Source organism: Agelaius tricolor, unplaced genomic scaffold, assembly GCF_023055355.1.
Source record: "Agelaius tricolor isolate 1412-34295 unplaced genomic scaffold, bAgeTri1.0.p SCAF_5, whole genome shotgun sequence".
In the NCBI taxonomy this organism is placed as follows: Eukaryota; Metazoa; Chordata; class Aves; order Passeriformes; family Icteridae; genus Agelaius; species Agelaius tricolor.
In genome coordinates this window covers 24,423,309-24,983,983 of record NW_027269265.1, presented here as the reverse complement: position 1 = coordinate 24,983,983, position 560,675 = coordinate 24,423,309, and the positions used below count along the sequence as shown (strand labels likewise).

The 560,675-nt window shown below is 38.8% G+C and overlaps 5 protein-coding genes across 10 annotated transcripts; 2 read left to right on the top strand and 3 right to left on the bottom strand.

Moving 5' to 3' along the window:
* Positions 1-30,172: 30,172 nt before the first annotated feature.
* On the bottom strand, positions 30,173-32,015 carry NKX2-8 (NK2 homeobox 8). The gene is made up of 2 exons (XM_071428416.1): positions 31,850-32,015; positions 30,173-30,779 (listed from the first exon to the last, which is right to left on the bottom strand). The coding sequence occupies exons 1-2, from the start codon at positions 32,013-32,015 to the stop codon at positions 30,235-30,237; spliced, it is 711 nt and encodes a 236-aa protein (XP_071284517.1). The 3' UTR covers positions 30,173-30,234.
* Positions 32,016-82,369: 50,354 nt separating this feature from the next.
* PAX9 (paired box 9) lies at positions 82,370-100,131 on the top strand. Its single transcript, XM_071428415.1, has 3 exons — positions 82,370-83,553; positions 85,952-86,091; positions 99,877-100,131. The coding sequence occupies exons 1-3, from the start codon at positions 82,587-82,589 to the stop codon at positions 100,129-100,131; spliced, it is 1,362 nt and encodes a 453-aa protein (XP_071284516.1). The 5' UTR covers positions 82,370-82,586.
* Positions 100,132-105,275: 5,144 nt separating this feature from the next.
* On the bottom strand, positions 105,276-337,284 carry SLC25A21 (solute carrier family 25 member 21). 3 transcript variants are annotated; one of them, XM_071426868.1, is made up of 11 exons: positions 336,837-337,284; positions 282,334-282,426; positions 203,215-203,263; positions 160,398-160,481; positions 126,892-126,958; positions 120,577-120,636; positions 118,073-118,180; positions 113,898-114,062; positions 108,744-108,925; positions 107,873-107,925; positions 105,276-105,421 (listed from the first exon to the last, which is right to left on the bottom strand). In XM_071426868.1, the coding sequence occupies exons 2-11, from the start codon at positions 282,392-282,394 to the stop codon at positions 105,342-105,344; spliced, it is 909 nt and encodes a 302-aa protein (XP_071282969.1). In that variant the 5' UTR covers positions 282,395-282,426; positions 336,837-337,284; the 3' UTR covers positions 105,276-105,341. The 3 variants fall into 3 exon arrangements, with proteins under 3 accessions (XP_071282969.1, XP_071282967.1, XP_071282968.1); XM_071426866.1 differs by lacking the exon at positions 282,334-282,426 and having other exon boundaries at positions 336,837-337,282; XM_071426867.1 differs by lacking the exon at positions 336,837-337,284 and having other exon boundaries at positions 282,334-282,641.
* MIPOL1 (mirror-image polydactyly 1) lies at positions 336,403-524,094 on the top strand. 4 transcript variants are annotated; one of them, XM_071426863.1, is made up of 15 exons: positions 336,403-336,861; positions 365,932-365,977; positions 367,755-367,891; positions 368,436-368,570; positions 369,796-369,875; positions 386,681-386,867; positions 389,178-389,313; positions 390,256-390,361; positions 401,589-401,718; positions 405,497-405,530; positions 405,790-405,960; positions 427,520-427,627; positions 472,970-473,064; positions 500,258-500,488; positions 518,875-524,094. In XM_071426863.1, exons 4-15 carry the CDS (start codon positions 368,566-368,568, stop codon positions 518,939-518,941), a joined length of 1,350 nt encoding a protein of 449 aa, XP_071282964.1. In that variant the 5' UTR covers positions 336,403-336,861; positions 365,932-365,977; positions 367,755-367,891; positions 368,436-368,565; the 3' UTR covers positions 518,942-524,094. The 4 variants fall into 4 exon arrangements, with proteins under 4 accessions (XP_071282964.1, XP_071282962.1, XP_071282963.1 ...); XM_071426864.1 differs by lacking the exon at positions 336,403-336,861 and adding an exon at positions 339,166-339,180; XM_071426861.1 differs by lacking the exon at positions 367,755-367,891.
* Positions 524,095-547,475: 23,381 nt separating this feature from the next.
* FOXA1 (forkhead box A1) lies at positions 547,476-551,240 on the bottom strand. The gene is made up of 2 exons (XM_071428414.1): positions 551,169-551,240; positions 547,476-548,745 (listed from the first exon to the last, which is right to left on the bottom strand). Exons 1-2 carry the CDS (start codon positions 551,238-551,240, stop codon positions 547,483-547,485), a joined length of 1,335 nt encoding a protein of 444 aa, XP_071284515.1. The 3' UTR covers positions 547,476-547,482.
* Between the last annotated feature and the right edge of the window lie 9,435 nt (positions 551,241-560,675).

The following is a 560,675-nucleotide window of genomic DNA, read 5'->3' as shown; positions in this document are numbered from 1 at the left end:
AGCATTCCATGGGAGGAAAAGACATGAACTTATTGCAGCTTCCTCAAAAAACACTGCCCCAAAGTGCTTTCCCTCATGTAGAGATTCACCTCCACTATACCCAGGAGCCACCTGATCCAATTCCTCTTGTCCAAGGCCCATGTTCCTTTAGAAACAGAAACAATTGTGTGATAAATGCTCAAGATGTGGAGAAAGGAGAGTGGGCTGTCATGGGCACTGTGGTAAGAGTGTTTTCTGTGATGATTTGAGTCCTCCTTTGACAGCCTGGCCTGGGCCAGAGTGGGTGACCAGGCTGGTCCCTGCTGGGCTTTACAAGGGGAGCCCACAGCAGACCAGGGAAGGTTGTTTCCATGCCCCAAAAATTGTGGCAGACCCAGAGAAAGACATTGGGAAAACCTTGAAGAGGAAAGAAAATGTCCACTTAGGACTTCTAGTGATGTGTCAGAAGAAAGGAAGGGAATGTGGCATAAGCTTAAAAACTTCATTTTCCCTCTTTTAATTTATTTTTTTGTTCTGCGTTTTTGGTTGTTGTCTTCTGTAAGTGGTGTTCCCATACATCTCAGAGACAAATGGATGGTTGAAAATGGATGGATTCTTCTCCAGCTGTGCTTAATATCAAGGCAGAGATAAGTACTTTCTAAGGTAAAAGATACAAAAGATGCAAAGACTGATTATCTAACACCTCTGCTTGACATCTAACTTCTGTGTCCATATATATGAAAAGATACAACCCCTTCCCTGTTCATTTCAGTCTGTGTCTGTGCTAGTGGAAGTCAAAGTAATTTTTTAGCTTTTCTGAAATTCAGTGCATGTAATTTAATAACAAAAATTGAAACAAAAATATAATAAAAAAATCACCAATAATGAGAACACATCAGTGACACTACTGTATCTCCTCATCATTACAACAGATATCTGAAGCAGTTACAAAAAGTGGTCTGAACAAAGAAAAACCAAAATGACTGAATGGTAGTTAGTGCAGTTTCCTCTCTCTGGTGGCCCCATTTAATTTCTGTTAAACTATAGTCATTTGTCTGAGGGCATGTCTGACAAAATTCTTACTGCAAGGGCTTTCCCAGAGCAGAATCTCATCTCATATAAGATTTTGAGAATATAGGAGCTTCAGTGCTAAGTCAGATCAAAGGTTCATCTAGACAATATCCTATAATGGTTACAGTAGATATATAAAGGAGAAAAAGTGGGTAGAAAGAAAAACATGTAGTGATGCACCTCCAAAATAACTTTCCAGTTCTCCAGCAACTTGTGGCTCAGAAGTCTCCTGAGCTAGATAGGGTATTTAATATTTTTTGAGTTTCTGATACTTGAACTTTTCCAGTCTTTTCCTGAATTCATGCACAGTTTTAGCACACACTTTTGATTTAAAAGTTCTTTTGTTTAATGAAATTCTGTGGAGAACCACCTCCTTTTTTTTTTTTTTTTTTTTTTTTTTTTTTTTATATACCTGCCAAAATCATGGGATGCTCCCTTGCTTTTTTAATGGGAGAGGGATAATCATCACTTTCTATCTGTCCTCTTCTTGGCACTCAGGACTTTATATGCCTCCAGTATATTGTCACTCTGTTGCTTTTTTTCAGGCTGTGTAGGAAATAAAAAATCATACCTATGCTGACCTTCTCTATGTCCTTTTTCAGAAGGACAACCAGAACTATACTGTACATACTGTTCAGGATACAGATGATTTTATATGCTTTCCTCTTTGTTCTCTTTTCCTTTCCTTGGCAATTTTAACATTGTTTCCATTACCAAGCACAAAGATGGCATTTTCCTTTCATAACCATCTGGTTTAAAATGCCATTCCTGAGTAGTCATCTCTGAACCCATAATATTATATGTGAAGTTATGACAGGATTGTTTAATGTGCATCACTTAATGTCCATCTACACTTATTCCATTTCTGTTTAGAACCCAGCCACGCCACCTTGCAAGATCCTCCTAAACAGTTTGGATGTTTATACTTGAAGCATCCAGTAACTGTTATTTTAAAGAGTAAAACATGTATTTAATTAATATTTAGGCTTCAGAACATGTTCAAATTAAATACATAAGAGAGTTATAGCCGCCTTATCTAGTTTGTATATTCAGGAGTGCCTGGCTATTTGTGTATTGCAAATCTGTGAGAGAGGATGAGAAGAGAACTTTTCCCTGGAAACTGCTGGTGATGTGATGGTGAGTGAGGGACTCATCCAGGGCATGAGCTGGAGACTCTCATGTAGATAAATCCTGCTCTCTTCCTTCACTATAAACAAGCTACTTCTTTTGGCTGTTGCTGCAGTGGCAACATATGCAACACTGCATGTGCAGCTCAGAGGTGTCTCAGCAGATGTGGCTGACATTTGAAGTCAGAAAAAATCTGGAATCAAATGCCTCATTCTTTAGCTTGAATAATAGTTCTTAATTTTTCTTTTCTCTTGAAAAACACTGTTTGGAATGAGCAACTGGTGATTAGGAGAAGGACAGAGAGCAATGATACTGCTCTCAGTCTGTGGGCTGAGACACATTCATTTTTCTCCCCTATTTCTGAGCTCTACATGGGGCACAAGTGCACCAGAGAGGGAGTACACAAGGAATGCTCTTACCCAAATTCCCTTTATCCCTATGTTACTAGAGTAGCATGAATCCAAAGAAGAAAAGGAGCCCATCATTTTCCTTGTTCTGAAGTCCCATGTTAAACATGAAGTGGGCTTTAATCTGCAGCATTTCCAAAACAGAGTACCAGAAGGAAATGTGGAAGTTGATTAAAAATAGTAAGGATGCAACCTAAACTTCACCTTGTAGAAGCATAAACTTTTCCCCTCTGGCTTCATAGGAAGGATTTAGCTGCCAGGACGCAAAGGAAACAGAAGCTAATTATCAAATGAACATTGTCTTAATATGTTAATGAAGCGGTTTTGCTAATAGCGAGAGACCTGAATTTTAATACATTTTAAGAGCTCCTTGATTACGTGTTTGTTAGTTGTTATGATCATTTTAAATTATCTGTGCATGGCTTTATAATGGGTTAAAAACTGTATTAAGCACTGTATTCTAAACAGGCCTTGATGAGGCAGGTGAATAGTGCAAACATTGTCGCTAGGAAATTCACTTCAAAAGAAATGTAAACTAGTTAACCTAAAACGTGTCATCAAATCCAACAGTCACACTTAGCAATGTAAGTAATTTTTTATGTCAGCTACTTCTTCAGAAATGCTTTTTCACATGCAAAGGGTATTCCAGAAACCTTGTAGCTATTATATCAGAGTGTTTCTGTATGCAGTATAAAAGGACTGAAACAATATTTTCCTGTTGGAATTTGAGTGAAGTAGTTCCAAATATACTGAGATAATCAATCCTGCCCTTGGTAGAGGGTTTTTATTAATTTGCCCACACATATTTATTTTGTTCTTCCTCATGCAAAGAATCTCTATATTTGTCTTTGAGCATGTCTGGGACCAGTGTAAATAAAAATACTTTCTGCAATTGACACCAGCATAAAAATGTGCACATCTAGATAGCACCTTTTTGTCAGAAGGCATCTTTACCTTCTTTTCCATCAATTTAACTTCAAATCAGATAATCCTAGACCACTATCCTTCCTTCTCCAGCTTGTTTTTCAGCTGGCTGGAAAAGATCCTGTGGAGCTGTTAACTGAATGGGGTCTGCCATTTAAAAAGTCATGACTGTTACTAGTCCTCTGGCTACGCTTTCTGCAATTTTTTGAAACAGCCAAGCAGAGGTGTCACCTCTAGAAGATAGCCTTCAGACCTTGAAAACCCATTTCAGCCAAAACACTGACAAAAAGACATCATAGACTCCATGTGAACTGAGAGGTTGTAACTTCTGGCAGGATGATGGTGTTTTCTAAGGGCTGCTTACAAAACTTATGTCCATTTGGATTTTTTTCCCCTCCATTGCCCTGCTTATTGCACTTGATTTCCTTCTGTGAAAGCATAACCCACCTAGCTGATCTAGGAAAGTCAGTAGATGGATTTCTGAATTTAGTAAAGCTTTTGATACTGTTTCTCACAGTGTTTCTCCTTCTGGACAAAATGTCAGCTCACAGCTGGATAAACACATCATGGGATGGGTGAGCAACTGGCTCACAGGTCAGGCACTGCAGAAAGGGACCTGGGGGTCCTGGTTGAAGAAAAGGTGAATCTGAGCCAACAGAGCCCTGGCAGCCAGGAGGGCCAGCCCTGCCCTGGGGTGCATCAGGCACAGCATCACCAGCCAGGCAAGGGAGGGGATTGTCCTGCTCTGCTCTGCACTGGGGCAGCCTCACCTTGAATCCTATGTGCAGTTTGGGGTGCCACAATATAAAAAAGACATTAAGTTAGACAGCATCCAAAGAAGGGCCACAAAAATGTTGAAGGGTCTGGAGGGGAAACTATCAGGAGTGGCTTGGTCTGTTTGGCCTGGAGAAGAGGAGATTGAAGGGAGATCTCGTTGCAATCTTCAACATTCTCATGAGGGCATGAAGCTGAGTCAGGGGGAGGTTTATCCAGAAAAGGTCAGGATAGGTATCAGGAAAAGGTTTTTTACATAAAGGGTGGTTGGGCACTGGAAGAGGATCCCCAGTAAAGTGGTCAAGTGGTCAAGTGGCACTAAGCCTGTCCAAGTTCAAGAAACCTTTGGACAACATTCTCTAGCACATGCTGTGATTCTTGGAGTGCCTTTTGTAGGGTCAGGAATTAGACTCAATGGTCCTGATGGGTCCCTTCCAACTCAGTGGATTCTATGATTCTATGATTGTTAAATTAAATTATAGCTGAGCTGTGTGTACCAAAGTTGTGTGTACCAAAGATGCTCTGTCAGGGTGTGTGTGAATTCTCCCTGCTCAGAAAATTAAGGACATAGAACCTTGGCGAACCAGAAAGTAGAGCTCTGGATGGGAAGTGAATGAAACTAATGGGAGCTGTATTTATATTAGACTAACAGTCTCTATGTGATTGAACTTGCTCTTCATTATTTCCATTAATGTCAAACATGAAGCTCATACTTGGAAAACAAAGGTGTTCTGTGATTCTCATGCACTATGTAATACAAAGCAATGCTCACAGGATATAGACCTCCTCATTTTGATAAAGACATATCCCTCCTCATTCAGACAACAAAAGGAGCCTGGAGGACTGGGTGATTGTAGCAATGTGAGGAACATTTGGACTACCTTAGAGCACCAAATCCCAGAAATGCCTGATTAATTAGCCACTGCTCCCTACCTCCCCTGTGCTTGGATACCTCTGGATCAAGCCTTTCGATCAATGGTAGAGACAGGCAAAATCTAAAGGCTAGCACAGGGAAAAGAGACCATCCAAAACCAAAGCCATAAAACCCTTCCTAGGAAACCACCCAAGAGGATGCTTAAGTACACCACACTTGGCTTTGACAGTTTGCAAAATTAAATATGTGTATTATATGAGCTAAAGAAATTAAAGTAGGATTATATTGCCAACCTTATCATATTGGTTTTCTCATATAATTTGGAAACTCTAAGTATCTCCCTTCTATTTCTTGTACCTTTGTGGAAATTTGCCAGGGGAAAGAGGAAATGTAATCCTATTTAACATAACTAGCCTTTGGAAAATCCTAATTGCCTAGCTCAGTTTAATTTATTTTTAGGTCATGCTGCCCTCTAGGGGATTAGGCAGATAGCGAGTGAGTTTTGCATAATACAAACCTTTAATTCACAGGAAAAAAGCCCCATCTCTTCCTTTGTATTGCAGTAGAACATATTGATCCATGTCTAGAGCTCGTAATTTAGCATTTTAGGTGTAATTTTCATTCCTGTTTTTGGAAGTATCTTTAAAAATTAGCATTGAATCTCTGCTTTCTGGTTGTGGTATTGACCTTCCATGCACAGGATATTCAACTTTTTACAGAAGGAGCTACAGCTAAGTCAGGGAAACTTTCCCCTTGATTTCAGGCGATACTACATGCAAATTATGAGAAACTTATGTACTTAAATGTCCTGAACATATGTATTTGTACATCAAGCATAAACTCTCATTCAATGTTTTTAGAAATAAAAAGCTTCACCTATTTAAAACAGAACACACAGTAGCAAACTCACCATATCAACAGTTGTGACTACTTTTAGGTGGAAAATAAAAGTAACAAGAAGGAAATTAAGGTTTTGGAAAAGAGAAAGAAAATTATTAATGCAGTTGGCAGTTAGGCAGGCTAAGAAACCTAAAGGCTTTTTCAGTGATGTCAACACTTGCTAAGCAGGGAAAGTAGCCTTCTGCAAAAGGCTAAAAACCCAGGCATTTAGGTGCCTAATCATCTCCACAATGCAATATCCTGCCCCCTTCATTGCTCCTTGCTGATGTTCCTCCCTGCTGATTCCTGCCATTGACTTCTCTTCATTCCATTTTAATTCCAAAATAGCAGCATAACCTTGGCTGGCCAGATTGAGTTAAGCAATAAGACTCAGAACTGGGACTGCCCCATCAGGTCATCATTGTGGTTTTTGCTTTGCTAGCGGGAGCCATATCTACTTTGCTGCTTGGATTTTTGTTTTGAAGAAGCCAGATCGTGTAGCAGCAGAGTTTTGGGGGTCTTTTGAAAGAGGATTTTGGTCCAGCAGCTCACAAATCACTGATCTGTGATGTTTTGAGAATGAGTCCTTTGTCCAGGTTTTCCCTTGGCTGTAGGAGGTTTGGCTGTCACTGCCCTCATCCTGCTCACCAGTATTTAAAGGCAGATATTGTGGGCAATTCTCATTTGAGCCTGATTAATTTTAATTTTACTGTGAACTGAGTGGACCATCTACTGTGACTACCTAAAATTACAAAATATCCCCATTTTGTCCTGGCCTCTTCCCAGCATCACACTGGGGTTTTGTAAGATTTTAAAGCTGTCAGCTTCAAATGATTAGGCTTCTCATTTCAATCTTAGCATACTTAATCCTATTCCATGCTAATGGTTCATGAAAGATTTATCTCCCCATCCTCTCAGCCATGCTCCTGCCTCCACAGACTTCAAATAAGTCTGTATCCACTTTATAAAATGTCTTCTTATACCTGAAAGGAGAAACTGCTGAGACTTCCTAGGCAAAATCTCTCTTTCATGCTTCTTTGCATGGCCATAGGAGTGTGGATTCATCTATGAAGCCTTTTTTTATTTGATCAGGACAGCCCTATCATTTATTCAGACATGTACAACCTGTATTGTAGTCCATGCTGATGGTTTCTTTTTCCACTTCTAGTAGCCCAGCTGTGTTGTGCAATGCTCAGTGGCTCCACAATAACTAGTTTTTCTGAGGCTCTGCTTGTTCTCACCTCATCATATCAAAATCTCAGAACAGTGGATAGCCTCATATTCAATTTTCCATTTAGGAGCAGGGATACCTTTATTAGCTCAAGTTTCTTGGTCCTCTTACAAATACTAGTAATGACTGATAGTAACTGATGGGACCTGCCCTGAGGTGGTACACTGGCTTGATGACTTGTCTTCCTGCTGCTGTGCCTTGTCTTAGGGTCACAAACTAGAGAAATGTTTGGTCTGGGTGGTTTGAACAATATCCTGTATCATATGCTAGGCTGGAAATTAATTCTCATGCTCTGTTAAGTCTCTGGTTTGTTCTGGTGTAGGTGCTCCACCTACTTGTTCTAGCAGGGGTAGGATAACCTCTTTCTATGTTGAACTGACTCCAGCAAGGCAAACAGAAGTGTCCTCACATATTACTCATGCCCACACAAAGAGATTTCACAGAATCACACAATAGTTAGGGTTAGAAGAGACCTCTGCAGATCAGTTAGTCCAACCTCCCTACAAAAGCAGGATCATCTATCACAGGAATGTGTCCAGGTGGGTTTTGACTGTCTCCAGAGAGGGAGATTCCATGACCTTCCAGTGCTCTACCACCCTCAATGTAAAGAAGTTGTTCCTTATGCTGAGGAGGAACTTTCTGTGGTTTAATTTATGGCCCTTACCCCTCATCCTATTGCTGGGCACAAGCAAGGGGTCTGGCACCATTCTCTTGGCACCTGCCTTTGAGATATTTATATGCATTGATGAGATCCCCCCTCAGTCTTCTCTCCAGACTAAACAGGCTCAGCTCCCTCTTCCTCATAAGAGAGAAGCCACAGACCCCTTTTCATCTCTGTGGGCTCTGCTGGACTCTTTCCAGTAGGTCCTTGTCTTTCTTGAACTGTGAAGACCAGTGTTGAATCTAACACCCTTACTAGGGCTGTGTGAGTATAGACACGCAGCTAACCAGGGCAACCACCAAACCACAGCAGAAATGCAAAGAGTAGATTTATTTCATTACCTCCCTTCTACACTGGGCAGCAAAGACACACAGGGACACAGGCTCTGTTGGGCTTAACTCATCCTAGAGAAAAGAGACATGTGGGGACACAGGCTGTGTTAGGCTTAGCTCATCCTAGTGGGCAGCAGCAGGGGGAATATATCAAAGGGCTTTACCTTGTGCACTTCATCATAAGGCTGTGCTTTTATGATCTCTCTTTCTCCCAGCAGGAGACTCAAACCTGTCTGTGAGAGTCTATGCAGCAATTCTACTCAAACAGGCAGAGGATGAACACACCAGGCATAATAAATGGAGTTTTCCCACACCAACATTTTTAGCATTCCCAGAAGCATTGGTCACTTTGCACAAAGCTATTCCCTCCTCTCTGCCAAATCTTCTGGTTTTACTCCTTTCCCCCCTACAAGGGTGGAGTAAACAGGGAGGATCACCTCCAACAACCCGAAGGCCACACTCTTCTTCATGCACCCCAGGATACCACTGTTCCTCCTGGCTGCAAGGGCACACTGTTGGCTGATGGTCAACTTGTTATCCACCATATTTCCCTTTTTATTATTAGTTTCTATTATTTCTCTGTAGCTGTAGCCATTGCTTTCACCCTCACACTTATCTCAGTGTACAGTTTCCAAACTTATGGAATATGCTCCTATTCACCTCTCTGTAGATTACCAATGATTTGCTGTTCTCACTGGGATTACAGACTGAAAAGTGCCATGATTTGGTGGAAATTGCATTGTCTGACTGCACAGTTCAACCCCTGCTAAAACAGCTCTTTTCCCCAGGTTGTGGGACCTTGCAGATCTGGAGGTGCCAACACAAGTGGAGTGCTCTCACAGGAAATATGTGTGTCCTCCATGCCTGGCTGTGCCAGTCCCTGCACGGTGGAAAGGGCCAGGGTTTGCTCCTGCAGTTATTTGTTGAAGCTTAACATCTCTAGAGATGCTCTCAGGTTGTCTGTTTTTTCTGTGAACTGATCATGCCTTTTCATCCCTATGGATCCCACGAGCAGATCTGTTCCCACTGTGGTTTTCAGCCTGTGTGAGGTATGAATGCAGCTGCACTGTCTTCCTGGGGATAGGGTTGCTTTTTGAAATTATGCATCCTCAGCTAGAGTTCAAGACATGGGCAACCAGATTTCGACAACTCTTCCCTCATGCACCTGTCCCTTGGTTTCCACATAGGCAGCCTCTTTGCAAGGAGGGATTGTGCTTGGGGATCCATATTCTGTAAGGAAATCCAAAACAACAACAAAATCTCTGCTCTAGTTCAGAGAGTTAAACAACTAGAAATGTCCTGGGGAGAAAAAGAAAAAAAAGAAAGAAAATTATGGGAATCCCACAGCTGCAATTTGAAACAAAAAAGTAAATGCTTTTGCACTGGCATCTTAAAAAAGAATTCAGTGAGGCTGAGCAGGTGTCAGAGGAGCTTTTCACATTCTGTGCTGCCGACCCCAAGCAGGAAGAAGGCATGAAGGATAAAAACGAAACATCAGCATTCACATAACCAGTTAAGAACCTGTGTGGCTTAAAAAAACTCCTTTAAATGTAATTTAAGACACATTTTACATAATATATTTTCTTAGATCTTGTATGCCTGCATGAAGAACTTCTTGACTCTGTAAGTGATTCTCTGATGAAAACAAACAAGGGTTGATGGTGACTAAAGTGCTCCTCAACACAAGAGCAGCACTGCAGCCAGATTCTGCCACAGCCATTCTTGCATTAAGTAGTGACTTAGTCTACAAGAAGGATTTTTAGTCTCAGCCTGAGCACTGCTGGTAAAAGGTGCTACTCAGCCTGAAAAAAAGAACCTGCTTTACAAGAAGAAATGCAAACCAAAACAACAGCTTCTCCAATCACAATGGTTGAGTGGGAAGGTTAAGATTTAAGATGCAATGCTTGAGTTTGAATTTACCTTGGAAAGTGGGGTTAGATCCTCTTTTCTGCAGCTCTCCTCAAAGACATCCTGCTTGCCTGCTGTGAAGATCTAGCCTGCAAAACTGGACTCAGAGCCCCAGTGTTCAGCCCAGACCTATTAGTAGTATTGCTTGTGCACTGATTTACACTGACAAGAATAAAATCAGAAGGCAACTAATCATGTTGCCAGGCCTCCTGTATGTCAGCAGTCATTCCATGTCACTCTGCCTTGAGCCTTGAGTGTGATCTAAATGTGCATTGCACAGGGGCATCTTCATTAAGTGTTCTTACCTTGGTGAATTACTTGCACATTCTTGATGGCCTGAGCTGCTCCAAGATTGGCTTTGTCTGGCTTTCAGCCTCCATTTTTGTTCTTTCTGCCTAGAATGAAGAGGGTGTCCTCTAGGAAGACTAGAGCACAGCTGATCCTGTGGATCAGCCCTATTACTGCAAAAGGTTCGGGAATAAAATCCCATATGTCTCTTACCATAATTATTTTCATGATAACTCTATGTGTCTCTGGGAAGAAATCTTTATGATACAATGAAATGATGTTTCAGTCTTGCTTTTGTTAAGCCGAACAGAGATCATTTTTCAAGTATTTTAGCTTTTTATTTTGACCTTTCTTGGATTGGTTTGTGAATCTTGTTTGCAAGTTCTCCTGCAATGTATTCAGAAGATATGGATAGTCAGTCATCATAGTGAACTAGCACTGATCTCGTCAGAAACAGAGGTGGAGAGAAATCACTTTCCTCCTCTGGCTTTCTAACTTGTCTTCAAAATCCAAGGATTACGTTAGCTTTTTACCCTCTATTTGTAGGTCAGTTTCCACTGAACTGATTTACTAGATCTCTTTCAGACTCTGCTTCCCAGCTATCTTTTCCCTATTCCTTCTGTAGGACCAGTATTTTTCAATCCTTGATATACTGCTTTCCTGTGGCAACATGGAAACATAGTTTTTAAAGAAGCATTTTTCAAAGGAACATGGACTGCATTTCATGGTTGCCCTTTTTACTCACATTCTCCTGTACACTTTGAGTGCCAGGGATGGGAAGGGAAATGGATGGCCCCTCTAGCTTCAACAAACTGATAGATTAGCTCAGCCATCTTGCCATTGAATCAGTAATCATAGAATGGTTTGAGCTGGAAAGGACCTTAAAGATGCTTTGGTTCCAACCCCTGCCATGGGCAGGAATGTCCTCCACTTGACCAGGTTGCTCAGGGCCCCATCCAACCTAGTCTTGAGTATTTCCACGGTTCAGGCATCCCCAGCTTCTCTGGACAACCTCTTCCAATGTCTCACCATGTTATCAACAGGAGAGAGAAAAGATTTTCTGCCATGTGCGTATGTTTTAACTTGGGGAAAATAATGTGAAGAGCTGGAAAATACAAAACATTGTGCAATTGCCTTCTTAAGGAATTCCAGCCATGTTGTGTGCTGAGGCAGAGATTCCATTGGAGAAATTCAGTATGATCAGTAGCCTAAGTTTATATAAGTGTAAATAAGCCCAAGGGGCTGCCAAAATTCTGCAATGTCCTGGTGTTTGAAGGGTGAACTTTGCAAATAAAGACACTAAAATGCATTTATGTATGGAACAGTCGTTATTTATATTTATTTCTCCCAAGAGATAGCATCTGCATGAGGCAGATCATGAGGTTTTCACTGAAGTTAAGGAAGAGATTAAGTGTTCCCCTGAACAAGACAGGCCTTACCTATCACTCTAAAAGTACAGGTCGATGCAGGAGCTTTTAGGCTGTATACTTAGGCTTCTAAGTACACCCCTAACAGTGTTGAGTGCTGGCTCTCTGAAGTCTGTAGTGTCCAGCAACACTGCATCCTCAAGGCATTTACTTGCTCACTGTACTATTTTTCTTATCTTTTGGCCAGTGAGGGGGGTTATGACTGTTTATTGCCATACATTTAGAAAGCTCCTACAGCAATGTGGAGCCTTTCCCCTTCTGATAGGCTTAGAAGCTGTTCTGCTACAGATAAATACCGGTTCCATATCTAGACAGTAAACCAAACAAACAGAAAAAAACCCCAAAAAGCAAGACAAAACAAAAAACCCCCCAAACCACAGACACACTACAACATGAAAAAAGTGTTAATATTTACTTATTTCTTTCCATTATTTTTCAATTGCATTTGTTTCTGATAGCAAAAGTTATTTTCCTTGAAGTTAAGATCTGCTATTCTTTAATCCCCAGGAAAATGATTACTATCATTTAAGAAAATTATATTCTTCCTAATTAAGCTGTTTTCAGACAATTAAATTGCTTCCTGATTTTCATAATTGTCTCTTTGCTAAGATCTACCTCTTTCCTGATTAGCAAGGTGGAAAAAACCCTTTGCTTTTACTCTGTACAATAATTAGTAGATAAGAAAGACATTTCAGCAAATATAATATGTCAGACTCTTCTTCCACACGACCTACCGCTATATATGCTGCTCTGACTTCACAAAGTCAGATCAAATAGCAAAGGCACCCAGAAGGGTGACCAGAAAAGTAGGAGGAAAGCTTTTTTGGATAGTCCTGTGATCAAGCAAGCATGGGAGGCACCATATCCTGACAGGCCAGGATGAATCTCTCCATCACGCACAGTTTTCATGAGGTAAAGACTGGCTTCCCAACCAGCCCTGGTTAGTCAGCTGTGCTGAATGTGCTGTCCAGACTGCCCCTCTCTGCAGTGCAGCAGAGGTTGACAGGAGTGTTTGGAAATGCTAGTACCATGGCACTGCCCCACAGCTAGAGAGCACACAAAAATCACACCCTCAATGACTGCATTCCTTATGCTTCCTTCAGCCATTTCACCTGCACATGGTCTGTCCCTGCAGTGGTCACCTCTTAGACTCCAGATTTCCCAAGAGCTGCACGTGGCTGCCCCATGACAATGCACTTTTGCTTCCTCTCTTTCTGTGTGCATGTTCTCTTCTTTCACTCTTTCATTTACTTTTTCTCTCACCTGGATTTCCTTCCCTTTTTGACAGTAGGGCATTAGCTGTTAATGTAAGGAGTCTAACACTTGTTGTAACATACAAGTGTCCTGGAGGACCAGGTGTTAAGGGGCTTTGGGAATGCCATGTGGCTTCTGGCCTGTGAAAGGGGCACAGTTAAAGTTCTGTGAATCTTTCCACATTTGTGGCATGGCTGGGCCTGCAAATTCATGGATGCTGTTCCAATCAATCCAGAGGGTCAATACCCATGAGTCGGGTTTTGAAGGGAAATATGTGGGTGGGGAATCACTCTTTCAAAGGATCTGTTGCTAATTAGGAATGCAGACACTGGCAAATGGCTGTTCTGAGAAATAAAGATAGCACATTAGTCAAAGGCTGTGGACTAGAGCTGTGTACATTTAAATGGGGGAAAATGTATATTAAGCATACATCAATGTCAGGTGAGTAAATTAATCAGGTCAAACCCTCATCTGGGTTTGGATGGATGGATGGATGGATGGATGGATGGATGGATGGATGGATGGATGATGTTCCTGCTGCTATGGTGATGAGCACCATCTGAATAGCTGGCTTATGATGCTTTTAAAGGTAGGGATAAGCTGAAGGGACCTTTCCACTACAGCTACATGAGGGGAAGAATATTTTACAGCAGGACTTTGAAAATGTAAAATTTATCAACCCAGGATTTTCACAGATCTGCCACTGTAATATTTTCAGCGTCCGAGTCCTTGAGGTCAAATGATGAAGTGACAATACATGCAAACACAAGCCATTTTAGTTCTCACTGAGCTTGAAGAGCTCTTCTGAAAAGGCAAAATAGATCAAACAACATTTAAAATGTAACAAAATTGTTCTTCAAACAGAAACTGGAAAGCAAAAAGGTTATCCTTTTTCTTTAAATCTCATGATTATTTATGTTAGCCTTATAATTTTTGAGATCTGACTCATTGATTTTTAATACTACTGTACATGGTCTTGAACATGTGGCTCAGGCACATAAACACAGTAACAGAGCCAGAAATATTCCTTTAGTGTGGTGGGTCGACCTTGGCTGGATACCTGGTGCCCACCAAGCTGCTCTACCACTCTCCATCCCAGCTGAACAGGAGAGAGAAAATAAGACAGAAAACAACTCACAGGTTGAGATAAGGCAGTTTACTAAAGCAGAAGTTTGCATGCTCTTACTCAAAGAGAAAAAAAAGTTTATTCTCTATTTCCCATCAATAAGTGATGTTCAACCACTCTCTGAGAAACAGGGCCTCAGCACCTGCAGTGGGTGCTCTACAAGGCAAACACTCTGCATAACAAACCCCCTACCCCTACCCCTACCCCTACCCCTACCCCTACCCCTACCCCTACCCCTACCCCTACCCCTACCCCTACCCCTACCCCTACCCCTACCCCTACCCCTACCCCTACCCCTACCCCTACCCCTACCCCTACCCCTACCCCTACCCCTACCCCCTCCTCATTCCTCCTCCTTCCCTTCCCTTTTATATCTGAGCTGATGTCACATGGTATGGGATATCCCTTTCGTCAATTAGGATCAGCTGGCCTGGCTGTGCCCCCTCCCAGGGTCTCACCCACTCCCAGCCCCTTTGTGGGGGGAAAGTTGAGAGACATCACTGATGCTGTGCCAGCCCTGCCCAGCAGTAGCCAGAACACTGGTATGTTATCCACACCTTTCTAGCTACCTGTGCAATGCACAGCACTGTGAGGGCTGCTGTGGGAAACATCAACTCCAGCTCAGCCAGACCCAGCACAGCTAGAGATAGTCAAGTGAGTCTTAGGTATCTCTTACAGTCTTGTTCCTTTTACATTTCCAACCAAAAGGAAGAAGTCCTGAAAGCAAATTGTTTTTCCCTCCTGATGTGAGGAGTGGCTTTGTTGCTATGTCAAAGGTCATTGTTATTATTAACTGCCTCTTTTGTCTTTCAAAAATTGTTCCATGAGAACTGATTTTACATGAGCTTCATTTCTCTGTTAATAATTTTATGAGAGGAAAAGTAATGGCTGCCAAAGGGAGGTTCTGACACAGCCAGCATTGTAAGAAACACAGATGGCAGAGCAATAGTTCAGGTGCAGTAGTCCTGGGGGACTAAGGATCATGAAAATGAGGGAAAGATGGAGCCACTTAGTCCATAGGGGGTTTTTTAAGAGTCAAATCTCTGCTTTCAGCCTCATTTTGGTTGTTCTCAGGAATGCTGACACTCATTTTCATCAACTTTATGCCTTTTTCACCTTGTGCTTTAACACCCTCTCTCAAAGGGTGTTAATGAAGTACAAATAAGTTTGTCTGTGGGAAAGAATCCCGCAGAAAATGCCATGCGTGGGAAGCGATCCTTCCCAGCACCTGCATGTCCCCTCCAAACCAAAGGCTGAGCTAGCTGGAGTATGTTATGAGTGATACACAGATGATCAGTAAGCTCTTTGCTTGGCATCCCTTTTTCATTATGCTGCCATTTTAGAGAAATGTTTTTATAGCCTCTGCTTGATTTTTCATCAGATCCCTTCCTCCCTGTGATTCCTCCCTTCCTGCTTCCTACAGAATGTGGCCAGCTGGTTACTGCTAAATTTAAACAAAGATGCGCTACTTGTAACTCTCTTTGCTTCATGCACACAATATTACTAGCCTAACTCATCTAGAAAGAAGTACTTCTATTTTGATGTGCACAAAAACTGTAAGCCCAGATGAAGGTCAATGAAGGCTGTTGCATAGATAGATCATGCTGACAGGGAGTGCTCTGACTGGTGTTTTGCAGCAAAGTGCTGATTCAGTGGAATTGGGAAATTTGAGGGGTACATGTGAATACTGCTCAATATGTGGGAGCTTGATGGGAAACTCAAAATGGGGTGTCCAAGGGAAGGCCACAGAGCAGCTCCAAGAGCAGCAGCGAAGCATGGCCCAGGTCTCCATCAGTGCTGTAATTCTGCCATGCTGATGCACAATGAAACACCCAGCATCTCCTCTGAAATAGAAATCCTCCATTCTTGTCAGCTCTAATTACAACAGCATACCAGTTTAAACAACCCATAAAATAGGGCATCAACAAAGAAGTGACTCCTCGCTTCTCTGAGATTCATGCAGCATCCAAGAGCTCAAACATCAAGGAGAAAACAGCGGGTAGTTTAACTCCCAAGATCTCTCCCCTGCTGTTGTTATCATTGACAATGAAGGCAGTGTTGTAAGTGCAGAGTGCAATGGACAATTCATGCACTTACCATATCTTGCGCTCTAGCTACAGGCGCGTGATTTTCTGAAGAAATGATGACAGGATCAAACATATTCTGGCAGATACTCACAAAATCAGAGCCCCTTTCACTCAGTAAATGACCGTAAAAATGCTTTGAAGATGACAATAAAAAGTTATTTAATCATGTTCAAAACAGAAGCACCTGCCAAGTCAATATGTGATTTTTTTTACATGATTGGCTGATACAGTGACAATAGTGAAAAATGCAAAGTGAGGCTGTTAGGAGCAGCTACTGGCCTGATTCCATAGTAGGCATAGCCTGATGGTGGAGAGAGAGAGCAAGGAAAGAGGAAAGAAAAAGCAAGACAGTCACACATACATTTCCTCAGCCTCCTGATTTTTCAACTCTTTTCCCAGCTGTTACAAGGTGCCCTTGGAAGTCTGAAGATGTCCTTAGCAGCCCCCATTTTCTGTGAAGTCTGTGCTAGAAGGAGAAAGGACAGTGACCAGAAGGAGGACCTCAGACAGCATGGGTGATTTTCATGCAGCCATAACACAGGGAAAAGGGTGCTGGGGAGAAGGGTGAGGATCTGCCCTTCTGCTATCATCACTGCTTTAGGAGCGCTGCACACTTGTAGGTTGGGGCTGCTAGGAATAAAAACACAGAGTGTTATGTGCAGCTTGGCACAGAGTTTTCAGGCAGCCCAGGAGAGCCCGCACCTGCCACCAGCATCGTGGGCTGTGGGGCCACACCATGCAGCAAACAACAGCCTGTGCTCTTGCACAGCCTCCCCACTCCTTTGCAGCTGCATCTACCCCAAATTCAGCAACTCTTCTAGGCAAGTCATTTACCTGTGGCTGGCATATGCAGCTGGAGCATTGAAGAGATTTCTAGCCACACCTGCTGCAAAACCTTCTTTTTGGTACTGATTGATTGGGTTCTTTCATGATTATCTGAAAGCAAAGTAGCTCAAGACTGGTGATAATTTGCATTCTGCTACCTGAAGTCCACCAGGTAGCAAATATAAATGTTCACACTTAAAGGTCAGAAGGGTCAGTTCTGACCAAGCATTGTCATCTCTAATACACTATGAGCCATGGGGATCCCTGGAATTCATTTTCAGCACAAAGCAAATATCTATGACTAAATGAGAATATTTTTGCTCAAATATCCCATTAAATTTTTTCAGATACAGGGATTTTGTCACCAAATCCTGGTAAAAAAGGCCTTATTATTCTACTAGTTAGGAGTTGTGACAAATTTCAGAGTAGGTTTTGTCAAATTATTGGACCTCATTAAACATTGCCACTAAACAGAAAAGCCTTTTATGCCCAAGATTATGTTTGCTGTGTGGGTGCTTTTACTTCAGTTGCTTCACCAGCCTCTTTGGTAAGCTAGAATAGACAGGACACCTACCCCAACCTTCACTCCACAGGATGATGGCCAAGCCTTCACCTTTCCTGTAGTTCTTCCACAATAGCTCTTGAGTGCTTCAACATCTTTTTAAAATGTAAACATGAGAACAGTATTCTTGTAGTGTCTTGAAATTTCAGTGCACTCAAAACTCAACTCTCCATTGCCCAAGGAATATTTAAACTATAGTACTCAAAGCCAAAAACATAAATAAAGTCTAGGTTTCTTTGATAGATAGCATAGATAAGTTATAGATAAATATAAGATAAATATATAGATAAACATAGATAAAGTTATTTTTCAGTAGCCAGATCTGAATACAAAAATGTGGCAGTATTCACACACATACACATTGGTACTCTGAAAACCTGTCAGGACCCAGGACATCCCTCTGGCTGTCCTGAGCAGCCAAGACCCCTGCCAGGGGTCTCAGGGACCCTGGCATAGAGCCCAACACCTGTGGTTTTGATTATGACCTGTGGAGCAAATTACCAACCTTATATGAAGACCAGCAAGCCACAACAGTTTAGGTAGAATAATAGTGAAGTTATCACAGGGTGGAAAGTAGATTTTAGAGTTTTTGGTATGGGGGTTCAGGAGGCAAGATGGAGGGAACTGAGTGTGTCCAGCTTTCTCCTTCTTCTTCTTCTTGGCCTCCATCTTCTGCTGTGATGGTGGCACTTACAGATTGGTTTAGAGTAGAAGTTCACTGTCTAACATAGGTGATAGGTATTGGAAAGTAATTGTAAACATTGTATACATAGTTTTTAGCATAAAGACATAACACGGCCCAGGGGCAGGCAGTGTGCCTGGAACTGTCCTGCTGAGCTGACCTCGGCAGGGCAGGAGAAAATTTTTTATAGATAGGATACAATTAACAACCTTGAGACCGAGAAATGAAGAGCCCTGACTCCTTCAAGCGCCGGGCTGGGAAAAGAGACTTTCGAACTTTTCTCGGGGTCACTCTGACCAGCTAGAGATCCCAACAATTGGCATCCCCGGGTGGGCTCTTGGCAAGCAGCCACGCCACCAGCCATCAGCCGCTGAAACCCAGCCCGAGAGGGACAGAAAACAGGCACTCTCAAGGAGGGGGTCCAGAGGGAACATCTCGACCTCTGCCGAGAAGATTCGTTTCAAGCCCGACCCGGAGGGAGGAGGACCAGAAGCGCGCCTGGAAAATCCTCACCTGCAAGCTGCTGGACAGTGACCAGGGCAAACTCCGGACTGACCTTGCAGATGATTCAGCTTTTGGTAAGAAAGGTCAAAATTGAGAACATGGGGGGTAGATGCTCCCAGGAACAACCCAGCATCTTGTCAGCCCTACAGGGCATGACAGCCACACACCCTGTAAAAATCTCTGAAAAAAGATAAAACGGCCTTGAAGCTTTTATCCCCAGCAAGGGTAATGTTGGAGGCAATTTCGTGGAATTCCGCGGGGTCTGCCAGCTATCAGCAGGCAGCAAGTATTCTCTCAAGGGTAGGGGAAGGGAAGTCATCCTGCCATCAGCAGGTGGTAGTTGCCCTTACCGACCAGGGAGGGGCAAAAGTAATCCCTACCAAACAGGTGTGGGAGGAATTGGCATCATCTCCAGAGTCCCCAGGGTCCCATGGGTCCCCAGAACTTTCAGGGGGAGGAGGGCGGAGGGGGTCGGGGAACCCGGGGGAGAGCTGCTTCTCAGCGACTGGCGAACCTGTGCCACGGTGGCGCCAGCCGGCCAGCAGCCCGGGGGAGCCGCAGAGGCGGCCGTAGGGCTTGCGGAGGCCGGCGGGGGGGCCACGGCGGCAGCGGGGGGAGTCGCAGACACAGCAGCAGTGGAGGCGATAGCGCGCACGGCGGTGCACGCGATCGCAGCAGCGGGCGGTCAGCAGCCGTCCAGGGCACGGCCGGCGGCTGCGGGGGCCGGGCCGGGCGGAGCGGAGTGCGGGACCGCGGGAGCGGGAGGCGCGGCGGCGGCGGACGCATGCGCGATGGGGCGGCGGCGGCAGTTTCACGCAGGGGGTGTCAAAGACGCACGGGAAGGGGACAACCCGCGCGACTGCGATGGCACGCGAGCAGCGGCCACCCAGGGAACGCGCACGGGTGGCGGCGCCGCGCGGGATTAAAGCACACGGGACGCCTGCAGCGTCCCTGCGACCGCTACGGAGCGCGGCACGCGCCCGATAATGACGCAAAAACCCGGAAGTCGGAGCGGGGAGGGTTTTTCCCCATTTCGCAGAGGCGGCACGGACACCGGCCGAGCGGGGACCGCGCGCGCCGGTCGCGGGCGTTGCCACGGAGCCAGATCGGGATCGGGGCAGCGCGGGTGTCGGTCACAGGCAGAGAGGGGGCGTTCCCCAGACCGCGCCTGCGCCGAGACGAGCGCAGGGAAGGCGCGGTCGGGGCGGGGGCATCCGCACTCCCGTGACGGCACAGGCGGAGACGGGGCGGGGTCAGGGTGCAGAGGGTGCCCGAGGTACCGGCCCTTCTCCGGTCCCATGGCAGCGGGCATGCAGCCAGCCCCAGCAGCCCGCACACAGGCAACAACAGTAGCCAGCACACAGTTACAGCCTCTATCAAAATCTCAAGTTGGAGATTTTTGGCGGGTGCAGCACATGTTGTGTGAGGCACACCGAACTCCTCAACAGTTCGGTCCCACAGAAGTGACAGAGCATTTACCAGATGATCAGGCTTCAGATGCAAAAGATGGACGTGTAAAAAGCTGTCCAAAATCAGTGTAAAGTGAGAAAGCACCAGGCTTTTGTCCTAGATACAGAAAAAGGGGAAAACAGTGCAAATCAATGTTATTCCAAATATGTTGTAGATGGAAATCTATTGTGAAAAATGCCTCTCAGGGAGGGAGACTACCATATAAAGATAGAAGTATTAGTAATGATTCAATTACCTGAAATGTCTCTGAAGACAGAGCATTTGAGAAATATCAGTCAGATCCTCTCTGTGGGATCATCAGCTGATTCTCCAATGGTTCAGATTTTTGTTGGTATTGAGTTTGTAACCTTTGTTATTTTTGGATTTTAGAGGTGATACTGATAAATAAGGATTGTTGTTAACGCTATATGAATATCTTTAAAAGGTTGTCATAACCCCTTCAAACACTTCCTGTTGATAAGTTGATTATATAATGAGAATTCTCAGAATTTATGATAAGAATTATTATCAAGGTATTGTTGTAATATTTACAGCCAGCTTTCATGTGTTTCACTATCTCTTTGTGTGATCATCTACAAGACACGTGTCTCTTCAGAATGTTGTCTTTTTGTTTCTTAAATACTCATGTTTTTTGGGTTTCTTTTCAGTCCAGATTGTCAGTTTCATAGTTTTCTTCAGTTATTATTTCTTCAGTTATTATAGAGTACTTTAGCCGAGAATTCAAGAGGTTTGCTGTGTTTGAAGAATTTCTATCCTGACAGAAGTTTCGGAGGGATTCAATTATTCAGTGGTTTGAATGATCTTTAGTCCTGAGGTTTCCTATTCATAATTGCTGGGTTTTTTTCATTATCTTGTTTTAGAATGTATTAAGTGATGTCCATCAATTAGAGTTCAAACTCTGGCCAAGTTCTAGCTCTACTTGAATGGAATGATTGACAATCAGCCCAGATGTTTTCTGCATCAAAAAGTATTCAAGTCCTTTTGGCTTGGCAATTTGACCATATATGATAGCTGAGCCTGTTTTCAAAGGGAGTTTGGAGAAACATGAATCCAGACATGAGTTCTCCAGTTCTCTGTTGTTTTAAGGTTCATCAGCTGTTGCAGACTCTGGGATGACAGTTCAGTGCTGTAGTGATTGATAATTTTATGATTTCAGATGTGTTATTGGTTATGTGTATTTATTATCTGATTGATTTCTAATTGCTGTTATCTTACATTTCCCTATGCAATATTGCATAGAGACTGAAACAGAACAGATCCATGTTTTATTTTCACATCAGGACCCATTCTTCACCTCCAAGATTTTGAGATAATCCTCGAGTCCCTGCGGGGACGTGGATTTGTTTGTGTTTTAGCAGGTGCAAAAGTCCAGGTAGATCTCAGTAAACAATGTGAAACTCGATCAAGTGCATGAGAATGCTGACAAGAAGCACGGGCAAGAAAACGCTGACCATTTCACAAACAGAAAAAAAGACGCACAGACGTGGTCTGCACAGAGATTCCAACCCTTGTGCTTCACCCACAGAAGATTGTGGACTTTGGGTTGCTTCATGGATGAGAGCCACGCAGTGATACCTACTGGTGTCACTGGAACTTCGCCCAAGAGACAGGACTTTTAAATAATTGGTAAGGACGGAAGCAGCATCCTTGGACTTGTCATTTATCTTTCAATCGTTTCGTCAAATCAGAATGAAGAGCTGACACTTTTAGCCAAAGCTCTTTGACCACCACTGACTGTTCCAGAGAACACCCTGGTAGCCAAAGCTATCCCTTTGCCACCACATGCAGCGGAACAAGTCATGCCGGTGTTTGATCAGCAGGACTTTCCCTCTGGAGACCATGTCCATGGAATTCTCCAGTGTTCATCATTCGGAAGAAAACTTCAGGCTTATGGAGACTGCTGCACAACCTCAGGAAGATCAACAAACTCATTGAGGACATGGGACCGCTTCAACAGGGACTTCCTTCGCTCTCAATGATTGGCCACTTGTGATCATTGATCTCAAGGACTGTTTCTTCAGCATCCTGCTCCATCCAGATGATGCTCCTCCACTTGCATTCTATGTCCTGAGCATCAACAGGGAGAAGCCTCTGCAAAGGTACGAACACAACAGGAGCTGCAAGAAGCTTGTGACTGTGTGATTGCAGAGGTGCAGAAGGCAGGACTGGAAATCAGTGTTTCCAAGATTCTGGAAATACCTAGGGTGAAAGATCTCGGAGTGAACAATAAGACCACAGAAAATGGAAGTTGGCAATTTGCACGACCTGCAACAGCTTCTCGGAGAAATCAACTGGATGAGACCAACCTTGGGGATCACAAATTATGACATCCCAGAGGCTCGATCTTTTAAGAGAGGACAATCAAATCTCCCAGAACTCTTACACCTGAAGCGGGGAAAGGACTTGAGAAAGTTACAGAGGTCTCCAAAGACTTTCCTCACGGACCTGGAGATGGCATCCCAAATTATCATAAAAGCAAGGACAAGGTTGCTGACAACGTCAGGCAGGAATTTTTCTACAATTCATTTGAAAAAAGATTATTTTCACTGGGTGATGCCGAAATCAAAATATTTGTTAATTGCATTGTTAGGGTACCCAGGCATTTGCACGATTCGTTTACCATTTGCACAGCACATCTTGACTAAATGTAGGCAGTCCAGGACGAGTGTATTTCAGCTTCTGATCATCTGGAATCAAGTCCTGCAGAACTTTTCTTTTGGGCCACTCTTTGGCCAGCTCTTCTCCTGCCAGCTCATGGAGATGGTAATTTGCCACCTTTGCAGATCTCCTCTGAACTCTGCCTGCGCCGTTTTGCTCCCGATTCTTTTCTTTCAGGTTCTCTGTTCTCTCCTCATGGAGGAAAGTGACTGGCCCTCTTCTTTTTGCCCCTGGTCAAAGGACGTTTCTTACGTTGCTTCTTCTTGGGAGAGTCTTTAACATCTTTGCCTTCCCTTTGCTCAGATTTCCTCTTCCCCACCCTGGGACGCCACTGGAAACTCTTGGGTCAACAAAAATGAATTTTTGTATAAAATTCGAACTTCCAGAAGTGACACAAACAGAAAATAAGACAATCAATGTCACTCCAAATCATCCTTTTTATAGAAATGCATCTGCTTGGTGCAAATACACCAAGGTGACAGCCAAAGCATCACTCCAGGTTCCAGCACAATTACCACAGGGAATCTTTTTCATTTGTGGGGACAGAATTTGGCCTGCTATCCCTGCAAATGTCAAAGGTGGTCCATGCAGCATTGGAAGAATTTCATTGCTAACACCCAATTTGAGAATTTTTGAAAGAGCAAACACATAAGGGGAAAAGATCAGTGGAACAAAACAGTCCAAATTGTGATGATAATGTACACACATGGGACAGGGCTCGGAGAATTGCAGTTGCAATTTTCTCCCCACAGACAGCATCAGAGAGAATTGGTGGATTGACTGCTCCTGTGGAAGCAGGTGGCTGCACAAGCTGACAGTCTGGACAAGCACTGTCCAGACTGATTTCCCTTGCCTGGCTTTTTGAGATGCGAAAGGATTCCATCAGTGCTTGTGCATTTTGATGAAAAAATGCATGGCTCAACTTTGCCTGCTCAAAAATATCCAGTAAAGTCTGTGAAAGGACCATGGTTAGCTTGTCTGCCTAGGCATTCCCTTCTGCTAAAAATCCTGGAAGGGACGAGTGTGCCTTAATGTGAGTGATGAAATATTTGTGTTCCCTGTTTTCTGGCAGTGTTTTCATACATGATAAGTATGAATATGTCATTGTGGTGTTTTGGTTTTTTTTTCTCAAAAAGTGAACCTTCCAATCATTTCACCACATTCGCAACACATGCTGAATCTGTGATCAGATTGAGAGGTTGCTGAAACAATTGAAAGACCCTAATCACTGCTGCCAATTCCACAATTTGTGGTGAATCTTGGACTATTTTTACATCTGAGTCTCATTCCCCTGTGACTGAATTCTGCCACATGATTACTGATTTGTGAGTTTTTCCTGAACCATCAGTGAATACTGTTATCCCGTCCAATGGTTCCTCACTTATTTTTGGTTTTTCCCTATAACATATTTTTGATTTCAGCAATCTGTGACCTGGAAAACTGTCTGAGTTTGAAAATTGCACAGTAGTAAAATTATTTTTCTGAGATCATTATATTAGACATGGGTGAAGAAAATAGAGTGCTAAATTACTGGCTTAAAAAGAAAATATGAGGGAGGAAAGAATATTGACACCATCTCAGCCACCAGTAGGAGGCAGGTAAACCATGAACAGGGGAAACACTTGGTGATGGAGGCAGAACTTCAACATTAAAGATACCAACAGTAACATCCTGAGGCCAGTGTAGCAGAAGTAAAGGGAAAATCTGAGTAAAAACAGTCACATCTGCCTTTTAACTGTGCATGCAAATAGCATAGAAGGATATCTGATAGCAGGAAACTCCCTGAAAGCAACAGAGAAATGGAAGAGATCATGAGGACCTCCCAAATGGGCCCAGCAAACAGCAGAAGAGGAGTTTTCTAAAGTGTGATGGCAAAGCAATCATCATGGATGATACTGCATTTTGCAGAAAGCAGATGTGTCCAATTAGGAGCTCTACATGAATGCACACAAACAACAGAAGGCTTTTTTTTCTCTCTAGATCAATATTTTATTATATTTTTAAGTGGCTATATTTATGACTTAGTAAAATCATGATTAGTGTTGAATATCATAAAGCCGTTACCTTAGTACCAAAACCACCACCAACTCAAACAGGAAAATAAGGACATAAAACTGCATTCTCAGTGTAAAAAGTCAGATGCTTCCTGCCAAAAAATATTGCAAAGTCAAACACTGTGGGAATATCAAGAAATCACTTTTGTCCACGTGATGAACTAATGAACAGGGCTGTCCTGCATGGGAGATGCCCCTGACTGTTCAAAAGCAGCAAGGACAGTCCCCTGAAAATACATCCTACGCACCAAAAGTGGCAAGGAAATTTACTCTTTTCCCTGTTTTTACTGGTTTTCCTATGTCTTTTTGCTGTGTCTCTCTGTTTCTTTTCTCTTTTTAAGTATTACTCATCTGGAATCAAATTCCATGAGATTCTGAAGAGGACATCTAACTCTGAAGTTCTGAAGTTTAAGAATTTGATTCATCAAAGGTCTGTGAAGAAATAAATGTTTAGGTTTCCTTTTATTCAGGAAGGTAGCCTGAAACCAGTGGATGTCAGCAATGGACTTCTCTCCATGTTGGTCCTGAATATTAAAAAAGTTGTAGCTGTGTCCTGGAGAGATTTTTGCTTTTTCCAGAACACTTTATGACCTCTTTTAAATAGAAAAGCACTGGAGAAAAATAGGATGAAAACTGCCAACATCCTTGGTCTAGAGAGCTGATTTCCTTCATCATTTAGAAGGCAATTGTGAGCCTGAATACAAAAAAAAGCAACCTGATCTCATAGCTCAGTAATCTGTGCTTGGTGACAGAGATCTCTTTAGGCTTGTTACACCCAGTAGATGTGTGTTTTTTTTAAATAATTTTAATAGTGTTACTGTTGATCTGAGCTCCTCTGCTCCTGAGTGTTACTTGAGCTCCATGCCTGAGGAGCAAGCATAAAGCAACTTTTCTGCTATGGGTAACTCTCCACCCATTGCCTCCTTTCCCACAGGAAGTTCTCTTTAAACTGAGTGCCATGGTTTAACTCCAGCCAGCAACTGAGCACCACACATTCTGCCACTGAGGGATGGGGGAGAGACTTAAAAGGAAAAAGTAAGAAAATTCATGAGTTGAGACAAAGGCAGTTTAAGAGGGGAAACAAAAGTCACTCACACAAACAAAGCAAAACAATTCACCTCTTCTCATGGGCAGGCAAGTGTTCATCAGACAGTTCCCTAGTTCCTCAGTAACTGGGAAAAACAAATTCCAGAGCTCTGAACAACCCCTCTTCTTCCTCCTTCCTCCTTGTGTCTTAGCTGTTCCCATCTCCCAAGAAGCAGCAGCTACTGGGGACTCAAGTCCAGTAAGACATGATCTTAAACAATGAACTGCAACTTCTGAAGGCCACTGAGTACAGGGAGAGCCAGAACTGGGCTTCTCCACAAACAGAGTTGGACACCACCAGTTTCTGAAAGCAAAGTGAGCTCACTGTGACCCTAGAGCATCAGCTGGGCTCTCACCAAGGGTGGAAGGCCTATTCCTATCAAATGCTACGAGGTACAGGGGTTTGAAATTCCGAAAGTTTCAACAGACCTGACCTGCACTTAGATATCAACACACTCCAGATGGTTCATTAACCAAGACATAGATATTGCACGGCTGCCAGGAGCCTTTCCTAAGTCAGTGACAAGAGAATTTGCAGCATGGCAGAGCTCTGCTTCAGAGGTGATGTTTTTCATCTGTTGTAATTTTTAAAATGCACAGTGTGTTTACATACAAAGAGAAATGATGAATGTGCATTGGCAGGGGCACACTCAACTTGTTCATGAAGTATCACAAAGAGGCTGGATCATATGCTATTTCAGAACTATTGTCCAAAAAATAGAGGCAATCTGGTGACTTCTTTTAATGTCTTAGTTCTAAGTTAACAAACATGTGCCCAGTGGCTCCCACTGAAACAGGACTGGGCCTTAGCAAAGTCAATAGTTTATTTACTAACTAAGAATAAAGCACACAGGAATATGTTTGTAGATGTTAGCAATGCTTTTCATTAGCTGAAGATGCCATTAGGTTATGATCATGGTATGCTTATTCATTAGTTTCAGTGAAATTCACAGGCCTGTTTGCAGAGTGAAAGTAACAATGAGACTTGGTGGAGAAAAATAAAGAGAAAAGCAGAAACTGTGCATTCACCCCTTTGAGAAGGAGGCAAAAAAATCCAAACCTACAACTGAGATGATTTTGTGCCTTACCAAAAACATGTCAAAGTAACAGAAACTACTTTGAAAGGTGCTAAGTTTCTCTTGCCCTAAAGCTGTTATCAATGGCAGTTGTTAAAAAGTGTCTCCTATATACAGTTTAACCATTGGCAAAGTTAACTACTTTCCTTGCTAAATGTGCTTAAAATTTAGGCAGATTAATTTGTTTCTGTCGGGAAAAAGGAATAGTTTCAGTCCCACCCTATCCTCTTCACAAGGCTTTTTCTTTACTGTAAATCTCTATAGACTATTGAATTGCCTCATTATTTAATACAGTCTTCTTTCTACTTGGATACATTAAAATAAGGGGGATTGCTTTTCTCCATGCTTGAACAGGACTCTTCCCTGCACCCCTGTTGAGATGCCTTCACTCACCCTGCTGGAGCACCTTGTTTGCCTTTCCCAGTGCCCAGGAATTGCACCTTTCCCATTCCCTGGGCTTGGTAAAAGGCAACACTCACAAATCACACATTTTTTGTGAAGAAACCCACATCAGGTGACATTGCTGCTGGTGATCAGAGAAAATTACTGCAACCTGGGATTAGGAAGGGACATCCCCTGTCATTACCCGGGTGTATAGTAGCTCATAAAAGCAGTAATTTAAGGAAGCCCTCTTATTTTGCAGAGCCTTTCCATGGCCGGGTGTGAGCTCCTGGACAGAGCAGCAGCTCAGATGAGTGAGGAGCCAGGGAAGGACCCTTCCAGGTGAGATGCTGCAAACACTCGGCAAGCTGACGGAAGATGGATTTGCGCTGAGGAGGAGCAGGCTTGTCCCGTTGTCTTGGTTTCCTTTTCTAATGACGTTGTCACACTATTTTCACAGATGATCCTACTGCATAGCTGGCTCGCAAAGGGTTAAAATGGTGGGCAGCATCTGTACTCTTAAAACTACATGCGACAAAGTCCATTGCTTGAAGTCTGGGTCCTTTCTACCCCCCGCCCCTCCCCAGCTTCCAGTAATCATTTATTATTAGAGGGGTTTTATGATACAAATTTGATAATCTCCCATACACATTGGCACTGTTCTAATTGGAGTTGTAAGCCCATAAAATTCAAGCCCTTTGTTTTCGTGAAGGCCACAAGGTTTTAAAAGATGCTATTGTACCGCCTAAAACCCATAAAATTGTCACTAGGGACTGATTAAACAGTCCTGAATCGAAACAGTGCGGATTTTGTCTAGGTCCTTTTCATGCACAACAATGCTCTTTTCAACCTCCAAGACAAAAGGAGGTTTAAGGAGCGATTCTCTGGGAGATTCTTCTAAGATAACCCCATCCATATGGGAGACAAGGTGGCCAGCAGCTGAGACGAAAAAAAAAGATTTCGGATGGCAGGAGGAAAAATAAAGGGAAAGGGGCGGGGGAAGAACAACAACAACAAAAAATCAAAACCCACCAACCAACCAACCAAACAATAAAACCAAACCCAGGTGACACAGAAGCTGTTTCCCCAGGTCCTCCCGCACAGCCCGGAGGCCTGGTCCGCTCTGTGCCTCCGTCTTGGCACACGGCCTCCTGCCCAAGCAGGGAAGGAGACGTAGGTGGGAGGGCTGGCGTCCCTTCGCTCTCCCCAGCCTGTCCTCACTGTAGCTGCGTCTGATCCTCCCGCACCGAGGGCAGAGGCGACACCGAGCAGCCCAGGTGGAGGGTGCGAAGCCCCGGAGTAAGGCAGAGCTGGGAGGAGAGCGGGGCCATGCCGGCTCGGGAGGCGGCCGAAATCACCCACGGAAACTGGTGCGTGCTTTTGGTCGCCTCCTCATCCGCGACGGCAGCACCTCCCAGCTTCGCTCTCCGTGCGCTCCCCGGCATGTGTAGGCAGCACACCACATCCCAGGGGCATACCGCGTCCAAAATTATCCCCTTCCAGGGAATAAATAAAAAAAATGTGTAATAAAATCCCCACTTAAATATCTTCTGCGGGTCCCTTTCCGTTGACACCTTTTCCTCGGCGGCCGCGTTGTCTGCATCAGTCCCCGTGGGGTCTTTGCCCCAAATATTCCCTCAGCGTTCGTGGTCCGCAGGTGCCATCGGAGGGATGGAAGCAGCCGGTCTAGTCCATATTTCAGGGACCTGGATTTAGCTTTGTAGGGAGATTTATAGGGTTTTTCCCCATTGGCGGTTGGCAGATAATATATATTATTATTTTCACCCCAAAGCAATAAAATCAATAGTTTATCAAATAGTTTCAAAACATAATTTTCTTGGCTATCCTTCCCCAGTCGAAATTTGGAACGGTTTCAAGCTAACGGAAAGATTGACTTAATTCTGGATCCTGCCATAGTGCCTATATGGAAGACATCGCCGCTTAAAACACAAAGTCGTGGGAGCCCGCTCGCCGGAGCGGGAGACTCTGGGCTCATGCTTCCCATAGGAATTACGACCGCGTTTACAGTGAGATGCTTGCAGCAAAATTTATTTGCCGTTTACCGGCTCATATGGATAAAATAAAAGAACTCGAAAGTCAAATTCGACTGGAGATATTGAGACAAGTATTTAAGATTTTATAGCACAGGAGGCAATCCTACGAAACAGTCCCCAATCGTCAAAACTACACTTCTCCGCCGGGAAAAATTTATTTGCCAAAAATCATTTTATTAGTCACTGGAAGAGTCAGCTATTTTAAAACACACTAGGTCGCTAGGATGATCATTAATTTTTAACAAGAAATCTCTCGAACAGGAGGAGGAGGAGCGGAGGTTTTATAAAATTCGCGCCTCACGCGGCATCCTCGCCCTCGGGTGAGGCCGGTGTAGGGGAGCGTGGCCCCGGCCAGCTTCGTCCCGGCCTGCCGCCGCCCCAGAGCCGCGCTCCGCCGCCCGGCCCGCCCGAGCGCGGCCGCGCCGTGCCCCGGCGCCTTCCGCGGCGCCTTCGCCGCGCTACAGCCCGGGGCTGGGGCGGGCGGCCCCGCGCCCGTGGGATGAGTCCGGCCCCAGAGGGCTGAGTGCCGCTGTCACCATCCCCAGGAGACCACGGCCGGGTGCGCTAAGTGCTGGTACGCGGGGAAGACGCCGAGGGCGGCGGCGGGCGGGCAGGCTCGGTAGCCCTGCAGGGCGAGGGCGGCCTGGGCGCTGCATCCCGCCAGGGCGCAGCCCAGCTTGGGGCGCGCCGCGGGAGCCGGTGGGCTGGCGGGGCAGCCGCGGCAGGGCTCCCCGTCCCGCACCAGCACCGGCACCACCACCCGGCGCAGCAGGGGGGGCGGGCGCGGCTGCGGGCTGCCGGGGCCCTCGCTTCGCGCCCGCTTCATCTTGTAGCGGTGGTTCTGGAACCAGATCTTCACCTGTGTGGGGGTGAGGCTGAGCAGCCGGGCCAGCTGCTCCCGCTCCGGCGCCGAAAGGTATCGCTGCTGCCGGAACCGCCGCTCCAGCTCCAGCGTCTGCGCCTTGGAGAAGAGCACTCGCCGCTTCTTCTTCTTCTCCTCGGCCTCCGAGCCGCGGGCGGGGAGCGACCTTTGGGTGGAGTCGGGCAAGCTCATCTCCGGGCCGCTCTCGTCGGAAGCTGGGGACAGCGAGTGGGTTAGAGAGAGGGAGCAGTCCGGGCCAGGGAGCGCGGCAGGCATCGAGGAGGCCACCGAGAGTTGAAATGCCTCTCGCGGGGAGAGCCCCGTCTGTCTACCGGGCCGGATTAATCCCAACAGTCAAGGAGAAATGTGAGCTAACCCCACGAACACATTAAACCGAGCCCACGGCACGGAGCGGGCTGTCGTCCGGGCTGGGACCCGCTTTTCCCCGCCGGCAATCCCAGCAGGGGCACGGCCGCTTCGCCGCGCACAGCCCGGGGATTGCGGGCTGCAGCCCTCGTGTTCCCTGCGTACTGAAACAGAATATGGGGCTCCCCGCTCCTTTCATAACTGCTTTTCGCTCGCCGCTCGATTACCTTAATATTTAACCTATCCCGGGGGAGTTCCCGCACCCATTCAAAGGACGATATCCCACTGCGCACCCTGTATATACAGGTATACAATAAACACCGTGTATCTGTGGCACAATTTATGCGTGCGAGGTGCGACCCATATGCTGCACAGCTGGGTTTGCGAGCCGGAGCCCGCCCGCCGCGCTGGCAGGTGCGTGGATCCAGGCGGCAGCTCGGGGAAGCGAGGCACGGGGGTGCTCAGCTTTCCTCTGCGGAGCGTGGGGTGGCCCCAAACCCTTCAGCACAAAAAGACAGGATTTCTTGCAACAGTGGAACGGGGGTAAAAAACTAATCCGGGAAGTAGGTTTAAATGATAAGCGCACAGAGAGTGGTGGACGCAGGCTGAGATTTTGGTTTCTGCCATAGCTGGGAATATGCACTGATCTACCAAAAAGCCCCCAAAAAGCCTCCCAAAATAGCCCACAACAAAACCCAAACCATCTTTTCTGTCTTAAGATCGTGCCCGGGACATTTCTGCTGATTCGTTGTTGCAATTCAGTAATATTTTATAAAATTCCCAGCCTGGACTCCCTCGATCCTGTAGGCTATGTACACTGTCAATTCGCTGCTTCGCATCTTCGTCAAAAGAATTGGGGGGGAAACAAATAAAAGGTAATTGTGCGGAGGTGGCGAATTCCTGTCCGTTTTATACTCACAGGGATAGTGATTTCTGTCTGTTTCTATCCACCCTCGATACGGCGAGCCGGTGTAGTTCTCCGCTGAGTGGCGATGGTCAGAGGCTTGCTTTATGCTATTAGCATCCTGCTCTGGTAAATCCAAAATGCTCCTCACTGTAAAACTGATCCTCCCAGATGTGGCCATGGTAGGTTGTGCACACACCCCCAAAAAATATCACCCCAAGCCGAATCCCCTTCCTTAAAAGCTGCGAGGAAAGGATTGCGTCCAGTTAGTGGGGAATCTCTCGGCTCGAGAGGATCTTCCTTTCCATCGCCACCTAACCTCAAATATTAGTGTCGTTTACAGAGGTGTCCTGTTTATATAAACAGTCCTCCCCACTGCAAACACTGCCTGCTTTCAAACCGTCCCTGTCTATAGGATGCTAAGTACCTGAATTAGTCAAGTGCTAAAGCCCTAATGGGAGTAGGTGTAACCCCCCCCTCCGCCACCCCCATGAGAGAATAACCCGTTACCTCCCAAAGACAGCAGGAAACAGGCGTCATCATTACATATTCTGTCTGATTAGCCAAAAGTGGGGACAGATAATGGTAATTGTTAGCAGTGAATAACATCTTGGGTGGCATGTGGATGACCAACAACCACCCCCCTCCATCCGCCACCGAAGCCACCAGCGTCCCTTCTATCCGCAGACAAAGTGAATCCTCCCAGGACATCCGCAGAGCATGCCGAGAGCCCCCTCCCCACTTCTCCCTCTTTATTTCCCCCCCTCTCTTGCCTCTTTCTTTAAATCTGGATGGAATTTATGTCGTTATTTGTTTTATTTGCCGGACTGTTTGCAGTGCTACCTCAAATTCTCTTCTTGTTGTTGGCAGGTTTCTTACCCTCAACGGGGCATTTTTCACACCTCGACTGGGCTCTCGGCGGGGAAGGCTGGCGGGTGTGCGCGTTAAGGAATGGGATCTCTGGGATGGAGTTTTTTTGCGTCTCCTGGGCATGGTAGATGGAAGGTGCACCTTTTTCTCGAGAAAGATGATAGCGGGAGCTTGGCATACTCGGTCCATGAGGAAGAGTCAGGAGGGGGGTAGGGGTGATTTTTTTTTTTTTAATCACTAACCCAGGGAATATCTCATCGGGCGGGGTGTGTGAGTGATGAAACGACTCCAGCTGGGGAGGGGGAGAAAAGATCAAACACGGCGCGTCTATTTATCCGCGCCGTCCCTGCCGACCGCCGCTTCATCTGCCGAAAGAGGCAGCAAAGGAAGCCGAGGACCGGCGCCCCCCGGGAGGAGGGTGCTGACACTGTCTGGGCGCGGTTCGGGGACGCTCCGCAGGACAAGCACCTTCTCTCAGCTTCACCTCCCCTCCTTCTTTCACCGGGCGGCCCTGTCCCCTCGCGAAGCTGTGGCCGGGTTTTGCCCAGCCTCGATGGCCGCCGAGGACTCATAAGTAAACACGGCACAGAAAGAAGCAGCCCAGCGTGCCGTTCAAACGCAGGCCCGCAGTGACAGGGCTCGGTCCCCGGCGGCAGGGCGGCGGTACAAGTGACCGATGGGGGCGATGTTTCCCGCGGGTCGCGCAGAGGGCGGAGGCGGGACACGCTGCCCTTCCCCACCGCTCCCCGCCGCCTTCGCGGGAGGCACCGGCGCACGCCGCGGAGAGCAGCGGGAGGCCAGTCCGGCTGGATGGAGCAGAGCCTGCAGAGAAGGAGGCACCCAGGCTCTCCCCAGCAGATCAGCTTTCCTTTGAACGCGGGCCGAGGCTCTCACAGCGCATCCCCGACGGGGGAACGTCGCGAACCCCTGCGGCGGTGCCCTGCGGGCCTGCAAAGGGAAACTCAGACACACGCGGAGATACTCTTCTCTCCGGCCGCTTTGTCGGTTCTTGTTTCCCTGTCCAAACAGGCATCTATAAGCTATTGTGTATAGATTATATCTATCCAGCCCCTCTCTCGTCCCCCAGACCTGCTGCCCGCGTGCCCCCGGCCGCGACCGCCCCTCCCCGCCCTGGTCTGGGTGTCGCCTCTGGGAGCAGTTACGATTCCCGGGGAAAATGTCAATGAGCAATAGCGGCGAGGGAGAGGTGAGATTTATATCGGCGAGATTTGTGGGCGAGATGAACGGGGCACAAGGCTTCATTTGGCCACCTTCCCGCATATTTCTTCGGGACTGGACAGGCTCCATATAAACGATTCCCAGGCCGTGATTACTGCAGCCACCTATCAAGCGTGCCTGGTGACAGTAGTTATCTCCCAGCTCCGAGCACAGCCTCCCAGCCGTCCTGGGTGGTCGGAGCGAGGGGAGCACAAATACATGCCAACTGCTAGGCCGTGAACAAAAGGGAAATGTAGCCCTATGTCCCGGACCTGTTGGAAGCATTTGTTCCAGTCAAGATTTTGCATTTGTTCAGATCTGGAATAATAGGTGATTGACGCCTTCCCACAATGTGCTTTAACTCTCCGGGATAAATCGGAGCTTGTTCCTTGTTGTCATGGTTTTCAATAGGGTTCAATGGGATTGAACCACTATCGACTCTGCTTTACGTCTCCGGCAGCCCCGTCCATACAAATTTATTAGTTACGTCTTTTTAAATGAGATTAAATTGAAACGACGTGTCCGTCCTCGGCGGAGCGGCTACTCCCGCGGTCGCCCCTGTGTCCCCTTGGGCCCCGAGTGCCCGTGTCACCGCCGGGGCAGCCCAGGCCCGGCGGGGGGACAGGGGCACGGCCCCCCCGCTGCCAGGTACGGCCGCGCTCACCTGCCCAGGCCCGGCCCCAGCGCCGCTGCTGCCCCGCGCTCCCGAGCGCCCCGGCTATAAAAGGCGACCGAAAAGCGCTTATTAATATCTTGACCCCACAGGCAAATATTTGCTGAATGCCTGCGCAGGAGAGGAGCTTCGGGAGGCTCGACCAGAGCAGGGGAGGGGGCCGGGGTTCAGAGCGCCACAAACTTATACAGTATCCGAGGTGGCTCTTAAGAGGAGTTTGCCAAGGACACTCGAAAGAAAGTGCAAAAACTTTGCAAGGAAAAAAAGTCAGGATGAGAGAAAGAGAGTCTACTTCAGTGACCTCTCTTAGCCTTTTAATCTATTTAACATCCTAAGCCCACACTGATGTGTAGAAATAAGTAAATGGTACTCTTCAAGCCTTAAGAGCTCTTCAGCGTCAAATATTTGCACTTACTCTTAGAGTTTTTTCTCAAATAGCGCAAGACACATTCCCCTTGGACGAGCCGAGCTGTCTAAATATACCTACGCATTGTTATCTGCGGGGAATGGTTTGCTTCAAAGGCAGAACGTAATAACCCGAAATGTTTCATCTCTTGGTTTGCTTGAGACAGACTTGGACGCTTTTCAGCTCTGGCCGCCCGGCCTCATTTCGGGGTTTGCCGGTTCACATTTCACTCTCTCCCGCCAGACTCCCGCGTGTCTGCCCACGGGACCCTGGAGCTGCCGTTCCCGTGGGGAGGCATCCTCGGACCGAGAGGTGGGTTTGCCCTCACCTCTCTGTACCGGCCGCTTCGGCGTCCCACCGAGAGCCGCCCCGGCGGTATCCACGGGAAGAGAAGGGGCAATCGTTTCTCCGGGGCTGTAAGAAGTACGCGGCAGGGCCCACGGTGTGCTCCGCCCGCAGGTGCGCTGGGGTCCTGTGGCAGGATCCGCCCCGCGACGTGGGCCCGTCTCTGGGGGCCCACGGGATGAGACCTTGTTGGCCTCCGTGGGCCCGTAGGGGATGGCTGCGTGCGCCCTCCAGATAAATCCACAGAAACACTTCGCTTCCCCCAGGCCCTGGCCCATTTGAATGAATTTTCACCTTTCCAAGGGGCTTCATTTTTTTTATTTTTAACTTTGCTTGTTTTCACACTGCACGCTGCACGCTTTTCCGCTCATCCGCCGACGGCCTCCTGTGGCTGCGGCTCATGAGAGACGGGCGAGGGGAGTGAGGAGCCCGGAGCCGGCCGTGTCCCCGCAGCGCTGGAGCTGACGAAGCGCGGGCGCGGTGGCCGTGGCGCTCCTGTGGCGGACACCGGCGGAGACAACCCCGCAGCATGGACCGGGCTGCTCCCCGCGAACCGGAGCCTCAGAGCCACCGCGCGGTTTGCTGCCCGAGAGGCGGCCCGGCCGGCTCAGGGTACCGCGGCCCTACCAGCCCCCGCCGCAAAAACACCTCCGACCACCTCAGAAAATAGCGGCTTTTTCTATAATTCCTTTTTTCCCCCCCTTCCTACTTGAATGGGTTCATTTACTGTGCTCAGTGGAGGATTGCAAAGCAGATTGACCAAATCGATGTATGTGAGATGCAGAAATCAAGTATTTTCCTACACCAGTTTGTCGTCCCTACACTTTCATAGAGGAGGAGAGAAAGGAAAAAAAAAAAAAAAAAAGGAAAAGAAAATATTATCAACACAGAGTACGACTGGCTCTAATTGGTGTAGTCCCGGCTTTAAGGAGGACCTCTCCACACTATCTGCAGGGGCGTTAAATGCAATACTCTGAAGTGGCTGAAATGAAAACCTGATCTCACAGAATTTAATGTGAATTTTGGAATTTATTTTTAAACAGGCAAAATTCCAAATTTTTTTTTTTAAAACAGGCAAAATTTCAACTTTTATGTAAAAACCAAAGAATTCTTTACTTCATTTTTTCCCAGTAATGAATTTTCCCAGAACTTTACACCCTTTTCCTTCATTATCTGAAAATAGTATCTTTTATCTTTCGCTCTCAACTACAAACCAGCTTTAGACTTTGAAAATTAATATAACCCCTTATTTGTCTTTTTGCTTTGCAGCTGATACTCATTGTAATACACTTTCTAATTAGGGCAAGACTGTGGAAGACATGGAATATACCTTACAGGAAAACTGGTTTCTATGTATTTCTGTATGTTGTATTTGTCTCTCCTTCCTTGTAGAACAATGACATTTGCTGTGCACATTTCTTGATACATCTGAACAACCTGCACCAGCTCCTTTATTTCTTTTTTTTTTTTTTAATGACTAAATACATCGACTTTAACCTATTAAGAACTTCAACAAACAAAATAAACTTTCTTTTGTAGACAATTTTGTGTTTTGCTTTGTGGGTGTTTTTTTTTTGTTGGTGTTTTTTTTTCTCCAGAGCTTGTTAATTTAAAATAAATAATAATTATTAAATCTGATATGTGGAAAGTATGCTATTCAAGACTTACACTTTTTATGAAGCCCTCCATTCTCCATTCTGCATTTAAACAGGAGACTTTGCTCCTTGAAACAGGGATGTCTCACAGCAGTGGAGGATTCAGGATTGAGTTTTTCATTTGCTCTGTGTGATCATCCCAGAAAAATTATTTTGCAAGTTGATTGAAAGAAAAGCAGCAAGGTACAACCCCCCATTGCTCTGTAAGTTGGTTTGGGACTAGTTTGTGCTGAGCCAAACTGGTGTAGATAACATGAGCAGGGCTTGCCAGTTGCTTGTGCTTTTCTTCCTTTGGGCTCCTTGAAGCTCAGCTCCCAGGAAAGACTGAGGGGATGGGGCTTTTGCTTCCCACTGGGGTTATTTGGCTCATGAAACTGCAGCAGTTGCTCTGTTAAGGGCTGGCTGGAATACAAGCTCTGTACCTTCCACCTCTGCAACGCCATTTGTCTCTGCTTAGCTTTTATCCTGCACTTTCAGCCTTCACGGGATGTACAGAAAGGCAGGTTCCAGCTGAAGGGTAAAGCTTGCCCAAGACAGGGCATAATCTTGGGCCCAAGTTCAGCTTCTATCTGGAGCATGTGGCCTCTTCTCCTTCCTGGGTAACACCCCTGTGTAAGATGCTCAGGCTCCCAGTGGAGATGGTTCATCTGGAGCTCAGGGGCAGCCAGTAGCTTCAATGACCTTGAAAGGGGCTACTCAGGCAGAGGCAGAGACCCTGACCCAGGTACACCTTGCATTTAGGCTTCTAACCACTCTTTGCTCCACAGAGAATTAGGTGCCTAAAGCCTCTTGAGAATCTGGCTCCAAAACTGGGTGCTGCTAGGAAAACAAGGGGAGTGGTAAGACAGAAGGAAAGTCCTTAAGCAGTTACTGAGAAGCTGCAATAGAGGACAAAAGTTTCCTTGGGAAAAGCTGTCCTGTTGACCAATGCCATCACATTCAACAGATGTTCATAATGACAAAAGGTATTTTGTGCTTTGGATTGTTTAGAAGGATATATACTTGATATCGATGTGTAATTCCTTGTTCTACACTATGTTGTATCGCTTACATTTTAAAGTAGTCATTAAGTTCTGATAAATTATTCTCTATTAGTGGAATTCTACCAAATTATTAGAATGAAACTGGCAAAATTGCAGAATTCTAAAAGGTCCCTTTATAATTTTCACTGAACATCCTCTGAACATCCTGTATCATCAGAGGTTGCATTAAGAAGCAAGGAGAACCTGTAGTAATTTTTCTATCCTGTCACACTTTCTTAAATGCCATTAATAATTTTCCTGGCTTGTACCAGAAACAGAGTGGTCAGCAGGAGTAGGGAAACAATCCTCCTCCTATGCTTGGCAGTGGTGAGGTCACACCTCAAATCCTGTGCTCAGTTTTGGGTCCCTCACTGAACAAGAAGGACACTGAGCTGCTGGAATGAGTGCAGAGAAGGGCAACAAAGCTGGTGAAGGGTCTGGCATGCAAGTCTGATGAGAAGCAGTGGAGGGAATGCATAACCTTATCACTCTCTACAACTACCTGAAAGGAGGTCACAGTGACCTGCACATCTGTCTCTTCTCACAAGAAACAAGTAATAGGACAAGAGGAAGTGGCCTCAAGTTGCACCAGAGGAGTTTTAGAGGATATTAGGAAAATTACTTAAATGGAAGGATTGTCAAGCAGTGGAACAGTATGCCCAGGGAAGTGTTGGAGTCACTGGAGGTATTTAGAAGACGTGTAGATGCAGCACTGAGGGACATGGTTTAATGGTGGCCTTGGCAATGCTGGAGTAATGGTTGGACCCAATGACCTTAGAGGGTTTTTCCAACCTAAATAATAAAACTGAGCAGCTAAGCTTTAAAAGATCTGGTCCTCATTTTGCTTTCATGTTATATAAATGTAGCCCCAAAGGGCAATGAGGACTCCAATGAGGCAGATCTAGTTTGGGGCATAGGCAGAAATGTAGTCATTTAACTGAAACAAGAAAATAAGTTTATGCAGCTACTTTACATGTAGAATCCCCTCAAGTTATTTTCTCAAAGGTTCATTTGCACAGCAATTGTCAGCTTGAGTAATAAAGTAACATGATCTAAAGAAGATGTGCTAGATGAGGATGGAAGAAATTCTGAAATGTAGTTTGGTTCTGACACTTCTATCCCATACGGTTTTGTGCTTCCTCGATCTATTTCCCTGCCTTTAAAATAGGGTCAGATTCTACTAAATCAGCTTTCTCTAAAAACTGCTGTAGTTGTATGTGGTGTGATGGTTGGATATCCACATAGTGCATTAACTACAAAAAATGCCTTAAAAATTCTAAATAATCACTCGTATGAGTTTGTGGAAACAGGTATGTCATGGAAACATTTGTGTTTCATTCTGGATTTGTGTGTGTCATGCTTTTGTTCAGTGGAGCTATTCAAATGGCTGCAGTTGTCAGGGCAGAGAAGTTATGATTCATATGTTGAAACAGCTGCTGCAAGAACATTTCAAAAGAAAAGCTATTTGGGTGTTTTACTCACCTGCAGAGCCAGTGACATCATATTAAGTAACAGCTTCCAAAATGTGAGCTGCTGGAGCTCCCATAAAAAAAGCCAGAAGCAATTGCTCATAAAGTTTTCAGCCAGGCACTGGTACTGTTAAAAAAGGAAAAGCTAATTTTTACTTATGGGCAGCAATTAACGATGTAGATAAATCCAATTTGATTCCACACCACTTTACCCCGACTTGTCATCATGTTCCTCTCCCAGCACGACTTCATGGCAATGCTCAACTGCTGAGCACACAACCTGCTGCCTTGTTAGAAATTAATCTTTGTGAATGCTCACAGATGTGCTTTTTGGGTTTTTTTGACCTTGAGTGGACTTGCATGATGTTTCAGAGTTATGTACTCCCCTTGAGATTGCTGTGGGCAGGGGCAGGCACTGGAGAGTGATTTAATCCTTGTGGGTGTAGAGACAGGGCAGAATCTGACTCTGCTTCATGCCCTACAAAAACAGCCAACAAATCCTCCGGCAGGTTTGTCGGAGAAGATGCCAGCTGAGGCATCAGACAAATCCTGAACACACAGGCTCAGGAAGCAGGGGGTACAAAAAGCCAAGGGGCTAAAAGAACACACAATAACTAATAGTGAATAAATGACTGCTGACCCTCCCCATCTCTGCCCTCTTTTTCAAGCTGATCCCAGCGTAAGGTTGTACATCATTGTTATTTTCTTTAGGAGTGTGCAGTCAGCTCCAACACACAGTTTTAAACTCAATTGAATCATTGCTAACTTCTCTGGTGACTTATTGTGCACTGACATCCTTCCTAAATTAAAATACATGGAATTAATAATGCTGGGGCCCTTGTTTGTGACATTTTTGCAGATTTTTGCAGGTCAAATGCTAACCACTTGAAATACCTAATGGTCAGTTCTGTTTGAGTTAGAGCAGCTTACTTTTTTGGGTACTGCAGCTAAGTGAGAGCTTTCACTGAATTTCTCAAAATTATGATATTCCCCAAATCGGGTTTGTGAATATCCCTTTCTGCCTCCAGACTTGGGCACTGGGTGAATAAAAAAACATTTCCAAGATTTTCTCCCTCATATTGCAGTGCTTAAGTCTAGTGACAGGAAGGAAGAATAGTGGATGATTAATTTTAAAACAAAACATTCCTGCCAGCCCTCTGCAGCTAAATGGAAGTTGTGGTGACTGTGGAATTTATGGAGAGTATTTCAAAGTGAGATATATTTATCCCATGACAACACTCTATTGCCATGACATTTTGTGGCATACCTTTAATAATGAGCAACCTTTGTATAATAGTTCACATTTTATGGAATTTCTTGCATCACTGAAAAAAAACCTGCTTTACAGTTTTTGGAGCAGACATATTCAAATTTTTTTTAATTCTTTTTTTTTTCTTCCCTAATATGTTTCCTTCCTCTGTTTTTCATCCAGTCAGCAAAAACATCTATTGATTAACAATAAAGGTGAAATTTCAGCTCACAAAATCATATGTATTATGGACAACATCAAACAGATTTACAGAACTTAAAGTAATGATTAATAGTAATGGCATTAGAAGGATGACTTCTTCTGTGAATTCAGATCTGTTGCATTGATTTAGTAGGCATTTAAGGCTAAACAGTCAACATAAGGTTGCACGATCCATACTTAATCTGATAAATATTTTATGCTTCCTTACAGCAGCAGCTGGTTTATTTTATGTATTTAACCAAAGAAGTACTCTGTAAAGCTATTCTGTGCTTTGGTCCATAATAAATGTTTTCTTTAGAGTAGGGAAAAGTTCAGCTGTGCTCACATAGTTACATTATGCATGCTTTCCTGCTGTACCACGGGGGGGAATTGCATTTGCAAACAGAAAATAAAAATGGAATGGCAGAGGGGGAAAAAAAGCAAACATTCCTTTTAGTGCCTGTCTCGCAGACACATCTCAAAACACTAAAGGGAAATGATTGAAAAAACAGTGTTAGCAGGGATTCCTCAGAAATGACAATGATGAGCATCCAGCCCAGGGCTGCTGAGCCCGGCCGTGTCCTGCCTGCGGATCCTGACCGCAGGGAAGGTGACAGCGCCGGTGCCGCCAGGAGCTCGGGGCCGCGCTCACAATGGCTGAAAGAGCGACCACCCAAAGTGGGGCAGCTCCCACTGAGCACGCACAGGGACCTGCCTCAGCTGACCTCAGCCTGTGACCAGCAGAGGAAAGAGTCACTAACTCAGAAAGGTAACGCGGGCCCTGCTCTTTAATGGCTTTGTAAATCAGGATAAGCACCTTATAATGAATGCAAAAACTTTCTCGGTAACCAAGTGCGACTGGGATGGGATTGGGAGGCTGGGGCACTCCTGGGAGCAAACCTCTAGCAGCATGCAGAGCCCAGCTGCTCTTTTTCTACAGTACTGCCTGAAGGGCCACGCAGCAGACAAGCCAGGCAGTACTGCAGCACTCAGTTTAAAAGTGTACATCTGCATCTTCTGATTGCTTAGGTCACCAAAATCAGCAGCCTCAGAATATCCCATCAGGACTTTCGGAATGGAGATGGAAAACCACGTAATTCTTACAGTGGCAGCAAGACAGCAAGGAGATGTATTTTAACATCCACAAAATCAGTACTTAAGCTTTCCTGGACCTAGAAGGGTCTTTTGTGCCACTGGGTGCTCCCAGGATGCTTTTTTGCACCTTAAATAAGTATTTGGCTTGGGATGCAGATAAAAGATACTGCTTCACTTAAATAATGTTACAGTTTATTGTGGTTTTTGGTCCTCAGAGGGTTTTAATTTGTTTGGATGTGACAGCTGTGTTGCAGCTGCAGGCAAAATATTCTTTCTTTAGTGTCAACAGCAACATTTTTAGAAATTTCCTGTACTGCTTCGTTTGGTTCTTTTATTTTTTCCAGCTTTTATTTTATGTAATTAGTCTTTGTACGCAGAGTGTTTAAGTTTGTGTTCTTCCTGCTCATTTTTGATCCTCATATGCTCTGTTTGGTGTTTCACTTGTGCAGTAACCACTACAGCAACATTTTCCCTTTTCCTCTTCCAGATCCAAAACCTCAGGCTACAGAATTTGCCTATGACTAGGATGTGAAATGCATGTTACATTTTGTGTACCACACCCAGCAAAGGGAAGCCTGGCTCAGAACATTTTCAGATGATTCTTCTGCATCTCTAATCCCATCATTTGAGTTACCCTAATGATAGAACATAATAGTGCAATACAGAATCAGAGCCTGGATTTTCAATCCATTGTGAAGATGTAACACTCACTGACATGAGTCTTAGTCTGAGATATTCTCATCTATTCAAGGCAGCTATGCCAATTGAAGCACATTCAAATCAATATTGACTAATAAGCTCTCAGCATTCTTTTAAATAAACACACTGAGCAAAACAACAAAAGAGAAATAAAATACAGGTAGACTTATGAAAACCAGTGAGTACTGAGATTTTGTTATACATAAAACCAGATTTTCAGTGTATACTCTATTGCCCCACTGACTTAGTGGAGCTACCTAGGTATAAACCAGTTAAGTTCCTGGCTTTAGCTATTTTACTCCTTTCTTTATTGCCTTACCATTCCAGGCTTTCAGGACAGACAGGAGAAATGAAGGCTTGCAACACTTGAAAATGAACTGAAATTTTGCAGTGCTGGTTAAGTGTTTAACTGCTTGTCAAGGTTAACAATGTGTTTAGTGTGCACACATGAGGGAAATCTTAACAAGTGGATTTACAGAGCTGAGCCTTTGCTAGACTGAGAGTATAAAGGCCTGTAGCTACAAGTTGGAAGATAACAGCTTGAAAATATTGCTAAAAAAATAAACCATAAATCTCCACAACCAGCTTCAGATAATGTCATGGGAACAGGCTGCATGCCAAGAAGCAGCAGGGAAGGTGAGAGCTAATGCTGCTCCTTAGCATCCAGCAGCACTCCAGCACAGACTGTCCACTCCCAGACCGGCTGGATGCCCAGGGCAGGCTTGTCTGGCAGCAAATTGCATCACAAAAATAGGAATAACAGAGAAGAGAGTCAGGCAGCACAGCTTCCAGACTCTACAGCATTTTAGAGAAAGGATTGCGCTAAATAGAGATGTTATCCAGAGTGCAGAAACCCCCCTTCCTTTTTATTTTTCTTTATTTTTTTTTTTAGTTATTATTTTTAACTTTTTCCCCCTTTTTTTTCTTTTTTTTTTTTCCTTTTTTTTCTTCTTCCATACAGTGTAATATATAACTATATCATGGAATTACAGCTTGCACAGCTTCTGTATTCTGCCATAATATAGGTCCATTAACTTTTATTGAAAATCTACCTCCTTTGTCCATTTCTACAGAGCTGTTTAAAGACACACTTGTTATTAAAGAGCTATGAATATGCTCAAGATGGAAAAGGCAGAGTTTGTAACAACATACTAAAGGCTGCAGTCTGGGCACCACTGGTAGGAGTTTACTTCCAGGGAGTACTGGCATTAGCCTGTGTCCCTTCAACCAGTGGAAAGGACAGTGCCACGGCTTCTGGTTTTTTTCCTAACAACTTTTTGGCCTTTCAAAATTACTTGCTGTTCCATTTCTGCTGTAAATAGCAAGTAAGCAGTTTGCATGGTTTCTCTGTCTCTGAACAGAGAAAGCATGCATGGCATGGTTTCTCTGTCTCTGGGTTCAAACATGTCTTCCTCTCCAGATTTTTTCCTGGGACATAATCTGAGATGTACATTAGCCTTTCAAAGAAAGAATCATTATAATTAGCATTCAGCATCAATATTTTAAAGGAATTATACAGTTCAAAATGTTATATTTACATCAGAAATAATGTATTAGCCTCGCTGTAATCTTTCTTAAGATCACTACACAAGTAAATGTTTTCAAGAATTTTCAACAGAGGGTTTTTTTTTCAGATGTAATATGAAAAAAACATGCTGCAATGTTGCCCTTAAGATGAGCTAATTATAATCATATTGTAATAGACAACCTGGTTCTAAGATCCTTTTGAAAAACAATATCCTGCATACACAAAAGCGAGAAATTAACCTTCTTTGAAAGCTGTTTCTTTTACATTCATATGATGCCAGGACTTGGGGCTTTGAAGGAAAAAATCAAATTACTGTAAATCTGTGAGACTCATCAGCCCTACAAAGGCCTCATCCCATTCCTCTGACAATACAAAATGCCTTTCCAGGGCATCTGCATTGTGTTTGTATCTACTTTAACATACTTTGATGTTTATTGGCAGAGTGAGGCCCTTAGTTTAAATAACAAGCTGCATTTCTATTTTTTACAGTAATGACATATTACATTGCAGTCTTGAAGAATTAACATTGTTCAGGGGACTCAAATTAAAAGGTGGTGATAGAAATAGAAAAATATTGATTAAGCCCTAAATGCCAGGAGGGATGGTGATTTTTAATAGGTATATATGGCTTTAGGCAGGAAAAAGTTGGCAGAGGTTTTCCTGCAACATAGCTATTTGGTCCTGTTCAGAAGGATAGAAAGACAAATTGAGCTGGTGTTTTTAAGGCCTTTAAAACCATGTGTTGAGAAAAATATCAACTGTTGCTTAGTCTGCAGGCTTAAATGTACAGCAGCAGCATTAAATTAAATTAAATCCTTCAGGGAATGAAGTTTGCTGGCAATTTTCTGATACTCGGCTCCATTGCAGGTGGCATGAAGGAGATCAATGTGCTCTGACAGTGGTTCCAAACTAAACAGGACACTTGTTAGTTCTGCAGCAGAATGAGTGGATGGAAACTGTTCTTACCCCAGCAAGTGGAGTATTAATGGCCCAGTGCATGCTGGAGCCAGGAGCCTGTATGCCACTGGCTAATGTACCAGGAGGCAGCAGAGGGCTTGGAGAACTGAAGCTTGTGGAAATGCACCAGGTTGTTATGTTCATATTCTGTGTAGGTGTCTCTAGGGTAGGACAGCCAGCAGAAACAGGAAAAAGTCACGTAGATGTTAGAGGCTTGTGAGTAGGACAAGGAAGCTGCTGGAGCTGCTGGGACCTGGACATGAGAAGAACACAGTTTGTTTTCCCCCTCCTGCATTCCCTTCTTTGTTATAACCTGAAATATTTCATGGTAGCATAAAGACAGCACAGAAAGTGAATCCTAGCAATGCTTATTTTTAAAGTGTCTTTCCCTCCCAAACAAAGTCCTTTAAAACTGGTAAGTAAAAAGCTCTTGTCAACCTTCCACTCCATTTATTTCCCTTGCTCCACAATGTGATTTTCCTCCTTGTATCCTTCTGCAGCCAGCTGCTAGTTCTTTGTTGTCTGAAGACTCACTAAGATAAAAGGTTTACCTAAGTTGCTCAGTGGAAAAATATGAGAATATTTCATTTTATCAGCTTGAAGTACTCTGCCTTTCTATGGCCAAAGCACTTCAATACAGTTGTAATATTTTGACTTTAGCAAAATAACATAATAGCCTGAACTCTAAGCACTGAAGTCAATGCAAAAAGACTGAAGTTTATTGTGGGTGTCTTTTTGAAGTATTTCGTGTCATGAGCAATTTTAATATTTTTATTCTGATTTTTGCAAAAAAAAATTTTTTTAGAGAAAAGAAGTTTCTCCAAAAGTTTGAAACAGAAGTTACAAATTTTTTTCTGTTCTCATAAAAATAGTTATTGTCCAAGCACTGATTACTCATATCAAAAATATGATTACTTCCCCCAGAATTTAATCTTTTGATTATGACTGACCAAAACTCAATACATAGATTGACAGGATTCTGTGGAAGAGTTGTTCATTATAGTCAATTTACCTTTGATTTTAAATATCATGGAAATTTACATTTTCCTTTGCCTGACCACATTTCTCTTGGGTTTAAAACATGAGGGTCTTGTTGCTCCTCTCCCCTCCCAGCTGGCCACAGGATCCCCAAACCACAGGGAACCTCCCAGAACCAGGAGAATGTTTTTTCCCCTGTTCTAACCCTGTCCCCATCACAACTGCCCTCTGCTGCTCTCTGTGCCACGAGGACAATGTGTGAGCCTGCCAGGTACCCCTCCTCCCAAGCCCCAGGTGGGGCCATACACAGGCAGGTTGGGTAACTGGGAAAGCTGAGACACCCATGCCTGGCACCCAAAAGGGTTGGTAATTAGCAGGATAAATACAGAACCCAAGAGCATGTACAGGAGCCAGACCCCACCATATTCAGTGGTGTGACTTCTGCCCCAGCAGGGTCTAGATGTTGGAACAGACTCATGTGAAATTAGCTGTTGGCAAGGAACTTATGTCATCCCAGGATTCCATAAATTACTTCAGAATCAAAGCAGATATTTAATATGATTTTTGCCCTTAAATGAGCAAAGCTGCATAGACAAATCACGCAGGCCACCAGCTTTGTCTTGCAGCTCAGAAAAGGCTGAATATCCCCATTTTCTAGACTTTTCTCTGGAAAAATTTAAATTGCCCAACAAGCAACTAGTAACTGAAGAGAACCTATTATCTGAAGCTGAGAGGTTGTCTGCAGCTTATTCAGAGGGTGAAAATCCTTTTGCATGGGAGTGAAAAAAGGTGTATGGTTTTCCTCAGCTGTTCGACCCTCTTCTAATTTCATTGTGACTCAACCCAATGAGCTACATAAAGTAAAATACTTTATAACCTTAACTTCAGTTATAGGTTCCATGGAATCAGCAATAATTATAATAAACTGGAGCACCTTTATTTGTTTTCTGTTTACCTCAAGTCACTTTTCACATCCGTACAAGTGCATATGGTCAAAAAGCAGCAATTCTAAAATAAACCAGGGAGTACTTAGAAATGCTGTGATTATTTCACTTCCTAGGAAGAATTTTAGCAAGCCTAGGAATTTTTGCTGTTGTTGACTACAATGTGTCTTCTTGGCCTTTTGAGATCACAAAAGCAAATATAAGAGGGATATTGTGAGTTTTTGCAACTCAACAGCCCTCTCATCCTCTGTAACTGAGATTTTCAGCCTAGCAGATCGGGATCAAGGCAGTGAATGTAGCCAAAGGTCTACTCTATTTTCTGCAAGGTAATTCAATGACCTTTGAAAGAGGAATCAGTTGAAGAGTCAGGTACAGAGATTAAGGAGGGAAATCTTTGTGTAGTGGATAAAAGTCATTGCTTTGAAATGTTACTGTGTCCAAAAGCAGCCAAAGTACTGCACAGGTCAGAGAACTACTAAATATGAAACTCTCTCCAGAAAATAATTGAGTTCCTTGGTTCTGCTCCCTCACTGATGCCATAAGATCCCGCAGAAAAAAACTGAGTGGGAAGAGGATCAGTAAAAGCACAAAGATGCCCTGAAGAAGGAATTTTGAAATGTTAATTCTAACTGATGTATGTATTATGTAGGCTTCACACTCTCACCAGGGGAGAAATCCCTGATGGCCAGCAAGTGGACCTTGCTCTGACCATGGAAAGGAAATAATTTCTTATTATCAGGTAATAGCAGGTTGGAAGGAGAACCCAAGCATCAGCTGGTCCAACTTTTTTTTCAAAAGCACAATCTAGACAAGATGACCCAGCACCCTCTCCAAGGTGAATATTAAAATTGCCCAACATACAATAAGCATAGAAAATTTTAAAAAAAGAAGAAAAAAGGAAAGGACTTTTTCTCACACAGATTTTGATCTTTTGAAATTTAAAGTTAAATTGATGGCATTTTGCTGCATTTCTGTTCTACAAAACAGTATTACAGAAATTAATAAGATTACTTATATTTTGTAATATTGTATTTGTAAGCTCACAAGGTTTAGAGACTGAGTCTAAATTTTCTGTTTTGCAATGTAAGATTTTACTTAATGTAAAGGTGTGTCAATATAAAAAAAATTGTTGTGCTTTCATGTGCAGTCTTGCCATGGTACCATGATATTTTACATTCTGTAATATTTATTTATTTGAAAGTTTTAACTTGCAGGAGTTTCTAAATTCTAAGTAAATTATACCTAATCTACTTTCAGTGTTGAAGAGGCAAAAAAATATCCAATTTTTTTAAATTTATTTTTTCTCTATATTGTTAGGGGTTTTTTCCAGAACAGGAAAAAGGTGACATTTTTTTCAGTACCTTAACTTCTGAAAATCTCTAGTTTTGGATATTGTCTAGTATCACCATTTAAGTGTGGTTCAGCTCGGACCTAAAGAAAATACAAGTTGGAAATATTTCCCTAAGCCAAAACAGGTCCCAAAAAGATCTGCTAGTTCCACTGACTGCAAAGAGAAGATCTCTTCTCGTTCTTCTGGGGAAACCCATGCTTAAAAAGTGGCTGCTTGTCCTGTGCATGGGGGGCTCCTGACTCCTGCACTTCCAGGGTGGGGCAGCTCTAAGCAGAGCATCCATGGGCAGCCTGTGCACAGGGCACTCAGCACACTGCAGCTACATCCAGCTGAGTACATGTGCACAAGACAGGGGCACAGCAGAGGTGCTCAGCATCTCCAGACACCCTGTGCATGGGCTGTGCAGTGAATGTCCACACCAGAGTGTCTGGGGCTTCCAAATTTCTGGAAACTCCAAGTAAGTGACATTCCTTTTCCATCCGAAGATCATTTATATACAATATCCATGCTAACCATCATTCTGTTCCCTTATCTCTTGAATGACTTGCAGGAATGAGGAGGGCAAGAGGAATTATTTATATTCATTATTTTGTTTATATTCTTCATATTTACAGTACTTTGCATTACTGATGCTCAGGACTTTTGTGGAACAACGTGTCACACATTCTCACGGGAGTAACATGTTCCTCTGCTTACGATAAACCAAATCTCTATCTCAAAACTTCACTCCCAGAGTGCCCACAAGGCAAGCAGGCACGCTTAAGTCTTAACTTGATTAAGTCTTTATCTAATTAGGTCTTAACCGAACCTTTATTGCCTCATCCTCCAGGGTGTGACAGGAGAGCACTAGGTGTCTTCAGGCCTTGTAGTGTGGCGGTGGAGGAGGGTTCTGAAGAAGCCCAGGAGCTCTTACGAGTGAGCAGGAGATGTGAGCAGGTTGTGTGTGCAGCTCTGCCTGTGGCCGTGCTTTGAGCAGAACCTCAGGCGATGTCACTGAGTCCCCACTGGCACCAGAGCAGGGATTGCTAAAGGCCTCCCACAGGCCAGCGCCTCCAGCCCCAGCAAGTGATGCTTTCCAGGGGATTCAGGGGCATTTTCAGGGATTCTGGCAGAGCCCGGAGGCCGGGGCGCTGCAGCCGGGCCGTGCTGGCAGCAGTGTGCAGGTATCTACCCCCCTCTAGAGGAGCCGGAGCGGAGCATCGCTTCCCAGAGAAGGCTGATGGCAGCTGCTGCGGCAGCTCGGCCTCTGCCGGCGCCCACAACGCTGCTAGGCCCAATGGCTCAGGTTGTATTTCTCCCTGCAGGGCTTGAGTGCTCGCATCTCCCGCGTTTCCCATCTGTAGAAACTCCGTGTGCCTGTCCAAAGTGGGTACAAACCCACCACCGGTTCTGTGAGATTGTAAATTACAGACCTCTGCTCAGGTATAAAAAACTGTGAAAGCTAGCAGAGAAATCAGTTTCCTGACTCACTGTTTACTGCACAGAAAAAAAAAAAAAAATCCAGCACATATCATGGTGGGTTTAAGTATTTCTAAATATTTTGCTTTCTTGATTTAGTCTAAATCACAGTCATTTCCTGTGTCTCAAAGGAATAACTGTATCTGGGATTTTTGCACGTTAATCACAAGACTGAAAAGTTTTGTAAAGCCCTTAAGAAAGACAGCACACACACACACACACACACACACACACACACACACATATATACATATATATATATATATATGTCAGAACCAGCATCTCACAGAACCCTGGACTGGCACAGAAACCTGCAGGTATCACAATTACTATGCACAGACACATCAGATTTACCAGTATACATGTGGAAATATGCATGCATGTCTTTTGCAAACTCATCTGGCTCACCTGAAGCTGGTGACCTGGAAAACATCACTAGGCACAAGAGACTGTACAGATATCATCCCTTACACGTGTAATTATGCAATGCAAAAATCACACCATCAAAACTGATATGGCCAAAAGACACCTCAGTCTTGAATTTAAGGTTTTAAAGGTTTTATTTTGTCAGAAGGTTCTGCTGATGCAATCCTTAAGCCCTCAGAAGTCAAGGTGAGCTTTGCTTTATGTCCAGAGCAAGAGATTTTAAGTAAATAAGCACAGTTATGATGTTAAGGCATGAAATTATTTTGGTAGACACAGACAGGGATGTTCTGACTGGAAGGACAGAAAGGCTTTAAAAGAAGATGTATGGTCTGTAAATTTGATTCTCAAAGTACAAACATGCAATCACAAAAGTACAAGGGTACACTTAATTTGAAAATATTCTGGTGCAAGTTTTCAGTTACATCATACACTGTACCCTGATGATGCAGGAAATCTTTATGGATGTGTAATCAAAATGTGTAGGTCTGTGAGCGTGGGTCAGAGGGCTTTACCCTCATGAGGGTCAGGAAGTTTGAAATGAACTGGGATAAGATAATAAACTTCCAGCATATGTGCCATGTTTTAGTTCTTTTGTCTTGCAAGGCCACAGAATTAGAGAGTAGTTGATGTTGGAAGGCACATCTGGGGATCATCTAGTCCAAACCCAGGCCAATCCCACCCCTCAAAGCAGGGTCAGCTACTCAGGGCAGTGTCTGCCTGGGTTTGGATGTCTCCATTAAAAAGAAACAACATTCTCTGCAGGCAAGTTGTTCCCATTTTTTACTATACTCAGAGTAATTTCTTTTTCCTTATGTTTAAATGGAATTTCCTGTTGCAGTGTAAAGATGAAGCAGAGGATGCTGATGTTGCTTTTATCTCTATAAGACATTTTTGAGACAAAATGCTGCAAGGAAAAAGGTATATCCAGAGAAAGAGGAGGATCTGACGTTTCACATGTCAATCTCTTCTGTGCTAACACTGTATATGTTAGTTAGGACTTCACTGTATGTGTAAGAGTCCTTTGTGCTGTTTCTGTTATCTGTAAAAGCTCGTGTCTGAATCTGTAATATCCTTCTTATGTAGCAAAATATGGCCATTATAAATACAAGACATCACATCAGGCAAAAGAGCTTTTCTGAGGGAGGTTCATTTTGATGCTTTGCTTCTGACTGGAATTAGATTACTTGTTAATCTCTGGTTTTAAACACAGGGAATCTTATTATGGTTATTGATTATCATTATTATCAATGCTCTGCAGAAGAGCCTCACTAGGTGAGCACTCTTGGGTTAGTCCTTCCAAATTTCTGGTCTAAGATTTCCTAGCAGTCCAGGAAGAGATGCTTTTGGCTCTGAATCACACTTTTTGTGGGAAAAATGTGAACACTGACACAAATCCCAGAGAGAAGAGGAAAACATTTCATTAGGCTTGGTGAGTTCTCTGGGATTACACATTCTGGCAAATGCTGTGCATCTTCCTAGCAGACTTCTGTGCTTTGGTTTCAGGAAACCTCAGAACCCTGGGGTAGCAAGAGTGACTGCTCTATCACCTATTAGAAGGAAATTCTGTTTGCTGCTCAAGGCTGAGCCACATCTGTAACATTTCTCTCATACTCACCATTCAGACAAATTTCAGCTAGACTCAGAGCCAAATAATTCAATGACTTTGTCAACATATATTACTCAAGTGATGGAAGAAGAAACAAATTTGTTTTGCTAGGTCAATCTGAAGGAATATTTCTATGCCTCATTAGTAGTGTATTTCTTCTGAAATGGAGAATAGTTTGAATCTTTTCCTAGAACATTTTTCCAGAGAAGAGATTAAACTTGGTACAAGTTCAGGGTCTGATTGGGGGTATGGAATGTCTGATTTGCCACAAAATTTGATTTTATATGCAGATGCTGTAGGGAGCCTGTCTCCATAAAGAGAAGGAAAAGAAAAAATATTTTCTGCAAGTTACTTCAGAAAACGTGTTACAAATACACCTGCAAGCCTTCATTAATATGAATGACATAGGAAAACATTCACACTTACACATATACCCACCATTAAGACTTTCACAAAAAAGGCTCGAGTGCTTGGTTCCAAAAGGAAAAACAAGAATTTTAATTGATTATGACTTGTGGTGCTAGTCTAGCCAAAGGCAAAATTGTAGTTGGGCAGGAAACAGATTGCACAAAACCACACTTTTTCCAAGCTGATCACATGTTCCAAGCAGGAAATTCACTTGGCTTTTGATAAAACTGTTATGATTTCTAGGATCCACGAAAAGCAGTTATATCCTGCTTATGCAGAGTCCTCTCCATCACCAATTTCTTCCTTGCAGTCTCTTTTATAAATCATGTTCCACAAAAAGCTAAATAAATTTATATATGTGTCCATAAAAAAAAAAAAAAAAAAACCAAAAAAACAAAACCAAAAAAACCCCACCAAAACAAGAGAAACAAGCCAAACTTTGCAAAAAAAAAAAAAAAAAAAGGAATTATTTTGTCTTATAATATAAAATTGGAAGTTACTTTTAAAAGGTCAGATAGTAATAAATAGGAAAAGAAATATTTCTTACCAAGTAAATTTAATTTGAGTTTCTATCTAGATGAAATGTGATTTGAAAAACCAAAGCTCTGTTGCTACAGACCTGCCTTGTATTGTGTACAGTCCTGCACTTACAGGAAGGCAACTCTGGCTTTTTCTCTTATACCATTTTTCTGTGGAGCTCTCTCATTTTTTTTCTTATACCATATTTCTGTGGAGCTCTGACCCCACTAGACCGCAGGTATAAATAACATTTTACAGCTGTGGGAGTACAGATGACATTCCCTGAAGCCAGTGGAAGCAGAGCAAACTTGAACTTGCAGCACAGATTAGAACTTCAAAGCAAAGTTCTTCTTGGTGTCCTTTTATGGTGGAATAGATCCTTGCTGTAATTCCCTTTGCTCTCTAGGACTGAGTCCATCACAGATGATGTGCCTGTAACTTCAAACCCAGTAAAATGAGGCTTAGACCTGCCTCCAGCCATGTCTAACACATCTGCCTGGTTGAAAAGAAGAACAGAATAGCAGGAACATAGCATCTTTATTTTATGTGGTACATTCCTAGAGTGCATGGAGACTAAAGAGTATCTGTGCAGAGACACAAGAATTTAATGAGTTTCAGAAGGAAGGTGAATTTATTTTAGGTATATTAACACTGTTTTGTGAATAAAGCAGTTAGAAAAGCCAATGCAAACATTGTGTGATGTTTCATAAATCTAGCTTGTAATTGTTAACACATGAAGCACACTTATTTTACTGCAACTAGAATTGCACAGTAAAAACTTGATTCATGAAGGCATTATGCAATAATTAAGTGGGGTTTCTGTGAACTTAACCAATAAAAAAGTGCAGAAAGAACATGTCTGGAAGTTTCACTGGTCACTAGAAGTTCAGAAGCTGGCAAAACCCAGGTGTTCTTGAGGTATCAGCCAGTTCCTGCTTGCAGCAGGGAACTGTTTTAGTGTTAGAAGTGTTTCTGAAGAGGTGTTTTCAACATAATCTTGCACACTGCTTCATGTAGTTATGGTGCTTCAGGCAAGTTAGGGAAAATATTTTAAGCATCAAGTTTGCCCTAAAATATTAATATGACAAAAGGAAATCTGTGGCATGAGCCCTTTTTGATCCCTTTCTGTATATTTAAATATATTGTCTTCATAAAAAAGTTTCTCTTGGTATGTTGGACAAATATCATCCACAGGTGTAAGAAGCACTGAAATGTGACAGGGTTAAGAGTGTCTGCATTGCCCCGAGCTTGGATATTTTTTTTTCCCCAGGAAATAGCTAACCCAATATTGCTAGTTCTGTAACACTCTCAAGCCACTTAACCAAAGAGCAAATTATAGCTCTTTAACTAAAAAAAAGGCCTTAAAAACATTTTATCTGTGGGTGAGGGGCAGGTGTGATATGTTATACCACCTTACTCTTCTCTAGATCTGTACAGTAAAGTATGTCCCATTATAATTCAATTAGTGAATTAGTCCTAATCATAATTGCAAGTGTCCCTTCTCTGAGGCAGGGAAGAAGGCTGGAAGAATTTCTGTCTCTTTGTTTGCTTCTGAAGCTCTGCACATATCCATGAGCATTCTTGAACTCCTAATACAGCATCTCTTGCATCTGGAGTGTGCTAAGAGCACTCATGCACTCAGCTACAGCAGCCCAGCTGATGGGATGTCACTTGTTACTCAGTACTTTAATCTGTGCAACTCCCTATCTCCTAGACTGGTCATAAATCTGAATTACAGCCTATCCTGTTATGAAGAGACTGAAAAAAAAGGAAGCAGAAGCCTCTTTGTCCTGATAGTCACAGATGCACAGATCACATTCTGGATGTGAAATATGTTGGGCTCAACTTGCACCAGTTCTCCACAGCCCTGCACATGCCAGGCTCATCGTGCCATAATGTCTCCATGGCTCTGGACTGTGCTGCACAGTAAAGGTCAGAGGGTGGGGGGGCTGCAGGGCTGTGCTACCATGCTGAGCCCATGGCCAGAGGAGTGGGACCAGCTGCTGAGGAATGAAAGAAGTGTAAGCCTTCTGAATGTCTCCAGAAAGGCAGCAGAAATCCAGACCACTGATTCTCTTGGTCCTTTTGTGAAACTGTTCTGAATGCACTATTGCTGTGATTCATTCTTTTGCTAACTGTATGGGATTTGTCAGGACACCACATCACACACTGTGGGTCTGATTCTGGTCTGGTTATTCTGGGCATAGTCTCAGCTCTTGTCTGATTGTTGGTTAGGAAATGGATATCAGTTCCAGAATTGCTGAGCAAAACTTGCTGTTGTGTCCCACACCCATTGCCCCTAGAGGAATTGATGCAGCTAGTTAAAAATGAGTGTTTCCTGGGATATTGGAGGCATTAACACATACAAGGATGGCAGTGGCTTATGAAAAATTGTCCCAGATCGTCTCAGATTAACATTGAACATTACCTGTGTGGAGCAGAATTTACCGAAGGCTGAAAGTGTGTGAGTGCATTTCTGCCCATGTGAGTCCTGTGTCCAGCAGCCCAAATCCCTGACCTTCACAACACCCTGCTCCATCCCTCACAGCTGGTACCTGGCCCTGAAGGTGCCCCCTTCCCTGCACACCCACGCTTCTCTTGCTGGGCATGTGAGGAGCAGCTGAAATCTTTCCAGTAAGGAAGCAGCTCCCATGTAAATCTCATGGGATTCACAGAACAAACATCCTTTCACCAGTCTTCCCTGGCATCCCTGACCTCTTTCAGGCATGAGGCAGCATTACTGTTCCTAGGGCTGCCATTCTCAGGGACCCCTCATTGATGTTACATCTATTTTAAATACTTCTCAAAACTAAATCAGTTTGATGATTTGGGAGCTATTGTTCATCTCACTCATAAGCTATACCTTTTGAAGCAAATACGAAACGTTATCTAAATTTTATTAGGCTCTTTTCCTGTGACCTGTGATGCTGTCTCACAGCTTATATTTCAGTGTAATTTTTTCTGTTGATTGCTGGTGTCAGAGACAGAGAGGTGTCTCCACAGAGAAAAATGCAGGGTGCCCATTTCCCTTGCTACTGCTGGTTTTGGGAAAAAAGGGTCTGCAAGATTTGCCCTGCACTTCCCACCATCCCAAACAGCAGACAAGGCCAACCACAATTGTCTCTAGCTCAGCCTGAAAAACTTTCTTGGACAAAGAATTTATAATCTTTCTGGGTAATTATTTCCAGTACTGGGCTACTCTCCTAAGAAAGAATTTTCTTTTAATTTTTTCTTTTTTTTTAAATATGATCTGAACAAGAGATGTATTTTTTTTCTTCAACTGAATAATTGAAAATACTTTCAGAAAATGTGAGCTTAGCATGTTATGTCTGTAACATTTTTCAAGTTTTGCTTTTTTTGTGTGTGTGTTTTTCCCCCCACAGTAGTCTTAGAAGTTTGTTCCACACAATTCCTAGTGAGTACATGAGAATGGGAGTTTATACGTCACCAATAATAATATGGGCTAAGTCAGATTTAGAATAATCACAGAATCATTTATGTTGGAAAATAGCTTCAAGATCATCAATTCCAGCCTTTGACCCAACACCACCTTGTCAACTTAGACCATAGCCCCAAGTGCCAGCCTAAGTCATTACCTGAACACCTCCAGGGATGGTGATTGTGACTCTTGACACCTCCCTTGGGTGGGAAGCCCTCGGGAATGCCCTTAACAAACCCTTCTGTGAAGAAACTCTGAAGCTTCAGACTATTGTTCTCTCATTCTGTCATCATTGCCTGGGAGAACAGACAGACCCCCACTGGCTACAGCCTCCTTTCAGGCACTTGTAGAGAGCAATAAGGTCTCAACCCTGAGCCTCCTTTTGGCCAAACTAAACAACCCCAGCTCCCTCAGCCACTTCCCATATGACTTATTCTCCAGACCCTTCACCATGTCCATTGCCCCTCTCTGGATGCACAGCAGGACCTCAGTGTCTTTCTTGTAGTGAGGGGCTCAGAATTGGACACAGGAATTGAGGTGTGGCCTCAGCAGTGCCGAGTACAGAGGGACAATCACTGCCCTGGTCCTGTTGGTCACATTATTTTTGCTACAAAAATAGTAAAAAAATCAGTTCAACTCTCTAACCTCACCTGTTTGTCACACTCTCCCCCCTTCACTCCCTTCTTCCTGTGAATGTAGCTGAGGCATCCCCTTTGGTCCTTTCTGTGCTCTCACCTCAGCTGGTATTGTGTAAAATCCCTGGAGCTCCTGCATCTGAAACTACTTTCCAGTACTCCTCTGCTTCAACTTAATTCAACCTTTTCTATGAGTAAATATCTTCTTAGTTGTCATCACTTTCTAATTTCTGTTTTCTTCTGCATTTACTTATTGCTAAACTAACAGTGCCTGATAACTCTGCAAAAGCATTTTGGGATGCAGTATGTATGAAAGCTGTGATCCCACACACAATGATGCCTTTGGGCTGATATGTTCTTGAAATTTCTGTCCTCAGTTCATAAATATTGGAGAAGTCAGGTATAACTATTCTATTTCTAATGGAGGGCCACCTGCCATGTGAACCAGTCATAGAAATTTATTGGAGGTGATTTTCATGGTTTTTCAGTCAGATGGAGGTAACATGAACCCATTTGGAGATTCTCTTGTGAAGTGCCCAGTGTAGCACATATTTTCCCTTCATTATATACAAGTAGCTCTTAGTGATGCTAATGGAAATTACAGGTGTGTGCATTTAGAGGAGGATATAGATGTATACCGTGCAAATTGCTTCAGAAAACAAACTGGGTTTATGGACATGGACTGTGCAGAGCTGAGCAGAAGTATATTTCAATCAATGTTCCCTGCATACCACGTACTAAAGGGAAAAGGAGACTGGGGAGTGAGGGAGAGCAGAGATCTGGATTTCAGAGCTGCTTTTAATAACAACCATGGAGGATAAAAACTACAGAGTTTTGACTAGCTTCAAAATCACTTTTCACCTCTGGTTTTGAAATCTCCAGCCCAATTATTTGTTTACTTGATAGTGCTAAAGTCTTATTCTCCATCGTTATTTGCTTGCTAGTAAAGAGCCAAAAACCCCAGCAGCCCAAAGGTAACCACACAACTAAATCACTTCCAGATGATAAGTCACAGTCTGATGGTGAAAGCAGACTTTACAGTTTCAGCGTGCCAGGTAATATATATGGCAGTCACCCAGTTGCTATTAGCTTTTTGTAACAGCATGTACACATACCGTTGGGCTTGGGTTTGGTTTTTTTTGAGCTGGATTAAGGTTGGCTAATACCACATACATGAAATATTTAGCTTGATTTCAATCACAAAATCTAAAAGACAATTCTAAGGCATCTATTATCCCTAATTCCATTTACACATAAGTCTATCCCTAATTCCATTTACACATATTACTAATTTTTATTGTGATGTTAATGGTGCAGCAGTTTGGGTGGCCATCCTTAGCAGTCTGTATATGCTCTCTCCACATCATTTTTGTGATGCCACCTTTACATACTTGGTGCCTTTCCCACAGGATCCCTAGCTCATTCACTGCTCAGGATGGGTGTCATTCATTTATGGAAAGGCCATTAGCTATTTTGCTTCCTCCATGTGTTTAACATGTGGCCTAATCCCTATTAACTACTGACCAGTTGATCTTAAGAAAGAGTTTTAATTTCATTTGTTTCCCTTGTTTTTGATGACTGTAGTCTCTAAGCAGTTCACAAATGTGTATTTATTTTCAGATCACGCCAATTATTATCCTCATTTTACAGCTGGAAAACCGAAGAACAGGGAAGTGCAGTGATTTTTGTGCTCAGTTTAAGACTCCTAATTTATTGGGGTACTTACCATTATGTAATTCTTTAAGATATTCAGAGCAGAGCTCCCACTGAGTCCTGCTGCAGCTGTGAGTGCTCAGCTCTTTTCCAAACCAGACCCTAGAGTCTCAAGTCAGGTATCCATACAACTGAGAACATGTAATTAGTGACCATAGTGCAAAATTTGGTGTCAGAACTTACTGATGTTGTACAAGAGATATGCGGCACAAGCAGGCAGGGATGCACCCTGTTCTACACACTGATATTCAATAACTTAAAGCAAAATGGTGTTCATTGTTTTCCCTGATCTCTGAACTTCATTCAAAACACACCATTCCCTCTGAAACAAATGATTAAGGGGCTGAGAATCGTTCTTTACACAGTCCTGACTTATCTTGAGCAGCCTGAATAAAGCTGACACATCCTCTGTGGGAAAAGAGTATGGCTTCCTCTATTGCCAGTGCATTGGTGTGAAAGGGGAAAAAAAAGCCCAGATAACTTCAGCTCTGGCACTTGCTAGCTTTGCATATTTGCTTTGGCAGCTCGCAGACTTCTCTTAAGAGAGTGTTTGTAGGTAATTTCCTAGGTTCTTAATGAAGCAAAGTAGAAAAACAAAACTCCTATTATGTGGCATCATATTAACACCTCTATGCCTCACGCTATTGGGGTTAACTCTTACCTCCTCCAAGTGGACTTCTGCCCTCTGAGTTAACAGGGTAATTTGTAGTAATAATGAGCTGCCAGCTTCTCTGTGGAACAAAGGACACCGTTCCTAGGGGCTGAGACCAGAGCAGCATCATGCAGCGTCGTGACCCAGGGTCCTCCTAATCCATTTTCTGCCCTGCAATGACCAGTGAATGGGCTAGAGTGTCTAAAAAACTTTTCCTCCTCTAGCTCTGTCTTACTCCCCTCTAACCATCTGTGTTCCATTCCTGTTCCTTCCTCATATCTGGCTGCTTGGTTCAGCCATTGCTGTTCCTGTCTCCCAGCCAGTCTCAATTGCCAATTCTTTCTTTCTGTCAGCCTCTTAACTGAAGGTGCTGGTTTCTCCCATATGGATTTTAAGTCCCAAACCCCCTGGGTGTCCACACCCATCTTTACTGAATTCCGCTTCTTAGCTCCAGGTTTTTGACCATGTGTGAACTTTCAAAGCCTTACCCCGGTTTCCTTGTCCCTTTTGATACCTGATCTGTATTTCTCTCTCATCATCCTCTTCTACTTTAGTCCTCCTGTAGCCACAGAGCCCCCCAAGAAGTGCTGAAGTAAATTACCTTCCACTGGGAGAAAACCACCTGTCATCATCTAGCATGTCTCCCCTCCTTACTGCAGCATTTTTTTTTTAAATTACATCCCTTCAGGATGTCCACTTACACTTTTACTATAAATAATTGAGACATTTCTCATCCTTATAGCTATGCTGCTCTTTCTGGAAGTAGTCTGTCAGATTAATGTGACTCAGCCCTATAGAAGCCAGCAATCAGTTTTTCAGGGAACATAATTTTCTCTGGCTGAATAAATGCCTATGTATGTAGTGTTGACACTGATGCTGTGATTCAGTCTTGTGTAGCTTTTCACCAGGATTTCAGCAGGGGTGTGCAGTAGAGGCCTGAGAGGTGGGGTCACTGCCTGGATTTCTTTTTGAGCTCTGAAGAAGGCTCTGCTAAGCCAGGCACTGATGAAAATAAATAGAAATAAGGGTATGGGGAGAAATTACATGCTGCTGTTTATGGGGGTCAGCTTTTAAAAGTAATGTGTTAATGTTTGGGTACAGCAAAAAACTTTTATCTTCAACACAAGAGGTAAGTAAATGTGTATATTTGATATATTTATGTATATATCTGTACAAAGACACTGATACAGAAAGAGACAGAGCCCATACTATGGGCCTAATGATTCATCATCTCTGTGCTTTAAAGTTTACACCATCAACCCTTGAAATCAGGGGAAGATTCGCACTTAACTGGGGAACACCTTGGTCACACCTACATTTCAGTCTTTGGGTTTGGTCTGTACTGAGCAATGGACAGGGTGAAGTACTGGACATGAGTAAAATTTTGTCTTGCCTGTGTAGTTTTCCTATCACAAGCACAGGGAAAGCATGGTGGTGTAATAATCCTCTGGTTTAAAATGGTAACTTGTGTGTGTGGCTCCGACCCTTCTTGTGCATGTACATTCATAAATAAAGTCAAATATTAAAAAAAAAGCTGACTAGTAACAAGGTAATTAGTCGACCAAATGTTCCAGAACTGTCATAAGGAGAAAGAAATGGTGATCTCAAGTTGCTACAGCTCACCATCAAGATCAGCTCGGAGTGTGAGTACAAAGCTAAACTATTGCATATGCTGCACATATGAAAATGGAGATGGAAAGTGATGAGCTCTTTATATGCCCCTTTCCAAATAAATTTGGAGAAGAGCTTAGGTGGTTAAGCAGGTCCCAAATGGTTTCTGCTGCTGAAATAGTCTATTGATGCTTTATTTTTCCCTTTAGATTTTCCACTACATTAAATATTTTAAACTACCAAATATTTCTTTCTAAAGGGAAATGGAATGAAAAGATGTCTTACATGATTTATTACAAATTCAGAGGGAAATACTCCCCTTGTAAATAGCTCTACAAAAAATAGCATCATCAATTTAAATGTTGACATGCTTAATATTAAAGGATCATACTGTACTGAAGGTCTTTAGGAGAACTTCCCATCCAAAGGAATTTATTTCAGTGAACATTGATTGAAGTAGGGCTTCTGCTTTCTGGTAGTTGATCTCTCTCTGATCCTAATTTTGTAATCTCCAGTGCAACTTGCACCTAAATCTTTTTTTTTTGTGGATCAAATTATTTCCCTCCCTGTTTCATCCTGCAGGCTCCCATGTCACAGCCACCCTCACACTGCAGGCACCTGGGCTGAACCTCACCAAGAGTGTGCTGATGTTTGGGGACACATGGGTGCCACAGCACACAGGGGCTGGCACTGGAAGTCGGAGCCCTGGCAGGACTTTAAGTGGTGCTTACCTTGTTCTCAGCACACACTATTCCTGCTCAGGGGTTGTAACAGTGATTGCAAGTGAGCTCAGAGTCAGACCAAATCATCTTATCAGTCACCTACAGCACAGCCTTCCAAAAGGTTCCTTCCAAAGGTTTGCCCTCACAGTCCAGTTTCCCTTTGGCAGCTCACACAGGCAGTGAATGCCAGCTCTTCCAGAGGTGACTGTGATTTCTGGCCACCTCCACACCCAGGCCAATCCGGAACCTCCCCAAAGGGGCAGAGCAATGTGCATACTCCAAGTGGCAGGGTGTTCAATATTTAACACATCAAAACCTGTAGAGCAGCTCTTATCATAAGCACAAGCTGGATTTCCACTTGAAAAAATCCTCCCCACTATTTTGAATTTTATATTCTATTTAGATATTTATGATTTTAAGGTTCGTGTGTATTTAGGGATTTTTTTTTTTTACCATTAAACTCAGTGTTCTGGAAAAGAACCCAACTTAATTTAGAGAAAATACTTGGCCTGTTTTCTGTCTTTCTGTTATTATTCAATATGAAAAGGATATTGTAAGTGCATATTCCGCTGAATGTGCGGTTTGGCAGCGCGCGGCTGTTCAGCTGCCCTGCTTCTGCCTCAGAGTTTATTCAGGTCATAAACGAGACATATAAGCATTTGAGTTAAGATTTATAGTTACATTAACTGTATCAGAAGCTTTTTGTACTTAATATAAAACACACTGCAGGAGCTCAACATTGCTTTATTCCACAATACACTCAATATTAGACAAGTTACCTGCTGTAATTACTGACATTAATAGCCTCAGGAATAATGGAAAGTGAGTTAAACACCAGTGTGGTGGATGTAAATGGGACTTTATAGTACATGTCATTTGGAAATATTGTATGAGTCATTAAATTTGTACTTAATATTTCTTCATTTAGTAATTAAGCAATAACCCAGCAAAACAATGTCCTCACTTTAACACATAGGTCAGATTTTGCTATAAAATCAGAAAGTGGTTGCCAAGGATTTAATTTAAGTCCTATGAAAGATTCAGCCCGGTCCTGACACAGCAAAATTGAACCTCTTGCAGATAATTTTTAGAATAAAGTGGGGACCAGGATTTGTACAGCCCCCTCCAACACCTTGGAGTGACTCATGCAAAGCTTTAACTAGCATTGCATAGGATCATTTTCTCCTGGAAAGGAGGCTGAAGTCACCAGCAGCTCAGGCAGGAAATCTAATGTGTATGTCTTCAAGCCACCAAATATTTCCTGATTTGGACATCTTATTTTTACCCAAACTTCCTCAAATTTTAATTTTATAAGTAATCTACTTTAGAAAATCCCACTTCCTTCGTTGTTTGTTCATTTGCAAATAGATATCCATTCCAAGCCTTTGCACAGAAGCAACCCACTGCTGCTTCACAAAAGTCTTGAAAGACTGGGAAAGTACATCAAGAGTGGGTTTTTTTTAAGCCAGTAATATCTCCAGAATGAAGATGCTGTCTGAAATGTTTAAGATGATGAATATACTTGTAGTGCATACTTTTCTCTACAGTCTTCTACATCTGTGTATTGATTAAGCTAACATCCATGTGCACACAGTAAACATATTAAAATTCAGATGATCCTTTTTTAGCTTGATGCTAATAATATGTTAAGGCAAACAAAGAAGAAAATAGAACCCATATTTACCTATAACCCCGGTCTATTTTGAGATCCCAAGGCTTTTATGTTAATAATAAAAACACCAATAAATCCTCATCTCTTTGCTTTTTAAGCCTGACAGATAGTCTTTGAAGCACTATTGCATTTATTTCTTCCAAGCAGATGTGCAATTTATGTTTTATTTGAAAGCAAACCTTAGCATTATAGAAGACACTTGTGCTAAAGTAATAACACAAATATATTTTCCATCACTGGGTAAAACCTTCTCAGGAAAGTCTCCAGTCCCCCTGCCATTTTCCATGCCTTGCTGATATTCTTGGAACAGTTTGTATGATACTGGTAAGTCACATCATTAATTTCACAGAGATCTCAATGGAGTCTCTCTGAAAACAGAAATAATACAGTAGATTTAAGCAGGGAGACATCTAAGCCCCCAGGCTGCATTTGCAAGGAACACACTGTAAGGAGAATGTTTAAATGCTAGTTTTGGAAAAAACCTGCAATTTATTTCCTAAAAAAATACTCCAGCAATCACATGTGTGACTTCTTCTAATTTTGCAAGAAACTTAATGCCTTTGTGTATGCTGGAAATATGCAAATGGGGTATTTATTTTTTGTTTTCTTACATATTTATGTAGTGTGGACCCCCTCATACAGTACAGAAACAAAAAGTAAACACTTGAGGGATTTTGAACAGTTCACTTGTGGTTCCTATAACAGAAAAAATGCAGAGCAACGCTGGTGGGTAACTCACTGGCCCTTCCAGGTCTCTCATGGCTGATGAAGGTGACCCAGCAAGGGCTCCTGATGCTGATGTCTGCTGGTCCTCCCCAGGGTCAGCTACTCATACAGTTCCAGCTCACCAAGTAAATACCCCTTAACCATCCCTGGGAATCACTCCAAGAGCAGAGTTTCCCTCCCCTCTCTGAACGGTGTAGCAAATGCCTTGAGGCTCTCAGGCAGTGGAAGCTGTGTGCCTTGGTGAGAGATACTGACAGCTGTGCTTCCTGCATATGGTGCTGCCACCCATCTGCCACCAGCCTTCAGGAGTTTACTGGCTGGGAAAAGTGGTTAGCATTGCCTGAGGAAAAAATTCTGATCAGAAGTGGGAAGGAGTTATAGACCTTTACCCCTGCACCCAGAAGTAGACATGCAGCATTACTCACCTCAGGGGGACACAGCATCCAAGAGGTAAAACAGGAGGCTGAGCTGTGGCTGTCTTCTCTAGGGGTGTGCCCACGTGGACTTTTGGGCTTCCTGAAAGAACATGGTGGTAACAGTAAGGTAAATGCCCTTCCAAATGCAGTCCCCCTCATTATTCATTCTTTATTTCCCCCGTGTTTTCTAACCTGGAGTAGGGTTAGTCTGTGCCATTTTCAGTACCTTAAATTTACTTTCCTTAGGGATGAACTGTGGAACTCAAGTGATAAGTCACCCTCCCACTCTTGACTCCCCAAAATGTTACTATTGATAATTGTTTCTAATGCAGGTGAATCATCAGGTAGGATCGTGCCCAGTTGTGCTCACCGTTGTACTAAATATAGAGGAAGATATAGAAACATTTCACAAAATACTACAGTCCTACATGAAGTGTGTATGTGATGTGGTAATTAGAGTTACTGTCCTCTTGGTGGCAGAATGAAGTCTATAAAAAGAGCATACTGAGAAACCAAAGGATCACAGTAATTTGTGTGAATTTTACCTTCTGATCTATTTGAAAAGTATTTATTACACAGATAAATGGCAGTAGCAGAAATGTTGCCCTGGGAGCAGTTCGGATGTACACGAATTGCAAACAGCTCTGCACGTTCATTACACATCGTATGGCTCCTCCTAGTGAAACCCTGCAGAAACAGTTGTGGACTGATTTTCCTCCCTTCCAGTATTTCCACCACATCCTGAACTGCAGTTACTTAAGGGATAGAGCAGCAGGGGGATGCTGGGGCATTGTTGGAGGGGGTAAGGGAGTACTATTGCATTATTTTCAGTTTTACTTCATAAAGAAAATTCTGCCTTCAGATGCCTGTTTGGTGCTGCTGGCTTCTGTGGCTTCTTTGCATGCATGTGTTTGCCAGCTACCAACTGGAGTTCCATCAATCAAATAACTGTCTCAAGGAACTTCAGAGTGAAAACATAAGCTGTGAGAGTTTGAGCTTACAAGACAGTTTTCATCTGTTATACAGTATAAATCCTCTTTCATACTTTTTGGTAGCTCCTACCCTCTCTGGAACTCACAGCAGGTGAATCGTAAGGCAAAACTTGGCCCTACAGCTTCTAAAATATTACACTTTGCATTCATAGAGAGAAAAGAAATCTTTTACCTGAGTTACTTAATTTATTTATCATTATATTTGGATATTTCATTTAGGTAGTAAATATAACTTTTGCAGTTCTACCAGTTTTACTGTAAAGATAACTTCAGGTTTTAATCATAAATATATGTCAACAGCAAAAATAGAAAATAAGTTCATAGTGAGACAAGAATCTTCATTGTCAATTATGTTAAAATGCAAGGAACAAGCAAAGGATTTGGTAGAAATATTAAGAATTTGATTCATACCTCAAATTTTCTGAAACTTTTTTGTCTGGAAAATCTTGAGTTAATTACAGGAGGTGAAAAAATTTCACCTCTGAAAGGAAGTGATTAATATAAGCTTTAAAAGATTACCCCAAAGTCTGTAGGAGGCATTTTCCTACAATGCATTTGTAGGGAAAAAAAAATCATCCTCCAAGGCACATCCTTAATAAGCTTCCTCATGGTTTTCTCAATCCTCTTTTATGTGCTATACTTGGTTCCATCAGGTACTTGGGGCGTGGAAAAGGAGATATTTGGGATGGAAAGGCACTGCAGTTTAGAAGAAAATGGGCAGAATTCCTTACACACAGGATACTGTTAATAGCAAAATTTACTCCCATCCTGCAGCTGGGAGAAGCCTCTGTGAGTAGCTCTCTCCTGCATCCTGAATCTGACAGGATATCTTTCCATAGCTAGTAAGCTGGAAGCTGCAAAAAGTCAAACACACTGCATGCACAATGCTCACACAGTAAGAACCTAAAGTTAATGTCACTCCCACTGGGAGGGAATACTTTGCAGGGGCACAGAAATCAGGACTACACCACTCTATTAATGCTTCAGGAACAGATCCTGAAGTAATTGATAAATTAAAACCTGGGCTAGAGTTGACCCTGAGGACTTCCCTGCATCCTTGTGTGACTTTGAGTCTCATAATTTCTATTTCACTCTATTACCTGTGATGGATGCAAAGCTCCAATTGATGAACAGCTGTTCTTCCCTTACAAATAGGTATAAATCTGTTATAGAAATCCTACTGGTTATTTCTCGACTTTCTTGAAATGACTCTCTAAACACAGCTGCCTCACAGTCATGGTAAACATTCTTCACAAAGGCCAGTTTGCTCTACAGGCCCCAAGGAATGTGACAGCTTGATACCTGGATAAGCCTGGGCTCAGTTTCTGTTTCTACAGGAAAGCTGGAGTCTCCAGTGGATGTTGGTAAACAAACCCTGGAGCCATTACTTGATAGGGTTCATGAGCTGTTACTCAGCACCTTGCAATATGGAGTTGGATGTGACCTAAATGAAAGAGAATAAAAAATCAGAAAAGTATTTCAGAAATGCCTGAGATGAGTCATTGCACACAGAGCAAGCTGGTACTGAGGTGCTGTGCCCAGTTAATCAGCTGTTAACCCACAGCCTGACTTGATCACCATGCACCAGGCTGAAGTACTCACACAAGTATTGTAGCTGCTGGTAGGTGCAAAACCTCTTCCTCAATGTCCATACATGTCCAGATTCAAGTGCAGGAACAGAAGGAAGGGTAATAGCAGGGAGAGTGGGAGAGATTGTAATCCACTCCTGTTATCAAATATAGGGACTTGTCCAGAAGTCATTTTAATCTTTGGTTTCTGAAAGCAGAGACTAGGTAGATTCACGTTAGAAGCAGCATGCACAAAAGTCACTACTGATATCCATTAGATAAGTATTTTTAAAAGTGTTTAGTTCTCTATTGCATTGAAGGATTTATGTCTTCCCAGGAGTTCAATACTAGCATGGATATTTTATAGCTCAAGGTCTTAAAGCAAACACCACCTGGTAAAACTCAAACTGGTGAGGAGCCAGATCTCTCTGAACTTGCTGCTGCTTTCTGGGAGCTTCTGTTTGTTATTGTGGTGGGAAGGCCATGTAGGGAGAGTTGGAAAGGATGCAGGTAAAAATCTATTGTTGCTGTTGTAGGACCAATTCCATCTCCCTGACTAAGACTGAGTGAAATTCACTGATGAGTAAGATACTACTTGCTCTGGTACATGATGGTAGAAATAAGCCCAGAAAGAACATACCTGGAAACCTGGGCTTCACTGTGCTAGTGTTGGGCACCATGCATGAAATGCCAGGCATGCCAATGCCAGACAGCTTCTACACTCACGTGGCAGCGCAGGGAAGGCAGCCTTCTGCCACAGCCGGGCACAGCAGATCACCTTGGTGGTTTAACACACTAGTTTGTCTGAGAAGACTTCTTCTTTCCATGCACTGTGATCAACTTGAAGGGACTGTTGCCCCAGGGATCAGTGGAAAGGTTTTCAGGCTTGCATCTTTGCAGTGAGACAAATATGACCTGAAGAAAGATTAGAAAAAAACAGAGATTTCTTATGTGGTTCACAAAGTGACTCACTGGGTCTCAGGAAGGAATACAGGACTTCCATAATATTGAGTGCTGGTAAAGTAAAATTGGGCTTCAAGGACAGAGACTATTAGCAGAGAAGCCCTTGTTTGGTTGTGATCTCATTCAAGTGCAATATTGATACCAGAGAAAGAGGGAAATCAGAAAGTTAAAACTATAATTCTGGGACTGGCAAAAGGAAGCATGAAAAAAGAGAAACCTGCTGTCAGCGAGAGCTAACCTGTTCCTTGGGAGTGTATCAATATTGTTTCCTTGTGTTACAGCAAATAAGGGAATCATCACCACCACTATCAACACAGTATTTACCGTCTTTCAAGCAGATGGCACCATAAGCCAGATGAATAAGACTTGAATCTGTCTCTAACAACTTACTAGTTATTCTCAAATATTCTGTGGTGGACTCCAGCATTCAAGGGAGTTATAAACAATGCCCTTAGCCCAGTATTACCTCCACGGTCAGAGGGGAGATAGGACAGGAGTCAGTGAGAGTGAACCCTCTGGCATATGAATACTCTCTGCATTACAGTGCCTGCAGCCTTGCCATGACCCACCAGAAAGTCACAATCTCATCCTCTGTCCCTGCAATGTCCCATCTCAAATGATGCAGATTAATTTAATCACACAGAGGCCTGAAATACTTTCCAAGGGAAAAAAAAACCCAGTTTCTGTCAGTGAAACGAAAGTGGAAAATTCCCAGCACAGTTAAACTCAGAGATTTTCCTCCACCCCAGCTATTCACCAAGTAAGGGTTATTCCAACCACAGCTCAGAGCAATCTGAGAGCAGCTGCTAAGGTGCTTCTCAATTTTGCATGAGAAGCCGCACTTTAAGAGGATGGCTGGCAGGCAGAAGGGGGAACGCGACAACTGTGGCTGCAGGAGCTGTAGGGATGCGGTGCTGCTGCAGCCACCTCTAGACAATGGGATCACCCTTTGTCCCAGCTCTGGGCGGGACCCAGAGGCTGCCTGGTGGGGCAAAGGCTTGCAGGATCATGGTTTGGATGGGGCAGGCGTGCTGACCGTAATCCAATGCCTGGAGAAGGTGCTTCCATTACCTGTTTCCTTCTCCTGGGGTGCTTTCCCAAGACCTGTGAAAAAAAACCCCACAGCAGCTGGGAGTCACACACCCCTCCAGTCCGCGACGGCCGGGGGGCATCGGGGTCCAACCCTGAGCCCCTTCTGGGGTCCCCTGTGTCAGAGGCACACACACGACGCTAGGGTGGTGGCTACTCCCAGAGAGATCTCTGATAAACAGGAAGGAACAAGTATCGCTACAAATCGCTAATCACTCCCAATATCAGCCTGGCAAGAGAACAAAACTAAATTTCCCTGAGGAACAAAGGTGTACATGCATCCCCTTCCTGCAAATTCAGACAGCCCCGAGGACCGCGGGTGCGGGCAGAGCCACTTCTCTCGCAGACCGCGTTTTACTTCCGTGCAATGTGTAGAAATATTCTAGAAGAAGCACAATAGCCTCTCTAGGCATGCAACAGCTTGGCAAGCCGGCGGAGCGGAGTTGCCCCTGCAGCAGGCGGGGGCTGCGCCCGCCGCGCTGCGGAGCAGGGAGGGCTCCCCCAGCCGGGCCCGGCAGCCGCCGCCCGCTCCGGCCGGACTGCAGGCTCTTGATGGGAGAGGTGTCACTCTCCAGACTCAAGAAAATATGCTTCTCTCTCCCTCTCTGTCCACATTATCGTACCCCCACCCCTTTCCCATCCACCTCAAAAATTCAAGGAGAGATGGAAAAAAAAAGGCAGAAGTGCCTGCGTTTGCTACGTTTGCTTCTGACGCCAGAAGGGATTTAGGGATATTACCAGCAGCTTATTTAGAGAGTCCAAAAGCACACCAAGAGTAGCATAAACGAACAGGAAAAAACACGTTGGGTTTAAGCGCACAGTCGGGGAGCATCAGTTCGGGAGCCGGGACAAAGGCTGCTCTGGTTGTTCCGGTAAATTTCCCGGGAAAGGAACCACATCGAGCTCTCAGAAATACGTCCCGGTTCGTGTAAAACGCAACTAATGATGGAAACACACACACATACACGTGTATTTACACACACAACTCTCTATTATTTATATACGCCACAATTTATGGATAGTGCAATGGGAAAGGGCTGTCGCACACGGGTGCCCTTACCGCCGGGAGAGAAAGCGGGAATATTTCTCGGCCCAGAGGCTCTCTCTGCTCCCCGGCAGCCGGGGCTAAGGGTCTCCTCTCCCGTGGAGCCGAGCTACGCGCAGCACCCGCACCATGGTGCGTGGAGTCAAAGCAGAACGGTCCCGATGCCTCATCCCGCTGCTCCTCTCTCCGAGGGGTGCTCCAGCTGGAGGTGAGGGATGGGGTGCACAACGTGAGGCTATCCAGTGTACAGCTTTCCTTTCGTAAAGCTGCTTTCTCCGAAGTGATAAAACCCCGAGCGATCGCGGATTTTACCCCGTTCACAGCCGATATTGCTTCACTGCGTCCCCTTCCTCCGGGCGCGGGTCGCAAAAAGCGGGAGCCGCATCCCCCGGGACTGGGAGAGGGAAATAGCCGCTGTGAGAGCGGGGCACAAGGGACAGACTCACGCAGCTTTCGTGTGCTCGCCTTGAGCTGGCGCTGGGCGGGTGTCACCTGGGGAGGTTGGAAAGCGATGCTCGTGCGGGGAAGAGCCCGTGCGGTCCTTCCGTGGCATTGCGGGAGTCCGACTTCACCACGCCGCCGGGCCCTTGGAGCGAACGTCATTCACTCCCTGCGCTCGGCCTTTCCACGCCGATCCACAGCACGGAGCCCAGAGCCTGTAAATTCCTTTCCTCACTGCCAAGGAATTTGCACGTCCTAACACCTGTCCCTTAACCCAACGAGTGGGCGCTTGCATGCATATAGCCAGATACATACACCTAACGAAATTCAGTGTGCACCTGTACATTCAAAGAAAATACAAACTGGGCAGTACAAGCACAAAAACTAAATCTGAACTTTTTTTAAAAAAAAGCATTCCTGAAAGACAAACTAAAAAATTTTATCATTTACATTACATATTCTCAATTTAATTCTATCTCTTTCAGATTTTTTTTCTCTGAAGAGAATGTTCAGATCTGTTTGCAAATGAGAAACTGTATTTTATGTATGTAAGCATAGAAATACTGAAGGTAATAGGCAGAGAAATTTTAAATTGAAGAAAATTGCTACGTTTGCTGTAACTGTGCAAATACAAAATGATTGTAAATTTGCAACACCAATACATTAATAATTCAACTGCAGTTATTTTCTTATTTTAAATTATTTTTCCATTCACAACATTGCAATTATTTGGTTTTGCAACTATATTTAGCAGGAGTGGGATTTCTAATACATAAATTATTTTCTTTTGATAGTCACAAATTACTAGTGGAAGATATAGGTTAAAAACTACAAGGTAGAAGGGGTACTTTATTCAAATCATATGGAAGTCCCCACCTTCATCCTAAAGTGTGTCAGTACAAAGAATAAACAAACCCTTCAAATGTGTAGAACAACTGGATGTTATTTGGTTTTTCCCCCTTAACTGACATTTTATCTTATTATAAGTGGATGGTGTTTGTATATATGTGAAGAGGGAGATAGAAACCATGTGGCTCATACCGTGATATCCAGAGACTAAGAGGCTGTTCACAGAACTCTGGATGAAGTAAGAGAGACGTCGGACAAAGGTCTGCATGTTTTGACATGAAGCTGAGATTCATTTCCCAAACTGTGGAGCGGTTGCTGAGTTCATAGGTATGGTAACTAACCAATGAATCTGCACCCAAGCCCCACCTCGGCCACTCCATGCTGCCCCTGGGAAGTGATCAGCAGCAGGTCTTTGCTGGTAAAGGCCTGGGTTAGGCCTTGGTTCCAGGTCTCTGTCTGGGAAGCCAAGAGAATTTCGGTAGATGTCGCACGGACCTGGAGAGGGAGCTTCCGGCTCGGCCTCCTGCCGAGGACACTTGTGATTCCCCTGATACATGGTAAACATCGACCTTTACCACGGAGAGAAGCCTGGTCCAGGGCTATGGAAAGTCGCCATGCAGCATCTGCAACAGAGCTACATGGGGTCCTTTGCAGCAGTTGTTCTTGGATCTCTTGGCAGCAAACTTTCTCCTGAGGCATTGGCATCACCCTTTTCTCCATTATATACATCTCCTACAAGCATTTAGGTCACAAGTGTATAGGTCCCCTACAAGCAGCAGGAAAAAGCCATGCTTCCTATAGCCCTTATGTATCCCTTCCCAGTTGCTGAACACTTTCTGCCTTATTAGGTGCTCAAGGATGAGCTAAAACGCCCGAAGACAAATGTCCCACATGGGGATATTTCAAATCTCATCCCTGGTGAGGAGGAAAATTGTCAAAAGAGACACTAGTGAGACTAGGGCACTGGTGGGGGCAGGTGGTCAGCAGCAGGGCCTGTGACATGCTCCCTGTGCCAGGGCCAAGTCGGGACACTGGGATGTCCCGATGGAGCCTGAGCCGCCGCTAAGAGCGAGCAGCCCGCGTGGAGCGTGGAGAAGGCCGTAGCTGCTGAGGCTCTGCTTCTGTGCTCAGCACAGGGCTGTACGCAGCAAAATCCCCTCGCCTTCTTCCCTCCGGCTTCACGGCTGAAAGCAATCCCAGAGCAGAGTGTGTGGATCGGCTTCTTGCACACGGGGTGAAAGAACCCTTTTCGGGACAACACACGGACTGTAAAGGCCGCATCCGGCTCTCCTGCCTGGGAATTCCCCCCATTGGGACTCAGTTGCCAGGAGCGGGGGCGCTTCTGCAGCCCAGGCCCTGGTCCTGCTGCGGGCGGTAGCCGGGATTTGGGTTTGGAACAGCTGCAGGAGGGGACAAGAGGTCGACCCGACGTCCCGGGTTGCTGGCTGCGGGCCGCCCGTCTTCCTCATCCTGCGGGCTGCACGCGTCCCTCGGGGCTGGATGGAGGTCCCGGCAGGGGGATACCCTTGTGGGACACCTACCGCCTCTGGGACAAGGACATCAGCGTGCGTAGGAAAAGGGGTATGCGGGCAGAGTCAGGACACGGCGGGGAAGCCGAAATGCCCCTCAGCAGAGCGACTGGCGCCGCATCGTCCCTGGGTTACTCGTTATCGCTGCATTTGGCAGAAAACTCTTGGGAGAAGTCGCTCTGAAATTTTCTGACTCTGCCAGAATTCCGAGGGGAAAAAAACTCCTTCGCTCCGAAGGGCATCTGCCCTTCCCCGAAGACGAGTCCCGTTTAGGCGGGCAGTGGTGAGGGGCAGAAATCTTTTCGCTCTTCTCCGAAGGAAAAAACAAGTATTTCCAGCACTACTCTGCGTTAAATATTGCGGCGCCTCGACTTTGCAACTGAGCTGGGTGAAGGGTACTAATATTTATTACTACTCTCTTCGTATTACACTGCAGCTGCAGAAGAGAAGCGTTTTGCAAACGGAACCTAGGCAGCGAGAACCGGCACGGCCGGGGCGCAGATGCTGCTCGGCGGCCGCGGGCTGTTCTGGCTCGTCCTCGGTCCCGCCGTTCTGCCGGACCCGCCCGCCCCGGGCTGTGCCGCCGAGGGGCTTCGGGCGGAGGAGCGGCGGCGCGGGCTGCTGGGGATTACTGCAATATGGCACTTGCGTGGTTTGCAGCCGTGGTGGAGGGATAACACTTTCATTTCCACGCATGGTGTATGCGGGTAGAGCTCGACGCGGATCCGCCGTGTAAAAAAAAAAAAAACCTGAGTTTCATCGCAAAAGCTTTGAGCCGGAGAGGAAGAAACTTTCATTTACTTTATGAAACTCCGCAACTGATAGTGAATTCCGCACCCGGTTACGCCTTTGCTTTTTCATGCCGCAAGTAATTTGTTTTCACGCGCATCAATAATGCGACACCTCTGGGGTGGGCGCTGAAGCCCCCCAGGATCCACGCAAGGCAGGAGGGGATGAGACAGGGAATAAGGGCAGCTCGGCTCTCTTTTCTCCTTTTGTTATTGTTGTTGGGGGGATGTGTGTGTGTGGGGGTTGTTCCCGTTTTATTATCTCAACGAAAGAAAACCCTCAGGGCGGTAATGACCGAGTTTTCTACAGGCAGTAAAACATTAAAATGGCCACAAACCTTTCAGCACAGACCAAAAAGCTAGTTTCTCTTCTCTTCTCTTCTCTTCTCTTCTCTTCTCTTCTCTTCTCTTCTCTTCTCTTCTCTTCTCTTCTCTTCTCTTCTTTCTTATCAGGGAAAAACCCCCCAAACACCTCGGTGTTTTGTGACTATATTTTGCAGAGGAAGACATGGTTTTGAAGGAAAATGCATCCCTTTTTCACCCAGATGGACAGTTGTGTTCTGTGTGCTGCATCACACAGATGTTCCCACCTGCAGAAGAACCCCAGGTCACCTCGGAGGTCCAGAGCAACAGAGTATCAACGAACCTAATGCATAGGATGAAGGTATCCGTGTACACATTTTTGGATAAAGTGTTTTTGCACAAAGCTATAGGAACTGGAAACCCTTAAGATAAAGAACCGAGAAAAAGAAAAGATGCACTTCCAAGTCTGGTCAGGAAGGATCGTCAGCCTTAGGTCCCAAAGGATAGCCTTAGGTCTCAAAAGCAGATATTTAGGGGTCGGGTTAACCGTGGGAAAGGATTAGTGGACACAGATTCAAACAAGAAAACTTCGTCCCCGGCGGAGTCGGCTCCGTGCCGGTGCTCGCCGTCCCTCTCCCCAGCCCCCCGAACTGCTTCGGCCTCGCTCCGTGGGACTGCACGGCCGCAGCGGGGGAGAACCTCCCCGGCAGCCAAGGCCTCCTCCTCCAAAGAGACGAGGGAGGGGATCATTATTCTTCCACTGTAAGGCATTCGTCATTATAAATCGTCAAGCCCAGTGTGCAGGGGAGGTCCCCGGAGCCGCGCTTGGCTTACAGCCGCCTTTCGTATCAGCACAGCCCGGAGAAAACCCGGCATTGACTTAAGTCGCCGTGCAGAGAGCCCCTAAGTTCCCCGTATCCTCAGGGGTGCTGGGCTCTGTCGGCACAAGCGGGAGCTGGCAGCCGGCCGCCCACGCTCGGCCTGGCCCCGTCCCCGGCACCGAGCGGGACATCACCAGCGAGCCCCGAAACGCTTCTGGGTGTAAGCAGACGGGGCTGCCCCTCACCTTGGCCGGCTGCGCCTCCCGGGTTCCGCGGGAAGGGCTCTGTCACTCCCACTGCCGTGGTACAGAGGAGCGAACCTGCATCAGTCCGTGATCTCAAACGAAAGCCACGAATTAAAACAACGCCTTTCGAAGTCAGACTTGCTGCTGTGTAAGGAAGGCGAAGAGCTCTTCGTCCAGGAAGACGACAGAGCTACAAGGACTCTAAAACGCGGGATTCTGGTTACTTGAAAGCAGCTCGAAAATGCAATTATTCCTGTAGGTGGCACTGGTTCTAGATGTTGTAGAAGCAGAGGCAGAAACGGAGAAAATTGCCTAGGAATTCCCAATTGGTTCCTATAATTTAAGGCAGAGCAATAGAGTTATCTTTTTTTATTTACTCTAAATTCATGTAACATGTGACAAATGAAAACCCGATTTCTTTATTAGAACAAAATATTCTTTAAAAATCTAGCCCTCTATATCTTAATGGTCTGGTCCACGAGAATTGTCTATTCCCCTATATGTCATTAAACAAATCCTAGTGCAAATAGAAATTAACTCAACACGGCTCATTCAAGTCAAATGCTTGCACCAGGAAAGCCCTAATGAGACACTGTCTGGTTTCCAGAAGGGTTGCTAAGTACGATTGGCGGCGAAGTTATTAAATCTGTCCAAGCAGCTAACACATCATTAAGACACCCTACCTAACCCTCCCGACCTCGATCTGAATATTCCAGAGAGGGTGAAAGGGATATGACAGTGGCTCCGATGCCATAGACCAGGAAGTCCCCACGCCGGGGAAAGGAACCGGGACAGCCTCAGGTGTCGGCAGCGGCGGGAGGCGCTCAGGGGTTTGCCGGGGAAACTCGGTCCGCGGGGACGTCCTTAACCCCGGCCTTTCTCCCGGTTTAGCAATACTGTGCATTTATTTCACCTGTTCACCCGCCTCCAGCGTGTCCCAGTGAGGTGCACGCATATGCCTTCACTGCAGAGGGTCTGTACGGACCCGGGACGGCGGGCTCAACCCGACAGTGTAACCGGGTCTGTCCGTCCCTCCTTTCTCCTGAGAATGGGTCAAACGCCCGTAGTCACTCTTCACGGGTTGTCTGAGTTTCTACAGACCCTGCCCTTCTCCCACCAGGCCGGGGAGCGGCTCCCCGCGGTGTCGTAGGGACTGAGAGCCCCGGCCGGGCCAGGGAGCCAGCCAGCCGGGAAAACAGCCGGGAACCAGCCGGCTCCGAGCGGCGGGAGAAGCTGCTCGAGAACGAGCGGAGGGCTCCGGCCCAACCCTCGGCACAGCCCGACACTGAGCGGGCATTTCTGACCACTGAATCTGAGCTTCCCTGCTTCTGCACGCCAGGGAGAGCTCTGCAAGAGGTTGTGTCCTTATCCCAAAAGCAGAGCACCTAAAAGCCTTGTGTAGAAATAGAGATTTCTCGCTATGTTTCGTTTTCTTCAGATTTTGGGTCTGTGACAACCGAAGTGACTCTAAGACCCGATTGTATTTTGCCCATCATTACTTCATAAATATGCAGGAAATGTCCAGACATGGCTCGTTTGTATGTGATGAAACTCTGTTGAACAAAATTTTCATCCTGTTATATTTCCATTCTCCGTCGTGACCCTGATGTTGAAATAATTTCTTAACATTGAAATCACGCACTCTCACACAACACAGCTCCCTCTCTACCTGCCAGCTTGTGTGAGCTTCGGAGTTGTTGCGTGTATTTCCGTGCATGTTTGAGTACTACGTTAATTAAATTAGGGTAAAAATACTCTCCTCTCCGGAACCACAAGTGAATGAGTGCGGGCAGTTTATGCAAACACAAATGATAAGCCGGTGGTTTTTAGCGAGCTAAAATAAGATAGCAGGCTGTAACAAGAAACTCACCATCTACCAACGACGGACCAGCAACTTGTGCCAGATCATTCTCAAAAAGCCGTTTTCCCCCGAATAGGGGAAAAGTGGAAAACAAGGCCAGCCCCTGCAGAAGGGCCGGGGCCGGGGGTCGCCAAGGGGTTGGGGAGCTGTTGGGGGGCAGCGGTCCCTATCTGCAGCGGTCCCTATGTGCAGCCGTCCCTATCTGCAGCGGTCCCTATCTATCTGCAGCCGAGCGCCGGCTGGAAAGGACGTCTCCCTGTGAAAATGCCCCTTCTCTTTCGCACAGGCTTTTGCCGGTGCATGTGCTCTTGTCCCAGGCTACGAGGAGGGGTCAGCACACCTGAGAGCTGGGGGTCAGGCCGGGTGTTTTCAGGCTCACAGGCTCCGAGGGGGAGCGTGAGCGGCGAGGTCAGCCCCGCACCCGCTCTCGCTGCCTGCTGAGGCACGCTGCCCTCACTAACCTACTGTGCTCAGCTATTTTGCGGCATAAGGAAATGCACATGGCAGCCAGTGATGCGTGGAGGCCCCTTCATCCTGCGTTTGGTTCCTCGCAGAAAACGGGAATGATCCCTGGAGATTCCGTGGGATTTTGTACGCTCACGTGTAGGAATAGCTCTGTGCAAAATGAAAGCCCCGTTTCAAAGCTCCGTGGGTCTCATCTCTCTCAATTTCACACAGCATCTTCCCTCCGGGATGGGTCACCTCTGGACTTAACTCGAGGTTCTCGCTGCGTTGTCGCTAACTTTCCACCTGCCTCTGCCCTCTTTTCCCTACCTGCCCTTCACAGGCGTCCAAAATCTCCTCCGACACCCACACCGCGTTATCCCCTCACCCCTGCTCCGGCTCCAAGGTGTTCCTTGCCCACCAAACTGTCTGCACCGCTTCCGGGGGAGGATTTCGCGGCTTTGAGCCGCATGGCAGGAGCTGGGGGCGGGGAAGACAGGGCAGCTGCGACAGTCCCTCCGGCCGCCGCGCCACGTCCGCCCCTCAGACCTTCCCCACGCCACCTCGGGAAATGCGGCCACCCGACTACGTACACGGCCGGGGGCACCGTGTCCTTTGGGAAGGATCAGGGGGCCTTCTGCTTACAAATGCGTTACTATGTGGGCATCCTTCTGCCTTAATAGCCCCTCAGTAGCCCACTCGCCTCGAGGAAGGCGAGGAGGTTATCTTCCTTCCTCCCTTAAAAAAAGAAATCAATAAAAATCTGCAGCTTCAAAGAGGGGGCGTGTGGGTGTATGTGTGTGTGTGCCGCGTTGGATTTGTCTGGTTTCTTCCTACAAGGGGAGAGCGGAGGCATCTGGGGAGCAGAGCGAGGCACAGCAAGGCCTCATGAAGGCGGCTCTAAGAGGAAGGAGTAGGACACGCCGAGGTGAGCACAGCGGCGCAAAGGAGCCCTGCCGGAGCGGGGGAAAACCTCAGCGTCGGGACTCTGCTCTCAGCTGCGGGAGGTTCGGCACTGTCGGGAGGCCTGCCCGGTCCCGGAAAGCGCCGGAGAAGGCCTTCATGGGCGGGGGCAGCCAGGGACGGCCGGCCGCCGCCTCGCCGGTACCGGCGGCGCACCGGGGCTGCTGCAGCCGTACCCGCGATTTGCAGCGGGCAGCTCCCGCCGAGTCTGTTTTGTGGAGGAGAGAGGGCGAGGGAGCAGAGTGTGAGGGAAGGAGAGGAAGGGGAGCGCCTCTGGCTCCCCTCTGGAACGCAGCAGTGTCGGGAGAAGGCAGACAAGGGCAGCGACTCCCGAGAGACGCCAGGGCCGGTACCCGCAGCTCCGGCAGCGCTGGGCGTGACGGCCCCGCTCCGGCACTCTCTCGGCACGGAGGGAAAGGAATGGGAGGGCAAGCCCGGCTCCTGTCTGGCTCTGGCTCGAGTGTCTTACAGCTTCCCCCCGTGCTGCTTTGTCAGGCCGGGATCCCTGCGGTGAGGCCGCGGTGCGTGCCGGGGCAGCCGCCGGCTTCTCAGGGCGAGCCCCCTGCCCGGGCACGCGTGCCCTTCCCCGGGTAGAAAAGCCCCGACCCGGCGCCCCCCGCCCTCCCCTCCCTGCTGCCTTTCCCCTCCGATTCTACAACGATTTCCTACCTGAAAAAAATAATCTTTTTGCCAGGCAGGTCAGAAGCGATCGACAGTCTGTTGTATATTATGTTTTCATATTCCTCTCGTCTCCCCCTGCCCTCTACCGACTCACTGTAGATCTGACCTTTGGTATTTCAGCCCACACTCAGCAGTTGAATGGAAACAAGTTGAGCACGTTCACTTCTGATAAACATTATCCTTAAACCACTAGAGACCCGAGCAGAGTAAACGAGCTTTTCCGACAGGACCACATCAGGAACACACATTGAGAACGGGAAAGAAACAAAATATCCAGGAGATCAGAGGCGGGCTCGGGGGTGGAGGGGTGGGAGAGGGAAGGAGGGGGAACAGACAGGTTGGAGGACACGGCGGAGGGGGAAGAGAAGGACCAACTGTGAACACAATAGACACAGATGGGAAGGGGAGCTGCCCGGGCAGCGTGGGAGAGCAGCCAGGGTCACGCCCGAGCATCCCAGCAACCCTGGGGGAGCTTTAGAGGCGCCGAGCGGGTCCAGGAGCGGCGGGGTCGGGCTTGCACCGCCCGTGCACCCGGAGATGCTCCCCGGCCACAGGGCACGGGACCGCGCTGAAGCAACGGGAGTCCCGCGTGTTCAGGGTGGCCGGGGCGGCGAGCAGCCCAGGCCCCGTCGGGCTGGGGGACACGCTGTAGGGCGAGCAGCCTTGTCGGGGATCCCGGCAAGAAACTCCACTTCCACAAGAAATACCCTGTTAAAGCGGATCGGAAGTTTTACGGATTCCCACCTCCTTTCACTGTTTAATTACAGAAATAGCTTAATTAAGGCTGGATCCGGGTCCCACTAGTTCAATGCCTTCTGCCTTAAAAATAACCAAAGGAGGTCAGTTCACAACACAGAGAGGGGTTCTGGCTTCAGCATACGCCTGCCAGTACTACTGCCCGCGCAAAATGCCAGCGCTTTCGGACAGTGTCATTTGCACGGGTGTGAAGAGTGCTCCCCTTATCAAAGATAATTCTATCTAAGTTGAAGAAATACCTCAATTTACAGGTGGGATATTTTGAAAGGGCAACTCGTACTTTTGAAGTAACCAAAAAACTGCCATAGAAAAGTTCCTGTTGTGGTGGTTTGGTTTTGTTAGGGGTTTTTTTTTGGTTTGAGTTTGGTTTTGTTGATAATTTTTGGTAGTGTATTTTTTGTTGTCTTTTTTTTTTTTTTTTTTTTAATTCCTGTGGAGAAAACAAGTATCCCCCGATATTTCGATCAGATGGAAGTACCTGCAAAAGAGCCATGATCACCTTCGTTTCATCACAAAACGTTTACAACATGCCGCTAATTTCTGGGAGATCTCCTGCAACATCTTATTTATTCACAGTTAGGATTGTTCATTGCGATATGTGCAGGATCTGAAATATCGCTCAATTTTTTTCCTAAAAATATCTTACATTTCAATTAAAATAATATCGAGACTATGTTTATGCACACCAGCGACATAAATTTTGTGGTTTACTTGCTGATATTTTGTGCACTAGGACCACCGCCTTATTTCTTTTCACATTTTATTTAATTTACAGAGTCTGTACCTTTGAGACTCTATTGAAAAAAAAAAGCAACAAACGACAAAGAAGAATCTCAGGAGATTAATAGATTAATACAGAAAAAAAAAAAACCAAAAAAAAACCAACAAAAAACCCCGACCCAAGACAAATCTTTTGCTGAAGCCCATGATCTCTGTGTGCAACACGATGTACGGTAGAGCATAAGACGCACACACACAAGGTCAGCTCAGGATCCGTACACCGCCAAACCAAATATTTCTTCCACATATACGCCGTGACCCACACATTCTTTAATTTCTACCAGCTTTGCCTGTTTTTCTTTTGATTGCTAATGTGTATCAGTGTCTTTTATAAAGCTGAAGTCAGCTCCGAGGCACTGACATTTTACGGTTAAGCCTTGTGCAGGGTTAGTGTGGGGATGAAAACAAAACCGGGGCCGGTCTGCGCTGGGCAGCGAGCGCCAGCATCCCGGTGCCGGTGTGCGGTGGCCGGAGAACGCAGCATCCCAGTGCCAGGCGCTACAAGCCCCGTCCCGTCTCCTCCCAAGGCGAGGGAAATTGCAGCTCGTTTCCTGACCGGTTGGTGATTTTCACCAAAAATGACGCAACTCTCATCGCTCACGGTCTTCTCATACACCGCCCGCGAAACATTCGTTAGCGAAAAGGTGCTTTATTAGAACGAGGCGATCAAACCCACGAAGAGCTTCTCTCGCGCTCCGCAAACTCAACGCGGGCAAACCGTGTGTGTGTGTCAAGACACGGCTCTGCTTCATTCGGGGAAAGGGGGAACCGCTCTGCCAGGCTCGAAGCCCCCTCTCCGGCTGCTCAGTCCGGGAAAAGGGCCAGGAAGGGCGGCGCTGCGTTGCCCGCCGCCCGTGCCGCGGCCCCGCGGAGCTGCGTGCCGAGGCCCCGGCCCCGCCGGCCGAGCCGTGCCTGCCACGGCGCCGGCCCCGCTCGGCACGGCCCCGACGCCGGCGGCGCTCCCCGCGCAACTCACCGCCGCAGGTGCGGAGCCGCCGTCCCGGCGCGGCGGGCCCAGGTGCGGAGCGAGGCGCGGAGCGGAGCGGAAGGGCCGCCGCCGCCGCGCTGTCCGTCATCTCCCCCGGCCACTGGGAGGGCGGCTGGGCCGTGGGGCCGCCCCAGGGGCGGGCTCGGGGGGGCGGTGGGCCACGGGCCCGGCCCAGCCCGGCCCTGCCCACGCTGCCCTGAGGTTGAAATGCAGAAGTCAAGGCTCTCTTGTCGGGATGTAGATTTCCTTGTAGTTCTTTTCTTCCTCACGCTACCGTTCCCTTCTCAGTGGAGATCAGAGAGGCTCGGGGCCGGTGCGGCCAGGAGCGCAGGAGGCCGGGAGCCGCTTCCCGGGCATAGGGATCCGTTGGGATTTAGGGCCGGCCTCGAGGTGTCCCGCTCAGAGGAATGGGTAAGTGGCCGGGAGCCGCAGGAGGGTTCAAGTGCTGTCAAGAGAGGGGGAGCACCCGTGCGCAGTCATCTGCCACTGCCGCGGCTCCCTTATTGACTTTGCTCGTGTTCCTACAAGTTGTAAGAACATGTTGAGGGTCAGGAGCAGGGGAGAGAGAGAGAGAGCTAATGACTAGTCGGCTTGTTATTAGTGTTATTAGGCGAGTGCGAGGCAGGATCGCAGCTGAGCGGATGGCTGGAGCCCGTGACACGTTGTATATTATTCCTGACATCGATCGTAGCAGTTAACATTTTAACACGCTTGTTTTACAGCCCAGTGTAATCGTGCTGTTAAGCGAAAGGCGCTAACAGCACCAGGAACGGTCTTTAAAAAGTTAGTCCCGACTCAGAAGCACCGCGCTGCCCTCGTCTCTCCCAAGATGTAAAAGAATTTCCTCAACTACTTTTCCTTCCTCCCCCTCCCCCACGTCTTAGACGATGTTTTTCTTTTCTTTTTGTTTTCTTCGCGTTCCTTTTTCCTGTGGCAATAAAGCTGACTTGTCTGTTGGGGCGATCTAATTTTTCATCTCTGGAATGTGCTTATTTTTGGGAATATGCTTGATGCACAGTCCGGAGAGCTCCGACATTTGTTGCCACGGATTATCTTTCTTTCAGTATTTTCTTTTTTCTTACTTTCTTTCTCTCTCTCTCTCTTTTTTTTTTTTTTTTTTTAACCTCTCACTTCTCTTCCTCCCTTCCCTTTGCTTCCTTCAGCCTCGGGGGCATCCCGCTATTATAAAGAAGCGTGCGTGGAGTGACCGGGGAGGGGGGGGGTCCCTGTCTGTGACATCTGTCTGTGATAAGGAGCAGCTCAGACGCCCCTTTCTGTGCCGTCCGCCGTGTCCGACGGCTGTATTTGTGCATTTGCTTGCAGAACCTGCCTTCGGGGAAGTGAACCAGCTCGGGGGGGTGTTTGTCAACGGGAGACCCCTGCCCAATGCCATCAGGCTGCGGATTGTGGAACTGGCGCAACTGGGTATCAGGCCGTGTGACATCAGCCGGCAGCTCCGCGTTTCCCACGGCTGTGTCAGCAAAATCCTGGCTCGCTACAACGAGACCGGCTCCATCCTACCGGGGGCTATCGGCGGCAGCAAGCCTCGGGTCACCACCCCCACGGTGGTAAAACATATCCGGACCTACAAACAAAGGGATCCGGGCATCTTCGCCTGGGAGATCCGGGATCGCCTGCTGGCCGATGGCGTGTGTGACAAGTACAACGTGCCGTCGGTCAGCTCCATCAGCCGCATCCTCCGGAACAAAATCGGGAACCTGTCTCAGCAGAGTCACTACGAGTCCTATAAGCAGCACCAGCCGCCCCCACAGCCTGCTCTGTCCTACAACCACATCTACCCCTACCCCAGCCCCATCGCTGCTGCAGGAGCCAAGGTGTCCACCCCTCCCGGGGTGCCGGCGATCCCCAGCACCATGGCCATGCCCAGGACGTGGCCGTCCTCTCACTCCGTGACGGACATCCTGGGGATCCGGTCCATCACAGACCAAGGTGAGAAATGGGGGGAGCCGGGGCCACAAAGGCAGCCGAACAGGGCCGGAGGGGTTCGGTCCCCCGCTTCTGGATTCTTTCCTCTCCGAGGGTCGGAAGGTGGTTTCGTTGTTTAATTCGGGAAACCCCTGGCGTTTTCCCCGGCGCGGGCAGGGCGCTGAGCTTACTGGAGGATGCGTCTCGGAACGTGGGCAGACCGAAGGGCCTGGGTGGGCTGCAGGCGGACGAGCAAACAGGACCCATCGGCCGTCACCTCCGCCTCTGTGACCCGGGAGGGGGGATGCTGGCCGGAGGGACCGGCCCGGGGCGCGGCGGCACCAGGGCGCACTCGGTACCAGTCCCGGTCCCGGTCCCGACCGAGGCTCGCTGCCGCACTCCGGTCACGGGCACTGCCTTGGCGTTGCTGAGAAGTCAATTTTCTGTAGTTTTCGCAATCAGCTCAAATTTGCTTCGGCAGGAAGTTCAAATGTCATCTAATTGCTTTCATTCTGATGGTGTATTTTCCTCCGAAGCGGTGATCTACGAAAACCAAAGGCCCAAGATTTGCCTCTTTTATCCCTTGCACATTCTTTCGGTTCCTCCGCCTGGAAACTGTGTCGCGTCTCCCAGCCGCTCGCTAGCAAGGGACATTTTTTCCATTTCGGTCCCTGCCAGTGAACTAACAGTGAAAGCGTTACTCAAAGTGTCACTGAAAACAGCAGTCCAAAATAACCTTTGCCTACAGCGATCTCTGTGTCCCAGTCTTCTCTCAGTATTAGTGGAGAGGTGGGAGCTGTGATCTCTGTTTTCACTGCCTTTTTAACAGCAACAATCCAGTTCTACCAGCATTTCAAATGAAAAATGATCCTTTAGGCATTGCAGAATAATTTTCTTCTTATTTAATCAGAAAGGTGATATTTTTTTTCAAGCAACACATACGTACGCACGAGCATGGGTTTTTTATGTATACATGTAAAAAATGTAACTTTGTTCTTCTTTGCCCTTCACGATATAAACTTTATTCTAGTCCTCACTGGCACAAACAGATGTGCTTGTTTCTGAGTCGACTTTAACAAATACACGCCTGGCAATCTCTGAGGCAATCTAGAGGTAGTGTTGGCAATGAACATTAAAAAGAATGAGTGCATTACAAACACATGAGAAATTTACGGTTTGTTTTTTTTTTTTTTTTTTTTTTTTTTATTTTTTGGGGTTTTATTTGCTTGTTTTGTGTTTTGTTTGGGTGGGTTTTTTGTTTTTTGTTTTTGGGGGGGGGGGTGTTTTTGGTTTTTTTGTGAGTTCCTCCTTTATTAACACCACATTGGCAGGCAGGCCTCTAACGGTGCTGCCGGGTGCGCCGGTATCTGTCCCGTCTCCCTCAGCCCCCGCAGCGGCACACATCTTTCTGCAGTGTGAAATCGCCCCCTCCCCTTCCCGTCAGAGGGTCGGCGCTGCGGAGTGGCCGATGCCGCAGATGGGGGCTGCTCGCCCTTGATTTATAGGGTAAACTGACCTTGCTGACACGGAAAGGAAGCCCCTATTCATGGGAAAGTGTGAGATCAGCAGAAAAGGGCGCTCGCCGAGGGAGCTCAATTTCTTAAGACAACTTCAGATTTGTGCCTTTGCCCAGCACGGCGAGGGGCCGGGCGGGGTGGTGTGGCAGGAAAGCCCCCTCCCACGGCGGCTCCGATGCGGCCGGGCGCGGGGCGCGGGGCTCGGGGCTCGGGGCAGGGCTCCCCCTACTCCTCCCCTGGCTCCCCGGTGCGGGAATTTGGCCGTTCGAGGAATTTGTCCGCCAGCAAATCATCCCGGTATGCCCATGGCGCGGCTGATAAGCATGTAAATAATAGGACTGTTACTTCTTTTCCTCCCCGCTTTCTTATCTTCTTGCTTTTATTTCCCAATTTAAAAAAAAAAATATTTATTTATTTACTTTTATGTTTAATTTTCTTTTTCTTCCAAAAAGTGTTTGGAGCCCAGTTTATGTGCAGGCGTGTCAGGTCTGTTTGTAACACGGGGTATTGTTTCTCCTCTGACTCACAAATGCACACACGGCGGTTGCCGTAAATACCCCTTAGGAGCTCCTGGGGGATAAACGCCGGGCGGCAGCTCCGTCCCGCCGGTGCGGGGACACGGGGAAGGGCGAGCCAGCCAGCTCTGGGCTGGGCTGCTGATCTCTGTCACAGGTTTCACGGACGGGGCTGACTGCCTTCTGCCCACGAATCACCGTCTCAAGGAGCTCCCGGGAGCTTCAGCGAGGTGTGGCGGGCGAGGGTCCGGCTTCCCCTTAGCTCTGCCCCACAGAGCGCCTTGCATGGGGAGAGGGGACCGTCTCCATCCCGAAGCAAAGCCATATCCACCTCCGAATCCCAGTCTCTGCCTCTAACTCCCTCTCTCCCGCTCCTTTGTTTTCCAGCAGTGAATGACACTTCGCCTTATCCCAGCCCCAAGGTGGAGGAATGGGGCAGCTTGGGCCGAAACAGCTTCCACCCGCCGACTCAGCATGCCGTGAACGGGCTGGAGAAGAGCTCCCTTGAGCAGGAGGCCAAGTACAGCCAGGTAAAGAGAGAGGCGGGGGGCGGGCAGTGATGCACAGGGCTCCTGAGCTCGGCCTCGGGCTACTGTCCTCGGTTTGGAGCCGGTGCCGGACTTTCTTCGGTTTTGGTTTGCAAGGACGGGCGGGAAAACGCCTGGCTCTCTTCGCTCCTCTCTCCGCTTCCTCCCCCGGCCTGGCGGCCGCGGCGCCCAGCAGCCCCATCCCGCCTGGCTGCCGGCGGGCGGAGGGCTGGGGAGGGCTGGGGAGGGCTGGCGGGGCTGGCGGGGCGGCAGCGATCGCGCCCGGGCCCGGGGCTGCCCCCGCCCGGCGGGTGCTCGAGACCCGCCGCCGCCTCCGCCCCTGCAGCCGCGTTGTACTCTGTCCGCAGCGTGCTCCGTAGTCAGGGGAATAATTTGAAAATGAGATGTAATTGCTTCCTACATTAAGCATTTTTAAACGCTTAAATAGACGGCGAATTTCCTAAGTTTTAATTACAACACAATATAACTGTTACTTAATAAATCTCTGTCTAAATCTTTGTACTTGCTAATCATGTCCCGTGCCAGGAGAAAAGCTATAAAAGGCTCAACTGTTACTCGTTGGGAAAGCACAGGTTCTGAAAACATTTTTTCCGTGTGATGGAAACATTTCAAAATGCATCAGAGGTCTCTCAGACACACTGACTTCCCGGCCACACATTTGTTGTACATAGAACCAAGTCGAAGAAAACCCACAATCGCTGTTTAGCATTTTCCCTGTTCAAAGACAGAGGTTTTGGACGTATTTTTTGAGTTCTGTGTCTGTTTTTAGGTCCATGTAGAGGAGACTTTTGTAGCTCGTGTTTGGTGGTGAGAGTAGCTGAATCAGACTCTCACGTTCAAGATGCGGAGCGCAAACTGTGGGAACTCTCGCAAAGAGCGGGCAGAGTGGGAAATACTGTAGATCCTGATAGTGAACACCTACTTCATTACATACATTGCCTTTTAAACAATACACCACCCTCAATGCTGTCCTATTTGTTTTGTTTTTCTATTATCCCATTATTATTATGTTCATTTCATAACACAAATAATGTGCGCTGTAGTGTAGCCATATGGTTAAAGATAGAATTAGACTTAGATTTAGTGTTACTACTCCTTCTACAATTTTCTTGAAAGACTAAAACAAGCCTTAAGAGTCTTGCTAAAAATAGTAGATATAGCTTGTCACTAGTCTGTTAAGAGCAGCTGTACTGTGGCTTCATTGTTTTAGGTTCCAGGCTGGGCCTTCTGCGTGCAGTTCTGCTGAAATATTCATAGGATCTTGTTCATAGGCTATAAACCATGGCCTCTGATGGATCTCATTTACTTCTACAGATGTGTTGAGAAACAGTGTTTTATAAATTGAGTTATTTTCAATGCTGGTTTGGAAACTATTTTTTACCTTTTCTTCTTTTATTTTTTCTTTTCAATATTTATGATTTCATCTTCATAATATATAACTGTTCTATTGTCGATATCAGTTTTACTTTAAAGTTCTGTTCAACCTGAAAGATTACCTGATAAATGCTATTTAAGCATACGTGCTATTTAAAATTTGAGAAAATTGCTATTAATAAAATGGAATTCATTTATCCAAATAAATTGTCCAGAGAGTTTCAAAGGGCAGAAAAGCCATATTCAGAACCCTGCTCTCTAAAGGAAGATATAGAGGAGGTTCTTCCCAGCTTCTTCCCTGTAATAATATAGGTAAATAGAATTTGGCTTTGGAAAGTTCTAACACATAGACCAGTCTATTGATATAGTATTCAGAATTGTTATCCAGAGAATTAATTTGAATGTGCATTAATTGCTTTGTCTGTCACAAGTTCACTACCTTGCTAATTAAGAATATGTTAAAAAAATCATGCTAAATAAGGATGGGAATTATTGCAGTGATTATTTGCAGTTTTTGCCACATTCCTTTTGCCAAAATATTTATTTCAGACAGTGTGAAGTTTATGAACCAAATTCCTGCTGCAAGTAGTGCTGACTTACTGTCTTTTCACTGAAGTGTACTGAGTCTGGAGTGACAGCCTGTGACAGTAAAGGTTTACAAAATTCTCTGACATCATGGGATCCATGGTGTCTTGCAATGTGTATGGTTTTGGGTGTAAAGAGATGAGCAGGAGATATGAGAGAATGTTGGTTCATTTGTGAATCTAGTAGGGTGGTATCTGGAGTGGTGGGAAAATGGGGAAGTCTCAGAGATACTTAATATGCCAGAAGGACTCTGGTGAAATAGGCTCTGTCGTTGTACTTTGGGGTAATTGCTATTTCCTTATCTCTTGTGGGCAAAGCTTGTTACAAAGACTCTTAAGGGTCTTAAGGAGGCAGACATCAGATTTCCCCCAGAGAAGAGAAGTGATTGTTCTGTGATGTTCCAGTTTTATGTTTTATATTATCAAAATCAGAGGTGCCTACAAAAGGAGGGAATCGAGTGTGGATGTTTAGCTTAGGCTTCCCAATTCCACCACAGGAGCAGAGGAAATGTGCTCTGAAGCACATTAATATTGGATTTTGTGTGAGTGATGGCTAATTCTGCATTTTCCAACAAATTTCATCTATGTATTTAAGCATCACCAGCATCCAAAGTTCACCTGTCCAAAGCTTGCAAATAGCTCCATAACTACTAGGCAAGTGAAGGACTTGTCACTCAACCTTAATCATGGAAGATAATATTTTGCTTCTCAAGAAATCGCCCCAGGAAATCCCTCTGTGTGAGAAAGACCAGAAAAATTGAGACCAAAGAACAACGTCTCGTGTACTTTTACGTGTAAATTTGTTTGATCACTTCTTTTAAATGATATACATTTGTTTTAAGACATAGGATACTGTAGCCTTTTTGTGGGCAAAACTCTTATTGACATCCCAGACTTGTCAGGCAGCAGTCAAGGTTGACCTCTCCAATCGATTCCAATGGCTACGTTTCAGCCCTTGTCCCACAGATCAGTGGGAGTTCACCCACAAAAAAGGCAGGAAGACTTCACATTTTTGCCTTGACAATATGCAGTCACACTAGTTTAACATGAAACTGAACCTCTGGATGTAGAACATTTTTCATTTTATGTATTATGGATTTCCTGGGGTTTTTGTTTGCAATGCTGTTCATATTTGGGTTTTGGGAGTTGAAAGCTCAGCCTCGCAGACTGTGATTTTGTACAAAACATTCCACAGGAAACCAAAAGATACCATGTCAAGTTTCTATTTAGGTTTAATTACATGATGTCCCAGGCTGTCATTTATACCTAAGCAGTTGCATAATTTTCCTGGTGTATCACACTCACAGGTTTGTCATATGGCTTTCAAACAGGGTGACTGTGAATCAGAGAAACTGAAAAGGAAAATAGATTTTTCCAAGAGTTTGACAGTATTGTGTCATACACATTTCATACAGAGCTCAGTTATATTGCATTATTTATGCAGGGAGGCACATTCAGTGCGGTGTTCAGGTGCTTCTACAGATAATTATGCTATTGTTACAAAGGATGAATATTCTGAGTATTTTCTTTTGCATTGCACAGCTTATACTGACTACTGCATTAAAAAAAAATAGCTGAAATGACTGCAATATGAACACATTTGTAACCTGCATTGGAAATCAAACCGCTTAATAAACACGTACTGTATTTAAAATGCAGACCTCAGACATCTGATGCTTGTGACTTGCTGGACTAACATCATGGATGTTCAAAGCAAAAAAAAGTCGTGATCTGTAATTACACATGTATGAAAATGAAGAAGACCTGACATACGTCTGTATGATTTGCTGAGAGGCAAATAGCTTGGAAATAATTTCTTTTCAGAATGACTTTCTGTGTGCATTGCAGGAAGCAGATGTACATATTGCCAAAGGGAGCTGATACTCATTAATGGGAAAAAGCATGTAACTGGGGGCTCTAAGGGCAAGCTCCCTCCTGGAAAAGGTGTGCTGTTTGGAGGCCTCATCCCAAACCTACTGGAGCTGCAGAAAATACTCCTCCTAATTCAGAGGGGTTTGTGAACATAGTTTGAGTGAAGTCTTCCTCTGACACGCTGGCCAAACCCCTAAGCAGCAGCTACCTCAGGTCTGTCTCAGCTGAACTTCCTCAGCTGTTAGGGGATTGAGATTTTGGCATTGCTGGGATATCACTCCCTGTCCCTCGGCTGCATTCTGACCGGGGCCATGAGCTCTGTGTGCTGCAAGCGCATCAAGGGAAGGCTCCATTTTAGGGCAAGTGATTGCAAATGTAGGTGCAACTCTGGACAATGACTTGCACAGAAAATGTAGATAATGCAAACATTTAGTTCCTGATCTTTAATTTATAGATGAACACTAAAAAAAGTATATTTGGTGCCCATGCATCTGCAACTGCATCTGCAGTGCTTAGAAGCCACAACATAGGGTAACTTACTTGGGGAGAACATAAAAATGAAGCCTTAAATATTATGGTCAATTACATAGTCCTCCTACACACATGATTTACTGAAAAAAAATAATTAGCAAATTTACTGATTTGGCATCTTTGGATCCAGGCAGTTGGATTCCTGCTATGGGTCTGTGCAAAATCCATCAATGACAAAGGTCTGGACCTACTGCTCTTCAGTCATACCCAGGCAGCAGGGGGGTGAAGCTGTGAAGGAGTGGTGTTTATTTGCTTTCTTGCCATAGTAGCCAGCAGCATTGTTAGCAGAGTCTGGTGCAGGGGTTGAGACCTTGGCTTGGAGACCGTCTGGTTCACTGTCACTCTCACTAGGATCTCCAGACCAGGCCTGCTATCAAAGCATTGCCACTAAGACAGCTTGTTCAAGGTCTAGGCATCCTTGTCATTGCATGTTGTGGGTGAGGGGCATGAGCTGATCCCACTACATGCACCCGATTCCTCCCCAGGTGATCTGGATGGCACCCAATTCGAACCCCATTTGTGAGACCTGCCTCTTACTGGCCACCTGCTTCCACGGCCAAAACACAGTGCCCTGTCCACCAACCCACATGGCTTCAGGGCACTCCACCCGGATGAAACTAATAAAGAAAGTCAGAGAGGTGAGTGAATGGTATGATGACACTCAAACTGCACTCTAAGCACCTTCTGCTCAAAGGACCCCAACCCACCAGGAGGTCTGCCATGACGAACATGATCAGGGACCATAAAGTGGGAGTGATGGGAGATACTTGTCACAGCTAGGAAGCAGAGTGCCAGGAGCAGGGGTATTAGAAGTGATTTGACCCGTTCAGTCTTGGTTCTTGCAGTAGATTGGCAAATATATAAAGACTGTATAGTGTGTTTGAATTTGTCTGTTGTGGCAATTTATCAGCTTTTAGGAATTGCCTACACAACTAGTTGTAACAACTGTGGGCATTTAACAATTGATGGGTTATGGGTTCACCCTTCTTAGTGTACCAGCTTCCCAGTAACTGCAGCAGCAGAGATTTGCTAGACATAGGAGACTGCTGTTTTGGCTGTCCATGAAGAGAACAAGGTGAAGACTTTACCAGTTTGACCCCATATTTGCCTAGTTTCTAGACATCTAGAATCCCTTTGAAGGTCTGTGTCCATAAGTCTCATCCTCCAGTTTCATTTAAATAATAGCATATTGAAATTACAATATATTGCTAAGTATATATTATTAAGAAGGCATTTTTCATAGAACCTTTCAGTAAGACATTATGGTGTTAACCAACGGCATAGAAAAGAACAAATGTTTATTTCTTCCAGTGTATTTGCTTGTTTAGAGTCCATGTGTGCCCTGCCCAATTCCAGATTTTGCCAAAATACCAAGGGGGAATTATTGTGCAAATCTGTTCTAAAACTATGGGAATCTGTTGTTAATTCCAACTCAAAGGAGTTTGCTTATATGACATGATTGTTTTTCCTGTGCTTTCCTATTGTCCTCATAAGCCCAGTATATCTGTCTAAGGACAAATATAAGTTGTGCTTTTGTCATCAGAACAAGGCTTTGTGCTTAAAGCAACCAGAATTTGTTTTCACCACACTTTGAAATAGTCTGGTTGTGAAGTTTGTTAAATAGTAGAACATACCCCAAGATCCAGCATCTTCACTGGAAAGGCAGTGACTTTGATTTATATCATCCTTCTAAACCTGGCGTATGAAAGGGAAGCAACCATTCAATGACAGTGCAGACCTTGAACTAGAATCTACACTGGAGATGTTTAGGTGGACATATTAGTGTGTGCTTGGTGGCCATGGTAGATCTCACTTCACTGTGAAAGCTGTCTAAACCAGCTGCACTTCTGAAGAAGCACTGGAAGCTCTTGCTCCCTGCTTTTCCCTCAGAATGTGCTGAGGTTTTACAGCAACCTCTGTCTGCCTTTATCCACCATGCCTTTTTCTCCTCTCTCCCTCTTTTCCTCCGTTGTTTTTGTAGTAGATTACTCAGTGTCAGAGACTGAGTGGTGTTTTTTTCCTTTTTTCCTTCCCCCCGTCTTCCCCCTCACATTTTTTTTTCTTTTCTTTTGTTTCTGCTGTAGTTTGCTTTGGGAAAGACATAAAATGCCTTTGGCTCCTTCAGGAAAGGATTGGTGATGGTGTGTAAATTCAAGTTACTATTACTATTTCCAAAACTGGGTTTTTATTTCCCTGAAGAGGCTGAGATTTAAAACTGGATAAGAAAATATCATTTAGAGTGATCTTGATGCATGTCCCAACTATAGTTAAAACACTCAGTTGATATTATCTGGTTTCTGTGTTATTCACTGCAGCTGGGGATGGCTTTAGGTAAAGGAAACAACTTTAAGTTAATAAAAAAGCACATTAAACACAGGGAATGGGATCTGCTCATTATGAAAGGACTGAACTTCATTTTAGAAGGAAGTAGTGTGATTTTCTTATGCAGTACACTGTTGTGAATTGAATTTAACAATGGGAGAAATAGCTGCAAAGAAAATGGCATCTTTTAACGAGATAATGTAAAGGATTGGGTAGCTAACTATGTCTGAAATATTAGAGCACTTCAGCTCTAAGAATAAGTCTGTTTTAATTGTGACTTCAACTAGAATACCAGCATTACTTTGCTCAACTTACAGTGAAAGAGAAATAGTGTAATTCTCCGTTCTTGAAAGGTCTCTTTTTCAAATCACAGTCTTCTGGAAATCAACTCAGTTCAGCTGAGCAACAGAGCAGCTATGTAAGCCCCTTGCCCATGTGTAATTTTTAAAAGCTTCTCAATTCCAATGCATTATCACTGTTCATTCTTTCTTGAAAACAAAGGCAAATATTATATTTTATAATATTATGCCAAATTAATATCTTACATACAAAATATTGCCTCTTCTAAGTTTTTTTTTTGTATATCAAAATTATTTAATGTCCATGTCCTAATTTTTCAGAGTCTCATTTTAAGCTGATTGCAGTGAAATTAAGGAATATGTTGAATAAACTAAGTTAATTCATCTAAGAATATGGATATTTAGTCTAATATGAAAATATTTTTGTAAGAATATTTTCCAGCACTATAAAAAGCAAACGATGATTTGCAGGATTAACTCTGGCTAGCTTACTCAGATACACCTTAGCAATTTTGTCTCATTTTTTCTTAAAATTTTTTCTAATAAAACCCATTATCATAAACTGGAGAAATTTACTCAGTGTTTACTTTTGCAACCCTTCTTTAGGTAATTGTCACTTACCTGTGTAGGCACATTAATTTTAGTGGAACACTGATCTGAATTGATTTGTGGTAGTGTCATTTTTCCTGTTGATCCTGTAGCACTGAATTGCAGCTTCAGAATTTAGCTCTAGTTTAGTAATTACAATTTATACAAAAATATTACTTAAGTTTATTGATTTTAAAACCTAAAAAACCTCCATTTTTATTACTTAGATAATTTAGTAATGCCATTTTCCTAAATGATATTTCCATTTCACGCCTGCTGCTGTTTTACTTGGAAAATTTGTTTGCTCTTCCCTCGGGATCCCATATGTTGACTTGATTTATGAATCATATTTAACCTCCAATTATAAAGAGAGATTTAGCATGTTTGCTTTCTTGATGTTTGCAGTTTGTGTTTGATTGCTCCTTGTCTTGTTGTCATAATAATTTTAACTGATTATGTGCATGTCCCTAAAAATGGGATATCCTCTGGATTTTTGTGCTGATTTGCTCTTCTGATTGAAGGACTAGATATTTTGCTTCCTGCTATGCTTTTTCTTGCTGAGGAAAGAGCAACTGCTGCAATAGCTTCTTCATGACTGTGTTTTCAGGCCATTTGAGAAAGATCCATCATTTCCAGAAAATGTTTGAAGGTTTTCATTGTGAAAACCAGCAGCAAGAGGGTGTCTGTGTGTGTGTGGGGCTGTGGCAGCATCCCTGCAGAGAAAGCTGCTGCCAGCACTCTGCTGTGCTCCCAGCTCCTGCTCCCTGGTACCTCTGCTGGTTGGTGTTTCAGTGGCTCTCAGGGAAGGGCTGTGCTGCAGGATCAAGGCAACGTGCTGAGCTTGCTGATCCAAGGACAGGAAGGATTCATTCCATCCAAGTCAGTGTTAGAATTGCGAGATACAAACGGAAACAGCAACCTTATTCACCAGAGGTGTGTCCCTTAAGCCGTGTCACAGACTGAACTTCTGATGACTGCAGCAGGGAATTTTGGGCTGAGTCACTGTCCAAGCTCATTCAGGCTGCTCAATTAGGTAACTCCAACTTGAAGGCTATGATGTTTCTCCATAAACATTTTTTTAAAATAGAATTTAAAATACTTCTACAAAGCCTGCATTCTCAGTCCATGCAATACATGAATTATTTAATTAAATACTGTAGCAATTATCTTACAATGGCCTAATAATAATAATAATAATAATAATAATAATAATAATAATAAACCATTCTTTTGGACACTGACTTTAGAGTTAGACTATAAAATTGAGGTGGCATTCACATGTGGCATCAAATCTGTTCGTGTTTGTATTCACATAAAACTGAAATGAGATCCTTTACATTACTGCCATTAATGATAGCTAACATAAATATCAGTCTGTGATTTTGAATGTTACATTTCCTGGTCATTTTCTGAAATATTTAGAATCAACATGGGAAGAGAACATGGGAGATGAACTAATTTTAATACTGAGAGAACACATATCTAGCAAGCAAAAGTCAGAGAAGGAAAAGAATGAAACAAAATAATATAAATTCATTACAATATATAATTAGAATTTATACCATGAGGACCAAAAGTGAAATTTAGCTTGCATTTTTCTCTGGTTCTTCTTGATCAAGATAGAAGAAACCAAAATCAGGTAGTTTTTCTGACATGGGCTGACTGAGAAGTTTGTCCAGAAAGCTTGTACCCTTGTGTCTTCTTACCATGAAGGAGAGAAGAGACTGAAGCTCTGCAACACATTATACAAGCATAACCTTCAAAACATATATTAAGGTGTATGTGGTGGTTACCTCTGGTTGTGAAAGAATTGCTCTGACTTTTAGGAGTCCAAGTAACTAATGGAAATTACTTATTCCAAAGACATTCCTACATTAGCTTGGTTCTAGACTTGCTTTTCATCCACCCACTCCCGCTGTGTTGCAAATCACAAACAGACTGAAAATAATGACAAAAAAAGTTGTCTCTAGTTAGTATTGTATCTAAAGTGACCAAAACTAAAGATTCCGTCTGTTAAAACTACTCAACCAACTCCTTTACTGGTGAAAACGTGCAGTCTGCTTGTTTCAGCAGGACAATTTTGTGTGACATAAAGCAAGGTTTTATGTCCACCCCTGGTTTTGATTTCTTACCTCAATATTCCTTTACTGTCACTGGCAGGTATCAGCAGCAACTTGGCAGAAAGGCACCAGACCCAACTTGTTATCCTGACCCAATTACTATTGTTTTGCTGGTAGCTTTGCAAGAACAGGTTTAAATGAATTTGTGAGTTGGTGGGAGGTCATGTGTTCTAGGTTTCAAATGCAGCTCTAAAGTTTGGAAATACTTATTCCATCAGTTGTCTGAAAACATTGATAGAAGCAGCAATTGAGAGCAATTGATATTTGTAGAAGCCAGAAAGTAGGCACTTTCAAATGGGAACCCTTATCTCTTACACAGCAAAGGTTCTTGTTCAGCTACAACTAAATGTTTTTTTGTTTGCTTAAAAAAATTAGATTTCCCCTGAAAAACGATGGTTCAAATTAAGAAAAAAAATATTTATAAAACTTAAAAGCCAGGTTCAAGAACCTCTGCACTTAAAACAAATTCTTAGGGTTTTAAAAATCCATAAACACCGTGGGGTTCTTGCACTCCTAATTACAAATGTTTAGATTTTGCTGTTCATTTCCTCTGATTGAAATACTGCAGGATGAATTATTCATCCAGTATATACAGGGTCATGGAACTCAATCCCCTCCATTTATTTTAAGTGAATGTCATGTTTGTAAAACGTGCCAGATTGACAGACAAGATTCAACCCTTCTGATAACCTATGCTTTGTATCTAAGGCTGTTCAGAAATAAAAATGCTTGTGTCAAGACTATTAGGTCAAGTCTTTCACAGATGAAAGTCAGATGAAAATTTGGGTGTTGGGGTTTTTTTGAGTAGCATACTTTAAAATCATATAGAGTGAGATTTTCTCTATCCCCTCATCTTTCAATTCAGGTCAGAGGAAGCCTCTGACTTCTTTGTGGGTATGGCTCAAACCTCCCCTGAGGCACAATTGCACTCTATGCTGGGCCAGTGCCTGCCCATCCCAGTGGTGCCTGCTTGGCTGAGGGCATCTGTGGCACCCACAGAATCATGGTTTGGAGTGGTAAAGCTTTGTAGCAGTGCAACAAAAATAAGAATGATTCACCAATTCAGTGAGGCAGTGATGACAGACAGCATTGGTGGCCTCTGACAGGTTGCAGCTGGTGGTCCATACACAACTGTCTCCACATCCTGCCCTCAGTAGTTGGGGCAAGATCTTTCTCACATTCAGAATAGGCTATAAAAAGAACAGTTTTCACAACTTTATTTTGAATAAGAGCATGTGTGTGTGTGTGTGTGTGTAAAAAAGGGTTGTTCTGGCTGCCATAAATATGTATAGGTATTCTTTTAAATTAAGCTTTTACAAAAACTAGTGAATCTTTAGTCAATTTCCATCTGTTTTATCAACAACAACCCAAGTGGCACCTACAGATGATTCAAGAGGAAACCTGGGCTTCTTCATGAATTATAGTTTGAAGACTTTGTGCCAGAAGGCCACAGAACATATGTGTGATTGGATCAAATATTTCTCAACAAGCCTGTTGATAAAGAATTTATCAATAATGTCTGCATTAATGTGAGGTGTTCAGAAGCTCAGATTTGCCTCAGATCATGCAAAGTCATCTGCTTATGGCTGCTGAGGAACCCCTGGAGGCCTTGTCTGTAGGAGATGCAGTAGGCCAGGACATGGGCTGGAACATTGGTGGACCAGCAAAGAGATGCCCTGTTGGCACATTGCCTGGCACAGATCTACCCCATACCTACTAACACACCTTCTCAAAGCACAGCTAAGGGGTCACAGAAGATGAGAACTCATAATGAGGAATCCTACTTAAAATGGGCTTCCAGGCACAGCCTTAAGCCCACTGCTTGGTACCAGCCTCTGTGGGAGTAGGAAAGCCTGAGGAACAGGGTGGATTCACAGAGCCCAAAAAACCTCTTTTGAGGTCTAGAAGCTGAAGGTTTGTGCTGTCTCAATGGCTATGAGACTTCAGGGACTTGTCCCATATATTTTCTCTTTTCAGCACCCACCCCTCCAGGGTTTCTGTACTCCTCTGTGCAGAATATATTTGGGTTGTGGCTCTTGATATCCCAGTGTTACAACCTGGCTTCAATGAATCTACTGCGCCTGTGCAAAGCTTTTTGTTGGTGCCTGTTACAAAAAACAGAGGTGCTCATTCTTGTTTCATGTTTGCACATGGAAAAAGCAGCTTTTTAGGGCCACACTTTTTATTTCCTGTGAATTCAATGACATAATTTTCCATGTGATTCAAGAATTTTACTGATTTGCAGTGCAATTATTTGCAGGTTTGTATTAATTAGTATTGTTGCAAGCACTGATATTTAAAGCTGAGGCTAAAGTAATTCTGAGTCACAGTAGGGGGCACATAATACGAGTTACTGGTCAGATCACATATTTGGATTTTCAGAAGAATAAAGCAAGTTCATCTTCAACAAAGTACTTAATTATTTTGAATGACAATTATGTTGCTGATGCGGCTGTAAGTTTTGTACTAGTTAATATTCCTATTGGAAGCTTGTGGCCAGGATCCCATCGCTGTGTCCTGCTGCTTTAGATTGCTGTACAGGTTTATATTGACAGAGACCAGCAGAATTACTGCTCTGTTTCCCAAATGACAATGAGAGGATAGTCTAGACAGTGGAACTGTGAGCTACATGGGTAGGTAACTCATGAGCCTGAAAATAGGCCAGTGCCCTTTTTAAAGGTGAATACTGGAAATCAGGCAGAAATTTAACAAGTGAAATGTTAACTCCATGTGAAGTTTTAGCAGGAACAAAAGTCTGTTTAATTTTTTAGCTTTGCACTATTCAGGTTGTGTCCAGTTGTACCATGTGATGATGCTACAGGACTTGATGAATCAATACTCTTCTTTCATATCCAGATAGGAAACAGTTTTGAGAAAAAATGCCACTCCAAACCCTAAAACAAACACTACACAAATTGAAACTGAAGCAAGATAAATGATCTTGGTTTGTACCTGTTGAGCTGAAGAAATATTTATGGGTGTGAAATAAACCACCAAACAGTTTTTAGTTGAATAAGGAGTCATTAATTGTGAAATCATAGCATAGCTGACTGAAGGACTCTCCCTTCTCTATTTAAATAGAAACTCTTCTCTCCAGCCTACAGAAGGACCTAGGAAAATAGCTTGCAGGAAAGGACCCAGCCCTGCAATTGTTTTGTGTACAGAAGCCCTATTGAAACCAGGAGGAACTATGAGCAAAGAACATTTGCAAGTTTTTTATCCCAAGTATCTAGAAAACAGATTTTTAAAAGTCACCATCAATAATACTACTATTAAAGTTCTGACTCATGCTCTGAACAAACAGTTACCAAAGAGTTTAAGATGTTCCACCTCCCCCAGCCACTGTTACCTTCTTCACTCCAAGGAGTGTTGCTTTCAAATCTGTGCCCACACCTGCCCACAGCAGCTCAGGCTGAGCCCACCCTCCTTCGGGGCCAGGAGAGGAGAAGCACAGGGATGGGTCTGTCTCTCCTGCCACTGGGATGGCTGTGGTCACTGCACACTCAGCTTAAACTGCCACAGCACTCCCCAGCTGGGCTTGCAACAGTGACCAACACCCTGTGTGAAATTCAGGAAAGGTAGGTAAATGTTGCAATTCATTTATTCCAACCTGTGGAAATCATTGCCAAGTGCATCAAGGTGAGAGAGAAGGGGGAGACTCATTACAAATCCCTCCAATAGCTCTCAAGTGTAATGACTAGATGCAACCATGGACTTTGAAGAGTCCACGAACAACAGCTTGCGGCAAGGTAGGCAGGTGTACAGGGGCCTTAGCAGTTCCTGCCTTGCTCTTGGTGTGTGTTTCCTCATCATCTGATGATGGTCCCTGTCTGGGACAGGTTGCTGGGAGAGGTGTGAAGTACTGATCACAGTGGGGTAACTGATCTTAAAAGAAAAGCAGAAGGGGCCACTGAGCCCATGAAATTCAGGGGAATGATTATGGGTTTCTTTCTTGGTGTCCCCACTGTTCCTAGTTTTGGTACAACACCCCAGCAGCATCTGAGGGCAGCTTATTTTACACCAAATCCAACGTGTCTTACTCTCTTAGAAATCCTTTTCCTTTCCCTCTCCTTTCAGGCACCCAATGGCCTCCCAGCCGTCAGCAGTTTCGTGTCCGCACCGGCCATGCCTCCGTATGCCACGCCGGCCCAGGTGTCACCGTACATGACGTACAGCGCCACTCCATCCAGCTACATGGCGAGTCATGGCTGGCAGCATGCCGGGGGCACCCCGCTGTCCCCTCACAGCTGTGACATCCCCGCCTCGCTGGCCTTCAAGGGCATGCAGACTGCCAGGGAGGGCAGCCACTCCGTCACGGCCTCCGCTCTCTGATGCAGGAGCTGCTCCAGGAGCACCATGAGCTTGCCGGGTCCTCGGCCCCTGAGCCCAGCTCATGGACTGCTCTCCTCATGCTGGCCACACCTGGCGTTTCTCCTCGTGACTTGTCTCCCCTAAAGCTTTTGGGATTAAAGAGCTGAAGACAACATCAGAAACTGAGAGAAGTGTGGTGTTGCGCTCTTAAAGACTTTGTGTCCCTCAAAGGGCTCATGGAGCCTTGTTCCACTCTCTCCTGGTCAAACCACACATATTTATTCTTAATCATCACAAACTTTCTAAATGTGCAATTGTTACTAAGATTTGTGCAAAAATCAATAAAGAAAAATCACTACAGAAAATTCTGCTATGCCTTGAATAAGCAAAGGTGGCTGAATGGGAAGTGTTTGCCAAATGCCTAGAGACCAACCCTTTAATTGATGAGATTATACAATCCACTGTTATTATGAGGTCCCTTATTGTTGTTTTATTGGGTTTTGGTAATCAAACATAGAATGAAGGCAATAGGTGGCTTTCAGATTCTTCTGGCATGTTGCCATCATCAGGCAGTAGTAAGATCTTTGTGATTTTATCCATTTGTAAATAGAGGCTTTTGACAGCATTTGTTTTCAACTTCCAGTACATTTCTTACCTTTTTCTTTTTTCTTTTTCTTATTTTTTTTTAAGTTAAGGAGATTTCTAGTTATTTTCTATGTCTTTGCATGGTGGGGTGATGGGTGATGAGGTTTTAGGTAGGGGTTTTTGGTCATGTTTTTGTGCCTACAGTGGAGGCTTCATCATCTTATGAGATAGTTATCTCTTTGGCAGAAGAGTCAAAGGCAGAAATCCAGCTAAGTAACTCTCCAGTTATACCCAGCCTCCCAGATTCATGAAACAACACATTCATATGAGGTATACAAACAGAAATATGGGTGGAAAATACCTGAATAAAACAGAAAACTGTAGAGGAAAATGCTGTTAGTGTGCAACCTGTGCGGAGATGCTTAAAAAGCCCTATCAGTCAAAAACTCTACTGAGAAACAGAATTGTACCATCATTCTCAGCTCACTTGTGTCCAGATTATGTTGTAATTTTTAAAGAGGACCTTGTCTTTACTTTCTGCTTTAATGAATGTAAAGTATGGCTCTTGGTAAAGTTTACATTGTTGTTCTGAAGCATTTTTTCCCCTTATAGGTATACTGGTGGTGGTGCTACAAACAGAGATATTATTTAATATTATCAAATTTCCTCTCTACATTTCTGTATGCAGTGGCAAGTACTCCATGCCAGTTATTTTGCTTTCAACTTTAATCCCAAGAGAGCTAAAATTCTGATTTTTGAAAATTTACCTGTTTTCCTTGGGCAATAATAAAGTTCTGACTATTGTTATGATTTTCCCATGCTGTAGGTATGTTCAGAATATGAATGTGGAAAAAAAAAAGCCTGGTGTGACATTTCATATCCATCATAGACTATTAATATATTGTGTATTTTTAAAAGTGTTTTGCAATAACTTAAATTACTGTAGACATAGTTAAAGCAAAGAAGAAAATACTATTCTTCATATATTGTTCTATCTGCATCCCATATTAAACACTAATTCAGTGAGAAAGTAAAATACATTTCCCTCTTAAAATATAGTTATCTTTTTGTGGGTTTCCAGCTTTCATCACCAAGACAACTGTGGGTAAATTTTCATAACAATCTAAGTAATCAGTATTTATGTCATGTACAGTATGTCCACTGAAATATGGATGGACTTCTCTGGCTACTGCCACCTTTGCTTCTTGCACTAAAAAATTGCTAACAGAACTACATTTCTGTAAAGAACACAGATATTATATTTTTGCCCCAAGGAAACAAAGATCTTATCTTGGATGCGATTAATTTTCTTCAGCCTCAAAGGTATCCAACAGCTGTTTAGCTTTAATGAGATGCTGAAACCCTCGTTATTCAGTAGAACACTTTTTCAAGAATGTTTCTTTGAAACCACTAAAGTTAAAGTGCACACAAGTGCATTTCCACTCTGCCACACTGTTAGTGACATGATGGATGCTGTTCTGCCTTTATGCTGTTATAGCTGAAATAAGATGAGCCTTAACAACATGAAAAAGAAATAAGAATTTAATTTAATACTAGACAAGCTCTTTACTAAAGACAAAATGGGTAAAAAAGATAAGAAAAAGCTCATAAATAGATAAGTGATTAAGTTGGCAAGAGGATTTTATCTTTCAACTTAGTTGTTCTACTGGATTACAGAATTATTGAGTGAGTCTACCTATTGTTTTCCATAGAACTCAAACAAGGGGCACCAAAGGGAAAAGAAAACAAAAAACTAAGGAAGAGAAGCTTTTCAAAGCACAGTTTTTTTGAGCTTCAAGACTTTGCAAGCCTGTAACAAAGTGTGCCTGTGTTAAAACTTTTCCAAATTTTCTTGAGTAACATGAGGTCATTTCTGGAATAAGAGTTGTCTTTCCTGACATTCCAATGAGGAATTAGTGTGTTTTGGGAGACAGACAGATCCTTAGCTTGTATCAGTTATTTTCATTATCCTCAGCTAAACCAGGATAATTTATAAAACAAGGACAGGACATGATGTTAATTATTCCTCCCATGGGATACACCATCATAAACCATTTTTGTTTTGTGTTTGTTTAGGTACAGCTCTCCATGCATCTGCCTGCTGTACATGATTCCTTACCCCTGATTGGGAAGTCAGTGGGGCTGCGTGCAGAAAATGTTGCTCAGAGTGAGCAACAGTGCCTGACCTTGGCTCTTGGTGAACTGCCTGTCATGGAGTTTTTTGGTGTGAAGTTTCCCTTTTTTTTTTTTTTTTTTTTTTTTTAATGTAAACCTACTATGTAGACTACTCCTTTGCCCAAGGACTATTTTACTGCTTATACTAACGGGTAAACTGAAAACTGCAATATGTTCACTTATCACACAATTCTAAGCCATTTTACATCAAATTAAAAAAAAAAAAAGGGAATTGTTTCCTAAAAAATAATAAATAAGGGTTAACTGCTGCTGTCAGGTACCTGGGTGTAAATCTGGAGTGAACCCACTGAGGTGAATGGGTACCTTTGGGAAATATTCTGTATATGTGGGTGCAGAATTAATTTTTTTAATCTGAAAAGTCTACACTTCATTTCCAGAGTGTTAAATGTTTCCAAAGAAATAAGTGAAGCCCAATAGTACTCTCTTCAACTCAACCGTGTTTGCATGGTCCCAGTTCAGAAGATCTTTGGTGTAAATCTGAATTCCAGCCCATATTACACAAGGAGTAATGGGGCATTGGGCTGGCACATTCATAGGTTTGTTTCCCCATACCATGCTGTTTTCTGTTTTTGAATGTTTCTCCTTTTATCCAAGATCAGGCTGAGCTATGAACTGAAAAAAATCATGTTGGAAAGGATGTAAAACCAAAGGCTATATATGTATATAAAGTATGTTTAAAGCATTTTATTTTTATATTTTGAATGCTCTAAATTAATAAAAGACAAATTATAAAGCATTTTGCTTTAGTTTTTGAAATTATCTTAGTATTGTCTTCTCTTTGGCCAAATACTGATAATAAAATGCTGTAACAAGGAACACTTTCCTTAAAACCATAAACTTTAACAGAGCTAATTTTATTGATTTTTAGCTATGAAATAGCATAGGTATGAAAAACCACCATTGCCAAATTCAGACAAAAGAGAGGCTTATTGAGCATGTTAATACAGGCATCCTTGAAAGTGCTGAAAACACATTTCTATTTTTAGCTTTTTGTTGCTTTTCCAATGCATTAAAAACTCTTATGAGATGAGACTTCACATGTGAACTGCCGTTTTCAGGTAACAACACAGAAAGGTGCTTCTTTAGGATTGCCAAGGAAAAGGGTTGTCCCTCCTTCAGAGAAAGAACATTATTGCCAACAGAGTGAATGTAGTATGGGGGAGATACTGAAACTTTGCAAGATATATGCTTGTTTGATATCAAACCAAGTTTGATAATGAAGACACTTTTATATTTTATATATCTATATATTTTATATATTTTAAGAGAATGATGTGTGATTTTTAATTATTTAAGGAGTTTTTAAAGAGAAAATGTAGAATGGCACACCTGCATGAACAAAAACTATGTCTTGAGTCAGCATAACAGAATTTACTGTATTTCACAGAGTTGGAATGGCTAGTAAGAATGCAAGTACATCCTGGAATATTTATATTTACAGTGACTGGGAAAAGGAAAAATTTTAGCTTCAGAGCAACATTTTTTTATCTACAGAAAGGTGCATTTCTTCAAGGTGTATGGCTAGCAATATAAAACTGCAGATAGGCTACCTTGTTTCACCATTCCATGGTGGAAACCAAAGGCTAAAGGGGCAGTCAGGGTGCACTGAGCATTTTTATCACAGGACAGCTCTTTTGGGATAGTATGTCAAAGTGAAAAAAAAATTTGCAGTAGAGTGTCATATGCCTAAAATGATTTCTTTCTGTTAATTTATTTACTCATTTCTTCTATGAATCCCATGTTGGTTTGTCTTTTTATGCAACTTGATGCATTCTAATTACTTTCAGTATCTTTGATCTGAATGAGATTTATATAATATATATGGCTTAGAACAAGTAGGATATTTAGCAGTATGCATGTTTTTAAGGTTGTGGCTACTTGTGCTGTTCTTTTCTATCCAAACTCCAAAGAACTTGAAAAGCTCTTATATGAATGCTGAAATCATACCGGGCTGAATTGAAACTGGACCCAAGACTGATTGAAGAGCTGCAGAGTATGGATCATTTTCTTAATGTGGAGTAAATGGAGCTGTCAGTTTACATTAGCTTAGTATCTGCCCCCCCCCCAGGATTATTCCTTTTTTTCCTTTAAAATACCCTGATAGTTTCTATTTTGCCATTTCAGCTGAAACTTTTTAAGAAGTATGCATAGGATGATTCTGTGTCGACAAAATTTCAGTTTGTCCTTTGAAAACTCAGTCTTAAGTCTGCTTTATATTCTCTCTTGGTCCAGTAAAACAATTACAAATGTCAAGGGCTATTTAATTATGCACTTACAGAAAAACATGTACTTAAATGTTTTCTTGGATCAGGACCTAGAGACCATATTTGTTTGGAATTGTATTAACATCAGTGCAATCTGAGGGTATTCAACACCATAAAGGATAAGAATCACTTTTGCTTTATTATAGGGTATTTTAGAATGCACGCAATTTTAAAGAGTATGTTTTTTCAGAAACGCTCCTTGTGATTAACTGTGTCCTGGAGCCATGCATAAACATATTCGTAAACCAAAAGCATCACTGCACCACCTGGAAGAAAAGATATTATTTTACTACATAGAAAATCCAGTATTTGCAAGATATTATAGAGCACTTCTAGTGTAACATAAACAAGAATATGGCAAAGCCTTATTTACAAAATGGATAAGTCTATTTCCTGAGTTCACTAAAAATTCACCAATTCATAAACCATACCAGTTTTACTTAATATTAGATCATAAAGTTTATGTAAATAGCTTGTATATTAAAGAAAATTCACTCTCAGTGTGATTTTTCGTAATACTTTTTCAAGATTAATGTTTTGCTTTGTTCTTCTAAAAGTGACACTTTTAGTCTGAATATATGTATATTTGTGTGCCTGTTTAAAAAGATTTGGCCATGAAAGAGCAACTTGACTGGTGGAATGGCAAAAATTCATCTTCAGGATGATAAAAACATTTCCAGGTAAGAGTCAAGAGAGGTTTTTACCTGTTTTTTCACCATGTCTAAAGCAGAAAATCATGGTGTGGAAGTGAGTATAATCTTTCCTGGCTACAAATCCACAGGCAAAGTTTTGATCTAATGAAATGGCATTATTTGCTAGAATTGGTAACAGTATAAAATCCCAGCTTGAAAGCCATAAAATATCTTTACTGTTAGTGAAGACAGACTGTAACTGGGCTGTATTACTATGTGAGATAAAAAAAGAGAACATTTCAAAAGGTATATATATATAACTAAACAGATAGAGAAGCTTCTAGATGGAGAACTGGATAAAGGGAACCAGGCTGCATGATTAAAAATATATTATTTGTGGGTTCCAGCACTGGGGCATAAATATGATCTTGCCTTTGCCTGTTGGTTCAGTTGGTGGCTTGGAGTGGCACCTCTAACAAACGAGGCTTCTGCTGAACTGGGCTCTCCTTTCTAGGGATAGGCTAAGACAACCAGGCACACAGAATTACTACATGAATTTCTCCATATCATTTGTCCTAAGGAATCATCACCAGACTTGAAACTCTCTATGAAAAGGAACTCACAGAGAGCTAGACAGAGCAGATGTTTGCAAAAGGCTTTGACCAACAAACAAATCATAGACAAAATGTCTAAGATGTGATTTGAACTCAAATCAAGGCTGATTCCAAATCTCATACTGTGTGATCTATTTGTGTATCTCTTTTCCTGTAAACACTCACATGCTGGAAGAAGGAATTACCTTCCCAGTCATAATAAAGACTGTATTATTGTTTCATCAGAAAGTTAAACCTATATGTTAGTTAGCCAATATAACTACAGAAGTATTTAGAATGAAGTTCACATGTAACTGACTTGCTGGATGTGGGCCAGAATGCATAGTCATTTGTGAGATGGAAAACTTTATTCCAAAATCTGCTGTGCTAAGAGGTACTGGGAAAGCTAAACACTGCCTTCTCTTTGTCTTGGATGTAATCTAGTATCTTTGGAGTGTGAGGGAAAAGGCTTTTAGCTCCAGAGCTCCTTGTTTCTCCTCCCCACCTTCCTCGTCCTGCACAATAACCAGGCATGGTCTAGTACTTAGCCAGATGGATTGGATATGCAAACATTTACACACAAACCTAATGCCTCCTTTATACTGCAGAACAGGCTCTGTACCTACTTGCTTTACCTATGTGTGTTCTTGCATATTAAACAACCAGCTTGAACAACTGGAAATGCAATTTAATGGGAATGGGATACTGCTCAAATTGGGCTTCTGCTCTTTTTGACGCAGACTGCCTTTGTGGGCTGACAAAGTCTGAGGGCCCAGTGCTTTGCTTTCATGATTAATCAAAACCAGTCAGGAAAAAAAAAACTCTAAAAGCCAAGGAAGATACAGCTTTCAACCACCGTGCTCCCACATTTGGAGTAACAATTACTAAGAAGGGGTCAAGCAACAACCCCAGTTTTAAGATGTCCTTGTCCTCTTAGTTTCCCAGGGCCATACAAGTCTCTTCCCAGCTCTGCTATCAGCTTTTTAGTGTCTGCCCCCATAGTGCATGAGAGAAGAAAGTAACTGGAATTTGATATGCTTGGGCTGTGCCTTGACTAGTTGAGTGCATTTTATGGCGAGACTCTAACCTGCATTTTAGGCTGACTTCACATAGGTATGGAATAGTGTTAATGGACTCAAAATCTCACATAAGAAGGAATAGGAAACTTAAAGAAACATCCAAAAGTTTTACAGTTCTGTGATTTGCATGTGCTTTGGTTTGTTCATAAATAAAACAGTTGCACAAACCAGCATTTACTTGAACCTGCAATTCTCTGATGTATACGTGTAAATTATTCTTTTCAGACACATATTTAGCCAAATCCATCTGTGATACTACTAGATGATGCTATTTTAAAAAGAAACCATTCAAACTGACAGATATTTTGATTCATTTATTTGACTGATACTTACTACATTTTCTCAAGAAACTGTAAAAATGGGAAGAAAAAACCAGAACAAAAGCAAAATAGAAATGACAGAAGGAAAATTACCTGGACCGAGCCTCATGATCTTGGGAAGCAAGCCTTTGTACAGAGCCAGAAATCTGTAGCAGAAGAATAACAAACAAAACATTTCAAACAATATTCTTGCTCTAAAAGAAGAACGGAATTGTAGCATATGTTTGTTAAAATGCTGGCAAAGCACTTAGAGGCAATTATTTGAAATTACACATGTTCAATAGCAGGCTGTATCTGGATTTTAACATTTTACAGAGGCAGATCAGATGAAGAGAAAAAGTTAATCAATGTTCAGTCACAAAAGCAATGTTGTAAGCCTAGCCAATCAGAAATATGACTTTAATCAGTGAGATGGGTTTACTTTCAAGACAAGTCTGTTAACAACAGCTGCATATAGAGACAAAATGACTGATATAATTGAATATCAAAGCCACAACTCAGTCACCACTTGAGAAATATTTTTAAAAGTTGGAAAATGTTATTACCACAAGGATCTGTCCCCAGTTTAATTATTTCAGCAATAATTTTAAAGGTACAGAGGCCTGCATTATTAAAATTAAATTAAATTGAGAAATAGTCTGTTTTCTGATCATATTTTCCTTTTGCAAAATGAAGAATGGAAAAATTTACACATGAGATATATGAAGCATTTACTTGGGGAACATAAATTTTGACATTGTAATAATCACTTTGTAAGTCACTTGTAAAAGTTCATATGTAGTAGGAAGATATATCCTTGTAATGCTAAAATAAATTTTCAAAATGCTACATTGGGTTCTTTTGATATGTGAATTCAGGATGGTTTAATGGTCCTCATCAAATCTGAAATACAACAACGTGGTTTTATGGACCCATACAAACTAAAACAGAGGTCAGGACATTTATTAAAATAAGAATGTTTTACCCTTCCTCTTTATAGACTGTTGCCATAGTTTTAAAACAGGTTCTGTACTTGATCTCTCCAGGAACTGGCTGTGGTCCTTGAATCCTACTTTTTGCAACATCAAAAGGAATGTTAATAATTGAGGCTATTGTTCCTGAGACTAGCCCAATTCCAAATTTCCTCAAAAACTCCAAATTTGGATCCTGCAAAAAAAAAAAAAAAAAAAAAGGAAAGAAAGAATAAAAAGGGAAATGGGAAGACCTGTGCAGGTTAAGCACTATAAAGTAATAAGCATTTAATCAGAAAACTCACACAACACACTCGTGTTATTTTAGCGGAACACATTAGGATTTCCTATGCTGGAACTTGTTTTCTTGACAATCCTATTGGCTATGTTTTTACACATGGTCTAAATTGCTGAAGTACACATTTCCTCACACAGGATTTATAAACACAGTTCATAAAGAAAGACTGGTATGGCATATGGGGATGATTTGTATAATTGGGCTTCACAATGTACTTAGTATTACTGTATCAAAACAGGAGAAATCCAAGCACACTATTAGCTAATTGGCCAGAATATTTTACAAATGACAGCAACTTCCACCATGAAGCCTACTAAAACACTCATTTGTGTGTTGGACCCCCAAATGCTAAATTAAATAAAGACTAATCTCAGTCTGCTGCCATTCCCCTCCAGGTTTTTTACATTTATTTTCACATGTAGCTGATCCACTGTACTGAGAAGTGCTAGCTTCCTGTTATTAACAATCCAACTCGGCACAACGGCAAGAGAGCCTCCACGTTCTGCGCATTATAAACGGTGGTAATTCACTCAGCTAATTGGCTGAAGAATTTACAACAGATTGTTTCTGAACCCTACTATATGCACACGGTAAAAGTTAGAAGTAGGTTAGAAGTGCATCTAAAAACTTTGCTCACTCGCAGTTCGCAGTTCAACTGGGTTTTATTTGATCTTTTAGAAAGACCTCCTACTTTGGCATTTCTATGACATCAAAGAACCCAGAGTTTATCTGGGAGTCAAAGTCCCTTGAAGCAGGTTTAATCCTATTTCTCTAAGTAGTGGAAGTCACAGGCAAGCGTGTTCCAGAACATTTCCTATACACATAATTTGGTTTTGCAATTGGTTTTTAACAGAAGGACACTTTTTTGCTACATCAGATTCTTTATATGCAGCTTACTTCTGTCATGAAGGTGCTTTAATTGTAGAAAATCATTATTAAAATAACAAATGATCTTACTGTGTTATAACATCGGCACAATGTTAAAATAAGACAGTTTTTTTTTTTCCTAAACCTGTATGGTTTTAAATGAAACAGAAACCAAGAAAGAAGTTTTTGTTTCCAGATTAGCGATAAGAAAAATAAATTAAAACTTCCATAATATACATTGAGTGAAGTCCATACAGGTGTTAAGAAAGAAATGTCAAATAAACAGAGCTCTTTATTATGTGCAGAAAAACTCCCACCTTGATTTCACAAAACATGAAACATACTGATAACAACTTAAAAATTAGAATTGCTGGTGGTACAAGAATTGTAGCCCTTTTTTAGCAAAGATCTTAGCAAAAATTCTTTTCATTCTGTACATACAGTGATTTAAATGCAAATAGAATAAAGCCAATATTTCTGGTATCTAGAGAAGAAAAGAAGACCCCTTTTGCCCATTTACAAAACTGGACTCTAACCAAATGTACCATAGTCAACATCAGCTTTGCTATAACTTGATTTTTTTTTTATCATAAACCTCATGAGAAAGGTTTTCCTGTGAAATTCATCACTGTAATATCTGGGTAATTTCATTTCATATAAAGATTCAATATAAATAGGGGTGTCATTTTTTTTTTTCTGAAAGCCAAGCTCAGTGGCTCTGAGGTTATTCCACTACTCCTGATCCAGGCTTCTCCTAAATCACCTTGGCTTGCTATTTCTTCAAGTCCATTGCACCTCATCTGCTTTTCACTCTATTCCTACACAGAATTTCTATGTTGGCATGGATCCAAAAGCTACTAAAATAAAACTATTGTCTGCTATTTTACTTACCCACCAAGCTGAACAGCCCATTAGGGTTTCCCATCTCTTCTTTGCCTCTGGAAGTTCAGAGCCCCTTTCTCTTACAAGACAATGCACTGCTCAGCACCCCTGGTCTGATGCTGCAGCCCTTGTAATAGGAGGCACATCTGCAGTGGCTGGGGCTGGCAGTGCCCAACTTGAAATGAGTCCTGCAGTCGGCCACATTTCAAAGGGGGCTTTTAACAGGTGTAGGAAATTTCATACTGTTGAGAAATGTGGCAGCCACTTGGAGGTGGTAGTGAGCAAAGGTTTTAATGAAACTCATGTTTAAAAGAAAATCTAATTATGATAAAAAATTGCAAAGCTGCTGGACACCTATGAAATGCGCTATAAAAGTAGATGCCATCTGAAAAATAATTTCATTGCTAGGGCAGAGGCATAGCTGCCAATTCTCTATGGTTGGTACATTAGTGGCCACTGAAAAATCTGGCTTATTCCACTTTCAGGAAACAGAGGACAGGGTTGGCTGTAAATGATCTGTTTAGCAGAATAGACTGAATATATGAGAAATTATTAATTGTGGACATTTACAACCCACACATGTCATTGATATCATTTGACCACTCAACCTACAAGACTTATTGTTTTTGGCAAAATAGGCAGCAAACATCACTAACTAGGATGCAAATTTAATGCACACTTTAGCTGACAGCTAAAAGGCTCATTCAGAGATTTTAATATATTTTTCCACTTATGTTACAGATAGTGGACAGCAAATAGTCAAAATTATTTCACAAGTGTAGTGTTCTAATTTCACAATTTTTATATATTATAATTTTTATATATTTGCCAATATTACAAGACTGGCTTTAAGACTTTCTTTTCTGGCAAAATATACAAAGTTAACAAACTAGATTTCGTAATGAAATCAAGTATGTGAGAAATCTAGACAAAGTAACAACTGTTAAGTATTTTTCAGACTAACTGCAAACCAGCTTCTACCAAATTCCTTGTAAAGGTTTGATATCTCTAAGCCTCTAGTACCTGCCTACTGACAGAAGAGATTTGTTACAGGTCATAAATTATTGTCAAATACTTCCATTTAGCAGTGACTGAAGTGAAATTCAATGCATGTAAGTACCTGAGACATAATGTTGGCTAGCACCAGCCAGATGAAGCTTGATCTATGTCTTCTTAAATTCAGGGTAAGTTTTGCATTGATTTTAATGGAAGTTTGATCTGAATTATTGGCAATATATCTCTGTACAGACTGTCTATGGCATTGACACTGGCTGGTCTGGGGAGTGCTCTTAGCTTTATTAGCACTGTAGAATGCTGTCACCATTCAAAACAGACTGGCTGCCTGAAGCCAGCCCATTAGGAAGGGTTCCTTGCCTTCACTGGCTCCTAAGCCACACCCAGGCACTGTTCTGGCTGGCCAGGGCCAAAGCTGTGCCAGGGAATGTTTAACAGCACAGGCAGCTGAGTTTCAGCATTGCCACTCCATTTACCAGCACAGATGTAGCCACTGTGCAAGCCACCATGTAAGGCACGGTGCAGTGGTTAAGCATCAGGCAAACCCCACTTTTTTTGCATTTAATCCCACACTGATTAAATTGCCTTTTCATTTTGCTAATATTTGAGGACAGCTGGGTCACTGGCTGACATTGAAGTAATTTCCCTTTTGTTTTCTACATATATTTAAACCCATGTTGTAGATGTTAAAATTTTTCTGCATCATACAAAATCTGTATAAAGTACCAATTTCCTTTAGATCATAAAGCTCTGGCTCTTTCTAATAATGAAATACTTGTTTCCTATTTTTTAAAATTTGAAAGGCTAGGAAAGCATGCTTATGCCATGTTTACTGTTCAACATGCTTACTGTTCAATTCCTATGCAAGAACATCTCCCATGATTCCCACAGAAGCTACACACTAGTCTCTGTCCTTACCTGCATATTTTCCTGAATTTTCTGCATAGTGATTATAATTTTTTAATCTTCTGATCAACACAAAAGTGTTTACTCCTATCTTAGTAACAAGCTGTTCCTGCGCCTTGAGTCTTAGAATGTGTGACTAAAGTGCACTGTAAAATATGCTTAGATACACTGTAAGAAACTTGTAGAAACTTGTGGGTCAGCTGCTCTTGAACAATTCAATTTACTGTAATAATCTGCAAATAAGAAGTGGAGGTTTTCTCCATTTACACAACGCTGCCAACAAAAATACCAGGCTACTCAGAAGTGCAGAAAAAAAAGAGGTGTTACTTCATATGGGAATAGAAAATGATCCCTTTTGATGTGAATTGCACCTTCTTACATGTATATCACTGCATATTACACCTGTGACTGTTTAACTGTCATCATCTAAAAATCACATTAGTAAAAACAGACTTCAATAAGTAGCATACTGGAATCATTAATAAACCATTAGTTGTTTCTCACACAGTCATTTCAAAAGTTGCTGATATTACCACGTTTTCTTTTGTAAAATTTCCTTTTGTTGTAAAGGGAATATTTGCTTCCTTTGTTATTTAAAGTAATATAGGACTATCAAAACTTCTTTAAGTGAAATTACAGCTATAATGATTTTTTCCTTAATTATAAATGATATAAAGTCCCTGTGCATGACCCTTTACATCCTCTTTTGGACTGGCTCTTTGCCATAAGGATGAAACTTCCCTGTCATCCTTCAATACTAGGTTGAACTCTCTGAGTAAATAGGTCCTGTGCCTGGCCAAAATAACCTAAATCCTGCAGCTCTGCAAGCTTAGCCCCTATGTGAGTACTGACAGAATTTCTAGAAACTGATTTTTCTCTTCTAGGCCGGTTTTCCACAAAAAAATTGCATACATACCCAACATGTCTGTATCTCATTTGCTGCCTTTTTGCACTGCTACCATGCTATAAAGGGGAATTCATAAAAATGATCATTCAAATATGACTACACTCAGCTTTGCTTAAAAAGTGAGAAGATTGAGTCCTTAATTTGCTTCCATTAAAATGCTATGGATTTCTGCAAAACAGAGCTAGGTTAGTCAGTGCTGATCACTAAATACCACAGCTTTGCACAGAAAAATAGTGTGAATAAAAATGTCAAACTTCTTATCCGATTGTCTATTGCATTGTATGAAGAACTTACTTTATTGACTGGAAGAATGTTTTTCACATTGAAGTAGAATCCAAAGTAAACCATGTTAAAAACTCCGTGACGGCCCAGTGTTGCAGTGAGGCCTTTGTTGAGTCCTTGGAAGCCCAGACCACCGGTTTTAATGATCTGCTGAGCTTGAACAAAGCTAGATGGTTGCTACACAAGTTAAGCAAAAGAAGGAAGAGATCATCTTTACAAAAAGAAAACAATAAACATAGCATAATTTCCATGCTGTTGACAAACACAGTGTTGCCTATTCTTATAATTTTATATTAAGTATCACCGTATTTGTTATTTTCCCTTTCCTGTGACCAATAAAAAACAAAACTTTAATTAAAAATAGATTCCTCATTTTTCTGATTGCAGAATAAGACGTAAGCAGGACTTGAGTACTGTAAAAGAGTAGTACTGTAACAGATTTTCATTTCACAAAAGACAAAAAGGAAGAAACTGTCTCATATCAGACAGAATCTGCCTGACTACATGCACCTTTGAACTTTTTTTGAATATACCATGATATTCAGAATTAGCTATTCCCCTTCTGAATATTTTACATTTTTAGCAGCTTTATAGAAACATTAGTTCCAAAAAGTTGGTGAATAGAGTTTGGCTTTCTCCAAAGTAGAAAGCCAAAAAAAGCCATAAAGCCATAAAGCTCTGGGTAACCAAATCTATAATTAGAAAGGCAAAACATGACTTCCACTAGGAGGTTCAAACATGAAAATATAGAAGAATTTTGACTACACCACTGTGAATACCACTAATTTCAATATACTTATTTGTTTAACAGCTTTCCATTTCAAAATACCACTGTGGTAGATCCACAGCATCAGCCAAATGATGTTACTATATCTGACACAGCATATTACCAATTATTTAGGTGACTGATGAGTTTAATCTTTAATACAAAGTTTCATTTTGGTTTTTTTTTTTCATATTTTGCAACTAATATTATCCTGCTAATGTTCTGCATATATTTTACTGGAGTTTACTTTTCTATCTGCTCCCAAGAATTCAAGTCAGAATCTATTCTAAAACAGAAATGCAAAACACGGGTACTAGCAATGACATCCTTTTTTGTGCTCCAAGAATGGACATTAGATCTTTAAGAAATAATACTGCAACCTTCAATATTAAGGTATCCCCTGGTATCCCTTGTCTTGAGTACGGATTTACTCATGCCTTAGAGGCGAAGCCTCTCACTTGCTGAACACCTGAGATGGGATTAATAAACCCAAATATAGACATCTGCAATGTCTACACCTGACTTCCCTTTTCAGTCCTATAGTAACAAAGAGGACTCTGGCAGCACTTCCCTTCTACCAAAGGAGGTGTCATCATGTCAACTGATCAAGCCATAGAAGGTTTGCGGTTCATCATTGATGATGGAAGGACCTTAGACAGAGGAATTTATTGTACAAACATCTGGAGTTAATGCACCTCACATAGCTGTTGATTCTTACTTAATATAGACCTATGCAGTGGAATCTGGAGTCAGATTCTTCTCATCATAAAGCAGAAAAGTGTATTTGTTTAATTAATCATAACTCTTATGTCAGGTGAGAAGATTTTAATCATCACACCAGCTTCTATAGCCAGTGAGTTATCCAAGGCTACAGGGAAAGGGAAAAAAAAAGGAAAACCAAACAACATGGTGTTGGACTTCTTGCAGTCTACTTTAACAAAAAGCCACCATTATTCTTACCCACAGCAATCCACATTACAAAAGGGCTGATACGTGATTTGTAGTGGCCTTCCTCTTTAAATCTCTCAACCCTGGAAAGATGATCTGCTACCACAGAACAATTCAGCTGTCACTGCAGGGTGTGAATATTTGCTTTGGGGGTGTGCTGGAGTCTGGGTGTGAGTGTATGTGCTCATGCTCTTCCTTGTTCCTTTTAAACAAGATATATTTATTATTTCTATACAATAGTCAAAGAAATATGTGAATTGCATTAGGTTTCATCATGTAGTATGAAAGCTCCACAATGGGATAGGTACACACTTTACTTAAACTTTTTAGAAAAACAGTGCATGGTAATGCCTTGTGCCGTATAATATAACCTCTGGACATGCTTCTTCCAATGGGCTTGAGTTTACATGCTTTATTGTGGAATGTTCTTTAACATTTTCTTAATGAGAACTTGATGTCAAGGTATTAAATCACTGGAGCTTTTTATAATTTACAGCAAATTTTGAAGTTTAACACTTTGGAAAGATATATTAAAAATTAACATGTCCGTGATAGAACAATCTTCGTGATTTAAGAACTTAATTTTGCTTGGATTTTTTTCCGTAGAGCAAGTAGTTAATATTTTCAATGTAAACTAGGTTTCTAGTAGGGTCCAAATACCATTCTGTCACAATTTTATTTGTATGATAATATACTATTATTTGTATTTTGTGAAATTTTGCATTTGAATTAAATTAGAGAATATTCACCTGAACAAAAACAACTCAGAATGCTTTTGGACAGCTACAGTTTGATTATTGTATCATTCTGAAGGTCAGCAAGGAAGGGGTGCTGTAACGAAAGAAAATAATTGGCTAAAATATACAAACTAAACCACCCCAGACTTTGGGGTGGTTTATAAATTTTGCAGTAGAGAAAAAATTAAAATGTATGAAGTGAAAGGATACATTGGTCTTTTTCAACTTTACAAGGAATAGTTTGTTCAAAATATAATGGTGGTTTGTGTATACTTAAAAGCTTTTTTTAAGCTAGGATAATTACATCTTCACAACTGTGAAACAGAAAGATCCGGAATAGCTGTTCACTACTGCTGGAGGAGTAATAGTTAATAACTTTTATCACATCATCTTCTTGAGAGACAGATCCTCTCACACATTGCTTTTTCCTACTTTCAGTCTCTTTTCTTCCAGGATCCTAAACTCCTGCTCTGCATTATTTATCTGTTCAGTGGCTTTGCTGCCCAAGTTTAAAAAATGTCTAGACTGGAGACTTGCAGCAAATAAACATGTCTTTCATATGCATTGAGAATTGAACAGGAGTATACCAAACATTTTAAAATTTATTCTGGAAGAAAGTGCTTTTCTGGATGAGTTATGGAGTAGGTACCAGTTACTCTATGACATGTAGAAATCAGTAGCTGTATTTTTCCAGAGTGTACCTGAGGAGCTTGGCCCCAACAGATTATGTAAATGGCCAGGTCATAAATCTCTTTACTGTGCAGCCCCCAAAACTGTTCAATTTGTGCAGATGAGTGCTACAAGGCATGCAAGTATTAAATCAGTCAAAACTTAATAGGAGAATATGCAAAAATCATGTCCCACCAGGGATTCAGCTAACCTTTTCATGTGAATGGTTAATGTGATTTGGCACTTCTACCATGGTACAGCTGATTCCTCAAAAGATTTTGAAAAAGATGGTTTGACAATTGCTATTTTTCATAAATGAGTAAAGGAAAAAGGAACTTCATTACTGTCTTCCTTCCCTTTATCCTGGAACATGTTCTGCATTAAAATTAATAGAACCAATGCATTCCTGAGAACACTTGATTTTCATGAATCACTGTTTTCCAGTTTAATATTTTCCCCCTTTCAGCAGTACCCAGAATCGTGGCCAATGTTTTGTGCAATTACTCCTTTGGACAGAACAATATTTGAATAACAAAACTCTGAAGTTGGGCAAGAATTTAAATTATCAATGTACTTGTTATATAACAATTTTCCAGTTTGTGCTAATAAAAGTGAAGTCTTGTAAGTAATTTCATCCAAGAAACATTGCATAAAGTACAGCAGCTGGACTCTGTCTAGGGCACAGGGCTGTGGTGTTTTATGCTAACCTCCAGGGCTCACTTGAAATCTGGAGCTTGCTGGGGTAAGTGTGCTGTGTCCAAGGGGCTCAGGTTTGTACTCCTGGATTGCAATTCCTCACAGTGCTGGGTTGCTGGCTGCTCAGGAGGAGTGAAGGTGCATTTCAGGCACAGAATATTTACAGGGGAGGTGCTGATGCCTCTGACAATACTGCAGGCATCTCTGCATACCTGAGGGCAGTGGCTATGGGGTCTCTTCCATTTCTGTTGAGTTTGTGGGGAAATCATTTGCATCCACCAATATATTACAGACATTCTGCTCTAAATATGAACCTCAAAATGCAATATGCTAAATAAAATAGAAAAAGGAGAAGGAAGCAGTTTTCCTACCTCTGTGAAAGCATTCTGATTGGTCTGTAAGGTAACCTTCACTACTTCAAATGGGTTAACCACAACTGCCTCTGTCAACCCAGATCCCAAGCCAGCAACTGCAAATGCCTAGGAAAGTTCAAATGAAAATTGAGTATTAAGGAGTAATACTTCCTCTACATCAGATTGTGAAACTGAGGGATACAATGCAAACTGTAAGACTACAGTAATGCAGCAGTATTCTATTGCTAAACAACTTTAGTCCTTGATAGATGTTGACAGTTCATGAAGACAATATGACAATAGCCATAAACCATATTCCAAAACAATCAAAACAAAATATTGTAGCACTTCATGTCCATGTATTCTCTTTTCAGCTGGAAGGGAAAATATGGTACCAAATTATTGCGCAAACATGGAAAAAGTGGCAAAAGAATGTCCTCATGTTATCTTTGGGTGGACTCTGAATAATAACACAAATATAAGTGTAGTTATGCAGCACTGGAAAAAATAAAATCCCTGAACTGAGCATTAAGGACATAACACTAACATATTAACTTAAAAATACATGTAAAAAACTAAAATAGTTCAGTACTTAAGCAAATTGCACAAGTAGGAATGTTCACCTAGTAGTTAAAAATCCTAGAAAGGTTGAAATGGGAATGAGTGGCACATGGGGAAATGTCAGCATTCATTGCAAGGATGAATTAACTCCATTTACTTAGAAGCTGGTGGCATTTCAGCCATAGACATGGAAATATTCACTGCTTTGCTTTCCATCATGGCAGAACATTTAAAGATTTTTTTTAACAAAAAATAGTATTAAAATATTTAGGTCAAATGAGAAAATTCAGAGAGGTTAAGTTTAATGATCACTTTACACATTTATTGCCTTCACTTAACATCCCCAAACTCTCTAGGTGCTGAAAAAAAGTCTCAGGAACAAAATACATAATAATGAATCCATTTGCTGAAATTCAAAGAAACAATAGTAAGGGAAAAAACAATAGTGAGAAAAACTTACTTAATGCAGAAGGATTTGAGCAGGGACTCCTGAGAGCTCAAGAAAGACAGGAATGAAAAGTTAGAGGGGTAGTGGCAAACACCAGTCTTACTGCCTTTGGAGAAGATTGTGTTACCAACAAATTGATTTTTCCAGTAAGATGGGAACATTTCATCATCAACCATGAGATGGAAACCAGTAGGAAGATGGTGCTAATGTATACACCTGTCTTTTAATAATAAATATTGCCTTGATATGAGGTCTGTTGAGGTACATAGAAACATTCTGCCTGGCTTAGACCAGAATCCCCCTTAGTCTTCTTTTTCCCTCACTACCTTAGGACCAAAAATGCCTCTATAATAATAGTACTGCACCAAAAATATGAGGGATTTCTGATTTTTCTAAGCATCGCTGTATCTGTTCTATGAATCACAACAGTTTTTGGGCAGCCTGTAAACATGCAAACCCCCCCCACCCAAAAAAAGGTGCTGGGGTACCATAGAACCTTCAACTCTGTTCTTTCCACTTGCTAGAGAACAAGTATCAGTGTCTCTATATACACCTAGGGATGACAACTGATGAAAAATACCAGATAAAATAGGAGAGACTGCAAACAGCTATAGGGCCAGTGGAATGACTAAGAGAAAGTGGAGACTTGCTTTAACCTGGTTAATAGAATTCCATGACCTTTCACTCACTGCAATTAAAGGGAGATGTAACTGGAAGCAATACTCTTTAAAAGAGACTTGAAATTGCCAAAACCTTTATAGCACAGCCTTAAAAAGATCAATTGTTTCCTAAAGTTGTGAAGTCATCATCGTGAAAAATAAATATTTACTATGATTTACGTTCTTACACCACAAGGAACAGTAGCTCTTATAAAAAGTATTTTAGTCCTAATGCACAATGGCAGAATTAAGATCTACACATGAGAATGCAGATTACACATGCAAGCTGCATCTTCACATAAAAACATTTCTGTGTATATGTATGACCTGCATTTTGTTTTTAAACCAAGGAAGTAGCAAAGGACTTCAAAGGAAGTAGCAATTTCTTATCAATAATTGTTTCTTTTATAAAGTTTTTAAAATAAGACTGAGATCTCTATTTTTGCTATAGGTGTGCTGTGCCTTGGAGAATAGCACTGTGAGGTTGAAGTGTTAAACTATACACAATGACATGAATAAATAAATATTGATAATGTTCAACTTTTTTTGTTATTTCATAAGAATTAAGAATGACAAGCTTATACATTCTCTTCCATGGTGGCTGTTGTTATCCATGTTCACGAATGTTAAGATATTGTAGGGAATTATTTTGAGGACATTTGATACAAAACATAATTTATCAATGTTGATATATTCTTATCAATATTTTTTTATCAAGGGACAGGTCTGTTTTAAAAAACTCTGGATTGAGCTGGACCCTTTAATTTTGGGCTTCTGTGGGAGGAAGCAGATGAGACAGACTGTTCAGCAGACACATATTATATCAGAACACAAAGTTCTGTATCCATACATACCAGCCCTGGTTGCAATGATGCATATCCCAGAAGCTTCTTGTATTGTTCAAAGGTAAAAAACTGTGAATAGAAGATAGATTGAAATTGAATTGAAAAAAATTTAGTTACTTATACAAATTAGTAAAAAGCAGACTACAATGGAGTTTAACTACCTCATATCCTGAGCAGCTGCACACAGTTCTGCAAAATAAACGTAAGCCACTTTTATTTCACACTTTCTGTAGCTGTGTTAGATGTGCAAGAGTAGACAATCAGGCTTCAGAACTGATTTTATTAGTGTGTCATGCATAACAGCAGCATAAATGCAATTCAAGTAGTGCTTCATCTAAGAGTTCACTTACATCATTTAGGACCAATTTAAATTCATAAAATTTTCCTCTGGCATTAACTTTCATATACTAATGTAAATGTAGTAGCAGATATTACAGTTTTACCAAGAAATCACCCCCACATTCTTAATGTAATGTGATGCAATCACTTTTGCATTTCTCAAGCACTAGTCTGCTTCTCATCAGAGAGATATAATTGTGTATTTTGAAGATGGAAAGTCTGCCATTTTCATAATCTTCTACTGTCAACAGGTACATTTTTTTTCCTGTTTTCTCTTTACAAATAAATCTTTCAGTCAATTGTCTGCTTTCAAACAGTGGCACTTCAAAGTTCAGAGCATCTGCAATCCTTTAGAGGATGTCTCGAAAGCTGTGCTCATGGGTGTTTGAATCTCAAGAAAAAAATAAAATCAGCTTCACCTGCACCAACATGGTGAAAGGCATTTGCAAAGGCTCACTTTGCAACCTACCATGTCTTGACACCCAAACCCATTAGTTTTAAGAATAACTTCAGTGAATTCTTATAAAAATCAAAGCATAATAAATGAATGGATTTGTTCTTCCAAGAAGAAGGTTTAGAATAGCTCTGACTGCACTGAAGCCAGGAGGAAGCTTCCTGTTGGCACAAACAGACTTTTGCTGTCTAGCTCCTTGTCTGTGGACACAAAGTCTAAGATACATGGGTCAAGATATACTCTAGAGAAAGAGTATATGTGACATTTTACAAATTATTGGGAAGGTGCCCTCTGAAATACAGCACACAATCTAGGTTACTATTTAAAAACCAACTCAGATTACATCATATTCAAAACAGGGCAACCAGGACCATTAAGGAGAAGTTAGAGATTGCTTTAAGAACAAAGACTGAAGGAGAATGACTGCTTTCCTTGTTTAGTTTAGCAAAAGAGATGCTGCAAGAGAATGTAACACAAGGAAAATAAGTAACATAAAGAAACTAGGTGTAAGAACAAAATATAAATAGAATGTGACTAGAGAGCTGATGAAGCTTTCTAGCAACTAAAAGAATCTTGAAACAGTCTTCCAAGAAGAGAAATGGGGGAAAAATCTTTATGTTGTGAACGGGAGAGTTTGATAAGTTTATGAAGGAGATTACAGAACAAACCCCATAGTGTCTTAAATTCATATTCTGGAAACATTTTACTGAAGTCACTGGAAAAGCAGTCTAGTTGCTATCACAAAAGACAGATCTGAGTGCAGTGAAAATGATCCTCTAGCATGAGGGTGGCAGAAATTGTGGGCTAAAAAGAGTAGGTATTTGAACTCTAGGTAACACCAAAAACATTGGAGGTGTTATTCCACATAGTTTTCACACATGGAACAACACAAGGTCCCTAACCACAGCTTGCTATTTGTGAGTCCTGTAATCTGTCTAAGAAACATTCACATCTTTGCATGCAAAATAAAGTAGCTGTTACACAGCATGTCTGGCATGATGGGAATGAAGAACAAAAACCTGTCCCAGTTGCACCAACACTGCATCAGTGCAGGTTCATATGTCCTAGTACAAGAGCTGTCACATCCCAGTCTAGCAAAAGTAAATAGGCAGAACTTTTAACTCTCCTGTCTGCTTTCCAATGTTGGCCTGTGACATGTGATTAGTTCAGAGCAAACTGGTTCAAATGAAGATGGGATCCTTGGAATGTTGGTGAATTCTGTGACCACAGAGGGGACTAAAATCCCTCCGCACAGCATCTGCTGATGCATGAGACAACCAAACTGTTTCACCATGAGAGGAAGGCAATGAGCAATGAGGCCAATGGAGATGTGGGAATCATAAGAAACATAAGAGTTTTTAAGACAAGCGAGAAAGACCGTGTGGCCTGTGCAGGGTCTCAGCCAAAGAAGACAAGCTCTGTCCCTCACGGTTCAGTACTACAGACCTATCAGAACAAAACAGCTATTCCATAAACCACGTGTACAGGAACATAAGTAATAAGCACCACATTTTCATTTGAACTTGTTTAGAACCTTGTCCTATGGCAAAGTCAATAAAATTTTTCAATCAAGACCTGCTTCAAATGAAAAGTCACTAGAATCATACCAAAACCATCTGAGAATTGGGTGTAAATGTGTTAATAATGCCACTGTCTTAAAGCAAGAGCAGATATGTATACATAAGCAAAATTGGGTTGTTAAATTCTGGAAACTGATGGGCTGGTACTCTGGTTACTGGACAGATATTTTTTTATATCCTCAGCTGGGATTATTATATCATTTTGCAGAAAAGGTCCTAGAGCTGGGATCCAGATTTTGACTACCTGCCAAAGAGTGTAAAGATTGAACATTAACCTTGCAAGCATCTTGCAAATATGTTTAAAATGTTTGCATTGGCCCTGACAATAATCAAAAAAGATAGAAGTGTTACTTAAACTCTAGCTCTATCTTTTTGAAGGTATAATAGAGGTCTACCGAAGTGGGAGGGTAAGCTGCTTAACTGAACTAAATTAATTTCTTATTGTGATAAAATTTGCTTTATTCTCTCTCCAGCATCTTTCTAGTCATTGTTACCCTCTTAACCTTTAATGGAATTTCTGGTATTCCTTAATGTTTTCCATAGTGTTACAGATCTGTAAAATAGTTGTAATAAATGCAGAATTACATTACCCAGCAATTTTTTTGGTCTTTAAAATGTTACTTTAAAATCAATAGCTTCCTAGAGTCATAAATAAAATAACTACTTAATAGTAACTATGCTTTAAATAATTTTTAAAAGAAAAAATCACTAGCAATAAAATTTAATATAAATGTTGCTGGGTGTACTAGAGTGGCTAGTATACATACAATTTTTCAAAAAATGATTTCATACTGTGTCATATGACTTTATATGCATCCACCTAAAATGTTTTTAAAAACACAGCATAATTTGTCTTTTCCTCTACAGTTGCATTAAGTTAATCTCTTTGTGCAAAAAAATTTCTCAGAATAAGCGTATTTAAAACATGCTTTTGTGTATATAGTAACCAATATTGTCCATCTGGCAAAGATATACTTTAATTGAAGTTACACAGAAAATAGCCAAAGTACTTACCAGATGTCTCAATAATGCTAAGATAAAAATATATGCTTGAAACAAGATGTCTGGGAACACATGAGCAATATAAATTTGCCCCAAAAGTTCATCTGTTAACCATTGTATTGGCACCATCATTTCTTTCCTCCAAGTTCAATCTAACAGAAAGTTATAAACTCTGACTTTTCATCTTCCAGAAATACCAGCTTTCTTTTTAGAAAGGAAATAAAAAGAGAGAAAAAAAGAAATAGTAAGACAGACTTGGGAACATAGTTGACTAAAAATGAAGCTTTATCTTCAACACTTAAGTGAAAAACTGGGACTAAATAACTTCATTTTAATAGCTTTATTTTTACTTGCAAAAATACACACCAGATAAATAGAATATTCCAGTAGCACAAGTACATTTCTTCTTAGTACAAAATCTCCCTTGTCTATTCTCTACTCACTTTTATGACACTATAACTAGAAGCTTTCAAAAAACTTCATTACAAACATAAAAAGAAGCTACTGGAACCTAGAAAATACCTCTTTTCCTTTTGTGCTTTCTCAAATCTCAGAATCATTGGTCTGAATGTAGTCTTCCTCTAAATCTCACTAGTCATTTAGGCAGTCAGGAAGGGACAGCTTGAGGCTTGTTTCAATGAGGAAAACTATTAGAAGAATAAAGGTTGGAGGGTGGGCCAAAGAAAGCAATGATTTTTCCTTTGGGGTCATAGCCAAATAAGGTTAGTGGAAATTTGAGATAGGTTGGATTCTCTTCAGGTCAAAGCGTGGGTACAAATTCCACTATGGATGTTAAAAATTGTACTGGCCTATGACATCTCACATTGAACTGTTCCATTATACAGGTTCTTACATTATTGTTCAGCCCTGTTCTATCACTGAATTCTTCTAATGTAAAATTCAGCTGATGTCTCAAAAAATTATCCTGATGTCCTTGGAGCAGCAGCAAATTTAAAGGAATATTGTAAATAATAAAAGAATTCAACTATTAAATTAAAACCCTCTCATGTTTAACATTTAAACTTGATTCTTATGTTTGCAGAAAACTCAGCTCTCACATAAATGTCCAAAAACTAGGTAGAGAGCATCCCACAAAGTGAGGACAAGTAAGACAATAAAGGAGCCAGGAGCTCTTGATGTAAAAGAGTTTGAGAGAACTGAGTCTGTTTAGCCTGGAGACAAGAAAACTAAGGTGATTTAAGTTCTGTTTTCCACCATTCAAATTTTATACAGAAAAGTCAGACTTTCTCAGAGGCTGGCAACAGAAGCATGAGAGGCAACACACAAATGTTGAAACAGGAGGATTTGGAGTGGATATAAGGGAAAATTCTTCACAGTAAAAGAATTAAGGACTGGAGGACGAGCACAGAGAGGCTGCAGTCTCCATTCTTTAAGATTTCAGAACTCAACTAGACAAGCATCTGAACATCCTGATGTAACCATGAAGTCAGCTCTGCTTTGATCAGAGATCCTTCCCAGCTGAAAATCTTTTTATGATTCTACAATTATATTGAATATCATGGGGTTTAAGCAAATTTAATAAATTTGAGTAAAGGAAAGTGATTTGAAGTTTATGAATGACTGAAAATGGTAGGAGAAATCAAATGGGTTAGTATTTTAACTAACACATGCTGGAATCTAAAAAGCACAGTCAGATTTACTTTATCCTGTTTCAAATGAAATTAAACGGAGAGACAGAGGAAGCATCACAATATGAAGAAAATGAATTATTAGGAATCTTCTAAATATTATCCATCTATTCTTCACTGCCACTTTGCAGTGGGACTGCAAATAGGACTTTAGTTTTCCTGGTTTAATTAAATAATTTTGAGATAAGTGACATATGTCACTTGTATCTAAAATGCCAGTGCAAACAAGAAGATGACATTACCAGAACTCCTTTAGGATTCTGTTACAAGGTCACATCCTGTCACTTTATACAAATATTATTCCTCTGTAAAGGAATTGGAATGTGAATGATTAATTGCAGACTAAGGACCAGAATCATATGCAGCCTTTTTAGAAAGAAACAACAAAAAGAAAGAAAGGAAAATCAAGACATTCTGTATAATAACTGCTTTTAGACACATTTGTTGCAACTATGGAAACTTCAAAGTCCTGCAGTAAAAGACTAAGAAACATTTGCTCTTAACACAATGGCTGCTTTGATAGATTTAGAACTTTAGAATGATGCGCTTAATAACTAGGTTTTAATTAAAAATGTTGAATGGCTCAACTGAAAAAATTGATGAATTGAAGTATTTAGCTTAGGAATGTTACTAAAATCCTGTTCTAAAAATCAAAATAAAGGATAATAAAAGAAAATCAGATCAGCATTTGACAGAAAATACACTTTGATAGGCTGGCATCTATAACTGTAAGAGAGCTGGAGTAAAATGTTTTGCACAATGAGGAGTTGTATCCATTACGATCTCCAATCTCTTAAAAAGATAGAGTATTGAGCAGAGTGCTCTTTGGAGCACAAAAAAACTCTGGGCAGCACTTCAAACCTACTAAATAAGTACTTATTAGTGGCTTCTTTAATGGCTTCTTGCGTTAATTTATTAAGCTGTTAGTTGTTTTGCAAGTTGCTAGGCATTTTCAGTAAAACAAAATATGTAAACCAGAGGCACTTATGAGGCTAAAATATAACTTAAACATTTTATTAATTCTGACAATATAAAATAATTGCAACCTTTTTTTTTCAGTAACATTTGATACACAGGTCAAAATTAGCTTAATGTTTACGAGCCTTATCCTACACTTCTTCATCAAGGACAGTTTTTATTGTGCTATCAACAGGAAACTTTCCTCCTAGTAAAAATCAGAGGATTAATATGCCAAATAAGTTTAAGATTCTAATCTCAGTCAGTGGGGGAGAAATAAAATGTTTTACAGCTGCCACTGTCCCTAGTTATACTTTTAAAGGAGGAAGCATGGGGTTTTTACCTTCACTGCCCTTTTAGGTGTCTCAGCCAAAATGGGAGGAAGTATTCCTTTGTAGAAGCCAAGTAATCTATTGAAGAAAAAAACAAGAAATTATTTTCGTATGGATAAAAAATATATCAATACCATACTGCCAATTCTATTTTCACTTTTGAGTAAAGCAATTAAACTTTCAGCATTTCCAGGCATATAGACAAATAATGATACTCTATGCTTACTTGCTAAACAACGAATGTACTACCAACTATATCATGTGCTGGTGAGACGATACAAAGAAATCAGCAATAAATACGTAAAAATTCAATCAACTTTTTTCTGAAATACAAGAAATTCTATTTAAAAAGTGAGGAACATTTTTGACAATGAAAAAAGAAGTATTATTTCATTGTTTTAATTTGCTTACCACAGCAATGTTTACATCAGAAATTTATATCACCACACAATGTTTACATCAGAAATTTAAGTCCAAAATCACAAAATATAGGATTGTAAAAAACTGTGAATTCAGCAAGTTGTGTACAAAAACACTTCTTTCTCATCTTCAGATGCTAGCTGAGACATATTTTGCAGTTTAGTTTTAAACATGTCTCAAAATGCAATAAGTTTTTTTCTTTTAGCAACTTAGTTTTAACCCAAGTTACCCATTCAGAGATCCATGACAGAATGTATATATTTCATCTGGGAAAAAACATTTGGGCAGTATCTTGTCACTGTATGTGTGTATCTATATCTCTATATCTATCTATGTACAGCCTGCTGCATGCCAGCACACATGGCATTTTCAGGCAGCCTGAGCTCTGCTTATAAGGCCAGTGTAGATACACAATGCTGGGTCTTGGGAATGCTTTAATTGACAAGCAGTTTTCAAAATCCCCATGTGGGATAGAAATAGACACAGTGCTTGTCTGCTAGGTCTGCACACTAACCTGGATAGTGCATGGTGAGAGTTCAGAAAGGAATTTAATGGAATCACCAAGAAGAATCATAGAATGATCACCACCTCCAGGGATGGTGACTCCACCACCTTTCTGGGCAAACTATTCCAATGTCTGACCACCTTAACAATGAAAAAAAAAAGCTTTTCAATATCTAATTTGTCTTGTTCCTGTCTTAGCTTAAGGTCATAAGTTACCTTGTTAGCCAACAAGAATATATCCTCCAATTTGTCCATCTTCAGAATGTATACACATTTATTCAGGACTGTAAGAGGATTCTGTCTACACACAAAAAAAAATTACCTAAAGTAAAGCATTTGTGTTTTTAAAATGTTGAAAGGTGGTGATGTCAGAATGTGATGTTCATCTTTCTAAAGCAGCCTCATATTTGAAATATTTTTGCAGAGTGTGTAAGAGACATGACATCAATAGATTCTCCTACAGTTGATCTCTACATGTCAAAAGAAAACAATAAATTCATATTCCCCATGTGAATTTAAAATACTACAAATGCTATACCATTTTGCCCATCCTTCTTCAAACACTTCTCTGGAGTTCTCTGCTTGGGCTTCTCCAACATAAATAAAGTAATTTAGGCCTTGTAATATGCTCTGGGTTGGGCATATCCTTACTCTGAAGAAAGCAATGTTTGAACTCCTGTCCACAACAAAAGGACACTTTGAGCATTTAACATAATGATGGTTTCATGACAAACTACTGAAAAGTAGGAGATTAAGGAATTCAGTTGTCATCAGATGTTTAAATTTTCCCAAAGTCTTACTTCCCAAACATAAACATACAAATATACATTTATGTATCTATTAATATAGATATGGATATACCTACAGATACCTATAGATATGGCTATAACAATATAAATATAATGGATCCATAGAATCATACAACATAGAAACATAGAATGGTTTGGTTGGAAGGGACTTTAAAAATAATTTAGCTCCAACCTGCCTGCCATAAGCAGGGAATCTTCCACTAGACCAGGTTACTCTGAGCCCCATCCAGCCTGGTCTTGGTCTTATTTTTGGTCTCTATTCTTAGTGCTGGGCCCATTTTAGTCTTTAATGGTTCATACATATGCAGAGCATATTGCTGATTCAGTAAGCAATTTAAATGTGAAATGCCTTAAAAAAGGTGATTTATACATTTTAATGTGAGTTCAAACTGAAACTGAGGTCCAAGTAGGATCAGCTACAAGAACACAGATCCCTGTAAACACTTTCTTCCTTTCAGCTCAGTCTAAACCCCTGCAAGCATATCTACAACAGGCATCCCGCTTGCAATTTCTACTCCTCCACATGATTGGAATTGGAGAGTTAATGTCTGCCAGTGCTTTACTCACTGGTGTAGCTCTCACTACAAAAAGTGAGACTCAGTCTGGATTTGTTCATTAGTAAGAAATGCCTAAGCAGAGAAATATGCAGTGTAGAACAAAAAGTCAGTTTTAAAAACATGCTACAGCATTACCCAGCCTGACACAGCAGAACAGGTTCCTTTTCCAGGTTGCCTTTTTGTATATTCAAAATGCATGCAGCTATTGGATATATAAGCCTTGTAACATTTCCACAGTCTCTGAGGATCTTAGAGAAAACTTTTCAGAGAGAATGTAGAAAGGATATACTAGGAATTTGAGCAGTACATTTGTCATCTTAGCAAAATTGCAAGGCAGTTAGCAGCTCCTAAAGAGCAATCCAGCATTAAACCACAAGTCAATGTTGAAACACCAGTGATTCAGGCCACCATTAGACCAGGCAGTGGATTATTTGAAAGTTCTAAAGAAATGGGAACTAAAAATATGAAAAGCAATTATCCATTGCTTCTGAATCACAGAAAAGTTGATGATGAAAGGGACCTCTCAAGATCGTCTGACCCAACCCTTTGCTCAGGAAGGGCAACCTAGAGCCAGTTGTCCAGGACCATGTCCAGACAGCTTCTAAGTATCTCCAAAGAATGACTACCCTTAAAGGAAGGAGATACTTCAAATTCTCTGGGCAGCCTGTGCCTGTCCTTAGTTACCCTCATAGTAAAAATGAACACATTCCTGATGTTCATACGGACCCCCTTGTGCCTCACTTTATGTCCATTGTTGTCCATGCCTCCGGTCCTGTCACTGAGACCTTTCCTTTAGGTACTTCCAGATTCCCCTCTGAGCCTTCTCTCCTCCAGGCAGTTCTGTCTCTCTCAGTCTTTTCTCATGTGAAAAGTGCTCCAGTCCTTTAATCATTTTAGTTGTCCTTCAACTGAACTCTTTATGTTATGTCCATGTCTTCTATTCTCATCATTCAACTGAAGGCAGAGCTCCATGCACTGCAGTTGTCTTCCTGGCCAGCCCTTCCTAAGCAGCCTGTGTCCCTCCACAGCAGCACTCGGTGCATTCACTGTATCCCTGGATCCTGATGAGATCCTACCCCTGCAGCAGCACACAGATCTCCTCATGTTTGTGTCCCATGCTGTGTGCCCTGGTCTGCAGGCTCTTCAGAGAAACTTCCTCACTCACATGCAAATGCTTGAGGTGACCCCAGCTGAGCCCTGTTTATTCCCGGTGTGCTCCTCGTGGTTCACAGCACCCCAGGGGCTTTGCTTGGCTCCATCGCTCCCTCAGAGCTGCAGCAACTCCCCCCCACTCAGGGCTCCTGATTTGAAGTTCTCTTTTAAGGATTTCACCAGGAGCAGCCACACTGCAGCAGAGATAGGTGTGCAAAGATACCACTCTGCACCTGATGTCAGGCTGATCCGCTTATTGTAAGGCTGACACTGAAGACTTTCTGCTGGAGGAACCTCTACTGTGAACCAGGAGAATCTGCAGAGCTGAGTTACCATATTCATGGCTCTATGAATCCCTAAAATGTGAAGGATTTCATAGCCACATAAGTGGCTTTCACTGCTTTATTCCTCCTTCCTCTTTGGAAGCAAATCTCTTCACGGAAAACAGACAAGAAGGAGTTAAGGTCTATTCCTATGGAACACATTAAGTTTAGAAATCTAAAAACACATGAAACTTTGAGGATATACATCCATATATGCAATATGTAATTCAGTAAACATGGTAAGAGCTAGCTCGGTATTTAATTATGAGCTGTGGTTTAGGGTTTTTTTCCCTTCCTGATTTGAAATAGAAACAGAAAAAGGTTAGTAAGCACAGCCAGTAAGATGAAAGGAATAAATGAAAAGAGGAAGTAGAAGACAATGCCATCCCATCACTGCCCATTGTCAACTGACTAATTTTTTGCATAAAGTGTAGTTGCTTTTGGAACCTCCTGTGCCTGAGGTGGAGGACAAGCAGCTGCCCACAACTTTTACAAATAACATTTTACAAATTGTACCCATTAAAGAGAGTTATTTCAATCTTTGCAGAATGAACCATTTACTTAATTAAAAAAACTAGCATGATAGTAACAAAAACTTGACTGGCTTTGCCAGTCAAAAAGTACACACACACACAACAATCTTATCTTGCTTTGCTTAGCCAATTGAGTTAGCCTATTTGCTCATAGAGTATGAATTTTTTTCAAATTTTTTCAATGAACAATGATGACATTTCACATTTGAGAGATATTATCACCTGGACTCAAGCCTTCCTTCAAAAAACTAGTGTTCAGAAAAATTATGAAACAGCAGCAACAGCAATCACTGCAGGGTCTGATAGAAGAAAGAGGAGATGACATCATATCCCCAGCTAGAGACACTGGAAAGAACAAATAAATTTCTAACAGAAACACAGCTACATCTTATTTTGTTTCAGCATTAAGGGTCTAAATGAACATCACCATTCAATTGTATTCTGGGCAAGAGCCCAAACTCATCTTTGCAGCAGTTGATTTTGAAACATTACAGTCAATCACATCTTCTCAATTTGTTCTTGCAGGCTTTCCCTATCCTTCTGGTTTCCATTTCTTGTTTGGAAGCCTTGAGTCATTCACCCTGGCAAGACGACCAACCTAAATCAGTTATTTTCTCCGAATTATACTGAAATTGCGATCTTGCTTAGCTTGTTGTTTTCTTCCTCTGCCTTTCACATAATTTTCCCTTTAAGGATCTAATAAAGCTGATTGAAGGCATAAGCACAATATTCCCTTTCTTTTGGTGCTGTCAAACCCAAGGCATTTACCCACATTGTTTTATAATTGAAACAAAAAATCTCTTAGGTCCAATTCTGCTTTCATTACCTCTGCATTATCCCAAGTATAAATAAAAGACCTCGCTTTCATGACCACAGCAGTTGCATGAAACAAATGCACAACTTTCAGATTTTATGAAATGTTTTATTTAAACAAAGGGAAGGAATTATGAAGACATGATTGGTTAAAAAGTTGGGTGTTGTTCAAAAAGACGAAGAAAGTATGTCTAAATATAATTAAGCTTGCTTAATATTTAATTTATATCAGGGAAAAGGTACCTTTCATTTTCATGCTATGTAGCATGTTATGAATTTATTACTAATAGAAAATAAATAATTGGACACAGGGCAATGTTACTTTAACATAACTATAACATAACTTTGTGTTGACCTAGCTGGATATTTAAAAGATTTTAAATTCCCAGAAGTTGTGGAAAAACAAGCAAGTGCTTAGTGAAGGCAGGCACAAATTAGTACCCACCACTGAGAATAAGGGACTTATTTTTAGGCATTTATTTTGAGAGCTGCAAGCCACTAACCAGTTCACACATGTAGTTCACCCTCAATCCCAGACTTTACAACTATTTCTCCAGCTGAGAAGGTATGTTATAGGGAAGGCTGAGTGTCATTCTGGGACAACTGGCACAGAGTTCAGCAGACTTGAAAAGATATTAAAGGTTGGACACATTCACAGAAAATCAGGCTTGGACACTCTTGCTCTCCAAAAAGAATTTTTTTTCTTGTGAAGCATGTTATGTATATTATCCTACTGCAAATGTTAAATACACATCTCTACACGAGCCCCATATGAACCTATCAATGACACAGTTAGCTAAGCTGGCTTCTGAATTTCTATTATCCAACTATATTTCTTTTTTTATTCTGTGTCTGTTATACAGATATCTGCCATTTTAGGCACTGGCACTAAATACTAGGTCCTTATTTTCATATTGTATTTAACTTTTTTTTTTTTTTTTTTTTTTACAAAGCTTTCATTGCAACACCTGGGAAATAGGGAAAAACAAATATTTTTTGCAGCAAGCAAAACAGAATTATATGTGAGCCTGTGCCTGTAGTAGCACTCTTACACTACATACTAAAAGAAGACCAAGCCTCCAGCTATAGGAATACTAGAAGCAGACCAATTAATGAAAGAAATCTGTCAAATAAGTTAGGACAACGCACTGCATGAAAAGTGACTGGGTAAAAAGGAAGAGGCTCTTGGTGAAAGCTATTAAGATACTTCAGGAAAGTACTAACAGTGGAGAAGCTGGCTCAGAAGCAATCAGACTCGCCAAGAAATGGATTAATAATCAGCATCAATCCCTCTCACTTATTCAAAATGACAGTCATCACTGTATTTACTGCATGTGGGTCAGATTATGAAGTTATTATGATCCATCATCCATGTGACTGTTATTCTTACTGAGAAATGTCTTTCTTCCATGAGTTTTAATCACCTCCCAATCTCTTGGTCAAAACCCTTGCTAATTTTTTGGCTTTCTAAGATGCACTCTGAATTTATATGAGTTACAGGACACACCTAACTATAAATCCCTCAAGAAACTGGAAGATGAAACTTTTAAACTTTTTCCTTTCTTGCTTTTGTCTGTGGCAGTAAAAAAGTGAGAATTAAAAAAGGAATATTTGTTAAAATTTATTTCCATTCAAGTGATGGTCTTTTATATTTTTTCACTTTGATATACTATTTACATATTTCTCACATGCTTTCTGTGTTTTGCTATATGCAAGCAAAGAAAAAATAATCTAGGAAGGTGAAGGTATAGCCTTGCATTGTAACAAGCAACATAGCTTAAACAGTTTCCCATGGGTAGAAAAAGGACATCTTGTTCCAGATTTTTGTCCTTAAGGATGATTATAAATTAGTTATTTAAGTGGTACATTGTTACTCTGTACTGCCTGTCTAATAGATTAATGTGAACTAAATTATATAGGATTTTTAAAAATGTAGATAGGCTCACATCTCTGCTCCTTACCCTGTAACTGCTGAGGGCCTGTGAGGCAGGGCTGGCAATGCTTCCAGGGAGTCATGGGGCTGCCTGGGAGTGTGGTGGCAGCTGGCAGGCAGCGGGGCAGGACCTTGCCAGCTGCAGCACCTCTGCTGCAGCACCTCTGCTGCTGCCCTGCTGCAGCACCTCTGCTGCTGCCCTGCTGCCAGCCCAGCAGAGCTTGTTCTGGGCTCCTGCCACTGCTGTCTCTGCCTTCCGAGCACTTTCCTCTGCTCTGGCCCCAACACCAATGAACAAAATTCCAGTTTGGCCCCTGCTTCTGAGAAGCCTTAAGCTGGTCTGTTTGATGTATTTCCTGTTGAAATCAGTGCAAATGGCAGCATTATTATCACTGGCAGCTGGTTTAGGCTCTTAAAAATTACCTGCATGTAATCACTAGCCAGGCTGTAGAATGGGTCTGCATGTCTCATTTCTTACAACTGACAGCATTTCTTCCCCCAAAGACTTTCCCTCTAGCTGCCCCTTTGTTTGCAAGAGGAACAAGCTACGGACATGCCAAAACAGCTTTGCCTAGAGCTTCTGAAACAGAAAAATTCTTCATTGCATTTTGGATTGTCAGGATTGGCAGAATGTTTCATTTGTTCAGAAGTTTTAGTTGTTCAAACACTAGAAGAGATTTTACGGGTTTTTTTCCCCTTTTGCCAACAGTACTGCCGCAACTGGTACGACAGGAAGCAGTCACTTTTTAAAGTAGCTCCACACCTATGTCTATTGAAGCTAAAGAATGCAAGAAAATGATTTTTAATTTTGATACCAGAGCAAAAAAATAGATATTTTAGGAGATGAGCTTAGAAACCTGTATCTGACAAAAAAAAAAAAAAAAAAAAAATCATCACAAAGAGGATAATTAGATGTGTTTTCTGGAAAAGAGTGACAACATTTATTTCTCTGTGTTAAAGTGATGCTGTGATACATTAAATGAAAAGTCGTGAGATTAGCAAAATTTCTGTGCTTACCCTGGGAATGTGTTCTACTTAAATTAGTTGTGACTTCATAAAAATACAACATTAAGTTGTTCTAATTCCATCAGAAAAAAATGGGGCTCAGGAAGGAAATTTTTGATTGCAAGTTAATGTTAGCCTTCATTGGAATAAGTTATACTCTTCAATATCCACATGCATAATCCCTAGGGAGTTATATGACGCCATGTATTCTTTCCCATATGCTAGTTAAATATGAGATTTAAGAGGCCTTCAGTGTCATTATACAGATTAGTGACTCTCCCAGAGGAATCTAGGTTCACGATACACTGAATAACTCACAATGAGATTCTGAAGACCAACATTTAGAGATCATTTTGTGTTTGTATGAGTTTTGCACCTGCAATTATTTGTGCTTGTAATTTAGGTTACTTAGATGTTTTTAACTTACAGATGCAATCAGTGATGTAGATACTTAAACTGAACTGAACTGCAGGCAGCCATAACTGCAGGTCCAAAATTTTGTCTGCAATTATTTGAACTCATAAACACATCCATCTCCTGAAGTCTATAGTAAAACTAGGCCAGTAGTGGTTTTATGCAGTATATTTAACAAACTAAAATCATGCATAGTTTTCCCAATTTTCAAAAAAAGCTCACGACTACTCTTTTACATTAAAACAAATAGGGTATCATTAAATATATATAAAAATGAACTAAAAAACTTGGTTTCATCTTCTAACATCTTGACCTTTGGGCTGTTTTTCTTACTCCCTTTACAGTATCTGTAGCAGAGAAATAAGGAAAGATCCCTGATTTTGTAACAGCAATACTGTTGATAGTTGCACCAATAGGGAGCAAAAGTGCTATATGCACTGAGATCAAAGTGTGCAGAATTTGTAGCACTATTCAAGGCAGTGAACAGCACCATGAACATGTACACATACTGGCACTTGAATTTCCACCTGGCAGGCAGTTGTGGCATCTAGACATACCATGGGAGTGAAAGGCACACAGATGCGTGAGGAAGCTTGTATGAATGGCAACTGCCTGCCTAAAGACAAATACCTGCATTTGTCATCCAACATGGATGCTCTTATATGAAAGTAATCAGAAAAGTTTTAAGTACTCGGGAGCAAGAAAATAAAAGCACAAATTTCCTACAGTTACAGCTAGTGTCCCTAGATACAGAGGCAGTGTCACAGATCTTTTCCTTCACCTGTGCAGTGTGATACAGCGTGGGCACAGGTGTGAAACCCAGCTCCAGCCCCTTGTTCCAGACAGGCTCATCCCAGCCCAGGTTGCACTGCTTAAGAAAACTCTGTCACATGAACATCTGCATTACACACTGACAGTCATGGACGCAGGAGCAATGCCCAAAAGGATACCTCCTACTCCTCATGCACCTAAAACATCCTAAAAATACCATATGGGTTAATACATTTTCCTCAGTGTTACTCTCACCTAAGAACAAAAGGAGTTCACAGTTAATACAAACTTAATTTCTTTTTCTTTAATCACAATACATTCTAAACATGAAAGGTCCTTTTTCAGTCAAGATGCAGCAATGTTTTCAAACAGATTCTACATTCAGTACTATGACAGTCCCATACTATGATGACATTTTGCTTGTCCTTTTTGCACATATTACAACATAAAGCACTATGATGTCATGTGATTATCTCGTAAGGTGACTAACCATGACTCTGAGTTTCTCTAAGAGAAAATGGACCAGGAAGGTAAGGTTAAATAACTGAGAAATTAAGATTTACCAAAGATTTACCAAAGGATTCTAAACAAATTTTGCCTGTTAAACTATTAGAAACAGATTTTTCAAGAATTTGCACCAGGGATATACCTTTATGATGAAAATCCTGCTACAAGATTGTGATGCAGAGTTATGTAAATAATTTTTGAGACCAAATCAACAGGCAAGGCAGATGTGCAAAAAATAGTGTAGAAATTGCTGTCCTAAGTATTATTATTGCTAATTATCCTAATTGTTATTGCATTTTATTATTCAGTGATCTACTCTTGTTTTATGTAGTCTTGTCTTCCCTGCCAACAGTGTCCTCATCTGCATAGACATCTGTAAAGAAACCTGACAGGTTTTTTCTTAAAAAGTGATGGAGCCTGTTTCTTGGTGATGTGGCAGTTTGTACTGGATTATTTATTTTTTAAAAAAGCTTGCAATGTGTTCTTTGAGCAGCAGACCTGCCTCAGCAGGTTTAACCTGAACATCTCTTTTGAAATGTTTTCTTTTTCTCAATATACTCTTCTGATCCAGCACTCTTCACAACTTGAATTCTTCTGCAGAAAAGAAATTTTGCCACTTGGGCATTGAATAAACAAAACAAAGGAACCCTCCCTCCTAAGTTACTTTTAAAAGCATAAAAGGTATTTTAGTTTGAAAAAATGAACAAATAGTTTCATATAGCAATTCAAGTAAATAAAACGTGCTATTTTACAGTCTACAGTGTGAGTTTTTTGTTGCAAAACTTTCTGCATTTTATGACTTAAAATAGAAGTACCTTTATAACCATCAACATGTCAAAAAGAAAGTAATTTTTGATCAAATTTGCTTTTCTTCTAGATCTTTAATTTTCTCTGAGTTTCCAGTAGAGAATCTTGTTTCCTTTGTGACTCACAAACATGCCATGAGGCTTGCTTGGTAACAACTCTGTGCTGGGTCTTGAATTCAGACAGATTAGCCAGAGATTACCATTACACCCCTACAGCAGCATTGTTTGCCATAATCTTACATCTGAGTGTAACTGCAATGTACAACCACACTAGTTCATTCTTCACCATCATCAGAGAGCATTGCAAAGTCAATAAAAGCAGCACTAGACACGACCCAGTGCATGCCTGGTATTCTACAGAGTTGGTGTAGGGATGTGAAAACCTTACCTATGCCTTACCTATGGACAATACAGCCAGCAAGGACATAAGAACACATCCATGTTTTCTTAACTGGGGTGACAGGCTGCTTCCTTGCAAACAGCCGTGGGAGACAAGAAACTGTGTGTGCTGCAAGCAGCTTTGCAAGATGAGTGTGGGCAGAGAGCTCCAAGCGCAATGATTTGGGCTGTAATTGCAGCAGGTCTTGAAGGAACACATGGTAGAGCGGTTTGGAGTGCTGGGTGTCCACAGGCAATGCTCCAAAAAAAAAGCATCCAACTTGATCAGCATTGATACACAACGCAGTAGGTTCTTTTTTGGGTTCTGTTTTGCTATAAGCTAAAAATTTCAAAAAGTCCGTAAGTGTCACTGAGCTTTTAATAAAATGTTTGTCTATAGTTCAAGAAAAGCTACAAGTCTATTATTTTGTACTGAAACTATGTAAAACTGTCAATACAGTGAAAACCCCTGCAAAACTCAGAAGTGTTGTCAACAGCCTTGAGTTCTCCTTTCGGGTTACAAAAATTCAGACAAGGGTATCACCTGAGGCCAACTGAAGATCATCTAAAAAGCTGCATAAATAAAAAATTGGAGAATTCTTAAATTGCTGAACACTTGTATTTCTGAAAGCTGTAGTTTATCTTCTATTCTGTCCTGATGCACTGGTTGGTTTATGATGAGTTTTTCCTCTAGGGAAGAACATACATTTTAGTAAACAAATTTTTACCCTTCTCATGTGATAGGGAGTAACAGAGCTATGGACAGTTCTCCAGTAAATCACCTTTTTGAGAAGTCAGAGTAGCCCTCTTTATTTTAATAGCATTTATATACCACATCTTTTGCAAAGACATTTTAAGAGAGACTTTGGAGCACATAATTACCCCTTTTCTTTCAAAGACTATACATATTTTTTTCTCTAAGCACCCAAGACCTTTTTGTACCTGTGGTTCTCCCTTTATATTTTTCTGGGTTTTTTTATCTATGAAGGCTATAACCTGAGTTCCAAGTTAAAAATCTTGTTATCATTTGTTTTCCAGAGACAGACCAGAGCAGTAGTGCTTTATTCAGACTTTAAGCAAAAACAGTAATCTAACTTATGAATACTGATATATGTCTATTGTCCTGTGCAGATCTATACCACTAACAAACACAACCAGCCTTTCATGAATTCTATATTTTGATTCAGGGTTTGTAACAGAAATTATTTTTCGGTTTAGAGACACTTAAAAACGGCTTAAGTATGTTCTGATAATGAATGTCTAAAACTTACACTGGGGGATATAAAAAATCATAAATAATCAATAGAGTGGCCAGAGAAATGCAATGCTTTCCACCATCTCCAGGGTCTGCCCTGCATGGACCCCTTAGAAACCACAAGGCAATAATGTAATGAATACTTGTACTTTGTAGGAGAAGCACATTTACCACGTCTACAGAGACAGAATGAGGCAGGGCAGGGAGCCCTGGTACTGCAGCTCGAGTCTGCTACCATTTGAGCTAAAGCAGAACTACATGAGCTGGCACTAACAGCACTCCATTTATCCTGGCTGCAGGCAAGCTGTCCTAAGGCAGCAGCTCAGCACACACACAGCCACAACCACTTTTCAAGCAAAATGAGTAGAGAAAGGAGCTAAGGAGAAAAATACAACCTTGTATTAAGTTTAATGTATATCCCTGTCTAATTAATTCATTTTTCAAAGTTATTTAAGCCACTGGGAATGCAGCTTTTCTATGAGACATTATATTCAAGTGGCACTATATCACAGCAAGTCAAGAACATAGAATCACCTTAGAGATGACAAATAATAAAGTAGTACTTTAGATTTTCAGCTTATTCACTCTGTATTTGTTTGTGATGATGTGGTAAAAAAAATGATTTGGATCTCCTTTTTAACCATTTTACTGGACATCTGGTGTTTGCTTCTTAAAGTTTCACTATTACCAGGGTCACTGTAATTCTATAGCACATCTGGGCCAAATTCCCTGGCAGTTTTTAGTGAATTCTGTGGCAGTGGAAACATCTGTTACTGCACACAGTTCCACACACAGAGAATTGTGAGGAGCTGCAAAATTTTCTTGGACGTTTTGCATTTTGGTGTCCAGGAAATTACCCACTGGTAATGGATGATCTTTTAGTTGGCTATTTTTTTTTTTAATCTTCTGTGGGATATGTCCAAACCAAGTAAAACCACATAGATTCTAATCACTAACATTTTATTTTCATCAGTTATTAAAGAAAACAGTGGTGCCTCAGTCTTCATGTTTTCAGAAGTACACACAGCCTTTGGAAACGTTTTCTTGGAAGTGGGTGAACTGATGCAATGTGAACTGGCCTAGTCACCAAAAATGTTGAGAACTGCAAACAAAGACTAGGCCTGAAGAGTTGAAGAGAAGTTTAAAAAAACTTTGTCTTGCAACAAAGGACCAGGCACAGCACAGCATTAATTCTTATATTTTAGGTAAAAACAGAGATTAAAAAAGTGGAGCAGTATCATACATTTGCCATTTGTGCACAATCAGCTTTCATGTTAAAAATCTTTTAACATTTAGTTATAGTATAATCAAAGTTTCAGTTATTCTTTTTAAAAAGATAGAATAAAAATATTACTTCTTACAGTGCAAGGTCTGTGAGAATGAATGTTCTGGAAGAAATAGTTTCTTACTCCCCAGATCCTGAAGTACTTGTGCCAACTGGTTAGGATAAAATCAGTATGTTACAATTGCCTGTACTTGATCCAAAACAACAAAAAACCCCCAATCAAGCAACCAAAAAAGAAAATCCTAACACCATGTTTCTTTGCAGTAGTGTAACACATCACTGATTAAATCACCAGAGGAGTAAGCTCTATTTGTTCTGTTACATGTTGAGTGATTGAGCAGTTTGTGTTGTATGTGCTTGGAGTGGCAAAGTAAAATATTGTCTACATCTCAGCCTAATTCCTAATCTGAACTAAATGTTAAATTCTTAAGAATTATAGTAAAGAGGAAGGAAGGAAGGAAGGAAGGAAGGAAGGAAGGAAGGAAGGAAGGAAGGAAGGAAGGAAGGAAGGAAGGAAGGAAGGAAGGAGTGGGGAGATGACGGGACAAGAGGAGAAGAAGCTAAAATGTTATACGTCTGATGGATGTGTAAGAAGCCTTTTTGGTTTGTGGTTCTTTTCAGGGGGACTGAAGGTACGCTCAATAGGGATAAAACCAGCTTTCACTTTGCTGTATTTGTTCTCATACAGATTAAACACAACACTGGTCTTGAAGACAGGGAATGTGAGCAATAGTCTAGGTGGAATGCAGAGAAGAGCCAGAAAGAGCCAGAGACGATGCCTGGAACAGGAAACCTCTGATATACCCTACCAGACCGAGGCAGAAATTCCTCCCTTCCCTCCAAACTGTAAATAGGTAAGACTCTGAGCCTCCAACAATAAACCAATCCCCCTCTCCCCAAATGGATTTCCTTTTTATGTCAAAAAACTAATCCATGCTATCACATCTTCATCTGTATCCAATCATGTTTAAAAGGAAGGAAAAAACCCCTTTCTATCAGGCTTCTACTCAATTGTGCATTAAGAAAAAATAATCCCTCTTGATCCCTGACAGTGACTTGCTGAAGCTCTGAAGCATGATGTAAGTACAGTCATTACTCTAGTGCAAATGTCCAAGTGTTATGGTAGGTTCAGGGCAGTGCAAGATTTCCTGTTCTCAAAGCTTAATGCACGACAGGGGATGAGCTATGAGACTAGACTGCAAACTCAGGAGGGACTGTTTAGGATACATCATTTACTCATACCAGTTTTCACCTAGAAACTACATTAAATAATAATTATAAAGACTTAACTAATGGCCCTCCCCAGCAGAAGTCCTCCAGATGATTGTTGCAGTGTTTTTCTGCATTTTCATGCATTCAGCTGGGCCATGATTCCACAAATCCAATTTATTTAATTTGAAGCTCCATTTGGTATACTGGTTTGATGGGTGAGGCAGACGTTTTCAAGAAATTTTTTATATAACCAATATTGAATATTATAGCTCTAAAATCATAGAAGGTGAAGTCCTTTTATCTGATTTGTGTTATCTAGCTAAAATATTTTCTAGGTGTTGTAAATTAATAATGTTAACAATAATGGGAGAATGTTTGTACTTATAAAGGACAATTAAAATGTATTACATATCTCAAGAGATTACATGGTAACCATTTTCTTTCCATTCAAAAGTAACATGTACCACTTTCCCTCCTTACGTGAAAAAGGACTTCCTAGTTGTAATGACAGCAAATGGCTTATGAAAATATTAAAGAACTAATATCAAATGGCCAACCAGTTTTCAATTTAGCAATCATGCAGGTAGTGAAAATGGCTTCACTGGCTGAATGGGGAATTAACGTCAAAGTCGTAAGCTGCAGTCTTACTGATAAAAGACGTAGCAATTCTCTGTCATCTTTAAATAAACTATTTATCTAGCTAATGTTATTTTTCTTCATTTTGCACTCCACTTTATGCTATAATCACAGCCACAGCAAGACATTTTGGAATCTCCAAACCCTGGACACTGCCCTCACCAGCCCTCCAGCCAGCTGCCCTTGCCGTTTGTGTTCTCTGCTCTGTCTTCCCAGGTGGCAGCTACAGCAACTGAAATTTGCCAAATTTATCTCCAACAGTTTTGGCTATTCCTGAATTCTGGTTTCACACACATTTAAGACAAACCACCACTGCTGTGAAAGAAGAAATAATCCTATTTCCCCATTTTCCTTTCCCAGTTGCTCTGTCCTGTCTCCACAACAGCCTGTCCATTCTGCTGGCATAAGGTCTGTGTGTGATATGATGACCCAACCGCTGTGAACCTTTCTGAATTACCAACACATTTCTTTTTAAGTGGCCTGGTTAATATTAACCCAATAATTTCCCCAACATCCAAGACTCCTGACCAGAAGCAGAAGGGCATGTGCTGGCACAAAGGAGAGTGTGGCACAAAAGCAGGAATGCGTAACTCTGGGCACACAGCATACACCAGTTCTTCTGGTGGCAGAGCTGGCTTAAAGCATCCATGAACCATGGCTTTGGTTAGACAGAAATCAGGATGTAGTCTGTTATGCGTTCCTCTTTAACCTGAGTTCGGATGTATGGTTCACATCTTGCTGTGTATTATACTCCTCCAGCTGTGCTACAATAATGGCACCTCTACCCTCTCATCAGGCAGTAATTTTGAATCAAAAAGCCTCTTCTAGGGATGGCTTCTAAAGTACAACACATACCACCTCGTGAATGTGGTAACCGATATGTCGACATTCCAGAGTGCTAAATAGGTGAGGATGTTGGCTTTCAGGAACAATCCCTTGCCAGATAATACTTCATTATCTGACAGACCATCTGGTTTCCAGTCCATCAATGCTATATTACTACAGTCAGCTCGCTATGCCTGATTATTGCCCAACATTTGTATTACTTTGTAAATAATAGAACTCGAAAAAAAAAAGAATCTTCCACAGACTGAGCAAGACAAATCACCACTTGCTTATGTACTTGTCATTGTCATTTTTGGATAATGGCCAAACAGTGGATTTTTGTCCATGTGACTCGTGCATTCAAAGTACAGCATACCCCATTGTTATCAGGAGAAAGATCACCAACTTTTAATTGCACAATATATATAAACACAGCTGGCCTCGTGACTCATTCTGTAATGCAATATGTTACTCCCTAAAATTCTGTTTCAGGTGTGACCTCAGGACTCTTTCTATTCCAGTTGTTGAAGTCTCTGAGATTTACGGTGATATACTCCTAGACTAACAGGAACGTTTAAAGAATATTTTTTTGCTTGGATTTTAGAAGGAATGTGAATGAAAAGCTGTATCTATTACGTTCTTTTTGGTGTCTGTTCAGAGTACCCTGTCTTAAGAATGAGTAATCAGAAGAATGTGCAGTTTATAATTCCATAAGCAATGATAGCTGATCTCTTCACAGTAAAATAGGCATTTCTTCAGGGGGAGGAATGTGGCCATGGCAACATAATAGTATTACAGAACAAGATCAGGAAGAAAAATATTAGCTGCATGTATTAAAACAGTATATATTTACTTATGAATAAAAATCATGCTTTATTGTAGTTAATAATATAAGTTTTATAAATAATGTAATGGCTTTTAAGTGAAGCTGATCCTCAGTCCTTATTTGTTAACAGCTCTCAGAATTTCACTTTTGTGCATAACTCCCCTTTCCACAGGAATCAGCAATCTCTTTATTTTCTTTCAATAGTCTTAGGGCAAAATTTAATTTATCCCACTGTAACTGATATTATCATCCCTGCCAATACATATTCTTAGTACTAATACCTGTTTCAAAATCTAGATGCCTAACAAAACTCTATGGCCAAACAAATAAAACTCAGAACAAACAAAATATTTTTGGGAAAAAAATGTGATTAGCTTCCAGTGAAAAAAGCATAAATAAACAATGAAATAAATGTTTAATGCTTTTTTTATTATTTTTTTCCCCCATAAATAGAATACTTTTACAGTGAGCACTCTAGCCATTCATGATCACACTCTTACTGGACATGTCTGAAGTCCTTTTTCCAATAATGAAACACAAATATAAGTATAAGCAAGTTAGGGTGTTTAGACCAGGCTTCCTCCCAGGGAGGCTGCTGGCAGAGAGAAGTGAGGACTAAGTCTCATTCAGGATGCTGTGCAACCCCAGGCACCTGATGTGTTGCTATGATGGGTGAGAACAGGCTGATGAAACTCCACAGGCTCAATTCCCATGAGCAGGGGAGAACTGGGTTTTGTGAGCAGACATGGTGCTGCAAAGAATACACTTCCCAGCATGGGGTACCCCACAACTCAGACACAGTGTACAGAGCAGCCACTTGACTGCAGCTACAGAAGCTTTAACACCCCACCTCTTACTGGCTTTAAAATGGGGGTTAAACCATACTCCAGCAAGTGGGACTGCCTGGTCTGGATTCCTCTGTGTTCAGAAGGAGTAAAAATCTTGAGTTCCTGGTCAAGCCCTTTAGGCCATTGTATAAAGGAGAATATATTTCAGAGGCTGTTGTTTCTAAAAAACAAAGTAGCAGATGCAACCTTACTTTATGAGGAGCCCAACCATATGGGTGTGTTTTAGGCATGATCTGGAAATGCTTACAAGTTGATTGATGGAGCCTACCAGTTGTCTCCACCTGACAACTGCATGACCCTTCTTACAATAAGAGCTTTAGGCTTAGGTGATGATGTCATTATCCAGACATGGCTTTTTTTTTGGTCTCATCAGTATCAAATCCAAGTTTTCTGGTATGGTCCAAAAAGAGCGGTTTAATTTGTGTTAATTCTGTTTTTCTCAACTGAAAGAATAATCACAATTTAGAAAAATAGTAGCATTGGATTTTAGAGCAGTAGAACTATTGGTACAGATGTTCTGGTTTAAGTGAAATGTATTTGTTCAGGACTGGTTTTATAATCAGCTTTATTCATAAGCAATTAATCTCATGGCTTTACAGTAGCTGTTCTTTCAGTTTCCCAGTCATGGTGCCCACACTCTAAGTTGCAACATGTAGCCCTTTGTCTCAGGGTCTGTCCTGGCAGGACTTTGTGGAGATCTGTGGACACACATGGTGGTGCTCTGACCACATCTTCCTCCCTGCAGCACTCCGGCCAGCTTTATTGTTTGTGTCCTCTGGGTAGGATGATGATCTCTCTTAGGCTGCTAAGCAAGCTTTGTGGCTGGCTCTAAGGACAAAGCAGATTCTGTCCCACACTTCTCAGGGTTATAGAAAGTTCTGCTAAACACAAATAGGTGCTTAGTTTAGTTTCTTTTCTGATGAAATACTGTCAAGCAAACATATGAAGTCAGTAGCAAACCCTGAGGGCTAACAGAATTCTTAGTTCAGCTGTTTTTCAGTGATGGGCAAGCAGTGTCATTTGGATGTTTCTGTTATAGTTACACATATATAAGCACTTTTTAATTAACTTCTTCCTGTGAGAGAATTTCCATTCACAGGTGTTTATAGAGTGGTCTCATATGAATCACAGAAGCAGAAGCTTTGGTCATGCATCAGTTAAGGTAGGAAATGTAGACATCCAAGGCTAGCTGGAATGCTATCAGGCATCCTCACATTTCACCATTGCTATCTGGAACATTTTCTTTGACAATGAAAACTCTATCTAGATTTCACAAATGAAAAGAACTGCAATTAAAAAAAATAAGAAAAATAGAATAATAGATAGTGATTAACCCATATATTATAGGTACTTTCTACAGTCTTCTCTGAATTCAAATCTTATACAATTTCCACATAGACTTGTAGAAATGCCAGTTAGACATCTGTTGTCACAATCCACACATATGACAGAATTACAGGTGTCTAAATTCTGCTTCTCTTGCTGAACATCTTAAAACTTAGGGCAACTGTAAAATTAAGAAGTGTGTAATTTAATATAATGTCTTAAACACAGGCTTAGGTAATATGCCAGAAAAACCTTAGAGAGGTAGTGCAGAAAAACTTGGTAAACAATCTGTAAATTTGCAGGTCACTAATGAATGTGGAAACAGTGAAATGTTTATATAGAGCCCACGGCACTGTAGACTATATATAATGATCACCCAGCAGGACAGAAGCAAATTTACATGCTCTGCTCAGGAAGGCAACGTGAGCTTCATTTTGAATTAAGTTACTTACCTGGTACAAAAGGAATCAAAGAAGGTTCTGAGGAGCAGGCAAGCAGCAGCAGATTATACTGCTCAAAAATCCTGGATTTTTTTTTTTTTTTGTTTGTTTTTTTAAAGTGGAGTGTTTGAGCATTTGTATAGTCTAAGCAATAAGAACCAGGATCTGCACAATTTAGTTTGCATTCAAATTCGCTCTCTTGAAATTGAAAACCAAATACTATTGCTTACATACAGCAACAAGGATATATTTGTGTAATCTTTTGGTACAGAATTCTTTCCTTCTCTTTTTGCTCTTCTTACTTCCACAGTTCCCCAGACCCCTTCTCTATCAAATACTCCCTAAGAATGCATTTCATTTAGGAAGTATCTCAGCATTAACACACCAAGATGTACAAGTTTTAGTGTATTTCTACTATTGACCCTTCTCTTCTTACATTTTTTGATATATTTATACCCGTTTTCCTTTCTATATCTGATTTTTGTCATCTCACTGGAAGCACAAATGAGGGCACTAACATTTACAAAGCAATGGGAAAGAATAAATCTTTATGTAATACTGCCACTAGCTAGAGTATGAAAATAAGGTCTGTATAGCCATTACAGGTTGAACTTGAGGGGATCAATTTTAAAGTAAAAATAAGCATAAACAATTAAGCATTTAACATACTGCCATATATCTTATAGTAAAATGATAGTTCCTCTCCCAGGAGCAGGATATCTGTTAGGTCATTTGAAAGTGGAGTTGCTATAGCAAACATTCTAGCCAGTAACTAAAAAGTTATGCAGAACTTTCAGGGATGTGAGTATTTTAGTAGCCCCTACACAGCTTCAATTGTCGTCCACACCAGGCTGGTAACAAACAAAGTGTAATGCTTTTATGGCTTACACCTTAAAACTGTGCCTTATTTTTCATATGTATGCCTATATTCCTATACCCTAGAATATAAAAAGAAAATTCATCACCTTGATGTCACCAGAAATTATTTTAATGAATTAGAAATTGTTTGGGTACTATCTGAACTTTCCTAAACATTTGCAAAAAGCATGAAATACAATTCAGACTTTGGCCACAGACCAATTCTATTGTCCTTAATAATTTTTAAACTTCATCTTCATTCAGAGAAGCTTCCAGAATAATGCCAACAAGCAAAGAAAGCTATAAATCAGAGCACAAGGTTCAAAACCTGGTGTAGGAATTACTGGGATGATCCCGAAAAAAAAATCTTTAAGAAATACTGTATGAAGTTCTGAGCCCTTCGATCTCATTTCTGATTAGCTCATGAGTGATCTTTCAAGTCCTGTGGTCAATTCTCTTTATGCTTCCACATTTAATCCAAATATTTGCACAGAAAATCAGCATTAATCACAGGTAAAGCAAGAGTTCCCATAAAATTACTGTTTAGGTGTAAACTTGCATATAGTAAGGAAGGAGGAACTGTATCTTAATGGCAGCCCTGGGCTGTGCTCCTTAAAAGGGAAAAAAAATTGCTATAAAGGCTTTAGCCAACAGAATAGTTTCCACTGACTTCAGAAGGATGCGAATCAGGCCCCTAAAGTACCAGCTCACTTAGTACTGACTGCTAAATTTATAGCACTTATTTTCTTTGAGCATAACAGCATCCATTCATCACAGTGCAGTAACAAAGCTGTAACCTGATCTATGACAAATATTACGAGCCTAATGGCTGATGTCCATTACTGACGGGAGCTGCTCACCATTTAGAAAAGATTGGCACTGAAGGATTACTGAGCAAACATAGCACCTGAAAAAACTTGCATGCAGGAGTCTGTCATCAGGTGTGTGATCGAGGGCATTATCTGAGAACGCTGGCTCTTATCTTCGGTTGGAAACTGCTGGAATTGCCAACAATTCTCAACAAAGACCTTCCGTCATGGAAGGCTGATACACCAAGCCAGTCTGGTGGTGGTTTACCTTCCCAAGGCTTCATTCCTTTTTATGGATCACCTGAGACCAAGCAGCACACCAGTCTTTAATAGCTTAAATAGCAGGACAACCTAGCAAACTGATGACAATCAAGGGAAAACCAATCCTTTTCGGTAGAAAGACAAAATTCCAAGCATTCCCTCACAGTAGCTTAGAAAGACCTACTTTAAAACCTGCATTTTCCCAAACAGGATGCTAAGAAAACTTTCCTGCCACTGATTCCTAGCATTTTGCAACTTTCCCTATATTAAACTGCTCGATAGCCAAGTTTTCACCTTTTAAACCAATACAACTGTTTTCAGGAACATATTGAATTGACATTTACCCTTTTTCTTTATGTAACACTAGATAAAATTATAATTATAGAATTTTGAAGAATGTAGAAGAAAATTGCTATTTGTGCAAAAATACACTCATTTTTCTTGTTGTTATATTACAGCTTTGAAAGTTATTAATTACTTGCAACTATCAACATGAGTGGTCAGAGATATTTTATTTTTCCTTTTAATTTCCTTTTAATTTGCACAGCAGCTTTTAAAATGTAACTGAAAGTTTTGGCTTGCCCTTTTACATACTTCTTAAAGAAAACCTAAGTGAATTTGATGCTTAAATTAAATTACCCATTTATTAAGGAAGTATGAAAAAAATGAGATGAAGTATTTTTATACAATTTTGCATTTTCAAACACAGAGACATATATGTGAGAATATTTTAAAACAAAAGCTGAAATGCTGACTAGCTAGTAATTCACTTTTATCCACAAAAATTAGGCCAGATTTAGTCGTCTAAATCACAGTAGCAATCAAAAGAATAAATACTATCTATATACTAAATGGTAAATCAGATTGAAGTTAGATGATATTTCCAATAAATGTAGTGCAGAAAATCAGCTCTTAAAATACCTAAGACATTTTTATGAAGTATTTTATACAGAAAAATAGTTGAATTAAGACATAAATGGAATATATAATTTGTTGCAATAAGGGTTTTACAAATTAAAGAAGGTACATTTATCAAAATTAATTTCTTAAGTCAGGATATAAAGTTAGTTTGTGTGGGATTAAAATTACAAAAAAATAGTTTAATTAATAAATGTTTTAATGGTAAGTGGTCTGAGCTCCTATCTAGATAAGGAGGCAGCAGGATTGTAGAAGCATTTATCCCAGCCACAGAGTTTAACTCTACAGAGAACAGTGAAGGGAAGTATAGGGTTTGGCTACCTAATTCCTATGCTTCAGAGGTGTTTATTTACTATAGAAAAGTTCAATTTTTCAGAATGAAATAAACCCTAAAAAATCATTCTGTTTTTTTGAGACAACCAGTGTATGATAGTCAGCTACAAAACAGCACGTATACAAGTTCAGGCAGAGCTAAACTACACAAAAATAGACGAACACTGAAGGCAAGCGATATAAAAAAACCCATCAGAATTGAGCTTGTATTCATAACTGGAGCCAATGCTTCGGTCAGAATTACTGCCTCATATGCTGCTTGAAAACTTCAGAAATTGACTCTGAAGTGCCTGCTGGCTCACAGTGAAAGCAGCTCTCCAGCTGGATAGACAGAATGCAATGGTGCACTTTATCTGGGCTTATATGCATGCATTCCTGCAAGGAGATGCAGCGTGTTAGACATACACTACACTTGATGTAGACAGTTTTGGAATGAAATAAAACTATTTTTATTGCATTAAAGCTAGTATTGATATTTATAGGCTAAAGAAACCACAGCATGCCGTAAGTTGCATAAGCAAAGAACATGAAAACTGAAAAAACCCCAACCTCATATGTATTTAGAATTTTATTTTCTTTGACGAGGCCAATAACATAACAAGCAAAATAAACTATTTATTTTTCACAGTTCGATTCTCTGAGTCATATGGAATGCAATGTGCCCTGAACTATGAGTTAGCATTATACAGAAACACACTCTTCTAAAATATTTCCATACTACATGCTAATTCCATTTAATCTTGTTTTATTTAAGATGCATTCCATGGAAAATCTATGTAGCTGTCAAATATTCGTAATTATTTACATTGCCTTTTTATTTTGATTTGGCACACTGTTTTGGAGGAATATTTATGGTTAAGCATGGATAATCTCAACATCTGGATTACTAAATTTCTTTCAGAATGTGAAGCATGATATACAGGAAGACTTCAGTTTGGGTGAAGAACATTGCAAAGAGAAGAGGGGCTGGTGGTGGTGTCAGGGATGAATGATCAGCTTACCCAGCAGTTACTGCTGCCATGGCAGCTCTATGGCTCAACAACAAAAAGACTGCCTTCCTAACAAAGATGTATTTTAGAAGTTTCTCATATAATGCATTTTAACTTCCAACATTAAAAAAGAAAACAAAGTAATTTACTAGGAAAAAAATTGAAGAGACCTCCACTTTTAATAATACAAAATTGTTGCTAAAACTATTGTAAGTAATATGCAGTTAATCTACCTTGAAAATAAGAAAACTATGATTATTGAAAAAATTCTACTTAATCCAATAGTTTGTCATAGTCTTACTACAGCTTTGTCATTTACAGTTAAAATAACGAGCAAATGTATATAATGTAAAGAGCTCAGTTATTTCTGAAGTGAAAATGTTTTATCACTGAATAAAGTACTTGATGTGGCATAGAATCTTGATCTGCATTTTTACAGATGTAAAAATTTTAGTTGTTCAAATCTATCTAAGTTACATACAAATAAAAAATTGTGGACTATAGTAATTAAAAGGATTGGTATAAAAGAGACAAAGCTGTGTTTTCAGACATAGCCAGTAAAGAAATGAATTTAAATGAGGTAAAGACACTCAGATTAGACAGAGATATAATAGTGCCATTATAAATAAGTATGAGATATAGTCTAAGAAATATGCTAAGTGTACATGGTTTGGTTACTTAGGTCAGGACACAAAAAAATTAATGAGAACTTTTTCTCTCACCCACTTCAAACTACAGCTTAGAAACTTTTATTTGAAAAACAAAGCTTTTGACCTAAAACACTGTTGCTCATTTTCACAGGCATGCTTCTACAACTAAAATAAAAATGCTTTACTTTGCATTTTATGCTGTCTGCCAGGTATTTCCTGTGAACATCCCATCTAAAATCTCTTGGTTCTAGTAACTAAAGTCTGTAAAGAAAATCCTGGCAAAAGTGTAGTTCTAAGCTTCACAAGCAGCCATTTTAAACAGAAAGCTGGTTTTGTTGTGTTGACAATCACATTTTAAACTGATTCCTTCCAGATGAAAAGATGCTATTTCAAACAATGTAATAAAAGTGTGAAGTCAGCTGTTCTAAGGACATAAAAATGATTTATCTGTTCTGTGGTCACTTTTTTTTTCCTTCATACAGTGGAATTTTTATTTTAAAGAAGAGGTTATCAAATAATAGCTAACAGAAGCCCAAATTACAGAGAAGTAAATAACTACTTGACTTTTAAAGAAACACATCACGTACCTGCAATTAATTTTGCACCTCATGATGCCTCCTCTACCGTGTTTATGACATGTTTAATGCAATGGCTAGATTTACATAACTGAAAAATAGCTAATTCTTGGAGTTGACTACTGACAATCATCAAATTTCAGAGCTTTTTTCCTTTGGTAAGAAAGAGTTTTCAGATAGATTTCAGATTTTTTTATCTGCCTGTAACTGGGCATGACAGCCTTGCCTCAGCTCAGATTTGAGACACAGTCCCCCCCATCTCTCCATCCTGGTTTGAATCAGTTTCTCATGTTTTAAATACAGGTTTCAGTTCTGGACACTTAACGGCACTTAAGAGATATCATATCAGAACAAGCAAGATTTTTAGGGACAGATCCCCAAAAAAGCAGCATGATCCAAAAGTATGGCTTAAGCTTAATTTGCCATTTAACAGTAATTCCTGAAATCTTTGTTCAGGGGATATGCAGCCCTGGCTGTAACTAAACTCTGAGAGGACTTGGTTCCTTGGTTCCTAGCCTGAAAAATTCTCGCTAGCTGGAATTTTCATACAGCCCTAGGGGAGCCAAGGAAGCCGTGGAGGGGGACAACACGCACGGCACAGCCTGTACGAGCTCTTCCCACTTTTCTAACTCTAGGTGGCTCCCAGCTCAGCGGCACCGAGGCACGCAGGTTTCAGGGCTCAGAGGCAGCACCATGTCCCTGCCTGAAGTGAGGGGAACAGTGCCAGGCAGAAATGTCTCCATCAGGGTGCCAGGAGCAAAGCCCTGCTTGGAGCACCCCGGAATGTCCTAGCAGCTCACCCCTTGAAACGCGGCAGTCTTTCACACTGAGCCAGCTACTGAAGCAGAGGAAATTCATGGCCATTTTCCTGGGCTACCAAATTTGGCAGACAAATTCTTCACTTTCAGAGAACTTAAACACATTCAGTGAATTTGATGATAAAGCACACTATGGTGTTTTCTACATACTAGATCTAATAGAAGGTTTATTATAGGCACAATTATCACACTGATCTATTTAAACAAGATGTTTGAAACCATCAGGAACCTAATGTGGCAAAATGACAAATATCCTTGAATGTTAAGATAATAAGGATTAAACAATTTAATTACATTGACCTTCTGAGTAGATAGATTAAAAGGGACTGAAACAATTCTTGTAGTTATCTTTTTACTTCTTTAACATAAGCATCTTATGATGCAGTCATATGATTCCAGGGAGCTACTGCTATAAATACTAATGTTATAATGATTTCTATATATATTATAGTATTAGAAAACAAGACATGTGAGAAATCATTTCTTTAAGGCTAAAACTATACGATTATGAAAATACTTGAAAAAAAATACAACAACTTGAACCTTTACAAAATGAAGATCCTACACCCAGTGTGAGTGTACCTCAAGTGGCATTAGCAAATGAAAACAACTAATGCCAGTTAATGTCTGGCCTGTTTACTTCTAAGATGCTTTTAAGATTTGCACAATTTTATTGTGTTTTGTTCCTATGGGAAATAAATAAGCGTGTGTTTCATCTTTAAAGCACATGATTCTCAGAAATTATTCTCTTTAAAAGAGTGTTCTTGTTTACTGCGTTGCCATATATACCAGATTAAATTTTGCAAGTAAAATGTGTGTCTGTCAGTAATAAAAATGTGGTTAGTCAAATGCTGCCCTTAGTTACACCACCATAACTTCAGTGTATTTCAGACAGCTACACACATAAAGTTTTTCACATTCCAAAGCCATTTTTTTATGTTTTCAAGTGTTAACATATGAAGATGGGGGTAGGGAACCTCCAGTCAGGAGCAGAGAATTCTTGCCTGAATGGGATGATGAAAACCTCATGACAGTAACATCAGTAAACACTGCTGACTCTGGAGACAGTCCGGGCTGTGGAGCAGGGAGCTCGCCTTGCACTCAGGAGATCCAGCTTCAGGCCTGAACCTGCCACTACATCCATGGCTGCTCTCAGGCAGCTACTTCATAAAATGAGCTGCTGATTAAGTCTCCAGAAAACCACTCAATTATTGATACTGAACCTGTATGAAATAATGAAATTTTGTGTCCAACACGTGTTCCTCAGAGCTTTGATATTAAGGTGCTACAAGGGGCCAAATAAGCAACATGTTATCAGGCTGCTCTGTGAGAACCACCCGTGGGCATACTCCAATCCAGGTCTACTTGACTCTACTTGACTCACTTTACAAATCAATATGCCCATCTGTACATTTGAGATAATGGTACTTCCTTCTTCTGTGAAGTGTTTTGAGACCCATTGGTTAAAAGAACAACTATCATCTTTATTTTGTGACTCACTAGTGTTGCAAAAGCATCCAGCCACTTAGAATTGTTGGCACTGGATTAAGAATTGGTTATATACAAAAGAAAGCCTAGTGCACATCACCTTCACATAAATACACAAAAGATGTCTTCTTTGTGGTCATATTTGATCTAAAACCTTTTAAGTATAATATAAATCAATATGTTAAAGTAAATGATCATGGAAATTCTGACAGTCAAATTTTATGCATTCCTTTAATCTCGAAAGTAGTCTTTATGATTACTATATTCAAGGCTATACCATAATTTAAATTTTATGTCTCAGAACCCATTCAGAGTAAGAATAAAATTTCTGGTTTTAAGACACAAGTGCAGATAAAATAGAGACAAGGAAATGAAACTGAAAACAGTAAGACCAGATATTGCACATAGGTCCATGTAGACCAAGGGGTAAAGTGACAGTAATTGGCATAAGAACAGTTTTAGGGAAAGAAGATCTATCACTCTAAATATATACGTTGTGGACTATGAAGAAGCAACTCTTACTAATTAGCTAGGAGAAATTCTGAAATTCTTTGATTGTGGGACACCTAGTCTATGCTAACGCATTGTTTTTCTTTAATTAGAATTCTCAATTCAACAATTTTTATAGAACTCAATTGACACTTTACATTTTGGATTATATTATTTCACAAAGGAATGTGGTAATTATTTCTGATACTCTAAAGTACAGGTTTTTAGTGAAGTCTGCAATAAACACAATAGTATGGCAAGAAGATGCCAGTGTAGAATAATGTAATCCATAGAATAATTCTACAACATGACAGAAGAAAAGAAGAAAAATTAGCAACATACTATTAACTATGTGGATGCATCAGGAAATATACAGATAGACATTTTGGTGGTGTAGTAATTTTTTTTTTTTTTTTTTTTTACTATCTTCAGGCTCACTTTAGCAAGGCTGGTACAAGTCTTAAGAGCCTGTAAGTGTGAGACAGGCCAGTAGGACTTGAAGAGAGATGGATCTATATATAGATTTTTCTTCTCTTGAAGTACAAATGCTAGCAGACTTTCCTCAGTGCTCAGATTGAAGTTACTGTTGCTGAAGAGGAGGCAGAAAAGGTATCTGTGCTTCAGTTTGCAAGATCACAGTTTCTGAAACTGTCAGTGTAGGTGAGTCTCTACTAAGAAATAAGATTCTTGAATGTAGCAGGCAGTCATGGGTCCAAGTTCATTTCTGCTCCTCCTGGTCTGAAGTGCTAACGAGAAACTAAGGAGTGGGGCAGATAGCTCTTTGTGTGTGGGAAATAACATCTTAATCTACAAGTTCTTCTTCCCTCAGAGCACTGAAAGCAGACCCTTAAGTCTGGTCTTTCGATACCACAAGAATTTATGCCTCTAGGAAGCTGAAATTAATCTCTCCTTTATAAATGCACACTGGGAAAAGGGATTTTTGGCACGACTGACAATGTCATGCCTACCTGGCTGGAAATTTCAGTATTTGTATCCTGTGCAACCCTTATTTGGGGGCAGGAATGGTCAGTGATGATGTTGGTGAGTGCCAGAGACTGGTGTTTGCCTGCATGGCTGCCAGCTCTGCCAGTCTCCTTCCCTGACCTGCTGGCATCTAGCAGCAGCAGAGTGTCTTCTGAAGTCAGGTGGGAAAGCCAGGCCTCAAGAGCACTGCTGCAGTCTCTCCAACACTTGTTACCATGACACACAAGGCAAGACAAAGGAGAGTGCTAACAAATTCCTTAATTGATGCATCATCGCTGATATCACACCAAGCAGGAGCCCTCCAGCTTCTGCATGTTTGCTGATGACTCTGCACTCATCCAGCTCCTGCTTAGTCTTGGCTGTTCTCCCACATACTCCACCCATAGCTGACAAGTTCTGTGCAGGTTTATAACCCCATTAACGGATGACTCAGAGTGCTGCTTATTAAAAAAAAGGTGTGTGTGGTCATACAGACAATTATAGGTACAAGAGAGGTAAGGTGGTGCTGAGAACAAGATAGGAATAATTATAAAGCTATTGGACTGTGTAAATGTGGAGGTAATTGCTCCTTCCCAAAGCAAATTAAACATAAATAATCAAATAACTCAGCAGAAGTAGTGAAGTCTCAAATTAATGACAATTGTGTTTTGCAATTTCCCAGGACCATCTAGCTCTAAGAAAGGCTAACAAGCACTTTAAACTGTAACTTATTGAAATGTTGAATTATAAAACTGGAATACAGAACACTACTACCCTTCCTATTTCAGGCAAGTTAACAAATGAGAAAGTAACAGGTTTCTTGACTGAGTGTCCCAAAAAACCCCAACTATAACCCAGAACATTTACTGTTAAAATTATGAGCCCATGAAAATCCAAGTTTATAAAAAGTTGTTTACAGACCTGAAATAAAAGCATCCATCATTTTAATGCTGTAACTGCAGATTAAGACAATGCAGATGGGCATAATTTTCCATTCTTAATATGAGACACAACACCATGTGTCTTTAATATAGATACAACATATACATTCAGCTAGAACATTGGTTTATTCTTACATTTTAAATTCCAACTTAAGTCACTATCTCAAAAAAAGCAAGTGAGTACAAATGCAGTAAAGATCAGTCATTTAACACAATCTAAAATGTTATTTGTAGGATCTACAGAGAATGAAAAGTTTTCTCTATTAATGCTTTGAGTTAATCCTGTATCCAAACATTTTTCCCAATAAGCATCAGATTATTTTTATGTTGGCTATAAAGCTGTCACTCCTCAATAAACAGACATGCTCCTGGTGGGTTTACCTCACTGTCAAAGATCTGTCAATTCATGCATCATCTCATAAGTGAAACCAGAGAACCTTTACAGCACAGCTCCTAGCAAATCCATCTGAGCAGAGGCTGCTCATACCTGAGAGCATTCCCACCACTGCAGCTCCTGTGCAATTGGTAGTGACTGGATGCTCCCAAAACAAGTTCACAAAATCCCTGAAGTTAATAGTTCTGCCTCCCTTTAAAAGAAAGTTATGTGACCTTTAATGGTCTGCTCAACTGAGCCTTCGTTTAGTGAGTCTCAATTAAATTTTATGTTTTGTGGCTCCCATTTTCTTGTAAGACAAGAAAAGAGTTCAAGGGATGGATCCTCCTTTGAAGAATTTAATTCCCCATGAAGAAAATGTATTTCCAGTTAAAGAGATACTCAAAGTTTGGGGGAAGGGAGTTTTTGTAGAACTTCCTGTTGGTTTTTTTTGTTTGGTTGGTTTTTTGTTTTGGGGTTTGTTTGTTTTACTTTTGTTTGTTTGGTTGTTGTTTGTTTGTTTTGTTTTGTTCAAAGATTTCTAGTGTTTTGTAAAGATGAATGAGTTTTCTGATTCTTTGAAATGGACAGTGTTCTGTTAGTGATTAGACAATTATTTCCTCTCTTCTTTTCGTTGTAATGAGGACAAAATCAGAGGGATGGTTAAAGAATTCTGGCAGTTATTTGTGATGAAGCTTTCCATGAAATCACCAGATTGCTCCAGTGATACTGTAGCAATATAGTACTGGTTGATTTTCATTAAGAGCCACTGCAGCAAATGAATCATTTGCATATGTGTTCATAAAAATAAAAAATTCCTAGGCTGACTCTGCATACTTAACCTCAACATAACAAGGTCAAAAAATTAAGGCACAATGAAGTGCCTCACCTGAACTGGGCTTTGACATTTTGGCTTACCTTAGTTGCTACTACTGAAAAATTTAAGTACAAATCAGCATAAGCAATATTCCCAAATGTAAACATTTTCAGGGACAGGCCATTAGTAACACTTCTTTTACCAGTGTGTTTCTTTATTTAGTTAGGGGTTTTTTAGTCAATTTGACATAAAATCACAGCTCCAAAAGGGAATTCAGAGTGCTGGAGAAAGAGGCCTAAACCCTTATTTGTTTAATTTAGTTCTTTCCACTTTAGTTTATGCCTGAACTCTTTATAGATTAAGATATTTAGATATTTTCAGAAAATGCCACACACCATTGGGGGTGTTTCCTATTGCCAATATGAAATAAACATGGGGCATAAATGAGTTTCTTATACCCTACTCACAGAGTTACACACCTGAGTCTGAATACCTCATAAACTGATTTTGTTTGCTTAGTATCTAAATGTGAAGCCCTTTCTTGGGGCTCTCTTCTGCATATTTTTGTGGTCCCATGAGGAATGGGTTATCAGGATTAAAGGTTTCCACAAAGTAAAATAATTCACATTCCACCATCACTTCCTTCACAGCTGTTGTAATCACCATGCTCCAGAAAACCAGACAACTTGTGAAGACAGGAATGAAAGACTCATGGAGTCATACAGGTTTTTCAGGATTAACTGATTTCTTTTCTTATTTTTATCTGAAATTTAACATTATAATTCATCTGAGATTTTTTATCTCATTCTTTTTCCTAGTGCTTACTACTGATGTCTTTCAATGTGAATTTCTGCCTCTGTCTATCTTTCTGGAGAAAAACAGGTACTCATGACATCTGCTTTTTGACTGCTTGTATTGACTGCTTGAATTGAGTATTGACTGCTTTTGAAACAGACAAGTCAAACGCTGTATTAGCTCTTGCCCAATAGAAATTTGATCTAATCCATTGCTAAACTGTGATTTAAATATATAATATTTTCATGTAATCATCTTATTTTTCCTGCTCACAGATTCATGACTTGCTACAAACATTAAATATATTCTGGTTTATTTCCAGTATCAGGGCAAAAGAGTTCCATAGGAAAAAACCAATGAATGAAAAAAATAGTGAATTATCTTGGAAAGTGTCTCTTGATTTAGACTCTTTCTCCAGATATGAAAAATACTAGTGAATTGGGATGAGATAAACACTGTTTTCATACTCACTGACTTAAATATTGAAACTAGTTTTCTATTTAAAAATAGTTCTACATTATCATAAATATTAATACCTCAATAGTTTTCTTTCAAGGAGCAATACAAGTTAATGTTAACTCAGCCTAGAAAAACTCAGAAGCCACAGATTATCATTTGTGTGGAATCTTTTCAGCTTTTAACTTTTTAATGTCTTTTGTAGTGAAAAAACATAACATTAATTTCTCAACAAAAATGAATTTGCAACTAATAAGGGCATCTGCAATAACTTCTTCTTCCAACATCATAATGAAACTTCTTTGTATGTCCCTACTTTCTCATTTCAAACCATCCGGTTCTATATGGATGTGCTTAGGTAGTTTAGCTTAGCTAAATCTCACTGCAAGAAACATAACTGGTCTAGTTATTAATTTTCACTGCTCATCTCACCTCTGTTTTTCCAGTGCAGCTTGTGGATGCAAGAAGTCAATGTCTCACTGCACCTATGCTGCCTCCATACCCAGCATCTGTGCCACTATATACAGGAGCAGTTCCATTTTGATGAATATTTAAGTTGGACTCATGATCCAGAGGTCTTTTCCAAACAAATTGATGCTGTGATACATGGATAAAAAAAAAATTGGGTTGCTATGGTATTAAAAAAGTCTATGGAAAGCCTGCCAGCTACTCAAAGCTGGGTTTTACTAATTAGAGTTACCTTGATTAAAGGCTAGCTTCCAAAGATCTCCTGTGGATAACAGGCTTAACTTTAAGCATATGATTGATCCCATTACATTCACTGGCTTTAACTGGACTGCTCATAAAATTAAGCCTATATTTAAATGCCTTTCTGGATCAGAACCCAAGTCCCTTAGAAGAGCTCAGGCTTAGAGCAGCAGTACCTTATGATATGATTCAAGTATGATTCAAGTAACTGATGAACATACCTGTTTTTGCCATATTCTGTCAAACTGAAAAGCCGTGGAATTTTGCTTACACAGGTCCTGAAAACATTGTCTCCCACAGGTAACTGGGAATTCCATTTCATCAGAGCTTGTAAACAGGTGATACACTCAGCCCAAGCTGCTTACTAAACCAGGACGACACACGAGTGAAGATACTGGAATACACTGGAATACCCTGGAATAGCAGCCATCCTGCTCCAGTGCTGAAGCAGGGTTTGCACCAATGTCTCGATGCAGCTGTGCATTCTTTGACATATTATAATAACCAAAAATGGCATTGTGAGTCTAATTTAGACTAATCAAGACTTTTCAAATTGTGCTCGTTATGTAAGACTATGTCTGCCAAATTCTTGCAATTGCAAAAAGAAGAGTGGAATATAAAGAGGATCTAATGTCTGGAAAATGGGTGATTAAGAAAGGTTGCATAAAATTGACAATTTTAAAAACATATACTCTTACCCCTCTCGTTGGAAAATAGTCCTAAAACAGTCCCCCAGGCTCTTGTAACTGGTTGGATCAGTTTTCCCTCTTTGAATTTGGAACCTAAAAAAAATACAATTTACATCACAGCATGAGAAGTCAGGGATTTTAAGTCACTTTTAACTTTCCAATTATTATATAAAAGGAGTTTTAAAGGGTTTTTTTATGTCTCTGATTCATTATTATATACTGTTCCTGATATACTTATTAACACTGTTTTCATAGAAGCTGTTAAACCAAGGAAAACTAGAGCTTTAGTAGTAACTTTTTTTGTAGTTTATGGAACTCACAGTATAGCTATCACCTTTGACATTTACACCTCTTTCTAGTTGTTTGAAAAATAAGCTGTTAACCCTGTGCCTGATCCAAAGCCCACTGAAACTAATGTGAGTGTTTGAGTCAAACCCTGCTTTTGAAAATCTGGAATGTAATACTATCGTGTGTTGCTCATTTTTATATCTGACACAATTACAACAAAAATCAAACAGAGACATGAGCAGATATTAGAGAACCATTCATTTTTCATAATTCAATAATAAGATGAACAATAAAAGCAAGCAATGAATTATTCTAATTGAAACCTTATTTTCTCTATTCAAATTTTGACAACAATAAAAATTTCAACATGAAGCTTGTGGCCTTGAAAGGAAAATCAAGATTATGATTTAAGATTGTAAACTTCTTATTGTTATGATTTATGGATAGCAACAGTGATTTAACACACTATATTATTTTACTAAGTATCTCAGATAGAGGATCCTATTTCTTTCAGTTTAAAAACTGCAGCTGGCACATTCAAGTAAATAGAATGGAAATATTTAGATTAATTTTTAGCAACATAACTTCTTTTTAAACTGCTGATTACCAAATAGCACTAAACAATAAAAAGAATATTGCTGTTGGCAATGCCAGTGTAAAATAGCCCTACATCAGGCAATCATTATACTGGTTTTATTTCTGGTTTCAAGGACTAATTCATATTACAGTCAAGTACACCACTTGTCACAGGTACACTGCTGTTCTGAGAAACATCAATTGTTACTCATTCTGATCACGATACTGGATCTCATTTAACTGAGATAACGAATCAAGGCATTTTTAACTCAAGGTTAAGCAGCAATTTTCTCCTCTCTCACAGAATTCAGTAAGGTCAAGTCAACATTTGCTTTGTGGCAAAAGGCATTCATTGTTTTGAACATCAGTATTTCTGTGCTAACACAGCTAAAATTTTCTTCAATTTGAGGAAAAAAATTCAAGTGATGCAATTCTTTGGGCAATTATGAAGGCAAGCCCACACCTTTTTTAAAACAGTCAGAAGGAAACACTGAGTCCCTCCATAGTCCTAATAAAAGTAGTTCAGGCACATCTGGGATCTCTATCTGGGGTAACCTCTTTTATTAGCACAAGAACTTGCTGCCAAGTTGGCAGAAAGAAGAATGCTATTCAAGAGGCTTACACTCAAATAAGAGCTGGTGCATAACATTTTGTCTGAAAAGATCCCTTGGGAAGGCTAATAGTTGAAAAAAAAAGCCTCAATGCCATCAGCATAGTCCAACAGCAATACCAGCTACAGAAGCTTTTACATTGTGGCAGTCAAGCAATCCAAATTATAACAGAACCTAGTTGCTATGCACATTTTAATATATTTAAGACTTAAGATTGTTCATACACCTCAGCTCAAAATTAAAAATGTCTTTCTTTTTCTTAAAGGAAACTTGCAAAAACTCACCTCATACTTTCTCAAAGTATTTAAAAATAACATTTTCTTAACCCAAACACTTTTCCTCAAGTTTCAAGATTTGGTGTCCTTGTAAACTCAAAAAAGTACCACGATTTCTAAAGCAGCCTTTGAATAATGCACTTTGGTCTCTTTCACCCTGCAAATGCTCAGCAATGTCCTACTTGCATGTGTGTAAGGTTCCCCACTAAATCATGCATGCAAAACTGTTTGTTGAGCTGGGGCTTTAATTCCAGAGTCACAGTGGATCTCAACAACATAGTGAAAATATTTATATAATTCTGTTTAACAGCTTACACATTGGCAACTTCTCAACTAAATTTAAATTATTCAATAAAAATACGTCTTTTATAGCAATAATGTAAGTAATGGCATAAGAAATGCAATAATCGCGTTGGCAATTTATGTTTTATCAGATGAAGGATAACTTCTTGCTAAAGAAGTTAAGTCAAAGAAGCTTTACATTTATTTCACATGTTTGTTTTAATATAGATAAGACTTTAGTGTTAAATGAGTCCATTTGTTACACTGAGTCACACAAATAACATATTCTTTCCTTTAGGGTTTTTGGATCCATTCCTTCCCTAGTAAATCTATTTTACAGCTTTAACAGCAATTCTAAAATACATGCCAATTATGTGCTTCAACCTAGATCTGCGAATTGGGTTCTTTGATTCAGAATTGCTTGCCTCAATAAAATCATGTGTAACTTTTTAATGAACTAACTAATTGATCACCAGCACTTGTTATAAGAAGCTCAGGGAAGAGCTGAAAAATATGTTTGGTTTTCCTGGGAACAGCAGTGGCAGCCTCTATTAGTAGTCTTAATAACACAGAAGAGCTAAAGCATTCCCTTAAAAGAAAACCCCAACCTGGCCTGTTTTTAATGATTGTTTAGAGGAATGAACACAACTGTGGGATATGTAATGGCTTTCTCTGCTTCAAACCCGTTCCTTTCTAAAAGCACTATAAAACCACTGAATTTCATGCATTTTTGAAAGTTGGATGTCTGCCTTGTATCCTTTCAGCTTTTGCTAGACCAAAAAAGATAAATTCCCCTCTAAATACCATTGGAGCACTAACTTCTGATCTAATAATTTTGAAGTGTGATGGCAGGCAGCCCTCAGTGACATGCTGAACAGCCATATGTGCAGGAATGCTTTCCCAGGGCTGGGATGGACGACCTCCTACTCACTACCAGCATCCAAGAATTGTCAGAAGTCACTGGACACTCCAACACACTGTGTGTTTCCTGCAAGCTTTATCACTTTAAAAATGAGCATCAGGCTAACTTTCCTCCCCTGTCATTTTCCTGCTTCTTGGCTTTCTGGGCAGAATGCTGTGGTGCTGAGCACTCCCAGCGCTCACTGAGCTGGGGGAGGCACTTTGCAGCCCATGTTGCCTCTTCCAACCTGGGACCAGCCAAGGCATTTACTGCCTGCCCCCTTGGCCCCTTGCAGTTCCTACATCCGTCTCCTGTGCCATGAGGGACATCACATTTTCTTTTTCTGGCTTGCAGCAACAGTCCAAAGGGCTTGGTCTTCCATGTCTCCTTTGAAGGAACAGTACCTTTGCAGTAGCTACACGAGATACCAAAGTGCCCTGATAATGTTTAAGAAGAGAACATTGGGGTCCTTCCCTGTTCACTGCAGAAGACACATGTTTGGGATCTCTATAAAAAGTGGGAACCCTGTAAAACTATTTGAGGTTTTGGGGTCTGTTCAAAAGGCATTGAAAACTGATGATCTAAAACCAGGGAAATATTTTAATTTACCCACACTAATCAATGCTAAAAATTCTACTTGTGAAAAGAATAAACCTAAATTATTGTTCTTTTACAAGCATGAGAGAGAACATTTTTTTTTTATGGTTATAACAGTCCTTGATCAATAAGTCTCAATGGGCTCTGCCTGAAATTCCATAATGTAGAAGATGCTTCAGTTCTTTCAGCACTTCTCTGAACCACTTATCATTTAACAAGTGATCCATCATGCTGTGGAGCAATGACTCTACACAAACACATGCATCTGTTTCCAATGCCTAACTCACAGTCCTTGTTGGTTTTTTAATAGCCAGCATTTCATTCTGAGTTCAATAAACTCCTCAGTCCAGACCATGCTTTTCTGATCCTATTCCTATTGCAAAAGCCCTCTAGGTAATCTTCTAATAGAATCAATATCTATAGAAGAACAAATAGATGCATGTTCTTTATAAAAAAAAGATTCTCTCACATCCCTCTATAATTTGCTAAATTTTTTGTTCATGTTTGCTGAATATCTCATCAAAGTTTTCTTGCGCACGTCTGCTACTACATTATCCAGATATTTAGTGTTTAAAGCCTGTTTACCACAACATTACCTAAAAATCCTCCATATTTTATTTACTGATCTGGGCTGGAGAAAGATTTCTAATTCACATTGACATTGTTTTAGCCATCTTAAAATCTAAAAGAAAGAAATCAGTATTTTCATATCTAGATTGAAGCACATAGTGAGATTTAAGACCCAGTTATGTAGGACAACCACAGTGTGATATGGAGCAGTCCAGACTTGTCAGATTCTTGCCACTGGGTTTGCAAAGACCCTTGTGCATAAATCCCAGAATTTCTTGCTGTTTTTATGCAGCACTGCTGACTAGTTTGTCAACCACAGAGTTCAGAGGGAAAGAAAAACACTGACTCATAGAACCAAGCTTTATACCAGGCTGCAGTGCTTGCCAAGGAGTGGCAGCCTTAGCTGTATTTTCCTTCTCTGCATATCTCAGTAGGATTTTATCATACGTTCTACTTGGTTTTGAATACAGCTCCTAACATTTCCATTCATGGCTGGGGTTTGTGCAGTACCAGAGCAAATAACCTTGGGAACTGACGTATATGGGTGCTATAAAGAAGATAATTACATGGCATAACAGCAAAACAAATTAAAATATCTGTGCAACTTGAATTTTAAAACAACTTTAAAATAAATGTACAGTCTTTGGAAAACTGAAAACGTGTACAGCTTTTTTGCACTTTCAGTAATTCCCATGATTCCAGACACTCCTCACTGTATTTACCACACCCTTATATATGTTGATAAAAGAATGTACAGTCTGAAGTTTTATATAAATATACATTATTTAACAGTTAACATACTTATAATAAAATAAAATAACTGCATTTTATTTTTAAAATATTTTCATTTGTTAAGTTAAACATTTATTCAGGTGTTACTATGAGTGGTATCTACTGATGCTTAAATTTCATGCAAAACTTTGGACTGGAAAATGGACCTGAATAATATAATTTATTTCACTTTTTGGCTCAAGTTCTTTGAGTTGCTTATGTTACTTATAGGATAATAACTAAGTTGAGAGTACAATTCTGTCACTTATTTTAATAGTAAATCATAGGAGCTGTTAAAGAGCTGAATATTACTTTTCAAACAAAAAAAAAGCCTAATTATTTTAGGCAAAAGATAGAAGTTTTGCTACTGCAGAGGTTCATATTTTGAGTGTTCTAGTATTGCTATGATGATTATTTAACTGTGAAAAGCATATAAGAATATAATAAAGTAGTAACATAAAGAACAGGTAAAGACGAGAACTTATTCCAGTTATTCTCCATACTAGCCATAGATTTGTCTCAAATCTATGCCAGTTAGATTTAGTAGCTGAATTTTCTTACAGTTCATATTTACCTTACAGAAATAAACCAAAATTATATGTAGTGAAGCAATACTAAAAATTATTTCAAAATTAATCACAATTAATTTCATTTTGTTGGAATTAATGATGCTTGTTAAGTTTATTCACCCCATTGAATTTTGGAGGAATTTGTTGGGCTTTTTAACCAAAAATAAAAAAAAAAGGAATAGCAATAATGGAAATAATTGTAAAGATACCCTGGAAGGTTTCTCTGCAGAGTTGATTTTTATATCAGTTAGAACATCAACTATCAGCTATGATGGTAAAATAAAAAACTACCAAAGAGAAACTGATGATTTCTACCATTTAGAAATGTGTTTATCAAGCATTTAATCTCACAAATCTGTCTATTCCACACCTGATCTCAGCCTTTTTGTAATCCAGATTTGTTCTGTCCTCTTGCTATCTGATTTGCACTTTTGTCTCTGAGAAAAATACCTCAGAAATTGCCATGAAAAATAGGTAGGGCAAAAGGAGGAACCACCACCAGCAGATGAGAAAGGAGCAACTGCCCAAGGTCTGAATAAGGGTATATTCATGGCAAAAGTTACAGCTAGATCAACAACAGGCTTGGCATTTTACAGCAGAATTTAGATGGAACACGTTGGCTGTTCTGATCAAACTGAACCCAGTAAGACCATCACCACCTGTGCCCTCCTTTTAGATTGGCTAAAAGCAATTCATATAAACCCTCACAAAATACTTGGTCTAAACTCTTTCAGCCTGGATGATGAGAACTTACCATCCATAGCTTACTCTGAACTTACAATTTTTAACAAGTATTTTTCCTAAATGAAGCACATCATTAAATACAAAAACTGTGAAGTCTTAAACATGAAAAAACAGCTTCCCTCAGCCAGTTGTCTGAATGTGACTCTTACTCTTAGACCAGAGAAAAGTACACTAATCAGAAGAACAACTTGATCTTTGCTGTACTTCCTATTTCTTTTATAGATGACCTTCCCCCCTCTCTTGCTTTTATATTCAGGCTAAGCAGCACATCATTCCATCAAAAATATCAGTGGGGAAAAGAACACAGTACAGTAAATTTATTTTTATTTATTTAATTTTTTAGACACTAAAGCTGTATTTTTTTAAGATACTAATGAAGAACTCTTCTGATTTTTTTTCTCCTGTATTGATTCTTTCATTGTGTGCATGGGACAAACATGCAGTAGCTATAACATCAGAAGGAAATTTTTCTTTACATGTAGTTTTAAAAAATATAAATGAAAAAAATAACTTGACCATAAGCAGGTCACATTAATCCATTTAACTTTTTCATGCAGATCTACTGTTGTAATATTGCAGAAGAATAACAAAGAAAATGTAGTCGTAGCACGTATGTATGAATAATTTCATGTTTTCCCAAGGAAGAAATTCAGCAGAAACTAAGTCCAAACAATAAATATTTTAATAATCTAATTCCATTAATGACTGTGTGTGTGGAGGGGGAGTTCTAAACAACAAAAACAAAAGTAGTGAAAACCAAAACCTTTTCATTCCACACTAAAAACCAGTCAGAGAAACCTCATGAATGTGCGAGTTCCATTTTATTCCATGGATGAAAATACTGAGAATACTTGAATTCCTGTTTTACAACAAAGTGGACATATGGATTGAGGCTCTAGGCTGGAGTCCTCCCCACCTATTACACATGCACAGCAAGAGCTGCCTGTCTTCCACCCCAGCCTCCAGGGCCTGGAATGCTCTTGTGTTTCCCAGGTCCCAGATACCACTGGCAGCTGTGGGGTTCTACAAGCTCTCCAAAAGTACCAGCCTTTCCTCATGGTTAAGGACTTGTAAATAATACATATTGTTGTTGTCCTTTAGAAATGTCTCCAGTGTTCTTCTGTGTGAGAAGCCCATCCACAAGTCCTGCCAGAGCAGGAACAGCTCCGGCTGGCCGCTCTGCCAGTGCTGTGGCTATGTACAAGGTACAGTTCTGTCAGTGAAGCTTTGCTTTGGCTGCCTAGATACAAGTTCAGAGCATTAGATGACAGCAATGATCATAAAAGGGACAGCTATTTGAAAGATCATGCAGTATTTTGTGTGAAGGATTGTGCAGTACATGTGATCTTAACACAACAAGGTCAGCCAGGATGTGCTGACTGTAAAAGCAATAGGTAAATTTAAACACTACTTGTGTTTTCTGTCTGCATCTTCCTGCGTGTAAGGCACTTAGTTACGCTGGTGAAAGAATGTGCAGAAACCAGGAATGGTAAAAAGAGCATTTTGTTTTTTACAGTGATGCTTTATTTCTGAAACCTTTGTAATATCTATTTCCTAAGTGAAAGCAACCCTCCCAAATCTATGGACGTTTTTGAGCCTTATCTAAGCTGGACAAATCATTCAAAATGGCACCACAAGGAATAATTTTGTATTGTCAGAGATGGTGGAGCTATTTGTGTGATTTTAAGTATGAACAGTCACTCATAGCCTAAGACATCAACAGAAGAAATCTGGTTTTCATTAGTTTTGAATAAAGTCTTATATGTTTTCCTTCAAAACAGCTTATAGAGAAACAAGGGACAAACTGATGAGGAATATAAATTAATGACTAGAAGACATTTCACAACAACTCATATATTATATGATAATTATATTAGGGCATACAGTCTCATGTATGTATGCAGTCTCAGTTCAGGGAAAAATGAGAATGTGGTTTGGCTGATTTCAGTGTGAAACGTGTCTGCTAAAAAGTGTTCAATTTTTTTATCTCAGTTAAACTTCTATTACAAAAATGTATGTCCTCTCTTGACCTCTTGTTGGAAAGCAATTCTTGTGTCCTGTGACACTACTGTGATCTATGACCCTTTACTGAGCTTCGGCAAATTAGCATTGTTAAAGAACTGAAATGTAGTTATCAACACTTCACCTATCAGCTAAGTAATACCAGGTTAGAAGAGTAATTTTGCTGCCTTTAAATGGTAAGGGTATTCTCCATTACTCCAAAGAGATGCAAAGGCAAATCTCAACACAGCTTTGTAAACTCAAACACGTGTCTGATTATCCATAGAAAGGCTTCAAATGATCCCTCACTGGTCACTACTGGACAATACCTGAAATACAAACAGCAAGCCCTGCTCTAAAACCCTTCCAATTTCAGAAAATGTAGTAAAGATATTCATGCTACTGGAAAAAGTAATATTCTTCCTCTACAATTTTTGTAGAAAGGGCCAAGCACTTCTACACAGTTTTCTCAACAAAGCTTTGATCTCAGTGTCTGTTATGGAAATCTCACAGCACCTCTCCAGAGAAGGCAGAAGAATTTTTGCGGCTTTCTGGCATGAAGATGGAGGGGGAGGACTTTTAGGTTGGTTGTTCAACACTTTTCGGTATTCATTAACATTTTAACTCCTCTGATGAGATCAATCACCTCACAGCTGAATGTATTCTTAATTTTTTCTTTTTTTTTGGTATTAAAATGATTTGGCACCAAAAATTTTCAAACCACAACAAAATCTACATTACACTTACTCCCTATGGCTAAAGTAAGAAAGATAACAAAAAATATCTTTTCTCCCAAAGGAAAGAAATGGCCAAACACAGAAATCCAAATTCATTTTTAGAGGAAAACAGCCAAAATGAAAGTGTGAGTTGCTGAAAGAAGTGTTAGTTTTGTGCTGGAAAATATTTGAAAGGGAAACAATTTCATTAATTTATTGTGGCTGAGATTTTTTAAATACTGGAAAGGATGCAACCAGACTAAATCTGCAGAAAAATACAGCTAAATATCCTGCACTTGAAAGCATTAACACACGTGCCCTTTCTCATTAACAGACAAACCACTTTAAATGACTAATAGCCAATTCACATAATAAGGACATTGCCTACTATGCATGTGCTGCTTCTACAAAAAGATTAATTTTTTCCTAATAAATTGTATGGCTAAGTGACAGAAAACATACAGACTTACATGAGCAAAACAAGGAAATTCTGAGTTAAAGACTGAAACTTAGCTCTTACCCACCCAACTGTGCCCCAATATTACAGCTTATGTGGAATTCATTATCGACCAGTGCTGAGTGATCTCAGCAATTCTTAACATACAGTAGGACAAGGCAAGTTAAGGATGAAATTTCCTCTGAAGTACTATGACTTTCACTGCTGGGGTGACTTATAGTAAAACTAGTGAAATACTGGAGCATGTGCATTCTGAAATTCAATTAATCAGAAATAGTACAATTCTATAAAAATCAAAACAAAAATGTATTCACTTAACACTAAGGCAAGTTTTCTGTGTGTTCAAATACTAAGGCAAATTTTCTGTGTGTTCAAATTGTAGCTTGCCAGTTCTTTTGGAGTCCACAGATACATAAAGACACATTTAAGAAATTTTGGTCTAACTAAAATTTATCCTAGTAAGCAAGGAGAAACCTTTGACACCTATGAGTATACCCTATTAATTCACCATATGAAGATAAGAAAAAAAGAAAGGAAATTAGTTTTTGTATATTCAGTGTAGTGGAAAAACAGCAGTTATTTTCAGACTTCAGTAGGTTAATTTTTATTTTTCTAACTCATACTATTAACAGTTAACAACAAAAACTAATGCTAAACAAGACTCAGGAGAATCTAGAATGTAGGTTGCACACCCAGGTCAGAAGAATAAGTTTGATTATTCAAAGCTGTTGTTGAATCACAGTTGTTGCTACAAAACTGTCAGGATACTTTTTTTTTTTTGCAGAACCAAATAGCCCCACACATTGAGATTATTTTTCTTATTTTTAAATACACTTTTGAAACTACCAAAGTTCAGCATTGAGTACTTGACATCTCAGTTTTATACAATAGAAAATAATGCTGTAATGGAAATACTAGCAGGGTCTTGACAACAGCCGTGTAAGGCTGCACTTTTATATCACAACAAACTCTTCCAGCTGAAAAAACTCACTTATTGCCCAGGATGGTGTGGAAAAAAGATCGTTGTTGCTTCAGGAAAGACAGTTGCTTGAAAATTGGCATAAAGTGGTGAAAATTATAAAGGAGAATTACTTTTTTTCCCCTGAACTCAACCTAACTACTCCAGAAAGTAATGCACAAATCATTCATTATAATGAGTCATAACAATGATTTGTGATCTTCCAAGTTTTCATTTTACGCCCCTCTGTTTTTCCTTAAAGACAGGAGGATAGACAAAGACTGGAAACTTTGGGTCATATGGATCACGGCACCACTGCTATGTCTGGAATTTTCTTATAAATATCCTATTGCTCTGAGGTTCATAGGCCTGACTGAAACAGCAGGGACGATCTCATTTGTACTTTTATAGTTGTAGAGGGATTTGCAAGAGTTAACACAATTTTCCATAATATTTCTTACCGACTTCAGGAGTAAAGGGAGAGTTCCCTTTTTAATCAGTATCTGAAACATTGTTAAGTCTAAAGGGACACAGGAATTCTTTCAGATTTAACAAGGCTTTTCCAAGTGCTGATAATTTTAAAGGTACAAAACAAGGCAACTTTTGAAAAAGAGAGGATTTCAGTGAAGCGTCTGTGGGCAGCAATCAGTGCAGTAGTCTGGAGGGTACACTTTTCAGCAGATTTTACTGCTTTCTTGCAGCCTTGTGCCTTTTAAAGATTAAAAGATTCTTCAAAAAAGAAATGGTATATTATTCCTTTTGAGTTCATGAAAATATTCAAATCAAGAAAGTGTTGTCAGGTTCTGTTTCAGTGAGGTCTATGTCAGAAAACAAACTATTTCACTAACCACCAGTGGGAAGCTAGAAAAGCGCCTTCATTTTGTATAGTCACAGAAGTCTTTAAAGGCTTTCTTCTCACATCCTTCTCCAGGCAGACAGGCAGGCAGGCAAACTATGCTAACATGGCTGATCTGACTCAGATATTGAGCTTGAGGACTGAAAAACAGAAAGAAGAAAAGGCAGTTCTGATGTTGTCCATGCAGTATTTCTCAGGGACTACTGTTCTGTTTCCTTACCACATTCAGTACCTCTTCCATGTACACATTTAGTCAAGTCTCCATAATGCTACATGGATTCAGAGATAGAACTAACAGAATTATCGAATTGTTGAATGCCCACTGATAAATAAAATAGGATTGTTGAAAACTGACTGCTGGAAAAAAGTGGGTCTGCACGCTTATACAGAATTAATAGGTAATTACTTTATATATATTTTTATATATAAAATGAATAGGATGAAGATCTTGCTGGCAAATTTCTCTGTCTTGTCTAATGCAAACTAAGAGTGCAATAAGTAAAAGCGTAAGTGTTCGACATGTAGCCATACCCCCTCCTATCCTCTTTTTCTTAGCCCATATGCTAATGGGAAGGCAACTCTCTGAAAGAACAGCATAATTTATCCTTTTCCTAAGTTATGCTATGATGCTTTCAAAGAACCAGCTGTATAGAGGTTTGCTATGTGGTATGATACTAGCAATAGCTTCAGCTGCTTCATTTTGGGTATAATCTTTGTGCAATGTATGTGTCTGTGCACATAAATAGGGATCCAAGTATTTGTAAGAATCAACCTTCCTTGCTATGGAGTCTGAAAGGTGCCCAGTCTGAAGCATGAGAAGGGCCTACTGTACCTAAATTTTGCAGAGTACATTGGAATTATCCTTGTTAAAAATCTAAAGTTTGATCCACTTGTGGCCTGAACCCATTCCAAGAATAAAGCTGACCTTAAAGGTCTGCAGAAAGGTATCTCCAGTTTTATTACGTGCAGGGGACAGATTTTAGCCTTCTTTTTCAAGACTCTCTTGAAAATGCAGACAGCCATCCTGCCTAACAGCTAAGAGATGTATCACCTGCCAATTTATTAGAGGTCATTTATTAGAGGTCACAAGATGCCAGCTTGCCATTGGAACTGGCAGCAGAAACCACAGCCTCAGAACTGACAAACATTGCTGCTTTTGTTGCAGGTTTTCCCCTATGAGCCTGTGGTCTGGGAAAAGGGCAAATAGTGAAAGTCAATCACAGGGGATGAGTGATGGATACATAGGGAGTGAGCAAAATTATGAAAATAGGCAGGATAGAAAAGAGTGTGGTACTAAGAAACATGATATATTGAGCAGATGGAAAACCTTGAGGCAGATACTGGTCAAAACATGAACAATGTATCACTGCATCTGTTCCTTCCATCTCTAAAGCACATCAAGAAACACTGTAATTCTGCAAATTTCCCTTCTCTCTCTACTACTGCATTCAATGGATAGTATAAATGTGACATAAATGATATCTGAATTAATATATGGTATTCATTTACTGTACCATACTGTATCAAATTATAATTCTTAAATTCATCAGCTCCCATTGACAATAAAGGCCACTTAAAAATATATAAGAGAAAGATATGTTAACTTTAAATGAGGTACTTCTGTAGGACTTTCTAGCAAAAGGATATATAGTTTTCAGAGGTTTCCTAGACTTACACATAATATCAAGTGGCATCTCTAACATGTCTAAAGTCCTGTTTTGGTGCAATGATATTCCTCTGCTCACTGTTCTGTTTACTTTCTGTTTATACTCCAGTAATTGCTGTTTTCCTTCTCACCACTAGAGTATATGTGTGCACAAAAATAGCTTTTCTAAAATACACAGAGAAAATACAGTGTGACTTAAGGAATTAATTTTCTTTTAAGGAATATGTGCAGAGAGAATGGTTCCATGTCTACATCACTGCTATAATTTATGTCAGAAGAATAATGTATTTCCAGATCTGTGTACTATGAAACACTTGACTTGTTTAATTTTTTGTCTCTTGGTTTCTGTCCAAAGGGCTATGATTGTATGAAGTTTCAATTAATATATGGAAGAAGCTTTTTAACATAGATGATATGGCCAATTGCAAACATTTATTAAATATGAATTCCTGCTGTCAGAAGTGGAAGAATTCTCAAAGTGAGCACCAAACCTCAGCCTTCAGGAGTAAAGAGCAGCAATGAGTAGCTCAGGAGTAGATGAATAGCTTTGAGTAGCCACAGGAGTAGATAAGTGCTATGAGTGAGGAATGATATTCTTACAATGCTGAAGAGAGTCTGAATCAACCAATAGTAAATCACTTTCAATTCTTCTCTCCTCAGAAAGAGCTTAGCATACAATGAAACAGAAATCTCTTTTTGAAAATACCCAGCTGATTTACATGGCATTTACACAGTTGATTCAAGAAGTACTTTCTAAAATGACTAAAAATTAATTTATTTAGCCAAAAGAAGCCCTCATTAGATTTCTAATAAGCTTTACAACAGAAGCCAGGGTAAGAAAACTCCCACCACGTTATTTCATAGATAAAACTGGAAACTCTAGGAAATGCAGATATGATAATTTGAATGGTTTTATCCATGTATGCACACATATACCCTTGTCTTCCCTGTAATTGCAAGGAATAGAATTTTCTGTATTATGAAAGAAAAGTTTTCAGGAAGAAAAAAAATAGACATATCGCTAATCCTTCAAATTCCTTATTATGCTTGATCTATGCTTTCATCTTAGTTAACTACATGTAAATCAACAGATTGACATGTGCCACAGAGTTTAGATACTAATTTAACACCTCTGCATAAAGTTAGAGAGGAGATTTATAAAATCAGTTTGAATTTATTATTTCTAGAAAGAGTAGACAAAAGTCTTTGAGGATTAATTTCATGCTGTGGGTTAAATTTCACTCTCACGATAGGCCAACTGTTGCCTGGGGCACTACAGATAATGAACCTGACAAGGGATTAGCAAGGAAATACTTGTGTTATTATAAATCGTGTACACTTCCCTTTCTAACCAACTTCATCCTTCATGACATTAACAAATTACACTCTTTGTCCATGTTTCAATATAACACAAAGCTATGAATGATCCTGAACCAAAAGTACATTAGATAAGGTCTTCTCAAGGCATAAATAGCTACTAAAGTTTGGTTGAAAGATCCAGACCTCCTGAAGTGAGAATCTAAGACATTTTATGTCAGATATCTCCAAGACCCAGAGAAACATTTGTACATAAAATCTGATTTAAGAGTATCAGCTGATGCAGTCTAAAATAGTTTATAGACAAATGTGAACAATGGAATTAAATGCAACACACAGTCAGAGGAAATTTAGGGAGTGTTAATCTACCAGAAAGTCTAAAACAAGCAAAAATGTTAATCACTTGGCTTCACTGTAAACACTGGATTTACTAAAGACCTCAAAGACAATATATCATGTGTAAATTAGACTAGAAGTTCCAGTAATGATTTTGTGCCCAAAGCCAGTAAAGAATATCTATGATGTAAATATAGATTTTTTTTTTATTTGATCCTTTCATTCTTTATTTTCTTGAAAGGCTTCAAACTTTTACATGTAAACACCAGCTTAATTTCTAGACAATCCATGCTGAGCTGTGCTGCCATGCAATGGTAGTGAAATTGCATAAAGGTTAAAGTGGAAATCTGACATCACAAACTGGACCCTTTATTTATACATTACCATACAAACAGAAAGGCAAGAAGGGACTCCAAGCTCTGAACTTTCTTCTGCTGACCCAAACCAGCTTAGAATGGTGTTCCTTGAATTTTAGGGATGATAGTATTACTGCTAATGCCTTCTGAAGGGAAAAAGAATCCTAGAAATCGTTCTTGTAACATACCCCTCTGCACCTTTCAAAGCAATCAAGTGCAACCAAAAAAAGCAATTTTTTTGTATCCTATTACTCTCCCATCTCCTTTGAAGCCAAAGCCTTTTCAAGACAAACCATCTCCAGGTTACAGCACCACATAATTTCTAATCACCACATGGTAATCATCCATGCTAAAATACTCAGAGATTAATTAGTGCTGGATTGCAAAAGGCATGGACAATTTTTTATTTTATTCTTCTTGTCAAAACAGCCTGGGCACAAGCCCTCACTAATGCTCCCTTAAACTCTCTGAGAGAACATGACCTGAAGAGGTTGCTCCTGGACCCCAAAGGGGAGAGCTAATGATGCTGGAAAAGTATCCAGTTTTTTCTCTTTGCTCCTATATCTGCAAGCCAGGGAGCTCTGCTGTCCCTTGCTGTAGTTACAGAATGTCACCATGAGTCACACTGAGCTGTGCCAGATGATTCAGACCTACTGCATGGCTCCTATTGTTCTTGTAAGACCAAAACAGAGAAAGAGGAATTTCACTCCGTGCTCTTGCAATATAACAGTCTCAGTACTGCATACAGCAGGCAAGAGCAGTATTTGCTGCACTTCCCTCTTAGCTTTCTAAATGGAGAGGGAAAAATATAGTTGCATTAGGATGCTGATATTATAGGCTAATAACATTTAATATTTGAGACTTTGCCATTCTGACTCCTCAGCATCATATAACTTTGTCTCTTAACTTACCCATACAGCTGAACAGCTCTGCATCCAACCATCTCCATCCTCTGAGACCAGACCTTTGGCCAAAGTTATTATAAAGGAAGGACAAATCCTATTAAGCCTGAGCATGCCCTTATACTAACTGAGTCCTATGAGCCCTCCACACTTTTCCAGAACTGAAGGTGCTGAAGACAAGGCTATTCAGATTCAGGTGGGCTTTGTACTGGGAAGACAGTCAGGCATTGCCAACATCTTATATTTTCCACTTGGAATGTAATTTGGTGGTGGCTGCTCTCATGAGAGGGCCAACTTAAGGCCACTGCTTGTTGCCAGACTCTGTTTTGCTGATGCAAATATCTACAAGGCTGTGGAATAGAGAAAAAAACAAACAGTCCCCACCCCTATGCCAAATTTTTACTATTAACCAAGATTACTTCCTTTTTCAGTAATTCAGGACTGCTCTTGAGTGGATTCACCACAGCTTTGATTTAAACAATTGCCTTCATCTTCCTGATGCAGTTTGTTCTGTTTTCTACCATAGGACCTCCTAAATACCATATTTAGCATTATATGCATGAGGCATATCATGACATGGTATGTGTGTCCCTGTCTCAGCAAGAACTAAGCTTACAGCAGAAAGTGGTGCCTTCATCAAAAGGAGTTAAAAGGAAAGAGAGCAAGTAAAGAACTGCGGGCAAGTGAAGCGGAAATTAACTGGAGAGGAAGAATTTGGGACAGGTTATTAGAAAGGATAAAGAAGAGACACAGAAGGAACAGATTTGGTGGAAAAGAGCAGCCACTAGTGTAAGGTGAACTGAAAAAAAGAGATTTTCAGACCTAGAAAGTTAAAAGAACATTAAGAAGAAATCACAGCTTGGAAAGAGACATAAATAAAATGTGGCCACAGAATCTGCAATGATTTATGCACATGCTTCATGATCCATACTTTAACAAAATCCTTTTAATAATTTTCAGAGAGTAATTGCTTAATGAAAATCATATTCTCTGCCTCTCTGTCATTTGTTTTTGGAACTGGCAGGTTCATTCTGTGAAACTTCTTAGAGAAAACTTTCAACATGAGACCTTCCCAAAAGACACAACTCTTAAGGTAGATATATAGAAACAAAAATGTGCAACAAGAAGTTTATTTTTTAAGATTCCTTCCTCATTAAGTCCAAGGAAACATAATAGTCTACAAATGAATCAGGCTGCATCAGGAACAAGGGATGCTGAAGATGGTGTCTAACATGCAGAAGAAGTTAAATGTGGCCCATGTTACTGAAGAGACATTATTAGGGATTGTGCAACTTACAGTTTCCTGAAAGTTAATGGCTTTAAATTCAGACATATTAAATTCATATAGGAGGCAATAAAAGTGTATATAACTCAGTTGGCCATTAATTGAATAAAAAATCTAAGGTCAGCCTAAAACAATTTTATGCTACACTTCTAACCATAGAATTGTGCACACTCTACTTTGCATTAAACAATTTATGTTCACATCTGTCACATATTACTTGTTGCCTCTTTTCCCCTTTCCCTGAGGGGAGCTTCTTGTTCTGACAGCAGCTTGTTGTCTGTACTTCTGTCTAGCTCTTGATTTATAAAGGAATAATCACAAAAAATACAGTAAATTTATTTCTAATTTTGATATTTCACTTTTATTGACTTGCCTATGGAGGAAGATGTTAAAGAAAGTCCTATTAACAAATGGAGTAAGAGAAAAAAGAGATATACCTGGTTACTAACCATCACCTGATTTTAAGACCCTGGTTTTCCTAAAGAAAAATATAATTGGATGTGATGGATAAGAACTGTCATTATCTTCCTTATAAGAGATCTGCCACTAATTACCAGCTGGCCAAACTGATATGCTGAACCAATTTCTGACTTTTAAAGACTGAGAAGTTTCTATTAATTCATAGGACATACAGAGGAGTTCAGTAGGAAAATGTTTTTTAATGGACAATCAGGCGACAGACTCACATTAGGAGATGAATCTTTGATGATTGATACTTTCATCCACTCTAGCAGGCACTAAAATGCAACAGACACATTTAAACTCTAAACAATGTTACAATCTTATGTAAACACCAATACCAGTACCTAATTAGACAGGACTAGACTGAGCATGTTAATTGCAAATAATGAAAATGAAATACTCAATCCTATGTGCCAGGTGGTAATAATAATTTACCTCGTGAACTTTTTTTGTGTCATATTTTTTCTAATTCACAGCTAGCTTGAACTTTGAAAAAAGAAGAGCTAGGCATTGCTTGACAAGCTGAATTAATGTGTCTATCAGCATTTAAACCCTTGCTACACTGTGACAGCTCTCCAGTAAGTAAACTGCCTCTGAGACTAATGTGTCTTCACTTACTACTTCACTCCTCTATGGCTAAGCTCTGAAGTGCCAGGGGATACAAATGATCTTGTCTTCAAAATAATTTAAGGCCTGCTGTAATACAGAATGGAAAACACAGAGAGCAAGGTCTTGTCAAAATGCAAAATCAACAGAGAGTGTCAGGAGGCAGAGTTTTCTGTCTGTAATGTGATCCTTCCACACACCATAATCTCCATTTTATTTTGCCTAATGAGGCAGGAGTTAAAGCAGTTGACCTGATCAAACTCAGATGGCAGCCCTAAAGGATGAGCCCCCTGCTGCACTTGTGTCCCGACACCCTTTGTTACCTCCAAGTGAGCTGAGACCAGGCTGTGAACCATGTAAATAGGAGGCTTCCAGGTTAATGAAAAGCTGCAACACCCTTCTAAATCAGGACAGAAGGTTATGCTTTTCTAATCCAAAGAAAGTTTCATGAACCTCAGTAATAAAGTTTAATGAATGTTGGTCATTTTGAACCTTACAAATAGAGACTGGACAAAAGGTAATATTGTCCTTTAAAAAATTCTTTATTCTGTATGCACAGGTCAGCACATATGATTAGAATAACATGAATTTGTTTTCTTATGACAAATTCAAATATATCAATTAAAAAGGGATGTCTTGGGAAAAGGTAGTTAATAGTTTTTATGAACTGATGTTTTTATTAGGTGATGGCATGTTTGCTGTTTCATTTCATTACTTATCTGCCAAGGAGTTTCTTTCAACACCAAATCAGAATCTACATGCTACAATCATGCAACACATTCAACTTCAGTCCATTTGCTCCAGCTGCTGACACAGATAAATCTTCAGCAGTGAGCAAAACATAAAAATTGTCTACATTATCTTTCAGCATGTAACATAATTTGCAGTCTTTTACACAAAGGAAATAAAAATTGGAATCACCAAGTATGCTCCTACATGTCACTTGAAACATGAGTCTGTGTTGGATACTGTGCCTATGGTGTCTGCAGAGAGGTACAGAGAGCCAAGGAGTATTAATTTGGATTTAGTGATTGTATAGGTTTGAGTGTGATGGATGGGGGGTTACATCTGCTCTGAAAAGTTCACATAGATTAAGAAAGTGGATAGGATATACACAAAAGCACCTCAGTGTGACTCAGGTGCTCCATTAATAAGTTTGAATACATTTCTGGATGCCTGAATTTTTTCTAACATGCATTCTGTATGATAAAAACTTTCATACTAACACAGAGGAAACACAGTAAATTGAACAAGCAAGACACTGATACCTGCATAGTCAAAAAAATACCAATATGGTTTATGCTTGGCTTGTGCATTTATATTGTTTTAATTCTACTGAAAGTGTATACTATTTCACCTGCCTTAAAGAAAACTGTGAATGATTTCACTTTTTTTTTGTTTTGTTTTAGGTTTATCTCCTGTGCATTTATTAATTTGTTACTTAGTCCATATTACAATTTTGTGTTCAGATTTCACTGGGCTATTTTTTAGCCCCCTTTTCCTTTCCTCAATGAGGCACTTATGACACCACTTTTCATACATTCCAGTAATCAATTTCAAAGCCATTCATCAGGATTTCAGAAGCCACTCGAAAAATTAGATACATATGCTCAGTGTAAATGGGAATGCAGTGATTTATGACACAGGTCATTTGGAAAACCCATGAGTTCTTCTCCAGTGACATGCCAGAAATCACAACTATTACTGGAGGGCTGTGATCTGTTTATTATACAGCTTATGGGAGGTGTGCCATGTCTAATTCATTTTTAATGTGTTACATTTTTTCTGGTTGGTTTCTGAAAACAAGATTTACAGTTGTTTAGAATTTGACAAGTATAGTAAACTGCTGGTTTAGTTAATACATTTTAAAATGGATTGATTAAACTATCAGCCTGTTTGCACTCAGTGTTCAAGCTATGAAGGCAGCACTGTTTTAATTGCAACTAGAGCAGTCAGCAGTTCTGTAAATCATGTGCTATGCATCCCAAAACAGGGATGAAAAAACTATGGGTGCTTAATCTAACTGGCAGGAAAGAAATTAAATTCCTGGTTTCTATTCAGCTTACAAAAGGTGGCTATCACAATTGAAAAAAAAAAAAAAGGGTATTTCCAGAATCCCATTATCTCATTTACCTGCTCAAGGGAGGGATGAGTGTGTTCCTGAATCATCCAGCTCACAAATCTTTGTCATTGCATCTGCTGGTAAGGTATTTAAAATGAGAGTGACAAAGCAGTTCTGTCACACACAGCACAAATCAAATGAGGATTTTTCATGGTGCTCACAATGGCAAAACAGTCAGTGAAGTTTTTTACTGCTTTGGTATTGGCACATTTCTAACTAACTCCTAGTTAAGGATAAACTTATAGAAAGTATAAACTAAGTACTTTCTAGTATGGATGCAGACATGGCTTTATCAATAGCATAAGAGGGTTGTAGTCCTCAGTGCTACTTCCCACAGCATACAACTCTGTTTGCATGACACAGCAGCATTTCTGCAGAGATGCACCCCAGGTGTTCAGGCAGAGGGCATCAGAGACCATTGCCCCCCTGAATGTGCACATTAACTTGTGCCCTGCCAGACTTTCTGAGAGAGACACCTCAGTGGTACTGAAGGGCTCTGCCTTGGCTGAGTCAGGATCTGTCCTAAACCTAGCAGTCATGTACAGCCTGCTGGAATTAGATATGCACTAAAGCAGAGCTCTTGCATACATTTTAAATACTTAAGTATTATTCATCTTATTTACCTTCAGTTATCTTTTATTCAAGTGCTGAATTGAAGTCAGGCTTAAATTTGGGCTCCCTGCAGAATCAGTGCAGAGACATGCCTTGCCAAAGTCCAACTCATCCCACATCCCCAAGATGGGTATCACGGACTGATGGAATTACCTGTCCTGCATGTGGTACAACTTTATACCAGTACAGTGAAACACTGAAATGGGTTCACCTGTATCATGACCATTTCTGCAATGCCAATCCACTTGTTCCTTCTCTGCCTTTCTCTCAAAAGACCCCAAAGTGCAGCAGAATATGATACACAATACTAAAGTAATATTTAAAATTCATATTAAAATACTCAGGTACTGTAACACTGTATCTTTCACATGTAATGTAAAGACCTAATTAAAGACTTAATTAAATGCAAGGAAAAATATTTTAAAGTAACTTCATGAGAAAGTGCAAGCCACTACGTAGTGAACACAAATTACTTATTATTTGTTCTTGATCTAAAGAGACCACAACTTTGCAATACATTTTGGATTGAAGGTCAGAAAATTGAGTTCTATATGCAGAACACAATTTTTAAAAAAGAGTATTTTTTACTTCAGGCTCTTTGTTTAATTTCTTGGTAGTTATTTTGGTTAGGGTTCTGTTGGTTTGTTTTTTGGGTCAGATGTTTGGGTTTTTGTTGTTTGGTTTTTTTTTTTTTAATTTTAGTTTGACACAATAGGATTTATCACCTGGAAAGAGAAAGAGAAACCTGGTATTAGATTTTACACAAATGGCAAGACTTTATTTGCTAGCACATCAGACCAGAGAAAGGTAAAGTGCAGGGACTGTGAAATGTGAGCCAGGATTTAAACTGCTAGGTTTTCCGAAGATACTTACTTTAATTACTTTTTTATCTGTGAAATAAAGTCAGGGCTAGTATCTTTGAGCAGAAGACTTTATTTGGTTTAACCCCAGGCAGCAACCAAACCCCACACAGCCACTTTCCCACCAGTGGGATCAGGGAGAGAGTCAGAGGGATAAAAGCATGAAAATTCATGGGTTGAGATACAGACGGTTTAACAGGGAAAGCAAAAGCCACACGCACAAGCAAAGCAAAACAAGGAATTGATTCAGTGCTTCCCATGGCAGGCAGGTGCTCAGCCATCTCCAGGAGAGCATGGCATCATCACACATAACAGTATCTTGGGAAGAGAAACATCACCACTCCAAACAACTTCCCTTTTCCCCATCACTTTAGATACTGAGTATGGCCTGGAATACCCCTTTGGTCAGCTGGGGTCACCTCCCCTGGCTCTGTGTCCTCCCAGCCTCCCATGTCCCCCAAGCATCCTTGTCAGCATGGCAGTAAAAGAAGCAGAAAAGGCCTCAATTCTGTGCAAGAACTGCCCAGCAATAACAAAAACATCTCTGTATTAGGTGTTTTCTCTGTATTCAGCACAAATGCAGAACACAGCCCCATACCAGCCATTGTGAAGAAAATTACCCCAGCCAAAACCAGCCCAATTGGTGTTACAAGCATATTTTCAAATCTTGTCTCCCACAGTCAACAAGTTTGAATCATGTAAACACAACTATATTGAGACTTAAAGCTACTGTTTTAAAATATTAACTCTGCTGTCAAGGCCCTTCAGAAGGCTTGGATTTGCATGCAAATCAAAGAAACAGCAGAAGTCAGTAGATTCCTAGAGACAGAACCATTTCTAAACTAGTCATGAGAAGATTTAGAGCACATAAGCTCCTGCAACAATGACAACCACGACCACAGCATGCACTCTACACCATATGATGTGTCATGTACACTGCACAGATCTACCACCTCTGTTTCAGTTATATCCCTCTAATCTGGGGGGATTGATTTTTTTTTTTTTTCAATATTTCTGGCTATATCACCCACTATATGATTCTGATAGAATGGACTAGGGATGGACTTTTGAAAGAAAAGCTCCTAAAATTAGCTAGGGAACCTTGTGGGAGTATTGCCCATAATTGGATTTGATTTTAAGATGCTTCCTCTTCTGGTTTTAGTTAAGCTTAGCTAGCTGTACTAGAAAGAGTGATTCAGAAAACAGGTACTTGCATCTTAATCACAAAAATAAAAATTCACTTCAGAAAGGGCATTTACCCACAACTGCCATGCACATGCCTTTTTAGCACAGCTGATTTTAGCTCTTTCAGTGGTTTCCTTGAAGATTTAAACCATTTCAATATTTCTTCCATAAAGTTAACTGGCAGTGTTTCACAAAAAATTAGGGAAGGAAGAACAGAATAATCCTATAGTTGTACATATATCTAGAAATTTATGACAGAATAAAACCTTGATAACAACTGAAAGCATACTAAAGGTATGTGTAACAACGTCAAGGATAAACATCAGAAGTAGCAGACCCTTGTTTAAAACATACCACAGGAAATATATCCAGCAGTTGGAATTTATGAACATTGAGTGTTTATTTAAAACATTAACCTGGCTTAGGGTATTGTGAAGTGACCAAAAGCAATATAGCTTTCTGCATTTGCAGAAAGACTACAGGAGAAAGGAATAAAATTAATTACCCATTTTCAAATTTTCCCCAAACTCTATGATTAATGTATTTCAAAATTGTGAATTGGCAAAATAATTTTGTCGTTTCATTACTTTGATTTTCTATTCCTTATCTAAAATATATTCTACACATTCTCTGAGTACACTATTTTCTGCATGTCTATCCAAAGCACATGCCTTATAGTGGGAAGGAAAATCCAAAATAACCAGTTCTACACATGAATGACAAGAAGATAAAGTATCTACAAAATTTACACTACTGATATTTGTCTGTTCTTACAGTTCTGGAAACAACTCCAAACCACTGGGGAAGAAAGTGCCAGTGATGAACACTATATGCAAGTCTAAAATGTAAGATGGGTGGAACTCTTTGTTTTTCACCATGATCTAAGAAAAAGGAAAAATGCTGTTGTTGGGATAAACACTGATCATCACTGATCATGAGGTATCCCAAGTTAAAGGCACATGGACATGCTGCCCTGAGAATTATGAAAGCGTGTCAGACTTTGTCTTGAGAATATACCACAAGCAATGAAAGAGCTCTAGTGCAGTAACTGTGGCTTCACAGATTCATGCAGAAGCTCTTGATCCTTGGATGGCACAGTGAAGGTTTGAACAGAAATATTGGAGGAGATTCTTCTTTTGACACTTGTTAAGCAATGAAAAGGGATATGAAATGGTGTGAAAAGCAGGTCTCTGCTGTTTGAAGGGAGTAGAGGGGACGCTGAAACACACCAAGGCTATAGGCAATGTTTGCAGTTACCAGGCTAGATTTAGCACCCCAAGGGGCAATGGTAACTTTTGAAGGAGAAAACCAATTCAGATTTCTTTTTCCATACAGTTCAATTAAAATGAGTTCCAGCTAAAAGACACAAGGATGCTACTTTGGAATTACTCTTGAAGGCCACAGTTGAAGTGTCAGCTCAATTTCTGGCACTTGGACATATAACACACATGCCACACAGACAGGAGGTTCAGGAATACAACATGGACAGTACTAAAAAATAAAGAAATTCTGTATCTTGAGTATGCATGAATCTGCACCTGCAGCATAGATTCACATACAGCAGTCATTTTAAGAATGGATCCATTAGACACATAATTTTATTTATTCCTGTGACAAGCAAAAATTTGCTTCCATCTAGTTATTTTGATCAAAAGGAGTTGTAATTATTGAAGAAATGAGAGGCAGGGTATTAGTGGCTACAGTACTCACAATAGGATCTGGCAGAGACACAATTAGTTCTTGCTTTTTTACAATGTAGTTTGTAGCTGAACCACGTGCACAAGTGAACATGCTGGAGAAATGAGCTTATTTGGAGCTCATATTTTAGTCTTGCCTAGAACGGTTTCTGAGCTTTGAGTAAAGGATTATGCCATAGAGACCCAGAGGTCAAGGCATCTGTGAAGGTTTTGGGAAAGTCAAGTCCAAGTCTGATATCCGATTCAGGAAGCAGGAGTTGGAACTCATTGTTTCACTTCATAGCTATGTGCTGTGATGATGAGATTATTGTTTATTCCAGATCAGAATCCAGATCTGTCAACTTGATCTTGAAATTAAGAATTTCTTACATATTTCTTCATAGATATTTAAATATCTAATTAACACACATAGTAAGTTATGTTAAATTCAGAGAAATATTTCCCTAATGGCTTTGAATTTTTTAATTGAGTCTCTGGATTAGCACCTGAATACTCAAGGAACACATGACTGCAGCTGAGTCCATCATACCTTTACTCCAGCAACCATGAAAACAAGGACAAGGAGATCAAACTATGGTGAGCTTCTGTTTAACTACATGACGGAAACCAGCACAGCTGGAGTCAATTCTTAGCAAATTGATCAGAATTCCTTTACTTTAACAACAGCTTAACTAATAAATGGACTTCCATAATTTTCTGCAATTGATCTAAATGTATCATAAAAATTAGTGAAACATTTGATCTTGAAGTGTTCACTAAATCTTAAGTATATAACTTTGAAGAACTTATGTAGTTTATCTTTCTGCCAATTCAGAAAAGAATAACTATTTATAATAAAAACTTGTTAATTAGGTAAACTCTTTAGAAGATGAATATTCATAATTCATTTCCTATGTAACAAAACTGGTGCTTTTTTCTTTTTCAAAATTCCGTATTAACTTTTGTTACCAGGTTTGTATTCTGTTTTTTTGTTTGTTTGCTTAAAGACATTTTTGTATCAACTTCTGCAGATAGTAGTAATCTCACTACTCATTTGAAAAAACTGTATGTGTGTTGATGCTCTTCCGCCATTTTTTAAAAGTAAGCACACTTCATACAACAATCCAGACATTTTCCTGGATAGATCTGTTTCTTTTATGGGGTTTTTCAAATATTCTGTGAACAAGACAATCTTGAGCTCCCTTTGAACATAACAGGCACTTGGAAGATCTAATGAAAATACACTCTTTAAAAATGTAATTGATCTGGCTTTCACCCTTTTTTCATGATTATTTCTGTAGTTACAGACTGGCAAAATCTGAAAGCAATAGAAACGTCCTATTTACTAAAATAAATGAATACACTGAACTTTTTTTTTTCCCCTAAAAGCCCATGTTGCAATCCCTCCTAAGGGAAAAAAGAATAATAAGAAAAAGATGGAGTTTGAACTCAAAGCAAACATAAAAGCTTTATTCACAAAAAAGTCAATTACACAACCCAATTTGTTTTCACCAGCAACGAAAGGAAAGCCTGGTTAGGATGTTGCAAGATCCAAACACCGTGGATCTACATGTTACACCAAAATTTATATTATAGCCATTTCTAAGAAACAAACTAACAATTAGAGACACCTGTTAAAAGTGCCTGTGCTCTGTTCACACTTCATGTAGTATCTTAAAGTGACAGCATATTAAAATGTCAGTGCAATTCTTTTCCATTATAGAAGTATTTTTAACAACAGAAAATGCAATTAAATTGTCTGCTCCTAAATACTTGTATAGAACTTGCTTAGCATAAAGCAAGTTCTACAGTACGCTGGTGTAGAAGGGAAAACTACCAAATACATAAATTTTAATACTAGAAAACACACAATGACAAAAGACATGGACAGGCCAAAAAATAGTAGTTAGATTACCCTCCCCCACACATTTTTGTACTTATTAAGCACATAATATGTTTCTTCTAGGATAGTTTTTCAATTTTAGATATATAGGCCCATATTGTAAGATGAATATTGCAGCCAAAATAAATACAACTATGCTGAAATTATTCAAAACTTTGCATTTGATTATGTGCCCACTGTACAACTTGCAATAAACATTCCTTTAATTTGACCCCTCCAGCACATAAATATGTGTCCAACTCATGTCAGAAGCCCCTAAGTGGGAACTAAGACACATTATGGACCATACCTGAGAAACAGGGCAAGATATGCACCTTCAAACAATTCCTACAGGTCCTTTCTATGGGTATCACCCATACAGTGAAGATGCATTTACAGCAACTTCTTTGTTAAATAGTTAAAAAAAAATTACAGCTTGATGAAGTGGATTACCATGGGGAAAATTCACTTTAAAAAAAAATTGTTAATTCAGAAGAAAACTCCAACAAACATGAAAGTTTAAAGTTACCAAAATTGAAGTTCTAACAAAATCTAGTTTAAATATTCTGTCATGAACTCAAGCCCATGCATATTTCCAGAACAGAGCATCTAAAATATTGCAGCCCCATTTCAATGTCCTGTGGAGTATTTCCCGAGGTGCTACACAGTCTTGTGGCAGTGCCTGAGAGAAAGGTGAAAAATTTGACTGTCTCTTAGAAATGTTGCATATTTTGTCATTTATTTAAAGTCACATACAGATATCACCCTGACCTTCCAAAATGTTCATGTGATGCCAAATTATCCACCAATATTGGGTTTACTTAACTGATTATTCTGAGCTACTTTGTGGAACAAATTCAACAATACTGTAATCAAGGGTAAATTACTTTTACCCACCTGTCCAACACATTGCCCCAGGTTACCACTTTGTAGCAGAAGGAACAAAATGAACTGCCCCTAGGAATTTTTGCTCACAGCCTTAGTTTTAATAGAAGTAATATAAAATACAAGTCTTTAAGCTGTATTCATGAAAAGTCACAAGATTTTCATCTGTATCACTTCTGCAGTTTCCCACTAGCTTCCAAAGCAGTAGCTTCATCATTTTGAAATCTGAAAATTTACTGAAAATTGATTGATGTATCTTCAAAAGACATCTTCTTCTAATATATTTATCTTTGTTTTCTGAAGTATGTCTCATCAAAACTTTAGCTGACCAAATTTCTGTTTATTCTAAGTTTTATTACACTCTGGATAAAAATCCTGGTTTATTTTTCAAATACGGAAGAATTCAACTACCAGTATTCAAGATACCTGCATGTTCAGAAGCTAACTTGTCTTCAGATAGAAAAATAACCTCTTTCAAAAGGCTTCTGAATCACATTGTTCTCATCATTGAACAATGATGAAATTGAAATTTGTTGCCACTGCATAAATTATGTCTTCCAAGAGTACCTGTGAATTGGCCTTGTGCTATAACATTTCTGATTATAACTTTATGATTTGTCACCCAAGACTCAAGTTTACATTATTCTTAAGCTATGTGATTAAATGGGAGGAAGAACTGTGGGCCAAGCTTTTCAAAACTGCTAATGTATTTCCACTGCACTCAGGCTAGCCAAGAATATTGGAACTGTTTTAGCCCCAGCACATATAACACAACTCTGCTCTAATTGGTGCAGAATTCCTATTAGTCACCAGGGTCTGTACTGGCAGCTACAAAAAGCTGGATTGTAAAAGACATTCTGACCACTGATTTCTTTCCAGAATTACCTACTGCCATATAAGAGTTTGTGAGGAAGAGGTGAAGCAGAGTCATTAATCCACCTCTACATCATATACCACCTCAGGACTTCTGATTCATTAAGAAAATTTTCCAGTGCCAAAATCTCCCCCAATGTCCTCTGAGCTGTCAGAATAGCACAAAAAGACTTCAATAAGACCTTGCTCTTCTTATTCAACTGCTCTAAATGCTTCTGCTGGATAAATTTATTGAGATGCTGAAAATGAGTAAGTGGAAATGGCATCATTAGTGCATCTAATTGATCTCAAAATTTGGTTTGGCTAATCAAGGAAAGGTTTCATGTAGCAGAATCAGCTGAATCTATGTGAACTATTAACTTTGTTCCACAGATGTGATGTTATCTGGGATTTCATGTTGTTTCTAATGGATGAGATGTTTCTCATGGTACTCAGAATGCGTATGAGCATGATACACTCATCATCATTCTTTTATTACTTTTCTGATGACTCATCAAAATAGTGGATGGAAAGTGTCTGAGTTAGTGACTTCAGCTCTTATTATCACAGGCAACTCTGTCATATATGCCTTTGTAGGCCACTTACCCTTAGTGACTACTGTAAAGATAGGAGAAGACAAAGGATCAGAAGGCCACCTGTCCTAATATTTAGTCTTTGCCAACAGTCTATAGAGGATCATCAGGCCAGTACACAGCAAGATGACAAGTATATACCCTCTGTATCTCCAGATGTCATGATTCAGGAGCTCAGGCTTCTTGTTAATTATGTCCTTGCTATCTCCACATAACTATGGGAGTAAATGTCACATAGGGCACTGTACTTATTTCTTTATACAGGTTTACTTCCTACCTAGGGCACAATGCTTCATGTTCCATTTTTTTCATGCTGTTCATCAGAACTGACTGCAAAAAACACATATGTGCTTGGAGAGAGACTCAGTTTACTTCCTTCCATATTCTTCCCTCTCTAACCACACGTTTTGCTGGGAAGTTTTGCTTGTTTGTTTGCTTGCTTGTTGGTTTTTCAAGTTTTCTTCCTTTTGTTGTTGAATTGGTTTTTGGCTGAGTTAGAGAGCTGAATCTGATGAGTGCAGGACTGACATGAAGGAATATGAGGCTCTTTTTAGTAGCCATGATATATACTTTTGTATATCTGCTAAAGCTGTAATACAAAAGTTCAAAATCCTAATTACATATTTCACAAAAAAGTCAGCAGCTTTTTGTAGAGTGCAATCATTTTTCATAGTAATAACTTCTGCAATATTGTGCAATTTTATTAACAGGGAACTTCAGGAATCCTTTATTCATTCAAACTTGACCAAGTATCTGGACACTAGAATTAAGTACTGCAGAGCTGATAAATGAATACATTGAAGTACAGGAACTAATATACCCATGATTTCAGTGGTTTGATGCTTCTTACTTAAGATCTCCCATGATCAGTTGATCTGATCTAAGAGTTCACCTGAAACAGAACAGGGAGGTTTACACCTCAATTGGTTCTCCCCTGTCCCTACTTGGTTTTCACTGAGTGGTCCTGCTGCTTTCTCTGTGATAATTCTGATGCTCACTGAACCCTTCTAGTAAGCTGATACAACTCACAAATTCATGAGAAACTGTACCAATTAGTCTACCCCTGGGGTGATATGTTCTATAGACTTATGGCAAACTACAAGGTTCTGTAAGGAGGAGCGCTTGGCATGAGGGAGACAAGCATCTTTTCTTTTCAGCAACAATGAATAACAAAATTGGAATTTTCTGTCTTGTAGAGTTGAAAACTAAATTTCAGTATATTCCTAAATTTCCTAAGACATATGCCATATACTGTTACAATGCATTATCTGTATAAAAATGGAATTGTTAACTGGTTTACGTCTTAGATATGTCAAGTTGATAATATAACAATTTGGAAAGAAAAAGAATGTATCTGAAAAAGAAAAGGATAGCAATGAATAGCAATAGCTATTCATTTAAAAATTCACCTTTCAATTATTAAATTAGGAAATATTTTTACTTACACAACATTGTTGCATTATTCCATTCCCCTGTGAAGGTAACTTACCTTTCTTGCATTATTTTTATTTATCCTGTGATGGAACTCAACTTATACCTTCAAAAGAATATATTTGTCCATAACTAACTGAACTTGATTTTCTAAGAGAAGACATAACACTATGAAGCATGTTCTGTTCAGACAAGATAGAAAAAATGGCAGTCATAGAAATAAAAGTTCATATATAATTTAGAGACATAGTAAATAAATACTGATACATCATTGATTAGGATGCAGTTTTGCATTACTAGATAGCTGATCCAATAGTCTGCAGCCACTAGAAAACAAATACTTTTCAATAGCTTAATTTTCTGACACACCATCAAGCTAAATCAATCTCCCCTGCAGTTTTGCAACTGCTAGATCTGGCATACGGGAAATGGTGGGACCAAACTACAAAGAATAGAAAGGTGTTGGGTGTCAAGGGACCAGAAGCAGGCCTAACTCTCCTAGTGTAAAACCACCTTTCAGCAGATTAGGTATAGCAGCATACTCTAATGACAGCATGTACACACATGCATCTCCTGCATACCTTTAGCATACAGTTTGGGGGTTGCCACTGTTGATCTGGGTCTGGGTTGCCCCCTTCTTTGTCCTCATATTGCCTGACACATCATTATGTGGGGAATTAATTCAGAAAACCAAACTGGTAAAAAAGAAACCCAGCCAGAAAAAGAAACACATTGTAATTATTTACAATGATTAATTGATAAGTGTTCCACTGTGCTAGCTCCCTGAAATCCAGTGTGTGTCAAGGGAGCAAAGAATGGGAGTGTATGTGTCAAGGGAACACAATTCCAAAAGAATTGAGCTGAGAATGTTGTGGAACCATGTTTTTAAATGAAACATGCCTCCCATCACTTCTTTCTAAGATACAAAATAAGTTTAAAAGGTGGGGTTTTTTGGATTTTGTTGTTTGTTTGTTTGCTTTTCATTCCTGATTTGTATTCCAGTTTAACAGTTTCAAAACTTTAATTTTATCTGTCCAGTCTGTAGATTACTCATTCAGGAAAAAGTTCCATGACTGATTCTTGCATTGATTCAGCTCACTGATGTGCTGAAGAAAGAAGTATCCAATGTTCCTCCTGGGTGAAACCATCTTGATCTAAGTTGCCACACCTGGGCAGATGCTGGATGCACAGTAGCACATGCAACACTTGGAAATGCATCTCCCTGTGTAGCAGACCCTGAACTCCACCATGCACATATGGGCACCCACAGCACCTTCCACTGCTCTGCTGCAGGCCCATAATGGCAGCCAGTGCACAGGGGACACACAGGTACTCTTTAGCCCCTGCTCCAGATTTAGGGAAATGGATAAAGAAGTTACAAGAAATGACTACACTTTTGTAGTTACAAAAAATTAGTACTGCTATGGATCAATCATCCATTATGAAGATAATGAGAAAATTGGGAAGCTCACAGCACCTCTGAGGCACAACCCCTCCTGTGTGCTGCTCTTCAGCTGGTGCCACTGAGCTCTGCCCCTGGCTCAACTCGGGTTGTAAAAGCACAATCTAACCCACTGCCTGCTCACCAGGGAGTCATCAGCTTACTACAACATCGCAGCAGCTAAAAACTTGCAAATATTTCCTTAGCTTTTTGTTGTTTCTTTTTACTCTCTTGAGAAATAAGTTCAAAAGACATGTCTATTGTGCCAAGATTATTTTAGAGATGGTATTTTACTTGCATCCCACTCAACATGAATACTCTTGTTTCTCAAAACCCCCTCTAGACCTAGAACACACACTGATGCATCTGTTCATAAAAACATACAGAAAGCACAGTTCATAAAGATATTATCTCTCTTTTTATTTATTTATAGATTTACTTGGCACTTACTGGCCTAATGCAGTTATTTTCGGGACATACTTAAATACAGCATTAAGGGCCAACTACTCTGAGAGAATTATTGGCATTGCTACAGTTACATTGTGCTTCCAACACATACAGCTTTATTCTCTTGTATCCATAGCTTTGAAAACTAACTCAAGTACAAGTAAGAAAAAGAGAAATGTAAAGAGGAGAAAATTTACTTTCTGTTTATTGTAAATGAAGTCATTAAACACTGATTTTCCGTACTTGAACTGTCTCCCACTCATTGCAGTAGATGAACAAATTCTAGTAAAATAAACATAGGCAGTTTTCTTTCTTTCTTTTTCTTCTTTCTTTCTTTCTTTCTTTCTTTCTTTCTTTCTTTCTTTCTTTCTTTCTTTCTTTCTTTCTTTCTTTCTTTCTTTCTTTTCCTCTTTTTCTCTCTCTCTTTTCTTGCTTTTCTTGCTTTTCTTTTTCTTTCTTTTTCTCCTTTCTTTCTCTCTCTCTCTTTCTCTCTCTTTTCTTTCTTTCTTTTCTTTTTCTTTCTTTATTTTTCTCCTTGCTTGAATTATTTTAGACATGTTCCATCCATGGTTAGAAATCAGGCATGACAGTGGTCTAATGCAAAAGTTTTGTCCATGGAGAAATCAGACATGACTACAGTCTATCCCTGAATGTGATCTTAATGTTTTATACCACTGACAAATCATTAACATCTGTTAATAACTCACCCAGCTGCTTTGTTAGATTGTTTTAAAAAAAATCTTATGTACACCATAGATGTCTCCAATTCATAGTCTAAGTAACCTTTCCCAGCTGCTTAATCCTTATTTAAAATCTTACTTTAAAATACACACATTTTTTAACTATCCCATTTCTTTGTCTCCAGACAAAGTAACTTTGCTAACATCTGTTCATTCTCACTCCCCAATTCCCATCTTAAATACTTATTTTCAGCATGTATTTTTCTTGTAAATAGAATCCCATGTACTTTCTCACCTCCCAGTCCTTCATTTTCTCCTTTCCCTCTTGCTCTCATTCCACTCTATCCCTCATGATTTCTTTTGACTGATTATATTTTAAATACAGTATTAATAGAGAGAAAAAGATTATTTAAAGAGCTTCTCTGATTATCTCACACTAATTTAGGCTTGGGAAAAATGAAAATGGGGGCATGCCATGAATCTACTATGTCTAAAGGGAATAAACAAAGGGAAAGGGGAACAATACACAGTAAAGGGTTGTGTAGGTAGTTTTTAGGGATAAAACTATGTAATGGAAATACTGGAACATTAGAAAATACCTACTGGCTGTGAGAAGCAGAAGGCTGTGCAGGGGCATTCCAAGGGAATTAGAGGGGACTTGTCACTGGGCACAATTTAAAATAGACTGGACAAAAGGTATGGTTTGGGACCAAGCAACAGGCAGAGGCAAGGAGAGAGGAGAGGGTGAGGGTGAGGAAAAGCGAGAGGGAGAGGAAGCTGAACTCAGCACTGGGATGGAGATTTCTGAGTGCTAGTACAGCAGTGGCAGATTGTGACAGACACAGGCTGTAACACCTCATTTGGGAATGGGCTGTGATTTTAAGTGCTGATTCTACTGCAGTGGTCAAAACAGTACAGCTCTGGATAAAATGTTAGCAGTCCTGGTACTATTCCCCATTGCCAAGAAATAGCAGATGAATAGTTGAATAGATGTCCCATGTCCAAAAGAAATAAATCAGATTTATAAGTGATGTACAAGATAGTTCACATTGCACTGAGCACCAAGTCTTCTAATGCAATTTCTTTCTCCCTGTTAAGAGTGTAAGGAGCACTGAGTCAATTTCCATAACTCAAAAAAGTTACATTACTGTAAGTTCCAGGATTCCTTTTTTGACAGCAATACAATAGCATGAGGGAATCTAAATGAATAAAATAATTAAACACATCTATTGTACTTAGTACAATATAACACACTATAATACTACAGGGTGTTTTCTGTACAGACATGGCTGTATTTTTCCAGATCTGTCAGCTGACCCACAGATCCAAAATGTTTCAAACTGAATTTGAATATTTTGTAATGAAAATTTAGTCATGGCTTCTGATTCTTGAAAATATCCTGTTTATCTGTAGATATCTTGAGACAGTACAAAAAATCCAAGTGCTTCTATACTATGTTTAACATCTTCAGTAGTTTCTAACTAGAGAAACAAACACTACAATGAGTACATTTTAGAGGGTACTTAGTTCTAGGTTCCCTTCCTTTTTTTCTTTTTCCCATTGGGCAGTGTAATGATAAAAGAATTACTCTCTCATAACTGTAAGACATGGTATGATTCCCTGCCATAACAGTTTTAGAGCTCTTTCCTCACATTTTCCTGTCCTGTCTAGAAGAGGGCTATTTGTAGCCTCATATTATAAAAGGAAGCATTTTCATAAAATTAAGGCAATAACAAATGGAAGAAAAAAATTCCAGAGCTTTCTTGGATTTAAATTGCAAGCATAGAATGTACATCTTGTGAAATCACAAAACACAGTCCATACCACTTTTTTTGCAACTGCATCAGGCAGACACAACTAATCTCCAGCAGGTTTTTCCAGTGATAGAGAACTTAAATATAAAGAAACTTCACTTCTTCTACCAAGGAAGATGCTCTACTAATCTCCAGCAGGTTTTTCCAGTGATAGAGAACTTAAATATAAAGAAACTTCACTTCTTCTACCAAGGAAGATGCTCTACCACTACAGTCAAATATATCTGTGTACATTTATTTCTCTAAAGCATGTAAATATATAGATGCAGATTATTGGAGAGAAACCCTCAGGCTCTTGTAATTTTACAAGTTCTGCCCATGTAGTTGCCAGTATATTTATATGAACTTTGTAAGCACTGGAAATCCAAACATAGAAAGAATATTGTGCTATGTCATCAGAATGAAAACAAAATATACATTAAAGGGACCTGAAACTCTTCTAGCTTATTGTCCAAATAGGAGGAAAAATTAAGTAACAAGCAAGAAATTGTTAAGAGAACAAAAGACTGAATATATCTTTCAAATGTCCATAGTCAAAACGATTGCCACTAGCAGGATGGATAATATTCAATATGACTTCCAGCATGATTACCATTTACTCCCCAAATCAGCTGCTCAAGGAACCATCTGTAAGGATTCACCTAGACAGAACTGTGTTTGAGGAATGTAAAAGACCTTCTCACAGAATCATAGAATTGTCTGAGTTGCAAGGGATCCAAGGATCATCAAGTCCTACTCTTAAGTGAATGGCCCATATGGGGATTGAACCCACAAGCTTGGCATCACTGGCTCTACACTCTAAATCTCAAAAAAATTAAATATTTGATATTTTATAATATTCAAGATGCAAGGCCACTCCAAGTCATCTTTGGTCCACCAGCCTTTTAGAAACCCCAAATATCCCTTCTGTATCTATCTGACAAGAAATTACACAATCATCACACGTTCCTTCTTGCCCTGGCATTCTTTTTCTTTTGCTCTCTCTGGTAGACTGCCCACTTGCTTCCTTGTCTGAAAAGCTTATCCCATCTACTACTGCCTCTCTCAATTCCCCTATGATGGTCTCACCACTTGCTCCCTGCACATAGAGCCATTTCACTTCCTTCTGGTTCACTCCTGAAGTATGTAAGTAACTATTTGGGTATCTGGATTTGTCTTTACTTCATACTATTCCCCTAAAAACCTCACAAACAAGGAAAGAATTCTTTAATAGGTAAATAGAGATTATTGTTCTATCTTGAGCTGAAGGTGGACATGGTTTATTTTGCGGGTGTTAGAAATTCTAGGTTGTTACAGCTCACAAGTGACTCAAGAAACTGAGGGAAGTTTTGGTAAATCCAGTGCAATGGCATAGGTAACATGCAACTCGAAGCATGCCATGCTGTCAAATGGAAATTATGATTTTAGGGTATTTCAGTCCCTAGAAAAGAACCACCTATTCATTTAAAAAACTCAAGAGTAGATGGCACAATGTGTAATCAAAATTAAAGAAATGCTTGAGAGATCTGTAGCAGTCTGATTTGATGATGCAGAAATTCCATTTCTATCAAAGAAGGGATAGAATTATTTTAAAATCAAGAAAAGAATATAGGTTATAGATCTTCCAAAAATCTATACTGATTTGAAATAGGGGTATCATCAAGCAGTTCTGGTGTTTGATCACATATAATACAGTATCACATGAGGAGATGATGAAGCCACGCTTATACAGCTCCTTTTATCCCAAAAGATCTTGACACTCTTTATAAAATATACATGTGGTACACTGATGAATAGCACAAAAAAAAAAGCCCATAGGAACAGAAATCATGTTGACCAGCACTGCAAATCAGAGCATCTGTTTAACAGTGTACATCAATACTGTTCTTTAATTCAGGGAAGGATTTAAATTGCAATAGTATATCTAGCAGGAATTATTGGCCCATGTGCCCTTATTAATTCCTTACAGATTGTACATAGAAGGAAAAAGAAAAGCAAATTACAGAGCACTGGATCACATCCACATCCAAATTACTATAAACAGTAAAGTCCTCATTATAAAAAAAACTGGATCTGTACATAAATATCCAAAGTATTTCAATGCTAAAATTCAAATGATAAAACCAGAGTATAAGTGCAATATGCACACAAACCCTGTGAAAAATTGTGCCAAAGGCCACTGATAATTGAAGGAAATCTAATCCTAGAGAAAAGCCTTGACATTTGGATGAAATAAAGACATTAAGCTGAGTTGGTCAGGGATTATTTTTACTTGGTTCTTTTTCTTCAAAATGAAAAAAAAAACATTTCTCAAGAAACTATCAGTTTCAATATATTTTTATACACTTCTTTTAGATGACAATGGATGTTGTTCTCTACATTTTCAAACAAAACCTTCTGTTTTTCTAGTTCAAAATTACTTAAAAGACATTGAAAAGAAAGAAAGGGAAAAAAGGAAGTGAAAACTTCCAAAATCCAAAATTAATTGCACAAAGTTTCATTGGCCATAACTCATTGTTTTTCTAGGTCTTCTGAGAGTTCAACTGTTCATTCCAATACAGAATATTTTGGTATCCTGATAATTTTCCCAGGACAGGAAGACTATTTTCTGCTTAAAACTGTTACAAATCTAACTAGAGCAGTTTGCATCAAGTACCATGAACTTACCATGGCCTGAGCAAACCAAGTGAACTACAGTCACTCACTTGGAAGGACTCATATAAGGACAATGAACTCTTCCTTAACCAATGTTTTTCAGAAACAAGCTCCACCTCTGCCCATTCAAACAAAAAAGACCAAAAATCAAAGAGGAATTAATGATATAAAGGAAGTAGCTCTTGCAAAATAACAGATGGAATGAGATCAGAAACACATGTAGTAAACTGAACTTTTTTAATAAGACCAAAATGACAGAATTGGAACAAAGGAACAGAATGGATAAACATGCACACAAATCAGCAGAACAGTTGCTAACTAGAAATGGGTCTGTAATGCAGATTCCAAACCTTGATTTAGATCCCAGTCTATTTTTTAGATTTGGGCCTTCAGATTAATGATGTTGGTTTAGAATTTTTCAGAAAGATCAGCAAAATTTAAAATCTCCATCCCAACTACACAAAAATTTCCTCCACAGTTTCCTAGGTTGCCTCATATTTTAAATGCTGATGTTCAGTATCACACATGAGACCAGAAGTCAGTCCATGTGAAAATTCTGATCTAAAGCTGAACTTTGTGAAGAGGCATTACAATACATGTAATACAATACACATACAATACAATAAACAATACATTACATACAGCAATACGGACTGCAGTCTTCCTGCCAAAGGTGAGAAACAGCTTTAATAAAAAACACCAGAACATGTGATAGGTTGATCATGAAAACAAGCTACACCTTATAAATTATTCTCCTTATAAATCAAAGTAAAATCTTTCAAAATAATGTCTCCTGGGTCTCCTTTATGCCTTGATTTTGAAATTGCATGCTCATCTCAATGTGAGACTGCCTTGCGAACACACAACTATATCGAAAAATAGAAAAGAATGTTTCAACATAGAGAAAAAAAATCAAATGGAACTGTCATTATTTGAGTTAACTAGAGAAGTATTAAAAATCTGCCCACTAAATATATGTTTAAAATGTTAGGACAAAAGTTACCCTGATGATGCTACTATTCTATTATTAGTTAAAAATTAAACTAGATTTTCTCCAAGTCTTTTATATGGTATTTGGCATAACATTCACCTCTCTTTGAATACATTGTCTGGAAGTAAAAAGCCTCTAAATACTCCAGTGGTATGAACTCATCTATCTCCACTGAAGTCAACATAGATCTGGAGGACAATTTGGTATTATTGTGATGTGAGAGAAACCATCTCTCTATCAGATATTTGTCTCAAAATGCATAGTGATGTCAAATTACACCTAAAATGGAATAGAGAAGTAAATGATTAATCTAATTCCCATAACATTTTTCCTGTTAACAGGAATTTCAGATATATTTTCTTTTCAGATGTTATGCATTTGAAAGTTTTTGATGATGTGTTGTTATTTTCTAATCTATTATTTGGAAACACCTATTCATACATTTCTTCATTTGTGTTTTCTATTAAATTCTGTAGATAACTGTTGAAAAAAATTACTCAGTAGGTTTCCATTTCCTGACTAAATACCAAGTCACATCCAAAATTACTATTTCCACACAAATATATATATGTTTCACAGTCTGTATGAATACTTGCAAAGGAAATTTTGAAATTGTTTTCAAGAACAGCAGAGCCATTAAAATTCAGCTGTATAAATACTGGTGATAATCAAATAAAAAGAAAAAGCAACTCATAAATATGAGAACCAACTCATAAACCTAGGGAAATAACCTCAGACTATAACCTGGAACTGTCAGAGAGACCACAGCAAGATCCTCCAGTTACCAGCTAGGCTTGCTTGTCTGAATCCTCAAATACAAGTAGCTTTCCCTTGGCTTTACACAGCTCCCTGTAATCCTCCCTTTCTCTCACCAACTAGGCACCTGTGAGCTTCTGCATAAATACTAATTATCCAACAATAAAATGTAATTAAGTTCTGAATTTTTTATATTTGATTGAATCAAAACATATAAACTCTACCTGGAAAATCACTCTACTGTTTTTAAATTTAAAGTAATATATATGGCAATGTCTTGTCCTATGTATCATGACCTAGTAGGTCATTTTGTCATCCTTTGAAAGTCTCACAGATGAAAACAACATTACAGCCTGCATTATGCTTCAGACACAAAAAAAGGAACAAAGTAAGCAAACCCAGTTCTTTATCCTAAGATAAGACATTTTTCTCCTCCCTCACCTTCTAGGAAAGAAAGATCATCTAGAGCTCTTAATTAAAAAATAGACCTTCTATGTCTTGACTGTATCTGTGCTGGAAAACTCTTGCTAGTGCTGTCACTTCTCATACATGGACACACAAAAAAACTTGCCAGACTCGGTTTTTAGGAAGACAAGAGCAGAGGTTCAGTACTTTATTTGATGGCTAACTTCATCATAAGGGTAACTGATATATAAAATAGCTATTAGAAACTGTTCTAAAAAAAAATAAAATCAGCACATCTTTTTTTAATATCTCATCAGACACTATTCCAATATATCTTGCAAATGAGAAAAGAGCTTCATTTCAAAGAATAAGTGAGATTCATAAAGCTAAAACAATGAATCATAGTTATCTTAATCTATCCAGCTATCAGGAGTTTCTTAGAGTAGTGATCTTTGGTGTTCTAGCAGAGAAAAAAATTAAAATTATTTTCACATGTACACTTAGGAAAAAAACACTTCATTAAGCATTTGAATTCTCTATGGTTTATAAGCATGTACTTATATACTGTTCCTCCCTTGATGTGAGCAGATAAACAAATCTAGCATTGTTACTGTAGAATAATAGAAAATTGCTAAACACAGAAAAGATATTGCAAAATGTCATAAAACAGCCAAACCATTTTCCAGGGTTTCAAAATAATCTTTGACAGAAACTTTATTTTCTCCAATTTTTTATTAAAAGCATGCACTTACACAAAATATCAATGAAGCACTAAGCCACCAGTCCACTAGATGTGAGCCTTTGACATCTTCCCTAAAGTCCTTCAGAACAGTAACTTAGATCAATGAGATTACATCATTTGAAATGGCCACAGGACTCTTTTAACCAAACACACTTCTAGGAAAAAAGGTAGGAAACTCAAAACACCATAAAAATTAAGGAACAAATGGTGCTTTCATACATCCTTTCACCTAACCAATAGGAAGAAAACCCTAAACTAATCACCAAAACTGTAATAGCTGGAAGTGATTAGGAAAAAGTGGATCATCAATACCATGTTGGGAAAGATTAAGCACACAGCAGTACTTAGAAGCACTGCAAGAAAGGAATATAGTCAATGAAAAACTATTAGAAAACATTCTATGTCCAAAATTCAGAATTAAAACCAAAGTTTCATTTAAACTTTCAAGGCCATCAAAGAATTAATCTGCTATAGTAAATTGGGACCATTACAAAATGAAAGGAACGTAGAACAAAATGATGGATGAGATCAAAGGACATTCTATTCTTGGTTTTGTCATTTGCTTTCAAAATGTAAGTATTTTGAACGACTTCCATCTGCTGAGATCCGCAGAAATGTTTCTGCAAAATCTGTGTAATATCTCTGAATCCATCTGCGTCAACAAACTAGAAAAACTATCACTTGGGTGCTGCCCACTTCTGCAAAGAGCTGCAGCTAACTCAGTGGAAAGAATTAACTCAATGGAAGTTTCTTCAAATGAAGAAATTTGTTTAGTGGGTTTTTAATTTGATTCAGCCCCTCAGTTTTACTTTGACCAATAATCTGATTTCTTCTGCACAGCTACTGTTGTTTCCTTTCTTCCTACTTCTTTCTTTCTTCTAAAAATTCCACTGTTTATGGGCTTACAGTTCAAATTTAAGGGTTTCCTAATTTTTACTTTTTATTGTGTTTTTAAGGATTGCTACAGCTTGACAAATATCCCCATACACTCTTTAATGCTTTACATTTCAGGACCTCAGATCTGAAAAGCCTTTTCACTACTAAAAGTGTGTAAAACCCAGTGAAATCTCAAAGAGACATGTGGAAATCTGTCCTTGTGTTCTGAGAGTCCACTGTTCCTATCAAAAAACTGAAAGTACCTCTGTTGATTGCCAGTACAGATGTGCAATTAATGCATTTTCTGACACCTGATATGTGGCTTCCACTAAATTATGAATTATCTTCATTCTTACTACAAAACAACATGACTTCTAATCCAGTGTAAAGAGAAAAATGAGGAGGAGTAAAACCAAAGCTTGAAAGCTAGAGGTGAGTTAAAGCACAAACTGCCAAAATGAAGTCACTAAAGCACATCCTTTGGGGACCACCTGATAGATTTTTTTTTTCTTTTAAATTTGGTGTTGTATTTGTTTTGCTTGTACCCTGTTGCTTCTGAGTCTTTAATTTCAATCTCATGAAAGTCTTGTTTTAATAGGATTGCTTCAGTGGTACTTGGAGGGGCAGAGAGGACCCTCAGAACCACCAGGTGCATTGCCTCTGTATGAATCAACATCCAAGCCTCGAGGAGGACCTACAGCACCTCAGCAGCACTTAATGCAGCTGGAGCCTGAATAACTCCTTCCTGGCATGGGGCAATGATCACAGATTACTTCCTTCTAAAAAATGCAACCTGCAAAAAAAAATGCATCTCTAGGTCTTAGGCAAATCATAAAATGTGATTTAAATAGAAGCCAAAAATGCATCCAAAAAAAGCACATGTTGGCTAACTGAAACTAGAATATGGAGTCATAATTGACAACTTCAAGCATATTCCAGAGATCACAGCTGTCCTCATCATTTGTTTGGGGCTGATTAGTCTCCTAGTGAAGCTTTTCTACCTAGATGTCTGTGACCTAGATAGAGCTCCAGGAAAGCTGTTCATGCCATGTGTGCTGCGCAGTGCCAATAATTACCATAGATAATTACCATTAGTATGGTAATTATTGGCACTGCGTAACACACATGGCATCAACAGCTTTCACCTTCTACTAGTATGCTTCTCCATTCTGCTTTGCTTTTCATGTGCAGTAACACTGATTTGTGAATTTATAGAAAAACTAAAATGCATTGGAAATAAAAGGATATTCCAGAAACTAGAAACACAGCTACTCTTTTTTTCCACTTCAGTAACCAACATTAACAAAAACCAAACTAACTTGAGCAAATTTTTGTGGGCATTTAATCATTCATATTCACATAAGAAGAAATATTCAGAAAAAAAATAAAGACAAATAAAAATATTTTTAAAATATAAAATCATGAAGTTATTTATCTTACAAAGAGAATATGGAACATCTCCTCTTATTTTTATTAAAAATTGATGAAAATTATTTTGAAGGCAATATTGTATTTCCCAATTACATATAAAAGCATTACTGAAGATATTACATATACTAAGTAGATTTAACTTTAGCCATCTTCATGTCATAGCATTGTGTTACATGAGTAAAAATAAATGTCATAAGCAGATTTAACACCTTTAGATGACCTCTAATCAGAAATGTGCCATGCTACTCAAATTCCATCTGTCAAATGCTGTAAATACAGGTAAGTAAATATAAATGTCATTAGAGGCACAAGTTATCTTACTGGGAGAAGTTCTAGGATTTTATTTTTTGACAGCTTGTAATTTGGATATCTTCCAGTGTCAACAAAACCTGTTCAAGCATGATCTTACCTTGTTTTCACTACATCAAGGGGATGCATCAGGCAAATTTCTACAAGACCTACAAAAGAATAACAAAGAAAGGCCTAATAAACATTTGTACAAATAGTAATTCAATTTTCATTGACTCCAACAGTTTTTAAATTTGAAAGGCAAAGTAAAAACCTACACATATCATTGATGACACAGTACTCGTACACCTCATATATTAAACATGTGCTTCTGTAGTGTGTATAAACCATTGGGCTTTTCAACAGTGAACAGAGCTAGTTGTTCACTGGAGTGGGCTAAGTGAGGACTTTAGCTACATAATCAATTTAATCTTAGTTTTTGCTCAGTTTTCTGACTTAAGAACAGTGGGAACATTTGTCTGGCATCATAAATAAATACATTAAGTCTTGTGGAGAGTAGCAAAGGAAGGGAGTTCAGGTTGGCACTTGCTTCTTTGTTGTACAGGAATAATTCCTAAGGACACTGCAGGACTGCACTGGTGGCTCAGATGCACTTGATGTTAAGATGACAGCTGATTCCTGAGTATCTGAGCTGCAGCTTCACTGGTTCTTTGTCCTACCCTGCCCTGTGCTAATGCTGATGTGTGGTCCTGGCTTTTCCCCTTTGAGTGTGAATCTCAAGGGGCCAGTGCCAAGGTAAGAGAGATCTGGAAGGTCCCAAATGCACCTGTCAACACCACCTTCAAAGCTGGCTCTTTTTCTACCCACTTGACGCCTGATGAAAAGTCCATACATAACCTAGGGAAAACTTTCTAATTAAATTTCTAGGTTTGCCTACTCTCCTTTCCATTTGGCATATCAGCCTCACTCCAAAGAGCAAACAAGCAGTAAAAAGATGTATTTATCAGGACCAGTGTAAAAGTGCATTTTAGAGATCTGTCAATATGCAGACAGAATAAAAACTACTACAGAAATATTACAAGACTTCAAAGTTCTAAGAAAATGCATGCATACATTCCTAGATAATAATTACAATGTCTTTGAAATTTCTGTGCCCTGGTTATTAGGATCCTTAAATGTCCACTCACTCTTTTTACCTTGTGTAATAAATTCAATGCTACATCATAAAGAAACAAGTCATAAAGACTATACTTATTACAATGTTTGAATGCATTTATTTACTTTATTTATGATTATTGTAAAAATAATTACAAAGCTTTCATAATAAAGAATGTTTTGATGAGTCAGAGCTAAATTTCCAAAAATCTTGATTCAGGAAAGCATTCTTCAAGTTAAAATATCTGCAAATTCCTTTCTTTAGGTATAACTTAGAGTCCCACTGAAACTAAGCACATGGTACATGCTTATGTTCCACTGGATGCTCTCCTATTTCAGATGTCACTGGCTTAAGTTCCACACCCTGTCCTCTTCCTTTAATGGCACACACCACATCTGAGCTTCATTTTCATTATTTTTTATCATTACAGTCTAATGCATAAAGATTGAAAAACATAAAATTTTCCAGACAGCCCCTGATCCCTAGTTTTCTGCCACTGAGTTTGAAAGACAGTATCAGGTTAATATTTATGACCATTGTTTTGCTGTATTTTCTTTTCACTCCATGCAATATTGTTTATTTTCAATTTTGGATAAAAGGAAGACAACATAGGTGATATCAGCCAAAGAATATTAATATTAGTAGTAATGAGATTCAATAAAAAGAATGCAATTTTTTCAATGAAAGTAAAAGCTGTCATCATTATTACTGTGCAGCTATATTTATTGCTGTAATTATTGTCCAAGAATCGCTTTTATTTTACTGAAATAAGATAATATCACATTTCACATTAGGGAACCGTCCCAAAATCTATAAACTGCCCCAACAGCTGCCAACAGGTGCTTTGTGAGTGGAACTGCAACTGAGTATTTTAGTGCTGCTGGCAGGGGGCATAGCCTATGAGTTTTTCCCTTTCCAACCACCCTCCTCTTCTAAGCTCTCTTTTTCCAACCTTCTCCCCCTTTCCCCATTTTTGATCTTCTATTCCATCTAATTTTGGCAGATAGAGCCTACAGTAGGGGGCCAAGCATGGGGCCAAGGGTTGTTCACCCTATTCTGTTTTTGCAGCATTAATGACCATTTTGGGAGAAAACTGTAGAGTGCCAGAATTTGCCTCTATTTTCTTGGTCCTTGTAGGATAATTTTTAATTCAGGCATTTTTCCAGCAACTGAATCAGATGAATTCCAAGGTCCTTGGCAAGAGCTCTGTTTTGATAAGTTCAGGATTCTATTGGTTATCTGCCTTTCTCAGTCTTTCCTTTGTCTCATCATCTAATTACACACCAGGTTTTAAACTATGTATAGTTACTTGATTTCACCAGACCAAATTCTTCAAAAGATGCAGGGATTATGACACAGCTCTCTGAAGAGCACCAAAGGACTGCACACTGTGCAAGACACTAATGGAACAGCTACAAACACAAGCTACATTTTTCCATCTACTATAGTAGTCATGCAAATCATTACAACATCCTACTTGATAGCCTGCCCAGAAAGTGTGGTGGCCCTACTAAATTACAAGCGCTCTGAGATGTGCTCAATAAAATAAAATATATTGCCCTTTCTTTAGCTAATGTTCATCAGCTTTGTAACAAATTCAATTAGCACTATGAAAATCTAATTTACTAAACATCTCTATTAGGGTGCAATATATCTTAACTTGTCACTCTGCAAAGACTACTGTTTACAAACTTAAAAAAAACAAAGTAGTTAAAATAGTTACAGATACATGGTCCAAAAAATACTCTAATTGTCCCATTGGGTCTCCTTGGTGATGTCACATGCAAACTAACCCAGAGTGATATATGATGGCCTAATTATGTTTAAAACCACTCTGATCCAACTAGCTGAACAAGAGCCCAAAGGAAATATAGGAAAGAACAATTACTGGGTCAGTCCAAGATTTGTTGTCTTCTGGGTGGGAAAAAATTCCCCGTGAAAACCAAATAGTGACCATAAAACAAGACATAATCAAAATCTGTGTGTTGAAGAAATAACCAGCTGTCATCATTGACATGCTCTGAGCATACACAAGTGGAATATCAACAACCAAGAAGGGAGTCCAGAATTCTATTATGTAAAACATTCTGCTCAGTAACTGAGCCCATGGAGAGAATAAAATGACAGAAAATGCTGACCCCCAAACTGACCCTCCTCAATAAATCATTTTCCCTTTCCCAACTAATATCTTCTGTCTTTAAATTGTTTCCCATTATGGATTACATTACATTTCCCTCTACAAGATTCACACTTAAAATTTCAAACTGGCAATTTCACATACATCTCTTCAATGCAAACATTTTAGTGACTGGTGGCTATTTTAAGTTCCTTTGTTCTTTGTTGCTCTATCCCATCATTCATGCAAGTCTTGTATCAATAATCATACATGGCTTGAGAATACTTTGACACTGTTTAAAATTGTAACAATCCATCTGGCAAAATGTGAAAGCTTGAGATTTCAGCAGCACAGGATTATAGCTCTCCTTGTATCTGCAAGGGTTTCCATACTTCATCTATTCACTGCATAGGGAGAAAAAGAATGAAATCTAGCTAACAGTTCTTGCAAAATAACACAGATACAACCAGAACCATTTGGGCTTTGGAATGCCTTAGGAGAGGACTTATATATCTCCAGTATTTCATTGATCCTCAAAGCTCTGAACTGAAAGTGTGAAGTGCCTGTGATGGACACTGATTTCTTTCAAAAAAACCTGAGCAGCTCACTCTCTATGTGTTCTCTGCATCATACATGAACACAGATTCAACACAGATACAAGAGATCTAGAGCATGATCCATGTGTTACTTCAGACAACCCCCTACAGTGTAGAAGCCATCCTGCACCCTCCTCCCCTTGTGTTACTCATTTCTCTGGAATAACACAGTCACTGGAGAAACACAACAGACAGGAGACTGGTCAGAGAAAATGTGGCAATAAACACATCAGGCACTGTATATTGTATAGCTGGAACAGTTGATATTTATTTTGGCTTTTACATAGATATAGTTACAATGTACCAAATGATCATAAATATTTTATGTGTACTATACATTTCCTTCTGAGAATACAAGTCTGACAGAAAGAATCTAGTGTTGATCTTTGTATCCTAATCAAAACAATGACAAATTCCTCTTAAATATGCTTTTCTCTTGGCTAAAACACTCCATTTGACGGGATGGAGCATGGATTCTCCTGATTGTAACAGCACTATTTCATAAATGGTCAATGCCTGGGAAAAAAACATCCCTGCAGTAAATTCTGCACAGGTTAATTAATTTCTATCAGCTAGCTATCTGACCTAATCTTCAGAGACACATAAAGGTTTTACCTCTTCTGAAAGGGTACACCTTCCTCAGAAATGTTAGGTTCACTGGGCAGCTCACTCCTTTCCTAGGGAAGCAGTAATGTGCTGTGCCCTTCTCAATTGTAGTACATGTCAACTAGGCTCCAGGGAAAACTATACAAGAGCATGCACAGACTGTGCTGAGAAAGATCTACCTATTAGCCTTTACTTAAGAAAGTGACACTTATTTTAACTCTTGCCCAGGATTCTATTTAGTGATGTGGTATGGGATTAACTAATGGTACCCTGGAGCTCCTCACAAACATTGGTAAGGAGCCAAATAAATGCTTTCCTTAGAAAATGTGGATAAATGGAAAGTTACTCCAAAAAGTACTCCATAATGGCAGTGCTGTATTCATGAGTCATTCTTCCTCAGAGACCTAGTTTACACAGAGAAAATACACTAGAAAACATTAATTTAACAAATTGTTGAATATGATTTTCCCCAAGGATGTCTGTGTTTAAAAATGTGTTGGCTGATCACAGGAGGATCCCAGGAGGAGCTGTTGGTTTACTGTCACATTTTAGAAGAAGTCTTTTGCATGTCTACAGGAGGAGGGCTCATGCTCAACTTCTTGTTGGGTAGCAGTGTTCCTTAACAGATGCAACCTGTCAGTGGAGCACTGCTATCTGGAATTGCTATCCCCAAAAGCAGGATTGGGAACAGTGATTACCTGGTTTTCAAAAAAAGAAAACCAAACCACTCTGGACTTCAACAGCAGATGGAAATTTTTGGTTTTTGAACTATTTGTGCTGAAAGAGGTCAGTGTTTTCACATCTCTCTCCATGAAAGCAATTCAACCTATGTTCAAATAATAACGGGTCCTTGGTTATATGGTATAGCAAACAAACATTTTAATCTTCAAGGTTTCAAGTAAAGATTCCTCAAGGTCAGGAGAATCACATCCTAGATGTGTGGAAGACAGGAGCTTGAAATGAGTGTTTCAGGCAGCATTTTGTCTGGACCAGCTGTTGCTCAGCGCCCTTCAGCCTCCCGGTCCCAATACACAGACATAGCTAGAAACATGCTGCTGCTCAGTGCTCACATCAGAAAATTCAAACTGCTCATCTTTAGTGCTCACAATTCTTAGCTAATATCTGCTGCATTTCACTGCTGCCTGCTCCAGCTAAAGAGAACATTATTACCAGATGGGAAACTGTTCAGTTCTATTGCAAATATAAAACAAATGTAATTGTAGTCTATTATTTTTGCTGAGCTTGAAAATTGGGTTACAGCAATTAAGTGAATAAAGACAGAAAATGGTACACATCTTCTTAAATAGTCTTACTCTGAATAAAACATACTCAAATCTAAGTTGTGATCTATACCTGGGCACACATGCACAAATCTTTGTATCTTTGGAAGGGCAAATTCCGCCTTGAGATAATACATGTGTATACAAGTACTGAGAGGTTATTATAGTAATGATAAAACAATATTTGAAATTCAACATTTGTCAATAAGTAACATATTGAGGAAGTATTTGTTTTGCCTCAGGGACTTTGTTGGAAAAATGAAAAAAAAATAAAGCCCCCTGAGATTATTCTTACATTTTAGTTCCTTTCTTCTGTCTTATTTTTATTGGATGTTTAGATTGCTGACAAATGGTCCTATCAAGCAAGTGTAATTTCCTTTCACAGTAGTTCTACCCTAGTATAGACATTTTTCAGTCTAATACACAATGAGCTGATACATGTTGATTCAATGTGAGTGGGATAGTTGTGAATATGCTCATCAGAACCACGATGAGCAAATGTCTATCTAACTTACACTTAGCAGAATTCTGCAATATTTTATCAATGTATTTCTTGCCTGTGGGGTAAAAAAAAATCTAGCTTTAATGTTCAAAGCATGTATGTAAACTGCTCTAAATTTAGCACAAATTTATTCATTGTTTGATTTCTACATTCAACATTCAAGGCACAATCAGTCAAATCAGGAAATTATGCTCATGCTGCCAGTAATAACCACATCTTTATACCTACTGCTGCCTAGAATACAGCTCTATGAATCTCTTAACACGCTTCACTTAAACTGCTCAATGCTCTCTAAGTACTAGGTAAAAACAAAGGCCATCTTCCAGTTTTATTTGATTTTTTATTTGCTGCATACTTTAACATGAAAAAATTAAGTCCTTGTTTCACAGACCTACCAACTTGATTTACCTCATGCCTCTGGCTTGACTGATGCTCATACATCTGCCATTAGAGAAATCTATGATGATTTGGAGGACTGAGTTAATTTTAAATTATGTATAGTTAAATATATTTATAATAAGTCTAGAAGGAATTGTCAAATCAGCCAGCAAAAATCAGTGGCTCATAACAAAGAATCTTCTACTAGAGTTACATGTCTTTGGAAGAAAGGTTCTTCCAGACTCCAATAGCATATACTACTTTCACAGGGATGCAGTTCCAATTGCACTACTCACACAGAGCCTTTCTTAGGCAAAATGCTACATAGAAATGTTCTTTGTATGGTTACACCCACCAAATTTGCATTTATGACATAGTCAAAAATACAGTTTTAGAATTCTAGACTTTTCACACATTTACCTGTTGTTAAATACCAAAGCTGTTCCAGTGAGGCTAAATAGCATGGAGGGTTTGATCATGCAGTCAAACAAGGTGACATTTAGGTACTGACACAAAATATAATGGAGCAAAACACAGTACAGAACATTAAAAAAAAGCAAATATTTTCTTCAAGTTCTTAAGTTTTATTGAGGCAATATAGCACGGGTCACCAGAAGTTACCATTTAGAATGTCACAGGAATTTGATTAATTTTAACTATAATTTAAATTCTTATTTCAAAATAGTAATAAAAACATTAGGATATCAAACAATTTTCTAAAAATACACTGAGTTGGATTCACAAATACTTCTGTGCAAAGTCGCTTTTTCCAAAATGAATAGCACATAAGAGTTGTTTATATAGCTAAATGATCTTTTTCTTTAGTTAGTCTTTCTGATACTATATTAGCATTAAAACTTTGTGTTATAAAATAAACACTTGCAGTTTACAAACTTCAGTATCTGAGTCTCTAGACACAAGTGAAAGGCTATATATTGTGCAAATTCTCCATAAATTTTTCAGCAAGTATTACAGGCAATTATGTCACTCAGATATGACATATTCTTTCCTTCATGTGTGTCTGAAATGGAAGTTTTTTAAACCATGACTGAAGGGACCACTGAGGTCAGCCCTGGATTACATGATGTTTGTGTCACTACAGCTTCAGATATTTCAATGCATATTGAATCAATATTCCTGCAACAAAAATGTGTAACTGATATTTTTGTTGCTGCTATAGTAAAATGCTTCTCAGTAAACTTGTTTTCATAAGAAGTTTGCCCATTCATACGTCCCAGAGCTGTTGTAATCTTCATTGCTAATGCTGATCTAAGAGCATGGACATAATTTTATTTCTTGACACATTTAAAGTCCTCTAATGAATAAAGCAAACAGCTTATGGCTGCTTGGACTGTCACTCGATTGCCCTGGAGGGTTTTAATGTCTTTAAAATAGGCCTCCTAGTTTGTATTTAACTACCTTGCCCACAGAGGTCTGAGGGGTAAGGCAGATCAAAGATGTGCTGGCAACATAAAAAGCAGCTGTCCTTCATTTACCTTTAATTAGCTACATCTGACCAGATTCTTTATGGCCTCTTTGTCACACATTCAACAGTCTATAAGCCTTCTGACCTGTCCTTAAGGACTCAACCATTACAAGAGTTTCAACAAAATACAAATTAAAAATATGAGATACAGATATTTAGAAAAATATTTGGTCTCACTATAGAAATACTACCTGAGCCATTAGTAGTTTGGATTTATCTGCAAAAGCTACAAATTGCTCACTATTTGGAGTGTCAAAATGGAATTGGTGCTGAGCTTAGATCAGCTATTTCGGTTCTCTGTGTGCTACTCGACATTGCAGTGAATAAATTTGACACAACAAGGGATCCCATAGAGAATGGAGAGCCAAGCACACGCCTCTGTGGCTAGGACACAAAGCTGCTCTTGCAGGAGCTGTGGCACTCACTGTCACAGACCTTCAGGCCCCCCCGCCCTCCCCCTTTCATTTTTTACCTCTGCGTTGCACAGAATGCACACCAATATCAAGTAGGATTTTGAAAGGTCTGTTGCTGCTGCAGGATCAATAAGGAGTAAATGCACATTACAGCCTTGTAGTCAGGGTGTACTGAAAGCTTGTATCATCAAACTAAGGCCGTTATGGAATAAAAAAAGCTGTTTAACACAGCAGCTGGAATGTATGCTAAATTACTCAAGTTATTGGTACTTGATCACACAAGTCATTATATTAACCCACTGAGATGGACATCTTCAAATTACCTGGGTTTGGGGTTAGGTCCTTTTATGAAGGATTAGCTAACAAAAGAAAAATATAGAAAAGATGTGCACAAAGTAGAAGGGTTACAAAATTTGATTCTGTTGTCTAAACTATCCCTTTTTATCTTCCTCTGTATGTAAAAACAATTTATAAAAACCTTAATATTTTTTTTCAAAACTCCAACCTCTCAGGCTTCCCTAGCAAAGTTTTAGTTACTCATATCTCCAAAGAAGTTAGCACACCTTCCAAGGAATTTGTGGTGAGGTACATAAATAATCAAATAACCTACCTCAATGAACGTACATCAGCAAGCAGGTGTGGCTGGAAGCCTTATTCTTCAAGAAAAGACTCTACTTTGAGCAGCATACAAAAGTAACTTTCCCCCCAAGACCACAAAGCTTGAGGGATTACTGTTGCACCTCAGCCTTACTCTCACAATGTTCTTTTCTAGTACACAGTGTACATGCACTGTATACAGTGCTTGACCCAGTGTACAGCTGACAGACTTATTCTTCATTTATTACAAAGGCATGCATCTTTCCTCTCTCATTTAAAAGATTTTATTTAAACCAGGAGTCAAATCTATTTCCATATGAAACTAAAGGAGAAACATGCATGAATAAATAAAATTAGAGGACTTAAAAACCAATTAAACTTGCTTACTTTTGTCCCATAATTCCTAAAGCCAAGAATATTTGAACAGTTATTAACAAAATGTGGATTATTTTCATGCTTTTTACCACAAATATAAAGACATATTGAAGTACACAGATGTATGAATAATGAAATGTGAGTACCAGTTTCAGTTCAGGTGAAGAAACAAATCGAGGTACACAAAGTAATGCTGAATCTGTAATATAGATAAGGTCAGTTTTCCATGTACTAGTCCATGTTACACTAAAATTGCATCACCCTTGACTGGGACTCTCTTGGAATTACAAAAACTGTCAAAGAAACAGATTGCCCAAAGAAAACCTAACTGCAGGAATAGGAATGGTTCTAAAATATTACCATTACAAAGTACTTACATAATGTAGATTAAAAACTTAGTTTTCTTCTGAATCAACAAAAATAAATAATTCTTCTGGGTAAAAATATCTAAACAGTTTAAAAAACCATAAAAATTTTGTTTAGAATATACATGCAAGACATGCTGTTTAAAATATACATGCAAGACACTGTTGCATCAACTACTGTTTGAGACCCTTAGAGCAGTCAGCTTTGGAATGGCTGCTGAAGTGAGCAACACTACAAATAAGCAGAAGTGCAAAAAATGTATTGTGAAGTGTCTTACTCTGGGGAAAACCATGCAGTCACAATGTGCCCAGATATGCTAGGGTGAGGTCTCACTCATTTTCTTCACTAAATTTCAATGGTTTCAATTTCCTGCTTTTATGGGAAGAAATGATTCAGAAATATCAAGGAGAAGCAATTCCTGTTTGAAAACTTCCTTTTGTTCAAGATCTATGAATAATATTTTAGACAAAATACACTCCAAAATAAAGTATATATGCTGTAAAACACTACTTATGACTATAAACATATGTTTCAAATCAGTAATTTTATATGAAAGTACATGAAATTTGGCAAAAAAAAATAGCTAACATTTCATCGGGGAAAGCTTGGTATTGAATGTCCATTGCCTGGAAAATGAGACAACTGACCACAAAAAAAGGGAAAAATTCCAAAATTAGTTTATAATGATATGTAGGTTTGAAGAATTGCTGCACCTTAACATTTCAAAATGTCTTCATTTTAGTTTTGTAAACTGGCTTTCTAGCACCCTTTGCTAATCTGTATTTGAATGAATTATGAAAAAGTTTTGGGTCCATCAAGATAGTTGAAGAGCTTTTTCCAAACTCTCCACTAGTTGCTGTAATATAAACTGAACAATCCATGTTGGGGTTTCCGTCCATTTCAGTAGTTGTAACATTACACATTGACAAAAGAACGCACTACTTTCAAAAGTTAATTGATGCGTCACCAGTTTTAAGTTTGGGTTTTCATTAAGAAATTTGTACTTATTTGCAGGCAGTGCCCAGCAATTTCTTCATACTTTACACAGGTAACTAGAAAGTGAATATTTTTGCAGTACAAAAAACAAACCCCAAACCTGATCTTTGATTTACTGCTGTCCAAAATTTTCACTGATGCTGTAACTTTATCTTTTTTTTCTTTCTATAAGGGAGACAGGATCAAATTCCAAAAGATGTCATTAGAAGAATATACTAAAACTTTATGTATCCAAGCAAAGTAGTACTGTGATACATGTAGTTCTGCAAAGTGATCAAAAACTGGATGCGTCTTTCTTTCTCTTCTCCAATATCCCACCAATGTTAACAACCCTTACTATAGGATTAAAATACAAAATTCATCCCAAATACAAGATGAGGCCTGACAAAACTCTTTAAATATTAAGATAATCAGGAGTGAACTCCCTGCTTATTAGAATAGAAGCATTTTCTCAATATTTCAGAGAAGGTCTATATGTATACTAGAATGAACCAGATTCTTGGTGTCAACTAAAACGCACTGATCAATTATCAAGTATCTGTGGATAGAATAAAAAAATATAAATTATTTTCTTGAGTGTGACCTGTATATACAATGATGTCAAATACTCTAAGGTCTTCTACTGCATGCATTTTTTGTTGAATTCTATGTTGTGGCAACAGGTGATGACAGCACCACTATTATGTGTTATTTTAGCAGTCACTGGTCTTCCCTGTATTTTTCACCACTCCCATCTGCTGGCAGTATATCATGGCAAAGATTCAAGAGAAATCCACTATGAAGCTGATTGTTAACTGGGAAATGTCAACATGCAAAGCCATGTTTAGAATTAACCTGTCTTTAACATTTTCAGGCGCCCACGCCCTCTCTTCTTTCCAAACCTTAATTACATCAGCAGCTTGACAGCATTAAAACAAAACAAAACAAAAATGCAAAGAAGTAGAAGAGGAAAAGGTGTAGCTCTATTTAACACAAATATAGAACAATAATCCTCCAACAGAGGTACAGAGGCTGGTAACACTGAACTTGCCAAGAGATAAATGTCTTAAAAAAATAAATACCACAAGTTAAGAAGGAATAATTTTCCCCCAAAAGTATGAGGACTTGCCACCACTGACTATAATGATAGAAATTTTCAACTTCTTCCTTTGGGAAAATACCTGATTTTTACTGGTCAGTAATTATGTATGTAATTGAATTCTTAAGGATCTTTTCTTGTAGAAGATGCATTTTCTCCACTAATTGTTTTAAAATGAGATCCCTTTTCAGAACAAAATGAACCCTCAAAACAAGCAAGGATGCTATAATGCCCCTGTTGATTTCTTTAATACATGCTTTAATTACTGACAGTGGTCAGCTACATGGCAATTAAAAAAGGAAAACTCTAAATCTCGATGTAGTTACAGTATCTTTAGACATTTTTTTCACCTGAAAAAAATGCCTCTGCCATGGTGTAGTGGGCCACACTACTTTTGATACTCTTTAAGAAACTCTATATCCCTTAATGTCCATACTTCCCTTGCAAAAATACGTGTGCCAGAGCCAAGTAGTGTAATGCAATCAGCATCTGAAAAGTGTTCTACACATCCAAGTTTCTGGCATCTAAACAGTGGATATCCTGAAATGCACTTCAAAGTGCACTTCAAAGTCAATTCATTGCTCAAATCTCTCCTCTCCACACCATCGATCCATCTTCCTCTCACAATAAAACAAACAAGCAAACAAACAAACAAAGAGGAAAATCAGAGTTCCTGTATACTGGCAAGTTCAAGCGCTGTCCTCTTCACAAACTGTGAAAGCTAGGAATAAACAGACCCTGCAAGATCCACCCTGTAAGAATCAAAACCAGTTTGAGTGCTTGCAGAAGGCAAATGCTGACATATGCTTTTATATTGTGACATCAAAGAAGCAAAATTCCTTGCAAAGTTTCTAAAGATACAGCATTTGCATTTTACATTACTATTAGAGGACTGTGACTAATAGACCCAATTAATTAATTTAATTACTTTTGCTACCTTTTTATACCTATATTTGGAAATAATTTAACACAACTAAAAAGAATGACAAGATTAAGCAATTAGTGCTGAGGCTCCAAAATACCTAAATTACATATGTTTTTAGTTAAAACCAGACTTTGTCTTATTCTTTCATTTGGACTCCTTTTGCTTGTTAGGGTTTGGAGAATGCTTGGTGAACTGAAAGCAGAGCAGACAGCTTTCCCTACTGAAAAGGTAGGGAATAGAGATTTTTGGGAAGAGAGAAAAGGTTTCTTTGCTTATTTTCCTGAACTGCCAGAGAACATTGCCTGCTCTGCTTTAGAGCTAAATCTCTGATCAGTTTTGATGTGATATCAAAGGAATAGAAGACATAACATAGCTTTTGAGGTACTGTGCAGCTCATCTAATGCTGTTGCATCACACCACTGGCACCATGAATTCAACATGGACTGCTGGGTGAGACAAAGGTCTGATTAGAGCATAGTTCCATAATGTAGTGGAGTTTTGTAGTGGAGAACAGGAGGCCACTGTTCTCATCTATATCTGATATTTGTCTCAGAATTCCCTGCTTTCACAGTTCTTTGCAACTCCTGGCACTCAGCCACATATAGTGTTGTCAGTATGCAGACTTAAAAGTCCAAAGACTGGTCACCCTTTACAGGGAATGGGGGAAAGAAAAGCTAATTTAGGACAGCAGGAGGTTGTAGTAGGAGGAAGGCATGGGAAAATTCTGGGACTTGAAGAAAGAAAACAGAATTCAGCCATGTCAGATAATGTTTGTACATGAAATCTCACAGAAGGAACCAGTGGTGCAGTTTTGGTCAAAAGCCACATGTAAAACTGCATGCAGTGGTCTGGGGCAAACACCAGCACAGGTTGAAGCAAGGCTCCCAGTGTCCACACTGAGCTGTGCAGAAAGTGGAAGCTTTCTACTGATGAAGACAGTGTCAGGGCAGCAGTGTCAGAAACTGCTTTAAACAGACACCTGCTCATTGACTGTCCTTAAGCACAAGTGTGAAACTGCAATACTGAAAACTCAGTCTGTAACAGAGAGAATTCTTGCTGCAGCTGCTGATGACAGCTATTAGTGATATAAATTTTGTTATGCACTTTTCTTGAACATGTGATTCTGCGCACCACTACACTGGTTATTTTTGTTTTGCATGAAATCATGGCATACTATAGTTTGGGAGGGACCTCCATTTAGTCTTATATAAAATCCTGGTCTGCTCCACTCTGGTGCTATCCACAGTATTGCTTCCCATGCAACATCAGTGGTTACTGGCTGCCAGCTGGACATTGCACCACTGATCACAATTCCTACAGGCCAGCAGTCCAGTCAATTTCTCACTCAGTGACCACTGGTCCAGCTCACAACTCACCAACATTGTGACAATGAGTCCACAAGAGACTGTTAAACATCTTACTAAAGTCTGAGTATGCAATAGCCACAGTCCTCCCCTTGTACACAAAGCAAGGCATGTCATTACTATTATGTTATTAATCATATTTTTACATTAACTAATAATAATCATATTTTTACATTAACTAATCATATTATTATGATTAGTAATAATAGAGACTTGGTTATACATATTGCTTTGAGAAGAGATGTAATCCCTAATGGGAATAGTCTTTCACTTGCTTAAATAAAATCAGGCCTTTAACATATTTGCTCTTATTTTATTTGTGATTTGGGTCTAACAGTTGGATATTATCTAAAGAACTATTTAAAAGAAACTAGGAGTAAGTGAAATGTAATCAATGTATTTGTATGATACATAGGCTGTTTGACTTTTATCAATCTTAGTGTCATAAATCACTGAAAAATATGTTCACTATAACAGAGCAAATATTACATTTTAATTAGAGCAAACACATAACTTAAATCTTGGAGTTGTGTTTGGTTTTAATTTCCAAATCCCTCTTTTCTCTCTATGCAATATATATTCAGCATTTTTCATCCTCCATTTCTGTCTGGATCTGGCATGACAGATAAGGAGGAACTTCAAGTTACAAAACATTAAAATTCTGTAAGACTTGAAAAAGCAAGAAATGACAGTTTGGAAAATTTGAAATTAGCAGGCACAGAGAACAGTCAGTTTTTAATATCTAATTGTTTTGATATTCCTTATATTCCACACTCACAGCTTCATGCTGCAGATACTTTAAGTAAGCTACCTGATCTGGTGGAACGTGTCCCTGCCCATGTCAGAGGGATTAGAACTAGATGATCTTTAGGGTCCCTTCAAACTGAAGCCATTCCATGAATCTATGATGTCTAACTTTAGGTTGGATGTTCCTGTCTTGGATAGCCCATGAAATTGAAATTATGAAATTAGTGTGCTCATTCAGGGCTAATTCCAAGAATTCATTCTTGCAGGAATCATAGAAGTACTTCAGAAGACCATCCCCAGGAGCCCTGCACTCTGGAACTATTCCACTAGGAAAGTCTGTGAGACAGCAGCCCTGCACTGAGCTGCAGGAGAGAATTGAAACTTGATACTTAAACTGGAGAGGATATCATCTGTGGAGCTAATTACCACTGGTTTTATGGTATATGTATAAATACATGAATAAACACTTTGTATATATTGCAGGGTCCTTAATTTATAAATGGTCTAGATTGCAACTTTTATTTGGTTTCCTACCATGAGACCCAATAAAGAAAACATCACTGTTTTCCTTCAAAATAATGGCTGGTACCTCTGCACCTGACCGTAATCACTGTAGAAGCCTGGACAGAATAGTAACCCAGTTCTGACTACAAATGTTTGGAAAAAAGCAGTTTTTAAATGGAAAGCTGTTCTGAGGAAAGCAACACACCTTTCTGAGCTATTAGCCTGATTTAAACAAAGCATTCATCCACCTAATTTGGTACCAAAGCATTCCTCCTCAGATAAGCAAACAAGCATCTGCTATCACTTCAAAAATAATAGGAATTTTGAAGAAGTAAAGAAGCTAAAAGTACAGCAAACAGCAATCTTTCTTTTAACTTAAATACAGTGTGTTTTTCGAAACTCAACATTACCAAGTGCTATCAAAACCACAAAGATTTTTTTCCCTCTCTCTTGTAAACTAAACCATTAGGACATTTTCTCTATAAATAGTATTTGAATAATGATTTGCCATGGATATCATCATTTTTCAGAGTCTAAGTTCAGATGTTAAGTTTTGCATCTCTGTAGAGCAATGTTGAATCTGTGCTATACAGCAAGACATGTGCATGGAACATAAACACTAACCAGAACAATATTCCTGCATGAATCATACAATCATAGAATGGTTGGGTTGGAAGGGACTTTAAAGGTCATTTAGTTCCACTCCCCTTGCCATGGGCAAGGATATCACTCCCTAGATCAGATTGCTCAGGACCATCCAGCCTGGATTTGAACACTTCCAGGAATGGGGTATCCACAACCTCTCTGGGCAACATGTTCCAGTGCCTCTGAGCAAAGAATTTCTTCCTAAAATCTAGCTGAACCTTGCACTCTTTCACTTTAGAGCCACTGCCCCTTGTCCTGTCACTATCTATCCATATAAAAAGCCCCTTTCCTTCCTTTTAATAACGCCCCTTATGTTACTAGAAGGCCACAATGAGATTTACCCAGACCCTCCTCTTCTCCATGCTGTACTCAAACTTTGCAGCCTTGGCACCTGATAACTGCCTAGTCTTTCCCCTTTCTCTACATTTAAATTTATGACTGCTATCCACCTGTTGTATCTTGCCATTTTTTGTGAACAATGAATCAGACTGTAGCTGTATATGCAAAGCTCAGCAGTAAGAACCATAATAACTCACATTCTTGATTTACTAATGCTGTTATTTCTGAATAAACAGTATTTTCCAATTTGACATCTTATGCCTTACTGCTTTCTTTTCATTAAATCATATTTGTTTCCAGTTGAAGACCCTTTTTTTTCCTGAAAGACATTAGAAAACACATTACATGTTCTCCAAAAGCACAAATAAATATTTAAGACCTGCATATTCTTGTTGTTCCCTGAAGATCTTGTGTGACACTGTCATTCATTAGCTTGCTCTGGGCCATTACATTTCTACACATTTTACTTATATTGGCACACAGCCAGCACTGACTGCTCAGCTCTAGAAAGCCCACATGTTTTTGTACTTTTTGAAACTAGCATGACAACCATTCTGAAGAGTAGCTCTCACCTGCTACGTTAAACTGTAAAACCATGAACATTGATGCTCTTCTCTCTCTATTTAGTGCTGAAAGTGAAACTATTTTTTCAGGTGCAACAAGAGCCATATGAAATCTCCCTAATGTGTAGACATTCTGTAGCCATGTTTTTAATGGAACAGATCCAATTAACTTATCTAGAAAAGTAAAAGGTAAATTCAAGTTTAAAAATAGAACCTTGTATATATTGCTGGACAAAAATCATTGCTCTGACAAATGCTGGGTAGCACTTGTCTCTTTCTCAGCTTATGAAGAGACTGAGAAGAAATGCAGCAAGAAAGATCCTTTGTGCAGAGAGAACCACAACAGTTTTCCTTCAAAATATGAATGAATCATAACTGACTGATGAAAACTGGGGAAATACTGAACTTCAAACAGTATCATAGATCTGTAAAACTAGCAAAATATACATAGTTTACTTAGTTTGCACATAAACATGTAAAAACTATTAACTTCAATATATACCGCCCGAATAAATTCTTAGACTGCATGTGCTAACTAAGCATGAGAATTACCTGGATTCAAATAATTAGTCAAAGCCCTCCAGAAATACAATGCAAAGATTTTTATTTAGTTACACTTTTTTTCTTTTCTACCTCTAACGAACTCCCTGAAAAGGGAAGGAGGAAAACTGAGGCTTTAATATAATCACACTGGGATTTTCAAAGTAAAGCAAATGGTGTAAAATGCTTTTCTACTGAAAATGTTTCACCCAGTTCCCCACTGACTACTCCCCTAAGTTTGTCTTCCTCTGATGTTTCCTTTCTTGCTGCTTCTGAGCCATTTAATGGCAGGTATTCTCTTTAAACTGTAGTACTCAGAATTATCACTCAAATCAAGTTTTTAAATCCATTTCCTGTGTATTAATTGCTTACATTGTTCAGAAACTAGGAACAAATGGGATTAGAAGAAAGTAATCGTAATTTGTGCATACTTATAGGCAATGACCTCCTGAAACTCTGACCCAACCTAAATATTTGGATATTTAAGTTAATGTGCTTATCCAGACAAAAAATTAATACCAAGTTTTCAGGAAAATGCTGTAATCTTGCTGGATAAGGAACTAATTTGATACACTACAAAAATAATTAATATATACAGATACAGATTGTTTAAAAACAATTTCTTTCCTTTTTCCACATTTAAATTAGAGAATCAGTAATTAATTGAAAAAACAGTATTTGTCTTTTCTTCAATTAAACTAGCAAAATATTAATTAGAGCTCATAATTACACTTTTTAATTTAGGTCACCAACTGCAGGTTCTCCGGAAATGTTTCTGACTGAAGAGAACTCCTTCACTATTACTTGCATTTCAAAGCGTGTTGATCAGCAAGAATCCTGATAGACAAGTATCTTACAGAAGATAACTTCTCTTTTTTTGAATAATGTTTATTTCAAAGGGGAAGTTTTAATAAAGTGCCATTTAAGGCACAGTGCATTATGATTATTGTAGTTGGAAAAAAACACTATTCCATAAACAAACTACGTGATACGAAAAAAACAATAACCACAGCAGTTATAGATTCGAGGCTGTGCTGTAACACTGGCTGGTGATCCCTGTAAAATTTCAAAACTGAAGTATCTCTACAAATGAAGAAATCCTCAGAGGTAATTTTCTTGGTAGGTTGGCATTGTTCTCTTTCCCTCCGATCTGCCTGACTTTGCTAAGACTGTGCTAAGACTCTTCCTGATGCTTTTCCCGTACTTGACACTTTTGTATTTGAGTGCACCTTGTTTTCTTTAACCAAGAGAGAGGTAACCCAAAGGTAGAATACAAATACAGATATAAAAAATCAAATTTGGTAAGGTGCAAATGCATGTCACACTGGAATGCATGTAACATAAAAATCTATAAATGAGCACCGTAGGCATTACATTTGTCCTTTACTCTTCCAATCTAAACTACTCAGATCAGTAAAAGGAATCGTGCTACAAAACATTGTGTAGAATGACACAGTGCATAGCTGAGGAATAATGTGGCATCTTTGAAAATCAGTTACGTCTGAGAGCCCAAGAGAATCAGCTGGGGAGGATTAAAACATTTTTACAAGTCTGTTTCATATTTTTATATTCTTTCATAGATATATTTATTATGTATACTGTATATGTATTTAGGTTCATAGATAAATGTAGTCAAAGTTATAACTATATTTTATATAGTCAAATATACTACTTATATGGTTCTATTTTTGCGCTCACAACACAGTGAATAAATGCATTCAGAAAGTTTGAAATGTCACATAGTGGTAGCACTTCTGACTGAAAGGGAAGTCAGTAGCCTGAAGAAACCTCATTAAAATTTAGGATATAATCAGAAGACTAGATTCCAACACTATTCTTCTTCAACACAGCAAATTCCTTGATTCAAATTCACATATCCAGAACAATAAATATTAGTCCTAGAAAAGATGCTGCTCCTTTGCATGACCAGAAAAGTATTCTCCTTACAGTATGGGCTAGTATTCCTTCCTTAGCTTCTGCAAATGTTATTATTTTATGAACAAGTAAAAATCAAATCAAATATACTTTAAACTTTTTTTGGGTTGATGTACAAAAAAAAAAATTACTCCTACTGCTGCTAAGTAAAGCTTAAGCTTTGCATTTAAATGTATTCAACAGTACTGAACTGTAAGAACAGGTACAGAAAACATGTGCAGTCTTGTACTAGAAGAGTACAGGACAGAGAGAGAAACTGGAGTGAATAAAACAAAGAGCCCAGAAGTTTATTAAGGAACTGGAGCTTCTCATGTATCTACCTGAAGAGGCTGTCACTGTTCAGCCTTGTGAAGAGAAGACTCAGGGGCATCTCATCCATTGTATAAATACCTTACAGGGCAGGAGGTTGCCCTTTTCCATTGGTGCCCAGCTGACAGGCCAAGATGCAAGGAGGTAAAACTGAAATACAGGAATTTCTGCCTCACCTAAGAGAATTCTGTAATGGTGAGACTGAACAGGCTGCCCACATGTTGTGGAGATGTTGTCCTCAGAGATACTGAAAACCTAACTGGGCACAGCCCTGGGCAGTCTGCTCTCGCTGGCCCTGCCTTAAGCAGGAGGTTGAACTCAACAGTGTCCAGAGACACCTTCCAACACCTTGAATTCACTGGTTATTTTCAATTATATTTTCCAGAGGAATAGCTATCTTCAACAGACAGGATTCTTCTATTTATTTGATTAATTTTAAAAATAAATTAGTTGCTGGGAAGTCAAACTAGATTCTAGTCTAACAGTCAACAGCTTTTATCAAAAGTGAAACATGATTAGGAATTGCTTGACAAAAGCCACACAGTCAGTTGCAGGTGTTGTTTTTTACTAGTCTGATTATATAGTCAATGCACCAAACTACCCACAGCTCATCCTGCCTTTGCCCAAATGTAAGAGCACGTGGGAAAAGCTGGCAAGTTTACAGGATGGCGTTATGAAGGAAGCACAGGCAGAGCACCTCGAGGTATAAAGACTAAAGGATTGAGGCATTCATTGTTCACCTAACTAATGCATTTTCATAAATTACTTTGAATGAGACTAATAAATACAAATGTCACTTTGATGTTAATTTTTGCTACTTAAAATGGGAGAAAAAACTCGCCTTCTTGTCTGTGCTGCAAAAAGATGGCAGAATGATAACATTATGTGCTAGTAGCAAGAAACCAAGATGCTATTCAGCTAGAGGATGGCAGATGGTGCAATGGCTTAGATACAGAGCAAAGGCTCATGTAGTCCTGGAGAAGTCTGAAACAATGCAGAGAACTTGTAGAGTCTGTGCCCCAGCATTCTGCTGCAGAATGGGGCTTGTTCTCCCAGTGATGTCAGAAGGATAAATACCTCCACTATTATGAGCTTCTCAACCATTCTAACAGCAGAGGTAATTGTTGCTGCTAAAAAACCTGCAGTCATCTGCATTTTCCACCTACTACATTTTGTTTTAATCTTAGTATTTCATTTTTTATATACTCTATGAACGATGTTTTACTCCTCAGCCTCCATCTATCTGTTACTTTTCTTATGCTACAGAATTTTTTCTTTTGCATGTTTCTAAATGGATCCATTGTTTTTGCAAAGACAAAATCAAAGTCAAAATTGAACTAAAAATTGCAAAGAATGAAAATTAGCTTTTAAGCCTTGATTGTGAATGACAGAACCACAACTTATGATGGAACCATAATTTTTGCAAGTAAAAATACAAATATTGTTAAAACTCAGGAACCTCAAATCAGCAGTGAATTTGGTTATGTGAAATTAATAGATATACAGCAGTGTGCACATAAATCCTTGCAGGATCAGAACAAAGGGTTTAACTTGACACCTGCTGAAGCTGACAGAAAAGCCTTGCTTTTAAAGATTCAGAATCAAGCCATCAGTTTCTCCAGTGAAACATGGAATAGAGATGACCGGACTTTAGTAGCGAAGGTATTGTTTCATATCCCATTTTGTAGAAAAAGCTGCTAAAAGCATGACCAACCTGATGTTTCTCTTGGACTGCCATAAATCACAAGCAACTTACCTCAAATCATTAGTGTAATATGAGGAAGGTAAGAAACGGGAGCAGGTGCTGGTGCCCGAAGCTGTACTGTACCAGCCACCCATAAGAAGAAATTTTTAGGTAACTTCTGTTCTGCTTAGAAACTAATGGTGTGACAGAGCTCAGGAAAGTTTCCTTCCTAATTCTCAGAGAGCAATTATTTCCAAAAGTAAAGATGCAACTTTGTTAGCACTGATAATTTTAAGAACTATGGGGTTTGAAAATTTTATCTGGAAAAATAAAATATTCTTTGGTTTACAAGTTAACAAAAATGTATCTGAAAACCACTAATATCTATGTACAGACACCCTAAGAAAGCAGAACTATTTTTTCAAATACATAGTTTAAAAAGTCACTGCCAAAAAAACCCTCATAGCTTCTCTAGTTTATTCTTAAATGTCTGAGTACAGTCATAAACACTCCAAAATACCAGTTTATTATGGAAGTTACACATTTTTAACTATAAAGTTATGAATAGAATTGCTGATTTGATTCTTGAATTATTTGTAGAAATGTAGAATTTTTGGAAATGTATTTTGTTTGCAATCTCTTCTATCTCAGTTAAGAACTTAGTAACTTCTTTTTCTAGTGTCTGTTATCCATATAATTGCTTAAAATCAGGTATGAGAGCTTTCTCATTTAACTGTTTTACAGTTAAACTGAAACACACAGACATGTTCTTATGCAGTGCAGCCAGAGGATGTATGCATTCAGTTTTTGTTGTATGCCTAAAAGAAATTATAACGGGAATGCAATGGACTAGGTAGCAGAATTGGGTATTTGATTTTTACCCTCTGAGGAAAAAAAAACAGGAAAATGATGGAATTCAGGGAGGAACTTTTTTTTTTAAAATGAAATATTCATACTCCATGTTGTAATAAGACAAAAAAAATAACAGTTATATACATGTATATAGAATGATGTCTCAAAGGTGAACCACAGATTTTTCCTAGAAGCCCTGAAATAAACCAGTCTTTAATGTTGCTAGAAATCTTAGGTCAATGTACAAAGCAATCCTTTGTATTGCTCTATCATAAATTTTAAATGTGTAAGCCTTACATGGTCCTCAGCCGTTAAACATAAATGGGCCAAATTCTATTCAAACTTGCACTGTTTTGGGGAAGAAGGTTAGTAACCAGAGCATAAATCTTGTCAAAATTTCAGCTGGCAATCAGCTCTGTAAATCATACTGAAATTTATTTATAGGAATGATGCCTTATAAATTATTACAAGTCTGTTTTTCATAAATATTTAAAATCCAGATTTCTAGAAGGTTTATATTGAAGATGCTTGGTAAGACAACCCATCAAATCAGTAAAGTTACTTCATTTTACTTATTGACCAGCATGTTTTATTATTGTGTAATATCCATTTTGCTTATTTAATTTGCCTACTGTACATATTTAGTATTCATCTTAAAGATTAATTCACAGAATGCAGCAGAAGAATGATAGAAGGAAACAGTTCTGCTATGCAACAAATTTGTATTCTTTATTAGGAGTCAAGACAATTTAGTATGAATGTACAATTATTCCACCACTGAACAATAAGCAACTTTACAGTGTAACATAAAATAATCTCATCCAAATCAAATATTATCATCAAATATATTTTTTAAAAAGTTTATAATAAACACAAAATGTGGCACCCATGGCCTTTTTAGTAAGTGCGCTTGGCTTTCAGAAACATGTAAAGTCTCTAAACCTGACAAATTATGTTTTTAATTAATTATATTATTATATGTTTTAAATATATATATATTTGAAAGTTTGTATTTGCAGTACATTTAATCTTGCATTGCAAGTATATTGCAGTACATTTAATCTTGCATTGTCTGACTTGTCTATGGATACTTGGAGACATAAATTCACCCAAGCACAGAACAGCAATTAAATGAATTTTAGCCAGGATCAGTTTATCAGTTTTCAAAATGCATGCAATTTTGTATGGAAATAAAATTCTGTAAACTTTATCTTCTGTTTTCTTCCCAATGCTTGGACTTCTGAAGAATTTTCAGAAAATTAGAAGTAACGACTAGAGTAGAAGACAAATGAACTATAAAATACAGTACCGAAAGAGCATCTCTAATTAAATCACCGTTTTACAAGGTTTACTGCATTGCAAAATCTATTATTCATTAGGAAGAAAGCTTTATTAATTTAAGCTCTTTTTAAAGACCAATAGCATAGTCAAAAGTATAATTGTTCTGCATATCTTACCGTGGGGTTGAAATCTGCTTTTCTTCCCCAGTTATTTCCAGGACTTGCTTTTCCATTGCTATTTATCAGACTACAATTAAGCTACTCCACACCATCTTTCACAGTTAAACAACTTTGCTCAATAAAAAAGGATTTTATTTGCATTAACTAAAGTAACTATGCTATGAAAAATTTCCTTACCATATAAAAATTTTAACTCATTAAAAGAAGCATGCACAGCATGTACTTTTCACTTGGAAAGAACATGTTCTTAAAAGTTCGTGCTGAACTACTTTTTAAAAGAGTACCTAGGGATAATAATAAAAAAAGGTAAAAGAGCTGTGCTGTCACCTAGTGGATAAAGGTAGTAGAATAGGATTACTTTTTAAGTTACGTACAGTTTTAACAACATTAAAATATACTTCAGATATTATATTGATTTCCTGAAAGAGACATGTAAACATGAAAATTTGCTCTACTGCTGACATATGTCCTCTGAGTATTTTAAAGACAGACCTACAGATCCTTTGGCTCTGAACATATCTTTTCATTTTTCATTGTAATGTTGGCTATTACATTTTAAATCTGAATGTAAACATTGCATATTTGAGAGCCTGGGATGTAGGAGAAAAGACTCAGGTGGAGGGGCTTAGTGGTAGTGTAGACAACCCACAGAATAAAGACCAAAAAATGCTGTGCAACCAACATTTCTTTTGACCTCTGCTGTGAACACACCATCTTGTTTTTGCACTGAAAAAGTAAGGCTGCACGTGAGGAACTTCTGATAGATGAAAATGCATCAACACTATAAAGTTTAAGTCAATGAGTTAATAATTCAACCTAAATATATGCATGGATTAGACTCTGATTGTACGGTTTCAAGTAAAATTGGGTTTTATTCAGATGAAATATTGATATAGGAGCAGGTAAATATTTAATTGAAATTTTGCCAAAAATTTTCACTATATTAGTGCCTGTGATTTAGGACCAAGGGGAAAATCTTTGCTTCAGGATTTTGGTATCAAAACTCAAACCAAGTCAATGCTGCCACTTTCCCCAACCTTTCTTGTGCAGCAGAAGAAGTGTAAAGACTTGTAGACATATGATGGGACTTCCATTCTATTCTAATATGGCAAGAGAGGAAAAAGGTTTTGGGAACAGGCATTTGGTTACTGACTATTAAAACAGATTTTCAAAGAAGAAAAACTAATACATCTTACTGAAACACTTCAAAGGTATTATCTTCTACTTGCAATCATTCAGTAGTCATATTCTCAAGAACATTTTCTATTCTATTCTGAAGCTCTGTATAACCACCTCATCCTTGTCTACAGATTGAAGAATTTTAGAAAAATGTATGAAGTATTGATTTCCCTTAGATGGTCATTTTTATGAAGTCTTTTTTTGGCAACACAGAGTAACCCATGTTAGTTTTGCAACAATTAGAAAATTCTTTGGGAACATGCATGAAATCAGGTCACCACAAAGCATCATTATCATAAGAAACAAGGCATGTGCACAGGAACTCCTAAGAGATGCCTTCATGGGGTTGTATTACCTGACACTGTCATTTCACCCTTGCTTGTCTTCAGTGAAGCAAACAGATTTATTTGTTATAAATGCTCCAATCTGGAAATGGATTCATTCCACTAAGTTTCACATTAAGAAACAAAAGGCACGTAATATCCTACCTTACATTGCACTTTTCAAAGACTTAAAGTACAAAGTCTATGTCTTTCTATTACCAGAAGATTGAAAAAGACCAATAATGAATTTTTACTCAATAGCAAATGTGCAACCAATCTTGAAATATTTTAAACTAAATAGCCAGCCAAAACCCCCCTCAAAACTGAAATGCTGTGGAAATCAGAAATAACTATAAAACTGCAAAATTTTGTTCAGAATTTCCATTCAACCATATTTACAGCAACTCAGTCATTTTTTGGTTTTTGTTTTGACACAGAGTATTTTAAAGAGAAGGTTTCTTTTCACATACACTAAAACAGTGTATACCACATCTAAGGAGGAAATTAATAAAGTCGGTTGATATCACAGTCACATGAGCTGTAGTATACATTTTTTTCTTAGTGAAAAGTATGCATTTTTTTCTTGCATATCCCTTACATCATTTGCTTCCTAGTTACAAATTGAAAATACTCAGCTTAAAACAGAACTGAGCAAACTCCTTGCACTGAAAAACTTTTTACTGAGCTAAGTACTGAGCATAGGTAGAGGACAACCATGAGTTTCATGTGAATTTCTGCAACTTAAAAGAAGTGGCAAATAATATGATGTACTATTTTGTCCTTGGTGTGTGACAGTTTTTGTTCAGTTTCTTCCCTTTCATACTAAACTCAGTGATTAGAACTGCTTGCAACAAATACTTATAATTCAAATTTGGTGAGCAGTCAGCAGTATGTGCTTACAGCTTGTACTTTCAGACAGCGTCCTTACAATATATTTGCTGGAGTATTCAAAGCTGGAAAGCAAACATCAGAGGGCATGATCAAAGACATTTTTAAAAAAGATTTGGCAAAACGTTTATAAATTCCCTCCTAGAATGCAACACTTTATAGAAAATGGACTTTAAATAATATTAAAATATCTGCAATATTGACTGATATTTAAAATGGACTATGTCAAATTTTAAATTAAAACATGAAGGGGCATCTTCAGTGATAGATAAATAATACCTGTTTTAAATTAAAGAGTTCCTTTTCATTACAACAATTTGTTTAATCTAGAGAAGCAAGACAGTTAAAAGTTTCACAACTCTGTGTGTAAGGAATCCATTTAATCTTCTATGCCTTCTTTACAAGACATTAATTATTAAAACAAAACCAGGACACTCCAGAAGTTACTCCAACTTATTGTTTCCTAAAGCTGGAGAATGAAGAGTTCAGCACTGACTAACTCTTTATCTTCACTGTATTTTGTGAAATACTTTAGAAAACACAGATGAATTAGGAACTTTTAAAGACTGGAAAAAGTACAATACCTGCTAATAAGCAGAAGAAAGAAAAAATATTTCCCTCTGACAGCAGAATTAGATCCGTTTGGTGGCAAAGGAAACGGAGTTATCTGCAACCTGTATTTCTTTGCACAGACCTTAAAAGCCCTCTGAGATGCACACTTTGAAGACATACCAATTTAAAGGAAGTTTGGGTTTTTCCCTGAACATGTGATGGCAATTCAACCACATCCAAAACACGTGTCCAAATCATCCAAGGTAAGGGTGAGGACAGCAAAAACCATGGAACTACTTTAGAAAGTGCCTAAAGCAATGGAGATGGTTGCCTACAAATGGTCTGTTGAGGGCAGAGAAATCTGGTTAGGGGGTTTTTGCACAGCTGGTCACCTGCTTCCCTCACTTTCCCATTAAGATAGGGTGGCTGTGGCAGGGCTGGTTGTGCCACTGTCATCCAAACCCTATCAAGTTTCTTTGAGCTAAAAATGGACAGTCGCATCCCCCACACTTACGGGGCTCATTGTCTCACATCTTGTGCTTCTCTTTCCTCTCAGACCTGACTAAAAAGACTCATAGTTGAAAATATTGTGAGGCAAGAGTTTTTTTGTGGCAATTCCTGTCGGTTCTGAGATCTGTTAGGTTGAAGATAACACAGTTTCTTCTTTTACCTCCTGTCTCTGCTAAAGTGGGAAGTTCATAGACAAAAAGTTAAAAAAAAAAAAAGAAAAGAAATTTAAAATATGAAAAAAGTTTTAAATTTATTAAAAGAGTTTTAGAAAAAAATGCTAACAGAAAAAGAAACTCTTGATCTGGATTTAATTTTAAAGATTAGGGGTTACTCTAAAGCTTTATTGGAAGTTTTATTAACTTTATAAGTAACCCAAACTACCACAATAATGAAATGAAAATTAAAATAACAAATGGTTTCATGTGTCACTGTAAACAAAAAATGCAATAAGACAGGGTCAATTCTCAGCCCAACCACATGCTTCCTGTGTGACCTGTGTATGCCACTCAGTCCTTCTGATGCTGTAGTTCCTTAGCTGTGTAATTGAGCTAGAACTTCCCTGTCTCAGAAGCATCCTATGAAGATAAAATTAATAATTATTTGCTTTTGTGTTAGCATAGTGAAAAAAATTAAGTAGACTCCAAAACCAGGAATAATTATGGCAGAATTTAATACAATTTTAAACAGAAAATAAGATGTTGAAAACAGAAGGATTTATGATACCAGTAATTTTAAGGTTTTCCTAGTTCTTCTTTTTAAAAAAAAAAAAAAAAGGAAACAAAAACCCAACAACCTGTTAACAAGCTGATAACTATATATACCACTAACATAAGAGACCAGGAAAGTTTTATATGCAAAACTACTGTTTTTCAGCTAGGTTAATTCTAACTAGCTAACCTGTACTAACTTTAACAATGAACAGTGATACTTATTCAAATACAATTGCCTATTTTACGTTGTTTTTCTAACACACAAGGTAATCAAAGTCTACTGTTGAGACCTTTAACCAGAATCAGCAACCTAGTAAATAGCAGATGTCTGCGAGGCTTTACTATCTTTCCTAAAAGCAGTTACAACTTGGGAAAAGGAAATACCATCTCTTTAAGAGATGTCAGGCATAAATACCAGAGAAATGCAATTCAAAAATAAGTGAACTTTTCTACGGTCTGTTTCAGTATGGACATAGCTTCCCGTGAATTAAAAGACCATAAAAAAGTTGTTTAATTGCATTTAAATAAAAGAAGGGTTGTGACTTATTTCACACCATTTTTAATGTCTAACTTTTATTGCCATCATTAGCAACAACAACAAAAGAGCAAAATTCAAAGGTATATAGTTAATACAAGTATTCATAAATATCACTAAAAATACTTTGGGAAAGCAAAGGTAGGAATCAATCAATAACAGCTTGCTGTCTAGAGATAGCAAACAAGATGGTTTATCTAAAAATACATTTAACACTTCATATCATTGTAACAGGTCAGTGAAAAAGGGCTTCACTTCAGCAATCTGACTACATACCTAGCTTGCAGTAGGGTATCACAGACTGGGCCCAGCTTCTGCAATGATAGATGTTCTTAGCATTACTGCTGACACAGGCTGACTTGCCCAGTCAAGCTTTTAGCATTTCATGTGTGTCTCTTCATGTTTCATTACATAACAGTTTCTTTTACGCATCTCACCTCTCATAGCACTGTCATTATGGAAACATTTCTTGAGTAATAGAAAACCATAAAGTCCTCCTGAGTCAAAGGTCAAATGCAGTCAATTTATTGCAAAAAACTCCAACAACCCACAAAAAAATCTCAGCTGCAAGTTACTCCTTCACTCCAAGGAGTCTTATATTTTCCTTGTCTTTCGAAACAACCCACAAGTGATAATGAAATGCTTAAAGCAATAAGAGAGAGAATCAGGTTTCATCTACCTGGACCGTCTGGCAGCATACTGTGTAACAATAAATGAGTGTTCTTAAGTCACAGCATTTCACTGGAAATGAGGCAGAACTTGTGTATTTTAACAGCTTTTTACAACTAGTAACCACTAGCAAATTTATTTTACTTTCTCAGGGAAGACCAGCGAACGTCCCTAATTTAAACTAAAGGGCCATTCAGCCTCTAAGACAAAAAGCACTTCTGCTTAGCACCTGAGTAATACATGGAATATGTACAGGTGAATCAAGAGGACTGGAATCAAAGATAGTTTGTCTTTGGCTGGTCTGAAAGGTCTGACTCATTTCCAGTTCTGTGATCATTTATTATCCAGAAAAGAAAGGCCAGCTTTCTGCAGTGCAAACACAGTGGTGGTCTGCGGCTCATGATGAATAGATTTACCAGGTCTGCTCTGAATTGCATGACATAGAGTTTTCCAACAGGCTCTGACACCTGATGTATGTTTAAACTTCCTCACACAGAAAGCCCTGAATATCTACCTGCATGCACTTTTTCCTAAAGTTATTATGCACAAAATACATTCTTAGATGGCATATTATTTAAAGTGATGTTACAGTGCAGAAATATTTTAATCAGTAATTTCATGTCTGATAAAGACTTATTTCCCTGCCAGTATTCTGACTTCAGTATAGCACAGGAGTTTGTTCTGGTCTTAAAATATCAGTTTCCATATTTTCAGGTTCCATGTTATACAAAGTTTATACAAGAGTTGATTTACATTTGTAGAATAACAGAAAAGTAAAAGACATTGATGCATTGATGACTTTTTTTTATACTCAAATCAGTGCAACTGTTGGAGCATTTATCTGCACTGCCTCATGATAAATAGCAGAAACACCAGCCAATTATTCCTGCACTTGGGAGTTATATGCCAAACTAAGCATTGCAAAAGTCACAAAGTCCCAATTAAAATCAAAGTATTCACTGGAGGAATATCACAAACCCAAGAAAATTCCCTGGCAACAGTTAACAGTTGTCAAATTGATAGTCACACTGTTCATTACAGTTTACTTGTTTTTGCAGATAAAAAGTAATTTAACCACTGTACTGGAAGTGCACACCTTCTTTTAGTTTTAAAGAGCCTGCAGTTTGAGTGAGCAAGAAAATAAAGCAATATTAAAATTTTATCATTAATCAAATATTTAAAATTAGCAATTCAAAAAAGCCAAACCAACATTGATAAACAGTGTTTAGTCTGGAAGGAAAAGGATCAAAATACTATGCAACTGTGTTAAACTGCATAAACCCACAATTACACAAAAGAAACACATTTAAAGTGCTTCTTCTAACTATGCTCCCTCTGACATTCAATTTAAATATGAAGGATAGCCCAACTTTTTACATAATGTGGCTTAGTTGATTAGCCTGGTAAATACACTGAGTCCTGTACACACAACAAATTGAATCCATTAAAAAGACAAAAGAAAGAACAAAATGTCTTTTCATTCAACTCCTAATAAATCAATGCCAGTAAACACTATGCAGAAATAAGCAAAATGTTTATTACTTTCTGAGGTACTCGAGAAAAGTTCAATATGCAGAAGGATGAATACACTGAGTGCACTCCTAATTGCTGACATAAGTTGTTTTTTAAAAATGTTACAACACTTATCTGAGCTTTAATCTAAAAATTCTTCAACAAAGACCCCCATTCAAATATTCTTACAGTTATACTGAAGTTCATTTGTACTGTCTCATTTCAAAATTTTGTAGAGTACAGAAAACATCCTCCACTTTGCTTTATAAAGCTTAACTTCCTTCACTTAGTCCTCCCTTTTTACTGTCAGTTCATGTATCTATGATTCTTACAATTCTTTAAATTCCTTACGAGGAAGAGGATGTCTTTGGTCTTGGAAAATAGTGTGTTGTCACTCTCTCAATACCACTATCTGACTTCTACATTCACTTGTTACCCCAGTAAGAAAGAAAACAAAACTTACAGCACCCTAAAGAATACTGAGAGGCTGTGGACAGTGCATCAGGATCACACCTTTTTGGATTTGGATTCAGAAGGCAGAAGGGCAAATATGACCTGGTTAAAAGGCTTTCTTTCACCTTTATTGTAGGAACATGAACATTACTGGAACATGACTGGAAAAGATTCTAAATCTATTTCCTTCAGAAATAAAGTCAGGTGTATAGAGCAGACATAATTTAGCTAAATTCTTCCACATAGGTCCTGGTTATGAGAACAACTCTTAAATAGATTAAGTCCTGTGTATGTGGAAAATCTAAGAACTACAATATTAACTTTTTAAATATAGGAGTCTATACAATGAATATCAGAGAGAAATCTGGTCTTTTCACAAGACAAACTGTCAGATCATGAAAAGACTACACACCCTTATTTCTCTGAGAAGGCCCATGAGCCAAGATTACCTGATCCACTTAGGTGCTATTAACCTCCCTAACTTTGTTTTTCTTAAGGTGTGGTGAAAAACAAAAAATGTATAAAATATTCTGCATTTATGAAGAATAAAAGAACTCGAGCCGATCATAGAATATGCTGAACTGGAAGGAACTTGCAAGGTTCATCGAGTCCAACTTGTCATTGGTTTTAGATTAACTGACATACTGTTGTATCTGAAACCTAGATACATGCAGGTCTTTTAGTTACTTATTTTTTAACATTTTTTGTTAGATTTTCTTCAGACTTGGTTGCATTATAACCAGTTAATTTCCCTGACTATATCTCATTCCCTACACTTCGATGATCCAGGGCAGGAAGAACGGTTTTTGATTCTATGTTTTGTTGGCACAGCTAATGAAAGGGGAATGTTTTTAACAAACATCTTCCTTTTTGTCCTAGTCAATTCTCTGTTAGGAGAAGTACACTGAGTTTACAATGATACAGATCACCATATTTTGAGACAAGGGACATGAAAGCACACCAAAAAACTGCATGACATTTCCAATATACTGATATACTTTTAATTTCCTGAATAAACACAAATACAAATGTGCAGACTCAAGGAAGGAAAAATCATAGCTAAAACTTTAAGGACAAAGTTGGTATTAGGATCCTTTAATCAGTTTTGTTTAAACTTTTAAACATCCAACTTTCAGAGTCAATGTCAGTTTTGACTGAAAGGTATCTAGAGACTCCAACTTTAGCAAACAAAACTGAATTAAGAACTGAAAAGGTTCTCATTTCACACTTATTACGAGTAAGAGAAACGTATATGTTGTAGTTAAGATGAAAGTTTAAGTTTTACACAAATATAAAGAATGGCTTTGAGTGTACAACACTTCATAATTTCAAAACTGATTCAGTATTTAGATAATTAGCTGCTGCAGTTGAGAGTTCATTTTAGTCTTAAGATTTTGAAGGGGAACTGAGGTTAAAGACAACCCTTCTTCCACTCATTTGATCATATAGAAGAAACAAATCAACTTCATTAAATACTGGTACCATCTTTTCAGTTCTTCCATTTACAACCATTGGGGACAGACATCTTCGGATCTGTTTTTTTCAGATTTCTTTCTTTAAGTGATTTTAAAAAGAAATAGCCAAACAGAATACAGATCTACTCAAACCACATGCCAACTGTTACTGTCGTTTTCAGAAAAAAATGAATTTCTATAACATTTGGGCAGAAGGTTGATTCCAGAATCCTTTTCCTAAATATTGCTTAAAATTCTGGTTTCTTCATTGAAATTTTCAGTTCAAGTGAATAACATTTAAAGGAACAATTATTTCAAGAAAAGAATATTTATAAAATAATCAAAGAGCATCCATATCCTCATAATCATATGAGAAGACAAATACAGAAATTTCTTCCAGGGAAAAGAAAAAATAAGAAGAAAAAGAGACACTGTATGAAGTCCCAAATTGGTCATACATTTTGGTACTGGTCAATAAACTAGACCACCATATATAAACAAAACATTCCATTCAGCATTATGTCAACCTTTAACAAAAAGATCATCAATCAACTGCAAATACATGTTCTATGCACCTGTAAAATCTGATGGACATTCTTTCAAGTTTTTATTTCAACACTGTGTCTGTCAGAATTACCCCCCACTATAAACTTATTATTAATGTTGGGAGAAGTTTTCCAAATGTCACCAAAATGAATTAGTATCACACTGAGCCCAAGACTTAAGAGAGTCACCATGTGCATTTATGTATTTTCCCTCCCATAATACTGACACATTTATATCTTTTCCATGTCTGCTCCAGGTCTGGTGAAACTGCACAGTATGTGTCTCATTTATTTTGCTAGAACACAGTGACACATACAGAGATTTAGTTGCATGAAATTTGTTGAAAAATTGTTAGCAACAATGTCCACCTATGAGATGCTCTAAATTAAAGTAAGCAAAAAGGTTTTTACTAACAGTATGAGAAAGTGAGTTAAAATACTTATTGCACTACACATAGTTTCTAATGTGATGTTGGAACTTTGCTCTGTTTCACATGTACGTATGGGATGATGTGTTAGATAATAGAGGCCTCTTTTTCATGGTGGATAAAGCTCTAAAAAGACAAAAGAATGGAAACCAAATTTAGATAAATTAAGACTGAAAATAAAATACTTCTTAACATAATGATTGTTAGCCCTTAGAAACTTTCTAAGTGATTGTGGATCCTGTGTCACTAGGATACATGCTTTAAAAAAAGAAACAGAGCTAAGCAAGGCAAGACATGCAGTAATTGTTTCATCAGAGAACTCTACGTCAAAATAGTGCTTTCCCAATTTGTACTCCTTTAATTGATATTCAGTTCATACTTAAGATCTTAGAGAGAGCTATAACACACCACAGCAGCAACATGCTATCCCTTAGTTACTAATAAGGCTAAGAAATGTCAAGGTAAAACAGGCAATGGGGTTTCAAAGCAAAAAGGGCTGTATTTCATTTACACTTCCACTTCAAACAGCATATATATGCAGATGAACTATTTTCAGAACTATCCTCTTGAATTCTATCTGTCTACTCCATAAATACAGGGAAGCACAAGAATTAATGAATAAAGACTTCACAATATTCCTGAGAAACTATGTATTTCGGTATATATATCTGTCTTCCAGAAGCAAAAACTGTACTTCTCAACTTCCTCTTTGCATATGCAACATAAAAAAATAAATCCTCCAAGTGCATCAATTAAGTATGCCTGATTTTCTGTAATCTAGCTAGATTTCTATTTATGTTTTCTCCTACATCACTAATTCAATAATCCACTCTGCCACATTTTAGCCATCTACAATTTCTTTAGTCCTTACTTTGCAACCTAAATTCCTTTATTATGAAGAAAGCAGAATTCTGAAAAAATGAATGGTCACTTAGTTCAGAGCTGTATTGATTTTATTTAAGTACTTTATTAAAAAGTCAATAAAAGTTATTCAAGGTCATAACATAAGACCCTCATTCAGATTTTACTGGAGCAAAGTTCTGCCTTCTAGAGACTTCAACAATAGTTTGCCTGAAGAAAACCTCACTGTAGGTTTTATGATTTGTCCTGAAGTAAAGAATAGTTACTTACTGTTAGTAAGGACACAGGCAATAAATGGACATAGACAATAAATGGATAAATTGCATAAAAATTAGAAAGCGAAAACAAGACTTTCAAAAAGCAAGTTTTATGTCTTGTGAGGTTTAGGAATTATTTTCTGGATCCTGGAATTGTCTCACTTGGACTAGGTGTTAGGTTTCTCTCGACAGCTGTGTGAATCCTGCAGGGCTCAGTTCACAAAATGAACCCCTGCAGGCTGATTCAGAAGGTTTGGAAAGGACCCAATATTTCTTTGTTCACTTACAGATTCAAGCATTTGGTCATCTCTTGAATTCCTAGCACCTTTACATTAAAACATTTATCCCTTTAATCACTAATGAATGAATGAAGGCAGCCTAAGGACTCCTTCCATATGTGTACAAGGATGTAATTCACAGAGCTCCAGTCTTAGAGTCCCCTGAGGATCTTACTACAAGCAGGAGGGATAGTAGAGTTTTCCTGCTCTCATTTTACTCCAGGGAACTTGAAAAACCCAAAGAGCTTCCAGATCTAGAAAGTAAGGTGGCAAATGCTAAAAAGACTTTTTTGGCTTTTTTGAATCCAGCCATTCAAAAAAGACCAGTAACAGGGAAATCAACAACTGGTAACTCAGATAATTTCATTCAAGGAGCAAAAATGAATTATGTTCTGAGGATGCTAGGAATTAACAACTAAAGTCAAGTCCTGTAGTTACAGAGTTACTTTTAAAAGAGAAAAAAAGTGTTACATCATTTGATGAATCCAGATGTTTGGCTATAAAGAGAATATTGCAGGGAAGTCAGAGTGTATATGGTGACAACCTTCATTAGAACAGACTTAGATTCCGTAAAGCATTAGATCTGAAATCAGCCAAATTTTGTATTTCATTCAAATCATTTGTGCATCTCTTCCATGCTTCCCACTTCATCTTTTTGCTGTGACCTACATTTTTTTTCCCCAGGTAGTGAATACCTTGCAAAATAACTCCAGTCCATAAAGTTATAATTTTTTACTTGTCTTGGCCTACAAGTGTAGCCAACTGTGGCTATCAAGCACTGCATTAAACAGAAATTTACATCTTGCATTTGTGTCTCCTTTCAGCTTCTAGCAACATCAAATTAGACTGGAGTATTAGGTTACACTAGCAAATAATTTGTTCACCAACTCTACAGCTAAGCTATCATTTATATTAGAAGAGTTGTGTATCATATTACTCACATGCTGGGCTAGCTTCTAGCATTTCTACAAAACTGGCTGAGAAATTAATATAAGTGACTGAAACTCATCACATTGAAGGGGCTGGTGTTAATCCAAGGGTGAATCATCTTAAATTCTCTCCCTGGTGTGGCTGAAATGCCTGTATATTTGTTGGTAATTAGGCATTATATTGCATAAGCAATTTCTCAGAAATCTTCTATGTGTGAAAATCTCAGTGAGTTTGGGAAGAAAGCTGTGAACAGCAACGAATAGGAAAACTGAAGAAGAACCTAACTAGCAAAACCCCAAAATGTCTGTGGAAAGATTCTCCCCCCTCTCCTTCACTAGGGAAGAAAAAATAAGGGTTACATAACTAAAGATTTTTTTTAATTCTATCAAAGGTTTTAATTTCATTGATGGATCTCATATTAAATTTCAAAACCTCTTTTTTTTTTTTTTAATTTTCCACGTCAGTGGCTCCTTCAACCAGTAATCTTCCAACCAAATTATTATAAAGTGATCTCTGGGAGCCTGTATTTGAAAACTACTCTGAATATTTTGTGCAACATGGTAATAAAGACAAATCAAGACCTTTGCCTGTAAAGCAAATTTTACACCTAATATTTGCTGTGAATCAAGGGAGAAAAAGGTCTGGGTTTTACACTGTTGGAGATGAGCTTCTCTGGATGGAAAATGGTAAAACAGAGGATATTTTCAAATGGGAAGAGAATAAGGAGAAAAACCTTACCACTGAAGGCCCAGAACCCTGGGATCACCACCGAAAAACATCACCATCTATATTGTCAAATTGAAGTTCATTGAATCAATTCTTTTGTCTTATGTTTCTACCTTCATTATCTCACACTTTTGTTTCATGTGTTGGAACCATAGTAACTTCAGTGTAGTCACACTGTAAGAAATACTGATCATCAGATATCCTTAATGTCTGTGTGCCTGACTGACAATTATTATGGTTAATGTGCATCGAGGCAGCTCAAACACTTTGAGGCACTGAGAACACTGATAACAGTACAAAGTAAGTGTTAATTTATGAGCTGTTCTCTCTGCTTAATATAAAAGGGGGAATGCTTTTAAATCAGTGTTCTACAAGCTGAAAACTAATCTCCTTGTATGAGATGTCAGAATGAGATAATATACAGCCAAGGAAAGCATCATTTAAAAGCAGAATCAGTAGTTTGAATGTCTGATAAAAATCTTTAAGCAGATAGTTCATTGGAAGTAGTTTTCCTAATCAGAAAGGAATGTTGTATTAAATCATCATATTTTGAGACAGTTTCTGGAAGCATATGTGTTGCAGATTTTCTACTAATTTGGAAGGCAGCAAGCCTCTATGAATAGGAAGGCACACAAACCACATCTGGGAATGCATAAGTAGTCCTGTGGATGCTTCCATGAACCATGAATGCTGGCATGAAGCCAGCATTAGAATGGAGTTTAGGTGTTAGATCTAAAAATGATTCAGCACATGTGGCCACACAACCAGTATTCTTTAAAGATTACATTTTATCAACTACATTTACCAGTGTTGTGAATCTATACATTTGGCCAGAATTCTGCTTCTTTTGTCTCCTGAGCATGGAAGATGAATACAAAAAATCAAGAACAATTGCTATTCCTGCTCTTATAAAAAAGCAGGAAAAGAAATAATGGTGGTGGGTGAAAAGGAATATTACTCTTAAAAGCATTTTTACATAGGAAATACATCTATGTTTTGCAGAAGTGATATGTAAATGGCTGTATCATCATGTCACCAGAAAAAGAAACATTGTTTAGGCCCCTGAGCTTTCCATGTCATAAATTATCTGGATATCCATCCAATTTAAGCACTGTTTGACCCTCTTGAGTTTCAGTGTATGTTTTAAAGAATGACTGCAAGAATTTCAAACCACTGATGCACTGTACTTTACATTCTGTTATATACCGGCTTAGACTCCAACTGCACATGCTACATTAAAAGCAGTGAATTTGCTGAGGATCTGTGCATGAAATAAGGCTGAGGACAACGTTTGCCACTCTTTTCTACTGACCACAGTGTAGGCTAATTCAGGTTGTTAACCCATATGATCAAAAGAATGGCTGAAGTGGGCCAGATTAAAACTCCATCTAGCCTAGTACCTGACAGCAGAGAGGTTATTAACAGTGAGCAGAGTGCTACCCTTCCCCACCACAATAGATTTCACTAATTTACAGCTGAGGAACTCCCCATCAGAGGTGGTTCATTCTGTATTTAATATTCCTCAGGATTTCTTTACAAAACTAAAAGTCTGACTTGTTTATATGTCCCCTGTATGAATACCTCATGGTGAGATATTCACCCCTTCATGGTGAGCCTTGCACCATGCCCAGAATGTTGCCAAGTTCTAAAATGTCTTTATAGGGGCAGAGGGGGACTGTAACCTCATATGGTCTTCAAAACACAGTAATACAACAGCTGTACAAAGAAACATAAATTTTGCTATTTTGTTCTATGTTCCCTTGCAAGTAATTACTAACATTGAATTGGTTTTCTTTTGATTGATACTAAGCTAATGTTTTTGCAGGACTACTATATCTATTTGCATCTTTTGCTAAAGGAATATAGTACAAATATTTTTACTTCTCTTCAGAAGTATTATAAGCCCAAGATCTTACTACTGAGTGATGAGATATCTCAAAATCAGTCTTTTCATATGTAAGGGATACCTCACCTTCTCTGCCTAATAACTGACAGTAACCTACACTGACTTTATTTAACATTCTTTCACAAAGCCATGAAATGGACTTTGTAATCTCCTTTTCCTGTTCTCTGTATTTGGTCCTTGTTTTAATTTTTTTTCTATAACAGTATCACTGACAGATGGTCACTTCATTATTCCTCCCTTCTTTTGAGAAGACTAACAGGTGACCTCCATTTACTGTGAAAACTGACCATGTACTCTTATTTTATGTTTCATTTTCTTCAGCTGCTTATCCAATACAAATATTTTTTCCTTATTTTCTGCCAGTTTATTCAGCAACTTTTGATGAGGACCCTCCTTGAAAGTCTCTAAAAATCCAGCTATATTACATTATTTGTACACACTTCTTTTGACTCCCTCTGAAATCCAATAAGTTACTTGCTGGTCAGCTGTGGCTGACCAAGTAGTAGTAGGTTATATGTATATAGTAGGATATGACACTCTATAAATTGTTTAACTAACTTGGCTAATTTTCAAGAAAGAGCATTGGAAGATCCACAGGTGCTGTGCCATATAGTTTTTCAATTCTGTACAGTGGAGAACCACAAGTAAACACAAGTAAAAGTATCTGAAAGCAGAATAACTGAACACAAGATACATTTTGGTCTAAACCTCAGTTCTACTTACTTTTATGGGTTGGCATAGATGCTAATGCAGGGGATTCTTATAACAGTCATATTTACTCCCAGTAAATGTAAATGGAATCATTAAGTTCTTTTAAGTCATGAGGCAGGTGAAATAAAATCAGTCCTCACCCTTGAGATCAGCACATAAAAATAAATGTGGGCAGAGATGATTGATTGTGTGAGTTTGCCCACCAATTAAATAAACAGCAAGAAACCCAGGAAAAACTTTAAAAGAAAACAACAAAGTTGTGCTGAACATAAAAGGATGTTTTGTGATCCTGGGATTTCAGATTTAGCAGTTTCTGCTCTCACCAGTGTGGCTCTCCAAAGAGATATACTAACACAAGGAGGAAAGGGGGACACAAAAGGCAATTTTTCTTCCTGCCAATTTTGTATTGGAAAAATACTTGGAGAAGCTGAAGGAATGATACTGAGAAACAGCAAGCAAGATCCTATACAGGGACTAGAGGGCAGATATGCAGAACTGGGGAGAAAACCCCCAAAAAGTCTAACCTCTGTACCTGGCAGAACCCTATAAACTAATAGTAAACCATATCATATTTGTCCATATGCCACTAATTCTAAAAAAGAAAGTTCAATGTGGATTTCAAAGAGGGAAATTATATCTCACAAGACTACTACCTCAAACATCACTAGTCAGCAAGTAAATAAGAGTAAATTGATTGACATAAATAGGATGCAGAAGTCCATTTTATGATTACCAGAAGCAAGGAAAAGATACTAGAAGAAACATTCCTAGCCATTTACTCATGGTTGTTGTCAGAGGGAGCTCACTGGACATTTGCTCTGAGCCAGTGGATGCATTCTTATCTTGTCCTTTTCTCACATAATTTATTAAAGCTGAACAGTTCTGAGGCTTCCAACCCTCTGCTAGATCTGGTTATGATTGGCAAAAGATTGAAAAAGTTATAAAGGGGAGTGAACAAAAGGCAACAAGAGAGACACAAGCAGGAATACATGAGCCTTCTTTCTTCACATTCCTAAATGATTCCAGCAAAATCTTCTGCTGAAGACTTGGCCACAGTTTTTATCTTGAACCATTTAGGATGTAAAAGGACGTATCACACTGTCTTCAAACATATTTGGATTTAATGATTAAAGTTCCATTGAGATAATTTTTGTCTTTTAGCTATATGTTCTGTTTCCTGTGATACAGTGAAAATTAAAGATCCCAAACCTACACCATTACAATGTTTCTACTGATACATCAATATTTATGCTTCCCATTTAAGTATGGAAGGGAAGATAATCATCTTAATTAGGGTCATCAAGTAGTTTGGCTCATAACATGTATTATCTTAGCTGATTTCATATAAATTTTTGCTGGTTTCATATGCTTTTTAGAAGTTCTTATCTTACTAAAATCCACTGTTATTACAAAGCAAGGACTTGACCCTACCCTACATTCAAGTGCACTCTGATTTAATAGGGCAGAATTACATACAAGGATGTGTGCAAACACAGACTCTTACATATGCACACTGTGAAAGTCAAAACTGTTGCCTCATTACATTAAGAAATTAAGTTTCCAAGTTGAATCACACCAAAACTTTGGGAAAAAAATTCCCATACTGAACTCTGCAGCTTGAAATATTTCCTAGTAAAAATGTATTGTTTTGAGTTGTAAAGGATGGTTTAGAAAATAAATAGGACTGGTTTAGAAAATAAATAGGAAAATAAATCTGTAAATAATGTCATTAAAGTACCTGTTACAGATGAAAACAAACTCCTTCTAGCATCATGTGCATTTCAGTTACAGAGATCCAAAACAACATTTAGATGGAAGTACATTCAGTGCCTTGAAAGGAACTGGGTCTGAGTAAGAAGTCACAGGGAAAACCTCTGTGGCACAGGAAGTCCTTTCACTTTCCAGAATGTCATTCATCATGCTGGGGAAACAGCAGGAAAGTAACCTACTACTACTTAATAGGCTTCTGCATAGCAACTTGCTTTGAAGCAGCAGCTGCCCACAGTAAATTTCGCTGACCCTTAGAGCCTTTCTCCAAGTTTTCCAACTGTTTTGTCTCCTGAGTTACAACTCAGTGTTAGGTCCAAGCCACCAGCACCTGACAAAACTTAGAAGCTCCAACAATGTGAGAATGTAAAGCTTTCAGGGATGTTGTCTTTTCCATACAACACCAGCAGAGAGACCTGATGCCATACATTTACTAATAGAGAAACTTTTCTCCCTCTAAAACAGAGGCTATCTTAGTGGATGGCATCACATAACATGCATGTGCACTATTACAGAATGCAAGACAAATGAAATATTAGATTGCTGGCACAGTAATTAGCACTCTATCATGATACCATGCTCTACATCTTATTCATTAAACCTTAAACATGTAACAGTTTAAATCTGATGTTTTCACCAAAGCGGTGAAAATAAATATTAATATGCAATTATAGAGAATGGCAGGTCAGAACACCCTAACACAACAATTAATTAAGCCTTATATTAGTTGTTTACTCAAGATCTGCTAATCAAATGCACTCCTGCATTTTTTGTTCCAATGCCTGTGAACTTAGTGCCAGCAAATTACTTGTTCTGCTTCACTTCCTCCTTAAACCTTTCCTTCTCACCAGAGTTTGTGAAACTGAAGACATTATACCACTCTCCTTCAAACAAATCCTGTCATAGTCCCCTCCTGTCCTTGCTGACATCAGGTGTCACCTTTCTTCTTGCCTCTCATTATCTGATTTCTTTGGAGCCCTCCTCCTCTCATTTTTCCCAGTGCTGCTCATATGTTCCCTTCCTGTCTTCCCTCCCAATATCCATCTGCTATGGGTTCCACACGTGCCATAATACTCCTATGTTTAAGAACATACCTTTCACAGTGCCACAGTCCATCCTTCTAGAATGAATAAACCACAACAAAATGAGAGAATAGAGATTTTTAAGAAGGCCCATTTCTTTCTATAAATTTTGAAAATCAGGATGTTAGTCACTTTTCCCATTTTCTTGAACCTCTGAATTCTCATTAGCTTTTAAAATGGACTAGTTAGAGAATAAAAGTTTCATTTAGCTTCAACAGTGGTGAGTAATCTAGCCTGATATAAATGTTTGGCATGCTTATGTTAGTGTTGGAGCTACAGCTAAACTGTTAATGTTCAAGGTTAGGTTGTGTTAAACACTAAAAATAGAAACATTAAATACTATGGCAAGATTACCACTTGTCCTTTACACTTGCACATATTAAATGGAATGTAAATGTCCTCTTGGTTCCCCAAATGAATAAAACATGGTAGGGATCACATAATGGTAGAAAGAATATTCATTCCAAGTTTGTCTGTCCTCGAATCACAAGTTGGTGGGGTAGCAGAAGAATATTTGCCTTTCTTGGAAATTTTCCTGGATCGTAAGAAAACTAATATAAAATGAGATTAAATTGCCACTACTGTAGAGTAGACACAAACCTGACCAAAAAAAGACAAAGTCACAGTCAAGCTTTGAGCTATGGATACTTGAATTTCCTATCTCATCAAAGAATCATAAAGAGAATATAACAAGGAAGGAAAATAATTGAAGAACAGTCTCCATCTTCAATGGAGAATTGAATGAGAAAAGAGAGGAATGTATGAACTCAGGTTAGACAGTTTACTGGAATGAAACAATCCTAATTTGGAAGAGAAAAGTGATTACTTTTGAAAATCAATTTTGAAATCCTATTCAAGGGGTGAAGTGCTATTGAGTAGTTCATGTTGTTGTTGGCAAGTGCAATTTAAATTAAAAAAGCAAGTTCAGTTTTAAATGACAATACTAAGAGACAGAACACCACTCAATCAAATCTCTGACTCCTTCAGTTAAGACACTTCAGAAAAATCATAAGCAGAAACTAGACAGACACTGGCAAGTAGAAACACATTGTATATTATTCTCTGTTTTGTATCTTGGATTATAATTTTAAAGTTGAAAATATTACCACCCATCTTTTGCTTAAATCCTCATGGGTTTCTTTTATATTTTAAAATAAGTCTAGCATTCAGAGTGAAATGAGGTGAATCTGACATATGGAGATTCTAGAGACAGAACAAATCCAAGCCCTCCAGTATTACTCAAATTTAGTGTAGTATGGGAACTTCACGAATTGCATTTGCTTCTAATCAAGCTGCAAATAGCATTTTGAGGACTGGTCTGAGAAGCAGATCTTGATTTTAGCTGGCAGAAATAAGTTAATTCCCTTTTGGTGAGGATCAATGAATAGCATAAGAGCCTACAATGCTTGGCTAACACCAACTTGTCACAGCAGCTCTAAAAGCCATCATAATATAAATAATAAACAATGTTTTTATAAACCTTCAAGCCACTGTGATACCTTTAGTTCCATGCACTAGTTTAGTCCTTCTGGTTTTCTGGCCAGAGTAATTTTAATTGACTCCTCTGATGCAAGTCTGGAGTGAAGTCACACAAATCCTCCTTCTTGTTCCAGGCATGATGGTGCCAGCAAGGGAGGAATGCAAAGCTGTGAGTGAAATAATTTCTTCAGTGGTAAATGCTAGATCAGCATTTAAAAGAAAACAAACAAAACTCCAATGTAAGTGCACTGACAATTTCTCCTCACATCAGCCATGCCATTAAGTGGATACAGTAACCACAACTTTTTTCTATGGTACCAATAGCAAAAAAACATAGAAAGGCTCTCTGCAAAGGCCATTTCAGTACTGCCAGACAGTAGCCAAATACTCCACAACAAGTTGCAAGACCTCTTTTTCCAATAAAAATGAAAGGTCCTGAGATATAAAAACTGTGTACTGAAGGCTGTAAACCGATTTTAAATTAGTTTTTTAACTGATGGAGCCAATTAATTTTGCTAGCATGAACCTATTTTTGATGGCATCAAATAAAAATATATGTAGATCAATTAGCATATTTCTGAAGAGTTCTTCCAGAGCAATTTTTACATGGATAACACAAGTTTCCTTTGTTGATACCTGCCGATTTCTCAACAGTTTCAGGATGTGGACAAAATGACAAATTTTTTTGATACCCGGACTTATTTTTAAATTTTGTTTATTACTCAGTTAAGTAAGGCAAAAAGGTTATCTATTTCATGCCCCTCTGTAAATCTTTTTTCAATTAGGCAAATCAACCTAGTATAAAATAATGAAGTTAATGGTTTCTGGAGACTAGAAAGATACCAAAGCCATTTACAACTATGTGCAGAAAATGTTTTTCTTTTCTTATTTCTCGTTTTCAATTAGAATTTTAAGCTATATGTGATGTTAAATATAGAAAGCCAAGTTCCACTAAAGAAGACAGAATACTCAAGGCCAATGGCTTCTGCATTTTATTACATAAATAGATCCTTTCTTTTGCAGAAGGTTTAAAACTAATATTTGAAAACAACCACTCCCTCACTCCCTTCACCCTGCTGAATTAGCCTCAACATTTTAAAGAATACACAGCAATCAACAATCAATTAAATACATGGAACAAAAATTAACATTACTGACATATTTTATAAAACTATATATTAAAGAAGATTTTAAAACATGGACATGAAATCTTTGTAAGATAATAATTTACATGCACTGCTTCAGAAAATTCACGTTTAAACAGAAATAAAATAAAAATTATGGCAGTAGAGCATACATAAGTGGAGGTTGAAGGATCAGATACAATGAAACAGTGAATTTAGGGGAGCTGAAAATAAGAGCCTGTGCAAATGCCCTGCAGTTTTCAATACAGGAGTCACACTGGCCTCCATCTTAAGTGACCAAATGCAATTTAGCATAATATAGAAACAAGATAAAATTATGCACACTCTACTTTCCATTAACAGCCTTACAACTCTGAACTGAGAGCATGCTCAAAGGCTCCACCTTAATCTTCCAGGCTTTTTAAGGGAAGTGACATTCCTGAATTCCACATCAGCCTGACAGTAAATTCTTGAACTGTCCCCAGAGACTACTCCTGTATCTCTTACTATGCCCTTCCCTTTACATCTTAACCTTATCACACAAAGTTTGCAGCTCCCCTTCACTATAAACTGATTTTTATGTCATATTTTTACCTCCTGCATGCAAATTTAATTTCTCATATTATTACCTATTAAAAAGAGCAACGTGGTCACTCAGTACAGTAAGATTTGACCACAAAGCACCTAAAGAAGCCATATAAAAGTATCAGGATGATCAAACATGAAACTATGTGTTGGGAAGGGGGTTCAGATAAAAACTCAATTAATGAAGTGACCAAAAAAGTGTCTAAAAATTTCCTTAAACATTTCAAATTTCCTACATACTTGAGTGTGTTTTGACATTGTCAGAATGTCAAAATTTACATAAAAAAGGAAGAGCTCTATTTAGAAACTAAGAAATTGCCTTAAGAAATAAAGCTTTCTTACAAAAAAAGAGCAAACAAGATGTATAGAGCTCCCAACTCACTATACACAGAGGTAGAACTACAAAGAAAAAAAAGTTGAAGAATATGACAAATCTTTTATTTCCCCACCATTTGCATGTCAATAAACAGAATTGATAACAATGATATGGCACTAATTATAAAGTTCTACGAGGAGAGGAGAGAAAAAACAATAAACATGACACCTAGTAGGAGTCAGGGTCACAAAAAGAAAAAAAAGCTAAACAGAAAGTTGCAGAGTAAACATCTGCAAGTAGTGCTACTGTTGAGAGAAAAGGGAGAAGCAAATGCTCACGTAGGCCATTACCACGCAGCCTGAAACTTAAAGTAACACAATTGGCACAGGATTTTTCTTGCAAGATCAAAAGGAAGCAGTAATGCCATCTGCTGTTTGCTTTGAAAAATTGTTAGAGCAGATGTTCCCATGTGTGGACTCTCCATCCCTTCTCCTAAGAAACCACTTGAAAAATAACCATGAAATAACATTGGGAAAACATCTGCATGGAATACAGAAGACCACCAGTAGTGAAGCACAGGAAAGCCAAGAGAGGAGGAGAGAAAGCGCTGGAGCAATTCAAGCACGTCTAAGACTAGGTCAGAGACAGGCACCCCGTTGTGTGGCGTAACCTCCATATGTATACATATGTATAACCACTCACTGCTTGTCTTTTCCTTTCGTTACTCAGCAGGAGGAAGCCAGATTTCTCATCCACGGGACCTATGTCAGGCAAGGCACTCTGCATGTATAGTAAAGCAAAACAGCACAAAGAATGTGCTAAAGAACCTGCATGGAGAGGTACAGGAATGACTTACTCTTTCCTCTCCTTTTCCACAGACTTATATCCCACCTAGCACAATAAAACCACAGTAGTGTATTTCTCATTATGGGTAGAGAAATTACATGCTTTCTACATTTCCAAAACTGCTTTTATTTCAAAATGGTGAAATCTTCATCAATTTATACTAGATCTTCTACGTATTCTGAGAAATCTTTCAACAAGTACAGTACAATCGCAATCACCAAGATGTTATGGTACCATCCAAATGCTATAGGAGATAAACAGAAAGAACACAAGGCACACTGAAGATCTTATGTGTATCCTAGGAGTCTTAAAAGAGGCACATTTATCCATCCTATAACATTATTAGAGATGAATGCAAAATATATTTCCAGAAATGAGACTAGCTTAATAATATATATCATATCAAAAGACATTCTAGATAGTTGAGAAATTTGACAGTTAGTTTGCCTGAATTTTAAAATATGTTCATGTTAGAACATTTACATAGGACTGATTGATTTATACAGCATGTGATTTTAGTGAAGAAATTATACACTATGACAAAGTTCTGCAAAAATCAAGAGAGTGGATGACAAGCATAATTTTAAAAAATCTAATGAAACAAACTACATAAAAAACCGTGAAATTTTATTTCAGTGGAGACACCAAGGAAATAGTGCATCTCTCTTGACCTTATGACCTCTCATTTTAGAAGCTTACTAAGAAAGTTAACTCATATAGGACTGCATTGATATTATATGTACAGGATATAACCTGGCATTTCAAGTTGCCTTTGAAATTGTCCTGTGTAATTTCTTTGCAGACAGAACCCTGTACAGGGAAGTAGATTTTGGTAGAGCAGCATACTCTTCAAATTTCTTCTTGGTCTCATCTCATAACATGCTTGCCAATGCAGCTATGAATAGACCTGTTTCTTTCCTGGAACTGTGGAGGACCAGGGTGGACATTAACATTTTTGACCTACCACCTGTTCACTATAATTTTAGGGAAGATATAACAATTTGTTATCTTTGTAATTAGTAGGCTGATAAGTCATGATCTTTGTATTACAGTATACATGTATTACAGTACACTGTAATAATTTATTCCTGACTAACCTAGAATGAGAGAAGACTTTCTAAGACTGACAACCTGGTAGACTTCAACTTGTGGAGTAGATAAATGTTAGTGCTTGGATGGAAATGCAGCTTGCACAGAGACATTTCCAGAAAGAATCCATAGAGGTTTACTGAAGATTTTCAGAGATAAGGACTCTTCCTACTATTGCACTTCTTACTGAGCATCACTGATGGATCCTTTAAGGTATTGCAACCATACTGTGGGTAAGTACCTGGTTAAACAAGTAAACAAGACTTCCTCCCTTTTTTATTTTGAAATTGCAGCCACAAGGATTGCTTAATTTGACAATCCAGAGAGTCAGTAATTTAGCTATTCTTCTGCTAGAACAGGGGTAAGAAACTCTGGTCATCTCAGACTGCAGATTTATGAGCCTGTTTCAAGGCATGGTTGCTGAGATGCAAAAAAGAGGATTGGGTTGGTTCTCTCTCTCCTTTCTCCACAACCCCCCTTCCCCCCCCCCCCCCTCCCCCCACTAGACTGAACACTTTCTAACATTTTCTGGGAACCTTCTAGTGCATATTAGCAAAATTCTTCCCTTTCACCACCACACTGAATAAAATACAAAATATCGAAGGTATCACATATTACTCCAGGAAAGAGATGGATCCTAAAAAGACTGAAGGATCTGCATGATGAATGCTTCCATTCCCAGACAGACTAAACTGAGAACAAAAGCAACTATATGAGATATGCTGGCACTTTACTATATGTTTACCTATGTTTCAGATGGCTGCTGTCTGTGAGTTTATCAAACACCAGACACATATGTGAGCCAGTCCTTCAAATAACAATTGAAGACAGAACAATGTAGGCACACATGGATCTAACCTACATGATAAAACAAAGGTGTATATATATAGTGAGTTATTACACAAACATTTCTTTCTGCCAATGACTTCTGGTTTCTTTTTCACTTCTTTTCCAGCTTACTCTTTCTTTCTTTTCTTTCTATTTCTCCCCTCTTCTAGTGACTCAAAAGAAACATGAATCAGGATTACAGTAGGCCATGATATTTGTGAAATATTTGTGAGAAAGTGAGAATTTCTTATTTATATATCCAGAACCTGGTCCTCTGATACCTCAAAATACAAGATCCTTTCTTAACCTCATTTATAGGTTGTGTTATCACTCATAGATCAGAAATTAGTGGATTGATTCCAGGCAGGAAGACCCAGCAGTATACTTAGAAGGTAAGGATACCCAACAACATCTTCTACTAATATCCTCTAATACACCAAACACACACAAAAGTACTAAATCTGCCATCTAAATGAATTAATTTCAGTGATTAAAAAGTATTCTGTCAAAATTTTGCCAATCTGTGTTTTCTGAAACTAGAAATTTTACATGGGCAAAACCAAGTCTTCAAATTATCTGCAAGTTTAATGCTTAAATGTTTTCTTTTACTAGGAAATTATGGGTAAGACAGAACCTAACAAATGCACACAATAATTTTTTGTTTTCTGTAATTTTTTATCTAATTTTTTAGACTTTCAGACAACAAAAATGTGCAGCATTATATCTGTGAACAACCCCAGCTAAACAGTATTTTGTCTTGTATTACCAATTGGTTACATAAACCTGTACATTAAACAATCCCTAAACAAAGCATTATGATCATTACTGCTTTTCTGACACATTAATACAGCTGTGTCTTTTACTGTAATTTAAATGTATCATGACTTTTCTAGATTTTTATAATACTTTCACTTGTGAGGTTGAAGTTGTACCTGTAGTATACATTAGGTTTGCTTCAGGTGGGTATAAGAGATAGGAAAAATTATGCTTTGTTCCAGAAGATATTCTTACTGAGAAAATATCTCAAAAAAATTATTTTTCAAGGGATTAGAGTAAAACTACTGCCATTATCTTATCAGTGACTGCCTCTATCCTGTAGGATATCCTGTAGGGAAACTATATCTCTGTGCAAAGGATTCTAGAAATGACACATGTATCTGTTATTAGGAGGAGCAGAATAACTGATTTCCAAATGTTTGCTGTCTGTGTGACAGTCCCTAAGTAGAAGCAAAAATATTGCTCTTTCAAACTGCAGAGAAAGAAAGCAATAAATCAATGTTATGCTGCAAATTTCAATACTACTGATTTATGGAGTGAGATAGTCATATTAAAAAACACCATTTGGCATGCACCTAATGTTTTTATCGCTTCAACTTTATACTTTCCACTTTTGATTCAAAATTTCAAGCAGGTCCAGGAATGACCATTTTCCAGGAAGGATCATCTTTTTCTTCCATTCACCTGGGAATCTACTAACACATAATGATAACTTACATGTTTTACAAGCTGGAAGCATCACTGAAAATGGAGCACAAGTTGATTCCAATTCAGATTTTGTTGATATGCACAGTTTTTTGTAAAATATTCTGTCTCCACACCCCTATTTTCTGTAAGAAATACTGTTATATAGGCTCAGTTCTTCCCTGGAGTCATTAATCTTGGAGGCCTCAGCTGGGAATCTCAAACTGTGAAGCAGCTGTCTATGCTTAGAGGGAAATGTGAGCAGCCAGAATGAACACTAGAGCTGTTGCCTGCTTGTTGCTGCCATCGTGCAACAACACTCGTTGGACCTACAACACCAGAAATGCACATTTAGAGCCCCCTAAAGTGATTTAAACAGCTGCTAGATTTAGAGACTTTTCTACTCATAAATATTCAATATGTTCAGTTTAAAGGCTGTTTCAAATGAAAATGTCCTAAGCTGTAGAAATTCAAAAGAAAAAAAAAATTAATGCTAATTCTTTTCTTTCTTGTAATACTTTGCTGTCTCGATCAGAAAAGAGGTTTCTCTAACTTCTTTGAAAATACAGAAAAAAAACAATAACAAATCAAAAAATGTTCTCCAATTGTTTTAAGGAGAAATCCTATTTTTCTGCACTACTTTTTACCTTCACTAACTTATAAATCAAAGGAAAGAATAGCAGCTGTTTTGAAGCTCTGGTTTGTATCTTTATAGTAGCCCAACTTGCAGATACAATAAGAAGATATGCAAGGGTGTTGACTGTTCTTATGACCTCAGACCCAGGCCACACATTTCTATGCAATATTTTACCAGGAAATTCACCATACACTGGGCACTGAAATGCAGTATCATAAATTTACTTCCAATTAAATTGGCTACATATTGCCTGTTTTGTTCTTTATCCCTGGAAGCTGCCAAAGGAGGTAGAGAATACTGGACTATACCCAGGGCTTTAAATTCATGAGAATTTATGTTTGTGAAACAGCATGCTCCTTGGGCCTATAAGCAAGAGATAGACAAGGAAGGAGAATTAGAAGCCAACACACTGAGCAGTTGATGAATGTGTCTAGCTTTGTAAAGAGTCACATCTGGTATTATAACTCTGCCTCTCCAAGTTTGGAAACAGAAAACATATAACCTTCCTAAGAATTTTGATTGCAAAAAACCCAAAAACTCTGATGCACAAAACTTTTGAAAACATGCTTCATGCAGGAAGCATTGCTAGCTTAGCAGCCGAGCCAGAGATTTAATGATAAGTATGATGAAGTTTGGTAAGCAAGATACTTTCCAATACAAAGACTGTCCTAGAAATAACTAAGTTGTTAGTTGGCTTTTCCCTTTTTTCCTCTTGCTGTCTACTTCTGAAGATGGTTTGTAGTTGCAGCAGGTAGTAAGAAGCTTAGCAAAACAAGGATGGAAATGAGGATTTAAAAGAAGGAATCAGATGCCACTGGCTAATATTGACATAGAAGTTAAGAATCTAAAAAAATAACAGTTTGAAAATAACTGTTTACTGATGTAGCAAAGCCAATTATCTTCAAATTATTATCTGCAAGTCAATCAGCTACAAATTCATAGAAGCATTATTTCTTAATTTTACAGGAAAATGATGTAATGATTAATTTTGTTATTTTAGGACATTTTTGTTATTTTAGGATTAATTTTGTTTATTTTATTGAGAGGACTCAAATCTGAGAGGTACTGCCCTGTTTACACAAAACAGCTTTTGCTTTTTTTGAAATAAGTGGCTCATCCACAGATATAGCTTTACCATATGAAGTAGTATCAGAAGACACTGAAGGCTGTCTTGTTTGTAAAAGACAGGAAAATGACCTCAGAACAGGAAAGGTAACCTTGCCTTGGAACAATGGCTATATTCTTCCCTTTATTCTCTTCATATCTGTTTTATAAGTTTTGTTCCTACCTTAAACTGTCAGTCAAAGCAGATAAAAAAAAGGAGAGATATTCTGATGAAATTGCATTTTCATGAAATATGGTATTTCCTTTCTAGCTCTCAGAAAAGGTGACAACAACTTTGGTCTAACATGAAATTTATATGCCAAAGTTTGAAGGAAAAAATCTGCATAGAAAATTCCTGCTGAAACAAAGAAACTAATAATTTTTACAGAATACAAAAAAATGTATTCACTTGTCCAAAACTCTAAACATGAGCTTTATTTCTATGCACCAAAAAAGGTCATTAACAAAATGTTTGGAATGCTATAAGAGTTTAGGTTTCAATAAAAGTCTTTTTTAACAGTCCTAACTATAAGTGGGGATAACATCCATAATATTGAAAGTTTCACTTTGAAAAAGCTTTTACAGATGTAGGCTTTCAAAATAGATTTTTTGTAGGGAATTTACTTGGAGTCTTTCCACGTGAACAACAGTGTGCCTGATGAACACATTCAGAATACCAGTTTGCAGCCAGAACCACCAAACTCAAGACTGCTGTGAACAAGTCTGGTCCATATAATAATTTTGTCTTCCTTTTTGAGTGTCAGCAAAGTTGATTTTCTCTACTGCCATTGTATGGTTCTGCAGAACTGCATAAATGCCAGTGTTGAGGATAAACTCTGAAACAAGGACTACAAATGATGAATCTTTGACTATAAGAACGGTTAAGCAGGCAAATAAATAACAAAGTGTAGTTCATGAGGAGGAAATTTCTATGTATGTATATACACTTAAAGGTACTTTTGGAGATTTACTGGATCAGCATAGTCTAATCAAAAGCTACTGAGAATTCCCCAACTATTCATCCCCAGTATTCACAGGGAATACTGGATGCATATCATCTGTCATAATAGACTCTGCATGTTCTTGCAGCATATCCAGTTGGGCCTTACGGTAATTTTCTCCATCTCGTTTGGTTCATAAATGGCCTCCTGAGTCACAAAAACCATTGTATATTAGGAGTCTTATGCTGATCTTGTCCATGGCAGGGCGTTTGGAACAAGATGGCTTTTAAGATCTTTTTCAACCCAAACCATTCTGTGATTTTATGGTCTTGTTGCCCTTTGCAAAACATTAACCTTATGAAATGGATGTAGACAAAAGAAATGGTTTGAACCTACCAAATTCACACCTACCATATCCAAAATTTCTTCATCCAAGGCTAGACTCCCACTGCAATTTTAAACTTCTTTGGAACACTAAACTTCAGTGTTACTGTCCTGCAGTATCCCCAAGATAGCATCCTTCAAAAAAAGTGGTGGCTGTCCCTGTCTGATGCCTTTAACATTTTGGAAATCAGAAGCCTGCTGTTCTGCAAAAGTGAGTTGATTAACAGTTTGGCTCCCTTGATAAATGCTAGTTTCTCACAGCCAAACTAAAACACAACAGTGTGCTTTTACAGCTGTCTTGTTTGCAGTTTTGTATGTTTTTGTCAGATTTGTACAGTACAGCCATAAAATGTACGGCACACTGAGTCTCAGGTTCACTGTAGGCAGTTTATTGAGATGTAAATATCAATAATTATTTATGGTTTTCAAATCATTCACAGATTGCCTTTCAATCATTTTGTCAAAATTGTTTCACAAAGTAGCTCAGGCAAACATTAAGATGCATTGAATCAAGTTGATTGCAATATCACTCTTTTGTCAGGGGATATGTCACTTATCTCTTTGCTTTGTTTACCAGAGGCTTCTCCTTTTCACTAAGCACTACATTCCCAAACAATGCCTAAACAAAAAAATCCTCAAAGACAGCAGCGTTCATTTTACTGGAATATCTGCATATCTTTAATTTTAATAAAGTCTACTTAGGCCCTACTAAGATAATTCTCAGTAGTTTTAATTTTTGCCTAATAGTAATTTCCTTAATAGGTAAGACCCTTCATTCAACATTTAACCAATAAGGAGAAGGATATGTCCTCAGATACAGCTTTTCAACAACCTTCATCAGGATGTCTTATAAACAATAAATGAAGGGATTATTAGAAAAGATCCTGAGAGAATGAAAAATTATTCCTTTTGCTTCTGAAAAATATTTTGCCCAAGGTTAGATAGAAGAATTTTGAAAGTATGAGAAACTAAAGACAGACTTCCTGAATCTCTGTCTTAGGACTTTACTACAAATCTTGGACGGGTACTGACTACAAAGTGTCAGCATGACTGACAATAAGCCTCAGTACTTGATGATCCATCTAAATGTCTTTTTAAAAGTAAATAACTTTTTAAGATACATAAATAAAAATAATATTTTTAGAAGTAAATAATACCTACCTGGTATGACAAGAGAATGCAAATTGGCAATTTTTATATGAAAACCTGTTGTAATGAACCATTAAAAAAAGGGAAAACTAGTTAGTCACAGTCCTAGACTCTAATGGACACAGTAAGTATCACCAGAAACAACGTGTTAGCAACTTTAAGAACTGGGCTAATTTCCTGCAGTGTTTGACAGTAGGGTTAATCTAACCAGAATTTTCATTACGTTGCAAGCTTGATACTTGTGAGAGGGGGAAAAATTAAAATAAGAGAAGCAACATTTTAACTACTTCCACAGAATAACAATTCAAGAGAAAAAATATCAGGACTACTAAATTAATCTTGCTTTTTGAATGTCAAATTTTCCTTCTGGCAGTATTGATTCCAAGATTAAAAAAATTAATTTCCTAGCATGCCAATTAAAATATTTTTAAAAAGTAAAACATATTGTGATATCAAATGTAATGTTACAAGCTGAAATAAATACCTTATACACAAATATTGAAAACACACACACACAAGTCCAGACAAAATCATAGAAATAAAACATTTTATCATATCAAATGCCCACATTTTTGAAATTAATTCAGCAAAGTCTTGGAATAATTTCAATTCTTATTACTGAGAAGTTATCAAAATTAGCTGCATGCCCAAAACTTTTTATTGCGCCAAAACTGCATTTTTATCTTTTATAAAGAAATCTGTTCCATTACAAATATTTTAACCAGTCTGGAAACAGATGAGTCCATGTAATCTGCTGGAATGTGTTACAGAGCCTATGGAGAGTTTGAACAATTAGTTCCTGGGGCTGGGAAGCCTTGGCTCTTCAATTAGTGCCTAAGAGTTGTGCAGTTTTGTTTCCACTCCTTGAATAACAAGAGAATGATCAAGATGTTGGTCTATCATATACATCCAAGAACCCGAGAATGACTGAGTTATATACTGAAAGCACACAGGCATAAACCATAGAAAGAAAATGCATGTAAAGGCTGCCCCAAAAAGTCTCCTGCATAGAGATTAGGTGGAACAGGGCCATTTCAGGGCCAATTTGTCATTGCTTTCTCTAAAGGAGAAATATTAGATTTCTAAATCTAATCAACATGCAGCATGAGTAGTGTTAGCAACCACATATTCCCTCTTCATTCTGTAAATACTGAAGCATAGAAGAGAAGCCAGCTTAATCAAATGCTTCCATCAAAAATGAGTTACATTTACTGTTCCTCCTGAAGCTTTTCTGTGGCATAAATTAAGTACTTTTAAGTCTGAAGTTTGTTTGGTCTTTAAACATACTTGCCCAAAGATACTACTAAAAACTATCATAGGCCTTGGTCTCAACACCTTTCATCTGTGCAGCAAAGCTCCTGTGTCAATTTGATAGAACTCGGGCATTAATGCACTGTTAACTTTACACTTCAGTTGATTTGGAAGTAACTTATTCCACCAGAGGTGAATTCCATTAGTGTAAGTTGGTCCTAAGACACAGTGTGTGCGAGGATATGAGGACTGACATCAGCAAAGCAGACTACCTGTGTATTTTTTCCTTTGCCTGATTATTATTATGCATACATGCTTGGTTTTTCATTTAGTTCTCTAGTTTAATGTTTACTTGACCCTACAAGAACAAGTTACAGAATATTTGCCCATACGTGAACATTTGGCAAGGCATATTTTTCTAAATAAGACATTGTTCTATTCTCATGATTCATATAAAAGATCTCATACTATTGTGGACATTTAAGAGTTATCCAGGAAAATACCTAACTACACAAAAATGTCTGCTTTAATTTATTGATTCATTTTGGACCATCATGGGAAGCTTAGGGCCTAAAAATATCTTACCCATAGGCTTTATGTTCGCATTTCATATGTACTGGGAATGACTGACTGTACTAGAGGCCCTTGGTACCTGTTGCTGAAGTTTCTGTAGTCAGTATTTTTCTTGGATCGGACTTGCAGCCAACTGGTTGTAATTGACCCTCTACTGGGACAAGTTAGGATAAGAACATATGCCTTTCCTTAAAAAGAGAGAGAGAGAAAAAGAGAAGGAGAAAGGGAGAGAGAATGAGAAATATCACCAGTATTTATTTTAAGTTGCCTTCATTTCCAACTTATCTGGCAGAATGTCAAGCTTCTGTCATAATGCAGAACTCCAGCTAAAGCAACTTCTGGAAAAAAAGACTATATGAGGAATTCTACCTAACTAAAATATAAAATTTAAGAATGGAGCAGAAGAGTTATTTCTGCCCTGCAGAGGAGTTTGTCCACTTGATATTGCCATAAGACTTCTGAATATGAAATGTCAGGCTGGCATCTCTCTTTAGGGTAGTCATTAGTCAATTTGTCATACTTCATGCAAACATAAATTACTAAATTATAACTACAAATGTGAAAACCTCCAATAGTCCTTAGGCCAACTATTTCTAGGCTAAACAAACTTGACACCAGGCTTCAGCAGCAATTGTAACAATTCCACGAGGAACTCAAGGGAATTACTGGCTGCACTGTATGAAAATATGCAAATTCTATCTAATTCTTAGTCTACAAAAAAAGAACTTAATTTTTAGTAAACTTTTGCATGCAGAAAAACACATTAAAAAACAAAGCTAGTGTCATTGCATAAATCTTTCATGCAATACATTAAGCTTTAGTGCATGTAAATGGAAACTATCACCATCTTATATCCACTGGTGAGCTCACCTCACGTTAGCTTCTTTCTCATTTTTGGCATATAAAGCACCTCTGGAATCAAGAGTCCATTCCTAATGGAACTCAGCATCCCCTTCTCCCCATCCCAGTGTCCAAATACAAGTAAACCTACTGGAAATCATCCTTTTCTTCTTTAGACATATGCAAAAGTTTTCTGTTTTGAAAACTGCCATACATAAATCTCTTCCTACTAAAGAAATATCAGTACTTTATATTTGTATTACCAAAGTTAAACACTAAGTTGCAAAACACTGACTGGTGAAGTCTAGTCTAAGACAGGTGAAATTCCTTAATTAGGCATTGAAATGCTCCAAACTTTATCAAAAAATACCACAATGGGGAACACCCTACACAGCCATAGACTCCTGCGGTATCTTTAATAAATACAAATATTTGGTGGCACTATTAGGCTTTGCTTTCAAAAGACAAATAACAGTATCTCAACGTCTGCTAATGCTACATTAGGACACTGATGCAACATTTAGCAGATAATTTAAACTTTCCCAGTCCTATCCACAGCTCCCAAAACAAAAGCCATGTATTTCTGACTGACAATTCAACCTGAACAGCACCTTTGTTTGCAACAGAGATGTGCTCTTCTCCAAGTCACTGATCAGAGCACTAAAACTAGCACAGTCCTTATCATAGACAGCATTCATAACAGTTAAATATAAACTACTGAAACTATAGTAATGTCATGTAGAGACAGTGGATTATAGTGGATTTATGAACAAAGAGCAGGCTAGCTGGATGGAAATAGATGTTCCTTCTTAGGTGGTAAATGGCTGTTGAGCAGCTGCATGTCCCAAGAGGCAAAACAAGGAAAGGCCTTTTCCGCAAGGAAAAAGCAGTACTTGTGCTCCATGAACAAGCTTCTCACCCTCCTGCAAACTGCTCACCTCATGTCTCTCAGTCCTCCCACTCCTGTCCAGCCCTAGCTGCATTTCTGGGCCCATAGGAGCAGTAATGGACTTACAAGCTATGTAATTGCTGTGGGTGATTTCATCAGCAGCAGCCGCACAGCCTCGGGCCAGGGGGACGTAATATTAGACAACAGAGCATCTGTTCAGTTTTATTTTAACATACCAGCCAGTCATGGAAAAAGCATTTTTCCTAATTGTTGGGATGAACACCAGCATGGCATTAGCCTGGACAAAATGCCCATGAGCTACACTGCCACCCGTGACAGCAGGTACGGCTGGAGTCCATGGGAGTGTCCATAACAAAACTGGCTGCAGCCGTCTTGCAGTCCCAGCTCAGGTATTCACCCATTCACCATCAAAAGGAAATTGGCTCCTGACACACAAGTAGTTGTGCAGAGAAGTTCCTGAATAGTTCATGGGCACTCCTGCTTTACAGATGGAAAAATAGATCTCATACTACTTTTTACACTGTTGGCAGGTGAAGATAATCTGAAAAAGTATTAAATTATGCAGAATGAGGAAAGTTTTTTGTATCTCTGTTTCTTTTTATAAAGCAGAAACTTAACCTCTCCTATGGATTTAATGCCATAAATTGTTGCAGCCAAGATGTTTATAGAAGACATGTTATCAAAACTGGAATCATCAAGAAATTGTATCAGAAGACACTGTTTATGTACAAGTATAATTATGCCAGTCTTTTCTTTTTTTCTCCCCCCTTTTTCTTTCCCTCTTTTTGTTTCCTTTGCATAGATCTACTTAAATCCATCTCTTCGTGTGGGCAAAAGCTGACAGTTGCATGACAAGGAATGTTTCCCTTTATAAAAGCCTACTTCCTCTCTGTGTAGTTTTAGCCTCATTGAAATGTTTCCTATTAAGCTCAATCAAGGCAGCAATTACCTAATTACTCACTTATGCTTTTCCAGTCAAAAATTGTACAACCAAGCATATTAGAGGGCTGCATACATGTTTATTATTGTTTTTATACGTCCCTATTTGGGTTTAAGAAGCAATCAAATATTTTTACAGTACTTTTGTACTGCCCCTAAGTCTGTTTGCTACAATTTTATACTACAGCAGGTCACAAAACCACTTCTATGCCTCCTACCAATTCCACAGTAGGTAGATGGTAATTTCAGAATAAAGTTACAAACTCATTTCATACCAGTGGGGTTTGCATAAATAAGTCTGTAAAGAAGAAATGATCCAAGGGAACTTTTACGTCTGCTAAAATGCACCACATTTATGACAAAACTCAAGAGAAAACAGAGTTTACAAGGCCTCCAAAAAACCTATATCTTCTATACCTCCATGTTTTCTTTAGAAAGATCCTTGAAATCAAGAGTATCAATGGTGCAGGTGGTTTATATTCCTCAAATGAGATATACAATGAACTTATTTGCATAAAGAACTATGGCAGCCAACCATCAATGAGATTTTTTTACTAAAGTACAGCAGAAATTACACTACATGTAAATGTACACCGTGCCATTCTTGGTTGGCTACCAGGTTCTTGCTCTATATGTAGACTGCTATAATTTTGTTAATTCTCTGAAAAATACTTCTTATTGATAAATTATTTTTTAAAATTATCAATTTTTTAATGCTCGATGCATTTTTTTAGAATGCCTGAAGACCTTTTTCCTCTTGAAGGCATGAACAGAGTTGTGTTAAAATGTCTTCACAAAATTTTAGACCATGCAATACTTAATGACTTGAATTCATTTTAGGGATTATGTTTTTGAAACTGACTTGTGACTTTGGACACCACATTTTCTAGGCTCATAACCTAACACACTATACAGTAATAGCTACATTTTCAAAATGGTGCTGAGCAACCATCCATTGAAACCTAGACCTTTTTTCCTACCCCACTTTAAGAATTCAAAATCTATGACTCTTTTTCAGTGGCGCTTGAATTGCATAGTTTCGATCATGAATGCTTAAAGCTCATATTGAAACCTACAAAGTTCTTCCCAGGTCCAAAGTTGTTTTCTAACTGAGCCTTCTCAGAGTGGTTCTTCCAACATGATTTTAGCTATAAAACACAGTACTCCTTCATGCTGGTTGGTTTACATACACAGAAGTCTCACAGAAGTTTCACAGAAACTTCTATTCTGTGAGACAGATTATAGCAGAAACATAGGCACAGAAAACTTCTGACCTATGTTACAGAAATACCACAGCTTTGACTCTTCACATAAGCTTTTCTGCAATGCATGACAAGGATGACTGAAAAATTCCCTTTGATTCCATGTTATCCATAAACAAAAGGCTAAGTCATTTTATAACACTTACCAGTGAAAGAATAAAAAGACAAGACATACCAGTTAAACACTTCCTGCTTCCCCTGAACAGTGCCTAGAAGGGCACAAGACCCACTCATAATCTCACCTTCACATCACTGCTGGGGGGACACTGTGCTCATGAGTAAGAGAACAGCAGTGTTCTCTGTGGCAGGGAAACCTCAACCTTCCTGCAGGGATTCTGTCTTGGGCTGCAGAACATAAGCCAGTTCAAGCCCATTCAACTTTTCCTCCTTCTCAGGCTACAGATGGATTCTACCTATCAAAGACAACTTGTTGCTTCTTCTTAGTCACTTTATCAATAAAGAAAGACTGAAATTCATGAGAGCATTTAACCATTTTAAACAGGAAGAAGTAAAAATTACCAACTATTTCATAAAGACAAAATTATTTATCAGTCAAGCTTAATGAAGAATTAATGTTGCAGAACATGATTCTAGAATTACAATTGCATTGTCCCCTCTGCATGAGACATGTTACATGTACATGGTTTTAAAGCACACACACACAGTGAGTCTGGAAACACTTAGGAGTGACAGCCTGCACTGGTGTGTAGGAAACATCGTTAATTTCTAGACCCAAGACAGCTGTGACAAAAGTAGAACTAAATTGTGTTCATCACATGGCTGCCCTTCATTAACTTGCAGACTATAATACTTTTTTGTCATCAAGTTTTGAACATATCCTGTTGTCTAGTTTTTATAGTGAAGATGTTAATTCTTAGGAGAAAGGATAATTTTACAGAAAAGAAAAGAAATTTCAGGCTTATGTTGTCACAGCTAGAATGTAAATGGATACTTACACAGTATTTCATAAATTCATGCACTGTTTTCCCACCACCTGACTGTGATGTTGTTTCATATACATTATCAACAAAAATGCAGCTGCCTGGAGTTTCTGGAAGATATATGTACAGAGCACACACTCACATCCCATATACGTGAAGGTAATATCCATGTGAAAAATTGGAGAGATATGTAATACTCATGACTCCATCACCTGCCCACTAATCCAGCTCCCTAGGAGGTACTCTAACATTCCAAACTGTTGAGCAGCTTCCAAAAGTTGCCACTGAAAGGAAAAATAATAAAAAGAAAAAAACAAGGAAAACAGCCCTAAACCACCAAACATGACAGTGAAATCCTTCTCCTTTTCATTTTCTCTTATATCTCTACAAAAATATTTCCCTAAATTAAACCATGAGCCACCTCCATCTGAACAAGATAAACAAAGCCAATTTTAACTGAATTTTGAACTTCTACCTTTAGAATGATACACCAAAATCCAGCCCTTTTCCTGATGGATTTTAACATTAGAATGGTATTGACTAAAAAGATTTATTCTAATAACTACAGCTATGATGAACCATTCCAATTTTAAAAAGCATTCAAAGAGTCAGAATTCCCAACATCCCAATGCAATGATTGCTATATCCTTAAGAATGAGCACAAAGAAAATCAAGCTGCACAGAGATTTTAATTCTTATTTAAAACCCTCCAACCCTCTGATATTACAATATAACTTTCAAGGCAAAACTGCTGTAATTACAGGAAAAATACGTTCCATGTAGTTCTTTATATTAAAATAGAAAGACATTCTTAATATCTGTATCTTTATTAGGGTTTTCAATGATAGAAAACTTCTTGTTGCCACCAATAATAACATGGATGGCACAGAACATGGTAAGATACAGAAAACGTCCCAGAGGATTTAGAATAATCATGCATAAAAATGTGTAATCTCATAGAACACTCTATGGCACTACTGTAGTTCCCTGTATAAATAAATAGGTCTGTAGAGCAGGTACACCTCAGCCTTAATAAGCTGTCGTCCCTATATTAGATATTATCCAGAAGAGGTTTTTACAGTGGTGTTCACTATCTCATGTCTACACAGTAATATCAAGTCCTCTAAACACTCATAGATGTAACAATGACAAGAAGAGTGGTGCTGAATTCAAGTTTTAATTGTAAAGAAGGTAGATGTTCCAGCAGAGTTGTCAGCCAAGAGCTCTGATATGGAAGAATGGTTCATTCTTCTGTCAATAAGCTATTTGGATGATTTAAAACAGGTTCTACACTTTTGAAGTATAAACTAACCCCAATACTCTCGACTCTTGATTTGTATCCAATACAGCTGCCACAATGCTAAGAATATTTTTTCACCACTAGGTTTGTCAAACACTGTAATAGGCTCCCAGATCAGCTGTGGAATCTTGGACTTTAGAGATATAGCAGCTCAATTGGATATGGCCTGAGCAGTCTTATCTGATTTTGACCTGCTTTAAGCTGGACCAGATCATCTCCTTATTACTAGAATAATACACTCATAAACAATAATTGTAATAGCAATACTATTAACAAGAAACTGAGACTGCAAGACAAAAAGCTGCACATGATATGTACACTAGACAAAGTAAAACATCTCAAAATTTCCTATGAATATGTACATCAAGTAGAACGTTGAATTTTTTGATCACACCTCTCTTTTGATTTCCTTGCTCTTATAAATTGAGATCTGCCATGACTATGAGCCAGATACTACTGAGATGGAAATTAATTTCATCTCATTAAACAGTTAAAATGATACATTTGAATGAGGATAAATTTTTAATTTAAAAAGTTTAATTCAATTGTAGTGATTACTTGGATATACAGAAAAAACCTGACTCCTTTTACAAAGATAAATCTTTGAAAATTATAGAGGATTTAAAAATCGTATGGACTAGGTTTTAGAACAAGTTAAGGCAGATACAAGCAATACAAATAGATAAAGAAAATGCAAATAAATGGAAATTACAGCTCTGTATTCTATTAGGATTAAAATTACATAAATGCTAAATAATTAATAAAAAATTTGACTAAGATTTTTGGTTTTATGACATAAGTTAGTACATAGAGAATTTTGACAGTTAATACCAAGAGCAGTAGGAGAACAAAGCATAAACTGTAGTATTTAACCTAAAGAAGTTCTTCATACTGCTGAGGATAAATGCAATGGAAATAAATGAAAGATTTATTAAAAATAGCTACTACTTATTAATTTTTCCTGAGGCCAATAAAATTGAAACACAGAAACGTTAAGAGCGGAAAGGGAAAGGACTAGGAGAATTAAAATACTAAAAATCTTTAAATCATTGCAAAGTCAGTAAGGCCAATGGGGATTGAGAACATGATGAAAGCCCCAAATGTACACATAAAATAAAAGAATGGATAAAACATATGTAAAACATGAACATTTTTATATTAAAAAGATCAGTGTTTCAACTATTACAGCTCTGTCTGATTAGCAAACTGATATAAGAGTAGTGAAGGCTGGTCTGTACCATTTACCTCACTGACTCTCAAGAAAAACATGATGTCAGGATCCAGATGGTAGGTGGTCTTTGAAGAGAATATGTTGATTTCACATAACACAGGCTCAATTTAAAGTGTATGTGGAAATAGACAACGAACATCCAGAGCACAAACCACATGATATGACCTTTGTACACAGATATGTAACAGTGCAAATTCCTCCAAATTAAAGGTTAAACTGCTCCCAGAGGATGAGCGGTCTAGCCAGCCCCACAGCAATGTAATCACGTTACAGAGCCCAGAGCAAGTTAGAAGCCATTGGGACAATCGCCTTTGGACCCAACTGTAGAGCAAGACACTGCTGCCAGTAGCTGATTTTCCACAAGTGAGAATCTGTGTTTAAAAACAGTTCTAATCCATTTTGCAGCAAGCACCACAGCCTAAACATTAAGATGAAGCTGGAAACAGTCAAAGTCTAGCTGCCTTATTCATGTGGAACTGTTTCCCACATTCTCACTAATAAAAATTCAGTCAGTGTAGTTTTCCTTTTGTCATTTCACAGAGGATATACCTGTGTTGTACCTGCTATTATATTACTTTTAAGACTGTAGCATCTGGAAATTTATATTTCTGATTGGGTTTTTTTTGTTGTTTTTTTGTTTGTTTGTATATTTGTTTGTTTTTTACTTTTCCTCCCTTTGGAATTTTCCATTAAATCATCATTAAATAGAGAAATTACTCAGTTCCCCCCCTTCTATTAGTTTCACAACTCCAGCTTGCTCATCTCTGTTTGCCTTCTTGAATTCCTGGCAACATCACATCCCACTCCAAGCAGCACAGGTGAAGGATGAACCTCCACTGGTACAATTATTCTCTGGGACACAGCAGCAGGGGACTCATCTAGCATCCAGGAAGGAAGGGTGGTTAATCTCTTCAGGCTGGAGGGAATTCAAACCACACTGATTTTTTGTGCTTGTCAATAGCAATTACATAACAAAGACGGCTGCTGTATCCCACTCTCAGATGACACATTCTCAATTTGGATCCTAACTGGATGAAGCACTCACTCTGCAACTTTAGAAATGCATCTCAACTGAAAAGTGGATCAAGAATCCTCCCATTGTTCCAATGTATTGACTTTCCCTTCAAAAACACTTAATTTTCTCCATTGGCTGCTCCAGTTGCTTAACTCTCAACTCTGTGTTCTTATACTTGTAAAATTGTAATTTTTAGCTACTGTCAGTCTTAAACTGAGGGCAGCAGGTAGGTCTCCTGGACATCCTCCTGTTAGGTTCTTTTTCTATCACCCCCTAATTTGATGCTGCAGACAGAGCTGCCAGTCCCTGGTTGCAGCCATAGTGCATGAGAACACTGTGAGCCTAATGGCACGATTTGCTAGCAGCTGTGCCTCCAAGTCAGCAGGAGTCAGCAGTATTTTATGGTAACAGTGCCATACAAAACAACCATAAGCAGCACATGGGTACTTTGCTCTGTCTATTCCTGAATCTCACTCTGTTCCTGATGTTAGTGTATGTTGTACAACTATGTGTAAGTTCAACTTCTAGCAGTCAAATAATTACAGAGGACTTCCAGTCTAGCCCTGGCAAGCTCCTTCCAAAGATCTAGAAACTCACTTCAAAAGAAACTGCCACAGAGCATTTTCTCTAGTGGCTTGTCATTCAGTTTGGCATAGCAGTCATCTTTTCTGTCCAATTGTTCCTCAGCTAAAAGCACATCCTTTTCTCAACGGCCAGCTAATTAATTTAGTTGAGACATACAGCCAACGTCACACTTTCCAACTTGCTCAAAATTCAGTCTTATAACACCTTCTCTCACATGAGGAATCATTACTGGGGTTCACTATAAAGTCATATTTCCTTTAGAATTAGTCTCAGCAAAAATATTTGTCTCCTAATGCAACAATTGCCAAAGCATATTAAAAAGGGATGTGAGAAAGTAAACATACATATGATGATGTAATTGATGAAGTGAAGCATAATAATTAATTCCTTTTTCAGTCACATAATCCAGCATATCCTCAATATTAGACACTCCTATATAACTTCATCTAAATCTACTAAGAAGCTTTATTTATAATGGCTTTTCAAAAAGGTGCTAAGGATGGACCCAGTGATGCCAGATGTTAAGAACTCTCAATTCCAGTTAATTTTAATGAGAGCTGAAAGTATCCTGAATGTCTACCCTAGTTGCTACTTATGACCTCACAGTCACACCGGAATGCCTGAATCCTAGTAAAATTAGTGAAAAGACACACACAGCAGTAAATTAAAGCAAATAGGTCCATCCTGTTTTCAATTCACTGTTAAAAATGTCTGTGTTCCTGCTCTCTCCGTGAGTATGATCCTTTTTCTACCTGTTTTCCCTCTGCTTTATTCTACTGCAGTGACCAAGAAAAAAAACCACATGCACAAGCTCATGCTAAAAAAACTGAAATGTCTTCCCATGCCATTCAAGCTTCACAATATTCCAGATGCCTGACTCTCTCCACACAATGCTATGAACTGTGATCTAAGTTTTGAGAATATTCTGGTACTACAGTTAGAGGTTTTTAGAGGATAAGGAAGCAATATTTCATACTGATCCAATTTATCTGAAATGTAATAATTTTCTCACCCTCCCAGCAGGATTACAGAGACAGGCAAATTTGAATTCATACCAACATGAATTAGAAATCTAATATTAAAAGTAAAATAACAGGATGTAGAGTTTCTCACAAGCTGCAGTTAATACATAGCAAATACAGGCTAAATACACGGTTTCCCAGAGATAAGTGAGGTTTTCACCTACATTTCTATGACAAGGGGGTATACTGAAGCTTTCAGACTTTTTGCCTCTCCTACAGCTGGAAATAGTGATAGGAACTGTAAACTCAGTTTGGAGGAGGACAGACTGAGGGCATCTGCCTCAAATTATGTTGGGAGCTGTGACATAGTATGCTTGTGCTCAAATAAATGAATTTCAGTGCACTGCCAAGATTATGATTTCTAGTCTGTTTCAGTCTCTACCTCTATTTCTTTTGGCTCTAAGCAAGGCAGAGCCAGAGACGCTCTATGATTTTCCTAGAGAAATAAAAAGGGCACAGCCACAGAATCCAGTTATCTCAGTTCAACTAGTTAACATGCATCAGCTGAACCATGGAAACTGCCTTTGTACCCATGCTTAGCCCTAGGAAGACATGCTTGTTTGATTTGCAGGCAAAACTATTGACAGAAGGCTAAACTGTAAAGCAGTAATAAAATGTTCTTAACATTGAGCTTTTGGAATCTGAGCTAGAATTAAAATTGAGGATCATTAAGCTCCTCATTCTGTACAGTGGTTTTAAGAAACCCATGGAGCAGTAGCAAGGAATACACTACACTTAAATTTACTTCTCCCAAGACTCTGATATGATATATCAAGAACTGAATGGGTACACAGCAAAGTGGTACAAAACTACTCTCTAGAATACAGAAGTCAACTTACTGGTTTGGGTCCATCTTGCATGGATTTATTCCTGCGTTTATCCTTAAAAGAATGAGAAGCTGGGCTTCTCATGGGACTACTTAAGTGGGTCAATGGGACTACTTAAGTGTTTAAGACACCCCAAAATCACTAGCCTAGTTTCCTTGCACTGAGGAAGCCTTAAAACTACGTTCTTTATCACATGGGGTGGCATTTATCTCATCTATCACCTTAGGCAAAAAGTCAAGTAACTAGTCTAAGGAAACAATTTTCCACTAAACCAGGACAGATAAAAGTTTCATAGGAGAACATTTGCCCCCACTTTAGATACCAATCTTAGGACAGTCTTGGACAAGATGCCTCTCACTGTGCACTTTAATACAGGAAGCTTAGATAACTAGCTTAGACTAGACACTGAATTTATGCATGGATAAAATTAAGGAAACCTCTAGAAACTCAAACCATGTGTGAAAACTTCAAAATGTAGAATTGGCCACTGAATGTAAAATTATATTAACCTCATCAAGAGAGCCGGATAAAGAGCAATACAATTAAAGCAAAGAGAACCACCAAAACCATTCGTTGTTGATGTTTTGGTTTTATTTTCTATTTCTTAAAACTGAGTGCATTTGAAATCAGTACTTCATTAGCAAGAATTATACATACATATATACAAATCTACCACATGTATACACTTTTTTAATATATACTTTAAGTTCTTGTGATAACTTCAAATGAATACAGTTCTGCTGCTGTGGGAACATTCTTCCCCAAAGAAGTCTGACTAAAGCAAAATAATTTTACATATAAAATTTCTCAGGACTCTGTGCTCCCTGTGAGAAACTTGGAAGGCAAGGAGAAACAAGTTATTTTTCCACCTTTTTTTTCTCATTCAACAAAACCAACTGTTAATTCTTTAGTAGCAATTCAGATACTGTGGACTAACTACAAATATGACCTCCAAAATAAAAATCTAGAAAAGAGAAGAACTCTCTTTTAATCTGATGTTTTTGAAGTAAACATTTATCTGAGAAACTTCTCCAGAATTGAAGGATATGGAAGAATCAATGTACAACCGCAAGAAAACTGACTTTTATGCAGAACACTTTCTAAATCAGAGTATTTTCTTTCAGATTTTGAAGAAAAATTTTGACAGCAATGAGTTTTTGATTTTTCTCCTTTCCTTTTCTTGATGTCCAATTTTTTTTACCAGGTCTGAAGCAAAGAAGCAATAGGGAAACACAAGGTATCCTCACACAACTTATTATACTGAAACTAAAAAGGTGGTGGTGATGACATATTTCAAAAGATCTCTATGTATCCTACTCTTTTCAGTTCTATTAAAAAATTCCCTAGCAAATTCCAGTGACAGCATAGCAGATAGGATTTTCTCAAGCACACCTCACATGCACACCTCTCCATTTATTATTATCCTATGTGTATAGAATAGAAATGTGCACAAGACAATCAAATATTTATTTGTTCATGATGCTTTAAGAACACTTAGATGATAAAATATATCAAAACACATAGCATATTATCCAAAACTCACTGCATCAAGTTAAAACAGAAGTATAATTTTAAAAGCATTACTCGGATTTTAACTTAATCCTTCCAGAAAGAGGTAGATCATTAGAATGAAGATAATTTATCAAGTCCTTGAGTATTAAGTGACTCTCACACTTAGTGAGAGTGAGTTAACAGCATCAGACAATGCCCTAGTTTCACAGCCCAGTCAGCTTTGTCAAGCTCCTGACACGCTGAAGAGCTGTTTGAAAGAGATGTAAGTAATAACTTCTTTCTCAGAGTTACCACCTCAGTGCTTTAAGTGTGAGTAGGAACACACACAAATTAAAAGACTCCTGCTTTACAAGAAAGGAGGACAAATTTAAAAAAAAATGGAAGAACACTGTACTTTTAAAAAGCGAATGTTAACTAACTTTTCAAGTCAAGATTGAATGCATTCTAAAATAAAAATATTGCAAAACTAAAGACAAACAATTCAATTCACTTATAAAGACACTACTACTCAAGTTGCCAGCATTTCACTAATTTCCAGTATGCAGAATACCCAAAAAATGAGAATTACAGGAGCTCCTTACCTCACACCCAAGGGACCTCAGCAGTGAAGACAAAATCATCTGCATTTTCTCAATAATTTGTATAATTCTGCTGTATTTGTAGCTGAGTAGTACCACAAATTAAGAATTTTTCTTCTTGCTAGGGAGCACGTGGATGCAGATTCCCACGTTGCTGGCTACACATTGGGTCAGAATTTGTGCTTTGTTTTATACTGTAGCCTTATTCCATTTCTCTGAATAGCCTGATACTACAGTCATATTATTTGAAATTACCAAGAAAACAACACCTTAAGCATTACACATATCATTATGTGTACGTATAGGTAAGTACTGTTACACAGTTAAAATTAAAACCATACTGGGCATGTGAACTTCAAAAGTAGACTTGAGCCTGCTGTGATGTGATGTGATAAATGAAGGAGCTGTAAATCTCTGCCTGTCTTTGGTTGGCATCCAACTGGAAATTAATCTCCCATCATTTTTCTTTAAAACTTGGTTGTAACTCCAGAATCCTGGCCAACATTTCCTTTCTTAATAAAATAGGATCAACACACCTATAGATGTAAGAGAGCTATAACTGAACTTATGGCAGATGCCACATTTGCCTACTCACAGCACCACCAGTAATGACGAATGCTACTTTGTAAAAGACTCCTCAGTATTGAAAAATAGTATATAAAATCATTTTTAATATGCATATATATAAAAATGGATTTTGAACCTAAGCAGTTTTGTTTTGGTGGGTCCCTTAACATGTAAGCAGTAAAAGTTACAGGGATGTTTTATATTCTCAGTTCCTCACAGAAATGGATTGGGAAAGCTGTTTCCAATACTTTGCCAGTCTACATTTTAATAGGGAAAAATAACTGCTGATTATTATGAAACAATGAGCCACATTTCAAGTAATCCAGCCAATCAGTAGAAAGGATTTGAGGCCTTCTGGTTTATATTTGTGTGCAAACAGCTGTATTTCATTTTTTTAGCCTCTTTGTTTTCCAAAGCTTTTTAACTTTTTGTCAGATAAAATCCTTGTTGTCATGGTGGCCAAGACACCAGCAAAATTAGGGTGGAGGAAGGGTGAGAGTTATAGTGGAATGAAAAGCCCCCTGGCTTTAAGTCTGTAAAAAAAACACCTCCCAAAAATAAAATGAATGTGTAGAATAAGAACAGTTCATCTGTAGGTAAAATATTGACTCCAGAATATATTACTTGGAATTGTAAATACTCGTTATTGTTGTGATCTCAAATCACATTGATAGCTGCCTGCTAAAAAGTAGTATAAAAAAATATCTGACACACAAACTTGACATAATAAAATTCCTAACTTCCTAATTTTGCTAACAACTTATAAATTCCTTGGGAAAGTGTTTGGATTTAATTTGATAAAGCAGTTGTGGAAGAAAGAACACTGCAAGAATTCCAGTCACAGTACGTGCAGTTCTTAAAAATCAAAAATAAAAAAATAATTTCATTACTTTGTAGCAGTTTATTGCCTCTTTTGAGATTTACTTTAAATTTTAATAAGTTTTTTGCACTATAAAAAGCTGAGTAGAATTTCAGTAGGGTCAAAAAGTCTAAATCTAGCTGGCACTGCAAATTAAAACGAGCTTGGTATTCCCAGTTCAAACCTTGTGGGACAGAAGTTAATGTCAAAGAACTACTGTATACAGAGTATAAATCTGTGCTCCATATTCCAAGTACACCATGCATGGGGCTTTCACACTGTCTTGGTCAAGCCTATATTTTAGTGTTATGGGAAGCTTTGATTAGGAAAGTCCCAAAAATAACTAAAAGACTCAGCAGACAGCCTAAAAAAAGAATACATCACGTTAGGCAATGGACAGAAGTCTGAGCAGAGAAGGGCAAAAGTCACAGGGCATGAATTCATCTGTGCTTTCAATCTGTTCAAAAAACAGCCACTTGAGAGACTAGGGAGAACATCCAAAAGAAAACCTGGCATTTAAATTCAGTAGACCAGATCCAAAGACTTGCTCAGAACTCTCTCCAGATACAGCCTTCTCATGGCAAACACAGAAAGCAGTTAAAGCAAACTTTTAAATCTTTTCACCCTGATATGGCCCAAATTGACCCTCAAATTCAATGGGATGTTGTGCTGGAAACTAATCAGAAATGCAAAACGTACTTCTTAAAAATTGTTTATATTCTATGTAAAATTGATTTTTTTCCCTTTAATACTAAAATTTGCTCCATCTGTTGAGAAAACAAAATATTCTAAATATATACAGAGAGTAGAACTGCTTCATTCCACTAGCTATATCCTGTGGTAGATGCATTTTCATCAGTATGTTTGTCTTGCAGACAAAATGAATATCAGATGGTGGTTCTGAAAATGGGCAGACCTAACATGAGGTGATTAGTTTCAAAAACAGATTTTTATTCTTGATAAATTATTACCAAATACAATCATCTGTTGATTGAGGATATAAAACAGATTGGTCATACCATAACCCACGGGTTAAATGAAAAACGGAAATAATAAGTTTATTTAACATAGTCTTGCATTAAGTTCCTGAGCAGTGCAAATCTAAGGCAAATAATTAGATTTCCAATTTAAAGATATACATTTGTTAAAATCAGATATTCCTTGAGGTCATCGATGCCTTTATTCACTATTCTATCCACATCATGTGCTATATATGTACACAAGCTTTTACAAATGTGTATAAATATATCATTTCAGCTTGTAACCAATGATTCATATACTTTGTACAAGACTTATCAAATGGAAATGCCATTGACATTTTATTTAATTAAAGCTGATAATCTATTACATTTGTAGATTATTTGTGAAGAAAATATAAGAAAGCTGCTTATCTACAAAAGTAAATTCTAGTTGAGTACTACAGAGAAAAATAAAAGTGCTTCTTACACCAATAGGAGTCCCAGAAGCAAAGAATTTCAACTTACTAAAAGCAACTCATAACAATCCTTGCCTAGTAGGTATTATTGAAATCATGACATAAGTAAATATGGGCATTTGAGGAAGAAATTATGCTCTTCCCAAATTATCTTCTTCTATTTAAAATCAATTATAGCTGCACTGTGTTTGACATGAAAATAAACAAACCAGTAAGTTTTCCCAACATTCACAGTTAAGTAAAAATTCTGAAATATTATCATATTTTCATTGGATTCTATGACAGGTAGTTATCTAGGAAACATTCCCTACATAAAAGTTCTCATGACAATAATAAAGTTACAGCCATGAATATAAGCATTCCAAGTTTGTTAGTACAAACTTAAAAAATTAATTCACAGAAATTTCCCGTTCTTAGAGACAGTTCTGTGACAAGATTTAAAAAACAAAGCTACCTGCTGACTAGAAGTGTTTACCTTCTTTATGTTCCATTACCTGGAATTCTCCCACCAACCATAACACTTACTTTGTTCTTCTGTTAAAACTCCTAAAATATATGTTAAGTCAATAAAAAGCTATTATTTTGTTTCTGTTTTATTATGTTTTATTCTGTTTTATTATTTTATTTTTTATTTATTCTGTTATTGTGCAAATTTTCATATATCAGGAAAGCTTCACCCTTACTTATGCTCCAGCTCTCAGTAGCAGGTTTATTCTTACAACATTCAATATTCATACACATTATTACCACACTGGAGGAAAAAGCAGAGAATTTTGCATTCTCAAGTAGACAGAACTATTTAAAGTGAACACACATCAACATCACTAATTTTACTTTAAAATAATTCTGAGATTTTTAAAGCTTTCATAAACAGGTAAGTGATTTTGGAGATTGCTTCTGAATAGGGTCAATTGAATTTTACACCTCCTCTAAAGCACCCAAAAGTACCCAAGCATATAAAGTTCCACTGATGTGTAAATAACATTTTGGGTTTGTTTGGGTCTTTTTTTTCCCAATTGCCTGTAATTCTGCAGTAAGTATCAGAATTTTCCAAAATATGGCTATATATTTTAATTAGGCAATTATTGTATTTCAATAGGTTAATGAAACTCTTACTGTTTAGAAAATAATTTCCCATTTTTTTCTGCTATTCAAATTATTAGAATGGTAACTTACTTTATTTTATTCAATGGTTTTGCATTTTCATTGCAGACTTTTTCCAGATGGGAATTAATGGGGATCCCTAAGAAGTTTATTGTGGTTTCTAGCCAGTGGAATCTAAATATTTCTTGCACTGCTTTTTGAGTATCTTTTGTTCATTCCAAGTGCTATTACTCTGGATTTGATATAATTAACTCTTAAGCCAGAGACTCCTCTGAATACCATCATTTAGTTCATAAGGCATGAGGCCCACTGAAGTAAAGGGATCAGCAATCATCATTAGAACATCATTCATGTGAAGTTTAATTCTTTCCTCCTTATCAGACATCTGTATTTATTCTCCTGTTGTAGCCTTCTCCGCACCCCACTCCTGATTTTTCGCATAGAAGAGGCTTCATGGTTCCTGTGAAATGCACGGGGGATTGACTGGCTCACATCTCTTTGGTGAAGTGTACTTTTTTGTATTCTGCTGTAAGTGACATGCAGGAGAGCACCAGCACCTACCTTTGATTATTATTGCATTTGCCATCTTTGTATTATGAAACAAAGATGGCAAGTAAATTTATACAAATAAATTTATATCAGACAGGAAAGGTGGAATAAGCAGCACGAATGGAAAAATACAAAAACGCATCCTAAGTCTTTCTCTCTTTCTCTCCCTGTAATAATAACAGCCAATAAACCAAACTTCTACAATATCAATGACTGACAATTCATACCAGTCAAGTAGAAGCTCAGGGAGTATTTCTCAGCATTTACTATTCAGAAGAACAGAGTTCCTTCACTGAAATGGAGTCATCATCTTAGTTCAGTGCCTTTTCAGGGGACCTGCAAATTAACACATGGACTAATTTTGTCATTTTCTTGTATATTCTCTAACTATTTAACAATGTACCAAGGAATCACCATCTTCACATGGCTATCATTAAGAAGTTTAAATAAGGATACTCTGGTGTTTTCTATTCTTCCTTTCCACTCTCCCTCAAAAGCTTCTTAAGTTTAGTTTTGAATATTGCCTTACCTTAGCTGGTAATTTTCACAAAATATAAGTATCATTGCTGCAGAGACAAATTCAACCAAGCTTAAGTTAGCAAATAAATCACTTGAACACAACATTACATAGATCCTGAGGATCATAAAGCAGGTCTAGCATGGAGTTGTCACTAAGAAACAAAGACAAATTACATTTCCACTAATGAAATAACTTCCTATCAGTGGGCTCAGCTGTGACAACACAAATGTTTGTCTTCTCTTTTTCTGCTCTAGGACTAAGAGTCAAAAGAATTGTCACTCACCACTGTGGATGGTCCCACAAAGAAGCTCACTATCTGAGTTTTCCACGTTGAATTTTTAGTTTTGTTTTTATTTAGTATGCTCCAGACAGCATCTGTTTGATCTCTCATCTTAAGTAAGGTGAACAACTGGCAAAGTCTGCACCTGCCTCACATCTCAAAAACTCAAACTATCCAGTGTATGGGCTAAATATGTATAGGTTTTTCTGCCAGGGCTGAAAGTATACAAGAATATCACTCTATGATTGAAAAAGTACAAAAATAATGTGCAACCCTTTCTTCCTGTAGGTAATGTCAGTGAAACTCTGAACAATTTTTTATTCTCTAGCATCAGCATCAGCAGAGTGTGTTCCCATTTATCTGAAAAGGAGATTTCTGTGAGTCTTTTAAGTATCTGACAAAAGGTTTTACAACTTTTGATGAAAAAACAATTACCAAAAGTACAGTCCATTTTCATGAAAATTTCCTCTTTACCCCTTGGGGTCCAAAGTGTACTGGCTTTTTTCCTTCCTGGCTCTAGGCAAAGACAGAAACTCTAAAACACAGGTATCAAGTAAGTAAAACCAGGACAAGATTTACTTGTTTGTTTGTTTTGGAGGTTGTTTGTACAATGAAAGACCCCATATGGGAAACTAAGAAAGAACCCTCAGATCCTGGCTGAGACAACTGCAGAGTGATAAACTGCAGGCAGAAAGAATAGAAAGGGATTTCAGAGCACAAGATCTAAAACCCCACCAATTTTACGCTTCCTCTTGGCATGCAGAAGTTAGCTGAGGGATATGAAGTAGTCTAGGGCTTCAAGGGAGCCTAAGAATAACCACCAGAGGAAGATCACATTCTCCTTTCACCTAAGATCCTTTTACAGATGTAAGGAATTAAGAGTTAGGGACTTTAGATAAAAATCAGAGCTATTTTCTGCAGTTCATCATGTAATTAAAAAAAGTAAAAACACTAAAAAAATCTCCCAACCTTGCCTGATATACAAATGTAAAAAGGTAGTAAAAAGAAAGGTGTCCCTGTATCACACCATTTTGTTTGTGTGCAAAACAAGTTCCAGAGTGTTCTCCGGAAAAAAGTTCTCAAAGTTCTTTTCTTCCAGAGAAAAGCAGCTGCTCTTTTCACTAACCAGCTCAAGACTTATTCTATTGAAAGCTATTTTACATTCACAAGGAAGATGGGTTTTCAGAGCCAATGGATCAATAGCCTATTTCCTTTCACTCTAGCAAAAAGGCCAATTTTATCAGGGTTGAATGCATAAATAAAGATAGGAAATAGCCATTTACAGTAGCTTATCTTTATTCCTCTTTTGCTGGAACATCAATATATAATTTTTACTTTAGTTATGTTTGAATGAACTGGTCTTCACAATAAATTTACAGGAAGATGTCTTGGACAGCATTGTCAGGATATCCATAAATACAATGACCAACTTCAGTCAATATATGTTGTTTCTATCATTTGATATATACATGGATTTATCACAATGGTAATATTGGGTGCCATAAAGTTTTAACTACACACTTCATTTCTCTTTTAAGTATTATTTTGTAATTTATGAGCAACAGCATCAACAACATACAACAGGGTAACACAGGATGAAGACTGCACAAAAGCCTTTCTAAAGAATGAGCACTCTATAGAGATGCTTTTCTAGAAACTTAATCCTTCAGAAAGAATAATTTCTAGGCTCTAGAGATAATTACCTTCCTCAAAAGCAAAAAAAGATAGCCCAGCAAATCCATTTATAGTTTTAGAGCAAGCCTTTCAGCCTTTTGCTTTCAGCTTTTCAATAGCTGCACAGGAGAGGCAGGGCACAACAAATGCAATGGTTATGAGAACCAAATCAGGATCATCCAGAGCCAGACTGCCAGTCAGTGTAATGGAAGTGAGGACGTGCTTGGTGAAAGCCTGGCTCCAAAGCAGTTACACTGTAGATCTCTCTTCACTGAGATAGCCACCTGCCTGCCTTTACCCATTCTGGGCTTTTTAGTTCTGCTCCAAACTGTTTCTCCTCTTGTTGGGATAACAGGGCTGTGCTTTTTCTATCAAGTGAAACCCCAGAGACACTCGCTGACACTGAAGATGAAATGAACTGGCTGTTGTACAATCAGAACACATTCATGTTTCCTGTACAACTAACTTATATTGACTGAAGTTAAGATGCAGCTACCTTGATAACCTTGAGCACACAAACGAATATTTTCATGTGATGTGTAGGTGGTGAGATTAAAATTCTGCTTGCTAAGAGCAGGATAATATGTAATTATTTATTGCAAAGTGAACTGATGACAAAAAAGGCCATGCAAAACACTATAGTATTATTTTTTTTGTTCCACAACTGATAAGCATGCACCACAAAAAAAGCAGCTGTTGTGGTCCCCTTTTTTTAGAAGTGTTGACTTGCGAGACAGTAAGGGACAAACACAAAATTGCTGAGTGTGCTCAATGAGGAACTTGAGTAATGAGGTACAGGACTATCTTTTCTAAATGGAAAATCATAAACAGAAAGGGCAAGAAATGCTATTAGTGAAGTTAAAAAAAAAAAATCAACAATTTAATACAAAGACAAGTTTTAAACTAATTCTAAAGATATGAGATACATTTAACAATTTCTTTTTTTCCATGCCTGTTTTTTGGACTACCATGAATGAAAACATACTCTAATAACAGAACTGATGCTGCAAATAAATATATCAGAAATTTCTTTATTTTACCAGCCCTTCCACTTTCATGTACAAATTCAGTCATTTTTCAAAATTTATAGATATGTTGATCACATGTAACAGAAAAAAAAAACCACAGAGAGCCAGCAATACTAGAATAACCATAAGAAAACTTCTGCAATACAGAAAAAAACCCCAACATTTTAAGTCTGCATTCTCCTTTAAGTAACCTCTAATGCCATTAAGATAGCTTGTGACAATCACCATATTATCACTGATGTTGCTGTTATAGTAGCCCTGTAAAAAAACAATGACAGTTGTTGAAATACAGGCATGGTTAAGACCAGTTGAGTTCACTGCTAAATAGGGGCCAGCTTTAGGTTTCAAACTTCACAATAAAACCCCAGAAATATATAAACTTCAGGGTGAGATAGCAGAGATGTGATGACCTTGTAAAATATACAAAACCAGTGACAATTGGTGCAACAAACAATTTGTTTGCTAAATATTCACAATTATGTGATCCACCATGTTAGCTGACAAACCACCAAAGTGCAGGACATTGATCTTACACAATACTTTTCCCTCTTTTCCCACAGAACAGAAAGGTCATCTGGAAATATGTCTGGGGCTGAATTCTACCTGCACCCTTTAGTATTTGAAACTGCTTGTCAAGAAAACTGGGATCTATGTAAAACACAACAGTAGCTCCCCCACATATTGAGTGGCCATGACATTTAAACCATGCAATTTTACAGCAGGCAACAAACAAGATTGGGAATTCAGGGTTAAAATCTCCAGTGAAATTTTGTCTTATAAACTAATGAACGTTGACCAAGAGAGTAAATCAAATGGATCTCCTAACAAACTGAAAGCAGCTGTTTGGCTGAGTGTGTCTCTGATTTAAGTTTGGTAATTATTGCCCTACTGTGGCTCAAGGTTATTCTGTATTAGTGAAATAGGATATCATAGGAAAAGCATCCAACTTCTTAATTTACTGTAGCATCAAAAATTCCACTGTATAAAAATAAGCCGGAAATGTAACCTTCTAAAAACTTACCTATCAACCTTCTAAATGCCCATTTATTCATTCTTCTCACGCACAATTACACAAAATTTTATTAAAATAAACTACAATATCTAATGCCAAACAAATGACACGTCATCTTTAGTCACTCCAACTATGTTTTCATGTAAATCCATTGAAAAACAATTTTATAAACTTGGAGTCAGTGATAAAGTAACTTGGCTTAATAGCCCACTCCCTGGACTTCTATGGTCTATATCAGCAGACAGAAAGAAGAAGCATTCTTTTAAGGTCTCCTCATACCAATAGCAGCACAAGATAAAAAGCCACTAAATTTAATTTTTCAAAAGTTAAAAAATTGTTTAAGAAAGCATGGTAGACATTTGATGAATGAAAACTGAGTTGACTCAATTAGTGCTTGATCCCCTCTTAAATCCAAACTACACTATGGTTTTATTAGTTGCTTTTATCTAGGTTATTAGATGCCTATATTACCTAAAAAACATGAATCAATTATCTATGTTAATAATGTAATTACTATGGTATTATTGATCTGCCTGTTGGACATCAAACAATGTACGGGTCCATGGAAGTATAAAAGTGAATCTCCAGCCAATTAAAATATCTAAAAAATGAAGGAAAACCCTGTGTGTTCTGTAGACAGCTTCACAGAATCTCTCCTCTGGAAATTCAAAAACAAAATTGGCTCTCCCTCACACACAGACTGCGATTTCTCGGTCAGTAGCAATTACTGTACCTTGCTAGACGGAATCTTCAACTCTAAGACAAAAATATTTTAATGAACAATAACACAGTCTTTGAAAATTATTATAAATCCAAGTGCTCATTCTTTCTGAATGTTTCTTTCAAGACAACTAGGAGTCTTAATAGAAGATGATTCAGACAATTTAAGGTCAGCTCCAAGTAAACACTGAACTCAGTTCAGTGTATTATTAGAGAAATAATTGCATTTAGAGAGTGAATTATCACAGATTAATTGCAAACAGGCACTTCAAAAACAACCTTACTTTACCCAGGACACCATACTTTTCTTTTGTTTCCTATTTTCTCAGTTGAGATACATAAAAATTAAACCTTTGCCAAAACAAAGCATGTGTATATATATATATATATATATACTCTAAAATTGTGAAAATTGCTGAGTATATGCCACAGAAAAAACCTTTTGAAAATACCACTGTGCTATTTTTTTTTTTGTCAAAAAGGTTGGACAAACTCAAGAAGGAATAGTAGTAAAGTGAGTGTTCATTCATTTAAAAAAAGAGTGGGCTCTATGCAAGTCTTTCTGCACACATAACACAAAACAGGCAGACTTGAATCTGAAATCCCTTCTGCATATTCTTTGCCAAGGAGCAATTTCCATACTGACATTGTTTAAATAATCATACAATAGAAGCCAATAAAGGCACTTTGGCTATGGGAAGGATCAAGACTTACACTCAGTCAAAGACCCCCCCAGCAGCATTGCTGAAGAAACCAACTGGAAGCAAGTCCCCATTGTTTTGAATTAAGGGTCCCATAAGAGAAGAACTGAAAGAGAAAGAAATGGAAGGACACAATAATTCCAATTTATTTGCTGATCTCAAGATCCTTTATAGTTACAGTAACATCAGAGATAATTTCACATGCTAAAAAAAAAACCCCCAATACAACAGCTGAAATACAGAGAGCCCCAACCTTGCCCCTTAGAGAAGGATGGGAAGCAAACCACCTAAAAATCAGGTCTATTGACCTTCAGAGGTTTTCCCCACACACTTTTAGGCATTGCTCAGAAGAATTTTTCTAGCTGCTTCTCAGTCTGAACGCAGTCCAAACACATCCAACCTCAGCAGTTTGGCTTTAGCAGAAAATAAAGGGCAGGCTCAGAGAAATCTTTGGGCACCTACAAGTCATTCTTCAGCACCAGCATTTAATGTAAACTTTACTTACCATTTAATGTATCATCTTATGCTTAAACACACCCTGTATCCTTGAATGACACCAAGTGCTGTCATAACTAAAGACAATTATCAATTACGTGTTAATACACAGTTTCCCTCTGGCACTTCACTACACAGAAATGTATCACAAATATTTTTATAAGGATGAGGATGCAGATGGACAAGGAACAAAATAGGTCACCTTGTCATTAAGCAGACTGAGTTTGCCTTAGTCTGAATATAAGTGACATTAAGTCTTTCAATGGCATTTAAATTCAATAATGTTGATTTAAACATATGGATTTCCATGAAAAATATAAAACAATTAGCAGAGGATTACAAGCTTCTAAAATAAGACATGGGACAACTTAATGCACACACTTCCAAGGTGCTCTGTTAAGGAGACGGCTAACCCCGAAGGCAAATCTTTAAGCTTAATGTTCCAAAAGCTTCTTCTGTGCCCATCAGCATCTGCCTTTAACAGTTAAATTAATTCATGTTTCAGCCTTTCCAGGTTGCAAAACTTAAGTAGAGCAACACACAAGCCACATAAAGGGTTCAATCCAATTTGCAAATCTACAATATACTTCATGCACACAGACAAGTATTTTGTGATCCACAAGACACAGATCTTGTGAAAACTTATCTGTGGCTGCCTATTAGATGCCAGTAAAAAAGCAGGTATTTGCAGTGCTCAGCCACTCAGTCTTTTTTTTTTTTAATGGAAAAACTGAGAATTTTTTTAATTGGAGAACCTGGTTCTCCTTTTTTTGTTTTTGTTTTTTTTTGGTTGGTTGGTTTTTTGTTTGGTTGGTTTTTTGTTGTTGTTGGGGTTTTTTTGTTGTTTATTTTTTTAATGAGAAACTTTAGAAATCTGGTTCACATCTTAGGATTTAAACCTTTCCTCAATCCAGAATTGGTTCAATATCTTCTGCCTGACAGAAGCAGGTACAGGCTACCTTCAGTTTGAGGTTGCCTTGCAACAGTAGTGCTGAACAACATCACTGTGCAGAAAGAAAAAAATGCACAGCATCAGAAATAGTCTATAAAAGATAAAGCATGCTTTTATTGTTTAAAATTTCAGACTGACCTAAAAGCACAGTGTGCTGTGTTCTGGTATGGAGGGCATGAATCCAGGGTGTTTCACTTCCTGAGAAGCAATCTAACCAGTTTTGGATCTGATCTCCACACAGGAATATAGAGAAGTCTTCAGGATGATCATTCTACATTATAAGTAATACACAATAAAAAATTCCACTATGTTAATTCAGTATCTTCCAAGGGAATACAGATTCTTAAATATTCACTGAGACAGTTCCATAACATAATCATAGGGGCTGGTGTAATATCAAACTAAGTACTGCTTCTGAAACACAACAAAACTGACCATTTCTCTGCAATGGCTATCACAGGGTAGAGAATCCCATGCAGATTCCTCATTTACAGATAATTGCTAGATCCTTTATCTTTTAACTGTGTCTTACATGATTTATGTAACAAGAACATCCTCACCAAAGCCCAAAACATTTAAAAATGCTTAAGCTATTGTTTTTCCTCAAAACACCTAATAAAGTAAAATGTTAGTTCTTTAAAAGATGCATTACATATTTTTCCTTGAGAAAAGTAATTCCTATTTTCCTATTTCATGTAGGAGTCACTACTTAGTTCCACAGAATGCTTCTGTTTCCTCTGTCTTTACTCAAATGCCTAACAGAGAAAACAAGTCAGAGATACAGGAACCATTATTTTAATCCCCAAAAACATTCAGTTGACATTTTGTTTTGTTCTGTTTGCATGATGTTTTTCATTTCAATATCAATGATGTTTTCCTCTTAATTAAATTATGCTTTCACATACTAACACACAAAATTAAAGATGAGCTCATCTATCACCAAAATTCCTCTGCAGTCAGAATGCAATTAGTCTTACAATATGTACTCTGAAATTTCAAATGACAAATTCTTACACTGACTACAAGATTCAGCAATATATGAGTTCTATTGGTTAATATTTTGTATGCATTGCAAACTTCTTTCTTCTGCTATACTAAAGACAGAAATGATAAAAATAGAGGACAATCTATAACAATTAACAGAATTAAATATTTGATTTCTCTGCCATTTTATTATTCACACTATGGAGCTCCCCCCTCTTCACAACATATCTGGAACAGTGTCCAGCACTACAATGTTTCCAAACCTTATTTTTGTAATAGGATCCAGAGAAGAGGTGAGCTCTTTAAAATTCCTCACCAGTCAGTTAGAAAGACCTGTTCTCAATCTCTGACATCTACAGAAAACAATTCAAAAAGAGGTATAATCTTGGGCTAATTTACAAAAAAATTTAACATTGCAGTCAGTATCTCAGTATGCTATCAGCAGTGACAGTATGCAAGTGTCCTTACACACACTGCAAGTCACTGCCCAGCTGTACAGCAGCTGGCTCCAACTAAGGCCAGAACAGGTCAAGAGTGATGTGAATCGGCAAAGTACTGCCAGCTTGTTGTGTTTATCTTCGATGGCAAAGGAGTGCAAATGCCAAAAAAAGAAAACAAATGCTTTCCTTAACCTTGGATTTCCAAAATGATTTAATGTCTTTGTATCCTATGAGAAGCACTTCAAAATGTGACAGTTGTATCTGTGGACTGGCCACTGGATATTACAATGTATGTAATAGAGAGAGCAGAAGCCATTAACCAGGCAGATGTCATTAGCCTGCCCTGACAAGGACTTGCTTCGAATTACCCTCAAAGACATCTGCTGACCCAGCAGTTTCAATGGCTTCTCAAATAACATTCTACTGATAGCTACATGACTTTTAATTTACAAAGCCAAAGGCTTGGGATTTAACCAATTTCCAGTCTTTTACATGGCAAAGAAATTGTTCTCTTTTAAAAGTGTTTAGCAACATAATGCTGGAGTAGAAGTGACCAAAGGAACTATTACAGTGTTTTAGCTGTGGAATGAGCAAGACTGCACCACAGCTCACAGTATTGCATACGACAGAAGAATTTCTTTAGGCAGATATCCATATTGATTACAATTTTATTCTTAGTATTTTCCAAGCATAAAATAAAAGTAAAAACATGCACTTTACAAAAGCGCACTATACACTTGACTACAGGAATCTAATGGTACAAATAAAGAGCCACACATGCTCACAAACCTTGCTACCATTATATATCAGAGTAGGTACTTATCACTGTACTTTGAATTCTCTATGCACCTAATTGATGTCATGAACTTCTGGTAGTCATGCCATTTGAAAGCTAACCCTCTTTTGACATAGTACTTGAAATATAAACATGGTATATGGGTACAGAATTAAACAACATGATAATTAATTAAAATATAGAGAGTTCAGGGAAGAAAACAGAGGTTCTGGTGATCTATAAAAGCAGGCACTTCAGCCAGTTCTGCTCAGAACTGAGCAGTAACCAACTTAACACTTGGTTACTGCTCTTGATGTAGCATGGCTGTGCTACAAGATGAGGTTAGTCTCATCCTCTTGGGCTTTCCACTTCACTGCTCTTTCTCTACACCCTCTTTTCCTTTCACCCATGTTCCCTCCAGCCCATGCATTTTCAGTTCAATTTTCATTTTTAAGTACTAACTCACATATTTTTTGAAAAGTAAGCAAGGTTATTTTCTGTTCTGAGAATAACTTTGGTAGCAAGAGAGGGAAAAAACACCAAAAAACTACATTTCCTGTTGCACGTGATGGTCCCAAAAACTCACCAGCAACTACCTTGTTTCTGTGACCTCAGAAATTCTGCAGTCTTTGCTCCATAAGGAGCTTTAGCAGGGGACAGGTGAGTTCTCATCCCATCTAGCCCAAAGCCTCATATTTAGAGAATAGGCTGTGGCTAATTTGGGTCTGAACACTCTCAAACTGATTTCCAAAAGACATTAGGCACACAACTAGTCCTCATTACCTAATCTGGACTACTCATACCAGTTTCTCACCAGAAGCACAATATTTCCACTGTTTGGCTTTAAAAATAACATAAGCAGGAAATAAATAGGTTGCCACCAGCATTTCCTCAGCCGCGTGGATCCAGCTGATCTCTGGTAATGATTTTGTGCTTTGCATCTTGAATAATGAATCCTGGTTTTGTGTTACTCTACTTACTAGTGGGGCTAGACACCTACATTTATTATGGATGTAGGTGGTTTGATTTTATTGCAATGGAAAATTTAAGCCTAGATTACATATAAAACTGTTCACATTTCAGAAATCCCCCCATGGGCATTTAAAATCCTTGGATTTAAAGCTGAGAAAATCAAAATATTCTTAATGCCAGGTAAGCACAGTTAGTACAGCTGATACAAAGTACCTTAGAGTTCTATGATGTTCTTCAACCTCAAAAAAAAAAATCAGATCAATTTGTTTTATACTGGCAGATGACTATATAAAATACATACACCAATGAAAACAAGGATATGACACACATATATTCACAAACAGTACAGGAATGTTTATGCTGTCCTGTTTTAGACCCAGTTCTATTCAAAAGCACACATATATAATAAAGGACTCAGAATTTTTATTTTTTTTTAAATCAACATTTTTCACAATATAAGTTTTTACATGACCACTAAACTTCTATTTCAGCAGTCATTCACATTTCTGCGGGTTGTAATGACACTGAATAATGCTCATTCAAATAGTCTCACTGAAATCAGGTAAGGGCAGAGTGACAAACAATTGTTTCTAGATGAGAGCTACTCATATAAATAGTCCCAGAAAACTCAGCTGGACTAAGCAGGTCAACAATCTTGAAAGTCTGGATCTATATAAACAACTACCAACCCACTAACTGTAATTTAAGAGCAGATCTACTCTTGCCTTTTCCTATTTTAAGTTTGATGTGGTCTTTTTTTTTTTTGTTAAATCATCATCACAAGACTATCTATAGCTGAAGACAGCTGTGAATCCCAACTTATTAAAAAAAAAAAGTGAATGTTTTATTTTACCTTTTAAGCAAAGACAGCTTATAATTGCTACTTCCTCTAGTGATTTTTTCCTCTTTCATTATTCCATTTAAAGTCTTTAAGTAATCGACTGCAAAAGAAAGTAGAAAATATTTTCCACATATTAATACTAAAATACCTGAACGTAATCTAAGATAGCTTTACTAGATATTAATTGAAACAGATTTCTGTCTTCTAAATAATTTTTTAAAACATCATGCTCTTTATATTTTAACATCTAGATTTTGAGGTCCAGTTACAAGTGTTTACCATAGAAAACTCGGTCAAGCTGGTGTTTGACCTTTGACAGGAAGCTGCCCTCACTCCAGCTAGTCCCAACAAACTAGGCCCAAGACAATAAGCTGCTTTATAGCTATTAGGTAGGCCAGTGTGTTTCTCCAGGAAGACCTCAAGCTGAAAAGCCAACATGCTTGACAACCACAGCCAAGGTACCAAGGGCCCAAGCACTAGACATTGGAAAACAAATGGAAAAGCACACATGGCTACATCTGGAATCCTAATGGGCCACCAATGGTTCCCAGCTAAAGGAAGAATTACCAATGTTATTTTATCATCCCTTGTGCTAACTTAGCTGTTTATGTACAGCAATAAATGATTTTTTAAAAACATATTTGGGTCATTATGTCATATACCACCAGCAAGTACGATTGTTTTATTGTGCTTGGAGTCAAAATACACTGCTATACCCAGATGTGAGGGAAGTTCAAAACCTCTAGTCCTTCTGTATTCATTCCTGTTGGACAAATGGATTAAGTTTTTAAAAGGGAAACTGAGAATTTTTATGGCCTGTACTCCCATCTCACTAGTAAAATTTGCACTGATATTTTCCTATAGAAGTTTGCCTTGCCAATGATAACATTAAATATTACCTTAGTAAGTAACACAAAATTTCAACCAACAGGAAATGCCACACATTTTATTGTCAAAATATCCCCATTCTCTTCTTCCAAGGCCACAAGATGTTCTATAAAAGAAATAATTCCTATATTTTTTTAACCTAAGCCCCTATTGAAATTCAAGGCAAAGTAATCATTGTGCTGTGGAATGAAGCTAAAATGCATAAATATTTATTAACAGACTTAATAAAGGAGGACTCTGCAGTTATGGCCCTGAATTCATATGTGCAAAGCCAAGCTTTTCCAAAATCTACAATCAGAATATTGTGTTTCCATGTAATGAATCGTGGGATTTGTATAAAGACTCTTGCAAAGTATTTCTAACCCTAGCACTATGGCATTTAAACTTTGAGATCAAAGCAGAAAAAAAAAGTAAGATCCTCCAGCATTTACATCTTGAGAAAGATAGCAACAACTTAGTAAGCAAGCAGCAAAAAGTTTATCATTTTTACAAGACATTACAAACATTTTAAATGAAGGGTTATACATGTTTTGGGAATACTATTCTAAAACTGACTGTATCCCAATAGTTTAAATCAAAATTTATCAGCAAAATATTTCTCAACTTTCTGCTCCACAAGACATTGACAGAATTTGAAAAGAAGTGCAATTTATGAACTGACAACTGAATGCAATTTTGGTAAACGTAACTCTAATTTCAGTCAAAATGAATAAAAAAATCAAAGAAATCAGGTTTTCTTCCCCTTCCATTTGCATTCCCTTTTTTCCTACTTCATGATTGCATTTTCACTCCTTTTCTTTTGGGGGGGCAGGGGGGAGGGAAGGGGAGATGTCCGGGCTGAGGAGTTGGCAGACATCTACAACTACATCCACAACAGAATACAGTTTCCCAGGATCTACACATTTTGGTACCGTTTAGCATCAAGGTACAGCTGAACAGAGCTGTAGTTTCTTTAATCTCTCTGGGAAGGTTGCTAAGAGTATGCACACACTTATCACACAGGTTAAGCTACAGCTGTGCCAAGCCTTTCACAGAGAGTGCAGGGCAAACCCTGTGGGGAAGACTGCTGACAGGCAAATGATCCAAATTAGACAGATCGTGCTGTGATAAACACGTGCATGTCCCAGACATGCAATGCTTATGATGATGATGATGATGATGATGCACTGAGTAACATTCTCAAATACATTACATTAAATAAAGATGGATGAACTAGTCAATAATCTATAGACAACTTCCATTAAATGAGCTGCGAAAAATAGCTCAGAAGATTTTAGGGATTCTTCTATCCACTGACTGAAATTACTTCTACACACAATGATTAAAGAAATAGCAAATAGGAAATATATTTGCAGCAACATCAATGCTAAAAGTTGCTTCTTTTCAAGATAGTTTTGATGGCATTGTTTTTCTTTTAATATTACACTACTGGTAACCCTTATTTGCCATGGAAACACAGATGTGAATTTGACACCCTATAATAGTGTTTTTAAAGCTGACAGCAGAGTGCAGAATGTGAAATTTCCTTGCTTCTGCTGGTTAAAAGCATGATAAAGTAAACAGCTAAGTGTTTCCCCTGATTTCCAGGAACAGCAGAAATACAAGTCTAAAGAAAAAAAATACATCTCAGCAACTGACCTCTAGAAAGTTGCTTCAGAAGTTTCTGTTCTGCTTCTAAAAGCTACACTAAATAGAGAAACAAAACACTTAAAAATTCCATTCTTGCACTGCTATAAAGTTCCCCATCTCTGTATCATGTAGTATGCTGGTTTTATGTTTAACTTTGGGATGAGAGTATATATGTGTATATATGTCTATATATTTTTTATATATATATATATATATATATATATATATATATATATATACATATAAAATACCTAACAATTTAAAATTATTCAGAACACCTTTTTCTTGCTGCCTTTCCAGATGTTTTTTTTACTTAATGAAAGAAACAGAGCAAGGATTAGAGAACAGTTTCAGAGAAACACAGAACACATTGACAAATACTGAGAAGATAAATACATGTTTTCATAATCACAGAATGAAATATAAGATACCTTACACATGCCAATTACTCCCTCATGTTACCATTAGGAAAACTTGATCCTTGGCAAAAATAGATTTAAAATATATTTAAATCCCACGTGACCTTATAACAGCAGAAGTGAAAGGAAAGGAAAACAAAAAAGATCCTCATTTTGTGCTTCCTCTGCATATTGGTTAATTTTTCTTTTCTCCTTTTTTCCCAATCCCTCCCTCCATATTCTCCTCCTCTTCTTTCTAAGGGAAGAGATATTAAATGATTTATTAATCATAGTGTTTGTCACATTCACCTGTGCAAGACTATTCATCTTAAGCAAAATTTTTTACATTGAAACAAGTTTTAAATAACACAGAAGGTTTGCACAACTATATCACAAACAATTTAAAAAATTGATTTACAAAATTCTTATTGATGAGTTTTGTTCTTGTCACAACAGTGTTTATATTTTCATATATGGAAACTAATTCTAAAAGCATAATTTAAATACCCATTTCAAAGACTGGTATTTATTTCAAAAACTTTGCTGGTATTTGTTGGCAGTCTCCATTATGAATTTTATGTATTTAGCAGCAATGGTAATTTCTACAGTTTCTCACTGTACTCTCACAAATCAATTAGAACACATCAGCTTTTAATTTTATTGGTCTGGAATTTTTTCACAATAACTATATTTTATTGTGGAAAAAATGTGTTTTCCCTCTAGTGACTATTCGGCAAATATGTTTTGAGCATTTCTATCATTAATTAAAGTGGCTAATATTTGTTTACTTCTCTATGTCCCAGTATCTGCAACAATTTAAAAAATAATATACTCAGCTGGCAAGAGGCCTGTTTAACAGCTTTATACAGGACATACAGGTATTTTGCTCATTTTGGGTGCATCACAAAAATGATGACCTCTTCAAAGGGTCTCTCAGAAGAGGAGAGGTCAACAGTTTTGAGAAGGTAATTATTTAAAAATACACTCCCTATAAGACAACAAGAAATACTGTAAACCAGTGCATAAGTGCACTTTTAAAAGCAAAAAGATGTTCACAAATGGTTATGAAATACTTCCACATGTGATCATATTTTCACAATAATGGTGACTATCAAACGTTATATTGCACATTAATTTTTATTGTTGAATAAGATAATGGAGCCAAGAATACAGCAGGCTGTAAAGCACAGCCTGTTGCAGCTTATTTCCTGGCCAGCTCTTCATACCACAGATGTTGGGCAGCTATCCCAAACCATTCCACATATTTACTGGTGCTCTAATTTTTCCATATTAGAAGTCTCATGTTTAGCTGTTCTCCTCAGTAGCATTAACCAAGCAGTTCATAAAATCTGTTTTTAAATGCAGCTTCAAATATCAAACTGCTTTGTGAAGCCACTTATTTCATGTTCCTCTGAAGACCACAATCTGCCATTAACAGAGACTAAATGGCCTGTGACTTAGGAGAGAAAGTTGTTCAAAAGCCAACTAACATTTTGTTTCAGAGGGTACTTTTGAAACAAAGGTCTACTGTCAAGTTTAAATACAGGTCTATAATTAACAATATAGAGCCATCAGAACTTAAATACAAGCACTGCCAATACAGTGTCCTGCTAAAATTAAATTTTAGTCTTTCACAGGCTGAATAGTGATAAACCCTTTAGGCAAAATTAATAATGGAGACCAATATAATTTCAACACAAAGTAACCATAGCCCAGACCATCCAACAAAGGCATATGCAACTGAAGACTTTTCAAGTTCACAGCAGCCCAACACTATTCCTACTAACATCAGCAGTCACACGGGCTAAATTTGCACATGTGACCTGAAATTCACTGCCTTCCAACAGAATTCTATAAATAAAACTTTCAGGTCTAAAGTTGAATATCTTACTGAAGACAAGTGTCCAAAATACCAAGGTTTGTAGAGTGCTGAATTTTGCAAGGGGTACACCTGACTGTTGTCCAGGGGGTTTTAACATAGACCACTGTATTTTTTAAAGGCAGAGAGTAATTCATTGGCTAGTAGAAAGGCAGGAAATTTTTCTTTGGCAGGTTGATTTCTTTTTTTGTTTTGTTTTGTTTCTTCTTTTTTTTTTTCAGTTTTAAATTAGCAGATGTTTGAAGCTGCTCCAATGTTTGGAATGTGGAAGAAATCCCAGTGGAGATAGATTAGTGGCAGAAAGCAGGTGAGGTGGTCAAAGGTGGAAGTAAATACAATTTATCAGATGAATCTGCAGTTTGTCATATTGGTATCACCATTGCACATGTGGCATATATAAAAGCTTTGGCAACTAAGAATGAACATTGTTACCCTAGCCAATGTAGTCAGAGAGAAAATGCATAGCAACACAGGGATGTGGTACAAATAAATGGTCCAAGAAATCCTAGATTTTACAAAAATTCTACAGCATGTGTAGAAAGGATATGGGCAGGAATTCTACTAAATAAAACCCTCAAAACCACAAACCACAAAGAAAATCCTCAAATGAACACAGACACATGCATCTCTTACCCCTCATCCTCCCTTTCCCCCTTTAATCCCCATGCCCAAAAAAAAGGGTCCTCAATAACTGGCAAACTAAGCTAGGCAAATGTCAGCTCTCAGACTAAGCGTGAGTCATAATACGACCCATTTGTCTGGTCAAATAGCTCAGATACGATTCTATGACTCCTCCCAGGTTCGCAGCTCTTACATCACAGGTTTTTTAGGTAAAGCTTTCTACCACTTTTGATTGGAAAACACCATCCTACTCTGCTGAATGATTTGTCATTATCTCAGTTACATTCTCCTTTGTGATCCCCAATACTACAGCAAAGAAATATCTTCATGCAAAAAGTCATCTCATATCTTTAGTACAAAATACTGCATATCTACTCAGCAAACAACCAGAAACGTATCCTTTTTTTGGTCTCACAAGATAACCAGAACAACTTCAATGGAATTGCCTGTATCTTTAATATGCTGAATGTCCCCAGACAACAAGCTAGAAAGCTGAATAAAATCAGGGGACTCGATGCTTGGTCATTAAATTATCATAGCCAGAAATATGGGCCCGCATTTAAATGGCTTGCTGGAAAATGGAACAAATTAAATTTAATTTTTTAATTTATTAGAACTGTCCAAGAAGTGCTGAAGTCTGTCTCTTCCTCAAAAACCCTAATTAGTCTACAATGTTACAGCCCTAACACCATTTGACGCCCACACAGAAATAAGCCCGTATGGTGCTCTTTTAGTTGTGATGAAATGCTATGGCATCTATATGCCAATGCAGTCAGGACTGGAAGTTTCCCTTCCATGGATGAAGAGCCTGTCAGCACCATGCAGTACACACATACATTTAGCATGAGCCCTGGTAAAGAGGTGGGACTCACAAAACTCTTCCCCCTCTCCTTCTAGCTCAGTTCAGCAGAAGACACTGGTTGAAGTCCAGCTAATATGAACATTTGGGAAGTACCAGAAGAGCATCCTCAACTGAGGGTTCTTTGGGTTTAGAAAGAGTTAACTCCAGTTGCCAGAAGTGTCTCACATTTAATGACTGACTTTACCTGCTTGTAGAGGTAACTTTTTGTCACTTCAAATTCTAAGGGAGGAAAGCTGGAATTTAAGGTTTTCTACCATAGTAAAGCTAGGTTTTCTTAAGTAGCATTATAAACTGATTATGTTAATTGCAAGATGTTCATAACAGTTTTGCTAGACTCCATATAGTGTTTACTAAACAAGCAGATGAAGAAGATAAACAAGTAGACAAAAATATCGAAGGCAAGGGTTTTTTTCACACCACCAGCAGTGGTGGTAGCAGCTATTACCAGCAGGGCCAGGACTTAAAGTAGACACCATAATTGACAGGGTGCTCCTGGCTCTATTTTATGATGCAGCTGTACACTCATCAATTTGAAAAAAAAAAAAACTAATTTCAAAACTAGTGATAAATTTAATTGTTGTGAGGAAATAGAAGTCTGGAGTGAATATGCAAAACCACCAAGATGCAGGTGGAAAGAAAATTGTACATATACATGGAAGCATTGAAATTGTTATTGTGTTGAAGAGCTTCCTATCTTGGGGACTGTGAGAGACTCAAATGTTACTGGTTAATGCCTAATACAATTTGCCATTTGCAAAAGCAACAAGTGCTTTGCTGACAATGTGCAGGGTAACAGCCCAGGTGCAGAGGGGGTGAGCACAGGAGGACAGTAACAACAAATCAACCTTTGTTTAGCAGAAAGGTGGGGCTTAAGCCAGGTAAGGGAAAAGGCCAATAAGAAGCAGATCCTGTGAAATAGGATAGTGCATTTTTAATCATATCGACATCCTCCCTTACATAAGTGGCTCAGGTGTCAACCTCCCTCCACAGAAGTACTGGGACATTCTCAAGAAGGCCTGGAGGTGTTCATGCCTTCCTTCATGCTCCACTACTCAAGGCAGCTGTCATGTCTTAAAAGACGTCATCAACCACCAAAGACCCCTGAAGCACTCCCAGACTCATTTCTGGGGCCTTCCACCAGAGGACTGCACATGATCCACAACAGATCCACTATGTGTTGCTTCAGAAAAGGTAAAACTCACTCCCATGGGAGCTACTGGGCTGTTTGCACCTATCCAAAACATGTATTAATACATTGAACTTTGTGTTTTGTGGGCTTCCCCCACCCATGATGGATGCAGACTGTGACCATCACCCAATGGACATCAAAATTGCACCAATTCAGTCTTGCTGCTGAATACACAAGTGGAAATATCTTTCTACTCTTATCCATTTTCTTTCTCTTTCTCTCTTTCTTCTCCTAACTTCTTCTCAAAATAAATTGTGAACCAAATTGAAAAATTTCAGTCAATGATTCTTTAGTAAGTGCCTTGTTGTATCTGGATAAGTCAAAGTTGGTTAAGTTCATGTTTTCTAAGTGCCTTACTTTGTCTGGGTAGATTAAAGCTTGTTAAGTTAAAGTTTGTGAAATGCCTTATTTTGTCTGGATGTTACTGCAAAATTTACCAAGTACTTTATTATAACTTAATGTTCTAAAGTTTGCAAGTTATTGAACTTCCTAAGATTTTTATTGTTTCTTCCATGCACCACTCAGAGTGAAAAAAACAACCTTCCTCTAAACCTGCCAAGCAGACTGGAGCAAACCCAGGGACCATTCTATTGTGTGCTAGTTTGAAGTGTTTCTTTTTAACACAGATGACCTACCTAGAGGCCAGTGTGCACTCCTGGGTTCTCTGTAATTTTTCATTCACGGCTCAAGATTATGAATTTACCCTTCTACTCAACACTGGTGAGATCCCACATCAAATCCTGTGTTCAGTTCTGAGCTCCTCACTACACGAAGGACATCTAGGGCATGTCCAGAGAAGGGCAATGATCACGGTGAAGGGTCTGGAGCACAAGTATTACAAGGAATGGCTGAGGGACCTGGGTTTGTTCACCTTGGAGAAAAGGAGGCTCAGGGGAGACCTTATCAGTCTCTACAGCTACCAGAAAGGAGGGTGTAACTGGGGGTACGGGGAGGGAGGATGGTCTCCCAAGTAACAAGCATGTGGGACAAGAAGAAATATCCTCAAGTTGCACCAAGGGAGGTTTAAATTAAATATTAGGAAAATTTTTTCACTGAAAGGGTGGTAAAGGCGGGAGCAGGTTGCCCAGGAAAGTAGTTGTCACCACCCATGCAAGTGTTCAAAAAACACATTCTCTTCAATAAACAAAAAACCAGCCCTGTTAACAGTCCAGCTGTGACTCATGTCAATTTCCTTCACTGATCACTGCAATTTACCCAAATTTAATTATATTTGCCTTTTTTGAGAAAGAAGTACCAAACTTCAAAACAAACTCTTACTTTTATTTTTGACACATCTTCCTCCTCACATGTCCATCACTTTGCTTGTCCTGTTGTCCACTAAGACTTGCATATCTCAAAAATTTCCACTTTCCATCTTTCTTAAATAATACTCTTCTAGCAGCCTAAACAGAGTGTGCCAAAACAAACAACAAACAAACAACAACAAACAAAAACAAAACCCCTTTCTATCACATGAAGAAACAGTTCGTAAACTTATGGCAAGACAGGACACATCAATATAATATTCAAGCTCAAAACACATAAAATATGTCCTAAAGAAATATAGGAAACATTAGATGAAAAAATACAGAAAGCAGTGATGTTCTAAACCAGGAGCAGTAATTCATCTTTGGATGTTAAGAGTCAAAGAAAGAACAGGGATAGTTGCAATATATTCTTAATCAATTTACCCTATCATTTAGTGAGGACCTGATTTTTAGTAATGAAAAATGCATCGCAGTGTCTACACGCAGTTCACACTTCTAGCAGAGCCCTTTGCATTTCAAAAGTCATAGCAGAGCTTCTGTAAGGGAAGCTTTTCAGAGACGTGCTTCAAGGCAAGAGCTGAAAGTAATAGGCTACATGGAAGGGTAATGCCAAAACAGTCCAGAATGACAGGTAAATGCTTTCAGGGAAAGTGGCAAGCAGCAGGTCCAGTTGCAGGGAAAAAAGGAATGCATTGCATTGTTTTATGTTGTGGCCTGCTGAAGGATCTGATGCAGTGTGAAGAAACATGATGCCAAAAAAGAAATTCTGTATGTCCTCTATGAACCTGTATGAGTTATATGGGACATCTTTGCTTATTACATCTTTTGTGCAAACATTAATATATCTGATACATACATGATACTATAGACATCTACTATAGTGTACTAAAAAAAGTAACATTTTCTACTGTGGCCTGCATCTGCAAGCAAAGAGTACAGAATCTGGGCTGATTACAGTGACCCCTCCTCTTCAAGAAGCCTATCTCCTGAATGCAGCAACAATGCTCTTAGCCCCAAATACTTTAGCAACTCTATTAAAATGAACTATTGTGCAATAACTATATAACTATACTACATCCTGTAAAACCATTGATAATCATGGATTCACATTTCTTTTAGAAGAATAAAGGTGAGAATTGGACTCTTTAACAAATGAGAAAAATATGTGCTTCACATGTAAGTGAATTCTGAGCTTCTTTTCTGAAAACAAGGGTAAATAATGCAATGAACTAATTCATGCAAGAAGAGGCAAAGAATGCTAATAGAATTTATTCATTAAAAAATTACAAAACACTTTTAGAACTTTTCCACTTTCAAAAAATAATTTAAAATACAATGATGGAGATTTTCCTAGCAGTATGTGGTTTCCATAAATTTTTTGAACACTCTTCTTTTCCTCTCAAACTTTTTTAATCATTATGGTTATAAAGCCAAAATTTAGTTTCTCAGAAGGCCAAATTAAAACCTTTTGATGGATGAAAGTTGGCATATGTGATACTAGTGTGCTTCATTCAAGTCCTCAGCCAGCTTGGGAACTTGTACTATTTTCATCATTCATCTACAGACTACAGCAAAAAATGCAAACAAACAACCCAAAAGTCATAACCCCACCTACCTCTCCCCCTGCCCCCCAAATCCCTAATCAAACCACTGCCACCAACAAACAAAAACAAAATCCCAAAAAAATCCAACAAAACAAATTCAGGGTTCATAGTGCCAAATAGTCTACAGACATAAGGAAGAGACGGAGCAAAGGAATTTACAATTCTATTAAATGAAAGTGACTTCCCATGGTTTGCCCTACCTGAAATGTCAGTTAGATTGTTTTACCACAGAGATCAACAGAAACAGAAATAAGTCAGTAATGGAGTGCAGGAGATGCTTTGATTGAAAGGTCCTGCTGCTGCATGCAGGTTAGTGAATAGCTGACTTCAGAGCACATAATTGAATTAACAAAAAATTCAAGGAAGTAAAATGCAGTTTGCACACAGAACACAATTGCTCTGAGATGCAGATTTCAGACATATACAAGCGCTAAGAATACTGATGGGACAATTACATGAATTGAAAGAAAAGAAAATATAAATTTTCCCTTTCTTCATGTTCCCTGCACTGCATTCTCACTGATGCAGCAATACACAGCCTCATACATGAAGCAATAATGACAGCAGTCAATAGTCACTGATCTGTGAGGTGTTTAACAGAATCAGGACTACATAAACTCCAAACTGATTTAGGTCTGAGACAGCTTTGGTCCAGACAGAGCCTTAATCCAGATGCACCACTGTCAGACCTCTGTCTCATCTTTAGGCCAAGCTTTACTTCCACTGTCATAGTCACCAAAATTTTCTTCCATTATTCATTGAGCTGTCAGTGTATATTCTTATGGCTTCATTTACCTGTTTTCTGTGATAAAAATGTAGTATTGCCCTCACAAAAACAGAGGAATTTTTAAAAGTAGGCAATACATAGAGGGAACATTATTCAAAGTGAGGGTTCATGTAAGGAAGTTCCTCTGAACTAACACAGATGTCTGTGAACCAACTGAGCAGACTCACTTTGCAGTCAGAGAAACAAGCACTGTTTTGCATGGTTTGACTTACCCTAAGAAAGGCTGCTAAAGCAGGTCAGATGACAGATATCTCACTGAGTCATGATTACACCTAAGGACTCCTAAGGGAAGTTGAGAGAGTCCAGAACAACTAACACAAATACGGCCATCTAAAATAACCTGAGAGGTATTTGTTTGTTTGTTGCATATGATATTTGCACCTGTATATATGATCTTGGAATGCCACATGGGTGCTTCCTCCTCTGTCATCTAGGAATGCAATGGAATCTACATGCATTAAAATTTTGCAAAGGCTAAAACTGTTTCATTTCATTCAGTATATTCGAATCTCAGATCCAAAAATCTGTAAGGAAATATAATTACAGTTTCTGACACGGTAGTCTAATCAAGCAGATTAATAAAGATGTTGAAGTCAATGTATTTCTTACATCATCAACCATGCAAAACCAGTACTTGCTGCCATTTGTGTACCTGCCTGCTCACCACAAAACTTGCACTGGAATTGCGAAAATGATCTAAAATTTCTTCTTCTCCTCTTAGGCTCAGGAGCTTAGAGCGGTAAAATGGGAATTCACTTGGTGTGAAGTGTGATAATATCAAGGTGAAAAATATCAAGACTGCTTAATTCTTTTGTCATTCTCAACATCCAGTCTTCTCAGGACTCACTAACTGAGGAATGACAATTTTGTCATGTAGGACTGTTTTTAAAATTAAGACTGGCTATTAATTGCATGTAATTCAATTAAGTCTCCCTTTAATCCCCATGTTTTGATACACATATCCCCCAAACGCAAGATTGCTACTTGGAAACACTTTGTTTTATCTATATGACAAATCTTCTGCAAGTCTGTTGTTCAGTGGTCTCCTCTTAATAGAATCCCATAAAAGATTTAACGCAGAGTATCTTCAATGAGCACCTTTACAATCACAAATATAGATTGATTTATTTGCTTATTAAAGCCTACGAACATTTACTGTAAGTAAATAATGAGCCAGACAACCAAAACAACCGTTTCACTGACTTAGTTAAGTGTTTTAGAACCATTTCTTGATTTAAAACTACTTCTTACAGCAACAAAATAAAATCATATTCTTTGGAAGAACTTGCAAAAGATTACTCTAATTTTTGCATTCTGTAAACAGGCAATATTTAATCTGTTTAAAATTAAACTCTGAAGATCAATCAGATAGGCTTTTGAAGGGCTCAGACACAGCAAGTAGTTTAGCGCTGTATTTGCAAGACAAACCGCTAGTTCTTTAGCCACACAGATATCATTTAGCCCATAACTTAAACAAGCACTGATAATTTTTTTTATGAAAAGATGCTATCAGCAAAACAAACACTGTATTTCGTACTACTTCAAAGCTTATTTATAATGTGTTTAGAAATATTCAGTGGAAACAGGAAAATAATGTCTTGATTTTCCAAACTTTACAACATCTGCTTTTACTTACTTGAAGCATTGTAAAGTTCTCCAGATTTCAAATGGGTAGCTTTTCTTTTGTCTGGTCTCAAATTTGAAAGTGTTCACATTATTTTTTTACCCCACACAATTTTCTATTTTTCACTTAAGAAAATTCAGTCATATGAACATCTCTGCAGCCTTTTAACAGTGGCAAATAATCGTTAGAATAACTTACCATTTTGAATAAGCACATTAGAAACCTGTTAGAAATCACCCTTCAGAAGACTTGAATTCCCACATCTTTAAAATTTCCCAATATACATATGAAACTAACTCCTTTTAACCAGATATAACACTGTTTATCTATACTATTGTCTCCCAGCCAGGAATAAACTGCAGAAAGCACTATTTGCAATACATGCAGTTCATTCCAATAGCTTGGCTTGTGGGAGTTACTAGAACCTGCAACAAGCAAAGGGCTTCTCCCCTGTGAATCCTTTCTCATAGACAGGAAAAGGGTTAATCTAGCCAATAAGATGTAAAAAATGCATCTTAATCACTTTTAATGGCTTACCATGACCTGTTTGAAGATGCACTATTATACATAGCTTTATTTATTCTCCCTCACTACGTAAAATTAAAGCTGTTAAAGGATTTAGTGAGAAGTGATATCCAAAGCCTTTAAGCATGCTATCATACACTATTTGATTAATACACAGCAACATAATAAATAATTTCTTCTACTTGCTGAGAGGTAGACAACCTACTCCTGCTCATGAGTTACTTTTTGGCTGTACCTAGCTTAATAAGCTGGGTGCCTACTGCAGAGCATTTTATGTGACTGTGTACTTTGGCCTCCTGATGACCAGGCTCAGGCTGCTCAACTATATTGTATGGTGTGGCTCCCACCTGGCCTCATAGTCAGGCTTCCCTCCCATCAATCAATAGCACCTGGGGGGACAGGAGAAAGGAGCTGGTGGAAATCTGGGTCTCAGCCCACTGCTGGGATACGTGGGTGCAGGGTGAGGCAGAAGGCTTAGTTTGTTGCTTGAGTTTTGCTGCAACATGAGGTCAGCCTTGGACATGCCCAGACCCTTGAGGCTGGAAATGCTTCCAGGTCTACTAGCCTAAACATAGCTTCTGTGTGCCTGATATGCAATGCCAGTGAAGGCAAAAAGATTTTCTGCAAAGTCCTTAGGAAAAAAAAAACCAACAAAACAACAAAAGCATGTTTGCTCTGATTCTCTGATTGTAAATAGCTAAACAGCACTGATGCTTCTTTCCTCATTCCATAATGATAGAGGCTCAGTTTTAATTAAAATTTTCCTCTTAAAACCATTCTTTTTCATACTTACCTCTAGAACAACCATGGGGTTTGCCAGTGGCAGCATGGTACATGCAGAAATGTAGACTGCAGCATATTTCCTTACAGTGGAGGTAGAATCAGACATCTCAGATCTGGCAATCTGAATTAATGTATACTAACTGATTTTGTATCAAATTTAAATCTGCACCCTAAATTCTCTTTTTCACATAGAATTTAAAGGTTTACTTACACTGGATTTCTTCAATCTCAAACAAATCTATGACATATTTGGACCATATTTAAACACACTTTTGGCAAAAAATGTTTTCCAGTTTTATTTTACAAGTATTTGCTTAATTATTGCCAAACATTAGTTGATTTAGCAACATTTGCGTGAAGTTCTAGTCAGAATTTTCACACTTGTAACAATGAGTAAGTTTAATATTTTTGGTGCGTGGTGTACCAGATTACCATGGTAGCAATTAACTGGAGCACAAAAAATTTTAAAGGGAAAGTCCCTGGGATCACAACAATTTGAGACCTAGACCGCCACAGCAATTTACAGTCAGATCCTCAAGAGGGATTTTAGAGGGTTGCTGCCATTTGAGTACTGTTATCTTTAGTGACTGTCAGGGGAATCTCTGGCCTCTGTAAAGGAAGATATGGAAAAGGAAATTAAAAATTTCAATTCTCAGAAATATGTTATTCTTTCTGTCCAAGACATCTGAACAATACACATTAGAATCTAGAGTTTGGTGTGTTACAGGCTACAAAAGAAGATGAAGTCTGGTTTTCTGCATCCTCTATATGTGATGCTTTAAGATCTACTATTGTCCCCCTATCCACAGACTTTGGTTCTCTAAGATGTGGTGCCACAGGTTATTTTGATCTTCTTTTAACTAAAAAGATGTCCCTTGCTATCTTTTTCAGGGTGATAAAATACTCAGCAAAAACTTCTTAAAGCAGAGAAAACAGTTCATTAACTGAAATAGACATTTTAGACATCTTCCACTTTCTATACCATAGGTGTTGCCAGGAACAGGAGTGATCCCCCAGGTTTAAGTGACAACACACACTTACTTAGCCAAGTCAGTATGGACCTTTAAAAACTCATTGCCCTTTGATAGTATTAATCAGCCTTCTTGTTCCTCAAGTAAACTAATGGTGTGGACTTTCACAGGCAGGAATATAACTCAAAAGGCTTAAGGAATGGAGATAACTTGGGGTTAAATTAAGCTGACCATAAATTAACCTGACCATAACTTGACCATAAATTATTGAGTTCTAAGCTTAAGTGACACTAATGGGCACAGCTCAAAAGTGTTACTGCTTCAGTGTATGATGAGGCCTCCTTGTGCTATGCATCTCTGGGGGCATGGCAGCTGGAGCTGCCATTAAAGATTCCTGGATCTCAACCTCAGCTGCTCACTGCCAAAAGCACACCTCTGCTTTTCATCACCTGTCCACATGAATCACTCTCTGCATTGGCCCATGCAGAGAAGAGTGAGAAAGGTGGGAGCTGAAGAAAATGTTGCATCCAGCAAAACAGTGCAGACAGAAGTAGTAGCTAAGAGATGGTGGGTAAAGAGTAAGATGTAGAGCACAGTTTAACTCAGCTTTGAAAAAACTTTGACTTCAGTAAAGGGTGGAATGATCAACCATAAGAAACTTCTCTACCAGACAATTTGTGGAATATACCTTTTAAAAACCTCATGATCTTTGTGATCGACCTTGAAAAATGCTTTACAGTAGAAACAAACCAGTTTTTCTATGGTATTGCTCTCCTAAAACCTTCTTTCTCTCCCACCTGTACCCAATGTCCCATTCTAACTGGCTGTACATATGCTAAAAGATACAGAGCAGAAGAGCAGCTTAACTATCAGAGAAGACAAAGTCCAACTTGCATTTCTTATTAGACAAGCCTCTGTAGTAAATAAGCCATGTAAATGTATCTGAACAAACTATTTAGTCTCCATCATTTTTTTGTTCATTGTGTGTAAGAAAAGGGATGCCTGATCACTACTGTCACCAACTACTTGTGTCTGGCTGAGTTCAAGAATTAATCACCTAATCATCCTTTCAGTGAAAACAAAATTCTCTGGATAGCAACAACTCTTTGATTTTGTGTTACTCAAATTCTTTGTTGGTAAAAATTAAAGCTCAGTTTTTACTCAGAACAAGCATAAGCTTGTTCTTTTACTCTGATTTTACTCAGAATAAGCAACTGACTGCTTTCCATGCTCACGTTTGATGTTTCTATAAGCCTTGCTTCTCTTACACTGGTATCACAATAACAGAAGCATTAATAATTCACACTCAGGTCTGTCTTTGGGGCTTCTCTCAGCTTCAACTCAAAAGCTTAAATCATGAGTAAATGTTCTTCTGCCAAATCTGTTGCTCCCTATTCCCTACCCCCTGCTACACAAGGGTAAAAGACAGAATTAATTTTTAAAATTAAATAAGCAACATATTTAGTCAATTAGTTTCATTTTTGTCTAGCATTGATATCTTGTGGGTACTATATCAAGCCATGAAAAATAAATAAGAGAGCTGAACTTTTCAAACACTGCCAATGAACTTTTTTCCAGTTCAGTGAGGGTAATAGGCCTTTTAATTTACAAATTCATAAGAATAGGATTATATTTGGTCAATAGATTCTTTATTATACTTGTTGAAGTCTTACTGCCAGAAATAGAAATTAGTTCCTCATGATATAAAAGGTCAACATTAGTTGTAATTAACAGAGAAGTCACAGATTTCAGACAGCTACAGCTAATTACAGACACTGAATGTACAAGCCAAAGAGCTGTACAAATGCTTGGACTTCAGCATGTCAGATGGTCCAGAGAATCCATTCATATAAGTTAAAAACATGCACAAGTAATATACAGGACTGGGAACAAGTAAATCCATAATTTCATTTTGGGATAAATGCAAGTAAATTTCAGATCCTTCACAAATATCTTGCACTGCAGAAAAGTTCCTCTGTCGATTGTCTGCTTCAAACCTTCAGATCCAAACTGTATAGAATTGCATTCAGTATTAGTTTTAGTCTACATTTACTATGCCTTGTGAGAAATGTGTTACATGTGCATCAATTGAAAACAGGAAAGTAAGTAAGGAATTTGCAAAACAAATTTGCCTTTTTCTTTTTGGGTGGCAAGCACAAGATCTGCAATGCCTTATTGAAACATCAAGGCAGTAAACAATGAAAAAGTTTTCATTGTAAAAAAGTTTTCCATCAAATTTTCTTCTTGCGATGTGAACTCAGAGGAAGAATTTAACCTGCTGAACATTCCATTTCCTCAAGCTCAGAGAAGCATTGCTTAGTGCAGTAAGATGTAGTTCTCCTTTGCACAGTTACTTGTAGAGAAAATGTTTTATTAAAGGAACATTCAAAGTGACAGAGTCAGTATGCACAACTTCCACTTCTTTTGTATGCTTTTCTAAATGTCAAATCAAAACATGGCAATGCGATTAAATACATTGGTAACCATAGTTTTATTATAACTGCCTTATAAATCACGCTATAGCTAATTAATCTAATTAACAGTCCTATGTCCCAGATACATTACAGGAACAGACCAAATCAATCCAGCCTTGAAGAAACCACTAATATGTCTCAGACACCAATCCTGGATTTGTTGAACATTCATTGAATATCGACCTGCTGTGAAAATATTACTATACCTGCTGCTTTTATGGGACTGGATTTTGCTTTCCTTTTTTCCCTTTTAAAAAAATTCAGGAACACAGAAGTCAATGCTATAAACCAAAGATATTTTGCTAGCAGCTTAGCATTTCAAAGATAAGTAATTAAGCTGAAACATTTATAAGTTTTAAGATTCACAGGTTGAAAATTTAGTATTTTTCTGCTATGTATCTTTTTCATCTGTCCAAATTAAAACACTGGTACACAAATACAACCACACTAAGTCCCTTGAAACTCAGGCTGAAAAGTATCACGTTTTCAGAAGGTAAATAAAGAGAATGTTGAAGCAGAGCAGAGTTTCTAATGAGTTAATGTAAAAAAACCTCATGCAAAAGCAATCCGCATCAAAGCTAGCAGGCAATACCCTGACAGTCATCCATCAAACCTAAAGTCCCCTTAATAAATGCCAATTATAGGGCAAATATGCACAAATGCGGATAGCATAAGCCATGGGATCATTTCCTTCCAAGAAAATTAGTGACCAACAAAACACCCATGCAGCCTGCCCTACAGCAACACTCACTCCTGACCGGAATACTAACTACTATTATTATTTCACTCCTTTTTACTTTATTTTGTACTTTTGCAAGAATTCAGAGCCACACAGAATTTTGTTTGGGGTTATACAAATTCCTTTGCAATTTGTATAGAAGTCTAACATAACTTTTTAAAAGCCATGACATGCCTATAATGTATACAGAGTCTCTGACTTCCGCCGTAAGCGAGCCTTTTTCCTAACTTAATCATACTCAAATTTCACCCCTTTTAAAGATCCTGATTCAAAAATGCTCACTCATTCTCCACAGTCCACAAATTTATACCATCTCTTCCTGTGGTATTATATGTGCATAAATTAAAAAAGAATGGTCTTGTATAAGGACTGAAAACAGAACATTCCAAGTCCCCATCCCCCAAATCTACCTTCAGTTTATCAAGGAAATGTTTGATACAAATACACATTCTTATAAAATTATTGTTTTGTGTATGAATAGGATGTTTCGCATTTGAGAGAATTATGTTACCCAAACCTAAAAACAATGAGTTATAAAGCATGCTGAAGTCAAAAAATAATAAAAGCTTTTCTGCTGTTACATTTGTATAGCCTCTGATTCATTTTATCCCCCTTTCCTAACACCTTCTGCATATCACACCTGACCAATATTTTTGGCCTACCAAAAGCAGGTTTTTTAGATTTATGGTATCTGATATAGAGTAAACAAAAAAGTAGCATGTTTTGTCATATGGAGTGTCAGAGGTAACAGCTGAGAGTTAAGATAAGAACTTTATGCTGATGAGACAAAGAAGCTTTGAAAGAAATAGTTAATACTAGTATAATGTCAGAGAGAATTATTTTTTCATCTAAAATGACTCACATTGCTATATTCATAGAAACAGACTAGAAAATGCTATATTAGTCCTAGTCTGACATCTTATCTAATTGACCTCTAAAGTGACATCTTCCATCACACAGACTAACCTATGCTATATTCATTTATTTCCATCTTACCTAAAATTATGATGAATGGTTTGAGCTCTATTCAATTATTGAAAATGTGCAAAGAAACAGAAACAATGAAACTGGCAAAGTGCTCTGCATTCTTAGGAACAATTTAGGCTAATTAGCATCAACTTCTCCCCCATTCATCATACCCCTTTAGAAATATAAACAAACTGTCAGCTCTAACCTAACAAACAGATCACTGAGCTACTTAACACAAATTATTCTTACATGAAAAGCTCCTTCTCAGGCAATATTCTCCTCTAGGGCATCTGGGAAGTTGAGCTATTAAAATTGAAGACATATGTTTCAGTCAAATTTAACTCCCAGATTGTACTGATCGCTGTTGTGACAGTTTTCCATCAGCATGCTGCTGCTGGCAAAGCACTACGTATTTTAAACAAAGCAATGCAACAATAGACTTCAATGATGCATGTTCATTTAGTATAATATCAATACCACCCAATTAGCACCCTACACCTAGAAATGGAGCTACTTAAAATTATTGCTTAGGTAGAACTTGAATCTCAGATTTCATTTGGGGTTTCTTTTAGAATTACAGGTTCTGTATGCTCCTGTGAGCTTGCAGAAGGCAGCAGCTATGCCACTGTCAGCTATGACAATAGCTTAAATCAAGCTGCAAAGGTGATGCTCTGAAAAGGCCATAGAGGGGAGTGCTGCTGTCACTCCTGGGTTTTAACTCAAAATCCTCCACAGATGCCACAAACAAAGGGACAGCTCTAAGCTAAAGGAAAACAGGAAGGTTTCCAGAACTGAGTACTCCCTGAACACAGCAACACATGTGCTACTTTGGAAGTCAAAATGATAATGAAATATACTTCCTTTCCTTTCTCCAAAATGCAAAAGGAACTAAATTTGTCCCAAGTCCATACCTGACTAAAAGGCTTTTGTGCTAAAGCTAAGACTTTTTCATCAGTTTGTTGATATACTCATTATCTGGTAAAAGGAGGAAGTAAAAACTGGCTGGGACTTTCTTGTCTCACAGACATTTTAGATTTTGTGCATATATAAGGATATGCCTTTTCCAGTAAGAACTTTAAAACTGGGGAATATTCTCCACTATTTTTAGAACAAATACAATTTTTTAAATTTCAGAGATATCACAAATAATCAGTGTTCAAAAATTGTTTCTTGAGTTGTTTTTCTTTTCAATCTGTAAGAAAATTCTTACTTATTACCTTGGTTCCCTTTAAACAGCAAAATTTATAATAAGAATTTCATGGATTAAAGATTAGGAATTTCCCATCCTTTCTCCTTTAATTTTCTCTCATTTCTCTACGTTGGTATTTCATTCTGGCTCTAAATTTTTCTTGCAAGAAACACTTGTAGTACATGTCATAACTTGCCTTTTTTTTCTCCCCTCTTTCTTCTAAGGAAGGTAATGAAACCAAGCAGTATCAGCATGGTTGCCTATTTGCACAGAAAGGCGTTGTCTGAATTTAATTTTGTTTCATCCTTAGGTGAGAGGAGGAAGGAGGATCATCTAACTTCCTAATTTCCTCACTGCTGGTTGCACATACATTTTCCCCTTGGATACAGAACTTCCAAGGCCTGGAGTATATAACATGGTTGGAGCCAGAAGGTCCCCAAACATCTCTATGGTGATGCATTTCTTACCAGCAACAGAAAACACTTTCTGAGTGAACACAGTGCAAGCATGCATGTCTTCTTGCTTCTGAAAAAAAGGATCTTGCATTATGACATGACAGCCACCTCAAAAGCATTTTAAACATTAGTGCTGACCAGAAGGTCTGATTCTAGAAGCTTTATGCAAACAGATTGGTGAGACTTGAAAGTGAGCACCTAATCCATGGTTCTTGCCCATCTTCTCTGAAATGATCTCACATCTATGGGCTTTATTGAGACTGAGAAGTGGTGATGTAGTTCATGTTAATCACAAGAGAATGAAGAGAGTTTTTACAGCAGACAGACTAAAAACCTCTTTCAGCCATCATCTGCATTTCTTCACACTACACAAAAAATGCCAGAGAAAAATCTGAAAGGTGACCTCACACAAACCAGGGGGAATTAAGGATTCAGGACATTTCTGACAAGTCAAGAAAGATGGAGTACTGCTTCAAGAACTTCATTAGGACCAGGATATTAAAAGGCTGGCTTAAGGTGACTCATTCCTATTTATTCTTAACCAACAAAAGAAGTACCTCAATCTCATCAAATATATCAACCTAAAGAAAAGGTATATTAATGAAAACTGACCTCTAACTTACCACACTGAAGTACAGTGTTTTAGGATTGTACTCAGTTCCTATACCTTTCAGGTGTTTGCAAAATCCACTTCAAGAAAACATGAATTAGTCTGCTCTAGAAAGAGGGTCATTAAATTAGATTCAAATGGACAGAGCAGCACTGAACACTTCCTGGGTATTAGAACAGGAACTGGAGGTACATTACAGACACAGCAAGGAGAATGTCCCTACAAAAGCCAGAAGTTTTCCCTTGGTTATGAGAAAGGATTTTCATAGGCGGGGTTGTTTTTCAGTTTGGTTGTTTTTGGTTTTTTTTGTACAGGACAGTCTCAGAGGGTATAAACCACCAGCTCTTCTTGCTACATTGTTGAAAGAACGCATGGGATATGGGTATGCTACCTAAATATGGAGCTGCATATTTCAGTTGGCCTATTTTTTCTCTTGGTTCAGCCATTAAAAAAGATATTTTTCATTTATGCATCTAAAGAGCATCTAACACACATGAATACATAGATTTCATCTCAGTTTCAACTGTTCCCTCAACAGCAACAAATCTGTCCTAATTTTTAAGAAGCTGTATTCTGTGAACATGACTACCTTAGAGACAAATAAAATAAATACTAATCCACATCTGTCAAATTACTTCCAAGCTGGCATCAGACTTTCACTGAGCTGTGCTAAAGGCCAGAGAAAGCTGCACACTGTATTTTTACCATTATGTTATAAAGATCAAATGTGCAACATTCAAGAACTAGTTTATTATTTACATTGAACTGCTCTCACATAGCTGTCATTTAATTTTTTTTCTTTCATTTGCAAGTGTTTTCTGTTGGTTCAGAAATGTTTTCTTCCTGGTTGCAGTCTCTTTTTAAGGCATAGCGACAAGTAATAGAAGCAGACAGGAAGTAGGGGTTGTTGCTCTCCAGAGGATGATTAAGCAAGTCAGCACAAATTCCCTGAAGTTCCCACAAACAGGCTCTTATGTAACAACATATGTTTTCAAAGATATTTTCTCTGAGCAGTGGAGAGTCTTCATGGGAAAAATATAAGCTAGCTTTATAATAAACATTGAGGAGCATGAAATAACTATAAAGAGCACTATAAATGAAGTAAATTATTAGATACTTAAAATCCCACAGCAACTGATTCTCATTTACATTTCTCAAAATTAACCCTGGTCAATAAAGTATCCAGGTCCTGCAGTCCCTTGCTAACACAAACAAAACATATTATGTGTTCCTTGGAACATCACCTGCAATGCTCTGGGATGAGTCCAGATAATGGTTTTAATGCAAGTAGTCCAGCAGACTTTTCAGTAGACTTTTTCTGTGAAGAAAGCAGGGTCAATCCTTTCCCTCTCACTTATGCACAGAGCAGAAATTCTTTAAAATTGAGAAAACTTTAAAAAAAAATCCTTAACATTTACCTTGCATTTGACTATCCCAATATATACTGTCTTTAGATTATTCAGTCCACAGCTGTGGACTGGTTAAAGCCACTTAGCACTGCATACTTTTTATTCTTTAAAAAATGCACACACATTAAGATTTACTTTGTCCTCTTTAATTTCAAAGAAAATTGACACATTTTATTACAAGAATTTTAAGCTTATAGGAGTGGTTATTTACCTTCACGTGAGAAAAATATTTGACTACCTAGAATTAGATATGAGGACAGACTACTATGTAGTCTGATTTTTCTACCAATAAATAAAAATTTGGGGACACAAATATCAAAAAAGTGAAGAAACAACACAGCACAACAGATTAAGTTTTCAAGTTACGATTTCACTGCCCATTCACAAAGACCTGATGCTGCAAAGGTAGAAAAGCCAGGTCAACCAATAATAGCAAAGTTAACGATAGTCTCTCAAAGCAGAACCTCAAGCTGTGCTGCAGCAGAACATCTTCTATGTTCTGAAAGTGTGCTACCAGTAAGTCTGATTCCTGTGAACCATATTGTGCATTTTATTTTCACACTATGTGGACAAAAGCTTAACATTCTCTGTATTAAACACATTGCCCAGATGTACAAAATCACACATATCTTATCCTGCAATTCCTAAAATACTTAAGTTAATTTTTGACATGAAAAGAACATCTAGTCACAAAAGGACTGGATGCTCTTAACATTTTATCTGACATTCCTGTCATATATGGATTTTTAAGCTTTTTTTCACCTGATGATCCAAGACATGGCAGAGCCAGATAACACAGGGTCATGTCCAAACAAAGCAGTAGTTTTCACCTTTGCAAAACCTATACGGCCCCCGTGGAAAAGTTCACCTTATCTAACCTAACTCACAATGGCACAGAAGTGAAAAAATAGAGTTAAAATCCAATGATCTTCTCACACCCATATGCTACATCTTCTCAATAGTCAAATATTTTGAAGAAATATACTTTTAATAATTTACTACTCCTGTTTAGCTGGGGTTTCATTGTGTTGGTGCACACCTATGCCTGCATGGTTAAGAGTGAGAAGTCACTTTGTGTGATACCTAGAAACTGAACTAGAAATCATGCAACAAATCATTTTTCTGGTCAAACAGGATAATTCCTTCTATTCTATTCTATTCTATTCTATTCTATTCTATTCAGCTCATAAAGAACCCAGGTGATAAAGGCTTTTTCCTACTTCCTTCTTTCACAGCTTGTTGATCTCACTGCTTGAAAGTGATACCAAAAGTAATTCTTCAAGCACCATGTTTCAATTTCAGCTCTTCTTCCCATACATATGTACTTTTACTCTATAACTAATTATTATTCAGTACCAAACAGGCCAAATGCCTAAAACAGGCCCAATGACGATTATCATAATAGATATTAAAAGGTACTATAATTTATCAATTTCACTCTAAAAATTTGAGCAAAATAAAAAATAGCAAATGATTGAGTCACTAGAGCACAAACCAACTATTGCTGTATCCCCCTGTTCTGAGTATGATTTTGATCTCAGTTAAGTGACTTCAAGAAAGTTACACAATGAAACTCTTAAGTGAGAAATGGAGTGAACAACATGCAATTTTGTTGATTTGAGCTACTCCTAATCATAAGAAGAGTCCACAAACACAAGAATTGTATCTCCAAAGCATGTATAAGTAATTGCATTCTAACAGCTTTAAAAAATGAAAAAGTACAAGAAAAACAAGACTTCGAACTGGCCTAGGGAGGAAAACTGAGAAGACAACTGCTACTGATTTAAAAACAAAGCTTCAAAGATACATATAAAAAAGACAAAAAGACAAAAGACAAAAAAAAAAAAAAAAAAGCCCAGTCTTGGATGACAAGTCTCAAGGTATGTTAAGAGAGACTACTTGTTTCACTCAGTAGTGCATAATTTTGTTGTTCTTCCTTAACATACATCTTTTCTGAGATGGGTAATTGCAAAGGGATCATAAAATAAATAATCCAAGATATTTTCCCATCATCTCTTAGATCTGCTTTAGTACAGTCCCTAATACATAATTCAGAATAATAAAAATTCAAATAATAAAAATTCAAATTAAAAACAAATTCCCTCTTAATCCTAATGAGGCAATCCAGACCTGAAAATCTATGCCTTTCAGGTTGCCTGAGCCTCTGAGGACAACAGGTGGAAGCACTGTAGCTAATAGAAGCATCAGGAGGATCCTAAGAGCAGCCAGAACATTCCTGCTCTTTGGTCAGGAACTGCAGACCTACCAAAAACAGGGGTCAGGAACAGAGAAATGACAACTTGTGCAAATGCTTTCCCACCTATGAGAATCCCAATTCTCAGGGCACTTGAGCTCCCTAGTTGGACCTAAATAACTTGAAAAAGTGTCCTTTTTCCCCCCATTTTTGGAAAAGCCATGCATGGCAAAGCAGGCCTCAGGCCAGCTTCTGGACTAAAAATCACTTGGTTTTGCATTTTAAAAAGAAAACTGCAGCTCAATGAGAACAGGGAAGATGGGCTCAGTCAGAGCCTTCTTACAAATCCACCCCAGCTGATAGATGTTCTTAGGACAAAAGAAATTTCTGCTGGTGTGTTAAAGGGCTATCTAATGGATATGGAAGCAAAGGGGAACCTTCCTGCCAACCTCAACTAAGTGCTGCCTCAAACCAAACTGTCAAATGATTCAATGATTGTTCCTAAAACTTCTGACCCTATATTGGCACCAATGGACTCTTGCAACTTTGTGTATCCAAAGGGAGACTCTAAGTCAATCCACAGTTTTTGCTTCTAAGCCTGTAAACTGGCTATTAACAGATCTTTGCATGCATGTGGTGGTTCATTTAAGGGATAATTGAAGCAGTTTAGGTGGTGAGTGCTGGTTTAAAAATTGTTTAATCCAATACTATTATTTAAGAATCATATAGCTACCTAGGAACTTCAGGTGCTTTTGGCACTAAGCATCAGCAAAAGGAAGATGCTGAAATTTGTTTTTTCAGATTAGGTGGACTGATGGATGAAGCAGTAGAAGGACTCTAAGTAAATGCATCTTATTTTGTCTCAGACATCTTTCTCATTTAAATCCTGCCATATAAGCAGGGAACTTAAAGATCAAAAAAAGCCACTCAACAGCCCTGATGCCCTTTATTTCCACATGGTCCAATTAAGAAAACAGTTCCCAAAGTCACTGGAATGCAAAATTACAGACCACTGGCAGAAAAAAAAGTTGAAAAAATGGACCAGTGCACAGCCTCCAGCAAGCTGTCTTCACTACTTAAGGTTCTAATAATAAGAAGACCTGAGGCAGATTAAGTGGAAAACAACACTCTTGAAGCCTTAACTCTGAAATGGAAGTAATTGTTAGCCTAAAAACACTCAAAGTGTCTGAGAAGAGCTGGGTCTTCAGCTCTGCTCTTCTGTGGAGTAGGTACCTCTCATCACCATGACTTAACATATTTTCTTCTGGAATTGTCACCTTGGCTATTTTTACTGGACAGAGATTCAACTCACAGTTCTTTTGGTTTACATTCTAGTCAAAGTGTAATTTTGAAAATGCCCATCAAAAGGAAAGATGCAATACTGTATGTTGCTTTACAGCCTATTTTAGTGACTACAGCAAGTCACTTGTTTCAGGATATGCACCTGAGAACAGAAGGAAGTACCACTGAAATCCTATATTTGACTCAGTTTGAGGTTACTGTTTTGTTTGAACTTTTTTTCACTATTATCAGAGGAATAGGCATTTATCCTGGTCTTAATGTTGCTTTACTCACTAGATCACCTATGACACTTTCAAGGTCTAAAACCACTGCTTTGAGACTAAATCTATAAAGAACATGATAAGAAATGCTGCATGCTATTGTATTTACACCAAATTTTCTGCTTCATTTATGCAACCCACACAGCTTTAGGTAGGATTTTAATCCTAAAGGGGTCTGTAGCCCTTAGACTCTATTTGTTTCAAGACATTTTGTATTTAGTATTTCAGCCAAACAGTTCTGTTTTTTTAAAAAAATGTATTTAAAACTATCACATCCAGGCAGGTAAGTGTTAAAGGCAATGAGAAAACAACAGGAGGTTAAAGTATGCAATGCAGTAAGAATGTTTAGCATGTCCTGACACTCCAACTCCCCCCCTCCACTGTTCAGGCATCTAATTGTTTGCTTTTCCTCCTACATACAATAATGAAGCAAACTACAATCAAAGTGTGATGACAAATGGTCCCAGGGTTTGCATTCTTTGGAATATATTGGCATTTGTAAACCAAAGAAGAAAGATAGATGTAATCAACCACCCTCTTAAAAGAGAAGGATCTGGAAGAGTATGTTGGCAAAATCTTCAAACCACATTAAGCCCTAATTTGAAAGCATGTTTGAAAGGAAGAAAGCAATGCCTCTAATACCAGTTTATTTGTATAACAACAACTAGAAACTGAACTTGCTAGACATATTTTGAAAGATGGAAACAATTAAAATGTATTAGTGATCTAAACAGGCACTGTATTTTAAAAGAAAAGAATTTTAAACAATCAAGGTTACACATATCCACATTTTGTTGACTAATCCTCACCTTCCCTTGATCTCCTAATATTTAGTACTTGTATTACATGGAAACATTGCATCTCTGCTTACAGAAATTCACAAGAGTTGTCTGTACACACTTTTGCTTGTGGAAAAGAATGATACAGTATCATGAGAAAAACCCTATCAGCTGCAGGATGGCAATTTTTTTTGCCTCTAACATTAAAAACTTGGACCCTTCTATTAAAGAAACCAACACATAGTGGCCAGGTCACACCATAACATCAATGTAGTCACTAAATAGTCAGCTCATATCAACAGTAAATAGAAATTGACAAAGTACATTTGGAGGACACGTTATTCACATCTTCCTCTTTTCCCTTCTAGACAAGATACTACTAAGGGACTTAGTATGGGAGGAGGATTAGCAAGGAAATGAATAATCAAATATTATTTTAAATAGTTGAAAATATTTCATATTTAAGCTAAAATAAGCTAAAATTAGGTATTAACATAACCTGCATTTTTTGCAGTCATGTTCAAAATGCAGTGCTTCAAATTTCTGGATACTGACAACCCCTCCTTAAAACAAGATTGAGTCATTCCAAAATCCAAACATGAATTCCTGAAAACAGAGATATCTTCATATACTCCCTTTTGACCTGCTGCAGTCCTACCAGGCCATCACAGACACATTGAAACTTCAGAAAATATTGTCATAACTTCATAACATAAATCTCCTTTGATGAGCATCAAAATTGTTGGCATTTATAAGCATCATCATTAGCACATTAGCACACAATGAAACACACAGTTCATGCCCACTAAGATACTATTTCTATCTTTCAGCATTCTTGCTGTTGCTCTTAGTCTTGATGATTTTATGTGCAGCAAAAACGTAGCTATAGAGAAGATAAAGAGTTGGAGACTTCCCAATTGATTTTTGATCTGTTTTGTATGAGGCATGGTTCCAATTATTACCTTTGATGGGAAATTACTTTTAATTACATACATAAATGTTTTAAGAGGTTGATTAATACTTTAAAAACCCAAACAAACAAAACCAATGGTATAATCAGTGCATATCAATCACTACTTTAGAGACTCCAAAAAAAAAAAGAATCTATGTATCAGAATTTTCAAACAAGGTACGATAGAGATAATGCTTTCCTAGTAGCAGAGTATTTGCATCTTAGGAAAAAAATGGTGGTAATTACCCCATGAAGCAGTTTAATCATTCATTAAAGGTTAAATGGTAAAACACTGAAGAAAAAGAATAATAATCTTGATAACTCTAAAATTGCCACTGATACAGTGAATGTCAAAGTGAAAGAAGGAATGTTTATGTCAGATATTAGGAAGAAATTCCTTACTGTGAGAGTGGTGAGGCACTGGAACAGGTTGTCCAGAGAAGTTGTGGCTGTCCCATCACTGGAAACATTCAAGACCTGTTTGAATGGGGGGTCTCAGCAACCCAGTCTAGTGGAAGGGACCAACCCTAACCCTTCAAACCAAAACCTTCCAATGATTCTTCAACTTCAAACACACACAAGTAGTACCATCATCCTATATCCTATACTATTTATATTGTAGTACTGGTCTGGAGCCAGTTTTCAGGAAATCCCTGCTTCAGAGGAAGGAAAAATGAATTAATGAAATAGGATTTCAACAGGCAACAGAGAATCAGGACTATCAGACAACAGGAGAATCAGGAATTCAGAATGTGAATGTCCCCTTTTAAATACTCATTTAAGGAACTAATGTCAGATAGCTCTGCAGCTGTAAATACAATCTCAGCCATTAGGGAAAAAAAGGATATAGTATACAGAGAACACATATGTATCGTACTTGGCCTCTCTTCCAACCCCATTTCACATATTTCTGTGACAGCCATTGAAACACCTTAAGTATCAAAGATGCTACTCATATGATAAAATATGTAAGTTCTGGCAGTAACACATTTGTATCTACTCAGGATTTAATAGGTGCTCAAATTTACTCAGTTGCAACTGAATTCTACTAATAACTGTGTGAGCCACTAGGACACATATTAACAGATGCACATTCTTGTTCAGAGTTAAGAATAGAAGCTTAGAGGGAAACCATCCATGTGTAAAAGTATTGCTGGAGAGGGAAGGAAAACTTAAGGAGGAAAACTACAGGATTAAAAGTAAAAGCATGTCGGAATAACAGAGGTATGTCATCTGCAAGTTTCTGTTAGTAAAAGAGTTAAGAAGAATTTGCTTATATAGCTAACATTATAATACAAAACCAAAAAGCCAAGGTGCAAGTAGTCATGTGGCAGTCAGACTTCAAACTGCAGCGTGCAAGTAGATGCTGTGCAAGGTGATGGCATTGAGTGGGCACTGTGTTTACAGGTGCACAACCACCAAGACCAGCATCTGGCTGCTTTCCAAACACAAGGCTAAAGTTCCAGGTTTTCATAGGCAGTGTCCTGGCTCCATCAAGAACACATTTACACTGCAGGTCTTTCAAACACAGAAGTGGGGCTTTTTGAAGCCAGAAAATTTGTGTTCTGACACCCATAACATTAGTGACAATATTTGAAAGTAATAGTTTCTATGAGTGTTTATAATATTTTCATAATTACTATGAATGCCTGTGAACTCCAGACTATGAATGACTCAAAAGCCAATTTTCTTCTATTTTAATCTAGGCAATATTCTATGCAAAAAAGTTACTTTTAATTTAAATTTTTTTTTTAATCAAGTGTTATATGACAGAACTTTTCAACTAATACCATACTTTCTTGCAACATTTAGAGACTCATCTTTAACTACTTCCAGTAGCTTCTTAATTTCGGTATTTTTTATCATAACACATAATTATCTTCCTATTGAAAAGACCATACATTGCACACATATCCCCCCCCACCCCACCTCTGCATGGTTAGGCTTCTGTTTGAATACATAATCTCAGCAAAAATATAACAGCCTGAGCATCCCAGTAAGAAATTTGCTTTTGTCTCCAAAAAAGACAGCAGAGAAGCACAACACTGCCATCTCCACCTTAAATGCTGAAGTACAAGTATCACACATATAATCTAGTGAAAAGATTATAAAATATAGCAAACAAGAACACATGTAAAGGATGCTAAAACTTTTGTGAGCAAATTAAGAGAACTACTGTCAGGCAGAAAAATTAATTTTGTCCAACCAATGTAGTATACCAGAAAACCATCAAACTCAACAGTCCCAAATCCAAAAGGAGGCAGAGTAAGCAAGCTCCCAGCCTGTCTAGTCTCACCCATGACATCAAGTGACTGGTATCAGAGAGAAGGCATATCTGAAAGTGTCTTCTGCCTTGTTTTATCTGTCAGTGTTCTGGATGTGCTGGCTCTTCTAGTGATGGACTTACACGCTGGGAAGCAGATGACAACTGACTTAACTGCCACAGATGCAACTTGCTGGGGTTCTCCACCTCATATACATTAAATGGGTTATACTTGGAGCAAAGTACAATATGAAGCCTGAAATACATCCCCCAGACCTTAACTCAGTTTAGTATATGTTCAGTGGCAAACCAGTATTACAAAGAAGAGTTTATTAAGGTTTCTTACAAAAAACCAAACAAACAAAAAAACCCCCAAAAAACAAAAAAAAAAAAAGCAAAAAAACCCAAACCAAACAAACCCAAACCAAACAAAACCAAACAAAAAGAAAGACCACTAAAAAGGAAAAAAAAAAGAGTAAAGCCTTTCTTCCCTCTTAATCCTCACACAAAGCTGAGCAAAGTCCCTTTTCCTGCTGTGGATTATTTGAATACGCATCTTCATTTAATGGTATTTGTTAAAGCTTCAGGTTACCTGAGAAGCAGGTCCTACAAGGGAAAATATGGAAGGTGACAAACAGCTTCATTAGGTACCACAACAGAGCAAGCAAATTAAATTGCTGATGTGTGTTAAGCTTTGGGTGAAGCTCAGAAGTGGAAGTGCTCCTGGCACCCACTGCAGCCTGATCAAACAGGTGAGCAATCACACGAGCCTGCTGCTATCAGAACTATTACCTACTCTTCTGCCACTGACTGGGAATCCCTGCCAGCTCCTGCAGCTCAGGCAAATAAACTGACAGAAAACCATCCTATCAAAAGCAGTTCAGTTTCTGCCACTTAAGCTCCTTGGATCAGTTTCCTAAAAGGTCAGCATCATTTCAAAGAGTTTGCTGACACAATACGAACAGGCATAGATAAATAGCACCACCTCTCTTCTTCATAGGTCAATGAGGAACATTGCAACAGAAGAATATACTGTCAATTAGAAATAAACCCAGAATTTGGGCACCAGATAGTGACACAAAAGCTACTGAGATGACAACTATGAGATGAGAACGCAACTGAGATAACAAGTAAGATTAGAAAAGCCTTCTTGTAGGTAGCTTTTGGCTAAGGAAAAAACAGGACTCATGAACTTTATCCCCACCAATAACACAAGTTAATTTTAAAAGCAAACAATAAATGGACAAACTACAAAATATCAGACAAGCACCCTATTTGGTGTTTTAGTTTTGGTATACAACCAGATAGCACACAGGACTAATCCAGCCAAGGAATGGTTTGGACAGGAAATTTCCAGAAAACAAGTTCAACATACAGAAAGTTCATGCTTAGTAAATAGTGAACTTTCTTCAAGAGATAGTCTAAAAAGCTTGGGATTTTATTGCTTTAGGCATTAGAGTGAGTGAATATATTTACTGGCTACAAAAGGCGTGGAAAAAGCTCAGGGCCTTCAACTATTTACCTAGTTTGTAGATGTGAAAAAAGGAATACTTTAACTACATACACAAGGAGATAATTTAGAGGAGGTCACTGATGACAAATATTTTCCCCATCATCAGGTTCGATACCATCAAGGTTCTGGCAGGAACATGGAAGAAAACAAAGCACACAATTGTATGGTCAGTGCATCCTGCCACTTAGATCCTGCTTGGCACAGATCATGTTTCAGAAAAATATCTCAATCACCTGATGTTCTACGTACAAAGTATGGCCATCAAACCTCTAGAAAAAGCCAGATTTGCTGAACAGAAGCGAAGCAAAGTAAACTTTACTTCCATTAATAGGAAACAGACCTGGAAGGATGTTAGGACTGTCAAACCACTGCCAGCCTATATCCTTCAAAAAAGAGTGAAAACCACCAAACATTTGCTGGACACTGAACAATGGAAGGAAAATTGTGCTCAATCCAGCCGCAGCAAACAGACTTCAGCCTCCAACTGGAAGCCAACTGGAGATGACCAGCATATAGGGGATGCAAATCTTAATAGAAAACAAAAGAAGTTGAACAAATCACAGGTATTATTGAAAGAGTAACTTCTAAGGCAACCACTGACAATTCCCTTACATCACAGTTTGAAAGTCTGAACTAGAAAGACAATACAGCAACACTGTTAGTGAAGTATAAATAGGCTCAGAAGGCTGAAGGACAGCCTATAAATAGGACAGAAGACTGCTCAGATTTTAGCTCACTTCGTACAATACAATCAGGAGAGGTGGAGTCCACGAACTTGATGTCAGTGGAGACTACCATTTGCACATCAATTAGAAATAAACTATTTCCAGATATGCACCCTAGATCCTTTAGTAAAGGCCACTGAAGCCTGGTCCAAAACACAATGGTGTCAATGTGACTTTCCATACCTAACTTGGGTCAAAGAAGTGAAACACTAAGAAGAATTTTGTTTAAGTTTGAGAATAGAAGTTCTAGAACAGGACAGGAAACATACATGGAGAACACTGCATTCATGAAAGGAGTGATGGATACAGTGGTGTATCAGAACAGCTTTCCTGCAGAAGTTTGAATTTGTTGGATGCAAAACTGTTGTACACAAGACTCAGGAATTATGAGTTTTCCAGATTTATGGAGGTCTTCTGTGCACCATACAGCTGTTATTACCAAACACATTACATCTGATCCAGGAGTACTTGACAACAGGTTGCACATTTTAGAAGTACAAATTCAGTTTGCTAGATTTTTCAGCTATGACCTCTACAGCCTGTTACAGAAATACTTTTTTCTCCCACAGATATAAAGAGAGAATGTAAACTATAATATAATTAATTAGCTATCACAAAAGCCATTTCCTCCAGAGATATTTCTTTTAAATGACAGCAAGTTTTCCAGCATTTAATCCAAATGTCCAAACACAGGTGGGGATATCAGTAGAAGTCTTGTGCAAGATTTAATAGAAACATAACCTAACAGATTTGCTCAGATTTACAAGCAACTTTAAAAAATAGCATTTTTAATAGAGTTAGATTCAACAACTTGGATGAGATGGGATCTTTGGTAGCCAGCTGGACATCAGCTCAGGCACTGCAATGCTTCGAAAGCTGCTGCCTGAATTCAACTGGACACTTCAGAGTCAGCCTGAAACCTACAGCCAGGAAAACAATTTGGCAACAAGTCCATTCCTTTATACATACAGGGAGTAGCCACCTGGCATTAGTAGTGAGCATGTTTACATGCTGGACTTCACAGGATATCTGATACAGATCAAGGACAGTTCAGAAGAGATTCAGGGAGTGAAAAACTTCCATTGATTTCAGTGGAATTGGGATACTGATAAATCTCATGGTACAGGTACCTACAGTTCCCCTAGAAATGAGGTATAACAATTCCTCTGAAAGTACACATGAAAAGTTAATGTATTACAGTCCAGAAAGCAAAACAGTTAAAACCATTATTTCACTTTTCAGAAGATTAAACTGACCACCAGAGACACTTCATATATGGTTACACTCTCTCATGTTTGATCTGTACCATTTTGCCATTTTGCAAAAAAAAATTATTTCAAGATTCAAAGACCTAGGAAGAGAGCAAGAATGAACACAACAATACCAAAAATCAACAAGAAAAAAAAAAACAAAAAACAAAAAACCACCCCAAAACAAACAAACAAAAATCAACAAAAACCAAACACAAAACCCCCCACCACCAACAAAAATTCAAACAAAATAGCAAAATACCACAAAGACACCAAATGAAAAAGAGGTGGAAGAGAGAACTCTTGGTTCCTTGGTTTCCTGGGCTAAGCCAAGGAAGCTCCAAATTCTTTCCCTGGACTCAAATCACCTGGGTCTGTTCTGAATTGTTTAGTGAGCAAGAGGCATGCAGGTTTTGCTTATACAGAATGTAAGCAGCCCAAATCTTGCTGATAGTCAAAACATTTTATACTACAAACTCGAATATTGAAATGTTTACAAAACAATTAGCAAACATATAAAGTATGTATGTTCAATTTTTACAAACAGTTCAATCATCATGCAAAATGTAATGCAGTGATTTATTTCTCTCTCTGAATTTAATCTCTTAACCAGAATAGAGTTTGTAGTCAAAACAAAGACAAAGCAAGCTATCCCTAATTACAGTTGCTGTAGATAAGGTTTCAGCCATATTGTTGAAAAGGAATTTGTAGAACACTGTCTCTCTCTAAGCTTTCTAATTCTTCACAGATTTTTCAATTAAGATTCTAGGTGCAATTATAGATTAATCAAAATGTAGGAAACAAAGATGTAGATGTAAGCAAGATTTAGACTGAACAGAAAAAGCCCAGTTTAGGACTGAGCTGGTAATGATTGTGATACCATCTCTACTTGACAGCAATGGTTTTCTCTCAAGGATGTTATCCTTATTCAGCACACAGAATGCCAATAACTAAGTCTGGGTAACAGACCAGCATTTAGTCTTTAGCGTCTTTGCTACTTCTACAAAGGACTAGAGGAAATGAAAAACTAAAAAATAATAATAAAAAGAGCACATTAAGGAAGTTAAAACCACCTCGTCCTCCTTGATCTCAGGGTTTTTTTCCCTGTTTCTCTACAAGTTGCATAAAACTTTCATAGCATACCAATAAAACTGTCTACTCTCCTTTCAGGTGTCTGTCTTGAGGCACCAGAGAGGACTAATCACTTCTGCAAATCTCAGCACACCAACTGAAGTCTTCAGGGAAAATACTCAAGTAATATACGGTGATTCATGCACAATCCAGGAAAAAAAAAAGTCAAATTTTGTACATGCAAGTGATAATATATTACATGAGAAGATCATAAGCCATTATTTTTTCCTTTCACTGAAAAACATACATTAAAAAAGGGAAAAGCCATTTTGTAACAAAAGGTAAGATTACACTACACAAGCATCAAACTTGTTGCCTAAGTTACTTCAGCCCAGTTACAAGTGTTCACTCTGCAAGACTAAGCAAGTGAAAAGTCCATTTAACAGTATTATGCATCAACTGATCAATATTCTTTTAATACTTTTAAAAGGCATTTCTGACCTTAAAAAATCTGTGTGTAGAAAAAATCTAATCACATCACCATAAAACTGCTTTATCTACAGTTTCTAGAATTTCATTCTGTACTGCTCCTTATCTTCACACCAACAACTGACAAGTGACATTTTCAGAAGTTGTTTAAAGGCTATCTCTTCCAATTTTATGACCACTCTTTGCTTCTTGGGAGTCTTAAGAAGATACTTTTCTATTTCTTTTCCAGAGTTATAATCTATATCCCAAATCTTAATTCAGGAAGAAAAGAAAAATAATTTCTGCTAACAATAAATGGAATCACATAGGTACTACACATTCATTCATTAGGTTTTGATTAGATCCATGCTGTACAAAACAGTTACTGCCCATGATTAATGTACATTCATCTACTAGCAAAAAGACAGAATGAAAGCTCCTTTTCCAGGAACAGGATGAGATCTCCTTTCATTCCCCTTGCAAAACATGATTTTTATAGCACTGTTGACCCAACATCCACTCTTACATGAAAGAAGAGGCTCCAAATATTGCAATTTCAATTTTTCCCAGAAGAGGGCTACTCCAGTTCTAATGCAGCAGACCTCAATGAGATAACAGAAAAATGCTGCATGTGATGCCTAAACTTAACAAGGTCTATTCTGTATAAAATACTTTTCAGCTCTGGTGCCCACATCAGCCGTCCTAATCAAATTACAGAAAATAATAAAAAATGCTGTCCCACAAAACGTTCTCAAGATCTGCCAGAGGTTATGTTGCAGGCTGAGTGCTAAGCATCTGAATAGTGTTTTTGTGCAACACTTGCATTACCCCACAAAGTATCCTGCCAGTGACAAGAATGCATCTCTTAGTACAATATTTCAGTTACAGTTAAAAATGGCAGAAGTTCAGCAACTCAGTAACTTGCCTATTTAACTAAACACAATAAAGGCCGGTATATATAAACTTTAAAAGACTGAAGATACTCATTTTTTCATCTGTAAATCAATACCTTCTTAATAGGTCAATATTGATAATTATGGTGATGAAATATTGAGACTTTTCAAAATGTTGTTTACTATCACATATATAGTCATTTTTGTCATCCACACTACTAGGTGCTATTTTACTTACACTATTTACTATTTACACTATTTTACTTGCTCAAAACCAGAAAGGAGTAAAAAGATTTGCAACTGTTATGGCCTATAATGCAGTCTTCAACTGATGCTACATTTTAAAGTCTACCGTAATCTTTACCAAGTTTTGAGGCAGCTATAAATGGCCTGGTAAATTTGGTTTTGAAATCAATGAACTTTTAAAGAAATCTGTTTCCCATTTAGCTCTGCAACAAGACACAATATTTTCATTTGTAAACATGCTGTTTTATAATCAAACATTTTCTGCTTTTGACAGTTGCCTGAAATAAAATCTACTGAACTCTAATAACTTACTTTAAAAATAAGGCAGTACCTTTTCAACATAAATCTTTCAATACTTTCTGCACTGCTCCACAATCTAACATATATGGAAAGATTTTAAGGAAAATTTAATCGAGTGTCCAAATATAACTTTACTTCAAACATTAGGTCATCTAAACATCTGTCTCCAATATATCCCTAGGGATTTAAATCAAAAGTCAGCTAAACATGTACTATCATTTTGAAAATAAATAACAGAACAAATTTAGTCTTGATTATGATTATCATGCTTTTTAAAAGGAAACATTTATTCTAATAGGAAAAGTCTGAACTAATTTAAACTTTATGGACATTAACTTAGAAGAGTTCCGTACTCTAAATAAGATATTTCTTTCCATTTAGTTTAGTCTCTAATAACATTCATGGGTTTATATCTGCAGAAATCCTACATGTTTTCTTCCTCCCTTTTGGAAATACCTTATCAATAAGCTTCATATCTCATCATATTAAAAAGTGAAATTTTATAGGAAGGAGAAAAGTTTGCTAAAAATCAACAGAAAAGATTGATTTGTTTGTTTTTTTTTTTTGTCATCTGGGTTGGCCATCATCATATTTGACAATAAGGAACAATATGCCAGTCAAAGTATATAGCATACTGATACTTATTTTCTTAACTGCTTGTGAAAAAAACACAATAAAGATTGTTTTAAGCAAGTAGTATAATAAATAAGTGGTAGCCACGTTCCCCTTGCTTAATGCAACAGCCCCAATCCCCTTCAGAATCCTAATCCCATTTAGGAGAGGAGAATTAAGCCCTTGTCTGCAAACACAGTACTTTCTTAAAAATCCTATTGCTTTGGCTCTGCAATAGCCAGAGACTTAGAGAAGAATGAAGGGCAGAACTGTGAAGACTCTCAAAGCTCTCGTATTCTTCCAGTAGTCTTGTACTCTCAGATTATTGCCCATTCCTCTACATAACTCCTCTTTTTGATGATGAACTGATCCCAGCATGAACTAGTATAGCAACCCAGAGCCAAAAGAGGCTACCAAGAATCTAATGGCAGAAGCACCTAAAATGGGCACCAGACACAATGTTTTGAATGTGCTGCATGAACAAAGCAAGCACTCTTGCTTTACACACTATTATGCAATTCTGACAAAATTAAGGTGTACACACAAGATTGTGCTGCCACTGGTCAGCATCAATAGTAAGGCAATGTCTTGGAAAATAAATTCTTCTAAAAACCTATAAGCACCCTGACACTTTGTTTTGTACTTCTTGGCATGGGGTTATGTTACACACACGTGTACACCATCAGCATTGCAAACCTGCCTCTAGAGAACATACACGTAACCAACCTAAAAAACCCCCAGTGTATCATCACAAATCTCAAGACTTCATAATTTCATGGCTCAGATCTAAAAATTCATCTAAAGATCAGGAGTGCTATCTTTATAAAACATCTACAGTTCATAATTTTAAGCTTTAATGCCAAAACACTGAGGATAAGATTTATTTTAAACTGAAATTATAATCCAACTTTCAAATTCAGAAATTAATCACATAGCTCCACAAGCTGGAAGAGACATCAAATACCACAGAATCCATAATGAAGAATTAAATTTTGTTTCTGTGTCTCTGATTATGGGAGTTAGAACCATTTTTTTTTTCACCATGCCCTTCATGTTTTACTGAGTTCAGTATGTTATCTGGAGCCAGCCAAGAAAACAAAGTTGAGTGATATTTACTACACATTCAAAATAGATATTAATTTTGAAAATCAACACTCTAACTAAATATTAAGAAGCAAGTGCTAGCAGTAGAAAAATTAGTAAACCTTAACCCTGCTGCAAAGCCACTCTAAGAGGAAGTGAAATAAATAGCACAAAGAATTTTCCAAAACTGAAAGGGCTACTAAGACTCTCATTTGCTTTCGGGAGTGTTGCTCTTTGGGGTCACCAGCCACACATCTGCATACTTCAGTATAATAAAAACAGTAAAATGTCCAGGAAACTAGTATAACATACCGATCTGGGAAATGATTCATTGACTAAAGACTAAAAGATGACCCATAAACTGTGTTTACTGACAAAAATTGATGGATTGAAAATGATCCAGAGGGAAAACAAAAGCAGCTGTTAACAGTGTAGCTCAGTGATTGAAAAGCAGACCTAAAGGCCAATTACTCCTGTGTTTCCTTCCCCACTGTATGGGTGGGACTTCTCAACAACATTCAGACTCTCGCAGTTATTTTCTCATCAGAAAATCACCAGTGTAGACAACTGAAACATGAATTACCTGTTTCAGATGTTGGTGCAATGGTATCTAATTGTAGTGATTCCTCAGGATAAGACACGCTGCAGAAAAAAATGGCAGACAATTATCCTGTAACTACTCTACTTTCAACACACCCAAAACAGTTGACCTGTAGTACAGATTTTCTGTAGAGAAAATACTATCTTAAGATGGCTGATATGTGCACTTTCTTGCACAAATAATAATTATTCATCAGAGAGTGAGAGTTTCATATTATAAAAACCAATATTAATTTACTTTACCCAACGACAGGACCAGTGTTAGTTTCCACAGGCAGCAAATATCAATTAATCTCCTCCAAGGGGAAAAAAATTAATTGTATGTTTTCAAATCCAGTTGAAGAGCCCATTTAATGCCTTTATAATCAAGGCTGAGATACTTGAAAATACTTAGAGGCATCCCTATTATCTATTCATTGCAATACTGATTTTCAAAACTTCCAGGTTCTAGAAGTCACATCACTATCTGAAAAGGGGTTTTTCCCCCTTGTCTTTAGCCCTTTTAATTCATACCAACCCTAATCACAATACTTCAAGCAGTCTGAAAAGGTCAATATAATCATTTTTCAGAGAGAATTTCAGTCTTGTAACAGACAAGTTCCTCCAGTCTTGGGGGTATGATTTTGAGTGTCTCCCACCCTGCTAGCTTGAAATGGAAAAGCAGCAAGCATAAAGAAAGAATTTTTATATTTGTAAGGACATCCAAGGTAATGTCACAGAAACTAAGCTACAGTAAAAGGAAGCTTTGTAATATCATCACTTAACAGGCAAAATTGACAGATTTTATGCACAGAAATAACCAGAATCAGTTTTCATTTTCTCTTCTAGAACACTGCCAAAGAAAACACATCTACTATTATCAAAAATCATGCTTTGCTGCTATATGTTAGAACTATATTCTTACTGCCTAACAAACTTTTGTGTTACAACAATTTAACATGAATTTGAACATATACATCAGTCACTAATCACAACTGATGAAAAAATAAACAGTAATGAAAAATTGTTCTTTATGCCAATATAATCTTGGCTCAGAGAAGCTGTAACAGCTTCAGAATTGCCTTTGCAGACAAAGCATTTTTTGCCTACAAATTTTACAACAGGCATGTTCCAGTATTAATTATTTTGACTACCTACATGCTGTTATATGTCTAACACACTGTTCCACAATATTATTTAACTTTAAAATCTGACAATGAAATTTTATAGCTTATTTTGAAGAAGTGTGTATGTTTAAGCTTTTATGCTTTGCTGTAGGTCTCATGCCTGCAAAACCTGAAGGAAGTTAACAGAGGCTTACAGCAGTATGTATGTAACACAGCAGTCTTTACTTTGGTTATAGATTGGCATTGAGAGCTTGATGACATTTCTGCAATACTGCATAAAATCTATGCTAAAATTAAAATAATCAAGACTCAAATTTCTCACTGTGGAAATCAGTAGCTATTTGCATATTGATTATACTGGGACACAAATATAGCCCAAGTTTTTTATTTATATATGGTATCATAGCATTACAAACATCTATTGACCTTTACCAGTCAATATATCATCACTTGACACATCATCACTTACAACTCTTGTGCTTAATTCAATGACAGTGAAATTCAGTGTCATTGGTTGTGCAGGACACATACGGAATCAGCATTTATTGATCAGTATTTATTTGACCTCTTTAAGCTTTTATTTTGCATATTATAATTCAAAATTACATATGCTTATCTTCTTATCAGCAACAGCTTCAACATACATTTTTATCGCTCTGCCACAGGTAGGGGGAAGAAAAAAAAAAGCAGCACATTAGCATCTCATGGTAGTATTGCACTGCCATCTTGTGGGCAGTAGATCGAATGAGTGCAAATAACTTCATTACTCTTTTCTGGGTGTGAAGTTGGTCCTTTTGACAGGTTTGGGTTTTCGTGGAGGGTGGGAGATAAGGGGTGAGGTTTTTGAGAAAAAACTTGTTACTCTAAAAATAATAGGAAATTTATAACCTTTCTTAACACCCTCAGGCCTAGCAATGGATAGGATAAGTGCCTTATTACACCCATAGAGGATTCTGTGCACAAAATGTTTTATCCCCATTGGCTAACAAGCCAGACTAAATAAAGCCAACTTCTCAGTTTTACCAGTGTATCCTATTTGGAACAAAGACACACTTGGAATTACGAGGTTGCTGCAGGATTCTCAAACCAAGTGAGTACCAGAGCAAGTCTGAAATTTAATCCCCAGGTTCAACAAGCAGTTTGGTATGAGCTGCATCTGAGTCCACCAACCAAAAAATTCTTCTTTTCAGAGTCCCAGCTTCTACAGAAGCATACTACAGGTGTCATAACATGTTAGAAATTACAAAAATTCTTAGTTTGTTTCTGTCACTGTTACATAAACATGTAAAATTTACTTCATATCCTAGCCCCTCATATAAAATATATTACATCAAAAAAAAAAAAATCCCCAAACATAGCTTGAAACACATTTAAGAGCTCCAAATAGCTGTTCATGAGTTGCTAGTACACTGCAATGACTCAATCAAACAAGATCAGTTCACCCTAAACACTCTCTGGACAGAGACAGAGTTGAGGTCAATGACTGTGTCTAAGTGGAGGCCAGTGATGTGTGGCATCCCTCAGGGCTCTGTCCTGGGACCAGTGCTCTTCAGTGTCTTCATCACTGACAGACAGTGACACATCCCCAATGTGCAGATGACATGAAGCTTAGTGGTGCAGTTCACACAACAGAGGGACATGAACCCATCCAGAATCCTAGACAAATTTGATAAGGGGGCCTACAAATACCTTATGAAGTTCAAGAAATCCAAGTTCAAAGTGCTGCACCTGGGTCAGGAAAGGAGCAACATGAGTAGATGCTGAGACAAGAAGTCATTGAGAGCATCCTTGCAGAGAAGGACTTGGTGATTCTTGTGGATGAAAAGCTGGACATGAATCAGCAATGTGCACTCACAATCCAGAAGGCCAACCTTAACCTGGGCTGCATCAAGAGCAGTGGGAGCAGGCCAGGGGAGCTGTTTCTGCACCTCTGCTCTTGTGAGACCTCACCTGCAATGCTGCATCCAGATCTGGAGTCTTCAGCACAAGAATGACATGGACTTGTAGGGCAGGCATAGAGGAGACCACGAAGATGATAGTGAGTGAAATATCTCTCCTACAAAGACAGGTTGAGAGAGCTGGAGTTGTTGAGCATGAAGAAGAGAAACTCCAGGGAGACCTTGCTGTGGCCTGCCAGTACCATATATGAGTGACTTATAAAAAGGAGGGAGAGGAACTTTTTATATGGACAGATAGTGACAAGACAAGGGGCGATGGCTTTAAACTGAAAGAGGGAAGCTTTTGATTAGATGTTATAAAGAAATTCTTTACTCAGAGAGTACTGAAGTGTTAGAGCAAGTTTTCTCAGAGAGGTTGTGGATGCCCCACTCCTGAACTGTTCAAGGCCAGTGGGATAGGGCTCTGAGAGACCTGATCTAGTGAGTGGCATCTCTCTCCATTGCAGGAGGATTGGAACTAAATGATCTATAAGGTCCTTTTCAATCCAAACCACTCTACAATTCCATGATTCTGCATTGCAATTTTCATTTGCTCCTTTTAAAATAAAGCTACATTGCAAGGGTATTGCTTCTTCAAATTACTTAACTGTCTGAAAATTTAGAGGAATTTTGCTAGCTGCCAGCTTCGCATATTTAGCAAAATGTATGAAAGCTCATGAGGATTTCATTAGTTTCCACTAAAATTAAACAAGTTTTTCCAATAACATTTAATTCAGTTAGAAGTATACAAAGCAAACAGTCCAATCTCTTTCAGATTCAGATATTTTTAGAATTATCAGCTGGTAGAACAGGGGAGACTCAGAGACTGAGAAATGCTACAGAACTAAAGTTTGAAATGATATAGTATGTGGGGAAAATACACTAAAAAATTCCACTGGGAATGGTTTACAAGGTAACTTCAGCTGGTTCACTCCATGGCATTCTGCATACCCTCAGCTGCTGGTCCCTGCTCTGGTCTGCAGCACGCAGCTGTATTCTACCATATTGAAAAATGTCACATTGCATGGTTTTGAATTGCGTAGGAGACCAAAGCCAACAATTCAACTATACTGGCTTCAAAATCAGCCTCCCTGGAGCTTCCCTGATGGCTCTTCCTTATTTCCAGCGACCCACTGAAGTCAAACTGTCCTGATTACTGTACTCCCTCTTTCAACTGTATAATGATGAAAGCAGTAGGGGCTACATAGACCTTGCACAGGTAATTCACGTTTTCTTTTCAGCAGGTTTCATAAAACACAGAGTGCATGGATGGTTGTCTGAGCAGAAATAGAAGTCCTAACTTCCCAACTGTTCCTATGTCCTCCCAATTTCTACAAGGATACTGGAGGAGGTTCAGGATATCTGGTATCTCAGCTTACATGCACTTAACCTTATTTTGGTCTTCTCTTACCCAAACTTCTCTTCACCATATTGCCAACCAAGCAACTCCCATCCAAATGTCCAAGTCCAACACCAAGTTGGCACGCTATAAATTTCTCAGACTAGCAGAGAAGATTGGCTTAATTGGTTGCTTCTAGTGCATTCCTTTGGAGCACTTTAACTTGTAGAATATTTCTTAAAATTATTACTTTTTGACAGCTTCCCATCCTTAGCTTTTTAATTTAAAGAGTTTGCAAACATCTGAAATACCAGATCAAGGCAGTGAAAGACACCAAGCATCAACTGTGGCCTCAGATAATATTTCAGCCTTAAGTGACTTCAGAGAAATGGAAAAAGGAAGGTTTAAGTACATTAAAATTTTATGGTTTCAAGTCAAGAAAGTTACAAGGTGTAGCTAAGTACTTAGCTAGATGAAATTACCTCTGAGCATTAACCAATTATTTTAGTAACATGTGAATGCCCATTGCATGGCTTAAAAGGAAGAAAAAAGCACCCAAGAAAACACAGAATACTCCTCCTAACTTTAACTCCCAGAAAACTGTCATAAAAATACAAACAAGTGAGAGGGAGGACAATAATTAGACAATTTTCCTGCTGTTTCAAGTACTTCCTGTACATCTATCACACTCCCTCTCCCATTCATAGGGACCAAGTAACCTAAGGTGCTTCACAGATTATGCTGGCTAGTGTTCCTTGTAATGATTTTTGTCTGCCTAATGCCTCTTGCAACAGGAAGACCAAACACTGGTTTTAATACTGTATCTGCATTTGACAGTCTTTGTTTGACGAGTGGCTTTCCTGCTTGGAGATCTGGTTCAAAGAAGTTGCTGCTATCCAGGTTAATCAACTTTGTCTACTCCTGAAATAAAACACCTCTCAAGAGAAAAGGTTGGGACTTTCAAAGGAGCTTAAGAAAATTAGACTCCCAAATCCTATTAGGTTTCAATGCAGCTGGAAACCTAACTCTTTAAAAAAGAATTTTAAAAAATATTAAAAAATTGAAGCTGAGAAGTACAGAGAGGCAGAAGCCCTGCTGTTTCATGAAAACATGAAGAATAGGGAGGAAAAAAGATCAGCCTGAATTATCCCTATGAAGTAATTGTTTTGTTGTAAAGCTCATTTTGTTCTGACTTTTCCATATTAATTTTACAGTAATTAATTTTGCAGTTCATGTTCATTTATTAAATGGAATTAGGCAAAGAGACATACCTAATTTTCAGCAGAAAAGTACTTAAAGGTTGGTTAAACATTACAGATCTGAAAAACAAGTCATCTAGTTATCACTTGCTAAATATATTAAATAAATTATTTAAATTTTTAACTTCAAAATTTAAAATGTGTATAGGTTATTTATACATGTATGGAAGAAAGAGAGGTTATCATACAACTAAATATAATTAAATTTTATTTATGTTACGTGTGGTTTTAGCTAATTGTTTCCATCTGTGATCTTTTGTTATTAAAAAAACAAAAACATGCCTATATCAAACAGAAGCATCCTAAAACCTTCAGGGTAACTATATGCAGCCACCAGCCTTCACTGTGCCATGGGTATCTGTGCAATTGTTTATGACATTTGCACTTCATCATTCAAACTGACTCAACACCCTGTCAGAAGTATGTCTTGACAAATTAATCTGGGTATCACATAACATACTTTGCACTATTCAGTTCCTCTCTATGAGGAAATATCCATTGACTTTATATGCAACACTATTGTTTTAATTTCTGCCTTTTCCATACAGGCAGGCAAAACAAGGATTTTTTTGATCTTTTTATTTTAGAGAAACAATTCTTCTTGTGACTTGAACCCTGTACTGACTGAGCTTCTCAAATAACATTTTGAAGAACTCCTATAAATCAAAGGAAATCAGAAGCTCCCAAGTTGCTCTTTTCACAATGATCCTTACAGTTTAGAGTTGATTTTCTGTTTAATTTTTTTGCTATAAATTCCACACATGCTTTAGCTTACTAATTAACCACTAGAGAAAAGGAACATGCCTGCACTTCCCTGTACTAGAATGGCCTGAACTCACTAATGAAGTGTCCCAATTAGGTTTCAATCAAAGTCCTTTTCCTCACTATTGTCATACACCCAGGCAAGCAACAAAACCAAGTATTTTGAATTATGCTATTAACCTTCATTGAGGAATCTGAAAGATGGGAGTAAACAATGCCAGCAGAAGTAACATAAGCCAAGACTGTGTAAGACTTTGTTCATATTTAAAATTTCATTCACTCTCAGGAAGCAGAGCTTTCCATTTCACATGAAGTCAGATTAAAGCCACATGAAAGCAGACACACCCCTTGACACAGACAAAGTATGCATGAGATCTGTCATGCCTGACTTTTACAGTTCAGCTACAGCAGAGAGCTGTTCAAGTTTAACTTAGCAATGCCTCTGACAGCCAACAGTATGCTGATATATTTTCTCTTAAAACACTGAACACTTTCCTTTCTCCTTCTTCCAGCATGCCAGTATCTTCCATTTTATCAGTCCTGTAGACTAGGGGTCATGCTTGATTTCTTTCTTTCTCTTCCCCTGTCTTAGTAAGTCCATGAACAAGTCCTGTCATCTCCCACAAAGCGTCAAAAAATCCCTTTCTTCCTGTTCTGCCAGCTTAGGTTTATCTCTAATAATTTTCCACTCAACCTAGCAGAATTACTTCTTATCAGATCCTTTTGCATCAGACATGTAGATACTAAATAACCTCTCATTTTACTTATGCAGGCAATATTTCTGACCTTTCAATTACACCTACTGGGCTGTGCCATTCATTCCCAACCACCTCAGCACTTTCCTACCATTGCTTTGACAGAGTCCAACTCATCTTTCCTAGAAACCAGCTTAACTAAGACTAATTTATGTCTGGTTTGGGGTGGGGTTTTTGAGGGGTTTTGTTTTGTTGGGGTTTTTTGTTTTGTTTGGGTTTTTGGTATGTTTTCTTGTTGGTTGGTTGGTTGGTTGGTTGGTTTTCTTTCTAAATACCAGGCTGTGGTACAGACAGCAAAGTCACTCTAGGATGTCTGTGGCATTCAGTTGAGGCCAGGAAACAGAACAAAACACCTAAAGAGTCCTATGTCCTCCTGCAGAGACAGTCAAAAGCAATATAGGATGGTCAAAGTAATATTGGGAAACTAAGGTCAGGAAACAAACTCAATCCTTTTCTCCTTGCTTTCACCTTTTCCATGTTGTATCCACACTTGCCTAAGAAATTTAACCTTTAGTCTGAAGACTTCAAAACTCCAGCCTTCACCTTTTACTTTCTCTATAAATTAGCAGGAAAAAAACACCACTGAGTTTTTAGCATCTGTCAAGCAAGTTTTCAAGTTTCAGCAATTTCCCTCTAACACACTTTATAGCTCCCATTTGAAGCACACATCTCAAAATCCCCTGGTACAATTTTAGCGTTGCTCAGACTTAGCTAATAAATTATTACTGGTTTATTTCAAAACCAATTAATAGAGATTTCTGTAAAAATTTAAGGCAAGTGATGCAGCTAAGGAACTTGCCTGCCTGACAGGAGATTAAGCAAAAGGTTGCAAGCATCCGTAACATTATGTCACTGGACTAGACACAACAGGCCTCTCACATTGTCCTTTTTTTTTAAGTGTTGCATGCAGATCAATAGTCTCCTTGAAAATTCTCTCACCCTAATACTGATGTTTACCAGATTACCAAATATTTTTCATTTATCTAAATGGGAATTTTCTTTCTGTGGTGTTAGGCAATCTCTTCTACAAAGAGAACCTGTAACAAAAAAAGGCTCCTACCAGAGGATGGTAACACAGTGCATTAGATCAATCTGAATCACTAAGGCACAAGCCAACTGCTAAGGGCAGATAAATCTGTCATCTTGCAAAACATCTGGTGGCAAAACACCTCAGTATCCCTTCAGGTATGAAGGGTTTTCAACAGTCTAGGACAGATTAAACCTTTCCATTCTCTCCTATAGGAAGATAGGGGTGGTACCAAGCAGAATCCAAAAAACCTTTAGAATTTCAGAGGCTGCAGAAAAGCTACATAAACAGTCATACAATACGCTGGAAGGGTGAGGACAGCAGTCATACAATACACTGGGACACCAGACTTCTCCACTTCTGCTATGACATCTCTCACTGTCAAAGAAGAAGGCTGAAAACAAAGGGCATACAGAGCCACTAGCATGAAATCAAACTGCTCAAATGTGTGTTGGTGGTAGGAATGCATAGAAGTGGATTTAGAGGTACAAGGGGAATTAGAGGGAATGGAAGACAAGCTCACATGTAATGTCATGGCTACACAGGTCTCAATCACAAGAGAATTTTTCTTGTGCACATTACACTGAAGCATAAGACACAGCACCACTACCATGTAGCTCTTCTCTTTCATGTAAAACATAATATGACAAACAGCATTTAGACCTCAGAAGAGACTCTAAGGAACACTTAAAAACACACTACATAGTTGAAATATTAACATATGCAGACTGAAAGAGCAGGATATTGTGTTAAAATCCCCTGCACTGCAGGCTGACTTAAATATTTCAGTTTCCCTGGGATTTAGGTAAGAAATCTGAAGAAATTTACCAGCAACGCTTTCATTACTAAACAGATGTTTACGATTTTGACATTTGTAGTTTGCAGTACAAACAGACTACAAATTAATGAGTAATGTCGACATTCCTAAAAGTATTTCAAGAACCCCACAGAAACGCATTTCCACTGTAGCCCTGCATTGGTTTCTCTGTAACTCAGCGACGAAGAGCGTCACGGGCAAGGACTCTGAGCAGGGCAACTACGTTTTCTGTCCCGTGTCCAGGCGCTGGAGGCGGATCCCGGCCATGGACTCCCCCGAGGCGCTCTAGCCCTTCGGGGGGGCTGTGCTGCAGGACACCGGCGGCTTCGGCCGTTGAAGGGGCCCGCCCGCCACTCTTATCGCCCGAGGGGCTGCAGGGCGTGTGTGGCGCAGATACACCGCGAAAACCGGGAGCGCCCCTGCACCCCCCTGCCCTGCCGGCGGGCCGAACACCGTTACAGGACTTGCTCCGGGACCCCCGTGCTTGGGTCTCCTCCGGAGCCCGCCCGCGCCGTTCGGCGGGGGAGGAGCCGCCGCTGAGCCGGTTCGTTCCCCGCTGCCCGAGCGGCGCGGAGAGGGGGAGGCGGCGCAGCCGCCTGCGCCTCAAGTTGGCGGAGCGCCGGCGGGGGACGGGCAGACCCTTCCCGCCCACGAGGAACGCGCGCACTCACCCGCCGAGCCTCCGGCGACGACTTGGTGAGAGGCCTCCTGCAGAAAGCCCCGGGGCTGCCGAGCCATCCTTGCCCGCGCCGCGGCGGCGACGAGAGGGAGCTGGCGCCTGGAGAGCGGCTGGGAGCCGGGGCCGAGTCCGCGCGGGGCGGGTGGGGAAGAGCCTGAGGGGCCGCGGTTATCTGCGGGCGGGAGGGGGAGCCGCGAACGCCGGGGGCGGGGGCGCCGGGCTGCGCGGCCCCGCGGCGGCCTTTGGCAGCCGGCCCCGGGCAGAGGGCGGCCCCGGGCACGGCACGGGCTCGCAGCTACCGGCGATCGCTTCTAGCCGGAAAGCGGCAGCCTCTCTCTGTTAGGACAGAGCCGGGACGGCCGGCGCTGCGATCGCCCAGGCCGGGGCGGGGAGCGAGGCTATGGCACTGTCAGCGGGTCGGCGGGGGACGGCAGCCGGTCGCCTGCTCGGGCTCGGGTCGTACACTCCCGCCTCGGGCTGGTGTATACAGCGCACATCCTGCTCCCCCACCGCTGCTGGGACCCAGCTAACACCGCACATCCTCTGCTCCTCAACGTCTAGGAAGGGTCGCTGGTGCCGCTGTGCTCACAGGCTGTCTTTTTGAAGCCTACTGTCCTTTAAAAACCTTTAGTCTAAAGCTTGGTTCCATCTCTTTGATGTTCAAAGGACACGGGTATGTTGTCACTTAGAGAGTAACTATTACATGTTACACGGACCTTTGGGCCCATCTTAGTAAACAAAACGGTGACAGGGCACGGGCTGGAAGTAGTGGGACATAGTCAATGCCATTGCGGACAGCCCCCAGCACTGCTTTCGGCAAGGCCAATTTCTGCTTTTCCAGAAGATGCCCGAGTAGAACGTGGGGGCAGCATGGGCTCGTCCCAGAGGCAGCACCATTGATGGGCAAGACAGTTCAGAGGGCTGTTCTGATACATTAGTTTGCTGAGTGCCTGCGCGTGTTTTGTGATAGTTTAGCCACAACTGTTGCTAACTGACTAGAGCTTCCAGCCTTGAAAGGAAATGTAGCTTTTTGTAATGTACAAAGATTAGAGGAAAACAACGGGTTTATTGCTACTGAAAAGGATGGGAACGTAGGAAATATACAGAGAAGTGTTAATAAAATGTTAAAAGACCATGACCCTAATTGCAAAAATGAATAATAGTCAGGTATAGTATTCAGCTATATCACTTGACTGCATCAGCAAATAAACAATAACATGAATTTTTGATCTATATAGGAGCTGAGTGCAGATTGCTGTGGGAATACAGAATAACTCCCTTAAATTAATAAAACTTGAATGTGCTGACCTTTAAGTAATTAAAATCTTAACTTCAATGTTTCATTAGCATTTGCGTTAGTGCCCTTGGTTTGGCTCCTTGATAATGCTGCTCAATAAATACTCCTGGATGATCAAGTCTCCAGTGTTCCCTATCATCAAAAAGCAGATGCTGAAGCATCACCACTTTTTTGTTCCAGAGATGTAGGTCTCCCTGTGCAATGTTCTCTTGGGTACAAATAGCAAATCTAGTATTAAGGTGGACTTTGCTGCACTATTTCGTCAGCAAAGAGAGTTTGGAGTTCATCAGAGTGCAGAAACTGGTCAGATAAATTTGTTTTCTGCATGTGTCCCTGCATCAAAGAGAATAACGGTCAGAGTGCATGTAAGTTACATAGATGTTCACACAGTAGCATAACACCTGCTCCTTAAAAAAACAAACAACCTCTGCTATTGTTAGGAAACTATTAAGGTTGTATCACAGTATTCAAACTCCAAATCTATGCCCCCTAATTCAATTCCGCAACTGGAAGTCTCTTTGGCATATCTCCCTTATTTTCCATCCACCCCTCCCTCCTCCCCCACAAAGGGCAACCTTCCCACTGTGCAGGTTTCCTAAAGCACTTCTAGGCTTAATCCTATTTCCATATGGCCTCTTCCGAAGCCATGAGCACCACTCCATTCTTTTCCTCAATATCCCTGGCAGGGTCTGTCACTCCATTTGTGGTTACTGCGTCCCTTAGTGGGAAAGTCCGTCCATCCTGGGCAGCCCGCCCGCGCTAACAGCCGAGAAGGAAACCACAGCTGGCTGTGCGAGGGCGGGACGGGCCGGAGAGACCCCCGAGCAGCGCCCCGCCCGCCGCCCCCGCCCGGCCCCGCCGCGCCGCCTCTCCCGCCCGCAGGGCGGCGCCACCGCCGCGCCCCGGCCCCGCCGCCTCGCCCCGCCCCTGGGCCGCGGCCCCGCCGCCGCGCGCTCCCGAGGGCGGCGGGCGCGCGCGCCCCTCCCCCCGCCCGCCCGCGGCTTTGTTGCGGAGGCGGCGGCGGGGCCGGAGCGCGCAGGTAACGGGGCGGCGGGGCCGGGTCGGGGCCGCCCCGCGGTGCTCGGGTTGGAACTCGGCCCATCCTCTGCGGCGGGGCTCGGCGGCGGCAGCGCGTCCCGCCGAGACGGCGTTAGGTCGGGCCGCTCTGACCCAGCGCCTCCCCGCGGGCAAGCGGCCCTGCCCGGCCTCCTCCTCCCCCGGGACCGAGCCGTCGCCGGGCCCTTGCGCCGCTGACGGGCTGCGTGTGCCGTGGCAGCCCCTTGGCTGCGTTAGTGTTACCTCCCCATGGCCGCCGGGCGACCCGGCTTGCCCGACTTAGCGCCCTCTCCGTAGCCGGAGACAGGGGGGAGCAAGTTTGCCGTGCGGGGATGCGCGGTTTGGAGTCCCAGAGGCTGCGGCTTTGCGGGAAGGGACGGACGGGCTGCCGCATCCCGGGAGGGGGGCAGCGCTCAGAACGGGGCCGGGACAGTCCGAGATGAAACCTGCCCCGAACAAATTCAGGACGTTGGTGCTGGATCTTTAGTGTCAGATAAGAACAAACTGTGGAAGATGCTCACCATTGTAGTAATGCATTAAAAAAAAAAAAAAAAAAAAAGAAAAGAAGAAACCGCACCAAAAGAATTTGTCAAAATAAAGTTTATGGTTTTGATTTTGGTTTTTTTTTTAATATTTATGACTTAAAGTTGCTTAGGAAATCCGAATGAGCTGTATACCTAAGCTCCTGTTGTAATTCCTGCTAATCAGAGTTCTTGATGATGATGTGAGGGTCTATTTCTTCTTAGGAAAAAGGCTATGGTTTCTCAGTGTGAAGAGTTGGGGAGAAAAACATTCAGTAAATGTACCCAAAGGACTGTTTTACCTGAGACAGCACACTCTCCGATGTTTGATGTTTGTCCGTGGAAAAACTGCAGCTGGGTCTAGGTACTACTTCAGGGGGCTGAAGTGATTGGAGCTGGGTTGCTGTAAGAGTTCGTTCGCCCCGAGTTTGGGAATTCAGAGTGTCCTGCAGTGCTGTAGTGGCTTTTAAGTATTCCAGCAAGTTCTAACTCCAGTTAGAACGGTCTTAAATTGCAGTGCTGACGCTGTGGAAGAAAAATCGGTTAACCACAGCAATGTGATTTCTAGCTCAAAAGATCTCAGAGCTGCAAATCTTGGAGGTTCCAGGATCTGTGGGATTTCAGGAAGGGCAGTGATGTGCTTGCCTTATTCTTGTACCTGTCCTTGACCATCCATACTTGACCATTTCTGCTCTGGGAATGTACAACTCTGGTTTAGCTTGAAGCCACTTGTTTTAGATTATTTGTTTATTTAAACATGTTATGGCACTAGCTTATAAATCCCATGAGGTTTAACAAGAGTTAAAACAGTCATGCCAGTTAAACATGCTGCTTATGTGATAGTTCTGTTTTGGTTTATTTTGCTGTTTAGTACCCAGAATGTTGTCATTCATGATGAGGTTCTTCAGCTGTGTGAGATAGAGCTATGTACACCAGTGAGGTGCCATCAGTTTGATGGCTATGAGCTCTTCTACCCTGTCACTGGTAAAGGGATTAGCACTGATTTCAGGATCTTGAAAGTGATAACCTTGTCTTGCCTGTCCAGCTAAGAAGTTACTGCAGTTCTGGTTGCAGTAAGAAAAGTGAAGAGAGGGACTGGGACATGAAATTACCTATAGGATTTAAGAAGGTAGGGACAGTTGCTGCTATTAGTTTCTGTAGGTATTTCAGGTTTTCGTGCAATGATGCTTCAAGTTCCTTACAGTTTGTAATGGGGACTACTGCCCAATAGTAGTGGGTAACAAATTAAATTTAAAAAATCTCTTTCCCCAGTTTTCACATTATAACTAATTATATTTCTTGCCTTTTTGCTTGTTTGCTTGCTTTGTTTCTGGATTTACCTTATTTCCATTTTAGTTATTAGTTTGCCTGTTTGAGATAAGGAAATGCTACTTTTCTTCACATTCTGTTAATCTGTCTCCCTGCTTGTTAGAGTCATTCTAGATGCTGCTAAATTAGGAATACATTATAATGGTGTTAAACTCATTCCGTGACAAGGTTTTGCTTCAGGCTTAGTATTTCTCTTGAAGTAAGACAAAACCAACATATTCATTGTTTTACTGGCAGAAATAGTATGGTGCTGATGGAACATGACCCACATGTTGCTTTTTACAGTTTGTGAGGGTTTTAGTTTCAGAGAGTGCCTACGTTAGTAAAAGAATAAGGGAGTTTTTGGATCATGCTAGAAGGCATTAGGGGAGAAGAGAAAATACATGTTTGATAGTTCTCTGGGGAAAGAATCAACTAATTATTCATTAGAATTTAAAGCAAGAAGATACACATGAGCTGAGGGTGAAGGGGAAGAGCATCCTGCTTACAGATCACAGATTTGTGTAAAATTAGTTGCAAACTTGAGAGATATCCTAATGGATCTTTATGCTACCTACTTTTTAGTCTGCCAGACATAGGGCAGAATAGATGCTGCGTGTTGATGGCAGTGAAATGCCATAGTGCGATGGTTTTAAGCTATGAATTGGTGATCTGACTTGATGCTCACTTCAATGTAGATCACCCAAATCAATGCAGAGGCTTCTCACTTTACGTCTATTATCCTATGTGGGCAATTGGTGTTTTGAAACTTACCTTTGAAACAAACAAACAACCATTCTGGGCTGAGGACTATTGGCAGATTTAACTACAAGCTAATGTTGCAACTGACAGATATTCCTGTTAGAATGACTGCTGCCTTTTTCCTTTTCCATTGAAAGGAAGATGGTTTTGAAGGAGTAAGGGAACGGAGTATTGAACCTTTATTTGCAGAACAGATACAGCTATGGAAAGAACCAGTGTGAATGCTCAGTTAAGATGATTCTCTGTTGCTTTCAGCCACCAATTTTTTAAATGACAGGATGCTTGGCATGCTCCCTGCTAGTTTTGTGAGGAAGCTCCCTGCTTGCTTCATAACAGCAGGCTTCTGTTTTTCATGATGATTCTTGATGTGGACCTTTGTCCTTTAGGGACAGGTTAAAATGCAAACTGACAGTTTCTGCAGAGTGGTGGCCTTTGGTATAGTAAAGAATTTTATATATTAGAATTTTGAAAATAGTTTATGTGTGTATTGGCTTTATATGGCAAGGTTCTTTAGCAGGGGAGCTACAGACGGTCTTCTGTGAGAAGCTGCTAGAAGCTTCCCTCATATCTGACAGAGCCGATGCCAGCCAGCTTCACGATGAATCCACTGCTGGCCAAGGCCAACCCTGTCAGCAGCAGTGGCAGCACCTCTGGAATAACGAAGTTAAGGAAGGGGGGAGGACTGGGAATTCTTCCTTGCAGCTGGAGAGGGGAGTTAGAAAGCATGAGAGAAGAAACTCTGCAGACACCAAGGTTGGTGATGAAGGAGAGGGAGGAGGTGCTCCAGCCACCAGAGAAGAGATTCCCCTGCAGCCTGTTGTGCACACCATGGTGAGGCAGCTGTGCCTCTGCAGTCCGGAGAAGATCCCCACTGGAGCAGGTGTCTGTGCCCAAAGCAGGCTGTGACCCCATGGGAAACCTGTGCTGTACCAGCTCCTGGCAGGCCGATGATAGAGCAGATTTGCTGGTGTGGTGGAGCCATGGGGGACCCATGCAGGAGGAGCTTGTTCATGAAAGATTGAACCATGTGCAAAGGACTCATGCTGGAGCAGTTTGGGGATAATTAGTCCATGGGAAGCAATCATGTTGAAGTTTATGGAGGACGTTCTCCTGTGGGAGGGACCACATGCTGAAGCACAGGAAATGTGTGAGGAATCCTCTCCCCATGGAGGAAGGAGCAGCAGAGACAATGTGTGATGAACTGACTGGAAACCCTGTTTCTGTCCCTCTGCTCTGTGATGGGGGGAAGGTAGAGAAAACTGGGAGTAAAGTTAAGCCAAAGAAGTGGGAGGAGGGTGTTTTAAAGTTTAGAATTTCCCTAACTCAAATCTGTTTTGCCCATGATGGTAACTGGTGACTGAGCTTTTTGTTATATTTTTCTTTTCCCTGTACAGCTGAATAGAGAGTGATAGAGCAGCTTTTGGTGGGCACATGGATTCCAGTCAGAGTCAGCCCACTGCAACACGAGATATTGCTGGGATTGATCTTTGGTTTTCATAGCATTAATAAATCAAATAATATTTTTTTAAATGTTCACATGTAGGTTACAGTTCTCTAAAATAAAATTTCTTGAAACTTTTTTGACATGAAACAGGCACTAAGTACAAGTAACAGACAAGACTGTGTAAATTGAATGCCAGTGGATTCCTGTCATAATGTAGTATGCGTTGCTTAAAGGTTTACTCTATTTTATTGAACATCTAAACATGAAAACAGCTTATTGTATTTACTGTGCACTGTTACACTTGGCTAAGTCTTGCCAAAGGCATTGCAATATTTATTTCCTGCTTTTCAGAGAAATTAAAACTCAGTGGTTTAGTTAATTATTCTGAGAGCATTTTTTATTTTGAAACTTAGAGTTGTGGTGCCTGTGGCCTAAGACCAACTTCATTTTGGCCACCAGAGTGGCTTATTTTCTTCCCTTTTTTGTTTGTTAGTTTTTGTTATGTTTACCTGTGCTTTTCTCTAGTAGGCATGTAGAAGGAGTTTATTGGGTCAGGTGGGTGATGGAAGACTGTTTGTACCTGTATTGTGACTTGGGTGTGCTACATGAGCACCAGATGACTTGCAGGAATGCTCCTGTGGGTTCTAGAGTAGGGAAGGGGTTGAAGGGCTTGGTAGGGTCCATGAGTGAAAATGGCTGCTTGCCATTATAGTTGCTGAAATATATTCTGGAAAATCACATTGAGAAAAGGCATATAATCGTTATTGGGTAGTTAAAATTATCATCAATATGTTTGGTTTATTTTTAGCATGGACTAAAATACATGAGACTCATGTTCATAGTGTCTGTTATGTAACAGAAAAAAAGTCAAGACAGTGGCTGTGGTATCATTTTGTTCAGTATCTCTTGCTAGAGTAGCAAACCCAGGAGCAGATCCAACTTCCTTTTAAGTGAATGGCTAAACTCCCATTGGTCACAAAAGCATGGGATTACACCATGGGTTTGGAAGAAATAATTGGTAATGAGTTCAGCTCCTGGAGGGCATTAATTTTTGCACCATGAAATCCGTAACAAATTGAGTTAAGGAGATCCACGTAACATGCTGGTAGACAAATGCTATCCTTTCTGTCCTTTTGTGTAAATCTGTTGAAGACAGAATTTGATCTTTAAGTTATATGTTCATTTAAATAGTCATATTCTGACTATCTATGCACTAATTTAAATGTGAAGTGTGAAATAAATTAGAAAAATCCAACCTGGTGCAGTAATGTAGTATTAGGACTAAGAAGGATTAAAAGGCTTGGTTGTTGATTAGGTCTTTGAAGGGAGGGAGAAGGTTGCAGCTGCCATCAGGGTTTGTGGAATGAGAGCAAGGTTGTACCTGAATCAAAACTGTTCTGAAAATGCTGTATGATGCTGCAGTGTAAGAGAATTTATCATGGGATCAAAAACTGCTGCACTTGAAGCAAACAGACTTCATTTTGATTTATGGTAGTAATTTATTTAAGCCAATTTACAAGTTCACTTGTACTTTAGCTTATAAATAAAAATGTCCAATTGTACAAGGAGTATTTAGTGCTGAAGAATTGCTTCATGGGTGGGCATGTGTATAAATTGCCCTGGGTGGGACTAGAATTGGAAAATGTTCTTAGTTACCAATTTAACAAAAGAATGATCCTAAGCTTAGATTGGCTTGGTGAAAATATCATAGGGCTTTCTGAGGCATGGCAGTTGAGGTGTATGGAAATGAAAAGTATTAAAATATTTATTTTATGTAGAATATTTGCACAATTTAAAATACAATTTTTAGTTGTTTCAGTTTTTAGTGCATAAAGTTAAATATGTTTAAAACTTTGTATTACTTTTTTTTTTTTAAGATGTTCTTGACTTGTTTCCTTTGGGGTTAATCAACTCTGCTTTAGCTTTCTTTCATTGCATTGTTTCCAAATGTATGTTTGACCCCCTTTCCTTGTTAATTCTGATATTTCAACAGGTGAGAAAGTGGAACCATTCTTCTTGCTTGCCTATTGTATTTGATAGGAAAGAAAACATAAGCGAATATAATACATTGAAACATAGCAAACATAATACAAACTGGTATTATACATTTCACTTCATTTTAGGAATTGACTACCAAAAAGATAAACCTAGTTACCAAGAAAAATAGTATTTCAGCTTGCAGCTGAGTGCAGTTAAGAGATCTGAAAACACTGACTGAGCATAATTAGAAAAGCTAAGACATTCCAGTGGTACCTTCGAAGCTATTGAAAGAAGTTATGCAAAAATGAGTGTATTCTTTTTTTTTAAGCATTTATTTCTCTCAGTAATGGTATGATATATATTTATATACTTCTTTTTGAAAGTTAATGCTGTTTGAGAGAGATTATATGGCAAAATGTGAAGATACATATCAAATGCACTGTTGTGTCAGATACTATTATTTATGCTTGTTGTAGTTGCCTAAATTATCCCATCCCATCATTAATGGTATTGATATAATAAAATCATTAGTATCCATAGAATAGTTCAATAAAGTTATTAATATTACTTTTAGAAAGTCACAACTTACTTTGGTTAAATAGTGTTCTTAACTTAAAATTTTTATGATCTGCAGTTGGACTTGCTTTAAGATGCTGCTTCTCAATGTGTTCTTGTGATTCACAGTAAATAAAATTTCAGGTTCTATAGGAATTTTAGACATTAAGTGGTTAGGGGGTGGCAATGTGTTAAATTGGCTATGTAAATTTTTAGATACAAGCATGAGAAACAAAGCAGTGTTGTTCATCATGTCTTTCTGTAGTGTGCCTCTTATGTGTGCACAGACACAGGCAGGTTTTCCATTTGCTCTTATGGCAGAGCATTAGGATGTGGTTTTCCTTGTCTGAGATTTGACATAAGCACTGTGTGATCAGTTTGCTCCTTGATACCTTCTTTGTAATGAGGAAATTGGCACTGTGAAACACCCACTACAATTTTAAGATTTATTGAATTTTTTGTAGCTTTTCTTGTAGAGCTACAGAAATGTGTTCTTATTTTTATTTTCTTTTTTACAAATATTACTAGATGAGTGATACAGAAACTATGATAGACATTCAGTTGCTTAGTGCAATAGAAGCAAGCTAATCAAATACTTAGATAATGATTTAGACCTGTTTTCACAGGCACTTCTTCACTTTTTTCCACTTTTTTCTTTTTTTTTTTTTTTGCTTCTGCTAGTTGTCATGATACCAGGAGATGGCTGACTGTAACTAGATTAAAATGAAATAAAAATTAGTCTTGAAGTAGTTAAATAACTCCATTCCATGATCTATATCTGAAGAAAAACAAACAGTATTTAATGCGTCTAAGTTCCTGGATCTGTTTGTAATGGTATTTATTTTTATTAAACCACAGGAATCTTGAAGTTTAACTTTTCCCTTTGCACCTGACTGTATGATGAAAAAGGATGTAGTTCCACACCTATATCCTTCTCAAGTGTAGCCTGCATTGATGTCATTGTTCCTTAAAGAGACATCAGCAAACCCATAGTTCTGCTCAGTTTTATTTTAAAGTGCATTTTGATTAAAATTTAAATTTAGCTAGTGGAAAAGCCACTTTCAAGCTTTAAAATTTGCTTTCCCTTCAAGTTAAAATTTAAAACAAAGAAAAAAGACAGCATTCTGTTCTCATTTTGTGGTGCTATGTAAAGTTCATTGCAGGAGATTTTCTTTTCCATTAGTCTCTTCAACTGTCATTTATGGGGAACAAGCTACATTGGAAAAGCTGAGCCACAGGAGGAGCTGTGTGAATTCCCTGATGCCCTTGTTCACCAATTCTCCTTGTCTTATAGGATAATACACAGAGCCTCAGTTATACTGCTCTGTGCTCCATTCCTGCCTTCTTGCTGTGACCACCTGTTGGTTGTTTTCAGGTGTTCCTGACTAAATTAGTCCCATCTTTTCCTGTGTTTGGGTACTGTGTAAGGGATGTGGGTATTTCAAGGATTCCCTTACCCTGCTTAGCTGCCTTTAACATGGTGTTGAATGTGAGGCAGGATGTTTTAAAGAAAAGAAGTGGGGTGGAGTGGTGGAACTCACTGTCCATTTCCTGCACTGTCTCTTTGCTTGCACCAGGTTCTAAATTAGCTGCTGATCTTGCTAGACATGCCTTGGAGACCAGAATTGGGCTGGCTGCTCAGCCAGCTCTTGGCCCTTGGCGAGCTCAGGCACCTGCTGAGGTGCTGCACAGAAGGCGTAGCACTGCTTCTCCTTCTTTCTGCTCTTCTGCAGCCAGAGCTCAATAACCTTGGCTGATGGGCACAAAGGGTCCTGGGGAGGGAAGGAGACTGCTCTTTTTCACTCCCAGACATGAATTGAAGGCATGATGGGGTTTTTAAGGCAAGGTTTAAACGGCTCCATTTCAGAAATGCTGTGTGTGACAGCAGTAGTCAAATTAATCTTTAAAGTTAGGCATAATATAGCTTCAGCTCCCACTGTGCAGAAGTATCCTTGAATAGGGACAGCAGTAGCCTCCTGAAACTTTGTTTTTGCATGTTTGAGGAGTTTTCTTTTTTAATGAAAAAGACCACAACTAATACCTTAAATTGTGTTACAGTTTTCTGTAGTTATTGAGAGTTACCTGTGTTTGCTTATTTCCTTGCATTAAGAAGGAACAATAAAGCTTCACATCTGGATTGGGAGTATGTAGTCATATGCTGCATCTTGTAGAAAAATGGTGCTTCTTTATAACAGTTTTTGAGACATATTTTACAAATATTAAAGGATAACAAAAGATTTCACTCATGTACAACAGTTTCAGCCTAGCGTGGGAGTGAATGTAGTTTGTTGGTTGTTTTCTTCTGAAACAGTATTGTTTTCTGAATAGTCTCACATTATGTCTTCTGAATATCTCTTTAGCAAACAGAGATGTGAAGTAGCTGTTGAGTTTTTGATTCATTTTACCCCCAGCAGCTCTTGCCATAGGTATGCAGGGTCGCACACCGGTAGATGGAGCCCTGTGCCAGCAGCCAGCTTTGAGCAGGCTGGTGAGCGAACCTGCAGCCTCTGACCTTAGCGCCGGGCGGGAGCGCCTTCTGACGCATGTATCTGTGATATGTTTTATTCATAGAAATGGATATGGGTTTAAAATTAAATGTCTGCCGTTAGCTGTGCAAGTCAAGGCACTGACTGTGTGCTCAGATGCTTAGGGACAGCTTTGTGGCGTTCATGACGGGCAGGCGGTCGGGTGAAATGCCCTGATTTGTTCCAGAGTGCTGCAAGGATGAGAGCCCATGTGGCTTGCCACGTTTTTCTGTTAACTTCTGAGCCAACTGCATGCCCTTAGGTATATCTTTGTTGAAACCATCAAAAACAGGACCTATGGGAAGCTCTTAAGAAACTTACAAAGCAGATTAAAACACAAGTTTTGTGACTTAGTTTTGTAATTTTGTTATTCATATATGCTAACTGCTGATTTTTTAAAAATATGTTTTTGAGTATAGAAAATTGTTGAATAGAGCAGTTCAGAAATTCAAAATCAGCAGTAGCTAATCTTGTGTATTGCCTCTTTTGCACTCTGTGTGTCCACACCCACAGCCCAGAGCTGTGTTACATGGCTCAACTACACGATACCATGGACTGGGTTTGTTGACATTTCTTTCAGCCACTTGTAGAACTGTAAAAAATGTCCAAGTTTTTTGTAACTTTATTTAGAAATCAATTTACCTGATGCAGTTTTGTATATAGCCAAGTTACTCTAGTGTTAGAACAGTTCTTAAACAGCAAGATGCTAATTTTATTTGAAAGTTTGAAATGTAGTTCTTAATTTTAAAGGGAGAGAGGAGGAAAATTTTTGAGGGATAATAATAACATAAATTGTTCTTGTGGGGGGTTTTACTGGGTTTGTTCCAATAAGTCTATGCTTGAAATATCTGAGAGGTTGGTAGTATTCTGTGATTGTAACAGGTATGCCATTTCTATAACATATGCCCTGCATTTTTTATTTGAAATTCCAAGTGTCTTAATGTTTACATTTCAAAACAATGGGGAGGGTGTGGGTCCCTGCTGTTTTTTCTCTGACTAATATTTCTGCACAGTAACACTCCTGTACTGTACCTTAAATCTCAAAAGAAAAATTAAGTCATTCTTAAAGCCTGAAGATTTGTCTGATGACTATATGAATACTGGGCTAAGTTGCAATCTGAAATAATCTTTGGAAATGTGTTTCTACCTGCAGTTCATTATGTGTGTTAAACTGGAATTCAGATGTTAGGGAATGGACATAGAAGTGATATTGTGAAAGGATTTTTCAAAACTAAATTGTTCAGTTAGAATTCTGCTGGAATTGTATAATTTTGTTTGCTTTATTTGTTTTAATGGTTAGTAGTTGCTTTTGCTTATAATTTGCAAAAATGAAGTTACGGATTTTCTTTCACATGGCACATAGTTGGATGGGGCTTTGAGCAACCTGATCTAGTGGTAGGTTTCCCTGGCCATGGCAGGGGGTTGGAATAGGTGATCTTCAAGATCCCTTCCAATCCACACTACGCTAGGTTCATGGTAGCAAAGTATTACAGCACTCCTGTCATTCAAACCCAATTATTTGTTGCCGTCCGGAGAGGAAGCTATAGACGGTATTGCAATTTGTTATTGATTCAGTGCATTTTTAAAAAAATCAGACACGAATCACAGCTATAAACATCCTTCTGCTTTGATAGGAAAAAATAGTCATGTGTGGGTTTGACCCCAGCCAGCAGCTAAACACCAGCACAGCTGCTCACTTGCTGCTCTTCCCAGCAGGCTGAGGAGGAAAATAAGGAGAGTGGAAGAAAATTCATGTTTAAGTGACAGTTTATTAAGCAAAGGAAAAAGAAGAAAGAACAAACCAACCAACCAAAACTAAAACCAACAAAAATTTATGCAAATGGAGTCACTCGCCGCCTCTCATCTGCAGCGCACCATGGCCCAGCCAGTCTCAGAGAGCTGCTGCTGCTTTGGAGGAAAAGCTGCATAGCCCCTTTCTTTGCTTTTCCCAGTTTCCAATGCTAAGCATGACATTATATGGTGTGGAATATCTTTTTGGCTGGTTTGGGTCAGCTCTGGCCCCTCACAACTTCTTGCCCATGCCCAAGCTACTCTCTGGAGGCACAGAGTTGGCAGGAAACAAAAGCCTTGATGCTGTGGAAGCAGCGTAGGCAATATTCAGATTACTGGTATGTTATCAGCACTGTGTTAGCCATAACACCAAAACACCAAAATACCGTGTGTGCAGTTACAAAGGAAGTTAATGACATCCAAACCAGAGTCAGTACAAGTAGAAACATATCTTTTCAATAGTAAAAATACTCTTTTCTAAAATGTGTTATGAAAGGCAAATTTGTAGCAGCATTGATGATAGACAGATGGATATGCAGCTTAAATTTGTAAGGGAGGAATTTCTAAATTTATATAGATACAATCTACTTAAGCAAGTCTCAATTTTTAAAATTCTAGTAATAATTTAGAAGAAATTTTACTTCTATGCAGCAGTGACTTCTCACATATGAATGAAGTTGCAACATATGTATTTGGCATTAGTGATGTCTTAAGCCACCATTATTTTGTTCAAGAATGATCATGCCCTTTTGTTTTGACCCATCATGTTTTTGTATTCTTTGATTTTTGATTTAGTTAGTACCAGAGGCAGTGATATTAGCACAAATAGGAAGCTGTAGCAGAATATAAGTATTTTACTTGAGTGTTTATGAAAATAAGCTATCTCTGCCTCTCAAGGGCATGATTACAAAGTTCAGCTCATGTTCTTGTTAAAAGGATGTTTTCTTTGCAGAGGAGGGAGTTTTTTTCAGAAGAAGTTTGACAGTAAAGCTTTCAGTGAAATACAGGGTAGAGCTGAAAAGACAAAATGTTTTGGAAAATTACATTCCAATGAATGTTTGCCCTTAGAAGCAAAACAAGAGCTTAATAATCTTGTATCATGCATAAAATGAGTGGTAAAATCAACAGAGTAGATATACTGGTCATTGAAAGGTGAGGGAAATAAGACAAGCCTTCATTAAACTTGGCCTTTAAATGTTTTTAAAAAACAAAATACAGAAACACCAAGTCTTGCACCTGCCAGTGCATGGAGAGCATCATGAAAAGATGACTGATAACCAATGTTTTTCTGTGCTTGATGCATCAGTTGAATTTGGCAGTTGCTCTGAGGAAAGTGGAGACCACCTCTGTGTGTTCAGCATTCCTTATGTATCAGCACCTGAGTCCTTTGAGAGACTTTGTATACTGCCTGAAGCATTCAGCAGGGAAGTACAGCACATGTTGAATAGCAAAGGCTCTAGTGAGGACTGATGTTTTGACCCAGGGAAGATGATAGAAATGTAGAGCTAGCAATTGTGAAAAGCTTTGCGAGGAATCAGAGCTTCTAGGCTCTGGTTCTCCATCAATCCAAAAGATCACAGGTGGTAACTGAAACAGATTAATTTGTAATTCTGATATAAGCATAATACATTTTTCTGCTGACTGTATGGAGTCATAGACCTCAAAGACCTACTGGTAGTTGCCTCTAGCATGACATTTTATCCCTGTCACAGTGGTTTTTGTTAACAGGTTACATTATGTGGGGAAGGAGATTGTGGTAACTGAGACATGTAAAGGACTCCTGCCAAACACAGAACAAAACATTAGCTTGTGCAGAGGCTTGTGATCTTCTGTATTGATGTAAAACAGCTGTTTGGAAAACATCTCTTGGTCTTCTGAGGTCTGAGTGGTTTCTGTGTGCAAATGGGGGACAAAGGGAGATGTAGCTGCAGTCTTATAAGCAAAACTGTTTTGACTGAGGTCCTTGACCTTTTTTTGACCTAAATTTGTATCTTGGCAGGCGGAGTGGGCAAAGCTTTAGTATTCTGAGTTTAGCTATTTATTCATTTGTTTATTTACAAGCTCATAAGCTGTAATGGCAAAGCATCTTTCAAAATCTTTATTCTGTCAGTAAAATACGTGTGGCATTATACTTGCAATCTGGCTCATGCTCAGAAACAATTTTTCTGCTGGGCCAATTACCAGTATTTGTGATGCTCTGGTATAGCAGTAAAGAGAACTAGCAAGGTAAATCTGTCTAATACTTGCATTTATGAGCTAAGCAATATGGACTATTCGTTCTTAGAAATGTGTTATATGAAATTATAATTGAAAACCAATTAACCAAGAGGGAAATTACCCTGATAGCTAATGTATTTTAAATTATATACACTTCTGACACTTAGCCTTTTCTGAAGGTTGAATGACAATGGGAGTGGTTTCATTCTTATTCCCCTTTGCAGGTGGATTGTATTCCCCTTTGGAGCTGAGGAGTTGTGCTGGCTTCCCTGCTCAGCTTTGCAAATACATTGTTTGAAACATCAGTTCAAACTGATGTTACTGTGCTTTATCCACCAGTGAGCAGTTTTGCCCATTCCCTGTATCTAAGGTACAGATTCCAGGTGGATGGCACAAAATCCTTTTTTCCATATTTTGTGTTTGTCGGACAGATTTGAGTCATTATCTCTCGGATAAGGAGATGGTAAAACACCTCAGTAATTCCTACAGGGACTATTTATGTAGAGGAAGGATATTCTTGTTTCAGCCTAGATCTTGCCAAAGTTTTTTTTTTGCTTATATGGTTTTTAAAATAGCATAAATTGCATTCCAAGGATTTTTATGTGGTTTTACATTGTTTATATGTGTGTCTCTGTATATCATTAAATTAATGGTTTAAAATTTTTTAGGATTTTAGGCCAAACTAAAACTAAAGTTGGTTGTTTGTTTTTTTTAATATATCACTAACTATGTGTTGTAATACCATTTGACTGTAGGTCTTTTGATAATTTTTTCTTGATTTTCAAAAGCTATTAAGCTGTACCTATTTTTGTATGAAATCCACTTTGATAACAGATAAACAATTTGATATTTCTACATGTGAAAGTCTGTCTACAAATAGTGTTTAGATAGGCTGCTTTAATTTTTTATTGTGCATATTTTATACTTTTATAGTTAATTCAGGAATTTAGAATAATTTTTTTAATTGTATACATTTGTGACTGGTTGTGAATTAATAACAGAAGTACAGTGTCAGCATGAATTAATTATGCAAGTAAACCAAATGGCTATTTCATTATTTTACTGAAATGCCAAGAGTTTGAGGAGATCTTTTGTCTTAATAGATTAGCCAGAATTCATTGGGAAAAGTCTTAGTATGTTTAAGGTAATGGGAAAATTTTGCTTTCAGTACATCCTACAGAGATCCTGTTTAAAACAGATGACAGTCTGTCACGTTCAGTAGCACATCAGTCATCAGATTTATTCTAATTCCTTAAGCTGAACATTTCATTCAAGCTTGTAGATTGTCTTGTCAAGCTACCAAAAGCCTCATAGCTTTTCTGTCAAGCATAGAGTTGCACCAGCAGTTCACAAATAAATGCTAAGCTGCAAAAATACTGTTTATTTTCTTTAACCTTTTATTCAGTTAACCACACTGTTCTTTCGTGTTATTTTCTCCACATGTGTTTATCACAAGTATTCGAGGGACTGCCTCCTAAACATGCCTCATCCTGACCACAGCCACTTCAGACCAAGGACCACTCATTTTGGGGCAGGTTGTTTTTACTTGTAGCAGTCTAGACCACCGTGGTTATCACATTCCTCCTCTAATCACAAAGGCCCAGTGAGCACCTTCCTTTGCTGCAGACGTGAAGGAATCCCACTGCTGCAGCACTGACAGCTGTGGTGTGGCCAGGCTGGCTTTGTGCAGAGTGGCTGTGGACTTCTTGCCCTGCATGGAAAGTGACACTTCTGCTGTCAGCCCATATAGTCGTGACATTCTGTGTATTTACTCATTACAATCCTTCTAAGATATTCTCTAATGCTGTATTGTGTATGTCTGTGTCTTTTTTTTTTTTTTTCATTTCCTGTCTGACCATCTCTAATTCTGAGCTTTTTGATTTAAATGAAGTCTTCTGTGTAAACTGTAGCACTTCCTTATGAAGTCTACGTAAGCCTTACATGGTGGTGAGAGCTTGACTTGAGACATACTTTCTTGAAGTCAACTTGTGTATATCTGAGGTAGTAAAACATTGAGGATGGTTAGTTGAAGTTAATTAATTGAATTAAGAAAAGAAAGTAAACTATTAGATTGGTGAATAGGTATAAATTACATTTAAGGCCAAAAAATTACTTGTAAAGTACTGAAAGCCTCATGTCCTGATAAGACTAATCTCTATATTAAATTGTTAATGCTATGGCATTCAATATAAAGTGACTGCCCTTTAATAGGAAGATTTCCTTGGTTGTCTCTCTTAGCTATTAAAAAATTATATCTAAGCTGTCTGTTACTAATTTTCCAGAACCACCAATTTCAGAACTCTAGTTTTTACTTCTAATTCTTCACTGTAACTTGTGATTTCTTCTAATACGTTTTTTTCCTGTCATTGACATGCAGTGCTAAATTTTCTCTCTTAATCTGGTGTTTTTCTTTGTTATAAAGCCCTGCTCTTTTTAATTTTTCTTGGTCTGTTAAATGGCCAGTGTGTTCTTTTAGCAGGAATAAGCAAGGCTTATTCCTTGAATGGATATTCTGAAAGACACATTGTACATGTCTAAAAAGGAACTGTGGGGTTGAAGCCCTAGATAAAACTAAAGCCTGAGTATATAAAAAAAAGATTGTTAAAATGTCAAGATAATGAAAAGTCAGAAAATAAATTATACCCATTATTAATTTTGAATTGTATTCAAACATAGAAATATGTATCATAGACAAAAGCTGATTACAGAGAGATAAAATTCAATTTTACATTAGGATAATTGTTTTATGTATTTTACATTTATTTATAAGATCAGATAAAGGCCTGGAATTCTCTATATAAATCACAGTATGGTCCTGATGAATGCCAAGGTCAGTAAAAGGAAACCCCTTCACTTGCAAAACACATTGCTACTGCAGAAATACGAAGTGAATAAAATGAAACTGATAGGCAGTGTCTTTCCTACTACACATTCTTTACTTGCATTATTATGTTGGCTTTGGGTGTTCAAAGGAGTGAATAGGTATCAATGCTCTCAGCATCCTCCCATATATTATCTGTAGCCAAATTCATATACCTTTGCTAAGTAGAGATTAATGCAAAACTTACTTGAGGATTGTGAGTGAGGCTGGATCTGTTGTCACTGTAACACTGTGAAATTAGATTGGCCCTGTTCAAAGGGTCTTGCACATGCTAGAGATGTAGTTGATGGATCCAAATGTCATGTAGATGGTGGAGCCCATGATTTAAGAGTACATTTCTGTAATAAGTTACTTCCTATCAGGAAGGCTTATTTTTTCCAGAATCAAATCTCTGGTATATCTTCAAGAGAAGGAAATGTAACTATTTTTCAGACTGGAAAGGACAATAACATAACATTCTAGGTTCTCACAGAAGCAACTCTGTGTCAGGTACCTGAGCTGGATCAGCTTGAACTGAAGAAGAGGACACCCTCTCAGTAACTGAACTTCAAGTCAGAATTTGGAATATGTGAACTGAAATGGCTGCCATTCACCTTACCACACACATCTAATAAATAAGTTGTAGTGCTCAGTGATGAGTTTTTCATGTGTAGTGTATTGGAGCTTTTGAGTCCTAGGACAATAAAAAACAGAGTCCTTGACATCGCATCCACTTCACAGAAAAGTGTTACTAGACCTGACGAGTATTTCATCAAGCTGGGCATTTTTCACAAGTGGTAGCTTCCAAAACATGACTTTATCAACTGACTTTACTTACAGCACGGTGTTCTGCACTTGTTGCTTTTTACTAAGTCCAGCTTTTTGGGCTTCTGTCAAAGCACCAGTGTCGCTGAGGTCAGGAATTTGCACTGTTACTCAGTCTGTTACACACTGTTACACAGTTAGATTACATCAGAGAGTTGTGGCAATGAGTAGTGACTCTACATAGGGTGAGGAACTGGTGTCACTGAGCAGCTCATACAGGGTAAAGAACTGGTGTCACTGAGCCGCTCTTCCAGGTAAGTGCTGGCATTACAAATGGTCTTTTGTTTTCTTCCAGAATTGTAAGTTTTTTATAAGTTTGTAGCTCGTTCTGCTTCAGCCAAGGAAGGGCCCGTGCTGCAGGGTCAGAATCTGATCTTTGATTTCTCAGGTAGGATTCAGGGTAAATGGTTTTGCATGCTGAGTTGTTCAACAACTATGGAGTTCTGGTATAGTGCTTAGTAAGCTTCTGCACAGGCAGATTTTATCTGCTGGGCTGGTGATGAGATCACTGAGGTCTTCTTCCATGTAATCAGGCTGTCTTTACAAATGCTGAAAATTGATTAGTCTGCAGAAGTACAGATACAGAAATAGCTGTACAGAAGTACAGCTACCTGTGAGAGTAGATTCACCTTCCTTTTTTGATACAATTGGATTTCTTTCAGGATCATAGTGAGAAAATTCCTGATTCAATGCACTTATGAAAGGGCAGTAATGGACCCTGTCCACCTGTTGGTTCATGTATCCTGAAATATAAAAGAATGAAGCATCCATGAAGGATTCCATTGTCATAAAGGTTATGGATTGGGGTGCCCTGGGTGTTTCCAGAGACTGTTATTGTGGCATGTACAGTCAACCAGTAAAGGGTGTTTAAGTTAGTTTTCTGCACTACAGCAGCATAAATGGAGGGTGATATAAATATGCCTGGGTGCAATCTTGAGTTTCTTGCTTTATGGACTCAGAATTTGATGGTAGCAAGAATAAACACAGTTGTGGGGTGTAACCCTTTGCACAATGTACTGAAGGTGACTGCTGTGCAGGTGTACAAGGTAACTCTAATTAAAACAGTTTCCCCTTGAAATGTAATTTTGTTCCTCCTCTTCACTATCCAGTGGTAGACTAATATTTGTCTCCGGAATGTTTTTCCAGGATCTGAAGTGGAATTACAGTATCTGAAGGTTACTAAATATTAGGCAAAAATTATAATTCTCTTCATAGTTTAAAAGTATCTTTCATATTTCAAAAACCCTCCTGGATGTACAATTCTTTTGGCAAACATTCACTGTCTTGCACTAGAGAGAAAACTTACTATAAATATCATAGGCTGCTTTCATAGTGAGGTTCCCCTCCAGTTGTATCCAAATTTACCTTAAAAGTTAGCAACAACCAAAAATAAAATCAAAGTAGGTACTTTATTGAGAATCCCTTTAGTGTAACATATGACACTTTCTTTCCAGTAATACAGGCATTCAGATCATAAGGGAGGTTGGGGAAATAAAGAATTATCTGTACATCTTCAGCTCTTAAAAATCCCACATGTAATAAAACCAGTGATGGATTTTTTTAAACTGTAATCCTGTAGAATATAATTACGTGTGAAAGTGTCACTGTTTAGTAATGCAGAAATTATACTGTAAATAAAAGAAAAATTTTGTTCCACATGCTATAGAAATTCATTCAGATTAATGTTAAACTCCAGTTATAAAGAAGTTCATAAAAAATATCAGATGTTATCAAAAATGTTTTGAAAAAAACCTTTAGCTCATCTGATTAAAGAAAAATGTGATCAGAGCATGACCCCAGAGCATGGAGTCTCTGGACTTTTCGAATGTCTTTAGGAACAGGATTTTATGAAGGTGACTATTAATGGATGTCTGAGTATAGGTGTGTTTTTTCAATCTGTCCTGAAACCACTGTGGAAAACCTTATAAATACTGAACTACCTTTTCCTTAGGTTTAGTTTATATATAGTATCCTTGATAAAAAACCAAAAATAATCTTACACCTCCATAAAGTTCAGTGTGGTGAGTAAATTAAATTGAATTCACTTAACTCTTTTCAGGCAGACAGCAAGTTATTGCAAAAACAGCAACCTCTTCACAACACCTCCTTTCCCAAACCTGACTGCTCAGCACATGCACAGTCCAGCTGAAAAACTGAGTTCAGTGGAATACCTTCTTTGGATAAGCAGAGATATGAACAGATATAATTGATTAGATATTGTGGCTTTAAACTCTGGAAGGGATTAAAAGAAGTTGAAGATGAAGACCACTAAAAGCAGTGTCAAAGGGTCATAACTTGTACCAGAAAAATTATGCTTTTCCTTTTTTTCTTTCCATTTAAGTCTGGACATGTTAAGATTTGCCTTTGACAGTAAGGAGTTACGAAAGCACAACACTAAAAAAAGCTGCTTTCATTTATAATGAGTTTCAGAAAATATTTCAGAAAACTTTATTCCTCTCAGTTGGACTGTGAAATAGGAAGTTATTTAGGAGTTTTCTTAATGTTATAATTAAGCATAGATGCCCCAGTAGTGCACATTCCTAACTTTGTAAGGTGTTCCTTCAGCATGAAAGGGGAGATAAAACTGTGTAGCCTGCAAGTCTTGCAACTTCACAATGTCCAGGAATACCTTCAGAATTATTCTGAGCATTTGAACTGTTGGCCAGATGTTCCCTTTTTTAAAATATTGTATTTTACCTACACTTCTACAGCTATGAAGTCTTGATTTCTTTTTATCTTTTAGTGATGCCAAACAGCGAACTACATAATAACTACAACATCTGACAAAGAAGCCTCAAAATATTCAGCGCAATTATGTGTGAGAGAAAGTAGCCATCAAAATGAGCCTGGATTTCAGAAGTATGAAGGAAGGCTTTTTCTTCCTTCATGTAGTAAATGGATTTAGAACTTCTTTGCTCCACCCAGGAATAACTGGTCTGGGGCCAATATTCAGCTGCTGTCTCAGCTCTAGTGTTTTGGCAATGAAAGCATGAATGTATCTTGATGAATCAAGGAATAATTAATGCAAGGTATTGGAATATAGGATAAACTTGTAAGAAAGAATAAAACATCCATCTGTTTTCTCTTACCAAAAAAAAAAAATTCCAAAGAGAATAATTTTGCTGAAAACTGCAAGATACTCCTAGGTCCTGAATTTTTCTAGGATTTCTTCTCCATTTGTCTGTGTAGAGAGAATCTGATGTTAACACTCAGAACCCCTAAGAAGTTTTTCTCTCAGATGTGTGACCCACAACTTATATGAAACTCTTTGTAGTTTATATTCTCAGAAGAATTCTTTAGGGCTTCTCCACTGTAAATTACTTTCATGGTTTTGGCTGAATAATGTGCTTACTAAGGGTTTAGAAGGAACTTTCTTCAAAATCCAGTGAACAAATTTGAGTTTTTTAAAAAACATATTTGTCCAGCTTCTTCATTCCGTGTGTTGCATATCATTATAAATAATCAAAAGATTGAAGAATGTGAATGATCCATATATTCAAATATTAAATTAAAAAAAAAAAAACTAGACTATTTCATTGGCTGAAATGACAGAGTTTTCATGTGTGTGTTCTGACATTTCTGCTTGTGTTTAAAATTGTTCTGCACCTTACTTTGGAAGACCTTTTGTAACTAAGTTTTCCATTGTTTGTAACTTTTAACATTTTAGACAGATTTTTTTTTTTTTTACAGCAGGAATTTCCTGCCTACTGGGTAAAGTTGACATTTTTTGTACATATCAGCTGAGAGAAGGTTTTGGATCTTTTCAAAACAAGAGTTAAAGGATAAATATGATGTTAAATAAAAGCAGAAGTTTGATTGGTATCCTCATATGTGATTATGTTTTGCATTGCTTTCTTTAAGTTTGGCAGGGAAGTTGATCCAGTGTCAGAAATATCTGGTTTGTGACTGATGATCTAACTTCAGCTAATGCCTCTTTTTTTTCCTTTTATTTTTTTCTTTTTGTTGTTGTTTGCTTGTTTCTCTGTGATTTTCAACTGCCTGGCACTGATTTGCAGTCTATGGTGACTCCTTTTAATCTTGTAACTTTCATTGTTGGTGCAACATCAAGAAACAGTGGAGCAATTGCCATGGTGCTGAATGTTTGCAGGTTTAGCCTCTTCTGTCTTTAGCTTACATTTAAATTCTGGACATTCTCAACAGGTTGAGAATCTCGGAGGTTCTCATTGAGTTTTGGCCCACCTCAGAATATCTTGTTCTTCTCTGGTAGTCCAAGATCATTTCTGAATGCATAGCTTGTTATTTTGAATTGTGCTAATTTTCAGATTTCTTTGATATTGCAATAAATTTCAGGGAAGCATATGGATTATTTTCCAAAATCACTGACATAGTAATCATACCTAAATAAGCAACTGCACATAAGGCATGCTATATATCATGCATGTTAAGCATGTTGTAAAGCACACAGTCAATGCCTAAGGGCTGAAAATGCTCAGAAATGTTGTTGTTGGAGTGTAGCAAATGTAAAATCATAGGATAATTTAAGTTGGAAAAGACATTTAAGATCGTCAAGTCCAACCATTAATGCAGAACTGCCAAGACCACCACTAGACCATATTCCCTAGAACCACATCTACACATCTTTTAAATACATCCAGGGATGGTGACTCCACCACTTCCTTGAGCAGCCTGTTCCAAATCTTGCCAAACCTTTCTGTGAGGAAATTTTCCCTAATATCTAATCTACACCTTCTCTCATGTAACCTGAGACCATTTCTTCTTGACCTATTGTTACTTGGAAGAAGAGACAGACCCCTGCCTCACTACAGCCTCCTTTTAGGCAGTTGGAGAAAGCAGTAAGGTCTTCTCTCAGCCTCCCCTCCTCCAGGCTAAGCATCACGGCTCCCTCAGCAGTTCCTCATAAGACATGTGCTCTAGACTTTTCCCCCTTTGTTGCTCTTCTTTGGACACATCCTGAAGTGTGCCATTTTTCTGTAACTTCCACTTCTTGCTTACAAAGGGTGAAGTTGCCTATTCATAGTCAATGAAGGCACTGTGTACTGGATCTAGTTGCTAAATCTTACCAAAAATAAATGTGAAGTTCGGGCAAGACTGGTTATTGAGTCAAAATGTATGTGTTCACACCTGAGCAACACTCTATGTTCCTATGCTTTTACTGCTGAGCAAGCATGGTTAAGGGAGCAATTATGCTTATAGTGAAAGATAGCTTTCTTTTCAGGTAGTTGTCTAAGAAAAGGGTAGTTATTTGCTTGTAAAGAGCAAATAGGGCTAATGTGGAGTCAATGTTATTTTATTTCTCTGAGTTTTTCAGCTTGTGAAATTTCAGGTGATGTGATTCCTTTCCTCAGCTGCAGCACACAGTATAGAATTGGAGCAGTTGCATTATTTGGGTAGAAAGAGTGCACTGGATGTGCTGCTTTATGACAGCCGTGGAGGCACATCTGTGTTTTCGTGCTGTTTAAAACAGCCTGACAGATACATAACTGGTGGTCTGTATTCCCCTGCAGGAAACCAACAGGCCCCTCTCAGTCCCCACGTACAGGACTGAATCTTGAAAGGTTGGCACGTTTCTGACAGGCCTCTGCATGTTCAGTGTTCATGATAGTTCTTGGTCAGGCTCCAATATCCACACTGTTGCCTTTATGCTTTTTATTTTTACTGTCAGGAAAAATGGTGCTATTTGAAGGTACCTTGAGAAATGAGAGTTGGCTGGATAAATCAAGTTTCTCTGCTTCTCTGCTGCTTTTCTTCATTGAGTCTCCGTTCAGTCTTACTTCTTTCTGTGAAGGCAGCCAAACAATTGGAATGTTTTTGGCAAAGACATAATTTCTGCTTAATGCAGAAATAACTTGTTCTAGTTTTTTAATTTGGCACTGAGTTACTACTTCACATTTTCATGTGCATATAATGTTTTGTGATTTTATTCTTGCTTTTATGGTAAAATCTGGGCTAGCAACTTTGTTCTGTGACAAAAGAAATTATGATTTGGGGATTTGGGAATTTCAGTATACTGAATATACTACACAATTAATTTTGCAAACATAAGCACTGTAGACTCGTGTTTCTTGAATAATTTCCATCATTAGCTTTGGAGCTCTGTAGCCACAGTGACATTTTTACAAGTTTGGGGGAAGAATGGATTTTGTGGGGCTTGCGGCCAGGGCTTTCAGAAAGACAGGTAAAATAACTGTATCAGTGGTCCATTTTTGGTTTACTGAAGGATGATGTGCAAACCAATATTTGACATTTAGCCTAATGCCAAATCATCCAGTCATGTAGTAAACTGAAGAAAATTGGGTGCTCAAGACTAGTAGGGCTCAAAATGCTGTACACATGCTGCTATTGCACTGTTTCCTCCCTGTTGGCATTTAGCCTGTCTGCCACATGGGTGGTCCTTGGTTGTGTCTCACTGGTGTTTGGTTGGTGGTTGGTCAGGGCCTCTACTGACCTACTCTGTAAAGCAGAAAGCAACCTAGTATATTTTCTGTTACAGGAATTCTAGTTCTGGTGGGTTTGTTTTGTTGCAATCTTTAGAATAACAAAATAGGTAGGCAGGAATTGCATATCATCCAGTTCAGAATGGGGCAATCTCCAAAGTTAGATTGGGTTGATATATCCAGATGAGTTTTGCTCATATCCAGCTATAGAGATTCTGTAACCTTTCTAAGCAGCTAGTTCCAGTGACCTTCCTGTCTGTGAAAAATTTTCTCTTACCCATAACTCTAAGTTTTCTGTGTTAGAGCTTGTCTCTCTTTGGAATCTGCGTCTTCTCTTTATTTGCTCACAAGGCAGCTAAAACCCAATAAAATCCCTGTTTAGCCTTTTCTCCTTAAAACTGACTAATCAAACTCTTGCAAACTCCTCATAACTCATGTCCTGCAGACCCCTAATCATCTTGAATCACCTGCTGGACTTAGTTCAGGATATCCATGAACAGGTCAAACTGTATGCAGCACTTCAGATGAGCCGAATGGGGGGGGGGTTAATGACTTCCCTTTGTCTGCTGACTAGGACCCTGTCAACAGAGCGTACTATGCAGGTAGCCCTTAGCACTATGTTGTGCTGATTCTACTAAAATATTATTTTGGCTCCAGATAAGACAATCTCTAGTTTAAAATGCACATATTTGTTCCTATCTGTAAAGGCTATGGAAATTACAATCTGGTTGTAAAATGTTTAGAAATTGATATCTGGCTGTCCATAACAATATATAATATGATACATAATACTGAGTTTTAAGGCCAGTGAAGAGTTTACTACAAAACTGAAGGATGGCTAAATGATTTGGCTGTTCAAACCTGATCAAAGCATGTCATAGTTTCATTATCAGAATGAAAATAGAGTGTCACATGAGAAAAGCTGGAAAATAAAGGGAGACAGTCTTTTGACAAGATTCTCTACAGGTTTTTTTGCATTTCAAAGAGGTAGTGGGCAGGGGGAAAGTAAAAGGCATGTATTGTCAAAGAGAAGACAAAACTAAGGAAAAAGAAAGTAATTAGAGGACACAGGACAGCTACAAACTGGGGAAGAAGACAACAGACCATGCTGAGGATTGTTTAGTAAATAAAATACAAATGAAGCTTGTTAATGTAAAAATGAGAATATATCAGAGGGCAGAAGAGATAGGGCGCTGTTGGTGAGCTAATATGCACATAAGCATTTCTTGATGCACAGAGAGAGAATTGACCCTTGAAGACACTTAGTTCAAGTTAGGGAGAAAAAATAAAGAGGAAAGTACCTGTCCTTTATCCAACTAAGTTTAATTTAGGAATAGGTGAAACCTATTATAAACCAGTTGGTTTTATGCATTTTTGTGTCTCCTCTTGTGCTTTTGTCAAAAGCATGACAAAGACAATAAGTACTCTTTGCCCTACAGTAAATGCCATTATTACAAGCACCAGGTGGAAATTTTGTGGTGATGATATGAAGAAACTGCTGCAGCAACAAAGGAAAATTATCCCGTTTCTTCATATCTTTTTTTATTTATATAGGTTAGTTGAAACCAACTGCATATGTCTTATTTCCTTTTGGGTCAAGAATCAGCAGGGAAGAAAAGTCAGGGACAACTGCTTCACTCTGCCCTCTGGGGAAATGTTTTTATCAAGTTTCCATATAATTAAGTTACTTTTATTAACCAAAATCTTGAATTCTTTTTAGCGATGTGAGAGTTTATAAATTGGAAATAATACTTATGCTGCATTCATCAATTTCTAAGGTTAATCCACTTGTCTATCTTTTATATTCTTTTTAAAAGAGACATAATATTTTGCATGAACTATTTGTATTTAAAAGCAAATAAAAGTAATAGAATACAATACAATAAAATAAGTATCTCTGTAATCAAAGTGTGTTTCATTTCACAGCTTTTAAGTATCTAACAGATGAGTATTATTCCATTTGTAAAAAATACTGTTATCCTTTGACTAGGGTTTTTATAACTGTCCAAAACTAGTTCTAACTTACTTTGAGTTGCCTTAGATTTCTAATATGCCATAAAGTTTCCTAAGATAGGGTGGAAATGGGACTCTTTTTAGAGGAGTGTGTCATTTAATCAAGACTTGACATCCACCTGAGCTAAGAAAACTGACTGTTTGTTCCCTGGGGAAATGCTTTGAGAAGGTAACTGGTTTTTATGTAGAGTAGCCTCCTAAGTTAGTTTTTTTTAGTTTAGTGTGCCCCGAGGCAAAACGTTTCAGGATATTTTAGAAGATTCTGCCAATCTAATTAATCTTATGGGAAAAATGCTAAAATTCATTCTCTGTTTCCCTCCTCATAAACTATATGGTACATCATGCCTGCACTGTCAGTGGCAACTGTTAACTGCACCTCTAAGGGGGGACAAAAACAGGCTTAGTGCTGTTCCAAGGAGTAGAGGGGTCTCTTGTTCCACCAGAGGTGGGGCAGGTGGGATAGCCCTCTGTGTGGAAAAACTCTTCCAGAATTGGAGGATTTTTTGTGAAGAATGGGTGAATTCGGTCAAGAGCGGCAAACGTCTGCACCATGTCAGAGCAGCTAAGGCCATGATTCAGTGATTGACTTCAAATTCTCTCAAGGCAAGACCAAGGAATGGGGGTTTGCAGTCATTGGGTCTCCACATAGAGTGGTCTCAGCAGTCTTTCTGTTCCTGAGGAGGGGACTCAGTAACTGAAGTCTAGCTTAGAAGATGGACTTCTCAGTCCTGCCCAGGGAGAGAAAGCATTGGCATTAGTGTTGCTGTGGTGCTTTGTGGGGTTGGAGTTACCTTGGGGTGCTCCTGTGTAGAGTGTCTATTATTCTGCAGACATTCAAGAGGTTGGGGATTTTGCCTCAGAGAGAGGAAATTCTGCTACAGCTGTAATAAAAGCCATTTGGAACTGCTCAAGTAAAGCACTGTATGCTTTCTATCTCACAGATATATGTTACTTTTATATACCTCTTGTTTTTATTTAATTCATCTGAAGTGCTTGTGCTGAGGAATAATTAGAACAAGGATTGGTATGACATCCTTTTGAATAAGCTGTTACTTTGTTTAGATTTTTTTTCTCCTAAAATCCATTCATATTCCAAGGAACTGAAAGGCAAAGTATTTTAATGGTGTTTTTGCAGAATATTTTCCTGAATGACTGAGGAAACAGTCATTCCAGTCAGCACTATATAAAAAAGTGAAGGCAATGCAGTAAGCTTAATTTTCCATTTTTATCTGTCATAGATGTAAATAATTCAAACATATAAGCATGGAAAGAAGTTAACGGTTTGAAACTGGGACTGCATGAGTCTCCTAGGATAATATTAGTATTTCCTGTGTGTTTCAATTTGATATTCTTAAGAAAAAGGTTGGTTTTCCTGAAGTATGAACCATTTAATAGTTAATGCTGTTTTTCACTGGGCTCCTGTGGTAAACTAGAATGTTCATGTATTTCATGTGTATGCTTATGTAATTAAACATATAGTAATTTCTTTCTCTTTGGAAAATACTTCTCCAAATCAGCACTCCATGTATGAAGATTCAAGATTATATCATCTGTTTGTTTAAGGTAAGCATTAGGACAGGTATTATTATTTTATAATAGATTCTTAATCCCTTGTCTGTGAAGTGTTGATGTTTTCATTAGAGTTAAAATATGTTGCATGTGTACAGAAAGCCTGAAATCTCAATATGTGGTTCTATCAATTTTAATTATTTGAATCATTAGAACAGCTAATTTTTTGCTTAAGGGTACACCACTGTACCATTGAATCTGTTTTTTTAGGTTTTTTCCAGTTTAATGTCTGAATCCAAATTCATAAAGAGTTGGAAAAATGAGATGTCTGAGCTATAGGATTCACAGGGATTTTATATGAAGCCTATTTAATCAGGATAACACTGTTATTAATATTCATAAAGTCAGCTGGAACACAAATGACAGACTATGGAGCCTAAAATTTTTTACTTGTGAATTTATTAAAAGCAGCTTAAAAAATTAATGGAATTTAAGTAAAGTTGACGAAAATGAAAATCTTATGTTAGCAGAAAAAATCTATATTAGAACTTTATCTAAGACCATCTTGCATTGATATCTTTGACAGATTTCATTGGTACTTAAAGAAGAAAGATGCATGAATGGTCATTTAAAAGGATTTAAACACATTGGCACATTAATTTTTACATGAATAATAAGTAGTTTCCAAAAGCAATTAACTTACAGTGTACAAGATTTGAATAGAAAAATAGGACTGTGACATCAAAGGGCAAAGCAAATGTGCAGTACATTTTAAACTTTTAATAATATGACTTCTTAAAATAATTTTTTTCTTTTCCATGGTAGGTAAAGTAACACCGAATATATTTGTGTCCAGCTTGGGTTTGTTTTGAAATATACCAAGATCTGGAAAAAATAAATATTTTTATGCCAAAGTGCTGTTGGTAAAGAACAATTTTAAGGCTTTTACATTGATCAAATGCTTCCGAATCAGCTTTCCTACACTTTCTCTGTGTGGAAAACAGATATATACTGACCACAGTGTGTGATTTTATCGCCCTTGCTGCTATATGCAGCATTTGGAAGCATTCCTTTTTCCTGTAGACAGTTAGGTCTGAGAGTTCTTTCATTATTCTACTTAACTATTAATTTATGTGACTGTTGCATTTTATATTCAACCGATAGGGACATTTTCTTTTTTATTTTCACTTTCTTTCATGGTGTCCTAGTAGTTTTACACTAGCACAAGGTGGATAAATGAATAGTGAATAAGGAAATTAGATTTCACATTACCTCTAGCATTTGGGTTATGGTCTCATTTTGTATTTTCAGTTTTGTCTCGGTCTGCCAATACACTTTATTTTAATCTCTAGCTTTTAATTTCCTCTCATTATTACACAGATTGATTATTAGCAGATTGTCTTCAAATGAAAGTAAGGATTTATAGGATTCAATTTTTCTGATGATTCCTTGTGTGAAAACCTTAATGGCCACTTCTGATCATTTTTGAAATGCTGACTTTTTAACACTCACTGGAAAATGATGGTTCAATAAGTTTTGGTTCTAAAAATACTTTATGTTCAAGATACCTTCTGTAAAGGTACATCTTGAAGGACAAGGAAGTGTTGTGCACAAGTCAGCTACCTATTGCAGTATTTGTGTTCAGAGCAACCAGTTTAAATACTTAGTGTCTGGAATATTTTCTTGTTCTGTATCCTAACTTTTTTTTTTAATTATGAGGAAGTTAATTGGCACATCGTAGGAAGCCCTAAAAATCTTTCCATTTTAATTTGATCCATAGGTGACCTTAATCTGATATCAACCACTTTTATTTTCTCTATGTTTAAACCAGAAAATTCCTATTAGTTAGCAGAACCTATTTCACCTATGAAGACAGTGTCTGTAAAATGAGCCTCTTGACTTCAGTCATAAATTTTTCTGTGCCATTGTCTATTATTTCCGGGAGAGGGCAGCATTTTCCTATATCAGGTACAGAAAGGCACATGCCCTGCTTAGACTGTCAATGTTTCTTGTAATTACTCCCAGTATATTTGTTGCTTGCTTATGAATTAACTTGCATTTATGGAACTAAATCATTCCAATCATTTAATTACACCTGAGGAGCTGAACTATAATTGCTTGCTTCCAGCTAGGATCTGATATGGCTTGAGCAGTATTAATTTGGTGTTTACTTTTCTGAGTGCTAAAAGCATTAAAATGATTGTGCAATGGGATTACATTTTACTAATTGCTGGCATTCATTAGCTGGGTAAATGGCGAGGAAGAATGACTGTATATTGTGGAGGGATAAAATTATGGTTTTAAATAGTATATTACTAGACACATTAAGGCCCTAAGACATGTTTTAAAATACTCCAGAGGTTATTAAATACCATATTTTCTTCATGTCTTGCTATATGAATACCTTATTAAAATACTGCAATTATTATGAACCTTTTTGTGCAATATGTAGGGAAATGGCTTCATTGACAGAAACCTATTTCTTGATATTAATAACCCTCTATATTTTCAGCTAATCCAAAAGTAAATGAGGAACTTAGGAAAAGATTGCCAACTTCAAATCAACACAGTTACACAGAATTGAAGAAGAAGCGTACAGCTTCATTTGAGGGATTCTTTTAAGGGACTCAGTGTTCTGCGATATGAGGTGAACTTTTTATTTTTTGATAAGACCTAAGCACATCAAATCCTATGCATTTTTTTATCATGCAGATTTATAGTCAACAACAAATATGAGCTAAATATGTATTTCTTGAATGTTTGGTGTTCGTGTTGGTGTTGAATCTAAAGTGTTTGTACAATTAATTTTTGTTTTGCAATTTTAAATATAAAAATGAAATAATCTGCTTTTTTGGTGATGTATGGCAAAATAATTTCTCCTGCTGCTTTATTATTTAGAATATGTGTCTTGGTGTAATTTGCTTGAATTGTAAAATAGGTACTTAATTTTTTTATTTAATGTCTTACATTTTTCAGCACAGTGACAACTGTCTGAGTGTTTTCATAATCTAGTCACTGTATCTTCAAGGCACATGTATCTTTTCAATAAATATTAAAAAATGCAGCAGGGAAAACATACAAAATAAGCACAATGCAGAGTTAAGGATAAAAATTTTCCTATATACAATATTTTTTAAAGAGGTGCATGAGTAAGTAATACAATAAGTTTACTATGTTACCAAGATTACAAATGTATTTAGATTTCCTTGCGATAACGAGTATAACGAAATTTTTAACACATAAGAGAGCGTATCTTTTAACACTCAAAATTATGCCTGGTAGACATAACATTTTACTGTAAGTCTTATTGGAGGTTACTTCTTGAAGATCTTTAATTATATGAAATATTGCAACTGTGGAATTAACTATAATCTGAAGCAATATGCATGCAAATATTGGGATGCATTATTTAGCTGTTCAGAAAGAACTTCAGAGTTGGAGTGGTCATGGACCACTTTATTTTATCTAGGAAATTAAAAGTAGAGAAAGAATGCTGTGAAGTGAAGCACATGCCACTGTCTGTAATAACTGCCAAAGGGAGCAGTCTTGTCTGCAGCAGGACTGCTTGGTGTGATTTGGGCTGTGCTCAGTAATGTGTACTTCCAAGACCAGACTCTAGAAGAAAAAACCAAACTAATAAATATTTCAACAAAGACATCACATGCAACAGAGAGCTGAACCAAACAATTATAAAAATTAGATGAGTGAAGAAAAAATATTTTACTGAGAAATATAATTTTTCCCTGGCTGTTAAAGTATGCAGACTTCATTGTGCTGCTATAAATATTTAAAATAATTTGTTTTGTAAATTTTCTGTCAAATGAAGGCAAAGTATAGGTGTATTATATTGTTTCAAGTTTGTTTTATTTTAGCTCTGAAACCTTCAAGCAAAAACTGGATTCAGTGCCAGATCAAACAAGTTCAGAGGAACAAATGGAGAACTGGTCAAAAGGTAGGGACTTTAAAGATATTAATAAGGAACCTTAGGTGTTACACCAGTGCTAGGCAGTGACTGGAGTGTGTTTGTTCTTGCTGATATATGACTGACTTTGGAAGAAAAGAAAAAAAACCAGTAACCACATACTGCTCCTTAAAAGAACTTTGAGTAACTGGAGAGCAGCTACATGAATATAAAGCTTCACCTTTATTTTCTGGATTATTGAAAATGTTTTTGTACAACTTTCAGAAGACTTGTTTAAATTCTTAGTCTGTACATTGCACTTTACTTTCCAACTTTTTTTTTTTTTTTTTTTTTTTTGTTAGCAATAAATCTGAAAATCTGTCTTAAAGTAATTTTCTTAGCTATTCACACCTGGCTTGGGTATGATTAAGCCATCTACTAATATTAATGAGTTTCTCATTAGTAGCTCAACTGAATTTAGACAGTAAGGTAAGGCTTGGAGATAAAGGTGACTTTGGTTAACTGGAGCTTCTCCAGTTGATGGAGTTTTCATCTTCATCAGGATGCAAGTATCTTTTTTTATTTTTAGTTGATTGACCAGACATAATTGTTCTCAGATACATTCATCTATGTTTCATGACAGAAACCTAAGGGGAAAAAAACCCCACTGAATTTGAGAGTACATTCATGACTGACTGACTTTGTAGAAGAGAATTTTCAGAAGTAGCTTGTGACTAAATTGTTACAGGTAGAAGGAAGGGAAAGACATAAAAAAGAGATCCTCACTTTAGAGTGGATTTTTGCTAGTAAGTGACTCTGTGTAGGTTAAAAAATCCAAAATGGATTAGGTTAGTCAACATCAAAATTTCCCTCTATATCAGAGCCTCATAGCTTATTGTACATTTCCTTTTTTGAGTTTTATACTATATATTCTCTCTCAAAAGATAATAAATGTCAAATTTCTCATGGAGAGTCTGTTTAGAAGAAAGAAGAAATGCTTCATTTTTGATCCTTTTCTTTCATATGTAAAGGAATTTCTACCTATATTATTCTGTAAAATAAACTACTTATAAACCCCTTTTAATTTATGGCATTTTGAGCTGTTACTGAGTGAAGTTTAAAAGTTTTTTGAATCATATACTCTGTAAACAAAAACATTCATGGTGGTGTAAGTTAGTGGAGCATTGTATTCTGACAATTTAAATGTGTAATGGCTTAATCAGGTTTAGTATTTTTAGACCTTTAGGGGTCAGCATACCCTAAGAATGGTTCAAAAGGTTAAGTTTTCCAAAGTAGGCAAATGAAACTGATTCTCTGTGAAATATATTCTGTCTAATTGCAAGAAATTATGTTCTGCTACTGCTCAGAAATATTTTTGAAACTGAGTAGCTACTGAGTTTCATGTGTATTATTTTTCTGATGCATTAAGTCAATATTTTGTGCTGTTTAGACAGCTGCTTCTTCCAAGCTAACACTTCATGTATCCAACAGAAGTTGTCATATAAATAAAAGTAAAATTTATACACTTTTATTTAGCATAATCATTAATAAGTCATGTAATTCTTTGTGCTTTTGCTCCTGGCAAAGTTAGAAAAAGGGATTATGGGTAAATTTGTTATCATACTGGTGTGGATGAGAAAGTTTTTTTTCTTAGAATTTAATTTGGGTACTAACAGTTAAATTACATTCACTTATCATAAAGATAATAGGTCAATTTCAGCAACATAATATTCAATATGTGAGCTTGGTAGATATTCTAGTGCATTTTCTCATTGTATTACTTAAGCACAGCAACTTTGCCTTTTCTGTGTAAGTGTGTGTGCTGATGAGTGTACTATTTTGTGTCCTGCTTGCTCTGTCATCTTCACATATTTCCTTTGTGCAGTTGGTACTGTACTGTATTTAGATTTTCCTTTCTTGTAACTTGGAAGTTTAAAAGCTGGGTTTAGAATAACCCTATAATGTTTAATAATTTAAAAATTTTAATGGCATACTGAAATATTGGAGATTACATTATTTGTCAACAAATAAGGATGGTAAAGCAAATACGACATTAAATTTATCTGACTAGATGAAAATTCAGTCAAGCAATGAGAATTTTAAGAAATAGAAAAATCAGATACAAAGTGGTAGGTTTATGGCGATTATGTGGGATAATGTGTAACCTGTTAATCAATGTTATAAAATAAAATACTTGAAAGGAATGTAGTGTTTAAGAGGAGTGTATCTGAAGTGTTTGAAAGGTGAGATTTTCTTTTTAACTTTCCGAGTTGTTTAGAGTATGGTATTTCTGTGTGGATTGAAGACTTTGTCACTGTTCTGTTCTATTAGGAAGAATTAAAGAACAGTTTGTGTGCAAGTTTCGTTATTTTGTGTTTGTATCTAGTTTAAATGTACTCTTTCTCTTGTTTTTAATAGAAGGTTAATGTCTTTTTTCATTTCCCTCTAATGATACTTGAGAGAATGTACCAGGAACATTGGCAGCAGACCAGTGTGGACTGTGCTACTTAGAAATGAAAAATATTCAGGATCCAAGCTAGACAGCCTAGAATAGTATTCAATTATGAAAATAAACTTGTATTGGCAAATAGGTGCATATCTTTGCATTGCAGTGATGGTGGGTGTGGGGAAGCACATTGCATTGGGGCAAGACTTGTTACTTCAGTAGGATTTCCATGCATGATGGGAACTATACAAACATTAATTCTGTGAAAACACAAGAGGGAACCTGAAACTGGGTGGTTTCTCTTCTTACATATATGTTTAGGACTTGATATGGCACTTTTTCAGAAGCATTACCAGGATTGGAAAGTGGTGAGTGTTCAAATGCTGGAGTTAAATTTGTGTCTTATTTGACTCATGTACCATGTTTAATTAGGTGCAGCTATACTTCTGTATTATACGGTCTTTAACTATTGTAATGTTTTGGCTTATGTCATATTTATGAGCATCCATGCTTTAAGGAGAGGGCAGAAATTAGGAGAAGGCTTAGAATTTTAAGTGTTGTTTGGTCTGTTTTGACAACAAAATTAGAGTTTTGCTGACTCCAGAATTAAAATCATTGTATAATTTTTATTTGTGAATTCCTAAGACAAATTAATAGATTGATTTTTTTAATGACAAAGTTGTTTGCTTTCTTAAAAGGTGGTTATTATGTTTTTCAAGCATAGAAATAAATATGTACATATTGCTAAGCCATTACTTGAAGCATATATTGTAAGTCAGTGAACCAATTTCACTTCTCAGAATTTGATGGCAACTTTAGTTATGATCCATACAGGCACTTTCCATGTATCTTCAAAAGAATGATTGCAGCTTGTAAATATACTTCAAAATTGCATGTTTGGAAACTAGTTCAGAGGAGACTAGCTTTAAAGAGCTGTGTTAATGTAGATTGGAACAGAACTGCAAAATCAGCTTGTGCAGGGAAATTTGGGATGGAGGTGTTCTATCTGGTGGTGAGCTGTAGGTTTTTGGGGTGTTTTACATTCATGGTAATGGAGGAAATGTAGTCACGTGCAAAGGTTAAGTAAAATAAATCATCTTTTTGTGTAACTTTGACTGTCTTATTACAAGTAGAAAACTCTTCTAGTTGTGTAATGGTTTTAATGTGCTTTTTTGTAGATTTGTTTTTGCAGTATTAATTACAAGGACTTTTTTGTCTGGAATTCCTATTGTGTGAGTTTGACACACACAAAGATGAATTGGGTAAAGAAAGCCTCCAGGGTAATATGGTGCTGTAAATGCTCTAGTTGGTAAAAAAGCAGCTAATGGTAAAGGTGCTGCTGCCCATTTCTCCAGAATGTACCCACTACAGCTGTAAACCCTCTTAAGCAAATCTAAAGCCCCTCTTTCAAGTCTGTAACAGAAGCAAAATTAAGCATACTTGTCATAGTGAAGTCTCTTTCTTCTTCTACATGCCTCAACAGGAGATACTGTGAGCCTGTTCTCCCTCTCCTACCAATTTTAGCAACAAAGTGCTGTTTGCTTGGAAAAGAAAGAAGGCCTGAATATTGCAAGTGTGGTTTGTATGCAGAAAAATCTACACAATATGCAGAGAGGCAGCATCCTCTACACCCACATGGCTCAGCTGATCAGTGTCTTCAATGTGTGCTGTGCTTTCAGCATCAAACTCACTGTGTGCTGTCAGATCCCCTTGCAAAGTGCCAAGAGTAGTTGCAAGGTTCTCCGAATGATGTAGAAGGCTGAAAAGAGGCTGAGAGGATGAACTTTCATGAGTAAAACCTAGTAACTGTTGAACAACATTAAGCATGGAAGATGAAGAAAACCTCTGCCATGGAAGAAGAAGGAATAGTGTGACATAACTTAGAAGATAAGAATGAGTTAATGATAACTGAAAAATCATCCAATACTGCTTGGTCTTTCCTATAAATATAATCATGCCTCATGCATATAAATTCTCATCTATTCTTTTTCCATTCCATTTCTTTCCTTGTACATTTTGAGTGGTAGAATACAGCACATTTTTAGCCAGACTGCATGCAGAAAGACTCCTCATCAGAAGTACAACTAGATAACCAGTACTTGCCTGACTCACTGCAGTGTTGTGAATATGATTTTGTTGAACCCTTTATGGTACGCTCAAAACATGTAGGGCCTTATCTGCACTGAGGGCTGCAAGCACTAAGGATGGGGAGAATGCACACCTTGAAGTATTGCACTTTGAATCTTAAGTGTGTAAAGTATGAGTGCAGCTAACTTCAGAATGTCTTGAAATGTACTTCAGAGAGAACAGCACTTACTACCACAGTAATTTTTAAGTAGTGCTTCAGAAGGAACTTTAGAAGACCTTGCACAAGTGCAAGAAGTATTTGGTTATTTTCTTCTTTAGAAACCTTCATTACTTCTATTTTTATAACAGGTAGAATGAGGCTTAAGTTCAGAGCAAAAATATTTTTAAATTATTATGGAAAGGTTCTTCAGGGAGTGCGTTGCCGACTCTTATTTGTGAGTTCACCTGCATCTTTAGTAGCGCACTACTGGAGTAAAGGGTGTGGGGGCAAGGCATCTTACAGCTACTTTATGCAGAGTGATCTTTCTTTTATGTCAGATACTTAAAATTGCAATATTTTTCTTTACTTCTAAAGCTGTAGTTTCCTGGCATTTTGTTTAGAACTCTTAATTCAGCAAAGCTTTAATCGTTTGTGTGTGGTAGGGGAGGTTGAGTACATTTGGATAAGAGAATTTTCACTATAATTAATGGGCACAGGGAAACATGACCCTGCCTAGATAAAAGGGAGTTCTGGATCATTAAGATTTAGATAATGGAAGGGGGTTATATGTGAAAAGCAATTGTCTGATATGACAATAGCAAAAGACAAATGGGGTGGGAGGGTTTACTTTGTTTTTAGTTGGTTTAGAAAACATAAACACAGCATGCTTAGTAAAACTCCAGCAGACACTATGTTTGGAAATTATGTAATGACTCCATATAGGCTGTAATGATATCCTGAAACCCTGTATTTAAACTAACCTGAATTACAATGAGAGATAAACAGAATATTTACCCATCCCTTATGAGCTGCTGCTGATATGTAAATTTATTCTTCTACTTTGCACAAATATACTTTTGAGCTACTGCTTAAACACTTCAAGGTCCTTAGCCAAACAGTTTTAATGATGCCTCCAGTATTATGAAAGTGTGACATTTGATGAATGCCTTGTATAGTTGTGATATCAGGGAAAGTGTAAACAAAAAACGCACATCAAGTCATCGTGCAACACCTAGATAATTTATAATTTTACTGTTTATATCCATCTTGACATTTTTTATCTGCCAAAGGCAGGTTTCATTTGGAATCTTAATCTGAGATTTATTTGGTGGATCTGGAAATCATAGCTGGAGTTCCCACAGGAAATGGTCCATCTACCAACAGATTAAATGGCAGTCCTGCAGTTGTTAAGGGAGCTCTGCATTTAACACACATGCATACTCATTCAGTCAGCACTGTGGAGAAAAATTAAAGTAGTAACCCAGGTTTAGGAACAATGTAGCTAAAAAGTCCCATATTTGCTGAATGACAAAGGGTTATATAGCAGCATTTCATTTTATTATTCGTGCTTGAATTTCTTGTTTGCTTTGTTGAGTCTGCTGACGAATACTAATAAATGCCTGCAACAATCCAGACGAGAGATGCCTGGCAACAAAGCTATGCGGTGGACCTCCCTGATCTTCTCCAGTTCACAACCTGACCTTTTGAAAAATTGGCTGGGCTAAGCTGCAGAATTTGGGTGTAATGGTTATTGTTAACTCCAGCTTTAGGATTTATTAATTTGTGTGATCAAGACTTACCTATACTTCAAAGTTTCTGAAGACCAAACACAATCATCCATCCATTAGAACTAACATTGTGTTTCAGTGAATCCCACTTACTGTCTGCCTAGTGATTCTGCTGTTTTGATGCATTCAGAATATAAAAATGCTTTTTCAACTGTGAGACCAGTCCAATGAAAATCTGGTGTCTTCTTAGAGACTAATATTTTAAAATAACAGTATGTTAATGAATTGCAAATGGAGAGTGGAATGCCAAAGGAAATGCCTGATATTTACACATTAATAAATGCATCACGATTAACTGCAGTGAATACCAATATAATGATTTGCCACATATATTAAAGACTGAGTAGCATTTTTCCATTTTAAATATTCAACAGTTTGTACACAATTGCTGTTTAGATGCAGAAGAGGAGGACAAAAGACTTAGTGAGGGAGTCAGGCGAAGAAACATTGTTACTAAAATAATCAGAATCCTTGGAGAATTGTAAAAAAATGCCTTTGCCAGAATAACTGCCAACTGTTCTTAATCTCTTTCTCAATTTATTTCTTTATGAAGGGTGTTGCCAGGGTTCTACACAAGTACAGGTGAATACAGAAGCATTCAAAATAACACAGATGTCCCCCAACTTATGTTGCTAAAACTGTTCTCTTTAAGGAATTAAAAAATGCACAAACCATTAAACTTCTGAGGGTTTTTTTTGGACAACTTAAATGCTTAGCTATAGCCAGAGATCAATTTTTGAATTGCATATTTGATCAATATTTGAATGGCATTGTTGTGTTCACCTGACTGGCTTCTAAAGCAGTTTGAATTGTTTGGAAGTTCTTTGCATTAGAATGATACTTAATATAATTTTTAAAAGGCCATTTCCTTTATTCTGCCTAATATTGAAATTACAGGAAGTTTTATTATATTGTACATTGCACAACTGTCTTCCAGTATACAAATACTGTAACCTAACCTGTCATGTGAATTAAAATTATCATCATAAAGAAGTGTCAAAGGATACTATGGGGTATCCTTTGACAACAAAAATTTAGTTATTTACAATTAATACTAATTTTTTTTTATTCTGTAAATGTGAGTTAGCCATTCATAAGTAAAAGTGGTATTTTTTTCTTGAAGTACAGTAGATATTAGTTTCTAAAACATCTCTGACAGAAAAGAGTAGAATTTGACATCTCTGAGCAGGAGAAAAGAGCAGGGAGGGCCATCACTGAGGTAGCACAGGCTCCAAGATGCAGTGTGGATCCAGCGCCTTCGACTTCTGCAGTTTTTTCTTCTGTTATGGTGTCATGGTTTAGGAATGGTATTCTCCAGTTCAGCACTCTACTAAAACTTCATGCAGCTCCCCCCCACTCCTCCAACTGGAGCCACAAAAGGTAAAGATCACAGGTTGAGAGAAAAGCAAATTAATGGGAGCAGCAATGAGATAAGAAAATTAACAATAACAGCAAAAATACTAATGACAGAGGGTATAGGAAAAGAAACAATTCAGGAGGAAAACACACACCGCAGCACACTCAATAATAGACCACCCTTTTCCCCCAGTAATGGTCAGTACTGGATGGCTCCCTCCAACACATTTTGTGGACCAGAAGGCACCAGAAAACAGTCCTCATGAGGTGAGGTGGTATAGAATAATGTCCGTGTCCTGGCTATGTCCCTTCCTGGCTACTACAAAAATTAACCCTGTCATTGCTGGGATCCGGACATTTTCCACCTGATAATCCAAAATTTTTGCCTTCAGGCCTGTTAGTGATGATTTCCAAAATCCCTGGGCAATTGGGGTTTCCTATTCAAGCCCACTTAGGCTTGCTGACACTCAAAGAACAGAGTCTTCTGAGACACCAGGAAAGGTATTCAGCTGTCTAATTTCTTCTGTCTCCACAGCAGCTGTCCCAAAAACTCAATGATGCTCTTTTGGGTCCTCAAAATACCCTCTCCTGAGGTAATAGGGATCAAGTGATTATCTCTGGCCCTGCCTCTTTCTTCTGTTCTGTGGGCCCTGTTTCCTCTTTATTCCTCGCTAAGAAAACTGATTTGGTCTTGGATTTCTTCTTCTGTGTAGGGGCAACTGCTACTGGCACGGTTGTTCCCCTGGTTCAGCTGCAATGAGGCCATGGTGCCTGTAGGTCTGCTTTTCTACTCCTCCCCTGGAGGGTGTTCTCTAGTTGTGTCCAGTAAAGAGTAGCCAGGGCCCAGCACACTGCAATAAATTGCTCCTCTCTGAAGTTGCCACAGCATTTTCCTCGCAGTGCAGCATTCTGTCACTTTAAACAGGGTCTTGTATTGGTTCAGGGGTGAACTGCCAAACCATTGGAGCAGAGAATTTTCCCAAAAACTGGCCCATTCTCTCCCATATTCTATGCCACTCGTGACCATCCACCCTCAGGGCAGATCTCTGAATGACCTCCCTAGAAATCTCTGTCCTGACTCTAAATATGGTGTAGACTGCACTGAGGAGAAGGTGTCAGACTTAGCAACAAGAATATACTTTCCTTAACATCCAGTAGGAATTAAAAGTTGTCAAAAGCTGTTTTAACAGGTCTGAAGGAGAAAAAGGGGGTGAAAAGCTAGGGAAAGTCATCCCCCCTGTTCTTCCCACAGACTGGGTATAATTGTTAATGGACCCCCAGAGGCAGTACCTGAGTAAGGATAGGAGAGAAACACTGAGTACACATCCCAAATTACTTTCATTGTCCTTGATGTTATCATGTCATTAGCTGATATCCCACAGTACAGCAACAAAGGGACCCTGATCCCTCTCCCTGCTCTGAAAAATATCATAGTGACAAGTATATGTGGGATTATATACATGATTATATATAATAATACCCATTTGAACAGCCCAAGCAACATTGTGAGCATTGCCTCTGGACCTAATACAACAAATACTTAGATCAAATTTGTTTCTAACCTGCTCTGGGCAGATCTGTTGAATCTCAACCCTTCATGCCTCACACTGGGCTCCAATTACGGTTGTCTTGGCTTAGGAATGGTATTCTCCAATTAATTCTTCCATTAAAACCATGTGCCACTCCCTCTCCACCCTCCAATTTGAGGCCGGAAAAGCAAAGATCATGGGTTGAGATAAGAGCAATTTACTGGGTACAGCAATGAGATAAGAAACTGAGCAGTAACAGCAACAATACTAATGACAGAGGGAATAAGAAAAGAAACGATTCACACAGAAACCACACCCCCAGTCCCCCAACCATCCCTTCCCCCTTAAGTAGGCAATACCGGACAGCTCCCTCTGCCACGTTTTCATGCCCAGAAGGAACCTCTTCTCCCTGGAAGAGTTCCTTTCCCCTGCCCCTGGCAATGGTGTGAGTTGGTATAGAGTAACTTCTGTGTGCTGGCCATGCACCCTCCTGTCTACTGCAAAAATAAAGCCTGTCCCGGCTGGAACCAGGACACATAGCTTGCTCAATGACCTCAATGCAGTTACTTCATCACTCTGTGCCTTAGTCTCAATGGCTTTAAAGTTACTATCACAGCACTTATGCACCTCCTAAAAAATATCTCTAAGAGTTTCTATAAAAATGTTCTTTTCAAGTCTTATTTCAATGACTATCTGTCTTGTGTATCTTAAAGTGAGAGGAGATATACTATCTCAGAGATAAATCCAGGACCTTTATGAGTAAGAGTTACTTAAATGTTACTCGATAGTCCCCATCCTTTTGAGCTGACCCATGATGCTCTCTGCAGAGCCCATGGTCATGTATAGTTGGGGCACTGAATGGACAATGCATCTATGTTGTGATTTCCTCTTTGCTACTGCCAAGGATTTGGCAGGTACTTTGGCTTTTTACATAGTACTTTGGCTGGGCAGAACACAGAGAAATAAAAGGAATTAGCTTTGTTTTACGAATCTACTCTGAGATTCAGTCTTTGCCTGTTATCAGGTTCCTATGACTGCCATTCTTCCATGCTACAGAAGTGATTTAGTGAGATCTTAGAGTCCTACTGAATAATCTTGAATACTATATAACTTGAAGCTTGCTGTTTTCTTTAAGCATCAGGAAACTGCATTATGAAGGGACAGCCATTTGCTCTTAGTTGCAGATTACTTGGTCTCAGTATACTACACTGCACTGAAGAAGAATTGCTAAGATAAGTAAATCTGTAGTAAGTCCAAAGACAATAAAGCTTCACTTTTTCATGTTGCTTGTTTTGGAGAAAGCATGTATTATGGACCTTTTATTACCGACCTTTTGTAATTGTTTCCTGAAATAGGAATTACTTTCTTGAAAATTAGGTACAGCACTTTTTTTAGGATTAACTCTGAATTTTTTTGTAGGTCATGGGAAAGATAAACCAGTAAGGAAATGAGTCAAAAGTGATGAGCACCTTTGACATATGCATGTATATTGCATCTGTATTAGCTCAAATATGAATGAAAAAGGAAAGTGCAGGCATTCTGAAAATGCATAAGACCTAAACCAACTCGTATCATTAATGTCAGACAATAGGATCAGATTTCTTCCACCAGACTCATTTTCTTTCTTTGCATATTTATGCCTACAAAAGCCTTGAATTTCAGTTCCTACTCATTTTCAGGATTTATGCCTTTTAATCATTCAGTAAAGGGCAAACTCTGGAACAGTCTAAGTCTTTCACAGTCATTCTGTTTGGTCGAAGTTCCAGTAGTTAAATAGCTTAGTGAATGAATATTTGTCTTTTGACAAAATGGTTGAGTCATCATTTTCAGCTCAAAAAGGAATATTTGGCCGTAGTACTAATTTCATTTGCATGGCTTGAAAATTTAGTGGCCATCAGGCTACGTTTTTAGTCTTATTATTGTAGGAAAAACATTAGATAATTTGAAAGCCAATGATAAAGAATAGCAGTTAGTCAAGTGGAAATGAAGGTGAAGTTCTAAAGTAATGCTTTTACATGCATAGTTATTGCAGCAAGTGTTGTAGAGGTGTGATTTGCAGTGGGGCAAAATCAAGTTCTTTTAAACCATAGGAAGTGTGTCCTATTATTCCAGTGTGGAAACAGGTTAGTTTTGTATAGGGCCAGGGTGGCTCTTTGCATAGATAGTTTTGTTGGATAGTGAATATTCCCTCTTCTTTGAAATTCAAAATGTTTGATATTATACAAACAAAAACCCCTCACAGACATTGAAGTTGTGTTTTTGTTTAGACTGAGAAGAAAAAAATATGTGATTGCAGCCCAGACAGTCAACAGCATCCTGGACTGCATCAAAAGAAGTCTGGCCAGCAAGTTGAGGAAAATTATTGCACCTTTCCACTCTGCCCCTGTGAGACCCCATGTGAAGTACTGCATCCAGTCTGGGAACCTCAGGACAAAAGTGTGGGCCTGTTGCAGCAAATCCAGACTTGGCCAGGAAGATGATCAGAAGGCTGGAGAACAAGTCCTGTGAGGACAGACAGGCTGAGAGAGCTGGGGTTTTTCAGCCTTGAGAAGAGAAGTCTCTGGGAAGATGTCACTGGGACCTTCCAGTATTTGAAGGGGACTTATAAAAAAAGAGGGAGAGCAGTTTTTTACACAGGTAGATGATAGGACAAGGGGAAACAGTGTCAAATTAAAAGAGGAGAGATTTAGGTAAGATACTTGGAGACATTCTTTACCCACAGAGTGATGAGGTACTGAAACAGGTTGTCTAGAGAATTTATGAATGCCCTGTCCTGGGAAGTTTTCAAGGCCAGGCTGCATGGGGCCCTGGGCAACCTGATCTCATGGGTGGCCTCCCTGCTTAGGGCAGCGAAATTGCAACTATATAATCTTTAGGGTCTCTTCCAACCCAAAACATTCTATGACTCTATGATTAACAGGAGGAATTCTGGAGGCTTTTATTAATTGAGGTTGACTACCTCAAATACAGCACAATGTTTTGTTCTACATATTTTCAAATGTAGTTAATCTGAAAGTGTCACAGTGTCATAGCTACTGAATTTGCAGTCATCTTTGCTCCTGCTACCGGGGTGTCTATGGCTCATTCTCTTCCTTTCTGCTTTTGCTTTTTCTTATTATGCCTCTTACTGCCATCCTGCTAGGGGTTGGTTCCCTCATGCAGTCTTTTGCAGACAGATGAGAACATACTATGTACATGCCACAGACCAGCTTAAAACAAATACTAGTAAGCTATAGGTAGCAAGCCATAAGTACTATTACACTTGAAGCTGATTGGTGCACCTGGAGCTTCTAGTGTCCCCATATTATCTGCAACCAAATCCGTAGCCTGTGTGCATGTTCCATTGGGTTTTGGTTTTTTTCCCTTACTCTTATTCTGTGGAGATTTCCCTGCAAACCTCTGAGGTGATCAGTGCATTTTAGAAGGGTGCTGAAAGACAGAGGGAAGGGGGTGTCCACTCAGTTTCTGCTGGATGATGGGACAGCTGAATGTGCTAAGTGGCGCAACAAGGGATGCTATTGCTCTTCAGTCTTCCAGTTGAATCTGCACCTTCTGTGCATTTATCACTGTTGGTGTGGGATTCTCTAATGCTGTGCCTTCCCTGATCTCGGTGCTTATCCCCCACTTCTCAGAAGAAGCTGTGAGGAATAGTGGGTGTCTGCACAGTATGATGTGTTTAATGTTTTTACTTGACTTTTTAACCACTCCCAGCTTAACAACATTGAATTCTGTTCTGCCTTTACTGTTTCCAGCCATGACAGCATTATCTTCCCCTAACGTCCCTCACAATCAATTCCCAGATTTAATTCTAGTGTCTTCATATTCCTTCTTCTTAACATTTGCTTTTCTTTCCCACAATGTGAACAAGCTATTCATTCAAGATAAATACATACAGAAGATCAGCTGTTCAGCTTCTCCCTATAGTGAAATATTAATCTGGGCTACTGAACTTGTACCATTTTATATGGAAAAAAATTTGTTTAGTATACTCAAGAACCAGAATCAGCAGTGGTGGTTCCACTTAATGAAATCTACATAATTTTTTCCAAAGCTTGCAGGGCTGTTTTACCCTTTCTCTGATGTTCCCTGTGCAGCCTGATTATTGCAAATGCTACTTACTCCCCAGTGTGTGTCTGCAGCATTGGTAATTAGTGCACGATACGATTTGCAGGAGGCATGAGCAAAAAAGCACTGAAGGGCATGTATTAAAATTGCTACTTAGTTTAGCAACAAGACAGGCTACCATGTATCAAAGCATAAATTATTTGATGTGGGGGTCATGGGCTGTATGAAGAACAAAGTGGTTTTAAAAATAAATTGAGTCCTATGTCCATTGATCTGACAGTGTTCAAAATGTCTTCCCCAAAGCATTCTACTGACAAATTTTGCATGCTGATTAAAAAAAAACATTACAGCTTTATTAAATGAGTAAAAACCTCTCACCTTAATGCCCGTGGGCAGAGTGCTTTCAGGTTTGGGTGGAAGAGGCTGCCATCATCTTCTCTCTTAAAAGCCAGTGGAGAAAAGACAGATCCTCTGTGTTTCACCTAATATTTCCAAGAATGCCACTTACAGCCTTCCTGTGATGCTACTTAGTCTTACCCATGTGCTTGAGGGATTTGAATCTGGATGAAAAGGTGTGCTGCAAATGAATGTTGTCTAAAGAGGCAGCATTAGCATTAATAAATACTAACACAGTTCTAGTACTATTCTAAATTCTCTTTTTTTTTTTCTTTAGCTGCAGTAATTTACAGTTAAAAACACTTATCTTGACATGGCCCAAGGATTTATCAGAAGTGTAACTGCTAATGCAGATATTTACCTCATCATGCAGTCATGTTCACTTCTGGTCTTAAAAATAAAAATCTGCCTTCTGAACTGACCTGTCATCTAGAGACCTTTTCTTCTTGTTTACAGCTCATATTCAGAATGTTACAGAAAGCCTGCTGATGCTCATCTGGCCCTCTTACTCCATGCTGCTCTTCTCTGTAGGCATTAGTGATACTGCAGGGGTGGCCTGGGAAGTGTTGCATGCGACTGTATGGCTCCAGGCATGATGATCGGGGTGTGGGAGCCCAGGTGGTGTTTGCCTTGATCCTTCTCTTAAGAGGGAGGGGCATGGAGGGGGGTTGAGTAAGTAGGTGAGGCCTTCTTCAGAGAATTGGAAGAACTCTCATGTTCAAAGGTCCAGGTTCTCATGGGATACTACAGTGATGTTAATGATCTGCTGAAAGGACAACAGCAGGGCTTGGGTGATCTGGAAGTGGCTGGGGACAACTTCCAGTTAAAAATTATTGAGGTGCCAGAAAGGTGATTTCCAGTGGTCTCTGCCAACTTCAGTGACTCTTCTGTGGTCACTTCTTAAATCCTGGAATGAAAGGAGCAAATTAATAAAACAGGAACTGTGAAAAGAATAAAAACTCGCTCTCATGCTAAGGGAGGAGAAGCGGCCTAAAACATCATCTAAAGTTCTTAGCTCTCTGAAGTGAGATTTTTCTTCTCCAACTTTCATAGGGCCAAAGTAGAGTACCTACTACTTTGGTAGGTACTCTACTCTTTGTTTAGCTAAACAAAGAACAAAGCTTCCTGGCAATACTGTCACTGGTTATTTCAACAGATATACATTGTGCTTGAATTCTTCCATAGAGTGTGACACACTTTGCTTGAGGCACTTCAAATATATATATAGCTTATAGAATAAGTGGATGCCCAAAGAGGAGGAGGAGGAAAAGTTGTCATGGCAAGTGAAGCATTGCACCTCCCCTGGAGCATAATTTGCAACTGCGTTTATACAGACACTGCGTCTGAAACAGAAGAAGTGAACAGGATATTTCATAGGAAGTTCTTTGTAATATAAATCAAATGGGAAACACAACTCCCTATAAAATGCTTTGTAAGTATGGAAACTTAGACTAGGTTAGTTTTCAGGTAGTACTTACTGGAAAGGATTCAAAGTTTTGCCCTTACGTATTGTCACTCCCAAACTGAGTCAGGTTCTTGGAGTATATTTGGTGGGGTTTTTTTAACATACATTTCTTTAGAGATCCTTGCTCCCTACTATAAGGAGGAGTAAGAGATCAAATCTAGTTTTTAGATGTAGCAGCACTTCAGAGGAAATCTGCTCAAAAACCTGCAGGATTTCAATCCAGTGGAAACAGCATATACTTGTTTTGAAGAATCCAGGTGTCTGTGCCTTGTGTTCTTTCTGCACTAGGTGTGAAATGTTATGAGGAACATATTTCAGTCACAGTACTGAAAGTAGTATTGTACTTATCAAAAGACAAAGATGCTGATACTCTGTTGATTGTTGTTTAATCTAGTGTAAAGATCAGCGGTTGCAGTTTACAGAAATGGTTAGAGTGGATTCAAATAAGTTTGTGCTGAAGTGGATGCAGAGAATACAGATGAGCAGTGAGTCCCATAACTTTTTCCTGGAGGTGGTAACACATAGCTTCATATTGGAAGTTGTTAAACTGACTCCAGCCAATTCCCAAGTCATCTCTTGGGGCCCTTGGGCTGTTGCCTGAGATCTTGTGTCTTTCCTCATTTAAGGAAAGAGGAATCTGTTGCAATACACTTGATAAACAGTTTTCAGTATTTTTTACTTGGAAACTGTGCTTACAGCTGTGTTTACCTGCAGGATGGCCACATGATAGTCATTGATTTGTGATTTTGGTCTATTTCTTCTTGATTTCAACTGTATAGACAGTTTCTTACTATTTTTGAGGAGGATGTTATAAGGTGGATCAAATAATATATGCCCGATATTTTATCCAAAACGTTTGGAAACACTAACTTTATTAAATAAGCAAAAGCTCCAATGTTTGTTCTCTACTAATCTAAATGAAAGAATGAAAAATATATGCACCTTTTTTCCATTTCCAGTGGTTTTAGGCTGCTTCCTTCTCATTTTTTAATATAATTCTATAATTAAAAGGTACTTGTTCTTACTTTATGAAAGAGCATTCGTGGTATGTGGATCTTTCTTTCATTTAAATGCCTTGATATCAGAAGTATGTCCTAAAAATATCTAGTAGCCAAGCTAAGAGAACTAGCTATCACACTCAACATTTTAATCAGATAATTTTTCCCTTTGGCACAATTTCTGCTTTGCATTCTTCAAGTTCTTTAGTTGTATGAGCCTGTACCTCACACTCTCCAGGAGTGAATAATGGTGCTTTAAATTTGTTGTTACTAATTACAGCTTGATGATACTCCTTTTGTAGCCAAAATGGATTTGAAAGGAACCTCACTATAAGAGTCTAGTTATAACCTAAAATTTTCCCTCTCTATAGCAGAAATTCATCATATCTCACTATAGTAGAGCTGAATTTTGTAAGAGATAGGTAAATAATTTTCTACAGTCAGCATTATTTTAAGAAGTCATTTAAGAGGGAGGAGGGCGTAGGAAATGATGATGAGTTTTTCATGTTTCCATGAGAAAAATCCAGTAAATGGGTTGTAATTCCTACCTACATCCATCCATGCTGTAGGTAACAGGTCTCATTCCTTAGTGAAGGGACAAAGAAGTTGGGAATCTGAAACTAAATCACTTTTTCCTTTCTACTACTGTATTATATTCTTATAACAAGCCATTTTCAAATAAAAAAATCTCAATTTGTGCTTCGTTATCCAAATGAGAAAATGTGTTTGCTTCTCTTCCCGATTAGAAACATACATGTTGGATCAGAAAAAAGAAGACTTTTGTGCTGAACTTCAGTTTTATAAGAATTCTCAAAAACACACAGGGTTTTTTATCCAGGCAGAAACTGAAGCACCGAAACTTTCAGATTTGCAAGTAACCAGTCAAAGAGGAGGAGTCCTACCTAACTGTAATTCTGGTTCTGAAGAATCAAGGTAAACCCAGAAAATATCCCTCTATATAATTTTTCTAGATTCAAATTATTGACAATATACACATGTTTTTTGAATAAATATAGGGAAATTTGCTTCCCACATGACAATCAGTAAGTCAGCTTTTTACTTAGAATCACCCTATCTGCCCTTCTTCCCTTGTGGAATGTAGCATTTCACCTCTGTATTCTTTAGCACTCATAGAATACATGATCACTGGAATGGTTTATATCACACATTGTGGGTATTTCAATGATTGTGGTCTCTACAGAGAATTTTGAAGGTGCATGTTGAACAGAATAAAAAACAGATCTTGAAAACCTAGTAGTATCTGTGGCTTTATACAACAAGCACCTGAAATGTGATGAGTGAGTAGGAAGCAGGAATAAAGCAGGGTGAAGTCCAGATGAAGCTGGAAGAGTGAAGATGAAAAGCTGTAGTATTTTGTAGCAGTCTGTGACAGGAATCTGAGCACTGGCTAATATGATTGAGAAGTTTAATACAGACTCTGAAGATTTTATTGTGTCAATAATTTTGGTCATTTCTTATCACTAGTGTTTTAACTGAGCAGTGGCCCTTTATAGCAGTCTTAAGAAATATGTACACTCATTCTATATGTGACACAATGTACAAAGGTATAAGTAGCTGGTTAGTTGTACCTTTGACTAGCTTACTGGTTAGGGAACATGCTAACAGTTTTGAGTGACTTAGGCAGTCTGAATACTAATTTTCAACTGAGAGTGTGAGAGTTGTTTTTGAAAATGGGACCAAGGTTGCAAAGCCCTATTACATACTTTTGAAAAATACACTGATTCCTCACCCGTCTAGCAGATTCTACACCCAGTTTTGCTATCTTCATTATGATCTAATGGTGACTGTTTGGGCCAAACCAAATTTTTAAGACTTTTTCCTTTTCCTTTTTGCCTTTTTGCATTAGCAGCTGAGATTTGCTGTAAGGGCAATGCATCCTGCACTAAATGCCAAGTATAATCCAGACTGCTTAGGTACAGCCCAGCATGGAGTCACCCAAAAATTGTTCATTTTACCTTTCACCAGCACCAGTCCCACTGACAATCAGGCTTGTCTGGAACACCAAGATTAACCTCCCACAGCAGTCATCATGTTGAACCATCAGTAGCTCCATGCATGTTATATGTAGGATCCTAAAGCTATATGCCAAAACCTGTCTTTGCCTAAATAGATTTTAATTAGAATATATGTTAATATTTCTTGATACAGAAAAATCCAGGAAATGTTAAGTTAGTGTTGATTTCTGTTTTAGATGGTGGTCCTGGTACTGTCAATGTGATTTATCATTTTTAGTTTTAAGGAGAAGGGAGGAGAAAATAAATACAATGGAAGCAGGTGAAAAAAGGGTGGCTGAGTACAGAAAACTGTCTGCCTAAGATAATGACTCTTTGGAGCAATAGATAGCTTTCTTTATATTTCTAGGATGTGAATTACAAATAAAGTAATGTCTACAGTGGAAGCAGGAGTTCAGAGGGTATAGCTTTTCTGTGGCTACTTCTTATTGGTTATTAGCTATGAAATGTATAACCAGAAAATGCTTAAAGAAAGCAAATGTTATAAATATTTGCTAGTTCCTTTCTAATCATTCATGTACTGATTTTGCTGCCATGTTACAAATGAGATCTGAATAATCTGTGAGTATCAATGGATACTCAAGAAGTTTTATGAGAGTCTTACTTTGAGAGAATTTTTCTGGCCGTTGAATCTTGTCTTGTTTTAAGTTGTCTATGGCTAGTAAGTTATTTTAAAACTCCAGGTGACATACAGTATGGAAATCCTGTTGTCAGTTATAATATTTAGAATCATACCATCATTTTACAGATTTCTTCAAGATGAATTCCTAGATTTTTAATGGATATTTTCATATCACTTCCTGTGGAATCATTCTACAAAAAAATTTGGTTTGCTTAGACCTGAGCATCACTTTGACCCCAAATGTTTTATTGCTGTTTTCTCTGTGTTAAGCAATGGTTTTTAGTATTTGCTTTCCTTAAGCATTTGCTGTTTATAGGCTTCATAGCCCATTTATATTCATCTGGTTTTTGCCTTAGTACTGTAGGATATTTATTTACTATTCCAGATTTGCAGATTCTTTTCAGAATTACAGCTTTAAGAAGTGGCAGAAGGGCATCCATTTTTTCTATTTAATACATTTGCAGTGGTTAACAAGTTTGTTAACAAGTTTTGATAATTTATTTCTCTGCATTTTGTTTCAGAGGGGTGGAACAGCAACTGTTTTTTTAATTATTTTTCATTTATTTTTTTTTCTCTTCAAAAATGCAGCAGTGTAGAAAGAAAGGATAGCAGGATGCTCCCTGAATTTATATCCTCATGGAATGATGCTGAAGATTTAGGTGGAAGAACAGAAACTGCATTCCTTTTAAAAGAATTGGACACTCTGAGGGCCAAAAATAAAAAGGTACAATTAAGATATTCAAGATACCAATATCTGCTTTTTTATAATTGCCTTGCAAAACATACATTTTAAACTGTGTCTGATTTAGTTTTGTTATTTATTTTAGTGCACCAATCACTAGTTTCCTGTAATTTTGGATTTTTAGTATTTGCTTAACAACTATTTCTCTGGAATTAAAAAAAAACCCTCCAACCTACTCTCTGACTTTTTTGATCAGTGAAATAGATTCTTGCATCCTGGATGGAAACCAATGAAAACCAAAGACTAGACCAGGATTTCATGGGTGGAATCCAATTAATGTGCCCTGATAACTCAGCTTTATTGAAGGGGAGAAAATTCCATCTTCCTTGAACACTGCATTGCTTTTAGTGTTAGCTGTGGTTGCATGTGCCTAAAAAAATCTAACAGTCTCTAGTCTTTCCATGAAGTGTAATTGAATATTCAAGTTCAGATATCTGTCCAAAAACAGATTTAGTAAATACCCTTTAAAAGAAAGGCCTTGATATGTGAAAGAATACCAATCTTCCATCTGATGAAGAATATGAAAAATATGCATTTACACCAGTCTTTTCAGACTGTGATGTCTGTATCTTGGTAGGAAACAGGCTATTAATGCAACAAGCTACATTATATTCCATGCGATTCTGAACTTCCTCAGCAAGAAGGACTACAGCTGGTGAAACCCAAGGAAGAGAATCACAAATAAAAACAATGGCATGTGCATTGCTACTTGTCTCAGGGAGCAAGATAGGCCAGATGTTAAAAATCATATTCTTAACATTTGTTCTTTAAACAAATAAATATAATAAATTGAACTTCTGGTTTAATGCTTAGTATTTGTATTTTGGGGGTGAGAAATCGTTGTTTGCAATTTTATTGTGGTTGAATTACTTGTTGACAGTTTCAACCAGATAAGAATTTTACTGTCCACTTGCTCAATTCCAGCTTCAAGATAAGCTGGCTGAAAAGGACAAGGAGCTGAAGACAATGAAACTGGACTTAGAATTGCAAGACAGAGCTACAGAAGCTAAGATTGCAGAAAGGATTGCAGGTACAGTAGGCAAGCGTTTAACAGATGGCTGTATGGCTCATACAGTACCCGTGGTTGCTATATGACGTGTCCTAGTGAATGTTAGCTTTATTTGCTAAAGGAGGGAAGATTTGACTTTTTTTTTTATGTGTGGCTGTTTAGAGTTGCTTAGAAAATAGATGGCTTTAACATCCTGGTACTGGTATTAGTAGGAGCTTTACCTGTATTCAAACTGATTTGGGCATTAAATGCATTGTTAACACCATGTCAATCCAATCACAAAAAGGTTGTTTGTTTTGTTGGAAGGTCCTGAACAAACAAGGGGAAATAATGATTACCAGTGCCTCTACCTTTCAACCAGCAGTTCAAATACCACTTATTGTTTTAGCTGGTTCAGAGCAATACTACCCCCTCTCCGTGTTTGGAGATAGTCTCACATTCACCTCAACCAGGGACCTGTGCTGTTCTTGAAAAATCTGCTCTTTTGGTAGTTAAAATGAATTTTTGTCAGATGATGCCATATATCCAGTGAATTAAGTTTATATGAATTCTCAGAAGGAAAGGTTTTTCAGTTTATATCTGAAAGTGAACATGTGCTTATATTTGTTGTTAATTGTTCTTTGGATAGACATACAAGCATGGAGACAGTTTGTATTCTGTGCTTGTGGAAACTGCTAATGTAATAAAGCTGGGCATTCTTATTATTGAAAAGTGACTGTGTATACAGTGTACCCCGTAGATGAAAAATAATCTCAGGTTTTCATGAAGGTGTTTAAAAAACATTAATGGGAGTGCTTTTATAAATTCATTGAATCATTTGTTCAGAAAGAAAGAGTTAGCTTGGTAAAATTGTTGCCTCATAGGTCACACACACTTCATAGAGTATTAATAGTACTAATAGCTGTCCCCAAAATATTTGTACTAAAGGGAGGAGTAACTGTCTTCAGGAAAATGGAGCAGATAATAAACTCTCTAGCTGAAAAACAGATGGCTGACATTCCACTTAATAACAAACTCCTGAGAATATGGTATAGTGTGAATATTATAGATGGAAAAGAGAGTTCCTAGATTTTCTTGATGGGGGAAGGGAAAGTCAAATCTAATCAACATCTTAGGAAAAAAATTAAATACAGGCATAATTTTTACTCTTATTTAATTTCACATAACTGCTTGCTTTATTTTCACCCAAAAGAAGAATCTGCACTATGTGTGTGTCATTGTTATATCCACCAGCCGAAAGCTAACGCAGATTGTTTGGCTTGAATATGAAGTTTCGAGTTTGTTCCTGGATATTTGCCCAGTGTTTTTACCTCTGTACATGGTTCTCTTTGGTAGAGGTGTTCATTGCTCATTAAAACCTGGAAAGAAAGATGTGTCAAAAACACAGATAGTTTTGTTTTTATGGATATGGTTGAAATACTTGTTAGGAAATTGTTGTTTTCCTACACTACTGCTTAAACTTTCTATTGATGTCCTAAGCATATTTTTTCTTCAAAACAGAGTGGCATGAATATAATTGGCATGGAAATAATAATTTAACATGCTTATTCTGTTTTTAAAGGAAGAAGAAACCAAATTTTAAAGACAGCTACATAGTGAAATAACAATGACCTTTAAAAAATAATCTTTTTTTCTCCTTTTATGAGTACAGGAAGTATAAAATCCTTTAAATGCTGAAGAGAGAGGGCAAGAGGCTACTTTACTACTTAAACTGTTTCCCAAAAGGAAGCATTGTTAATACTTCACACTTTTTTTGCTTCCTGTCTTACAGTTCTAAGAATGTTACCAAATTTGGATAAATGGTTTAAAATCTGGAATTATGTGAGCCAGACTGGATTTGTGGAAGCCTGTGTGTGTCTCTCTCATAAAAGCCTTGGGGAGAGTTCTAATGGACAAGCAGAACCTAATAAAGAACAGACGGTGTGTTCAAGGAAAAACTTATCCCCCTGCATTAAGTTCTTTGAGGAAGGGAGAACACATGCTGCTGCAATTTCAGGTTACTAGTTAATGTTTAATTACTGCAGTGTGTATAACACATGGTATAGTGAAGCTTGTAAATATGGGTGTTTGCATTTTTATTATTACTTAGTACTGACTTTATGATAAGTAAGTGACTCCACAAAATTATATTGTAAAGAACATAAGAAAGGTACACCATAAAAGTGTTATCTACTTTGAGGAATATTAGAATTCTGTTTTGAAAGGTAACCCTCTAATTGATAGGTTTTACCTCATGGAAAGAATTGAAAAGTGAAGACAAAGGGCATTTTGAAATGAAGCTACAACAGTCTACAGAAACAAATAATCCAAAGACTGTCATTTTGTGATTTTTAAATTGTTCAAAGAAAAAGTAAAGAAAAAAAGGGTAAATTTGTGCAATACTTCATGAGAAAAGAAGAAAAAGTAGAATTAAAGCAGAAGATAAACATGATGGAAGAAAAGTATTATACTGTATGAAGTAAATAACTTATTTTCAGAATGTTTTAATTTTTAAATTTTGTTAGCTAGCCTTGAAAACATATTTTAAAACTTCCTTGGATCCCTATCTCTATGTCAGCTAGTTATGGCTAAAGAAAATTAGAGAATTTAAAGTTTTGATTTCAGACTTTTAGGCATTAGAGACTATTGTTTCTGGTGGACATAGTAACCACAGGTTCCTGTAGCTTATTCATTATTCTTCTGTTGGATTTTGTGTCATTCTGACCCGATGTCAGAAGCTACTGTTAGTTTCACTCCCTCTCATGAAGAAGAACAGAGGTGGAGGCAACATCTGGAAAAGCCAGGGAAGCAGACATCATAAAAGAACAGACACCAGGATAGTGTAAGCAAAAAAGAGAACACCACGTAGGAAGCGGGTATGAAGAATAGCCAGATCTGAAATTTGGGTGTGCAGAACTTTCATATGTTGAGCAGAAAAGAGAATGGGTGTCTCCTGTGGGAGTGAAAAGGGGAAGGAGCATACATCTTCCGAGGACAGACTGAAAAATCAAGATGGAGGCATTGCAAAGGAGTGAGTCTTCAAAAAACCGAGCTGAAAGATCAGATCTCACTTTGGATGGATGTAGTAAGTGACTTCATTTTTTCCTAATGGAAGAATTAAGCAGGGGATATATATATATATGAACTTATAGAGGAAGGAGCTGGTGGAGTGTAAGGGAGAGTTATAGAGCATAGTGGTAATAGACTGGAAAAAATATCAAAGCCCTGTTCTCACAGTGCCATTACTGCAGCAAGATAAGATAGTTGGCATCAGAAACAGAGCTCTTGGAATATTTTTGTTGCTATCAGAGTATATATTGAGACTAAGAATAATTCTGAACAAAATAAAATAAAAATACTTATGCTTAAATCTTTCTGTAGCAACAGCTATTCCATGAGTTGGGGTTTTTTTATGCCAGTATCTTAATAATAATGTCACCAAAATTTAATACTTTCTTAAATCAACATCAGCTCAGCAAGGTTGAGTCCAGCCCTGTTAGGGATTTCACACCATTTTTATTGCCTGAGTACTGTAGATGCTCTCTGAAAGACCAAGGTAATGATAGGAAATACAGTGTGGAAAAAGAGGAAAGCAATGCTTCTAACATGGTGGTATATATCATACAACTTTCAGTCTCTTGGAAACTAGGGCAATATACCTACAATGAAGTCCCTATTTCGGATCTGTTTTTATGAAAATGTTGTGAATATACATTCATGGTATTTTGGAATTCTTGAATATGGTGTGGAAATATTCATGAACATTATTTGAAGTTTTCTAAATTAACTTGAAAAATAATTACTGAATATGCATATGCAATAGATTTAATAGCAAAAGTAAAAACAAATATCCAAGTGGCTGTTAGCTTAGAGTTAATTTGATTTAATATCCATAAAGTGAGAGGAAGTAAGTAATCTTGCCAGTAATAAACTTTGGGTGGCAATAACTTTCGGCACAGAAGAAAAGTATTTTCCATTTCTTCAAAGCTCACTTTAGAGTCCCTTTTTAGATGTTATTTTTCTTTCCTGCATGTCATCCATTAAAGATTAGCTGTGGAAGGTTGGAGCATGGAGAGATTATGAATGACAGAACAACTCCTGCAGAATAATAATCAGTTTTTGGTATTTAATGCTGTTTGACTTTTGCAGACACATTTCTTATTAACCTTTGGTACAAACAGAAATCCTGGTTCCTGATATCTCATGGAGAAGATGAATTCAAGATCCTCTTCCAATTAAACTGAAATAAGGCCAATATTGGGCTTTAGCCAAGAGAACTCAGTAGTTCCCAACTCTCATGTTTATAAACCTAAATATGGATGATATTTTACAGTTTAAGAAGGTAATGCATATACTTCCCTAAACCAGTTTTCTGTGCATAATTTATTTACATAATTAGTCTGTATAATCTTAGGGGGTTTGTCCTATTAAATGCTTCATTATGAATACTATTTCCTGAATATATTTTCAAAATATTTCCTGATAAATAACACAATTTTGAAAAGAGCTGCATGATCTGAATCTTCTGTACGGGAAGGTAGACAATCCATCTAAAGAACAGAAAAAAACCACAAGGTGGGGGCATCATGACTGGGAAATTCTTGGCTTAATTTTTAACAGCTTAATTTGAAATAATATGATTTTTCCTTCAGATTGTCAGAATTATTGATTGTGAAAAAGTTGCATACAGCTCTTTGAAGTACAATATATGATGAGCTGGCATAGATTAAAATGTCAATTACTAAGCTATTTATCTGTGGAAATTGTATGTAAAAAGCAAGCCAGTTTCTTCTGCATTTTTTTGTGACTAGTCTGTCCTTTCTTCCACATAAGTGCTAGGTGAGCATAAAGAATTGGGTTTTATTCAGGAATAAAAAGGTCTGCAAATTATCTACTTCTTGGGGCGTTACAAAACTTTCCTTTAATGTGACAAATTATAACTTGCAAACTTTAATGCAATGTTTATATTTTCCCCCTAAAAGTAAATATTCAGGCATCAGCAATTACTGAAGAAAAAAGTTTAACAGCATTATGGTTTGAATTTTGAAGTCAGCTGTGTTTAGTGTGTTAGAGGCAGAGGCTTAAGTATTGTACAGGGATTGGCTTTCACAAGAACTGCCTTGGGGTCTGTGTATAATACTCTCTCCTATTCTTTTCCACTTTATTTTTTTTTTAATTGAATTGTGATCTGAGTACATAAAGAAAACCCTATGCAGAGCTGCCACTAAACAACTTTAGCCTTTTATTAAGAACACTCTTTTTATACCATTGGAAATGTAGGAGCAGATGAATGCAATGCACTAAATACATACAACAAACACAAAGCAATAAAGAAGTCAGTGTGTTCTATCAGTGTTTGTTCAGATTGCTTTATCTATAAAGTCACATTTAGGTGTAAATTACTTTTAGTCTATAACTCCTGGTACGGACTGGTGAAAACCCTTAAGTATTTTTCCTATGATCTTCTTATTACTATTTTACTTCTAGTTTTTCAGTTGTACATCATAACTGAAAGTAAATGAATGGTAGCTTTCAAAAAGAGCTAGAAACTTAAGTTGTCTGTTTCGTAATAGAACATGTCAACACTATTTTTAAGTTGACAGTGAGCCCTGGAGTTCCTGATAGTTTGCCATTAACCTGAATAAGAACCCTGTAAGTGCTTTAGAATTTGAACATTTCTGGGGATTATCTGCATTTTGTAACATGTATAAGCAGAGACCAATTAATGAGACATTTTAAAGGCTTTCATGGCAATACAGGGTTTTTTTTCTTTATTTGGCTATGATAAGATTGACTTATTTAGAAGTTGTGAGCACAGTCATTAAATTTAATAGAAGGAAATCTCAGAGGATTTTGATTTCTAATTTGAGTGGATGAAAAATACATACAGGTTTGTATTTCTGCAAGGAGAACAAGCATATATCCATACAGTCAAATAAAATTTAATATATATGTAAAACTTACTTATATTGAAAACCAGTTATTGTAGTGTAATAATATTTACTGTATCTTCTGAAATACAGTAGCACTGTGTATAGTGATCTCATATTTTCTTTAGAAGATTGGCCTGTATTCTAATTTTACTTTTTTTAATGAGTAATTTTAAAAAGTGATTTCTGCTGCCATAAATAAGTGATTTCTGTTTTTAGTCCCAAAATTTTCCTCTTTTGCCTCTCTTACTCAGTTTATTTTATTTACACTGATGACCTCTAGGAAATAAGCAAACAGACTTTTATCCTGGGACTTGTGCTTTCCTTGCTTCCCCCAAAGTTCCATGTTTGGGAAATCATGAAACACTGTTTAAACTAGAATGATTTCCAGCACACCTTCTCAGTAGTGCTGTTTTAAAGGTGGTTTAAAAAGTATAGGAGATAAGTTTGCCAAAAGAATCAGGTTCAACTAAGAAAATATGTACACTGCTTTGACTCAGTAAACTCATACTTGGTATGGTTCATCTTCTTCATATTTACTTTTGCCCATATTAGAAAACAATTAGCTTACTAAACAAATTTGAGTATTTGGGATAAAAAAATCTACTTTGAGTCTCTCTCATTTGACTAAGAATTACATGAGATTTGATAAGCTTGTTTAAAAATGGACATATCCAAATATTATTGTAAACACCCATTGATTTGTTTTACCTGCAATATAAGTATTTTACTTAGTTGGCTTACATAGTAGCTAATAATATTTGTTAATGTAATTTAACTGCTGTGAACCTTTACTGAACAAATATTGAAATTTATACAAGTCAAAGAAAGAGAATCTCTAATGACTTTTGTAAAAGCTTCCATTTAATAGTTAAGGAGAAAAGTTTATATGACATACCAGATGCAATTAACAGTAGATTTTACATTTAATAAAAAGAAAGAAGCATATGTATTTGCTTTATTCATTCCATCATAATTTGCATTAGAGCTGTGGGTGTTTAATGAGCAAATTCCAGCTAAAATGCTATATTGATTTTCTAAGTGAACTTTGTAATAGCTATCTACCTTACAAAAGCTCTCTGTTTACAATTGTTTTCTTTACTAAAAACTAAAAATGTTTTAGAATTGATGAGTTTAGCATAATGATTCTTTTAAAATAAAGAGCTCTTTTAGAGTGTGCAGGGGTTTTAGTTACAAGGAGAAAGATGTTATTAAAATATTAAAAAAATAAAGTTTATACAACTAAACTAAAAGTGCTGTACTTTTATAAACTACAATATTTGCAAGCATGGGAAAATAATCCTTTTTTCTTAATTCAGTTCTCTGGGATTTAAATATTTTAACTCTTGAATGCCATTATATATTTATATATGAATTAGTAAATGACACAATTAATTTTAGCTTAATACTAGACTATTCATACTGCATTTAGGTGTGTCATTTTCTTACCTGAAATATGAATTCTGTACAAATTTGTGTTTCTTCTTGGTCAGGCCTCAAGACGGAAAGGATAGGGGTGGTTGGTATGCCAATAGAAGGTCTCCAAGGAAAACCTTGTAATGGTGACCAGAGCAGTTGGTGAAAAAGTAGCTGGACCTGTTTTTCCTTTGGGTCAGGCACCTAGTCAGTGTAGCAGTATGGAGTTAGTATTTTGCTGGATATGTCATATCTTGAATGGAATTTAGAAGCATGACTTGGTAATAATAATTTTTCACCTCACATTTTAAAGAAGCATGGGATGATAATCTGGATAATTTTTACTCTTTCTAGCATGAAGGAATGTCATGTCACTCTTTCATAGACTCTAACTGGACAGCTTATACATCACTTGTTTTCCTAGATATGGCACAAAATGTTTTGCTTTGCTGCTGCATTGAGGCCTAAATGTGTATGCATTTCACTTATTTCAAGCATGCTGTGGTCCTTACGGTCCTGAACTTCTACTTGGTGACTCATCCATAGCTCAGTGTGAATGGGGAATGTTCAGACTACCTGCAATCATGTGACTGTGATAATATTCCCTAGAGTAGGAAAAAAGGAATTAAAAAAATGTTAGGAGTCAGAAATGTATAGCCACTGGGTAAAAAAAAATCAAACCTAAATTCAGCTTTGGCTGGTGAAGAGATCAGGTGACTTAGTCATCCATAGACCATTAAAATGAGCTAGGTGAGGTCTTTAAGTATTTTTCAAATAATTAACTTCTTTTGGAAGTGTCAGTATTGCTATGTTGTATTAATATGCCATGTATCTAAGTATCTTTTTTTTTAAACTTAGATTACTATGCAAGCATCTTACATGGTTTTCTGCATTTTCCCTAATCTGTTTTAGTATTAAACTTGCAATATTACTTTTAAGAAACAGAACTAAAAACCAGACACTTTTAATTGATATAGAATGACATAGAAGTGACATGAATTTTATATATATATATATGTGTATATATATATATATATAAAATATATAATTTACATGAATGATATAGAATTTTTTGATGCAATTTGGCGATCTGGTCTGTGGGATATTTACACCAATGCTTTACTTTAGTGGAAGGATAAGAAAACAACAAGAAAGAATTGCTCAATAAAGTTACTTTTCATAGCTGCTGGTTAAAAGACAGTGGTTTGTAATAGACTTTTGGGTGGGAGAAGGGTTCACTGTTCAAAGGCAATTAGCATCTGAGCTGCTGTCAGGAGTGGTAAGATTTCAGATAAGCAGCATGCTTAAATAACTTGAAAAATATCTTTTTCTGAATGCTTTCATACTGTTACATGTACATTACTTTGGTTTAATGACAAAGAAGAAAAAAAGATGTTTTTTAAAAGCCTGTATAGTCATTATTACCACTGGCCATATTTATGCAGAGAGGGACTGAGATATGCCAAAAGACAGTCGCTCTATGTGTACATGTACATTCAAGATCCATTGCAGGAGTCAACGAACTGTGGGGTTTCATGCTGAGGTGAGGGTGTTCTAAGGTCTGACAGAAGTGGTGCACTTGAACAGGCCAGAAAGAAGTTAGCTAAACTAGAAAATAATTAACCTCATAATAGTAGTAAGTGCCAAATCTTCAGTTATTTTAGACAACTTTCAATTCATTGCAGCAGTTGTTTTCAAGGTGAAAATTGCATAGTGTTTCCACTTGCAGCTTTATGGAAAGGGTTCTCTGTGAAGTGTCTCTGTTATGGTGCTAGATAAACGGACATAATTTTCTGGAGAAGCCATAGCAAACAAATATATTTAGGTACTGATAGGTAATAATTACCATACAGAATCAAGCTGCCTGTGTATTCCAGATCCAGTCAGGACATAGCAGTTGCACTGTAGTTTACCCAGGCAGTCATTGCTCTGGCACTAGTTTCCCTGCCATCACAGATCTCAGCAACTGAAGTGGAAGTCTGGTGAGCTGAAATGCACAGTCTAGGTTACCTCCTATGGTTTTTTCTTGTCCTTGCTGAGCCACCTACCTTTGCAGATATCAGATGCATTCTCTGCAAGTGCTGCAAACTTATTGCTGGATACCAGCCAGTGCAAACGCAGTGTTACAGCTGCCTTAGTCCTTAGTTTTTCCATTCCACATCAAGCAACGTTTTCTTGTTGCAAACAGGGGAAATAGATCTTCAAGGAAAAAAAAACACTATTCTTCTGGATTAAAGAGAATTTAATCAGTGTTTGTTAATTTTTGCATGCATTTCAAAATCTGTGCTTCCAGTGCTGAATTTCTTTTGGTGGTGTTGTTGGGACACAACTGTTATAGCTCTGACCTGATGACTAGGCTTGTGGCTCCTCTGCAAACTTTTTGTGAGGGGAAGGACTGGACTTTCACAATTAACATTTAGCCTTTCCCTGTCTGATTTTGTGTATTGGGCTGTTAGCCTGCAACATTTTGCTAGGCCTGCAAAAAATGCTTCCTTACTCCTCAGTGACAGTCTTCTCCCCAGCTTGAGGACAAGAAGATTCCTTGATAAGATAAAATGTATTTTGTGCCGGTAATATAGTTGCTACAAAAATGTGCCACTGTGTTTCTGTTGTTTCATTCTGTGAAGACAAATATCATGTTTCATTATGTATTCCACTATGAAGTTTTTTTGTGCAATATGTACAGAGGTGAAGTAAGAGTAAAATAACAAATAAAGGCAAAAAAGTTGATCTCAATTTAGGTAAGAATGGAGGGACAAAAGCTCTAGACTTTTAGTAAAAAGGAGGAAGTAAAGAGGGAGGAAGACTTTCTTTGAGATCGTAATGACTTAAGCAGTGGTTGAGGGAGGAGCAGATAGTTCTGAAGGGAGTAAGGAAGCCCAGCAGCAATGCTTTAATAGAGAAAATTCTTGAGAAAGAAACATCAAAATTTGAAAAAACTATGTTAGGAGACTATGGCTATGCCCCAGTTTGACAGACTAGAAGGGCCAAGGAGAATGGAGAATTCAGGAACCCACAGATCTCAGTTGAGATTTTGAGGTTCTAGTGAGAGAGAATATAGAACTCTGTCTTGGACTGACAGCAGTCATACAGCATCCTGAAAGTCCCTAGACATTTTGAATGCATGGTTTTATGATGACTGTGAGGAGAGATTTGCAGTATTGCAGAGGGAAATGATGAAAGTATGAATAAAGATTTTAGTGGAGGCAGGGTCGGGGTAAGGATTCTGGCAGTGTGCCAGAGATGGTGTTAGACATATTGACAGGGGAGAGGCAGGGAGAAAATGTAAGCTCAGGATGAGGAATGACTTGAAGGTGTTAGTTTGCTCCTAAGGATAGACAGTAAATCTTAGTTTATTGGTACCTAATGCTCCAAGGTCCATGTATGCTGTAACAGATAATATAACAGTATATTACACAATAAAGTAAAGGCTTGGCAGAGAAGGAGAGATGCCAGCTGTGCCACTCTTGTGATACCAGAGACAGACTATAAAAATATTAGAATTTTTAATATCACTGTGCCACCCTGATAGGAAGCGGTCTGATGGTAATAGTTTTAATGTATGATTACTTTTAACTCTGTGTCCTAGAAGAAACTTGCTAGTGTCTTATATGATTCTGAGCTTTAAAATTATTTTTCCATTAAGGAAGTATTCAGAATGCCCAGCAAATCACTTTCTTTCCCTGTTAGATTTTATAGGGGTGAATTTGAAAACACATAGCTTTATTTAATACCTTAAAGTATTGAGTGTAACAATTAGCAGCAATTTAGTGTGGTGTCTAAGAAGCAATATAGACTTTATGCAGAATAATCCAAGGTCATTGGAGAAGTGTTGATTTTAGGAGGGGGTGGCAAAGGCCAACATAAGTGCATCTAATAGTGCTTTTCCCTGTCAAACTTGTTTGTTGAACACACTTTTGCAGCTCTGGTGGAAGAAGTTTATTCTGCTCAACGGGAACGTGATGAGGCTGTCATGGCAAGGCTTAGGTTAGCCAATGAAGAGAGAGATGAAGCATTTCTGCGAGTCCAGCATTTAGAAGAGTCTCTCAAAGAGTAAGTATACATTTCCTGCACCATGTAAAAAGGCTGTTGTGTCACTCTGTGACAGTCATAAGCTGCTCAACAGTGGTTATAGGAAAACTTAGCACATTATTATCCGTGCAATAAAATAAACTAGGGCTAGTCTTACTGTGTTATTGGTTCATTTGTTTGCTGTTTTATAAAACCCTGTTTTTCTCTGGAGACTGAGAGAAGGTGAATAATTTTGATCACAAAAATTAAAAATATAATCAAAAGCTTCAGTATTGATTTATTGAGGGAGAAATAAGATGAATGTGACATTTTATAGGGATCTTTTGACACAGAGTACCAGAATGTCAGTCAAAAGATGCAACATATAGGAAATCAATCAAGCCTTTAAGCCCACCAGGCATTTCCTTCAGCAAAATTTCTACTAATTATATGGGTGACACAGTAAAAATATATGGGTTTTTTCCCTATCTTTAGTGTAGGAGCAGTTTGTAAGGTAGTAAGGGTACAATTAATAGTTCATAGATTTTTATGTATGCCATTTTAACTCAACAGAAATAGGCAATCGTATGTTAAACAGAACTAAGTCAGGGGAAAATTATAAAGAGTGGTTTCTTTCTCCCTTGGGATGTAGGCAGCTTTGAAGCTACAGTTTGCTTCTCCATACAATCCTTGGCCATCTGATTTGTGATGATCTTGGTGATCATATTTGTTAGTCCCACAAAGACTAGAGTGGCTGAGAAATTTCTCTTACTTTTCTGCCAGGAGAAATACAAAGAAACAAGCTTTTCATGGCAGGAGACTGAAAAGGTGCAGTTATTAGTTTACTAAATGACAGGCAATGATGTTTTAATTAATTGATTCTACTAAGAACACTCCTCTTTCAGGCAGAGAACCAGTCATCTTCTTTTGGGTATTGTTATAGTTCAGGCCAGACAATATTATCTAAATTAATTTCAATAATCTGAACATAGTTTGTCCACCATTACTCTGTAGAATTTACAAGTTAATAGAGTAGTCTTGTATGTTCCAAGAGTAAAGAAAGTTTTGTATGGCTTCAAACATCACATAATCCTGTATATAAACAGTTAGCATAAACTCAAGATCTTTGATCTTAAAGCTCTCAAGTAATGCAGAAAATTAATTATTCTGGTCAACAAACTTGGTCAATGGCTCGGGTTTCTGGCATATTGCTGCTTTCTCTGCAGTGGAATCCATAGACACATGAGTGGCTGTTCTTGCCATACATGAATCCCTCAAAACACCTTCACTTGTCTTGAAAACTGACTTAGTTCTAAGCAAAAGTATGAGAAAAGAGAGGAAACTACATTTCTCAGAGAACATGCACAGTACCTTCCTCAAAAAGGTGTCATTGCAGAAGGCGCTGGAAACACTGGTAATGCCAAAGAAGTACTTGTTTCCAGGAGAATCAGTGACTCCCTTGACTGATAGTTTGAAGCCAAGCTATTACATTTTATTGCTATCATTTAGAGAACAGCAGTTGTACTAGCTGTCATCCACTTGGGTGTTCTTTCCCATGCTCTATAGAGAGGTCTGATACCCTGATGCCATTCACAGTCTCAGAACTGGTTTAAGAGATTTCCCTGTGGAGAATATCAGCTTTCTTTTCTAACTACCACCCTTAATAGTTTCTTCCTTCCTTATGGTGGTTGTTCAAAAGGTCAAGTTCCCTGTCTGAGATGTGGAGCACATAGAGATTTGGGGTTTTTATAAAGAACATTGGCTACTTGTGCCACACTCATCAAGTTTTAGAGCACAAGTCACTCTTCCCATCTGCTTTGGACTTACTCCAATCAGAGAACTTTACAAGAGTACAATATTGAACAGCCTGCCAACCTTTATCAGGTGCTTTAATTCTTTCTTTAAATTAGCAGCTGGAGCAGTTCTATTGTCATTATTTAACTGTAACAACTAAAATTCTTTCAGCCCTGTTGGCTCTAGGGGTTATGTTATCAGAATATGTTTAGAAGTGGGAGAGGAGGAATCCTTGATTACTGCTGTTTAAAATCATAATGTTTTCATTCATTGTCTATGCACAGCACAGGGAGACTTAGCAGGGCAAATACACAGCTCTGGATGCTACTTTTTAAAACATATTGCCACCTAAGGAGATGTTTGTATACCTACAGATAGATCCCTTGTGGCAGTTATATGCTGAAGGTATGCTTATGGAAGAAGTTCATGTTCTTTTTTCCACTCCCATTTCTCCCTAAGGTATCTTGCTTACCCAGCCTGTTGGTTGGCTGGGTGGTTTTGTTGACCCACACTTTTAGCAGTGTAGAAGTCCTCTGGAGAAGCTGGGTCAGTCCTGCCAATTTACTTTGACAAATACTGTTCTTTTCATTGTGAATACAAACTAGCTGGAGATCCATTTTTAAGTCCCACATGAAGTGGTACTTAGAGCAATGTAAAAACCTAAAGCAGGATCTTAAACAGGATCTTAAAGTAGGACCTTAAAGCTGGACCAAGGATCGAGCTCTGAGAATTTATTATAATAATATAATAATTAATACTATTATGTTTGTTATTTTATTGTTTGTGTTACTTTATTAATAAAGTCAAACACAGCAAAGCTTAGCTTTTACTTTATTTTGTTTAGTTCTGATGCTGACTGAATATCTTGGAGTAGTTCCTGCTTGTGAATGCCATATAAATATAACAGTGATAGTATATTCTGAAATATACACTGATAGTATATTCTGAAATATTTCTTTTTAATTTAAAAATTTTTATACTGGTTGATTTACTATGCCTTACGTACTGTTATCTGCAAAAACTAATGGAAAAAGTGGTAGCATGCTGTCAAGTGTTCTATAATGTGTTTTAGCTAAAATCATGGCTTTGGAGCAGTGCCTGTCACAGCACTGCTGAAATGTTGCTGTGTAGAAGATGTTTAATGGTACTATATCTGTCTGAAAATATCATAGGCTACTTTTAGTAGAAGTCGCTATTAAGTAAGTAGCAGTGGAGTGGTAAGGTAACTTTAATATGCTCATTTTTCCGGAAGAGAGATCTTTGTCCATTTAACTAACCTTAGATAAAATAAAATGTGTACTATCCCATTTATTAGATTTTTGTACTATCACTTACTACTTTTACACAGCCAGTATTCAATGCTGTATGACTAAATTCCTCGTATCATCTTTGTATTTGACAGGTCAATATATGTTCTGTTGAAATAGAAAGGGAGGAAAGTGCAGGCAGGTTTGTTCCAGAATTAAATAGGGGCCTTGCAGAGAATTGGCTTAGCTTCCTATTTTATGCAAGATATAAAATCAAAATATTTTTAAAGTTACTTCAACTGGTTTGGGATTTTTCCCTCATTTTGAAAGAAAGAGGTGGAAAAAGAATTCCTTAAAAATGAAAAAAAAAAACCTATCAACAAAGCCATGTTCTGTTTCATTTGGGGTGCAATAAAAACAAAAAAAAAAAACGCCAGCATGTAAAAGTTGTAAGCCCAGAAATAAATAAAATAAAAGCATCAGTCATTTCTATCACTGGGGAACTTTTTTCATCTAAGCACATATGAACAATTGATCCTTGTAGTCATATATAGCAGTAAACATTAATAACTTAACAGTCTGAAGTCAGTGCTGAAGATATGGAGCATTATTGAAAGATGGAGTCGAGCAGGTGGCACTTTAATATGTTCAGTGTCATGGTTGACTCTAAAGACTAGTAGAATGAAATTACTTGAGGTTCTAAAGATTTAAAAAGCGAACTCATTTTGCTGCACTAAGGAAATGCTACTGATCAGGCTTTCTGTGTCCCTTTTTTCTAGGCTAGAAAATATTAACCCTGAAGAAAATGACATGGTAAGCCATTCTCTGAGGAGATTTCTTGATGTCAGTCTTATATCTTAGAGGCTTAAGTTCAATTGAGTGGGTTTCAAGAACTAAGATGTGGGAAAAAGAAGAATTGACACACTAATAATGTACATCTTTGCTGCAATATGAAAATTCAATAACTTCACTCAGTCAATTTACAATTCACATGTGCCTATTAATTAAAACCCTATATTAAATAAAATATATTAAAACTTCATGTCTGACTAACATATAATGCTGTTGGTAGACATTACAGGAATTACTGAACAGAATAAACAATGCAGACACAGGGATAGATATACTGAAGAATGGAGCTATAATTCTGAACCGAATACACAGGACCAAAGAACGTAAAAAGAAAATAATAGCTGAGGAAATGAATGCAGTAATAGAGCAACGGGATGCTGCTTTATCTCAAGTAAGTCTCTACAAGTATATTATCACTCAGTAGAAAATTTCTTTATTTGTTTTTTTTTTCTTGGATGGGGGCAGGGGTTGGTTTACTTTTGGGGAAGAAAACTATTTTGTTTACTTTTCTCTCTTGAAAATCTCAAAGGAGAGCCCTTGTAGTAAATGTCTGATTACTAATCAACTTTTTCTTCATGGTAGTAGTGTCCATTAAAATGGCATCACTGTGTTTCCTGAGAAAAGTTACGTTTGCATTTTTTGGACTTCATTACTCTCTGTCTTCTTTCTAAAACAAAATGGTTTTCAGTGAGTTGACCAATCTAAGCTATTTAGGGCTTAGTTTTGAAGTGTGCTGTATTGGTAAAATGCATTGGATGACAGTTAACTGGGACAGAAGAATTTATAAAGGTTTGTAAGTAGCAAAAATATACATTAAAGGAAGGTAACAGTATCACATGCAACAATGCCAGCAATTCCTCCCTTTGTTGCTTCGAATGCAGGAGATAAAAATCAGCATGTGGTCCTTGACTCTCAGAGTCTTACCCATCTACTACATGACTTGAAAGAACTTGGGTTCTTTTTTCTGCTCAGATCACTCATTGCCTGCAATTTCCTATTTTGACACAACAGTAATTGTCTTCATTCTCTTAATCATAAAGAGAGTTTCCTTGCATTTTTCATCTCATGGAAGACTTTTTCTGTCATTTCTTTGGTTTGAGTTTAGTTTTTTTACCGACCATTTTTTAATGGATTTTTAACTCAATAGGAAAGAGTTGTAAGGAGGAGCAGACCAAGTAGGGAATATATCTCCTGAGAAAAGATCTTAGACTGGATGAAGCCCTTATGCCAGGCAACAAATTTAATCTGACTCTTCCAATATTGGAAATTTTGATTTTTAATGTAAGTAACCAAAGTTGGCCCACATGTAACTAATTTAAAGTCAGGTTTGTGATCTTTAATTATATCAATAATGTTAATTGAATTTATGTTCTATTGAGAAGTCCTCTGATAAAAGTTCCCCCTTTACAAACACTGTAATTTTCATGCTTTTTCACTCATTTTTTACATTCTCTCCTACTTTAACCTTGAAAGCCCTATCTGCCTGGTGCTTAGAATATTTTTTGTGTCTGTCAAGAGTATGTATTGCAAAAAATCTTACTGTATTATTGGTGTTATTTTACTTTCTGAGTCTATTTTTTTCTTTTTATAATAATATTGCTGGGATGTTTCCCAGCACAGCTACTGGGAATCATCCAAAAACCCTTCCAAAAGTTTATGTTCTTTCTTCTTGCACGGGGTATTCAAAAAGTGAACATCTTGTAACAGGAAGGAAGAGAAGGATCTCTTTTGCTGATCTTGATATTTTTGTTTTCATTATTTCAGTTTTGGTTCTTTGGTTCTTTCAGGCATACTTGGACCATGAAACTTCTATCAATGTCAGAAGAATTTCATTGTCAGGCATTTTAATACACATTTTAATTTAATTGATTTTAAGCTGCCAGTTTAAGGAGTAAAATTTTCCAAGTAATCAGCTTGAAAATTAATAAAGATAATAATTTTGGATTGTAATGGCTCAGGTGTCAGCACTAGCAAAGCCATCTTTAGCCATATCAGCAAAAAGCACAGGTAATGTTAACTAGATACTGCAGCTGAAAAAACAAATTAATAGATTAATAAATCCTCACAAAATGAAGATGTAAATATTTGGTATTAAGCTGTAGTACTATGTTACCACTGGCCATTTATAGCACCATTGTTGTTTTAAATGAATTGTTAATAAAACTGTTCATCATGTGTTTTCAAATATGTGATGCTTTTACAGCTGTTACTGTTGAATCTAGAAAATAGGTCCTTGGAATTGAAGCTACCTTTTCAACCTGTGTTTCTCACTTGATGATTCCTTGGGAATTCATACCATACTTGAATTATTAGTAGTCTTTTGTTAACATTGCAATAGCAGTAGTTATTACAGTGCTAACAGCAAGAACAATAGGAGAGGGATTCTACATTAGACCACAAAGGGACTAGATATAATTCAGGGGATGTATATGCTTAGCATAACAAATGCAAATTATTGGAAGTTAGATCTGGGGTTGCCCCAGGCATTCATAACACTGCAAGTTAAAATCTGTTTCTTTTTGTGGAAATGATATCAAATATGAAGGGGGGAATTGAGAGCAGATTGAGAAGAAGCAGAAATAGAGTAAACCATTGGCATGCTATGCCTGTCCTCTGGAAAATGCATTTGTAAAGTTCAGGGTTCACTGGGCAATGGAGGTGGAATGTTTCATGAGACATGGTGTTGCTTTGTTCCTGGTTGCTGTTGTATGGTGCTGGAGACAGCAATGTCATTTGAGTGACCACCAGAGCTGGTTCCATATGATAGACAGCTGCCTACACAATAACAAGAGTCTGGGCTGACTGTGTTTAGTGAAGCTGCATCTATTGCTTTTTGCTGTAATTTCCTTCATGATAGCCTGGCATTTGGCAATTGAGCACAGCAAGCCTATGTAGTGTCTAGCTTTGGGGGTTAACTCATGGGATTTCTGATTTTTCTGAGTAAGAAACAATTATGTGCAAACTTTCACAGCTTAAACACATTGCTTTGATTTCAAGTGGGGAATAAAGTACATTTATAGAGAATGGACATTCTTTAAACTATGCATTTCCTATGACCAGGTAAATACAGATTACTTCCACCTAGTCATCTAAATTCAGTTTCATCATGCTTTTTTTGGTAGCTATACTACTGAGCTGCATTTAGTTGGACTGCAATTGCAGCATACTCAATGATTAGCTTGTTGTGATTCTTCTGTTTAGATTTTACATGATTTTTATTCTTCAAAAAATGAAGAGCACTATCCATGTCTTAGAAAGGCCATAAAAATGTTTTTTCTAGCTGTAACATCCAAGAACCTCTGTGTATTTTTTGAGTTTTCCAGCGTGAGCATTGCTTCTTACTAGGAAGCAGATTGAGGCACTTCTCTCTCTGTATTGAGCTGTGCAAGTGTATGTAATCTCAGATCTTTCACTAGATTGCTGAGCAAATATGCAAACTACTTTTTGTATGTGTGAAAACAAATGAAATGGTATAAACTCAAATATTTGATACTACTTTTAGTATGTATTTTCAAGTGAATAATAAACAAACAACTAAAGCATGGCTAAACATTGACATCCATCTTCTGTATCAACCCCCTTAAAAAAACAAACTCAACAGTTTGGTTGTATTTGCTAAGATATGTTTGTTAGTGAACAGATATTGTGTGATACTGAGGATCTACAGTGTGTTTTATGACTGATCCTCTGAAAGAAATAAAACATCATTTTCTTGTCTGTAACATTCAGTTTTGTCGTAACTCATTCAAGGAAAAAAGTTGTTTGTCCAGTTGATCATAATGCAGTTTTACCTTTCTTGAGAAATCTCTCTTGCTTGAGTAATCCAGTGAGTGACAGACACTTAGTAGAGATTCCATATGGCATAGTCACATTGTGTGATCCTCATAAAATACTCTAAAGAAGTGGTTTCCAGCAGGAGGCAATGCAGTACAGTGTCTCAGCAATCTATCAGCCACATCACACCTTGTGGACAGGAATGTTAATATCATTACAGGGTTGGCAGCCGAAGACTCGAGTAAGCCATTACAATTACTTTTCTTCTGGTTTAGACAAGAAAGGGGACCTTTTAATTGGTACAGCTTGAAGGAAGTGATTTTTTAAAGCTCATTAAGAGATTAGGAAATTGTGTGTTTGATATGTTTCCAGTCCTAACTAATTCTGTAAATGTGGGAGGTTTTTAATTGGTAACAGTCATTTCTATACAGAGTTTTAAATATTAAAGATATATATAATTTGCTGTTAAGGAATAGCAGTGGTTTCATGGCTGGCAAAGTATTACCTCTAGTACACTGATCTTGAAGCAATAGTGTAACTGGCAAGCAAACCTGGTTTTACAGCTTTGAATAGTTTGACCACATCCTGCTGTGCAGGAACATGCTTATGACTGTTCATGTAAAAAATTGGCAGGCACCCAGTTGCTCATCTGAAGCAAGTTAAAGAATCCTTCTCCATTTTGAGGCGCTGCTTGGCAGCAGGCAGCACTTTATCATCATTGAAAACAATGACGAGATGCACTGTGCTTAACTTCCCATCACTATCAGTTTCGACTAATGACTAATAACTGATAAATGTCTTAGAGCTAGTCAGCTTCTTGCTAGCTTTTCTTTTTTTGTTTTTGTTCTGCTAAAGTAATTTTCTTCCTTTTACACCAAGTAGTGTAAAAGGAAGAACTCTGTGTTGCCTGTGATTTACAGAGCATTAAGGCATTCTCAGCACTGGAGTGAACAGATCTTACTGAGGTAGTAAATCCAAGAGCTGTACAAAATGTAAAAACAAGAAATATAAATGAAAAAAAAAATTTACAAATTTTGGACCCTTAATAGGGGAATACTCAGGTGACAGGTAACAGTGCCTCATGACTCTTGGGAGAGAGGTGATCCCTTTGCAAACCAAACCATGGTGTGGGGATGGGTTTTTTGTACTTTTAATTAGAGGTCTGGTTTTATACTCTGTGTTTTGGTTACCTTTGGCACTTCTTGATTAAGAATGCTAATCAAGTTCTTGGCTGGCAGGAGCATATCTGACAGTATCCCCCTACCTACTCTCTCAAGGTGCTTACCCTACTTTTCCATTTGCGACATGTATTTGGGAACAGGAAAAAAAGAGGTAGGATGCAGTATCCATAGTTGTTTATGAACCAGGCAGCTGCTGTTGGATACTGATGATTTTGGTCATAAACTTATTTCAGGAGGAAAGTGAAAGTAAAGGGAATGTTTATTGTACTTTGAGGATCCAAGAACCATGCTTGTTCACTAATGGCTAGTTTCCTTTGGGAAGGCAACAGCAAGTTGATGTTGTTCTCATTTGCATCCTTTTCTCTGAGAGGTAGCTGATGAATGGGCATGGGGAAAATTCCTTGCCAGCAGGATGGCTGAACAGAGAGAGGACACCTGTCTGCAAAATACCCCTTTTTGCCCTGTGAATTTAGTCCAATTCTTGAGAGAAAGTGAAAGGGATATGGAGTAAGATATGGAGTAGATTAAAAAAGAAAAATAATTTGAGATTTAACATTAACAATTGCACAGTGACTGGGAGAGTAAAGAAAGAGGGGTTGATTAAATAGTTGTCAGTTTGATTGGGATTCACATCAGTGGCCTCAGGTAAAGCTCACAGATGTCTCTTCTTTGGGGGTAATGCTGAGTAAAAGGGATCCTGAAGGGAAATCACAAAAAGGAAAAGTTATATGAGCGGTGGTTTTGATAAGCAATATTAGTTTTAGTCTGATTGCATTTCACTGCAACAGTGCTTTAAAATGTCGCATTTCATTTCCTCTGTACCTAAATAAAAGTTTGACTAAATTCATGTTTTAGGAAGTCCATGTTATACTGAACATGGTTAAATCCATGTTTTCTTTGCTCCCTCTCAGAATAAACCAAGTGAATCTCCCCAAACGACAAATCAAGCCATGATTGCTGTATCTGGGACACGTGGAGTAAAACTATCATGAATGATGCTGAAGAGCATCAGGAATCTTTTGCATCTCAGAAAAGGGCAGGTTCTTCACTGCTTGGCAACTTAGTTTTTCAAAAAACAAATCTGGTTTGAAAAATATATAATAATTCTTTACTTTCCAAGATGATTAGGTGTGCTCTGACTCTCTACCTTGGGTATATTTGTGCTGGCTTTAGCATGAATATTTTCCAGGAGAAAATGCCATTAAATATTTGGCTACATTTAGGAGATCATGAAGTATTTTTTGCCTCTGAGGTAGGAACTTTAGTTCACTGGAGACCTAACTAGAGAAGAAACTGGCCAAACTTGATTTCTTGCATGGGTTCTCTGATTTGTGTAGAATGTCCACCCAAAAATAACGCCTATTTAATCTTTTGCCATAGTGCTCTGTTTAATTTGATCAGGGTATGTAATTCACAGTTTTCAAGGCATTAAGAAATCTGCTGAGCGGTGAGATGTTCAAACAGGATAGTAGGAGAAGGTTTAAGGACACTTCAAATCTGTGTTTGTAGTGTCCCTAAACTGTCTTGTGTCAGTTTGTCTCTCATGCTGAAGTAGCAGAGGTTGTGATTTCTCTGTAGGCAGGTATCTGTTAATAGAGCATGAAACTCTTTGGTTTCACTGGAGTTGGAATTTCATTAGTGAAAACAAGTATTTTGCAATTTATTCCTTAGTTTAGACTTCAGTCTTTGGTTGCATGAGGTCCTGTATTTTTTGAGTTAATACTTCTTGCAGCTTGAAGTGCAGGTCAGATGGTAGGTCATTAATGGAGGGAGAGGAGAATCTGAAGGAAATTACCCTGAGGAGCTGTTTTACTGAACTTTTGTATTTAGTCCATGAATGCTAAGTGTGAGTAAATATGTAAATGCTAATGAAGTGTTTCCTTGAAGAGAGGGATTATGGTTTTTCTTTTTGAGCTTTAGAAGCAAAATTTTAATTGATACTGCATTTCTTCTTTTTGCTGCCATAAGGTTTTGACTGAATGATGCCTGGAGACACATCATTGTTTGCATTGTTAAATCACCTGTTGTTCCTCTGCAAACAGTGTGTTGTGCAGAATTCAGAAAATACATTTGAGGGCATGATCAAGCTTGATATCTTTAATTGTAAACTTTAATGAATTTCCAGTTGAACATTCGTCCTCTCTTCAGTACCTAGAAACTCCTCACCCCTTTGAAAATGGCAGTAAATTTGCATGCAAGCGTGTTCTATTAATTGCTGTTTGACTCATCTATCATGGGCTAAGCTTTATATTCATACAGCTTAGACTTTCAAACCAATTTCTGGAATTAATTTAAATATTTAATGTCAAAACCCTAGGACAAAAGAAAGGAAAAATGTTTTGTATGCTTATTGATCACCTGTTTCAGTAGCAGTAACACACAGAGGAAACTTCCAATGTTATAAAAGCAGAATTCAAACAATTTTCCCTCTGAAGAGTATCATTGTGCATGCAATAACGTTTATAGGTACCAAAACTCTGCATGCAATAAGGTCTGTAGGTACCAGAACTCTGGTAGTGGTACCTTAAGTAGGTTTTCCATGATACTTAACACTTCACAGTTTCAAGTTAGGTACTGAATGTTGAATCTGGTTTTGCTTAGGTTACTTGTCAGATAAAATGTTGGATTTTCTTAAAAATTGGAAAGAAAGTCACCCAGAACTGTGTGCTTTGTATGAAAAGCTGGTTTCCTTAGTCAACCTTCTAAGGAAACTTCATGCAAAATTACTTTGTTATTTTGAATAGGCAGATGAGTTTGCATAAGAATTCTTTTGATAATCAACAAAGAAGATTTTGTGTTTCATTTTTATCATTAATCTGGAGTCTGAAATGGCTAATATGCCTGGCCTACATGTTCACTTGCTCCTTCTACCTTGACCCTTCTTCAGTGTTCATAAGTGGCAATTTTGTGTTTTATTATGTCTGTATTAGCAAGTAGTGTGAATTAGAAAGTGGTGGATCTGGAGTAAAAAGTAGTTCTCAGCATCTTACATCCACATTAACCCCTTTCCAGAGTGGGGAGGGGTTTGGTTTGGTTTGGTTTGGTTATGGGTGTTTTGTTTGTCTGGGTTTTTTGTCAGATTAGCTGTAGTCAAGACCTATGGACTGAATACCATTTGTGTCAGAATGCACTAGATGAATTCCTGGTTTGAGGCATCTTTGAGTTTGCTTAAATCAAAAAAGTAATCCAATTTGTTTTCTCCAATAGCACTCCATGGTGCAGAGAAAGTGCTAAGTAGCATGTAAATTGTGCATTACATGAAATTAAGGATAAAAATGAGATAATTTTAAGAAAGAGAATGAGATTTATTAAAATAAATAGGGAAGTAAAAGCTATCAATGTTCTTGGAGAAAGTATTCTAGTATGGTTGTATTCAGACTTTTTCCTTTGAAAATTATTAGACTACTTTATATGCACACTTTTCAGGTGCCAATTTTTGTCCTGTCATCAAGATGTAAATGAACGTGGTTCCTTCAAGGAGAAATAGGTTTCAAACTAGTAGCATAAATTGAAAATAAAGTAATACACAGAATGAAAAGTTTCGATTTAATTTGTGCAGTGGAGAAATCTTCAAAGAATAGCAAGCAAACTATATTGCTGATTGTGCCAGTTGTACAAAGTCAGTAATTGACTAAGAGTGTTGTGGGACATGGAGCTAAGAAGAATGAATAGAGCTACTTTTTGTTGACTTAATTTATTTTTATTTCCAGAGTCCCTGAGGTGAAATATTGACCTCTCTTCCAGCAGTGCAGTACCCTCCACAGTCATCCTTATGATTCAGCATGTGTGCTAAGCTGTAAAGAGAGGAGATGAGTAAGGCAGCTAAAGTCTAGCAGTAACAGAGGATATAAGGAAAAATTACTATGATGATGACAAGCTGATTATTCATTTTCAACAGAATTGTAGATGATTGGGACTGTAATTTGGGACTTAAAGATCTTTTTGTTAGTTCCATTTCTTCCTCTTTTTTTGTCCTTTATCAGGACACACAGGCAGTATGTACTAAAAGGTACACCTGTAATACCGTGATTACAATATCAGAATAAAAAGAAATTTGGGACTTAAAAATGTTTTTGTTAGTTCCATTTTTTCTAGATTTTTAACTATTTTTAAATAATCAGGTAACAATTACCAAAATGGCAGTTTTCTCTCTTGGCTTGGTCTGAATATCATGACCTTTTTTTTGATTGTGAAGCTGTTAGTTAATTTTTCCAAGTCCTTAGGCTTGATGAAATTATTCTACATATTCTGCCTTAAAGTGTATAGTGATCCTGACAAGAAAAAAAGGCACAAGAAAATCTATCAATATTCTCTTTATGAAAGAGAGATTTCACAGTAGCATTAACTTATCTTTGTCTGGTTCACCAAGTATGTCTACATTTGTTTGTTGTATGGCTTTACTATTTCGTGCTTCAGATTGTGAGTATCTAGGATTTAGCCTCTTTTCCATGTTCTGTTTATTCACTGTTAATTATTTTTCAAGCTGAGTTGCTTGAGAACAAGAAAAATTTAGCTTCCATTACCCTCTATTCAAATGAAGGACAGGCTTTCCTACTGCATGTAGTCTGCTTGTGATTGTAAGATGCTCTAGTAAGGGAACTTTTTAATGTGTTCTGATGTTAATGCTTTGTTGTCATTCTTTACAGTCATGTTTTTGATTTGCTGTTAAATATGAAGCACAAAACATAATTTTCGTTTATAGTTTACTTTTGTATTAAAAATGCTTCTTTAAATTACACAATACAAATACGTAGAAATACTTAAAGGCCCTTAAGAAGCTGTGACTATGTAAAAAGTATACTTGTAGCTATAACAAAAGAAAAATTATCGCAGATGAAGAAAATATTAAATCATGCAAGTATGACAACTTTTTGCAGTTCTGGAGTTGTTATCAGAAATACAGAATGCAAGTGTCTAACTACAAAGTATTTAATTGGTCTAAAATATTGATGCAGTAATGCTTATGAATGTGCATGTTATATTGTTAATAACAGAATTGATAACTATCTTTTGAGAGAGAGCAATTTTAACATTACCTATTATTTATTAATTACTACCTATAAATATGTACATATAAGTTTTTATATATATATAATGACATTTGTGCATCAGTAATTGGTCATCTTTCAGTTATGCTGTTGCTTATTTCTTAATTAACTGTAACATCTTTCTCTGCTATCTGCAGAAGTATTATCAAAGATTAGAGAAACCCCAAAATACAGTGTAAAGCTCTCTGTCAAAAGAATGGCTATGAACACTTTACTCCTCATTGTCTCTTGAGATGACTTTTCACCAATAGATAAAATCTCTTTCAAGTCTTGTAAGAATCATGGTGAGGATTTTCTTATTTCAGAGATGTTATTACAGATCCAAGCAATGTTAGGAAACAATAGTTTTCACTATTTTTTTCCTGAAAGTGATCTGCTGTCTTGTATTCAGTATGGGAGTGAACACCAGGCCTCTCTGTGAGTTTAATTCCTTCATCTTTAAGACAAAGTTTTTCTTTCTTAATCTAGAGGCATTCTTTCAGCCTCATTGCTTGGGCTTCTATTCACAATCAAAGTGTTAGGACTTCAACTGAATCTTAGTCTGAAAAACAAGTCTTGAAAGACTCACTGTGAAAAGGAGAGCATCCAGTGCCGGCCTTTAGGAAGAAACACCAAAATTATGGTTAATACTTTATGCTAAATCATTCCATCAGCTGGCCTTCTACTGTTTTGCCAGCCAGCAGCTGTGTCTCTCCTTACATGTTCTCCTTATGTCTTGTATGGTGTCTTCTATGGTATCTCTACTCTTCTCAGCAGTAGTCATGCATTTTACCCGTTTTGTTTGTTTTGGCAAGCAGACCTATCACTTTGCTTTTAGATGTTCTCATAACATTCTTCTGTCTTTGTGTTTTTCTTAATTTTTTTCTCCCCTCAGGGTGTCCTATCCCCTATACATGAAGAATGGAATTGCGGGATGAGAGCAGTGTTGGTAATTGCACAGGTCAAAGCCAGCTGATTTTAGGTTTAAGCATTTCTTGCTTTTCAGTAACATATCTGAAAGCTTTTAGGTGACTGTTATTCAAAGCTGCAGAATCAGCCCACTTGAGAAGGTGCATCTATTTGGGTATCTAGTTATATTGATATCTATAAAACACCTTGATGAAGCTAAAGCTAAATTTTGTTACAAAGATAGTATCTTCAGATTTAACTGCTATTTCATGTTTGCAAAGTCTTATTCATTTACCAAAATCATACAGGCATTTCTCTGTATTACCAAAGCTCAGAAATATATCATTTCTAAATGTGTGGTTTTGTTTCAGTTTTGCAGAGCTTTGGTTTACTTTCTTGAATCTTTCTTTGTGGGATGCCTTTGTATTCTATGTATGATTTATTTAAAGTTCATGCAAGGCTGATTAATTTCTTTATTTTTTAAAATTATTTTCATTCCACTTTTTAGTGCATATAAAAAACCTATAAAAGCTATCTAGAATACAATTTATGCATTTTCTGTTACCTAGCTCTATTTGCTATTACTTTGTATTAATGAGACAGAAAGTATTTTCACAATGACATTTGAAGATTTGTAATTAGTTTCTTCATTTTTCACCCTTATACTTAGTTAAAACACTGCCATTAATATTGCTTTCTCATAGTTACGTCCTTCAGTATTCAAGTTTCCTAAAAATCCCTGGAAAAAGAACAAATACTACAGATTGGGATGATTTATTTGAAAAGTGCCTGTTGTCTCTGACTTACCTACAGAAGTTTGTGTTTTCACCTACCTACTTGTTGTTTTATTTTGTAATAACCTCTAGTTTAAAGTAGCTATTATTACATGTCAAACAAGTTTTGTGTGGACATATTAGGCATCAGAAAATATTAAAGAATTGCTACTTAAGCAACTGATGGCTCAATTGAGAGTATGAAATTTACCAGAATAAACAGACAGTATCTACTGCAAGATACACCTGCAATAACAGAATAAATAGCAGAATAAAAAGATTTTAAAACTCTGCCATCTATACAGTGATCCATGATACTATTTTCTTGAAAAATGTGATGATATTTAAAGATGGACCAGAAGTATTCCTGTCCTTTTGTGCAGTAAATGCCAACTTAATGTTTCAGCAATAGCTTTGTTTGCATATGGATTTTACAAAAATCCATTGAAGATTATTTGAAAACCAGCTCATTAGAATGACAGATTGCTTACCAAATTTTGTTTTCTTGTCAACTAATATTGGTTACATTCAATTAAACAAGGTTGTATTTCTAAAAAACATAATCTCAGTCTGCAGCTGAGTGCCTTGCCTATATCGGCCAATCAGATTCATAATTTCTAGATCTAGTTGGAAAAGTTGGAAAATGTTTCTAAAATTTCTCCTTTTCATGCAGCTTTCACATTTTCACTAGCTCTGTTCTACTATATACATTGTTTGAGTGCCAGCACTGCAGATTATTAAGTGAGGGTGAGGGAAAGGCTTTAAACAAAAGCAATTGTCAGCTTTCTGTCATGGTGTGTTTGACAAGCTGTCTCTTGGCCACAGGCTCTTTGGTTGTAATGGTGCTGACTGTTCTGAGGAACCAGCACAACATGTGGCCACATGAAGCAATAGCTCCATGTCATTTGGTCAGCTCAATAAAGCAAAGGTTTGGGGTGTAGTAATCCCAGTTCTGACATGATCTTGCTAGTTGATTAAGATTCTTAAACTTTGTATGCTAATTTGTCATCCCACAAAACAAGAAAATGCTATGTACTAATTTGATTTGAGTGTTGGAAAAAGTGAGTAGTCGGTGTTTACGAAAAGTTACAACATAATTATTTATGAGTATAATTAAGGACAAATCGTGTAATAAAGAGCATATGTATGGTAAAAAGGTGAAGTAAAAATGTAGACAAAAAATGAAGTGGTGTAGTGAAGTGAACCTTATTCAGGCCAAGACAAGAACTGAGAATTAGAATGTACATTGGATGTACATTCTGCCATGCAAAAAAAAGGAACAAAGATGTTGCATTTGAAAGAGGGAAAAGCTAAGGAACTTGGAGAGGGAAGACTTATGCTTCCTCCTTTCAGCAAAAAAGGAGGAGAAGTAAATTTCTTTTTTAAAGTTATTTAAAAATATAGTTTATGTCTTTCTGAAATTTGTGTTCCATCCATTAGTAACACATAATCCTTGACCAAAACTGCCTGGCAAATGAGTATGTGGGATTTGCATTGATTTGGAAAATGCATGCTAAGACCATAAATAAAATAAGATCAGAATAATACTTTAATATTCGCATGCTTTGACTTGCTTCTTGGTGACCTTTCTTGCAGTACTCCTTAGTCCTTAACCATGGTAGAAATTATTTCAGGTAGTCAGCAGGGTATTTAGGTCTTGGTTTTCATGTAAGAGGTATATTAATGCATTTTCTGCTTAAATGGCAGATTTATTCCAAAACCTCTTGGGTGTTGTGTAATTTTATTCTTTAAATGTCTTTAAAGATGTTGAAGTTAATTACTCTGAATTATTTTCTATGCAGAAGTTTCTTCTCTGAAATCTCTTGTATCAGTATGCTGGGCTTACTAAATGTCCATTGAAAGCAAAACTGATCCTAGTCTAACTGTTACTATACTTGCAGACCTTTATTCAGTGATTTAGAATTTAGCTAGTTGAGATTCTTTAATTTTTTGACATTACTTTTAAAAGATAATCTTGGCTAGTGAGTGCTCTTTTGCTCTTGCGATAAAATTTAAATTAGTGTTTTCCCTTTCCTGAATTATTTGGGAGTATTGGTAGTTTCCTTTGCTTTTAAATATAACAGTGACATGTGAATTATAATGTCATTGTACTGTGACAGTGTCTAGTCTTTCTAAAACTCTGCAGTGGGGCGTGAGCAGGCGTCCTACTTGTGTACTACTCATCTGCTTACATGCTTAGTTTATACATTATTTATTAGACTTATAGGCATGAAATTAAAAAATTGAATTAGTAATGTGACTTTGATGTAAAGCAGAAGTTGCTTATTTATATATGACAGGCAATTAGGAAAAAAACACTCTTAGTTTAGTTGAATGCATTTTTGCTTGCTTTCAGACCCAGTACAACCTCATGAATAAATGTTTGACACCAGGTTACTAGGTTTGTGTTTTGATTAGAAACAACTCAGAGATGAGGTAAGTTTGTTAACTTATATGCAGTGGACACAGGAAAATGTGAAGGTGACCCAGTTATGTGGCTTCAGCAGCTCCTGCTTCTGTTTCCTCCTGCAGATCAGGTGTTTGTCAGCAGCCCCTGTTAGCACAGGCGTGGTCATCCAGTGCACAGCCAGCACAGGAACCGTGCTTGAATGACCTGTGAGTCACACACAGCTCAGGAACGTCACCTTTTCCTTTCTCTATTTCTTTCACATTTTTATGATGAGTTTCATTGATCAGGAAAGTCTTTGTGTGCTGAATTCACTGAAAAGTAGGTCAGGGTTGTTTTGATCTTTGAAATATCATCATTGCAGGGAAGTAAGACTATGTAGAGAATGCAGTTGGGTGGGTATCAGTGCTGCTCAGTGCTGTGGAATCACTGCACGTGTAAGAATGGTTCACATGAAGGGTGTCAGCAGTTAAATTTCATGGTCTAAATTTTCTGAATTTCTTACTGTACACTTACAGTTCCTTTAACCATTAAAACGAAAATAAATGAAAACTTGTTTTGCTGCATTTGAAGTGTTCAGAAATAGACAGGGAGAGGAATGGTAGGAGGAAACCTAGTCATGCTTAAAGCACATTATCTGCCTTAATGCTGCAGGTTGCAACTGGCTCATAGTGACAAAGAAAACAAAAATGTTTTATTTGTACTTTGATGCATTTCTTTTTGTAGCTTTTTGAAACAAGACACCATTGCATTGCTACCAAAAAAAACCAAAAAAAAATAAAGGCAGCATTTAGATCTAAGTGTTTCTCTTGCTAATAGAATATAACTTTTTAAAGATGCGTGTGTTTCTGAGGCCTAAACTCTACAAAAACACTTTTTTGTCTTGAAATTCCAGTAGTTCTAAGCTGCTGGGCATTGTATAAATAATCATTCAAACACATTTGTTGATGGTTTGCCAAAACTTTGAAGTGAAGTAATTTTTCTCAGAAGTTAGAAAACTTTAATACAAAATCATAATTTAAAGGAAAATTTTTCTAGTGATTATTATGTAGAAACTATTTTATTTCTTTATTTCTTTTAAAATTATTACTTTAGAAAAAAAGGATAAATTCTATTTATATAAGTGCTTCCAAACATCTGCAGTTCAAAGTACATAATTCACAGTGACACCAAAGGTTGGTTTGTGTTTTGACTGGATGACTTTGGTATTATTTTTGTCTGCAAAGGAAAGAGTGTATAGCATCCAAGTGGTGCAAGATGTTTGCCTCTCCAGAAATTGTGATGAATTTGGGACAAGGGGCAGACTGTTAAAAAAAATACTGAGGGGAGGGGGAAGAAGGGCAGTCAGAGTGAGAACGCTTTCGTTCCATTTGGCATATTTGAGCTGGGAGCCAGTCTGAAGTACAGATCATTATACACAAAGTAAGAAAAGGTGAAACAAAACAACTGACTAAGAGAAGAATCAGTTGAATTGGTTTTGTTTGCTTCACATGCTTATTTATTGCATGTAGGTTTCCACAGGTGAAGACTTCAAAATATAACAGGTGAAAAAGTAGCTTTGTTTCTTCATCTTTTTCATATTTTGTGTCTGGAATAATTATTTGTACTTCACTTGTTCACTGCAATGAATATGTGTTAACTAATTTCAAAACATAGATGCACTTTATCACTTCAGGAAGTATTGTGCTGTGTAGTAGTAGGATCTCAGTACCCCATAAACTTATCTTTCAGTGGTATTGATGCATTTTCCATCAATGTATGGTGTGTCACTTACTTTGCTCATTGAACATTTTATTTAAAATGCGTAAAGGAAAAAAATGCATGTGGGAAAATAGTTCTGCTGTTCAGATGGACTCTGACTTTCCCAGAATTTGGAGAACCTAAGCCATTTTCCCAAGTTATTCAGTAGGAGCTAGGTTATTTTTATTTCACACTACTTCAGTAATTGAGAATTGCAGTTGAGCAGGGTCTTCGTGCATAGAAGTCCACAGAATGTGGCAGAGTACTCAGTGTTTGAAGTGAAGGCACTGATATGCAATCAAGTCATTATGCACTGGCTGACCCAGAGTGAGTGACTTAGCACTCACTTTTGATTTTTGCATGACTTGAATAAAAATATGTTACCTTAAGTTTAATGACAGAATTAAGCTATTGGTGGGAGAGTGAGGTTATGTATTTTTAAACTAGGGAGGCCTCCTGCGACTGACTAGTGCCATCAAATTGGACCAAAGATCCACCTGCCTCACCAGCCTGACCTCACTCAGGTCAGCAGAGGAACAAGCACGTTACAGTGCCTCTGTCTGGGCACTGTGGCTTTTTTCAGCTCCTCAAGTGTACTCTTCTGTGTTTTATGCCAGTGATGATTTTCAAGTTTGTAAGCACTGCAAGTTTTGATAAGGATTTTAGATAAGCAAATGTATTCTAATGAAATATTATCTTTCCTCTGTACTAATTGAATAAGATAATCAAATAACATTCAGAACTGAGGAAAGAACTTAGTGTAGAATTTTGCCTCATATTGGTACATTTGTTTCATTAGACTTTGACCCCCGTACCTTTAATAACAGAGACAAATCAATTCCTTTCCTTTTTCCCTAGCATATAAATGGCATAATGTGTTGACTTTTTTCCCCTAGCATATTGCCATAAGTTCAGGAGAGGTTAGTTTGGATTCCTTTTAATGAAAGGCAATGAAAAATATTATATGCCATACAGTAATATTAAAATCAAATATAGATGTAATGGGATTAAATAGCCACCAGGACTGCATTTATAGTAAGGAAGTGTTATGGTTTTCTGTTATATTCAGTTTTGGCTGTTGCTTCCTGAGCCAGGTAGTGTCACAGTACCCTTTCCTGGGTCAAATCTGTGCTGAAATACAAAATGAGAAATTCATCTGACATTACCATCATAGTTCAATGAGATGAAAGCAAGGGACCCTGGTGTAGCAAAATTTGAACATTTTGAAAGCAGCCTGATTGACCTAAGATGTGCAGAGTTAAACAGGCTTCTGCATGAAGCCTCTGGGGATAGGTGTCTTCATACAAACTACACAAGGGACCACATGGGTGGGGACAGGAGGCCCCTCTGCTCGATGTTTTGCTTTGCTGTATTCCATCTTTGTCCTTACTAACGTTATTTCTCCAATGGCTTGCAGGTTTTTCTTTACTTTTGTGTAATGTCTGAACCTTTTACTTTGAGAATACCTCACTGAAGGATCATGTTAAATAACAATCAAAAAATAACTCATCAATCTGTGTAGATGTGGCAGGCACTGTAACACTATGTTAACATGTTACAGGTACAAGTTGAAGAAGAAAATGCTGAAAAGCTGACAGCATGTTAAAGATGATTTGTTTATACAAGTGCTAAAGTTATGTTTGATATGTTAATGCAACCTCATTTTCTAGTAAAGGCCAAACACTATTAAGTGGTTATTTGCATTGATTTTTCTATCTTCTGAAATACTTGATTCAAGGTAAACCATCTTTACTCCTTTTGTATAACTGGAGCTGAGGCTGTCTTTTAACAGTCGCTTTCTGGGTGGGCCTCATGGATTTTACTCAGTGATATTCTCCTGGTCCATTTCTTGACCTCTCTATCAGTGTCCCTTTTAGCAGATGCTCCTTTTTCAATTTGTCTGGATTTTCCCTTTGGTGTTCCAACACTCCCACCTGGGGAGTCGCTGAAAGGGGTCAGCACCCACTGCAGCTTGAACCAGTGCCTCTCACAAACATCCTCATTCTGCTGAATCATGTTACCTGATGCTCATTAAAAAAGACTCAACAGTAGCCTAATCATTTACATTTTAAGATGGGAGGGAAGGATGTGTTTACTTGCTTTCTATCCTTGCTTTCCTGGCTGAATCTCTTCTTATCCTTTTGGTATGTTACCTGCTTTGCTTTTCATTTTGTCTATTTGCTGCTTGTGATATATCCTATGGTGAGTACAGAGGTATTTGTTTCAAGAGACTGCATGCATTTAGAAGAGTTGCATGGTGGAAATACAGTTAAAGAGAAGATTGAGGTCCTGTTGCTGGGAATGGATGATGTTGTACTGACAACTGTCAGCTGGGCAGTGATGGTTGCTCAAGGAACACTTGGAGTAGGTTTAATGAGGTTCACTGTCTGTCAAGTACATTATCACCTGATTCAGGCTAGCTAAGGAGACTTTTTGGGAGAAATACTTTCAGAGAGGAGAACAGATATGTGGGTTTGAAAGAAGAGAGGAAATTTTTGTCAGGATTGATTTTGTGGGTGGGTTTTTTGTACCTTCAATTGTCTACATTGCCTCTTCAGCTACAGAACTGTGAATGCACACAGTAGACCACACAGTAAAGTTAATTCTTAGTGAATTGTTTGTGTGATACTTTTATAAAATTATGTTCCCATTTCTGAGGCTTTAATATCCTTTACTTGGCAAGGTCATCAGTGTTCTGGTCAAGACATTTTCTCATTGAGATGTGTCCACACTGCTCCTGTATTCCTTGATGTACTCAAAGTATCTGAGGTAGAGAAGCAGTTTTCTCAATTGACAGCCCATGTTTCATAACACATTGAACTCATGGGAATTTGCATTTAGGGGCACAATGAAACCTCAGATCTGATGTTTAGGTAACCTGTGTTGCACAAAATATATTCTCTGTTTGAAGTTTTCCCAAGTGTGAGTTTTTGCAAGTTTGAGATAACAGAATTTAGACATAGTATCTCAAATTAAACACTTCCTTTAGCTTTCAGCTTTCTTAAAAGGATGCATCCAACATTTGCTTTTTGTCAGTACCAAGTTGGATGAGGTCTTCTCTTCACTGTGCTCCAAAAAGTATTTTTATATATGTTTTTAGAAGGAAATTCAGTTTCTTACTTGCAGCTGTTGGCATTTTAGAGGCCTAGAGTGAACCAATAAAAACACATGTTCTTTTAAAGAACATCTATTTTTACTGGACCTTGCTAACAACTAGTGACACAGAATTCAAAAAATGTTGGCTCAAATGAATAGAAGGGCTGCATTGTTTTAAATTCTATTTTTAAAACTTTTCTTTACAGCAAGGTTATACTAAAATTTCACATGCTTCTGCTCTTATGAAAAGGAGTGCTTGCCTTTAGAATGCTGATTTAATATTTCCAAAGTAGCTCAAGTATCAAAGTTGTAAAGTATAAAATTTTATTGAGACATACATAGTGTTGCTGTTTAAGACTATTATTATAATGCATTCACAAAGAGGTTAATTGAAGGTTTTTCTTCCTAGACAGCCAAGAATAAAGCAGAATATCTTCTGTTAATGCATTGTTTCCAACATAGTAAAACGCTTAGGTGCAAAGGTCAAACTAGATCACCATTTCTTTCAATGATGTACCAAATGGAATTCAAGCAGTATACTAGTTGAAAATGCCCTGGGGTTTTTTTTCAGATATCAACACTCTCAGTAGAAATGAAATGAAGGAGAAATTACAAAATGTTCCCAAGTTTGATGTAAATGTAATCATATCAAGGTTGACTTGATGGGAAGGTTTATCCATTTAAGTTACCTGTGTTGCATCTTTACTGTATCTTTACTGTGTCTTTACTGTATCTTTACGTGTTCTGTGCTCTGCAAGATCCTTGAGTCCCCCCTGCTGCTCTTTATTTCAGTGCCCTGTCTTCACAGGAGTGGAGAGCAGAATTAAGATTGCACCCATGCTCTCAGTGGTACAATCTGCTCCGTACACCAAGATCTTTTCTCATGAATTCATGTTGTTAGGTTTTGCTTTTAGCATATTTTCACATGCCTTTTGGAATCAAGACAATAACATGATTATAAATTCAGGTTTTAAAGGTGATTTGAGATTTTAGTCTTTTAAATAATATTTACTCTACATAAACTTGCATTGTTGTCAAATTGTGGATTTCAAAACACTGTTTTGAAGAAGAATGTTGGCAAAGCAGAGGGGTGTCCTGGTGATCAAACATGATGTAATGTATAGTGCCTGCAGTGGTTGATTGATTTATTTTAATGGTGTTTAGATCACATATGCCAAGGGAAAAAATGTTGCTAGAGAAAAAAACCCCATAGTCTGTGTTTAGTTCTTCAATAGTTTTAGCAGCACCTTCATGTCTGCAAACACATAGTTTTCGTGCTGGACATGGAAAAAGAGTTACATCTGGGATTCTGTGATTTGTGATTTTGTGTGTGTGTGTGTGTGTGTGTGTGTGTGTGTATGTGTGATAACACAGACATTAAATATCTTGAGTATATGAAAATACTTACAATCAAATGTATCTTAATATTTTTTCTGTATTACCCTATCTGTGGAAAAATGTATTTTTTCTTGCAATAAAAGTGAAACTTAAGAACATTAAGTGCATTAAGAATGTTAAGAAAGTTTACAACAGACATTGAGAGAATTTACTAGGCCAGAAAAATTCACTGCCTTTAAAATAGGCAATCCTATTAGAAATAAGCTGAGATTTCTAACAGAAGTAATGAAATATAACAGATATGTTAATGGATTTTTTAATAGTACTTTTGGGCTCCTACAAATGTTTAAAATTTATTCAAATAGAGGATTGGATCATTCTGGTTTATATACTATACTGAATACCTGATGAGCAGTATATTTTTAGGCCTTATTTTGTGTTTAAGAATTGTATGTGTTGGCATGTCTTTAAATTTCTGTCTCAGGATCCTGTAGCATTCATTATTTTATTTAGACCTCATTTGTAATTTTTTCACTTCTGATGCTTTCTGTTTCACAGTTTGGTTTTTTTAGAGTTTACACGAGCCAGGCTTCATTGTCCAATATACTGAATTGCTCAGGAATAGGGTGCATATATATGATGGGAAGTTCAGTTCTATGTTGTCCACAGTCACCAAGACACCATGAGAGACTGACATTTCCAGGTCTTTTGAGACAGCAATGCTTACATGGGCATTATAGCACAATTCTTATTCTTTTTATTTGCTAGTGTTTTCAGAAAGTATGTATTAAAATATTTTTATCAATTAATTATCTTTCATCCCTACAGTCTACTAGCTGTGGGCTTGGGTGATCACATTCAAACTACTGGCTTGTAATACATTTTTGTAAAATGCTTCTCCTGGTACTCTGCTTTTCCCTAGTTCTAACAGTTATTCCCATATGTCTTCTTGGTACTTTGTCTGCTTTTTTTTTTTTTTTTTTTTAGAACAGGGGGGGTTTTGTAAGGTAAAGAACTGTCTGCAGACAACTAATTGCTCTTTCAAACCAAGGAACTAGGCAAGACCTTTTATAGTTAACATAAAAAAAGAGCAAAATATAATTTGGTTTTACTTGCTGATTTTTAATCATTAAAATAAATGCTCAGCAGACAGCACTAAGTCTACATGTGTAGGCACACAGTAGCAAGTGCTAATTTTCTCATTTTTTGTCATTAAGTTAAATATTTAAAGAAAACAATCTTGGAGAATTAGTGTAACGTCTTAGTATGAAAAATACAAATCTAAAAATTTCATCTATATTTTCTAATAAAAGGCTGGATCCTTGATTTGGGAGGAGGGTCTTTCATTTGCTTGCATTTCAAAAAGGATCAATTCTTTCCTTTACATCTACTTACTTAATACATAAATGCCAAAATCTAGCCATATATTGGCATAACTAGGAGCAGAAATTCAACCCAACATTCTGATAAATATCTTATCTGATACATAGCGTTTTTGGCATACTTTTGGACCAGGAAAAAACTGAATAATGATACACATTTTAAAAATGTAGCTTTAGTACTGTCTGGGATTGTAACTTGCTTTTGTCTGATGCTTTCACTACTGCAGAAATGGTGATGGGGTTATTTACGGTAAATCTTTTGGCTTGTTGAAAAAAAATATGCCCACACTCCTCTCCTTAATGGGATTCTTTCCTCGTTGCAGTGCAAACGGCTGGAGCAGGAGCTTCATCATCTGAAAGAGCAGAACCAGACTTCAGCAAACAACACGAGACATATGACTGCTGAAAACAATCAAGAACGTGCTCTGAAGGTAAATCTCCATTTCTTCTTGCAGGCAAATTAAGGTTGTAAGCCCCTGGTGCCAGCTTTCTGGGCTGCATATATCAGTTGTGTACATTTCGGCAGAAGTGAGCTATGGTGTTTGCCAACAACTGCTTCTTTAAACACAGATACAGCACCCTTCTGTTATGGTTTTATTTTATTTTGCGTTTGAAAGCAACAAGAAAAACATAACATATCCTCCAAATTATTGGGCTGGTAATTAACACTAAATTCTTGAGATCTGTCTTTGCAATATTACATTGTATAAGGTGAAGAAAACTGCAATTATTTGCTTCGTGGTACCTTTGCAAAACTAATATTTTAAAGCATGGCTGTTTGATCTGCTCCCAGCAGTGTGTGCTATATTAATAACATTGTTGACCGATACTACTAGTGACCACACAGTTGATACTACTATTTGCAAAAGGGTAGCTACTTGGAATTGGGAGGAGGAATAATAAGTCTTGTCAATAAGAATAAAAATGAGCAGAGAGGCGGGAGAGGGTCAGAGAAAGGACAGTGTAAAGTGACAGGTTATTGCTGCTTTGAGAAAGGGAAATTGTAATGTCAGTGGAATTGATAACTACATAGCCTGCAATCTCACTGCTAGCCAGGATGAGAGACTATGCCAGGTAAGATGTGCAAGCATTGTGCACACCTCTTCAGCCACTTTATTCTTAAAAATCTCTTTTATCGGTAGTGGAGATACAATACAAATACAGAAGCTATTCTGTTTATACTGTGTTGTCATTTTAAAACTGTTTCACTTAGACAGTAAGATCCAAAGGTATCTCACTTACAGATAGATTTTCCTCTGCCTCCTTTTTTCTAATTTTTTTAAATTTATTTGGGAAACATCATTATACATACAACAACATGACTGAAGCAAAGTATAAGAATAAGTTAAATCCTTGTGTAGTTTGACATTTCTCACTAAGAAAAACAATAAATATAATAATAATAAATTGAGAAAGGCTGTTTGCCTCACAAATGCTATATATTCCATGGGTTTATAATTGCCATCAAAATCTACAGTGAATATTACAAAATGAGGTGTGCAATCAGATGACTAGAAATGGAGATCATAAACATTCAGGGGCTGTTTCTGACTGCAATAACAGCATTGTTTTAAATCTGGTGTCACCAAAAGTGCCTGCCAAGCATGCTACTTATTGAACATGGTATTGTTTTTCATTAATTGCAAGCTGACTTGTTTTTACTGTGTCATTGAAAATATTGTGCAGAGAGCCTTTCTGCTAGAAAAAAGTTTTATTTAAGCTATCCTTTTTGCATTTAATATTGTCTGACATAACGCTTACAGAATAATTATATTTTCAGAGCAAGAAGTGATTTGATAGTTCAGAGTGTTACTAGGATTTCATTCTAAGCCTGATATTGCTCTCCCAGCACCTATTCTTTAAAGAATTTCATTTCTGACTGTCACAGGAATTTTTTTATTTTTCAAAGTTAAAGGTTAATTGATCATAGTCTCTTAGAGATGAGAGTCTGGGGAGGAAAAAAGACCGCTTTTCAATTTTTTTAAAGTTGAACTTTTTGAATATTGTAGCTCTGTAGAGTTAGTCTCAGTTCAAATTACTGTTGCCTACAGTGAGGGCAGGTCCTTTGGAATATTTTTTAAAGGCCAGGTTGTATTCTTGACCTCGAAAACTTTAAAATGCCGCAATGAAATATTGCCAATGGTAGTTAGCTTTGATGAGCACAATCCTGACCTCATGTAAATGAAAAGCTTATCACCAACTTTTAGTGTAGCCACAGCCTGGAAGACTGATGTCCAGTAAGGAGGGAAGTCAGGTCAGTGACTTGCTTAGGAGCGGGTTTGGTCAGGGTTCTGGGGCTGGCTGCAAATGGCTGGGGTGCTCCTGCTGCTGTCAGCAGCACAGCTCCCACAGAACAAAACAGCCAGCCAGAGCCCTGTGACAGGCCACACACTGCCCCTGTGAAACCCTCGTGTTCTTGGCTGTCACCTCCTGCCTCTTGAATCCACTCAGTAGCTTTTGCACGGCTGCACACAGAGTGCAGGTACAGACCCAAGCATCCCGTCCTGTCCCCTCTCCACTGCAGAGCATCTTCTGGACATTTGTCCATTTTTAGGGAAATGGGACACATCATTTGTTTCTGTGGTACAGGGTAAATATCAACTCAGCTTTTATTGTCATCATAATGCAAGGAATTACTTTTATTTTAACCACCTCCACATGCTTACTAGGGAACTGTGCTATGTATTTTTAACCTGTCCAGCAGAAGGAATCCAGGTATTTCTTCTGAGTCTGTCCAGGAAAGTTTGTATCAAGGAATTTTTTTAAAAAAACTGTCATTTTCCTTATTCTCTTATACTTAATTAACATTGAGGCAATCTGTTGATTCAGTTTGGCAAAAGATGTATCCTCTGGACGAGGAGTTTGATCTGCTTTGGATTTTCTTAAGGGAGTAACAGAAGTGTAAAGCTCAGTTGTGGTGCAGGGATATTTGCAATCTTAACTGGATAAAAATAAAGTAATCACGATCAGCTAGATTAGGGATGGTGCGAAAGTTTGTGATAAAAGATGAGATCATTACCTCTGTGGGACCCTGAAATACACTTAAGAACAAAACCCAATTGCTATTATTTCTTTTTTACTTTTTAAAATCATTTCACAGTAGTGAGTTGCTTGGAAGGAAAACAGTGTAAGAGCAATCCACAAGCAACCAATTTCAATCCACTGATATTAGGTCTATTAGGTAAAATAATCTGCAAGCTTTCAGATTTATTTTTCAGTATATCAGTTCACAGGGCTATGCCACCCTTCTTTGAGACAGTAGCCCTCCATTGTCAGGAGTGAGGCAAAGAGGCAGGGAGACATTATAACTGTGGGAGATGTGCGGTGGCAGGAATTTGGCTGGGTTTGAGATCTGGAAATAACAAGGATGATGAAATCACTCTTTTGCAGATTTTTGTTTTTTACACATTTAGATTCCATGTCACACCTGAGGATAATGTGACAAATAAAACATATGGCACAGGTGGCATGCAGTGCACATTGTAACATGCTATTTCATCTTGCTGTGCCATATAACATCTGCACATCTTGCTAAGATATCTCTTCTTAACTAACCTCTGAGTACATGTTAGTAATATGTGATTTAAAGTTTCCATATTTAAGGTATTTATTGCATAGAAAATTCCTTATAGTATTGTGGGCCATGCAGCCCCACAATACCAAACTGGCACCCCTACTTTTTGTAATATTCTTGTTGGTCATAGGGCATTGTATTAATTGACTGAAAAAGCCAATTTCAAATCTTCCCTCCAGACAATGCCCACAGCTGCACAGAGGTCATGCAGAGAAGCATGTGGGCCCCTATTTCCATAGTTAAAGTAAAATAATCCTCTTCTTTGTGAAACCATTTTTTAAAATCTCTTATTATATTTCACATTGAATTATAGCTAAATCTTTTTGGGATAATTGCTTCCTAAGGGTCTATACATTTGCGCTCTTAGTACATTTTCATAAAATAAGATCTGAGAGTGCTTTGCAGTTCTAATGTGTTAAGGTCTATATGTGAGATTATTCATTTTTGCTTGGCCTTCATAATTAACATTTGGTCTCTACTGATTCTGGTAGATGTATTCCCATAATACACAGACACAACTGATTCAATTAAACATAGGAAAGTGGAAGAATTGCTGCTTCTTCATTGTTTTTCAAATATTCATTCATTTTACTATTGTTAGCTTTGTAGTGTGTAGTTTTCAAATTCAGAGTTTTCACTAATACATTTTTTCTAAAGAAAAATAAAAATTTTGCCAGTGTACATGTCTTCTTTACTGAGTTGAAGGAGAATAGGAAATAAGTCTTGTGAAACCAGTAACTTAATGTGAAATTTCATGAAAAATGTTTAACTGGATTTGACTGAAATAGAGAGAAGAAACTTTATTTTTTTCCACAGCCCTTCTCTATTTTGTAATTTCTAATTAGATACTATACTCTTCTCAAACCAGCTATTAAGCTACTTTAAAGATCAGAAAGACATACTAGTTTTATCTTTAAGGCAAACTTTCGAAAAGAAGAGGACTATTTCATGGTGATATACAAATCAGGTGACCTTTACTGACTAAATGAGGTTGCTCCATTGAATTATGATGTCATTAGAACTTGTAAGGGTTATTAATCTCCTTCAGGCTGATTTAGATGTTACATCTTGTGTTATGATTGGGTTTTATTTTTGTAATATCTGCCTTTCTTTTTAGTCGTTATTTTTTGTAGAATTTAACCTACATGGTTTCATAGTTTTATTAAGAATATAAAAGAGTTAGAGCCCAGAAAGTGACCTGAAGGAGCCATCAGAAGTTTGTCTACAGTAGTGTTGTAAAGCAACTGTGCCTGATGTCATCTACTTGCTGCTGACACGTAAGAATCAGGTCAAGGGCAGGAAATCTCAATGCATAGCAGTTTGGTAGTTGTTCCAGTGATGATGACTGTGAAGAAGCCACTTTAGAATAGTTAATTTAAGTATTCCTTGATGCCTTTCATAATTTTTATTAAGTTCTTTTTGATTCCCAGAATTTCCCATATTCTTCAAGTAGAAACCATTTTTCCATACCTATTTGACAGCATCAACCACAGAAACAAGTTGAGCTGACTGGTCAACCTGTCATCCATGAAGGGCATCATCACAAGAGATTCTGATGTTATAAGAGCTTAAAAAAATTTTCAAAACCCTTAACATGAAGTATAAAAGTTTGCTATGACATGAAGTATAAAATTTTGCATATAACATGAAGTATAAAAGTATATATGTTTGCTACTGTTGAAAAGCACATGCCATTCGTGCTATTGAGGCATACAATATGGAAAAAAGTCCTTCCAGGTGATGTGGTCTTTATTTGCAAAAACTAATTCTAACTGGTTTTAGGTTGGTGCTTCAGAGCTGAAGTTTCATAAGTTTAGTAAGTTTAGAGCTGGTTTATATATAGAGCCTCTGATTTCAACAGAGACACATGCTTTTGAAATGTAATCCAGGGAAATTTGTCTGAATCAGTGATGGCAAACCAAGAGATTTCAATCTCTTGTATTCAAATTCCAGTTCAGCATACAATTTTTATATTTTAATAGTTATTAATTTCTTCCTTTCATAATAGTTTTACGTGGGGCAGAGGAGATGACATTAATTCACTGGACCACTGGAATGTGAGTTTGGGATGCGTCAAAGCTCAGCCACATGCAGAACACCCCTCTGCCACCCTCAGCTCTTGTGGCTGTTGTGCTGTAGTTACTGCAGTGCTGTGGGACTGATGGAGAAGAGCTGCTGGTTTGCCTGTATTTTGTAGCTAGCAGATGAATGGCTGTGTTGCCCACTGGTGAGATGGGTGTTACACCTTTTTTCAGCTCCTAGCTACAAAGTAACTAGACACTGCAAAGAGGTTAAAACTTGCTACTGATCCAGCTGTCACTATGGTGTTGTTGTTTGGTACAGGTTGCTTTTTATTTAGGGTGGTTGGTTTTCAGGTTTTTTTTCAATTAATCACCACAGCAATATTCATACATTGGGCAATCCACCCTTTTCTCAGACATTTTGTTATGAATTCCTCTGACCAATGTTCATTGTTGCCTCTGTATCTAACAAAATACCAACCTGTGAAAGCTCAGCTCAAGAGCTCACTCTGTGGAGTTAACCCAAAAGCAATCATGCTTTTCATCCTGATGTAATGTGCTGCTATCTAGAAAAAAAGACTGCTGTCACATTTGCAAATGATTTTGTAGGTGTGTTTGAAGACAGAATACCAGCTTCATATTGGAAATGGAAGGGGTGAAGTAGATTGCAGATATGTCTCTTAGTGGAGGAGATACACTGTGCCCTTGGATTTACTTATGGCCTGTATCTGTTTTTCTGAAACCAAAGGAACATTTCAGGACCAATGGGAGTAGTTAACAGGCTTCTAGGAGGTTATCTCCAGCAAATAATATGTTGTTACAGCTAATCCTGAAAGGTTCTTCATGCTATTCTTCCAATAACTTCCATGGGGATAAAATACTACAGGATTTGTCAAAGTAAGCAGCAATTTCTAACTTTGTGCAAGAGCTGTTTCAGTACTTCGGTTTCTTCTTCTAAGAATGATTCCTCTTACTCACCTTTCAGAAGAGTTGTTCAGGTTTTAGAAAGCCATAATGAATTCTTTTTTCTCATCAGTACCTACCCTAACACAGGATGTGCCCTCATTTAAATGCCTGGGCAGTGTGAGAGAAAATTTTGCTACCCTGTCAATAAAACTTGTTATAAAGCACATGAGATCACTATTAATTTTTAGAGTGGATGTTTGATGAAGTTTTCATTATTAAATTGCTTTTAATTGCATAGTGGAGGTGAAAATAAAAGACTAGTAGAACTTGGAGCATGCTGCTGACAACCTGGACATGAATAAGAATGCACAAACATTTTTCTTCCGTTGCTGCTTCCTAGACTCTTTATCAGACAGGGTAGACACAGTTGCAATCTTAATTGCACTGAACACAGCCTTTGCTTTTGCTGCACCCAGAAACACTTAATCACAAGGTCTTAAAGTATGTCACTGAGGTTAGACACAAGTCGGTTCAGCTCTTATCCATGCTAGAAGAATGATTAGTCACTTTATGACTTGTTGTTATTAAATAACACCATACACCTCAGAGGATATCAGTGTGAGCTGTTGCATTGTACCATAAATGAACGCTAAAATGAGGCCACAGAAACTCCTGCAGAAGTCATTCTGTCCATGTTTCACTTCCATAATAATCTTCTCTGTTCATTTATCTTTAAGTTACAGTGTCTCCAAAAGCTGTTGCTACAGACTCGGACAGTTAGCCCACCAAGTTAACTGAATTTCTGGAGAGGGAGAAAGTAACTCATATAATCCTGCAGTGACCAACATGCCCCCTCAAGCCCAGTGGAAAAAATGTGAGCGCCTGTTGACTGGTCTTTAAAGCAGTCATTAGAAGTTTCCTTGGACCCAGTTGTTCTTTGGAGCCAATTTCATAATTTGCGGCTGGAGATCCTCAAGGGATGCCTCAAAGGGTTTCTCCTTCATCTACTGTCCATTCCATTTTAGGAGTGTAGAAGTTTGCTTATGTGTATCCTTTATAGGCAGGAGGTAATTTATTTAGTGTATGTATTTGACCATGAATCAGAAATCTGATCTACTAGTATCACAGTCAGTGACCAGCTTTATTAATTGGATTTTTTTAGCCATCAAGACTAGCTAGTAGGCTTTATTTAGTTATGTAGGTTTTGACAGAAAGTTGCTCACAAATGCAGTAACATTGTTAGTCTCCTCCCATCTGGTAGCTAATTTTTTAACACTGATAGACGTTTTTATTCATTGACCAAAAATATCTGGTGTAGGAAGCTTAAAGTTAGAATAATTGCTTAAGTGTACCATAAGCAAATAGTACAATATTTTTCCCTGATGGAAAACATGAGAATAAAATTATGAGATGTTTGCCCTTCGCTGGAAGGGAAGTTGCCCAGAACACAGGCTTCCAGAGTTTGATAAATCTGGTTTATATGTCTACCTGGGAGTTGAAAAGAAATTATGTTTGGTAACATTGGTACTTGCATGATTTTCAGCTTTTGATGACATTAAGTGGTTGTGTGGATAGATGGCAGGGACATTTGTACAGCTCTTGGTTCACTAAAACATTGCTGCAGGCGAGAATTTTGAAAGCATTCAAGCCTTGGGTTGTTTTCAAATAGAAGGAAACAAATAGACATACCCAAGTTCATGTCTTCACTTCCTTGGTTGCACTGGCCATACCACCTTCCTGTGCCTTTGAGGCTGTCCTTTCACTGACTGCACATCTGGCATGTCAGCCCTGTGTGTACGGTGTTCTCTGCACATCTGAACATCTTTTAACCACAGCAGGTATGTTTACTGAACTTTGATTCAGTTCTAACCATTAAGGAATTCATTACTCATCCACACTTGGTGTTTGATGCCAGCTTTCATGTGTTCCACTAACAATTCCATGCAGATCTGTTGCTTTTTATTTGACAGCTTTCAAATCTCTCTTGGCACCAGATTGTTCCTGACAATCTCAAACATCAGCTGTTTGTATATACCACATACAGCCCTCTTTCTTGTTGGTGATGATGTGGTCATTCAAACCTTTTGGCTGAGTCTTCTATTTTTTGGCTTCCATTTGATAGGGAGAAGTTGTCCTCCCATAAGGTCAGTCAGTGGTACAGCTTCTGATTACCAGAAGTGTCATTTCTGATTAATGCAGCAGGTTCTTGGAATGCATATTGTGGTTTCAGGTGATCAAATCTGGAGTATCATTCTCGCAGTCATTTAGGCTGCTTTCACTTCATCATTTGTGGTATGCAAGAAATCATCCCTTTCGTGGTGGTAGGCTTCTATGACCATGTCAACAAGAACCTCTCATCCATGTTTTTTAATTAACCATTCTGTAGTTGTACATATTAATTTAGCATTTTAGAAATACTTAACGTTTTCACCCATCTGTTTTTCCTTATAGCAGAACAGATCCCATTTTGTATGATTGATACATTTGACTTCCTGGTAGCTTTTTCCTTACTGAGTTACACTGCCACATAGTCTTACAGTTTGAAGGGTGCCACATTTCAGTGTTCTGCAGGGTTTTGTCTAAACTCTGTTACAGGACCTCAAAACTTGAACAGTTTATGGGCCTGGGTCAGATCTTAGATATATGTATTCCAGAAATTTGTATTCTTAAATAGAGATCTTCTGAACTTGGAGAAGATGAAACAAACTATACAGGCATCCTATAGCCAATAATGAAGCTGTCTGCTACCTGGTCTTTTACTCCTTATCTCCATAGAGGTGACAGCCATGCCTTAAACCTGTGATAAAAGAATGGTGTGTTCTAAAATACACTGAAATTCATCAGTATCTTGCAAATTAGAATCACAGACTCTGATACATAAGCAAAACATACTGTAGAAACCACAGTCATGTTAGGAAAGCTGCTTATTCAAAACTGTGCAGATGTGGTCCTTAGAGTCATGGTTTAGTGGTGGACTCAGCAGTGCTGAGTTAATTGTTGCACTTGACCACAGATATCTCTTCCAACCTTTATGATTCTATGATGATTCTCTGATTATAGGGAAAGCAGAGTTCTGATAAAACCAGAAACTCTAACTGTAGTTATAATCTTTGTTACCATCTCAAATGGTATAATTTGTCACCCCAGTCCTGGGTTCATTTTTCCCTTCCTTCTGCCCAGTAGAATGTCAACAGTAATGCCACTATGAACCTTTCTAAGTTCTGAGGAGGTGTCATATTGCTGCACTTCAAACAGTTATTTAAAAAATTCTTTTACTTTCCTTCATTTCAGAATTACATGGATCAGGAATTAAGGCCATATGTTCATCTAATTCTAAAGCAGTCATGAAGCCTAATGTATCAGACTTACTATAAGAAAACTAGTATTCCTTCCTTTATTTGCCACTTTCAGATGCTATAAAACACATTTCCAAACTAAATTCAGAGGTTCTGAATCTGAATATACTTTTTACATAAAAAGGTAACTGCTTTCTGCGATGTTTAAAGGTAGCCTTAGCATCACTTTCTATTAACATTATGCCTAATCTGCATTGGCACAGCTTTCAAAATATCTATCAGCATTGTACTATAATAAAATTTTAAAATACCAAAAATATTTAGCCAAGTTAAGTATTTTTCATTATTGAAGGTATTAAAGGATATTAAATGTATTAAATTATGCTGGAGATGAGATATCAAATTTCATTAATGAAGAGGAGGAGTATCATGGTTATGTATTATATTTTATTTTGTAAATTTTATTGTTTCTCCATATGAGTTCTGTTCTCCATGCATGCAGAAAGAAGTGTGGTAAATCTTAACTTTCAGTATTTTTTTCAGTGTCATACCATACACTGTTGATTTTTTATGCTGCACAGGAAAATGATCCTGTTTTGTTTGAACAGCAGCTGTAAACAAAATCTTGAGCCTGGATGCATGATGACATGCGAGTTATTTGTCCTTCAATAAAACATATAAAAGGTAGTAACCTAAGCTCTTGTGCAAAAGACAAGCTACAGGGTCATTAAATACCAAAGGTCTTGCTCTGACCCATCCATGACCTCCTTATCTGAAGCACCTCTCAGAATTGATAGAATCTACTTTAGATCTTGGGTACAGGAAACCAAGGATAGGATAAAGGATCAATATAAACATTTCAGAATTTTTCGTATTTACTAAAAAGGAATATTTGGCCTTTGTACATTTAAGTGTATCCAAATATCTGTTTAGAATTGGAGGAGGACCTTTTCCTAGCATTTTGTATACAAGAAATTGTATGAAGCGTGCTTCAGAGTAGAAAGGGGGACAGATGCTGAAAGAAGACACTGAAACATTAGGTCTTGGTATGATTGTAAAGCTGCAGACTGGGCTTGATTCAGAAGCCTCAAGGTCCAACATGTTTGTTGTTATTTCTAGTTTTACTGCAGTCTGGATGTCTCTCCTGTTCCCAGGTGAGCAACTTCAGGTTTTAGAGTGACATGAATTCAAAGGTGTCTGTGTCTGACAAGTGCAGCCTGGTGCTTAACCATCACTTACTCAGAGTCAGGAATTATTTTGCCTATCATGTTTAATTCCCATCTGTTAATTTGGTCTGGTGCAAAGGCACATTTTTGATGTTAGTGCACTTGTGTTCCTAGATCACTGAGAAACTTTTGAAAATCCCTTTTGCCCATAAATAAGAGGAAAGTTCTGATTTGACTTCCATGACTGTGGCCACACAGAGGTGTAATGGAAAAGTGAAATTTGCTGTTCACACACTCAGGTTGCCAGAGGGAGAGATGTGCTCCTCCTGTGCAGCAGGTGTGCAGCTCTACCCGAGCAATATGCAGGTCAGCAGGAAAATGCGTGAGGACCAGAAGTAAAGGATAGATGAGGATTTATTTTGAACTTCTTTTTCCTTCCATGAAACTGGGCTTAATGCAGTAGAATCTTTCTAATCTGCCTTCCAGTAGATCTCCACAGCTTTCCTCATGGGATTTTGGAGTGGTATCTGGACTTGGACTTTTCTCTAGGAGTCAGCTGTAGCAGAGCAAGCTCTGTGTTAGGGGTCAAGTAGTAAATTTGATAATTTGCTAATTCTGAGTTTCCAGACCTTAACCTCAAAAAGCCCTGTGCAGGTAGTACACCCTGGTGTACTACCTATTTAGGATTAACACAAGCACAGATAGAACTGGACATATGATTTGACATGCCTTTTTATTATTTGAAGTCTTGCAATGTGTAAAATAAAGTTTTTATCAGCAGAAGTATATCAATGTATTAGGATTTCAACTCAGCATATATTAGGTTTATCTTAATATTTAGAAACACTACATGACTAGCTCTGTCATGTAGCTGAATCAAAATTGTTCATTACCATTGCAGGAAAAAGGAATTGTTCACTGAAAAAGCTCAAAGAAGGTCTGATTTCTCCTTCAAAATGTGTTTGCAATTAAAACTTAGATCTTTTTGTGCCCCCAAAATTCAGTCATCTATGTTGTTATTTCCAAAATTCAGCCTCTCTTAATGGTAAGGTAAATATATCTTACAAAGAAAAAGGAATGGAGGGTAAAATGAGAAAAGAGCTTTAAAGTCTCTAAACTTTGGGTAGGAAGCTGAAGTAACCAATGCAATTGTGTAAGTAAGTGTATATCACATTGCTTGAACATGGTATTAATGTCTATTAGTGATAGTATTAAGCTGCTGAGCAGCCAAATTTTCAATTTAAAATTAAACACAAAGAGCAAAATGTCATTTTTAGTTAGATTCAATATGTAAAGAAATCTTCAGGGGCTTCATTTTCTGAACTGTGTTGATTGATACTGGATTTTTCATCTCCAGAATTGGTTCTCCACTGAAGAACAGATGTCATCTTTCACAGTTTTACTAGACGCATTTAGATTCCATACAGTGTCACAAATTCCCCATTTCCTTGTGGATCACAGTCAAGATGATTATTTCAATGCTAGTTTGTTTATTAAAGAAATACCTGCTGTGCTGGAGGGGTTATTAAGCTGGTCGTCATGGTATGAGTAGCACCTAGAGTTCATTGTTTACAAATACTTTGACACATATTTTGAAAATTGGGAGGTTTGTTTTTTTTAAAAAATCAATACAATTTCAACTATTTTTTGTATTAGAAGTAGAATTTGGACCAGGTTTCCAAACACTGAAGCTGATCTTGTGTATATCTGTATATGGGCCAGATTCTGTGCACGTGCACATGTCACAGTGACTGCTGCAGTGTACTTCTGCTGACAGTAATAGTCATTGTTATAGCATCTAAATTTTGAGAGAAAAATGAAGCTTTTCTTGCATTGACCTTGAAGCTTGTGAATTCCACATGTACTTAAATGGGACTATGTCCCAAATCTCTAAAGCCCTAAGTTGTTATACACACATATGGACTAGTAAGAAATAGAGATCAGAGGAAATTCTGTTAAAATTTGTTTTCATAAACTAGCTGTCTTATATGATACAACAAGATCTGGTGAGAGTACCTTGGTGCTTTGCTAGTTCTTTCACAAGAGCTGAGGCCAGGAGACATTTTAACAGGAAAAAATCCTTGATGGTAAACATTAAAAGAATCTATTATCCTTTCTCAGGATAATAGATAAACATATCCCTTCAAAACCTTTCCCTACAAAAGCTCATTAAGATCATCTCTACCTTAACTATGTTTCTTAATGAATTCTTTGGATCTGTAATCCTTCACCCCATCTTCTGAAAAGATGAAACTATTTAGCACAGTTTCTAGTTTTAAAATGGAACTCTATTTGCCCCACTTTTCAGTGGTGCTTACTCTCAGTAAATTATTTGAATACGTTACTTGTTGTTAGCTAGATGCATTTCAAAGACCTGAAGATTTCAAACCTTTTTCTTGCACATAGTCTGGAGGACAGACTTAGCATACCAAGCATCTTTTTTTTCTTCTTCTTTTTTTTTTTTTGTAAGATTTTAAACATTTAAGAGTATAACATAAAATTGACTGGTTTTAGTTGGTTATCTGTTCCTGGTTTTGACAATTGAGCAGCAGTTGTTGGAGGACAGTGGCTGAATGACTGGGAAGCAAGTGACTGAAATCTGAGAAATGCTGTTGATAACTCCTTCCCTTTGGAATTGCTATGTAACAGTAACAACAAAACCACTCATTTTCCAAACTAGATAAAATAAAATCTGTTTATCTAGCCTGTTAAATCTGGGTGCCAGCTTTCAAGCAGATGACGTTTTAAGCTCTGTAGATGCTAAATCCTGAAACATTTGGTCTATAAACAAAAAGCTGACATCAAATATAGCATCACTGCTACACATAGTAATGGTGTATGTATGCTGCATTCACACAAAATAGGGAGATGATTGCTTTTTTGTGTGTTGCTTAGGGTTTTTTCTTATGTTAGAGTATTAAAAGAGATATTAAATTTTATCATTAATGCAGTGCGTGGTCTCTCTTCAAATCCCCTTAATTACAGATTGACTCCAAGGATTACACAGCATGGATTTTAATTTTAACTGAAACAAAAAGAAAAGCTGCTTAAAAATTATTCTTGCTGAGTGACTTGTTGGACCACAAAACAATTTTAACATCTTTTGACAAGTGTTGTCAAATTTTAAATATTAGAAGTGAGTTCACCTTCAAACTCCAGTTGTATCATGTCTGCTTCCTAAATAAAATGTTTTATTAACTTTGTCCTCACAAAGGAATGTCTGCTTCTGATATTTTTGTTTTTCCAGTTATTTTTTAGGAGAAAAAGACTCACAGTCTTGCTGAGATATGTTTATGTTTGAAGAAAGTTACATCAGACATCATATTTCTTTTCTTTGGTAATTAGAGAAAAATTACCGGGCAGAGTTGATGTAGCAGCAACAAATTTATTTCACACTCTTACATTGTTTCCTTTCAGACCCCTATCTTTAGAACTTAAAGCTCTAAAAGCTTCATTCTGTCCTGAAGCATAGAACAGCAGGTCTGAGTCCAGAAACAACATTTTTATAAATTGGGGCCTAATCCAGTAAGCCTCACTCAGGAAGGTACCTATTGTTCCTCTGAGTAAAATCAGATGATCAGGAATCAGTTTTTTATCAGTTTCTTATGGGATTTCTTTCCCCCATTTCTTAAAGGACAAAATCAGCTTCCCAGTTTGTTTCGTAAAGTAGAACTCACTTGTCACAGTTACAGCTTACTAGTATTTTTTGTAGTTTTACAGTATATTTACTCCTGTTTTTTTAAGACACACACACACACACACAAAAAAAAAAAGTTGCTCTCCAGAGCTGCATCAAATAACTGCCCAAAGCTAAGTGTAGACAGCTTCTTGTGAAGTAGACATAGATGAAAACACTGTCCTGTCTCAAAATGGGGATACAAGTTTCTTGCTTTAAAAATCAGCTTGTTTTGTGACTGAGTAATAACTTTGAATACAAAAGACCGGAGGAATGAGAAATTAGCTTTTGGCCAGGGGGTCACCATAGTGCTGAGGGATAAATCTGTCATTGTTGTTTAATGGTAGTTCGTTAGTGGTTTGATAAAGTTCCCCCAACTCAGTTCGTTTGCTTAAAGCATATTTCTAAGACTTCACAGACCTGCAGGTAAACAACACCATTATTGCTGCATCTTTTTACGGGGTGAAATTTTTGCACTTAAAAAGGGTTATTTCAACAAGCTTTCTTCTCCTTTTTTAGCTGTCTCTGTATTGTTGCTATGAGAATGTTCAATGGTTTTCTCCATTATTGTACCTAGTGCACTTTTTTTTTTTTAATGGTTCAGATTAAACTATGTTGTTTTGCCAAGCATAAATCCCTCCTGTTTTAGCAGGAAGGTATTCCTAAAGCAAGCCAATGAACAAGGTAATTTATACACATTATTGTTTGGTTTAATTTGTCTATTATGTGTAATAGTCTCAATGGTGTATGATTTTCATGTCATGTGTGCTTAATGCAGATAGCAGAAATAGCAACAAATGAGGCGAAATAGTGTAGTTTAATAAGTGTGTTTGTGTGTGTGATTTCTTCTAAGTATTTGTTAGGTAATGCACAGCACTGTGAGTGATGCTGGCAGCTGGCAGAAGTTTGATGCTTTATATTTGCTATGGTTGCATTTTCTTGGCCGAGCTTTAAATGTACTATTGCTTAGATTTAATAAAAAACTACGCAAAGTAGTTCATAATTTTGGTCAAAAATTAGATAAAATGGCTTAAAAGAAATAATGATAACTGATTTTTAGTACAAACTTCAATTTTGCAAGTCACCTTTTGTGGCCTGTTTAATAAGATTGTGAACTCTTTTGAATGCCTGGTGAAGTTAACAGGGGATGAGGCAAGCTGTTCAGACAGATCCTTTAATAAATAACACCATCTCTTTACTACAGTGGACAAAATCTGGAAAAAAGAAAAATCTCACTTGTGTCCTAACATAAATAAATGTATGCGTGAGCGCTGTCTGTCTTATGAAGTCGTTTGTGTTTGTTTAAGTTGGAGCACAGAACACACAGTAAGTCTGGTGTCTGGTTTTTGAAACCGGGGTGTGTGTAAGCGTCTACATCAAAAAGAAAATCATTCTGGAATCTGAAGGCTGAGGCTGGAAAGAAAAATCATCCTTTACAATAAGTAAGACCTGCTTTTGGCATATGTTAACTTTTCAGCAATGTTATACCTTTGCAATACATTCGCCGTTGGTATAGCTCTGAAGGTTGCGCTGCTTTGAGTAGAAGATTTCAGGATTTTTGCTGGAGCTGGATTTTGATATTTAGATTATGAACCAGTTCTGTATTTTGGGGCTAGGAGTGTTGATAGGGTTATTAGTTTCAGCCCAAGTGTAACCATCTCTGTGTTGTTTACCAGTTTTTCAGAATTAAATTGTAACTGATGGTGTTTGCTTCATTTTTTTTTAATATATTACTTTTTTCTCCCCACACTCCCCAACTGCATAAGTGAGTAGGAGCTGCATAATTTCTGGGGACTTGTTCTGCTTTTGCTTTCCATACTTTAGCTAGTCAGTACTTCATGGCAGTTAACAGGATGGGCTCTTTTCTGGAACAGCTAATTTACAAGCAAGTACTTTTCCAGTTCTGTATATATTCTTGCACAATAATCAAAAAACCCAAGGTTTTTTCTTTTGGTTTGGGGGATTTATGGCACTGTATTGTTGTTGTTAATTTTTTTATTTATTCTTTTATCCACTGGGTTAAATCTTGTTTTGTTATTGCAAAATCCCCTCACTGTCTTTTTAGTTGAACCTCAATCATAAAAACAAGGAAACCGAATTACATTTGAGGAAGGATATGTTCAACTTGAAACATAGTGCTTGCAGGTAATTCGATGGACACTGAAAATAAACTAATTAGAAATAGAATGGCTCTTTATTTTATGTGACTGATTTGGAGTTGGCTATAACTGAAAAGGAATGAAAAAATGATCTCTTTGCTTGAGACTTGCCAAACAATGCTATAAGCTCCAAGTTATTTTGAGGTGGTGAAAGGTGAAACATTTGACATGTTCTTTTTGGGTAATGCTTTAAAAAAGAGAGGGCGGGAAAGAGGCGTTGCCACATCAGAGTTAAGGGTGTTTGTGGTTGTCCATGACAGCGCTCCAGTTTTAAAACACCTGTGTTTACTTTCCAGCTTTTCTCAATCGGCCTGAAAGTGGCCTAAGAATGGCACAGACAGACCTGCAGTGTGTCTGTGTTGCCTTTGCAACACACACACACACACAAAAGAAAGGAAAAAAAGACAGAGATAAATCTCTTGTTATGCAGCTAATCATTAACAGCATTTTTGTGCCTAGCTGAAAACATTTTGAACTTTTCTAGATTTTTTTAGTCTATCAGATAGTGCCTGTATTTTTCCCTAATCTATTAAGCTACATTTTTATCTTTGCTGTCTTATTTTCTAGCAAGAATAAAATAAGCTTAATGTTGGTTAGTGGTAAATAATAATACTGGTAAATAATAACAAAAATCAGTGGTTTTGTTGCAAAGTGATATTTCATTCCAGTATTTGAAATATGTTTACCAGTACTCTACTTTGAAAGCAAACAATGAAAAAAGAATAAAAAACTATGCACAGCCCTCCCTTTACTACCCTCCCTGAAAAAAAGAAGGTTGTCTTACAATTTTTTCCTGTGTAGAGTTTTTCATAAAATCCTAGTGTTTGATGTGTGTTGACCTTCTGCAATGTTAATTTAAGACATAAATACAAACTAAGATATCACATTATTTCAGTGCTTGTTTTGAAATTTGAAAATCATTTGTGGATCAGTATTTAAGATATTCATCTGATGAGAAGCATATTTTATACTAGTGTTCCAAATTTATTTATTATTACCTTTTTAAATTGTTCATGTTTTACAAACTTTCTTGGTTTTTTAAAGAAACCCTCATTCGCTTTTTCTAGCATTTTTTAAATTGATGCAATATTTCTTCTGCCTTCTACTTCAGATGATGTGTATTCCATTCTTGTTTATAAAAATACATCTGTTTCATAATTGCATTTGTTTTTCTGGGTAGATCACTCCATATAGGTCAGGTTTTGTTTCCTGAAAGTGGGGAAAAAGGCAAAAGAAAATCAAAGGAAATATAGTGCTGATACAGGAGCACAGGTGATTTCTCCCTTAGACTGGTTTCTCTTTCAAATTGTGAATTGAATAGATTCAAAGTCAGTGTATGGGGATCAGCAATATGAAGCCCCTTCAGCAAGATGTATAGCCTAACTAGAGCACAGTTCATTTAATACTGGTTGGTCTAACACAATGACTCAACAAAACAAACTGGGAATGTGCCAAATCCTCTTCAGATCAGGAACCTCTAATAATCTGAGAAATTATACCAGACTGATCTCTCTTGGCAAAACACAGCAGGGCACCCACCTTGCCATGGCTTTCCCAAGGGGCAGGAGCAGCAGTACAGGTGCCTGCTCTGACAAAGCTGGCTCCTGCAAAACACACAGTGCACTCTCAACTGACTGCAAGGGAAGGTGTTCAAAACATAAGGGCATTAACATTCCCTTTTTTTCAGTGATTCTACAAGGAGATCTGGAGGATATTCACCTGAATCTGCTCTGAGCACAGGGAAGAGCTTGTGAGGTAAATCCTCACCCAAGTATCTGCACAGTTGTATCACTGAAATTCTCACAGGAGCAGCATTCTTTCATATCAGTAAAGGACGTAAACCAGTACCTTGGCAAAAAAAATGGGGGGCATAGGAGATATAAAGAGTTCACATAATTTAATCCAGACTGCCCCAAGTTATATTTCTAAAAGATAAGAAAGTTGTCACATTTATTAAATTACCAGGTGTAGCTGTGTGTGGATGTGTTTTAAAATCAAGCTGGATAATGTCAATATGTGAAAGGGGAAGAAAAGGCTTTCTGCATATAACATTTTCTGGAGGCAATACTGCAGTATTGGTAAGAGGGAGACAAATATGGTGTTCAAAATATGTCTAAGTGGTTCAGATACCTACCTCTCAAGACTTTCAATGATTTTTAGGTATCCAACCCACTTATGGTTGTTGAAATCCCATTAAGTACCTATCTTGATCTGCTTCAGGACCTCTATAAATCTAATGGTCTCTTTTTACTTTTTTACATGTCTTAAAATTACTCCCTGCTCCTTCTAAAGGCTGATGGTTAAATAAAAGCAAAATTAAAGACAGCCAGTTTCTGGCAGTTAAAATTTGAATGTTCTTAAAAAATGGAATTGCCCTAATAAAATATATTTATTCAGTATATCCTTGTGACCATCTAGTTTTAGTATTACTGGACCAGTGAAATGCCACTTTCATTACAAATGTAAGACAAAATCAGGCAACTATCCAAGAAGTCATAATTATGTGAGCTGTAGACCAATTGTCCTGCAAGGGATTTGTACACAAATGGGTACACTTGTGGTTGTTCAGACCAGCCGTAGATTACTTGTCTCTGTTTAGCAGTGTCAGGGTGTTTGAGTTATAAATACATTATACCTAGCATGTCTCCTGGGAATACTTACATATAGATGCTTGAAAAGGGCTTGTGTGGTCATTTGTAGTGAGTCTGCAAAAAGGGTTTTGGGATCCCTCCTAAATTTGCCAGACTTTGCACATGTTCTGTACCTGTACTGTAATAGAATCAATAATGAGAGAAATCTTCTATCTTAAGACAATACAGCCAAAAAGGGACAAATTCAGAAGTTACAGTCTCTTCATCTTTGAGGTTTTTCATCCTACTCAAGAGTGTATTTGATACCATAGGTCTTGTATATCTTGCTACCACTGAAATATCACTGGTCACACACTTCTGTTTTGTCAAGGCCTGTGTGCTGACAAGACTGCTTGTACCATCTTGCTTTTAGTCACTTTACACCTGTCTGATCCGGGGATAAGGAAACATCTTAAAAGGTCGGATGTACTATTATCAGCTTCAGCACCACATTTTACCATTTTCCAGGGATATCACATCCTCAGAGGAGGAATGTCTGTTTCTACATGGACCACATGGTGTTGTCTTACCTGGCCTTAATCAAGGTGCAGTTGGAGGGAAGCCAGACAGTTTATTTGGCTTGTTTTTAAAATATGTCATTATGTGAGATTTACAACTCAGATCTTATTTGTAAACATCATCCAGTGGATTTGGTTTCTCTGTTCAGCACTTGATTTTGGGAAGTTGCTTTCTTAACCACCTGACACATCAGCTGCTACCTCTGATACTGTCCAGGAAGTTGCCACTTGCAAAGTCTTTAGTGATATGTATACTTAATTTATAGAAACTGTGGGTCTTCCACTCACTGTAAAAACTCAAAAATTCATCTACCTTTTTCACTTTTCAATCAGAGACTCTCAACATGAATGAGAAGAGATGGAGATGTTCATGTATGCTCATTAGGCCTGTGTTTGCAGTAATCGTATATATAATCCATGGGAAACAACTGTTTAAAAATGTCCTGGTTTGTAAATATGAGGCTCATCTTCATCTTCTTGATGACCTTTCACTGTTCTGTTCTTTTTCTGTGTACCTATGTGACTAGAAGCCTTCTGTGGTCTTTAGATCTCAGTCTTCTGGAGAGAAATTATTTCTCGAGAGAACAGTGCATGAGACGTGCTTTAATTTTAATGTACTTTTAATATGGAAAAATAAAGAGAACTTTAAAAAAAAAATATTGAGGAAACAGGGTTTTAGCCACATTTCCCTAAGAAAATAAGGAATATATGATTATGCAGTCCTTTTTTTTCCTCCTTCTGATTTTTGGCTACTTTCAGCAAAATGTGACAGAAGAATAATGACTGGACCCAGAAGTGGGTTTCTCTCTTCTACTCAATTGCCAGTTTTTGTGTAACTCCTAATGTCCCACTCAAGGGGAAGTTCAGGCAAACTTTATCAGTAGGCATTACTGTTTGGTAGAAGGCAGCAGTGCAACAGGTTATCACTACTGTCCAAATGATGGACCAAAAAAGTTACACAGCGTGAGCTGGAGGTATTGAGCTGGAGGTATAGCAGTAGAACATTGTGAAGTGTATGGGTAGAATCCATTAATTTTATGTGGACATTGGAAGGAATATGAGGTTGGGAGAGAGAGGCTGGTACAGGATAACTTACTTGATTTTTACCCTGTTTTTAGAGAGATCCTTTTGCCTATGGAATTAGAAAAATTTTAATGTCATTATAAACTTTTTGGTTGATTGGTTGGTTGGTTTTGGTTTGCTTGTTCTATATAGGGAAATACTGCCTCCAGTAGCGGAACTGCAAATTTTAAATCTATCAAGGCTAGTACAGCCACGAAGAGCTTCAATCATTTCTTTCCATTACTCTTTTTATGCTACATTTAAAGTGATGACATTAGGCCTTGAAGGAGTTTTAACTTATCAAATTAAAGTCTGTACCTTTCATTAGTTTCTAATGACATGAACACTAACTGATCCCTGGCAGTTTTGGGGGGAGTAGTGAAGATTAAAAGAGGTAGCACTTGAATTAAGTTGATGTTGAAAAGATACTGGCACCAAAACCACCTTTAAAAGTTTTAGGCTCATTCACCTTTGTGGTCAAACATTCATTCAGCGGCATTTCTGACTTTGGAAAAACATTTTAAAAATAATTTAAAAGATGTTAAAGTCAAAGAAGTGAGTATGATTTTCAAATCTCAGAATAATATCACTTATTTGTCTTTAGAAGAATATCCCATTTAATATGGGGATACATGCTGTTTAAGACACACATTGTTTAAGTAAGTACTTTTAAACAGAAAGGTTCATAAAAGTGAAATATAAAAATAAATCACAGAAATTCTGTCACACAAAAGAAAATGGGATATGAATAAATATTTATCTTTATTTTTATTCTTGCATTATGTTCTGCACTTTCCATCTTTTGACCTACCTCTGAGAAGTACATTGAGCTGCATTCTTCTCTTCCATGTTTCCATACAAATTATTACTTCTGTCTTCTCACTTTTTATACCATACCTTCAACATCTTGTAGGTTTCTTCTATTCCCCATTCTCAAATTCTTTTTCTTTTGTCTTTCTTCATTGTTTTCTTAACTTTATCCTTCCTTTTTTAGTCTGGATGTTTGTTTCTTCCTCATCTGTCTCAGCCGCTTCACTAAGACACCAAGACCCCGACCATCCCCAAATACCTTTGTCCCTAAGAACTGTACCTAGATACTGCTTTTTTCCTGTGTGTTGGCTTTAGTTGTTCTGTGAAGCAGAAAGATTACTTCAGGTCTCCACTAATCAAATGGAAAAGGGATGACATGAGCAAAATGTGAAAAGCTCATTGGTAGCCTCTGGAGAAATATTGTATTCAAAGTTGACAAATTGCAGGGGATTTAAGGAGTGCATGATAGGGCAAGCAAATGGCCTTGCTTTCAGCAAAGTTAGTCATCAGAACATTTTCCTTCCTTTCAGGAAGACAATAATTATGAGTATTGTGTATTTGCGCAATTGTACAGGGTTATTTGATATACATGCAAAATGCTACACTGAGGTAGCCAGTTAATCAAGAGTTAACCTCAGTTCTGGCATTTCTGAAGCAAGCATCTTCATTTACTCCCCTTTCCCCTGAAACAGTATGTTAACATTTTTCATTACAGGATCATGTGTGCTTTATTTCACAGCATTCCTGCTCCACACAGTACCCAGAGAACAGCCAATCAATATATTTTTTTTATCTTCTTTGTTCATTATGTGTGCCAATCCCTTGTTTACTGGATACTGTTCAAACCTTTCCCTGAAAACAGAATTTTGAGCAACCATCATGGGGATTTTCTCTAGTATTCAATGTTACAGAAACCAAAGGCTTAATAAACAATGATTTAATGTATTATTGCAGAAATGCTTTCTTCGTGCTGTGTGAGAAAATCAAGGCATGAAAAATCCAGAGTCAAAATTACCCACAAATTTTGCATGCCTGTTTAAGATGTATAAGATTTACATTTTAGAATATTTATCATTTGTAAATTCCTAACACTTAAGGCCAAGACCAAAAGATATTTTTATGTCATTTAGTTGGCCTTCTGAATATCATAAGTCATTGATTTCACCTGTTGTCACTGTATTGAGCCTAGGAATTTATGGGGGTTTAAAACCTGCTTTCCAGAAAGTTATCTAGGTCTGGTGTAAAAATTTAAAGAAGTGGAGACACCACCATTTCCTATTGATCATTTGTTCCAGTGATTCAAGTTGCCCCTACTCAACCTGATGAAAAATTCCTTTACACACTGTATTTTCTGTCCATTTATCAAGGGAAAATGAGAATCGGTAGCAACATAAAACTATTCCATTCCTGATACTTGTTCAAAATTAGCACATGTCCTCAGGGGTTTTTATAATCTGAACAGACAAAGTTCCCTCACTGCATGCCTTTTTCTCTAGTGCTTGCATTACTGGTGTGGCTCTTTTCCACATCTTCTCTAGGTTTTTATCATCCTTTTTGTTTTCAAATTTGGACACAAATGCATTTTTATGTCTTTGTTTCTCAGTGTCATACATAAAATCAAGTCACCTTAATTGCTTCATTGTGATACGATTTTATTGTGTATACATCAAAAAGAGATGCTTTTTCCCAGTTTTTCCACAGCATTATACCGTCATCTTGTATTGAAGTCTCATATCTATATCAGAGTCAGCATTTTAAGAATATAGTTGCTCTTACTTTTAAGTGTAGCCTGTGTTCACTGTTCTCAGACTGGGAGTTTTGCATTTGATTTTATTAAAATGCCCTTGATTTGAATACCCCACCAAGTGACCCAAAACATTGTTTCATCATCATTATTTACTTATTTTATGTTCATGAACATTTCTAGCTTTGTCTACCTGTTTCCAGATTATAGAAGGATATGTTGAATAAGGGAATGGTAGTACTGATACCTGTGCAACCTTGCTAGTATTCTAGTAGTACTCAATGACAGTTGCCTCTTGGAACATGGGGGCTTATAGGATTTTTAACTTTCAGTCCATTCAGAACCCACTTAAGAAACTTTTCTTGATGCTGCGTAGTTATTTTTTTATCAATTTATTACATCTGACAAGTGAAAGCCTAAAACACCACTATGCAATATCCTCTTCTAATCTCATCCAAGGAGATCAGATTTGTGTGGCAAGACCTATTCTACCAAAAATATGTTGACCGGGAATAATTATAGTCTTTCATTAAAACCTGTATTAATTGAATCGAGTGTTTTCACTCATATGGCCCAGCTTTAATCCCACTAGTCTTTTTTTTTTTTTTCCCTATTGACATGTTATTAGTGCTCTTCCAGTGGGAATGTCCTAGTATTTTAACACTGCAACACTTAAAGTGAAAATTGTCTGAATCTCTAAATGTAAAACTTATCCATCCTTAGATTCTAATAAACTGAAAGTTCATATTCATTCTACATCAACTGTAATGATACCATCCTGATTTTTCCAAAGACAGACAACATATATACTGAACATTCCTGGGTTTTTTGGGTTTTTTAATCATAACTTTATTTACTTTCTACATGAAAAAGGAGCTGTACTTTTACTTGATTGTGAGATCACTTTTTTATAGCCACCCTTAAATGACTCCCCAGTTTTCTATGACATTCTTCTATCTTTTTTTCTCTCAAGTACTTGAAATACTTGTTTAAATATTTCTGAGCATGTAAAGATTCTGGTTGCTTTATCCCATGTGAAATTCAATCAGTTTATTATCACTTATCTCCAAGTAGATATCCATATCCATTTCAGTGATTGATATTTCTAGTTTTATAATGAGATTGTTTACCTCATGCTCATAAATAATATATGGTTTTTGAAATGTATAATATTAGTTTATAATTGTCCACTAAGGACTCACAGAATATGTGTCCTAAACTGGCCCTGTAGCATAACTCTTTTCCTTTCCAAAGATTATGAAAATGTGCTGAAGAAAAGCTTGTTTTGTGCCCTAGTTAGCTGACCAGTAAGTCTTTCTTAAGTTATTTTAGTTAGCATACTGACCTCTACGTGTTCAAGAGCTGTGGTCCTGTGTTACTGATCATTCTGAATGGAATAATGGCATGGTGGGGGAGGGCTGTGTTAAGGCATCCTGCTTCCATTCTGCCTCTCTTATTCTTCCTGTTAATCAGGGACTTCAACGTGCCAGTTGCCCACCAGATTTTAGTAATATTGCTTATATAAAATTTATTCCCATCAATTAGAGTTTCCTATTGCTGCTTACCCAGATTCCTGGGATCAAAGCATAAACAATTGAAGAGATTCTTTTCATTATATTCTTTGCCACATTGGTTCAACTTGCTCGTTAGATACTGAATTTGAGCATGTACCTCATTTGCCTTCCAAATAATCTCCCCTTGTGTTGCTGATTTAATATCCTGGCTGCTCCAGCTAGTTTCCAACTGAGAAGATTAGCCTCCTACTTGTGTGGTGTAGTCTGTCCTGTTCATACAGTCCCTTCTTTCACTGATGTGCTGTTTCATGGATTAAAATCTGCCTGGTTTTTCAGTTATGGATAACAGACAGAAAACACTGGAAATAAACTTTCTCACTTGTGATAACTGTGGGTACCAATTACATTTTAATTTTCCTCTAAATTGTTTTCAGTGCAGTTGAAGCTTTCAGAAATTTCATCTAAGTTCTGCTATGAAGGCCTTATATAGCATTTATGTTCCGTTTCTCATTCACTCCAGTTGCAGCTGTGAGTGCAGGGTATTTTGGCAGATTAGAGACAAGGGATTTATCTTGCATAGTCAGAAAATGGGTAACATACTATCAATCCCTCTGAAAACTTTCAGGAAGTTCATGCTAAAGTGCTGTCACCAAAGGACAGATACATTCAACTACATTAAATATGAAATGTGATATTTTCTTACTGCAGTCCCATCCCATTGGCTAGAAGAAAAGATACAGGAATGAACAGGTTACAGGCTCTTTCACTGGTCAGTAGCCATTCATGCAAAAAAATGACCATGTAGTTAGAAGTAGCATGATGATGTGTATGTCCTGGTAACCTTACCTCTGGTATTTTCTAATGTCTCTGTACTTGACTTCCTGAGCTTACTAATGTTCTGCCAAGTAAGGAGTTAGCTCACCCACCTTTAGCTGTCACTTGTCAGGGATCCATTTGTAGCCAGTGAAGAGGGGGATATATCAGCAGAAGGCAGTCTGTCCTTAAGATAAAGGCAGATGATACGTGAAATGATCTTTGCAAGTACCACCTCACTTCAGGTGGCTGAAGGAAGGGGAGATAAAGTGCATACTTTCTATGTGTGTACTATTTGTGTATAAATTATATACATAGGTCTCTGTTGAGAGGTACACTCACAGTTGTGTTCAGATGTGGGTGGCTGTATATACCTCACTATTAAGATCTAGCTGTACATAATACTTTGTATGTCTTCTACTTAAAATAGTTCTAAATGACTCTTAAATCAATCCTTAAGTGTGTTAACATTGCATTTGAATTGAGCTACTGAATTTGGATCATGTATAATTTCCTCTGTCACCGAAGAGAGGTTGTGTGTTCTAGATGCAGCAGCGATATGGAGGTGACTCTGGCTGGTGAACAATAGCTCCTTCCACTTCAAACGAGCCGAGAACTGCTTAAGGTGGGGGTATTCAATGGGCTCCTGTTAGAAGTTTGGTAAGGCATTGACAGTGAGAGATTGCATGGCTTCGTCCTTTATTCTTTATAATGAAACAAAATAAAGATGTGTTCCATGGAAATGTTTCTTGTCCTTCTTTTTGTTCCATCAGTTGCTAATGATACCTACTTTTTTAGATTCATGCTTAGGAGATGAGGCTGGCCTTGAGACAGATTGCCTGATGTTGTCCTTCCATTTCTGGTTTGTAAAAAACAGAAATTGTAAAAAAATTTGTAAAAATTTAAAAAATTAAGCCATTACTTACCTTCTTAACAAAGTATTCTTCATAAAATTGAATTCCTAAAATTCATGTCACTGTAGGAAAATTTTCTAATCAATATTCTTGATTTAATCTTTGTTCCTTAGAAGTGTTTCTTCCTGTGCTCTAACAACTGCAAAATGTGTCAGTTACAATTATACTGAAGGAAAGATTAAGAATGGTTAGTTTAAATTATTGTAACTTTGGTGAACTTGAGGAAAGTTCCATTCTGTTACAACAATGATTTAGTTCCATGCAGTAATAGTGATATAGCAAGATACTCATGTCATCAAATATACTTTGAATTTGTCAATCAATATTTACTTACTGTGGGCTTTTTACTGAGTTGTGAAGTTTATTGTGGATACCAGCAGTTAGTTTCAATGTTTGTAGCACAAATATTTCAACCTAAAGGCTATAATTACAATAACAATGAAATTTATAGCTACTAGGAAGCAATTATCCCTGATCATAATTCTGCAAATTATAATATAAGGAGGGTTACAAAAGATTCTTAAAAATAATATGCCTATAAAATAAAAATTTTCTAAGAGGGTAGGACAAGCAAAGAGTTAAGCTAGTAACCCTGTCAGTGAAGTAGTTGCCTAGGATTGAAAAGCCATTGTTGATTACAGATTCTGACCTAGCAGTTTATCTAAGATACAAATTTTGTTTTATATAAAACAGCTTGCTTCCAGAGAAACTGGCAATCAAACTGCCATTTGGTTGATGTTAAAGTAAGACTTTTTGTGGAAGGTTATATACCACCTAGATGCTGGATAAAGTTCTCAGAATTTTTCAGAATACCACAGTGCAGTAAATTAAAAAGAAAGCTAAGTTTTATAATATGTTGTATTTTAAATTTGTGTCACACTGTGAGGCCTCAGCAGACAGCCCAAGTATTAAATAGTGCTTTTTTGACTGTAGAAGTATCATTTTCTTGAAGCCTGAAATATTAATTAATCTTCATAGGAAAGATGAAGTTTATTAATTCATGCCAACAGTAACAACTTATTAGTGACTAGACCAGAAAGAAACCCCTTGCCCCTACTCTGACAACTTGTGTTGACGTCAATGGAAGCAGCTTTGGGGTCTAAGTAATTAAGTCCAGTGAACTGCAAAGACTCATGTGACATAATTTTGACAGTTGTCATTCGTCTTTAATTGTTTCCATTTCATAAGGTACCGCTAAAGCTTTGCTGGAAGATTTTATTTGATTTTTTTTAAATTAAAATAAAAGAAGTTATATTGATGGCATCTCCATTGAGCAGCTACTGATATGTTGCTAAGAGCTGGTATGCATTAGTGGTTTCTTTCCCCTCAAAAGGTGGAGCACATCTGGATTTCCATCTTTGAGTAATGGTAGAACTTCAGTGTATCTTCACAGATCATCACTGAAAAACAGTAGCTTCTAGGCCTGAACTTGCAAACTCCTTAATTTTGCGTGTCCGCTCTTTTGAACTATTTCATTTTACTGAATGAGTTCTTCATTTTGTTAACTCTGATACTTCAATAAAATTTAGGATATATCTTTTGTAGAAAACAGTTAAATTTTACCAGCTGCCAGGATTCTGAGCCAAAGGGTAAAGTAATATTGGTATGAATGAAACAAATGAAACAGTGATAATTTACAGGTTTTAATATAAAAATCCAAATTTGGTCATTATGGACTTAATTATGAAATACAGAAAAGATGTGTTTTGAGAAAACAAATCTTGATTTCTTTAACTTGTAGTCCCAGCACCTTTTCTTGCTGCTTTGACCTCTGGCAGTAGTAGTGGTGGATATTAAGACAGCAGTCCATTTCACCCAAGGCTATTGATAATTTAGTCATCAGAAGCTGTTTCTTCTAAACAGTGTCTCTAGGATGTAGTTCCTCCCTCCAAGGGGAGTGGTCTTTTGTTAGATTATGTAAATGGGGAAGCTCATTCATTACCACTGTGTTGCTAATTCGTGCCTTAACCTGCAGAACCAGGCATTGCATGACTCTTTTCCTGCATACAGCAAACATGAGAAGCCACTGTTCCTGCGTTTGCTTTAGTTTCTGGGGAGAATTGAATGAAAGTAGATTCAAATCAGCAGGGGATTTGTTTGTCAAATTTTGCAAATCAGGCTGCAGAAAATGGAGTTTTACAAGCCCCATTCAGCAGTCCAAGATATCAAGCTCGCTTCAGCTTTCAATATAACATTCATACCACTCTTTCAATCTTAATTTTGATTGATTACTTACCAGCAGAAGTTTATACTGAAATCTCTCCTTTGTCCTCTTTATCCCTTCCTCACCTTTTCATTCTTTCCATGTCAATTATTAACACTGTGACGTTACTTGTTGCTGCAGTAACTTTGTTTCAATGCAGCTGTTGCCAGGTGAATTTTCTTGAGGGCTTGATTGTCACATTTACAAAGACTTTATGAGATATCAGAAAAGTTTTTATTTGGCCAGCAGTCTTCAACTTTACATTCTCCGGGAACTGGCCTGTGCTGTCTCTAGATGTTTTATTTGAAAACAGAATACAAAGGGAACACAATATTGGCTCATGATTATGTATGGTAGGTTTTGTTAGCAAAACCTAGATAGATACCAAGAAATTGAAATATATTGGATTAAGTTCACTGGGACAGATTTGCTGTGGCCCTGGTTCAGGGGAGGTTCACAACGGCTCAGCAGACAGAATGTGTTCGATTCATGTGTTAATTCAGATCTTAGGTCTGTTTTTCAGCTGGGAAGTGTTGCTGTAATTAGGTGGTGAGTCAAAACTGTGTGTTTCCAGGCTGTGACTGTTGCAAGACGCGGGACCAAAGTCCAGGTGCTTTCAGCTCCCTGTCAGCATGCCAGTGGCCACACAGTACACACCCTCAAGTGCTTTTCTGCTCTCAGAGCAGGGGCTGGTGGTTAATTCTGCAGAGATACACTTCCAACTGACCAGTTCAGAGGCCTGAACTGGCCATCTCGACTGGAGGATTTAGGCAGCAGAGGCCCTTGCTGAGTACATGCAGTTTGAAAATTCCCTACAGTATGTCTTGGCTGAGGTGAATGAAACAATGCTCATCACCATTTTCATCTGTAAGGCTTCAACTTCCTGCTTGCTTTGTGGTAGTTTCTGCCATGGAAATCTGTGCAGAAACCAGCTCTGAAGAATTTCCCAATTCTATCCTGAATTATCTGTCCATGTTGGATAGAAACCTTTTTCAGATCTCTCCCTAAGGCAGAGGAGCTCTGTCATTGCTCAAATTATCCTCATTGGCACAGTCTAAAACTGCATTGGTAGACCAAAACAGAGAGAGACCAAAACTTTCCTCTGTCCCCAGTCCCCCCCGCCAACTCATTCATGGATGACAAAGAAAAGGCAAAGAGCCAAATTTTGCCTTCTTGGGGAAAACCCAGTGCAATGGCTTCAAAGCACTGCAGAAGTAGAGAGAAGCAGCTGGAGAACTAAGGGGAGAATGAGAAGCAAATTAAAAGCCATTGCTTAAAACAATTCCTTCTCCTTTTCTTTCCTCCTTATTTTTATCATTCTTCCAAAAGTAGAAAACTGACAACTCAACTCAGTTTTTCTGTTTATTTCATAGTGTGCTGTGGATTCCTGATAATAGATGAGAGTATGTGTGTTGAAGGAGCCATGTCGATTTTCTTGCTCTAATGACAGGGTTTTTGTTTCCTTTTGAATCTGAAGTGGGAACAGAGTTTGCTTTATCTCAAAATAACAGTGTACACCGCAGTGTATGTTTCTTAAAATGTAGCTACCATGAGAATATGTGTTTTTACTCATCCCTGTTACTGAAAAATCTGACTAGCTAATTTTTTCATGTGTCCCTTAAAATGTTGATAGTTCCGGTTAATTGCCCCAGTGCCTACTGATGAGCGCAGAACTGATTTTCAAGCTTCCTTACTTAAAGCTCAGAGAACAAGCTGCTTATGATGACCCAACAGAGACATAAGGGAGGTCTATGAAAGGCAGAGTATTCAATCAGCCTTAATCCCTGCTTTCAGTAAGGCAGTGTCTTTAAGTACAGACTAATTAGTGAATAGACATGGTTGTAGGTTCTTGTAGACATATCTTTTGTTGGCTCAAGATGAACTGAGAGGCTAATAGAAATGGTTTAAAATCTCTGCTTTGCTTTTCTTTCAATGCATTTAATAGGGTATCGAGATGAGAAAATATAAATCAAAGCAGGAGCAAAAGTAAATATAAGCTATCTGACTACGTATGTTAGTATATTCCATTTAGATATTATATCCATTTAGATATTGGGACTTACACTTGTGGCTCCCAGTCCTGGCCTTCTTAAAGAACTATTCATTTTATAACCTTTGACATATTGCACTATGAGAAAAGCATGTGGGTTTTTTACTGTTACAGTAATGTATTATGCAGGCATTACTTTGCACTTAAATAGTATGTTAAAGTCATCAATCATAAAGTGATCGATCAAGATAAACATACTTCCCCCATTTTAGTGCTAGGGAAACTTAATTCCAAGAAGTGAAGTGAATATCCTTAGGATTTGATTACGTGCCTGAGACTAGAATCTAACTCTCTAGAGAGATGGCCCCCATCTTTAATAATTTCTTTATTACATATTGTATAATAAAATTTCCCAACAGGTAGGAATAGCCGTCTGCACATTGCAGTCATTTATGGTAAAATTGAATGCAAAGAAAGGCATATGGGTGAAACTGAGTGAATGATGACTGACATCTAGTCATAGTCACCTGAAAGAGAAAGCATTTCTTAATCAGCAAGACATTAAAAATAAGTAAAAGGCTTAAAAAATTAGAAAAATTGTGGTGTTTTGGGGTTTTTTCCTGATTATATTTCCCCTACTGTTTGCATATTAAGTGACCTTGACACAATGCAGATAGGAAGCAGACATAGCAACTTACTGTTCTACTCATTTTCTAAAATTAACCATATATTCCAGTAATATTCAATAACAGTACCTTGGTTATTGAAACGCATAACCTTTTTGCTGCTTTTATCACCTGTATTATCCATAGGAGATAATTACTGCAAAGCAGCTGGCTGTTGATTTTAGAGAGCATCAATTGTTCTCCTGTCCCAGCTGTTGGCTAATAAGGACAGTCAACACATCTGTTTCAACAGCTGGTAATTAACAAAAGCCTAATTGCTGCAACTCTTTTAACAACAGATCTATGAAAGAGTAGGGATGTGGAGGAATATTATTTACTCTGTTCTCGGCACTTTCTGTGACCAGTTTCTTTTTCCTTTTTCTACTTTGAACACCACTGCCTTTGTCTGACACACTGAATGGCAGGACAGCACAATATGGTAATCCAGAGCTTAAGTTTTTCAGATCTCTGGTGCTGTTTCTTATTGCAACATTTCTTTGCTAAGTTGCAAGATGAAATGGATCAAAAGCATTTTGTGGAGTCTCATACAACGGAGATAATCTACTACAGTATGCTTATGCAATAGGGCTGCCAATCCAGCAGCTTCCAAAAGAAAGTAATGGGTTTCCCTGTTTGTGGATGAGTTTAATAGCTCTGCAGCCCTTCCCCAAAAAAGTGTCATCATTCTGAAATGATAGTTATTTAAGAATTCTTTTACTGCTTTTCAGATGCTTTGTAAAATTTGTTGTACAGTCTTTTTTCTTTCCTCTGATGAGACCCACATATGTTTTTTAGTTTGAAAGTAAATGGCAGGTGGCACCTTGCACTGCAGAAATATCTCATCATTTTATTGCTACAGAATTGGAGAGGGATCTGCACAATGGTTGTCTAAATATCTACATTTATAGTATCAGTCGTCAAACACTAATTCAAAGAAGTTTCTCTTAATTAGACTTATCCTTGGGTACAGCACACATGTAATTGGAATACTTGTCACTAAATAGAGAGAATGCATGTATACAAATACAGGGAAATGTTAATCCCATTGAAGTCAACAGTGAACTTCTGTTGGCTTCAATGGGTCAGGATTTTCCCTGAAAAAACCAAATTTTCTTAAAAGCCGGAGACAAATTTGGCATTCATTGTGCTCCCCATGAAAAGAAAGTATTCAAGCATTAATGGATCTATGGCTGAAGTATTATGCAAGTCAGGCATGTATTACAGATTGTGTGAAAGACTTGAGCAAATAAAAATTTCTAAGAAATAGCATTTAAAGTGGTATTTTGAAATGATAAACTGATGATGAAAATTGTGATTCTTTGGTAAAAGTTAGTCAAGATCACTTGATTAAACTTGTCTTACTAACATTTCAGTTGGCAAATATTTCTGTACACTGAGTTCTTAATTGTCTGCTGGGCATGTTGAAAGGTATAAAAGAAATTCTCCTCAAGTGCTTGCCATTGACAGAATACAGATTGCATAATTAAAAATATTCTGGCAAGACAAGTTTAGTTCAGCAGGTGTTCAAGTTGAGAAATGTCTAATAGAAGAAAAACTAGAATATATACTCTGAATGACTAAAAACAAAAGCATTGGTTAAAATTTTAAGAAATTAACACAGAGAAGTGTTTACTGTCTGGGTTTATCATGAAGATTTTTTGTACACAACAATCTTTGTTGATCAAAATTATGTTTTCAGTGTTGCACAAAATAAACATTCTCTAGTAGATTATACTGTTGAAAATTGCTGAAAGATTTGATAGTTGAGAAAAATGTTTATCTTTTCAGTGGATTATAGTATTTTATTTCACATATTAACAATTTTAAAGAAAATTATCATGGGTAATGTATCTCTTTTCTCATTCACTTCCCTTACTCCAAAGATTACAATATTACTTTTTTTCCCAGTTGAAATGTAGTTGAGTCTGAGTTGCAACAGAAATTCAAGCAACTAAGCACCAAAACATACATAGAAACAGAAAAAAATGTTTTTGCCCAATGCAAAGATCTACTAGAATGTAACTGAATGTAGAAGGTAATATGATTACCTTATAAAAAAATAGTAGATTTTTAACAGAAAGGAGCAAAACTCTGTAGTATCAGAACATACTTTTGAGTCCTAAGTGAAGGTAACTCACCTGTATCAACAGATCTCTCTAACAGTATAGCATCCATAAAAAACCATGGATGGATCCATTGCCTGCTGATTTGATAGGAAAGTGCCCTCTATGGAATTTTCTCCTGTACTATTTTCAAACAAATGTTTTCTATAAATACTTAAATGTATGTTCTCACAAACACATCCATTTTCTTTTCTTAGTTTAAGTCCTTTCTCTGAATTCTACTTGGGTAGAAAGCATTGCTGTAAGATTGTGGAGAAAGCAAGATTCAGGGAGTTGTTCTGTTCAGAATCAACTACTCAGACTCAACATGACTGATCCCTTTTACACCGGTAGCATTGCAACAATAGAGACTGAAACTGTTCTAAACTATCTGTTGAGAATGTTTGCATCACAGGAGACATGATGGTGGCTTGTTCACAGTGTCTCAGAAATCCATGGTCACTCCAGTTGCGCAAGTAGCTCAAGGTCATGGTGCCTACAGCCAGCCTCAAGTGCAGACATGGAGCTCCTGTCTTTTTCCCAAAACTGCTAGGCATGACATAATCCAGCTGGAGAAAGAACTCAAACTGTCTTGCTATATTGTTTGATAAGAACTTCAGAAATCAAATGAGAAGTACTAACAGACTTGCATTTGAGAATGTCTTAGTATTTATGCTCTGCACATGTCAGTGTGGGGCATACTCATGGATTCTTTCTTATTCCTAAATTTCCTGATAACAGATACTTTTATTCAATAACTGCGGTTTTTTTTCTTTTCCTAGATGTAGCAATTGCTTTTGAACTCAGCACTTTGATTCTGTGTTTCTTTGTATACAAAAATATCAGATTAATTTGAGTATGTATACCTGCTAGTCATATGGTGAAGACCACAAGGTGAAGTAATAAACACTAACTCTTAATCTCTTAGCTGCCTTTCCTTCCAAATCCTGGAAGAGTAATATGATGTAACTGGGCCAATTCATATTTATAGTCCTTTACAGACTCATGACTTTTATGAAAGAATTTTAGTTAAATTCTGATAATGTGATTAGACACTGCTGCCTTCTTGAAGGCATCCTTGCCTTCTTGAAATGGAGATGTGGATGACCCCTGTTTAACAGCTGTGTGCCTCACCAGCTTACTGGGAATGAGAGAAAGTCAGATTTATCAACCTTAATCAAGTTAATTAAGCCCTTATTAGTTGACAAGACTAGTTATCTGAACATAGACTAGTAACAAAAATAGGATCACAGCATGGACGTGCACAATGGCATGCAACCATTCATGCATTATTTTAGAGAAATCCCTGGCGTGGTTTTAACCCACTATCCCAGATGATGCTTTTGAACCATACTATGTGCTAGGGCCTATGGCCCTTTGACAGTCTGATGTCAGCAGCCCTTCCTTTTAGGAAGGTGAATGGGAGAGAACTCTTGACCATTTTTTAACATGAGTAAAGTCATGCCAGTAGATCTCAAGGTCGGAACATAATTTCTGGTCTGTTCTTTTTACAGCAATAGAGAGTTGGGTGCTGTGGTTAGTTCAGGGTCTGTTAGTGGACCCTCAAAAATGTTCCAGATGGAGAGTCCTGAGAGCACAGAGTTTCTGGCTGCTGCACAGATAAAACATGTCTGGTTGTAATATGAACTTTTTTCTGTTATTCTGCCAGTACAGTTCTGCCCCAAACTGGATAAGACACTTTTGGGGCTGAGGGTAAAGTTGTTTTATTGAATAGGTCTTTGTTACCACAAAGCTTCTGAGACAACATGACATTACGTTTTGGATCATGTGCTGACAATTTGCTGTTTGTGGCAGATACTGACATCAAATCATAGGTGGCCAAAGTAATTTTTGTGGACAAAGGGTTTATCATGGTTGCTGACATTTGAAGCTTTCCCAGAGTAACCTGCCAGTAGGACTCAGACACCACCTGGAAGGTTTCTTCAGCTCGCTCCACTTACACAGTTGTTTCCTTCTTGATTTTCCCTAAGAAGATTGCCAGTAAAATTTCATATATAGTGCAATCATCTTCATGGTATGAAGTCAGGCCTCTCAGAGTTGAAGGAAACATGCCTATCCTTAAAGTAAATCAGGAATGGTTTTTATCCTTTGTTTTAAACTTCTATTTGGTAACCTGATATGTCTTCAAGGGACTATCTGTTTTCCAGTCCAGTTACCAATAGAGCCATGAAGAGGTACATGGTTACACCATGCCCAAAGCAATATCCTTTATTTTACTTTCAAATAAGAGAAGTTTCTCTGTATTGCTGATGTTTTTCCATTGTTTATTTGAATTTGCTTTTTCCAAATAGATTTTTAGATGAGAAAAAAAGTTTGTGATGTCACCAAGGCCAAACCTGAATTACAGAAAATGAAGTAATGTTTCCTTTCCACAGGTCCACAGCTGTAAATGGTATTTAATCTGAGAAGTAAAGAAATTAATTGACGTGTGTTATTTTCATATAGATTGTAAATCCATGACTACTGTGCAGAAATTGCAGTCATGAATGGGTTTTTCTTTCTCTATTAAAACAAAGTATTCTTGATTGTTTTCTTTTTATGTTCTTTTTACAGTGTACATTGTGATTTAGTAGTGAGTCAAGCATCTACCTACCTGTATATAGAGTCCTATCTATTTGCTCTTTAAAGCACCCCCAGATTGTGTTCTTAATAAAATCCCTCCTACCAAAAGGTCAGTGTCTCTGCACATGGAGTTACCGATGTGCAAAGCCCAGTCCAGCTATGAATGTGTACTTTGGAGCTGTCATCCTTGGAATTTTTCAGGGGCCTTTTTGTCATCCACTATAGTTATATCTTAGCTAAAGTAAGACTTACAGTCTCATTAGGTAGTTATCCATATGCACAGTAGGCATGTATGATGGTATCTCTGGGGTTTTTAACCTATGTGTGCAAAAGAATAGAAACCATAAATGAAATCTTCACCCTGGGAAGTCAATTGCAGTTTTGTGTCAACCTCACAAGGGCAGAATTCCAAATGAATCGTCCTCATTCCCTAAATCATTCTTTAAAACGAAATGCTTCCATGTATTAGTCTCACAGTCTTATCAGGTGCCTTGGATTGTCCTTTGATTTTTCCTGCAATTTTCAGTATATCAGTATACTGCTTGGAAAAAGTATAGCTTATTACATAATAATACTGCAGATGATGAAGAAAATTTGTCTCATCATATCTAAGGTTAGATGAGCAAATCCTTAATTCTCACTGAAACTTATCATGAGCATTTCATATAGATACTTTCTTACATAATGTGGTAATTGATGAATTATAGAATCATAGGTTGGAAGGGACTTTGAAGTTCATCTAAGTCCAATCTATCTGCTATGAGCAGAGACACCTTTCACTAGGCCAGGTTGCTCAGAGCTCCATCCAACCTGGCCTTGAACACCTCCAGGGATAGGCCCACTTCTGTGGGCAAATCTGCATGTAATATGTGCTTGTAAAGGAGCAAACTGCTTCTTAAGTACTGCTGGCACAGTGAGCTTCTTCCCAATGTGGTGTGATCGCGTAGTACAAGAATAAGGCATCACATGTCAGGCATAATGATATTGTTTGCTTTTATTGTAATAAAATTAACCAGATACATATCTAGTCTCAGCAAAATTGCTATTGTATTCTTTCGTTTTCTTTCTCAGAGCAGTCAAAAGCTATTTGGTGATTTTTTTTTTCCTTCTAATTGCACAATCTGTGTAGAATTTGTTGTGACCCGTTGCTAATGTCCCAGTCACAACAGGATCTCTTAGAAATGAACAACCATGCAAGCAATGTTGATCTGGTATGATAATGTATTCTCACTGGGGAATTTGTTGTGATGGAGACAAGAGTGTAAATGTCAGATAGTGGCATCTCTTACAAGTCGTCCGAAAAACTCCTTAAAAATATTAAATTAGGGGTAGCATAAAGGCTGAGTTGAGGAAAGTTACATAAGATGGAGGTGAAGCACAACACTTCTGGAAAATGACAATTCCATTTTTTCTTTTAAAAAGAAGATTTCAGGGTTAAAACTTTTAATTACGATAAGAGAAAACATTAACATATTCTTTGCAAGGCAAATGAAAATCATACCGTTTTAAAAGCCACTGTTGATGTTCTCACATCATGTATGGGAAAGCCCTTATTTCAGCTCCCTGATCCAAGTTTGTCACCCTCAAACATTTTCATGGCTGAATTCTGGAGTTCATCTTCTTTTCCATGACGTATCCCTGTTTGGATCTGCTTTTCACATGTTTAGCCATTTTAAAAAAATATTTTTGTCAGCTGCGGAGAGAGAAGCGAGACAATGATAGTCACCAGAACCATGGATAATTCACATAACTTTGGAGCAGGGAAGCAGTATCACTGGGAAGAGTCCACCAGGACGCCCAGAGTGGGTTAATGCAAGAACCTGGGAGTCAGCTTAGGTTTCTGCATTCAAAACAAATAACCTAATCACAAGGCTGGGGAGGAGTTCTCTCTTCTCTCAGAAATCCTGTCTGACATTCCTCAGAAATACTTCCATCTAAACCAGTGTATCTTCACAATGCAGTGGGATAATGCTTTTGATTAAAAAAAAAAAAAAAGTTTCATTACAGCTATTTATTTGGACCAACAGTAGTATTAGATTGTAGCATAAAATATTATGATTAATTGTTTCATCCTGCTGCAAACTCATAAAGGTCATGTTTGCTGTTGAGATGCCTTTCCTTTGTGCCCAAAGGGAATGTCAACCCGGGTGTGGTTGTGGCAGAGGGTTGGTGAGGGCTGCAACTTAAAGGCTGTTAAGAGTTCCCACAATTGCCAGCCTTACCCTGAAATTCACATACACAGATAACCCTCAGCTGGTTCTTTATTGTGTTTTTTCTAGCTATAGTGATCCTCCACAGCAGCGCAGATCCAGCAGGGACTAGTAATACAGTTCTCCATTTACTCTTAATTTGAGACAGGTTTAGAAAAACTATTTCTGTTAGAAAAATTGTGTGTTGAGAAACAACTTTGCATGAATTTCTAATAATTTCAGTTACAATTCCAAACTTTTCCAGCTCAGTTTATCACCTAGAAGTTTTATTTGGTGAATATTGAAACCTACATTTCAAACTTCAGAAGTAAAACATTTAATTCTTATATTTTAAATTTGGACTTATTCTTGTTAACGGTGTATTTCATGATGTGTCAATATTTTCTAACAACTACTATAGTAAGTTCTAATTTTACCTTTTAATTTTTAAAGTCATCAAGGCCAGCTGATACTTAAATGCAAGTTGAAACATTTTATCTAATTTTCTAGGTCAATGTGTCCCCTTTGTATTGTAATGAAACAGTTTGACACTTCAGCAGGGTGATTAAAACAAAAAGGAGATTGCTTAGTGTGTTATTAGAGTGCTAGCCATTTTCAGTCCTCTCGTTAGCTGGAGTCTTTTCCTTGACCCTGAAAACCTCTGATCCCCTAATTAATGAGACAAGTGCTTATATTCCTTTCTAGATCAAAGCATTACCTGCTTGTATTGTTGGTGAAACAATTTGATGTGTTGACACTTTGATATAGAAAATAAGATGAGCTGTTGTAATCTGCACTAAGTAGCAGCTGCTAACGTAAAAATAACAGAACGGTTAGAAGTTGGATCTCATATGTGTCACAACATGACCTGCTCTATCAGGCAGTGTGTATCTCTATTACTGACATGATGTGTAAAATGTAGAAGCGTTAAAAATAGTGTAAGATTAAAATATTTCATCAGTTTATTTTTTTTTTACAGAGTTGAGGGGGTTTTTGCTCATTCTAATTCAGAATGAAAGAAATCTTTATTTGCCTTCCCAATCTCCTGTTGCCCTGAGTAGACACCTGAGCTCTTCCTATCCAGCTAGCCTGCTAATATCAGCAGAAACATACTTCTTCCTCACAAGAAATGGGAGCGATTCTCTGTTGTCTGTTTGAGGCTCCATTCCATTTCAGACCCCAGATGACAACATAGGACCTAGAGTGGAGAGACTGCCATTTTCCCCCTTTACTGCCATTTTTCCCCTTTCCCCCTTTGCAGCTCTACCAAATGTATATGACTGAGACCATAAATTGTAGAAATTAACTTGGAGATCCTCGGATTTCTCACGCAACCTTCTTCTAATCCATGGGAATAGCCTGTGTCAGTAGAAAGCAAAATGCTGGTAGTGACCATTACAGAGTGAAGGAATAGTGCATTAAACTCATGCATTTACATGTATCTCAGTCAAGCCAAGGGAAATCGTACTGGGTAGAAAGGGTGCCCATTCTAAATGAGTCAGTTATAATTTCCATGCAAATAAAGTACAAATAAGTTCTCCACAAGAAGGGTACTTATTAAGCAAGGAAGTTATGTCTTAGAAAACAGGAGATATAGAGACAAATGAAAATTGCCTGAGGTTAAGCTAAATTTGCCCTTGAAATGGAAATTGAAACAAACAATAGTGTAACAACTGAAATGAGAACAAGGAAAGAGGAAATATGCCACTGGTCTGAGAATGGCACGGAGATCCGGGGTAATTCTGGATTAGGTCTAAAAGTGTGTGATTTTAATTTTTGTTTCTCTCAGCATTGAGCAATGAAGATGCCAGCTGTGAGGACAAGGATTAAGAAAAGTGAATGTATGCAAATGGAGTACATGGCAGCTGTTCAATAGATTATTGTGCTTGCATTGGGTTAATGCATGGTTTCCATCCCCAGTTCTGAAAGAGCTGGTACCTGAAATTCCAGGAATGATAGTAAAGTTCTTTAATAAATCTTATGAGGTTGTGTGCAGTGTAATGACAGGGAATTAGCAGAGAGCATCTATATTTAGAAGGAGAAAAATGTAATTTTGACAACTGTAGACCAGTTAGTCTTTATTGTCCAGTCTTCAGAGTAAATTTAGGAGGAAAATATTTTTAAAGCATGGATCCATCAAGAGTGAATTGCTGTACAATTTTCACACAAGCATGATCATGCAAGAATTCTTTGATATGATAACTGATTATTTAGACAAGGAAACTTTTTTAATATAACCTGACACATAAGCTTATAGGTTGTGCCATATAGAAAATTATTAATTACAGTGGGGAATGCGTATATTGTTATTTTACAAGCAGGCACAAGCTTAATGTGGGAAATGCTGCTTGCTGCTCGCTGGGTTCACCCAGCATCTCCTCTTTGGAAGAATGGGCACATTTAGCTCATGTCTGTCTGCAAAATGTCATGTACCCATGAAGGAGATGAGGGATTAGTCAAAGGCAATAAGGAACTAGTTAGCAGGAAGGCAGCAGCAAACAGATTTGAAGGAAGAAATGTTAAGGTCCAAGGATTTCACTAGTGGAATTTCTCTCCAATTTCTTACCAGCTGGTGCTGAACCAGTTTTCTTTAATGCTGTCATTGAGAACCTTTGGCAGGAAGAGCAGCAATGCGCCAACAAAATTGCTTGATGATACAGAGCTGGGAATTGTTTTTAATAAGGCATGGAGATATTATTAATACAAAGTAGGTTCAAGCTGTCTTGCAGAAAGATTGGGATGGCCTCAAGTACTGGAAAAACAAAAGCAGTGGGGTGGAAATTCGGTGCCAAGTGTAAGGTATTATCTTTTCAGGATGAATAAGAGTTTCCATTGTCAACTGGGTAATACCAGTGTGCAGAACAGGCTGGAGGGTGACTGGGAACAAAAAGAGTACAAGAATGTGTCAGGTGAGAGGTTTCCACTGGCATGAGTACAGAGTACTGAGGAGACATGCATTTAAATTGATCAGGGTAATGAAGAGCTTGCTTAGTGAGAGGTAACAGAAAAGGTTGTTTGTTTAGCCTATCTCAGAAAGGAAAAATAAATGCTTATTATAAATATATATATATGTTGTCTATAAATGCATGAGGAAATAAATAAATTAAAATAAAGCTATGAAACTTTATTAGTGAAGTTAATTGGATTTTTTTTCTTTTGTATTGGATATTGAAGAGTCTTACAAAAGCCATCTCTCACACAAAGGTGAGGTTCCAGAGAGAACCTGACAGCATAGGAGGCTGTGTGTTCTTACCTCTTTCAATTTAGATTAGAGTTGAGGGGGCTCATGTTCGCTCTGGAGGAATTAGGAAAAGATAAATACTAGTTTTGTCCTATGTTTTCCTTTGCTTATGTCTTGTATTTTTCCAGATGTTGTGGTAAGAAAACGCATGACATTGTTCCTTTAAATGTCTTGAAGCAAAAGCAACAGCAAAAAGATCAGTACCAAGATTTTCTTTAGTTGAGATCAGCTATTTTAAGTTTGATAGGTAGCAATTAGATTTTATATTTAATTGGAAAATTTAAATTTTCACCAAAAAACTGCTAAAATGCAAAATGGGAAAATAAAGAAACAACAATTCTTATTTGCAGGAAGGTGGACAGAGAATGGGTAAGGATCTATCCACATTAAACCAAATATGAAAGTGTAGGAACTTCTGGACAAAACAAAATCTTCAGGAATATTTTTCACAGTATCCAAGTAATCAGAATACCCTTTCAGGGTTGAAAAGGAGCTTTGCTGAGAGTGACACCTATACCATAAGGTGACCAAGCTCACCTCTAAAGTGACCTTTTCATGGGAAACCACCACTAGAGGAACCTGTGTATAATTCTTCTTCTTTACCCTACCTTCCAAAACAATTTAATCAAAACAAATAAATTTCTGTGAAAAGTTCTGATTTCCACAGCTTGACATTTTCCAGAAGAACAATATTTTGTTAAAAAGTTCTCAAGCAGCTATTGTTATTATTAGAGGTGAGCTCATGCAGGATTTTTGCCATATGCAGTATGGATGGATTTCAATATACATTTAGGAGTCTTCCAAATTCTTTATTGTAGAGCAGATGCCATTATTTTAGTTAGCAATTTAACTTTGTGATGAGCACTGCTTTGCTTTCCTTCTTCTAGTGAAGGAAGACATCTCTGCCTTGTGAGGATATTTGACTCTTTTATTTGTGTTTACCACCCTTCAGGGCTGTGAACAATGGGTCATTTTGTCGCATGGCTGCATGCTGTGCACAGCGACTCTTGTGCTTGGATTTTTGTTGGTCTCATGAAGCTTCCTAGTATCAACTCCACTGGAAGTTACTGAGGAGGCTAACAAATGTCTGTTTTTCTTCCCTTCACTTTTTGTAGCTCTTGGGTTTGTTGATTTTTTTTAAATCCAAATAACCTGATTTTGTTGATATTTTTATTGGTACAAACCCAGATGCAAACCCAGTCAAATCAGTGCAGTTTTTTTCTGCTGAAAAACTGACATAAATGGTAGTCTTAAGGCTCTAATGCCTCTGACTCTTGTCCTGAATGGCAAGTGGAACATGAGGTGTATTTTTTATGATAGTTCTCCAAAGAGACTAGCCGTTAATCTCTCTGAGTAGGTGTGTCAGCTGCAAACATTTCCTTCCAGTCTACCATTTCAATCACACTTCACAGTACACTGAAAATTGGCAAGGATGTTAATTACTGGCCTCTAGAACAAACCACCTACTTTGATTCAAGTGTGTTTTCCAATTTTTAAGAATGTTGTTTCACCTACAGAACAGTATAATTACAGAAAATAGCTTGGTTTGGCTAACATCTTGTGTTCTGTGAGTTCTGCTTGCAAGGCAGCAAGCTGCACCAGGCAAGAGGCTCACCTGCAGAGGATTTTAACCTCCTTCTGACAGAAGTTAGGGCTTGCCAGCATGCAGTACATTGTTTTCAGTATCAGAAGCTCAAAACCACTGTCACTCAGATGTTAAACATTAACGCTTTCTGCTTTTAAAGCTGAAGGAACGCCCCCCATATAGTAAGAAAGTTTTTATTCACCAAGGAACTTCCTGTTAAAACTTTATGGAAGTCTCTCACAGGAGCAATTGCAGCCGTGGGTCCTGTACCTGGGCAGTGCAAAACCCTGGGTGCAACATGACCCACCGAGCAGCACGGTTCAGAGACTGCTTGTGTAGCTGCATTTGTGCAATGCAGTGTTCAATAAAATTTGTCAGGAATCAGCCAAGTATCCAGGACATGATTAATCAACCAGCAGAATGAATTGCCCATAGATGATTGGGAGTTGACAGTAAACAGTAAAACACCTGCCTTGAAGACTTACAGACAAACAGGAAACAGAAGCAAGCGGGAGCCCTGTTTTAGGAGAGAGATTTTGAAGCATACAGGCAGAGTTGTTCATGATTATACAGTGAGTTTGGCAGACTTAGAGGCTGAACTATGTGCATTCCCCTTCATGGGTTTGTAGCTCATATAACAGGTCTTTAATTTACCAAGAAACTTTTCCGCAAGACTGTCCTGAAGAGTTGGCAGAATCCACAGTTGACATTTCTCACACATGTGCCTCTTGGTTAAGGGCCCTACAATTTGTACAATTAATAACTTACACCATGAATTAAAAACATTGGAAAGCAGCCCAATGCTCAGGCTCATGAGTCAAGGAATTGCTGTGGAAGCCTGATCTTATTTGTTGTTACAATAATAAATCACCCACTGATTTATTTATATGGTACCTGGGCCCTCAAGGCAGTCCTGCAGTGCTATTGAAACTGGACTTTTAAAATTAATGGTGATTAAGCTATAGACCCATATTAAATATGCATGAATACTTATTTCTCCCTGCCTCCTCTTTAACTGTAAGGCCTGTTGGGGCTGGCTACCTTCCTGAATTACAAGCCACATGCTGCAATTTCTATTATGGTCATGAGTGAATGATTCACACTCCCTTCAGTGTGAATCAAGGATGGGAGGGGGAGTGTCCGGTGGGGCTCACAGATGGGAGATGAAGGTGATTGCTCAAGGATTCCCTCACCCCTCTATAAACCAGATCCTGGGTAAGAATGCACCCAGATCCCAGCGTGTACTGTCGGTGCCAGTCTCTGCAGTCCCTGCTGCTCATTGCCTGCCACTGCTCAGGGTCCTGGTTATCCAGCAGCTCTTCTGCTGCTAACATCAGCCAGGGGCTGTTACCATGGGAGCTGCCCTTAACAGCCAGGGAGCCACGTGCAGACCAGAGTCCTGTGTCAGTAGTTCATGGCCAAGGGCCTTGCTTCACTTTCTATATGTTGGTCAACAGTTTTGCAGTATAGCAACACATATGTATCATATGAAATGTGTTTGCTGATAACCACTTGGCTGAACTGAAGAGTTCTAACCTTAGATATTCAAAAAACTTACATGGGAGAAGCCATTCAAAACATGATCCTGCTAGTGCAGAAATCATGAAAAAAAAATAGAAAAATTTCAATGCTAGAAAAAGAAAGAATATTTCATAATAATTAAATAGGCTGGGGTAGTGCTAATTTGCTTCCTGGTAGCTGGTACAGTGCTGTGTTTTAGATTCAGTATGCAAATAATGTTGATAACTGATGTTTTAGATGTTGCTAAGTGGTGTTTGCCCCAAGTCAAGGACTTTCAGTGTGTCCTGCACTGCCAGTGAGGAGGTGCACAAGAAGCTGGGAGGGAGCATGGTCAGGAAAACTGACCAAAGTGACCAAAGGGACATTCTGTGTGATAAAATATCACACCCAGTATATAAAATGGGGGGTGTTACCAGGAAAGGGTGTGATCACAGCTCAGGGACAGGCTTGGCATTAGTCAGCAGGTGGTGGTATCAGTTGTATTGTGCATCACTTGCCTGTCTTGGGACTTATCTCCCTCTGTCCCTCTCCTTTTTATTACAATTACTCATATTATTATTATTATTATTATTATTATTATTATTATTATTATTATATTTTACTTTGTTTCAATTATTTAACTGTTCTTATCTCAATCAACAAGTTTGATTTTCTCTTCTTTCTTTTTCTGATTCTTCTCACCATGCCATCAGTTGGAGGAAGGAGAAGTGACCAAGCAGCTGCATGGTACTTAGTTCCTGGCTGGGGTTAAACCACAACACTATGTTACATACAGCAGTATAACTCTATGTGTGCAGTTATAATGGTTGAAATTATTGCAGAGATTGATGTGTTTTCAAAAAAGTATGGATGTTCTGAATAAATTGGTTATCAATGTTTATCATTTCACAGGCAGAATTGATAGCTTTGCAACAAGAAAAGGAAGCTGCTCTTCAACAGTGCAAAAAACTAGAAGAAGAAATCCAAACATTGCGTGTTTATTACAGGTAAAGTGATTGATTCTAATATGAATGAGTGACTCATAGGGGAAATTTTCTGTACGATGTCTGACTGAGTGAGGAAATGGCCTTATCAAGTAGGTATTTGTTGGAAAAATGTGAATACATCAATGAATCAAAGCCTGCATTTCTGCTTTACTGCTCACCAACCACCTCTTTGAAATAGGAGTCCCTTTCTTATAGCCTGAATTTTGTATTAGTTTCTTCTAAGGGAAGTGAAAAGTTGTTGGTGGTTGATTTTTGCATTAAAAAGCTGTGCTATGGCAATATGATCATTTAAAAACACATGGACAAAGGAACCAGATTACATAAATGCTTGTTTCTTCCCTGATTGTTTGCACATACCTAACTTACTCAATATAGATTTTAAAATAAAAAATCTGTAATTCTAAAATACTGGTTTCTTCTTCAACCCCAATATATGTGCCTTTTAATTCCTCATGTTCTGTAGCAGTATGGAGAATGAGAGAAATGCCCATTCTCATTAATTTAGGTGGGCTGCACTGAACATTTGCATGGATCAGTGGGTTTTAGTCCCTAAGGAAAAGCTCTGTGTGGTCTAGTGAAGGAGTTAGGTTGTTTTATGGAGTGATGTTGGGTTACAGCTCTCATTTCATCCTGACCTCCTGTGTGAGAGGGGATACAGAGCTGCCAGCAGGTTAAAGGCAGGAGAATTGGCATCAACACAGCTGAAAATTGTGAATCTGAAGGCTGAATGTCTGTGATGAGGGATGTGGGCTACAGAGGTAAATAATAAATACAGTGTGAATACTATACTCATTGGAAATAAAGAGGACTAGTTATTTATGTCTAAAAAGCATTTGAAATAGCAGAACTGTGTATGTTTTCAGTGTTTCAGCATTAAAAAGTAAAAAATACTCAGGTTTCTAGAGGTTTTTCAAGTTTCCCCTTCTCATTAAGTTTATTAAAACCTTGGAGGGAAGTTTCAAGAGCAACTTTTGTTCCTAAATCTCATAGGCATTTATTTAAAGCCTGTTAATAGTGAATAGAAACCCCAAGCAATTTGTGATTATTGCATTTAATGAATTTGGTCAGCATTTAGTGTGTGCACAAATTATGGTATGATTTACCAAGCTGGAAAGAATTTATTATGGTGCCCTTTTTAGTCGTTTAAATGGGGTGGTTTTTTTGAATAATTTAAAAACTGAAATGCAATTTTTTTAATTGATATTTTAGAAATTAGGAATTTGCTTGTGTTGGTCTATAGACATTTTAGGAGATTTTCACTGATTTTTGAGTCACATTTTTGGCCTATGCTATCAAGTTTGCACTAACATTTGATGGTTAACAAGTACAGTAGGCAGCAACAGCCATTTACTTGTTGAAATGCTTTAAATTCCAGAAATATCAACAATAATGACTTGCAGGAATCAGCATTAGAATGTATCATGTTATTAACTTATAGCTCTTAATTTGATCAGTCAAAATTTCACTGTAAGTTGGCTGACAGCATTTGCAAAATCTATCTAGAAGGTGTGGAAATGCTCACCTGATTATCCCCTGGAGCAAGAGCTATTGTAGCACTACTGATTTTTACAAGTTATAACATCCAAAGTAGAAGATTTTATCTCCTACCTACCTCACTGTTCTAGAGGCTAATGTGTTCCAGAGTGGACCCACGGGGTGGCTGATTGAGGTTGGCAGGGACCTCTGGAGGTGGTCTTGTCCAGCTCTGCTCAGGCAGGGCCACTGAGACCTGGTTACCCAGGTCCACATCCAGAGGGGTTTTAAATGTCTTTAAGTATGGAGATTCCACAACCTCTCTGTATGGAAACACTGTCTTAAGCATACAAAGACATGACTTGAAAAGCCAGAGGCCACCTGGAGCTGAACTTGCAAGGGTTGTAAAACAAGGATTCCTATAAGTGCATAAGCAGCAACATTTAATTTCTCAGGCCTGTCTTTTGATTTGGTTAGAAATTAATTGCACCATTGTGAGGCTTCTTATGAACTTGACATTTTGGTTACAGTTTCCTTTAAGTTACATGAACATCTGCAGCCCTTGTCATCCAATAGTGTGACAGTACTTTAAACACATGCCAAATGAAACAGAAAAGAATATATGTCACATGTGCATAAAGCTTTGGGAACTGTACCAGGCCAAGGGTGGGATGGCCACAGTAATTATGAATGACAAGGCAGACAGTGCATTTCCCAAGCCATCCCAAATGAATGAAAATTTGCACTCTGATTTGTATGTGAAAGGGACACATGTATAGATGTCTGCTGGGTCTTTTTATCTCCTCATAGTGCTTGCCATGCTATGGTAGTCTAGAACAAGCACTGGGAGTGTTTTTAGACAGTCTGTTTTGAACTGGGGTAGAAGTTTGCTGCTTTGATCCAAGTGAGTTAGCTGTATGATTTGCTGTTCAAGACTGTATTCCCTGAAGTTGCTTCTCTTTTTTGGATTTCATAATTCCCCAGTGACCAAAATATAGGCTTCCACACATGCTCCAATCTTCATGAGAGCTGTCAAACTGCAATGTGACAATGCCGGGTGCACATTCCCTTCACCTACTGTTCTCTCATGTCTTCACCAGATTCTTACACTTTCTGTCATAAGCCCCAGCATGACAGGAGCTTAACAATTGGCTCATTAGGTGACTTCTCCTTTTGCTACTAGGTCTTCCCTGGCCTTCCAAAAAGCATTTATCCTACTTTATTCTTTTTCTCCTTTTTTTAACTGAGATTTCTATGAGTCATGGTTTAGGAATGGTACTCCCCAGTTTAGTGGTCTTGCTGAGACTCTCCAAAACACATGCCACTCACTCATTCCCCCTTCTCCCTCCCACTTCTTCCCCTGCAACAGGATGGAAAAGAGAATTGGAGGCAAAGAAGGTGAATATCAGGAGTTAAGAATAATTTACTGCAAACAGCAATGAGACAAGAAAATGAACAGTAACAGCTACAATATTAATTTTAAAAGCATACAAAAGAGAGAGAGTGATTCACATGCACAGTTCTAACCCCAACCCAACCACAGCCACACTGTCCCAATGGGAAGGAACCCCTTCTCCCCAGAAAAGACTCCCTTCTCCCCCAGCTGGAAAATGTCATGAGATGGTACAGAATATCCTCTGGGTCATAGCCATGCTCCCTCCTGGCTACTGCAGAAACTTACCCTGTGCTGGCCAGAACCAGGACACTACATCATCCTTTAACTTAGAAGAAACAAATTTAAGAAAACAAAAACAAATAAGCAAACAAAACAGAACAAAACAAAACAACTCAACAACGACAAAGAAAGAAAACAAAACTAGAGGCTTCCATTAAAGCATACAAGTAATACCTACATCACTTGTACTTGTGCCTTAACACACAATAACATTTCAAGGATTTGGTCACAAAAGTAATGACTATGTGTGTATATTAACTATTTTGTATGCATACATGTGTAAACAATGACATTAAAATGTGCATTTTTATACCAACCTGACTTTCACTAACATTAGCATAATTCAGGAAAAGCAAAGTGCCATTTGATCATACAAAATCAGGGGAGAGATACTTAGGTCCAGACTATCTGTATGTTTAAGTAAGTACACACAGACATGCCTACAGGAGGGAAACAAGTGGAGACCTTCAAGGGAAAAATACAAAATCCCCTTCTATTATCTCCACAGGAAAGATTCTAGGTATCTAGGATACACTCTTCAGATTTGGGTCCCCAGTAAAAGTAAGACATCTATAAATTGGAGAAAGTTTGACAGAGGGCAACTGGTACAGTCAGGAAGCCATAGCATTTGCAATGTAAAGAGAGACCAAGGGTAGTGCTCTTGTACAGCCTGGGAAATAAAAAATATTCCTTTCTTTGTTGGCTCCAGGGGGACCTAATGGCAGCCTAACAGAGTCTGTGCAGAGGTTGTCAAGAAAGGCGACCTCTCACAGTGCTCCATGACAACAGGGTGAGGAACAACTGACTTGAATTGAAACAAGAGCATTTCAGACAGGTTACAAGGGAAAACTTGTTCCACAGGGGCTGTCCATCATTGGAATAAGTTGCCAGAGAGGTTTTACCATCTCCATCCTTGGAGATTTCCAATGTCTAACGTCAAAAAGTCATGAGCAACATGGAGGGATCTCATATTGATATCACTTTGAGAAGAAGTTAGATTCCACTGGAGACTGCCAGTGGTCACTTCCAACCTCATTATTCTACAATTCTCTGATCTGGTAGCTGCCTGTGTTTGAAGACATTCATTTTTTTTCCTCCAATTGTGAAAGAAGTAAACCGCACTTCTTTTCAGGTGAAGTGAAAAGCAAATCCTAACTGAAACTGGAGCTTCATGGAAATCCGTAATGGCCTAACCCAAAATTTAAATTAGCTTTTGCAGATATAATGAGGAAACATTTCTTTCCCTCTGACTTTTGACTTTTTGAAAAGAAAGTATATCCCAGAACAGTTTCAGTCTTTTTTAGAAGGGACAGAGAAGTGAAATGGAATTAAAAAGGGGGAAGAAGCTAATTCAGATACATAAGGGACAAGAAGCTGGCTACAAATTCAGTTTGGCAAGTTCTGTGCTTCTGTTTGTTCTTCTTGTGTTGTCTCTGTGTCAAGTTTCAAAAAGAAAATTGTGTTTTCTGGATGCTAACTCAAAAATACATACCAGGAATTATAATTTGCATAAGAGTTAGGAATAGCATAGAATTTCTCTCTTACTAATAGAATTGTTTCCACACAGTGCTCTTTAAGCTAGAGATTAATGCAAATCATGAGATCCTCAGGGACCAAAGAAGGCTATATCCAAATAACCAGTTTTGAAGTACGTGGCAGTGTTAATCCCACTACCTCTTTCCCATATACCTCTGTTGTTTGAACATCATCACAAGTTTTTTATTTGCATATTGTCAGTTATGTGATCTGGAAATTTTATAATCAGGTTCCTTCTTCCCCTAGATTTATATGCTGAGTGTGACACCATATTGGTGTGGGGTATGCCTTTGGTCAGTTGTAGTCAGCTGTTCCAGCTGTGTCTGTATCCAACTTCTTGTGCACCCCCCGCCTGCTCACTGCTGGAGTGGTGTGAAAAGCAAAAAGGCCTTGACTCTATGTGAGTAATACTCAGGAACAACTGAAACATCCATGTGTTAGCAACACTTTTTTTCAACACAAATCCAAAATGTACCCTATACCAGCTACTATGAAGAAAATTAACTCTATCCCAGTCAAAAGCAATATAATGTTGCAAAGTAATGGGAATATGTAAGTTATGGTGAGCATGGGAGCAAAAGATGCCTTATTTTACAGTTATGTGATGGTTCTCAGCAATGAAATAGAAGATTAACTTCAGTAAGGCTCCTTGTACTAATAAGTACAATTACCTGAAATAATTATTTTTAGATTCAAACTTTCAGTCAATAGGGGTAGTTTCTCTGCATGCAATGTCAGCAGTTTTCTGGCTCCCTAACCAGTTGTAGCACTTTATAAGTTAAAAACTATTGAAGACATCTAACAGAATTTAAGTCTACAAGTTTCAATGCTTACAATACTTCAATTGGAATACTTGGAAATCATGTTTAAGTGGCACAAGCAAATGGTCTAAATAGCAGTTAGTTTTATGGAGGTCCATATATTTTTCCCATGAAGTCTCTTGTAAAATGATATGGAAGTTCTTTTTTTTTTTTAAAGACTGAGATTGATAAATGTGAAAGTAGAAAATCAAGAAGGTTTTTTATTATTTCCCCAAATAAAGAACTTATAGGCTCAGGGGCAAACTCAATTTTCATCTTAATTACAGAACTGAATCACCCTGTAACAGGCAAAACAGATGAAGAAAGATATTTTGTAAGCCATTACTTCTAGTCCTGAATAAAAAGACTTTTCTATTCAAGCTTTGGATACAGTTGTGTGTGTTTAATTTACTTCCATTCTATAGTTTCATGACTGATGTTATGGAATATAATACTCAGATGGTGCCATTTCAACCATGCTCCATGGACTCTGTGTATGGATATAGAATGGTGTAATTCTTGCTGTTAGAATGTTGCTTTCATTCCAGTTTTAAGGGCTGTTAAAAACTATAAATATTTCTACCTAAAAGTCAATATTCATCTTCACAGCCACTGCAGTAGCAAGTCAGAATACAATAAATAGCCTAAATAGTCAGATTCCTGTACTCTGACTGACCCCTGCTCAAACATTTCAGCCTGTTTGTTCTGCCATCTCTCAGTTTTCTTCAGAGTTCTCTCAGTCTGATTTTCCTCAGGGAAACACAATGTGTAGCAGAAGGTTAGGCTGCTCTACCATCCAGTTTCCCAGCCCAAATGAACTGGAACCCATTTACAGTGGGATTAGTGAAGCTGCAACCACTAATGCAGAGTGGTGATCTCAGTTCTTCCTCTGACGTAATAGCAGGCTGCCTTAAGCACCTGTCCTAGCAGTTTACCTCAGAGAACTGGTCTTTTCATACCTGGGTTTTTTTTATCTCACTTTTTCAGTTATGGCCGTTGACTCATTTTCCTGCTCGTTTCATCCTGTCTGCTTGCTTCTGTTCTGGCAGTTGTTGTCATTGTGTCAGTACTAGTTGCTTAAGACATAACATGGTGTAATTACAGTCATTAAGAAGAATGACCACGCAATGGTATCACTGTAAACCACACAGTTCTTTTTGAAGAGCAGTTTTGGATCATGGAGAGGACATCAGTTGTGTTTTAAGTATTTCCTGTTCTTGCAGCAGAGACTTCTATTTTATTGAAGAGTTTCAGACACCTGACATTAAACATAAACCTTCAGCTAATTAAATTTCCCACTTACAAGCACAGAATAGGTTCTTTTTATATACCAAAGAGATGAGGGGCTTGGACATGCAGTGGGAGACCGTGTAATGCATGTTTTGGAGGAACCTAACCTGCTCCAGCTTGATCCAGCCAAGCATATAGAAAGCCATGAATCTGTAAGGGAACACTAGGGTTTTTATTTGTCTTCTGTTATAACAAAAGAAAGGCAGGGACTGTCTCTCTGTTTGTTTATTGAACTGAGTGTTAAAATTGGTAGAAAATTGGGGTGGAGAAATACTGCTGTCTTTAAATCAGATTGGTTAAAGACACATTTTCTCTCAGCAATCCAGGGAGGTTTCTGTGAATCTTTGGTCAAATTGTGGGGTTGAGGGGAGCCAACACCCTGATTATTTGGAATCTATGTGTTTAGTCTTCTCCTCCTCTGTTTTGTGCCACTTTGCAGTGAGGTGCTGCAGCCCCAAAAGAATCGGGATTTTAGGTGAGTTTTTCTCACTCTGCAGTCTCATAAGCATTTTCCCACTAGTAAGCCCCTATGTCCTCTGTGACTTCTTTCCTTTGTCACTTTATTGCTTGTGCAATCACAGCTCTTGCTGGTGTCACAGGAGATAAAAGTCCAAGGTTTGGGGGCTGTTTCATGAACTGGATCAGACAGCCGAAGGGGGGAAGACTGATCAGTGAGCTGCTCTCACTGGAAAGCAGCTGCATGAGGTTTTGCTGGTGCTACTGAGATGGCTGTATTTCTCAGTGGCTTGGTGCAGGTGAGCAGTAAAGGCAGAGCCCTCCCTTGCTATCCTTGTGTATTTCACACTTTATTGAATTTATTATCCTCCTGTCCCTGCCCCATTCCCAGACTTCTTGTTCTCCAGCTTGGAATTGATTATGGTCTCACTTGGTGCATTTGTTCAACTTTCTAACAGTAATATAGTCAGAGACACTGACTTTAGAAATAAATCTGTGGATAGAAAAATTTATTTGGAACATGGCAGACCAGACTCACATCCATTCTCCAGTTAGTATTTGACCATTTGCAAAGAAAAAGGATGGTGGAGAGAAACTCCAGTATGTACCATAGGCTTGATGCTTACAGTGGCAGTTTGGCAGGCAATGAAAAGGCGAAGCAGTATCTGAACCTGCTGTGGGCTTGTGGGTATCTAATTTTTTTGCCCTCCAATGAAATATTTTAGCCATCAGCATGTCTTTAATCTTTCTGTGTCTCTCATTCATTTAGAAACACACAAAAAAAATTTGAATGTTTTTCTTCTTGCCCTGACATGACTTTAAAAGTTTTCCTATCTCACTGGGAAAAAAAAAAATTTAGCATGGAGAAACACTTTCTAACTCAGCTTTAGTGATTTATGAACTTTGAGAGGGAGGAAGCACTGAACTGTCAAAGATCCAAGGCACCTGATGGAATAACAAACCACCTCACACCATCCCTGCAACCAGAATGTAATACACTCAAATTGCCTTGTGCTGCTGTTGGATTGGTCTGACTGACACTTCATGAAATCTTTGTGCCTAATGTTTCCAGGGGCTGGCTCTTGGCCCTCAGAGGTGCCTTGCCAATAGAAACACTAAGCAGCAGGACTGAGGAAGTGGCATGAATATGGACTGGAGTGCCTAACACGCTCTGTGATGCAGTTTTAATTTGCACCCTGTGCTGTGCTACGTCCACTACTGCTCCTGCTACTGGCTGTTATAGTGGCAAAGTTCCTTGCATTTTTCAAATTAGTTGAGGACCAACAGCTTTTTGTGCCAAGTACTTTAAGGCTAGAAGTGCTGCACAGGTCCTTACACTGTATTGCACAGGACTTGAGCTGACTTCTCTACTTATTTGCTGTCGTGGGGTAATGTGAACTAAAACAACATTTACTTTGTCGTTTTTGCTGGGATGGGCCTTTTCACATGAATTTCTGTTCTTCTCTAAGAGCAACGATTTGCTTGACAGAAAGGAATTCCTTGCCACTGGATGCTGATATGGTCTCACGACTCTGTATGCAGGGCCCTGCTGGCATTATGTTCACAGCTGTCCTTTGCCTGGCTGATTCCCTAACCTTCTTTTTTAACTCTGCTCTATGTGGTTTTCTGTTATGAAAACCTATTCCTTGGTTTCTCAGTGAGCTGAAAAGTCTGGGAGAGGTGTAACTTTGTTCCATGCTTTTGAAATAAGCACATAGTTAGAGATATCTAGGAACCATTTTTCAAAGTCAATTAAAGCGTAATAAAATTGAGTTCTTGGAAGGTTTAAAGTCTCTGGAAGAACTACCTGCAATCAACCCACTGACTGCTAATGGTAGTTTGGAGTAGATAGCAATACAAAGTATGAGACTCCTATAGAAATACTTGTGAAAATTAGGATAAGGAGATCACTAAAGTTGATATCTATTCTATACAATGTAAGAATGCACAAAATCAAAATTGGAGAATCTATACAGAGTATATGCAGGATGATGAAATCTGTTATCTGGTAGAAAGGGTGTGTAGACAAAGGCTACATATTCTAATTCTACCATCGAAATGTTGAAATGATGGATGAATATAGATTAATCACATCACTAAATTCTGCTTCAGCTGCTTTATTTGTATAAACTGAATAAGAAGTTTTACCCTTTTGGATAACACCTTTAGAGACTATGAAAATGCAGGTACTCTTGCTTTAAAATGAGAGAAGGAAAACAGATACAGAATAAGAAGCAGCCCTCTCTAGAGCAAGTTAAAGAAACACAGGAAAACCGTGTGTGTAATAAGAGCTATTTGGAAGACAGATTTTCCCATGAGAAGTTAGGAAGAAAATCTAAAAGTGTAAAAAAAATTGTCTTGCCCTATAAATATTGTATGAAAGGGAATTCTTTTGTTATTAATATGATATTTAGAAATATAGTAATAACATTGTCAGGAGGACTTAAAATGCCATTTCATTTTCTGTTGGTTTTTCCCAGGACATGTTTTTATGTTAAAATGTCAATTCAATTATTTTGAAAAATCATGACTTTGATGTGTTTCAGTTCAATTCTCTTCAGCTGAAGAGCTGAAATCAAATGGCATTACAGTTTGAAATACTAAGGTGAAAGAAAACTTTTCGCTTAAAAATGTGCCACAGGAGGACAGCATATTTTTTTTTTATGTTGGATTTTATATTTCCCAATTAAAAAAAATCTTTGGTGAGAAGACCTTCTACATGAGCAATTTCAGTCGGTGCTAAACATAACATTACTTTTCTTACTCTGCATTTAACACTGCTCACAGTGGAAAAATGTTAGGGAGTATCTAAGAATGCAGGTGGCAGAAGAAATACTCTGCCTGTCACAGAACACAAAACAAAAGGCTGCTCATCTGTTTTGTTTACAAAGAGAGAAGTCCGAGAGTAAGGTATTTTCTTTATTCAATTTCCATCTAAACTTAGAGCTTTTGTTAAACTGATAAATGCATGCCATGCCTTTTACTGGAAAAATTTCCATTTTAACTTCCCACTCACTAACTGCTTTTCTAACTAATGTGATAGAGGTCGTGTGTTTTGGAAGGTTTTTAACCTGTGTCCAGCATTCCATAATGATGTGTTACTCATCTGGTATGGGTAGTTCTTCCAGCATAGGTGTGAAAACTGTCATTTTCAGGAGAATAGAGACCAACTTGGAAGCTTCAGCCACAGTTTTCCAGTGAATAAGTGGGCCTGCTGGGATTTGCTCAGTTCTGAGTTGCTCAGATATTTGAGTAAAGTGTAACATAGTAGTAATAGTTTGCTCTTAGAAGCAGCCATTTACATGGTCATGACAGGAAGGAGAACTAGCACAGAGCCACTTGTCTTTTTTCCTGATGCCTCAAGACAGGCATGTAACCAGTGGTATGGGGTTGCTGTCTCACTAGCAGAGGAGCTTTTATGGCTCTGAGTTTGGAAGGAAAAGCCACAGAAGGAGAGGGAGGGAGTTACACTGAGTGAATCATCAGTGTTGTATTTTGCTTAATAGCAAAGAGTTTAGAGAAGCTCTTCCACTACCTGAGCCTTTCATGTTATGGTTTCATCTTTTTTTCTCTTAATCTGTACTGTATCAGCAGTACAGAATGGCCACCCGAAAATGTTTTCATGAATGACAAAGTGCAGGGTCTGTTTCTTATTTATTTATTTCACACTGCCAGCAAGTCACACTTGGTATGACAGTTAGTGAATTGGAAAGTATAGTATTATACTGTGCAACACTACAAGTTTCTCCTGGTTACTGGTGGCTAATGTCCTGAGGAAGAGAGCCAAGAACGAGATCTCAGAATGAAAAGAAACCTACAAGCACTGTAATCTCAGAGTTGAACTCGCTGAGGTTGCTGACATTTGGAGCAAATAAAGTCACGCTCTGTCACACAGGTTCCACCACTGTGTCTCTCCAGTCATCAAGAGAGATATTTTTATGCAGTTTTTACCACTTTCTTAGGGCTTCTGCTTTGATTTTTGAGAGCAATTTCTTGGCTGTGGTAATTAAAATAGATTTTCTTCATGCCTGACACTGTCATTGCTGCCAAGCTTTCATAGTTCATAGCATGTGTCTGTACCATTCACAAGACACCACAACAAAAAATACTGATCACCACAAAATAAGCTTGGAAATTGGCCAAATTGTTTCAAAAGTAGGAAATAATAATGGCAATTGTGTAAAATTTGTTAAGAAATGTTATAATGTTAAGAGCTGTAACTGTAATGGATATCTCTCTTTTCAATGTAAATTTGTATTCAGTGCTGGTCAAAATAGGCTGGTATATGTAAGTGGTATCTGCCCAACAGTCAATAGTCTAAACTGTAAATTACTTGGGATTTCTCTGCTTCTCTTTTGTGTTTTTTTGTTTATTTTTTTTTAACTAAGCAGGAATGTATTAAAAAAACAAACCCCTAATATTTTGGGGGCGTTTACTATTTCTGTTGTTTGCAGCAGGAAAAGAAATCCTTTTGTTTCGTTTAACTATTCTTTTGAAATAGCATAGTAAGTAACAAGTGTTGGGTAGAAACAAAGCAAAGTCACAGTTGGATGTTGCTGTTATAAGATAGGCGATGACAATGGTATCTTTTTAGTGCATCTCTTATCTGTGGTGTCATTAAATCTAATGATGTGCTAAATAATAAAAGCAGCCTTATCACACTGCAAGGCTTTGAATTGTCTCAAAGTTGCCATGCCTGCGGGTTCCCTTTGGCTTTTGGACAGGGTTTGGAGTCGGAAGGAGCTGCAGTTCAGAGTGCATTTATGTGATCAAAGCTCTTTAGACAGATGGCTGCTAGCACTCCAAAATGATTAAAATATGTTCCAAGCAACATCAGTCTGTGGGCTTGGGGACCCAACCTTTCATTAGTCAATAAAGGGTCTTGAGTTCTTGAAAATGAAATCTTTAAAGGCTAATAAGGCTGCTGGTTTGCTCTGAGCTGTTTCTTTGGATTTGCAGTTGTGGATTGGAATTGGGCCAGTATCTGTCCAATAAATATGAGGGTTTAAAAAAATCTGGTTACAAGAGACCTCCCAGCAGATCTGCCTGTTAAACAGTGTGGCCAAAATTTTCAGTCTCATATATGTAAATTTAGACACCTGAGTTTGCATGTAGGGAGCTGGGAAGGGACCCACAAGTGCCCCTTTGAAAAAACAGTAATTTTTTGGAGCAATGGTTTAACTGTAGGTGCCAAATCTGGATCATTTTGACCTGTATAATTTTATTTTTAAATGCTTATGTGTTGACTAAGGATAATTCTAGAATACTTTGAGGATACAATAATCAAGAGCATCAAGCAAGTTTTCAGAGCTTTAAGAAACCAGCAATATTACTTACAGCATTCCCAAGTGTTGTCAGTACTTGCCAAATCTAAATGTGTGATAGTATAGTTGGGTGCTACAGTGTGGCTGCGTTTATTCTCTTGTCTACACCTGGCTTGTGAAAGAGAGCAATGGGGGGCTTGTGCAAGTGTGAGGTGTCTGTAACCTCTGCAGATTTATGTGAGGGCAGCAGCATTAAATGCCTGTTTAATAAGATACATGTTTAAGCCTTCTGTTTCTTTTTTTTTTCCTTTGTCTGACAGAAGAGAATCTGCTCTTACAATTTGCAAATTTCTGAACTTGAAGTGTTCTTACCCAGTAGAGACTTTCTACACAAGGCTAAAAAACCTGAAGATATGTAAATTCTCTCCAAAATGCCTCAAGATTTAGCCTGCTGCTGTAGAATGTATTTTAAAACACATCAGAGTTTTGACATGCACCAACAGAAGTAAAACAAGTCGTGGTGATCCCATTAGCTCAATGTGATCCCATTAGCCACATTGTTCAGCCTGTCTTCTTTCACCTTGGGAACAGCTCTTGCATTCCTTTTGTCAGGACTTGATGGGGCCAGCAACTGAAGTTCTTCCCCACACACACCATATTTACCCCAGGAATGTCATACTCCATTTCTTTTCCTCAGAGTCTCTCTCTGAAGCATTGCCTGCTCCTGAACTGCCAGTGAATTTTATTCATCATAAACATAAGCAAGATGTAACTGTTTTTTGATAAAGGTACATCAGACTCCAGGTTCTGATTATTTTGGTGAGCTGATTTGGTTTTTATTTGTTGTAAAATATCTGGTTTTTATGTCCCAAACCTTTTTGTCCACCATCTAAAAATCCTGCCATGTACTCTGCTCTTACAAATGGCTTCTGAACTGTGTCACATTTTCCCTAGCTCTAGACATAAGTATTTTGTTTCTGTTCTTCAGATTCCTGCAAAGTATTTTTTTTCCTCAGAAAAAACCTAAGAGCTCATTTGCTACAAAGTAGGCAAAACAAGACAAAAGTCTACAGTAAAAGCCCAGGATGTTGTGCACATGCCTGTTTCTCTTAGTGTCTCCATTTCTGGAGTTCCTTATGAACAGATATATTTACCTTGGACTTGAGAGTTCTCACAGTGACTTAAGTGTGCTCTGAAGTGGTCCTGTTATTTTATCTCTGTTACTGTTCTGCCTCCTAATCACCTAAATGAGTCAGAACTTCAGAGTAAGGAAATGCACAAAGCTTTCATCAAAGTGATATGATTATAGGGCTCAATAGATCATGAACAACTAGGACTGGTAAAAAAAGACTATAAAGGGCAGATTCACAATGTCTTGAGAGCAAACAAAATTTCTGTCCTTACGAATTATCTCTTTCTTTGTATCTCCTAATGTATTAGACTTTACATTAATCACTTTTCCCTCCATTCCAGGACATCATATGAAACTTTTTACTAATCAAGCCAGCATCCTGTATAGTCTGTTTTTTGGGGGGTTTTTTTGGATCATTTTTTCAAGCTTTGCAGAAGCTCCATTTCTAACTATGCCATGTAACAAGCAACTGCTACCAAGTGCTTCACCCATATTTGCAGGTCTGAGATTTCCAGAGAACTGAGCAGGACTTCAAGAGCAACATGAGTCTGAGGAAGTGGATGATTTTATATGTGCTGCTTAAGTGTTTGAGGGATTCCTGCTTTGAGTGTTCTGATTTTTCATTGTTTTCATCTGGAGTTGCAAGTCCCTGTAAGTTGTAAACACCAAGTCCTAAGGGTCTCCATTTGGGGAATGGAAATTAAGGGCCTCCTTTGGAATGTTTTTTCTTTGCCTCTCTATTCCCCTGGCTGTAAGATGTAAATCATGTGCTACTCATGCATTTTTTGGAAAGTGCATTGATTTAAGTTTTCTTTATTAGATTCTGCTAAATATTAAGTGAGATAAACCTAAATTTATCACAGTAGCTATTGTATTGCAGCAATCCTTCTGAAATGCAAGTACAGAACTGCCTTTTCCAGATGAGTCATACACTGTGAGTACCCCATTAATACATTTAATGTTTAATGACCAACTGTTTCTCCTGCTTCCTCCAAATTACTGTAAAGTTACTATTCCAAGGAGAGAAAGTAGCTTTATATTCTGGAGAAGACTGTGGCATTCATTGCTTTCAGTGAGAATGTAATCTTAAACAGTTCATAGTATTTCCTCTGCTAAAAAGCAAGCACAAATTTGGAAATCTCTAAATAGGAATGAGGCTGCAAGAGAGAAAAAAAAATAGGTATCTGCTGTTGCATTAGTTCAGTTTGGGGCATGTATGTGTGTGTGTGATCAAATTAATGTGTATATATACAACTTTGTTGTAGAAATGTTGCAGCATTCCTTTTTTTCTGTTTGTAACAGTGCAGCTCTTTATGATTGAGGGGAGGGGAAAATCTGGTTTTCTGAAGGAGGTGTTGAGCCTGCCAAAGTTGATGGAGGTGAATTTGGACAGCCAATTAGTGTGGGACAGCTAGATGGGAACAGAGAAGAATGTAAAATTACTAGATTGCTACAGATTTATGCTTGCCAGAAACAAACAGGCAAATTGTTTGTGATTTTAAAGACCCTGAGTTTGCAGACTTAAATAAAGACATGCCTTAAAAAATCCAAGAATATGTTGGCATAATGATACTTCTTTTGAACATTACACTAGAGAAAGGGTAAAAGAATGTCAAACATTTAAAAATTATTTTTGCTCAGCTAATTCTTCCATAATGGACGTTAATACTGTTGACATTACTCATGGATTGAATGCAAGCAATTTAGACAATAGATAGTATCAGGTGCTAATAGATCAAATGTAATTATTCTTTGTGAAATAATTTTACACAGTTTAGCAAAATGGTTTCAATAATGCAGTGCAAAGGAAAACGCTGAGTAAAAGTGAAAATACTGAGCTTTCTCCTCTAGGGGCATTATATGCATTTCTAAGTCATATTTTGTCTTCATAGCAAACTTTCCTCTATAGCAGCTTCCAGTACAAGTTATTACAATTCTTTTTGCATAAGATAGGTCATGTGAAGTTCAGCTGTAGGTGGGGCCACTCTGGTTGATTGGGGGACAGTCTTAATAGATCCATTTCATTAATTAAGTCATGCATTTTTTTATTAACAAAACCTGTATGTCAGGTTTAGCCAGCTGGGAGCCATTCTTATGGTTGTTATCTTTGTCAGAAGGAATATTGTGAAAATAAGGAATTACTGTACACGCATTAACTCCTGATTAAACAGAGGAATGACATCCGCTCACTTGCTGTTCTCGAAAAAATATCTTTGGGGCATATAATGGTGTTGATTCATTGATCCTGATCTTACATATCTCATTAAGGTAACAACTATGTACATTGTATTGAAAATATACCGTGAAGGATTTGTGTTATACCCAATCTATGTCATTGAAACAAACAAGGTTGAGGCCAAGATTTCAAACATCTAGATTATTTATTGTTTCTTTTTATTCCTGAAGGAACGTTTTCGTCTTGCCCATATCTTTGGCTGCATTAAGTAATATTTTCTTGCCTTTTTTCTCTTCTGGTCTTCCATTCACAGAGATCAGGAGGAAGCAGCAAGGTTTCCAGGAAGTATTTAGTTGTACTAGGCAGCCAGAAGGTCGCCTGCTTATGGTCACAGCCTTTAGTTTCTTGATACAAAGAAATTCAAAGCAGTGGGAAATGCACTAATGGCTTCCACTATCATTAAAGAAGATTGAACTAGGAGGAGCTTTCACCAAAGAGGAAGAAATTCTGTTAATTTGTCCTTCACCAAAAAGACTGCAAAGGATGGATAACAAAGTTCATGTTATCTGATTTATCTTTCTTTTACTTCTGAGGTAGGCAGAATCTTAATGTTATCCAGGCTTATATAAGATAATCTTCTGTTTGTTTCAATCATATTCTGTAAATGGGACTTCCATCCTAAGGGTTTTGGTGGAGATAGAGAAATATATATTCTTCCATTTAGCTCTTCTTCTCTACTGTCTGTACCAAAGGAGTCATTTTACCATACTTTTGCAGTTGTGACAGTAGAATGAGGAATGTCATGATGTAGGAATTTAGTTTTCCATCTTGAGCAATGTTACTGCTCATATCAGAGGAGGATATAATATCTGTTGCATATGTATAAGCATAGTAGGCAGTATTCATACCAATAATTATCTTGTCCTATTCAAAAAATAAATAAGGAATTGAAGAGTGTTGAATTCCGTGTTGGCCAGATTTCACAAGAGCTTTCATATTCATTCAGTTTCCTTGTCAGGTCCTGAGAAAATAATTAATCCTTTGGTTCAGTGCAACTAATATATTTCCTGCTACAGTTTTTCACTTTACCTGCTGGTCATGGAGAAATGAAAGAAAAACTGCAGTTTTTCTTGTGAAATCCTGCTCATAAAGTGAAAAATGTTATTTTCCTCTTCAACCAAGCTAAATTAAAGTGCACAACTATATTAATTTTTTACACATTTTATTTCTATAACTCAATGGTCAAAACTCACGAGGGTAAAGGAAGAGAGAGGTGAGGGAAGCTGATTTTAAAAGTTTAGGATACAGAAATCCATTCAGCACTGTTTATAGCCTCTTTCCAACCCCTATGCTTGAGAGCTTCCCTTCACTGATTTTTCTCCAACAGCCACCAGTCTAATGTCTCACTTTTCAAGAGGTATGAAAGTTGTGTGTTTTGGCTTCCAGTCATGTGCCATATCCAGCTGATGGCCCTTTTCACTGGGAGGAAAGAAAGAACATCTCAGAAAACAAGGATGTTTGTGCTTGGGGCAGATCAACAAAGTACAGGAGGCTTCTGTCACTGCCTGTGCCCCGTGGTGACAGTGGCGGCTGAACTTGCAATGGGGAGGCAAAAACTTGTGAAAAACTGTTTTTTCCATTAAGTTCCCAAACCTGGATCCCAAACAGGTTCCCAAACCTGTCTGCTGAGGTTAACCCCATTGATGTGCATTGTTAATGCTTGCATACTGTTAATTAGCTCTTCAGTGTCTTTCCATGAACAATAATTGGCACTGAGACCTGAACCAATCTGGGCCTCAGGTTTCCAAGATGCGGCACATGTAGATAAGAAGAAGAAGAAATCCAGGACCCCAAAAGCTTTGATTTTAAAGAAAATTAACTAGGGAAAGTGTCACGGTTTGATGTCTCAAACCACGACAGAAAGGCACTTTATTCCCAGTTTCAGCATGGCAGGCTGAGTTCTGCATGTTGTGACTTGCTCAGTACCACACAGAAGACATGAAATAGAAGACGGAATTCAAGACAGGGCTCTTATCCCCAATCCACTAAATCATTCCCTTAGCATGTGCCCTTGTCTCACGTTAAGGAGAATGGCCCAGACAAGTCTGCCCAGTTGCTTCAGTAAGCTTTGGTACAATAGGGAAGCAGACTTCCCTTATATTAAATTTCCCAGGCGCTCCCTTTATCATTTAAGCCATCATTTTAACTGCCTTGTTTCATAGTGCTTAACTGTCCATGGAGCTGTATGATTTATATGAGCAAGGGTTTGGCAGCAGCAGCTAGGTAAGACAGGACTTACTGAGTAGTGATATGTTGCCATTGTGTCATTAACATGGCGTTCAAGAGGTAAGTTGCTAACTGTGTATCCACACAGCAATCCCCAAGCCAAGTGCATTTTTGTATTGGAGAAGCCATGATAGCATTAGTCGACATTTTGGGTGTCTTTACCCATGTGGAGGACAGATTTCAGACTGCAGCCCATGCAGTCCTCCTAGTGAGTCAGCAGCCATTGCAGAGTAGTTCATGTTGCTGGGTACAATACCAAGAAAGTGGGGAAAATGCGCTGGGCACACTCACCCAGAGTTCATCAGTACCTCACTTACTGGCAGTCTGGTGACCAAAGCTGGGCATGGGCTGGACACAGTACACCATGTTTGCTTTTCATCAGAGTTGCATAATATTTTTCAGTACCACCTTTGAGTAAGATCAGACAGAACTGTTCAAAAACTCTGTTTTATTTTCTTGGGACAGGAAAGGAGGTATCCTCAAAGTTTAAAAGTTACATTTTCCTTTTCTTTTAATCATGCAAAGATTTTTTTAACCCACTGAATCATTCATTCAGCAAGAAAGTAGGGACAAGGAGCAGAGCCTCATGTGATTCCCCTTCACAGGTTAGTCACATTGAAGGCTAGCTTTAGGGCTACTTTTTCTAGCTTTAGGGCTACTCAGCTCATCCATGAGATCATCCCTCTCTGAAATACCATATGTATTCAATTATTCCATCTTTGAAACACATTCTTCTAATTGCCTTCTCCTGGAGAGACTCTTCTCTTCCTCAGCTGGATGTTCCTGGCCATGCTGGAAAGCAGGGCTGGCTTCCAGCTTGGGGTCCAAGACAATTTTGTCTCTTGCTTTTCTGATTCAGTGGAGGAGTTAAGCCAAGCAATCACAATAGCAAATCAGGACAGCCATAAAATTCACGATCATGTCTGATTTATAAAGATAACATTGTATTAAGTACAAGAAATATTCTGAGGTTTTTAGTAACAGGCTTTCTTCAGCTGATCATTCCTAAATGGTGCCATGTACTTCACTGCTTGATTAATTTATATGCCTTTATGATTTTAAATAATAGTGTTTTCACCAGAGGCAATTACTAGTGATTAGAAAACCTCAGGATGTTCACTTTATCTATGGCAGTGTTTGGGAATTATTCCTGTGATCTTTATTTTTGAAGACTATTGAATGGCATCAAGAGCACAAAGGAGGCCATGTAAACACTGGGGAAAAAGTAATGCTTATTCTTCTGGGAAAACATTTATGGTGATTCACATTTTGGAAACTGAAACACTATCAATGTTTTATTCCCAGATTATTTTCCAAGAAAAATCTTGGATCCATTGCTGAATCAGTTTCTTCAAAATACTTAGGCTCATATTGAAGTTGGATCATACAGAAGAGGCTGGAAAACTGTGCTGTGGGAGAGAGTCAGAGGATTCCTCCATTCTCTGACATTAGCACAGAGGCATGGAATAAGCTCATCTAAGTGTCTAAGGTGGTATTTGGATCCTACCTGGCTCTAGCAGAGGGATACCTGCATGATGTGAAAAGATCAGGACAAAAGTTTCTTTGTTAGGGATCTAGACTGGCAACTTCGTACAGAAAAAATAGGAAATGGAATTATGCTTAATAAAACTTATCACATGAATATATCCACTTGGAGATGGGAATATTCAATGTATAGGTACAAAAAGTCTCTGGATCCTAGTATAACTATTTTAGAGTCCGGGGGTTTTTTTCCTGTGAAAAGAAGCTAAAAATCCTACATTGTCTTGATGTGAATAAGAGCTAAGAATTTTTCAGAAACTGAAGCTTTGTAAGAAAATCTCAAATACGCACTTGTATAACAGGTTTTGAACGAGTTTGGCACAGTATTACTAGTACAGTATAAAGGGCTAGGTTCCTTGATGTATATTTCTAGTTGGCATTTTATCAAGGAAATAAACTTTGGGTTTTCTTTATATTGTGACATGTGGATTGAAACTACATTTTCTGTGTCCAAAGCCTTGATTTAAAAGCATTAGATCATTAAATTCAGTGCTTTTGCATAAGACTAAAATTGTAACCGAACAAATTATTTATGCAGATAGAAGCAAGATAAAGTTTCTTTCAAGAGTTCTTTAACATATCAGATTGATAAGAGTCAAAACACCTTTACTGCCATTAAATATTTACCAAGACTTGGCTTTTGGAAGAGGGGCAGTTCAGTGCAGTGTGTTTGGCTCCATGCAATGCTATTGATTAGCTATCAGAAGGACATAGTTAATGGGTAACTGGAGGTATTACAGAGCTCTCCACATTCTTGTCAAGTCTTTTCTCTGAAGATGACCTAAAATAAAGTCAGTTACAACTGGCGTTCACCTGAGACAGATTGCACAAGTTCGCCTACGGTATGAACAAAAGGTTCACAAGGATCAGTTGACCAGGTCTTAGGCAATCCTTTCTAGTAGCTGTCATCACTGCTGGACTTTAGAACTGCACGTGTTTACATTTAATTAGAAAGAACACACAGTTTACATCGCACAGTAGCTATCGGCATCGAATCAGAATTGATTTCCGCTCTCTTTCTCAAATGGCTATTTCTTTCCGACTAATTAAAAAAAGGCACATAACAAAATGACTCATATAAATTTTAAAGCAAAGTAAACACTATTCCCTGGAGACAAAAATAAAAGTCAACAGCACATAGTCATTACATTGAGCTTGTTTTCAGGTGATTCTGATGCCTGCATTATGATACGCATCAGTGCCATCAGATTTCTTTTATATAGATTTATAAATGGCACGCCCCTTTGCGCTGAGTGGACACTTCATTGACTGTTTCAGTTTTCAGGGTCAGGATACTTATTTCAGCTGGATTGCTGCAATTTATCTAATATAAGTTGATTCACTAATATTCCTGCTTTTTGCCAAAAGATTTTATTAATTTGAAATAAAATTGTCTGTGTGTAGGTCACTCATGTAAAATAGAAGCCAGATGCCATTATCTTTACCAGTGAGAAGCTGCAAAGGAAACTAAAGGCCCAAGCCATATTAGCCTTAACTTCATACCTAATTTCTAACAAAGAAATCTCCATTAGATTTTATTAGCTCTGCAGGCAAATCTAAATTCAAACTATGATGACAGGCATCATCAATTAAGGCTTCTGGCAGAAATGTCTGGCTCTTGAGTGCCCCCATTCTTTGTCATCAGGGAAGATTCCCATGGTTGGCGTTTTGGAGAGTAAATGTTCACACCAGCAGTACTGTCAAGCCTGTGGGAACTGAAGGGGTTGCTGAACGTCTAGACTGGGTTGGTGGGTGTGTGGGGACAGTAGGAGCTGATCCTGAAATGTCTGGTCAGAGGACTTGATGTTCCTTTATGCCCTGGTTTTCTTATGAGTGACAGTGTTCAGGCTGAAGCTCTTGGCAAGGATGATCAGAAAAAGACAAAAAGTAATCCACAGTGTTTTAAATCACAAAGTAGTACATTGTTTTCTACCAGTTTTTGTTGGTATGCCAGTGGTTGTTATTTCAGTGCACCTCCAAGAGTTACTGCTTTCTTAATTCAGTTTAGATTTGAGGAGAATGGTGCACTGTTCTTTAAATGGTTGTCAGAAATGTTGTTGAAAACATAGTCTCAGTACAAAAAATAAATCGCTATGACCTTTAGGACAAGATCCTCTGTGTCTCTTCCACCAAGTTCGTGTTTCTGCAAATCCCTGACATCGGCAGTTTCCCTGCTGGCCCCAGGCCAGAGCTGCTGGCTCCACACCACCCACGTACACACCCCTTCAGTGATCCATGTCAACCCAGCAGCCAGCAGAGAGGCACAGGTGCTGCCAGCTCAGGCTGGGCAGGGGAAGGTGGCCGTGCCTCTTGTCTGTGAGCTGGCTGGGCCCCTCCTCTTTGCCTGTTGCCCACAGCTGAGCCAGGGGCTGCTCTGCCTCTGCTAAATGCTTGCACCTCCCAGGGAGAGCAGACAGGAGGTTGTGATACACATTAAAACATGGAGTCACTGGCACCATCTTAGATGTCCATTATATTCACATACTGAGGTCACTCTTGGTGCCAGCTCTGTCTTCGATTAATAGATAAGGTTCCCTCTCTATTTGCAGTGTTACCTAAATAATCCATTACTGTAGGGAATAACTACAGTATTACAAATACTAAGTTAAAGTTATTTTGTTAACTAAAGCCATTGGCAAATATTTAAGAATAGCCAAAGCATATGAATTGACAATAAAGAACAGATACAAGATAACAAAATTCTTACTTGTAGAATCTAGTGGAATAAAGTAAACACCTTACAATTTTTTTTATTTTTCTTTTTTTAATTTTGGGTTAATTTTACTTAGTTAGGAGCAAGCCTTCATGTGCACCCAGTAAATGCTTAGGCTAAAATATGCTAATACAGCCAATTCTTTGTCAAAACATGATAGGAACATTTTATGGAAAGCTTGGTTCTAGGAATAAAATAATTTGGGAAAACTGCAGAGTATTTGCAATAGTTTACTGTATTGCAGTCCTCTAATTCATGGAAAAATTTGAGAGCCTGTGAATACGTGTTTTGCAATTAGCACAGATACCTTGCAGAACCCTGAAGATGTGTAATTAATGCTAACATGTAGCAAGTAATATTTAGTATTAAAGCATAAAGTCTACAGTAGAGATTCAGTATAGACACAGTAGATATCTACAGTTCTCTTATGTGAACTCATGTGCACCATATCCCTGTGTGAGAAAAAAAGGTAAGTTGCCATCTTCCCATCTCTAATCAATTACAGATAGCAGAGACCCCAGCTCCAGGTGCATCAGGTACCCAGGGAATTCAGGTGGATTTCTTAGCTACAAGCTAGCGCCTTGGCTGTGGGTCTGTGTCACAGCATATACCACAGCTAAGACAGCTGCAATGCACAGGGCATCACCATACAATTTCAAAAGGCTTTAAGCATCCACCCATACAGAGCAACACCTTACCATATCAGAAGGCTCCAGGCATCTGCCCTTCTTAGTCTTTAGCCCAACCTTTTATACCCCTCATGTTGATGCATTGCACCTGTGTGCCCTCTGTTCCCTTTGGTGATTGGTTAGTGCACCTGGGCACTCCATGGCTCATTGCTGTCAATGCTGCTCACCTGCTTCTCACAGCTGTAGCTCACTGGGGATGGGGCTTGGCCGCAGCCCCATTCCCAATTACCACAGGCCTGTGCTCTAGCTGAAGGGAATGGCACTATGACTGCAAACACCTCAAAAAGTCTTCCTTCTAGTCATCAGTCCCATGCATGTTTTGCTCTGTTTCAACCAAACACTGTTAATCCACAAACTATTTTTGTGGAGGTCCTAGACTGTTTGATGGCATGGTGAAAGAGAGGAATGATAGGTGGTGCTGAATGTCGTGTGCGTATCACTCACATGAGGCTGTGCTATCTGAGCAATTTGCCCAGGGGCTGCATAAAGTGAACAGAAGAAATTTGATTACTGTTCAGCTCCCTAAATAAAGAGTTTGTAATGGAGGCATGATTTGCAATTATGTTTTGTTTGAGAGCATATCTTGGTAGTCCTTCAGCTTCAAGAAAGGCTCAGATTATTAATTCCGTGTCCTACTCCCTCTCCCAGGCTAATCACAGGGAAATGGAATGGGTACTTCAGTGGTCCTGGACAGTAAAAATGAAGCTGAAAGGAATATGTTTTCTGGTTGGCATCACCAGAAGACCATCTGGATTTAGTTTTGTCCTAAATTCTGATTGTGCTGCATCTAACTTAGCTCTTTCAGCAGTGTTGAGTCTCTTGACATTAGTGATGCTCAGAGCACTTTGCAAAGGTAGCATTGTGATTGCTCTTATTTAAAGATAAGAAGACTGAGGCTCAAGGAGGAGAAGTGTGTTTGCTAGTGGCCTTTAATTGCTATTTGTTGAAACATAGAAATTCTAAGATGGATAGTAGTCAATTCAAGCTTTCACTGTAGCTAATGAACCTATGTTTTAATCATCTAGTGTGCAGGCTTTTAGGACCCTGGTAGAGGTTGCAGATTTCTCTAGATCATTTCAGGACCAGAGGCTGAATCTCAAGGTGCCACTCACTGTTGTTCCATACTCACATGTAATTGAGTCTGGGCATGCATGATCAGCACCAATCTGTCAGCATAGTGTCCTGTGAAATCCTGAAGTTGTATGCCCAACCACCACAGAGAAGAAAATCAATGGTGGCCTCTGTTCAACTGTGGTTGAGGTTCCTGAGCTCTAGACTGTGAATGCATGGGTACATCACACAAGAGAGTGACACTCTGTGATGGACTGTGACAGTGCAAAGAACATACTCTGCATTGTGTGCAACGAGCATTCCCACTGTAACATGGTCCATGGCCTGCGTGCCAGAGTCTGCCCATGGCTGGTGCCTTCGGATAAATTAGTGAGCGATGGTTTGTTGTACTGGGAAGAAAACACAGTCCTCTTACCTTGTGTAAATGCAGGCAAAGGAAGACTAGTAAAATATTTGTCTATGGTAAGGCAGTGTCATCTAGTTACCAGCCTACCAGCTGTCAGGTTCCTGACTCACATGTAATGCAAACTTGACTATTTAATATCCTCCACTTCACAGCAAAATTTCAAAGTCCTTTTAGGGCTTATGGGCTTTTTTTGATACCATCTTATTGCAGTATTTCCTAAGAGCACCTTTGAGGTAGTATTTTCAAGGTATTGATGCTGCCTGGCCCTTGAGTGCACTCAGCGGCATGAGGGGACGCTCTTCAAAGCCATCCTGAGTGCAGGCTGAGGCCTGAGAGGTCTCCAGGACCTGTGAGAAACATTTGTGGTGAAAACCAAGGTCAGAGCTACATGCTTTTGGGAACATTGGATATGTTTATCACTGGGGTGGAGGCAGTGGGAGGGAACCGGTAGGGAATGTTTGGTTTTTTGCTGGATTTTATTTTTTTTTTTTTTTTTTGTTCCTTTAGGTGGAAGGTTTTGCTATGTTGTTCAGTTATTGCTTCAGGTGGAAAATCATTTCCCGCCTAGCAGCAAAAGTATGCCTGGCAAGCTGAGAAGTGTTTTAGAAGCAGCACTTCATAAAGTTGATTTTCAGCCAAAGTCAAGTCCTTCTGGGAGCTGTTACAACTGGGGATATTTCTTTGCAAGGTTGAAGCTACTCTGACTTTGGTGACTGAGAAAACCTCTTGCTCTCTACAGGAGCTGGACAAGTGATATCAATTCATATCACTTTTTCTTCTGCCTAGACCCAGTTAAGGCAGGTTCCTGAAGCTCTCAGACCCAAGCTGGAGCAGGAAAGAGGCATGTTGCCATAATAAAGCAAAAGGCTTACTAACAAGAATATGTGAATTACTGAAATTCAGGAACTATTTAAATACTTCTGTGACCCATTCTTCAGGCCTAGAGCTCCCATTTATTTTTTTATTATAGCATAGAGAAATAATCTTCAAGTGAATGAAGGAATTTCAAACTAGTAAGTTTCAGAAGGGATGAAATAAAAGTATTTTACCAAAACACATATTGATGAAAGTCTGGAAATGAAATGCTTTTGAAAAAAAAAATTGTTAAAAGATCTGTCAATCACAGTGCCTTTATCTGGAGGAATCACACTGGTTAAAAAGTGTATACATCAGAATCTATTGGTCACTCAGATGCAATCATTATGAGTCAAGACATGTAGTATTATATTGCAATTGTAGTAGTATATATGTGTTTTTCATGGCCAGTCTTTGAAAACGGGCCTGGTTGTCACCACAGAGAGCCAGTATTTTAGGATCTAAATAAATTATTTTATTCTTTGTATATTCTGGGAAAAAAACTCCGAGCTAGTGTGAACAAGGTAGAATATTTAGTCTATCCTCCAGTTTTTTGACCATATATTTCAGACCCATATATTCACTGAACAGTTTAGCTTCTCATCTGTCTTTTTTTTCTTCTAATCTTGTGCCAGGTGTTTAAGAAGCGGGCAGCAGTGGTATTTCAGTAACCTGCTTTCGACATTATTTGCATACCTTTGTGTTTTTCCATGGTGATCAATGCTCAACTGTAGTGGAACTTCAGTCAGTAAATTTTATGTGCAACTGCTAGAGTAATTTTTTTTTAATTAGTCCATTCTAGGAATTCTAATGTCCCTTTATGAATATTTATATTTTCAATATGTCTTCATTTAATTAAGAAGATTTTTCACATTGTTTTCAGATAATCACAGGTAGTATGCATGATGATAAGTCAACATCTGACTCTATTTCTCTTAGTTCATCCACATTTTGTTTTTCCATGTATATTATATTTTAGTTTATTCATAGTTTTCCTTCATGGGCTGTTGGAACAGTCAGTGTTTTCCATGCAAATACCTTAATAAACTGCAGAGAAAGAAAATATGCTATTGCATACTAGCAGGTGTCATATAGACTGTCTTGAACACTTTAAGCAGTGTGTATGGCTACTAGAAATCCACACTGAAATAATGTTTGATTTGTCCAGAACTTTCTGATACACAAATACAAAGCATTTAGTACTATATTCTGGTTTGTTCATTGAAAGAGTGTTGGGTCTGTGCTCTTGGATTTGGAATCTCTATGAACTTACCTCAAAATCCTGGATAAAACTGAATGGAGACATTTAGAATTGATTAGCATGTGCAAATCATATTACTAAGTAATCCTGCTGATTTACTGATTTTAATTTTTGAATTGTAGTGGTTTTATTCCTTTCATTTTATTGAAAAGTCTTCTTTTGCAAATAAATCCCCTGTAGCTGGTGGTTCTGCTTGCTAAAAGAGAGTCCTGTGTACCACAAGTTATTAACATATCAGTAACTTATACTGATTAATTCAACTTCATGTAAATCACAATAAAAACTTTTTGCAGCTCAGAGGTGATCAACAAGATGCTACAGCTGGAAAATACTTCCTCTTGAGTTTTTGCTGAATTTTTTTTTTCACTTTTTCAAGGTTGTTACATACTTCTAGAAGAGCATTGCAGAAAAGGTTTATTCTTTTTGTTCTCTGTCACTTCTGAAATATAATTTGTTTTGCTACTAGTGCATGTGAGTCCAAATATATGACATATTGAATGTATTAATTAATTCTTGCAGCTCAGCCTTAGACTGAAATTTAATAACATGTATAATTTGTTTTTCCCAGGTTATACAAGTCTTTGTCTGAAGGATTGAGTCTGAAGAACCAGCCTAGCTATGCTTTCAGTACTTCTGAAGGGGGACTGCAGGGAAGGGAGGATGTTGTGACTCTAACCTATGGCCAGATTGAGGAGCTGGCAGCTCAGCTGCAGCAGACTCGATCCGAGCAAAAGGACACCGAGCTGAAGCTCCAGAAGGCCCTGGAAGCTTCACAGGAGGCCAATGAAAAAGTTCAAAAGTGAGTCACTTGCCTTCCAACAAAAATTGCAGTTGTAATCCACAGGAAGCATTTTTTTTGGTATTTTGTCTATAAATGAAAGTGTGGCAGTACTCAGAAAAGGTCCTTTAAAATGATTCTTCCTTTGTCAGCTCATTTCCTACTCAGTGTGAAGCTGATCATTTTAACAGTTTTGTGCTATTAGGCAAGTCAGGGTACCTCTCATTACTGTTAAGGAAATTGCTTCCTACACGTGCAAGGCACAGAGAAAGTCTTTCCATCTCCTATGAATGGTTTTCACTGTTCTTTTACCCTGTGGCAATCCTATGGCTACAGAGTATTTCCCTTTTTAATTGCATGGTAGAATAGTACGGTTCTCATTTTTGGTCTGTTACACATCTGGCAGGTTTCATGCCACGGTAAATGCTTATGGGGTTGTTTAGGGATGGCTTCAAAATCTCACTGAGAGCCACAGGAAGTCTCTGAGTTGGTGAACAGAGATTGTATTCTCTTTGCCATCATGAGTTTCCCTGTTAAAAGGTTACTGAACTCCAAAACCTGAAGTTCATCTCTAGTGAAGTACTTATTGTCATGTTTGTTATTAGTTGTGCCTCTTGACAGTCCGACACTTCTCATCTCTGCATTACATTCATCAACTGCAAAATTCTCCTCTCTCATCCTTCTGAGGTGGTCGATGCTGAGCTGATGCAAATTGTCCTGTCTGTCCATATATGTCTTCAACTTAAATGTCTACAGCATATTTACAGAGTAGCCAGAAATTGGCTTATAATATATTGCAAGGACCTAACAAAAACTTTTCTTTAAAAAAAAATATGCTGAGTTCTTCTATTTAAAAATAGTTATATTCCTATATTTTTTAATTTATTCATAGCTACATGAAATATAATTAAGGTATTTATCTATGAAAATGCATCTTTTTAGTCATCTCTTTAAATCCTCCAGTGATTGTTTGATAATCACTCAAGTCTTTATTCTGAGCTCTTAGACATATTTGAAACTTTGAGAGATGTGTGCTTGATAAAAATACACCTATTTAAAAAATTAGGTAATGGTAAAGAGAATATTGGTAGAACCTTTTTAACTTTTTTTAGTTGTTACATCTAGTTTTATTTATAAATGTTTAATAATATAGCTATTTAAGCAGAGGTTGGGTTTTTACTGGTTTGGGTTTTTTTTTTCCTAAAGTGAAACAGTCTTGTTTAATCCCATGTACCCAGGGTGGCTAAAGTAGAAGTGCAGCCACAAACTGAATTAAAGTAGTGGTGGTGCACCACTATAGTGAAAAGAATTTATGTAATTTAACATGCTCAACTACTTGGGAAAATTTTGGTCAGGTTAGTTTTCATTATTGTTAAGATCAGACGACTGAGCCTATAGCAAAATCAAACAATTGGTTGGAGTCTTTTGATGACAATAGCATGCCCTTTTTACCACGAAACTGTGGAAATGCTCTGCGCGTCTTCCCAGCACCCGGAGTCATCCACCCCCATCTTATAATTCAACCTGCAAACAGATTAAGCAGCTGAGTTTGTGGAAAGTGTGTTTACTTTGAGCTAAGAACCCTTGTGTGACACTATAGAGATTCCTCTGACACCTCTGGGAGAGCTACACAGACAGTTCGTACTCATCAGCAGGGAAACCGGGCTGAGAATTCCCAATTTCTTTGTAACCTCAACTGCTTCATACAAATCAGTGTTTGGCAATTAGGCAGGAACTCATTTGTTAGCTTAGCATTTTATTTAGAAGATGTAGGATGTTCTACATTTCAAAAAAGGACTGACAATTTATAAACCTGTCAACAGAAAGGCTTTTTGGTATTAATTACAGTAGTATTAATTATTAGCACTGCCTTAAGAGGATGCTTAATGTAGTTTAAAATGTGTCACTAAAATTCATAGACTAAAGACTGTTATAAAATAATCTGTTTTCTTGACTTTTTTAAATGCTCAGCTAAAATTGAATTCTGACATATGAAGGAAGTGGTTTTGTCAGTTGCATAAAGTAGTTTCTCAATATTATTCAGTAAAATAGCAACAGTTGAAAATCAGAATAGTGAAATAATTATGACCTTCATTAAGAAAGAACATTACTGTAATTAAGAATGTTGAGAAAAGATGTACTTTGTATCTTCATACAATGTAGTTTACTGGTTTTACACTGCCTTTGCTAATCTGTTCTCTGGCAACACTAAAGAATTTTTTAATATTCTTAAAAACTTCAGTGTTTGCATTCAGCATGATATACAGAGCTTAAAAGAGAGTTGTAATTCTCCACAACATTTGCATCATGTCAGCCATTTGTGTACCCACCAGTAGTTGCTGCTTTCTAGAGGTGAGACCTGAGTCAGAATAATGGTCCTGTGCTTTCCATCAGGACAAAAAGCATCTAAAAAATTTCTTGATCCTATCCCACACAAAACAGCAGGGGGATGTGAACCAGAAGTGAGATGTTTTGGTATCTACTTACAGTCAACTTGGGTGTAGTAAACATCTGTTTATACTGAAGTAGGGTGAGCATCTCACGTTGGCAAGCTGCAGCGTGAGATATAAATTGAGACTGTCTGCTCTTGCCTGTGAAGATGATTCACCATCCTAACAGGGGTGCTGGTGTAAAACAAGAAACATTGATGCTCAGAGGGTGGCCACATAGATTTAGCTGCATTTGCTTGAATCTCTTTTAATTTTGAGACACTATCAAGATACACTTAGACTTTTAAGAGAGCGCTATACTTTATAAAGCAAGTACGTATTCTAACTGGGGTCTATGTAAATAAATACATGTATGTACACACAAAACAATACATATTTATTCAATATACTATTATGATCTGCACAGTAATATTTTTAATCAATACTCTGGAATGGCTATGACTATAATTTTCTATATTTAATTAGTGTTTCTATTTTGTGGTCACAAAGAATTAGGACAGGAGCACAGAATTCACCAGGAATGTTGGTATAGTACCACAGGCCCCCTGCAAGTTTGTCCTGCTTGAGAAGCCAGGAGCCAGCTGGTGCACTCCCAGCAGGGAAATGGGGCTGACCTGGAGAAGGTGGCTGGGAGAGCCTGTGAATTAATTAATACCTCTGCCAACAGAGGAAGCGAGGCGTTTTAAAAATGTCCTTCCGGCTGGAACCTCTGGGATTGTGGAGTGGTTGCTGATGTCAGTGAGATCAGAGCAGGTTATAATGTAATACCAAATCAATATTAGCCAATTATCAGTAAAGGTTGAGGCCACTTTTGATGTTTTTCCAGGAAATGTTCTATTTTTCTGCAACAGCTTTGCAGCTGGAGTGAATTTTAATGCAATTTGTCTTTTGGGGGCTTCTATTTTCTTCTCATAATTTAATGATTCTAGCTCAGTAAAGCGCAGTTCTGCATGTGAGCACAGCTACACTTGCATAGTCATGTAGCTGTGTGAAGTGGCAGAGGAGAGTGAGTGGGTAGAATTTCTATGTAATCCTCTAAAAATAAACACAAATCCACCAAGTAGCAGTGCAGTACTAAAATATACAGGTATGAAAATAAGCATAAATGGTGAGTAGGATCCTGCTTGTGTACTTCGTCAAGGTAGTTCTGATTATGAATAAAGTTAGTATAAAAGTGATGTAAACCAGAAGTCATTGCTTCATTTGTCCTTAACTGTTTATTAGAGACCTTTTCAATTTTCTTTTTCTTTCTTTTAAAGAGGAATTCAGGAGAATTACAGCTTTGGTTAAAAATTTTTAGTTGATTTAATACATAAGAAAATTAAGTGGTCTTCTGTATTAAATTCTATCCTTAATAACATTGCTTCACCCCTAGGGTCTGATTTTCTTTTTTGACCACCTAAATTTCATTGTGACTGGAATACATCCTTTATTTGTTTAGTCCTGAATTCCCCTCCAGCCTTTTTGAAAATGCTTTCTCTGCTTTTGTACTTTTTCACTTATTTTCTTAGCTGATGCTGATATATAAGTTGATCTATGAAACAACAAAAACAAACAGTTGACATGGATGAAAACAATACAAAAAATGTAAAGAAATAAAGAAATAAGAAACAATTAAGTAGTTAGTGTCCCCCTCTTCTGCAAGTAAAACTAATCTGCCTTCTGAGTGCGGGAGCTGTGTGTATTTCACATCAATGTCCAACACGTTCTTCAGTGCTGGCTGGAGGGTCTAATCTTTCCCAGAATGATCAGAGCAGTGCAGTTGAAGAGCAAGGATGAATATTTGAATAATCACACCACAATGTGAGGTGACCCTCCGACAGGGGACTGACCACATACACATATGGATTTTGGGAAGAAGCTCTGATGCTCTTTTTTAACACAGCTGTGAGAAGAATGTGGCTAAGACCCAGTAGTCTTTCTTGAGTATAGCTGGCAAAGGAAGCCATGAGGAGAAGAGAATTTAACACATGGGTGTAAGGGAGTTCACTTCATTGATGCGATCTGAGGGGAATGTCTAATGACTGGAAGAATCAAACTTGGCAATGAAAACACAAAGCTCTTTTCATCAATTCAAATGCTGACTCTAAAGCTGCAGATGGTTACCTCCAGCCTTGCCTATTCAGTGTGGGGTTGTATAAAATGGCACTTTGGTGAATACTAATAGATCAAAACAAAGATTTAATAACATAAAGATGTGGTGTTCATTTTTAAATGAGGATACAGGTCAGTGTCTCAGAAAAGAGCGAAATGAGTATCTTTATGTATGGGTCTAAAGTCTCTGGAGATTTTTAACTGCAAACATATCTTTAGTGTGCAGATTGTATTCAGTACAGGGCAGCTATGCAAGGAACAGGCTAAAAGCAAGATTTCAGAATTATTATACTAATTGAGCCTCTTTGCAACATGCAAATGTTGTTAACTAGTTATCTCCTTTTAAAATCATACCTACATATATTTAGCTGAAGTATACATTGTAGCTTGTATGCGTTGAGCTACTTGTTGTAGGAAAGAATGGAGCAGTTAATTAGAAATTGCAGGCAGAAGCACTTCACAAAAGAAACAAGTTGTACATTCACTGAGACTTAAAGCTGTTTGTTTTGGAGGAACCACCAAGTCTTAGAGAACTCAGTTGGCTTTATTTTAAATTTGAGAGAGCTATTTCTTTCAAAACAATAAATATGATTTAATCTCTTTCTTTATTAGGATGTTATATTTAGATGTTGAGACTTTTCTATTAAAACTAAACTGCTTGTTTTGCTGGTTTTTTTTACTTACAAAATTGTACTCTGGTGCATGTCAGATCAAAACATTAAATACTGGAGGCTAAGAGTACAATTTCATAGATACTAATAGTTTCACTCATTTGTGTCAGTAAATAATTTAGTACATGTCAAAAGTGATTTTCCTTTTTATGATAACTACTGAGCTGCCTGCTGCTGTGAAATTCTGCTGAGTTTGAATAGTTGGTAATCTTTTAATATCATATGGGGAATAATTTAAGTGGTGCTGGTGTTTTGAAATGTAAAGTAAGTCCTGGTGTCTTGTTGAAGAATGTAGATACAGAGCTAGTTTCTTAGTTACAGCAAATTGACTTTGCTCTGTCACACTAAGTTGCATTCATTTGTCCCAGTTAAGGGTATGACCTGTAGTTTACTGAGAAACAGATGCTGGTGGGTACGTTCAAAAGACAAGTGAGTGAGGGCAAGGTGCTAAGAATCTTATACTTGCTGTAGCAATCCACAGAAGTCAATGGATATCAGAGTTTGTATGGAAGGAAATGGAAATCAAAGGAAGACAACTTTTGTAGCAGTTTAAGATACCAATGCAAAATTAGCAAAGGTTCTGGTTTTCAGATTGGATCAAAACGTATTAAATGGGATTCAAAATGGAAAAAACTCCTTGATGAGGACTGATGTGTTGGCTGTCTCATACAATGATTAAAAGCAGATTAAAAGCTCCATGGGGCCCATAAGAGATATACAATCTCCACAGGCAGGGTTTTATGGTGTTTAGGAAACCCACACTAGCCAGATGGAAGATTCCCAGACACGCAAAACTACTACATACTCTGAAGAATTCTGCAGAGCTGATGCAAATTTTTTTGGCATACCAGACATTAATAGAAACATGAGAAAGTTCAAAACAAAATCTAGTAGCTGTAACTCATATCACATATGAAATTATTACCATACAGTAGCAATTAGAGGCTGTGTGAATGTACCAGATTTAGGGGCAATAGGCTGGAGTAGTCTGCTTTAGTCAGTGAGGAAATAAGACTAATTGAAATGTGTGAAAAAAGCCATGCTTGATATAACTGAAAGCAATATGTAGCAGGGTCAGGATTTTTTAAAATACTTGGAATTCTGCACTAACACCAGTGATTCCTCTCAGAAAAATTCCCCTCAGACTGCACTAATATTCATGGTGAAATGATGAATTAAACAGTCTTGCAGAGATACCTGTTTGTTGTAATAAAAAAAAAAAATTGAGTAAGCCAATGGGGTTATGTGCAGCCTCATAGAAATTCAACATATAGACAGAAATCAATTTTCCAGGTCTGAAGGAAATAAAATATTGAACTTATATTCAAATCTAAGGTGAGCTGAAAAAATTCAGTCATCATTGGCATATTCTCTGGACTGCTGTTGTTACACATTTCTGTATCACTAGGCAGATCGTTTTTCCCTTGGTAAGGCTAACATATTATTCATACTGTACAAAAGGAAATATGTAACTTTTGGAAAGCTGGAATGAAATGTATTTTCCTTATTGGATTATATTATCTTTATTGAGTTACACTAGTTTTTTAATTGGGCACTTCATGTTGCTAGAACTTTGCAGGCTGTGATGGCAGGAGTGCCTAATAACTCACTACCACTAACACTGTTAACTTCTCTGCCCAAGAATCACTTTGGATAAGCACTTGGGATAGAAGGACTTGGATAAGCATTAGCAGAAAACTTCTAACTGAAAAAAATTATAAAACAATTGACTTTTTGTCTTTTCTGCCTGCTTTTCCTGGAGACCCAAATGGAGAAGCACATGCTGAGACAGAGTGAGGCATGCTGGTTTCAGAGATCCATGCAGAGCAGTGTGACCTCAGACATTTCTTTCAAAAGTGTCCTTGGCATCTGCCCCCATCCCACCCTTCATTTTCTAAGTTGTTGTTTGGGAGCAGGGATTCTTCCCCAGGGTGTGACAGAATGGATCTCAGTTTTCTCCTCCATCTGTGGAGATTCAGATATCCTGCACCTCAGAGAGGCATTTTAGCCACACAGGTCTGGTCTGGATGCTCCCTGTTCCTTGCTTTGAAGCAGTGCCATGTAGCAGAAAATAATGCAGGCTGCTTGGATCAGAGAGGAGCAAATAGTCTGCTCACCTCTGAGAAATAAGACCTGTTTCTGACACTTACCTTTAGAGCTTTTTCTCAGTTTAATTCAATGCCTCTTGAACATAAATACAAAACAAGTATCAGGACTTGCAGCTCCCATTTTCCAGGTGGGCACGCTTGATCACCTCCCACAGAATCACACCTCCAGGTCTAATAGCATTTCATATGTTTCTTCTGTAGAAATTCCCAGCTTCAGAAAGAAAAATATAAAAGTGGCTTCAACCCTGGTGTGTACTGTTCCCCTAAAAAGTGGCAGATGTGGGTTAAAATCAGGTTTTCCTTAGCTTGGCTGAATGCTCTAACTGGAAGTATTATTTTTTATGTTTGTCTTGAAAAGGAGAACTGGTAGCACTGCTGTTGTCTTTATCACCTTCAAAGAAACTCGTGGCCTTAATTTTAGAGAATGTAGCTTGAGGACTTCTGAACAGCCTGGAGCAAGACACTAAAAGTTAGGGACTGTCCTTAATAGAGCAAGTTGTAGTATCACTACTGAAAGCCTCATACAATTAAAATGTGTGCTATTGCCAGAGCAGATTATAGGATATCCTTCTCCCAGGTATTTTGGGTTTCATAAATTATAGTGAGGCCTGTAGCATCTGACAGTTTATGATCAGTGCCAGTGTTATGCTCAGTGGTGCACTTAACAGATGAAGACAAAAAGTCCCAATCAAAGGAAATGACAGGTATGCCTTTTGTGCATTCATTGCACAGCCAAGATATCCATTGGCTGCAGGGAGTTTCACATGGATGAAGAATGCAAAACTGCACATACAGGCAAAGTCAAGTATTTATTTTCTTTTTGTAGTCATGGTTTACTTTTACTTAACCTCCGTACATTGTGGATTGCAGTGCAGACATTGTTTTGTTAAAGTATGGGTAGTTACAATATAAACACAAATATTTATTGTCATTTGAATATTTATCATCTCAGCCTTTCACGAAAATAAAAGCGCTGAAACTTCATTCTCTCAAACACTAAAATGTATTCTATGAAAGTCAAATGTTTTCAGAGTCAACATAATCACAGCATCCCAGTTTTTGACCTGTGTGTTCATTTACAGTTTACTTATAGCTGCTTCAGAAAGATGGAAGTTTGTAGATTACAACATGGTTTTATTGATTTATCAGTAGCAAAATACACTAAGTATACACTCAGTAAACTGGATCAGCTAGCTCTTGGGCTTGTATTGTATAATATCAGCTTGTTGTGGAATACTTCAGAACAAAATCAGAATGTTGGCATAGTTAACTTCAGTGGTGTAAACCAGACTTGCAAAGACTAATATTTAGTAAGACCAATAACACAAACAAATTAGATTTTGAAGTTGTTTGCCCAATAGGAAGAAGCACGCTGACACAGTATTTGTAAGCTTATAGTTAACTATTCTATGACAAATTATTAAATAACTTTGAACAGCAGATTGAGTGCTCCTTGAAGAATAGCAAGAAAACTTTTTCTCAGACTTGCTTTTTTTTTTCAAGATGATAAAAAGAGTGTCACAGCAAATACTCATTTAATTTAATATTTTATATCCAAATAAAATAAGTCCATGGCATTTACATTGCCGTTACTAAATAGTATTTGGTTTGTTTGCTAGAGTCATTTATTTGTGGCTTGGCTGAAGGAATAAAAATAAATTTGCGGTTCTTTCTGTTAATACTCATACTGTTTCTTAACATATGCAAAAGATTGAATACTGTAAATGTATATGCAGAAGCTCAAAAAGAAAGCCCAGACTTTCTGAAGCTTCTGAATTACGTATAACCTTTTAGAGAATTGCTGGGACAGTTCTTTACAACAACAAAAAGAAATAACTGACTAGGCCAAAAAAGTATTTTATTTTAAGCAAACTTGAAATCATTTAAATTTTCCCACTGCTTAAAATTAAGTATACCTTTACTAAACCAGGGGCTAGTTATCTGAGGAAAAAATTACAATTTGTGTTTCTGAACTACTACTGAGCCATTAATTAATAGTCAGATTTTTCCATAAAGTTGTTCTTTTTAAACAAGGTTTTGTAGAAGGGCAGCATCAACTGCGTTTCTGAGAGCTAACAACAGCTATAACCCCATAATCCCCACTGTTGCTTTGTTGGCAAGTTGCTCAACTTTCCTGTTCTACATTTCTCCTGTGATGTGGATATAAGGATACAGATCCAAACACTGAGCTGTTGGAAGGCATAAATCTTTAGGACCAAATTTTATCATTTTAGCTTCAGATCATGGAATTCTTGCCCACAGAAAGTAACAGAATTCAGCCTTTGAATGAAAGACATTGCAGGTATTGTGTATTGTGCAGGTATTGAAATGCATACAATAAAATTATTTTATTTAGCAATTTACTTTGTGCCTCATGATATATGTATTTCTATCATTTCTCTTTCAATCCTTGATAAAATGATCATAAATTATTTAAGGGATATAACATATGCGCATCAGATAAAAGGGATATCTAAGTCATGCAGTCAACACAAAAGACATTTTGTAGATTTTACTCCATGCTTTTGAAGAATTTTGTAACTCTTTATGTATGCCAAATTTTTATGCTTTCGTCAACAGAAATTAAAAGGCTTTTCTCCTACAATCAGTCCCACTCATGTCATCACCAGGCAGAATTGCCACCAAGGGAAACATTAGGAGGAAGAGAGGATGTTTTGTCCGTGGATTTTTTGTTAGTTTTTGATGGAAGACTGCCTTTTTTTCTGGAAATACTTTACAGAAGTATGACCAAGTGTGAGTTGTCCTGAAACCACCAAAGGGATAGAGTTCACCTGCCAGTCTGAGCCCATTATGAAGGACTTCTCACTAGTAAGAGCTTAGTAAAATTTTTTCCTCTTATGTCCATACCTGTTTCCATTGCTACTCGATCTCTAAGTGCTGTAGTGGGCATCATTCCAGATTGGGCAATATCACATCGGTATAAAATACAACAAACCTATGTAAAACCTACATCTCTCTATTATCAGCTCTGTGTTCAGCACAAATCCAGAACACAGCCCCATACCAGCCAGAAGAAAGTTGTCTCTACCCCAGCCAAAACCAGCACCACAGCACATTTACAACTGTGCAAACTCATTGTAAACACGACTTGACCAGAAGGCGTCTGAAAGAAGTGAGGCTTGATTGGAATAGGCAACTGAGAGGTTCAGACTTGACTTTACAAGTCTAACATGCAGAAAGGTGTAATATGGTGGTTTCAGACTGGTACTTTCAACTTCTAGAGTCTTTTAATAAGGCCATTCTCTGCAAATCTGTAAATAAATCCTAACTGTTCATTTTGAGAAAATTTGGAATGGTTTGTTTTAGATAATAAATTTTTGACATTTCTTTTAAATTTTCCTGAAGATGGATTTAGAACAAACCAAAATCCTCAATTAAAGAGGTCCTTTTTTTATCTCCTGAAATACATTTCTGTGGAATATAGTATAAGGAAGCTGGCGAGCTGTTGCCAGACACAGTTCAAAGCCCAAATTGAGAAGCTTAGAGAAAAAGGCTCTATATTCAGCAATTTTAGTCTCTAATTCAGTAGGCTACTTTTTTATTATTATTATGTTTGTAGACATAAAGAACCCAGATCTGAGACTGTATTGTTGTCAAGAATGTGAGGAACAGTTCAGAGACACAATAAGATTGCCTGATTCGTGGCACTCTAATGATATCAAACATCATTACCAAGGGGCAGGACTAGTGTTCATCAGGAGTTTTCAGGAATTAATATTTCATTAATTATTCAATATTCATTATTTATTCTTTGAATGAATAAATACTAGGACAGAATATTTTCTGTGGGGAAGACATATTACCATAAGGTAAAACTGCTAGTTTTCCATAAGCAGGTGACACAGACTGCCAGGAGGTATTTGACAAGAAAATCTGGAAGACCCTTGCCTATTCATATCAGCACAAACTTCATGGAAACATAAGGAATACACTGTAAGGAGGAGGTTCCCATGTCAAGATTTCTCCTAAGAAAAGAGAACAGCTGTGACCCCAAATGTGGGGAAACAGTACTTGTCAGTGCTAAAACTAATTCAAGTTTATTAAGACGGTATATAAAAAGTTTTTCTGGCACAAATATAAGCTTTGCATAAAATTGCCATAATAAACTGTTGAATTCAAGCTGGAGTGATAAGGGAAATTTGAAGATTTGTTTAAATAATCTGTTGTGTATCATTTGACTTTAAATATGCCAATGTATCCTCTATGTCAGCTATTGTTCATTTTTGATCTCTAATATCAGCCACATGCTCAGATGTGAATGGTCCATCCAATAATAAGAGCCTAGTCTCTATGATATATTGTAGATTTTGTATATTTCAATGTAGTGAAATACAGCATAGTTATTTCAGGGTTTATTTTTCTTTCTCAGAAGCTCTTTTTTTTTTTTTGGCAGTCAGTGTATGCTGTCCTGAGCAAGCATTTGAAAGTAAGGGAATGATACCTTTCACAAGGTGTCATTAAATCCAGCATAGAAGCAAAGTCCTGATTTTGTATTATCCTGTAATGTGTAGCAATCTACATCAATGCAAAGTAGGGTGAAATGCTGTCAAAATAGACCAACTGTGTTTACTGCTCAGTTTTCCTGCTGCTAGTGATGGCACAAGGTGAATAGTAATGGTGAGCTAGCTCATAATCTTCCAAACAGAAGGTAGAGGGCAAACAGTTTGACAAGATTAGTTATTGTGGACCACAGATAAAAGCTTAATATTTTAGCCAAGGCCTTTGTAAGCCAGGCTTATTTTAAAATATGTCTGCTGTCAAGTGCCCAACTGGCTGTATTTGCTTCTAAGTTTAATCATATACAGAATTACTCTTCTGGGTTGAGAAGATGCTGAAAGGGATTTAATAGGAATGCTTGTTTGGTGACAGTGCTTTTCAGGGGCAGAATGATTTGCCCTGCCAAATTTAAGGCCAGTACATTTAATGGAACATACTTTTTGGAGTGACATTACAAACAGTGTTGGGCAGGCAGGAATTGGCAGCGGTGTCTGTAGTGATTTGATTCAACACTGTGGTCTACCATGGTTTAGAGCTCATTGATGCTGCTAAATCAGTCTCTGAGATGTGTGTTTTAAGACCAGGAAGGACCATTAATACCAGTCAGTCCAGACACTTGTCTGACAGAGGGCACTGAATTGTACTCAGCATCAGTTTCAAAACCATGGCTGAACTCCAGCATTTAGAAAGACACCCAGACTCTGATCCAAAAAATGCGAAGGGAACTTGGTTAAGAAGAGGAAGGCAGCCTGTGCACTGGAGCCACATGTAGTCTTTATCACTGTGATGGTTTATGAAAGAATTGTTACAGACCATTAAATTCAATGGGCAGTGATTTTTACTAAGATAAAAAATTATTGTTAAAAAGGCAAGCTTTTGAGGTAGTAAAAAATAACACCTGAATTGAGGAATAAGGGTAATTAAAAATTAGCTGAATCAGCCAGGAGTAAGAGGGTGATGGCTGTGTAGCATGGTAGATATGTCATGCACTGCAAAGTCATATCCTTGACACCAGGCTTCAAAACAGTGAATATTTAAGTATTTTATTCAAAGCAGCCTAAAATTTTGAAACTGAGAGCAAGCCACCCCAACACCCAGTGTTAGCACAGTGCTATTCCCTTGAGAGGGAAGCAGCTGGGGTCCAGTTCCCTTGTGCAGATAATAGAGCTGAACCAGATTGCTCCAGCCTCCTGAGTAAATGATCCTATCCAAGTGACTGGTTTCTGGGCAAGACCAGTATCACAGCAGCCTCTCTTCTCTTTGTCATTTGTTTCCTTGAATTGACAGAAAATGCCTGAAAACAAGTATGCCATTTAGAATTTTATGAAGTTTATCCGAGAGGAAAGCTGAAAGAAAGGAGAGGAAAAGGAAGGAAGTTACTTTATTCTAAATGAATTTAAGTGAATTTGTTTGTATGAACACTCACCAAACAACCATTCACTGAACTCTACTGCTAAACTGCTTGCAGTGCTTTTGTCCAATGCATTTTATTTATCTAATATATTTTCAAAAGCTTGGTTTCTAAAGGAAATTAGTGTCAGCAAAACACATTCCACAAGAAGCCAGAAATCATGCAAGTAAGGCCATCTTCATAGCCTGAGCCTAATCTTATCTACTGGAAAGATAACCAAGGGCTATAGCTTAGGTTTATAAGCCTTTATATAGCATTTCAAAATCCAGGATGATTTTGTTTTTATCACTTAACTCCTCCATTTGCAGGTAGAAACCATTGTTTTTGGCTAGTCTGTATATTGCTTTGCAGATTAGGACATGGGCTACTTGAAGGGTGCCCTTTTCTGTCAGTTGGGTGTCCATTTTATCTCTTCCTGGGGCATGATTCCCAGGAAGGTTACTCCATGACTGTATAGCTGTCATATTCAGAACTTGGGAGTAAAGACCACTGTTGTCTTTGGGGTGAGTTCCTTTTGCCAAAGGTGGAGCAGTGTGGAAGGATGTACCAACCCATGTGGATTTATGCAGTTGCAGTTTTTACTGATCCCAAACCACAGGTTAGAGCTAGACTTATTCAGCAGAATGTGTGAAAGAGAGAAGCAAGCCAAAAATGTGCACAGGAGTGGGCAGTAGAGAGTAGTAGGGAACATACTTGCACTGATCTGTTCAGCTTCTGGGCTCCCAGAGCAAACTTCTCTGTCAGTTAGGATTTTAAGTCTGCTTTATGGAGACCAAGTCTAAAACCAAAATTGTTTTTACTCACAGGAGTAAAGCTTTGCTAAAAGTCAGAGCAGATTGTCAAGCAATTCGGGATCTGTGTAAGAACACTCCACATAACAACATACTCTCCATCCAGGCATTGACAGCTGTGTGCACAGGTGACAAGGGAACACAGTTTGAAATAACTGGAAGAAAATTTGAGAATGGTTGAGAATTTGTCTTGGGTAAGACTCACCTAGTAATGATCCTGGTCATGATCCTGTCCAGGTGTTCCTGTTCTTTCCTCTGAAGATGAGGATCTTCTTAAAGCTTAGCAACATGTTCAAAAGGACATAATGAAACCTGTAACATCATAGCAGCAAGCCCCTTATGGAATTCTTTTTATTTCTGTATAGAACACAGATTCAACTGCTTAATTCCAAATTTGTTTGGAGAAAGCATTAAGCCACTGCAATTCAAGACTCTTAACATTGTGTCTTTTGCTAACTTAAAAATAATGATGGATTGGGTGTCCCTTTCCTAAATTGTGTGTTTTATTTATTTTTTCCATTTCCTGGGAGCATTACAGAAGTATGTAGTGTAGATAAAGAATGTTTCTAGCATTATCTTTGTGCTTTTCATCAATGCAAATTCCATCTATCTTGAAAAGCATTGGACATTTTTACTTTTTACTTTTGGATATATGTAAATCAGTAGAAATAAAACCAAAGTTGTGCCTATCCATCTGAATCCATAGATTTTTCCTGTATTTTATATGTCCTTTTGTACTCACTTTGCATGCGTGCATAAAATAATTGTATAAAGAATGCTGATGGGGCATTTGTTGAGAGAATTTATTTGTTAAGGGACAGATTTTCTAGAAGTATTTGAAGAACCAAGGAATAATGAAGGTCATCTACTGCGGTTTTCAAAAATTTCTAAGGAAGAAATTGAAATCTGTGAGAATGGGAAGTGAGCCCTTAAGAGGCTTTGTAAAGCATTCCAAAAGGTGTGTGTCTGTTCTTGCACATTTGGACCTTCAGCACTACCACAGAATGGCCTGCCCACCTTATCATTCTTCTGTCTGATCTAAAATAAGAACTCAGATGCTTTCTTCTTAAATTACTTATTTAGTTGCTTCATGAGATGCAAATTCAGTGAGTGTCCTTGCTTACATCTCAGGAGAAAGTGTAATGTTGCACATTTAACTTACCCTATGAGGACTATTCACAAGCAAAAAGGCAAATCTCATTTGTTAGAATGTTGGAATGGTTAGAATTTGTCTTAGAATACAATAAAATGTGCTGCTTTCAGTTAAATAAAATTCTATGAAATTACACAAAGTAACAGAAGTTGGTTTTTTCATGTCTTCCATATTTTGAATAAAACCCTGCAAACATTGAGACTAGTTCCCAGTACCTTCCATTCTTCTAGTTAAATTACCTTTGATCTTGAGGTATAAAACTATTACTGCAGTTTTCCACATTAAAATGCTCAGTCTCCAGAGGGAGCTGCCTGCAGCATCCCACTGGGCTGGGCACAAAGCCTTATCAACAAGGGCTGGCTCTGCCACCCTCACCCCTCACAGGTAGCACCTCCCTGGCACAAACAGCCTTTTTAGCTGCCTTTTCTTACTCACAAAGAAAATGTTTCTTAGTGTGAGTTGGGATGACAGAGTTGGGCCCTTGGTGAACAAAGAGTCCAGGATTATCATTCCAAAAAGCCCCCTGAGGCCTGTATCAAGAGTTATTAACCACTGATTCAGCGCATAGCATTATTTTGTAGGCTTAAGTGGGATTTCAGAGGTATATTGGGTCTTGTGTCTGTGTAGGGGTAAATTTTGCCCTCTGTTATTTTATCTTATAAATAGCTGCTACCATTTCTCTTTTATGTTGTTGCTTAAATCTCTTTCAAAGTACAATATCTTAATTCCCTGCTACCTTTTTTTTTCCTCCTGATAAAGAATAAATAAATTTGAAAATCCACATATGACTGAAACAAAAGGCAAATAAGCTCTGCATGGTATGTATTTGGTGAGGAATGCCTCATTTTGATGATTTCAGTCATCATTCGCTTGAAAAGCAGAAACTATGATTGTTAAGCCTCATTATTTTCAATGAAGCCTGACAGTTTCAAGGTTAAACAGAAGACAGCTACTTTCATCCCAGTGGTATTTCTCTTCAAACATGGGCAGCTCTTCACTGACTTGTTCTGCTCTGGTGTGCAGTGCCATTGCTTGGTCACAGAGTGGTGCACATCTAAACCCAGTTGTAGGATGGTGTGTAAGCTGTGACATCCAACTTGTTTTCCCCAAAAGGAGCCTCAATTACTGAAGTCATTCCCCCCCACACACACCCCCTGCCTTGTATAAGCCACACAATATTTCTTTTTAACTGAACAGTGATTTAAATAAGCCATGATCTCAGATTTTACAGGTTTTATGCTGTCTCCCAGAAAAACAATTTTCAGCCCAAGCCTTCTGTTTGTCCAAACAGTTTGAAATGTTTTCCATTGCTTTTATGTCTCAGAAGTACATTAGAGAGGGTGCTAGTGTGAAAGAGACCTCCAGAAAGAGTTAAAATGGCTGAGAAAGCTGCTGTGCTTCTGAATACACATGCTAGTGAAAGAGAACTAATTGCCATTGCTTTCTGAAATTGCCCATGGACTGACAGCAGATGTAACAGGGAAAATTTCCAATAAGAGAGGCTGACAAAACTGACTGATCAGTAACTGAGTTAAAATCCTTAGAACTCAGAAAACATTGAAGTATCCATGTGAGAAAACTTACAGGAGCAAATAACTTGTGAAATCCCTGATTTTATACCTGCATGGACGGACAGCACTGAGTTATGGCTGTTTGGGTGCTGCCTCTATAAAGACGAAGTGCAGTAGATGTTATTTTACAAAACCGGGGGAAATGCACTAGTTGGTTAAGAAGGAAAAGTGACTATTGGAAAACTGAAGGGAGAGGAGCAGTTTTTCAGCAGTTGCTACCTAAGCAGCAGCTTTTTACCTGTGCATTCATTCCCTCAGAGTCCCTGTGTAAGAGCTAGAATGAGCTGAACTTTCCACATACTTTTCCTGCTGTCTGATGATTACATTTGGGTGGTGAATTCTTAATCTCATTTCAGGAATTAAGTCACCTGGTGAGTACAATGAAAGGTGTAGCTTCATCGTGCTTGGTGGTTCCTGGAAAACAAGAGTGTTTCAATACGTACCAAGCACATTAGTCATGACTTGTGGCAATAAATCCATGTTGACTAGTTTACGTGCACTGAAGTTACTAATGCATTCATGAGATAAAATGCATTTTGCAATTTTGATAAAGCTGTGTTATTTTTATTTCCTATCTGCTTTTCTCATGTTGTATAATTTTTTTTTAATTGTCTTTCAAGATAAGAAAAAAATGGTCAGCTTTGTGACAATGAATACAGCTATTTGAACTTACAGCTCTGTTTATCCATTGTGGAAGCTGTGTGTATAATATTCTGGACGTGGCTCTGAAAGTGTTCTGCTACACACTGTCTGCTTTTATACAGGTAGTTTATTTGTGGGAGAGTTTTCATTGAAGGATACCATAAAATACAGACAGATTGAAAAAATAGCTTGAATACATGATTTCTGGAATGCTGAAGATAAATGTGTGTAGATACAAAATGATGAACAAATTTAGTCCTTTGCATTTGTCTACATACATTAACAAAAGAAAGATCAAATTAAGCCAGTGAGATTGATCAAGTTTTATAGTGCCTGTGCCTTAAATGTAAGAGGACTGGGCAGCTCTCTGTCCTACTTACTTAGACTGTTAATTTTTCTGTAGTAGTATTGACACAAGAATCACGCAGGCCACCTTCAAAATATCATCATCCACATCCTTAGAAACTTGGCTTGTTGAGTGTTTTGAAAAATTTTTTACATAAAACACATCGGCTTTTAGACATAAATTTATAAACTGGACAGTAAAAGTATCTGTTGGATAATAGGCAAGATATTATTTAAGGGGAAACAATACTTAAGTGCTACATTTAACAAGAGCCATGGACAGCTCATATTTTTTAAAGTATAAAAATTAATTGTCCTGCTTACACCAAAGTGTATATTGTATCACAGGATTGCTGCACAGGGTTTTGTGTTAATGCCATACAGGGACCTCAGACACTCCATGCACTACAAAGGAAAAGTGAGTTGATATATATCACTGGCTGCAGATGGGTTGGGTTGTAGGTTAAAAAGTTTTTCGCAAGTTGTCTGCATTTTCCCTTAATGTCTGTCTTTTACAGTAGTGCTTTGTTTCTGAGCGTGACCACCACCAGGACAGCTTGGTTCAGTGCAAACACTGTCTCTTTCAGCCAGAACATTCCTAACATTAGCTTCCTTTTTTTTCTCTCCTCTCCCTCTCCCCTGCCCCCTCTCAGGTTGGAAAGGCTGGTGGACGTCCTGAGGAAGAAGGTTGGAGCAGGGACCATTAGGACCGTGATCTGATTGAAAGCTGCAGTCTAAGGAAGCTTTCACATCTGGTGACCAGGCTGCTTCATTCAGCACTGTGTAAACACTGAAGCCTTAACTTAGCAAACAGTTGTTAGAAGTGGGACACTCCAGCGACATTCCAAGCTGAGATAAAATCAAATCATAAATGTTTAACTACTTTGCTGCTGAGTTCTGTGATTTGTTAAAATGTTTCACTGCAAACATGTGTTTGTTTTTAACCAAATGCATTGTGGCACACTGTATTGTGAAAAATTATGTAGATGCTTATTTTAACAGTCTGTCCTCTCCATGTTAGACTATAGTCTGCTGTAAGGCATAGAATTTTTAAATACTGCAGGCTTCAGGTTCAAAATGCTGCAAAGCAGTTTCAAGATTTAAATCCCTTATTTTATTTGTGAGGCTGCAAATAGTCCAGTATTTGTATGTTAAATGTATTAATTGATAAAGTAGGTTGACATTCAAGAAATATCTCTGGCTGGTATAGTGGATATTTTTTCCTCCTTACTCATAGCCCATTGAATTGCAGGTAGTAACTGTGGCTACATCAAAGGGCAGGATAAATGCATACCTTTATACAACAGTTGAATAGCTTCTGCTAGTACATGGCATTTTCAGTGTACATTAAAAAGAAATTTACATTTAGGTTTCACTGGAAGTACAGCTTAAAAAATTGCAACATGAAAGCCTTGTGACATTGTACAGTATCTCAGACAGTGGAAAAAGTTTCCTGTATTGTTTTTAGTCACTCCTCTGTCCTTTTAAATGAGGGAAAAGCTCTCAGATTTCAGAAAACACCTTATAAATTAAAGAGTCACCTTTTCAGTGTTTGCCTCTTCTCGTCCCATTCCTACAAGACTCTGATTGCCCTGCAGTGCAGGAGTACCATCCAGGTTGGGTTTGAGGCTAAACTGCCAATCCTCAGCTTTTTGTACACATGAAGTGCCCTAGGACTAAAAGGCTGAAGCACAGAATCATACAGGGAGGGGAGAAACTGAGGGCTGAGGAGGAGAATTTGGGGTACACAGACATTATAGACTCTATGATACATTACAGTTGAACTTAGAGTTATGTTTGTGATCCCACCATCTCCCGGTATGAACAGTCAGGCCAGTACTCATATAATCCTGCTCAAGAAAGCAGCTGTAATCTCTGAGAACTCCAATTCAATAAAGAATCTCAGCAGCCATCTGGGCTTTTCTGTCTCCTCAGGGGCAGCCAACTCAGGCAAGGTGTATGTAGCTCCTGAGGCTTACACTTGTCTGCTTTGCTTTGTGTTTAATGTTGTTACATGGTTTTACTTCTTAATGCTTGCTTGTTCAGATGTTGTGATGGTGCAGTCTATCTGGAGAAAATGAAATTTTAATTTTAGGTGTAGGTGTAGAGAGAAACATTTTAATGTCTGTTTTTTTCTTTCTAACACTTAAACCTTCTTCAACTGCAGACTTAAGCCCCTCCTAGTTTCAGTTGACCAAACCTAACCTCTTGCAGGGAGATAAGTAGCATCCCTCCAAGCCACGTTTACCCAAGTCACTTCTAGAAACTTCTGAAGTGCTCCTTTTTGACCTTTGGTCAATCCTAAGATAGCCAGTGAGTCTGGAGCCTCTCCCCCACACCTATTCAGTGGGAAGAAATTTTAATGCTTCCAAACCAGAGGATTGCCACCCCCCAGATTCCAGCCCCTTCACCGTCTCCCGTGTGCTGCTGTTCAGCTCTTTGGGTGACTCAACAGCTCTTTGTCCTACTGTCCTCACTGAGCTTTGTACACAAAATGGATGACAAGATCTCCTGAGCAGTCAGTGCTATTGAACCACTTCTGCTGTAAGGAGGTAGTGAGAAAGAAATAAAGACAAAAATGTAAGGACTACCATGCCATGCTAGACCAAAGCCCAAGGACTACCTTTGGCAATAACAAATAGAAGATGCCTAGGAAAGGGTAAAAAGTCAGGCCAGCTCTAGTGGCCACTCTCCCAACTGGTGTCCCAGCAGTTTGTTAGTTAAAGGCTTTCTAAGCCAGATATGGTGTCTTTGTATTTAGCGGCATTTTTTCATGACCTGTTTTTTAATCCATTAAAATTGTTTGTATCTACTTGTTCCTTTCACAAGGTCTTATGCAGTTAATGATGCATTGAGTGAAAAAATACTTCCTTTTCTCTTATGAACCAGCTCTATTCATTTGCTATCAGCTAGTTTTTGTACGTGAGAAATGGTGAGGAACCATTCCCTGTTCATATTTCCATGTCCCATGTGATTTTACATATTTGGCATCATTTCCCCCACTCTCTCTTTTCCAGAGAGAATCCCTAGTCTCATTTAAATGATCTGTCCCGTGTTTTTAATTGGCCTTGTCATACTAATCTGGTTTTTTTCCAGCTCTGCAGTGTTTTTACCAAGATGCAATGTGTTTTGTGCCTAGTGTTCAAGATATAGACAAAATGTGACTTTAATGGTTGTCACAATGATATTGTCTGTTTTATCTCTGCTGTTTGTAACCATATTTAGCATTGGACTTGCTTTGTGACAAATCATTTATTGGTATTAATATTTCTGCAGCAAAATGACTACTCTAGATCTCCTTCCTCAGTTGTAATGTTCAGAGTTCATTGTAGCCTGTATGAAGACAGAACTGTTTTCTGAATAACTCAGGATTTATGGGTACTGAATGTCACCTGTTGATTTAGCATTCCCTACTGACCATGAGCTCTTATTCCATCTCTTCTCACAGCTCCTCTTTAATACTCAAGTAGCAAAGTATCAGCAGCATCTCCAAGCTGAATATGGTGATATGAAATACTGCCATCTTCAAATTAGCCCCCTCTTCAAGGTGATTTCTTAGTTAAGTTAAACATGGCCTCTGGGACAAAGATCCGTGTAAGGCAATAAGGTATCTTTTCCTTCACTGTGAGAATGAAACATTTTTTCTTAAACATTGTTTTAATTTCACTTTGAAGTACTTATTTCTCAGTGTAAAAGTATTAGTTACTGCTTGGCAGCTTTTATGAGGAAGTTGTTTGCTACTTTGAAAATGCAAGTTTACTAAATCAGGGCTAGTGCTCCACGCATGAATGTGCTGAGTTCCTCCTTCCCCTTGGAGTGTCAAAAGCTCCTCACCTTTCCCCAAGTTTTTCTGTGTCCAAGTGAATAATCTTGTGAATGCAGGCTTCCTACAGCCAGACTGTATGACCTCCAGCCTCTTGTGTCCATTGGCTTTGTTTGGGAAAGTAGGATGGGCCGTGCAAAAGCCATCTAGCAGGCTTGATGTCAGATACATCTGATTGCAGGTAATACTTGATTCGGTGAAATTAAGTTATAGTTATGCTCCATAATTTTCCTTTCGACACATTATACCCAAGGTGAAAAAATAGTTCCTGACTCTGTCTTTTGTCTTGCACCAAGCAGCCTGGAATTCAGTGATAATTTAGGTTAGGGTGTTTTGTCATAAATTACAGATGTGGATAAATGTATTTTATTTGTAATTAAATCAGATGTATTGATTTTTAAAATTCAGCTGGAAATATTTTTTTTCTTTGGAAAGGACCATGGGAAATCTGCTATGTTGAGAGTAGAAAGATTCAAAACCAGTTGAGTTCTCCCTCTTCCTTGCTAACAACCTGGTGTGTGGTCTTTGGCAAATTCCTTAGTGACTGTCATTAAAGGTATGCAGTCCCTGAAGAGGTTCCTGGGCTCCTCCAGGGTGTTTGCAAAAGTATCTATGTGGTTAATGTCAAAACACTTTCACTTCTTCACCTGCTGAAGTGAACAGCATAAATCACATAGGTCTGGTAGGGGAGGCCCAGCCTTTAGTGCCCTCAGCAGAACTTCTGGTCCTGTTGAGCCCAGCTTAACTTTAGCCTCTCAGTGTAATGAGGGCAGGAAATCTGCTCTGGTCACTAGAAAGAGGTGATAATGACAACATGGGTTAATGGGCTTATCATATGCTTTATTCATTGAGAACTGATTGATGCCTGTGCAGAGCTCTGAAAGTGAAATGAAGCCTGCTCCCATACAGCAGATAAATGTAATTGTCACTTCTGTCCTAATATATGTGAGAAAGATGAGATTGCATCCAATTATGTACCAGGAGTAGCAATTCATTTCCCTCCTGATGGAAAAACAGTTCATGATAAAAGGTGGCTCACCATAGCTGCATCTTACAGTGACAGCTGTAATTACTGGTCAAATTAGGGTCCCCGCTGTCTTGAATAGAACAGAGATATTCAGAAATGTTCTTCCCCTGTGAGATTTTGTGTCTTTCTCTTGATGATCCTGCAGCACGTTATGCATTGGGAGCCATTTCTGGTATATGCCGGGGTAAAATATGTAAATAGCATCATGTTGGCTCGGGATAAGAGCATTATTAATGCTTTTCAGCACTGTAATTATATTCCTAGTAAGCCTTCCCTAAGCCCTCACTAATTAACAATATTGTGACAAATCAACTTTAACAGAAAAGAACTGTGGACCTTTAGTCTTTTAGTACTATTTTTCATGCAGCCCACAGCTGAAAACTGGTGACATGGCTTTCTGCACTTGTGTTGAGAAAACTGCTGATACTGAAAAGTTTAAAGCCAGCTCAGTCTTGTTAGTGGAGTCCTATAGCTGAATTCTGTTTTGTTCCTCTTTAAATGCATTAATGGCAAAGTAAAATTCATTAGTTAATCATTAATGTTAAGGAATATTAAAACTGTTTTTATAAAGAAGCTATCATATTGAAATGGTTTGTTGATGTCAGTATGTTGTCATATGCATGTTTATTTATTTGTTTATTCCAAATCAGGAACATTTTACAAAACTGATTTCATATATAGTCTTACCAGGTGTTGTAACATCTTTAATCCATGTACACAAATGAATTTACCATCCAAATGTCAGGATTTCTCTGTGCCTTCATTTCTTTCAATTAGAATAAGCCTGTTGGTTTTGTTGAGTTTTCTTCTTCTTAACTTCTGCTGCTGAAGGTTTTCTCCCATGCAAGAATCAGCTGTGAGGCACATGAAATCAGTGCTGGGCAGTTTCCCTTGCTGCGATCGCAGCCTTTCATGGGCTGACTCTTATCGCTGTAACATTTCACATCAGGTCTGCACAACTGGACTTTCTCTGTTTGTTCTTCTCATGCATTGGTAAATAAAATGTATTCACAAGTTCAAAAAGACAAAGTGGTGTTCTCATATTAGGTCGATTATAAGTCAGCTGTTGAGCTTCAGTGTTCTAAACATTTCATTCTTCAGTTTTGTTGGGAGCCCACGCGTTCTGGGAGGCTTTTAAACAAATACTTGAAATGGTTGAAAGATTTACATTGCCAGTGCCTAGCTAAATATGTAGTCTTTAGAAAAGACATGGTTTATTTTGGCACCATTTGACAAACTCAAATATTTTAAACATTTGTTAAGTTTGAGCTTGCACATTTGAACTAAAAGTTTGCATTCCAAAATTGCATCTCAGGTTACCTGTCTCTCTCTCTCTTTTGTATTTTATAATCCTTTTATTAAAATAGTCTGCAAAAGAAGTTGGGTACAGAATGTGTTTTTTATTGTTAATTATAAAATATTGTCATTAACAATAAATTTTAAGGTAACATGTACCTGGTAACTCTATTCAACTAAATGTCAGAAATATAAAGCCAGAAGTGTTTTCAGCATTTAGAATTTTATGTTGGTAGCCAAGACTTCATTGTAAAATTAATGGAGCACAGTAATAGTGGAACCAAATCCTGCAGTGCTTTTCTCTTAGTCCTATTATGTGCTGTGATGAGTAAGTACTGACTTTGCTGGTGAGTGCAAAGCCAGGCAATAAAGAAAATAGACTGAAAAGCTATGAAATAGAACAGCTTGAGGAAAAGGAAAAGCAGTCTTTGACTTGGAATTGGTTTTCTTTTCCTTCCTTTGTCAGAAAGGAGGAGCAAGGGCAATGTTTAGTCCAATTGAAAAAAGTCAAAATGAAGCGAAAAAAAGAAAAAAAAAAAAAAGAAACCAAAAAAAAAAGAAAACCAAAAAAACAAAAACCACAAAACCCCAAAAAACCAGCCTCCAAAAGAACACCACTTTTATTTTCCCAGAAGTTTTAACCTGAAACTTGTACTGAAATGTAAAATGTTGAGAATTGATTCATTGAAATCACCACATTTTGTTCAAAACCTGCCAGTCCCTGCTCAGGAGAGCTGAGCACAGTGTTACAGCTGTGTCTGCTCTGGCGTGCTGCCCAGCAGTTGCCAGCTGCAGAGGGTCACTCTCCTTTCTGAGAAGCTCTCATCAGGGGCAGTTGGGCAGTTCCCTCATGGTGACCTTGGGCCAAAAGTCCATGCAGTGCCACGTTGACAGAAGTTCACCATGGTTTGAACAGCTTCTGAACATGATAGATGCAGATCCATTTCCATATGGTAAAACAGAAATAGAACCAATAGAATTGGTCACAACTGGTTCCCAGTGGCCATGAAAAGAAAAGGTTAGGATTGCCCTTGCAGGATACATGACATAAATTTGTGATGATTGATACTCTCACATGAATATGCACGCTACATGTCACACACTCTTTAAAAATATATTGGTTTCCCAAAGAATTCAAAGGATGGAAAGAGTTTTATTTGTTCATTAATAAGTATTAACAGAACTGATTTCAGTAACAAACCTATAAGAAAAGTCAAAACATTAGGATGCAAAAATGAAAAGCTACTTTGGTAGTGCTCTAATTTATTGTCTGAAGCCACAGGACTTTGTTCATGATTATTTGACTCACTGATGTGGTGCCCCTATTTCACAGGTTTTATGATCAAGGAGATAAACATCTCAAAAATCAATCTATGAGAAATTAGGCTACTGGAGTGGATGTATGTCTAAGTGGATGTAGCTATCAATTTAGATGTACTCTTTAGAATCAAGATTTCACATATGTCTCAGTAAAATCAAAAAGTTTATTCATTTCTTCATTAGAAATAAAATAACAAGTAGTATGGTCTTCATCAATACATGCTCATAGCACTAAAATCATCCCATTTGGTACTTTAATAGGGTATATAAAATTAATAAGGCTTTGTGTCTTCTACTTTAGACAGAGAGCATTTTCCCTCACCCTAAAAATCTTCCAGTGTTTGAAGTACAAGATAATAATTAAATTTTGAGCAGAACACCAAAAAGAATTGGGTGAAATCCAAATATGCATTTGTGGAAGTTTTTCCTGCTTCAGACATAGAAGAGGAGAAAAATTTGTTAAAATGAGTGACAGAAATACTTTGCTATGCTTACATATGGAGTTTTAAAACTTCACAGAAATCAAAGCAAGACACAGCTGTTTAATATTTGAAAGTAGATATCTCAATAAGGTTAAAGTTGGTATGTCAGCAAAAGGCTAGGAACTTATTTGAAATTTGGGGTTTTTTCATTTTTTCACTAAATTTGTGTTTGATAGAACAAGCTACCTTGGTTCTAAATTTCAAATAAAACACTTCTAATTAACACTTACCTGTTTTGGTCAGTAGATAATCAGTATGAAAATCGCCAGTGTCCCCTCTACTTCTGTTGTCCTATTGCTAAGGTTTACTCAAATTAAACAGGACACTAAAAAGTTGTATTTAAATACTAAATATTGAGTTATATTTAGTAGGATCTGAACCCTTCTACAATTTTCATCAGTAAATCTCAGAACACATTTAAAAGAAAATTTAATAGTATTTTGTCCCTAAGTTGGCAGAAGTGCCCAAATGAGCCTTTGGCTACATGACTGGCCAGAAGTGGGGCAGCTCTGTGTAGGAAGGCAGTGAAAAACAGCTTGAGGGGCTGCAGCCTTTTCAGTGGACCAGGCTGATGACCCCTAGGAATGTCTGGAAGATCTAGTCCTTGCTAGTTTACAGCTCTCAGGGATTCATTCTCAGCTATCCAAGATAATCAGTTTCCACTGTATGAATAAAAGCAAGGGCCCTGTCTATAGCAAAGTTGTCATTTGGTGCCATTTATTTATTCAGTAGTTGCTTTAAGACAAGCTATAAAGTCATATTGGCAACCAATTTTGAATCTTGTAGTCCTTAACACAAATAGTATCCCTGCTGGACTGCTTTGGGAGCTAATATTTGGCTGCTGTGCCAAAAATCTGGAAAAATCTCTGGAACTGTGTACCTCTTCCATAGACTATACTGGAGAGTCAACAAAACTGAATTGTACCATCCTAATTCACTTTGAGTTTTTGCTCTTGTGAATTGCAGCAATGTTCAGCTGTGCAGAAGGGAGTGTGGCTCCCTTGGAGACAAAGAGGAACCTGCGGAGTTTCAGGGCATCTCTAGATACAAGTGAAAATGAATGGATTTCTGGGGGATCTGTCATGAAGAGTGGAGCTCAGAAAGGTTAGTGTGGTCTTAGGGCCGGACTGTTCCCACACAAGGGATATCATCCTGTGGGGACAGCTGTGTTGTGTGCAGTAATTGAGCTGCAGCAGCAGCACAATGAAGGCAGTGGTGTCTCTTCTGCTGGCTAGACAACCCACATTCCCCTTCCCCACAGGTGCAGGATTCCTTGCCTGGTGCACATACATGCACTGCCAAGACAGACATCCTCACCTGGGCCTTTAGACCATCTCACTGCTTGGGCCCAGACATCTCCTGTACTAATGTTTTTCCCTAATTCAACAGGTCCCCATGAAAGGCAGCCAGATAAGTATTGACCAGCCCAGCTGTGGCCAAGAGGGGTGGTGCTGTACTTGCCGGTCAAGTGGGCAAAGGGAAAGAGAGGTCAGGACAGAAAGGGAGGGAGGAAAGGTAAAGGTGACTGTGCTTTGCAAAACTTTGTAGGGTCTTGAGATTCTGTCTGGCTGTGTGGTCCCGGCAGACAGGGAACCACTGGCCTGCATTTCCACAGAGAACTGGAAGCCAGTCTTTAATACCATACCCAGGCTTGCCAACAACCAAGGCCTGACTGTGCCCAATGTCATCGCTGATTTACACAGGCAATCAAGTCTCAGCCCAAGTCATTCACAGAATCTGCTTGTTGGACCACTTTCAGTGTTTCTGTACGTGCTTGCTAGAGTGAGGAACCTATCACAGATGCGTGAACCAGGGCTGTGCTCAGCTGGCTGCTGCACTTCTGCTGGAAGAGCTGAGAAAGTCTGGATTACCAGGTCAGGCAGTGCAGGAGAAGCAGACCCCTAGAGCTGAAAGATGGCATGTAGCCCCCAGAGCCAACTGCTGTACCTTTGGAGCTGGCTCCACAGAAATCCCTGGGTTGGGCTGCCTGGTGGCAGGCAGTAGAATCACGTCTCTCAGTTTTGTGTCATTTCTGTGGGATCCTGAGTGCATTGAGACTGCTCTGGGACATGAATCAAAGCACAGAAAGTGAAGCCAGATGGGAGAGTGGCTTTTAAAATACACCCTGAATATAAAGAAAACCTTACTATAGATGCATCCTGAGTAAAATTTACCTCAAGAATTTGCTCTTCAGAGATGTCTGTCTGCCTGGCCTTTTGCACAGAACAGGGCTTACTCCCACCCTCTGTCCCAAAGGCACTGCATATGGGACTAACTGCACCTGTTTGTAGTATTTTGGGACTGCAGTTTACTCCCCTCCTGAGAGCCTGAAGTGCAGGAGAAGCAAGGACAAAGATGCACAAACTCACCCTGCAATGTGTTAAGCACAGGCTTGGCTAAGGGCTGTGCTGCCAGTGCCCAGGGAAATGTGTGGTCAGTGAGAGGGACTGCTCATATCTGCACAGCTGAAGCACCAAACCTTTGAGTACAGCAACAACCACCACAGCACATACTGGAATCAAGGTCAGGAAGGTTTTGCTCTTCTTTGATCACATAATGGAGAAACTCAGCTCAATTGCTTTTCAAGCAGTTAAATGCCAGGCTTTCTCCACATTTTACCTGTCTGCTGAAGATAATTTTATTTCTTCAAAGCTCTAACATCCACTAGAGTAAGACTCTTATAAATCTGAACTACTTGTGCCTAAAGAAAATGCATTTCATCAGTGGGTGTTTTTTTTAAATCCCACAAGACTTTTCTCAATAGTCTTACACAGCAAATCCACAACTGCCTGTTGTAACAATCTACCCTGTTTTCCAGTAATGGCATTATCCTTGTAATTTTCCGTCATTGAAATCTGGTCTGCAAATGACCAGCTTTGCATGTTACGAGGTGCTTTCTCCAGAACTTCACCCTCACACAGCCTCATTTCCTGTAGAGCCAACTCTTGAGTGACCTGCTACCTACTATCTCATTAAAAGTCTGGGGTTTTTCAGTGCTATTGACATTTTATCCTCTTAGAGCTCTTCCAAAACCACCTGCTGCAGGTGTCTCACTAGGTGCTATGACTATTGCTTCCACTAGTGGTAAAGCAAGCTGAGGTCTGGCAGGCTGAACCACATATTACCCTCTTGACCCAGGATGTGTAGGAGATATACCACCACCTGTCATAGGCATGTCCTGTTCCCTCCTTCTGCCCCACCCCCTGCTTGCAAAACCTGTAAGTTATGTCTTTAGTTCCTATTCAGTTACTCTTTTACCTAAATGATTGATATACAGCACAGGTATCTAGCTAGCTGCCATGTCAATTTATGGTGATTATAATATGTGCATGTAGCATATTTCAACCCCAAAGAAAAAGCTTTTAAAAGCTTGAAAAGCTATTACACCTCATAAATGTGAGAAGCACTATAGAATCAACATACAAAAAAGCAGATGGCAGGCTCCTCGTTTTTTACTTACTCTTGCTTTCCTGCTGCACTTGCCCTAGGAAAGCAGGATAACAACCACAACTACATCAATTCCAGCACTCCTTGGTTTGTAACACCTAAAGTCCCAGGCCTTCAGGTGGAACTACAAATGTGTGGGGAATTACAGATCCATGATGAAGGACTCCACAGATGATCTGTTGAACTTGTTTTCTAGTATGTCTTCTTTCAGCTTGAGACCTATGGCTCCCATTATGCTTCCTTTTCCTGAGAACTCAAAGAGCAACTTCCCCAAATCCTTCCCCATTTTGGTATCTGGAGACCATGAACAGATTACCATTAATCTTCTTTTGGATAAACTGAACAGGATGAGTTTCTGATACCATTTATTGCTCAGACAGTAAGGCATTTCTAATTCTTGGACATGCAGATGCTTCCCTTGTACACAACACCCTTTTCCTGCATTCAGATATGGTCTATATAGAGCTGATTTTTGTGTGCATTCCTGACTTCAAGGAGTGGGCTCATTCTCTAAGGCACAGCATCACCCCAGCACCTTGTGCTCCTTGCCCTAGACAGCCCTTCAGAACGTTTATTTCCATTCCTCTCTAAGAATTTCTGGATGTGGAAGAGACTAGAGAGAAAACTATCTGAGGCAGAAAACAGTAATAAAAGAGTAATACAAAAAAAAGAAAAAAAAAGGTAGTAAAATAGATTTAGGAAGCTGATTTCAGTGAACTCTGCTTCATTAATACTGATGCCTACATCCTGGATTTTTGTTGCTAGACCATAAATCTTGCCCAATAGGGAAAGAAATATATCCTTGTCACAACCATCTGAAAGTCAGAGTTGCTGAAGCCAGGTAGATGTCTTGTAAGGCTGCTGAAAAAAAAAAAAATCCCAAAGTTCTTGTGTAGTTAATCTTGTTGGTTTAGTTGTGTTCCATGGTGATTTTAATTATACTGTAATTTGAGCTATGTCAAAGGATGGTAAGAATAGTGGCTGGGTAGAGGTTAGTGGAATGTCAATGGAAAGAAGTGATTTGGGGGGCAGATGTGGTGGGCTGGAATATAGCTGTGCTCCCAGAGAGGGGGTGAGGCTGTTCTTGGCATGAGTACGACAGGGAGGGAGCAATGCCAAGAGGCAGTTAGGGCTGGCAGGAAGGGATGACAGCTGCTGAGAAGGAAAAGTTATACTACACTGTTCATGAAAAGGGGGTGAGAAACACTGCTCTGATGCTGGTTAAGAAGGAGGAGGTCAAAAATAGGACTCAAAGATGTGGGGAAGGATATCACAGGAACAAAAAATCTGCAGAGCTGAATACTAGCACTGAGTATCCACCTTCCCTAGCAGACACTTCTCATCGGTGAGGCTGAACCCTGAATTCACTTGACTTTTGTTCTACCTGACAGCAGTCTCTGCCCTCATGGCTGGAAAAGTATCCAGCTGGTAACTTAGCTTTGGAGTCCATCAATAATTTGATCATCAGCTGCATTTGATGATCAGCTATGGCACTGATGGACTCTAAGCTACTACTGTTCAATTAAGCAATGTTTCGTGCTCTGTGACACTCAAATGTTGTTTAGGTGGACTGACAGGGAATAGCTCTGGTTTCTGACCAAAGTATTCCTAAGAATGTTAACATACTGCTTAAAATACAACCAGCACAGCTACCTTGGGCTGCACAGCCATAAGACATATGAAGCAATCATTCTCAAGTCCCTGCTGCAGCCTTTTAATGGTAATGAGGACCTACTGAGGGTTAATATTAGGCACTCATTGTACTGGTAGGCCAAAATATTTTATTTTGGTAGAGGATAAGAGACAAAGTTCATAAAACAAAGGCTTGTATTTTGTGATTTTTTGTTGTGTACAGTGTATGAGGCACATAGATCTTACAGCTGAGAGGGAAATGGTAGTTTGTGCTGGCATATAACATTTTTTGATGTCTCATTTACCTTTAAAGACGAGAGCAGCCACAGGGAGGACAAATGCCTGTGAGCATGGCAGAACTGACTGCTTCTCTCTGCTTAGGCTGTGAGAGGAGGTTCTGTGTACTCCTTTGAGAGCCAGGAACTCCCCTACAGCAAACTTGTACTATCTCACAGGATCAAGACCACAGATTTCCCCATTGATTTTCAAGAGCTCTTGTCATACCAAAGAAAAGCCAGCATTAAATGTGTGCCACCTTTGCCCCTGCACTTTGGGGAGCTCTTATCGCAGGAGAGACCACTTTCTGCTTTCAAATTTTGGGAGGACACAGAATCTGTTGTACTGTCTTACAGAGCACTGAAACACCAGCTCTAAAACAGAAAAGTAATGATGGACAGATTGCAAAATAAATTCTGTGAAGTTTGCTTTGTGAAGAAGCTGATCCAGCTTTTTTTTCCTTTTTACTTTTCTCCCCCCACTCCAAAAAAAGCAGGTCTAAGAGTAGCTACCTGGAAGCCCTGTTGCATTTTCCTTTAGTTACAGCACCAGGCTTCATAGATTTAATAGAAAAATTCATATTCTAGTTCCTTCTGTTACATACTTTCATAGATTAGATGTTTAATATACCTTTTTTACAAGGGTAAAGGTAATGATTTCTGAGCCACACAAATTAAGTATGTCGTTTCAGTAAAAATTACTTGAATTCTGTGTATTATTTCCATAATCCCTTTTCCCACTCCTGTATATCAGCATTTTTCTGTATAGACTCTGTGGCATGTAAGTGGTCTTGCTTTTACTCTAGCCATTTCTTGACAGCAGGATCAATCCTGCTCCTGCCAGGTGCTGAAACTGCTGAACTCGCTTTGGCTGAATAAAAGCTGTGGGTGCGACACCCGCAGCTCTTGGCTCCCCTCTGTGGAATGCTACATTTGTATTAACATGTATCTTTCTTTGTGATTTTTTTTTTTTTAAACTGAAAATGATGGCCTTTAAAACCTCTTCCTGGAGAGAGAGAGAGAGAGAGATTGAGAGAGGGAAAAAAAATACACTCCCCTTGGAATTTAACCTTAATTTGAACCAAGATCAGTGAAAGAAAAGCACTTTCGTGCATTGTTCACCAGCTCCACCCAGCCAGCCCCTTATCTAACCTGAGTCTCTATTGCCTATAGCTTTGTAACTTTTGCAGTAGTGCTCTCCACATGCTCTTACATGCTTTGAAACCAACCTGGAGACACTGTGACATTATAATACCAAGAAAAACTAGTGATCCCATTTTGCAAATCCTTAGACTGCACAGTGCAGCAGCAGGGACTGTCCTTCCTCAGGTTTATAAAGGGCCTAGTGTGTATTGCAAATTGCAAATAAACAGCAGTGGCTATTTCTGACCCCTGTCAAAGGTGACAGCAGCTTCTGAAGCCCCTGACTCAGCCTCTCTGCACTCCCCAAACCAGGAGAAGTTTAAACATAAGTAACTCTTCATTTCAAGCTGATTCCTTGGACTTCTTTTGCCTTTTAGAGGGAAGCAGACAGTGCTTGATTTGCATGACATCAGCTCGAGGTCAAATTCAGCCTTAAACACACACATAAAAAAGCAAGCTTCCTTGTTTGCTGTTCAGAGGCGGACTTCCACTGTATGTCTCCTGTTGTCTGCACTGGGGGCAACAGCCAGTAGATTGCTTTCCTATTATTTTTTACTTCCTAGAAAAGGCAGACAGCTGCTCCAGGTGTGGTCCACCCTCATGTTGTCCCCTAACCCCTATCAGCCATCTGCTCTCTGCAGTCATCACGCCTTTCCTGGCACCCTCCGTTCTCCTGACTTGTGACCACATGGTCCACTTTTCCCTGCTTACAGTCTGCTTTATATTCCTTCCTTCCATGTCCTCAGTCTTTCTTCCAAGCCCTCATTGCTCATCATTCTCATCCCTGCTTCTGTCATTCTCTACAGTCACAGGCCACCTCCCCAGTTGTTCAGGGTCTTTGAACCTGAATTCCCCACACTCACAACGCTTTGTGCTAAGTGCTGCCTCCCTCCACCTGCCTGCAGATGTGGCAGACATCTGGCTGAGGACAATGTCCAGTGCCACCCCTGCTAGCAGAATAGTGTCCATCACCTAGGGAGCAAACTCCTTAAAACTGAAGGCAGGAATCAGGCATTCACAATGGCTTCTTGAAATAAAGACCAAATACTGTGCAGCTCAGAAGGAGAGGACACTGTTAAATGCACCAGTGGCTTGCCATGTAACCTCCTTTATTTTAACAACTGCTGTCTGCTTTTCTTTTAAAGAGGTGTTTTGAAAAAATGCCTTTTGTTTTTGTTCTAGATAGCCCAGTAATAAAACCCTTCAAGGAAATATTTGACTATAGCACTGTTATTGCAATCCTCGAGTGTTTGAAGGACCCCTTGGAAAGAGTGTCAACCAGGAGACAGGACAGAGGAAGCAGGAAAAGTCGAAATAAGAAATATCAAGGAGACACGGTCAAGCATGAATCATTTCTTTCAGTTGAGACTGAAGCAAGATCAGATTTCACATCCACCCTCGACGGGACTGGCATTTTCACACACACGACAAACCCGTTGGCATGGAGGTGGCTTGATTTCATGATTATAACAGGGGCCATTGGCATATATTTAAGTCCGACTTAGATAAAGGGTACTGGGGGAGGGGGCAGTCTTCCATTTATTTTGAGAAAACCACAGATCAGAAGAACAGTTAAAAAATAAACAAAAAACCCTGCAGGCAGGTAGGCAGTTTTAGTGGATACCCACCCGCCAGGGAGCTGCGTCCCCGGCGCCCAGCGGTGGCTGGGAGCGCAGGCGGTCCCAGGGCAGTGACGGCTGCTGCAGCCCCGCGGGGGGAGCGCGGCCCCAGGGGAGGCGGCTCCGCGCCCCGGGGCTGCTGCGGGTGCCTGCAGCTCGCTCCGGGGCTCGGCTGGCAGCGGGAAGAGGAGGAGGAGGAAGAGGAAGAGTAAATCCCCCGGCGTGCGGACGCGCTCCAGGCGCTGCCCGCCGTGAGGGGATTCACTGACCGGGCGCTGCCTGCAGCTCTGGGCCGGAGCCGGCTCAGCAGCCGGATCTGGCGGGGCGGGGGCGCTGAACCCGTGTTTGTAGGAGCCGTGTGCGTGTGGCTCCCCCACAGCCACGGGCCGACACCTATGCCGAACCCCCGCACTCTGCAGCGGGAGGGCTGGAGGGGAGCAGCCCCGCCGTGCCGGGCATCGCTCCTCGGCCCGCCGCTGGCCCTGCCCGCAGTCCCGGCTGCAGCGCCCCCGTCCCGGGGCCGGTAATCCCCCGCCTCCGTCGGAAGCCCCACACGCCCGGGGCGGGGAGGGGGAAATCCCCCTTGGGCGGCGTGCGGGGTCCCCCGCCCAGCGCGCTCCGCCCGGGGCGCCGGGGCCGGCGGCGAGGCCGCAGCGGCCGCCCGGGAGCCGCCCCGCCCCGGGAGGGGCCGCGGCCGCCGCTCGGACACGGGCGAGGCGCAGAGGGGAGGGAGGGCGCCGGGCAGCGGGGCCCGGTGCCCGCCGCGATGGCAAACGTCTGGTCCGCCCCGGCGTTAATTCCTCCTCTGAGCGTTTCGAGGCGCCCCCGTGTTTTGTAAGCCGAGCAATAAATTTGTAATTAAAGCGGTGTTATATTGAAAAAACTTTTTTTTTTTTCTCCCTACGTAGATCTTTAATTTTCTAAGTGTCCCTCTCCCTCATTCTGGCTCAGGCTGAACTTGTGCCAAACCGCAAAGCCTATAGAGCACAGGTCCTTGCAGCTGAGGAGAGCTCTAGCCTGTGTCTTCAGGAAATTAAAGAGCTCTGTGTCCTCGTGTGTCTGTGTATTGACGATTTTCATAGGGGTTTAGCTGTGGTTTGCAGCTCAATATTGAAAGGCATTATTGATACTTCGAGGGAAAAATTGAGAATTTTTTTTCCTCTTTTTTTTAATTTTTTTTTTTTTTTTTGTGGTTTTCCCTCTTCTTAATTTTTTTTCCTTACTAATGTTACTGGCATGGGAACAGCACTGTCATACTTCACCTCATCAACGTGTGCTGTGTATTTGTTGCAGTCTGGAGGACCTGGCTGCTAAGAATTATTAAATCCAAAATACATATATTTTGATTATTTGTTCTTGGATTTCCCAGTCACAAACGATTCACCTGGTTAAGTACAGTGACCTCTCTCCTTCTTAAAAAGGTATTACTCCTCTCCACACGTAGCTTATGTAATTAATATATACCATTGCTTTTATTCTATTCCAGCATTTCTAGTATGATGGCAATATATACAATGAGAACATATTTATATTTATATTTATATAATTAATCTAATATATTTATATTTAGAAAACATATTAATATTTATTAAAGTCTTTCTTATTACCAGAAACTTTAAGGAGATGGCAAACCTTTAAGCCAGCACAGTAGACTGAAATTCCAGCTTCTCAGTTGAATATGTGTCTGCCAAAAACCTGGGAACTACTGTGCAGATAACCCTATTATCTGAGAATATGTGGAAGTTCCATCCTTAGAACAGCTATTATTTAATTCGGTCTTATTTACTTATTACATTCCAGTAACCCATAGACTGTAACCTTCTCCATAACAGAGTGAAACAGCAGTCCCTGATACAGAGCTGATGACCAAAGGCTGGAACTAGCTCTGAAGACCTCTTGCTTCTGGCACTAAGGTATTTCCAGCCTTCATTTGGCTTGAGCATGGCAGAGGCCCGGGCACTTGTCTCCTCAGGAGCCTGCATTAAGCAGGTGATCTCTCAGTGCAGCCCTCCCCTGGGGAAGCTCTGAGCCCAGTTCTCTGTGTGTGTGTGTGTGTTTGTGCTTGTTTGTGTGTGTGTGCTGGTGTGTGAGACTCTCCTAGTGGGGAAGAAACTCATCAGAAGGTTGGTCTCCCCCTGATTCCTGGAAGCAACAGAAGGAAACCTACTGAGCTATGCTGCTGATAATGGAAGAGAAGAAACCACCTACATCCCAGCGGCCTCCCAGCCATCCTTCAGCAATCTTAAACACCCCTTTTCCTCAATTATTGGTATTGAGAGGGTGATCTCAGATGGCTTTAAGGACTGTGTCGAGGAAAGAAGCATTTGGATATTTCAATCATTCAGCAGAGCATTGTTATGTACCTCTTGGTTGTCTCACCTATCCATCCTGGATCTTAAATGGGTTTGACCTAGTGGCTTTCACTTATATGGGCACACAAAAGATGTTTACTGCATCAACTTGTATGTCCCTCATTTAATTTTTGAGGAGATTGTGGTCTGAGCAAGTCATTCCCACTTTCTCTGTTGTCAAAGAGCACCAGCAGCCTGGAAAGGTGAGGGGATGAGCATGGACACCTGAGCATAGGAGGACGTTGGAAGGAGCCAGGCTAAGACTGCCCATGTCTCTCCCTGTGGTGTCCCACACCCAAGGGGATGGTGGGAGCCCATGGGACACACACACCCCCAGGCCCCCAGCCCCATTTCATCCATCACTGGTAATGCCTGGGCCAATTTTGTGACAGGCTAAAGCCATCACAAAAGTCTTGAAGCTCAGGATCCATTTGTTGTTGAGTTCATTTTCAAAGATGGAATGTTCTGAGTGGCTTTGCCTGCCATGTGTACACACGTTGTTCATTCTGCTGAAACACCCAAGGAAACTCAGGTGTGTGTGTCCCCGAGCCACCCACTGCTTGGCAGAGGTGAGGGCTGAGGGTTGAGCCACCACAATGCTCTGCCAGTGCCCAGACACTGGGAAATAAAGGGGGTCTTTTTCCTAAACCTGTCAGGTTTTTACAGTTTCTACCTGAATTTGGAATATGCTGGTAATTGCAGGAGGGGTAAAAGTCAACTGTGATTCCAAATGGAAGTGATAGTTTAAAATACAGTAACCTTTGTACCAATCTCAATGGAAAAACAGAATACTAAAAATTAGATCTGCAGAGCTGCCTTTGACCTCTCGCTGTTAAATCATGATTTTTTAAAAAATGGAATTCTGTTTAATTTGGCAAATCTCTAGTGTTTATTTTTACTTAGCACTGCATAGCATTTCATGCAACTTTTTGCTCTGGAAGGGATGAAGCGCATGAAACCCTGGAGAGATTTAACCAGAAAGAAATGCAGGCTACTAATGGTTGAGTGGTCCAGGGAGCTGGAGATGGTGCAGTGTTCTGCTTTTTACTAGAAAGAAATCTGGTGTGAAAGGAGAATCTTTGTTGCCTAGGAATTAAGTTGTTGCTGCTGCTTATTCCTTACCTGAACTCCTAATCCCCTGTTTGTGCTATGGCACAAAACAAATTATTTCACATGGACCAAAGGACAGCCTTGTAACAATTAAAGTCTATTGTGTAAAAGTATAAATGGCACATTGATCATTAAGGTAAGCAGACTTGTAAAGAGTAATTCTTGGACATGAACTATACGGTCATTTAATGTACACTTTGGAGAAGTCATTATGTGTGGGGAGGTAAATTACAAACTGTAAAATGCTTAGTTAGCCAGTTAACGTGTATGCTTGGTCTAAACAGACCCCAGCAGAAATAATGTGAAGTCTGCTCCTACTTTTGCAGAAAGCACAATTATTTTAATACCACTTTCCCTGGGAGCAAACTCTTTATTCTAAATCTCTTCAAATTTTTATACAAATAAGGAGCCCCTTCCCCTCAAATTAAAACAAATAAACAAAAAAAAAACAAAAAAAAACCCAAAAAAACCACCCCAAAACAAACAAAACCCCCAAACAAACTAAAACAAAACAAAAAAAAAAAAAACCAAACAAAAAAAAAAAAAACCCAACCACCCACCTCTATGATACTTTACAAAGTGGGAAATATTCTAAATCCTTGAACCTCGGACTTTGCTGAGGTCCATGTAATCTCAGTCACACTCATTAGGAAAAGAAAAAAGAAAAAATCTACCCCCTGCCTAGGGAGTGTTTAAAAGGATGAGTGTGGATCCACTGAAATCAGTCCTGTGAAGGTCAGCTTTGTCTTGTAAGAGGAAAGGTGACAGGGTCAGCATTATTGCACATGATGGAACCCCCACGGGGGCTGGAAGAGGTCATCTCTCTCCTCCTGTCCCCTCGTTTGGCCAGTGTGTCCCTTCTGGGGCAAACCTGCTAACGAAGGTGATGAGATTCCCTATTGCCAGAGAGAAGCACTCGGCTGGCCAGCTTAAGGTCCTAAGCTCCCCGTTTCGGGTGGGCTGGAAAAAAACTGGTGTTCCCCAGGGCGCAATTTGACTTTTGGGAAGTGTGGCGTCCCTCTGAGCCTGCGGAGAAGGCAGGAAGTTTCTGGGTGACCGATGCGATTTACTGAGCCCTTTCCGTGTGGCTGCCAACGCCTAGAGGGCATTGCCTCGGAAAAGCGTCTCTGGGGGTTCTGGCGGCTCCCACTTCTGCACCTGCATAGGCTCTTATGGGGCTCCTGCAGTTGGCGCTGGGAAGTTTGGAAACACAAGCGGCTTCGGTGGCAGGATGGATGAGTGTTTGTCGGTGCGCAGAAACGCGCCAGACACGGGGGTTTGCATCTCCAGCCCATCTCGCCGCCGCTCCTTGTGCCCGCTGACACGGGTGTAATGCACCCGCCCCGGGCCCCATCACCGCCCGTCGTACGTGCAATGACTTTAGCCTCTCATTGCTGTATTATGCTTGGCCTTGAAAATTAGCCTGTTTGGATAACACCCGATAGAAAACATTTACGCTGGAAGCCAAACAGGCAAATATTTTAATCTCTCATATTAACACAGCGGTTTTCCAATCGGTTGATTTTTGTGCTCTATTATTTATTTATTTGTGTATGCGTTATTCATTCATTCGCTTCATTCGTTCATTCATTCATTCATTCATCTGCTCCGTCATTCATTCATTCCTCCATCACTTTCCCTCCTCCGCTGGGCCAGCGGTAGCCCGGCCTGCGCCCTCCGCCCTGCGCCCTTGGTTTGTTGCATTCCCGTTGCCCCGGACGGTGTCGGGGTGTGATGGCGCTGAGACACCCCACCCCGACCCCCGGGACAGGCTCCTGGGTATCCCTGCGGTCCCTGGAGGAGGCGGGGAACGCCGGAGCAGAGCCCTGTTTGCCTGCTTGGCTGCTCTGTGCCCGCGGAGCTCCCACGGCCGCTGCGTCCCCGCAGTCAGTGCGAGCAGCGAGGGGCGGCGGGCACCGCGCTGCGCCCGGGCAAAATCCGAGCCCCGACCCCCGCCCGCGGCCCAGCTGGCACGGGGCTGGGCTGCGCCGCGGAGGGAGAGGAGCGGCGGAACCCCCTGGGACCGGGGCCATCCCTGGAGGGAAGTGTCAAGAACCTCCAAGCCCACTGCTGCCAGCTTGGTCGGCGGAGGAGGAATGCGCAGTCAGACCACCAACATGCCTGGAGCCGTACAATCCGCCACTTAATACACTTCTGCAATTTAAACTTCGGGGGACCCCCTCCTTTCAAGCCGATTTGTGATATAGGTGTTTTCTCATTACACTCCTCCCCCCCCCCCTTTCCTTTGAAATGCACCCCCTCACCACCCTCCCGCTCCCTTTCTTCTGAGCCCTGCTCTCTAATTCTAGATGAGTATTACTTTGCTCTTTTCGTTGGCCAAGCACAATTGTGTTATTGGAGATAATGAATTCAATCCCCATCAAAGAGTATTAGGAGCGCCTTGGCCCTGTAGTGCCTTTTTTCAAACCGGGAATGAAAGGCAGAGAGAAAATTCTCTGGGTAGCCTCTGCGCTGGCAGCTTTTGAAGTGAAGGGAGGCGGGCATTGTTGTTCACATTTTTGTCCATACGGCAGAAGAAAGACCGGCGGCTTTTGATGAGAAGATGAGAACCGCCTCGTAAGTTGAGCAACAAGTTAGATGGCGAAGTCTTCCCGCTGCCTACTGCCTGTGGATAACATATGTCCCGCATTAATAGGGGCTCAAGGGAACAATTGCCCGGGGGGTGGGGTGGGGAGAGCTCTGCTCGGCGCCGTCCAGCGGCTCCTTTTTTTTCCCGTCCTCTGGACACCGATGCCGCGATGGGAGTGTTTTTAAGGGAGACCCGAAGGTATTCTCCCTGGCTCTTGGCTTGCTCGTGTCCACGGGGCCGACCACGGGCTCTGCTGAGGGAGAAAAGGGGGCCCTCTGTGAGATGTGCTGGGTCACCTCTGCTCGCCGTTTTGTTCTGCCAGGGCTCCTGGTGGCCGTGATGTTGGGTCTGCTGCCATGTGTTTGGAGAGGATCCCCCCTCTCTAAACAAGAATCTGTATTATTAGTCTGCGGGGGGTTTGAGGGGGGGAGTGGTTTTGGGTTTTTCCGGACTAAATGTGGATTCGGGACTTGGTTTTGTCACTTGTTATTTCCTTTCTATTTCATATAAGTTAATGACATACCTGAAGTTGGTAAAGTATTTCCTTAGATAAAGCAACCAGGCAAGGAAAAACAAGAGGTAAAACGTCTGTTGTTCACATCCGATAACCTTAGAACTAGAAAACTTGTTGCATACATTTGAATAAGTTCAGACATGCTCTTATTCCAATCTCCTGCCCCGCAGTTCAAAGATTCCCCGCCCCCCGGGCTTTATTATGCTAAAGAGGTCATTACTGAGAGTCACTATGGAGAGATCCCGGTTTGCAGAATGAGGCCCACCTCCTAGTTACCAGCATGTTTACATTCTCTGTCGGTCATAAGCGGAGGAAATGTGTGTTAGCAACCCGCCGGGCAGGCTCGGGAAATCGAAGGAATAAAGGGGGAAATATATTTCAGCTATTGCGCAGTAGATGGCAAACGTAGATGATTAGGGAGCACTTAGAGGTATGGGGCACAAAGGCGGTGTTTGCTATAGACGTGGCTGCTGGAGAGGGCCAGATCCCAGCCCCGGGGCAGGCTGCCCTGCGCCTCGGTGCCCGGGCAGGCTCGGAGTGAAGAGAGAGTCCCCGGGAGCAGCCTGCACCTCCGTGCTCTGATAGCCTGGCGGGGAGCGGAGTGACACGGGTCCCTCTCTCAGCGGCAGCTCCCGGAGCCCTCCCTTCACCGGAGCGGGTGCCAGCCCCGGGGGCACAGGGCACCTCCCCCTGACCGCTCCTGGCCAAGGGGCGACCCGACCGCGAAGGGGATGCCCCCCTCCAGATCATGGAGGTGGCTTTTCTACCGGACAGCGGCGAGCTCGACACTCTTTCACTGCCAAGTGGCGTGTGAACGGGCCCGATTTCTGAGGCAAAAATGCGGTCCCCAAAAACATGCCTACCCGGAGACCCCCGACCCCCTCTATTCCCTCGGGCGACTCAGTGAAGGCAGGCGGGGGTCCCAAACCCTGAGCTAGGCTGAACCAAAAGAGGGCAACGCCGTCCGCTGGGGAAGGCTTTGGCTACCGAGACCGGGGCGAAGACCCGGACGGGCAGGGAGGTCAGTGGCATCCGCACCCCGCGCACACCGGGGCCCCGTCCCGCCCGCTCCCGTCGCCTCCGCGCCGCTGCAGAGCTTCCCCCGCTGCGGGGGCACAGCCTGGGCGAGCGCAGGGCAGAGGGGAACTCAGCAACGCTCCGGTTCAGCGCGTGTTCCGCCTGCTGGCTGGAATAATAATAATAATAATAATAATAATAATAATAATAATAATAATAATAATAATACCATGTCTGCTGGTAGTTCACCCTTGGAATAACGAGCAGGTGTAGGAATTTTTCATAGGAAAAATTAGGTTACCGATTGTACAATACTAATATCAAAACAACTACGAACTTCCCCTCAAGTAACTAGCCTGAGAAAAGCCCATTCGAGCAATGCTACCGCAGCAGAGGCGCCATTCCAGAAAATGATCCTTTCTATGAATTCAACTAAATGCAGGAGTTTTAGGGTGAGGGGAAAGTGAGGACATCGCATCTTTTTTCCCTTGTAGAGACAAATGGGTTTTGCCATGAGGTTACATATGCCTTAAATCCTAATGACTGGAGACAAAGGTGAGCGCTGGCAGTTTGATCTGTCCAAAGTTCAAAGATCTGAAATCTCAATGAGTTTCTGTTTGAGGTGAAGGGGAGAAACAAACACCATGGCAAGACTTGGGCCAGAAAGTTGCAAGGTTTGCAAGTGAAATGCGACGCTATTTACACTAATCTATCCTTAACTGCTACTTTGTCACAATGGTCAGAATAATTATTAGAAAATAACCAGAGGGAACAAAGGCAGGTTTTCTTCTTATAGCCTCCCGTTTTCCACTCTTCTCTTCCCCTAATTATTTTTTCCGGCTGAAACAAACCTTTCGAAACTACAAATTGTAGAAAATGTACAAACTATCTTAAAAATATTATTAGTCTGCCTGCCTTTGCCAGGAGCTCAGAAGGCTGGCTTTGCATTAAGAAGAAGAAGGAAAAAAAGAGCCATTTTGCTGCACGACCCTTGACATGTAAATAATCAAACTAATTGCATTTTGATTTTAGCTATTAACCATTCTCCTATATTTCCCAAACAATATTGCAGCGTGGGAGTTTTGCAGGGACTTGCATTCTTTACTCTGGTCACACTCTGTGCGCTATTGTGGTGTGATTTTTGCCTGGTCATTGTGTGTTATGTATATTTCCACTTGCCTCCCCTGGAAACAAATACATATTAATTATATGTATGTTAATATATACAATATATGCATCTATATTCCTCTCGAGAGAATTTTGTACCCCATGTTTATATGAGGATAATTTGCTTCTTCGTGAATTAAATTTATCACGAAAATGCACACGGAATCTATTTCTTTATTAAGTTTCTGATTTTAAAATGTTATTTTCAGAGTGATTAAACACATATGCTCACAGATATATGCCTAGAATCCGTTTCATCAAAGCAGGAAAGAAGCCATACAAAGTGCATTGTTATCGCAATCAGGTGTTTTATCTATAACATTTCTGTAAAAAACGGAGACAATTGCTCTTCTAAAGACTAGTTGGCGTTATAGCAAGGGAATTAATTTATTTCGTGTTTATGCTGACGGACCAATTTCAATACCTACTCAACCCATTTCAAAACAATTTTTGAAGCTATGCCAATGGCTGAAGTGTTTTCTCGCACCGTTCTCTCACGATTTACTTATGGTTTATTGACGCTAATAGGATTCAAATGAAAAACTGTCCGGCAATTTTTTCCTTCTTTTTGTCTTTCAGCAGTCCCGAACATTTGGAATTATTCCTTCCAAATAATGTATATCCTCCGATTGCTTGCCGATGTAGATGTCAGTGTTGTCCATTCACACCCAGGAAACAACCCAGCAGTTACTTGTTTTATTTCTCCCACTTGACTTGGGCGGCTGAAGTTGCTTTTATTCCACTGACTCTTCCCTTCTGCGAAGGGCAGGTGCTGCTCGCAGGTGCTCCGAGGAGGTGCCACGGGTGAGGGGCTCAGGAGCATCGTGCCCTCTTGCCGGGGGGCTCGGGACTGTCGGACCCCGCGGCAGAGGAGGCTCCGCTGCGCCAGGGGACCCTTCCACGTCCCCTGGCCCCGGCTGCAGGGTCCCCGCCGCGTCGCCTCGAGAGCCCCTGCCCCGCCGGCGCACCCAGCATCTCCCCCTCGTCCCGGGCCGGGGGCCTCCTCACCACCCAAATTCCGCGTAAATCTTTACAGAGATCCCCCGCCGCCCCGATTTACTCCCCGCTTGTATTTAATGACGCTAAATGAGCCGTTTTCGCTGCCCCGCACGTGGCCGGTCGGAGGTAATTTGCCGAACGGGAAAAGACGAAGTTCCCCTATAAATTGAGGTGTTCGTCGGAGCCTGGAACCTGAAGCCTGGCGGGCTCCCGCTTTGCCTCTGTCCAGGACGCGGGGCTAAGACACCATCTCTGATAGGAGCAAAAGCCCCGCACCGCACCGCCCGGTTCTTCCCTTCTAGCACAGAGCGACCGGTCCGACTGGAAGGAGACGCTCGCAAACTCCTCTCTACACATTGCGGGGCGGGGGGATGCACCCTCTTCTCGTGGATCCCATTTTTAGCTTATATTTGCCCTCTGGCTGGGGGTTCCCTGAGCACAGGATTAAAGCAGCAGCAGCAGGGCAGCTAGGAGCGGAACGTAAAAGGGACTCTTCGCCCTGCTGTTGATTTCCAAGTCTTAAAACGGATCACAGAATGTGCGTGCTTTGCGCCGGGGACCCGCGTTTTTAACGTGAGCTACATTCCTGTCTTGTCAGTGGCTCGTTCCCCACCGTAGACACCATTTGCCTACGAGAAGAAAGGGGAGGAATACAATCTTGATGGCGAGTGGCGAAAGGGCACACGCTGCATCCGTGACAGGCTCCGCTCCTTATCTCTGAGAGGTTTGGAGCCGCGTCGGTCCGCTTAAACCCTTTTATTACCCACGCCCCAAATATTTCCATTACACACGGTCTGTGCTCCTCAGCTGATATGTGAAACTTGCTGCCTTATCGCTGTCAGTCGATTGATATTTTCCGTGTATAAGCCCAAGGCATTAAATCAATGTCTCCACTCTGCAATGGCATATTCTCTATAGACTAGTCTGTGGGAGACAAGTGAAGTCCTGCTGAAAATTGGCTTCGTCCTGTCTCGATTCTCACGAAGCTCCTCTTGGCAGAGGAAGCGGGCTTTAAATAGGATCCGCCTGCCCAGACCCGGTGCCGAGCAGCCCCGAGCTGCCCCTGGCTGCGGGGGGTCTGTTGATGTTTGCCATTTCGGGACATTCAGAAGCGAAGGTGCCACACACTCGGGCCATGGGGTAACCGGCCGCACACGGCGACCGGGACAGACCCCGCTCCCCCCCGCTGCAGGACTCGCACTCGGCAGCCGGGGGAGGACCTGCGGTGAATGCCCGCCCGACCCAGAGCACTCGCACAGCACGACGCGGGAGACAGCTCCGTGTCACCCGGAGAGCCGTGCGCGCATCTCCGAGCGGGATCACCGCGGATCCGGCCACACTTGCAAAGCGGAAGGGCTCTCCCAAGATTTCTTTTTCCCTCCCGTTTTTAGCTGGGTACTAGTGCTGGAGGAATGTAGTGAGATTTCTGGGACGCTGGCTTGGCTTTTCTTTTCTAAGCCGAACCTTAATTTAGTTTGTCGCCGCTGTCCCTAACCCGTCAGGGGGCAATTATGTGATAATGACGAGAATTACACAGTTCTTTTATCTGGCGGCCGTGCACGAACAGGGCTCGGCACAGCGAAATCCGTTCAACACTTAAACTCCCTTCTCCCGACAGTGTCTATTGCTGGGGACCAGAGCTCTCCAGCGCGGCTGCTGGCGTCGTTCCGACGGATGGTTCCGAGCCGGAACTACAAAGCGGATCTGGGCCTTCCTAGCGGCCCGGAGCGGCGTGGAGCCGCCCTGGGGATGCTCCCCGTGGGCGTCGTCCCGTCCGGCGGAGAAACGCCGAGCCCTGGCCGCAAAACACCCAGGAGCTTACATCGCCTCGGGTAGCTTTTTCCTGCCCTCCCTCAACATATCCCAGAACCGTGAAATAGAGAAAAAATTAAATTAAAATAAAATATAGGACATTACCACACACTCAGCTTCACAGGCCGGTGGCATCGCAGCGCCGCACAATCATACCCTGCGGGAGCGTTCCCCGCCTTCCCTCTGCACAAGCCTGGCCGTACAAATCTTTCCTCTCCACATCCACGCTTAGGCACTACGTTTTAATTTTCTTGCACACGGCTCCGTCCTCCATAACCCGCCCCAGAAAATTTGTAAGAAAATAGCAGAAGTATTTAATTGATAACATTTGATTTATTTAAAGTCCTTAACTGCAAATGATCAAAAACATACTTCACGCATTAAATTCTCAGTTATCGTTTTAAATCAAAATATTTTTTTCAATTACAATCACATTTATAAAATTAACAAAATTTCTTAAATTCACGTGTAATTATTTTTACGGTCATTTAAAGCAATTTCCAGCTGTAAAGAAAGAAAACAATATAAACCATGCAATAAATTAAGAACATTGAAACAGCGAACAGGAATAATAATAAAACCCGTCTGGCTATGCTAACACCGTGTAAAACTGTGGAAAGTGCAATAACACTGGATGAAATAAGCTAAGGATGGCGATAATTAAACGGCCACAAAAAAAAATTTATTAGACAAGTTTGAAAAGGGGGGAGAGACAGAGCTGTCCTCTTTTTCTTGCATCAGTGTAGTAGTCAATATTTCCTAGGGGAGGGGGGAAATAACCTGGTTATAGATACACAGTTCTAACTGGTACACAATGGATACACTTAAATTAAATAAGTATGTCATCCACATGTTGATGAGAGCTCCTGATGAACTAGAATCTTCAGTAACAGATGGGAAGGAAAAAAAAAATCCAACTGGCTGTGACCTCTTGTAACTTTATATTACATCCCAAAACAGGTAACACTTGGAAAAAGATAAGGGTCGCATCCTGCACTCCAAAGCTCCAGTTGGTCCCCTCGGGAGTGCAGGATCCGGCCCGCAGCATCTGGGTTTTAGTAGCATGTGGGTTGTAGTAGCCGAAGGTTTATTTTGCAAGTATCAAAAGGATGATCCGAGAAAGTAAATAGTTCTCTTGTTGCTTAGAGATTCTCTTAGTGTTTTGCTACTTCACAGCAGTATTGTCCTTCAAAGCCTTTTTAATTAAAAAAAAGTCTTAAATGTCTACTCGCTTCTTCATCTCCGTATTGTTAAAGTATTGCCACATACCTGTAAACTTACATGAGATTATAGAACACATAAGGGAGGGAGACGAGGGGGCGGAAAGCACAAACAAGTAGTTTACACGCTCAACATTTTTTTCTTCTTTTTAATAACACCCTGCATAGGCTGGGGAGGTCTCCGGGGAGAGGGGCTGGGCGGCAAGGGCCGGAGGGAGTATGTACAAGCGGGACGCGGCCGGCTTTGCAGGAGGTCGTGGTGGATCATAACAACAGACAACGCATTGCGAGACAATTAAAAAGTAACAGTCCTTTGCACGCAGCGTGCGGAAACACCTTGGTCTGTCTCAGGGAAAGCGGGGAGAGAAGCCAGGAAGGGGAGGAGGGGTCTCGGCCCCGGCGGCGGGGGTTGCACAGCTAGGAGGTGTTTAGCACGGGTCTGGAATACACACCTTGGTAGTAGGAGGGCTCTAGGGCCGAGGGCTCGATGCTGCTCCGGCCAGCCATGGAGGCGCTGCCAAGGGGCAGCCCGCCGGGGATGCTGGCCCCGTAAGAGGAATATTGCAGAGCCTGTTCGTAGGCTTTGAAGTCCAGCTTGTGCTGCTGCTCCGAGGAGGACATGAGATTGTTGATGGAAAACGGGTGGTTGAAGGAGTAGTGGGGATCACCCTTGAGGTGGAGCTGGGGTTCGTGAGCTAATGAGTGAGGGGGGTGTGGGACGGAGGCCAAGGTGGGCACAGAGCTGATGGTGGAGGAGGCGGCCGAGGCCGAGGTCTTTAGCTCCGTGCTTGATCCACTGTGGTCCATAGACTGAGGGCTGGTGGACGGGTTGGAGCTGGAGAGAGAGGTGGCCGTATCCAGCTGCGCAGGTTTGTTGTGGCCTCTGTGCAGGGGGGAGTTGGAGCTTGAATTAGAGGCCCCGGCCTGATCTTTCCTGCCCTCCTGAGTGGCTTTACTGTTCGCCGGCTTCTCGCATTTGAAGCGCTTTTGCCGGCGGAGGTAACAGCCGTTTTCAAACATGTTGCCGGAGTCGGGGTGCAGGGTCCAATAGGAGCCCTTGCCGGGCTTGTCGGGGGACCGGGCCACCTTGACGAAACAGTCATTGAAAGAGAGCGAGTGGCGGATGCTGTTCTGCCAGCGCTGCTGGTTCTGTCGGTAGTAGGGGAAAAGGTCCATGATCCACTGGTAGATCTCACTCAGCGTCAGCATCTTGCTGGGTGCCTGCTGGATGGCCATGGTGATGAGGGAGATGTAGGAGTAGGGCGGCTTGGCGTGGGGGTAGGTCCGCTTGAAGGACTTAGCGTCCCGTGTCCTGCCGAGGTTGGACTGGGTGTAGGCCATGGGGCTCATGCAGGGGTTCATGCCGCCGTAGGGGCTCAGCCCGTTCATGGGGGCCGGCTGGGCAGACATGGCGTTGATGCCACCGGGGCTCAGCGCCGTGCCCATGGCGGCCACGCCGGCCGGCATGCCGTTCACGGGCCCCGCCGAGCCAGCCGGCATGCCGGCCACGGCGCCGGGACTCAGCCCAGCCCCCAGCCCCGTGTTGGCGTAGGACATGTTGAAGGAGCTGGAGGTCATGTTGCCGCTTGTCGTCATGGTGTTCATGGTCATGTAGGTGTTCATGGTGTTCATGGAGCCCAGCCCCGAGTTCATGTTGCTCACGGGCACCGAGGAATAGGCCTAGGGCAGCGAGACAAAGAGACGGAGTTAGAGAGGACAGAGGTGCGGCAGGACCCCGTGGGGGCCGGATCCGCCCGTCTGGCCCAGCCAGCCGTGAGAACGTCCTGCTTGCTGCGGGACGCCGGCCGCTTCCCCGACACCAGGGAAAAAGCTTCCCCGAAGCCGCACGGAAAGGCAGCTGCTTCCATGAAAAGTCTATTTCATATCTCTATACATTTATAAGTAAACACGGAGCGGGGGTGCTCTCTCCGGACGCACTGCCGGTTTACCGGCGTGTCGCGGCTTGCGCGGGCTGCGCCGGGATCAGCGGGGCGCACGGACCGACCGCCTTCCCCGAGCCGCTCCAAGCCCTCGCGGAGCAGGGCTGCGGGCTCAGACTGCCCCCGCAGGACGTGCTCTCTCCGGCGCATTCCCGTTTTTTGTTGTTTATGTGTCCTGTCTCGCTAGTTAAATACTTAAACTCATCAGAGTACTGCAATTGGTGGGCATACACTGTTTGCGCTAAGGAGAAAGACTGCTTGTATTTTCTGAGAAAAATCTCACGCATGTCTCCCTTCCCGCAATAATTTAAATTTCTTTTCTAAAAAACATACAAGATGTAATAATGTCTTGTTGCAAAATAATTTAAAAAACCGCCACCCAAACCAAACAGGTCTTGTTGGCCTGTTTTATCTGTAGAAAGCTTCCCCTCCTCTACATTTTCTATCAAAACAGTCTTTAAATTAAAGTTAAAAAAAAAATCAATCAACCAACCAATCAAACACCAAAACTTTCCCAAAGTATGAAAACCCTGAACTTCTCCTCTCTGAGATTTTCTACAATTGCACGACGTGGAAAAAATTGAAGCACCCTAACGCATAATACAACTCTTAAAAAAGGCAGAGCCGGAGAGGTTGAATTTGTGCTTTCCACTGTGGCATCTGATTTAACAGAAGAGAGAAAGACGTCCCTAGTTTACTCGAACTACTGCTAATATGGCTAAGTAAAGGAGCTTTAAGCAACGGTTAAATATTTAAAACTCATTTCTGATCCCCACAAATTTCACGAACTTATAAACGCACTTTTGATTTAGAGGATCACATTAATTATTTGACATGGTAGAGCGCGGCTGGGTTTCCCACGTTGCATTCTTGCAGTTATTCAAATTAAATGGCCAGAGGTGAGGAAAGACTGAAGTTTAAAAAAATAGTAAAAGCGAAGTTCCCTTAACTTTGTGTTTGTGGACATTGCTTATAAGCGAGGAAAAATGAGTCTGGAAACAGCACATAATTAGGATGACCCTTGTTTGCCCTTAGCCGACTTTCCTTTATTAAAGGAGATGCCAGCCGGGTGACACGTATCTGCCTCTGTCCGCGTGGCCCTATGGGCGCGTGTGCCAGCTTCGGGTGCGGGACAAGGCGTGGGGACTGCGGAGCCGTGTGTCCGGGTGCGCTGATGCAATGCCCGGGTGCGCACACCCAGGTGCCTGCCTCGCTGCCGCACTTCCTCAAAACGGCTCCTTCCAGGGCGGGAATCCGCGGCGCGGCTGGCCGTGCTGCCGGGCGCTGGCTTCTCCGGGACCCCCGTTGCAGAGCCTCAGCGGCACAGCGCGGACCCAGGCCCCACAGGGCCGAGGCGCAACGAGGTTAGGCTCCAGGCTCTGCCGCGGCCCTCTCCTCCGCCGCAGCTGCGGGCGCTTGGGCCGGTTCTCCTCCACCTTATGGACGGCGCTGTCAAACGGGCGCGGGGGGCGGAAGCGCCCGCCGTGCTCCGGACCGGTCCGGGCGGGGGGCGGCGGGCCCGGGTGCGGGCCCCGTCCCGGCCCGGCTCTCGGCAGCGCCGCCAGCCGGCCCGCGGCAGCAGCGCACGCCTTGGGCAGCCCGTCCGCAAAGTACGGACAAACGGCTGGTCTTCCCCCTGCTTTCCTTTCCCCCGGCCTTAACAGGTGAGGGCCCGCTGCTGGCGAGTAGAGAGGCCGGAGGTCCCGCCGAGAAGCTCGGAGAAGGCGCTGCCCCCGACCAGGACGCGCTGGCGTCCGTCTCCCTCGGCCCCTGCCATCTGACGGGAAGGCGGCGGGTGCCGGCGGCGCGGCGAGTGCTCTGCCCCGAGCCAAGAGTTTACGGGGTGCTTTTGTGCCCGCCGCGAGAGAAGATTACGCCTCTTAGATGAGATCAAGGGCTGCCCCCGGCCCCCCGGCCCTCCTGGAGGGCTCGCAGCCGCCCCGAGTCTTCCCCAAACGCCTCCAGGGCTCCTGGAAGCTATGTTTTCCTTGGGGAAGCCAAGCCAGTTTCGGCGCCGGAGGGGGAGGTACGTTTGCGTTGGCAGGATCTGGATTGCAAACCGATTCCTCCGATTGCTGCCCCCTCCAGACCCCTAGCCACCCCCAGGTCCTCCCCTCCCCTGCACAGGGGCAGCAGAGAAGCCAGACCCTGGGATTTACTCACCTCCTGAGTGTCGGCGTAGTAGCTGTTCCAGTCGCTGGTTTCATGCCCTTCCATTTTCACAGTCCCTAACATTATGGAGCCAACCTGCCCGGTGTAACCATCCAGCCTTCTTGCAAGCGAGCGACGGGCAGTAGGAAAAGAGCCCGAAAGCCCGACCTAGCAGGAAGCCAGCTCTCAGGAGGGGCGGGGGGTGCTGAATTCTGCTCTATAACCAGCCAAAAAGGAGGCAGGGAGCGGTGTGGGGCGAGACAGTTGAGAAAGTGAGGAAGTGCGGCTGGGATGTGAGTGGAGTTGAGCTGATGTGGATCTTACGTCGCAGAAGTACCCACCTCCTCCTCCTCCTCTCCCCATTTGTCCGCCGCACAAAGGCGTTCGCACCTACAAAGCCGGAGATGCACCTGCAAACAAGGCAGTCCCCCTCGCCTGCAACTCCCCCCGGGGCGGCACTTTATTTGCAAAGCTGCGTAATTGGTTTAAGCTTGTGGGGAAAGAAGGAGAGACAGAGGTGGGAGAGGGGGACAGAGGGGGGCGGGGGGCGGGACGGGATGGGACGGGGGACGGGCACGACCACCCTTTCAGGTGGACAGGACAAATGCTAGGAGGGATAGGGGGAAATGAAATGAGGCAGATGAAGGAAGGGCAGCCCCCTCTATTTGAAGAGAACGCAAAAGGCCATCCAGCCTTAAACCCCTGAGATTAGAGGCAATATTTACTAAAGGCCGGTAGATGCTCCTTTAACTTGATGGCCGGGACGTGCTTCAAAGTCCCGAGTCCTGAAGTCCACAGGTTCCCCCCTCTCCCGCCCGTCACTTCACAGCTGGTTAGCGCTGTGAAAGGTCCCTCCAGGCCCTGCCGCGGCGCCCCAGGTTCCCATCGCCCTCGGGGCAGGGATCGGGTTGGGCGCTCCGGGCTGCGAGCAGGAAGCTCGGCTCCGCGCTCCCCAAAGCCCTCCAGACCCTCCCCTCATCACAACCCCCCCCCTCCTCCGGGCTAAACTAGCCCTTCAAACGGGGTGCCGTCCTATGTTGATGGTGAAAATGATATTGCTTTTTCGGGTGCCTTATGTTCAGAAACCATGCGAGTCACCGTGTTGAGATATAATACTACAGGTTCCCAATAAATACGGACAGAGGCCTGAATGCGGATCCACTGATATAACCCTCCACTTGGCAAACATCAGGTGAGTCACTAGAACCATTTTATATCTTTACTGTGGAAAGCCTTCAGCCCAGAAGGCTCATTTGGAAGCTTTCTCTGATGCCAGAAGCCCAGGAGCAGCAATAATAGGTAGCGAGTATCTAATTTCCAACTTCTTGCTTATTGACCTGATTTCTCACAACGAACAGGGGAGGAGGACTCTACATAGGATGGTAAAAGGTAAAAAACACCGATAAAACAAACTGACATTGGAAAAAGCTTTTTATTATTATGGAAGGAATCTCTCAGTCTTTGCAGAGGGATCAAACATTTTCTGTCCTGTCCGGCTCTTCGAGCCTATGTCAACACCACGGACTTTTCTTAGGTTTCTCTATCCTATCCCTTGTGAGTTCGTTCCACCTAGCTACTAGAACTTTTATCACCTGATACTAGAAAACAAAAACCAAAAAGTCAAAACAAAACAAAACAAAAAGTCTACATCATCAACCAGCAGCTAATAACCCTTCCCCCCCAAACCCAAACAACTTTTCCAACAGTGGGAATTTGAAGGGGCAATAAAGCTTCTTGGGATTTTGAAAAAGGCTTGCACATCATACCACACAAACTATAATACACACCTGGGTATGAATTTCAGCTTGACGTGTTTATCCTTCAGCATGGCCACAGTTGCTTCCACCGTGATTAGTTCTCGAGTGATCTGTGGAAATGTCACCCCCACAAACAGGATTTTAAAGTTTCTTATAGAGGCACAGGATTCAAATGACGAGATACAGCATATCTCTGCCACGACAAATATGTTTTAACTTGTTCTCTAAATGCATTTTCTGTTACCCCTTTCTTTGTTCTTTCTCTCCTTTTTTAAATTTTTTTTTTAAATTTTTTTATCTGGCAACAGAATTAAGTCAAATCCTCGAAACAAACAAAACTCTGGAATCAGCAGAGGAGAACAACAAATGAAAATATGTCTTGAAGGAAATAAAATATATAAAAGCACTGGATTAAACCCCTGCTTTCTCAAATGGTCAAACTACACCCATGGAAATTGGGACAAACCTCAGTGGAATATCTAAGAAATATTAGAATTGCGGTCTTCATGTATGCACCCTTCCTCTTTTCCTAATGGAAGCGGTGTATATGTCTGAAAACAGAGACCCTTCGGTGGTGGCTTGCCCATTTCAGTGTTTGAGGTCTGTGGAGTATGGTTCCCCCCTCGCAGCCCAGCCGCATGCGGGGATGCTGGCAGGAGTGCAGCTGCCCCAGAGACCCCGCTGTCGGCACCCCCCCGCTGGGTGACCTCGGGGCGGTGCTGCCTCACTTTCCAGAGCCCAGCCCCGGGAGCAACAGCCGACGGGACGCCGGGCAGCCCATGCTGGGTCACTCCGTACCTGGAAAAAAGGGCAGGCACAAAGCCGGCCACGCTCATCGGATGCTGCTACAAACCATGGAGGCGTTTCACCGGGCGGAGCAAACGTGGAGCCGGCAAAGCCGCCCTGCGGGCTGGCCGCCTCCAGGCCGCCCCGGCTGGGATGCCCGCTGCCCGGGAGGAGAGGGGAGCCGTGGCTTGTGCAAAGCCTCAGCGCCTCCTGTTGTCCGGCTGCGGGCTTAGCTCCCTCCTGAGGTTGCTCCCAGAGGTGAGAGCACAGGCAGGATCTCCTCTTAATCTGCTTAGAGCCTCTCGACTTGATGTATAATAAGCAAGCCCTAGTCAGAGCCAGCCGCTGCTGGAAATTCTCTTCGGTCCGGTTGCTGTGGTGCAGCCCTGGTGGAAAAAATCCTCCCTTAAGTCCAGAAGAGGGTCAGGACGCCTCTGCCCACAGCCACAGGAAAAAGCGGGTATTTTGGTAGTTGCCCTTGCCCTGTACTTGAGCTTTTATGTGGTGAAGCCCTATGTAGGATGCTCTGCGAGTCCAGCGGGATTTATCAGTATCCTTTGCAGCAGGCTCAGCAGAGAAGCACTCTCCTAGGATGCGGGACGCTGTGTAGTAGCCAGGAGCTCTCCAGTCGCGCCTAGCTGATGGGGTTTTCAGGAGTCAGGTTAGTAGCACTGCCCCTAATTACACAGCACCTTTCCCCAGCTCTCGTTCGAGTAGCATCAGTTTCTGTACGCTTTTTGTTTGTTTGTTTCTTCTTTTTTTTTTCTTTGGTTTTTAAATTTTTTTTCAGGACGAGCTTTTAGTGCAACCTGGAGAAAGTGCAGGCTGAGGTGAGCTTTACCCGGCTAGATGGGATCAGGGTCTCAGCTCATTGCTCCACAAGTGCGCTCTGCCAAGGGTGCAAACATAGAACCTGACCTAAAAAATACGGAAATATGTTTGTGGAGCGGGGGCATGACTTCCAGGGGAGACCGTGTTACCAGCACTGTCAGGAAGATCTGGGCCCCGCAAAGGCCACTCAGCAAGCGTCTGGGTTTTGGGAATCGCCTTCTGGACGGGCCGAGTGGCCTCGCCCCTGGCAAGGGGCTTCCCGCAGCTGCTGGAGGACCGGAGCTAGCCCCGGCGCGGCGCTGCCCACGGGGCCGGAGCTCCTTGGCGCCCAGCGCCGCCCGGGAGCGCCGCCCGCAGGCTCTCTCCCACGCCTGGGCCGGTGCAAGCGGCGGGAGCTTTAATTTTAACGCGGAGCGCTGTTTCAGTTCATTCCGGTTTAAGCTCCCTCTGGCAGCAGCAGCATCTGCCGGACCTTCGGTTTGACTTGCAGGGGCTTTTTATCCAAATTACCATCATCTTTTGAACGAGATTGTCTCGGCAGTGCTTGCGCGGGCCAGGCGTTTAGCTCGGGAAGGAGCTGTGGGGTTATATCCGCGTCGGTATGCATTCCCTGCCCTGTGCTTACATCCCTCTTTTCATTTGCCTGGATCTGTCTCCTGCAGAGGGTCTCTCACACCTGGCTTTCCAGGCACAAGACTGTGCAGCGGGTCACCAAAAACACCGTGGGACTCCAGCCTCCCCCACGATGGGAAATCTGTCTTCCCGTCTGTTTCCAACCTGAAATCCTACCCCATTCAAGCGGGCAAACAGTAACAGTAACAGTAAAACTGATGCTACTCGATGCTACGAGTCTGGGAGCGTGGCTGTGCCCAGAGCGGGGTGCTTTGGACCGGGAGGGATCGTGGGTGCTCCGGGAGCGAGGGTAGGTGACTGCCGGCAGCGCCTCTCCTTCGGCGGGAGCCCACAGAGAAGGCGTCCGATCGGGGGGCTGTTTTCCCTCCCTGCCTCCGCCCCTCACACAGGCACGGCCTCCCCGGTTCTGTGCTCCTGTGGCTGAGGTCTCATTGAGAAGAGCCCGTGGGGGTCCCCCAGATACGGACGGAAGAGCCCCCGTCGGGGCGGTCGCTCCCGCGCCCCTGCCCCCGGAGCTCACGGGCGAGCAGGCGGCTTTTCAGCCTCCTCTCGCTGGGGAGCAGGGCCAGGGCAGAGAGGGCACTGCGTGGGGTCATCATTTGCTTCTGAGCTTTTGCTAAGTGAGAATATTCTTCCAATCTTCGACCGTGACGATCAAGTGGCCTCCTTCTTGCGGCCGGCCCAAGGTAGGGCACCCCTTTTCGTACAGCCCCTCTTGCTCCCCAGGAGCCGTGCTCTGGTTCTCCAGGGCAGGCTGGACGTGCCCTCCCCGCCGCACCATCCACAGCAGGAAGGGCCGGGCGTCTCACCCCCTCGGCCGGGCCCTGCCCGCTGCCGGGCCCTCGGCCGCGCGTTTCCAGCCCCCTGGGCCGCAGGGGCTGCGGGGCCCGGGCAGTGCCGCCCGAGGGCCCGAGGGAGCGCGGCCCCTCCGAGGCCCCTCCGAGGCCCAGTCCCGCCGCGGCCGCGCCCTCGGGGCCCGGGCGGCACTCCCGGGGGCGCCGGGCCTGCGGGCCCTCACGGGTCACACTCAGGGCCGCGCTCCTTTCATGGCCGCTCTGCCAGGCCCTGGAGACATTGTGTGGCTCGTTACAGCAGTGATGTTCCGTTGCAGGCTTTATTTTATTTTATTTTATTTTATTTTATTTTATTTTATTTTATTTTATTTTATTTTATTTTATTTTATTTTATTTTATTTTATTTTATTTTATTTTTTTATTATTTTATTCTATATTTTCAGTGCAATTCATTGCATTTCATTTTCTAGGCATCCTGCAGAGCTGATATCATAAGACTTGAATGACATAACAAATAATATCCCACCATCTGAAAATACTCATGTATCTGACCAATTAAAGGTGAAAGAGGAACAAATAATGAAATGAACAATTATGAATGTTGATATCCAATGGTTACAGTGATGACAATAAGGGAGATTCTGTTTTGTGTTCTTTTGGAGTTTTTTTCCTATAGTGTAATAAAAGAGTTCTTAACTATGTAAATCATTACCCATCATAAACAACCAGATTATTTTTGCTAATATGGTTAGAGGTATGTATGCTGTTTCCAGAACTCAGCTGACAGGATGCCCACACTTCAGCATGTGATTGATCAAGTGTGTTTTACTTTAGTTTTTACAAGAATAAATCCAGTTGATAATTATAATTTGATTCAAGAGCAGTCATGTAGGTATTTATTTCAGTTATAGTTTGTTTTACTTATGATATACTGAAACAAAATGTAAATGCTTCTGTCATGTATTTCAATCACTGTGTCTGTTCTTGTTCAATTACTTGATATATTTTTGAAAATCTTGCTTGGTTTATTTTGTTTTAAAGAGTGTTTTGTTTTATAGCAGCCACAGTACTATGGCATGGAAGAAACATTATCAGAGGAGATGGGAATATGATTGTGCACAGATAAATACAAGTACTTAGATGTCACCCACTTTGTCGAACCTCCCCCACATTCCAAAAATGGTGTTTCAGGATATATAGGGATTTTTGCTGGAAGCAAAGAAAGCAAACTAAGGCAGTGAGTGCAGTTAATCTAAACAAACTGGTATAAGAAACAATGTTTGATAGGAGATGCACCTATGCATGAATTCTAGAATTATTTCTTTGTTAAAGTTGCCTCAGTAATTGAATGGACCAAAATCTGCCTCCCCTGCCCCAACAATACCTGCCACTGGAATCAAAGGTATTTCCACTCTCCAATAGCCTTGTTTCTCCAAAACCTGCAGTGAGTTATCTTTGAGAATATCTGCTTTCCTGATAAAAACCAATATCTATGTATTGGACAATAGATTCAGAGATGATCAGCTCTTTGTAATAAACATCTTAATATACTACTCCAGTTCCTTTGCAAACTGACTTTCCTATGCAGAAGGTAGACTTGGTTTGGTACCTTTAATTTTGAGTGATGGAGAGTGAAGGAATGCTACTGTCTTTCACTGCATATCAACATATTTTCAAATTGTTTGCTATCTTCTACTTTACCTGAAAAAACGATTCACTTCACTGTCTCTGTCTCTACAGTAGTTCTGCAGAAAAGCATTGAGAGATACCAGTATCCATTCTAGATGGCTTCCTTGCCTGACAGTTCTGAAGAATTAAATGTTCAAAATAAAGGCTGGCTTATTTAAAGCCCTCCTCAGGGAGCAGTTCCACTGTGTTATCCAGCTTGCAGTTCCTAGAGCATAAATTAATTCAAGCTGCATTCACTGCTCATTTTCTTGAGCTGTATTAAAAAGGACAATGAGCAATTGTGGGGTGTGTAGCAGCATTTTCACAGATATAGAAACACTGGCAATTTACTCCATTACAGGACATAACCTGTGTATAGCAAAAATGATGCTGGAAAAGGATGACCAGAAACTCTAACACAATCTGTCATTTTACTCTGAAATGTGAGAGTGTGAGTATTAACTGGTAACACCCAAAGTCATGAGATCCATAAAGCAGTATAGTCAACCAGTGCCTATGGAAAAGTAGAGGAAGGTCTGGATTTAGTAAAATGTTAGGACTTCCCAGAGGAAGAAGCTGGTTGAGTATTTTGAAGAGAAGAGTGGTTCATCATTCCAGCAGCTGGTCTAAGCTTCTGCTGCTGCTTCAAGTACTTCAAGGGTGAATTTGAAAGCTGCTGAATAGTTTAAAGAGACTGACATCATGAAGATTATTTAGATCACCACATGGCTTCCATCACTTGGGTTCAGTTCTCTGTGCAGCTACAGGAGAAACAAGGTAAGAATCAGATTTAATTCATTCCGCCTCCATCCCTTTCTAGCCAAGAAGGCAGCTGCTGAAATGTTTCTGCTGTGCATGTAGTTTCAGGTTTACTCCTTTTTATGTGTTAAGGTGGGATGATTGAGAGGGAATCTAACATCTGAACTTTCCTTAAGTTCCTCCTAAAGAGAAAACTCTCTTCCATCCAAACAATTTCATAGGTCATCAGTTGGCTTTGCCATTATCCATTGAACAAGTAATTTTCCCCTTTTCAGGGGAATATGAATATTTGCTCCTAAATCTATCCATTCCCAGAAATCCTTTAAAACTTTTCAAACATTATCCTTAGAGGTAGCTGGAACTTCAGCCTCTGCAGACAACTCTCCCTGCCCTTTGAGGCTCATTTCTTTTTGTTGCTGTGATATGAAGATTTTTCTTGTGATTAAGTGAGATTGTTCTGTCCACCAAAACTGAGTCTTCAGCTGTGAAACTTGAGATCTACAAACACATTGTATCTACACCTATGTATTCACTACCAAGCTGTTGTCCTAAGAGAACATAAGAGTTGGACTGGAATGGCCAATTGGAAACCTGCTGTATTAACTGAAAGACAACGGAGAGTAGAGATATATCTTTCATACCATCAAATATAATCAAATTTTAAAACTAAAGCAAGCAAAGGCCCAATCCCAGAAAAGACTTTGTCAGGTGTTTAGCTGTAATTTCTCTGTTTATTGCTTACAGCCTTATTCAAAGCCAGGGGTGTCTCTGACCTTGTGCCTATAACAACAGCCATGTGTGATGGCCTTCCAGAAGTAACTCATGTAATTTCTCTTGGGCTATATAATAAATTAGCATGCACTTGGAAACTTTACTGTCATGTCATGCTAAAAATAAATCTGTGAATATTTATCACTCAAAATGACCAAGTGATTTTCTCATTGTATTGATCTTCTAATTATAAATACGTTTTATAATAAAAGAGCTTCATGTCGTTCTCAACTTTTTTATTTATATCTGTTTTGAATTACATTATATTATATTAGGAAATGCCAATGTTCTTAAATGGGGAGGGGAGAAAAAAAAGACAAGCCCAAAATCCTAGGAGGAAGAAAAAATGTTAACTATTTCTGCTGGCATGGCACTGGCAAATACAGATATCTTACAATCATAATGGAGATTAGTAGAGCTGGGTGTGCATATTTGTTATGGATCAAAGATAGGATATAGTGATTAGAAGAATGACAATGCTTTCAACACTCACAAAGGGATTGAATGTGTGATTTATAATACTAATTCCACAAAACCTTTCCATGGCTGCTTACTGCACAAGGGATTCAATATAGATTGATCACTGGGAAAAAAAAAAGTATTTCCTTCAGCTCAGCTGGATGCAACTAACAAAAAGTCTTTTCAGTATTGACACTGTCTGATTTAAGAGATAACCCCTCTGCCATTTACTCTAGTATTCTGCTACAGATTACTGTCCCCACAGTGTAACTGTCAGGGAACTTTTTGTGCTACATTCCCTATGCCCAAAATTCACAGTTCAGAATTTTAGCTTATAATTAATCCATTTACTCTGATTATTTATGGCCATTTTATATATACACCTGGCAGAAATGTTAAAGATGTTGATGTCCTGGAAAAGCAAAGAGTAGCCTGTTCCTGAGCATACATACCTCAGATTTTCTCTTTACTATCAGTCAGAAGCACAGATTCAGTTACGAATTTACCACTGGTTCTATTAGGGGACTTTAGACAGTCATTCAGTCTCTCTTTGTTCTAATTTCTAAAATAATGTTACTTGGACGTCATGGTGAAAATGTATTTGTAAATATGCTCTTATCCTTCTTGAACTATGGCATTGGGGAATAGTTTTGAGCACGTGTACAGCCGTTCTGAGGCAGACAGGATCGGTGCTTTGGCTGTAGCACAGCAGAAGGGAGAATGTAGCACCCCCTGCAGGGTTGGGGAGCTCTGGACTATGACATGGTCAAGGATTGTCACAGCCAGCTGGAAAAGGATACCAAGGTGAGGCTTAGCATTTAGAGTCAAACTAGGTGTGAGCCACAGAGTTGGCAAAGTAGTTATGCTCTTACTTTCCTTGAAATAATAACTGCTCATCTTTCCAAGGTCTCTCTGTGGTGTTTTCTCAAGAGCCCAAAGCAGGCCATAGGTATTTCATAGGCAGCATGCTGTCCTGATTTCGGGTTGACTAGATGAAGGTGGCTGTTGGAAGCATGATTAACTCCAGTTGCCTTCCAGTGTCTGTGGGGCACTATGTGCAT

Excerpts from the sequence above, each read along its gene's own strand:
- FOXA1 (XM_071428414.1), bottom strand. The coding sequence starts at position 551,240 with ATGTTAGGGACTGTGAAAATGGAAGGGCATGAAACCAGCGACTGGAAC. Across the intron at positions 548,746-551,168 it reads ACTACGCCGACACTCAGGAG|GCCTATTCCTCGGTGCCCGT; the intron begins GTGAGTAAATCC and ends TCGCTGCCCTAG.
- PAX9 (XM_071428415.1), top strand. The coding sequence starts at position 82,587 with ATGTGCTTATTTTTGGGAATATGCTTGATGCACAGTCCGGAGAGCTCC. Across the intron at positions 83,554-85,951 it reads CCGGTCCATCACAGACCAAG|TGAATGACACTTCGCCTTAT; the intron begins GTGAGAAATGGG and ends GTTTTCCAGCAG. Across the intron at positions 86,092-99,876 it reads AGGAGGCCAAGTACAGCCAG|GCACCCAATGGCCTCCCAGC; the intron begins GTAAAGAGAGAG and ends CTCTCCTTTCAG.
- SLC25A21 (XM_071426866.1), bottom strand. The coding sequence starts at position 336,903 with ATGGCTCGGCAGCCCCGGGGCTTTCTGCAGGAGGCCTCTCACCAAGTC. Across the intron at positions 120,637-126,891 it reads CACCTAAAAGGGCAGTGAAG|TTTTTTACCTTTGAACAATA; the intron begins GTAAAAACCCCA and ends TTCTATTCACAG. Across the intron at positions 105,422-107,872 it reads GATCATGAGGCTCGGTCCAG|GTGGTGCAGTGATGCTTTTG; the intron begins GTAATTTTCCTT and ends CTTTTCTTCCAG.
- MIPOL1 (XM_071426861.1), top strand. Across the intron at positions 405,531-405,789 it reads ACCCTGAAGAAAATGACATG|ACATTACAGGAATTACTGAA; the intron begins GTAAGCCATTCT and ends TGCTGTTGGTAG. Across the intron at positions 427,628-472,969 it reads ATCAAGAACGTGCTCTGAAG|GCAGAATTGATAGCTTTGCA; the intron begins GTAAATCTCCAT and ends ATCATTTCACAG.
- NKX2-8 (XM_071428416.1), bottom strand. The coding sequence starts at position 32,015 with ATGGCCACATCTGGGAGGATCAGTTTTACAGTGAGGAGCATTTTGGAT. Across the intron at positions 30,780-31,849 it reads AGACAGAAATCACTATCCCT|CTTCCGACGAGAGCGGCCCG; the intron begins GTGAGTATAAAA and ends CGCTGTCCCCAG.